At 40.9% G+C, this 576,716-nt stretch overlaps 15 protein-coding genes and 2 long non-coding RNA genes across 20 annotated transcripts; 9 read left to right on the forward strand and 8 right to left on the reverse strand.

Moving 5' to 3' along the window:
- Positions 1-13,268: 13,268 nt before the first annotated feature.
- Positions 13,269-19,228, reverse strand: LOC134666138 (general transcription factor IIE subunit 1). The gene is made up of 8 exons (XM_063523293.1): positions 19,105-19,228; positions 18,716-18,832; positions 16,408-16,586; positions 15,423-15,649; positions 14,751-14,940; positions 14,220-14,346; positions 13,743-13,847; positions 13,269-13,475 (listed from the first exon to the last, which is right to left on the reverse strand). Exons 1-8 carry the CDS (start codon positions 19,226-19,228, stop codon positions 13,300-13,302), a joined length of 1,245 nt encoding a protein of 414 aa, XP_063379363.1. The 3' UTR covers positions 13,269-13,299.
- Positions 19,229-27,381: 8,153 nt separating this feature from the next.
- Positions 27,382-29,604, reverse strand: LOC134666133 (tyrosine-protein kinase transmembrane receptor Ror2). Its single transcript, XM_063523289.1, has one exon. The coding sequence runs from the start codon at positions 29,411-29,413 to the stop codon at positions 27,491-27,493; it is 1,923 nt and encodes a 640-aa protein (XP_063379359.1). The 5' UTR covers positions 29,414-29,604; the 3' UTR covers positions 27,382-27,490.
- A 284-nt stretch (positions 29,605-29,888) lies between these two features.
- On the forward strand, positions 29,889-34,494 carry LOC134666261 (rab-like protein 3). The gene is made up of 6 exons (XM_063523413.1): positions 29,889-30,026; positions 31,074-31,283; positions 32,325-32,464; positions 33,307-33,443; positions 33,793-33,847; positions 34,300-34,494. Exons 1-6 carry the CDS (start codon positions 29,981-29,983, stop codon positions 34,492-34,494), a joined length of 783 nt encoding a protein of 260 aa, XP_063379483.1. The 5' UTR covers positions 29,889-29,980.
- Positions 34,495-42,657: 8,163 nt separating this feature from the next.
- On the reverse strand, positions 42,658-50,875 carry LOC134666128 (putative ATPase N2B). 2 transcript variants are annotated; one of them, XM_063523283.1, is made up of 8 exons: positions 50,254-50,875; positions 49,181-49,369; positions 48,585-48,826; positions 47,969-48,143; positions 47,022-47,171; positions 45,853-45,972; positions 44,838-45,232; positions 42,658-43,351 (listed from the first exon to the last, which is right to left on the reverse strand). In XM_063523283.1, exons 1-7 carry the CDS (start codon positions 50,641-50,643, stop codon positions 45,107-45,109), a joined length of 1,392 nt encoding a protein of 463 aa, XP_063379353.1. In that variant the 5' UTR covers positions 50,644-50,875; the 3' UTR covers positions 42,658-43,351; positions 44,838-45,106. The 2 variants fall into 2 exon arrangements, with proteins under 2 accessions (XP_063379353.1, XP_063379352.1); XM_063523282.1 differs by lacking the exon at positions 42,658-43,351 and adding an exon at positions 43,436-43,646 and having other exon boundaries at positions 44,349-45,232.
- A 25,221-nt stretch (positions 50,876-76,096) lies between these two features.
- LOC134666129 (zinc finger protein 420-like) lies at positions 76,097-82,744 on the forward strand. The gene is made up of 8 exons (XM_063523284.1): positions 76,097-76,376; positions 76,813-76,904; positions 77,315-77,612; positions 78,471-78,582; positions 79,034-79,275; positions 80,399-80,523; positions 82,102-82,168; positions 82,547-82,744. The coding sequence occupies exons 1-8, from the start codon at positions 76,260-76,262 to the stop codon at positions 82,742-82,744; spliced, it is 1,251 nt and encodes a 416-aa protein (XP_063379354.1). The 5' UTR covers positions 76,097-76,259.
- On the forward strand, positions 82,685-85,546 carry LOC134666130 (zinc finger and BTB domain-containing protein 11-like). Its single transcript, XM_063523285.1, has 4 exons — positions 82,685-82,868; positions 84,223-84,327; positions 84,654-84,749; positions 84,911-85,546. Exons 1-4 carry the CDS (start codon positions 82,794-82,796, stop codon positions 84,980-84,982), a joined length of 348 nt encoding a protein of 115 aa, XP_063379355.1. The 5' UTR covers positions 82,685-82,793; the 3' UTR covers positions 84,983-85,546.
- Positions 85,547-87,910: 2,364 nt separating this feature from the next.
- Positions 87,911-90,918, forward strand: LOC134666375 (prothoracicotropic hormone-like). The gene is made up of 5 exons (XM_063523515.1): positions 87,911-88,014; positions 89,195-89,509; positions 89,698-89,736; positions 90,109-90,255; positions 90,694-90,918. Exons 1-5 carry the CDS (start codon positions 88,012-88,014, stop codon positions 90,847-90,849), a joined length of 660 nt encoding a protein of 219 aa, XP_063379585.1. The 5' UTR covers positions 87,911-88,011; the 3' UTR covers positions 90,850-90,918.
- A 5,071-nt stretch (positions 90,919-95,989) lies between these two features.
- On the reverse strand, positions 95,990-119,152 carry LOC134666131 (importin-13). 2 transcript variants are annotated; one of them, XM_063523286.1, is made up of 17 exons: positions 118,665-119,152; positions 118,178-118,357; positions 117,265-117,381; positions 116,324-116,436; positions 116,014-116,178; positions 115,606-115,789; positions 114,811-115,014; positions 114,426-114,602; positions 114,023-114,254; positions 103,834-104,024; positions 101,307-101,450; positions 100,803-100,949; positions 100,385-100,522; positions 99,521-99,728; positions 99,265-99,402; positions 98,821-99,001; positions 95,990-96,580 (listed from the first exon to the last, which is right to left on the reverse strand). In XM_063523286.1, the coding sequence occupies exons 1-17, from the start codon at positions 118,815-118,817 to the stop codon at positions 96,460-96,462; spliced, it is 2,793 nt and encodes a 930-aa protein (XP_063379356.1). In that variant the 5' UTR covers positions 118,818-119,152; the 3' UTR covers positions 95,990-96,459. The 2 variants fall into 2 exon arrangements, with proteins under 2 accessions (XP_063379356.1, XP_063379357.1); XM_063523287.1 differs by having other exon boundaries at positions 118,178-118,345; positions 118,665-119,150.
- LOC134666144 (uncharacterized) lies at positions 102,606-102,918 on the forward strand. Its single transcript, XR_010098457.1, has 2 exons — positions 102,606-102,793; positions 102,825-102,918. It is a non-coding gene; the product is annotated as an uncharacterized LOC134666144 (long non-coding RNA).
- A 268-nt stretch (positions 119,153-119,420) lies between the features above and the next one.
- Positions 119,421-148,512, forward strand: LOC134666137 (ruvB-like helicase 1). Its single transcript, XM_063523292.1, has 10 exons — positions 119,421-119,629; positions 119,845-119,973; positions 122,476-122,650; positions 123,082-123,284; positions 123,761-123,929; positions 131,920-132,011; positions 132,277-132,383; positions 132,531-132,633; positions 133,051-133,142; positions 148,353-148,512. Exons 1-10 carry the CDS (start codon positions 119,489-119,491, stop codon positions 148,510-148,512), a joined length of 1,371 nt encoding a protein of 456 aa, XP_063379362.1. The 5' UTR covers positions 119,421-119,488.
- LOC134666157 (uncharacterized) lies at positions 142,331-147,657 on the reverse strand. Its single transcript, XM_063523313.1, has 6 exons — positions 147,060-147,657; positions 146,298-146,513; positions 145,326-145,472; positions 144,277-144,414; positions 143,265-143,402; positions 142,331-142,539 (listed from the first exon to the last, which is right to left on the reverse strand). Exons 1-6 carry the CDS (start codon positions 147,250-147,252, stop codon positions 142,331-142,333), a joined length of 1,041 nt encoding a protein of 346 aa, XP_063379383.1. The 5' UTR covers positions 147,253-147,657.
- Positions 148,513-149,979: 1,467 nt separating the features above from the next.
- LOC134666132 (uncharacterized) lies at positions 149,980-453,725 on the reverse strand. The gene is made up of 16 exons (XM_063523288.1): positions 453,722-453,725; positions 190,420-190,456; positions 168,988-169,074; positions 160,754-160,895; positions 157,268-157,408; positions 156,732-156,900; positions 155,716-155,830; positions 155,312-155,428; positions 154,008-154,203; positions 153,390-153,555; positions 153,038-153,155; positions 152,495-152,615; positions 152,200-152,376; positions 151,894-151,981; positions 151,391-151,810; positions 149,980-151,315 (listed from the first exon to the last, which is right to left on the reverse strand). The coding sequence occupies exons 3-16, from the start codon at positions 169,049-169,051 to the stop codon at positions 150,650-150,652; spliced, it is 2,700 nt and encodes an 899-aa protein (XP_063379358.1). The 5' UTR covers positions 169,052-169,074; positions 190,420-190,456; positions 453,722-453,725; the 3' UTR covers positions 149,980-150,649.
- On the forward strand, positions 197,327-262,568 carry LOC134666262 (uncharacterized). Its single transcript, XM_063523414.1, has 32 exons — positions 197,327-197,558; positions 220,115-220,217; positions 222,997-223,196; positions 223,570-223,678; positions 224,924-225,032; positions 225,346-225,465; positions 225,805-225,937; positions 226,111-226,189; positions 229,710-229,842; positions 236,694-236,802; positions 237,216-237,336; positions 237,799-237,856; positions 238,152-238,265; positions 238,320-238,479; positions 241,142-241,231; positions 243,386-243,492; positions 243,865-243,974; positions 244,861-244,961; positions 245,310-245,345; positions 246,253-246,415; positions 246,762-246,884; positions 247,130-247,320; positions 248,086-248,170; positions 248,486-248,587; positions 249,470-249,529; positions 249,870-249,981; positions 250,428-250,528; positions 251,729-251,755; positions 252,478-252,519; positions 253,359-253,435; positions 257,441-260,666; positions 261,075-262,568. Exons 2-32 carry the CDS (start codon positions 220,120-220,122, stop codon positions 261,133-261,135), a joined length of 6,357 nt encoding a protein of 2,118 aa, XP_063379484.1. The 5' UTR covers positions 197,327-197,558; positions 220,115-220,119; the 3' UTR covers positions 261,136-262,568.
- On the reverse strand, positions 405,017-430,649 carry LOC134666376 (protein vestigial). Of its 2 annotated transcripts, none has more exons than XM_063523517.1 (7): positions 430,493-430,649; positions 425,075-425,237; positions 424,480-424,641; positions 415,983-416,097; positions 414,247-414,482; positions 405,064-405,161; positions 405,017-405,029 (listed from the first exon to the last, which is right to left on the reverse strand). In XM_063523517.1, exons 1-6 carry the CDS (start codon positions 430,595-430,597, stop codon positions 405,112-405,114), a joined length of 831 nt encoding a protein of 276 aa, XP_063379587.1. In that variant the 5' UTR covers positions 430,598-430,649; the 3' UTR covers positions 405,017-405,029; positions 405,064-405,111. The 2 variants fall into 2 exon arrangements, with proteins under 2 accessions (XP_063379587.1, XP_063379586.1); XM_063523516.1 differs by having other exon boundaries at positions 424,358-424,641.
- On the reverse strand, positions 438,630-439,790 carry LOC134666158 (uncharacterized). The gene is made up of 2 exons (XM_063523314.1): positions 439,290-439,790; positions 438,630-439,058 (listed from the first exon to the last, which is right to left on the reverse strand). The coding sequence occupies exons 1-2, from the start codon at positions 439,788-439,790 to the stop codon at positions 438,630-438,632; spliced, it is 930 nt and encodes a 309-aa protein (XP_063379384.1).
- Positions 453,726-540,704: 86,979 nt separating the features above from the next.
- LOC134666263 (cytochrome P450 4d2-like) lies at positions 540,705-558,824 on the forward strand (the record flags this gene model as incomplete). The annotated part of the gene is made up of 9 exons (XM_063523416.1): positions 540,705-541,074; positions 541,254-541,343; positions 541,638-541,751; positions 552,536-552,727; positions 553,304-553,500; positions 553,953-554,013; positions 555,123-555,345; positions 555,629-555,780; positions 558,604-558,824. Coding segments are annotated over exons 1-9 (1,407 nt in total), but the record flags the coding sequence as incomplete, so codon positions are not given.
- Positions 549,331-551,729, forward strand: LOC134666145 (uncharacterized). Its single transcript, XR_010098458.1, has 2 exons — positions 549,331-550,347; positions 550,904-551,729. It is a non-coding gene; the product is annotated as an uncharacterized LOC134666145 (long non-coding RNA).
- Positions 558,825-576,716: the final 17,892 nt, after the last annotated feature.

Here is a 576,716-nt window from a genome sequence, read left to right on the forward strand (position 1 = left end):
GAAATCACATGGCCAAAACTTAGAGTAATAAAGGAGGTTTAGTTTATTCATTACAATACCTACCTAAAGTCAGACGGTGAAAAGTCTGCAGCAATTTTGATAGCCCACGCAGTGCAAGTGTCATTTTAAACGTCAAACTTCTATGAAATTATGACGTATAAATAACACTTACACAGCGCGGGCTATCAAATCCGCTGCAGACTTTTCTTGGTGCAACTATATTTATAGTATTTTTCACATAGCTTGGGTACGGTGAACTGAACAGATATCATACCTATACATAAATTATATGTAAGGTCATAACTATGTCATACCATAATATGTTACCGAAATTAAAAATTGACATGACGGCTAGCCGTCACCGTACACAAGTTATTTGAAAACACCATACTTACCTAGTTGAGGATTATAGGATTGAGGTGTGGGATAGTGACATTTTGGATAGGAAGGAAATATTGTGAAAAATGTAAATATTAGTTTCTACAGACTTACAGAGTGTTCATTGAAAACGAGCGTATTTTATTAGTTTAAGTAGGTAGTCGTAAAAAAATTAAAATATAGTGGTAAATATGTAGTACCTAATAATAATAATAATAATCCTTGGTTCCTCTCTCTGCAGCCCTGACCACCGGTAGCTTGGGCCTTGCCCCGCTGCTGGCGGCACCCTAGGTTAGGTTTTTTATAATGTGTTTATATGTATTTTTTATTGTTTTGTAAGTGTTTTTATATTTTACTTTTATATTCATATTATAAAAACCCTAGCCTAAGAGAAATGATGAATAAAGAATAATAATAATGTAGGTATTCAAGCTAAACAGTCCAAAGATAAATGGAAAATAGGATGTAAATTCTTTTGTCTTTAATGTCTTTATACACCTACACTTTTAAGTTCTTCTATGCACTAGCGGTTGCACCTCTATATGCAACCCTAAAATACTTTTGGAATAAAAAAGTTGGTAAGTACTACCAACATTTTCATACAAATAGAAGAACTTTTTTATTACAAAATTTAATTTAGGGTATCTTGTACCTGACCATGTTTTACAATAAAGAACTTTGTCAATTTATTTTCAAGTAAACGGAAAAGAGGTATATTGTACAAAAGTTTTAGGTACCGCCCACGCAAAGAACCGCCAAATACAACCGCGACGCTTAAATTGAAATTCCTTTCAATTTCAACGGCAACGGCCGTAGCTTTGCAGCACGTGTATGAAAAAGTTGTACAGCGTAATATGTACTTACTGCCTGAAGTGTACCGCGTATATATAAATAGAACAAGACTAATTGCGTGGTCTCTGGCATAATACAAATTGTGTACCAATTTGGTCAATTATTACTGAAAAGTACGAAACCACACACAGAATAAAAAAAAAAGTATATATATAATCGTAAAATAGGTACGCTTGAAGCGTGTGGCATCATGGCATGATTAAGTTAACCGCAATCTGACCACAGACAACAGACAGCAGTTGTGGAGTAGCGGAACTTGGGTGTGTAGGTATGATGGCACTATTTTGACATGAAAACCGCGTAGTGTGATTTCGACAACGTTTCCTTGACTATAAAGTTCAAATTATAATTTGATAATTTGAACTTCATAATTTCTTTTAAAATAGTTTGGCCTACCACTCTCAAGATAGCGTTGCGTGTGTAGTTTTCATAGTTTCTGCTGTATTTTATCTCCTGTGGGAAACTGAGGGCTTACCGCGAACCACGTTCGACGTGTTGCCTCTCTATCGCACTTGTAAATTTGTCCGTAAGGTTGACAGGGAGGCAACACCCCGAACGTGGTTCGCGGTAGGCCCTCTGCACTGCTGCAGGGGGGGGGGGCTACCGCGAACTACATTCGACGTGTTGTCTCTCTGTCGCACTGTCGCACTTGTAAATTCGTACGTGTGACAGGGAGACAACACGTCGAAAGTGGTTCGCGGTAGACCGGTGACTGGTTGTGTGTTAGTGCGGTTCTATGTTGTGCAGCTAGTCCAACCAAGAGCAACATGCGGTTTATTTGACACCGTTAGTGCGTATGAGTCCTAATATGAATGTTTAAATATCTTACTTTTTTTACGCATAATATGTTGCCACGCCCTTGTAGGGTCCATGCTGTACTGAATGAAACTTAAACACCTTTATAAACACCATGGATTGCATCGAATAAATGATTATGATTATGATTATCTCGATGAGTAACTATAGCTGGTCAAGCAGATTTTGTCAGTAGAAAAAGGCGGCAAATTTGAAAAATGTAGGAGCGAAGGGATATCGTTCCATAGAAAAAATTGAATTTCGCGCCTTTTTTTACTGACAAGATTTGCTTGACCAGCTATAACAAAAACATTGAGGTAGGTACTACTTGCGATGAAATGTACATATTTCATTATTAAGAATGCAAATTAGTTATGATTTTGGTACTTAGGTAAACGAAAGACGCATTTATGAGAGTGCGTGCTTATTTTTTATATATACATACTAACACAATCCGAATTAGGTATTGGACCAATAATTTGTAAGATTAAACTCTCTTAGGCCTAAAGCTAGTCATTGTATGATATTATACCTTATACCACTGTAAATCAATATGTATACTATATTTATATGTGTAACTGTATGTTACTGTAAATCTGTCAACTGCGGAACACGTTTCTATATAATATGTATACAGAAGATAGATACTTACTGTTACTTATTCCTTAGTTTGGTTCTAGTCATACTTAAGCTACGCAATAGGGATTAGCTTAGCAGTTATTTTCACCATACGTTTGTAAAACCTCTCTTTATCCTTTGCAAGAGTGGCAAAGTAAGGTGATGCAAATTTAGAGTTGAAAATAATTCTTACATAACACACAAACCAACCAGCCAAAATGAGGTAGGTACTTAACAAAGTCACTGCCACTGTTTTCGATAAAATACAACTTTCTCATCCGTTTTTGAAGAATAAAGAGAGCCTTTACGAGCGTGTGGTGAAACAACATGTTTATGGCTCGCAGGGTGGATACTATAATATACATAGCTTACTAGTCCTTTTACCTACTTACATAATTAAATGTCTAGTCAATTAGGCCTCATGCCGTGTGTGTGTGTGTGTGTGTGTGTGTGTGTCTGTGTGTGTGTGTGTGTGTGTGTGTATGTGTGTGTGTGTGTGTGTGTGTATAAATGACGTAAATGTATATATACTCTCTTATATTTCACCAAACTTAATCCTAACGGTATTTGTACCATATGCTATGTTGTACCTACTTGATAAGAATATAATTATTAAGTAAGTACTCTATGATTTTTGTAATTAAATATATCATAAATAATATACAACCTTTCATTTACTTATCGCGACTAACCCCCTTAGGGCTACTTGCACCATCCCACTAACCCGAGGTTAAGCGGTTAAACAATATGTACTGGTAACTATGGCCCAGGTTTAACCGGTTAACCCCGGGTCAGTGGAATGGTGCAAGTGGCGCTTATTCTCAAACGCGCTCAAGCCTCAATTTGCTAATAAAATAATCGTTTAATCTGTCATTATTACTTATGTATGTATTTGTAAGAAAAGGTTAAAACATAGATTAACTAATTGAGGTTTACTCTAAAAACAACTTAAATAATTTTATATGAAAATACTTGAATTTGTGTTATTTCAAGTACACGCACTACTATTACAATAGGCTAGTCTGAAATGGCTAGATGTTGTGACTCTAAAGGTGTAAAACAAGCCTGAGTGTCAATAAACTAGATTCCGAGGCTCCATAATGCTAAAAGTGGGTCGTGGCGCTTTGTAGAGTTCATTAGGATTAAGAACTGTTTACGGCTCCGAACGGACCAGCCTTCAGTCGAGGACTGTTACACATTTTGACGAGGTGAGTCGATCTTTTACACGAACCAGGGCTATAACCGCGAGAATCGAAGTTCGCAAATTGCAGGCATCTTTCTTTGTCACTCTAATGACGCCTTTATTGGAGTAAAAGATTTAAGGGAAGTTTCAGGTACGCCGCTTCAAAAATCTGGAATAATTTACCACCTCCAATTAGGCTAAAAACCTGCTTGCTGACCTTTAAAAAACAATGCAAAATATTATTATTTAACAAACAGGCTGAAGCGGCGAACCTAAGATAAATAAAAAATAAGTATCTGACTAAATCACCTGGTACTATATTATCCACTCTTTAGTTCACTTTTAATTTAATTTAATATATTATGTATTATGTAGATGTTAAAACGCGGTTTACATATCATTGATTTCTGGAGGTGCGAAGGGAATCTGGATCTGGCTGAAAAACAGCGCTAAAGTGTCACCCATGTGGGCGGGCATTTTCAGCATCATGCTGACGCCAAAACCGTTTGCCACATTATTTAGAATAATTATAACTTATACTTAATATTATTAGAATAGTTAGTTTAAGTTAGTTTAGTTTATATTTTGTACTTCCTTGTGGCAATAAAGCATTTTCATTTCATTTCATTTCAAAGATCCCCGCAATTTGCGAATTTCGGTTTTGGCGGTAAGCCCTCTGAGGCCAGATGCAAAAAACGAAAATCGAATTTTCTTTATCGGCCTCTCTATCGCATTAAATGCGCAAGAGCGATGGATAGGCAGGTTACGAAATTTCGATTTTGGTTAGGACCTCAGAGTACCTGTGGAGTGTAGACTGTAACTTTTCGTGATGAGGGGTTCGTTGGGTGAAGCGTAGAAACTCGCCGCTGGAACGCGCTGGCCGTCGTGCTGTCTCGAAGTCCGCTATACCTCCATTTACCGGAATATGTGTTGTGTGAAATAAAAACACATATATCTGAGTTTATTTACTGGAGAGTGTTCAGGCAAGTGATAGAGTTAAGCTCTCTGAGTTCTCTGAATATGCTACAAATGGCGCGGGTTTATATAGGAATGGCCGGGCGATTTGTATCTCTGAACTAGTGGGCATTATATGCAGAGTGAGTTTTATTTATTTCTGTCAATCTCGTTAATTATAAGCACGTATGAAAGGAGCACGAATCCTAGACTTATAAATAGATACAATATTAAGCACGTATGAAAGGAGCATGAATCCTAGACTTATAACTAGATATAAAACATTCCACGCAATTCATTTGACATAATATGCGAGCACAAAGTAAAACATGATATACAAAAGTAAAAATAGCAACCTAAACGTAAAGACTAATCTAACACATGCATGACCCTAATAGCTATTTACGACAGTCTCCCCCACGTGTGTTAACACCGTCTTCATGCGCGGAGTAAATGGGGATGAGTCTAGAAACTGGGCGGCGGACGTCACCTGCGCGTGTGCGAACAATGGCCACTCTCACATGACCATCTGGGCCAGGAAATAGCTGGGCGATTACGCCTCTGGGCCACGTTCCTCGTGGCATGGAGCTATCCGCAATAATGACTACGTCACCTTCATGCAGTTTCTTTACGTTTTCTTAGCGAGCAATACGGCTTTGAAAACCTCGGCGGCAACCAGACTACCAGCGGTGACGCGAACTAACCGTACATTATCAATGAACGATCGCCACGCGGGTGCGAGTGAGACGGATATAGGCCCGTCCCAATCGATCCCTGTCCGCCAAACGAAACGTAACATATCGCGATCTTGCTCTATTATTTCGATCTGTAAAAACATCTGTTTGACGTCGGCTAACACCGCGATTTTACTTTCGCGGAAGCGCATTAATACGCCAAAAAGTGACTTTAACAGGTCGGGGCCAGCCAACAGCGCGCTGTTAAGCGAACGTTCGCAAGCTGTGGCGGCCGTGTCCCAAACTAATCGCATTTTGCCGCGTTGCGGGTGAAAAGTTGGGAAATGCGCCAGAGGCCACGTCCGGGGTGCCTCGGGGGGCGGAGGCGAGTCTATTTTCTCCGCGTAACCTTTGTCAAGCAACACACACTTTGCATATTCGGCTTTAAGTTTCGCATCGTGGTCTAGCTTTCGTTCTAGACTGTACAGCCGTTGCAATGCTTGCGCTTGGTTATTGGGGAGTTTCTCGTCATTTGACCGCCAAAGTAAGCCCGAGCGATACCTTTGCTCCCCCGGTATCTTTTCGCAGGTGGCTTCTAGTAAATCTAGCGCACGTTGGTGGGGGTCGGCCCTAGGTAACTTCTGCGAAACGCCTAATGATTCTACCTCAGAATGCCGTTTCACAAGTTGTAAGGCCTCGTCGTCCGCGGTATTAGGCTTTGCGTGCCCAACCAATTGTACCGCGGGCGCGATTCTGTCCGCAGTTTCGTGTAGCGTCAAAGTCATTGTCGCGCCTTCGTCAAGTGGCGCGAGGGTTTGGACGGTACCTAACGGTTCCGACACCTCTACAGGCATGACTTTGTGACACGTCTGCGGCAGTCTAACATTGAGTACTGCAGGTGCTGCCGGGACTCTATTACCGCTCGCGGACGCGGCCGCGTTTCGACCGTGTAATAGTTTATTATGTCCGGCTTCGCACTGATTCATGCCACACGCGACATATTGGCACCCATAAGGCTTAGGGTGACTCGCGCCTAAACATCTACAGCACAATTTAGCACCCTTTGCCAAGTCCCATCGCTCAGATATAGTCGCGGCTAGAAATTTCGAACACTCACTAACTTTGTGTTCTTTGCCGTTCTTACATATGGCGCACGCATCGCGCGAGACAGAGACAGACGATGTCTGCTGCCTGGACTGAGCTCTGGTTGACGCTGGCTTTTTCTTTAAATTACCATCGCGGTGCTTTACTTGAGCTACGGTCGATTTATTAAAACGTGATCTATTTCCCGTATCACGTGGGTATGATTCGTGGGAATCTGACTCCGAATCCGAACTATAGTCGCGAAAGGACGCGGGGGCGCGGGACCCAGTGAGAGCACTGCTCGATCGACTGGGCTCGCGCACAGAGGAAACCGCGCTTTGTTCATTTCGCGATCTACTAGACGCATCACGGTAGAATGCGGGGGCGCGAGACCCAGAGAGAGCTTGGCTCGATCTTCTAGGTTCGCGCACAGAGGAAACCGCACTCACTGCACTCCGTGACTCGTCAGACGTGTCACGGTAGAACGCGGGGGCGCGTGACCCAGAGAGAGCTTGGCTCGATCTGCTCGGTCCGCGCACAGAGGAAACCGCGTTCACTGCATTCCGTGACCTGTTAGACGGCTTATGTCGGTTTATGCGCTTGGCCGCAGTGCTAATTTCGTTAAGAAACTCGGAAATCGCAACTAACCCGGGTGATTCTACGTTATGCCTGTATTTGGCCCATTCATAGCGCACTATCAGATTCAACTTATCCACGAGCTCAGGCGCGTGCAAGTATTTCTCTTGACGCAAGGATCTAATGGTGGCGACGGCATTCGCTACATGCGCGGCGAATGAGGTTATATTAGAATTGTCTTCGGATAAACGCGGCATGCGTTTAACGTTATGAATTTCCGTAAGAACAATCTCCTCAGGGTCGCCGAACTGCCGTTCCAGCGCTTCCATTATCTCGTACGGATCCTGAACCGTGTACATTATTGATTTTACGGCCGTCCGAGCTTCGCCCTTAAGTGCGCGCCTAATCCGACTGACGTTATTGACGGCACTAAACATGGGCGACGTATCTTCGAACTCTGCCCTAAATGATATCCACTCGGTGATATCTCCGCCGAATGTAGGCAATTCCGGCGGTTTATGGTACATTGGCGCGTAGGTACCGTGCGGTACCTCTACAATGCGCGGGGGTGGTCATGCTAGCCCGATCGACGGCTGCACGCGGCGGCGGTTGCGTTTGCGCGGTCTCTTTCGGCGGCGGGATTTTAACGTTTTCCTTTGCGATCTCGTGCTGTAACCTAGCTCGTCGTTCTACCCAACTTCTAGTCCGTTCTTCGACGGTCGCGTCACTGCTGCCGACAGACTGCGCCTTCAGTTGCGCAACCTGCAGCCGTAAATTTGCAGTGTCGGACTTTGTCTTAGTAGCTTCGACGGTCGCGTCACTGCTGCCGACAGACTGCGCCTTCAATTGCGCAATCTGCAGCCGTACATTTGCAGTGTCGGACTCTGTCTTAGCAACGGCTAGACGGGCTTTACGAACCTCGAGCTCGGCCATTAGCACGGCCAATTGATTATCGCGTTCCCTAACCGATTTGCGACTCCTATGCGAATCGCGATTAGACGGCGCCCGCGACGGCGATGGCGGCGCATCGATGTCTTTATTCACTAGCGTACCTAATCTACTACGATTTGCTACCGTGGCATCTAACGTTTCCGAGTGTACCGACTCGTTTCCACCGGTAGTATTCGGGTTGCCACTGGTGCCCTTGCTCCACGTATTTGTCTCGCCGGACGTAGTCTTACCGGACGAGGGGGTAGGGGTGTCCATGTTCGGTGCGGGCGCAGGCGGGCCCTTGGTGCGTGGTCGTAGGCTCCTTGCTTCCTTTTCGGACATCTTTCTGGCTGGAACCACTTCACTTCACTTAACACACGCGGGGGTCCCTAACTTGACCTGCCTATATCTATGACTGACCGTTACTGAGCGCAACGTCAGTGCCCTAAGCGTAGCGTGGATCCCTCGTGGCACTGAATCTCCCGCAATGGCAAAGTGCTATGCCTAGAACGTTCGAAAGCAGTGTGTGGGTATCAACCATGTGACACATGCAACGAAAGTTGCCAGGACTCGTGAGCGGAGGACGACCTACGACGCTGCACGGTCCGACCGGCAAGCCGGTAAATGGGTTACGGAAAGGTATTGGGGTTGGGTCTAAGCCGAAGCGAACCTCTAGGCCCAGCGCGTTCTTTATTCTGTCTTGCCGTCTGAGTCAAGCAATGTCGCTTAAAACTCAGCGCGTACTTGTTTCTTTCTTGCCGTCTGAGTTAAGCAATGTCGCTTGAAACTCAGCGCGTACGTGTTTCTTTCTTGATTCTGAATTAAGCTATGTCGCTTGAAACTCAGCGCGTACGTTTTTCTATCTTCATTCGGCTTCAGAAGGACCAAACTGTGGAGTGTAGACTGTAACTTTTCGTGATGAGGGGTTCGTTGGGTGAAGCGTAGAAACTCGCCGCTGGAACGCGCTGGCCGTCGTGCTGTCTCGAAGTCCGCTATACCTCCATTTACCGGAATATGTGTTGTGTGAAATAAAAACACATATCGACGCTTATCATGAATAGTGACACAAAACAAAATGAAATGCCATTCGACTTTAAATCTTACCAGTAAAAGATAGAATATTAAATGCAATAGCATTTCATTTTTAGTTGTACCACTGTTCATGATAAGCAACGATATATCTGAGTTTATTTACTGGAGAGTGTTCAGGCAAGTGATAGAGTTAAGCTCTCTGAGTTCTCTGAATATGCTACAAATGGCGCGGGTTTATATAGGAATGGCCGGGCGATTTGTATCTCTGAACTAGTGGGCATTATATGCAGAGTGAGTTTTATTTATTTCTGTCAATCTCGTTAATTATAAGCACGTATGAAAGGAGCACGAATCCTAGACTTATAAATAGATACAATATTAAGCACGTATGAAAGGAGCATGAATCCTAGACTTATAACTAGATATAAAACATTCCACGCAATTCATTTGACATAATATGCGAGCACAAAGTAAAACATGATATACAAAAGTAAAAATAGCAACCTAAACGTAAAGACTAATCTAACACATGCATGACCCTAATAGCTATTTACGACAGTACCTATGACATGAATACTAGTGGCTCTGTGAGCTGTAGACCTCGCGAGCAGAGCTTAAAACTGAGTAAATTAAATAAAAAATAAAATAAAAACAACAATTGATATGAAATTTAAGTGTAAAAAAATACAAAAAGTTATATCCCAGCATATAATTACCGGGGATCGAACCCAGACCTTCCGTGCAAACAAAAAAGCGAACGTTTGCAAAATACACCATGATAGTTCTTACATGAGGTGACGAAATATAGCTACTCATTCTTAAGTAAAAACTAAATATCTTAATACCTCCAAAACCAGCGAAATAAAATTTCTGAATTTTTGACCATTTAATCTGTAAACATGTCTTAAAAAGAATACACTCTTATGATACCGATACGAATATTTGTTTAAGCGCGAGCTATCACAACTCTTCCATTTTGATAAATTTCCAAAAACCGTCTCGACAAAAAAAAATATTGAGTCATAGAATTTGGTTACAAAATTTCACGAGAATCGGTTAAGAATTGCGACCTGTAGAGGAGAACATCCGGACATACAAAACTAAATATCTTAATACCTCCAAAACCAGCGAAATACGTTTTCTGAATTTTTTGACATTTAATCTGTAAACATGTCTCAAAAAGAATACTTTCTTATGATACCTATACGACTATTTGTATAAGCGAGAGCTATCACAACTTTTCCATTTTGAAAAATTTTCAAAAAATGGCTCGACAAAAAATTTTTATTGGTTCATAGAATTCGGTTACAAAATTTCACGAGAATCGGTTAAGAATTGCGACCTGTAGAGGAGAACATCCGGACATACAAAAGCAAAACGCCCGAGTCAAAACGTAGACCTTCGCTTCGCTTCGGTCAATCAGTGCTGTAAATTTACTGCCATCTTTCGATACAGGATTAAAATGAAAATGAATAAAAAATATCAATAAATGTATATATGTATGGATAAATGTTTTTTTTTATTTTTAGAACGCCATATGATTTTGACCCATGTTCTTTTACTGATATGAGTAAAAATTGTTAAATATAAAATGGTGTCGCCATCTAGACGAGCATGGAGGCCAAAGGTATGGGCGCCGTATATTCAAGAATCAAATTTTCTTTAAAGCGCAAAAAGCCATCATCTCTTGCAAAAATTAAACGAATACGCTTAGCCCGCGCTTTTCAAAATAAAATAATAAAATAAAAAACAACAATTGATACGAAATTTAAGTATAAAAAAATACAAAAAGTTGTGTAGCAGCATACGATTACTGGGGATGGAACCAGGGACCTCCCGATGCAAACAAAAAAAGCGAACGTTTGCAAAATGCGCCATGATAGTTCTTACTAAAGCTGACGAAATTTAGCTACTCATTCTCAAGTAAAAACGAAATATCTAAATACCGCCAAAACCAGCGATACAAATTTTCTGAATTTTTGGACATTTAATCTGAGCTGTAGACCTCGCGAGCAGAGCTTGAAATAACATGGTGCTAAGAGCTTTAAATACACCGTGTTTTTTTTGATTTCCGTTAATTTCAAGGGTGCATTCCTGAGCTTAAATCAAGTAACTTTCTCAAAGACACCGATGTTCTAATTAAGTCCATTTCGGAGATAATCCATAATTTATTTTTTTACTATAAGGCCTCTACAAGCTTGTACACTTGCCTTAGGGCCGGCTTACATATTGATTAGTGTTTAGAATGAGTTCATACATTTGCTACTAAACTTAAGTACAATCTCGGTCGATTGATGTACGAAATGACATTGATATGTTACAGATTTCAATTGTTTGGTTGAGTTAAATGTAATGCCCGTGTTACAACAACGCTATATGCTACATTTAATTACTTTTTAAACAAAAAAAAAACAAAAAAGAAAACAAAAAAAAACTTTTTTTTTGAAAATTAACTATGCCATTTAGTTCTTATAAACGTACTTAACTATACCCCGAAGTTAACGGAATTCAATAAAAACACGGTGTATAGTAAATTAAAGAAAAACAATACGAAATTTATGTGTAAAAAAATACAAAAAGTTATAATATCCCAGCATACAATTACTGGGGATCGAACCCAGACCCTCTGTGCAAACAGAAAAAGCGAACGTTTACAAACTGAGCCAAATAGTTCTTAGATGGGTTGACGAAATTTAGCTACTACTTCTCAAATTAAAATTAGTTAAAATTAAATATCTAAATACCGCCTAAACCAGCGATAATTTTTTTCTGCATTTTTTGCTATTAACTCTGTAAACATGTTTCAAAAAGAAAATAGGCTTATGATATCGATACGACTATTTGTTTAGGCGCCAGGTATCACGACTCCGCCATTTTTAAAAAATTCCAAAAACCGGATTGACAAAAAAATTTTATTTAGTCATAAAATTCGGTCACAAAATTTCACGAGAATCGGTTAAGAATTGCGACCTGTAGAGGAGAACATCCGGACATACGAAAGCAAAATGCCCGAGTCAAAACGTAGACCTTCGCTTCGCTTCGGTCAACCAGAATTCCAAAATATGATTTACAAGTTTTCAATACCGGAATTATTGAGGATTTATTAGGGACTGACAGATACTATAGTATTAAGCATTTTATCAAGCAGACACGTCTAAAGGTCTAAAATACTCTGTTATTACTCAAATATCACACGACCGAAAAATTATAGCTATATTTTCATTAGGTACATTTCAAGTATCGCGGCAGCCGCCGTACGATACGACTCGCTAACTCGTGCAAACAGAACACGAACGGAGAGCAATAACTGAGGCCATTCCTCGCCAACACGGCCCGAAGTTTACACAGCGCTAACTAGGTGGTCAATTAAATATCTAAAAATACGATTTTGATTTGATATTGGCCTCAGTGAATCTTGCACCGATATAAAGGCACGTGTTCTCGACGGTTAATGTAGGTACCTACAAAGTCATTTAGATCAGGATCTCTAGAACTGTTACAAGTGCGAGTTCTTAGATCAATATCAAATCAAGATCATACATTTAAGATTGGAATGCGCTCCTAAAGCAAATCATTGAGGAAATGTCACAGGGTCACCTTGCTCTAGAACTTTAGAAGCTTAATTAAAAGAGTTTGGTTTCATGGAGACGCGTACCTACGTAAGTTTTCGTACTGTTTTTACCCACCTACGGCAAAGCTAAAATAGCTCACGAAACGAATTACAAAAACTGCCAAATAACAATGCTTGGGTCACCCACACGAATAAAGTATGCCGTAATTTAATACAATGTTTCTATATAGGTAAATATTTTTTTATTAAGTCCTACTTAAAATACAAACTTGGAAGATCTCACACGAGGTTGGGGGGACGGGAGAGTATCGAGACAAATCACACGACATCTCACCGGAGGAGAGGGGGAGGGGGTGGGGGGTCAATGAATCTTCAAAAACGCCTCACGTAACTATGTAACTAACCCAGGGGTCAGTGTCTGATTGCGGCTGTTAGGAACAGCTCCACTCTCAATGAATGCTGAACCCCTGGAGCCTGGCTCCCGCGGGCCGGACAGTGGGCGCTCGCTTTGGACGTCGGCGGGCCGGATTGGAACGCGTCGCGGGCCGGATTTGGCCCGCGAGCCGGGGTTCGGAGACCCCTGAACTAACCCAAAGGTAACCAAATGAATAAAACTACAGCGATCAGTTTCATCATGTAATAATGAAAGGTTCCTAGTCCAGGATGTGGCTGTAATAGTCCTGGTAGAGCTGGATGTAGGCCTCCTTCTCCTGCGGCGTCATGCGCGCGATGGCGGCGTCGTCCACGGCGGGGAGCGCCACGCGCGCGCCCGCCACCAGCACCGTGGGCGCGCCGTCCTCGCTCTCCGACGACGAGCTCTCCATCTCCGCTACAAACATACCTACATTACTACAAATACAAACGCAAACACGGATATAAATACGAATACGAATACGAATAAAAATACGAATACGCACGCGAATACGAATAAAAATACGAATACGCATACGAATAAAAATACGAATAAGAATACGCCTACGAATTAAAATACGAATACGAAAAAGAATACGCCCACGAATACGAATAAAAATACGAATACGCATACGAATACGAATTCGAATACGAATAGGTACTAAATGTAAATAAAAGCACTAACCGATTGCCTCGACGTCTGTCTTCAGTTTGAACGGATCCTTGGACTCGGCGTCGCTGTCATCCGAGCTGTCCGGCTCTGCCTTTAGTGCGTTCGCTGCCGAGTTGTCTGCAAAATACAAGGAAAATTCGTAACATACGCAATAATGCAAAAACCACTTAATTAGGTACGAGATAGACATAAAACTGAAAATTGGTCGACATGTTTCAAACCCGTCATTTGACAATTATGTCGAAAATGAGGGTAGTTTGTCGCCTCCCTTCCTTTGCCAGCGCTCGCAGAGAGCTACAGCTCGCAGTCTACATCGGTCCGCCAACAGGTGCTCCTGATGATACTCCCCGGTACGGATTGAAACGGAGTGTATATGATCGGCACGGACATGATGTTATTGGCGTCCTTGCTGATGGCTTTGGCTGGCTGCTGCGGCGCTGCTCGGCTCGCCTCCAGCGCTGTCTGCTGCTTGCTCCATCATGTAAGTACCTGTGTTCTGTTTTTCGTGCTGCAGCAACACAGACATGATGTCGTCGGCACCCTTGCTGCTGGCCTTGGCTGCTGCGGCGCTGCTCGCCGCCTTTTCCAGCGCCGCTTCTGCCGCTGCCGCCTCGTTCTACAAATATATACACGACCATTATTAGTACTTGTTGTTGTTGTCCTGAGGCTAAGGGCGCTGGTGGCCTAGCGTTAAGAGCGTGCGACTTTCAACAATTTCAATCCGGAGGTAGAGGGTTCTAACCCCGGCTGGGACCAATGAGTTTTAGGAATTCATTTACGCTTTACCAGTCGGTGAAGGAAAACAAAGTAAGGAAACCGGGCAAATCCCAATGAGGCCTATTTTGCCCGTTGGATTTGAAGGTCATATGACAGTCACGTAAAAATTTCTGCCTCTGCTAATTCTTGGGATAAGTTGCCAAGCGGATGATCTGTAGAGTGAAATCTTATTTATTTATTTCTTTATTATCTTCTAATTAATTATAGGGATCTCCCTCTGTCCCTCTCTCATTGTACTCGTACCTGTTCGCCCGAAGTGACAGTGCTCTCCACCATCCATACAGGGCGCTCCTTCCTGGCCGGGGCCGCGCGCGCGGCCTCGCCGATGGTGACGTCGACGCGAGTCTCCTCCACCGCGAGGCCGCCGCTGCGGGTGGCCTCGCCCGACCACTGCTCGTTGCCAGGCCGGAGTAAAGGCTGTTTTGTATTGAGCCTGCAAACAAATATGAAATTTTACGACAGTAAACAACAAATGTTTTAGTTAGTTATTCATTCGTTAGTTAGTTATTAGAAAAATAGTTATTATATTCTAAAAATAGTTATTATAATCGAATAACTATTTTTCGTTATTTATTCGTAAACACAAACGAAAAACGCGATAAAGCGAAATTTAGCTAGTTATTCATTCGTTAGTTAGTTACTCATTCGTTAGTTAGTTATTCTATTCAGTACTGTCGTACTCACAGACACCGTCGTATCGTGTCGTATTTATTCGTAAACACAAACGAAAAACGTATAAAGCACGGTCCTACAGAAGCAGCCCAACGAGGAAAGACAATCATTTGGCTGGGTATTGCGTATTGGCCCTTTTATGAGGTGAGTTGAGTACCTACCTCAGCCTTCGGCCTCGCTTTAAATACTGAGGGTTGACACGCTAGAAAGTCGTGGTGAAGACTGGGAAAGACGAATACGCACCCACGAATGGTGTTGATGTCCACCGGCTCCGGCTCCAGGATCTCCGGGGCCAGCTTGATGCCCTCGACGGCGCGCAGCAGCTGGTACAGCGGCTCCAGCTGCTCGTTGTACTTGGCCAGCAGCAGCCGGGAGTCCTTCTTCGGGAGGGCGGACTGGTCCTCCTCCACCACCTGGCTGCAGAACGTGCAGCGGAACTCCTGCGTCATCATGTCGTACAGCTGGTCCGCCTGGTATAAAATGCAATCATAAATCATTCTTAACGTTCATCATCATTATCATTCTCAGCCATAAGACGTCCACTGCTGAACATAGGCATACACCCCATGCCATAATCGCCAGGCTTGGCAGGCGGGTTGGCGATCGCAGTCGAGTACACCGAATTTGAGGGACGCTGCTGCCCGTCCACCGGTGGTCTTGGACTTGGACGTAGTTTAAAAACTGATATTATTCATTAGTGGAAACTGTGTGGCTTGTGAATGTATTATCTGATTTACTGTGTTGTTTTTGCCTGTTTGTTTCCCAGAGGTTTAAATAAATAAATAAAAAGCGTTACAAGGGGAGAGGAGTACAAATAGGTACATATCACCAAATGTCACCTGTGGGAGAGGGGGATCTCGTTTATGGTTTTAAACACAATACTGAATAAATTCTTCTGACAAGCTCAGCCTTAAGACTATTAATTCATTCACAAGTACAGGTGCTAAGGTATTTCCTTTGCGCTACGACGTACATGGGGCTGTCCATAAATTACGTCATCGATTTTTGAGGATTTTTGACCCCCCCCCCCCCCCCCTTATAATCATCCAAAAATCATGCTTCAAATGACCCCATTTCCTCTTACTTCATGCTACCGTCATCCGATGTCCAGACCCCCCCCTAATTTGAAATGACGTAATTTATGAATAGCCCCTATATAGGGTTCTTCAAGAAGCGGGTATTCAAGGGTCGGCAACGCATAGTTGGTTCTGTTATAAAACAAACTGACCTCAAGGTCGGTGAAGGTCTTCCCGCAGGAGGGGCACTTGAAGCTGGCGCGGCTGGTGGCGTCCCTCTCCTCGGTCTCCATCCGCTTCCGCATCAGGTCCAGCTTGTACTTCACCACGTTCACGAACGTCTTGTAGTTTATGAAGTAGTAGTTCACCTTCTGTGCCTTGCCGTCTGCACCTGGAATTTGAAAGGGCACGTTACTCGTAGAAACGAGGACCAGAGAGGCAGAAAGATTGTTGTATGGCTAGCGCCAAGCGGAGGGCGCATCGTGAAAACCCTCGATTCAATACTATTAGGAAACAAATTAAATGATATCAAGTAGAAACCGTTCTATATTTATAAATTATAAACTAATATAGATGTATACGAAAGAAAATGGGACCAAGCCAAGGCCTCCATTTCCCAGGGCTGCATGCATGGGATCGAACGAGCGTCCTCTGCATTCGCGGCGGCTACAACACAAGCTTCATTGAGCGTACTGTGGGACTTATCTATTTTGTAGTAAAATTAATTAAATGTTAAATGTTTTATTTTATTTTGTAAATGTAATCCCACCAAAAACATTCTGTAAAAAACTAGCCAAGTCTCGATGGAGCTGCTTGTTTATCTCTAAAAAGTAATGAAATCTAGACAAAGTCGTGCCAAGTCTAAGGTTCCTTACTGCGATTTCTTTATTATTATAGTTAATGTTGTGTGACTTGGCCGTTGAAGGGTACACAAGGGTACAAAACCAGGTGCTCCATGACACCATTGCACCAATCTGTCGCCAGAACCGCTACCCATTGACGATGGAAAATTGCCACTTGGAAAACGTTGATTCAATAACCAGTCAATTGTAGGCTTGATAAAGCTGCGTATTTCAATAATACTTATGTATGGGCGAGCCTGAAACAAACACTTCTTTTTGGTGCAATGGTGTCATGGAGCACCTGGTTTTGTACCCTTGTGTACCCTTCAACGGCCAAGTCACACAACATTAACTATAATAATAAAGAAATCGCAGTAAGGAACCTTAGACTTGGCACGACTTTGTCTAGATTTCATTACTTTTTAGAGATAAACAAGCAGCTCCATCGAGACTTGGCTAGTTTTTTACAGAATGTTTTTGGTGGGATTTCACTTCTTTTTGTAGAAACGTGGGCATATTGATTTATTTTATTAGATTTTCTTATTTAACACATTTTTTTTCTTTTTAGGAGTAGTTTTTTTATTATTACAAATCTTTCTTTTCTTTTTTTCCGGTTCTGATTCTTGTACAGTAGCAACAATTTTTCGTATTGCCCATTCATTAAATCTAATAATTAAATAATAATCAGTAATCCGTCACTAATCATCATATAATGACTTGGCAATCGCACATAATGCTTTACTCGTACCGTACTCGTCAATATGTGTAATGCTCAAACTGCAATTAGCGCTAGCGTTATGTTCAATTAGAATTATTTTTAATAGGTGACGATGATCCTTTTGTCATTATGCAGCCGTGCGATGGCCAAGTCATTATACGTATTACAAATTAAAGATATCTTATTGATACGGTTTTAACACCCCCTGGCACTGATTAAAATAACCGACTTGGTTTCACATTACATCTCAAAACTTTTTTGTAGTAAAAGCGTTGCGAGACTTGCACCTTTTTACATGTAATGTTTTTGATGGGATCTCATCTCTTTTTGTAGGCAGTCCTTCTTTTCGGGTACTCATACCCATACTATGTATACACATATCATAACTAAACATATCTTCATTCATACTCACATCGTACATCGTAGTGTACCTTTACTTTACTTTACCTACTATTTGTAGGAACTGCAACAGTAACTTTGTAATATCATATATTTATATGGGAATACAAACTTACTTATGCAGTTCTTAGATCTTTAAAACGTGACTGATATTGCAATATTTTTAGGTTTTCCCTTTATGTGGCCATTAAACCCTAACTCTGTACCAAATTTCAGCTCTCTGAGTTTATGGGAAGTACTAGTTCTATTCTGATGATCATGAGTGAGTTTCATAAATGCGAAACTTTGCTTTCGCTTAACTTCGGAACTAAATGACCTACAGACTTGAAATTTTGGATTTTAAGTATGTGATTATAGCTTACTGGATGACCAAAATTTCTGCGGTCTGGTCTTATCCAGAGGTTCTCAAATAGGGGCCTGAAAATGCGGCGAAATGGTTCCAGTAAAGGATGGTACGGCAGTGTTTGCTTCGCGCTCGACTTGGCGGGGGCACTGCCGTGCCCCCCGATATGGGTTTTTGACCTGATAAAATGATTTTTATTTTATTTATTTAATATTTACCTGTTTCCATTTTGAGTCTGACTTGGATGAACTTGTCGTTTTTGAGGGTCGCTATTCGGGCTCTTAGCATTTTTCTCTCGAACTTTAACAGCTCGCATATATCATCTTCTTTCATACCTGAACAAAAACATTGTAGTATGTAAAATTACACTGTAAGATATTATGACATTCGAAACATTCTATACTGAATATACATAACGGGGATTTAAGATCGGAGTATGTAGGTACGCTCTTTTCTTGAAGATTTGAAGTTCGTATCGATCCGGAAATACCGCAGGCGACAGTCCATTTCACAGTTTAGCTGTGTTGTGCATACAAAGGCAGGAAGTTTCTAGAGAAACGCAGTGTTGAAGACTGCCAACCGAGATGAAAATGTGGTCACAACTTACAGGGGTTGCGAACCAGCATGTCGACGATGAGAGCGTCCTCTATGGTGTAGAAGCCTCGAACCACGAGCCGCGCCAGCTGCTTCAAGCTGCTCGGCACCTCCGTCACTAGCCGTTCCTCCGTCATACTTTACTGGAACAGTGGGTACATCTATGTCATCTATTAGGTTTACAAGCAATAAAAAGAGCCTTTCTGATTTTTAATCTCGATTGCTTATTATCGCAAAGTATTTGTATTTTAAATCATATTTTGATTTTGTGTTTTGCATTAGAAATAGTAGGTACTCAATAAGGAAGTATTTTTTATTTAAACTCATTTTCTATTAACTATTTTCCTCGTATTCAGGCGCTATCGCATTTATTCACGTGAATAGTACGGTACGTTCACCAAAGTATTAACATTGGTCCTTCGAACCGGATGACTAGTCATCAATTCATCAATCCGGCTACGCCACGGCGTTTTACGTTTTTTGTATACGTATGGCTTTCAATGTCTCAATGCGAACTGCGGGCTATTTTTTGCGATAAACAGTTCGAAAGCGAAGGGACTGTTTTATTATTACTTACTTCCCGGATAAGATGGTCGCGTGATCGACAAGACAGTGTCTTCTATTCTGTTTCAATCTTGCGGTGTTAAAAAGGGACATAATTTGTTATCACGTGAATAATAGCGTCCATCATAAATCTGCTCTAGCTTACTTATCGGACAGGAAGAACGAACCTAATTTTATCTTTCTTGGAATTATGTGATACCTCAACGATGACTAATATGCAAGTAGGTATTAGGTAAGTTTAGTGAGTGACACATAGAACAGAGAATTCTTTCTACTAATCCTTCCTCGTGCGCATCTATGTCATAGGTACCTAATATAGATATTATGTAATCAGTCCTGTATTTTGAGCAGCGATGTGGTCGCACCTTTAATAAATAATGTGATTGCGTAAATTATTTTTATCTACACACATATCATAAACTGTCTATGATGCCTTCAAAATTCGTAAATAATGGCCCACATTACCAACACATTACGATAAACTGTTTTGTTACAGCAAATTTCTTATCTGTGAAAATGTGGTAATAGCTTCATTACTATATCAAAATCGATTTGGTAATGCATTTCAAATTTCGAACATCTCTGAAAAAAAAGGCAATTTGATTTGACCCCTATTCTAACATCAGTTGAGATGACGTTTTATTCGAAAACAAATGACAATTGCATACAATATTGACAAATCTGGCATGTAAGTTGGTATCGGACGATATGGTAATCGACCCCGACTCTAGTTTGTCTCTGAATTAAAAAAAAACTACGGATGCGTGACGTGCGTGAAAAAAGTTTTCATTTGACGTACAGTTTATCTTTTAATTAGTTTATAAGTAAAAAATAATTTGTTTTGTTGTTTTTAAAGGAACTATAACAAAAGTTTCATGTAAAACGTGCGATAAAGATATTTCGGAGACGCCATCTCATATCCGCGAGTTCCGCCAGAGAGCAAAGTCGGCTGTAATATGAAGTTAGTGAATATATCATAGAAAGTTTATAATATGTGTGTAGATAAAGCAGTGTATGTAACTGTACATAATTAGGCATTAAAACACTCGTGTGATACTATTATGAAACTCATTTCATTCGTTTCATAAACCCACACTCGTATTTTAATGCCTTTCATTATGTAGCAGTCACATAAACTACTATCCTGTCGTATACCTATGTATATAACAGCTTAGTACCTATATTCCAAGATATAATCGCCCACCCTATCTCCTGAGTACAGCATTTCGTATTTTCTAGTCAGCTAACCTAACGTTTTGGTACATTCAAGTGGCCGCTATGAGGCTCAAAAGTAGTTACGTTTTTCATTCGTAGTCTGCCTCTTTCGCACTCATGAAATTTTGCACTTTGACACGCCTGTTCCTATCTCTATCGATCGTACAAACAGCAACACTGTTACACTGTCCATCGGTGTAGGTACCTTATGCCTTATGTAATAAGGTCCACCGATAGATAGTTAACAGTAGAGATGCAACGGATAGTTGTTTGGCCGGATACGGAACGGACGGATATTCGGCCAGACCATCGGTAAACGAGTACGATTAATAATTAATCAAGAAATTGGATCTAAGAAACAGTCACGGTCATAATTATTATGACCGTGACTGTTTCTTATTATGACCGTGACTGTTTCTTAGATCCAATTTGTTTACTCCGAAATCAAGCAATGTTACCTACTATCCGGTATCCGGTCGGATAGTAGGTCACTATCCGGTATCCGGCTGGATATTCAAATAATGGTCAGATAGGCCGGATAAGGATAGTAACCGAATATCCGGTGCATCTCTAGTTAACAGTGTCGGCGATGGTAATACGCGCATAATTACTTAGGTATATTGCAGTCATACTGGCACCCACGTGCGATAGAAATAGGAACAGACAGGCCAATGTACGAAATTCTTCGTGTCTTTAGCGTCCTTACTTTTCCTTGACAGTTGTCAATCGGCAAACTTGAGTGAGCGCGCGTGCGGCGTGTGATTTGATCTCTCGTGCGTCGCGCATCGCTTCTAATGCATGCGGAATAAGATAAGCAGCTAGTTTTCTCTTTTACATAAGTACATATATCATACATACTAGGGTTTGCTCCCGGGAAATACCGGAACTGAAAGTACCGGGAATTCCCGGGATTTAGAGCCAAGCAAAGAACCGGGATTTCTATATTAAATTCCCGGTACTTTCGGGATTTTCGGGACTAATATTTCCGGTACAATATTTGACTGTTTTCTGTTACTTAGCATGAAATATCATGTTTTTTAAAGAAATAAATTAAATAAATCCATTGCTGACGCTAATACTTTTATTACTTTTACGGCTGACCATATATTAAAGCAAAACAAAAATAGTCAATGGGTTTGACAATGCCAACAAAATAAAATAGCGTATTTTGAAACTATACGAGTGTTTCTACTATAAATAATTTTATACGAATAATTAGTTAGTTGTATACTAAATACGAGCAAAAACTAGAGAGAATTGTGTAATTAATAAAATATTCCTTTTAATTCGAATACGGTATAAGAAACTCTTATTGATAATCAGAATGACATTTTAAAATGAATTAAAATATTATAGTGACATGTCCTCTCCTTGGTAAATTCTTAATTCTGGCTGCAACAACTTCTTGATTCTTCCTATTGATAGTTCTATTATTATATGTATGTAGGTAAAATATCCCTGCCCTAGCCCATTTTGAACGCATGTGAAATAGATAGAGACGAAACTGCAAGAAAAAAATTAATGATGATATTATCTGAGCCACTATTCAGTTTTTGTCGATGTTTTTCAACAAAGATAGTAAAAATATCAAATGAATTTAGAATTAAACCAAATTATATTATTTAGTACCTAGTATAGTAAGCAGAGGCAGTCCATATCACAGTTAATATAGGCAATGATTGTGTGGCTTGAAGACACATAATTATTATAGTAAAAAAGAAGTGTGTGTGCCTTCCTTATGGTACTTTTTATACTGCACTAATAATGTTTAGAGAAAGATTAATGATCGTTTTAGGATAATTTTACCGAAAATTGTGGTAAAAACTGATTTTTGAAGGCAGTCCCGAAAGTACCGAAAATACCGGGAAATCCCGGTTCCATTTTTGCCTGGTACCGAAAATCCCGGTTCTTTTAAGCAGTACCGGTTCTGCAATCCCTAATACATACATGTTTCCGATAGATATGTGATGAAGTGTGAGAATCATCAATGCAAAATCATAGTTATATTTCAAAAAAAAAATCAAATCAAAATACATTTATTTCAGATAACTAAGATCCATACATTGATACATTCGACTCACAATAATAAATAATCATACAACATCATTACAATATAAATGCTAAATTAAATTAAAATACTAAAAATAAAAATAAAATTATAATAAATTCACATTTAAAATTAATAAATTAGGCACAGAAACAAATTAAAAATTAAAACACATAATAAAAATTTATATTTAAAATCACAGAAAAACTATTTGTCATACGACACACACCCCTTGAGACTGTCTACCCACCGTTTCTGTATATGACAGCTACACATCCTTTCAGCAATGACTTTTAGAATGCTGTTGTGACTATCCCTCAATCGCCTCTGCATCGACGCGTACTTTTTGCGCATTATGGCGTGAAACCCATCGACGCGCGCGCCTACGAACATACCTGAGGCGCTGCATCTACGGGGCAGTCCCATCAGCATTCTAAAAGCATTGTTGTAGTGGACACGCAGTGCGTCGTATGCTCGTCGCGTGTATCTAGCCCATAGGCTACCCGTGTAGAAAATCTGGCAAAAGGCTTTAAAAAGAGTTATTTTAACTTCCTGCGTGCTACGGGCAAACCTACGGGCCAGCATGTTGCTTCTCACAGCCAACGCCCTGCGCTCTCTCTCAATGTCAGGGTCATCAGACAAAGTCTCAGTGATGATGTGCCCTAAATACTTAAACTGCTTAACTATGCTCAGCTCAGAACCATTCAGTACAACAGGAGGAATATTGGAAGGCTGGAAATTTCGTTCCGTTTTAAAAACCATTACCTCACTCTTCTTACAGTTGTACTGTAAGCCATGCGCTTGAGCATATTAGTTTTCACACGTACGGACTAGCTCACGCAACGCTCCGATCGAAGGGCTCAGCAGCACCATATCGTCCGCGTAACTAAGATTATTAACACAGGTACCGTTAATATGGCATCCGGCATGCATGCTGCTGAGCTCAACGATCAGCTCGTTAACGTACAAGTTAAATAATTTAGGTGACGTTAATCCGCCTTGTCTTACACCACATTGTAACTTGTACTCGCTAGATAGCACGTCCGCCCATTTAACCTGGTTTATTTGGTTTCCATACCAATACTGGAACAACCTAACGCACTCCTCGGGCACACCCGCATCCACCAGCTTTTTCCATAGCACCTCGTATACAACACGATCAAAAGCTTTGGAAAGGTCTAAAAAGCACGCGTATACGGGTGTTTTGCGCTCGGTGTATTGCGCAACCGTGTGTTTTAGACATAATATTGCGCTTTCCGTTGATTCACCAGCTCTGAATCCAAACTGCGCATCATGAAGTTTAAGGTGCATCTCGAGGCGTGCGTCCAGTAAACTGTCCAGTACCTTTGCCAGAACTGTAGCTAAAGAAATCGGCCTATAATTTGAAACATCCGATACGTCGCCTGTTCTGTCCTTGACAATATGTAGGTACAACTAAGGTTCGCATAAAAGGCTCAGGTAAGTAGGAGTGTCCCATACACAGGTTATAGAACATGGAAAGCACACGTGGTAAGTGAATACCAGCAAACTTCAGGTGTTCAATGCTAAGTCCGTCATGACCGGGTGATTTGCCTCTTTGCATCTTACGTATGACTTTATCAACTTCAGAAGCCGTAAACCTCGTATAACACTCCGTCATGCCAGACCCAGCACCGACACTAACGTTCTGCATAGTCAATGAGACATTGGAAGGAACAAGCAGTGGGTCCACTGTAAAATGTTTTTTAAAGGATTCCGCTATCATCTTTCGATCCGTAATTCCATTAACGATAATAGGGAGGCCAGGGCCCAGTTTTATAAAGTTACAAGTTACAGGTTACAAGAGTACAGGCTACAGGCACCTGTAATGCACTGTGAACGGCTACAGGTGTTTTATAAATACACACAGATAATTACAGTTGTAAAGAACCACGGTCAATCTCGATTACATGTGAAATCTACAGGTGTGAACGACATCACTATTTTTAATAAAACGTCTGTCATAGATACTTGGTGCTCTACTAAATGCTGTGTTATTGTTTGCTGTAAAATATTAATTACTGGAAAAATGGCCAGAAATGAAGGAAAAATCGAGTGGTTGAGAGCGGTGTTCGATGCCAAGGATATACTTTTTGGGCCGTTTTCAGATTCAGATTAAGTTAGATTTAATGAAATATTTACCTAATAAGTAAATAAGTACTGTTTCACATTACATTAAAAGGTATCGTTTCGGTAGCGGCTCAAAGATAAGTACGCTGTGTATAGAAAATTATGACCATAATGTGAATGCACTATACTTAAATAAAGAGAAGATTGCTAATAAATCAACGACAAATATCGGCACCAATCCCTTTCCGTTTCCTAGAAGATAAAATAAAACGAATCGTCAATAAAATCAATATCAAACATATTATCACTTTATTTCCTATTTACCTACTATATATTTCAGACACATTAACAAAAACTTATAAGGTCAGTGCATGGAAAAGTATGCATGCCCTGGCACAATCGTTGGTGTTCGTGCCTAACAATAAAGAGTAAAGTTTAAAATCTCTCAGAAAACGAATTATTTTAATTAAAATTAAGAATTACGAGCGAAAGAGCGAATCAGAGACACTACAAGTAGCTGCTGTTGTGCTGTTACAGGACTCAAGACGTATGTAAGTTTTTGTTACAAGTGTACCAATCTACACTTGTAATTTACAATATTTTTATAAAACGCTTGTTCGATTATGAGTTTAAAACTATTAAACTCCCATATTTTCGTCTATGGTTGAGCTACAGGCACTTGTACCTGTAACCTGTAAAATTGTAGCACAGTACTTTTATAAAACGCAAATTGTAAAAAACGGAGCAAGTGTTGCCAGTAAACGCCTGTAAACTTGTAACTTGTAACTTTATAAAACTGGGCCCAGGTTTACTATTCAAACTATTGGTTTTTTTCCAAAAATCCCTAAATCTTTTTGACGAATGTGCCCTAGCCAATTTGTCCATTTTAATTTGGTCTTCATTAACCTGGCACCATTTTAATCTCGATTTAAAAACTTTTCTACTTTCGTACATTTCCTGATAAAGTGGACCGGAAGAAGGTCTACCTACCAGTCAGTTTTCGGTGAAGGAAAACATCGTGAGGAAATCGGACTAATCCTAATCGAACTGGACTGGATGTGTGTGGCTTTCATGCTTGGCACTCGGCGTTTTAACTAATTAGAAGAGATTACCTTACCTTGGTGTACCTTAACCTACTGGTGAAGGTACACCGAGGTAAGGTAATCTCAAAACAGCGAATTATTAAATGAGCGAAATAAACAAACCTTTGATTTCGTTACATTTATTTCATTGTAACAACAAAATTAATCTAAAATAATTTAAAAAGAAAATAAGTCTTGTAGAGTTCAAGTATACCGAATACGTAGTTACATACAATAACATCAAAACAAAAATATAATCCAAAACAGCATTTGTTTTCAAGCATTTGTTTATCCTTAAATTAAATTACATTTTGTACAAGAAAAGTCTTTTAAATTTGGCAGTGACTTTTTAATAAAAATAACTTCCTAAGTAAAACTTTTTTATAAAAATCAGTATTTTTGTAATATGTACTTGGTTTAAAATGTTTATAAAAGAAGCAATATAAACACTGGTTGTTTTTTAAATGGAATGGTAGGTTGAATCAAATCCATACAAAAAATGGATCAAGTAAGGTCATGTCATGTGGCATCTAGTTTGTTTTGCTCGGGGCAAGAGACAATGTGAGGATTCCCTAAAAATGGTTCTCTTAATTGCCCCAATGTTTTCTCTTAACCCCATCAACCTTATTTGAATTTGACCACTAGCTACTTAAAACATATATAACAACAAACAGTACAGATCAGTATCAGTATGGGTAACATTAGCAAAATAGCTGCCTACAAAAATACTTTTAGCATGATCAAGAATTTTTTTAGAGGTAGGTTGGATATTAATTTCAACAAAACTGAACTTGGTCACATCACATACAAGTTTCGTTTTCATTCTCTACATTTCTGATCAGTTGGAATTTCACAAGAGAGGAAGAAATCTAGGGTACACCCATAGTAAAAAGTAAATTAGTAAATGTTTAAATAAATTTAAGCTTATTTGATTCCAATAAGATATGAACAATACAATCAATAAGAACTATTCCAATAAAAAATTCAAACTGTAATTGCAATCAGTCAAGTTATTTGGATGGCAGTAGACACACTGCTGAGGACAGAAATATCTGTCATCTTTACAATTATTATCTAAATATTCCAATGACAATCCCGTTGCACCCAAAAAATTACTAGTTACATTTAAGATTCCAATATTACCACTGAAACCCAAATTTAAGTAAATACAAGAGATCAACATCAAGTTGTAAGTTGGCTAGTAATTACAATTACTACTTATAATAGAAATTGACATAAACAATAAATAGTTACTGAATTAAACTTACTTAATAATGTAATGACGTACGTAAAATACAAGTAGATACCTATTTATTTACATCTATGGGCAAGAGTCTTTTACACAGTAAATAATTAAACAAACTCAGTTCTTAATAATTAATTGATACACAGAACACTGTAAATTAGTCAGAATGAGTTCGTTCAAGAATCATTTGTATGTTGTCTAACGTCTGATAAATCAGTCTGAAGTTGGGTCGGTCGGTGGGGTGTGTGCTCCAGCACTGGCGCATGAGGTCGTAGACGCAGCGGGGCGTGTTGTCCGGACAGGCCAGGACATTCCCGTCCTTCAGGAACCTAACCACTTCCTCGTGGGTCATTCCGAAGTAAGGCTGCAGGGCAAAAGAGAATATCTCCCACAGGCATACTCCATAGGCCCACACATCAGACTCTAATGTATACTTATTGTACAATATGCTTTCTAAAGGCATCCATCTCACTGGGATAGCGTCATGCTCGTCTCCCTTATAATAATCTTGTAAATAAATTTTATGTGAAAGACCAAAGTCTGCAATCTTCACTACCATGTCGTCATTGATTAGACAGTTCCTGGTGGCAAGGTCTCGATGAACAAACTTCCGATCAGATAAATAGACCATCCCCGAGGCGATCTGCCTTGCAATGTGCAATAAGTCTAAATGGCCCAGAGGTGTCGCTAGTAACCTTAGGTCTTCCCTGTGTTCTGACATTGGTGGGTAGTTAGTGGCAGTGCTACAGGCCCTTAGGTATTCATTTAAGTCACCTTTTCCCATATACTCAAAGAGCAAGCACATGGGCCGACCTATAGCACAGACACCTAACAACTTCACAATGTTAGGGTGGTCAAAGTCAGCCAGAAGACAAGCCTCTCTCTCAAAATCTAATTGCAAGTCATGAGAGGCCTCATCCTTGAGCATTTTGACAGCAACCAGAGTAAACTCTTCTTCCGGAACCAGCCCGGGAGCCTTTGCTTGAAACACTCTCCCAAAAGCACCTTGGCCTAAATCACGGATATAGATAATATTATTTCTTGGGAACTCCAGTTTCTCCAGTTTAGGGTTCAGCTGAGCCCCGGTGGTGTGGTAAGCCATATTACTTGGGAGTTTGTCCAGATCAATATCCATGTTTGGGACATTTCTGCGGCTAGGCATGTTGCACTTAGAGTAATGATTTTTAAAAAAGTAATGGCACAAGAGAGCAATGGATGCAATGCCTAAAACGCACCCCAGGCCACCAACTGACAGCAATAACACAAATGTAGGCGTAAAATAGTTTTCCATCTCTATACTTGGTCCTATAATATTGTCATCTTCTATGGTGGAGTTGGCACAAAGTGGTATGTCGCAAAGCTCCCACCGAACCTCAGGATCCATGGTGTAGCACCACGGCCCACGTTCCTCACCTCCAGCATTTCTGCAGTAGTTGCTCGAGTTCTGCACTTCTGGGAACACAAGTGGAGGTCTCGTGTGCTGGTGGGGGTACTGGGACTCCCAGGCCTGGCAAGCCTTGCCGCTCTCAGTGAAGTTCACCGTACCCTGGTAGTATCGGCCGTTGCCCCGCACGCAGCTCGTGGTCACTTCACTGTAGTCCATGTTAGTGATGCCCACATAATTACATGTCACGTGTGAACCTTTCCCTGAAAACCGAGGAAGTTTCTCGCATTCGGGAAATCGGAAATGGCCTCTAGACTCAAAGTAAACGCCTCGGCGTTTTTGCTCTTCGAAAACGATCCAGTCGTTGTAACAAAACTGCATTTTAACGGCGATGCAGTCTTCGTAGCACAGAGGCAATGCGAAGTCGCCGACCCCATCCTTGTTGATACACTTCGGGAACGCGTACGCACAAAGGAGCTTCTCGGCGCGGCTGCGGCACGGCTCCCTGAGAGTCGATATCATTTCTCTCCACAGCCCCGTCGTAATCTTTTCGTTCTCCAGACCACCCGTATGGTTATACCACACGTAACCGGTTGTATATGATTTGCATATTTGGCCATTGTATGGGCCACAGTAAGGATGCACGGAGTTTACGATATAAAGGAGCACGGTTATCACTTTATAAGACGTATCCATTGTGACTACTGGACAGAAAGTAATTCGATGTATGTAATGCCTGATCGTTGCATTTTATTCAATACCTTTATAGTATAATACTGAAAAAATATGACACTGACTATACAATGGCGGACGCATTATTATTGATTTTAGTTGTTTCGTTCTTCATTATGGAAGTCCAAGCCACAAAGCAAAGCAACCGAAGCGACAGCGACATGAGCGAGAGCGTGACTAATTTGACAGTTGGTTGACAGTGTTGACATTTCCGAAATGGTCACCCCTTTGTTCACTTCACAATCGAATGTTTCAGAATCGATAAATTATCATTTTGACTCCTTCAGAGTCCTTCAGTTCTTTTGAATCCTTGAAGGTGTTTAAATCAATGACCGAAAATATCGAGAAGAAGTCAGGATAGTGAGTTAAACGACTGACAACCGCAAATTTAAGTTTAAAATCCTTTCTGTGTTATATCGACGATTCTATGTTATGGCAACATTTTACTCTTGGTCACGTTAGCACTCCTGTGTGCATTCCAAATGTCAAAAGTGATCAAAATAATGAGTACTTACTGCTTTTTATCCCGATATGGCTGCAATTGAGAAAGTAAAAGTTGTTGTTCTTGGCGATTCTGGTAAATCAGTTCCTAATTTTCACTAGTCCTTCAAATAACACCACTTTATTCCGTATGTCAGTAGTACACAAAATAAACATATATCAATAACCTTCCACTTGCTTTTTGACGAGTTTGCTTTAATGACATCCTTGAAGGTTAGGCAACATTCCGGTATAACTTTGTTTGGCGCCTAATTTAGATTTTGAGTCATAGATCCTGTCTAAGTACCAAAGTTTTTATATTTTATTATCATCGAAATAAAAGATAAAACCTATAACATTTGGGCCATAAAAAATATATTTCAGAAAATTTGTGTGAAACTTGATCATTATGTGTTATCTTCTTTTTTAATGATATTTAATTACGTACTTAATCAATGAAATTTTACTTCAATGGTTAATTGTTACTTACATCAAGCAGAAATCCGCCCACGTTCGCTTAACGTAGCCTATGGACGCCTGCAACTTCCGATGTGTTAAATGTTGCTAAGCACCTATACAGCTTGATTTTGTTGTCTGACCAAACTCTGAAGGGTGAATATGTAGATAATCAGAATATCGCAAAAACATCTGCTGTTCTATGGAACAGCAGATATTTTTGTGATATTCTCGATATTCGGCGAATTAAATGTCAATGTTTTCTATGGAAAACATTGACATTTAATTCGCCGAAAAGTATGAGACACTATAGTTCGTTTTTTTAGCATTAGAAAGAACTTGAAAGAAGGTAAGCGATCTTGGCATGTCTTTTAATTGAAAGACACTTTTTTAAAATCAATAACTACTACTTATGAAAGTAGAATAATATAAATGATCGTATTAGATTAATAATTGTAACATATTTGCCGTAACTTATTTTTAAAATGTGTTTTTCAATTAAAAGACACATCAAGATTGTTTACCTAATTTCTAATGCTAAAAAAAACGAAGTATATTTTTTTGCTTTTTCGGGGTTGACCGCAAAGTAAAAGTGGTTCAGTATGACCTACTTCTTATTCACCTCTTAGAGTATGGTCAGACAATAAATCACTCTGTATTATCGATTTTTTTTCGTTGTTTTTTTAAGGCGTGGGTAAAACATCGCTAACGCACCTGATCGCGCACGGGCGCGTGCTCGTGTCGCCGACATGGACGGTGGGCTGCGCGGCCGAGGTCAAGCTGCACGAGTACCGGCAAGGCACGCAGCAGCAGAACACGTTCTTCGTAGAGTTCTGGGACGTGGGCGGCTCGCAGGGCCATAGGAACACTAGGAACGTGTTCTACCAGCCTGCACATGGTATGTTGGCTATGTTACGTATTACATATAGCGACCATGCAAGACCGGCAAGGCACGCAGCAACAGAACACGTTCTTCGTAGAGTTCTGGGACGTGGGCGGCTCGCAGGGCCATAGGAACACTAAGAACGTGTTCTACCAGCCTGCACATGGTATGTTGGCTATGTTACGTATTACATATAGCGACCATGCAAGACCGGCAAGGCACGCAGCAGCAGAACACGTTCTTCGTAGAGTTCTGGGACGTGGGGTCGCAGGGCCATAGGAACACAAGGAACGTGTTCTACCAGCCTGCACATGGTATGTTGGCCCTATGTCACGTAGTTATTACATAGCGACCATGCAAGATCAGCAAGGCATGCAGCAGCAGAGGGCCTACTGCGAACCACGTTCGACGTGTTTCTTTTCTGTCGCATTTGAAAATTCGTACGTAAGTGTGACAGGGAGGCTACACGTCGAACGCGGTTCCCGGTAGGTTCTCAAAGTACGTTCTTCGCCGACACTTCGTGTGCGAGTCGCAGGGGCCGGCACATGGTGAGTTTAGCATAAAGGTGGGCTGGTGAAATGGTCCTTTATACTAAAGTTGAGCGATAAAGGTGACAGAAAGGCCACAGGGAATTTCAATTTTTAAAATAAATATGTAAAGTCGGCCAAGAAAGTGGTCTACCACTTTGGTGGTACAGACATGCTCCGTGATTGTTGCGCCATTTAGGGTTCTAGCTAAATTGGACATTCCAAAGCGTAAGCGTAGCGTTCCAAAGCGTAAGCGTAGTATTGAACAACCAATTTAGCTAGGACCCTAAATGACTCAACAATGACGGAGTGTATATACCTTCTGTGTACCTCTGCTTTGCTGACCAAAGGTATCTTTACTCTCAGGACTACAATGCCAGTTTTATCCTGGACTTTTGCAGTGCTAAACTTAACAAGCACATTTCCACTTTCTTGCAGTCACATAATTGTATCTTTAAAGTAAAGTATCCTACCTAAAGTAAAAATTTAATGTAGGTATCGAGTATTTATCTCTATCTCTCTATTACAGGAATCATTCTAGTTCACGACCTAACCAACAGGAAAAGTCAAGTTAACCTACAGAAATGGCTCTCCGAGATCCTAAACTCTGACAACCCAACGCTTCAGCATATCGATATCGACCCAGAACAGTTCCTCGGCTCTACACAGGTAAGAACCGTTATAAAGAATTGCTAATCATTCCAAGACTAAAGAGAGAAAGAGATTAGAAGAAGAAAGAAGATTTTTATTACGTCGATTGTAACTCCAGACGCATAAGCACGCAGGGCGTAAGGGCGTCCGCTAGCTGGCGGGGTTGCACGGAGCAGGTGAGCGAAGTTAATGAAAAATATGAGCAACACTGCGACGGATTTAACCTACAACGACATCCGCGTGCGTCCGCCCGCTTCCTGCACCTGATGCTACGCCTGCACTAGCTAGGGGACGCCCTAAGAGGATTTAATAGTTTTCGATTTAACATCAGCCAACCATTCAAGTGGCCGATGGCCGATGGGGTCGAAAAGTGCTCGAGTAGAGACCACGGACTAGCAAGCGCAGCGTAGGACGTCCACCCACAAGATGGACAGACGACCTTGTTAAGGTCGCCGGAGGACGCTGGATGCGAGTCGCTTCCAACCGGTACGAATGGAGGGCCAAGGGGGAGGCCTATGTTCAGCAGTGGACGTCTTATGGTTGAGATGATGATGATGATGAACCATTCAAGTAGCTAATTTGGATACCGTACAGTACAGTACGTACACTTTCGGTCAGTCGTGGTCGTAGTGGAATTGACCGGCTCCATGCGCAGGATAGTGGCGGGATAGCAATGTAATTAAGCGCATTCGATAGAGATAAGAGAAGTAAGTACTAACTATATTCCTTACTCTCTTTATATAATTTAAATGGAATGTAAAACTAGCAGCATATCACTATTAGCGCGTGCCGTCTAAAATATAGGTATTTCATTTTGCAACGTTTGTAGTTCAAAGGTTAACTAATTATTGTCTCAATAGATACCTATTCTGGTGATCGGCACTAAGTTCGACTTGGCCGAGGAGAAGCAGCGGCGGGGGCAGTACCGGCGGCTCGCGAGCAGCATCGCCGAGCAGTGCGGGGCGGACGAGCTTTTCGTCAACTGCCACCAGGCCAGGTTAGTGCTCATGGGTTTTTTCTTACACAGACACTGTCAGTCCATGTAGTCCAGTTGTCGAGTCCATGGATTAAGGCAAAAGTGGACGACCGCGCACCTTTCTATATACAAATGTAGGTAGTGCCCATTTTCGTCTCTGGATATTTTCCAATAACACAATATTTTCCATAATTTTCATCACATCCAGAGAGGAACACAGATATCCAATGCTGGGCCTAGTTACGAATCTACGGTTTTGAACTCTCGATGTGATTTCGAAGTTCGAACGCTTATCTTCACAGTTTCACTTTATCCACTGGAATATTTTACAAGAATATCGAGCCAGTATAAATTCATGTTTTTTTTTCAGATCTTTGGGACCCGGGACGAGTAATTCCGTGAAATTAACACGATTTTTTGATAAGGTTAGTTGGTATATCTACATAACCCTTTGAACGCTACTCCGTTTGTGCGCGGCGCGTCACTGTAAACCCTATCGGAATGCACGAAGGTTCATATTGGGCTGTAGCCACGCGCGTCAGTTTACTTAAATATTTGGCGGTCAAATTGTTAAAGTGTATTGACATATGATTGTACTTAACCTTTTGAACACCAAGAACACCTCAAGTGTCATGACTAGTCGTGACAACAGCACCATCGGGGACAATTATAGGCGTTATGGCGGACGTTGTCAAAGTAACCCTCACACTTTAAAATAAGTTTTATTACTTACCTCTAACAAGTATCATTATTATTTTGGTTTTCCATGACATATTCGTAAAACAATACTTAGTCCCATCACTTGAAACGCCATTGACTTGTTGGTATCAAATTCCATCTCATTGAATATTTTGCTTGAATTCATGAACGTGTGTAGGTGATCGAGCGGCGGTACTACTCGCGCGGCTCGCCGTTCCCGGAGCGGCGCGCGCACGCGCACGCGCACACGCACGCGCACGCGCACGCGCACGTGACGTCACACCTCTCCCACCTCGCCGCCCCCTCCACCCCCGCGCAGGGCGCGCGCACACAGCAGTACCTCAGCCCGAGGTTCTACCGCATGGACAACTAGTATCTCTATCGCACGCAAGTTATTATATTTCTGTCCTGCTCGCACAATGTTTCGCCGGCATCATAATTAGTACGTGAGTGCGATAGAGATAGGACGTAGCGGGTCAATGTACGATTTTCTTCGTGCTTTATGTCCCTACTTTCTATGTATAATATAGACGCGCACAAATATCACGAGAATATAGCGAGAGGCTCTATGAATCGATATATCTACTATGTATAGGAAAATTATAAAACTAAGTTATTATAGTACCTACATATATTAATAAAGTTCTATGATCATTCCAATCACGAGGTATTTTAATATACATCAGGCCCCTGTTTCACCAACGTGACAGGTGCGACGAATTGTAAAATCACTGTTACTGACGTCACAGGCATCCATGAACTACGGTTACCGCTTACCATCGGGCGGGCCGTATTCCTGTTTGCCACCATCATTGTATTATTAAAAAAAACTTTATGATATCGGAAAAAAACAGATATTTCTCTTGCTAAGTTTATAACAATTGTCACAAGAAACACTACAATTGTCACGAAATTCCGACATATAACTCATTACCTGTCAAGAATTACCTACAATTCTTCTAAATCTTTGACAATTGTCAGAAACTTCGCAGGAGAAATATTGTAACGGTTTGCTTAAAACCTCGTTTGCGCGAAGCGTTTTGTGCTGGCCGGTTGTAAAAAAAAAATTAAAAACATTTTTAAATAGTTTTCTGGAATCTGTCACTTGAAGAAAATTGATGAACAATTACGACAATTTCTTGCAAATAAGATACTAAATATCTCTAAAATAATATAATTTACCTAACTTAAACTATCTAGATCGTGCCTTATTGGTATTATGCTGTGTACATTTCCCCGGATCGGGTAAGTGTTGTGAATATTTCATTTAAGTTACTACTAGGAATAATTTTACGTTGTATTCTTTTATACTGTTAACTAATCTGTTATTTTCTGACTGCTTCATCCGTGAACACTAAAATAATGCTAAAAGGTTAATTTTCCTGATATTTCTTTCCTTGTGAGCCGGATGTAGCAGTCACTATTGAGTGCATGTTCTAATATGACCAATAATACTAGGGATCAAGTTTGGGGTTGAAATTGCCTGCACCCTGCCTGAAAACCCTCTATCCTGCACTACCCCGGGTTGCGCTATGCGCAAGCTCTGTATCCCGGAAGGTTTCCGTTCCGAGCTGAGGATCCTGAACCACAGCGGGAAGCCATCCTAGTCTACTCTGGACCAACTGGGACTCCTGCGCTGTGCCGTGGAGCCATCTACAACTGCCCGCCTACGATGTAGAGCCTCAGGAAAGTGCCTCCTTTTAAGGACTTGTTTCTATATTTCTATCTGTGTCAGCTCAGTTTTACGGACTCACGACCCTAGCTAACTTCATGTAATTTTAAATACTATTAAATAACTTTTCTAAATTAAACTTTAATTTCTAACCTATCTATTTCTATCTACATGTGACGCTAAACGTCACAATATCTATTTTTTTCCGATAAAAAAGTTTTTTTATATAAATAATACAATGATGGTGGCAAACAGGAATACGGCCCGCACGATGGTAAGTGGTAATCGTAGCCCATGGATGCCTGTGACGTCAGCAATAGTGATTTTACAATTCGTCGCACCTGTCACCGATGTGAAATTGGGGCAGGTATCTACATTGTCTCTAAACGACTCAACTAACCTTCTTGCAACAAATAAATCAGGTATTGAGGTCGTTGCACTACGTTTGTATGGGGAATCGGGCAAAGTTGTGTTCAAATCATTTTGACCACCTCTTAAATTCGCACTTAGAGAGGCCTCGCACTAGCGTCTCCCGAGCGTCGGCGTCTAGCCAACTCTATGATTGCTGCTCGACGCAACGTTGACGCAACTGCGCAGCGACGCCATTTCCCATAGCGCTGACTAGACGCCGCCGCTCAAAAGACGCTAGTGTGGGGTGGCCCTAAAAGTCGAACAAAAGTTTACTGCCCCAGACACAGAATGCTAAATAAAACTCAACATTAAAGTAACTCTTTTATGACACAAAAATAAATAAAAAATAACAAAAATAAATTATTTTTCTATTATTAATTATTGCTAGATAAGTACACTTGGCGTACTAAATCGAATGTTTCCGACTGAATGTCAACTAAAACTGAATTTTCAAATATGACACAATACAAACATTGATGAGAAGAAAGAGAAGAATGTCATAATGTAATTGGCTAAAAATGTCCTCATAAGGGCGTGTATAATGTAAAATTTACTGATGTTATAATGATTATGGTTTCTAAGTGAGTTTGAATCCACACTTATGAATTAAACCAGCGGTCGGCAACCAGCGGCCCGCGAGCCTCCCTCTGGCTATTTTGTATGTAATATAGACAAATGACAATGTATGATAAAGTCATAAATATTATAAAAATTTTACCTTCCAATAAAATTATTATTATGTTTCCTATCCACATCGGATATCTTCATTGAGAGAGTAACGCGATCGTTGACCAATGATGCCGCTAGCGTCTATGTAGTCGCTCCGCCCCACGCCGTGACGTAGTTCCGCTTCCACTTCCTGCGAACCGTTGCTCGCTTCCCGCCACTCGCCACCGCCATGACATTGTTGAGGAGAAGTACCGTCGGCATAAAAGTAGCCTAGTAGCCTGCCAGGAAGGCATTACTCAGATATCCGATGTGGATAGGAAACATAATAATAATTTTATTGGAAGGTAAAATTTTTATATTATGTGTTCCGTACTCCACATCGGATATCTTCATTGAGACCTGTTTATTATCTCCTGGTGGCGAGTTAGCGGGCGCGCAAGCGATAGGGCTACACCTACTGTCATAGAACTCAGAGAACGAATAAATATGTATACACCATATTGCAACCCATGAAATCACAGTGACTCGTTATAATGTGAATTACAGGAAATTGAGAATTGAAATTGTAATCTCAGGTTCGAATCTGACTTAAACTGGTTTAAGAGAATTCTCATTCGAAATCGCATCCGATCCGCAGAATCTCGGCGAGTCATGTTCCCAATTAACATAAGCGAAAATATCGCTAAGTGAATAGCTTTCCAGCCAATTTAGTTATTAAGTACATCGTGGATCAAAAGCAATCGTAGGCGAGGCCGGCTTGGATGAGACTGTGGCTGAAAGAAATAAGCGAAGTGTCCCCTAACATTTTGTGTAATTCTCGCAAGGTGACGTACCCAGACTACCTACTTATACTGGGTCTATACTTTATTCCGGAGCTTCTAAGAGTCCAGTCGGTAAGACACGTTATCTGGTTTAGAGCCGAATTTCGGACACAAAATCTTCTTCCTGGCGTTATCCTGGCATTTTGCCACGGCTCATGGGAGCCTGGGGTCCGCTTGACAACTAATCCCATGATTTGACGTAGGCACTAGTTTTTAATTTCGGACACAAAATAATAGCGTTAAAGTTATCTATATAATTGCCCGGGCTACAGTGTAGTAGAGTAAGGTCATTGACCCTGCGGCCTGATGCTAACAGCAAAAGTGCGGCAGCTATTCTATCGTACTTCTTCTAACGTACCTAACGTTGTAGGGCTATTTAAATTAGGGCAAGTAGATGTCTCGCGTCCCAAGCTGGTGCTTTGGGAGGCGCTGGTCTCGCTATTAATGGCGTTGGAAGAAGGCATAGTGTCCGATAGTGGTTCATACACAGCACTTGTGAGAGGCTTATGAACGAGTATCGTTCTGAAAGCTAACATGGATAATAGAAATAGACGTCTGAGATAGCTCGCTACTTCACTGGATAGAGGTACCTGGCAGTTGATCTTATTTTTGATGCACCATAAATACCGTTTCTACATTGTGGCCGTACATGCAGCCTAGACAAGGGGACGATCTAGGGGCTCCCGTTACTGTTTTCTATACAAACACAGTACCGGAATCGGGAATATCCGGTTCTTCCATATTAGTGAGACAGTGACAGTTACGTTTCGTTCGCTACGTAGCGTTAGACCTTGCCATGTTATATGCATGCGCCAGTCACGCCAGTAGCGGACGTCACTCCTGATCCCGCCAGCTCGGTGTTGGAGCGTCCTATCTGACAGGAGCTACGCCTCATTCTTAAGGTCGTTGACTCGTAAGGGAGGGCGGTCTGACGTTGTGTTCACTAGGACCGCCAGTAAATTGCAAGCTTACCACAGCTGCTTTAAGACTCCTTATCACGCCGTCGCAGTACACAGACTAGGCTGGGAGGTGGAGACATCCATGCCAAATCTCACAGGCAGCTGTCAAAGGTCGTGGTAGCAGTTCAATGAGTCTGTTAAGAAATACCGTGGCACAGTGCGAGGGCTCTCGAAAGCGGAGGCCGGCCAACAAGGCGCCTGTCAGGTGAAGACAGTCTCGGCGGCTGCTGGGCGCAGCTGCCACTCGGGCGCGCAGTGACTTCTTGATAAACCGTTGCCCTCGGGGGTTGTACCGACCTGGCAAGTAGCAAGCAACCAGCGCGACCTGTAGACGATCTGCTGGCATCAGCAGTTTTTGCGACAGCCGTAGTAACGGAAGGGATGTAGTGTCGCCGTCGTTTTATGTATACTGTACCGGTGCGGTTGTATGTTTACACTTCTGTCGTCAGCGCTGCAGATGCGGCCCGTTAACGGTTACTCTTCGCTGAAAGGGCCTTACCTCGTACATTGTCTACCAATATTGGAGATTGTAACGGACTGCTTGCATAAGATGAGGAAGAAAGTGGTGCGAGGCTTTCGGCAGCTCCGTGTTGCTGGGGACTGCGAAGGCTTCACCTTCCTCCATGAACTAAAGTTTGCGAATTTGAGACTGAACAGAAGGCATTGAGTCTCATTTCTGCGAGAAACTCTGCAGCAAGGCAGGCCTGTATGTCGCGAAAAAGAAAACTTTCAATCGGTGTGTTGTGCCGCGTGTCCCACGTGATGTCTAGGAGCGTGATGGTCTAATTCGCTTTATCCGAAGAGACACCCTATATCGAGTTAGTATAGGGCATCGAGTTAGTAGCATGCTTTTAAGGAAATCGAACTGATGAAATCAAGTCTAAAATCGATTTTGGCGCTTTGCGTAACAAAACTGTTTCGATAAAGTCGAATACAGACAGATGGAAACTGCTGGAGTCCTCCTGGCCCCTTTCTCTTAGCACCGGAAACTCAAGCTTGTTCAGGCGCAGCGGGTTTATTTGTCCCATTTTGTTTATTATGGCTTTTCGCACGAGTTCGTCTTTGTAAGACGGAACTTAAGCTGGAGAGCGCGAGCAAGTAGAGATAATTATGTGAAGTCTGCAGACCTTTTCGATGCCTTTCACCTCGGTTTCGAGCGGTCGCACAGGGCCTTGTCGCTAGCTGTTCTCCGGTTGGACCACTCCATGGCCTCGAGAAGTCGTAGGAGCTTCGAAGCGACACAGCGAAGTCGATCAGCACCTTTATGAAGCCCGGGAACACGACGTATTTTCCTCTGAGTATCGACATATCTTACCGCTTTCAACTCCGGGCAGTCGAGCCGCGCTAGGACGGGGCTCTTTACGACCTCGTCTGCCGTCGCCGGAGGATTCTTTAACCGAAACCAAGAGCTTAGCGGTCTGTTCGTGCTGTACCATACCATACCTATACCTGCACCATAGCTATAGGCGCCTGCGTACCTCAATGGAACCATGTGGACAGGACAAAACTGATACTGTGGCGCCCAGCGAGCAAGGGACGACATCGTCGTAGTTGCAGCATCGGTGGACAGCATCGGCGTGATTGTGGCAACCGCCGCCGCTCGGGAGGCGCCGGTGCGTGAAGCTAGGGGCGCCATCGTGGCGGCCGGCTCGGGGGGGGGGGGTGGGGTGGGGCACCGGTGCCTGAGGCCGGGCGGCTCATGGCGGCCGCCACTGGTTCGGGAAGCGCTGGTGCGTGAGGCGAGGATCCATAGTGGCGGCCCGCTCTAGAGGCGTTGTCGCGTGAGGCGGGCGGCTCCATCGTGGCGGCCGCCGCCACCGGCTCGGGAGGCGCCGGTGCGTGCGGCGAGAGGCGCCATCGTGGCGGCCAGCTCGGGAGGCACCGGTGCATGAGGCGGTCGCCGTCTGGCTGGCTGGTCTGGGAGGCACTGCTGTGAGGCGAGAGGCGCCATCGTGGCGGCCAGCTCGAGAGGCGCCAGTGCGCAGGTGGTGGTGCCATCGTGGCGGGCGGCATCATCGTGGCGGGCAGCGCCATTGTGGCAGCCGCCGCCGCCGCGTCGATGCGTAATGCGAGAGGCGCCATCGTGGCGGCCAGCTCGGGGGGCAGGCGGTGTCATCGAGCGGGCGGCGCCATCATGGCGGCCACCGTCGCCAGGCTCAGGTGCGAGAGGCGCCGTCGTGGCGGCCAGCTCGACAGGCGCCGGTGCGCGTGGCGGACGTTACCGGCACGGGAGGCGCCGATGGCTAGGCTCGTAGTTGCACGCATCATCACGGCGACGCTGTTGCCCTCGGCGGTGCCATCGTGGTGGCCACCACCGGCGCGTAGGTCACCAGCGACTCATGACGGCCGGCAACCAACGCGGCGATCGTCGCTGTACTCGTAGCCTTTCCACTGCTTACACGTAACTTACCTTCCTTCCGCTCGAGCAGTCGGGACGCAGAAGCGGTCCGCCTTCACCTTGGCGCGATCCACCCGCGATGCGCCCGCAGCTGCAGGAGCGGGCGTGTGACGCGCAGAGCCACGCGGATCTCTCGGAGTCCCGCTGGACTGGAAGCGTCCGCACCGCAACTGCAGCAATAGGAGCGTGACTGCAGCAACAGGAGCGGGCGTGTGACGTCTCTCGGAGTCCCGCGGACTGGAGGCGTCCGCACAGCGACTGCAGCAGCAGGAGCGGGCGTGTGACGCCTCTCGGAGTCCCGCGGACTGGAGGCGTCCGCACCGCGACTGCAGCAACAGGAGCGGGCGTGTGACGTCTCTCGGAGTCCCGCGGACTGGAGGCGTCCGCACCGCGACTGCAGCAACAGGAGCGGGCGTGTGACGTCTCTCGGAGTCCCGCGGACTGGAGGCGTCCACACCGCGACTGCAGCAACAGGAGCGGGCGTGTGACGTCTCTCGGAGTCCCGCGGACTGGAGGCGTCCGCACCGCGACTGCAGCAACAGGAGCGGGCGTGTGACGTCTCTCGGAGTCCCGCGGACTGGAGGCGTCCGCACCGCGACTGGAGGCGTCCGCACCGCGACTGCAGCAACAGGAGCGGGCGTGTGACGTCTCTCGGAGTCCCGCGGACTGGAGGCGTCCGCACCGCGACTGGAGGCGTCCGCACCGCGACTGCAGCAACAGGAGCGGGCGTGTGACGTCTCTCCGAGTCCTGCGGACTGGAGGCGTCCACCGTGGCCCGCAGCGTCGCGGTGTCTCGGAGTCACCTTGGACGACAGCAGAAGACGCGGCGCGCGCGGGCGGGGGCGGGCGCCGGGGGACGGGGCGCCCCGGTCGCGCCGCAACTAACAACACGAGGTACTCCCAGGCTCCTGCCTGAGAACCCTCCGCGAGTGACGAAGTAACTTCTGAACGCCAATAAAATTAGAATATCTTAAACTGGCTCACCGGATGGTTCGAGACAATCCAAACCTCCTTATCAGCGAAGCGCGGCACCCGGCAGCGGCGCGCGCAGGCCGTCCGCCGCCGCGCCGCCGCCGCCGCCGCAGGCACGATGACCGCACGTTCCCTCTCCGATGCGGAGCGACTTGTTACCACTTGTTAACAAAAACCACTGACGCACTTCCTACTTCGATCTCGAAAATGCGAGTTAACGGTAACGATTTTAGCAGCATGGAATGTGAAAATTAATTTAGCAAGAAAAAAGTGGGTAGAATCGAAAAGCACCGTTCGATGACTTCGATCGCGAGACCGCCAAAAGACTAATAGTGGCGATCTCTGCCGTATCTCACTATTTAATCGACCGAGCTTTGGATCGGAAATGTTAAAGCACCATGCTGCAAAAATATACGCAAAAAATATTTGCGGACCATCGGTCAAGACGGTCGACGAAACAATGTCATGGCGGTGGCGAGTGGCGGGAAGCGAGCAACGGTTCGCAGGAAGTGGAAGCGGAACTACGTCACGGCGTGGGGCGGAGCGACTACATAGACGCTAGCGGCATCATTGGTCAACGATCGCGTTACTCTCTCAATGAAGATATCCGATGTGGAGTACGGAACACATAATAACAAAGTGCGGCCCGCGTCAACTTCGTTAACTGCTATGTGGCCCTTGGCTGCTAAAAGGTTGCCAACCGCTGAATTAAACAATCACGAATAAAGGTCCCACAGGCTCTAGATTTATACACAAATATCAATATTGAAAGCGATTGCTTTTATACGAGTTGAAAATGGCGAATGCTTTATTTTTTAATTAGCGTCTCCTATGGTTTATCTAATGGGTAACTGCAATAGGAGCCTTACTACTAGTACTAGTGCCCTCTTCAAAAAAGTAGGATAGGGAGAACTAACTAGTAAGCAGTAACCAAATTATGCAGGTAAGGTATTTATGAACACTACAATTGCCATATATATTTCCCTATTCACTACCAGCAGTATTTTATTATCAGTATTTATACTGAGAATAAAAAAAGTTACCGTGAACCGTGACGAATGTGGTGGTTATCTTAACAGAGGGAAAATATTCCCAGTAGCACCATATTTTTTTGGAAACGTTGAAAATGAAAAATGTAGTGATAGTAGTTTTCATAACAGGTGATAAGTTACCAGCACACCCCGGGATGGTCTGTGCGGGAATGTTTTACACTAGCCAAAAAATGGGTAAAAAAATAAGTTACTCAAATATTTCTAAGCGAATTTTGAGCTTACTGCTTAGTTTTAATTCATTGTTTGGTAACTGTTTTACAATAAACAAAGTTAACCCTTTACCAGGCCCCGAAGAACCAGCGTGTCTTAATACGTACTTTATATGCTGTTGCAACCGTATTGAACGCCTTGTAAAAAATGTATTTATGAAAGTCGGAGATCTTCCTCTAAACCAGAAATAAAAATGTGGGTTACGGTTATCCCATCGCCTGTCTAAGTAATGAACTGTCATACTAGATTTTGTCTTATTATATTCTTGATCAGGCCAAGGGATATATTCCACCCACATCTTATATCGGTTATAATAGTCAAGGTTTAACTCCAAATCTCCTACGAACCATTATATCAATCACTGAAAAACATTATTTTATGATCTTCATTCATGGCACGCTTCAAAATCCAATAATATATCTTTAGCAGCCATTTAAATCCACTTGACCAGTGATGTTAGTGGTTTGTTTACTAATTCGAACACTTTACTGAATTTAAGAAAAACACAAGCAGATATATAGAACCATTTTTTGTTATTTTCATGATTTTAATGATTGTAAGGTAATATAATCATATATTTTGCTAAATACTCCTGCGTCCTTGTGATATGACCAGAATTAGGATGTGGGATGACTCTATCCCATTGCCTGGCTAGAATTTGCCTGTGTGGGAACTATTCTTCCCATGACCCGATTAGATTTTGGGGCTCTTTGGTTTTTGTTATTTATTTTTAAGTATACAGGCTGTATCAAAAATACGAGTAGGTACCTAATTCGTTTAAGGGCATTCTCGGTACGTATTTATTTTTTGTAAGTATAATAAAATAACTACCGATAATATATCCTGAGGGACGGTACGGTCGACATTTGTCGGGTATGTCGCCGTCTTATATATTATTACTAGCGACCCGCCCCCGCTTCGCACGGGTGCAATGCTGATACTAAATACTTATACATATACATATAAACCTATTTATGATACTATCTACAAGAAGAAATTCTTCAGGGAAAGCCTTTAAAAGGAGATTTTATAGCTAGGTACATGAATTCGCTCTAGGTTGAACACAAAAACTGTTTTATTACTTACGTGAGTTTTTATGACATGACAAGACAATTTACCGGGCCATGGGAAAAATAGCTCCCACACAGTTAAACTCTAATAAGGCCATGGGATAATGTCAACCCACATCCTAATTCTGGTCATACACAATAATGCATGAATATTTAGCAATGTTTACGATTACATTTGCTTTCAACACTCAAAATCTACAAAATATCAAAAAATTGTTCGATCTATGTACTTCTGTTTCATAGAAATTATGGAAAGTGTTCGAATTTCTCCGTAGTTTGCTGAAATTAGCGTTCAAGTGAATTGAAATGGCTGCCAAAGATATATTACGCAATTTAGAAGCGTGTTGTGAATGAAGATCATAAAATAATATTTTCAGGGATTGACAAAATATTTTGTAGGTGGTTTGGAGTTAAAACCTGACTACGGTAACCGATATAAGATGTGGGTGGAATATTTCCCTTGGCCTGGTAAAGGGTTAAACACACGAAATCATTCCCGCACCCAAAACACCAGGATATGGTCATCAGTGGTAACAACTGGGAAATGCTCCAGGGGGATTAGCCAAGGTGAAAATTGTCGATAGAAAACGCCATTCGGAACTTAAATAATATATGGGCATAGTCATTTGAGTTTTGGTAGCATCTGTCATCCCGGTAGGTATTTTTTCTTTTCGTTAGGCGTTTGTCGATGTACGATTGTCATCTTGGCTAAGCCCCTAGGTGGGACCGACCCACCGTAGCCCCAGTCCCACTAGCCGAGGTGGGAGCCCCACTTGTCCCAGTACTCGTCGGTCTGCATCTCCATGAGGCGCGAGAGGCAGCGGTCCACCGCGAACATCTCCTCCTCACCCGTGAAGATGGCCGCTCGAGCATCCTCCTGTCGGTACCAAATACCATACATATCTAAGTATTATTATATTCATATTTCTGTGCCAAATACAAATTAGCCAGGATGACTGACTAGGAAGAAATAATAGTGCTCTTTAACCCTTTCGCCGCCATTGACTTGATATAAAGTCAGTACATATCGTGCCCCACACGCCACGACTTCATATCAAGCCGTGGTTTTAGTCAGGTTTGTATACGTGCAATTTTTGACGTGGCGTTGATGACACTTTATTACTTCATTGACGTGGCGGCGAAAAGATTAATTCTTGGTTACTAATAAAGTAAGGTTATAATTGGCAATTTTGCCTTGTCAACATAACTTTGCCCACCATGGCACAGTAGAAGCGAAATATCAAAAAACTACTGCCAATCAACCGCCAATAGAAAGATTTAATATAAAAATAAAATTAAACCAGTGATAATTTGCGCTATACAAACATGATGGTCTCGCAACCATCACACATATCTTGTAACCTCAAGATCACAATCACGATGACAATTCGCCGATATTTCATATGGCACAACCATGAATTTTGATGTTTCTGCTAGCGGTACAAATTCCAGAAAGAACAGTATCTTTATCCCATAGTGGTTAGTTAGTGATCTTACCGAGTCCTTGGAGATCTTGAGGTCGTCCATGAGCGCGCGGTCGGCGTCGCCCAGCTCCTCCACGGATGACACTTCGCGCGCGATCAGCTCTGATGGTTCTACGTCCGCCGCGATCACTACCTGCAAATGATAGCGAATATTTGACAATTTACTCAAGATATTAACCTCCATAAGGCGTGTAAACAACAAAGGAATGAAAATGTTTGCACATTTCTAGTAGCTCTGTTGGTTATGTTATGGTTATGGAGCGATGGGACCGATGTTCTGAAAGGTCGCAAGTTCGAGTCTTGCCCGAAGCGGTGAATTTTTACTTTAGTATAAAAAATGTAGTTTCATATACCTATCATTAATTTACTGAAGTTTTTATAGTATACGAATCTAAGTTTTTTAGATTCGAACCAATTGGAAATACATACTAGCTAGCTAATGGTGTTCACTACACTAAGTACGTAATATAAAAATAATATCGTAAAACAATACTTACGAATTAAAATAGGCAAACATTACCAATACATTTTATGTGATAACTCGATGACGTCAATACTTTACGTACTATAGCAGGGGAAAAACAGTAATGTTTCATTTAAAATTAAGTACACGTCTGCATTAAAACTTTACAAAGTGTCGTAAAACATTATAATAGTCCGACATTGCACTTAATACGAAACTGTCATTAGGTAGTAGGTACAGTCACCTGCAATAGTATATTACTCTTCGAAGGCCGCAAAATTATATGACTCGCTCTTATATATGGCTCTACAAATAAAATCGTGTCAGATATTTTTGCGGCCTTCATTGTGTATTTGTGTAACATATTATTGCAGGTGACTGTACTGTATTGCAGTTCGACTTGTAAGTAAACTGCGAATAGCCGTAAACTCCTTTTATTGCAACTTTGCCCGGAAGACTTTTAGACACAGTTTTACTTCGTAGGTTATTCAAGTCTTAAAACATTTGTTATTTTCTTCTTCTTTATTATATCTCTTTATCTTTAGTGTGTATTCACTCTATATTCAATTAATTTCGCCTTAAGAGCATTGAAAGCTAAGTTATAGTACCTAACAACAATACTTTTTATAGCACTTTTGTTTTTGTAATTAATTCTTCTGTTTATCACAAAAAAAAAAGTATTTTACTTTCGCATCCCATTAACCCGTACGTATACGTACCCTGACTCTATTGTCATAGAGCGTGTCTATGAGCGTGATGAACCGGCGCAGCTGCGAGCGGTGCCGCGCCAGCGAGAGCTGCGGCAAATGCCGCACGAACACCGTGTGGAAGGTCTTCGACAGCACCAGGTAGTCGCTCGCGCCTATTGGCTGGAAAACGGAAAACAAGTTTGCAACATTGCCTATTATACAACTTTGCCCAGTGGTAGAATACGACTAAGCTAACTTTGCCCCGACTTGAACAGAACAAAGTGAGGGATTTTCATTATAAACGGCTTATTTTCATTAAAAAAAATACTTTAAAAATAGCATTTCCACAATGTATCATTGAGAGAGACAGAGAGAGAGAGCGTTTATTCGTGACAAAAAAAATAAAACAACAAGTACTTAACACAATAACATAATGGTCATGAAATTGGAAATCCTATACAGAGAACGCTAGGTCCGACTCAAGTTAATAATTTGTGATATGATAAACTAACACTACTAAACTATATAAATAAATGCTCATTATTGATTATGCGAAGTTCCTGCTAATACTAAAAACAAAGTATTAAAACATAAAAGCATAGGCTTACCCTTAGAATAAATTTAAAAGTGGAAAAATTACTGTCTTGGGTGAGACTTGAACTTCCAATATGTTGTGTTATGTTTTTTTTTTGGTGAATTTCCAATATGACTTGGAACTCCGGTAGCCGTTTAAGAAGTGTAACACTCTTGCGGCAGATGTCGCTAAGGGTCCCCTTGACCTATAATATGGTGGAAAAATTTGCTGGCTAGGGATGAGGTCTTGGTGGCTCAGATGGCAGAGCGCTGGAGTATCGATCCAGAGGCCGTGAGTTCAAGTCTCACCCAAGACAGTAATTTTTCCACTTTTAAATTTATTCTAAGCTTAATAGCATCGTTCGCAGACGTTTCTGCTTGTTAAAAATGAAAAATAGGCTTACCCTGTCACAAAGCTCTTCAAACGTAGAGTCCAACACGCCACCGCAAGACTTGGCGAACTTCACGTTCCGTCCCATAATGTTGATCACTCTCGGCCTGACCGTGTCCGTTTCCTTGGAGATAAGGAATTTGAATAAATTATCTACAGCGTTGTTTTCGGGCGTCAGTTCGCTATTTCTGAAAGATTGATTGGGTTTTAAAATTTAATATAAAATAAATATGATTCGAGATACGACCAGACTTGAGCATCGCCTATCGCGACTTGGGCACACGCTTGGAAATTCGCTTTGAACATCCACTTAACTCAAAGCGTCGGCGTCTAGCTAGATGCTAAGGAAAATAGCGTCGCTGCGCAGTTGCGCCAACACTGCGTCAAGCAGCAGCCATAGGGTTGACTAGACGCCGACGCTCCAGATACGTCAACGGGACTCAGAAGGCACATTTATCTTTGACCGACTTTTTGTATTTTTTTCCGAAACAGAATCATTAGCACTATTGAGTTTCGCAGAGGCTGAACTGAACTCACGACCATCCACGCTAAATTTAAAGGATAACAGGCCATTTTCACGTTACGAATGATTATGGTCATTTGACACAAGTATCAAAGATGGTACTTACAGAAAATATTTGCTATATTTCGATCCAGAGCCTCTCAGCCTATAGTCGATTCCAGAATCCAGCTGTAGCACTTGGCAATGCGCCTTAAGAACCGGAATAAACGGCAGGAAGTTGCTTCGTTGCAGCCCGTTTTTGTACAAGTCGTCGGGGCGACGGTTACTAGTCGCCACGACGACGCAACCATTGTCAAATAGTTGTGTGAAGAGACGCTTCAATATCATGGCGTCACCTATATCGGTAACCTGGAAGTCAAATAAGATCGGTCAGGGTTATTGTCACCAAACTGAATAATATACAACTTAGTAAAATATAAGATTTTGCAACTTTGCCCATTTCACCACAACTTTGCCCAGAACAATTTGTAGTATTTACTCCAAAATTGTAAAACTTTTAAACGCTAACATTTTAGCCTCACTTTAAGCTCATTGACAATAGATTACAAGTATAGAAATCCACAATAGACAATCAATTCTTTGTCCAGCTTATCATTGTCGATTTTTGACTATGTCATAATATGAGATGAATATTTGAGATATTAAAGGAAACTAGACTTCAATATGATTATTACCAGAAATATCGATCATCATGGCACTTGCCTGGAACTCGTCGAAGCATATCAGCCAGGACTCCTGAGTAATATCAGCCGCGAGCGGCGGGATGGGGTCGTAGTGGGAGCCATCACGGAACGCGCTGGCGCCGCGCCCCGACTTGATCTTCAGCTCGTGGATGCGAGCGTGCACGTTCAGCATGAACGAGTTGAAGTGCACGCGGAGCTTGGATTCTATCTGAAATTATCATTCATTGTCACCCTATTTCTTTTGAAAAGTATAGTTGTAGAAAATGAAAAGTATTTAATATTAATTTGATTATTAAAACTTTTTATACACCGCTGTTTTAAAAAGTTACAGAAAGTAAAACTACATATAATATACTATCCCCTCAGCGCTCAGGCGGCAAACATCATTATTGAGTTGTTACGATGACAACGTTGAGTTAATCATTTCAATTTCAAAATTGATTGATTTATACAGCCTACTGTCGGCCGAGTGACATGCTAAGTCAAAAGGCAAAATAGTTTTCTGTTTTATGTTTGATCACTAGCCAATTAGGGTTCTAGCTAAAATGGACATTCCATAGCGGAAGTATTGAACAACCAATTTACCTAGGACCCTACCATAAATGGCATAACAATCATTGAGCATGATGATGGTACAAAACCCTTTTCATTCTCAGAACTTTCTTTCTTATATTTATCACATATTTCACTCTCTTATAGAATTTTCTTATTATACAAATAAACAAATGTGATATAAACACATACAAATTAAAAGAAGGGTTCATACTAAAATATATTAAGAGGAACAGGCAAGGACAACTAGAAAAGTAATTTTTACTGTCCAACATTAAAGAAAGAAAGCATGAAATATTTTTTTTGTAAAAAACATATGAATCTGTTACACACCACAGAGAAAGTCACATTTCTGGTGGAAAATGAGTCATTAGGTCTTAGTTAAATCCATTCCTCTTTTGCCTTAGCATGTGAGCCGGGGAACATGAATCAAGGTAAATCTAGAACTTACTAGACTCGTCCAGCCAGAGGTAGGACGGATGGATGATTAATGATTACACTATAATAGAGCTGATTGCTACAAATGGGAACAATTCTTACAGGCACAGTTTCATAGAACAAATCCATGAGCATGGTCTTGCCTCCACCGACGCTCCCATATATGTACAAGCCTTGAGGCGCGATTATTTTGTTTGGTTCCTTCTTTTTGAAGAAATTGAATAGGGGTGTTTGTGTTTGTAGCGCAGGCCGCTGGTAGGTGCTAACATCTTGATAGAGTTCCTGCAAGTGTCGCACGACGATTTCCTGGTGTTCATCTTTACTCAGTGAGCCGCTGGCGACTCGGGCCTCGTACACGCTCCAGGGCCCTTCTCCGCTGGCGGTTTGTGCTTGTGTCTCCGTCGACAACCTCACGCATTGACTACAATGCTTCCAGTGCTGCTTTATGGCAGTAACTAAAATAGACTGACTCTTGAACATCGCCATCGTCATCTGCTCGAGCGGTAAGAGGAATCTATCACATTATATAAGTTGCGAGAGTTATTGCATAGCTGAATCACCGTACACGACCATGACATTGTGATCACGCAAGACAACTAATAAAATATCATAGCTTATTGCTATGTTCAGTGACGAAATTAATTAGATACTTAAAATGAACCTAAGAGTATGGTTTATTCCCCTGTTTTATTTATAAAATCGAATGAACACGACTAGAAAATTAGTGACAGCTGTCATTATGTCAACGTCAATGTCAGCTGACTGAGGAAACTTCCAATTCTTCCAAATGAGATCAAATCCGTGGATCAAATGGATAAAAAAAAATATTTTTTATTAGTATTTAAGCAAGTATGAATAGATGTATTAATGAAATAAAATAATATCGTTTGATAAAATAACCAGTGTTGATAATTTGATTGTAAATAAACAACTATAATATCATAAATCATACAACAATATTATACGTTATTATGTTAGTATGAATTGGACTGAAGTCAGTACTGAGATTATTATTTTTTTTTTTCGTCCATCTGGACAGGCTAAAGCTCTAAGCCATACTGCCTTCTGAGATTATTATTTGAGACATTGTCAAAAACGTTGGCAAGTAGAAAAAAAATGTTATAAGCCGCCACACACGTTCGGAATTTTCGTACAGAATGATATGTAAAAGCGAGACAGCGCTATGCATAGAGTTCCAAAATTGAAGCGCTTACCTTGTGACAAAACCATAGGACAAAACTTCTACTTGAAGTAGTTGCCTTTAGTCGCAGCAGTCGCAGCTTTAGGCAAGCGAGAAATTTGCACGTGCTAACGAGCTCTCGCTCTCCAAAAGAGACAAGCTCATGTTTAACAACGACTAGAATATGACAAGGATATATAAATGGAATGAGAAAATTAAAGAAATAATAACAGATTTCTTCGAAGTTACTTATAGCAATAAATATGGAAGTATGTTTTGTGTTTGGTTTTTATTTGTGCTTCTTAAGCCCGCTCCACACTCGTGCGCGAATCGCGGCGCGAAGCCGCGAACGCGAGTCTGGAGTCGATTTCGCATATCAGCGAACTAGACTCCACACTCGCGTTCGCGGCTTCGCCCGCGATTCACGCGCATAGTCTGGAGGGCGCTTTATGTACTGTAAGTATAACGTACCTTTATATTATCTAATATAATTTGGACGCACAGTTTTTTCGTTCCATAGAAAACTTACATTTCGCGCCTTTTTCTACTATACTGACAAAGTTGTTAAGAGTTACACCGTAAAAAGTCTGCAGCGATTTTGATAGCCCGAGCAGTGCGTCATTTTAAACGTCAAACTTTTATGAAATTATGACGTATAAATAACACTTACACTGAGTGGGCTATCAAATCCGCTGCAGACTTTTAATGGTGCGACTTTAACACGTGTTTGACAGATGCTGAGCGGCTAAGTACCGCGAAAACCGAAATTCGCAAATTGCGGAGATCTTTCTCTTTTACTCCAATGAAGGCGTAATTAGAGTGACAGAGAAAAGTGCCCGCATATTGCGAACTTCGATTTTCGCGGTTATAGCCCTGGTTCGATTCCAGCCCTGGGCTATTAACCGCGAAAATCGAAGTTCAGAGAAAAATGCTCGTAATTTGCTAATTTCGGTGCTCGCGGTAGACCCTAATTATTTTGTAGGTATATGACAATATCGTTCATCTTGTTTTTAGAAGCTTTTATTTAGTTTCACCTGACCGTTGTCTGTCTGTCTGTCTGTAATCAATTCTTGCAAGTTAAATTTGATCCACTTCCCGGTTTCCGATTGAGCTGAAATTTTGCATGCATGTATAAATCGGATGACAATGCAATATTATGGTACCATCGAGCTGATCTGATGATGGAGACAGGAGGTGGCCATAGGAACTCTTGATGAAACAACGCAACCTAATTGTGTTAGGGGTTTTTAGAATTGTCTCGATGAGTATTAGTTGTTTGTCGTAAGAAAAGTACAGTCAGCGATAAAAGCTTGTACAAAAAATGAAATTTTTGCCAAAAACTTATTACTTATATTTATATGCTGACCTTCTTTCGATTTATTTACATTTCAACGTAATATCACGAATAAATAACTTATTTACAATATTTTGTTTTTATGACATCGTAGTTTGGCAATCAAATTCAATAAGTACCTACAAAAGTTTACTCACACAAAGTGCCAAAACAAGCAGCGCAGCGCAGTAACCTTTCCCTTAGAGGTTAAATCTGTGAAGCGGGCTATGACCTATTATTTGTGTGGACAGGACCTAGGTATATATTAAAGTGCTTGACGCTAGGTACGGTTGCATTCACAAGTGCTATACGTACTTACTTACGTACGAACTTACGAAGTTACTAGTGCGACCATAGAATTAGATGAAGCGATGAGCGCGAATCTTATGTCTGTGAGTGCGACCGAGAGGCAACATGTCGAATGTGGTTCGCGGTAGGCCCTCAGTTAGGGACTTTGATTTCTAGTACCTTGCCAGTGTTGCCATAAGTGACAATCCGCTAGCGATCTCAATATATTATTGTCACTGTGATACAGAAATAAAATTCCCTGACCATTGGAATTACAAAATTTATCTTTTTAAACATGTAGTACCTAGGTACGAATTTCTAACTTTCGCTTTTTCTCGCTAATTGGACTTTGTCAAGAACGGAATTTTATACCTACTTACCTATTTACCACAACCGCTTTACTTAGAAAATAAACATATCTTAGTACGCTACATAGGGCCGCCAAAACAAACGTACCTATCAAGTTTCGTGTGTACAAACAGCAATTCCAAACTTTCCATAATAATGCTTTGCACCTTAATGCCTTTTGTAATAAGGTTTACAAAGTGATGGATCCTCTACACGATGGGCTAACGACGGCCACTCCAAGGAACGCAGCCATGCGTTAGAATGAGATAGCAATATCACTTGTTCCCTCTAACGCATAAATGCCTCCTTTGGAGTAGCCGGCGTTAGCACATCGCGTAGAGGAGCCATTATGACATTTAACAGCCGTAGGCGATGGTATCACATTATTGAAGCTCAAGTTGTAGGTGGATCTACATTCGATTCTCATCTGATTGAACTGCGTCGTGGATATTCACCGGCCAACTGTCTTCATAAAGCACGTGCCTTCCTAAACCTTGAAGCCTCCTCCACACTCGTGCGAGAATCGCGGCGCGAAGCCGCGAACGCGAGTGTGGCGTCGATTTTCGCAGACAGCGAAATCGACTCCACACTCGCGTTCGCGGCTTCGCCCGCGATTCACGCGCATAGTCTGGAGGGGGCTTGACGTTGGTGGAATCATCGACAATATAGATGGAGCCATAACGCTACGTCTTACGTAGGCGAACAACGCGCGAACGCGGCGCGGCGCGGCGCGGCGAAATCAATCCTTTGATGCCCATAGAAGTGTCCTACGTAAGCGATCTCGTTGCGAACGCGGTGCGGCGCGATTTGCACGCGAATGTCAGGCGGCGCGGCGCGGCGCGGCGCGGCGGCGGCCGCTTTCGCCGCGCCGCGCCGCGCCGCGTTCGCGCGTTGTTCGCCTACGTAAGACGTAGCGTAATACCCAAAGATTGATTGATTGAAGCTCAAGTTTAGTAGAGTAAGAGTAGTAGTAGTAATCACTTTATTGCACACAACACAGGTTTACATAATATTTACAGAAATAAAGATACAAAGGCGAACTTATCCCAGTAAGGGCACGTAAGGGATCTCTTCCAGCTAACCTTCGAGTAGATGAGGGGAGAATGCAAATTAAGTAGATTAGTTTAATATGCCTAAGCACAGGAGCGACGCGAGAGTATCTCGCTTGCAAAATAGACTACCCGACTTTTGCGCGTTGTTCGCCTACGTAAGACTTGTATTAATTAGAGATACTGTGGTGCCGCTCTTGTGCTAGGCTGGCTGAGCCCACCAAGCACCGCTGTGCCCGGCAGTACCTTCCGCAAACGAGTGCACCAGCGACCATCGTGCAAAGTCAAGGTTACCTTCGGCGAACTGACCTACGGGACCTAAATTGCTCCCGAGCAAGCGCACACTGGCCCCAATTGTGCTCTAACTGCACCGGTTATCAACCTCTCGTCCGTGTCAAGGTGATGTGTGCTACTAGGGCATTTCCTTGTAAGTAAATCTATTGAAAATGCAACTTACTTACGTATTTGTAAGTAGGTGTTTTACGATTCTACAGTTTAATTTAATGGGACAAATGCGAGGTAGATTCCGGAACGCCCCAACCCAAATCTAACACCTGAGTTTTTCTTTGATCCTAACACTATTCTAACCGTGTAAATAGAAATAAAATTATATGTACCTACCTATATACAATTTCATGCAATGTATGTAGTATTAACAAATTTTAATTTTAATTTTATTTTTGAATACGTTGTATTTTTATTTGACATGTAAATGAGATGTACATTTATCAATAAATCATCTGAAATCTGAAATCTGAAATCTCATGGAGACCCCCCATGAGAAAATAGAAAGCCTTTTATGTACACAGTAAAAGCAGGTCTGCTTGATAAGTAGAATAGAAATCATTTAGTCAGACAATACATCACTGTCATCACTCAAATAACACACATATAGCAAATTCATAGCAAAGTTGAAACAATCGAGATACAGATGTCGTAAAGCCGATATGGTCTCCACTCAGCTCAGCAAAGGCCAACCAGTACCGTCTTTACCATAAGGGCACACGGGGCCCGTGCCCAGGGCCCCCACCCTCAGGGGACCCCGAAGGACTGACAGTAATATTAGGTACTTATATTTGATTAGGTAACCTACCTACATACCTATAAAAAATAGAAGATCATGGTAGAAAAGTGTTAATTTAATTCGCTTTCCTTACTTTCCAAAAGGGCCCCAAATTATTATGTGCCCAAGGGCCCCAGCATAGTTTAAAGGCTCCTCTTCACGTTGGGCCAACGCCAACGCCAACGAGGGACGCATTTATGCGTTAGAGGGAGCAAGTGATATTGCTATCTCATTCTACCGCATGGCTGCGTCCCTCGATGGCGTTGGCGTTGGCCCAACGTGAAGAGGAGCCTTAAGACGGCCCTGCGGCCAACGGCGCGCGTTTTCAGTGGAGAGCGGGTTGTGTGACTTGTATGGGCCAGCATACTTCGTCACTCGTTGTGGACGACATGAATCAATAAAATTTTATATTATTAACTGTAAATGAATTTAGAACTTGGCAAGCAAACACAAAACTGGGAGGTGTCGGAAGCGTGATAGGTCAAATGGATTGAAACCGGTAGCGTGCGTGCACTTGGCACTTTTTTGCAAAAAACATCGTCCATTGGGGAGGGCTGAATGAAAGAATCGCGCGGGCGGTCCATGCGGGCTCAGCTGCTGCTGCCCTTCCGCACTCGACGTATCCGCAGCCCTGCGCGATTCTGCATCCTCCCGTGTCATGTTGCATTCGAACTACTTACTTAATAGGTAACTTTAAATAGAGCCCTTCTATGCAGAGTCTATCACCGACATACGATATAAAATTTTATGTTAATGGTTGATGCACTCACGGTTATTGCAAACTCTGTGTTACCTGTACTTACAATTTACAACACAATACAAATCGAGGGGTGAGCGGTCAAACTGGATAAGTCGAGAAATTTTTTCATTCAAATTAGAACTATATTTAACGTGCGTGGAGTTATTATTTGAAAGAACATTGACATAAAAAATAAGCACATAACTTAAAATATGGTAGACAACTGCAGGCGATTTTATCGCTAAGGAGCGATCTCTTCCAGATAACCTTAGCTACCTACAATATATGTTTCATCATTATCATACATGTAATCTGTATTAAAACAACGTTGTCTGAATACCTATCAAACTACGTTGCTATGCACGATCAATACAGAGTGGGCCCTGTTCAAGAGCAAGTAAGTATGTATGTAATATAAATGGTGGTTTATTAAGCGAATTAATTTGCAATTCTTAAAAGACGTTATTACTTCCGTTTTCCTGTGGATCCATGTGGTGCATTTGTAGAATTATTTATTTAATAACATTTTTACAACTTAACAAAAACACAAACTTATAAATAAAACATTTGCCCTAATTCGTAGTCCGTAGGTATTAGGGTGCCCAGAAGGCTAACCGCATTGCCTCGCTACCACCCAAAGAGCAATGGAGAGAAGCTGTCTAGGCATAAAATTAAAAGACAGAATAAGATGCTCCGACATTAGAAAAAGGACACAAGTAACTGATGCCTTGAACTTTGCTCAGAGCATGAAATGGAGATGGGCCGGTCATGTGGCAAGGTTCAACGACGGGAGGTGGACAGGAAAGGTGACCAAATGGAAGGGGCCCTATGGCTCAAGAAAGAGAGGACATCCACTAGCCAGGTGGCAGGACGAGATTGGTGCCACTGCAGGCAAAGAATAGCATAGTGTAGCGCTAGATAAATCCAAATGGAAACAGCTGGAGGAGGCTTTTACCCAGAAGGGGTCTACAGTAGAAAAATAGTACATTACTACAGAGGCCGGGACAAAAGGGGTTGCCGGCCGAAGACATATAGACGGCCGAGCGAAGCGAGGCCGGATAGGTCTGAGCGCGGGCAACCCCATTTCCCGCCGAGGTATGTATAGTGCTTTTCTCAAACATGCAATGAAATAAATAAAATAAAAAAATCCACGAAACCCAAGTTTTATTTATAGAAAAGACTAAAAGTAAACTACACCCAAAATATAACTAAACACGTACCTATATCTTTATCACGCGTATGTTTTACACGAGTCGTGTATTTTTACTACCCGTATATTTTCATGTATCTTTGATTTTTTCGCCTTGTATCCGTCTGACTGTCGTTTTCGTCACATAAGTTTACATAGTCTTTCATGTTGATATCATGTTTCACATACATCGTTGCTTTATGCATGGTGAAAATAAGTATAATTTCCACAGTGTTCACGGTTTTGTAGTTACTTTCATTTCTTTAAAATATGCCACAAAACTGTCTCTAATAAACTGTAAGCCATTTTTCTTAGATTCTAACATAATCAAATTGCCATAAGCAACCATATAGATACTTCGTCTTTGACTTGGCGGCAGAGGCAGCAAGTTATTTAAAATCAATTCTGGTTACGCTGCCAATTCCAACTCCTACGATTACAATTAAAATTAATTTCATTATTTTGTCGGGACTCAAATTAAAGTAAAATAATCAACAACGCACCATAAATCCAATAAAACAGAAATACAGAATGAAAATTTCTCAACTTTGCCTCCATAACAATTTAAAAAAATAACTACGCGTGTTTGAGTAAACCTTTTTACCGCTAACGTTTAGATGAAATATTTTAAATGTATTTATTTGTGTAGTTAAATTTATAATTTAAAATTACAGAATTTGGTTAATAATGTATTATTTATTAAGTTCATGTTGATTTTATACAAATAAAACTGCAAATTGTAGCAAACATTGTTTTTTTTTTTATAGGCGTAGTGGCAGAGTGTCATTACGAACCAAAAAGCAAATACTGCCTCTAGTTTTTTTTAATGGCTGAATGCCACGATGCTGTGTCACAAATATCTGTGAAATGGAAATTAAAAAAGAGGACTTTGCCGGCCTAGGCCTGCAAGATTTGTATGAAATTCCATTAAATATCTCTTGTCCTAGCCGAACCTGAAACGTCATACTTCGCAGCCTATTATAAGGAACATTAACATCAATATTTCATTGCATGTTTGAGAAAAAAAACTTATATATCAAATAAGAATTATAAATAATTGAATACAATTCTCTGTGGAATAATTGAAAGCTCTAATAAATAAAATAAATAATTGCCTCGCTGGATAGCAATGCTGATCCTTTGGGCAAAATATTGGCCAGCCCTCTGGTCACCGGAGGCCTTAGGGGCGTTAGGGGCGACGCGCGCTAGGCCCCCACGGCCCCAAGATTTCCACTCCAAACGCTGCAAATACATGGCTGGATGTAGACTAAGAGCGATATAGGCAAAATGTAAGTCCGAATTTAATAGTCTGCCACATCGGAACTTGCCGAAAGTACAAAAAAGAAGGCCTCCTATATTTTAAGGCCTGTCTAGGTCTAGCTAGATCTAGAGTGTCTAGGTGTTTCGGCAGGAAAAGCCTTATTGACAGACTAATATATTCCTGGAATGAGGGTTCATACCTACCGACTGGAATTGGTTTCATGGTGGTATCAGATGGGTATATTTAGGGGTACCGATGCTCACCTCGCTTAGTCTACGTCTCGGTAGGTAGGTTTTACTTTTTAAATCGACGTAATCCTAAATAATAACTTAGCAGGTACCTAATAAATATAAAAAGGTTTCACAGTCGGTCCTGACTTGATGCCTGAGCAATATTGTTCTATATTAACCTAACCGAACGTTCAAGAAATTCGCAATGGAACTGCCTTTTTCGTCAGATATATAAAGATATAAGAAGTCAGTGCACACATGAGCTCGATTCAACAATTAAGGCGACCACGGCAGCCAAAACAATCGATCGCGACAAGTGCCCGGCGCGCACACATACGCAGCGCGTGGATTGTCTGCGCGGGAGTTAGTTGATGACTTAATTTTTTTAAGGAATCAGCGTTAGGTACTTTGAAAGCTGTAAGTACATACTTAGAAAGCGTAAATAGGCTCAAATCACGCTTTTTTTAGGATTCCGTGCCATAAAAGGTACAAAAGGAACCCTTATGGTGCGACTTTGTCTGTCCGTCCGTCTGTCTGTCTGTCACATCGTTACTTATATACGAACAGTTCGTTTAGCATTAGAAATAAGGTAAACAATCTTGATGTGTCTTTTAATTGAAAAACACATTTTAATAATAAGTTACGGCAAATATGTAACAATTATTTGAATCTAATACGATCGTTTAAATTCTTCTGCTTTCATAAGTACCTAATAGTTTTTGATTTTTAAAAAGCGTTTTTCAATTAGAAGACATGTCAAGATCGCTTACCTTCTTGCAAGTTCTGTCTAATGCTAAAAAAACGAACTAACCTATCGATTTGATATTTCGAATAGTCATGAACAGCGCTAACCCAGACACATTGAAAGTGTAATTTTTTTTATTAAATAAGTATGAAAAATGGTCCATATGAAGAGGGGGCAAAATTATAAAGTCTAACTTACTATGTCAAGTGGAATGTGAAATAATGATTTGTGAAGAAAATAAAAAATACCATAGCAAATTAGTTAGCCGATTTGCCGATAGATGACGCTGTACATAATTATACTTAGTATACAATACTTATATAGATAGGCTAGGTACTTTATTTATTGCTCACCCATATGAAAAAGAACATATAATAAATACAAATTTAGCACATATTTTAACTTAAACTATAGTAGACAGGTAGGTGTTTCCTAGTTCCTCTAAAAATTGTCGTTATTTCAAATACATAGGTACCAGAACTTAATTTTACTTGCATCCCACTCCAGGTGTTGAGCTACATAGAATCTAGATGATAGGCAGCAAAAAAAAACAACCAGTTAAAAATGCAATAGGTACCTACCTATAATTTAAAACGTAATGTAACAATTCTTATAAAAAAACATTTATCTACATACCTATCCACAGCAGAAAATAAAATAATTGTTGAATAGTCCGAATATGAGAACGTAATAAAGTACATACCTACGATTGGGTCTATCCTCTAGCTGCCCAGAGACCTATAAAAAGGTCGCCTGTTCCATTCTAATCTGAACTTTGTGTTGAGAAAATAAAATTTCATTTTTGCTTGGCAAGGTTTGACGTATAGGCGGCTAGAGGCTATATTAATTCACATAACGTAATACTCCTAATTCAAATTGGCATAACGTATTGTAGCTCGGCTCGTTGTACTTCCATTAGTGTAATTTATTTTTGTAAACTTGTGTTGTGTACAATAAAGTGATTACTACTTAGGGGTCATCCATTAATTACGTCACACTTTTAGGGGTGGGAGGGGGTTAAGAAAATGTGACATGTTGTGACATGGGGGAGGGGGGAGTCACAAACATTGTGACGTCATTTTAACTTCATCACTATTCATCAGTAACCGAAAAATAATTTATATATTTTTATTCGCTGTACATTTAAATAATGAGGTTTTGGAAGTAGGTAATTTTCGTTCTTAATTGGTTTTGTGTTATAAAATTGCTAATATTTCTTTTACCAAAAATATATTTTTATTAAAAAAATAATGCCGTGTTAGTATTGCCGATTTCGTTGAAAACAAAATTGCCTAAAATGTGACGTCACACCAGGTGGGGAGGGATTTGCAAAATGTGACCAAGTGTGACAAGGAGGGGGGAGGGGTCAAAAAACCTAGAAATTCGTGTGACGTAATTAATGGATGATCCCTTACATAACATATAACGTATTACGCATAACTTTTAAATTGCATAACTGAGTACACATAATGTTAATGCGCATAACGTATATTATCATAACGATGACTTAGGATAAATGTAATAAGCATAACGTTACTTTGAATAATTATTATATGGTAAAAAATTGAAAAGGAAGAAAACAGATTGCTACGTCTCCAATAAACGGTATTTGGAAGCAATTGCAGCCAATTTAAGTTTAGTTTGGATAAGCTTAAGATTTAAGCTTTCGAGTCACTATTCATAGTACGAAATAAACGCTCTTTCACTTTGAAACCCATCGCACACGTACAATTGTACAAATTATAGGAAATAATCTTTAAGAAAAAAAAACCGACTTCTATGGGGCCCGGTGAAAGATTATGGTAGATGGTGCACTATGTAGAAAAGGAGGTAAAACCAGTACCTACTTTCTAGTAGCATTTCGTTTCCGTAAGGGTCGTAGTTATCTAGCCTAACCTAACCCACTTCTCTGATAGCAGTTCGGTTCTGTGAGGATCGCAGTTCGAACCTAATCAAACCCACTTTTCTAGTAGCATTTCGTTTCTGTAAGACTCGCAGTTCTAACCAAACCTAACCCACTTTTGTTCGGTTCTGTGAGGATCGCAGTTCAAACCTAACCTAACCCACTTAACGGCGCATGCGGTGCGGTGTACGGGAGTTTGAGCGGGAGGGGTTTGGCATCATCATACCCACATTTTATGGTAGGTAATCATAGTGGTTTATTTAGTTTAGGTATCATAGGTTTAGAGGTTTTCCGGGTCAAGGTCTGAGTCAGAGTCCGGGTCCGAGTCCCGGTCCAAGTCCGGGTCCGGATCCGAGTCCGGGTCCGAGTCCGGGTCCGAGTCCGAGTCCGAGTCCGGGTCCGAACCGGATCCGGGTATGAGTCCGGGTCCCAGTCCAAGTCAAAATCGAAATTCGAAATCACCAAACATGTACTATGCGTCGTTGAAGAGTTCTGTTCTGATCATCATCAGCAGTTCCACTTCATCAAATGCGACAGTTTTTAATGTAAATGCTTGATTTTATGATGAAAATACAAAAAATTCTATACGTATGCCTTTAAGATTTGAGGAGTTCCCTCGATTCCTTATGGATCCCATCATCAGAACTCGAGCTTGACAGAAATGTGGCTTAAAAACTAAACTTGCTTAACAAACATAACGAAGAGGACAAATCGCCAAACGTGAACTATGCGTCGTTGAAGAGTTCCGTTCTGATCATCATCAGCAGTTCCACTTCATCAAATGCGACAGTTTTTAATGAAAATGCTTGATTTTCTGATGAAAATACAAAAATCTTTATACGCATGCCTTTAAAATTTGAGGAGTTCCCTCGATTTCTCATGGATCCCATCATCAGAACTCAAGCTTGATAAAATTGTGGCTTAAAAACTTAACTTGCTTAACAAACATAACGAAGAGGACAAATCGCCAAAAGTGAACTATGCGTCGTTGAAGAGTTCCGTTCTGATCATCATCAGCAGTTCCACTTCATCAAATGTCACGTTTTTGAATGTATATGCTTGATTTGTTGATAAAAACACAAAAATCACCATATGTATGCCTTTAAGATTTGAGGAGTTCCGTCGATTCCTCATGGATCCCATCATCAGAACTGGATTTTGACAAAAACGGGACCAATCTGTATTCATATACATACAATCAAAAAATTTTTTTTCAAAATCGGTCCAGTAATGACGGAGATATGGAGTAACAAACATAAAAAATAAAAAAATAAATAAAAAAAATAAAAATAAAAAACATACAACCGAATTGATAACCTCCTCCTTTGGGATTTGGAAGTCGGTTAAAAATAACAGATACATAGTATACATTTTGTATACGCTGAGGTCGCTTTATTATGTTATAGTGTTATCGCTTGCGCGTCCTTGCTTCGTTATTAATTTCATTTAAGATATGTACTTGTTTTAAAACAAACAATCTTCTTATGATATTCGATTTATTGACCTCGTCAAGTTTATAATCCCAAGTATACGATGTGTTTGAGTAAAATGCTGCGGTAAGTTAAACTTGCATGCGGGTATTGGGGAATAACACAAATAACATAATTAACACTATACAATGTGTTGAATGTAATAATTGGATTATCAAGATCGTCAATGTATCGTCAATAGGTATGAAATAAGCAATTTAAAAAAATCCATAACTTTATATAATGTGTTATTTGAATAAGTTTTTTTTATTCACAAAAGTAGGTTTAAAAAAGTAAATTTCACATAACCACCTACATTTATATCAATTCCTAAATACAAGATAAGACAAACAATAGATAGTCAATCATTTATTATAATAAATAAACATAGATGTAATCGCTTGATAATGCATTTACCCTCTAAAGTTAATTTTATCTCATGCACGTATGGGTTTCATTAGATTAGGATCTTTCTATCTTCAATAAGGGCAAAGTGTTGTTTGTGGGAAAACACTACCTACTGCAATGATTTGTTATCCGGATGTGGGACCCCTAATCAAATTTTATTAAAATTTATGTAACTTATAAATCTTATAATATTTTATCAAAAAGTACTTATATATTCGTTTTTTTATCCCATTAGAAACATAAATTGAGATATTAGATAAGTATATCTATTTACTTTAATTTAAAAGGTACTTAAGTAGGTATTAATATTAAGTGTTTATTATTTATCTAAATAATAAAATGCGGTTTACTAAATAATAATATACAGATAACATGGTCGATAAGATGGTTGACTGGTAGAAATTGCCTTTAGGCATTAAGTCCGCCATTTGTAATTTATTTGTTATATTGTGCAATACAGTAAAATAAAAAAATAACATTTATAACTCAGGAACAAATATTCATGGCAAACACACAAATAAATGCCATTACCGGGATTCGAACCCATTACTCGAACCTCCTGCCAGCCTAGCCATGGTAACAATCGCTGTCGCTTCGACAACGAAACGCTTTGCGTCTCTATATCACTCTTTCATATTAGTTCATTAGTGCGACAATGACGTTTCGATTGCTACGGAGCTTAAGCGATTGGCATGTTGGCTACGCGGCCCGATTCGTACTATTCCTAGGCAGGGCCACTATACCGACTATAGGCTAGAAGGCCATGATGACATATTCCCCGTTTGCGTAAGTCCTCCGTTCTGTTCCACCCGATATATGTACTACAATGGCATATATCTACTTACATTTGAAATAAATATTGAACTCACCAATATAAGTCCGGTCCTTTTCCACACCACCTGAGAGGTAGGATCCGAAGGTGCGTTTTTTTTAAAGAGGTGTCCCCAGTAGGCCTACTCCTCTGCCGATAGCACGAAATCCCGCTTAAATATTAGGTTAATGTGTCTGGAATTAGGTCACTGGCTGTAATGGAGGCGGAATATGGGCCACGAGGACAGCTGTACCTAGGCCTAGAGTCCAGCACACGACCTCGAAACCTCGAAATATATCCACATATGTACTCAGAGTTCACACTGAACTGGATATGTAAGGCCAACGTTTGGTAAACTTCGGAAATATTGGGCTGTGAGTAGACCGGCGCGGCGCGGCGCTCCGCCTACTCCACGTACGTTGATTGGCATTGCCCGTGTCCGGACTTTACTATGTAGGTACCTACGCGTGCAAGGAAGCCACTTAACAGATTTTCGCCCAGATTACTCAGACGAAGTGGAGCTCTGGGTCATGGCTCCAATTGCAAGCGCGTAGCAACCGTGCTCTTCCTATTGTAAATTTGTAATTATGCTGACCTATAGGTATATAATATACGAGAATCAAAGATTTAAGATAGGGACAGAGCCCACGTGTGCATCGTATGCGTTATGACAATCTGGACACTGAAATTTGTATGCTTGGAACACTCGTCCTGGGTTGCTTTACGTATAACAAGTATGTTTCTAATAAGCAACTAAGCATACAAGTATCAGGGTTCAGAGAGGGATTTTATAACGCGTACGTGGGCTCAGTTTCACCTTGCTTTTAATGTGGATTATAATTATTTTTTAGCAGAAATGCGTAAACGCACATCAGCTGTAGTTTCGTACCTACAATCGTTTATAAATTACTTACTTTTTATTTTCTGCTTTTAATTTGAATATAGTGCTTAAAATATTACAATGACTGAATGCGGTTTTTAAATTATCAGACTAGACTAGACACTGGACACAAACCTGGCAAAAGCAATGTTAGACAGCAAAGCGACAGGATTGTGGTGGCGGCCACGCGCCCTCGGCTCGGCTGCTAACATTGCAACCCTCTCACTCATAACCTTTCACATCATGCTTCTTTTTCAATTTTTTATAAGTACTCGTTCTTTTTCATCCTTTATTAAACTAAGAAACTCATATATATATACAAAACTAACTCGGCCCGGCCTAAGGTACATACATAGATAGGCAATTAATGGATTACCTACCTACATTATAAATATTAAATTTGTCAATAGAATATTATGACAAATCCCTAAATTAACTCTGAAAAAGTTTTAAAATATTGTCATCATCTTATAAAAACTAACAATCATCAAATAGAGTTTCCGCTTCCTAGTCTTCCTACTATGACGAAGCGGAAATGCAATGTCATAATAAACACATAAGAGGAACTGGACACGAGCATCGCCTGAATTCTCGGGTCGACCCACCGCAAACGAGTCAGGGGCGGCACGGATTGTTATCCTAATCTCAAGTACCTCAACAAGCTGGCGACCCTCGCTCATATAGGCGAAGATACCACTACAAATTTTAGCACCTCTAAGTAAACGTTTTCAGCTTTAGCCGGCCCTGTAAAAAAGCCATTCGCTCTGTATTTTGCGTATTCATTTTGATAAATAAAAGTTTCATTTGTCATGATTTGGATTTGCTAGAGGCAAGAGAATATACTATATACTGAAAGTTTAGCTCCCCCAGACATAATCTAGATATAATGGCTTCGGGTTATATAGATAATAGTTAATTACATAATATTTAGTACAGTTGTGATAACTTGATTTTGCTGTTATTTGATGGTCAGTTGACTTGGCAGAATATAATGCACAACTTCAGGTTGTTTCATGATTTTGTGTTTAAGGGCCGGTTGTATCATCGTCACAGCCCTGCCGATTATTGACAAATATGTTGGAACGGAAGGTTAAAACGTAAATTATGTGAATGTTTGAAACTTAACCTTAGATACAAGTTAAATAAAAACCGGGCAAGTGCGCGTCGGACTCGCGCACGAAGGGTTCCGTACCCATAATGCAAAAAAAAAAACAAAAAAAAGCAAAAAAAACGGTCACCCATCCAAGTACTGACCACTCCCGACGTTGCTTAACTTTGGTCAAAAATCACGTTTGTTGTATGGGAGCCCCATTTAAATCTTTATTTTATTCTGTTTTTAGTATTTGTTGTTATAGCGGCAACAGAAATACATCATCTGTCAGTCATCAGCGAAGTCTTAGTAATAGGGTCCCGTTTTACCCTTTGGGTACGGAACCCTAAAAACGACTTCTGAATTTCATCTCTTCGTAAGAGATATTCTTCACATGGTTGCTGAAACATGGCAAGCCTTTATATTTGCAGCTCTTCATAACGCTCTCTATAATTATAAAAAAAACTTTTTGTTTCATAGGTGCAGAAATTTGCAGTGGTGTCTCGTGCTACTATATATTCGAGAACTTGTAACTTTCCATGTTATTAGAAGTAGCCGCAGCGGTGCAATTTTACTGTCATTTGGCGAAATATTTCACACTAATTCACTAAGATGGTTATCTATAGGTATATAGCCCTTTGGAGTACATATATATTTGCTTTGTAAATGTGGCAACGCGAACACGAAACATAAAGTGAAATATATACGTGAGTTTATAATACGTGATCTGACTATCAAATGTAGTGCTACGCTCGCAAAAAATGCCTCAGTTAAGGGGCAGTGGGTTCAGCCAGCAGAGTTTTTGAAAAATCGTAGCGCTTTTTAAAAACATAATATGGTTGTTAACCTGATTACTCTACTTTTGCTCCATTAAAAAATTGTAACTAATTATGAACAAAGTTAAAAATGAGTAATATTATTTATTGGTCGATCGATCGATGGAACTCATCGATTAGGTACTTATTTTCGTTAAAAATAACTAAAATATCAATGATGTTTTCTCGGTCCTCATTAGCGAACTGAGTTCGGAGAACCTGAACTCACTGCACCTTAAATAAGCAAAGTACATAATTCATACACTGTAACAATTAATTACATCTGAACAAATAAACTTCGGCATGTTTACATCAGCAAAATGCGTTATGAAGAGTCTATTAATTAATGTTTTAATGTCGCAATATAACCTTTCCAGTTCATATGTTCGTTCTTCCGGTTCGTTTTGTTTTTGTATCCTAAAATTTTCTACCAAGAACAATTTATGGTCTAAAAAGAAAAATGCCAATTGTAAATTTTCTCGCAGGTGCTCGAACAAGCATTACCTAAACCTAAGTACCTATTCTATTTTGCTACGATTAAACGTGAAATTTGTGAGGAAAAGTTAATTTTCATCACACTTGCTCGGAAAAGATGTATTTACACGTAGGGCTTGCGGGCGGGAAATTGAAATTTTCGCCCTAGGGCGGAAAAAATCTTTTCCGAGCAAGTGTGATGAAAAACACTTATTTACACGTAGGGCTTGCGGGCGGGAAATTGAAATTTTCGCCCTAGGGCGGAAAAGTGTTTTATACAGAAGTTTGTTTTTATTAATTCTCCTTTTTTTCCTTACAAGTGTGATGAAAAACATTGTGTGTGCCACGGGCGGTAAAGAAATTCCGAACTCGTGAACATTTTAAGCCCTCGCTTCGCGTCGGGCTTAAAATTGACACTCGTTCGTAATTTCTTATTTCCCGCCCTTAATACACAATGTACTATTTCACCACACTCGCTTGTAAATACTCTGGGAAAGATTGAAAGTTGCTTTTGACAAGGCTCAAGCTTTTGGAAACTTTTTTTAACTCGCTACACTCGTGATTACTTCTTATCTTTTATTTAAAACTTTTGGCTGCTCGGATTTCAATATTAGCACGAGAGACGAACAACAACTTTGTTTCTTTGCTAAAAAATATCTATTCCTTCAGACGTCTCTACCGACTTCTTAGAAACGTACGAGTATGACCATTCGTATGTACCTATATACTATATTGTATTATATATGCCTCTTTTTATTTAAATTCTATATTTCTATAATTATTGACCCGTCCGAGTCCGATCCAATGCAACCCTAATATATTTTTATTTTTATTTTAACTTAATTGCAGTAGATTAAGTTAAAGTTGCATTTCAGTTAAGTTGCAGTGGGTTGCATTGGTATAAGTGAAAAAAATATATGAGTACTTGTACCTATTTAATAAAACGAATGTTCCAAAAACGGAAAAACATTGCAAGAGAACAAGAGATCGAATACGAAATAAACTAATCCTCAATATCCACATTGTATAAAAACGATAAAGTTATAAGGCTACCTCACAGCAGCTTTATAGCACCAAGAATCGTTGACTTCTACAACTACAATGTAAGTTTGAATGGGTTGGGATACAAAAATATCTGTCGTAGGTATTTTTTCTTACATTGTAAACAGCAAATAAGTTGCCGCGGATCATTATTTCCATGTGGGCAACTAGCTAGGCAACGAACACAACACTCCCGATTATAAACGAGACAAACAACCGATATGCATGCACCTTCTCATCACTCGAACTGAACCAGTGAATATTATCGACTTTGATAGCGCTAAAAATACGACTCGATAACAATTATATTCGTGGGAATGTCTACTTACCCGCACGATTACGGGGCTCTAACTCTACGTAGAGCGATTTAAACGCAACCGATAGGTACTTGTGGGCGGTTTTTTATGACTCACAATTGCAGTTCAATGCATGTTAGTTTATAAACCCGGTAATTAAAATGTCTAGAAAATGGTAGTTAATCAATTACACGCCTCAGAAATTCCTTTCTGTCTGTAGCCTCAAGCTTTGAAGCGTAAGTGAACTATTAATAAGTATGTACCTAATTGTGTATCGGACACTTGATGGATTTGCCAGTGCATATTGCGAGTGAGTTAAATATAAACTTGGTAATATTAAGATGTTATCTTTACGCCAGACTCCGAAATGTTCTGGTACATAAGCACTGCTTGTTTCGTTATCAGCTGCTTGGCCAGTCACATCTCAAATCCGAATCACGCACCGTTTTATCTGTAGGATTGTAGAATCTTGACCGCGCCGACGGCACTAATTGTTTCAAGTGATCCTAACTAATTTTTGTGCTAACATTGTTTTATTAGTGGACGGGACAGCTGTAGTTCGAACTGCGACGCGCTCTGTCGTCTCAAGCGAAGTATGACGTACGATTATGAATACTTCATTACTTCTAAAGGACAAAGTTACAATGGTTAGCGAGAACGAGGTGCGTAAGCCTAGCTGGCGTTATGATTGGGCACTAGAGATGGGTCGTGGGCATTTACCCAATCTACCCACCAAAGTAAATACCAGATAAATAGATAGGTATTTTACCCGGTAAATATAGTTAGCCGAATCTACTCAAATGGGCAGGTAGATTCATTTCTTATTAGACTCAACCGTGTTAAAATCGAACTTCACCTCATAACATTATAAAGTTAAATTTAATTGAAATGCTGGGGTATTTAGGTACACTTGGGTGAGTAAATATCGGTTATATACCGAGTAAGTTACCCGACGGGTATTAGCCCCTGGTACTGGTACCCATCTCTACTAGGCACGGTCGAAGCCCCTAACCCACGGCACGACGGCACCAGATTAAGTACGTTTGAACTTTGATAGCCTTAACTTTCTTGGTTGCCTCGCTAGTTTTGCAGAAACTAGATAAACGAATTATACTAGACTTTGAATTAATCAAATGGATAAAGTTATTGCAATTACAAAATATTCCTACATAGTTTCAAGTTAATACATATATATTAATAACGCGAACCGTGGTTGTGTTATATTATAAACCCAAATAGTGTTTCTACTTGAAAGATTACAAATTAGAACATTTTCATAAAACTGATTTACTTTGTTTCCTAATAGTGGTACTGGTTATGTTTTTATATTTGGGAATTTTATTTTGGGTACTTGGTTCTTCGACTTCAAATTGAATGCCTGCTACCAAACACTCAAAAAGCTATTAACAATTTTACGACTGATCGACTCTCTTCTAGCCAGATAATTGTATTATATGTACCTAATCTCAAGAAAAGTTATCATCAAAGGTGCTCGTAAGTAAAGTTTAGTGGAATGCTAGCCAGTCGAGACAGTCATGTGTGCAAAACGACGAATGGAAAATGCCGACCTCACTAAAAGCTGAAGGGATTCTTATTGGCATCAATATCAACAAGAACCAGTAAAACCATGGGTAGGAGACGACATTATTAAAGGCACACAGCTGGAGTTAACCGACTGAAAACTACAACACTAACCTAACCCTGGGATTCACAACGTTCAAATTAAGGGCAGACAAAACTTTTCCATCTCAATCAAACATCGAAAAGAGTGTAAGTGAGTTTGATTTTAACAGCCGCCACCAAAGGTATATATATATGGGCAGAATTAATATGCACGTCCCGTAGGCCAAGCTATTTAACATTTTGCGGACACTAACCGTTGCAGATTATTATTCACAGGCCGAGTCCAGTTGACAGGCGCGATAGTACCTCTACGTGTTCGCATGCCTATTCGCGAACAATTGTATGCGTCGGGCAATCTTGTGCTAATTAAAATTTTGTGCGTGAGCGACCACTGTCTCTCCGGCTCGTATGCACGTGCCAGTCAATGAACTCGTGCCATGAGAGTCTGCACGTGGACTCGACCTCATGACCGACGGCCAGACGGACGTGACAGTCTTGAACTGAACCAAAGTAAATCACGGAAAGGTTATAGAGCGAATCCCATTAAAGAGCGCTGGCTGGGAGAGCTTTTAATTGTTACAATTATACGAACTAAGCCCTAGGGGCGTCGAACCTAGCTCTACAACGATATACCTACAGTAATGAAACGATAGGGAATGTTCGTGTGGATACTAACGGGCGAAGACGAGGACGTTGTCGGTGCGGGCGAGGAAGTCGTCCCGCTCGGTGTGGGTGACGACGGTGCGCGCGGGCAGGCGCGGCGCGTCCGCCTGCTCGGCGACGGAGCCGCGGAACCTCGCCATCAGGTCGTCCGGCACGTGCGGCAGCTGGCGGCCCGTCGTGTTCGGCGCCTGCGAGAAGCCCAGCTTCGCCAGCAGGCTCTCGCGGATGACGCGCAGGCTGTGCTCGCGCACGTCGCCCAGGTTGCGGCAGGCGGCGCAGTGGGGCTGCTCGGTGGGGCAGGGAGGGTCGGCGGCGGCGGCCGCCAGCCAGGCGGCCAGCAGCAGCAGGCGCGCGGGCCTGGCCCGCGGCCCGCGCGTCGCGCCCAGCGGACGCGTGGTGCGGCGAGCGGGGAGCGGCGGCGGCGCGGAGCGAGTCGGCCGCGGTCTGCGCGGGCAAGTGCGACACTGCGCCGCCGCCGCCGCCGCGCCGGCGCACCCCACGGACGAGCGCCCGCCCGCCCGCGCCCGCGCCCACTGCTGCTCACATTCACCACGCCCGACAGAACTCATCGCTTGGGCGAACCACTGAGCGAGTTACCATTACCGAACATGAGGTTAAGTTACGACTTACGACTAAGTATGTACAACTTACCAGACATCGTACATTTTCCAGCATTTTTGGTGCAGCGGAGTGGTGTTAACGGAATTGGTATAAATAATTTCAACCCTAATGATTAATTAGCGTTAATTACGTTAATACTAACCTTAATTTACCATTTCAGTTGAAATTATCTATACCAATTCCGTTAACACCACTCTGCTGCACCAAAAACGATGTCTGATGGTACTTAATACATACCTAAGTAATACATACATTTAATTACTTTTATATTAATTTCTATTTATTGTAATGTACTTAATTTAAGTATACGCTGCAGACTTTTCTTGGTCTGACTCTACCTAGGTACTTACTCTAATTAAATATTACCTACTTAAAAATCTTGAGGAAAATAGGGACTACGTTTGTATGGGAAACAATCGTCAAGTTTTTCCAAAATCCTCTATCATTGACCTTCTTTTGATCAGTTCTCTGAAACTATACTACTGAAAGCGACTCTACATATGTAGGTACTTAGCTAGTAATTTGTTTTACAAGGGGCCAAAGTTGTTCTTTAACTCATCGCTCTAATTGTCTTGTGGTATCTATATATGTGTTATAACTGATGTGTGATACCTAATGTTATGTTTTTCTCACGATATAGCAGGCAAACGAGCAGACAAATCGCCTGAGGGCAAGCAATTACCGTAACCTACACCCGCAACATTTGGTGTTGCGCTTGAAATGCGTTGCGGGCCTTGAAGAAGGGAACTAGTACGCTCTTTTCTTGAAGGTTTGTAGTCGCGCCGTAACGATTCGAAAATGCGACAGGCGACAGTTAATTCCACGTTAATTAAATGTAATTTTTTTACAAAAACACGATAAATATTAAACCCGTTGTCATATAAAGTGAATAAACGCAGCGATAAAATGCCAAGTAAATAAGTAGCGATTTGTAAAAACGATCGTAATGACAAGATTGTTGACAGGATGCGGTGAAATTGAAATCGACGGTCTGCTGAATTGATGCAAATGTGCATGCATTGATGCAAAGTGCGGGTAACTGCAGTTCGCAATCAGCTAAGTGACATCCTTTTTCTTGTGGGTAGGGTTGTAGAAGCTGGAAAGCGATAACTATTTGATTTTTTACCCGATTACTCCTAAGTAGATAATACTGATAGTCAGAGGCTAAGCTAATGGCTCCTCTACACGATGGGCCAACGCCGGCCACTCCTAGGGATGCGTTTATTTATGCGTTAAGTTGTATCCAGATTCCAGACGAGACAATTTTTCGCCAATCTGATGAAATTCTCCGATCGAACAGGGCCGCGCGGACGCATCATCACATATCAGCAGAAAATTTGCATTTTTGTGCCAATGCCAATTTTCATAGTAGAATGCAAATTGGTGATTTAATTTGTGTACTACCTGTGGCCGCTAGATGAGATTGACCAATTATTTTCCTGAACAAATCGGCTGATTTCGTCAGTCCCGTCTGGATACCCCTTTAGAGGGAGCATGTGATATAGCTATCTCATTCTACCGCATGGCTGCGTCCCTTGCAGTGGCCGGTGCTGGCCCATCTACTATGAGTAGGGTCTAGTGTTATCTCGCTGCAGTATTCTGTAAGGTGGAGGTACTTCCCCAGTTGGCAGTTGGGTTGGTCTGACTGACAAGGTGCGAAACGGCACTGAAATTAAATTCTTTGTCGACCTCAAAAGTGCCATAAGTGCCATAGTGCCGTTATTTCGGTTTGTTTTGGCCGCCCGTACGGCCGTAAAGCGCGGCCATTAAACTGCAGTAGCCCTGAATGAAAGTGGCAATAAGGAGTAAAAGGACAGCTGGAGTATGTTACTCATATAGCGAGCGCATCAGGCGCATGATAACCAATTTAAGATTGACCCGCGAAAATCTAAAATTTGAGCAACTGTCTCTGTTACTCTTGTTCTCGGCCCTCTGAGGGTCTACAGCGAACATTGAAAATCGTCATTTCATTATTTGCCCCTCTATCGCACTTGAACATATTCCGGCGATAGAGGTCAACCAATTCAGTTACAACATTCTTTTTTTTGCATATAAACATGTTGTACCTATAGAGTTGGACCAAGCTAACTTTGCATCGCATTTGCAATGACAATGTAGCAATGTCATCATTAATGTCAAATTTCAATGAAAATATTAAATTTTCAAATAAATTAAGATTATGATACTAACTTCACTTTGACCTATAAACTCTAAGTAGTTGCTACAAAGTTAGCCTAGGCGGACTCTACGTTCGTTTTTGTCTTCGATATTATCGTTGTCGTCATCACGTTTGTCAATGCAGTACAATGCAATTTCTCCAGACTACTCCTCGGTAAGCAAATTTTATAGGAACACAGGACAAGGCCTGCGGGCTAATTTACGAACCTTTTTTGTCTGTCTGAGTCGCGACAGGCGGCAGACGTTCTATTTCGAACCACTACGAGTCGTAAAATCTGTAAGTAGTACTTAGTATCAAGTTATTGCTAACACCGGCTGCAGTCTGGGTGAGATACTCGTATACGTATACCTACCTTAAATACATAACTTACTTAAGACATAAGCACTATATGCAGGAGCGGCATACGACTTGATCTTTAAGTTCGAACAAAACCCGAAATCCAAAATCTTATCTATGTATTGGGTATATCTTATTAGGTAATATATGTATGTATCTCGTATTATTTATTACTTCTACTCTAATAGTATTCCTTTTCTCTATGAACTCTCTGAACTAGGCTTAGTCTAAAAAGGATAAACTGATATCAATATACTAGAAAAACCGGACATGTGCGAGTCGAATTCGCCTGCCGCAGGTTCCGTACTTCTTAGTATAGCGGCAAAACAAAATATGTACATCATCTGTGAAAATTTCAACTATCACGGTTCATGAGATATAGCCTGGTGACAGATAGACGGACAGTGGAATTCCAGTAATATAAAGTCCGGTTTTTACCCTTTGGGTACGGGACCCTAAAAAAGTGATTAAGGCCTTCTCCAGTAGCGGCCCTAGCGGAAGACAATTGCGAACTGACGTCTTCGGCTTACGCCCTAGACCTCCTTAGTAACGCCGTCACGGCGGTACCCGTCCCAATTTCTCGAGTACCTATAGGTAGGTATAAGCAATCAAAGGCCCCTGTACATATTGGGCCAGCGTGGGCCAGTCTGGGGGACGCATTTATGCGTTACACCGTTAGATGGAGCAAGTGATATTGCTATCTCATTCTACCGCATGGCTGCGTCCCTTGGACTGGCCCGCGCTGGCCCAATATGTACAAGGGCCTTTAGAAGGACGAGCAGGACGTGCTTAATTGCATCTCCTATACCTACACAATTCAAAAATAAATATTTAATAAATTAATTTGATTTGTTCCCAAAGTGGTATAGTCTAAAGGAATTTGAAGAAACCGTCGGAGTCAGAAACTGCACAGGAGTGTTTATATTAAAAGTATTTATTGGTGGAGTGGAGGCGTCTGTTTCGTTTAACGCTAACAAGTCGGCAGCCCGAGGATTTATGTACGCACACATTGCATTTGATCGGTGATTAACAGGTAATGGGAAGTAGAAAAATAATTGGTTTATTTTGGGAATACCAAGTTTAGGTACTAAAATATTTAATAGTAGGCAGAGTTAGATCAAGAAAAGTCTGCAATGATTTTTATCTAATTCTGATTTAGGCTGCAATGTAGCAGATCATTTAACGCTCACAATTACAGTAATAAATTAATTATAGGTACTGAGGGCCTACCGCGAACCACGTTCGTGTTGCCTCTCTGTTGCACTTGTAAATTCGTACGTAAGTGTGACAGGCAGGCAACACGTCGAACGTGGTTCGCGGTAAGCCCTCTGGTACAGTCCAGAGGGCTTACCGCGAACACCGAAGTTCGCATGTTACAGGTTTTTTGTCTGTCACTTTCATCATCATCATCATCATTTCAGCCTATACAGGGTGTAATCGTTAAGTGTGGCCAGCCGATAATTCCGTAAATTAAAAAAAAGATATTAATGTAATTTTACTCATTAGGTAACCCACTTTCGATATCAATTGGAAGTTTTCTGATATCTGTTATATTTACGCAATTATCGCCTGGCCACACTTAACGATTACACCCTGTATACGTCCCACTGCTGAGCACAGGCCTCCTCTCATGCGCGAGAGGGCTTGGGCAGTCACTTTAATTGGAGCAAAAGAGAAAGATGTCCCCAATTTGCGAACTTCGGTTTTCGCGGTCAACCCTTCTTATAGCCACAACACACTACCGCACCGCGACCTTGATGCGTGCGGTGTTAAAGTGTGTTACGGCTTTTAGTCCTCATTCGTTGCTTATGAGCGACAAAATCATATACTCAAACAGCTTGACAATTGACGTTCTCCTGTCAGCTGACATTGACACTATTGACAGTTTACTTTCCAACATAGCAGCTTCGAACTGCCGTATCGTATTTATTTACATTTTCATTTACGCACTGTAAAACTGGGAATCCAGCTCAGACCTTTACTGCTATAATGTGACAATGTTATAAATGATAACTTTGTGCGATTTGTAATGATCTTTAACATTTCTTGACAGTTGAAAAATTGTGAATAAACAATGTCCGAATGTAGGATTTGCTTGGAAACCAGGAAGAATGTACGGTGCATATTTAACACAGATGGGGATCCCAACACTACGTTCGCTGACATGATAACATACGTCGCTAGTATCAAGGTAACCTCTAACAAATTGATAACGATGTCTTGTACCAAACTGATCTAAACTTTGCCGGTATCGTAATGCCGTACGAGATTCGGCTCATAGCTACAGATAATTCCCAATCAAAACCCAACTAATCACATTGTCAATATTAGTCTAGCTAGTGATGCTATGTTGGAAATAAATGATTTTAATTTTTTAAGCGATCAGTCATTGGAAATAAAATTATTACAACTAACAATGTTACTGAGTGAAATATTGCAACTAATCTTCAATATGTTAAAGAATTATTATCACTCATCAAAATAATATGTGCTGATACTATGATATCAATCTTATCAGGACTAAGCAAGAAAATTTAAACTGTATTGGTAACTTTACAGGTTTTTAACTAAAACATTTTTGTAGAGCTTAAATAAAATAAATTAATTTATTTTGTGTTGTCCTACAGATTACAAGAGAAGACGGGATCACGGACCAAATATGCCTGGCTTGTCGGAAAAAGCTCAAAGAGTTATATGATTTTAAACTTCTTATACTAAGGTAGGCGGATTAATGCCTGTATGACTTAGGATATCATATTTTATTATAATTATCCTTATGTATAGGCTGACCAGTCATACTCTTATAAGACTCCTCAGATTAATTACTTACTATTTTAGGGTTCCGAAAAAAATGAAAACCCTTATAGGATCACTCATGCATCTGTCTGTTCGTCCATCTGTCACAACCTATTTTTAATCAATGAAAACAGTTCTAAACAAAGTTTCCATCGTAGGCCCACGTCTACGCCTCGGCTAGTCTGTGGCCATAATAATAAAAAAAAAAAGTTTTTTTATTGAAGAAACATGTCAAGCAATTTTTGCAATGATGGGAAAATGTGAAAAAATCCAATTTAATAATAGGGTCATTGTTAAGAATAATTCTCTCAGCTCAGGTTTTTATATTTCTAGGTCCAACACTCAATTGCATCAAAAGAACAATTCAAATTTCAAAAGGATCCATTTTAATGACATAACAGATGTCAAGCTTGAAATTGCTGTGGCCCCAACTGATGAGAAATATCTACTCAAAGAATATGAGGACATTAAGATGAATCTGCAGAGTGCAGAAGACTCTGTATGTTACAAGGATACCACAATTAAGAAGGTAGAGCCAAGTTGCATAGAAGTGGAGCTGGACAATCAGCCGATGTCCGTCATGGACTTCCTTGATACCATCAAGGATGATCTGGAAAATGACTATGATCAGGTTAGCATTGTGAACCACAACCCATGTTTTGCTGTGTTTTGCTAATGTGATAATCATGACGTGTTTTTTATTATTTGTTTTATATTTTGTGTTACACTTTATGCTGCACAAGTTCACGACCCTGACGGAAGACCAGCGCTAGGCTAGGCTAGGATCATGTTGAGCTGCTGGCGAGGTTGCGGAAGAGTACTTCGGCGTTCCTGGGACCTCGCCGTATAGCAGCGAGGCGGCAACAGAGGGGTTTTAGTGGGTAAACCTGGGGTCTCATGAGCCCACAACAGGGAGTCCCACATAACCATCCCGGCCCGTCCCCGCGCCGGGGTGGTATGCGTAAAGCATTTCCCCTCTTGGAAAAAAAAAAAAAAGGATCATGTTGAGTTGGGACATTTTATTGCTTATATGTTAGGTTACGTGTTGTTTTCTTTTTTTATTTTGACGGATTACACGGAAACGTGTCGCGCGAGTGACTAAGGCGCGTGAGATTAAACCGTAAAATGATTTTAATGTTAATATATCTCATGACAGTTTTAATTCGATTGTTTACTAGATGTAAATTAAATATAGTGAAAGTGAAAGTATTTATTCTTTAAATTAGACAGATTTTGGATAAAAAAAAATTGGCACCAAAAATGAACATGTTTAATTTACTTTTTGAACACCACGTCTATCGAGTGTGGCGCGTCATCGTGAACCGTGTCGGAATGCTCGGGGGGTGGTTGGTGGATTGGTGAGGGGTCAGTTGTCTTATTCGATCAAAGGGTTGATACACAACCGGATTGTATAAACTATATTCCTATATAAGCCCTTTGAATATAATAATGAATCATTGTTGCATAAGAATGGCTGTCGTTATTCCAGGATTACGATGCGGCCCAAGGTGGTCCAGACTCGGACTCTGATGAGTATTTGCCACACAGCATTATACAGAAGAAATATGGGAAAAAACACAAGAAAAAGAAAAAGACTAAATGTAAGTATTGGCATTAAATTTGTAAGAGTTAGCAGCCCCTCCGGGGAATATTTACTCTTTATTATTTACAAACACATTAAATAAAATTACGCTTACTCTGTAGATATAGGTACATATTAGGTATGTATAGTCCATCTAAGCTAATTTTGCACCAATTTGAACAGAACAAAGATATAAAGTGTCATTATTAACGTCATATTTTCATTAAAAAAATTACATTAATGATGACAATTCCACTTTGTCACTGCAAATGCCATGCAGAGTTAGCTTGGTCCGACTCTAGTATTGAATTTCTGTAGAGAATGTGTAAGGGTGCCAGAACTCGAAATGTCATACTACTTTCTCTCTTCTGTGTGCGTGGCCGCTTTTTAAATGGTAGGACAGAGGTCCTCAAATACATATTATTTGAATTTAATATTCCAGTTGTTTATTCTGTATTATTTTACTCTAGTGTCAAAACCAACCAAAAACGGAAACGGCAAAACAGAAGCATCCAACAGGGTTCGTATAAAACCGACCTGGATCGAGGACCTCCGCGTAATGGCCACGTACGAGCCGAAGAAGCCGCGGGAGAAGAAGAAATACAAGTCCAAGACGAAGGAGGGGATGTGTCCGTACTGCGGGAAGTTGTCCAAGAATCTGACCAGCCATCTTGTGTTACATGGGGAGCCGCTGTATAAGTGCGGCTTTGAGGTATGATCGTATTTTCCAATTTTTCAAAATAAATGTTCAACCCCTTTGTACACGAAGAAAATTTTCGTGAACCCCCATTGAAATGAAAATGTTTTATGCGTATACATACTCACCGATGTTCGTAATTGGTACAGTATTTTTTTCTAAGGCTTTCTGCGACCTGCGTACGGAGTCACCCTGAGGGGTTGCGACCCACGTTTGAAAAACACTATTTTATTTGCTTTACTACTTATCCTCACCCAAGAATTAGAAAATTTATCAAAAGAGCCGACTTTAACAGAAATCATAAAAGCGTCAAAGTCAAAGAGTTTAATTAGTCTATCCACATTCTATCTCCAAATAGGTATATATACCAATTATGCAATGTGTTTGTAATTATGTATTTGATGTTTGTTGTGATTGTTTAATTTAATTTAAATTGAATTCTGTACAAATGTACTTTTTTGACCTTCATAGGTGCATTATGTTAATGCCTAAATTGAATAATAAAGAAATTGAATTGAATTGAATTGAAATTATAGTTGAAAATTTCCACGGTGATCTAGCCGTTCATTATAGTAATTCATCATGACCACAAGGCTCGCTCTATTTTGACCAGCTTACCCAATGGTAATAAGTACGCGATACACGGCCGTCGTGAACGCAGCTCGCACTGTTAGTGCTTGAGAAAGGAGACCTAGGCTCTCCAAAACATGTCGCGCGAGTGACTTAAAACCTGCTTAAAACAACTCAGTCTAAACCTTAAAATTATTCAATGTTAGTATGTCTCACAACAGTTTAAATTCAGCTTATCATTAAGGATCATTTAGACGGTGCGAGAACTCGCATGCGAGTTTCGTTACATTGCGGTATTTGATTAAATAGTTGGCTGAATTGGACGTAACCAATAGTCCTCAATGTAATAACTAAAATCGCATACGAGTTTGCACGCCGTCTAAATCAGCCCTTATTGATGCAGGGGTGCGGCAGAACCTTCCACCATCGTAGCCCCATGCTGAACCACGAGCGCACGCACTCCGCCGCGCGCGACCACCGCTGCGACCAGTGCGTCGCCGCCTTCCACTCACATCACGCGCTCAACGAGTTAGTTACCTCTTTGACCAGCTTGCCCTAACTGATGCAGGGGTGCGGCAGAACCTTCCACCACCGCAGCGCCATGCTGAACCACGAGCGCGCGCACTCCGCCGCGCGCGACCACCGCTGCGACCAGTGCGTCGCCGCCTTCCACTCACACCACGCGCTCAACCAGTTAGTTACCTCTTTAACCGAGCTTAGCGAAGGTCCCTGTTTCAGCTTGGATACAAATACTGTCTTATGTTACTCGTATATATCTCGACGTTTGACTACACAAGACATTTCAACATCGTGTAGAGAGTTAACTCGCTCTCTAACCGATAACTACCCGACCAAAATTGATAAAGTTGATGACTAAGAAGTTGATGAAGATAGTGGCTTGAATCCATCAATTAATAATCTTTAAAGGTGCATCCACACCATACACAGTTAGCTTCTGCGGAGCGGTTACAAAGTTTTGCTCCACAACTATTAACTGGGGTGTGGATGGACCTTAACGCTTAACTTAAGATACTATTGAGTCGCTTAACTTAAAATTCGGATAAATCGAACTGTCAGATCTTGCGATTTTGGTACCTATTAAGAAATGGTAATAGGGGAGATCCTCTATCCCCTAAAATATTTATAGCCATCCTAGAGTTAATTATCTGACAGCTAGACTGGAAGCACTACGGTATAAATATAAAAGGCAAATATTTAAGCCACCTCCGTTTTGCAGACGACCTCGTCGTACTGGCTGAAACGGGATCGCAACTTCAAATTATGATGGAAGCTCTACATAGAGCAAGTCTCAAAGTAGGACTTGAAATGAACCTGGCAAAAACTATGATAATGACAAACAGTACAGAGAAAACAATAACAGTAGGCAACAAGCCCTTAAACTATATTGAACAATATATATACCTCGGCAAGCAAATAAGTTTCAACAAGAAAAATAATGAACTGGAAATCGAAAGGAGAATACAAAGCACGTGGAACAAGTACTGGAAATTGAAAGAAATCTTCAAGAGTAACATGCCCATAACCTTAAAAACTAGAATTATGAACTCGTGTCTACTACCAGGCCTAACTTACGGATGCCAAACATGGAAGTTCACAAAAAAAGTCAAAGACAAAATAAGAACTTGTCAAAGGGGAATGGAGCGTAGTATGGTCGGCATCAAAAAAATCCAAAAAATAAGACATACAAAGATAAGAAACTTAACAAAGGCCAAAGACGCGCTTAGACACGCCAAACAACTGAAATGGAAGTGGGCGGGACATGTATCACGGATACCGGACCAGCGTTGGACCAAAAATGTGACGTCATGGAAAGGGCCACTAGGAAAACGGGGTATAGGAAAACCTGTGACTAGATGGGAAGACGAAATAAAAAATATCGCTGGTCAAAACTGGATGCAAATAGCTCAAGATAGAGATGAGTGGAAAACTCTGGAGGAGGCCTTCACCTGCGAAGACGGGGTTCTTGCTAAATATTAACTTTAAAAACTATTCTAAAATGTCAAATTGCAAGAAATAAAAGGCTATTTTATTTTATTTTATTTATTTTATATAATAGGGTAGATAACATCATAAGAGGGTCGAATGGATTTATCCGAGTTAGAAGTTAAACGACACAATTGAAGGGCATCTTACGGTACATCCAACAGACAATATGACTTCTTATGTATGCCTTTTGGTTTATTGTACTGCCCCGGCAATCTTTTAGCCTAATTAGATCAAAACTTAACTAAAAGCTTTATTTATTTACAGACACAAAAAATGTCACGACCAGACAAGAAGATACGTTTGTGAAACCTGCAGCAAATCTTACAAGAGGGTGAGTCATAGTATTAAAATTTAATAAGAGTCTAATGTTATTGGTAACAAAGGCGGTCATACCGTTGACACTATTATTGACTTTTATCAGTTCTCGATTAACTTTAAAGCATGCTTCATACTAACTTTACTGTAAGTAATCGGAAGTCGGAACCTTGTACAAGCAGCAACACTCCTAACTGTACATCGGTGGACCTTATTACAAAAGGCCATAGGTCCACCGATGTAAAGTTAACAGCAAATTCCTCCTCCGTTCGTAACAAGGGACCATTCGACACAACGCTGTACTCAGTGCCTTCTAAATGTTTTTTTAAATATTCTGTACAATAATGTGTTAATACATACAATATTAATTTTATTACCATGGCGTGTTATACAGGGGCACCAGCTATCGCGACACGTCCGCACTCACAACTCCGCCAACAAGAACGTGCAGTGCGAGCTGTGCAACATGTCCTTCTTCTCGCAGATCGGGCTGAGGCACCACATGAGGGTGCACACCGGGGAGCGACCCTACAACTGCGAGGTACAGTATACCTCACCACCTCACACGAGGCGGTACCACCGTGAGATATGACCTGCGACACAGCTCAGTCTACAAGAACGTCCAGTGCGAGCTGTGCAACATGTCCTTCTTCTCGCAGATCGGGCTGAGGCACCACATGAGGGTGCACACCGGGGAGCGACCCTACAACTGCGAGGTACAGTATACCTCACCACCTCACACGAGGCGGTACCACCGTGAGATATGACCTGCGACACAGCTCAGTCTACAAGAACGTCCAGTGCGAGCTGTGCAACATGTCCTTCTTCTCGCAGATCGGGCTGAGGCACCACATGAGTGTGCACACCGGGGAGCGACCCTACAACTGCGAGGTACAGTATACCTCACCACCTCACACGAGGCGGTACCACCGTGAGATATGACCTGCGACACAGCTCAGTCTACAAGAACGTCCAGTGCGAGTTGTGCCACATGTCCTTCTTCTCGCAGATCGGGCTGAGGCACCACATGAGGGTGCACACCGGGGAGCGACCCTACAACTGCGAGGTACAGTATACCTCACCACCTCACACGAGGCGGTACCACCGTGAGATATGACCTGCGACACAGCTCAGTCTACAAGAACGTCCAGTGCGAGTTGTGCCACATGTCCTTCTTCTCGCAGATCGGGCTGAGGCACCACATGAGGGTGCACACCGGGGAACGGCCCTACAACTGCGAGGTACAGTACCCCTCGCCACCTCACACAGGCGGTACCACCGTGAGATATGACCTGCGACATAGCTCAGTCTACAAGAACGTCCAGTGCGAGTTGTGCCACATGTCCTTCTTCTCGCAGATCGGGCTGAGGCACCACATGAGGGTGCACACCGGGGAACGGCCCTACAACTGCGAGGTACAGTACCCCTCGCCACCTCACACAGGCGGTACCACCGTGAGATATGACCTGCGACACAGCTCAGTCTACAAGAACGTCCAGTGCGAGCTGTGCAACATGTCCTTCTTCTCGCAGATCGGGCTGAGGCACCACATGAGGGTACACACAGGGGAGAAACTACAAATTTCGATTTTTTGAAATTGAAAATCTTTATGTCTGTCGACCCATATTCTGTACTTAAAATATGTTAGTTGAGTACATAGATTGACCTGTAATACCAGTTCATTTACATCTAAATTTGAGTCCCCATCCTTTGCTGAATCCTTTTTTAAGGGGTCATACCTCACATTAACCCGGATTCGCATTTGTCGCGTTCGTGACGCATCAGAACGGTATTCGGTTTCATACATTGAGAGCCAGTTGCACCAACCACATTTGACAGACTGATCAACGTCAGCCGGCGCGTCCCGGCGCCTTACGATTAAAGTAATGGAAAGTTTAAAACATAAAAATTTAGCGACCTCTTTAACGATACGAACAGTTTGGTGCAACCGACCCTTAATATGCATGCGTTCACATTTGTCTGACAAAGCGTGCATCACACAAATGTGAACGCAACCATACGACACACCACATCAGACAAATGTGAAAACTGTTAAACGTTGTGTTGCAGCTGTGCTCGCAGCCATACAGCTACAAGCACGACTTCAACCGCCACTGCCTCAAGAAGCACGGGGTCTTCCTCAAGCGGCGCTCGGTCAACGTGATGAACGCAGAGGTGAGAAAAATCTACTATATATACACCGTAAAGTGGGCCTATTTCGATCCCCACTGGATAATTGTGCTCCAACAGTTTTTATATCTGAAAACTATATCATAACCTCATTTAAATGTTACAACAAGATAGTAGTAATGATCTACTTTAAATCGGCATATATATCAACGCAACATAGGTATGTAACAGTAACGTACATTCGATGAATTTCAAGGTCTGTTGTCAAAGAGTCTTCTTGTCATATAAATTAGTACCACTGAAAGACTGCAACATGGCGAAGGCCAAATAGTGTTGCCACAAATTAAAAGTTTAATTTATTTACGTACCAGGTGCTGGTTCGCGAGCGCTTGCTGATGCGCGAGCTGGTGGCGGCGGCGCGCTCCGGGGCCATGGGTCCTCCGCCGGCGGTCTTCGTCGGCAAACAGGTACGCAATCATCTTCCAAGCGTTGTCTGCCATTTTATTCGTCTTGGAATTTATTTATGACAAAGTTATTCAACAGAAGCTCTCATAAATAGGTGTAAAAATTGTTAAGACATGTAATAATTGTGTACGCGTAACGTTTTAGATGTGATGTCTGTTTCCAGGGTGCGCTGGCCTACGAGCTTGCCATCCGCACTCTACGCAAGAACCCGCTGCTGCTCGCGCCGCACTCTTGATGACAAATCATAATACGACCACTAATACAAGTGATGTGAACATTTGACTCATTTGAGGGCACACATTTAAGTACGTAAGCTCCACTAGGGGTCGGCAAACCACGGTATACAGTCACAGGTAAACTAGGAACCTTTGTAGTTTCGCTATTGCCGTCTGTCCGTCCGCGGCTTTGCTCCGTATTCGCAAGTGCTAGAAATTTGAAATTTAGCATAGATCAATCATACAGACGAAGTGGTAAAAGAAAAACCTGAAAAATGTAGGGGCATTCCCCTACATTTTTCCTAAATAACCATTTAGGGGATTAAAATTTAAGCAATTTCTCGACTTCGATGGCTCTTTTAAATCCCCGTATCGTGATTTTTACTGTGCTTGGGTCTTGAGTTACCAACTTCTGAGCTGGAATTGAAACATTTTAACCCTGGCCTAATGCGAAATCATAAATAATAGTGACTGAGAGTTTCATGGAACATAACACAAATACATAATGTTGTTGCATAATCTTTAATTTTATTGTTAAACACCCATAAAACTTTTTTATGTGTAAATAAACCCGTTGATTCTTACTAATGTTTTTTTTTCTTTTCCTTCCTCCCGCATTTTCTGCGTTACTGAGAAAAACTAATAATGTAGGCCATCATTCTAAATTTAAACTCTCATTCTTAACTCCCGGCGAAAATATAACAGCGTCATCGGTAAGATAACATCTAGTTACCAGCAATCTAGTAACTTTTGTAACGAGCGGGGTCGTTTGCGTCAAATCCGGTAGTTCTGATTTTTTGCAGACTTGTTTATGATGTTGGCCCAATGAATAATCGCAAGTTTGAGACCTCGAGCGCCGGATGCAACTTTGTCAGAAATCGAAAAAAACCGCGAAAATTTCGGTTTTTTTAGGTATGGGCGATTATGGTTTATAACCCTAAAGGACTAGTTTTTGATAGTACCTTCCCAAGATGTTTGTAAAGTACGTAGAGAAAAATGTCCGTAAAATGTCATACAATTTTTGTTTGTTCACTTTGTTACATTAGCGTTACATGTCAAGATCTTAACTGTCATAGTCTCTTTTGCTGAGAAGACGCGCAAAATAAAAATAAAAGTTCAGACGTTTAGAAATAATGGAGATACCCTGGAGCCCGATTCTGATTTAAAAAATGTTCCAGTTTTGTTTTGACACGACCTTGACGATCGTCATTAGACATCTCACGCGCACCAATGAACACGGGCGAGATGCCATAGCTCCAATCAGCATGAGTGATCGTCCATCGTCATATCAAAACAATATTAAAACTTATGCCGAGTATAAACAGCAACACTCCTAACTGTACATCGGTGGACCTTAATACAAAAGGCATAAGGTCCACCGATGTACAGTTTTAACAGTGTGGGCGATGATACTTAGTCATATTGGGCCAATGTAGGCCAATCTAAGGGGCGAAGGTAAGTGGTGAATTTGATAGCTATATCGCTTGTTCCCTCTAAAAGATAACTGCGTCCCTTACATTGACGTCAGCACAATATGTGTAGGTACTCAGCATTAAGGATAAATCTTATAAAAGGATAACTTATTTGCGGGGAGATTTTCCTTAAAAAGTCAATAGGTACATGAGGATAATGGTATTGTATAGATAGCTATTGTTGTCGCCCCCCGCCTTCCCATTCAATGTCATTGTCAACGTAATGGAAGTTCTGTTTGGCCCTCAATGACACCCTACGGACGTTAATTACACAGTGTGTAAATCCTATACTGGCAATAAGTATAATAAATCATTAATTAAGAAGTTTTTATAAGTTACACTTAATTATTACCCCGTAATTGTTTTTTATTTTTATTTTATTTATTTTATTTTTAATTAACCAAGCAGCAATGTACCTACTGCTAACATTAAGCGACACTTGCACCTTAACCGGTTAACCCGGGTTAGTGGAATGGAATGGTACCTACTGCAAGTGGCGCTAGAGACATAAGATGACATAACATTACGAGCTTTTTAATAGTAACTGCCAACAAACCGTTGAGTTACTTGAAAAAGCTCGTATCCCGTAACTTATATGTGTCGAATGTATTAGGTACATTGCGGGCCGAATTATTTTGTATGGTTAATATTTCTAAGCAAAATCTACCTCAAACACCGTTTAAATGTTCACCCGTATTGAAATTACACACTGTATGAAAGGGTTCTGTGAATTAAGTCAAGAATTGAACGGTAAAATCTGCGAGCCGACTTGAGTAGGTATCGTTTTACATGATACCTACTTATCTACCCTATTTAAACGTAGGCACAAACACGGGGCTATTTTTAAGATTAACCAACTTAAAAGGTGCTTAACTCGCCAGGATCTTTATAGGTATTCATACAGGAACAGGATGTTTTTTTAATAACCTGCAATATTTTACTGTTTGTGTGAATATAATAATAGGTCATACTGAGCAACTGGATCAACACCGAAATCACGAAAAAATATATTTTTAATATACATATTAATGATGTTGTTGAATATAAGCTTGTATCTTCCTCTCGTGGTGCGCGGGAGCTCGTTAGCACATCTCTCGCTTGCCTATTAGGCGCGACTGAAGGCAACTTGTACAATTTGTACGGATTTATAATATAATTGAATGACATTTGCTTTCTCTGTTACTGAGTAAAAAGCGTTATCGATTACGATAGGTAACATTGGTGTCCGACCGAAATCCACACCGAAACCAACATGAATTTTATACCGCAACCTGCCGAAACCTAGACCGAACGTTCGGCCAAATGAAACATTATTTTTTATGCTGAAACCGAAACTTAGATCGGACAAACGCCTCGCCTCTCCACATCTGTAACACCCTTGAATCCGAAGGTGAAAGTGACACCCTCTTTTGTCTAACGCGTTAGTCTATTGTTATGGATACCTGGGGGGTCTAGCCGGCGATTCTTCAGCCCCTAATGGATCCTTTATATAGCTGTCAATCACAGGGCGTATATAAGAAAGGTGGGCTTCTTGACCGGTCTCAGTAGACACAAGGATTTGGTGGGACTAAGATAAAATGGTAAGTTCACTTCGCAGTTTTCTATAAAATTTGCATTTTTAAAGTGTATTAAGGCGATAAGGTAGGTACCGGTACCATGTTACATTTTCGGTTTACATTTCTATCGTGCGAACTAGGTACTTAAGTATATAGTGAAGTCGCGTGCGAGTGCTTGTTTTATTCAAAACTAAGTTGTACTCAGAACTAAACATAATTAAGTTTATAAAAAATGAATCGAGAACTCATATCACCCGGGACCTACCTCGCCCTAATTGGTACACTTAAAGTTCAAACTTTATCAATAAATCGTGTAACTGTAAATGGGTAATTTCCCACTAGTAAACATCCTAGGTATTAAAAGCTATAAATGATACATATTATTCTATGACGCTACGAAGAGGTAAATAATTAAATATACATTGCTTTACCGGCAGTATCTCGCCTTACGAGTAGAGGTTTTTTAATTCAATAAAATACTGCCCATGAAAGCTATGAAACTCGTAATTTTATAGTCAAAAAGTGATATTTATGAGATAATTCTATCACCTTCTGAGAGCGTTTTCACATATAAGCTCTGATCCGGCACCGGATGCCGGATAACCTTTGAAGAAAAACAGCTGCTAAAAATGCCATAAGGCATCAAGTCCTTTTTAGGGTTCCGTACCCAAAGGGTAAAACGGGACCCTATTACTAAGACTTCGCTGTCCGTCCGTCCGTCCGTCCGTCTGTCACCAGGCTGTATCTCACGAACCGTGATAGCTAGACAGATGAAATTTTCACAGATGATGTATTTCTGTTGCCGCTATAACAACAAATACTAAAAACAGAATTAAATAAAGATTTAAGTGGGGCTCCCATACAACAAACGTGATTTTTGACCAAAGTTAAGCAACGTCGGGCGGGGTCAGTACTTGGATGGGTGACCGTTTCTTTTTTGCTTTTTTTGTTTTTTTTTTTTACATTATGGTACGGAACCCTTCGTGCGCGAGTCCGACTCGCACTTGCCCGGTTTTTTTTGCACTTACGCTTTGTTATGAACATCAAACAATAAATAAAATGTTATTTCTTCTTTTCTTCTTTACGTATCGTAAATCTGATATCATATCGGAAAATGTGAATGAAAACATGGTGAAAACTCTCTAAACCTGCCTCGTGTGTATGTTTTAGACGGAGCGTTAGTAAGTAAATTAATTTCTTCCAGGTATCCAAAACTTGTGTCTTTATACTCGTCTGTCTGGGCCTATTGGTTGCGATCCAATCCTGTCTCCCGAGGGTATCAGCCAAACGGACAGACGTAGACGCGTACGTGGTGGACGCACGCTCCGACCTCCGCAACTACGTAGTCGGGCTCGACTACCTCGGTGACTACGGCCCGGAGCCCGACCGCCCGGCGCCGCTGCCAGAGTTCATAGTCGACTACGCGAATATGATCAGAAACGATATCATCCTGCTGGATAACTCGGTCGAAACTAGGACGAGGAAGAGGGGGAACATTAAAGTTAAAAAACACTCTAATGTCAGTATACTGTACATTTTATTTTCCTCTTCAAAAAGCTGCTAGCTTTTTCTCAGATTTCACGAAGACGGCTTCACCGGTTTAGATGTTAATTGCTTGAAACGATACACGGAAAACACTATTATTTGGTGAAGTGGAATGTTGATGAAAATCATAAAATTCTATTAATCTCATCTCTTAATTTTCAGCATGCGATTTCGAATGTTCCATGTAACTGTGAACGTAGCGTGAGTATATCGTGCCTATACCCTTCTTCAGTGTTAGTAGAGATATAAGCGTCTAACAGTCGAACTACCTTAGATTTATACATTTTAAGTCGATAGCAATTAGACAGTATATTATTCCTTAAAATTCGCTGCCTCGCCAACACTTTTTTTTTCTTGAAAAATAAGCTTGATGTAATCGACGACGTGCTTTTGGGATGTGGCAAAGTTATTGGCATTTAAATAATTCAGTGCCTGTGCGAGCTACGCGCTACGAGCGTAGTCTTTAACAGGAAAAAAAGGGAACGAACAGAGAAGTCGCTGGCAGTGAATGTGTTAACTTTTGGCTCTTTGCGATTTTCACAAAGGGCTGAAGTTTAAATGGTGATGTTTCAGTATGCGTCAGACAATTACCAGGACCACTACGTGAACCTGAGCGACGCGCTCGGCATGGCGCTGTGGTACCCGCAGAAGGTGCGCAACCTCACCTGCGACGACACCAAGTGCACCAAGCCCTACTGGTGCCAGAAAATTATATACAACGTAAGTTAATTACAGTTGTCAAAGACCGATGAAGTTATAGACTCGTCAGCCTCTGCTTTCTACACGGTCGTCAGAGACGCGTTGGACAGAAACCGGCGGAGACAGATCATCCGCTCCCGATGCAACCCTGATACCAACCACGATCCTCAGACATGAGGGACCGACCAAAGAGAGAATAGCAGTTGTACTGTATACATTAGAAAGTGGACAATTACCACGACCACTTGTATTCGTATGCATGACGTGTGTGACGCTATCTCGGTTCTAAGAATTTCGTAATTACGCCACGTTCTACGCCGATCAAAAAGAAATTATATACCGACATGAAGGATACTCTACGAAAAGTCACATGATCATTTTCTGTTAATGATACTTGGCCAGACAGTTTTTTTTAAACAAGTGTGAAGAGCATTGTCAAATCTGTAATATTTGTTTCAGCTGACAGTACTGAAAGGCAGCAACAGTAAGGAAGAGCGGGAGCGCGCAGGCCAACTATACGCGGACTTACCCAACGAGCTGAAGTACAAGTGGGTGCCGCGGCTGGTGCCCATCGTCGCGGGATGCCTCTGCACCAGCAGCTACCTCGCCGACTGAATATAAGGGACTACTCACGTAAAATACTGCAATGCTCAATAAAATGTACAGTTTGACAGACTGACACAAACGTTTTTTTTCCTTGTCATCTAATTAGATCTTACGGAATGCAGAATGCATAACAGTAACACCCCTATAATGTGACACGTAGGTAGGTACAATACATACCTACACCTAGAGCTGCTTAATTTTGACGTTTCATTAATTAATTACTGTTTGTTTTAATATAAATGGCGCCATGCTAGTCATGACTGGAGGTAATAAAACGTACTTATACATAATTACAACTTATTAATTACATAAAGGTTGAAACCAATTACAGTGCCCTTCATTAAACACATCGAAATGATAAAAGATGAATAAGACATTCAACTTTTAACGCGGTAGTCCTGTTTTAAAATTCATAATGTGTAAAAATCGTGAAAGTTTAAATCAGGGTTTTACTAAATAAAACAAACATGTCTCAAAGTCAATGTTTTATTTTTGAGAAAAACGCTACTTTAACAATCTTTAACGTTTATTTACAGTCAAAATAAACACCGTGTATACTTGTCCGTATACACTAGGTATATTTATACACATTTAGGATTTCTATACAAAGAGATCATTTTTTTATAGAGCCGGTTTACACATTGATTTAGTGTTAAGTGCGAGTTCATACATTTGCTACTAAACGCAAGTGTAAACAGGCCCTTTAGTAACTCTTTTGAAGAGATATCGACAAATGACATTCCAAAAGTAAACCAATAAATTGGGAAATTATTTTGAATAAACAGAATCTAACAAAGCCAATCTTTATTTTGAATCTTCGATAGTAGTTAATAAGGTGGTTTTTTAAACGCAACTTTTTAGTCTTCTAAATTTCTAAAATATACAGAATACCTTTCTTGAGCATCCTGTAATATTTAGACCGGTCAAATCTTACAAAAAAATCTCCTAAAAAAACAATGCGTGATGTAGTTCTGTATTTTTTGTATATTGTTTGTAGTCCTTGGAGGAATGTAAGACTATGTTTTGCAAGCAAAAAAAAGTTGTGCTCTCTGTGTAATTTGCGAAAAACTGCAAAAATTTCAGACTTTTTTCAGAATTTACAGATTTATTGTAAAACTATGGGTTTTTGGTCAAAACTTGCTATGTAATGTTGAAAGTATATTAAATTTGGAACAATTTAAGCCCATAAACAGCGCCGTATGTCAAATAGTTCTTGAAATATGGGGCTTTAAAAAAAGGGTATTTTTTTCCTTGGAATGAAATTACAAGTTTTTCCTATATTTTAAGACAAATATCGGCACAACCGCTCATGCTATGATATATATTGCAATGAATAAAGTTATAGCAAATTTAATTACCTTTCATTTAAGTGCTAGAAAAAGTCAGTAAGTCTTACAGTACTGAAGTTATCGTAAAAAAATGAAATTGCTATAATGGGGAAGGCAACTCATGTATTGTTTAAGGCATTGTCAAAATCCCTTCAAAAGGCAGTACCATCGTCGAGAACGCAATATACGATTATCTTTTACCGGTTTTCCCCGATAGCAGTAGAGCGACGTCGGAGATCAACCATTTTTAAAGTGCACCCCTCTCTTAAGCACTTCAATTCAGTAATGAAATCAAGACACCATCTGTAGTTTGGCTTATTTCTCGGCTCCATTTTTTGCTTGTAGCCATAGATCCCACGATGCCGATTCCGATTTAACAATTTGTTATGATTTTGAACTTGTTTTCATACGACCGACCTTGACGGTAATAATTATAGTTCACGGCAATTGGCGTGGTGTTGGATAAACACACTGAAAGCCATGTCACTAGTATCTAGCTCGCGCTCGCTTATTGGTGCTCTTGAGTGAACTCTGAGTCGTGGTAATACAAGATCACGATAATATCCTAACCGTAACATAATGATTCATCAGAATCAGCTACCATTACCCACTCTAGGTAAATGTTTAGTTATAGGGCATGTATGTGACTCAGTCTTGTCATGTAACCAGTATATCAAAACTTCTTCAATGGTTTACCGAATTTACACAATAAATTACAAATTCATTTCCAATGGTTGTTAAGGCTGAAATGAATGTGGTGCTACTGCTCAGAGAGTTGTCAATCCATGGGTTGTAACTAGCAATACCTCTTTCACTAGTAGTATTTACTGTATAAAATAAATGTATTTATAGTAAAAAAATAAAAATAATTGGAAAGTAAATGGGTCAATTTATCAATAGAAAACAAGTAATTGTGTGGTTTTATGAAACCACGATACAAGTGAAACTTTTTTCTGATTGTAGATATAGGCATTTAACTAAAAATATTCGGAAATTTATCGGATTTAGGGTGTTCAAAACGGGTTTTTTAATCTTAACTTAATTAATATTCTCTTTAATTATCTTATAAAATCTCGCCCAACGCCAATCACGCCAGTTACTCAACATGATGCTGTAGTTCATTATTAATATCGCTCATACGAGTCAAGGGCTAAAGAAACCGGTATGTAAGCTTACCGATATGAAACAAATGTATGCAATCCGCCCGGCTTGGCACATCATGTTAACACACACTTATCTATACTTACCTACGTGTTTCGTTCAGTTCTTTTTCTATAAATGATTTGGTTTGTCAGTTTATACACCTATCTAGTAAAGACTAGTAGTAACAGGATATTGCCAGTTAAAACCCGTGGATTATAACACAAACGTATACCTAGAGTGGGTAATGGTAACTGATTCTGATGTATCAATTTGTTATGGTTAGGATTTTATCGTGATCTTGTATTACCATTACCACGACTCAGAGTACACTCAAGAGCACCAATAAGCGAGCGCAAGCTAGATACTAATGACATGACTTCCAGTAATTTCAGTGTGTTTCACCAACACCACGCCGATTACCGTGAACTATTGTCAAGGTCGGTCGTATTAAAACAAGTTCAAAACCATAACAAATTGTAAAATCAGAATTGGCATCATGAAATCTACGGCTACAACCAAAAAGTGGAGCCGAGAAACAAGCCAAACTACAGATTGTGTCTTGATTTCATTACTGAATGAAAGAAGTGCTTAAGAGGTGAGTGGCGTGAGTGCATTTTAAAAATGTTTGATCTCCGACGTCGCTCTACTGCTATCGGGGAAAACCGGTAAAAGATAATCGTAGATTGCGTTCTCGACAATGGTACTGCCTTTTGAAGGGATTTTGATAATGCCTAAAACAATACATTAGTTGCCTTCCCCATTATAGCAATTTAATTTTTTTACGATAACTTCAGTACTGTAAGACTTACTGACTTTTTCTAGCACTTAAATGAAAGGTAATTAAATTTGCTATAACTTTCATTGCCATATATATCATAGCATGAGCGGTTGTGCCGATATTTGTCTTAAAATATAGGAAAAACTTGTAATTTCATTCCAAGGAAAAAATACCCTTTTTTTAAAGCCCCATATCTCAAGAACTATTTGACATACGGCGCTGTTAGTGGGCTTAAATTGTTCCAAATTTAATATTCTTTCAACATTACATAGCAAGTTTTGACCAAAAACCCATAGTTTTATGATGAAACTGTAAAATCTGAAAAAAGTCCGAAATTTTTGCAGTTTTTCGCAAATTACGCAGAGAGCACAACTTTTTTTTGCTTGCAAAACATAGTCTCACATTCCTCTAAGGACTATAAACAATATACAAAAAATACAGAACTACATCACGCATTGTTTTTTTATTGTAAGATTTGACCGGTGTATAACTATTATTAGTGTTATTTATTGAATTTATACAAACTGTATCTTTATTTGTAACGACAAAGAATTATAATTAACATTAGATTTTCTTTTTGAGAAGACTACGGAAACAGTTCGGTTGTAACTGTTATTACACTCGTCGGTATCATTTTTGCTTTACGATAAGACAATATCATTATCACTGATGATCGTAATCATTAAGTCATCACAAAAATACTCTATACAAAGTAATATTATCTAACTCAACTATATCACATTTCCAATCATCAAAATTTATTACTCTACTTCATTAAATACTATAAATATTCATAGTACTATTTATATTTACATATTAGTAAAATCGTAACATGATTGCCTCGATTGTCTTTTTGACTAAAAACTATTTTTTTAAATAAAAAAACTTAAGGAAGCACAATCATTCGACGTAATACATGATAATAGGTTTCAGTATTTTTAATATCGTGAATATGGTTTCATAGATCCTTTCATAATAGAAATAGCCTAAGTAATAGTAACTTCAAAGAAAATATTTTTTAATACAGTTGCTCAAAAAGTGCTACTTTACGTAGCTGTTTAGCGTGCGGAAAGTTGGTTATCTCGAACTAGTGCTTTTTACTTTTCCATTTTTTTTAAATTTATACTTGTTCCAATTCACGACTACTTATTGATGAGTGTTAATATTAGTTTCCTTTAAACGTCGTAATCAGCATAAAAACCTACCGTTAATGTAAGAATACGAAAAATATTACATATTTCATATTTAATTACTTACCTCTTCATCATTATAACACGTTTATTTTTTTAATATTCAATATTGAAAATTCCGTTCTTAATAAGTTGACTGAATGGAACGGAAAAGCTGCCAAACGCCCATAGATGTAATATACTTAAAGACGACGTCTAACCGAGCTGTCACTGTTACCACTTGTTTAGTGTACGATTAACAATGTTTTTCTTATTTTTTCGCAACTGTATTAAAAAACGTCGTTCGATACACGTGCGGAAATGTCATTCTTCACTCGTCCCGAGTCTTGCCACTCGCCTGCGGCTCGTGGCAAGATATCTCGGTACTCATGAAGTAATGACATACCTTCCGCACTAGCATCGAAATGTACTATTTTTCTCTCAATACATTTATTATTTTAATAACTGTTTCTTTCTTTGTTTGTTTGTTTTGTTTAGATAATATAATGTGTTAGGTAACAGTTCGTTAGAAAGCCTGAGCCGAAGCTCCTTGAAAGCTTATAAATTATAAACACACAATGACACTGGGGTACAGTCGCCATCAGATATATCAGAGCGGCCAAGGTGTTCACAATACCTGAACGCGCACTCTAATGCCTTGACAATAGAGGCGTGTTCAGATATTTGTGAACACCTTGGCTGCTCCGATATATCTGATGGCGACTGTACAATTAGCACAAAAAATTGAGAGAAAAAGTGCAATTCCAGCTTCTTGGGCAGACTTTTTGTTGGTACCAGTGACCAGCACTGAAGCCCCTTACTACTCGAATATCACTGGCTTGCCTTTGAGAGAATCGAGCACCTTATCTAACAAAAAAAACAGCACAGAGATTTTCCAAACAGTTATGTATGACGCGCCATCACAGGCGTGGCTCACTCCGCGATTTCGTCGCTTTGCAACAGGTAGCTACAAGTACATCCGTCCCACACCATTTTGGTGGCTAGCCATAAGCCGCGCGTGGCGCTGTCGCCACCTAGCAGTCATATCTGACCTAATCGTAACCGACGTGTTTTGTTAGAGAGTGAATCTTCTGCACCTAGTACTATTATTTATTATGTGCTGATAGGTACCTCATGAATATGTCCTCAAAAATGTTACCGTGGAGCATTAGAGCGGACACGGCCGCTGGTCGGCCAAGGCTCAGGACACGAGCTGCTTGGCGGCGAGCGACTGGCGCGCGTACTCCGTGCCCACCAGCCCGCGGCACACCAGACTGAACTCTTGCACGGACTCTAGTAGGCGACGCTTGCTGCTTTTTTCCCTGCGAGTGAAATTATGCTTTAGGAAAAAAATTATCGTTTATTTGAAAAGAATTGAAAGTAAAGCAAGGTGTCAAGTATGGAGCTTATGCATTTGTATGCATGCTTACCTGTATGTTAGCATGGTCCAAGGGTTATCTTTTCACTAGAGGATCGAGAATGAAACTATTTAGATAGGTAAGGCCCACCTGCACCATCCTACTAGCCCGGGTTTAAGCGGTTAAACCGTTAACCTAGTGTCAAATTGTAATGGTAACCAGGTATAACCGGTTAACCCCGAATCAGTGGAATGGTGCAAGAGGGCCCAAGTTTGTATAGAACCGTCAATGCGTTGGGAAGTCGCAGGCTTCATTTTAGTTACCGAATCAACCGCTAGATGACGCTTTACTGTGCGCGAACTTAATAAGCAGTATGGCATATAAAAGAAATAAGATTTTAAAAAAATTCCTCCAGCTGGTAGTGCAATTATTTCTGAGCCTGTTAACACTCGGTGTAGGTGTTATGACTAGAGTTTTTTAAGATAAAGATAAAGTTTATTAAGCTCAAAAGGTTACATTCATACATAATTTCATAAGTTATGTTACATAGGTATATTTGTCTAATCTCTTTCGTTGGTACTTAAATTAGGTATAAACCTGTGCTATAAGTACCAGCTACCTTCCATTTGTCTCTATGTACTTTCCATGTATATTGTACAGGCGAGTATTATTTATAACTAGCTACATACTGTTAAGAAACTTATGCAAAATCTATAACAAAATCTATAACAATGAGGAAATATTAGAAGTTATCTATAAAGATAGCAAAAATTATTAAAAAAAAAGTTTTTTCAAGAGCTCCAAAATGTGTGTGTATGTGTGTGTGTGTGTGTGTGTGTGTGTGTGTGTGTGTGTGTGTGTGTGCGTGAGTGCGTGCGTGCGTGCGTGCGTGCGTGCGTGCGTGCGTGCGTGCGTGTGTGTGTGCGTGTCTTTTTTAAAGTACACTAAATTGAAACAGTAATAGTTATGTCATAGGATGCAAAAGAATTTCAGTGTCTATGTATGATTTGTTCAATAAATATTCTGTCAATCTCTGTTTGCAGGTGTATTTATTAAGGCCATAAATGTTTAGGGACGAATTAAACTTATTATACAAGAAGCTACCTAGAAAATAATAAAATCTCTTACTAAATGCTGTTCTACAAATAGCATGTCGTGGAATCATTTCTTTTCGCCTACCTCGATGTGTTCTGTGGATATTAGTAACTGTGGAAGAAAAGGATTCGGAGTGTTTCTTCAATACTATTTGGAGTACAAATAGTTGCCGGACTGTGAGTACCTCACATGTTTTATACAGTTCCACGGTGGAATAACGAAAAGGTTTACAATAAGCTACCTTTAACAAGGCTCTTTGAGCACGCTCCAGTTTGATAAGGTGGCTCTTGGCAGCACCTCCCCACGTGAGTATGCAGTATCCTATCAATGATTGTGCTAAGGCAAAATAGAGCATTTTTATAATTTTGGGGCCAGCAACATGTCGTAGGTGTTTAAAAATGAAAATTAATTTTCGTACTCTGCCAGATAGGACGTCTATGTGCGGTTTAAAGTTTAATCTATCATCTAATATTATGCCTAAGTACTTCACAGTATCAGTTCGACTGAGCGTAGGACAGTTGCATTTCTGTTCAATGTCCGTTTGGTGATTGTGTGCGGTAATAGTATGGTCATTAAGGCATTTGACACCACTTGCCGTTATAGAAAAAGCCAGGTATTTTGTTTTGTCAACATTGAGAGATAACGAATTATTTAAGAGCCAAGAGTTCACTTTATCAAAGCCTGACTATGCTTTGCGGAATGTATCTTCCCATGAATGACTTGAAAAAACAAATGCCTTGTCATCTGCAAAAGCCACTATTTTTCCGTTAGGTAGATCGATATTACACATATCATTTACATACAACAAAAAGAGAGTCGGTCCAAGAATACTCCCTTGAGGTACCCCGTATTCGATTCCCAGCTCACTACTTGTGCGATCACCTATCTTAACACATTGTTTCCGGTCTGTCAAGTAGCTCTGGAATAGCTGAAGTTGGGGACCTCGTACTCCTATTGATTCAAGCTTGTACAGTAGTCTAGGAATCGACACCGTGTCGAAAGCCTTAGCTAGGTCGATAAAAATGGCTACACACTTTTTACTAGCGTCCAATTCTTCCACTATGTGGTTAGTGAGGTCGTGAACGGCGTCGTTTGTGTTAGGTACATACTTGATGACGGCCGCGATGAACTTGCGCTTGCTGGGCTCGGTGGCGTGCCGCGTGGGGAAGTCTGCGACGGCGAGCGCCTGCCGCAGCCACGCGGACAGGTCGCCGCCGTCGAACGCCGCGCGGTTCAGCGCCAGCAGCAGCTCGGCCAGCGGCTCGATCTGGTTGCGGGGGGTGGCGCCACCTGCCAACACAACCAAGTTGAACCTAAACTCTCAGGTGGCCATCATTTTTTAATGAAATATGAAATAGGACAGCCAAACGGGTCTACCGCGATATAATTTCATTGTTTTACCTTAAATCCGACGTTTCAGCTGAGTTTCACCAGCTGTGGTCACGGAAAGACTGACATAAATCATGAAATGGCGGCGTTTCCTGATTTTGATGATATGCCTAGGAATTTGAGGATCTGGCGGATTTGGTGATCGGCCGTCGTCAATATATTACCTATACACCGTAGCGCGGCCGCCGTGAGCAGCGGCGCGTGCGGCTGCAGCGCCCGCGGGCGCACGGCGGCCAGCGCGCCCAGCCACAGGCACGCCGAGCGCGCCGCCCCGGCCTCCCACATGCGCACGCATTCGCTGCCTGACAACAGTTGCTAACATTAACGATAGTACAGTACAGACCACTGACAAACATATCTAGTACAGTCAGCATAGTACAATAAAATATAGTTTTCAACCGAAAGAGATAAAAGACGCACCTAGTTCGACCAGTTCGGACAGCAGATCGTCAATCCAGTCGATGTAGGCGGGCTTCTTCTTGGTGACCTGGCGCAGCACGGCGAACAGCGCCTCGGCCAGGTCGGGCGCGCCGCCCGGCTCGGCCGCCACGCCGCGCGCGCTCAGCGCCACGCACGAGTGGAACAGCGCCGGCATCGAGGGGTACTCGTTGCCGAATATTATCACCAGCTGCACACACATTTAAACTGTCGTCAGTCATACAACATTTTTACGGTTTAAGGAACGTATTTTTAATCACTGATAGTGCTTGTAAATGGAGACCTAGAGAAGCCGGCGGCAGTGAGCTGTCCTATAGCGTCCACTAGCGGCCGGCAGTCGTCCATTAGAGACGACACCGTTTGTTTCAGTGCATTATAACAATGACTGTGTCTCACCAGTTTGACGACGTCCAACCCGGCGGCGGCGGGGCGAGCGCGGAAGCCGGCGGCAGTGAGCTGTCCTATAGCGGCCACTAGCGGCCGGCAGTCGTCCATTAGAGACGACGCCGTTTGTTTCAGTACATTATGACAATGTCTGTGTCTCACCAGTTTGACGACGTCCAGCCCCGCGGCGGTGGGGCGAGCGCGGAAGCCGGCGGCAGTGAGCTGTCTTATAGCGGCCACTAGCGGCCGGCAGTCGTCCATTAGAGACGTCACCGTTTGTTTCAGTACATTATGACAATGACTGTGTCTCACCAGTTTGACAACGTCCAGCCCGGCGGCGGTGGGGCGAGCGCGGAAGCCGGCGGCAGTGAGCTGTCTTATAGCGGCCACTAGCGGCCGGCAGTCTTCCATTAGAGACGTCACCGTTTGTTTCAGTGCATTATAACAATGACTGTGTCTCACCAGTTTGACGACGTCCAGCCCGGCGGCGGTGGGGCGAGCGCGGAAGCCGGCGGCAGTGAGCTGTCCTATAGCGTCCACTAGCGGCCGGCAGTCGTCCATTAGAGACGACACCGTTTGCTTTAGGACGTGGAACATTGGCTGTTAAAATAAATCGTCAGTTATTAAAGGGTAATGAATAGGACCACCGCTTCTCGATCCATACAAACGTAGGACCCGACTCAGACCAGTTTTTTTCCGGGGTATTGACATCATAGAAAACATTTTTATACGATTTGACGTATTTGATAACCAGAGATAGGTCCTTCGTTTGATTTTTTAAAGTGTTATAAGTATTAGAAGCTTTTAAAAATGACAGTTAAACGTGACTAAAACATAACTTAAGTCGCACCTCAAAGTGAAAGTTAAAATGACCAGTCACCTCTACAAGTAGCGGGCACGCGAAGGCTGACAGATTGGGCAGTAAGGTCTGACACAGCGACAGACAGAGTACGGGCTGTGCCGGTAGGGCTGCCAACAGCGCCGCCGCACACTCGGCGGCGCCCGAGGCACGCGTTGGATCCTCCGCCTAAATGCAAAACAGTTTGTTGAATAATTATAATGTGATGACGTTTTTCAGACAAAGTGGCTTGGGTGTCTTGGCCATAAAAAAGCATGTAGTGCTTATTTTGTGCTCTGACTTACTAGTCTTATTAGGCGTAGGTAGTAGAGGAGAGGCGCCACAGTATCTCGCTCGCGAGGTAAGTTACCCGTTTTCTATCACACGGGCGAAATTCAGAATATTAATTTAGGTTGGTATTCCAATTGCCCAATTTATTGGTCCAGTGCATTGCGTCTTACTCTCTCACTAAGCAAAATGAGAGACGCAAATACACATTGGACAAAGAAATTGGATAGGTGGAATAGCGCCCTTAGCAAGTAATACCTGCCGGCGAAGGTCCGCGGCGAGCGACGCTGCCAGCTCGTGCAGCAGCGGCGTTGCCACTTCGGGGTCGGCGGCGGCCAGCGCCGAGCCCGCCGCGCTCAGCAGCTGTCGCCGCATCCACGCGTCCGATCGTGCTTGCTCGCTCTAAACACACAATATACACTTCAAATAAAGGCTCGTTCACAATTTGCGATGTAGCAAGGGTTGGTGATTAGTAAAATCAACGCGTGTGGGGTTTTTAGATGAAATAGTGAATAGAATTGGGCGTTATTGTGCGGAAATCTGTATTAATCAAAACGAAAATATTACTTTGCTAATCCGCGAAAAGATAACGTGCTAGTCAATCAGTGCTAACTGTTATACTTACTTGCGTATATTTTGGTTTTGTGGGAACATTAATTATTGCATATAAAAAATACGCAAGTAAGTATAACAGTTAGCACTGATTGACTATAGCACGTTTTCTTATCGCGGATAAAAGTTTTTGATAAAAGTTTATCATATAATAATAATAATAATAATAATAAGGACAAGTCCAGCAAGTACCTAGACTTAGCTCACGAGATAACCGCCATGTGGGATGTTGACTCGACGATCATTGTTCCTATAGTCGTGTCAGCGAACGGTCTCATAGCGAAGAGTCTCGACCAACACCTAGAGAGACTCTCGCTAGGTGGTTGGATCAAGGGTCAGATGCAGAAGGCGGTAATTTTGGACACGGCGCGTATAGTACGTCGATTCCTCACTCTGCGGCCCTGACCACCGGCAGCTTGGGCCCTGCCCCGCTGCCGGCGGCACCCTAGGTTAGGTTTTTTATAATGTGTTTATAATTTTTTTTTTTATTGTTTGTAAGTGTTTTTATATTTTACTTTTATATCCATATTATAATTAACCTAACTTAAGAAGAAAAATAAATAAAGAGAATAATAATAAGCCCGCAGGGCAGCTTGTGGCGAGCTGTTGGGGAGTAACGACCCCACGGACCCGAGTGCTCCCGAGAGTCGGTCAGGGTCTCCGTCTCCGGAGTGTCTTCGTCGGTCGGAGTGGACCCCAAGGGGACCCGCAGGACTCTCAGCTCTGGCTTGCCTTTATTGGCCGTCCAGAGAGGAGTCGCTAGAGCTATATGCTCCAGGGGTGGAAGTGAAAGATGCATAAGACGCGAGTTGGCACAGTGGCTGTTAACAGTCACTGGGTAGAAAGCGGCGCACACCTCTCGACACCCCTGAGCCGCTCACACCGATGTTGCTCCTGGTCGTCTTCGTGACGGCAGTTTCAGGGGCCCATCTAGTCAGCGGCGAGTCACCGCCTGCCTCGATGACGGTGTTAACATTGTTATGGCAGGTGTCCGGACCTCTTTTACAATAGCCCAGTCTCATTGTTCACCCAAACATCAATCCATAGACCGGTATACTGTTCACTTTTTCTACAATAGTCCCAATGCCTGCTGCGACCGGTTCATGGGTGTCTATTGTTGCGCCTGTGAACGGGTTCCAGCAGGCATTCTACATGACATTAAAGCTCTCCAAGGGGCCTCTACGTGTTGGATCTATATCCCCACGCAAGCCTATCAAAAGACCGGGATTTATAGGCCCGTGAAATCCAAAAGGAGACACATAATAATAATAATAATAAGCCCGCAGGGCAGCTTGTGGCGAGCTGTTGGGGAGTAACGACCCCACGGACCCGAGTGCTCCCGAGAGTCGGTCAGGGTCTCCATCTCCGGCGTGTCTTCGTCGGTCGGAGTGGACCCCAAGGGGACCCGCAGGACTCTCAGCTCTGGCTCGCCTTCATTGGCCGTCCAGAGAGGAGTCGCTAGAGCTATATGCTCCAGGGGTGGAAGTGTTAAAGGGCATAACGCCGCGAGTAACTTCGGAGAAAGCGCAGCACCACCTCTCGACACCCCTGAGCCGCTCACGCCGGTGTTGCACCTGGCCGTCTTTACGATGGCGCATCAGGTGCCCATCTAACGAGTGGCGAGTCACCACCTGTCTCGATAACTTGTGCAAACAGTGTTATGGCAGGTGTCCGGACTTCTTTGCAATAGCCCAGTCTTTTTTCCACCCAAACTTAAACCATAGACCAGTATTCTGACCATATTCTTTACAATAGCTTCCAATGCCTGCTGAAACCGGTTCACGGGTATTTATTGATGTACCCGTGAATGGGTTCCAGCAGGCGTTCTACATGACATCAAATTTCTCCAAACGGCCTCTACGTGTTGGATCCATATCCCCACGCACGCCTTATAAATGACCGGGCTCGAAAGACCCGAGAGTTTTAAAACGGAGATACAAATAATAATAATATTCTTTATTGTGCACAATGATTGAATACAGCAAATTAACAAACATAAAAAAAAAACTAAGCAACAACAGGCGGTCTTATCGCTAAAGAGCGATCTCTTCCAGACAACCTTCGGGTAGTAGACATACTTACACTTACATACTTGGGGGATATACTTGTTTTCGAAAACCTAACAATTTCGGCCGCCACCCAGCCCGCGTAGCTGCCTGAGATAAGTGCTGACCTGCGCCGCGCGCACGATGTCCGGCGCGAGGCGGGCGGCGGGCGCGGCGCAGTCGGCGCACAGCTTGCGCAGCGCCAGCGCCGCCGCCGCGCCCGCGCGCCCCAGCGCCGCGCCCGCCGCCGCCGCGCATTCCGCACCCAGCGCCGCGCCGCCCGCACCCTCCAGCGCCGCCACCCAGCCCGCGTAGCTGCCTACGAGAACATTCTTTATTTCTAATTGTCTTTGGAAAAGTTCGGTTTAAAGATCTTTATTATGTGTTCGTTTCCACGTCAGAGATCTTCATTGAGAGAGTAACGCGATCGTTAGAGACGTGATTAGACGTCACACGCCCGCTCCTGTGGCTGCGGTCGCGGTGCGGGTGCTTCAAGTCCGCGGGACTCCGAGAGACGTCACACTTCCGCTCCTGTTGCTGCGGTCGCGGTACGGGCGCTTCCAGTCCGCGGGACTCCGAGAGACGTCACACGCCCGCTCCTGTTGCTGCGGTCGCGGTGCGGGCGCTTCCAGTCCGCGGGACTCCGAGAGATGTCACACGCCCGCTCCTGTTGCTGCGGTCGCGGTGCGGGCGCTTCCAGTCCGCGGGACTCCGAGAGATGTCACACGCCCGCTCCTGTTACTGCGGTCGCGGCGCGGGTGGATCGCGGACCTCTCGATCCCGTCCTGGCGCCAAGGTGAAGGCGGACCGCTTCTGCGTCCCGACTGCTCGAGTGGAAGGTAAATTACGTGGAAGCAGTGGAAACGCTACGAGTACAGCGACGATCGCCGCGTCGCTTGCCGTCCGTCATGACGTCGCTGGTGACCTACGCGCCGGTGGTGGCCACCACGATGGCGCCGCCGAGGGCAACAGTGTCGCCGTGATGATGCGTGCAACTACGAGCCAGCCATCGGCGCCTCCCGTGCCGGTAACGTCCGTCACGCGCACCGGCGCCTGTCGAGCTGGCCGCCACGATGGCGCCTCACGTACCCGCCGAGCAGGCGGCGGCGGTCGGCACGATAGCGCCGCCTGCCTCACGCCTTTCGAGCTGGCCGCTACGATGGCGTCTCTCGCATCTGAGCCTGGCGGCGGTGGCCGCCACGATGGCGCCACCGCCTCGCGCACTGGCGCCTCTCGAGCTGCCATTCAAAGCGAGACCAGCGCCTCCCAAACCACCAGCTTGGGACGTGAGAAATCTACTTGCCCTAATTTGAATAGCCCTATAACGTACCTATATAGAAGAGCTGCCGCACTTTTACTGTTAGCATCAGGCCGCAGGGTCAATGACCTTACTCTACTACCCTGTAGCCTAGGCACTTACATAGATAACTTTCACGCTATTATTTTGTGTCCTAAATTCGGCCCTAAACCAGATAACGTGTCCTACCGACTGGACTCTTAGAAGCTCCGGAATAAAGTTTAGACCCAGTAAGTAGGTAGTCTGGGTACGTCAACTTGCGAGAATTACACAAAATGCTAGGGGACACTGCGCTTATTTCTTTCAGCCACAGTCTCATCCAAGCCGGCCTCGCCTACGATTGCTTTCGATCCACGATGTACTTAATCACTAAATTGGCTGGAAAACTATCCAATTAGCGATATTTTGGCTTAAGTTAATTGGGAACATGACTCTTTCTTTAGACGATTCTATCGCCGGGATTCGGCGGATCGGATGCGATTTCGAATGAGAAATCTTTAAAACCAGTCTCTAAAACCAGTTCGAATCTGAATTCGAACCTGGGATTACAAATTAAATTCTCAATTTCCTGTAATGCATCATTATAACGAGTCACTGGGATTTCATGGGTTGCAATAAGGCGTATATATTTACCATCAAAAACATAAATGTAAAAAAGGAGAGCCAAGTTCAATACAAAAATTATGCTTGGCTGTGGGGTTCGCCGCAAAAAGAATGGAGATCTAAATGAGTGCCAAGTTCTATGCAAAATCCAAATATGTATTTATAGGAACAAAATAACATTATAAACAAGTATTAAACTCTATTTCTTTGCTTTATTGGATATCTATAGCAATTGCTGTTATTTAAAAAAAATGTGAGATCTTAAAGCAGGTTAGATTTGACTTGGCCAGTTTTCATTACATCAGTCATTTTATAAAGTTATTCAACATATAACCAAGCCAAATCTAACCTACTTTAAGATCTCACATTTTTTTTAAACAACAGCAATTGTTATAGGTATCCAATAAAGCAAAGAAATAGAGTTTAATACTTGTTTATAATGTTATTTTGTTCCTATAAATACATATTTGGATTTTGCATAGAACTTGGCACTCATTTAGATCTCCATTCTTTTTGCGGCGAACCCCACAGCCAAGCATAATTTTTGTATTGAACTTGGCTCTCCTTTTTTACATTTATGTTTTTGATGGGATATCAATACTTTTTGTAAAGAAAACTAGGCAGGTTTAATGTTTTTTCTTGTGTTTCCGCTGCATGTTTCTTACTTCTGTTCTTCGTATTAATTATGTGGTGCCGCGCGCCGCCAACGACACACCGTTGGCCGGTTGTTTAGCGTGTATTACAGGTTTTTTGTATGGGGACCCCCCCTATTTATTAACTTTTTTATTTTTAGATTTTTTCCTACGCTTACACACAATTACCGAGCTGGATTCCAAATTTCATCCTTCTAGGTCATCTGGAAGTAGGTTAGGTTTAGGTACTATATGTCAGTCACAATAAAAAAGAAATTTGTATGGGGACCCCCCCCCCCTATTTATTAACTTTTTTTTGTTTTTAGATTTTTTCCTACGTTTACCCACAATAACCGAGCTGGATTCCAAATTTCATCCTTCTAGGTCATCTGGAGGTAGGTTAGGTTTAGGTACTTATATGTTAGTCACAATAAAAAATGGTTTTTTTGTATGGGGACCCCCCCTATTTTATAACTTTTTTTTATTTTTAGATTTTTTCCTACGCTTTCACACAATAACTGAGCTGGATTCCAAATTTCATCCTTCTAGGTCATCTGGAAGTAGGTTAGGTTTAGGTACTATAAGTCTGTCAGTCAGTCTTAAAATTTACGACTTTTTGACCTTCATATCTTTATAACCGTTTGAGCTAGCTTCATGAAATTTGGGCTTCTAGATGTCCTTATGGATATAATTAAACACACGTAGTTTTATGTGTTTACGTTAAAGATGTTTTGAGTTATAGAAGGGTCAAAAGTGGCACCAAGTGGTTCGTGTAATGTAATATAATATTACACTTGGCGCTGGCTAGCCAGTTCCTTTGCTTGAACTTGGCTTGACACGCTGCCGCGTGTCTAGATTCTTTCTCTGAGTTCTATGACAGTAGGTGTAGCCCTAACGCTTGCGCGCCCGCTGACTCGCCACCAGGAGATATTAAACAGGTCTCAATGAAAATCTCTGACGTGGAGACGGAACACATAATATAAAAAACAACGGGTTGCACTCCGGGAGTGCCGACAGAAGTAAAAACTCAATGACTAGTCCAAAATGTCTGCAGCACTGAGTATAATTGACACATCCTCCTTTCTATTGGAAAACTTTAGTTCCGAAATTGCTAGCCAGTGAGGTTAAATTTGTAGCGTTAATTGTTTAAAATTCAAATAGAAATTGTAAAGTCCCCTTGCAGACCTCGCATCTAAATATATTTGGTCATGATATTTTGAGTTTTATTCACCAGTACTAGAGTTCACTTTTATTAGCGATTTCATCAAGATGTAGCTTTATTGAATTATATTTGAGTGATATAAAGTTAGAATGTAACTGTGAGATCCTCGTATTTCAGCCCGTACAAGATTAGAACATTGAGCTTTATTGCTTAATATAAAAGTCCAGTTTTAAATAATTGACCTGATTATGATTCGTTATGACTGAAGTTCTTTGGTGAATAACATTGTCCGTCACACATGACGTCAGCGTTACGTTACGCGTTACGCTGAATCGAGTTTATCATTTCTTCCCCTCCTTAAAAAGTGATCAACGCCGCTAAAGATTGTAAGGGGTTCAATTCGTGAGAAGTTGATGGACGGAAACAATTGGTACAAGTTAAGCATCTATCGTTTAATTGTAAATTATATCTAACCTAAAGAAGGAAACAGTACAGTCAGCCTACAATATAAAACAAACTTAACATAAGAAAAGAATATAAACCAGTAGCCGCAAGGTAAAATGCACAGAAACTAGACTTTACCAGAAAAAACACAATAAAAGTAAAATAAAAATAAAAGTAAGTTAAAAAATAAAAATGAAAAGTAAATTTCAATCTGCCCGGCTGAGTCTCGAACTCGGAACCTCCTGATCCAATGTCAACCGCTTGAGCCACCCGGCCAGAAGCGCTACACAGACTGTGGCGAAATAAGCGATGTGTATCTGCGATGTCGGAAGGCCTCAATCTCGAATTTCCAACTTATTCTTTACAGCATAAACAGCAAAGGGCGTTCCCTAATGCTGCGGACAAAGTGTCGCATGATAAATATTTATTATAAACACTAAATAAAACAAGATAACGTCCTAGACCTAAACACGATCAGTCGCGGATCACTTACCCCGTGACAATTGAACACACTCGCACGCACCACTAGTGCATATTGCCGCAGTTATGCACTGTATGTCCGTAGAATTAATTTATCCTCACAATTTCACGATTTCCGTCTCAATAACGACGGAACATTACAGAGCTCTTTCATCGACCTGCCACTTTTTGTGACGGTCGGACTCGTTTTTCCGCGACACCCTCCATTTCAAAATAAAAATGTTTGCCGTCACTAACTAACCCGTTACCCGCTCATGTTCGCAAATTGCTACTAGATGGCGTTACCAGGTCATGTATTGGTGATATGAGTTATGACACAGGCATTACATATCCCCTCTCCTCTAAAGAATCCAACCGGATTCAATCAAAGCGCTTCATATCGCTAGAGTGCCAGGTTCCTAAGTCTTTACCCCTAGGACTTTGAAGCTTATAAACATCATCTGAGATTTTCTTCGCAATGATGGCCTCATCAAACTTAGGCGCAAGTTTACTCATAAAGTTTCTGCCCGCACAAGACAGATTTTTAGTGCGCTTCCACACACGTTCGCCTTCTTTGTACTCACAAGTGCGGCGTCGCAGGTTATAATGTCTTGCGTTTGTCTCATAGGATTTCCTCATTCTTTCGCGAACTTCTTTGTATATCCTACTACGCAGTGACACATTTTTCTCAAAATTTTCTCTATTGAAAACCGGTGGTTCGTGTGACTCCAGACTATGGGGTCTGGTTCCGTGAATTCCTGTCTCACGCCCGAAAAGCAAGAAGGACGGTGTTTTCCCCGTTACTTCGTGCACCGACGTTCTTATTGCGTGGCCGATGTGAGGAATATACTTATCCCACTCTCTATGATCATCTTTGACATAGGAAGCGATAGCCGCACCAACAACTTTGTTCACACGCTCGGTTGGATTGGCCTGCGGATGATAGTAAGGAGTATACCACAATTTTGCCCCGTAGCTTGACACTATTTTACTGAAATTCGGTGATATCACCGAGATCATAGCACCACAATCCAAAAAACCTACGAATGGCTGATTCAATATTTTAAATTCCGCGTATAATCGTCGGTCCCCCTTATTTCGCTGTATACTACAGATTTCTCCAGTTTCAAAAAACCTGGAAATAGTAGACAGCCATTGCTGCCAGTCATCAGACACGGAATGACTTAATTTTTCGGGGTCTGATTGGCAGGCATCGACTCCGACTTCTCGTTTCCCTCTCCCGACTTGCTGCATGTGCATTTCTGAGCGGTGTTACCGAAACGTCCGCATTTGTAACAGAACAATCTCTGTCTTGGCAAATTGCAGTCCCTAAACCTGTGACCCGGGCTCCTGCAATTCCAACATTTCGACTGGGACGATTTACCTTCAACTTTGCTTTCCAAAGCAGCCACGTCTTTGAGCTTACCTTGCCCAACCTCTCCGGACCCTCGGTATGCCAGGTCTTGTTCTAAGGAATTATTATCCTGTATGGGCTCCTTGAAACTCTCGCAACTTATCTTTGTTTTTTCAATGACCCTTAATACGGATGTCAACTCTGCCACCGAATTAAATGTATCACGGCATATCTCCTTTTGATAATACGGTTGAAGGTTTTTCCTAAGAATTACTAACGTCTGAAGTTCAGAAAGCGGAATCGGCAATCTGTTAAACATATTCTGCATCGTCGATACATATATTACTACTCTCTCTTGCTTACTCTGAGTCCTTCGCTTTATTTCTTCCAAGAGCTCGTCCTGGTAATTTGGCATTTGAAACGTGTCGATGAGCAGTTCTACCAATTCCGACCAATTAGATACTGCGTACCTATTAGCCCTAAACCAAATAAGGGCCTCCTCCTCAAATAAGTCTACGGCGTACCGAAACAAATCCTCATCATCTGCATTCCGAGCTTCTTTGAGCTCCGCTATTCTCTCCAGAAACGCATTAATACTAATAGCGCCCCGTCCACTAAATTTAATTCCCCAATCCTTAATAGGCACTAACTTTCTCTTATGGAACTCATAGTCTAGTGTGGACGATCGCTGTAACCCTTGAGAGGAGGAGGGATCTCTCAGGACAGCAGCCTGGCTGCCCGCCTGGACCTCATTAACACTGACGCCAGACTTAAACGTGGCGTGTCTCTTTAGAGTCGGTGCAGTTTCAGACACAACGGTTTTGGTCGTTGCCACTTCTTCGACAGGGAGCTGATGTTTTTCTTCACTGGAGCCCGCCTGATCCACGCCTAAACGCTTCAGTATTTTCACTGCCTCCTCACCTAATGACCTATGTAAAAGATCTTTATCCTGCTCCGATATTCCTGCCTCGTCTTCGCTGCTGTCTACCTCCAGGGATCCTAAAGTCGCCACTGCTTCACTAATGTCGTCGAGCAAAGCAGAATGTTTGTCAATGTCTGCGCTTTCCGAAGGTACGACCAATTTAGCGCGGTTAGCGAGGTGTGTTAATCGTGAGTGTATCCTCCTGATCAGTGTACTGTCTGGACTGTGCGATATCTCTGAAATAAGTTTTACTAGTGACGACAGTTTATTTCTACAAATTAGTATTTCTTTACCCGGGTCTTCGAGGCAACCCACGGGAACCTTGATGGCAATAGAAGATTCCCCCGATGCCTCCTGTTTCAGCATCACCCGCAAAAACTTCCGCATCGTCGCCACAGTCTTACAATCCGACACACCCCGGCAGGCCAGCTCAAACTCTAATTCATCTTTATGTAATGCGTTTACATCCATGTTCAAAAAATTTAACTACCAGACGTTACCTACTAAAATATATGTCGCTAACAATAACCAACTATATCCATTCAACTATACCCACCGGGCGCCAATGTAAGGGGTTCAATTCGTGAGAAGTTGATGGACGGAAACAATTGGTACAAGTTAAGCATCTATCGTTTAATTGTAAATTATATCTAACCTAAAGAAGGAAACAGTACAGTCAGCCTACAATATAAAACAAACTTAACATAAGAAAAGAATATAAACCAGTAGCCGCAAGGTAAAATGCACAGAAACTAGACTTTACCAGAAAAAACACAATAAAAGTAAAATAAAAATAAAACTTAAAATACTAAATAAAAAGAAAAGGAAATATAGTACGGTCATTATATCCAAAAAACCGACCCTACCCGTGAATAATTAGTTCTTGGATTTTTTTTTCGTAGGTCTCTCGGGGGGGTCACTGGGAGTGTAAATTCAAAAAGTAGGCTGAATCAGGCTCCTGCGTATATTCGAAAAATGGTTTTTTTCCAAAAAAACAGTTTTTCTTCAATAACTCGGCCATTTTTGATTTTACAGTAAAACCGTAAGGACAAAAATTTTAGGAAATTTGATTCTCTACAAGTTAGTCCAGTCATTATATCCAAAAAAGCGACCCTTCCCGTGAATAATGTTCTTGGATTTTTTTTTCGTACGTCCCTCAGGGGAATCACTGGGAGTGTAAATTCAAAAAGTAGACTGAATCAGAGACCTGTGTATATTCGAAAAACGGTTTCTCTTGAATAACTCGGTCATTTTTGATTTTACAGTAAAACCGTGAGGACAAAAATTTTAGAAAATTTGATTCTCTACAAGTTTAGTCCTCACAATTTTTCTTCTAGGATCGATAGTTTGGAAATAAAATTAAAAAAAAGCGACAAATTCAAAATATTTTCAACATCTCGTTTATTTTCAACTTTACGACATAAATGAAGAGGACTAAACTTGTAGAGAATCAAATTCTGAACAATTTTGGTTCCCACCTTTTTTCCCCAAAAATCGATATTTTAGAAATTAAACCTGAAAAACGCGACAAATTCTAAATATTATCATTATCTCCTATGTTCCACGCTTTACGGCATAAATGAAGGGGAAACAAAGTTGTAGAGAATCAAATTCTGAACAATTTTTGTCCTCACGGTTTTACTGTAAAATCAAAAATGACCGAGTTATTCAAGAAAATCGTTTCGAATATACACAGGACCCTGATTCAGTCTACTTTTTGAATTTACACTCCCAGTGATTCCCCCGAGGGACGTACGAAAAAAAAATCCAAGAACTTATTATTCACGGAAAGGGTCGGTTTTTTGGATATAATGACTGGACTAACTCGTAGAGAATCAAATTTCCTACAATTTTTGTCCTTACGGTTTTACTGTAAAATCAAAAATGGCCGAGTTATTGAAGAAAAACCGTTTTTCGAATATACGCAGGAGCCTGATTCAGCCTACTTTTTGAATTTACACTCCCAGTGACCCCCCCGAGGGACCTACGAAAAAAAAATCCAAGAACTAATTATTCACGGGTCAAAATCTATAATGACTGTACTAATAAAATAAAAATAAAAGTAAGTTAAAAAATAAAAATGAAAAGTAAATTTCAATCTGCCCGGCTGAGTCTCGAACTCGGAACCTCCTGATCCAATGTCAACCGCTTGAGCCACCCGGCCAGAAGCGCTACACAGACTGTGGCGAAATAAGCGATGTGTATCTGCGATGTCGGAAGGCCTCAATCTCGAATTTCCAACTTATTCTTTACAGCATAAACAGCAAAGGGCGTTCCCTAATGCTGCGGACAAAGTGTCGCATGATAAATATTTATTATAAACACTAAATAAAACAAGATAACGTCCTAGACCTAAACACGATCAGTCGCGGATCACTTACCCCGTGACAATTGAACACACTCGCACGCACCACTAGTGCATATTGCCGCAGTTATGCACTGTATGTCCGTAGAATTAATTTATCCTCACAATTTCACGATTTCCGTCTCAATAACGACGGAACATTACAGAGCTCTTTCATCGACCTGCCACTTTTTGTGACGGTCGGACTCGTTTTTCCGCGACACCCTCCATTTCAAAATAAAAATGTTTGCCGTCACTAACTAACCCGTTACCCGCTCATGTTCGCAAATTGCTACTAGATGGCGTTACCAGGTCATGTATTGGTGATATGAGTTATGACACAGGCATTACAAGATGTTTTCACTTCAAAAATATTACTTTCCAATAAAATTATTATTATGTTTCCTTCCACGTCAGAGATCTGAGTAATGCCTTCCTGGCAGGCTACTAGGCTACATTTATGCCGACGGTTACTTCTCCTCAACAATGACATGGCGGCGGCGAGTAGCGGGAAGCGAGCAACGGTTTGCAGGGAGGGGAAGCGGAACTACGTCACGGCGTGGGGCCGAGCGACTACATAGACGCTAGCGGCATCTATCGGTCAACGATCGCGGTACTCTCTCAATGAAGATCTTTGACTTGGGCTCTTCTTCCTCGCGTTATTCCGGCATTTCGCCACGGCTCATGAGAGCCTGGGGTCCGCATGACAACAAAATTTTTTATATTTTCTCAAAAGCATAACAATAATTCACTTACTTGAGAAAAGAAATCAACATGCATAACTTAGCTATGATACTTAATCTATGCTTAATCTAAGCTAGTGACATTGTGTGTACATTAATGCAATCACAAAACCATAAAAGTTACCATTATATTAGTACAAACACGGTATGGGATGTTTGTCCTAACATATTGGGTGTGGGATCCACACAGTCGAGGGTGTCCAGCACCCTGCCGCCTCCCCGGCATGTCCTAACATGTCGCGTATGGACTCCGCACTCACCCAGGCAGTTCAGCGCGGTGTCCAGAATCCTCCCGCTCTCGGTCCTCGCTGCCTCCACGGCGTGTCCCAGCATGTTGTGTATGGGGTCCACACTCACCCAGGCAGTCCAGCGCGGTGTCCAGCATCCTCCCGTTCTCGGTCCTCGCGGCCTCCACGGCGTGTCCCAGCATGTTGTGTATGGGTTCCGGCGCCCGCCGGTGCGGGGCGCTGTCGGCGAGCGCTAGGAACACGTGGAGAGCGGCCTCTTTTCTGAGGGGCGTGTCGGCCGCGTCCCACGCCGCTTCCACCGTCGTCCAGCACCAGTCGCCAAGGATTCCGACGCAGTACATCTGTGGAAAGAATCTACATGCATTTGATTGTTTTTTTTTTTCGAGTCACTACTACTTCTTGCGTAACTAATTAAAAAAACTCGTTTCATTATTGCAGAGTCCGATTACACATTTAGAATTGCATTTTTCACGCTAGAATCCGACTTGCTAATCAAAATTGTCATCACTCACAACGGTGTCGGCTATGTCCTGCCTGTAGCACCGGAGCAGCTCCTGGTCGTCCCGCGACAGCGCCGAGTCGGGGGGCGCCTCGGACTTGGCCACCAGGATGGTCAGGAGCCGCGAGAACACGTCGCGCCACACCGGCGTTATTCTGCTCGTCGTCTCCATCACGTTGAGGATCTCATCCTGGTCAAAAATAACATTATTCGAAACCAGAAATTGATTTGTATATAATGTAAATGATTTGTACCACTATTATGGCTGATGTAGACAGCACGCGAACTCGCATGCGATGTTAGTTACATTGCGGACGTCCAATTCAACCGACCGATTAAAACCCGCAATGGTATGAAACTCGCATCGTCTAAATGAGCCTTAGGCACCTGTAGCGTACCTGCAGCGTGTACCAGAAGCCGAACACGAGGTTGGAGCGCGCCTCGTGGCGCGGGTAGTGTCCGGGCGCGGCCTGCGCGCACAGCAGCAGCTCGAGCAGCTGCCTCGCGGGGCCCGCCGGGGACGCCTCCACTCCGCGCACCACCGCGCCGGCGTGCGTCTCGCCCACACCCACAAGGCATGTTATCAACGCCGACAGTAACTCCTGGAACGGTGGCTCACAGTTATTGAACATGTGAACGATTTCGCTTTTATTTGCGAGGTAGTAACGTTGCCTTGCCATTGCCCTGGTTCTATCCGTACTGAACTGAACGAGACATCCTGTATTGACCAAGTTTTGAAAGCCAGGATGGCACAAAAACACGAAAACCAACAAGTTGTAGATTTTGAGCGGGGCAAATCTATATAAGTATATATATCGATCACAATAAGGAAATCAGATCAGCTCTACCTAGAACTCTCTGCTTGAAACAAATTATAAATGCTTTAGGTATAAAAAATAATCATTCGACCTGTTATGTTCACAATTACACGTAAAATGTAAAAGGCAAGACACCGATTGGAAACTGAAATAAATGTCATATACTAAGAAAAAGTGACCAAGGCCTCCAGTGCCCCAGGCTGGAATCGAACCAGCGTCCTCTGTTATCGCGGCAGGTGCCTGAACAACTCTCTCTCTCTGAATATTTTCTGAAAATAATTTAATTTGTTCAAATACTTCATAGTACCAATGGGAAAGTGCTACGCGGAATTACTTTCACGATGACGGTGATTCACATTCCTGTCGGTATAGTACCTCGTTGATGGAGTCGGGCCGGTTGTCCCGCTGGAACACGGGGGCCGCTGTGGCGACCAGTTGCTCGATGAGTTGTAGCGCCGCGGCGGGTTGCCGCGTGGAGTCTTGCCCGGCGGCGGCCCGGACCGCGCCGAGGCACGCCTCGCACACGTCGAGGGCCACGTCGCTGACGGCTTCATTCCATCTGTTGACATAAAAACATTAGTCTGGCAAGAGTCGCAAGCAAATTTGGGGTGTAGGAACAGACGGACGCAAGGGTAAGGTTGCTCATCCACGAGTTGATATCTTCGTAGGCCTAGCGGTGGGGGGGAGAGGCATACATTGTATGTAATATTTAATCTTAAGGTGGAGCCGGCAGTTGCCTCTTCCGCTCCCCCTTGGCCATGCTAAAGGTCTGGCCACACTCACGTGTACAGCAGCCGCACGGCGGCGAGCAGCGCGCCGCACAGCGGCAGGCGGTCCGGCAGCGGACCGTTATCACCTTCTTCGTTCAAGGCGAGCCAGCTGGCGGCGCAGGTGGCCGCTGACAACCACAGTTGCACTTCGGAGTCGGGCGGTGGGCTGGAGTATTCGCTGCAAGACAAAAGCCCGCTTAATACATCAACTCCCAGTACCATTAAGTTTATAAAATAAAATAAATAAACCAAACCTTCGACCCGAAACAATTTATGACGAAATAAAAACTTCGGTCAGTCACTAATTGTACTTGAACACTCACTTATATACAGATTGCAGGTACCGCAGCAAGTCGTCTAGCACCGCGGGGCACGCATGTGTCAGCGCACTCCTATTCTTGGCCCGGAGCGCCGTGCCCATTGTCATGCTGTTATACTAAAAAAATATATATTTTACATAATGTAATCTTGGTCAAATAAGGAAATGAGTATGACCATAAAAAGGAAATTGTTCGATACCTGTATACTTCCTGTTCTAACTTATGGTTGCCAAACATGGGCACTAAACAAATCCCACTACAAAAAGCTAGAAATTTGTCAAAACGCTATGGAGAGAAGTATGATGGGAAAGCGACTATCGGATAAAGTTAGAAATATAGATATAAAGAAATGTACTAAAACAAAAGATATTACTACAACAATTAAGAAGTTAAAATGGAAATGGGCAGGTCACACAATTAGAGGGAGAGAAAAGTGGTCTAAAGCAATAATGTACTGGTTTACTGGAGACAAAAAAAGGAAGCGAGGCCGGCCAACAAGAAGATGGGATGATGAGATCAAGAGCGCAGCAGGAGGTTGCTGGACTACAATAGCAAAGGATAGGGATAAATGGAAAGAGTTAGGGGAGGCCTTTGCCTACAAAAGGCATACAGATATAAATTTAGATTAGATATATATATATATATGTTAACAACAAAATGAAATGTACTACAGAATACTTATCTGAAATAAAGGCTATTTCATTCATTCAATCTTGGTCAATATTATATCAGAGCAAAGCTATATTTTAAGAATAAGCTGTTTGGTAGCAGTGATTACTGTTTTCAAGCTAGGCAATGTGTATGGCAAGTTTTAGGTATTTAAAGTTGTAATGTTTGAGGATATCATTTTTTATTTGTATGTTTCTTTTTCAATAGTAAATCATACACATACATACTATTTTGGGACAGCACACTAAAAACTACTATTATATTTTGATAGGTACCTCTTCCGGTATAACAGTGAGCACTTCTAATAGTAATGATGTGTTTTCGGCGGCGGACAGGGGCCGCAATATTGCTGCCAAGTCACTTGTGCCCTGTTGTAGTATAAACGCTGCAAGCTGTAACAAATGTTACATTAGATGAATAAGTTCTAAAAATAAAATAAAACTTTCCTTCAATCTTTTATATTCAGCTGATGCCTGAGTTGATGAATAAACATTTTTCAATTCATTGTTTTATTATTTATTATAGAATTTCTACAGTACCATCGCCCACACTGTTAACTGTACATTGGTGGAATGTGGACCTTATGCCTTTTGCAATAAGGTCCACCAATGTACAGTCAGGAGTGTTGCTGTTTGTACAGGCACCTTTACTGTTAAATGTTCATCATTTCAGCTTAAAGATTATTTATTTAAACAACATATTCCACATTGTCATACAGAGCTGGTTCCTACACTAGGCCTTACATGTATTGTAGGTAAACAAATCAAAAGAAAATATTACACAATAGCCTAAAAGGATAGTTACAATACAAGTACTCTTTATTACACACATCATTACACAAAACAATCCAAAGAATACAGAAAAGAAAAGGTTAAACAACAGGCAACAACACAACAACAACAACATAAACAATGGAGTGGAATAAAAAGCTTAGTGCTACCAATGGTACCATAGCTTCAGTCAGCAAAATTGTGATCATATTCCAAACTATGCTTTATAAAAGAAACCAAGCAGTAGGTGAAATATAACTTGCCAAAATTTTATTTCAGGCAGGTGAATGTAAATAAAAGATTTTATTGAAGTCAATTATAAAAATTAAATACAAAAAAATACTTTACTAAACTTAAACGGTCCACTTATCAAATCACAATAAAGCAAGCAAAAGTAAAAACAAAACTAATAACTTACACTTATACATAATCTGTTGGTAACTATTTTTGGGCCTTTGCTATATGTATAGACAGCTTGCAGTAGTTTCTCTTTCAGTTCGTCATGGCTTTCCGGAGGCACCTCATTCCAGCAGCGGAGTATCTTTGTGTGCAGTGTCGTGGCCGCATAGAACTGGATTTCCGTGCCCTGAAAGTTATACTTAAATCAAAACACTACTGTAATTAATGAAATCAATTAAACAAACAATTATATCAACTAAATATAGAACAAAATAAGACTTCTAAATGAAACCATCTGTTAAAAAAAACTTGACAGTATTCAAGGCAGAGTAAAAAAACTTAAGTGTAAATCAGTAACTATAAATACACTTTAAATTATAGGGACGGCATTGGACACCAGTTCTAATTAAAGTTTGGTTTAAAATAGCCTGTGCAAATGCCGAAAATAATTTACAATTGGTGTCATACTGAGAAAGAATTTAGTAAATTAAAGAAATCAAAGTTACCTTGTTGGGTTGTAGCAGTTCCCAGACAAATTTCCAGGCTTCAGGGACGCGCTGAGCGTCGGTCAGCCAGGCGTGAGCCTTCGCCCGGTCGGCCTGCTCGCCATTGTAAAACACCGACACCGCGTACTCCAAGTTCTCTGGCGAGTACTCCATCTCGCTATCTATTTATTTATCAACAACCTCTGGTTACTTACACCATTATAACTGAGGTGTTTTGTAACAATACCTAATGCACGAGTGTTGTTGGGATGCACATATGCAAACTATAATAACATTATAAGTATAATATTTCACGAACGGTGATAAATGAACAACTGTTTCCCTTCAGCTGGTCTGCTAAATTCGTAGCTCAGATTTCAGAAAAATTGTCCATTCCAAGCAAAACCAGACCAGTGAGAGAATTTTTGACCGTGACAGCCGTGACAGATTGACTTGACGGTCGGACGGGAAGGGAATAGCAAAAGAATGCGATAGCTGCGATAGCAATACCATCGAAATAGAAAAATTCAAAAGCGTAAGAGAGAAAGTACTAAAGTTTTAACACTTGACATTTATCATGATTCCCAGTCTATTCGAGTTCAGTTTATAATCGTGCTTTCATGCTTGTTATGGACCCATGACCATCCATCAATCATAACGTGGCAACATTAATATTATCATTCATTCTGCCGTTCATTTCATTCGTAATTCCTTTATCTTTCGTTCAATCATTCATCTCATCTCTCATCTCAATCTCATTCATCTTGAGCGGTTCGCTGATGGTTTGCTGTTTTGCATTTTGTCGAATTTGTTTAGTGCGGTGAAATTACAAATAAAACTTTAAAATGAAGATTGAAGAGGTCAAAAGCACTGCTAAAACTCAGAGAATATCAGCACACACCCATATTAAAGGACTGGGTTTAGACGAAAATGGGGTTCCAATTCAAATGGCAGCCGGTCTCGTGGGGCAAGAAAACGCGAGAGAGGTATTTTTTTATACAATATCTAATAATCAAGTTTTGATTTTCTTACTATATTATTTAGAAATCTGATTTTGTTAAAATTAAACTTCGGAGTAGTATTGATCAAATATGTAATGGATTTTTTTGAGGTTATAATTTGTTGGTTGCCATGGTATTGTGTAAATAATGTAACAAACAAGTCTGTTTTCACAAACGATTTACGATCATGGCTTGCGCAGGCTGCGGGTGTGGTCGTGGACATGATCCGGAGCAAGAAAATGGCTGGACGCGCGCTGCTGCTGGCTGGCCCGCCAGGAACAGGCAAAACTGCCATCGCCTTAGCCATAGCACAGGAACTCGGCAACAAAGTAAGTAGTGTCCGACCGAAACATGTTTTTTTGCCGAAACCGAAACCGAAACCGAATGTTCGGCTTTGGCTCTAGTTTCGGCCGAAACCGAAACCGAAACCGAAACTTTTGTAGACTTGTTAAAATCGTTGAAAAAATGTCATAAAACCCCTTTTATACTCATATTATGGGGCTGTCAACACCCAATATCCTTGAGACCTTTTCCAGCAGTTTTTTAAGACCAAGATAATTCTGCAAAGATTTTGATAACACACGCAGTGCAAGTGTTATTTTAAACGTCAAAACTTCTATGAAATTATGACGTATAAATAACATTTGCACTAGTTGCACTGTGTATGCTATCAAAATCATTGCAGAATTTTCTTGGTCTAACTCTATTCATTCACCAGTCAAGTTAACATGTAGACACAGGGTCAACCAAAAACGCGAGCGCGAAATTTTTTGTTGACAATATCGCAAGGCCGAGTACCAATCTTCACCTGGGCCTAAAAGTCCGAAGTGCCCCAGTGAGGCGAACTTTCATGCGAAGTCAAAGCCGTGCTTCAGGCTTCAGGATAAGTAGTAGTGTCCGACCGAAGGTTCGGTTTCGGTTTCGGCCAGTTTCGGCCAAAAAATCATGTTTCGGCTGTAGTTTCGGTTTCGGCCAAAAAACGGCCGGACCTTTCGGCCGGGCCGAAACTTACTAAATGGTACTTCGGAATAAGACCAAAAGTTGGGGAATAAGTAGGACAACAATATTAATACCTACATATTATACTGATTCATGTATAAGTACAGAAATTAACTGGTTTATTTATTATAAAACACAATTCCACTAATGAGGGCGCCCCTGGACGGTCGACGCAGTCTTAAGAGGCTGTCAATACCTATAACGCACACACTGTCTAATTGTTTCGGAGTGAATGAGTGATTTTACCTCAATTTACTATTGGTTTGTGTTCCACATGTCCTCTACTTCAGCTTAGCCTTTGGCCTCGCTGCGCCATGCTCGGCCTCCGGTCTCGCTTTTTAATACAATGGACATTGGTTGGAGTCTGTGCTCAACTACTTATCCTGAAGCCTGAAGCACGGCTTTGACTTCGCATGAAAGTTCGCCTCACTGGGGCACTTCGGACTTTTAGGCCCAGGTGAAGATTGGTACTCGGCCTTGCGATATTGTCAACAAAAAATTTCGCGCTCGCGTTTTTGGTTGACCCTGTGTCTACATGTTAACTTGACTGGTGAATGAATAGAGTTAGACCAAGAAAATTCTGCAATGATTTTGATAGCATACACAGTGCAACTAGTGCAAATGTTATTTATACGTCATAATTTCATAGAAGTTTTGACGTTTAAAATAACACTTGCACTGCGTGTGTTATCAAAATCTTTGCAGAATTATCTTGGTCTTAAAAAACTGCTGGAAAAGGTCTCAAGGATATTGGGTGTTGACAGCCCCATAATATGAGTATAAAAGGGGTTTTATGACATTTTTTCAACGATTTTAACAAGTCTACAAAAGTTTCGGTTTCGGTTTCGGTTTCGGCCGAAACTAGAGCCAAAGCCGAACATTCGGTTTCGGTTTCGGTTTCGGCAAAAAAACATGTTTCGGTCGGACACTAATAAGTAGTTGAGCACAGACTCCAACCAATGTCCATTGTATTAAAAAGCGAGACCGGAGGCCGAGCATGGCGCAGCGAGGCCAAAGGCTAAGCTGAAGTAGAGGACATGTGGAACACAAACCAATAGTAAATTGAGGTAAAATCACTCATTCACTCCGAAACAATTAGACAGTGTGTGCGTTATAGGTATTGACAGCCTCTTAAGACTGCGTCGACCGTCCAGGGGCGCCCTCATTAGTGGAATTGTGTTTTATAATAAATAAACCAGTTAATTTCTGTACTTATACATGAATCAGTATAATATGTAGGTATTAATATTGTTGTCCTACTTATTCCCCAACTTTTGGTCTTATTCCGAAGTACCATTTAGTAAGTTTCGGCCCGGCCGAAAGGTTCGGCCGTTTTTTGGCCGAAACCGAAACTACAGCCGAAACATGATTTTTTGGCCGAAACTGGCCGAAACCGAAACCGAAACCGAACCTTCGGTCGGACACTAAAAGTAAGTCATCTTCTTTCGGTTTACTTTTGTAATCAGATGCAAAAGTTATAAACAAATATTTGTAGATAAATATGTTAATATTTAGTGGTGGATCATGAATTTTGGTTTGGAAGAGGGTTTAATTGTGGTAATGGAAGTGCTTTTAAGGGGGCTTGAGTCTCTTAGCTCTGCAGCAGACCCAGGTTTGGGCCGCGGTCTGGACGCACGGCGTTGAGCGGCAAATCAAGGTGGTTCATACATTAGATAGATAGATAGACAAAGCGTTTATTTGATTGCTGCAAGCTACAAGTTAAGCTACATTGTGCTCAAACAAATTGAAAAAGCTAATGTTATTTCATGATTTCCAGTTTCACAATTGTATTTCTCTTACTTTATTTGAATTTAAACAATGTTATGTTCCAGGTGCCATTCTGCCCCATGGTCGGAAGTGAAGTGTACAGCACAGAGATCAAGAAAACAGAGGTGTTGATGGAGAACTTCCGACGCGCCATCGGTCTGCGCATCCGCGAGACCAAGGAGGTGTATGAGGGGGAGGTGACGGAGTTCACTCCGGTGGAGACTGAAAACCCGGCGGGAGGTAAGACCAAAGCTATCATATACTATACTTCAAACACTGAGAAAAACTGTTAGAAACAACACTATTTATGTCACTATTAGCATAGTTTAAGCTGTTTATTCTCCATGTAAAATAAATAAATAAACACTTGACCGTTGGCTGACATTGGGGTATGTTTTTTTCCAATGGCTTAAGTGGTGTTAATGATAATATACAGCAGGAGCAGCAGCAGCTTCATTCTTCATGATTCAGGCATACTGGCTAAAGTGATGTTGGCAATTTGGGATTTTACCCAGTAGTAAATTATGACTTAAAATATTTAGAAAATTTAGATTTGTGGAATGGTCAGGAGGATTTAGACAAATTTTATGTTGAGAATAAACATAAGATGTACATTAAAAATAAAACATATAAGTTAAATATTAATATAATTGAAAATGTTGCTTTCTCAGGATATGGAAAAACAGTATCACATGTCATCATCGGGCTGAAGACGGCCAAAGGCACAAAGCAGCTGAAACTGGACCCCACCATCTATGAATCACTTCAGAAGGAAAAGGTGGAAGTCGGAGACGTCATCTACATTGAAGCCAATTCCGGGGCTGTGAAGAGGCAGGGGAGAAGCGACACATTTGCCACAGAGTTTGATCTTGAGGTTGGTAATGTACTTCTTTTAGGCTCAATAAAATTGCCTTTAACTTATCTGATTTTGAATGAAAGATATTTAATAACATTAATTTGACTTTGATTTGTGATGTGACATAGGTAATACTCTCCATGTTAGTGAGGTGGAAAGTTTTGTGTCTCACTTGGGAGCAAAGTTTAACCTTTTCGCCGCCATTGACTTGATATAAATTCAGTACATTTCGTGCCACACACGCCACGACTTCATATCAAGTTGTGGTCTTGTTCAGGTTTACACGCAATTTTTGACATGGCGTTGATGACACTATGACTTCATTGACGTGGCGGCGAATAGGTTAACCCTCGTGCCTTGATATGATACCCTCAAGATGCCAAATTTCGAATTGGATTCTTTAACTTGCTCGGCAATGTTAGCATGAACGGTTTAACAACAACTTTGGCCCTCAAAAAAAGTGTAGTCTCTCTGTATCTGTATGTAATCTGTAGGCGGAGGAGTACGTCCCGCTGCCAAAAGGCGACGTCCACAAGAAGAAGGAGGTGGTGCAGGACGTGACGCTGCACGACCTGGACTGCGCCAACGCGCGGCCGCAGGGCGGACACGACATCATGTCCATGATGGGGCAGCTCATGAAGCCCAAGAAGACTGAGATCACTGGTAAACATGCCTTTGTATCATAGACCAATGACCAAACCTCGAATAAAAATTTGGGTGTCCCATAGAAATCAACGGCATCACATCAGCCGGAATGTATGAAACTGCCAAATTCTTTTTTGTGATTATGGCATTGGTCTCATAATAAAAGTTGTTCAGTATGGCCTATAAAGTTACTACGCAGCAGTGGCGGCACGTCCATAAAAGCCGATTCCCACCGGCTTGCCTGTTTTTGGACGTTTTAGCAGAGTTGTAAAGGAAATATGTAAAGGCTTGGCCACACACAGAGCGCGACGCAGCGCCGCGTCCACGCCGCGTGATGCCGACGCGATGCATGGTCACACAGAGCGCGCGCGGATCGCGCCGGCCTCACGCTCTCAACACGCGGCGCGGACGCGCGGGAACGCGGCGCGGCCGCGCGGGAACGCGGCGCGGCCGCGCGGGTGCGGGGCGCGGCGTCATGCGGGCGTGACTCGCGCGCGGAGGGTCGCTCATTCCTTCCCAAGCCATAGATCAGAGAGTTTGTTTGTTGTTCGAAGCGACGCTCCTATACGAAAATGTCGAGTGAATCGGACGACTCTGACATTGAGGACACTCTTTTGTTACTGGCGGCCGCTTCTAGAAAGCGTCCAAGAATGTGGGTTCATCCAATTAATACTAAAAGATTGGAATATGGAGAATATAACAGATTGTGCCGGGAGTTACAATCGGATGAAGAAAAGTTCTTTTCATACTTCCGCATGTCCAAAGGCAGCTTTGAAGAACTTCATAATATTTTGCAACCATTCATAACGAAACAAGACACTAATTGGAGACTGGCAATTAGTTCAAAAGAAAGACTGGCGATTTGTTTAAGGTTTGTATTGATTGTTTTGATTATTACAACATTAACATTATGCCTTCTTTATAATCTCACTTATAACCTGTCTTAATATTGTACTTTAGAAAATATTTAAATTATAATTTTAAACAATAACACAACATAGGGGCTATTCATAAATTACGTCATTTCAAATTAAGGGGGGGGGGTCTGGACATCGGATGACGGTAGCATGAAGTAGGAGGAAATGGGGTCATTTGAAGCATGATTTTTGGATGATTATAGGGGGGCGGGTCAAAAATCGTCAAAAATCGATGACGTAATTTATGGACAGCCCCATAACATAAAACGGCCATTTGCTTAAGGTTTATTTATTGATTGTTTTGATTATTATAACATAAACATTATGCCTTATTTATTTTATAATCTCACTTATAATCAGTCTTAATATTGTACTTTAGAAAATTATTACAACATAAACATTATGCCTTATTTATAATCTCACTTATTAGTCTTAATTTTCATAGTACTTAGAAAATATTCGAATTATGATTTTAAACAATAACAACTATGGATTGCAGAACCGGTACTGTTTAAAAGAACCGGGATTTTCGGTACCAGGCAAAAATGGAACCGGGATTTCCCGGTATTTTCGGTACTTTCGGGACTGCCTTAAAAAATCAGTTTTTATCTAAATTTTCATTAAAAAAAGCGTAAAACGACCATGAATCTTTCTCTAAACATGATAGGTATTTAATTCTTTACGACGTGTCTTTAAGCCACACGATCATTGCCTACATTAACTGTCGTACTTAATATACAAATAACTAATAATAATATGTATACAATTATTTATTGTAGAAACACTTATGTTCTTAAAGTTTCAAATTACAACAATATAAAATATACTACAAATTAAATTATTTTCAGAAAATATTTTAATTTGTTTTTATCAAGTAGAAACACTACTATATAAATTATAAACTGAAATAAATGCCATATACTAAGAAAAAGTGACCAAGGCCTCCAGTGCCCCAGGCTGGAATCGAACCAGCGTCCTCTGCTATCGCGGCAGGTGCCTGAACCACTCGGCCACCGGGTCACAGCGGCATTAGTCAAATTTTTCCAAGTATATGCACTTCTTACTGAAGGCTTGGTCACTTTTTCTTAGTATATGGCATTTATTTCAGTTTATAATATAAAATATTATTCATATAATATTTTATATTGTCGGCATTGTCACACCCATTGAATATTTCTGTTTTGATTTTAATATGTGGACAGCCATAAAAGTATTATAATACAGTAATTTTATACATTTCGCGTTTGCGTTAAATCCGGTAGTTCTGATTTTTGCAGACTTGTTTATGATGTTGGCCCAATGAATAAGACAAGTTGGTGACTTCGAGCGCTGAACAAAACTTTGTCAAATATCGAAAAATCCGCGAAAATTTCGGTTTTCTTTAGATTTGGGCGATTATAACTGTAAAGGACTAGTTTTTGACAGTACTTTCCTTAGACGTTTCTAAAGAAGCCTAAATTTGCTACAATACGAGATTAGAACTGTCTCTGTAGATTGAATAGTTTCCGAGATAAAGGCTTTCAAAATTTAGATATTTTTGAAATTGAGCTCGTAAGCTAAGCGAGTGCAGTGTGCACTTTTGACTCAGGCGATGCCGTACATACCGTACATACCCTCCAAAAAGGGAGGGGTTTGGGGGGTAGGCACGGTACGATTTCGTAGCTACTGGGCCAAATCAGCTTTGTTTGACCCTAGGAACAATCGTGCCAAACAGCATCGCCTAAGTCAAAAGTGCATACTCACTGCACTCAGCTTACGAGCTCAATTTCAAAATAATCTAAATTTTAAAAGCCTTTATCTCGGAAACTATTAAATCTACAGAGACAGTTTTAATCTCGTATTGTAGCAAATTTAGCCTTCTTTAAAAACGTCTCAGGAAGGTACTATCAAAAACTAGTTCTTTAGGGTTAGAATCGCCCACAACTAAACAAAAACCGAAATTTTCGCAGGTTTTTGATTATTGACAAAGTTGCGTTCGCCGCTCAAGGTCACAAACTTAGATTATTTATTGGGCCAACATCATAAATAAGTCTGCAAAAAAGCAGTTGACTTGACGCAGAAGAGCCACGTTACAAAATTCTACAATTTCACTGGATTATTAGTATTATCAGCCTTAAATTGATATTCTATCAAAGTATGTTTCTTTAAAAAACATGATATTTCACTCTAAGTAATAGAAAACAGTCAAAAATTGTATTGGAAATGTTAGTCCCGAAAATCCCGAAAGTACCGGGATTTGTATTTTAAATTCCCGGTTCTTTGCTTTGCTCAAAATCCCGGGAATTCCCGGTACTTTCGGTTCCGGTATTTCCCGTAACAACATAAAACGTAAACTTTCACAAAAAACATGGAGCATCTAGTCAGATTCAGGTTCTGGATTATTAAAGCGTTCTCGTTCTACAGCTATCTCGACTATATTAAAATCACTGTCAACTTCCCTAGTCGTTTCTTCATGGCTGTCTACGCTGCTGATCATGGAATATGACGGCGACAAAACAAACGATACTTGATTAGTACGCGAGGATTCCTCGCGTAATGATCGCAGTTCTGCCTCGGAAAATAATTTGGCTAACTCTAGTTTTATTTTGGTTTGCAACTCGGGTGAAAATTTTTTAAATGTTTCTGCGTAACTTTGGAAAAGGTAATCAATTGAATCTTTGGCTTTATTAGTTTTGGGTTTATTGTTTAAATAATTAATTATCTTATTTAATGGGTCTTCGCTTTGTCGCGATCCGGATGTTCTACGTTGTGATGAGGGTGGAGTCTCTCTTTGTGAGTACTCAGGCTCCACCGGGTTCGGAGAGAGCGAATGCTGTGATGAAGAAGGCACCTGCGCCACAGGAGATGATTGAGGAGGAGATGGTTGCGGTGAAGGAGGCGGTTGTGGTGAATTTGTGTTGTCGCTGTCCGTTGAATTTGTTTCATTTGATTGTGTTATGTTTGAAGATCGGGGCCGAACCACATTGAAATCATCCAAGAAGCGTAGCTGCTCTGCCCAAATATAGTTGCTAACTATTCTTCCGGAGCCTGTCTTTCCTTTTAATATTCTTTTATTTTTAAAATACCCGTCTCGGATTGTCTTCCATTTTTTCTTTACTGCATCACCTAAAATAATAATAAATAAGCGTTATTAAAATAAAACAATACATTATTCATTAGATCCGTTTTCGAGATCGCGAATAGAGAGAGATAAATTAAATGTAAATTAAACGAAAATTTTAAAAACCGGCCAAGTGCGAGTCGGACTCGCGCACGAAGGGCTCCGTACCATTATACAAAAACGGCATAAAATCACGTTAGTTGTATCGGAGCCCTACTTAAATATTTATTTTATTCCATTTTCTATATTTGTTGTTATGCAACAGAAATACATCATCTGTGAAAATTTCAACTGTCTAGCTATCACGGTTCATGAGATACAGCCTGGTGACAGACAGACGGACAGACAGACAACAGAGGAGTCTTAGTAATAGGGTCCCGTTTTTACCCTTTGGGTACGGAACCCTAAACATTAGTCTACTAATTTTTTTTCATTCTCGAAAACACGAGTACATTTCATATATATATATATATATATACTACTACTACTGCACAATAATTACGTGGTTTCGGCATTTCGAAGCGAGCGCGGGAAACGTGGCGGTGCGAGCGCTCAGGCGGGCGTTCGGCGGCCCTCTGCCCTCTGTCGGTTGTATCGTCGACTATACGCCGAGCGGTAGGCATATAGCGCGCGGCCTTGAGCGTGTGAGGGAGGCCTGGCCGTGCGCCGTCGCAAGTTTCAAAGGAAATGCCGACAAAGGAGCCGTGCGCACTTGATCGCAAGAGACTTCGTATTTTGTGCCTACATATTTATACCGACGGACGCGCGCTAGGTTTTCTTGTCTCAGTAAGGGCGGTATTCCACCTGTCAAATTTCCATCCAATTTCTTTGTCCAACGTCAGTGCATCTCACTCTCTCATTAAGCAAAATGTGAGACAAAATATACAAATTGGACAAAGATATTGGACAGATGGAATACCACACTTACACACAAAAAAGTGTCTCAAGATTTTCATACGTAGGTAGGTATTTAACGTATTGAAAATCTAGGGACACAGTTTTTTAGGGTTCCGTACCCAAAGGGTAAAACGGGACCCTATTACTAAGACTTCGCTGTCCGTCCGTCCGTCCGGCCGTCCGTCCGTCCGTCCGTCCGTCTGTCTGTCACCAGGCTGTATCTCACGAACCGTGATAGCTAGACAGTTGAAATTTTCACAGATGATGTATTTCTGTTGCCGCTATGACATCAAATACTAAAAACAGAATAAAATAAAGATTTAAATGGGGCTCCCATACAACAAACGTGATTTTTGACCAAAGTTAAGCAACGTCGGGAGTGGTCAGTACTTGGATGGGTGACAGTGTTTTTTTTTGCTTTTTTTTTTTGCATTATGGTACGGAACCCTTCGTGCGCGAGTCCGACTCGCACTTGCCCGGTTTTTGTTTTCCGTTATTTATATAGGTAAGTATTTATTAATGATACACGTTTTCGTATTTTTCTAGGTACCTAGCTACGGGGGATTCGTACAAAACGATTGCGTTTTCTTTTCGTGTCGGGCGTTCCACGGTAGGCGGCATAGTAGAAAATGTCTGTCAGGGAGTGTGGAATTCTTTGCAGCCTATCTATATACCCACGCCAACCGAAGACACATGGAGAAAATCAGAAAGCGGTTTTAGAGAAATTTGGGATTTTCCGAATTGCTTGGGCAGTGCCGACGGGAAACACGTCGCAATAAAATGCCCCAAAAATAGTGGGTCGAATTTCTACTGTTATAAAAACTTTTTCTCAATCGTGCTACTAGCGATAGTCGACCCATTTTACCAATTTATAGTGGTGGACATAGGTAGCTGCGGCCGTTTCAGCGACAACGGTATCCTAGAAAGTTCAGGCTTTTACAAAGAATGCCTAGAAGGCAAAACCCTAATGCCACCTAAAACTTTGCCGGGCACGGATGACTTAGTGCCGCAGGTACTTATCGGTGATGAAGGTTTTGGATTAAAGCCATACCTAATGAGACCCTTTACCCAAAGAGCGGCCCTACAAGACGAAAGTAAAAGAAACTATAATAAGAGGTTGAGCAAAGCAAGACGTGTTGTAGAAAACGCATTTGGTATTTTGGCCGAGAAATGGAGAGTGTTTCATAGACCCATGGAATGCTCAGTCAACACAGCAGAAGCTGTCGTAAAGGCAGCATGTTGCCTTCACAACTTTTTACGCGCCAAGGAAGGCCGTATGCAGATTGTCCCTGAGAACAGCATGGCCACGGGTTCAGCTTTCGTGACCAATACGACGCCGCCTAATAATCAGCCTTCGGTAGAAGCCTTTGAAATTCGAGAAAAATTCCGGCGATATTTCGAAACTAATTGAATTATAAAATATAAAAACATATACTTACTGTTTTGGTTTAATTCTTCTGCGATTCTCATCCACAACACAGCCTTCATATTTACATTTTTATAATTTTTGTCCGAGAGATCATATACAGTGAAACCTGGATAAGTGAGATCTCAAGGGACGAGCAAATTTGTCTCACTTAAAGAGGTTTTCCACTTACCCAGGTTCCCAGTTAGCCAGGTACAGATAAATTTCTGTCTCATTTACAGAGGTTTCCATTAATAGAGGTGAGAATAGAGTATATTTCAGTTATAGAGGTGGTTAATAAGGTATTTAATAATTAATATCTTTAAAACTAAATAAGGTAAAATAATCCTTGTCCCTAAATATGTTTTAAGCCTGTTTAAATATTTCTTTGAATTTATTTTGAATGATTCTCCAATGGATAGATATATCAAAATTAAATTAAATTTGATACGGACTTCATTGCGTATTAGAAATTTAATAAATGAAAATTAATTTTTTCGTGTTACTTATCAAAATTTCAGCTTTCGTTTCGGTAGTTTTAGGTACTTAGATAAATTAACTAAATCAAAGTTTGAAGTTGTTTAGACACAATTAGGCAAATGCGGAATTTGTGGATAGACTAAAAGTTAGTAAGAATACGGAAATCGTTCAATGAAGTCCAAGTTAGAGAGGTCATAGATTGACGTTATCTCAGATACAGAAGTCAATTCCCTATAAAATTCTAAAAAACAATTAGGAAAATGTAATCTTATAAATATAGTATCAGTAAAAGAGGTAAAATACACTCTCCGTCTCACTTATAGAGGTAAATGTGACTATAAAATCACAACAACGAATCCCAGTTATAGAGGTTCGTTTTTTCTCAGTAACAGAGGTAATTCAGTGCTAAAGTGTCGGGACCGCACCATGAGTCCCAGCTATAGAGGTTTCTCACTTATCCAGGTCCCACTTAACCAGGTTTCACTGTATAATTTTATGATCTCTTACGAGATTAATTAATTTTTCTATATCCATAATTACAATCACAGAATAACTAATATTGCTACGCTCGCACTACGCACCGCTCACTGCCTAACGTCCGATCCGACTGATGTGACCCAGCGCGACGCGGCGGGCCGCGGCGGGCCGCCGCGGGCCGCCGCGTCCGCGCGGCGCAGCGCTGCGCACGCGCCGCGAGGACGCACAGGCCGCGCGGCGCGGGGCGCGACAGAAGCGGGGCGTGATACCGGCGCGACGCAGTCTGTTTGACGTCGGTAACCTGTTAGCATGTGCCGCGGTCGCGCGGCGTGGACGCGGCGCGGACGCGGCGCTGCGTCGCGCTCTGTGTGTGGCCAAGCCTTAAGCCAAATTAGACCCGACTTGCTTATGGATATATGTTTGACGCGCCGCCACTGCTACGCTGATGGCTGGTGATTAAAATTTCACCATGTACTTCGCGCTAATGAATAGGGGGCTTCTGTGCTGGCCCCTACAGTTAATGTTTGTTAAAACACTATAAAACCAGAGGGTGTTAAGAGTAACCCAGGAGACCATAGTCATGTTAATGAGTGACAAGAAATTTGGCTGAGTGTTTTAAGAGTTGCCCAGGGTAGTGTTGCTATGGCAATTCTAAACAGTTGATTCACCCGCTTACATTGTATAATATGTTTTAATAATAAACTCCATTGATATAACTTTATATGCTTACAGATAAACTAAGAAAAGAGATCAACAAAGTAGTGAACAAATACATTGACCAAGGAATCGCTGAATTGGTGCCTGGAGTCCTATTCATTGATGAGGTTTGTTTTATTACTTGACATTACTTAAAATTCCCAAGCGACAATCAAATTCATTTTTAATAAAGAATTTATATCATCATAACAGTCTTATTTTCAAGAGAACTTGGTTAGCATTTTTCTGGTTTCGATATCAATAATGATACTTCATGCATATAATTTGAATGAAATAAATCAATTTTATTGTTTTTTTTAATACTCAGCCAGTAAATGTTTCCATTCCCCGCTTCAACCATAATGTATGTACTACATACATATTGACTTCCAGGTGCACATGCTAGACATCGAAACGTTCACGTACCTGCACCGAGCGCTGGAGTCCGCCATCGCGCCCATCGTCATCTTCGCCACCAACAGAGGGCGCTGTCTAATAAGGTGACTATTACTAGCTTTGTGTTCTTAGGGTTCCGTAGTCAACTTGAACCCTTTAGTTCGTTTATCTGTCTGTCCGACCGCGGTTTTGCTCCGTGCTCGTTAATAGTGCGCCATAAATCAATTGAGATGTATGTGTATTGTTTCCAGAGGCACTGAGGACATTGTGTCCCCGCACGGCATTCCTCTGGACCTGCTGGACAGGTTGCTCATCATCCGCACGCTGCCGTACAACAAGTCTGAACTGTTACAGGTTAACTTATTACCATTTTTTTTTTTTTATTATTGCACAATAAAACGAACGATTTAATATCTGCATATTTATAAAAGTAATACGCATTTCTGTTTTATTACAATTTGTCTTTTTTAATAAACAAAAGTATCAACAAAAATTAATTTCATACAAAACACATACGAACATAATTACTAAACGCACTATAAAAATTTTGACAATTTATGCACATAAAGTTAGAATATGAAAATAGCTTCTAAAATGCGGAACTTTATTAAGTACTTTTTTTTGTTGAAATTTACATTTAAAATTAAAATTCAAAAACATGATATTCGCGGTCCCGAGCACGTATGTCCATCTCGCTTACGCTTACATTCAGTGAGGGTGATAAAAGAAAACGAACCTACGGGGCTTTAAATAACGTTGTTCGTTGTTCAGATTCTGAAACTGCGCGCAACGACGGAGGGCATCGCTATTGAAGATGACGCGCTGGCCGCGCTCGCCGACGTCGGCGCCAACACCACACTCAGGTAAGGAAGTACTTATTTACGGATGTAGAAACAGAGGCACTCTGTCCATCGGTGGACCTTATGCCTTTTGTAATAAGGTTCACCGATGGACAGGTAACTGTGTGGGCGATGGTACAATTATTAGAGATGCCTCGAATAGTGAATTTGGCCGAATACCGAATATTCAATAGCTGTAGCATCTGAACCACCACTACTACAATGTTTCATTGTAGCTGTTTGTGGTTTTCTAGTAAAAACGCTTCTAAGTTTAGAGTCGGTTTGAAGTAAACAACAGAAAAACGTTTTTTAAAAGTGACAAAAAAAGTAAAAAGGGCGGGGTCGGAAAATATTCACTAAATAAAAAAATACAAGAAACACGTATCTACTCGTACACTCGTTATAAAATAGTACATTTCGATGCTAGTGCGGAAGGTATGTCATTACTTCACGAGTACCGAGATATCTTGCCACGAGCCGCAGGCGAGTGGCAAGACTCGGGACGAGTGAAGAATGACATTTCCGCACGTGTATCGAACGACGTTTTTTAATACAGTTGCGAAAAAATAAGAAAAACATTGTTAATCGTACACTAAACAAAAGTGGTAACAGTGACAGCTCGGTTAGACGTCGTCTTTAAGTATATTCATAGAGTATATTGAATATTAGGGTATAGAGTTATCAGTCAAGGTTTTCGAATGCAGCGCCATCTATTGATAGTTCACTGCAACTTTTCAAATGTGTATATATCCATACCTATTAATACAGCTATACAAGCAGTGGCGGGCTTTTTAAATAGCTAAGGTTTGACGTTTGCGTTCTGAGTCCGTGCAAACGGAACCAGATCACATCAAGTGTGAACCTTCATTGTAGTCCTCGCCAGGAAACCGCTAACGAAGATCACACAATGATGTGACCTCGTTCAGTTTGCCCAGACCAGTAATTGAAAAACAATAAATGTGATTACAGTTTTATTTTCACATTACAAAATCAATGCTAATTGACAACATTCATTCATAATCATCGCTTTTAAGACAAGCTATCTATTAAAAGTATAGAAATAAGTAAATATCAAATTAAACTACACTCTTATGGAAAAACTTATTTAGCTCACTGTTCATCGATTGGAGCATTTCCTTCGTTTTAAATAATAGTTCCTCGTCATTTCTCGCATTCTGTCTTCTGTATCGAAGTCGGATCGCGTTCCTTTTAATATTTTATTTGTGTCTTTACACCAGTTATGGAGGAAAAACCTACAAGATAAGTCTATGATTTTCTTGGTAAGGGCACTTTTATGGTTAGCACATTGTATACAATTAAAATTTACTACTGTGTTTACAGCATCTTCTAAATATTTTTTTATATTGACCATGTCACAGTCCGTTTTTAATATGTTCGTGACCACGTCTTGAATATTAGAGAAACATTCAGCTAAAGCATCTGAAGGATATGATAAATATGGTTTTCCTTTGTTAAATTCTTTTAATTTTATGTATCGGCTGCTTTTGTCACAATCGTAAAGGCAGCCGTTGCATGTCTTACAATCTTTGAATATAATTTTAGTTTTCCTTAATATATATCCTGAAACATACTCAATTTGAGCCAAAATTTTTACGTTAGCTTTCTTATTATTTATTCCCACCAAGACATGGTCACTGACATGATCAAAATTAATGTCATTTTTCTCCGGAGCGCGATAAAGTGCAGGTTTGTCAAAAAAGATCTTACTTAAGGTGGTTCTCCTTGCTCGATTTTCATACAACTTTCATGGCACCCTAGCTCCTATTATATAGGGTTTCTTCACTTGTATATGTAATGTTTGGGTAGTATATACATTTCTATCTTCGCTTAACGTAAAAAAATACTAGATTTTGATTAAAATTATTAAGAAAAAAGCCTTTGAATATTGGTAAAATTTTGCCTCATTGCTTGTTTGTGTGAGTGATGCTTATAGTATCGGTGTAATTCTAACATGGCGACTTCATTTGACAAGTAATCATTTTTAATTTGTCAAAGGTGTAACAGATGGCACTTTAAAACCGCAACACAGATTACCTGTGTATTTTGTTTTATTTTCACTCAATAGAGGGAGGTATATTTAATGCACAAAGCATGTTACGAGTATACCTCCTTTCTGATATAATTTCATTCCCAGATTTAATATAACTTAATAATTATTATGATTATTACACAATAAAATACATTTATATATTTATAGAAAGGTCAGTCCAAACCATCATTCGCGTTACGGTCGTCCACCGAAAACCCTTGTGAATTCTGCTTTCGTTTCGGTAAATGTTCTCTGGAAAAGCCTATATTTATTGTAACAATGATTTTTAAACTAAAATACCTAGCTATATTTTTCTCAAAAATATATAGGTATGTGGAGAAAAATTTCATCTTCTTGTAAATAAACAAGATTCTATAATATCTTCTGCTTGTGCATAACAATAACATTAGTAGATGATATTTTTAGGGTTCCGTACCCAAAGGGTAAAACGGGACCCTATTACTAAGACTTCGCTGTCCGTCCGTCTGTCCGTCTGTCTGTCACCAGGCTGTATCTCACGAACCGTGATAGCTAGACAGTTGAAATTTTCACAGATGATGTATTTCTGTTGCCGCTATAACAACAAATACTAAAAACAGAATAAAATAAAGATTTAAATGGGGCTCCCATACAACAAACGTGATTTTTGACCAAAGTTAAGCAACGTCGGGAGTGGTCAGTACTTGGATGGGTGACCGTTTTTTTTTTGCTTTTTTTTTGTTTTTTTTTTGCATTATGGTACGGAACCCTTCGTGCGAGAGTCCGACTCGCACTTGCCTGGTTTTTTTTCAAAAATGCTGCCTTTCACCCGAGTTAAAACACTCTACTTTTCATTTCGCATACGAGGAAAGTAAAATGCATGTGTTTTTTTAAATACATTTTTATAGTAGGTGTTTTTGAGAGTAGGTATTTTTTTAAAGTAGGTATTTTCAATTAACAATTTGGCCAAAAGTAATTTATGGAATGGGGAGTCAAATATCAGAATGGAAATTGTATAACAAATCCATTTATACCCAAATTTCAATTGCTTATTGTAAAAAGAATAATAAAATCGTACTTGGAATTGGAACCTAAACTGCTCTAGTGCAGAAACGTATCATTTCCTGCACACCTTTTACAACAACAATGACCCTCTTTCATATATTCGGTCAAATTGTGCTTTTTGAAAAACTAATTATAGCCAGCCTTTTATGAATGTAGTATGATACCTTAGGGTATGGTGCTTTACGCACACTAGCGTCCCTTCCCCTCCCCCTGACACAACCCACCCTTTTTGCATGAAATATGTCCCGGTTCACAGTTTTTTACATTTTTTGAGGAAAGTATACATTTTAGGAAAAAAGTGTCAATGAAAGAAATAATCCTTAATAAATTCTTAATAAAAAAGGTCATATTCATTTTTTTAATATGATGCACCTAAATCATGTATTAGCTTGTCAAAATTGGAAATAACATAGTTTTTACTTAGGGTTCGAAACTCATTTATTATACACGGTGTAACATGAGGAAACCGAATAATTTTAACAGCGTATTCCTAATCACATTTAGAGACAAAAATATCCTATAAACTTTTTTGAAATTCGCCTAGTTTCAGAGTTAATACCAATAAAAAAAAACAAGTTTCTATTGTTACATAGTTCAAAACGCCTTTTTGATGGCGATGTTGCTACTATGGGATTTAGTCTAAATATCCTTATTGATATGTCAAAAAGTGACAAGTAACACTTTGCAAAAACTAAGTTTTACGAAAAAAAAACCATTTTAAGTGACAAGTTTACCAATAGCATTTAATTTTTATATACAAATTCATTCATAAAATTAAAAAAAAACCAAACAAATTTTTTTTTTGGCGAAATTGACCTAAACACATATTACATCTTTTCCTTTTTTTTGACCTCATGTATACATTTTAGGATAAAAGTGTCAATGAAAGAAATAGTTCCTTATTAAATTCTTAGTAAAAAAGGTTATATTCATTTTATATAAGAAATGCGAAAGATTTTATTTCTGAGGTCAAATTAAAAGGAGGAAAAAATGTTTGTATGAGTATAGGTCAATTTCGCCGAAAACAATTTTTTTTATTGTTTTTAGGGTTCCGTACCTCAAAACGAAAAAGCGGAACCCTTATAGGATCACTCATGCGTCTGTCTGTCTGTCCGTCTGTCACAGCCGATTTTCTCCGGAACTACTGGACCAATCAAGTTGAAATCTGGTACACATATGTAAGTTTGTAAACAAATGAATTTTAAACATGGGGGCCACTTTTGGGGGGTAAATGAAAAAATAAAAAAATAAAAAATTTCAAACTATATCATGTTACATATCAAATGAAAGAGCTTATTGTAAGGATCTCAAATATATATTTTTTTATAATTTTCGAATAAACAGTTTAGAAGTTATTCAAGAAAGTAGGCAAAAAATGACTATTCCCCCCTCCCCCTTTATCTCCGAAACTACTAGGTTTAAAATTTTGAAAAAATACATAAAATAGGTCTATACCTATAGATGACAGGAAAACCTATTACAAATGTACAGTCAAGCGTGAGTCGGACTTAATTACAGTTTTTGATCCGACTCCTACGGATTTTTTAAAGATTTCACTCACGTTTCGCATAAATAATGTTTAGTTTTAAGTTTATAAAATACATATGTATGTTAGTCTGTAAGGAATTTGTAATATGGGCCTTGTTCCCTGAATTAAATATCTAAATAAATAAATAAATAAAATAAAAAATACATTGTTAAAAATTGTGTAATATACGGAATCCTTGGAACGCGAGTCCGACTCGCACTTGGCCGCCATTTTTTAATTTTTTGAATATATATGTATGTACATAAAAAGTAAATGTTATTGGTAAACTTGTCAGTTAACATGGATTTTTACTTTTTTTTCGTAAAACATAGTTTTTGCAACGTGTTACTTAATTGTCATTTTTTGACATATCAATAAGGATATTTAGACTAAATCCCATAGTAACAACATCGCCATCAAAAAGGCGTTTTGAACTATGTAACAATAAAAACTTGTTTTATTTTTTTAAATTGGTATTAACTCTGAAACTAGCCGCATTTCAAAAAAGTTTATAGGACATTTTTGTCTCTAAATATGATCAGGAATACGCTGTCAAAATTATTCGGTTTCCTCGTGTTACACCGTGTATAATAAATGAGTTTGGAATCCTAAGTAAAAACTATGTTATTTCGAATTTTAACAAGCTAATACATGAATGTGCATCATGTAAAAAAATCAATATGACCTTTTTTATTAAGAATTTATTAAGGATTATTTCTTTCATTGACACTTTTTTCCTAAAATATATTCTTTCCTCAAAAAATGTAAAAAACTGTGAACCGGGACATATTTCATGCAAAAAAGGGGGGTTGCGTCAGGGGGAGGGGAAGGGACGCTAGTGTGCGTAAAGCACCATACCCTATGGTATCATACTACATTCATAAAAGGCTGGCTATAATTAGTTTGTCTTCCCCATACATTAGAACACAATTTAACCGAATCAATAGCATGAGAAATGAAACGGATATTTCTTGTTTTCTTTGCATTAGCATTTTTCTCTCGATAATTTAATCAATTTGCAACATAAGTAGAAGAATCCTCATATATCCATAAATATCAAAATATAAAAGGACATACATTTTCAGAAGAATTCCCCGTGCGACGTTGCCAAATGGTTTAAAGTACAACATGCTCGCAACGTTTGGATGTCAATGAGTCGACAATGAAAAATTATATTTCAAATCAATTCAAACTTGATATTTTTGACAGTAATGGGTTACTTAAATAAGAAGGCATTTTTCGCCCGAGTCTACTATGGTCAAATGGTCTAGTGGCTTTTAGCTACTGAGTATAAGTCTAACAAGTTGAATAGCATGACAGGGTTCAAACCACGAACAAAGACTCATTTCTTTTTGTATTTATTTATTTAATTTGTTTCATCTTTTTGGTAATTTTATATGCCTTATTTTAAAATTTATTTTAAGTAAATGTGTTGTATTTGATTATTTCATGTAGGTATATCATTTCAATAAAATTTTGGAAACTTTTATTTTATACCTGGTCAAGCAAATCTTGTCAGTAAAAAAACCGGGCAAGTGCGAGTCGGACTCGCGCACGAAGGGTTCCGTACCATAATGCAAAAAAAAAACGGTCACCCATCCAAGTACTGACCACTCCCGACGTTGCTTAACTTTGGTCAAAAATCACGTTTGTTGTATGGGAGCCCCATTTAAATCTTTATTTTATTCTGTTTTTAGTATTTGTTGTTATAGCGGCAACAGAAATACATCATCTGTGAAAATTTCAACTGTCTAGCTATCACGGTTCGTGAGATACAGCCTGGTGACAGACGGACGGACGGAGGGACGGACGGACAGCGAAGTCTTAGTAATAGGGTCCCGTTTTACCCTTTGGGTACGGAACCCTAAAAAGGCGCGAAATCCAAATGTTCTATGAACGATATCCCTTCGCGCCTACATTTTTCAAATTTGCCGCCTTTTTCTACTGACAAGATCTGCTTGACCAGCTATACTTCGTCGATAGTTGACTTCTTATGTACCTATTCCGCGATCCTAATTAGCCTCATGCATGACTTTTTTTTAATTATTTTAATCATTATTTATATCCTTTGAAAACCGGAAAATAAAAATACTTTTATAAATCTTCCCATAATATTATTAAAAAATAATTAAAATACTGAAAATATTTTACTCACGTAAGTTTAGTTTCGAAGAATAACATACGCTTAAAATAATTCAAAAGAGAATGCTAAAATTATAAAATAAAAAAAAACTGGCATTGTCGGGGTTTGAACCATGTATCTTAGCTACAATCTGATTTTTTTCAAAATAGAGGCTACGGGTGCCACGAGCACATGACAGTTGATGGTCGAAAACATTAGTTGCTTCTGAATGCCTTGTAATTCTTAATCGTTGCTCAAACAAGAATTTATTATTTAATTTCCAATCTTTTTTCAACAATAAACATTTCATCCGCTGCGCCCTCTAGGTTACTTTACTGTAACATTACGAATCTGCTGACATTTGACACTGACTTTAAGGTGACTTTAAGTACGTAAGTGTGCGTGAATGCAAGAAATTGCAATATTTTGCAGTTGGATTCCGGTAATAACGAAATGAGACAATGTTGAGTTGAACATGTCTCGATTTGGATGTAGTATTTTTTATAGTTTTCGCACATATCAACACATCTTATGAAACTTTGTATTTTGGGAGAAATTGTGAAAATCCACAATTCGTGCACAGTGACGCCATCTTTTGGCTGATAATCGGCATCCCATCCCTAGACATCCACCTTAAAGACTTAAATCCACGTCCCTGGTCTTTCTCACAATTATATCCTGGAGAATGCAACGAATTTAAATTGTTGATTAACAATGCCGCGAAGGCAACCTCAAAATGTACACACGTCGGGTTGTTGCTTCTTGCACCATGGCTCCTCACACAGCCAAAAAAGTTTTCAAGTGGATCCTGGTTAAAGTGGCGTAACCATATGGACTTTATCTCATGCTTTTGAAACAGCAGATTTTTTAAATTTTCCAAATTTTCTAAGGTGCGTAGCCAGTTAGGCACGGTCGAAACATGACTTTTTCTGCGTCCTTGGGGTGTTACAAATGTCATTGTTTTTAAAACCTCTTTACTTTTCGTCCAAACACCCTGATGGCTTGATTTGGGTGTGAGTGGACCCAGTAAGTCTTTGCCAGGTCTTTTCTTTTCATTCATGAATCCTCCGTTGACAGAGTCGAATAATTCGTCAAAAAAAAGAATAACGTCGGCTGTTTCTTTGCTTGACGGATCTAGTATTCCTTTCTCTGAAAAATAGTGATAAGACTTATAGTGTCAGCGTTAAAAAATAACGTAAAATAAAGATGAAGTATCGACTATCGAGATGTAGCATACCTAAGTAAGAAAAGTTTAACTGGAAAATAATATTCTTTAAAAGTGTACGTCTAAGAACTAATTTTAATAGGATGCAATGTGTGATATCGGGAGTATATAAAAGATGTCTCATTTTCTTAATATAAGCTGCAGTGCTAAATCGTGACAGCGTAGGTGGATTGCCAGCAACGCTTAACCTTAGCCCTTACGTCATCTTGCACTAAAGCTTACGAATTGTCAGTTAATTAACGTGATCTGGTCAAAATACCGTTCGCAGTTTGATGCGTAGGAACTGAATAAAAAACAGTGTTACCTAGTGTAGCTGTGATGTGATAAATAAATTGAATATTGTTCATATTTACCTGCTAAATATCCCATATTGACAGCAACTGAACTGCTAAGTAATTGTGTTGCATATTTGACTTTCATTTTTGGCATTTTCTTTGGATCTACATGCAGTTCTGTTAACTTGGGCATTAACCTTATGCCTTTATAAGCTGGATTTTCCTCGTATAATTTAACGATGTGTTCCCACTTGGCAGTTTTTTTTTCGTTATCAATGGAACAAGTCAAATCTTTTGTGATTAAATTGTTCCTTGTATTTTTTATAAGGTGAGGAGGGTCATACAGAGGTATTACTTCATCACCATCCACGTCAAACACGTAACCTGTCGAATTTTTATTTTCATGTTTCGTTTCTGCAATGAGTGCATTGATGGCACTCATATTTGATGAGCCTTGGTCACAGACAGTTGCGATCACGTGAAATCCACTGGATTTTAATTTTCTTATGTGGTCCTTTATGGCCTGCGCTAATTCGTGTTTCTCGGTGGCTCCACAACAAAAGCTGTAACTAATAGGCTGTTTATAATTTTTTGTGATGCCTCTTATCATAAATACTAGCACGTGGTCAGCGATTTTTTTGACCCTCCTTTTTCCGTTGTCAACGAATCCGACGATCATGTCTTTTTTTGAATTGTACTCAAAATGAGGTTTAATTGCCATCTCGTCGAATAATAAAATACACAGCCTTTCAGATATCGACATTTTTCTGGCCTTTTTTTTAAGATTTTCGAAAATGTTATCGTTTATACCGGCTTTTAAGGCTGCAGCGGATATCATCCTTGATAATGTGAGAGGCGATGGTAGTACAAAAATGTGCCTCAGCCATCTATACGCCTTAGGTCCTTGCTTATAAAGAGATAATGCCATTATTTTTTCTTGTTTTGTGAATCTCCTTCCCATTTTCTTTTTATTTATCTCTAAATTGCATCATGACAAATAGCAAAGCCATTGTGGTAAATTTACCGATGGCTTTCTGAAAAGCTGTGTTGGTTGAGAGAGACATAGCTTTTTTTAGTCTGACGGCATATTTGTCCTTCGTCTCGGTAAGTTTTTTTATATGTTTGGCCAAACTACTAGCTTCAGAGCAAAATTGTGGCGTGTAGGGTGGCTTATGATCTGAAATAAATTTTATAATATAAGTAAATACTTAGAAGTATAGGAAGAAATACTTAGCAGTCTTAGCACTTATTCATAAGGTGTGACGTTCTCAATCAAAAGGTACCACATTGCCACTTGCCATAAGGACGCTGTGTCAGGTTATTCGTATAAAGATACAAGCAAATTTCGTCTTTATGGTAAGCGAAAAAGTGCTGAGGGTTAAGCATAGGGTAATATAAATAAAGAAAGTGTGGTAAATCCATACATCAATTTTCTTACAAAAACGCGCTTTATTTCACAGTCGACATGTAACGTCATAGTAGTGGAACTATCACTACCGGTATTTGACACCAGATGGCACGAGTGTCGCTACTGACGAAAAAATGTACTGCTAAAACAATTTACAACTAATATTAGAAGCAGAAGGAGTTGAAAATAGAATTTCGAGTAATGCGGTCATAATATTAGCTGAAAATTGTTGAGCATTAGAGTATTTGTTCGCCGCGACATTTATTGTCGACTAGCAGTTACTGATATAATCTTTACTTATACATATTACTCTATCTATGGTGTTAAGGTCGGCAACGCACATGTAACATCGCTGGAGTTGCAGGCGCCCATAGGCTACGGAGACTGCTTACAATCGGGCGGGCCGGGCTTGTTTGACACCCACGGTCCGACGTAGTATAATAAAATGCATATATTATTTGTAAGAAACTTTACAGGTTTATTATCAAACTGACCTGAAGTTGAGGGCCGAGAAGCGTCGTGAGCAGCCGCATTTGTGATGTTGGTCAATGGGGCTCGGGGTACATGATCATCTTGCAATGGTTCTTGTAAAATACTTGCAATTTTCAGCGATGCCGTTTGCGTAGCCATTCCTGAAAATCATATATTTAACAAATTTAATACCTAAAGAATATTTGTTTTTTTGTAAAGTTAAGACGAAAGCGGAGGAACCGTAATTTTGACATAATTTGTTACACATCAACCAAGGCTATGCCTCTCCTCCATTTGATTTTTCACGAATATTTCAATTCTTACGTATAAGAGTTAGGAGCATTTAAAAATTTCTATGAAATCTATTTTTCTCACCAAATTTTTACAATATTTAATCAAAAAATTGAAAACAGTCAAACACATAATAATTTGGAGCCCTTTTGGAAAGTAAAGAAAGCAAAATTGAACTAACATTTTTCTACTATGACCTTCTATTTATTATGGGATAGTCAAATATACTGTTACTGTCTGTCTTTCGGGCCCCCCTGAGAATGGGGGCCCTGGACACGGGCCCCGTGTGCCCTTATGGTAAAGACGGTACTGGGCCTACAATCGAAATCGAAACACGACAATCGAAAGTTCGGTTTCTGCCTCTCTATCACTCTTGCTTATTCGATCGATAGAGAGGCAGATAAAGAAATTACGATTTTCGCGTTTCGCGGTATGCCACCTGTAAACAAACCGCCTTGGTGCATCAATGTCATAGTGAAAACTTGTCAAACAACTGTTTAAGGCCTAGTATGTATAAGTTACTTTATGATTTACTAAACAAATTAGTGCTGCACACTGGCGGCAGAACATTGCAGTAATACTCCCTATTGGTCCACTACTTTTAGAGAAAATGGGCTGTGACAGACGGACAGACAGACGCACGAGTGATCCTATAAGGGTTCCGTATTTTTCCTTTGGAGGTACGGAACCCTAAAAATTGATATAATTATTATTGTAAGAAAATTAATAGGTTTTCAAACTGACCTGAAGTTGAGGGCCGAGAAGCGTCGTGAGCAGCCGCATTTGTGATGTTGGTCAATGGGGCTCGGGGTACATGATCATCTTGCAATGGTTCTTGTAAAATACTTGCAATTTTCAGCGATGCCGTTTGCGTAGCCATTCCTGAAAATCATATATTTAACAAATATAATACCTAAAGAATATTTGTTTTTTTGTAAAGTTAAGACGAAAGCGGAGGAACCGTGTGAAATCGCCTTTTCATACAAACGTAGTCCTCATTTTCCTCTCTGGATATTAACATCATTGAAAACATTTTGACATAATTTGTTACACATCAACCAAGGCTATGCCTCTCCTCCATTTGATTTTTCACGAATATTTCAATTCTTACGTATAAGAGTTAGGAGCATTTAAAAATTTCTATGAAATCTATTTTTCTCACCAAATTTTTACAATATTTAATCAAAAAATCGAAAACAGTCAAACACATAATAATTTGGAGCCCTTTTGGAAAGTAAAGAAAGCAAAATTGAACTAACATTTTTCTACTATGACCTTCTATTTATTATGGGATAGTCAAATATACTGTTACTGTCTGTCTTTCGGGGCCCCCTGAGAATGGGGGCCCTGGACACGGGCCCCGTGTGCCCTTATGGTAAAGACGGTACTGGGCCTACAATCGAAATCGAAACACGACAATCGAAAGTTCGGTTTCTGCCTCTCTATCACTCTTGCTTATTCGATCGATAGAGAGGCAGATAAAGAAATTACGATTTTCGCGTTTCGCGGTATGCCACCTGTAAACAAACCGCCTTGGTGCATCAATGTCATAGTGAAAACTTGTCAAACAACTGTTTAAGGCCTAGTATGTATAAGTTACTTTATGATTTACTAAACAAATTAGTGCTGCACACTGGCGGCAGAACATTGCAGTAATACTCCCAATAATATTAATATTCGCAATAATATTGGGGCGGCGTTAATAATAGCGTAAGCGCCAACCACCGTAAGGTACCTTTATCCGTGGGACGTCACATATTATTGTAAGAAAATTAATAGGTTTTCAAACTGACCTGAAGTTGAGGGCCGAGAAGTGTCATCACCACCCGCATTGTACTGATTCGTGATGTTGATCAGTGGGGCTCGGGGTCCATGATCATCTTGCAATGGTTGTTGGAAATTGCTTGCAATTTGCACCGATGCGGTTTGCGTAGCCATTCCTGAAAATTTAACAAATTTATTACAGAAATATTTATTCTTAAAAAGTGTTGTCATAAGTCATAACAATGAAAGACCAAAAGTTAAGTTAGAGGGCAACGGGTCTTTTTTAGGGTTCCGTACCCAAAGGGTAAAACGGGACCCTATTACTAAGACTTCGCTGTCCGTCCGTCCGTCCGTCCGTCTGTCACCAGGCTGTATCTCACGAACCGTGATAGCTAGACAGTTGAAATTTTCACAGATGACGTATTTCTGTTGCCGCTATAACAACAAATACTAAAAACAGAATAAAATAAAGATTTAAGTGGGGCTCCCATACAACAAACGTGATTTTAGACCAAAGTTAAGCAACGTCGGGCGGGGTCAGTACTTGGATGGGTGACCGTTTTCTTTTTGCATTTTTTCCGTTTTTTTTTTGTTTTATGGTACGGAACCCTTCGTGCGCGAGTTCGACTCGCACTTGCCCGGTTTTTTTCTAAAACACCTTAAAATAATAGGTAGTACATGAAACTTAAGCCATATTTTAGAATAGTAAGTGATCTGTAATGTAAGTGAAGATTCCAATAAACAAGGCTTTTGATAAAAAACCTGCACTCAAATTAGTTCACCCGTTCGAGTGCTACATACATTGCCGCAGGCAGACATACAACTACATACACAGAGATATATAACTACTACATACACATACACATTGAACTTATGACAGACCTTTTTTGTCATTGGGGGCTAATATTAACACTATGATATGTCCAATGTAATATGAACCCTAAATGTCACAACAATTAAATCGTAGAAGTGTGCAATGCGGCTAAAATTGTGTATCTTACCTTTTAAATGCAGTGTTGGAACTGCAATAGCGCTGAGTCTTCCGCTTCGAGTAATAAATTTTTCCTCAAAGTGAATATGACACACTTTTCGGTACTTATGAATAAATTGGTTATCCAAAGATAACACATCTCCACCAACAGAGTAAATCCAAGTACGAAACCGATCAGCCTCATTAATTGGGCAGGGAAATTTGTGAAGAATCACATTATCTAATCCTGAAAAAAAAAAGAAATGTATATGTATAATAATTACAGTAACACTAGTACAGACTTAAGTAGGTAGGTACACTATCAGAATGATCTTTAGATGTTCAATGAATACCTATATTAACTTAAATAAGTAAAAAAAATATCACATATGAAACTGCACTTAAGTCAAGGTAAGAAATGATAAAAACCTAGTGTGGATATTGTGTTCTTTAACAATGCTAAAGAAAAGCCTTTGAAGGACCCGGTCCTTAATAGGAAAATACCTCTACTCTATATAACTTATAACACTTATTTGGAAAAATACCCAGACTGCGTATATACTGATAGTGTTATATGTATTAAAGAAATATAATCTAAGTATTATTACATGTCAATAAAATACCACGCAGTGCTAATAAATCATGACAATTTTGTCAAAGTTATATTCGAAAACGCCAAGTTATATTGCACATGAAGTAGGCCTTACTGGGGTCATAGTTCCATATTTATATTTCAGGGTTAAATATTATTGCCCCACACTTGAAAATGAAAAATATTCATATGAATACTTACGCGTTTTACCGCAATTAGGTACACAACACATCGCACTGTTTCGAACCATTGTCGCAAATAACCAATCCAAGCAGCAAATCAGAGTCCGTTGAGCACACCAGGTATATTCACATAAAAACAGATTTATCAGAGTCCAGGGCAAGCGTAGTCGTATAAAATCACAAGAGAATCGTTTCAGAGCACTTTCAAGCATCGAGGATAACAAGAAAGTAAAATATTGAAATAAAAACGTTATGGCGGGTCTGTCAATAACGTTCCGTTCCTTTCATATTTATCTAAATTGTATCTTAAAATTTGTGCAAATTATGATTTTAAAATGGACTAATTTAAAGAAAAAACATTCAATTAATATTTTATTATTAGATATATGAACCAAAAATATTTTAACAAGCAAGCAATAAGTAAAACTAAATTATTATGTTATTTATTTTCTTTTGTTAATTGCGCATAACGAAAAAGATGGATGCGGCATCACAGATTATACAAGATTTGAAAGACTTATAAAATTGGTTTTCACGCCCTCTGTCGTTAAGTTTCCCAAGCATATCCGAGTACATCGGATTCACTACTTCTTTGAACTGAAAACACTGTGAGTATATTATATCTATGGGCGTTTGACAGCTATTCCGTTCCATTCAGTCAACTTATTAAGAACGGAATTTTCAATATTGAATATTAAAAAATAAACGTGTTATAATGATGAAGAGGTAAGTAATTAAATATGAAATATGTAATATTTTTCGTATTCTTACATTAACGGTAGGTTTTTATGCTGATTACGACGTTTAAAGGAAACTAATATTAACACTCATCAATAAGTAGTCGTGAATTGGAACAAGTATAAATTTAAAAAAATTGGAAAAGTAAAAAGTACTAGTTCGAGATAACCAACTTTCCGCACGCTAAACAGCTACGTAAAGTAGCACTTTTTGAGCAACTGTATTAAAAATGAGTTTTTCTAGTGAAGAAAATGATATTCTTACGCTAACGCCTACCGAAATTCAAGAAATAGCACAGGCAGGGCTAGTAATTTGCTACCGGCGAAATCGCGGGCTAGTACTTATAGTTATGCAAATGTTTTCTTATTTCCTCGCAGTAGTCGTGAAAAGCGCTATGTAGGGCCTCGGCCGGAAACGCTAAAGATGAACTCGTGTTATTCGAGGGACTCCACTAACGTGTCGGCCCTCAAACCCGCTCGTCTATCTTTTAGCGGTTTTCCGTTCTCTCCTACAATGTACTATTTTTGTCCAAAAGCTCATTAGTAGGTGTGAAAGATATTGTTTTGGTGCGCAGGTACGCGGCGCAGCTGCTGACGCCGAGCAGCCTGGCGGCGCGCGCGGACGGCGCGGCGCGCACCGCGGCCGCGCACGTGGCCGCCGCCGCCGCGCTCTTCCTCGACGCCAAGGCCTCCGCGCGCGTCCTCACTCTACACCACGACAAGTACATGAAGTAGACACCGGCACCACCCGGCCGACCGCCTCCCGCGAGGGCTGAAGGAACGAGAGGTGAGGGGGGCGTTTACGAGGAAGCGAACTACGATCTGTAGGCCGAGCGCACGATTGGCGCGACAGTATCTTGCCGAATTTCGGGAGAAAAGATAAAGTAGGTACCCGTCTTTTTCTAACTGTATTAATTAAAGAGGGACGGGTAGTCTATCTCGCGACGAGATACCGCCGCGCCGATCATGCGCTAGCCCGGCCGGTAACCCTTTATAAGGCATAAGGGTACAAGATATTATACAAAATTTAACCCTCTCTCTTTGAAACGTAGTCCAAAATCTAGTGAAAACGATGCTATGTAAATACAATGATTTTTTTTTGGTATTTCGTCACTTTGCCGCCTCCTCTAATGTTTTAACCGATTGATAATTTTAATTTAATGTTACATTCTAGTTATGTGATATCGGTAGCGTTATTGTATAATTTACGATTATACTTTTTCGTTTTACAGTGAAAGCAGTTATTTAGTTATATGAATGAAGTGCTTTCGATTTTCTTTGAATATTGTTTATGTTTTTAGGTATAATAAAAGACACGGAAGTAAAACAAATGATAATAAATAAGATTTTTAATTAAGTAAATAAAGTGTTTCTTATTCTACAACCTTATTTTATGTACACAAAAACAGTTCTTTTAATAGGCAATTGCATTTAAATAGTTCCCTAAGACAGACATAATACACTGGGTTTTAGTTTCACTCACATTAAAGCTCGCGGCCTGAGATCCTAACACTAACAACGAAATTATATAATGTAGAAACAAACCAAGATTAATACTAAAATGTACTTGCCTTCCCTTCCGAGTCCCAGCGTACTACGTGTAGTTCCTACTAATTGACTTCAGTCTTTATCAAAAGGAATATAATTGTGTTCTGTTTGAATTAAAATAATACAATTCTCTAAAGGCTTGTATTACACACCTGGCCCCAATTTCACATCGGTGACAGGTGCGACGAATTATAAAATCACTGTTGCTGACGTCACAGGCATCCATGGGCTACGATTACCACTTACCATCGGGCGGGCCGTATTCCTGTTTGCCACCATCATTGTATTATTAAAAAAAACTTTATTAAATCGGAAAAAAACAGATATTTCTCCTGCGAAGTTTCTGACAATTGTCAAAGATTTAGAAGAATTGTAGGTAATTCTTGACAGGTAATGAGTTATATGTCGGAATTTCGTGACAATTGTAGTGTTTCTTGTGACAATTGTCATAAACTTAGCAAGAGAAATATCTGTTTTTTTCCGATATCATAAAGTTTTTTTTAATGATACAATGATGGTGGCAAACAGGAATACGGCCCGCCCGATGGTAAGCGGTAACCGTAGCCCATGGATGCCCGTGACGTCAGCAACAGTGATTTTACAATTCGTCGCACCTGTCACGTTGGTGAAACAGGGGCCTGATGCGTGTGCGTAGACGTGCACGTGCGGGTTGGTAACATACAGATTCTTATGAGAGACGGCACATCGCTTGCGTGATGTGCGCGTGCACGGGTTCAACATATTAACGTACGCGCAACATGCACGTCTACGCACGCGCAGCCGGTGCGCTCTGGCCTTTAAGTGCTAAGTATATTTGAATATCTATCATAAATGATATGCTGGGTCTCGAAAAGTTTTGCATAATGCTATGTCCAAATCCCATATTTGGGAGCTGATATAGCATTAATCTAATTCATTTCCATACAATCTATAGTTAATTCATACAATCAATTTTCTGTCTACACAGTATTCGTCACTCTCAATAGGAGTTTTCTCCATTTAACATAACTACAGGCATTTCTAACTTAGTCGGAATGTAAGGATCACTTTAAAAATCACGTATTTATACAATACAAGAATTTGCATTAGGTTATTTGGTTTAAACGACTTTATTTACTGTTCTATTTATTGTAAGGAAGCAGAAGATTTATTCAACACATCAACCTCTTACTTTCCCAAGAGTCGTGTGCATTGAGGTCCTTGTAGATAATATCTTCTACTGACTATATAATTTCTCTACGCTTTGAACCTCTGTTTTTTTGCCGTTCAAACCATTTAGCCCTTCAAGCATCGACTAACTAAATCAAATCATGACTATACTCGCTCACGCGGCTTCACTGGGCTTGTCCCTCGCCGGGTACGGTACGGGGATGTAGCGCGGGTCGCCCGGCGCGCCCGCGGTCGTGACCGGCGGCGAGAACGTCGGCAAGTCCACTCGGAGCTCCGGTTTAGCCGTATGCCGGTACAACGCCTCAAACTGGAGTTCCTCAGGGTACGAGTGAGAGCGGATCTTGCGCTCGTCTCGAGCGTTGCTCGGGTACACTATCACGATCTTTTCGCCCTCGCTTCGGAGAGCGACCGGCGGTAAAGCTGTACTCGTCGTCACCGTTGGACCTGGGACCACTTGTAGCATCTTGTCCGCGGGCACCGATGCAACCATTACCTCTGAAGCGGCCGCTTGGAGCTTTTCCGTCGTAGTTGTTGTTGTCGTGGTAATTTCAGGATCTTCAGGCGATTCCATCTCGCGCTTCTCGCCGGGTGGACCCATGGTTCTTAACGTTTCTATCTTCATTTCTAAAGTGGGCGTGGGCACGGGGACTGAGCTGGTGACGTTGGCGTCCATGGGGATGTAGCGCGCGGTCGGTTTGGGAGTGTCCCGCGACCCGAAGATGGGCAGGCGCGGCGCGTAGGCGGACACCAGGGGCAGGAGGGTGTCGCGCGCGTAGCGCTCGGCGCGCGAGATGAATGACGCCAGGCGGGACGGCAGGAACTGAAATTAATATTTTTGTTGAAACATATTTTTTTATACTCACTAGCCGAAGACACATTATACAATGCTAGTTACCTGCACAGCGAAGCTCGTCTCTTTATTCGCCGCGTCAGCCTGATCCTCATAGGTCGGCGTAGTCGACATGTCATAATTCTTCGCCTTCCGCACTGGGGGCGGCGTTGTCGACCGCGGCGCTTGAGTCGCTCGCAACAGCGGCTCAGATATCTCTGCAGGCGGCTCATCAGCGCGCTGCCTCGACGTTTTGTGTTGTCTCGGTTTAAGGACAGGTTCAGCGATCTCTATAGCCCCGCTCGGGGCTAGCTTGGTGTTGGTGACGCCGAAGGCCCGGCCGGCGTCGGCGCCGGTCCACTCGGCGGTGTCCACGAGCCGGAACGGCGGGTCGTCCGACAGCTCGTTGTCGTGGAGATCCACCGGCACGGCCTTCGTCGACGTGTCACGCTTGATCAGCTCCTCGGTTGTGGAGTTGGCGTCCGTCTGGAGAAACAGAAGTGTATGAAATGAGATAAGAGAGATCTTAAGTTCTTGGTAGCCAAGACGTAATTACGCAAGAAACTTACATCCTGTATTTGGCAGTCTCCGGGATAGAGTGGCAATTCAACGGCCTCATCTGACAGCAACTGAAGGCCTTTCTTGCAGAAAGATGACCTGACAAAATAGTTAAAAATATAAAGGTATTTTTATGTTTTTTATCGGTCTATCCGTAACATCGATAAGTTTCAGAGAGCTACATTGAGATGTGCACAGCAATAATGAGTAGGTATTTGTATTTTATGTAAGTTCCAGGGTTAAAAGGTTTTGCATGTCTGGGGTGTCTCGGCCCTTCATTAATGAGTATAAGAAGTAACGACGCGACAGGAACTCACGTCTTGCCGAAGCTGTCAGCGATGAGCAGCTTGTGCAGCCGGATAACTTTGGCGCCTGCCGTCAGCCACCCGGAGTACCCCGCGTAGTGCACCGTCGCCCGCAGCGGCACGCCGAGCGCCGGGTGGGGCACGATCATGTGCGTGAAACGAGCAGCCGCGGGTGAGGTCACGTCGCGCCTGCAACGATAAATCGTTTATAGAAAGCGTACATGTAGAGAACAGAAACAGAAGTGCTACTTTATTCCGTTTTCGTCCCCATCTCGCTTGACGAAGACTGATAATGACAGGGACTCACTTGGTCATCGGGAAGGTCTCGTTGAGCCCCGAGTCTCCGTGCAGAGTGAGCGACACGCGGCCGTAGTTCGGCTTCGCCCCGGCTTCGCTCTCGGCCCACACCGACACGTGATATTGATGAGCTGTTAGACAAACACGTTATATTCATCAATGTGAATAGTAAACTGAAGAATTTGCAATCTGTTTGTCTGAGATTGTGAGCCTGTCCAAGCTAACTCGTCACTATACCTTACCTACTCTGAAGAATTTGCAATCTGTATGTCTGAGATTGTGAGCCTGTCCAAGCTAACTCGTCACTATACCTTACCTACTCTGAAGTAGCAAAAATGTGTTCCACTACAAAGCACTTTATGACTGCAAATCTGTGCAGAGTCAGCTTGGTCAGACCATCGTGTTTTTAGTATCCAAAATGTATTGTCGATGGAACTAATGTTGCCAAAGTCAGCTCCAGGTGGCAAGGGCATCAATGTGTCTTCAATCCTTTTTGTGAGTGCTGCATCTATTGACTGGATTTAATGATTCACGTTTGTTGAGCATTGCTTACCGCAGAAGGGTTCTTCCTCCCTGGTCAGCAGATACAGCTGTCCGCGACCCAGCGAGCGATCCGCGTAGTAGCCCATGTTGCCGCAGCGCTCCTCGCCACCGCAGGGGAAGCAGCGCCCCTGGGAACCAAATTTAGGTAAGTACTCGGTATAATTTGTATTCGTTTTGAAATTGATTTCACATGCATTGTTAGAGTCGGATCGAGCTAACTTTGCCTGGCATTTGCTCAGAACATCGTATTGGACTGCGATCACTAACATAACAGTGACTAGTTTGCCAGTGACTTGTGAATTTTAAGATAATCTGTGAAATTCAAAACCAGCTCTTAATCCTCGACGTCTACCTCGTCTTACCTCGAGGAAAGTGTCGTAATCGGCGCAGGGGAACGCAGGGAAGTGGCACTTGGGTGACACGGAGTCGGTGAAGAATTTGTAGGCCCGCCGGTGGTTGCACAGCGAGCGGCCTTCCACCGACGCCGCCGCCCACGGCAGCACCAGGTCCGAGACAGCCCCCACGAACCTGGACATTGGACACAGTAAATTTTATTGTTGAGTAGCCTCAATAACGCACACGAGTTTGCCGTCTCGCTTGACAATGAAGTAACTGATGCAGTATCGCCACTATAATCGCCAATAAAAACTTGTGTGTTATGTGAAAGTAATTCAATTTGGTCACTCCTAACTGGGTCATGGGTGCGGATTCGCGGTGTCCAGCCCGCCGAGGATCAGTAGAGTGGATGACGTCCACGAAGGAGCGTCTCATGACCCAGGTCCATTACTATGGACCCACACCCACAGAGGTAAGTACCCCTCCCACAACCACACAGCTGACCACAGCTGGTGCAACTTAGCTGAAACGTCGGAATTTAAGGTAAAAACAATGAAATTATATCGTGGTAGACTCGTTTGTGTAATTAAATATGCGTACAAAACGCGAGAGTTTAAAGTGTTATAAAGATAGTGAAGCCTTACAAGTTGGAGCAGCCGTGCTGCACCCGCCCCCCGTTGGGGTAGAAGTCGACGTGTCCGAGCGGCTGCGCGGCGCCCAGCCCGCCCAGGATCAGGGTCTCGCCGTTGGAGTGGATCACGTCCACGAAGGCGGCGTCGCCGCGGTCCAGCCGCGCGCGAGGGTCTTGGAACTCGAAGAGCGGACCGGCCGGGTCGAGACCTGGGGTTATGAGATGATTAGAAAAGTTGCAACGTAATAATTTGGGTCCCTACAAGATGTGCTGGGCGTTTTGTAGCGCCCATTACTAAGTCTCGTGGTTGGACATTTAAATCTGCAGGCAGCATATAGGTATGTACATACAAATTGTACAATCTGCTAATGTACGGCGTACCTATAGCACACCCCGGACACTGGCGATCAAATGTATGAAACAAACGCGTTCCGACGCGGACAGCTAAGCTCGTGTAGGTGAACGCGTACTATGCTTGTGTGAGTGAGATAAGACGTGCGAGGGTTCTCGTCATTTTGTTGTCAAGTTCGATGACCTCAGTGACTCAAAATTTATTGCACGAATTAGGAATAAATAAGAATCGTATTATGCTGTAAGGTGGGTATCTAAGCTCGATTTATACAATACTTTCCTATTTTGAATCGGTATAAACGAAGTAACAAAATTTTTGTAAGGAAATCAGGCCACCAAAATATTACGTAAGTTGAAAACATGATTTTTTGTTCATATAGATATTGTGTTGTTTTCAGTGTGATCTGATAGGTTTTGTAAATATTTGTTTAATATTCGAATATTTTACGTGGCCTCCGCTCTGCGCACCGCGTCGTCGCGTCCTTGCCAGCCGGTAACTGTGAGGTAACCGAGAGCGGGTGGGCGGCACTTTCAACGGGAGGCAGGGAGTGTCCATACTGTACGTTAGTACTCTTTATTATACTGTGCCTATAGTACCTAATACCTCGGAGTAATTAACAATGGAGCCGCCATTAACAGGCGTTCCCCTCTGTCGAAAATAGGCGGCCAATGGTCAACCACATGTCAACCATATGTATGGACTGACGTTTATCTGACATGACGTACCTATACATTTGATGTGCCCCTCCCCCGCAAAAAACGGCAGACTATTTTGTACCGAAAATTTTACACATGGCGTCTCCATTGGTTATATCCTCTAAGCCTAATACCCACATGAAAAAATATATGCAGAATAGATGTCCACTATGTACATGCTATAAATATGTGTGCCTCGGATTGAACAATGGATGGGCTGAATTTCTTAGAACCATTCCCGTTAGGAGCTGGTAGGATTGGCTATGGTACCTGTAATGCGACTAATATTCCTCAATTCTGATCCTGCGAAGCCGGCCACGTGCGCACCCAGGCTGAACCCGATCAAGTGGACGTCTTCGAACCGTAGGTCTATGTGCTTCGCGAACCCTACGGACACACAAACCGATATAATTATTGTAGGAGATGACAGGCATCGTGATCAACCTTCCCAATCCACACCACAATGTACCAATGGACACATTATGAGCCTTAACTTGCGTCAGCATGGCCAGATGCTTGCCTACGAGCCTGCATGGTGTTGGCTGCGGCTCGCGGGTAGTTTGGCATCGTGGCTCGCCCTACGCAGATGACGTTATATTCTTTCTGTTATCATGGTCCACCTTTCCCATCTACACCATGGAGTCTTGCATCTATAGGCATTGTTGGAGCCCTACCTTGCAGCAGCATGGCCAGCTGCTTGCCCACCAGCCTGGTGTTGGCGGCGGCGCGCAGGTAGTTCGGCATCGTGGCCCCGCCCTCCCAGTCTACGCACACCACGTTACATTCTTCCTGTAATTGTACGATAATTACATTTTAGAAACATGCGAGTTATTTCATCAAGTCCAGGAATATTTACGGCCTCCTAGCCTAGTCGCCGTGGCCGTGGCCGTGTGGTGGCCGGCTTTAGAATAGCGCCAACCTTCACATAGGATAGGGTGTCGTACGAGGCGACTAAGTCCACAAACGAAGTAAGAAGCTATTTCGTCACAGGGGAGATGGTCCTCTTAGCATTGTTTTGCAATCCATCTAGGAGAAGGATACTCCAAAATAAAACCCGGAATGGAATTTCCGTAAGGCGCGAGTAGGGTCCAACCTGAAATATGCGGCAGATTCCTGCAGCTGACCTGTCTCCACACGTATTGGCTCGCCTTTCCTGTGGCATAAGACAGTGAAGCCGAGAGGGTAATGCAGGTGCTGGGCATCCCTGCGTTTCCTTAATTCCGTCCCAGGCGGTGTAATGTATGTTACACCATAAATCGTCTGCAATAGACGTAAAGGCCAGGGGGGAACCTAGCCTAGTCGGTAGTGACCCTGCCTACGAAGCAGGAGGTCCCGGGTTCGAATCCTGGTAAGGGCATCTATTTGTGTGTTCATCACAAATATTTGTTCCTGAGTTATGGATGTTTTCTATGTAAGTATATAAGTATTTATATATATAATATATATATATATGTGTATATTATATATATGTATATATCGTCGTCTAGTACCCACAACACAAGCCTTATTGAGCTTACTGTCGATAGGTGTCGATCAGTAGCTAGGTCGATCTGTGTAAAATTCATGTATACACAATAAATGTTATATAATATTTATTTATTTATTTAGAATATCTACCTAAATCTGGGGGTATACTACAGCACCACAAGCACAGTCAAGTGTTGCTACTGGTGTCTGTGACAACACTCACCACAGCCATGAGAGCAGACCTCATCTCGTACACCCAGACATTGTCGCAGTTGGAGCCGAAGCCGTGAACGATGACCCGTGTAGGCCGCGCAGCGTCGAAGGCGCGCGCCGCCCAGCCCCAAGCTGCTGACATGTTGCTGGCTGACACCGCCAGCAGCGGCTGATCGCCTCTGGGAACAACAATTACGATATTTACTCGTAGTTTGCAATCAATACGCAAGGAGTTGCTCAAACACGACAATTGGGTCTTGAAAATACACTTTAAGCCTATATCAGCGCAAATACGTGCTCCTTTCATCCAACGGTTTCCGTCTATAATCTTCTTTACTGATGCGCCTTCCGGATCGCAATCGCCGTTTAAGAACCTTTTACACAAAATTTACGGTAGCACATTTCACAAACGAATGCGATGCAAGATTTGCCTAATTTCGTTCTGTATCGTGGGATTCTCATCTTTCTTATAACAGGTATCTACACCTCTGTGTATAAGAATATATTGATATTTAAAGTATTATTTATTGTTATAAATGAATGTACCTGCTGACAGTGGAGTAGAGCAGGAAGTGCGTGCCGACTTCATGCGGCGGGCTGGGCAGCGTCTCGAGGTAGGCGAACGGACCCGAGTCCTCGAAACAGCCGAAGTCGCCGTAACAGACGCTGCCTTGCGACCTTTTGCTCCTGCAGAAATATGAGTCAGTTTAATAAATACGTTCTTTAAAACCAATACTATTATCATTACAGAGGCAACCAAAGCTTCAAAGACCATGGTACAGTCACAGAATAACTAATAGTACTACCGTACAGTCGCCATCAGATATATCGGAGCGGCCAAGGTGCTCACAAATATCTGAACACGCCTCTATTGTCGAGGCGTTAGAGTGCGTGTTCAGATATTGTGAACACCTTGGCCGCTCCGATATATCTGATGGCGACTGTACCATCTCTCCGGGGACATCAATCATATTCAATTGACTCCTGTGTCTCCCTAACTTTGGTCTATAAGCAACTGCTTAATTTTGGGTAATCCTGCACTGCTTGTCGGTCTCGTTTCTCATTCACTTGGCCATGCATTTCTAACCGACCCTTGAAATTCGAGTAGCGTAGGTATTTCAACAAACCTAATACATAATTACTTACTAAGAAACGGTGCCATCGAATCGCTATGAATGGAAATGTAAGTATCTGTGGAAGATGAATTAGATGACAAACTACCAAAGTTATATTGTTTAGTCTTATTAACATTAAGATAACGATTAACTATAACGTAACCAATTGATACCTAAAGCTACGTTGTTACTTGTAGACGGTGGCGAAACAACCTTTCTCAAAATAATCCAAGACTTGCGTCATTCAATCTGTTTGTTTAGGTAACTTAAAATTTTATGTTGTTTTTGTAACTGTCATGGTTGTCATGTTATTGTGAGTACAATACCTGGTACATGTACGTTATTGAATATTCATTTACTTTGATCGTGAAGGTTAAAAACTGATTGTAAACACTAAGGAAGGAGGTATCACAAACGTTAAACACTATATTATTTAAAATTATTGATTTTTAAATTTATGGTATGGTAGGTAATTTGGAAAAACAATCATGACCATGCTACATGCTAGATACATACCTACATACTATTAGTTAATGAGCTGTCTAGATTGTCTTTCAGACTCCTATCACAGAATAAATAATAGTACTAAGTACAGAAGACTCACTCTCTAACAAAACGCGTCTGTTACGATCAGCACAGCAGATATGGCTGCTAGGTGGCGACAGCGCCACGCACGGCTTACGGCAAACCCCAAAATTGGGGCCGAACGGATGTACTTTTAGCTACATGTAGCAAAGCGACGAAATCGCGGAGTGAGACGCGCCTGCTCCTATTAAGTAGGTAAGTATTTTAGGTTTGCGATGTTCAATTTTATCATTTAACATGTAAGCGAAATGAAATTCGATTTTATGCACCATTACGAGGGTCGCACTGAAATATTCGGGAATGGGACACTTAGAAATAACATAATAGAATGAGGCATATAATTTATAAAAATGTAACTCTTTATAAAACTTTTAAGGTATATTCCATTTGGTTGTCATTTATATATAAAATTACTGACAATTTGAAAATTGTATGTCGAACATTATTTGAATTTTTGGCCAAGTGATTTTTCGGATCACATTTTTAAACGGTTTTCAATATGCCCTCAGCGAACAAATAAAAGTTACAATGGGCTTCTGTTATTTTTTTATGAACTAGAGTTCATCGTACGCTCGTTTGCAGTTAAAATTATATATGAAAGTCGCTTTCATTTTATCCCATGGGTGATCTTAAAGAAGCATGTCATTCCAAAGCGACGTCAAAATTTAAAATCGCATTTGTGTTGTTAATTAAAAAGACTGCCAAAAAAGTTGCATATCGGCAGATTTCGACATTCCTAAATATTCATATGACAACAGTAAAAAAATCTTTTATATATAGATATATGTAAAAAAAACTTCAATTCCGTTGGCTACTTTACGAATTTCATACAAAACCACTAAGGCCCCAAAATCGCCATACAAAAAGGACTTTGGGATTATGAGCCGTGTGCATTACAGAATGATTACTTTCAAAAGAAAATTTATATGCGTGGTCAGTTTGAGTTTAAGTATGCATTAAAATAAAGATTGACTGTCTAGATGCGACAGTTTTCTCTATTCCCGACATTTTCAGTGCAACCCTCGTATTTCATGTTGATACCAGTTGAATCTTCATAAAATTACACAATAACTAGTTACTAACATCCGTGGTTGTTAAATGTTTCCATAAAAAGTTCAAATAGACAATTACAGCTCAAAATTAAACTTTTTCTCACGGAGCATTAATTAAGTGTTCGCAAAAACCTTTTCCCGATCCGAGTACCTAGTTATTGTTGTATTGTCAAACACAAAGTCATGTGAGCAAACACGATTTCCGTGCCGAGGGGATTGTCAACTGTAGGTACCCAGTACCCTTACCATGAGGATATTGCTACAGCTGAAATTCGCTATATAGCGACATGAGTGAACTCACTCGCTCGCTACGAATTAATGGGTATAAAGTAAACAAGCAAACTAATTGTGCTAACGTTATTTTCGAATCCTATTCTTATCTCCCTTCTTCCTCGCGTTATCCCGGCATTTTGCCACGGCTCACATATATAGGAGCCTGGGGTCCGCTTGACAACTAATCCTATGATTTGACGTAGGCACTAGTTTTTACGAAAGCGACTGCCATCTGACCTTCTAACCCAGAGGGGAAACTAGGTCTTATTGGGATTAGTCCGGTTTCCTCACGAGGAAAACTCCTTCACCGAAAAGCGACTAGTAAATATCAAATGATATTCGAATCATATTCTTATAATAGTCGTATAATATACCTACACTGAAAAAATGAGTTTATATACTAGCGTAAACTCGAGGTAAGGGTACGTACTCACCACGCATATCGTGGTGAATTAATGAATTTGCCCGATAGAAAGTGCTGCGGCGGAACGGAGAAAGTAATGCTTATTCGGCTTTAATTGTCTTTTTATATCTGGGACTGTGTTTATTGATTGTCGTTTTATTAACCTCATTCGTGTAGGCAATCAATTACGTGATTCTAGAGTACGTAAAAGATCTTAATTCTAGGTATGCCTATCAACATTAATTCTAGTACTTAATCAATTGTAAAGAAATGTAGCATCATGCTCAAATGAGAAATTGACAAGAGAGTCGTGTATATTATGCTTTCCAATATCTATTGTTCAAAAATAACAAAATACTTACCAAACCTTTTATTAACAGTGCCCTCAATTCCTGGGTGATCAAAACAACCGCTTGCGCGATGTTGAGATCAGAACAGCGACATCTCGCGAGCTATTGAGTGAACTCTCACATTGTCCTAGCTCTCTTCTGTTCCCAAATCTTCATGGAGGCGCGCACGGCAGCGAGTGTCTCCTGTGCCCTTTTATATCGCGTATAAAAACACAGAAAAGCGACATCGTTGGTTATATTGGGTAAACTCTCACCTAGTCCTAGCTCTCTTCTGTTCCCAAGTCTTCATGGAGGCGCGGACGGCAGCCAGCATCTCGGCGTCGTGCTGCTCGTCCCGCGCCTCCTCGGCCGCCGTGGCCAGCCGCCCGGCGCCGCGCCATGACTCCAACTCCGCATCTACAATCAAATTGTAGTTTTGCTATGTGTAAGGTACTTGCTCCTAAATTTGCCAATAGTTTTTTTGTCGTATTTTTGACATGGATTACAGTTTTACGCAATATATTATGAACCCGTTCACACTATAATTTCACATTATAATATTAAAATTATGAGAGTATAGGTTAGGTAGTTACCTAAGCTTAAGATTCGGGCACGGAGCTTACTAATTACTGATTAGCTTAAGTAGGTAAATTACGAGAGTTAAAAAGCTAATTTTGTCACTATATGCCTTATCTACAACACTATCTCAAAACTGCGTTGATGTCTTTTGTTAGTTGCCGTGAGTAATGTTAATGTGTTATGATAAATACATATTAGAATTGTCTAAATAGTTCGGTTAAGTGTCATAGAGACCTATTCATAATATTTTAAAAGTATAGTTTGGTTTATGAAGCTCTAATTCCAATATTTAATTAAATTAGATGATTACAAAAAGTAAATTTACAATATACATAATATCATATTTTAAATTTAAATAAACACGATTACTTATAATTGTTCCCGGCTATTCAAAGTACCTAACCTCAATTTACTGTATATATATTGTACTATTAATATTAGTTACAAACACGCTCATCAAGTCATCACGTAGTAAAATATACCGCTCTATATGCGCTCTATAAACTTTATCGACTTCTATTAAGGTTTGCGTTTAACTATATACTTTCATATAAATTATTATCGTTTCATGCACCGCATTTATGTCTCTTTGTGATATATGGTCGGGTTCCATATATAATGCCTAGTAAAGTTAATATAATAACAGCATTGTAAATGCAATATTTGCAGTTTTTCTTTATCAAATGTTTCAAATACCTGAATTATTTCACGCGCACAGAGCATACCCGGGTACGGTAGTTACCCGCCCCGACTACGAAGCAGGTCGCGGGTTCGAATCCTGGTAAGGGCGATTGTGTGTTTACCACAAATATTTGTTCCTGAGTTATCGATTTTTCTATGTATTTAAAGTATCTATCTATTAAGTATACTACCTATATCGCCACCTATAGTGAGTTAGTACGTGGCGCAAGCAACACAAGCCATATTGAGGTTTACTGTCGGACTAGGTCGATTATGTAGCAATGGTCCATACAGGGTCTACATATATTAGGTCCTTACATATGAAATTGGCCTTTCATATGGCAGAAATGAAAACGATTTTATTTTATGAAACTATTTTTTTATTTAGTCAAAGTATGTACCATGGCTATCTATGCACTTTTGCCATCTCGAAGGTAGTTCATTGATTCCTTTACTAAAAAAAGTGTGTGAGCGAGAATCAATAAAATCTTTGAAGGCCGTTTGGACAGCCTCGTGAGAATTGAATTTTTTTCCTTGCATGAAGTTGTCCAAATTCCGAAAAAAATGGTAATCAGTTGGAGCAAGGTCCGGGGAGTATGGTGGGTGTCGAAGACATTCCAGTCGCAGCTCCCTTAGTTTTGCGGCCGTCAAACGTGCCGTATGTGGTCGAGCATTGTCCTGAAGCAGCAGTGGGCTAGATCGATTGACCAGTCTGGGTTGTTTAATGGCTAGCTTTTCCATCATCGTTTGCAATTGTTGACAATACACATCAGCCGTGATTGTTTGCCCAGATCTTAAGAAACTGTAATGGATGACACCGGCACTAGTCCACCAGACACTTACCAGTACCTTTTTCTGAGTCAACTTTCGTTTCGGGCAGAATTTGGCTGGTTCACCTGGGTTCAGCCATTGTGAAGAACGTTTCCGGTTATCGTACAGGATCCATTTTTCATCACAAGTAACGATACGATTCAAAATGCCTTCATTATTGTGCCGGTTGAGAAGTGAAACGCAACACTCGACGCGTGTTTCTTTGTTTGCGTCGCTCAATTCATGCGGTACCCATTTTTCAAGTTTTTTCACTTTTCCAATTTGTTTCAAGTGAATCAAAATGGTTTTATCACTCACACCGAAGCCTGCCGCTAACTCTGACGTGGTTTGCGATGGATCTGCTTCCACAATTGCTTTTAATTCTTCGTTATCAACTTCTGTCTCCGGCCGTCCACGGGGCTTGTTCTGTAGGTCAAAATTTCCAGAACGGAAACGTTGGAACCAATAACGTACCGTATTTTCTTTTGCAGTAGCTTCCCCATACGCATTGTTAATCCTACGAGCCGTTTCTGCAGCACTAGTGCCGAGGTGAAACTCATATTCGTAAATATAGCGATATTTTAAGTTCTCCATATTGTGAACAGAACGATGTGAAAGAAAAACAAATGACGCGATAACAAATAAATTTCGTAATTCGAACACAGAAATACATGGTCTTAAATTTGAAATAAATTTGAATTTGGAATTCCTAGCCGAACGCCACATATTTTGAACCAAAGTTGCCAGTTCGCCAAACGCCAATTTCATATGTAAGGACCTAATATTATATAACATTACAAATTAGCCTCATGATTGAATCATCTAATAGCGCCGTATTTACCTTCATTTTATATGACAAGCAATACGAACGTTAGCTATAAATGTTAAAACGATTTATGATAAATAAGTTATTTTAAAATAACTAAATACGTTATTAATGCATTCTTAATGTTATGCGGCGTATTTGCCATTTTTTATCCGACTACCGGAAGAGTATATATTATGACAGTAGTTTATATCTATATATATAAATGCAAGTGTCCTGACTGACTGATTCATCAACGCAGAGCCGAAACTACAAAAGATAGAAAGTTGAAATTTTCACACCAGATTACATTTATAAAGTGTACAAGAGATAAGAAGCGATTTTGAGAAATTCAACCCCTAAGGGGATGAAAGTTTGTATGGGGTTCAAGTTTTATTTTAAACTAGGAATTTGAAACTTCGTAAAAAGATATATTATTAAAATACAAGAAAACTAATTTCAGCGTTTTTTAAATTTCATCCTCTAAGGTGGTGAAAAGGGGGTTGAAAGTTTGTATGGATATCAAATATTTTTTCGAACGCGGGACTTGAATCTTTGTATTTGGGGATATTATTAGAAAACAGGAAAAAAAATTCAGCGTTTTGTAAAATTCATCCCCTAACAGGGTTAAAAAGGGGTTGAAATTTTGAATCCATTACAAATGCTTTGAAACTTCTTAGAAAGGCAAAATAGCCGATTACAAAAAAAAGTAATTGCAACATCTTTGGAAATTCAACCCCTAAGGGGGTTAAAAAGGGGATGAAAGTTCGTCTTCGGGTGCAAATTTTATTTTAAGCTAGGAACTTGAAACTTTGTCAAAAGGTATTAAATTCAAATACAAGAAAACTAATTTCAGCGTTTTAGAAAATTCATCCCCTAAGGTGGTGAAAAAGGGGTTGAAAGTTTGTATGGATATCAAATATTTTTTCGAGCGCGGGACTTGAATCTTTGTATTTGGGGATATTATTAGAAGACAGGAAAAGTAATTTCAGCGATTTTTAAAATTCATCCTTTAACAGGGTTGAAAAGAGGTTGAAAGTTTGAATCCATTACAAATGCTTAGAAAGTTCTTAGAAAGGCATAATAGCCGATTACAAAAAAAGTATATGCAACATTTTTGGAAATTCAACCCCTAAGGGGGTTAAAAAGGGGATGAAAGTTTGTCTTCAGTTGCAAATTTTATTTTAAGCTAGGAACTTGAAACTATGTAAAAAGGCATTAAATTCAAATACAAAAAAACTAATTTCAGCGTTTTAGAAAATTCATTCCCTAAGGTGGTGAAAAAGGGGTTGAAAGTTTGTATGGATATCAAATATTTTTTCGAGCGCGGGACTTGAATCTTTGTATTTGGGGATATTGTTAGAAGGCAATAAAAGTAATTTCAGCGTTTTGTAAAATTCATCCCCTAACAGGGTTAAAAAGGGGTTGAAAATTTTAATCCATTACTAATGCTTTGAAAATTCTTAGAAAGGCATAATAGCCGATTAAAAAACAAAGTAATTGCAACGTTCTTGGAATTTCAACCCCTAAGGGGGTTAAAAAGGGGATGAAAATTCGTTGAAGACGCTGAAGTTGAAGAAAACGAATTTCAGCGTTTTTGAAAATTCATCCCCTATGGTGGTGAAAACGGGGTTGAAAGTTTGTATGGATATCAAACATTTTTTCGAGCGCGGGACTAGAATCTTTGTATTTGGGGATACTATTAAAAGACAATAAAAGTAATTTCAGCGTTTTGTAAAATTCATCCCCTAACAGGGTTAAAATGGTGTTCAATGTTTGAATCCATTACAAATGCTTTGAAACTTCTTGAAATGGGTTGAAAGTTTGTATGGAGATCAGATATTTTGTGACTGCGGAACTTGAATATTTGTATAAGGGCATAGGTACCTATTATTAGAATACAAGAAAAGTAATTTCAGCAACCAACATCAAAATCCACTTAACTTAAAACTTGCTAAAAAATAAAAGTAATTTCAACATTGCTTGGATATGAAACCACGGGTGACCCTAGGGCTGCAATGGCTCATTCCTAGACCAAAGAATAGGCATAGCTATTCAGCGTGGGAATGTAGCCAGCCTTATGGGCATCCTTCCGCAGGGGACAGATCTGGGGGACCTAAGGTAGGTTGGTAAGTTTTATTTATTTATTTATTTTATTAGTTTTAATTTATTTAGTTTATACTTAATTCTAATAATAGTTTGCATAAGTTTAGTTATTGAATAAAAAAACTAAATCTTGAAAATTATAGGTACTACAGATGTAAAATGTTGAAGATAAGATTCCACGCGGACGAAGTCGCGGGCAACAGCTAGTATGCCTATAAGCGCTGATGGCCTAGCGGTGAGAGCGTGCGACTTGCAATCTGGAGGTCGCGGGTTCAAACCCCGGCTCGTACCAATGAGTTTTTCGGAACTTATGTACGAAATATCATTTGATATTTACCAGTCGCTTTTCGGTGAAGGAAAACATCGTGAGGAAACCGGACTAGTCCCAATAAGACCTAGTTTACCCTCTGGGTTGGAAGGTCAGATGGCAGTCGCTTTCGTAAAAACTAGTGCCTACGTCAAATCATGGGATTAGTTGTCAAGCGGACCCCAGGCTCACATGAGCCGTGGCGAAATGCCGGGATAACGCGAGGAAGAAGAAGAAGTAGTTTATATATGCCTATAGTCATTAAGTGAATGTTTTTGTCGTGTAAATCCATTTCTCCGTTGTTTTCTATAATAGCATAGAAAATACTGAACCCATTTTGTTGAAGGACACTTAGACTAGGTAGAGTTTTATAGCCCGGTGACGATGACAACAGCTTAACTTAATTTTTTTATCTTCCACAGATTTTAAAAACGATTTATAGTTTATTCTATAAGGAGGAGGAGTGTATTCAATCGTTTGACTTGTTTTAAGTTTAGCCTTTCCTACAATACATACAATCATATTAGTTTACAACCATCTAATATAGGTTGCATTGCTGCAGTAATAGGTTGCAGCAGCGACCTCTTTAAGTCCGCTTGGCTACCTTATCCCAAAACTGAATGACGAACCCGCTCAAGAGTCCATAATACGAGTTTTATAGTGTCGAGGAATATTTGACCTCAAAATATTTATAATGAATACCAAATAATGTTAATAATAAAATAACAATAGCAGTTAAATAATGTCACAATAATTGACTTTTTAGTTTACTTAATTCTCCTTTTTTTTTTCTCAAATGTATGAATCTTGTATACTTATTTATAAATCTACCTTTAATGTAGTTTAGTCATGTAAGCCTGACCTGTAATTTATATTATCAATAAAATATGAGTATGAGTATGAGTATGAGTATACCAGTGTCTTCAACGTTTAGTAGGTACTTGCTAGGTAAATATTTATTTACCAGTTGCATTCCTTAGTCGTAGACATAACTGACATTTTGAAGACTGGAATATGACTGGGGCCTATTTTACAAACCTACATAATTATTACAACTTTAAACGCCTGAACCACTGAACACATATCAAATTGTGACTAATACTGGCAGGCACTAAGATAATTTAAGTAGATTTTAGTTTGTCAATTTGCTCAGAGAATAAGAGCTTTATTTACACAACCAAGTGCGTTTACTTAACGGGTAATGAGACGTACCTAGAATTCTATAAGTACTTGCCTAGACATCACACAGAGCCAGTAACCTGAATATGCGGTAGTTTTTGTCCGACGCGGCCTAAAGGGCAGTATGTGGCTCAGTAGGCTCTGCTCCGCGAAAGCAGGCCGCACCAGCTAGGGTGGGAAACTCAGACCATGGCTCAATGGATTATGAACGGGCGTTCCCAGAACCGCTCACATTTCTTATGGTAATAAAATGATATTGATTCTTACTTATATACGGTACACTGGCTCGTTTGTATTAGATTAATTACGCGAAGTTTGTAGGTAGGTAGCAAGAAAAAAAAATCTCAAAGACACCGGGTATTAACATACATTTGCTGCTAAATGCAAATACTATCTCGGACGATCGATTTTCGAAATGACAGTGGTATTGTCATAGTTTTGAAAACTATTCTTTGGTTGAGTAAAAACATTAAGCCCATGTTAAAACGAAGACTAGAAGCATTTAATTAGATTTTATAAAAAAAATCAAAATTTAACTATGTATGGTGCATGGCATGCCATTATATTTGGCAATTGTCAGTCTCTATTGGATACCGATTGTACATGTCGTTGATATAATAATGGGTTTGAAAGACCTCGAGATAAATATGAAAGTGCACTATTGTAGACCATCTTATGTCGTCGACCATTACGACATTTACGATACACCGTGACGACTCCAGTCCGGGCCTCGGAGCCCTAACTAAAGCATTGTTCAGTTTTGAGCCTCTTGTTGCACAACGAGTGATGACATCCCATTGTCGGCCTAAAGACGTTTCGTCTCGTGTTGTTAAGGAGGCATTGTAAGTATTGCGTCAGTGAACTTTCGGAAAAAGTTCCTAAATCTAATCAAGAATATACTGTACAAACAGCAACACTCTTAACTGTCCATAAGGTCCACTTATGCCTTTTGTAATAAGGTTTATGAACTGTCAGTTAACAGTGTGGTCGACGCACATCTACCTCAACATTTAATCTACAATCATCAGGTGATTCGTCTGCTCGTTTATCACTATCGTATAAAATAGTATTCAACGTTATTTCCACCTCAACGTGGAAAGCATTCAAAATGTTCTCACATGTCATTCCTCTAGTTAATAATCTGACATAAGTCTAGTAAAACATCTAGTAAAATTCGCTGCATCGCCCTTCGGCCTGGCCTTGTCGTTAAAATCGTGGTAAGACTATGGGCACAAAACACGAGGGACTGTGCTAATTTAATCAATTATCATATTTCTACTGTTATTAGCATTGTGCCGAATTTTCAATAATTGCTGCATACTCTGTAAGATTTTTTCTGCACTGATGTTATTGCCAAACCGCGTCTTCTTACAGTTAGTTTCGATTTCTATGAGATATATGAGGCGTCACAAAATTGTTCTTCTACTTTTTCCTAATCTTTTCCTAAAATGATACCGAATATGCCCTTAAACGGATCCCCACTATTTTTGTTTTGACCGGTATGTATGTGGGTATGTATGTTTACACCTTGTATTCATGCGATATTAGAGAAGCAGATAATTCAATTTCGTTTATCGTGGTAGGACCTCAGGGCCGGAAGAGGCGGGAGGTGTTTCAATAAACTCACGCAACTTAAAATTGCGCGTATTCAACAAAGATTGAGTGATTACTAATTCATTAACATATTTAGTTAATCCTTGATCTAATTAATTCGTCTTGCTTGGTACTATGTACATATCTACATTTGCCTATACTGAATAGGTATGTGACTCAGTATCGGTGTAACGGAAGCATAATATGCTTCCGAGTATATACTCGCATATGCGGAAATCGGGTGATGATTAGACAATTTTATTATTCATTCATCCTTGCCCTTGAGCGTTTGAAACCCTAAATGGCACAACAATTAAAGTCCGTGACTGTACCTCCAAAGAGCTGCATATGGGTCGCGAACCCCAGTTTAAAGAGTTGCAGACCCCTGGGTTCCATTGGGTTCAAATTGGGTTCAAATGGCTGGCATAGGGGGGTAGGAGGAGACTTACACTTAGCTGTGACGAGCGAGGCGGCGGCGAGGAGCGCGAGCAGCCGCGAGACGAGTGCAGCCATCCATGCGGCCCGGCATTCACGACCTGCCGACAATTTCACTGATTGAAATTAAACTGAAATAAGTGCCATATCTTCTTTTTCTTCTTCGAAGGCGAAGCATGTTTGCGTCCACTGCTGAACATATGCCTCTCATGGACTTCCAAGTTGTTCCGTATGCGGCGGTTCTAGGCCACCAGGTGGGCCCTGCCATTCGGCTCGTGGTTTTCCATCCCTCCGGCTTCCCAGTCGAGGCCATAATATAATTATTTTTAACTAACCCCGATTTCTTGAATACGGCTGAACCGTTTTATCAAATGTTATAAAATAGTTATTAGTTTTACAAGGGGGCAAAGTTGTTGTTTAACCGCTAGTGCTAATATTGATACCCGAGCAAGCGAAAGATTCCAAAATTGAACCACGAGCGTAGCGAGTGGTTCAAAACATGGAATCTTGAGCAGTGCGAGGGTTTCAAAGCACGAGGGTTAAACAAAATTTGCCCCCGAGTGAAATACAATATTTTTCACCACACCAACCTGAATCAAATATTAAATGTAAAATATCAAACAAAACCAAACCAAATCAAATCCAAATGAATGTTATTAAATATTTATCATCCATAATCATCATTTAAAAGTCAATTCGACCAGCAAACATAAGAAACAACTCAAAATTTGCATTTGATTACTTTGCCTCACATGTGAATAAAATGCAACTTTGCTATTAGTTTTTGAAGTGCAAAGTAAGCCTTTCCGAGCTGGTGTGGTGAAAAATATTTTTTTAGATACTGGAGAGGATATATTTAGGTTACTTAGGTACTTCACAGTTCGTTCCATTGTTAGTATTAGGCAATAATATCTTGCAAAAAAACTGGTGGACTCTTCAAATATTACAGCCGCTTTTAAATAGAGTAATTTTGGTACAGACCACAACAGCTGTAACAGTTGTTAGTAGTGGTAAGTACTTATTTTTCCATTGATTGCTGATTTATCGCACAGTTAGTTTATTAATTCCGAATACAAGGTAGTTTTCTAGCGACTGATAATTATTCCTGGTAGGCAGTATTAACTATCTCACCGCCAAATCTTAGCGATTGTGATGAATGATGCGCTCGCGTGCGCCGAGTTCCGCCGCTAACATTACCTAACTAGAGATCTAGGTTTAAACTCGTTATGCATATTTAGATTTAAGATAGGTATTACGAATAACTAGGTAGGTACCTATTTATTATAAGTTGAAGCATGCCACGTTACATAAGGTATGTAACTTCCTATTCATTATATCATTACCTAAGCATAAATTTCCTGGTTCCTGTGATAGCATTGGTAGTTGGCAAATCTAGAGAACGTAACGTCATACCGTCATACCGTCGTAACGTTTATTTACGGACAGCGCCCATTTTGTTGAAAGTGCCGTACATTTGGAATTCGCGTTATCGTAAAAGTTTCATTTTGTCATTTTTCGTAACGAAATGTTTGTAAACCTTCGATATCGAGATCACGTTTCAACTAGTTCAAATGAAGCGAACACTCTCCTCAACATCGAGTAGGTATTGGCTGTTTTTCGAGTGATGTACAGTTGGCATCCATAATAGCGGATGCAACAAAGCGCTAAAAGTATTTGCCATCCTTGAAAGTTTTTCCAAAAAGATGCAGTAAAGTTGGCGTCGAAACTATCTATAACCACAATCTAATTTTATTGTTTTACATATGTATAGAGTTATTAGATAATGGTATAGATACTTCTGACTTATATGTAGTCTGATACGCTACTTTTGGAGTGATGTACGGCATAATAATGGGTTTGCGACACGGATTCTATTTCGTAGCCGGGTGTCCGCTGAATGCAAACGGCCACAAAACAGGCGTTTATTGTTTGTGTAGTACAATGTAACTGTGATGTTTTAATTACGGGTCACATGGCCAGTACCCTAAAAGGTATTTACTTCGTGAGTTTCCTCATAAGTCTTAAGGTATTAAGACTATGAAGTAACTACGTAATACAACCGTATTCGCTAGCTAGTGTAAAGAATAATGTATAGAGTGATGTCAATGATAAGATGAGAGTCGAATACAGTCTAATGTTCGATACTGTCGAAGGCTTTAATATCTAGACACGCGGCAGCGTGTCAAGCCAAGTTCAAGCAAAGGAACTGGCTAGCCAGCGCCGAGTGTAATATTACACGAACCACTTGGTGCCACTTTTGACCCTTCTATAACTCAAAACATCTTTGACGTAAACACATAAAACTACGTGTGTTTAATTATATCTATAAGGATATCTAGAAGCCCAAATTTCATGAAGCTAGCTCAAACGGTTATAAAGGTATGAAGGTCAAAAAGTCGTAAATTTTAAGACTGACTTATGACTTATAGTACCTAAACCTAACCTACTTCCAGATGACCTAGAAGGATGAAATTTGGAATCCAGCTTGGTTATTGTGTGTAACCGTAGGAAAAAATCTAAAAATAAAATAAAGTTAAAAAATAGGGGGAGTCCCCATACAAAAAAACCACTTTTTATTGGAACTGACATATAAGTACCTAAACCTAACCTACTTCCAGATGACCTAGAAGGATGAAATTTGGAATCCAGCTCGGTTATTGTGTGAAAGCGTAGGAAAAAATCTAAAAATAAAAAAAAGTTATAAAATAGGGGGGGTCCCCATACAAAAAAACCATTTTTTATTGGGACTGACATATAAGTACCTAAACCTAACCTACTTCCAGATGGCCTAGAAGGATGAAATTTGGAATCCAGCTCGGTTATTGTGTGTAAGCGTAGGAAAAAATCTAAAACTAAAAAAAAATTAAAAAATAGGGGGGGTCCCCATACAAAAAAATATTTTTTTATTGTAGCGTTGGAACCGTTACAAGCAGATATTTGAAACTACCCCAATATATGTATTATTATATTTGCTATATTAAAATAAAGTTTAGTCAAAAAATAAGTGGTGTCCCCATACAAAAAACTTGTAATACGCTCTAAACAACCGGCCAACGGTGTGTCGTCGGCGGCGCGCGGCACCACATAATTATACAAAGAACAGAAGTAAAAACCATACAGCGGAAACACAAGAAAAAAACATTAAATCTCAATACCTGCCAAGTTTTCATTACAAAAAGTATTGATATCCCACCAAAAACATAAATGTAAAAAAGGAGAGCCAAGTTCAATACAAAAATTATGCTTGGCTGTGGGGCTCGCCTCAAAAAGAATGGAGATCTAAATGAGTGCCACTGCCAAGTTCTATGCAAAATCCAAATATGTATTTATAGGAACAAAATAACATTATAAACAAGTATTAAACTCTATTTCTTTGCTTTATTGGATACCTATAACAATTGCTGTTATTTAAAAAAATGTGAGATCTTAAAGTAGGTTAGATTTGGCTTGGCCAGGTTTTATCAGAATTACAATATATATAAAATGATTGATATAATGAAAACTGGCCAAGTCAAATCTAACCTACTTTAAGATCTCACATTTTTTTAAATAACAGCAATTGTTATAGGTATCCAATAAAGCAAAGAAATAGAGTTTAATACTTGTTTATAATGTTATTTTGTTCCTATAAATACATATTTGGATTTTGCATAGAACTTGGCAGTGGCACTCATTTAGATCTCCATTCTTTTTGAGGCGAGCCCCACAGCCAAGCATAATTTTTGTATTGAACTTGGCTCTCCTTTTTTACATTTATGTTTTTGGTGGGATCGTATTCTACGAAGGCCAGTCCGTTCGTAGGTACTCGTGACCTTTCGCATGGATAGGTATGGTCGATCTTAGAAAATCAACTACGGAAACCAGCCTGTTCGGGTGGCTAGCATTCGTCGAGGATATATGTAATAATAAGTTAATACAATAAGTCAATAAGGCCTAGTTTACCCTCTGGGTTGGAAGGTCAGATGGCAGTCGCTTTCGTAAAAACTAGTGCCTACGTCAAATCATGGGATTAGTTGTCAAGCGGACCCGGACCGGGCGAAATGCCGGGATAATGCGAGGAAGAAGAAGAAGATATGTAATAATAAGTTAGGCGATTGCATATAAATATTTTGCGAAGAGCTTGTTGTACGAATGGGAAAGGATGCCTAAAATTGTAATGACAAAGCACGCCAAAGTAAGAAAGTCAATCTCTTCTAATAATCACCAACATACCTACATCCAAAAAAGTCATACGCCAATAACTTTAAAGACTACAATCGTTTGCGTTTTGATTAAGCTACAACTACAGTATAGAGTAGAAATAATCGTGTTTCCTTGTAACGTGCAATTTTAGCGAAAGGCGCGCTTGCACGGTGTCATTAAAAGAGCGTAAGTTCAATGGTAAAAATAACAACAATAGGCTGTTTTTGAAGGCACAACTAAATGCTTTACATTCCTATAACTTGCCGAGACAATAACGAGTCGAACACTCGGAGTCTCACACACACAGTCCGGAGATCGATAATTGGAAATGTCGAACGTGAGATGCGCGCCAATCTCCGAGATGATCGGAAAGGTCGTATCAAAACCGGTTCGTAGCCATAGTAAATTGTTAAAATATGTGCAACGTAAATAAAAATAACTATGCGCGTTGAGACAACATATAGTTATCATTATTCGGAAATGTTTGTTTCCGCTGCCGCATTACTTTCATCGAGTTTGTAGAAACGGTAGTACCTAGATTTTAGTAGTTGTTCCGGAATATTTCGTAAAAGTATGTTGTAATTACAGAATCTCTATCAAATAACGGAAAATGCCAAACAGCCAACTAATGCGTAAAAATTGTGTCGCAAAAGTACCCAGGCGTTTAAATAAAACGCACGAATAAACCCCATGTAAGCTACACAATACACAAGCATGTGTGGTATAAGCGCTTTTAACTGACTGACCTGACATTTAAATTCGAAAATTGTTCGTCCAACTCACCCAAATAAATTAATGTAAGGGCTATCTACATAGATTGGCGTTTCGAATTCAAATACCTACTTCGATTCGTATCGAGTTCGGATTTCAATTTCCATAGCCTTTCTGAAGGCTTTGAGAGAATCGAAATTTTGCTATCCGCCTAGCTTTCTCTCTCTCTATTTTCTATAGCATATTAGAGGGAAAGAGAAGTAATAGATGCACAAGTGAAGTGAACGTGAACGTGGTTATGTATAGCCATTCAAGAACTCGACTCCGTGCTCGCTCAAGTAACGACGGCCAGTGGCCCATTTTATAAAGCTACAAGTTACAATTTACAAGCGGAAGTCTCGTTCTAAAACATAGGGTTAGAAAGAGACTTCCGCTTGTAAATTGTAACTTGTAGCTTTATAAAATGGGCCACAGGTATCGCACGATCGAGGCCGACCACGCCCCGGGGCCCGGGCTGAATTATGGCCATTGCTCTCTCATGAAAATTCATCAAAATATCATTACCATTACTCATTAGCGATTAAAACGGAATATGCATTTAAGGTGGCCTAGACGCGGGTTGTCTTAAAAACGGATTTTTAGGTACAGCTGCAGAGATAACTGCCCCCTTCAACTATCTTTGCAATCAATCAAGTTATTTTACGGACGTGCCTGCTTTTCCATGTCAAACATGTAGGTCGGAGCGAATGACCCGGCGAGGGAGATTACGAGGCTTATTACACGGTTCGCTAAACTCATTCAATCCAGAAAATATTTATATTTGACGTCCAACTTAAACGAACCATTGCTTGCAGATTGACAAAAATACCTACGTGCATTTCAAAACCTGTGACCTACCTACATTTCTCAGTCCTTTACAGTTGAAAATAGTTTTATTTTCATTTTTTAAATAATCCTACTAAGCTACCTAGGTCCCTTGGTACCAAATTTAAAAACAAAACAAAAGCGTTAGGATCTCAGGAGGCTAAACACATACTACAACCACCTAAGCTAAATTGGTATTATCCTCACAAATTCCCTCACCTTAATGGCTCGCCCAAGACTGGATTTTTCCACTTTTATTTCTAAGCTTTATGGTATCGTATGCAGACGTTTCTGCTTGATACAAAATTACAAATTTAAACCTTAAAGTTTCAATTGAAATTCAATTTATAACTCCGGCAGCGCTGATTTACACCGAAAAATTGAAATGGAAACGATGTAACACAATTTGATGCCAGACTTCCTTGTACCGTCCACTCTTTTGAAAGCTGACAATTCTTCAACTTTATCACAAGGACCTACGGTCGACCAATGGTCACTTGAGGGTGTTGCATTACCGAGAGGACGTCGCGCCGCTGGTAAATACTAGGAAGTGGACAACGGTTGCCCATTTGTAAACTTTGTTGCTATGATAATAAGGTTTGAATTAGGTTATATTGGTCACTGTTACGTTACACTGACTTAGTTTTGTATGCACTAGGTGCCCTAGGGACTTCGTGTTTAACGGTCCCCTATTCTATTACTTAAAATGACAGCTGTTATACGTTTATGCTTAGATTTATTATAGGTAGTACGAGTAACCTGTATTAAATTAGGTATATCATATATGGTAGGTATATGTCATACTTAATCCCCTATCGTAACTAGGAAACTACATTTTGCGCCTAATTAGCGTGACTTGTGCGTGGAGTGGACTTTTTGCTGAGACTCCATAACCAATTGCAGCTTTCTAGCACTAACGATCACGGAGCAAAGCTATAAGATGGCGAAGCTGTAAGGGTTCCTAGTTGACTACGGAGCCCTAAAATTGCCCACAACTTAGGAAAATAAGAATTCTTTTGAACTCTTTACAGGACTAATGAATGAAAGAGAGGATCGTGTTCTGAATATATTCCTGATAATGCTGGCTACATGTCGGGACCCGCATGCAGTCTAGGTGTCACCAACGAGGATGTCGAACAAAGTGCCAAAGGAAGGAAAGCCGATTACAAGCTCCAACTTATAGGAAATACTAAGATTACTGTCAATAAGTTAGATTGTGATAAAGAGAGGCTAACTGAGAGAGTAAGACAACCTACAAAATGTAGAGAGACCGTCTAAACTAACTATACACCGATTTATACATAACACAAGGGAGCGTCATTATAAACATCATATATTTATATAAATTATGACGATATTGCCACACTTTGTCATTGCAAATGCCAGAGTTAGAGTTTGGTCCAACTTGAGCAATATTATGGAGAGCTAAATTCTCAAAAAACTTGGTCCTTTCTAACCGGATTATTGAGTTCAACTTAACTGAAAATAGTATTTGCATATGTCCCATTGTTTTCATGTCAAATGTATTAATTCTAAAAGATTGTCACAAAAGTGACAAGTTTATTTTTATAAATGCTTTAACAAAGTGTGGGGAGGACAGGACATCAACGAGTGTTGTAACCATATCCAGCAGTTTCTCAATTTGCCGTCAGTTAAGTATATATGGGTCCTACGACGGTAGGTACTTTGATATAAGGAACAGTAAGTACTTAACAGGTATTTAATGAATTTCCTGAGTAATGACGACATCATATCCTTATTTATTTGATATTAACGGGTAATTTATTATGGAACGTCTGTGATTTTTTGGCGCAAAGTCTTGATATTTAAGCCACAAAACAGCTAACTTTCCAATTCGCAAAGGAGCGTGCGTGAATACGAGCCTACGAGGCACATTGGACCTGATTGGCGTGAATTGTCTATTGATGTCAAGTTTAAGTTTTAGACAGGCTATAAGGTGGCGGATCCTCTAACTCCAGTCCCTCTAAAATAATTAAAACATGACAAGATATTTTTAAGTTTTATCACTCAGTGGCTCAAAAACCACCAGTCTTTTGCTTATGCTCAAAAACCGACATACGATCTCGACGTTGACGACTTTGGTTTGGCTCTTTGAGGGTTAGACCGAATGCCGCACCTACACAGTAAGTACTCCCAGTCCCAGAAACTGGTTTCTGACGTGTTGATCAGCGACTCAGAACTGATCATCGATGAACCTTAAGAGTTTCAAAATAAGGTTTATTTTTGATATTTAGGTCTTTTGACATTGGTACAAACAAGCGTTGACCTACTTACGAAGCTTAATGACAGCTTACAATTAAGGTGACTGTCATCGTCTTAGAGAAAATAACCAACGGAGACGCCATGTCTATAATTTTCGATACAAAATAGTCTGCCGTTTTTTGCGGGGGAGGGGCACATCAAATATATACGTAACGTCAACATAGCCATGTCAGATAAAAGTCAGTCCATATATGTGTTTGACATGTGGTTGACCATTGGCCGCCTTTTTTCGACAGAGGGGAACGCCTGTTAATGACCACTCCATTGGTTATATTCTCTAAGGTCATCGTGATATTAGTTATGTACGTTTTTGAGCACCAGCGATAAAAATTAAAAATAACTTGTCATTTTCTAAATGTTTGTAGAGCTATTCTGAGTAGAACATATTCATTCATGACCAATGTAGGCTGCTGGTATTAATAAAAAGAAATGGGGACCCCAGGATTTAGAGGATCCGGCCACCTTGTGACCTATCTAAAACTTATTCTCTAAATATTCCTGTTCACCTAAGAACTACTTAAGCAGTGTTGCCAACTTGGCATAAATGATGCCAGATCTGGCATATTTTCACTCGATTTGGCACCAAAATTTTCCATTTAGCATCTGGCATATTTTTTAGCATAATTTAGTCTAAGCCAAGTTTGCACCAACTTGGCAGCAACAATATGCACCATCGCCTTATGTGGTTTATATTTTCATTTGAATTTTGACTCGTGGACGGATGGACGTCGACGGACTATATAAAGTTGGTCAGGCAGATCTTGTCAGTAGAAAAAGGTGGCAAATTTGAAAAATGTATTTGTTTTAAGTGTCTAATTTCAAGTGACATTTTAGCATATTTCAAAAAACTTTGGCATAATTTTGGCATAATCCATACATTAGTCTAGCATTTTTTCAAAATCCGAGTTGGCAACACTGTACTTAAGCACTGTTTAGGAATATTGAATAATAGAGATTAGAGATACCCACTCTTATTCGGCATACACCGGACACTACCGGTCATCATGCCGACTACACCCAGTGAGATCACTCAGCAGCAACAGCATTACGCCAATAACATGGTCAACTTGTTGTGTTATTGATGGTATCCTGTCTTGTGCACCTAACTTGCGGCTTATTATATATTGTTAAAAGCGTGTATTTTAATACAACCGCATAACTATTAAATCGAGGCGTAGGATTCAGTAACTTGCAACGATTTTAAAACTTATTTTAGGCTTCCTACTAACAGAGTGCATTTAATGTAAGATTTTTATCGAGCGCCAATTTATTGTGTTACCTAATAGTATAGTCATCACTTGTCACAGTTGTATGTTGAAAAATAAAGTAGGTATATGTAACTATCCATTGTGATAAGGTAAAATATAAGTAGGCCGTATTTTTTAGGATTCCGTACCCAAAGGGTAAAACGGGACCCTATTACTAAGACTTCGCTGTCCGTCCGTCCGTCTGTCTGTCACCATGCTGTATCTCACGAACCGTGATAGCTAGACAGTTGAAATTTTCACAGATGATGTATTTCTGTTGCCGCTATAACAACAAATACTAAAAACAGAATAAAATAAATATTAAATGGGGCTCCCATACAATAAACGTGATTTCTGACCAAAGTTAAGCAACGTCGGGCGTGGTTAGTACTTGGATGGGTGACCGTTTTTTTTTGCTTTTTTTTGCATTATGGTACGGAACCCTTCGTGCGCGAGTCCGTCTCGCACTTGCCCGGTTTTTTTTAGTTAAACATTTGAAAGTAATTCATTCGGGTCGGATCTATTCTAACCTACCCTTAGAGTCTACGGTCGTATCAAAACCACACGCTGTAACTAATTAAGTTGTACTGTATTTATTAAGTTGTAAGCACTGCAAGTAAGTATTTAATATGTCTGATTAGAGGTGATATTATGATAATATGTATTCAACCAATAAATAACAGCTGTTATTCGAATCCTAATAGTGTTCTGATTGATTTAAGTACGTACACTTGACAATCAAAATAACCATTACACTATTAATTTTATGGTGCATTACGCATTGTCAACCTTGAATGCGTAAGAATTGTGTCGCATTGCGCGTAACAACCATTGAAAAAACAATTTCAATTTGGATTCTAATGCGATGGAATACCGTTCACAATGGAATGGCTTATGCAATGGCTGTTACGACCTTACACTTGTTATGTACAATTGTTAGCCTAGAAAGTGCTTTGAAGACGCTAATGAAAATTGCACCGCCTACCATGCCGTTGACGCTAAATGGCAATTATGGTGATTATAGTTATTGCGTTGTGTGTATGGCTATGAGAAGTAGCGCTTGTTACTTAATATCATAGCTAACCTAAAAGAAAGTAGAACTTACGTATCGCCCCTTACGCCTAGTTATACAGCTCTGTATTGAAGCTAGCGCCATCTCTGACAGGTATTTTATGCATTTTAACTATTTTAAGTACCTATTTGCTAAAATGGCATAATAGTTTGTCACCTTCAATCTTAATTCTGAGCTATAAAGTTATCAATTTTATACATGATGTAACTGGAAAATGAGTCTCTTAACAGAACCTTATGCCTCGTTTTCTGTGGTGTCTGCTGTTCTGTACCCTAAGCCTAGTCTTGGTGAGCAGTGTCCACGCAATCTTCTAAAAATGAAAAATAAGTATCTACCTACCTACTTATTATAGCAAGATGGAATACTTCCTACTTCAAAACCTCTTTCTGTATCGTTCAAATAACAGTACATTGGCATGCAAATATGCTTTCAGAAGCTCATTAGGGTGTGAAGTATTGCTTTCTTATTTTTATTAAATCTGGCTCGGTTCTGGCGGCTTTCTTTGCTCGCCTACCGTGAGGAATCGTATCGGAGACGGTCAGAGCTGTGTTAGTCCAACGAGAGTGGAAGCGTTTAACGCCGTGCAGAACCAGAAGTGTACAAGTAGCGTCTTTTAAGGTTCCGTCACACACGCTCGCTAAAAAGACAGTGCTGTAGCCGTGTAGGAGATGAATGATGTAACGCACTATGTAACTGATTACTGGTAGTACATATATTGTTTCGTTTGCCATCAACAGTTAGTTCAGCTGAGCATGAAGTGGCATGGATCTGCTGGAACCAGGCCGTGTATTGAATACGAGTCTACATTCATTTGTTACGCGAGAGTGAGTCGAGGTAACGGGGACCAGCGTGACGTCACCTTTCTATACATGTATTATAATTATAATATAGGTAGTCTAATTCAGCCTCTTAGCATAGGTCTCAGGCGGCTCAGTCCCCACTATAGTCCCCACGCTGGCCCAATGCAGGTTGGGGACTAACACATAACACCTTTGAATTTCTTCGCAAAATGTACGAGTATTCATTTTTCCTGTCGATGTTGTACATCACTGAAAAGCTAACTAGTGATAACTTACCTATACAAGGTGTAACAAAAATAGTAGGGATTGGTTTTTTATATCCGAGGAAAAAATACCTACTTACTTAAAATTAATATTTATAGTACAGCACCATGGTGATTAAAGTCCACGTTACTACAATAGAAGGTGACATTGACAAATTAAAATATTAATAAAAAGAATGTTGTTGTTTATAAATGTTGGTTTGCTTGTTGTTGTTGTTGTTCGCCTTTGTACCTTTATTTCTGTAAATATTATGTAAACCTGTGTTGTGTACACTAAAGTGATTACGACTACTACTACTGAATGAATGTTAGGTCACAGAATAAATAGGTAATATATAGTAACTAAGTACAGAAGACTCACTCTCATCTAACAAAACGCGTCTGTTGCGATCAGCACAGATATGGCCGCTAGGTGGCGACAGCGCCACGCGCGGCTTATGGCAAACCCCAAAATTGGGGCCGAACGGATGTACTTTTAGCTATCTGTAGCAAAGCGACGAAATCGCGGAGTGAGACACGCCTGGTTAAGTCAACAACAGTAAACATCCCTATTGACTTAAGTAACTATTCAAAAAGATTTATTTGACACATCTTTATTGCTTACTGCACTTTTTCTCATTTGCATATCTATCGAGTTACTTCTTGAGATCTTTATGATGAGCCTGTGTTTGTTTTTCCATCGAAATTACGATAGTACTCCAAATTTCAACCTAATCAAATACCCCATAATAAAAGTTGCTCAGTATAATCCCAAAACCTCCCTGGCAACGGGAACGCACTTATTTTTGGCCACCCTGTATACAAACGCGAATGTAGAGTTCGAGCCGTTGTATTTGTATGAATGAATGAAGCTACATCTAGTAAGACTAAGAACAGTGATCCGTGTGGCATGGTGTGGCGTACTTTCACTACGCATCTCGACCTCGGCTCAGTTTGGGTTTGGGCAGCTGTCTCAGTGAAAGCGACGATACAATGGCCTTTGACCCTATAATGGAGTGATGGAGACCCATTGCAGTAATGGACGTTTCGATTTGTGGTCGCTGCTGTCCGGACCGCAAATAGTTATTCATGCATGACAATGCTTACTGATGTGTTTTGAAATTACTTTTGTACCTGTAGGTAGCCAGCCTAGGTACAGTCAGAACCAAATATAGGTACTTACATTATAGTGACGGCAAAAGTGGCCAAGTACCTATATTTTTTTATAGTAATACTAGTACATTATACTGCGGATGGGATGTAATGTTGTAGAATGAACTAAGACCAACGAGATACCTAAACTAAATATTTGTACTTAAATATAGTTTCCTGTCCCTGTTTATCCTTCTTGTTCTAATAATAGTATGTTAAAAAAAATTGTTAGCAAACAACTATATGGATGGTAAAAACCAAACTGCGAGTAATATTCGGCGACCGCAAACTAAGTACAAGATTACCTAAAACCACATTTACTGCAACGTTATACCTACTTTAAAGTTTTCCGTTTTGATGATTTATTTATAAGCATAATCGGTGATGTATGCTTTACTCCGGTAAGTCTTACATAATGGCCGTCTCGTAAGTCGTAATACGCTACCGGTATGGTCAGGTATTTATCACTTTCCACTTTTCTTCCGAATTAGACTTCTTACTTAAATATAACAATACGTTTTATATGCACAGTCGGCTGCACGTAAAATATATATGTATCTGATAAGTTTTAACAGCTCTACTGAACGGAATTTTCAAATAACTCTAAGTATAATAAATTATTGATTAGAAACAATTCTTTCTTAGTCGGTTCCTTAAGGCTGAGGGTCGGGACCATCAGGAGTGCAGTTCTTCACCACCGCTCTCCAAACCCCCCTGTCTTGGGCCAGCTGTATTGCCCCCTGGATGATTGAAATAATTAGATGCAGTAATTCTAGGGGGTAAATATTTTTTTCCAATTAATCATTATTTTTCTGTGTTTCGCGTTTTACATAAGTATCATATTTTGTACAGTTAGTAGTTTTGCTGACTGTACTTACTATAAGTAATCAAGTAAATAAATTCTCTTCCGCTCTGTCCATTTTATTTAAGTGGAAACTACAGGTCGGTCTTTTACACGTTGACAGTTTTGAAATTAACAGTCCATCTGCACATTAAATCTACAGTGAAATATATAATTTGATTAACCATCATAAATGTACTTTTACATACTTACCTACAAAATGTGACGTCTAAAGGTAGAGTGAAATTGCTAATGGCAGACTTATTTAATTATAGCTAAATTAGGTACTGTAATATACCTCCCTAATGCGAAATTCTCTAAGTAAAAGTACATTTTATTACATGTAATGTGTGCAGGCAAATAGAAATACTTAAATAATTAATTAATTATGATCCTACTATCAGTAAAACTGAAAGAATTATATTTGAAAGCTAGATCTCAGAGATGTTCGAGTCACTATTTATTCGATCAATCGTCACGGCATAGGTACTAATTGCCATGGCCATGATATTGATACAGCAAGATTCGCACGTTTTAGCTTACAGCCGTGACCCAAAATCATTTTTTTACTATCACTTTAATTGATTCTAAGATTTCTAAGCTTCAAATGGCTACAAGTAAAGTAACTACGCGCGCGCGCCTTGGCGAGAAAATAAGTGCTAATTAATGCTCTAAACCTTATATGTAAAACTTAGTTTAGTTGTTCAATAGATGCTCCCCGGCACTTATCGTCAGTTTGCTATATTTATAGCTAAACTACCAAACTATTAACTACTAACCTATGTACTAAATGTAGTGGTCCTTCGAGCCGGACTACTCCGGCCTTCTAGTTAAGTACTTACTTACGGCATTGTAACTTATTTAAGTTGTTGACCTAAATGTCCTAAATGACTAACATCTATATACTCGTATATGATTTTGTATTTTTATTACACAATAAAACCTACAAGTCAATGTCAACTAGGTGTTACTCGCGCCGATATTGCTATATAAACAAAATAAATTATGTACTTAAATGTATAAATGATTCATATTCTTCATCGTATTATTCGCGCAATATTTGAATATCATTAATGGTATACTGCGTTAATTACGTTATAATAATTAGTATTGTACATGGAAACTAGGGCGGTGTTTCCCGACACACGCTAAACCTAATCAAATTAAACTTACGCCATGTAGTGTTTAAAATATGTTCCATCGCCTATTAATGGTCAATTCGTAACCTTATTCCCAAGACATAAGGTCCAACGATAAGTGAAGAGTTATTTGAGTACCAATTCCAATCAGGGGCACTCCGTCAACCGTTACCTCGACTGCACTTTCGTAAAACTTTAGCCTGCTTAGCAAATATATCACGTGTCGATACGGCGTTTCATCATCGGTCTAGCGATTTTATTGTTTAACCGTTCTCGCAATGCGAGTAGCGCAGGCATTCCAATGAGCCTTTAATGCTGGCTCCACATATGCTGCACTGCAGATCCACATCTCTCCGGTTTGTGGTATACTTACATAGCATTATGCACTTATTTAGTGTCGGCAGGAGAGCTGAGGTGAATATACAAATCGCAAAAGCAGTACTTATTGAATGAATGAATGAGTGAATAAGCACACCGCACGATATTAAGTTGAAAAAAAAACCCTTAAGAAACTTTTTGATACATCTTGCAGTTGTTAATAGTTCAACTTGCTGTCAGTACGATACATAATATACCGTATACCGTCATAAAGCTGTGTCCACATGAGCGCCACGTGTTTGTATCGACCATTAATGAACCCGTTAACGATCAAAACAACTGACAAAACATATACGGCCCCGACACTATCATGGATACTGACATTACTTTGACGGAATGACGTTTTTAGTGATAGTGTAGGCCTGTAGGGAGTGTCATGAAGGAATGACGGCAAGTAATGAAGTTTATTTTAATAATTTCCGTCTACGGCCCCGACACTATCATTAGCAATGACATGAAATTTCATGACGCTCCAGCGTTTGGTCCAGTCAGGTCATGACATTCCTAAATCTCCCCACACACTTATCAGTATTTCTATCAGTATTTTCATCATTACCTTTCACGGGGAATTTTAAGTTATTATTTTCCTAACCGTTCTTAGTTATGTTGTAGTGTACGTTTTGAAGAACACAAAACCAAGACATTATTCAATCATCGATTCAAATATTTCTAACCTGTCGTAATTATACTATGTACTGTGGCAACTCTATGCCCGATGAGCCAGAAAAATGCAGAAAAAGAAATATTTAATTAAAAAGAATATTTATTTGTTTCAACCTTTTCGTGCGTGCGTGCGCCATGACTGTGTGAAAGATTGGTAGTTAAAAAATGTATCCAAATTTTTTTTTTATTCTTACCACGAACCGGGAGTCAAACTATTCTTAAAGTACAATCAGCATCATATAGTAGGTAGCATCCAAAGTACCTATTCAAATAGTTCGGTACTATACGACGCTGACTGTACCTACTGGATTCTTCTGTTATGTAAGAATGATTGCAATCCGGTCCGGCGGATCCGGTAATCCGGCCGGATCCGGCACATTTTTCAAGATACCGGATCCGGTAAAATTCACCAGATCCGGTCTCGGATCCGGTAAAGTGAATCAAAGCGCTAAAATATAAAATAATAGCTTAAAACACTGCTAAAATTTAAAAGTTCTCGCCAATATTCGAATCTTCTCGCTCGCAAACAGCAACACAACAACTTGTTTGTAGTTGACGCCAGTCTTCTAGCCGACGAAATATGTGTAGTCGTAGCGTTGAGATTTCCGTGCACCGTAAGTACTGGATTGGTTTATATTCAATTTATTGTGTTATTTCATTGTAATTTAATGTACATGTTCTTTCGTTTTATTTTGTACAAACCATTATAGCCCACTTTAAGACACAGGTTTTTGGGGTATCCGAAATACTAATACTTGTACATAATTATGTTATATATTAAAAAAGTGGTTAGGATTTTGCTGATTAAAACTAGTCGGGGTTTCTGCGGTTGACCTGACGTTTAGTAAAAACAATATCTGTGGAGGTTCGAAGTAAGGAGGTATAAAAAAAGAGTCCGTCATAAAGCAAGTTCGAACGGGATAGTCTTATGTGGAACATTCAACCATAAACACTAACTATTCATTCTCAATTATTCATAAAACTTTTTAAGCTTTACAGGCCTGATTTAGTTATGTTATATGTTTTATCCTTCTTACAAATACATAAGTCAAAATGAGAGATAAAGACCAAAACGAGAAGATCAAAACTATTCATAGCTAATTCAGGCCAGTAACGCGTTTATAAATAATGCCATAAACCAGAGAGTTTACTTATAGGATAGATGCATACTTACAACATGTAAATAAGGCCATATACAGAATATACAAAATAGGGATGTTGACCATATTTTAAAAAATATATTGAACTCCATGCACGAAATAAAACACAAAAGGGAATATTACGCAAAAGTCGGCGTAGGGCCCACTAGCAAATTCAGAGGGTCTACTTCGAAATGCGAAAATCGAAATTTCGTTATCAGTCTCTAACGCTCGAATACGCAAGAGTGATAAAGAGGCAGAAAACGAAATTACGCGGTAAGCCCTCAGTATGTGCTACAGGCGCACCCTACGCAGAGTATTGCGTAATATTATTCTATTTCCCTGAATAGGGAATATTACTCGAAACTCTGCGTAGGGGGCGCCACTACCACAATCCATCACAATCTGGGGGTCTACCGCGAAACACGAAATTTCGTTATATAACCTCTCTATCACTTTTCATCATCATCATCCTTACTTTTGCATATTCGAACGATAAAGAGGCAGATAACTAAATTTAGATTTTCGCGTTTCCCGGTAAACATATAATTAAATTGTTGTAAACAACATAAAAGGTATTTAATTTTTATTTCATGTATGGAAACTTTTAGAAAGGGACAGAGATTTTCTTTGTGCATCGTATTCTGCATGTTTTCCTTTTTTCTTAAGAGTCAAGTGAAAATAAACTTCAGAGCAATGATAATAGAGTAGGTAGGTATACTTCACTTATTGATTTAAATGCCAGTAATGACTCTTGTTAGTATAAAACCTTCTTCTAAAGTACTTTAAATGACGGAATGAGGGATTAGAGTGATGCGCTCCACTCACTATCAGTATAATGTCATTATTTTGCATTTCTTCAAAAATATTAAAAATGTTTAATAATTTCATTATCGTCCATCATTCTTTCTGTCATTTCTGATTCCATCATTCTAACCAATTCACTGTCAGTATAATGTCATTTCTAGTATCATTACTTTGACATAACTCCAATACTGACGGCACAATTTTTATTTTAACGAACTTGTTAATATCTCTGTTATAATTTGAACTAATAACACGTAAATAAACTTATATACCTACTGTTATCTCGTAAAACGCAATATTTAACACTTTCAATGCCAAGGCCCCCAATTTGTACACAAAGTGAACCCGCAGCGCAGCGAAAGTGTCAAAAGAAACGTCTACTCATTATCACCTATATACATGTACCTTACAACTTTTTTGGATACCTACTATATGAAGTAGTAACATGTTGTAGTTCAACGATGAAATAAACCCATTCAAATCATGGTAAGTACCTATTTTTTTTACCCATTCTTTGATATCTATGTCGACACCAATTACCTCTATGACGAACCCTATTGCGCTGGAGCGACACAAGCAAAGATACTTCAGTTTTAATAAATGATTAACAAATGAAGCAGCCAGAATCCATGTAGGACATTTGCACTCGGTCTTTCAGCATGAGGAAATGACTAAGATTTAAGTTTTATGACCAGTCTTATTCGTATTCGTATTAATGATGTGACATAATCAATTCCGTCCGCAAATCAATTGAATACTTAATCGATGCAACACAAACGCATTATGTAGACCTAACTTGCTATCAGTAGGTAAACAACCGTGGTCATAATAAATCTCTATCTCTTTAGAGTTAGATCAAGAAAAGTCTGCAACGATTTCGATAGCATACTTACTTAATGCGCATTGCAAATATTGCAAGTGTTATTTATTTCATACAAGTTTGACTCAAAATAACACTAGTTCAAAAATAACAGTAGGGGAGAAGTGGCATGAAAGAGCCAGGTTTTGAAAGAGCCATTTGCATTATTTCGGTAGTTTTAGAACAGATTTGGTTGGCAATATTATTTTTAGGTGGCAACACTGATTCCCCGTCACCCACAAACATTTGACAGTTCGCCGAAACCAACAGACGCCGGTACATCGAGTCAAAGATATTGGCACTCAAAAGTAAGTTTTTTTCTTCAATTAAGTAGTTTTTTGGTATTTTATTGTTAACAATTATAGGCAAATGGATTATAGATTCAGTTTGTGCATATATTTGGCCTTATAACTTCATAAAAACTAAGCTGCAAAAGGTTTGATATTGTTGTTATTTTGAAGGTTATATTTTTTTCTGGAACCAGTAGTGAAAGAGCCGGATGAATGGGCCTTGAAAAAGCCGGCTCTTTCATAACCATGATTTTTTTTATAAAATAAAATAATACTATACACCCACATTTCTAATTTGTTATTAAATTATTTGCTTCAGATATTGCATTATGGAGAACGCTGGTTGAAAACAACGAAAAAGACCCGAAAAATCGGTAATTGAAGAGGCAGTCGCTGAAGTTGGAGGCAGTCGCTGTTTTTGTTGGGCTCATGAGTCTTGTGGCATTAAGGGGCATTTGAATTTTTTTGTAAGATATATTATGTTTCTAATTATGAAAAAAATATGTTACATATTCCATGTTGCTATCAGTATGATTTTTATAATTAATGAATAGACAGATATTTAAGCTCAAAGTTAGCAATATTACTTTTGAAGTTCCTGAAGATTTATTGATGTTGGTTTTGATAGAAGGTTTATATTTTATTTATTTTAGAGACTGTTATTAATAAAAAGCCGCCTATATGTTAGGTTATATAGTAGATATATGTACCTATGACTGATTAATTATGTTAAGATTAAAGCGTTACAAACGATTACTTAAAATGACTGATAGAATTATTTTTTTCTTAAAAATGTTAGTAACTACTTAAAGAAATTTGTTATAATTGTATTAAGAGTTTTTTTTCATGTCGCATTTATTATTATTTTTGATAATTTTCTTAATAAGGCGTTGTAATACGAACCGGCTCTTTCAAAACTTGTAGCAGCTCTTTCAATACTGAATTGTTTTGAAAGAGCCAAATGACACATTTTTTTGAAATGCATATTTCGTTGTTTTTTATATATTGTTTAAGATTTGTTTGTACGAAATTACATGCTCAAATAAATAAAGAATAATTTACAAACAAAATAATAACATTTTTTTAATTGTAAGTAGTCTTTTTTCCTCCGTAAAGAAAACTGGCTCTTTCATGCCACTTCTCCCCTATCGTTGCAAAGTTTTGGTCCAACTCTACCTACGATCACGCGAGTGTGAATATAGTTTTACGACCCCGGTCATCAGTTTGGTTTGCGCTATTAGTTATTCTGTGGTTTGCGTCTACTATAGTACAAGTACAGTCATCAGCAATAGTTGCTAAGAGGCCGAGGTGTTCAAAATGATCTTGACGCGACTTTATTGTTAAGAGAGTAAGATCGTGTCAAGGTAATTTTGAACACCTCGCCCGCTTAGCAACTTTTGCTGCTGATTGTACCTACCTACATTCTTCCAAAGGAATCTGTGACATGGAACAGAATGCCCCAAAAAGTTGGCAATGTTGGCATGCAGGCAAGTAGGGCGGCCCGTGCCGTGGGAGGCATTACGGCTGTCGATTGTCTCTACGAGGCACGAAAGAAATAAAGGCCATTCGGCTGTCGTGTATTCGTTACAGTCAATACCAATTGTCCTATTGCAACAATTCAACCTTATTCCAAAGACGTAAAGTACGTGAATGGTCAATTAATAATGTTGCATTAGTACTGTTGCATTACTACTCAGGGAGGTACATTCATTGCAATACCAACGAACATCTGACACGCTTTAAAGGCAATACTAGTAGAGTCGTTTTTCAAGTTTTTAAGCTGTTCAAGAATATAACAGGCTGATTTATTCCTTATTAATGTGCCGCAGTTTTTGCTGGCGATTGTTTCATTGTACCTACTTTCCGATGACGAGGTAATCGTGTTTTCTGAAATAGGTACTCGTAATTGAGCGCGATTTGTGTCGCACCGTGAGACGAAAAATGTCCTATATAGTCCAAGCTTTATAATTAACACAAATATGTTTTGTAAGCGTTTCGAACAGTTTGTGTGAACTTTTGTTGTATTGTTTTTGTTGAATAAATTCGATATCATTATCATTGCGTGGAGCTCCAAGCGAAAGCTTAAAGAAATAGCTATTTAAAACATTTATGTTTATTATTATTAAGCAGCCTCAGATAAACAGGGATAGCCTGGGGTAGGTATCTATGTACAATCGACGTAAAATATATGTTTACGTACATTATTCGATGCTAAAATATTTAAAAATCATTTATTTACAAACAAATATCTTTGACGTCGACTGTACTTATTGGCAAAAATGTTGTAGGTAGGTATAACGCAGGTATATATCTTAAAACTAAGGTACCTAATACCTACCGAACAATATCCCTCATTAAGATTTGCCATTAATAGGTATATTATTTCCAGAAAATGTTAGGTTCCAATGTTCTCCGCTAACAATCTTCTACTGTATGGTAGGTAAGGTACAAAACCTGATATACAACTTGTTGTAGGTACGAGAAAGGTTATCCAGTGCAGCATAACATAAGTAACGTACCTACCTTCATGTAACTTTACGACACTATGTCTTGTCTTTATGGCTTTAATTCAACTAGGTACTTAAATAATAATTTAATTAAATGATACAACTAAATTTATAGCCTACATATATTTTTTGCATCAAACAAATTCTGTACTAAAAAAAGAGTAATAAACAAGACTACTAATAACAACTGCAATATTTAAGTTAGTTGATGAAACAAATTAAACTAATTATAATGCATAAGTAAATAGTAAGTTTAAAATAAAGTCTCACAGTTATTCCAATGCCGTCCGCCGCTTCCCCGTTTCACCTCAACTTTCTACTTAAACAACACAACACAGTATTTTTATCAAAACCGTTTCACACGTAAATTGAACGAGATCCTCGGGTGCATTCACAAAACGCAGCGTCGAGAGACTTGAGTGCGCGCGCGCTTTTCCGCGTCGGCGGTCCAACTGCGCCTGCGCGGAGAAACTCTAGAGAAAAGGCACTGTGTTCCATTCGCTACCAAACGGTGCTCGGTCACGCACTCAAGCGCACCCACTATAACTGCCACTTTGACATCTACAACAACACATATAGCGCTTTATACTGGTTTACTTGTTTTATTAAAATATGTAAGCGATGCGAATAATGCTCAGCCCCCTCTGCAGTTACATCAATGCTCGTCACCGGTATACCACGGATTAACTTTAGCAATGTCGCCGCTTCCGCTTTCCGCTTCGTAACGACGTAAACACTGACGCCAGTAATTGCCAAATTGTGCTGGTTTAAACTAAATAAGTAGAAGCATCTGGATGAAAGTCTCTGAGGTCCCCAGTTTGGTATATATTATGTGTACAGTCTGCCAAGAAAGTGCATGATCTACCATTTTTCGACTCTATCATCTGATTGATAGAGTCGAAAAGTGGTAGACCACTTTCTTGGCTGACCGTACCTACCTATTATTAGTGTTATACGACTTATACCGCAGCGCAGACACAAGACAAACTCCTCAAACAAAAGACACCAACGTGCTTACAGCCGTTAGTCCTGCACTTCAGTTTGGCGCGACTTAAATTGTTGTAAATATGTACTTAAATATCAAATTTGTTTGTTTCTTTTGTCTCGTTGAAAAGTATTGAACAACATTGTCATTATATAAGTACATACCTATGTCACAGAATAAGTAATAGTATTATCATACCTATGTACTGTAATAAAATTACGTTTTATTTAATGCATATTGAAAGTTGCATTTTCGGTGCGACTCTATGTGACATACCTAGATAGTTAGAACCTATGTAGTTAGTTTTATAGTAAGTGGGTAAATGAATTCTTCGCAGATTATAGGTATAGTCAGATAGTCACCATCAGATATATCGGAGCGTCCAAGGTGCTCACAAATATCTGAACACGGTTCTGTTGTCATGGCGTTAGAGTGCGTGTTCAGATCTCCAGATATTTTTAGTACCTTGCCCGCTCCGATATTTCTGTTGGCGACTCTACCTACTTATAATACCTACCTACTACTGGCCTGTATATAGTTACCTCATCCGGAATATTTTCGTTGTTTGTCTAACCTGGTTGAATAACAGCATTTACCTACAGTTTAAACATGAGTTAGGTAAGGAGTACAGTATTTCTTGCGCTGCTGAATAGGAAGCGTACCTATTTGGAGTTGAGTTGAATAACGTTTACAGTTTTTACGGGTTATGTACTCAACGCTTGACTTCACCCGTCAGTTTTAGTCCAAGTAGGTATTTACCAACATACGGAATAGTTTGGTATTTAATAGTTCTATTTATATTTTTTCTTTATACCTACGTTGTTCTGGCGTTCTTATCATTTTCTTACTAAGAGCGCGCTAACGCAAAATTGTACTTTTAAATGAATTGTTACACTTTTTAATCAAAGCCAAATAAAAATAAATAAAATAAAAAAGCCTTATATTTCTTACAAAAAAATAAAATTACACACTTTTAAATAAACCTATTTCTACAAAACAGTTCTACGTTCTAACACCTTTATACTTCATTTATAATATTTGGTAATGTAAGAACCCCTCGCTACTCGAAGGTGAAGGCCTCCTCTAGTGATTTCCAAGCGTCTCTATTATTAGCTTTTTGCATCCATTGATCACCAGCCAGTCTCACTATTTCGTCTGTCCATCGCGCTTTGGGTTTGCCTCGTTTTCTTGCACCTGATGGCCCCTTCCAAGTGGTCAGTCTGTGAGTCCATCGGTTGTCTGTCAACCTAGCGACGTGTCCCGCCCACCGCCACTTTAATTTCTTACAGTGACCTAGGGCGTTTGTGACCTTTGTCTTCTTTCTAATTAATGTATGCGATATTTTTTGAATTCTTTTAACATTGACTATACTTCTCTCCATACTTCTTTGACATGACCTAATCTTATTTTTGTTACAAACTGTGAAATTCCATGTTTGACTCGCATAGGTCAGTGATGGGAGGATGCAGGTATCCATAACTTTCTGTTTAATTTTAATATGCATATCACTTTTCATAACTTCTTTAAGTCCCCAAAATCTTCTCCAAGCGTTTGTAATTCTTCTTTCAATTTCAATTTCATTTCTCTCTTTTTTAAACGACGAAATTTGTTTGCCCAGGTAAATGTAAGAGTCGGCATATTCTAGCTCTACATTTTCTATGTAAACTGGTTGTTTTGTTTTTTGGTTTGTCATAATATTTGTTTTGCTGCGATTTATTTCGAGGCCAACTTGTCGACTTGTTTCGTGAAGGTCGCTAATCATCGATTGCAACTCTACGACATTTTCGGACAACAAGACTATGTCACTATAACTTATTCTGTGACTATGTCGTCCGCAAATCTTAAATTATTCAAATGCCATGATTATATTTTGCAACTAGGGCATGAACATGAACACAGAAATTCGAGAATCCCTAAATACTTAAATACTGGAATGTGGGACCGATATAGGTTCGAAATTGAAGACGACCATTATCCGGAGGCGGCACTAACAGTAATATGTACTCCACCTCAATTTTTTTATGATTTAATATAGGGGGCATACGAGTAGACGTCGCGCCTGGATATAGTGGATATCCGCGACACCATTAGGGATTGTAAGTGCGTTGCCGACCTTTAAGATGGGAGTACGCTCTTCTCTACGTCTCCACTCCGGTACCGCCGTAAATTAATAAAGACTGTAACATGCACCGTACGAAGTGCATTTATTCTTTTCTACTGGTTACTTCACTCAATAGAGTGAATATTTATTATTTAAAGATGATGTAAGTAAGTACCTATACATAATCCCATAGGAACGCCATACTTGTTGTAAGTAGCACTTGGCATGAACACTAAACTTAGTAAGGTAATAGTTGGGTCAGCTCTAGGACATTTACCATATAAATTAAAAATTAGGCTAATAAAATGAGTAAGGCAGCCAAACAGAGCCAATTCGCAGACTTGCATGTTGCGCAACAACTTTCACCGGCCGCCGGGCGCTAACCACTCCGCAAACACAGTGTTACGTACGCAGAGTTATTGGCTCGAGCTAACTAACTCCAGTCGCATATGCCAGTGTGTAGTAGACACAGTAGACACTGTCTACATACTGTCTACTACACTAAACAAGTCCCCGTCACAAATATTTTTGATAGGTACACAATTTTATTCCCGACTGTAATTTTGTACTTCTGGAGATCTTTCAAATGAGCCTAAACTAAATGTGTTTTCTCATCTAAGGACCTTTTTGGGCTCCCCTCCGGCTGTATCATCAGATCAGCTCCATGTTAGCATATTATTGCTTTGCAATGTCATCGAAAATATGGAAGTATGCCAAATCTGTATCAGACTCCGCGGGAAGTGGGACGGACTATGGTAAGACAAAATTCTCGTGGTGCGTTTCGCATTCCCAGTGACAAGGAGTTGTTGAAAGCGTTGAGGAGTTTCACTGCGTAATGTTTACGATAAACGAGGTTATAAATGCTGATGCCGATGCTGGCATGCGATGTCGTGGTTTATCATTGTAAGAGACCAATAAACAGTAAAGACTATTAAGGTGCTCGACGATGGTGTGAATGATACGCTGCTGCTGATGGTTACAACTTATTCTGCCAAGCTTACCTACTATATGCTACTTTCTTTAAACTCGAGCCGCCTTGAGAGCCGGTCACAAAATCAAAACTTGCCAAGACAAATGCTGACGTCCCAACAAATGTCAACGGAGATATTAATAAAACAACACTAAACTACCCGAAATTAGTTTATAAAAATGTTCGGGGTAGACAAAGAAATTGCAGCTACCCGTTAAAGTTTAATGTTTATTGTCCACGGCACGACACACAACACTCACAGTATCCGTACACTGGTCCGAAGATATATCTGCTGGTTTCAACATTTGAATCACTGGTCCCCAAGTAGACGATAATTTGTAACCGTCCTCTCGATTGAAATTTTTAGGGTGTTTTTTGATTTCAATCGCCTCTCTCACGATCCGCGGATAATAGTGTCGCTCGTTGGAGAGGACTTTGGGTTTATGTAGCTCAATCCAGTGATTCGTTCCTGTTGTCAGCAAGTGCTCAGCTATTGCGGATTTGTTTACATGGCGATTTTTAACAGCTGCTATGTGTTCCTTTACCCTCTCTTGAATACTGCGCTTTGTTTGGCCAATGTACGCACTTCCACAACTGCATTCTATCTTGTAGACACCCGGATTCTGGTACGGAATGACATCCTTTGGGCTGCGTAAAAGACTTGCTACTTTAGATAACGGCGTGTATACAGTCTTAATGGAGAATTTCTTCAGTACTGATCCAACTTTGTCCGTTATCCCTTTCACATACGGCAAAAAGGCTGGTTGCCTACTAACCTCCGGATGTCTTTCTTTTTTCCTAGTCGTGCGTGGGATTTTCTGCAAGTACCCATTTTTCTTTAGCACTTCCTGAACATGGGCTAACTCATTATCTATGTGTTCCGCGTCACATAATGAGTTAGCCCATGTTCAGGAAGTGCTAAAGAAAAATGGGTACTTGCAGAAAATCCCACGCACGACTAGGAAAAAAGAAAGACATCCGGAGGTTAGTAGGCAACCAGCCTTTTTGCCGTATGTGAAAGGGATAACGGACAAAGTTGGATCAGTACTGAAGAAATTCTCCATTAAGACTGTATACACGCCGTTATCTAAAGTAGCAAGTCTTTTACGCAGCCCAAAGGATGTCATTCCGTACCAGAATCCGGGTGTCTACAAGATAGAATGCAGTTGTGGAAGTGCGTACATTGGCCAAACAAAGCGCAGTATTCAAGAGAGGGTAAAGGAACACATAGCAGCTGTTAAAAATCGCCATGTAAACAAATCCGCAATAGCTGAGCACTTGCTGACAACAGGAACGAATCACTGGATTGAGCTACATAAACCCAAAGTCCTCTCCAACGAGCGACACTATTATCCGCGGATCGTGAGAGAGGCGATTGAAATCAAAAAACACCCTAAAAATTTCAATCGAGAGGACGGTTACAAATTATCATCTACTTGGGGACCAGTGATTCAAATGTTGAAACCAGCAGATATATCTTCGGACCAGTGTACGGATACTGTGAGTGTTGTGTGTCGTGCCGTGGACAATAAACATTAAACTTTAACGGGTAGCTGCAATTTCTTTGTCTACCCCGAACATTTTTATAAACTAATTTCGGGTAGTTTAGTGTTGTTTTATTAATATCTCCGTTGACATTTGTTGGGACGTCAGTCTTTCCGTGACCACAGCTGGTGCAACTCAGCTGAAACGTCGGAATTAAAGGTAAAAACAATGAAATTATATCGCGGTAGACCCGTTTGTGTAATTGAATATGTGTACAAAACGCGAGAGTTTAAAGTGTTATAAGACAAATGCTATTTTGATATGTCTAAATAAATCTTCAAAATACAATGGAGTGAAATGCCTTTTTTTATACACCACGAGGCGGCGAGGGGTTAATGACGTTGACTGACGGTGGGGTTGTGCAACTGATCCCTTCATTTGTACTCGTATAATGGGAACATTGTGTTTTATATAATTTCGCAGGGCACATATTTTGCTGGACGCACCTATAGGCTAAGTCACGATTAGATATATCAGAGCCCCTCACAAATATCTGAACACGCCTCTACAATGCGTGCTCAGATATTCTTGAGCACTGTACTGTACTGTAGGTACATCTGATAGCTATACTGTACGTCTGGATCTGGATGGAAAAAGTATCAGTAAAAAGGATAATTTAGAGCAAAAGGACCAGAAATACAGGTGGAGTCGTTTCAAAACCTTCCAAAATTTAAATGGCAGGGTAAGTTAAAAAAGAGACTGAGGGATATTGACAATCTTTATTATCTACTTGTCTCTGTTATTATCATTAAACGGTTTATAGCAAATTTCGCTTTTTGCTTGTCATTGTTTAATGTTCCAGTCAAAAGGTTAGTGTATTATTAGGTTTGCTGAAGTTACATAACTACATTGTTAGCCACTTTTGTGTACCTACATAGATACAGTCGATACGGTGCTGAAATGCATAACAAATGTTTAAACCTTACATAAAGGTAGCTGTATATGGAAGCTGCGGGTCTAATAACAGAAAGTAAAAGGATACGTCTGAAAGAAATGACGTCAACCGGATTTCGGACTGCAGGTCAACGTAACGAACGTACCCATTCAATACCATTTTACAATCTCTGAATAACGGAACATGTAGGGTACCTATACCTACATATGTAATGTACTAGGTGTTAAATAAGTGTTACTCTAGTACTTATACGTTAGTGTTATAATAGTATTTATACGCTACCTTCAGCTATGTACATACGGTACCAGTGACCGGTGTAATACTGAGGGAGCGATGCAATGATATTAAATAAAAATAAACGTATTTGAAATTATAATATATTATGTAGTATGCATACCTACTGTGCATACCCCACCATTTTATTTTAAGGCAGTAGTGAACACTTTCCTACAAAAAAATGTATTACAGTGTAACAACTGTAGCGAATCATATTACTAGTGACATCTATTATTTACCGACTTTGTTGCTATGTTTAGCGACATCTATCAGCGAATCTCTTAATTAAGCGACAACTAAACCGTAAATTTAACAAGTTTCTAAATCAGGTCAATAGATGGCGTGGAGTACCAGAATCAAGAGAAATGTTTTCTAAAAATAACGCCAGAGTTCGTTTTAGCGCTATAATTAGAAGACATATGACAAAAAGATGGCAGCGATTGCCGACCGCTGTCCTTCGGATATATTGCAAAAATGGCGCATTATGTGATATTTTCACAAGATTTTATAATTATAAGTGAAAATTTGTGCAGTGCTACATTGTGATGGTGTGTTGTTTTACATGAATGACAGTGTTAACCGTGTGTAAACAGGACTGCGACTCTCATCTGGATATTGGATTACACATAAAATCAAGGTATTTATCGAATTTACGCTCTATTTATCGATTATTATATGATAACCTCGTCACAAATTCATACTTTATATTTGTCCAATAGATACGAATGGATAGTGATCGAATATTACATAAGAATGTCTAAATTCCAGGACTTGGTAACTTTCTTGCTAGTGATTTTCATGAGGTGGCCTTCTTTTTGGTGTCATACGTTTATTAATAAGTGTAAAGTTCTGGGAAGTAGAGTCCGTGTTTAATTCTCTCGTCGTGTTTACTGGAAGTCGTGGGGCTCGGTTTCTTATTTATTGGATGGATGCATGACATCAGCTCAACGTGCTGCTGTAAACAGTAGCATGAATCATTCACGATTCAATATCATATTCCTTTCAATTTACTTGAATTTAAACTGTTTCTAATATGAAACGAATTGGAAAATGCTCTACTTGTTATACGCAAATTCAAACATAGCTCTATGTCTATGATAATAAAATATATCAAAACATATTACTTTTTATTTATTTACAATTCTAATCATATTGTGTGTAGATATTATGTGTTAATAGATTCGATAGTGATGTAAACATTGATCATAATGTTGTTCTGATATGATATGATAACAACTTACAAGATTAATTTATCTGTTTGCCCATCAGACATTGAACTTCCAAGAATATTCAGTAATAAGCAGATTGGGAGTCGAGATCAGGGATAGAATCTCCTGCATAGATACTTAAATATTCTGTATAGAAAATTAATGTAAACATTTAAAGTAAGTAATTATCTTTGCATGTGTTTTTTTAAGTTGAGTTCATAAATTAATTAAGAATTGCATACTCAAAATGGTTGAAACCTACTTGTTAAAAAACGTTTAGCTCAAATAGAACCTAACCTAGAATTCCAAATTATACTATAACAAGTAAGATAAAACTTGTAACGTGGAATATAAGAGCTACGAGGTGATGACAGAGATGTCCGAGAATGTGTAGGTACAAAAGGATGTGTTTGTTAAGAACCAATAGATTTAAATAAAGTGATCCCTCACTACACATCCTTGCACATCTCTGGCAGAAATGTAGCCTAACAGCTTTGTCGGAAGCCGGTGTTGCTCGAAGCCTAACAGATACCATGTAAGGTCAATATGTGTATGTGGGGCTGCGGGGCAAGTGTGCCTGACTTTTAGGTACATTGCGACCTTTCATTAGTGTTTGTCTTACTCTTTGTTTTGCTACTTACTATCAGCATTTAAATAGTGGCAAATGTATGATCCCTAATCTAATATTGAATTTCATCTAAATTGCTTGAGTGGCTTGAACTTTAAGAGGTGACAGTTAAACTAAATTAATTTTGCACTAAATTTTGTTTGTTGCTTTATTTCAAAGCGAGGTAACAAAATGTAAATTTGATATATTATGCGTCTAAATTTTATGCTAAACTTATAATGCTAAATTTACAATTCAATAACTATGAAGTACAACATTAATTAGAAATAATAATATTTAATACTTAACAATTATATAATTTGTTACTGCATTTTATCCTCATTTACTGGATTATTATTATTACCTTATTGTTTTGAATGTGACATTCTTTTTGAGGAAAATGGTTACTTAATATAATAATAATGTCTCACTGAACAAAAATGTAGTATGAATTGAACAGGAAAAAAATAAAGATAACAATCATGTCGAGTCGATAATAATCATGCAAAATTTAAAATTGAACCTTGCACATATTACCTATTCTTCATAGTGCAAACTTGCAAAGGCTTAAATGGTATGAAATGTGTATTGCAAAAGTGCTCTGTTGGAATTATAAATTCAATTTCGGTTAATAAGGTGTCAAACAATACATTATTCTTACCATCTTACATCATACTTCAAGCCATCTACCGAAATTGTTTTCATTTGACTTAAAATAACATTGCCTCAAAAGAAAACAAAATTAAATAAAAGATTTACAATATAAATAAAGGTAACAATAGGCAGTCATACTGTATAATTAGTGAAAACCCATTACTCCCTTAGGTGTAATTTTGATATAATACTATCTGTTTTTATACACCAGTGTGGAAAAATTTGCATTTTACAAACAATCATTTAGATTTTTTATTAAATTCTTAATTTGGGTGGTTGGTGGATTAGTTACCGGCTTTAAACTATATTGTTACTGTATTGAAATTAATCAGTGAATAAATGTAGTAATTTTAAGCCCTTTCCATTTTTTCCATAGGCCATTTACCATGCATGTTATTTAGTAGAATTTGGAACTGTGCTACTGTTGTCTCCTCGCTAATGGGACTGACAAACAGAAAAATAATATATCCACCAATGGGTGGATAAATGTATCTACAAGCCTGAGCCTGGGTATGTAGTTAGACACATCAAGTAAAATTTCTACCAACATCAACATAGTCCCAAACCAGTACAGTACCTATATTTAAATTTGATTAAAAAATTAATGTTAAAATATAAAAGATCTGAAAAAATATAATTTGGTGTTTGGATCAGTACAGATGTAGTGCATAATTATTTTCCTTCGTATTTTCACAAAAAAGTAGTCAATCTCGATACAAAAAGTACTGAAGTTGACTGAAGTAACATCAGAGCATGAAAATTACGAACGTTTCCGATATAATATAACGGAAAACAATTATATACTACATGAGTAACACAATAAACCTTTGTTACCGTAGAAAAAGATGACATAATTACATATCTAAGTACATAATTACATATGTGATATTGATATTTGCACCATTATATTTCTTGTTGAAGCTATTTAAAGTTTCCAGAACTATTCTCATAAGCTCAGTATTGTTGTTTTCTGTTTCTTGCGCGGTGGTGCGGAATGGGACCGATGGGAGATCAGTCGAGCGGAAAGATTGGGGAAGAAGACAGAAAAGAAGATCAGACCAATAAAAATCACTCTTACACTGGAATGGCGAAAACTAGAACTACTTAAGAACAAAAAATTTCACCCAGAAAATATTAAAATAACAGAAGATTTTCCTAAAGAAGTTCTCGAAGAAAGGAAAGCTCTCATACCAAAACTCATAGAGGCAAGAGAATCAGGGAAGTACGCCATAATAAAATATAACAAGCTCATTGTAAAGGAAAACAACCATACAAAGCAAGATAAAAGGAAAAGAGTTCCTTCTTCCCCCCCTAGTACACCTCCAAACAGCTTTGGCCCAGCCGGACCTCAAGAACGAATCAAGCAGCCAGCTAAACAATCAAAAACTACCCCTTTTGACGCTATGGCAAACAGAAAGATCCCACGAGAAGAAGCGCAGCCACAAAACCTGTAAAGACACACATCGGAAACCGGAAGACACAACACACAAAGGAAAAATTATTAACCAGACAAAGAAAATCCACAATAAACCCCCAATCCGGCTGGTCCCCGTGGGGGTTAGGACCAATCCCTTCCAGCTCCTATAAGAGATAGCTCCAACACTGAAACAATAAGAAATAGCTCCAACACTGAAACATTAAAAAATAAAAATAAAAATAAAATAAAAAATGAAACAAATAGAACTGAAAAGCAGAAGAATTAAGAACAAAAACAAAAGTAGAAGACGCTAATAGAAAGGAATGGAAACAGCTGGGAGAGGCCTATGTGTCACAAGACACGCCGACCACTAATGCGGACAATCAAATATGCTAGTTTATAAGTTAACTTGTTTATATATATAATACCGTTTTAGTTTTTGGCTATTATGATTAAGCTATTATTAATAAAGGCTATTATGATTATGATTATGATTGATATTTGAGTATTGTCATTCTACTTAGGTCATGCGGACTGTACCATGAATGACCTACTTGTTGTTGTACGAAGGATCTGAGGTCGACAAACTCTTTTCAATTTGTCATGTATGCTGGTGATGTTGGTGTCTTTTAAATACCTATCTAAATATTTAACTCTGCTCGCAAGCCAAGTTTTAGTAAATAACATCATCCATTGTTTCCAACCTATTGACATTGAATAAGAAAACAAATGTATTGTAATAATATGCCTACTACGTGGTGGTAACAATTCTGTTATTTGTGTTTCTGGCTGGCATCCAATATACAAAATATGGGATTTAAATTAATCAGTGAGCCCATGAAAGTAAGAAGTGAGTTACTTTCGTGCAACAGCTATTACTTACTGGTTAGTGGCTATTTTATTAGGGGCTTATCTTAAAATATAACATCTTGTTTAAGACACAATTATCACAACAACCATTTGCAAATGCAATATTTACTGATGTTTATTGGCTGTGGCCTATGTGCGAAGTTGGTAGTGGGGGCATATACCTACACACGACGCCAGCGCACGATGTGGTGAAAATATGAACTTTCGTGGGACAACATCTTCACTATTTGGCAGTTTCCAACTGTCAATGAAGTTATATGTCTCACACTCGGGCGGTGCCGGTGCCAGAATCATGCAATAAAGGGCTGTATGTAAGGACCGTTTACGCGTTTAGATGTCGACATTCCTTATACCGATGACTCTGATAAGGTTTCGTCCTCAGACGGCAGTAATTACAGCAGCGGTAGCATCCTGCAGCCCGTTCGTTAAATTGCCATTGCCACCAACGAGGTATTAAAAATGCCGTTCCGATACCTAGGGGCTATTCACAAAAATCGATGACGTAATTTATGGACAGCTCCCTATGTCTAATGGCGCCCGTAGGTACAGTCAGCATTAAAAGTAACGTATCAAACTATAATGCGCCAAAAGTCTCAACCATTCTTTGATAGCAACTAAAAGGCATGTGTGTATAATAGGAACAATTAAACTACATATTTCAGATATTTTTGAACGACTGTCAAATTATAGGTATCTCTTTGGAAAAGTAATCTAGAGTGGCAGATACTTGTGTCGCTTTGTTTCATACGCTATTGATGCTGACTACACTAGGTATGTAATAAATAGTGTAACTAATAGTAGAGGGATCGGGCCAGTGGGCCAGCCGAGTCCCGGAAGCGGGTACATAGACGGCCGAGCACGGGCTATTTTCGGACACCACCAGTTGAATAACCTCCAATCAACTATTCGCATTTGCCTAAGATTCGGCATTAGGGGGCCTACTGCGAATGTCGAAAATATTTTCGTCATCTGGCATCTGGCACTCAATCGCTCTTGCATAGGTAGATAGAACGATAGAAGTGAACGAACGAGTGAAGTATTTCACGGTTATTGAGTGTCCGTCTTTGAACTTTACTTCGAATTACAAAAGGGATTTGTAAGATTGTGCGACAAATTGCTAATTCAATAAACTGTTAGTCGACAGAATAACTAAGCGACCAAACTTTGTTCGAAAAATCGAAATCACGTTAAGGCTGCGTTTACACCAGAGAGATGTACGAAGATGCGCAACGAGGGATGTTTTTGTTAACAACCAATAGAATCACTTCATTTACCGTCCTATCCTCGCTCAGCGCAGCTCTATAGTCCGTTTTTTTTAGCATTAGAAAGAACTTCGCAGAAGTAAGCTTGTGGTTTCAAATCCGGCACTTTTAGCGGTAATAATTTGAAGTAAATTATATGTATTGACCTTGCTACATTAGATAATTCATTAATTATTAACAATTGAAGAGCCTGATAAAAACTGCACGCTTGCTTCTGTGGAGTTCTTTCTAATGCTAAAAAAAACGAACTATAGTCGGCAATTTCTATTGGTAATAAAAAATACAAAGTATATCCTCTAGCCGCCCAGAGACCTATAAAAAGGTCTCTTGTTCCATTCTAATTTCAACTTTGTGTTGCCAAAATAAAATTCATTTTGCTTGGCAAGGTTTGACGTATGGGCGGCTAGAGGATATAAGTATCACATGAACCCCAGAAGGGTGTAGATCACATTTTCTTAAGCTATGTATTAATAAGATTAAATACGTACTAACTTTCTCTGGTGGAAACGCATTAACGCAGCCTTAAGCAATTTTAAACTCCTATAGCCGCTCTGAGAGCCGCCCACAAATCAAAACTTGCCAAGACTACATTACGATTAGTCAAAATAAATAGCAACAGTTAGTTCGGCAAATCGGTTTCACGATAAACTGTTGCTCGACAGAAATAAGGCTCCGTCACACAGGCGCGTTTTGCCGGAGGCGCGTGAGCGGGGCGGGCGTGCCGCTTTTACATATAAAATGCTCATGTCTCGTCATCACGTCCCGCCCGGAAAACGCGCCTGTACGACGGAACCTTTATTCTTTTTCATTGGTATTGAAATAAATCTAACTCACATTTTTTGGTCAAAGTCGATAAACCCTGCAAGCACGAAACTAGGATACCGAGGAAGCAAAAGGCGAACAAACACACTTGAGCACGAACCCCGAGCCTTAAACACATGCCATCCAGTGTAAAATCTGCCTTATCGTCCATATGTTAAGGTCTAAAATCCTTTGACTATCAAAACACAATACACACACGATAAAAACGGGATGAAGTGACTTTTACTGGCGTGTCGATCATCACTCGTTACACTTAAGAGGCATGAAAACGGATGGAGGGCACATTTCCGTACGAAGTGACCTGGTTTCTATTCTCTTAAGTGTATAGATCTTGTTGCATCATAACTCATAAATGAACCGACATTTTTACAGCCTGAAACAATGAAAAGATATGGGAACGTACTTACTATGGATGATTCTCGGTTATAATTAATGTTGATCTATCATCGTCTAAACACACACTATTTTAGAGATCATCTGCTGAAAACGAATAAACAAACGTAATAAGTACATGAGCTGGATGTAGAGAACACACAGAAATGCTATTTTGAGACTATGTAGAATCGATGACAGCAAAAAGTTGTCTGTATTAACTGTAGGTACAGACGTAAACGACACACCTAACTTTTTCTCGTTTGTTTCCAATAAGCCCATAGTCTACTTGGCTATCTAACCCCCAAATATAAGGGCAGGTATTAATAGCGATTACCAACTACTGTTTGACCTTTTGACCTAGATGAGAACTAGGCCTTGTTCGAATTAGTGCAGTTTCCTCATTTTTTCCTTCTCCGAATTACTATTCATAAATACATATCATCTGTTTTCTATTCTAAACATTAATTGATTGGTACGGGCCAAGATTTCGATCCATTCTCCGAATTGACATAGTCATAGGTTTATACCACGTACGTAATTCTCACTGTAACAAAATGGACAGCGAATCTCGTCCCTCTGTAACGCATGAGTCGATGAAGCTCTTCCTCGATGACGCTTCGGAGGAATCCTGAACCGAGCGCGCCCGAACAATTGAGTGAAATCCCACTGCCTGAGGCTGCGCGAACATTGAAGGCCGACATTTTGTTTTATGCCTCTATCGCTCTTGTATATTCACATTCATTCTTGAGCGATTCACATACATTTACATTCTTGAGCGAAGCGCATGGGACCACCAGATGGTTAGACCATTGTGAAGTAACTAACTCGGCACTAGACTCTGTTAGCAGTGTGTATGTGAACCATGACATATTAGGATCAGACTCCGTATGAAATAGATGTGTATTCTGTAGTGTGAAAACAGGTTAAAACACATTGACATACCGAATGTAAGCTGTGATAATAAATTGTGTAATAAAAATAATGTGTATCACAGGAACATAATTGATAATTTATGAGGCTTTGAGGGCGGCAGCAGTGGCAGGTCGTGAGGGTGGGCAAAAGGGTCGTGTAAAAAAACCTGTTCACGTGATGGGATGGAACAAGCATGTTGGCTTAGTACATAGGGAGGCTAGGGACAAGTTCAAGATTTGGCTGTGGTATGGAAAGCCCACTTCTGGTCGTATATACGATAAGATGTGCGGCTCGAGGCGCGTATTCAAGTCGAAATTAAAATGGTGTCAAAATCATAGTGACCAAATTAAAATGGACCGTCTTGCTGAACTGCACTCCAAACACGACTTTTGAGGTTTCTGGAAGAATACCGCCAGGTTGAATGGTAAACCCGGCCTCCCTGTGAGCATTGAAGGTATAAGTGACCACAAGTCTATAGCCAAGCCAACTTGTTTAACCCTTATCTTGGCATCGTAACACCCGTGATACATGGAACTTAAAAAAATCTAGCAGATTCACTGTATTACCTAACAAAATAATTCTGCCCTCAATATGTCGAGGTACCCTCCTTACTTATAGAAAAAAATAATGGACACAAGTGTCATTGTAAATTAATTAGTAATGATCAACATGGCGCCACGGAAACAACAGATTTCGGTTCGCACTGGATGTTATGCATTTATTTCTTAGATTAGTATATATTTTTCCATAATCTACATTTTGATGCATTTACTATCTGTTAGTGCATAAATATTTACAATGCTTTCGAATTTAAAAACATTTAATACACAGAACCTGACATAAAACTGTTAGAGTCTGGCTACTGAAATTTTACTTAAATGTTTGGCGGGAAATTCAAAAAATCTAGGGCTGGTCACACTTTGCGTAGTAGGAATTATAGTTTTGATACTAGAAAATATTTTTGATTTTCTATGCACACGCAAGGCACCTAAGGATATAAGTTAAATATACGTTGACGTGCACTCAAAGTCGGCTCACATAATTTCTAGCACTATATAAAGTAGAGTCAACGATAAACACATATGTTAACACTCTCTCACCATATAACATTGTAACAAGGCGGAAAATGAAATGTAGTGTAAATAAGACAGCTCGATAATACCGTATTATTAATCCATCACCAAAAAAAATACATAAGTACTATGCCAAATATGCTAAATGCTAAGTATCAAAATATTTATAGAGCACCAACCTCCTAATTTGTTTACATTTGTTAAGGAGTTGTAAACATTGCAGTTTTTCGTTATATAACGCTACACGCCGACTTCGCACGTTGTCGTAATTATTTACGAGCTTAAATAATAGTTTGCGGACCACACTCAGTATAGACTTCATTAATTTTATTTAAAATATATCCCTTATAAACCGAAAACAATTTGAATGAATGACATAAATTGACAACTGACTTGTAGCTTTTTTTTTAAATCATAGACAATTGGTGATACAACAACGAAATATCTGTCAACAATTTTTGGCTAGCCAGACTCTATGTATTATATTTGATACATTGCCAAGAACTCATAAATGTAATTATCGAAAGGATTGTATTACATTTAATACTTTGCCAAGTTGTCGTCAAAATAGTTTTACAGGTTTATAATTTTTTTTATATTTTTGGGGTTACAAAACATGTTTCAAGTATTTAATATTAGTTGTCGTATTATTTAGTCATTGAACTTTGATTTTTTCAAAGTACTAGATGTTATTTAACTGTATATTTGTACGCTGTAGCACTATTGCTACGCCGTAGCCCGTAGCACGGAAAAATCTGTGTATGGCAAAAATGCTCCCAAAGTGAAAAAAAAAATTTTTGTATTTTAAATTATTTGTTTACTTTTCATATTTTACTAAACTTTTTGCTGACAACTTTTTTGAAACTTTGCGTGATCAAATTTTCCGCCCATGTGATCAGATATTCGTAGATATAATTTATTTTTACAGGTGTGATAGTTATCTGATGCTTTGGATTGCTTTTAATTAGCAATAAATGATAATTTCTGTTGCATTACATGTTTTATTTTTATTAAAATCCGCATTTTTCTTCTAATAAGTAGGTAACTATTTTGTCGACGGATTGGCATTGTATCAAATATGATACATATGATTTTCCGAAACTGGAAAATCCTGGATTTTTTTCCTTATTTTTTAATAGTCTAGTATGCTCAATAGGTGACGAAAAACTAAAAAAATGTTTATATTTAAGATATTTTGAGCCTTGCCAAGATAAGGGTTAAATCTAACTTTGCCATGAAATCACCCCTCACGGAACTTGTTAGGGATAGTCGGGTGCCCGGTCCTGAGCTCGTCAATGAAGACCAGATAGTACAGTTCACTCCTGAAGACCTTGCTAAAACTATAAAGACAATGTCTAGAGGCAAGTCTCCAGGTCACGACGGGCTCAGCATTGAGCATTTGCAGTATGCGGGCACACATCTGCCTAGACTTTTGGCCATGCTGTTTAATCTGTGCATTAAACACTCATACCTACCAACGGAGCTAATGAGAACGGTAGTAGTGCCGATTATTAAGGACAAGACGGGTGATATTGGAGATAAATCCAACTACCGGCCTATCTCATTGGCTACCGTTATCGCCAAAGTGTTTGACGGCATGCTTAATAAACACCTAGATACTCATGCTACGCTACATGGCAACCAGTTCGGGTTTAGACCCAAACTCTCAACAGAAAGCGCCATTGTATGTTTGAAGCATGCCGTTAAATACTATACCGACAGAAATACGCCCGTTTACGCCTGCTTTCTCGACTTGTCGAAGGCATTTGATCTGGTTTCCTATCATAAGCTATGGGAAAAGCTCGACAAGATTAAGTTACCTCTAGAGCTTATCCGGATATTTCAGTTTTGGTATGGGAACCAGATCAATCATGTCAAATGGGGGATAGTATTTCGGAGGGGTACAGGTTGGAGTGTGGCGTGAGACAGGGGGGGCTGAGCTCGCCCACACTCTTCAACCTGTACGTTAACGATCTGATTGAGGTGCTCAGCAGCCGTCATGTCGGTTGTCACATTGACGGGGTATGCTTCAACAATATTAGCTACGCTGACGACATGGCTGGCAGCTTCAGCGCTGGTGGCCTAGCGGTAAGAGCGTGCGACTTGCAATCCGGAGGTCGCGGGTTCAAACCCCGGCTCGTACCAATGAGTTTTTCGGAACTTATGTACGAAATATCATTTGATATTTACCAGTCGCTTTTCGGTGAAGGAAAACATCGTGAGGAAACCTGCATACATCTGCGAAGAAATTCTAAGGTGTATGTGAAGTCCCCAATCCGCATTGGGCTAGCGTGGGGACTATAGCCCAAGCCCTCTCGCGCTCGAGAGGAGGCCTGTGCCCAGCAGTGGGACGTATATAGGCTGAGATGATGATGATGATGACGACATGGCGTTGCTGAGTGCATCTGTTGGAGGTCTCCGCGAACTCATTAGTCTCTGCGAGCAGTTTGCCAGTAGTCACGGCCTTAAATATAACGCTAAGAAGAGTGAGCTAATGATTTTCAGAGCGGGGACTAAATGTCCGTCCGAGGTACCTTCTGTCCTGTACGTCTCAATGGGGTCCCCTTGAAGCGTGTTCACCAGTTCAAATATCTGGGCCATGTGTTGACTAATGACCTTAAGGATGACGAAGATATTGAACGGGAGCGGAGAGCGTTGTCAGTCCGAGCCAATATGATAGCCCGCAGGTTTGCTCGTTGCTCTTTTAACATCAAAACTTCACTGTTTCGTGCATATTGTACCACTTTTTACACGAGCAGCCTGTGGGTTAAATACACACAGAAGGCATACAACGCTCTCCGTGTTCAATACAATAACGCGTAAGGGCGCTGCTGCATTTACCTAGGTTTTTCAGTGCCTCGGGAATGTTCGCGGAGGCGCGTGTGGACTGCTTTTACGCCACCATGCGCAAGAGAGCAACCTCGGCAGCGCGGCGTGTACGCGCCAGCGGCAGCGCTCTGCTGGCAGTCGTCGCCGACAGGCTTGATGGTCCATTTATGGGACACTGGTTGCCATTGCATGCACCAGTATCCCATAACTGGACCAAATTCTCTGGACCTTAGATTCTAGTTAGATTACGTAATTTATTATTTATTTGTTGACATTATATATTTATTATTTTATATTGTTCTGTACCTATATTGTTTGCTATTGTACCTTGTACCTGTATTGTGTATTGTGTGATTTGTCTTAGTGTTTTTATGGACTAAATGCCTGAAATAAATGATATTTTATTTATTTATTTATATTCGATTGATAATAAAGAGGCAAATCGAAAAATGCACGAATAAATTACTAGAGACCGTCTAGGCTAACTTTGTATCGACTTTATCTGAACAAAGTATAAAAATGTTCACTATAAACGTTATATTTTCGTTGAAATTTGACGTTATTGCGAAGTTCTGACTCTACCGGAGTACCGTTGCGTTGCGATGTAACTCTTTTGTTTGAAATGATCGCTACGGTCGCGGAATCTAGGCCAGTTATAAGATGGGTGTCAATGTTTGTGGCGCCACGGTCACAACATTGACGTACGAGTATAAAACGCCACATCCAGAAAAATGCGGCGCGGGCGGCCAGCTTCATTCCTGCCGCTGTGACAAGCCCAGGCAGAAAGCCAGTGTAACGTGACCTCCTGATCCTTGGAAACTGTGTTCTATCACAGCTCATACACTGATTATTCGAAGTCTTCAATCGTCAGAGCTTTCGGAATTCCCATGGCTGTTAATCGCTAAACGAGCACTCGCTTTGCGAACCGATTGGTGTGATAAGAAAAGTTGTTCGGAACTTACACATATGTGAAACCATTCGCATGTTGATTGGGTTGTTCTTATGGTGTCAATGTATAATGATAATTTGATAACAAAATTTCTGTGAATCATGAGACCCACTGCATGCACGGCTCTGCGTCAAAGCAATATTTAGGCAGAGATGAGAGTCATAGAAGTATATTTTCACGTTCTGAAAAGTTTTCTTATTGAATGATGGCAACACCTATTCTTATCACTCTTATCACGCAGCTACTATATTTTGACCGTGTCTGATAATGCGTTTATGTATAAATATGAAAAAGGTTGCACGGTTGGTTTAAAGGTACTTAATGTAAGAAATAAATAAATAAATAAATAAATAAATAAATAAATATTATAGAACATTCTTACACAGATTGACTAAGTCCCACAGTAAGCTCAAGAAGGCTTGTGTTGTGGGTACTCAGACAACGATATATATAATATACAAATACTTAAATACATAGAAAACACCCATGACTCAGGAACAAATATCTGTATCATCATACAAATAAATGCCCTTACTGGGATTCGAACCCAGGACCATCGGCTTCGCAGGCAGGGTCACTACCCACTAGGCCAGACCGGTCGTCAAACCAAACCCCGACCGGTGACCGGTGGTCGGAAGCAATAACGGTGAATCTTTATGTATTTGTTTCGGGTTATAACATGTAAACTTTGAGGTCTTGTACTCGTATTTTTAATTATTAATATTTTTCTTTTATCATGATAGATCTATCAGTCTGTATTGATTTAACTAAATAACTGATAAAATTCAACACGTGTCAGCGTCTCTAATGCTCATTATTCGTACCTAGGTCGACCTGAGATAGATAGATAGCTATGGGATGTGAATGGGAATAACCTCAGGATATGTGGAATAGCTCGTCTGGGCTATAAATACGGCGAGTACGATCATTCCCCTAGCCGCGTGCCGCGACACCCTCGGCCGAGACGAGCGATTAGGGCATTTCCTTACGCGGCTCGCGTTTGGTTATAAATAATACGTTCTTAATAGTGTTCTTACGCGTTGTCTAGTGAGCCGAAGAATGGATGAATCCTTTGATTACACTTAGAGGTTGCAAAAAAGGAATTCACAGGTTCTCGTGTTGACCTGTAGCCTAGCCGAGTGACGAGACTCCCACAGGGCGATTAGGGTTTTGTTAGATTGTTAAAAATTACATTATTGTCTGTGCCTATCTCCGCCCGGCACAAGCACGAATAACGCACGACATACCATACCCCACATCCATCATAACTAACACGTTACAGTTTGGTGCTGTCTACCCACGATCACTGCCTACTCTGTGTCGAAAGTAACTCCAACAAATTCCACGCGTGATTCAGGTTTACGACTTTGATCTAGTCTTAAACGCAAATTGCAGCCTACTTACTCTAAATACGAATGCAGCGAACACGCCATTAGCATCACACGTCTCTCTTGCAAAGTACCTATTATAACTGCATTACTGCACCTTATACCATTGTAATAAATGTTCAATGTGGACTAAAACACGTCTGAAATGTAGACTCTTGTATAAAGAGAGCGTGTCGTATACAACAAGTGAACAACAACAATAAAATACATTGCATCAAGCATACTGAACGTACTATTTATAATACATATTATATTCTTTCGATTCGACATACTTTGTCCAGTTTGGTTAAGTACCTAGCCCTAAATATATAACTGAATATTGGTAGGAACTGCAGATCGTTTACGAATTTCAAATTAAGGAAGTGAGGGCGCGCGCTGTGCTAGGGCGCAGGGGATAAGCAGGACCTGTCTTCTACGGTTCTTTGGATTTTATACCTGGATTGGAATACCAGTAAATGTACACTTTTTGTCTTTGTCGATACCTAGTAGTTACCTATTACCTAGAAGCTTAAGCTCTGGGTAATGGACATGGCTACTTTATTTATGGAAATACAATCCCTGGGGGGAAATAATGAAATTTATGAAACCTACTGAATCACACGCAGGCGGTGCAGTGGACTCGGTTATTTATCATTGTAAGCTCCTCGGTACACGGGTACAGGCCGTCTGTCTATCCATGACCACGTAAACTCGGCGAGATGACGCAGTTCTATGCATATTTTTGTCGTAAACTTTATAATTTGGCAAAGAGTCCCGAGTTAGCCGATGGACGCGAATAGAACAATCCAAGCTGCTGAGTCACACGCTAAATGGGTTCTTATTTGTACTTTGATAAAGCCATTAGTCCTGTGTACGGTTTTACTACGAGGTTACAGGGAACTAATGTCCCGCAGCACGTGTCAGGCTGTCGACAGGATTGTCGAGCGCAATCGTCGTGGTGCGATCACATCACATGCTCGATGAGCAACGGCAAATTTTCGAATCAGGATATGTGGACAGTTCAGATAGATACATGAAGCTTGTCATAGCTTTTCGAGAATTAGACAAAATGTAACTAGGTAAGTACTGTCAACTCTGTAATAAAACAACGCAATCTTATTGAGTATAATATGAGGCTCGGCTTGATTCTAACATGTTAGATGTCTTCCTAAAGAAAAGTACATCGATATGATGATTGATAATGATAATAGCTTAGTATCGGAAATGAAATCTGTAAAAAATATCTTTCTTTACAAATAATACTAGTACATATATCTATATGTTGGACTACTTGGACGGGAACCATAGTTATTTCTGTTGGTTCTTAATTCGTAAAAATAAGGTTTTGTGGTTTTAGCATTTTTTACCTCATTTGATTACTCGTTGCGTGGTGTGGCGTGGGCACTGGCAGCGATGATGGACGGCTATTTGTTTCTTCTAACAAGTGATTCTCCATATTTCAAATACGTCACAAATGTATGTCTTCGTACGGCTAATGTTGACCTATTTTGTTCTATTCTTAATTTGTATTTATTTTTAAATCATTAATAGGTATATCTACGTACGAGTAGTTAATGAGCGTTGCTTGAAAAGTTGCCATGCCCGGAGCCTGAATTTCCTGACTCGGGTTCTAAAGTATGCTTAGGTTAGGCTCTTGTCTTGACCCAAAAGTTAAAATTGCTTAAGAAATTCTGTTAAATATTAACTTTAACACTTCACGGTAAAACGAAGTTTTAGGAATTGTACAGCAGTCAACGTCAAAGATTTATGTTTACACTTTTGCACCTTACTCTTTTGCAATAAGGCGAAAAATGTAAAGATATCTTGGACGTCGACTCTACTTAAGACGGCCCACAGATTATCAGTTCGCCGGACGATATCAGCCTGTCAGTTGTTCGGGACTGTCACCTTTTGGGTTTAACTGACAGGCTGATATCGTCCGGCGAACTGCGAAGTGGGATGTGATGTGAGGCAAGAACGGAAGGTTTTTTTATTTGGTTTCCGCTCGCATCCCTCTCAACACATTTCTCGCTCACATCCTTCACTTGTTTTATATGAACTTAAACCTCTCCCCGCTCAGCTGTTGTGTTACAGCTTTGGTGGAAACGCAGCTTTAACGCTCCGTTGTGGCATTTCCCTGTTAGAAACGATTGATGTGTCTTCATTCGTGGACGTCCCCAAAAGCGCCTGTAAATAAACACGTCGCGGAGTAAACGAGGGGCAACTAGGCCATTACGCGGCCTAATGTAAGCCGACACGCGACGGGGTGTGAACCGCTGTCAAAAATACACTGCTGTTTATTAATGTTACTGTTACTCTAGTCTGAAAATAATGAGTTCAATATCAATGTCAGTTATTTAGTTTTACGAAAATGAGGAGTATCTCAATTCGTCTACTGATTAAATAAGTACTTAGATTGTATTAATAGGTAGAGTTAGACCAAGAAAAGGCTGCAGAGATTTTGATAGCCCACGCAGTGCAAGTGTTATTTTAAACCTCAAACTTCTATGAAATTATGACGTATAAAGTATAAATAACACTTGCAGTGCGTGGGCTGTCAAAATCGCTGCAGACTTTTCTTGGTGTAGTGTAACTTTATATAATTCGCTCTTATGACTGTATGTTTCTTTGAACAGTTCTTTATAGCAATGCTTATTTTAGGTAAACTTTTCTGTTTGGGCTAGATATTATCTCTATTTACCTGATATTAGCTTTCATACAACACCAATATGCCATTGACCATGTATGATATTCTAAGGCATATTGGCATGCGATCAGCATGCGATAAAGATAGGAAATAGCGGATCAATCTACGACATTCTTCGTGCACTTTAGCCTTATAACGGGCGAGAAGACTCTAGTACAAAGAACACAGACTTCCAGTGGCGGATTGTCCATAGAACTCGATTCTTATCGGCTTGTCTGATATTCAGGCTCTTGGGCTATTTTCTTTAAACTTGTGAAGAAAAGGAAGGGCAACTCAGCTACGGCTTGCCTACGAACAATCTAGACGCGCCGCCACTGCAGACTTCAGCAATCAATTATATGCCTTGAATTGCTGAAATATGTTTTACTATTGATCTCTGTAAACCTACGCGATACTTATTGCAAACTCTTGAGTGAAGTTTGCTCTGTTCATACAAGGTTCAATGAAAGCAGCACGTGTTTGAAATACTAACTAGCCTTTACATTGAACGGACTCGGGGGCCTTTGTCGTTGGCGCCGAGGCGAAGGTTTCATACACAATGAAATACATACTTACATGAAAGTGGCGGTGGCAGCAGATTTTATGTACATTAATTATAGGGTAAATCGTACAATAACTGGACGCACTATTAAAATGAGAATTATATATTTATTCACACAATTTAAGTAAACCAAATAACTAAAAATTGACTACGATTGTGTGAATATTATACTTAAGACTGCATCGAGCAAAATCAGCGAAAAAGGCAGTCACCGTTTAGTCGCTAGCGTTCACATCTCTTGATAAAAAAAAATATAATAAATGACATTATTATCCCAAAGAGTGTGTTTACAACGAATCACCCTTGAAAATCTGAAATATTTTACAATATAATAAATACACTTATGCAAAGTTGTACCTAAAACGAGATGAACGAGTGTCAGCGTTTAGTAAAATTTGTATAAAAAAATCGATGCTCATGCTATAAAATCGAGTGATTTCGAAAGCCAGATAACTGGACTACAACGAATCAGGCTTTTCCTATTTTTCCTCTTAAAGGCTACAGAGAAATTCAATCGTAAACATAAACTTTCGTAACATTTCCATACATCCGCCATATCTGTCAAATTCTCCTTTCAATTCAATCAGATGCCCGCTGGGCTTGGTTCGAAGCGGACGCGTACCAGGATCTCCCAGTTTGACATTTCGTTTTGGAATATATATTGACAGAAATTCATATCCGTATACGAATGATGATACCAGTGAAAAACTGTGTTCAAAATAAATAGGGTAAATAAATAACGTCACACGGAGATCTAGAGTCATTAAAATTTCGATTTCTTTTTATTCACAAGTCATAATACTTAAAAAATATAACAAATTATTTAATAAAATATATGAATACAACCAAATCAGTGTAATTAGCTTCTTACTAATTCACTTAAAATGAAAAAAGTTTGAAGATTTGTTATTTCTTATTGGAATAAATTTTCATTGTGCTGGTATTCATGTTACGTCATTTTAAAAACATATATGACATAATGTCAATATACTAGATAAACAATTTATCAACAAAATTCTTCACATTTTAGCCTAAGCAATATAAATTATTAAAATTTTATTTATGAAGACGGAGCAATGTTGTTCACATAATTTCAGCAATAAAATTCTTAGTTTCAACTAGTTCTGTTGCTATTCTGAGAGCTATCACGAGCTCTGAAAGTTAATTCAATGATATATCATCAAGAAATTGAAATCAAGACTCGACCTGCAGTCTCAGCGAGTATTTGTGGCTATACTATCAGTTGAAAGAACGATATTTAAAGCCAATACCAGCAGTGGTCTGGTTTACGAGTACCTATATTGGTTTCATGTGACGATGTCTATATAAATGTATCTATCAAACAACAACGTGCTTTTATTTCATTGATATTCGGTGCAAAACGATAACTCAGTAACGAAATAAAATTATGAGAAATGCCTTTGGTTTTTTTCAGTGAACGTTTATATTTATGAGGTCGTTTATAAGGTCTTATGTCTTATCAGCGTGGCTTTGGCCTTTGGACATTTTTGTAATGCTTTGTAATAAGATAGGTGAGGTATCTACTTATATCCCTAATTGTAATAACCTTTTATGAAATGAATTACAATTTAATTATTTAAATAAAAAAGTGGTCCACAAAAATATACATCCGCTCGGTCCGCTAAAATAATACAAGTGCCCTTCATAATATTAAGTAGGTATATTTAAGATTAACAATCAGTAAACATCATTAATTACGCTCAAATGCTTATATTTCAGTACAAATTGGGTGAGATATTTCCGACATAAAACCTAAAGGTAAAAGTACAATTTGCTAAGTAAACTGTCAATCTACATTAATTATTATAATAGATAGACTCTTAGAGGTCAGCTTACTGAAGATTATGAACAACATATAGGTACTTTCTAAATAAAATACAATTTGTTTTTCCATGACTCATGTAGGCCTTATTTTACTAGACCATTTAAATTGAAGATGAAATTAATTCATGATAAAAGGTAATAAGGCCCGGTAATATTCTCTGTTATTCTTGAACTTGTACTATGACTAAGAAGGCCCACTGACAGTGCAAGTAACAAGGCCCGGTTCCGAACCAACATGGTATGGTTTTTTTATAAAACGTGTATTTTTCAAAAGCGCCGGCATATTTTTATAGCTATTTTGGTATATGAAGAAACATGAACACATGAGAAATCTATATTGAATTGAATTGGTAATAATATCCTGATTATTTATAAAACTATTTCAGTTAAAATAAAGGTGGGCCTTATATGCCTCACCTAACCCTATTCGTTCACATTTAGATCCTATAGCTATATTTGGTCACTTTGGCCCTCACTATCTATTTGATACCGATTGTACTAACAATTAAAAGTACAGCTCATATGTACTTTTTCCTGTACTGAAACTTATAAGGTATGCCCACCAAATACGCTCATAAGAACGATATATTCTATAGATATAGGCTATGAACTATCTAATGATATACAGGGTGTAATCGTTAAGTGTAGCCAGGCAATAATTCCGTAAATATAACAGATATCAGAAAACTTCAAATTGATATCAAAAGTGCGTTACCCAATGAGTAAAATTACATTAATAACTTTTTTTTAAATAAAAACAGAAATATCCCAGACATTAACTCTACTCTAAGACATTAACTCACAAACCCTCCCATACATTTAGTACGACGACTCACCCTTCAAAGAACGTTGGTGTCGTAAGAGATAAAACTGCTTGAGATTCATTATTTGCGATGAAAAACGTCGAGTCGTCGTACTAAATGTATGGGAGGGTTTGAAGTTAATGTTTGGGATATTTCTGCTTTTATTTAAAAAAGTTATTAGGGATCATCCATTAATTATGTCACATGAATTTCTAGGTATTTTGACCCCTCCCCCCCTCCTTGTCACACTTGGTCACATTTTGCAACTCCCTCCTCACCTAGTGTGACGTCACATTTTAGGTAATTTTGTTTTCAACGAAATCGGCAGTACTAACTCGGCATTATTTAAAAAAAATTTTTTTGGTAAAATTAATATATATGTATAATTATATAACACAAAACCAATTACCTACATACTTCCAAAACCTCATTATTTAAATGTACTGCGAATAAAAAAATATAAATTAATTTTCGGTTACTGATGAATAGTGATGAAGTTAAAGTGACGTCACAGTGTTTGTGACTCCCCCTCCCCATGTCACATTTTCTTGACCCCCTCCCTCCCCAAACGTGTGACGTAATTAATGGATGACCCCTTAATGCAATTTTACTCATTGGGTAACGCACTTTCGATAACAATTTGAAGTTTTCTGATATCTGTTATATTTACGAAATTATAGCCTGGCTACACTTAACGATTACGCCCTGTATAAGTTACTTCGGGACGCGTCATGGTCATGGCCCAGAACCCATACTATCCGGGACACAGTTCTTTAATATTATGTGGGGCTAAAAAGGCCCTCTGTCAGTGCAGGTGACAAGGCCCGGTCCCGGGCCTTATTGAACGTATGAGATGGAATAGTAAATTTAAATATTTTAATATAGGTAATTATGAGTTTTTTGATTTCCCGATAAGTTTTAAGTAAGCATCACTTACTGACTTACAAAAGTATAAGCGTAGTACCTGCATTCTATTAGATGTTTTTAAAGCCTTATTATCAATAGAGCTTTAAAAATTTAGTTATAAGTAAAATATAATAAGCGTGTTTAGTTGTAAAAAATATGTTACAAGACTATAGGTCTTATAACTAATGAAGGGATAATTTTAGATATAAGTAGTTCACTTCGAGTAGGTAAAATAGACGATTTCTTATATCTTTAATAATAAAACTCCTAGTTTTAATTTGGTCTATGTCTACAAACCGCATACCTACCATCGCACACCACCACACTGTTAACTGACAGTTCGTAAACCTTATTACAAAAGGCATAAGGTCTACCGATGGACAGTTAAGAGCGTCGCCGTTTGTACCTATCTTAATACAAAAGTCAACAACGAAAATAAATAATTACCTAATACGTCACATACCTATGACACGACATGAACAAACAAGGAAAGCTATATATAAAAAGTGTCTTTTCTCTGTCTTCTCACAAAGGAAAGTTTGACAGTTTAAATTCCTCAAAGGAGGTCAGTAGTTAACACTAAACTCGAAACAGCACCTTTAAAAAAACATTAGGGGTCACTGACCTGTCCCAGTAAATTGAGGTAGTGTGCGTGAGCTGCGTTTGTGCGTGAAATGGGGTAATTTGACAGAATCTGAAAATTTACCCTCCTCTACGCCCTCTTAATCTTTTTTAGTCTTCAGTTATTGGAACATTTTAAGGTGGCCAGTAATAGACGATTAACCCTACTTATGAGAAACGCTCTAGGTGTCTGTCGCTTTATAAGACTTTCACAATAAGCCCATTTTATCAAGAAAATTGTTGCTGCAGTCAGTGTAACAACTCGGTATAAGTAGCAGTTTTTTGTATGTAACTTAGATTACTAGGGTGTATCGAACGTATTTCTTCCATGGCTGCCAGTGAACCAATATGCATATGTTATCCGTACGACTAATGTATGAATTCGAACCACTGATTATCATAATTTCACGACACTATTGCACGACATGCTTTGCTTCTCAAATCGGGCGTTCCGCGCCGTGGCGCCTCGCACCCTTCCGTCTCAAACACAACACGTAACAACTGCCTATACGTTCTGTACATTCGTACCTCCTTTGGGTTTTATAAACTAATTAGCATTCAGCTAGTGCCAGATAATAAATTACGAGTCTCCTGGGATGGGAGAGAAGCATGCATCGCTTCAAGCTATCCAGGTTAACAAAACCTCGAATAGCTTTACAACTAGGCGAGATTAGAGAACTGGTTTGTTCGAAACGATTAGTAGGCGATATGAATGTGTCGGGAAAAGTGGTGTCTATGCCAAGTTATAAGCGTGAGGTATGCAATGACACAGCTAACGAGCCGTGAGAGTCCTGCGATGACGAGGGTCGGGTGTTTTCCCGACATGTGTTTCGGTAGTGCACGTTTTATACCTCGGTACCGATTCTGGAGTCAGTCAACCCAGTTGCGATTCTTCCACACCGACATGTATAAATCTACAAATTTTAAGGCTAGCAGTTGCACCAACCCAAATTAGTGAACTGATCGTGATCAACGTCACAGCAGTGAACTATGAAACTTCTCATAAAATAAGATTTAGCGAACGCTTTGACGGTGACAGACGGTTTGGTGCAGCCGACCCTTTATCTTACAAGTCGCGAAATGGCAGCGAAGTCTCAATTCAGTCGGAATAATAAACAACTAAATTATTGAGCGTCAAAGTGGACTACAGCGTCTACAGCATTTGAATTACAAGTTGACTATAGATTATTGTTATTTACACGACTTTCCCGTGAATGTCATGCAACGTTACGTTTTCGCGTGTTGCGTTGCGCGGTCCGGTCCTAATCTGTTTGCAAATCAGCTATAAGCTATAACATTGGAACATGAATAACAACACATAAGATAACATCACTTTTACGATTGTCAACTTTCAACTTGGCTAAGCCCTTAGGTATATCCATCCCCAAATGCCGATTATTAAGTTGTTGTTGTGGATTGTTGCAGTCACGATGGTGGTGGGGGAGAGCAAGCGGTCCAACATCATGGACGGGATCGAGAACACGGGCGACGTCCGGCTGCACGACCACCGGCTGCGGCTCAAACAGAGGTAACACACGCTCCTTTATGCTCGTTTCATTACACTTAGGCTGTACTGAAAAATCAAAAGCCGCCAGGGAGGCGCCACTGTCGCGTGTCGCGCACAGCCAATAGAAGTCTCGAAGCCATAAAAACGATAATACTATTCTATTTTATTGTTTCGATACATTTTTCACGAGCAGCTGAGCACCGAACGACACCGTCTAGATTTTGTTAGGTCATTCACATTTATACGTGGGCTGAGTTGACGTAGCAACACCCAGCATTTACTTGCGCAAGTGATTGTTAAATATAGCTAATTTATAGATTTTAGCTAAAGTTTCTTCCAAGTCGTATATTATTTTTAAAGTCACCACTGTCTCGGTTACTTAATTTGAATTGGAAATAAATGAAAAAAAAGGAGAATTTCTTAAACAATAAAAAATAATAGTTATTTTCAGGCAACAGGGGTTGATATCCTCGTTCCTCGTCAGATCTCTAAGATACGACATTTTCATGCTGTAAACTGTAAAGGGTAGCGACAGCACATTTAATTTTTTTAAATATTAAGTTCTTAAGTATCATTGAGGCCACAAGGTTACTCTTTCCAACAGTCAAGAGAGTTCCTGAACTGTTCAGACAACACCAGCTTAAGCGCGTTAAGTATCAATTCAATATCTATTCAGACCATGAGGCTTCAGATTCTCCAACACCCATGTTCCCTATAAAGAAGGAGGATCCGATCGACAGATCAACCATTATATTAGCCTGTCCTCCGATTTATTGGGAGAATGTGATGAAGTTCTAAGTGCCTACATTTTTATTGTCTTGACGTAACACGCTCACTGTAACAATCCACACTTTGAGTTAAAATACCGTCCAAGATAATGTTGAAAGTGAGTGGCCCGTCCGTCCTACGCTCGAGCGCCCGTGGGCGTAAAGGTTGCTGTTGCTGCCTACGTCACCGTGCGTCATCGATATCCGACATTCTAATATTCGTCATCGGTTTCCGTTAATCGTTTCGTATGGTTTAACGGCAGTTTATACGTCCCTGACATATAATATAAGCACTTTAGTTTAAAAGTTGCGATGAGATAATCGTAACCACCATATTTGGATACCTACTACAGCACAGATGCTAATTAAGTGGCCATTCCAAAACATTATTCTTCGTTGGTTTAACAGTAGGAAGATTTTTAGGGAGAACTCCGCAGAATTTATATCAATATTAACGGAAATTTAGAGAATACTCTTTGTCAAAACTAAGTCTCCTACGAGCCATCATTATTCATACCTTATTAGCTCTGACAAAGTGATATAAATATATGAAATCCGATGTGAAGCCCTGTAGCTATTCGCACTTGCTTGGGTTCAAGGCTGGAAATAGACTGGGGGAATGTGTCTGTCGGCACATCTCGAGGTCGCAGCTTAAGTGAGACGCTGTACTACACGGCTTAGTATCTATGATATAGTATAAATAGGCTAGTTTTACGACAACACGAAAAAACAATGTCAAACGTCCCGTACATTCAATGATTTTATGTTAGCCAACAACTCATAAAAATGTCTAATAACGTCAGTGTGACGTACCTACTCCGAAACTCCATGTAGACTGTTCAAGAACTTGCGTGCGATTTTCGTAAAATTGCGGTATGTGGTCGATTGACTAAATTCATTACAGTACTCAGTAGTTAGCATAGCAGGTATCGAATATTGCATGCAAGTTCTTGAATCGTCTAAATGTAGCTTTATTAACCTCACAGTAAAAATAAAACATAAAAGTAACAAACAGCCGAAGTTTCTTTGGCACTTATTATTATTAGTGTGGTATTATATTATTTATTAGTGTGGAACTTTGTAGGCGAACCTTAATCTCCTTCCATAATACGACTCACATATCAAAGTTCAACCGTGATTTATTTGCCTTTTATCTGTTTCTTTCTATAGTGTCAGATTGGTATTAGCTGGTGGCAAATAGTGCCGTTTTCCCGCTATCTATCACCTCCCACGCGCTCTTATTACACTTCACTTTAATATTAAGGCTCTGTCACATTGACTACATATTTATCTCAAACGTACTATGCTTCAACTAGAACGTTAATGTAGAGAGCCATTGTGAAATGGCCTTTATTTACGCTGTAAAGTTATGTGAAGTGCCACTATTCCTGGTAGCTGGTAATGCTGCCAGTGATCGCGATTAATCACTTTGGACAATATGAAGATTGCCGTGACGTGACGCCGACCTTCGATAGAACATGAACCCGACTGAACGTGCCAAATAACGCATTTTCCTATGAAGTTTGTGATGTACTATTCTGGAGTCATATCAAGTTAGTGTCCTTATTTCATTACCTAAGTCCAAAAAAAAAACGTTTTGTGCTCGCTAATTTTTTTAAACTATATTTAGGAAATTTAGTTTAGAAGTGCTCGCGTGTATATGTATTTGTGTACAAAACTGATATTGGATTTAATTAGATAGGTACTGCTATGTGAGGCTATGTGTGCCGTGTGGTGCCGGCATCAGAAAAGAATAGCACCACCCCATCTCGTCCCGTGGGTGTCGTATAAGGCGACTAAGGGAAAACTGGCGACAGATATGCATACGAGCAAGGCTCGCCCGTATCCTTAGCGGGGTCCTTGCTCACAAGAGCGGTGCGCGCGCCACATCGAAAAAAAAAAGGTACTGCTATGTAAGACAAAGGCACTTCATGTTTTTAAACAATAACTGCTTGAACGTGATGTTAAACTTTAAGAAAATATTCCAATACTGGTCTCGGAATGTTATCTCACAAGAATAATGTACATTTCAGATTCGACATAGTCCGAAAGCTCGGACAGGGCACGTACGGCAAGGTGCAGCTGGGCATCAACAAGAAGACGGGGCAGGAGGTCGCCATCAAGACCATCAAGAAGTGCAAGATCGAGTCGGAGGCGGACTTGGTGCGCATCCGGCGGGAGGTGCAGATCATGTCCTCCGTGCGGCATCCCAACATTGTACATATTTATGAAGGTAGGCTCACGAATAAATAGTATGTGCGCCGCTAACTCACGCGGACGTTTACTGTCCCGTCAGCCAGGGGACAAAAGTAGCACAACTTGTTAGAAGAAATTATGAACATTGTTCTACTAACAAGCTAAGTAGATGGGCCCACAATGGTTTTTCATAGTAAACTATGAAAAACCAGCTCTTCAGCTTCAGCTCTTCAGCTTACGACTACCATAAAAATGGATATTTCTTCAAATTTAATCCTTAAAACCCGCGTTTCAAGAGTGACCCAGGAGACTGTAACTATGGCAGAGTGACAAGAATAATATATTAATTCACCCTTGATGACGTGACACTTTTAATAATGTCATATAATTTGTTTTATTGTTGTTTGCAGTATTTGAAAATAGTGAAAAGATGATCCTCGTGATGGAGTACTGCTCCGGGGGAGAACTGTACGACTACCTCAGCCAAAAGAAAGTATTACAAGAAGACGAAGCGAGAAGGTAATATCATTTCATTATTATTATGAAGATTTTATTGGTACAGTCATGATATTAAATATTGAAACGCACAAAGTGCCAAAAATATGTATACACGACCATGTTGCCCATAATACAGGGTGTCCCACGGCGATGCCACATGGAGGGAAAGTACCTTAAATATCATAGATAGCATATTTTGCTGAAAGAAGACTTCATTTTATTTTTAAAACTTAGTAAAGTTGCATTCATACTTTTTTAATTTTTTTTTTTAAATGTATGGAAAAAAATTATCGCGTCATTGGAGGAAAAGTACCTTAATTATTGTAAATGAACATCTTACTGAAAGAAGACATTATTTCGATTTAAAAAAACAAGTTGAATTGCATTTTAAATAATTTCATGGTTAAACCGGGAATCGAACCCGCTACACGAGAAAAAAAATACCTTGTACCAAAAAAATAATTCTCGCCTTTCGATCGGTATGACAAAGCTACAAGGTATTTTTTTTTCTCGTGTAGCGGGTTCGATTCCCGGTTTAACCATGAAATTATTTAAAATGCAATTCAACTTGTTTTTTTAAATCGAAATAATGTCTTCTTTCAGTAAGATGTTCATTTACAATAATTAAGGTACTTTTCCTCCAATGACGCGATAATTTTTTTCCATACATTTTTTTTCAAAAAAAATTAAAAAAGTATGAATGCAATTTAACTAAGTTTTAAAAATAAAATGAAGTCTTCTTTCAGCAAAATATGCTATCTATGATATTTAAGGTACTTTCCCTCCATGTGGCATCGCCGTGGGACGCCCTGTATATTAACGCATTCACTGCCAACGTTTTCGTAGCGCTACAAGCGACTAACTAATAGATAACCGGCACTCAATGTGCGTATATATTTATGGCAATTTGTTCGTATCAATATTGAATACCTAGACTGTACGCACAGCTGCTAAAGCACTTGCAGCGCGCTGTACAGGCGCTGTACGGATTGCAGTCCGTCTGTATCGGCCCTTAATGTCCAATAATCCCCTTATCCCCCCGAAAAATATTAACTTTTAAATTTATAATTGAATTTTGCACAACCGATATCACGCGAGTTTCGGTTGCGGCCAATTGACCATCATTAGTTATATTGCATAAAGTTATACGACAGACGACAAATAACTATGATACTAGAGCACTAACTACATATAACATAGCCTTAGCCTATACTTTACTAAGGTAAAAGTGGTGATACTGATGATTAATTACAATGTTATTTTCAGGTTATTCCGTCAGATCGCGACGGCCGTTTATTATTGCCATATACATAAGATATGCCATAGAGACTTGAAACTGGAGAACGTGTTATTGGACGACACGGGCAGCGCTAAGGTCAGTGTCGTTCACAACTTAATATTGTCTCTTGGGTTACGGAACCGATAAATGTGGATTCATGTTATCTATATTAATTACTAGTTTTTGCCCACGAATTTGTCTGCGCGATTGAATGATGATGATTGAAAATACTACTTCATGTCCTCTGGGCCTCCTCATCTATATCAATTCCAAATTTCATCAAAATCGTTTTGGGCGGTTTAAGTGTGAAGAGGTAACTGACAGACAGACAGAGTTACGTTCGCATTTATAATATACGTAGGGATGTGATACCCATAATTTATTAATCGTGTTTATTTCTTGTTTACAGATAGCCGACTTCGGTCTGTCAAATGTGTTCAAAGAGACGTCACTACTGTCGACGTTCTGCGGGTCGCCTCTGTACGCGTCGCCGGAGATTGTTAAAGGGACGCCTTACATCGGTCCCGAGGTAAATACGAGTGAACGTCATTTTATTCGTTTTTTGAGAACACTAATAGGCCGAATTTTGGTTTCCGCTGTAAAAATTAAATTAAAAGTAAGCTCAATGTGGAGTAGACCGTTTTTAAGTGAAAACTGTCTTCAAGCTCTTTCGTCGCATTTTACTCTTGCGTTTGTGCACAATGCACATACCAGGTCAGTAGAGCAGAAGGAGCAAAGCTCTTTCTTTCTGACTGTGTCCGAGCGACGTACGTATACAAGTATGAGAGTTCTTGGCCTATGACTGGCCTGACTGACTGGATAAACCAAAAGGCATGTAAAGGTTTATAACACTGATTGATGTCCACAGGTGGACTGTTGGTCGCTGGGCGTGCTGCTCTACACCCTGGTGTACGGCGCCATGCCGTTCGACGGCTCCAACTTCAAGCGGCTAGTGCGCCAGATCAGCAACGGGGATTACTACGAGCCCAAGAGTCCTTCCAGTGAGTCTATATTTTTTTTACTCTTGTCGCCTGGGTCACAATGCAGAAGAACAAGAGAAAAAATATATTTTATTATATTGTTTATTTTAAGGTAACGTTGATGTGATACCGTTTCTTTTAATAATAAGAAACATTTGATGGGCAAGTATTAACACGGGACTTTATATTTACAGCCGCATCGCCGCTGATCCGGGACATGCTGACGGTGGACCCTCTCAAGCGCGCCGACATTGTGTATATTTGTGATCACTCGTAAGTTTTTCACGATAACTGAGTATATAATTTATGTGAGTACGTAAGAGATAGGTATTATCATAGAGAAATGAGTAAGCTAAGAGTGCTCACTCTATACATCAGTTTCTTCACTTTTGCTGTTCAATAAAGTTTAAATAAATAAATGATAACATCAGTCTTGGGTGTCCACTCTTGTCACAACCTTGGTCCCATTGTCTGCTTTGTCTCTCAGTATGTGGCCTGCTCATCGTTACCTTAATAATTTGATTTATTTTGTCACATTCTACAATCTATCCTCTTGTCTGTCCTTGTGTTCCTTAAGATTGGGAACTTTGCCAGTGTGTCGGATTTTATATTCAATATTTTCAATTAAACGTTCTCATCTGAAAAAGAATTATATTATCTCTAATAGACCAGTCAAATCTTACAAAAAAATCTCCTAAAAAAACAATGCATGATGTAGTTCTATATTTTTTTTTATATTGTTTGGAGTCCTTGTAGGAATGTGAAACTATGTTTTGCAAGCAAAAAAAAGTTGTGCTCCCTGCGTAATTTGCAAAAAACTGCAAAAATTTCAGAGTTTTTTCAGTTTTTGCACTTTTATTAAAAAGCTATGGGTTTTTGGTCAAAACTTTCTATGTAACGCTAAAAGAACATTAAATTTGGAACAATTTAAGCCCATGTATAGCGCCGCACGTTAAATAGTTCATGAGATATGGAACTTTAAAAAAAGGGTATTTTTTCCTTAGAATGAAATTTTTAGTTTTTCCTATATTTCAGGACAAATATCAACACAACCGCTCATGCTATCAGATATATTGCGATAAATGAAGTTGTAGCATATTTAATTACCTTTCATTTAAGTGCAAGAAAGGGTCAGTAAGTTCTACAGTTCTCTAGTTATCGTAAAAAAATGAAATTGCTATAATGAGGAAGGCAACTAATGTATTGTTTTAAGGCATTGTCAAAATCCGTACAAAAGGCAGTACCATCGTCGAGAATGCCATCTACAATTAACTTTTACCGGCCTTCTCGGATAGCAGCAGAGCGATGTTAGAGATCAACCATTTTTAAAATGCACTCCCTTCTTAAGCACTTCATTCATTCAGTAATGAAATCAAGATACAAACTGTAGATTGACTTGCTTTTAGGCTCCACTTTTTGGTCTTAGCCATTGATTGTAGTCCACGATACCGATTCTTATTTAAGAATTAGTTCAGGTTTTGATCTTGTTTTGATACGACCTTGACGACAGTTCACGGTGATTGGCGTGGTGTTGGCGAAACGCACCAGAATCACTGGAAGTTGTGTCATTAGATATCTAGCTGTCGCTTTTTGGCGCTCTTGAGTGTACTGTGAGTCGTGTTAATCCAAGATCACGATAATATCCTAACCACAACAAATTTATACATCAGAATCAGCTACCAGTACCCACGCTAAGTATATGTTTGTGCTATAGGCATGGATGTGACTCAGTCTTGTCAAGTTACCAGTATATTATAACTTCTTCAGTGGTTTACGGTATTTACACGGAATATTTGCAAATAATGCAAATTCTTTTCCAATGGCTGTTAAGGCTAAACGTATGTGGAGCTACTGCTCAGTGAGTTGTCAATCCACGGGTTGTGACTATAAATAACTATTTCAGTCTTTACTGTACAAATGAATTTATAGTCTGGACCAATTAAAAATAAAAATAATTGGACTAATTTGTCAATAGAAAATACGGCAAATACATATTGAAGTTTTTGAGTTACAAATTGGATATTTAAGAAGGTACCTATATGTATAATTCGTAACCAAATATATCTCAATGTTAACATGATTAACTAATTATGCTAAAAGAATATCTCATTGCTAGAAAGTAACAAATGTATGCAATCTACCCGGCTTGGCAGATCATGCATCATGTTAACACACACTTATCTATACCTTACTGAATAAAAACTAGTACATACTACGTGTTTCGTTTAGTTCTTCTTCTATTCCCGATTTGGTTTGCCAATCTATACACCTTTGTATGTAGTTAAGACTCTAGTAATAGGATATTGCTAGTTAAAACCCGTAGATTATAACACAAACGTATACCTATAGTTCGTATTTTTTAGCATTAGAAAGAACTTCGCAGAAGTAAGCTCGTGGTTCCAAATCCGGCACTTTTAGCGGTAATAATTTGAAGTAAATTATATGTATTGACCAATGACCATGATACATTAGATAATTCAATAATTATTAACAATTAAGGAGCCTCATAAAAACTGTACGCTTACTTCTGCGGAGTTCTTTCTAATGCTAAAAAAAGCGAACTATAGAGTGGGTAATGGTAGCTGATTCTGATGTATCCATTTGTTGTGGTTATATTCGATACAGGATATTATCGTGATCTTGTATTAACACGACTCACAGTACAGCCAAGAGCACTAAAAAGCGACAGCTAGATATCTATTGACACGACTATCCGTGATTCCGGTGCGTTTCGCCAACACCACGCCAATCACCGTGAACTATCGTCAAGGTCGTATCAAAACAAGATCAAAACCAGAACTAATTCTTAAATAAGAATCGGTATCGTGGACTACAATCAATGGCTAAGACCAAAAAGTGGAGCCTAAAAACAAGCCAAACTACAGTTTGTATCTTGATTTCATTAGTGAATGAATGAAGTGCTTAAGAGGGGAGTGCATTTTAAAAATGGTTGATCTCTAACATCGCTCTGCTGCTATCCGAGAAGGCCGGTAAAACTTAATCGTAGATGGCATTCTCGACGATGGTACTGCCTTTTGTACGGATTTTGACAATGCCTTAAAAACAATACATTAGTTGCCTTCCTCATTATAGCAATTTCATTTTTTTACGATAACTAGAGAACTGTAGAACTTATTGACCCTTTCTTGCACTTAAATGAAAGGTAATTAAATTTGCTACAACTTTATTTATCGCAATATGAGCGGTTGTGCCGATATTTGTCCTGAAATATAGGAAAAACTAAAAATTTCATTCTAAGGAAAAAAATACCCTTTTTTTAAAGTTCCATATCTCATGAACTATTTAACATGCGGCGCTGTACATGGGCTTAAATTGTTCCAAATTTAATGTTCTTTTAACGTTACATAGAAAGTTTTGACCAAAAACCCATAGCTTTTTAATAAAAGTGCAAAAACTGAAAAAACTCCGAAATTTTTGCAGTTTCTTGCAAATTACGCAGGCAGCACAACTTTTTTTTGCTTGCAAAACATAGTCTCACATTCCTCCAATGACTATAAACAATATATAAAAAATACAGAACTACATCACGCAATGTTTTTTTATTGTAAAATTTGACCGCTCTATAAGGCTTTATAACAATAATTAGCCATAATTCATTTATAGAGTGAGGATGGAAATATAAACCACATTAAAAAACCGTGATGTCCCTTGAATAACTAAAATAAACAAAAAATTGTTCTCCATAAACACTTACATAATTGACACGAGTCGTTATTTAAGTGAATTCGTTTATATTGGCCGCGAATGCGCCTGACACGTTATACGTTTGCAGATGGGTGAACACGGGGTGCGAGAGGGGGTGCCTGGAGATGGCGGAGATGCTGGCGGCGGAGACGCCGGTGCGGCTCGACCTGCTGCTCTCGCTGGCGCCGCCGCCCAGCAACTCCGTCGTCGTGCCCAACGAGGTATACTGCCCACTTACACAACATACTAATAGGTTTTATTTTATTTACAGTGCAATACATGGGTGGATCAACTTTTTTTTGCTATCCTGTCCCGTCAGCCAGGCGACAATAGTAAAAGATAAGAAAAAAGATAAAAGATAAAAAATAGTTTATTCAAGTAGGCATATTACAATGCGCTTATGAACGTCAAATAAACCTTTACCGGCTCCAACCGTACACCTCTGCCCCGAGAAGATTTAAATCCCCCCTCAATTGGAGGAGGGTATCCCAATATGGGACCGGCAACAAACTCGGCGGGACACATCTTTTCAAAACATTATTACATCTTATAATTAACATGCATTACGAGTAATTAAGAAAAATACAATTTAAATTACTATAGAATTCATGCAATTATACTCAGTGAGTACATAACTTTATAGAATTTGATATAAAAAATAAACATATATGTACATGAAATCACAAATACGTAGCTCTTTCAGAAAACATATCAAATCTTACAAAAGGAAAAGAAATTAAAATCAATAAAAGAAATGAGAATACATATTATATGAATCTGACTGATTGTTATGAGATGCTTTCATACAATTTGATGTACTTTCTTACCTGAGCTGAGTCACTTTTAACTCTACACATAATATAAAAATTTTACCTTCCAATAAAATTATTATTATGTTTCCTATCCACATCGGATATCTTCATTGAGAGAGTAACGCGATCGTTGACCAATGATGCCGCTAGCGTCTATGTAGTCGCTCCGCCCCACGCCGTGACGTAGTTCCGCTTCCACTTCCTGCGAACCGTTGCTCGCTTCCCGCCACTCGCCACCGCCATGACATTGTTGAGGAGAAGTACCGTCGGCATAAAAGTAGCCTAGTAGCCTGCCAGGAAGGCATTACTCAGATATCCGATGTGGATAGGAAACATAATAATAATTTTATTGGAAGGTAAAATTTTTATATTATGTGTTCCGTACTCCACATCGGATATCTTCATTGAGACCTGTTTATTATCTCCTGGTGGCGAGTTAGCGGGCGCGCAAGCGATAGGGCTACACCTACTGTCATAGAACTCAGAGAACGAATAAATATGTATACACCATATTGCAACCCATGAAATCACAGTGACTCGTTATAATGTGAATTACAGGAAATTGAGAATTGAAATTGTAATCTCAGGTTCGAATCTGACGTTAAACTGGTTTAAGAGAATTCTCATTCGAAATCGCATCCGATCCGCAGAATCTCTGCGAGTCATGTTCCCAATTAACATAAGCGAAAATATCGCTAAGTGAATAGCTTTCCAGCCAATTTAGTTATTAAGTACATCGTGGATCAAAAGCAATCGTAGGCGAGGCCGGCTTGGATGAGACTGTGGCTGAAAGAAATAAGCGAAGTGTCCCCTAACATTTTGTGTAATTCTCGCAAGGTGACGTACCCAGACTACCTACTTATACTGGGTCTATACTTTATTCCGGAGCTTCTAAGAGTCCAGTCGGTAAGACACGTTATCTGGTTTAGAGACGAATTTCGGACACAAAATAATAGCGTTAAAGTTATCTATATAATTGCCCGGGCTACAGTGTAGTAGAGTAAGGTCATTGACCCTGCGGCCTGATGCTAACAGCAAAAGTGCGGCAGCTATTCTATCGTACTTCTTCTAACGTACCTAACGTTGTAGGGCTATTTAAATTAGGGCAAGTAGATGTCTCGCGTCCCAAGCTGGTGCTTTGGGAGGCGCTGGTCTCGCTATTAATGGCGTTGGAAGAAGGCATAGTGTCCGATAGTGGTTCATACACAGCACTTGTGAGAGGCTTATGAACGAGTATCGTTCTGAAAGCTAACATGTATAATAGAAATAGACGTCTGAGATAGCTCGCTACTTCACTGGATAGAGGTACCTGGCAGTTGATCTTATTTTTGATGCACCATAAAGACCGTTTCTACATTGTGGCCGTACATGCAGCCTAGACAAGGGGACGATCTAGGGGCTCCCGTTACTGTTTTCTATACAAACACAGTACCGGAATCGGGAATATCCGGTTCTTCCATATTAGTGAGACAGTGACAGTTGCGTTTCGTTCGCTACGTAGCGTTAGACCTTGGCATGTTATATGCATGCGCCAGTCACGCCAGTAGCGGACGTCACTCCTGATCCCGCCAGCTCGGTGTTGGAGCGTCCTATCTGACAGGAGCTACGCCTCATTCTTAAGGTCGTTGACTCGTAAGGGAGGGCGGTCTGACGTTGTGTTCACTAGGACCGCCAGTAAATTGCAAGCTTACCACAGCTGCTTTAAGACTCCTTATCACGCCGTCGCAGTACACAGACTAGGCTGGGAGGTGGAGACATCCATGCCAAGTCTCACAGGCAGCTGTCAAAGGTCGTGGTAGCAGTTCAATGAGTCTGTTAAGAAATACCGTGGCACAGTGCGAGGGCTCTCGAAAGCGGAGGCCGGCCAACAAGGCGCCTGTCAGGTGAAGACAGTCTCGGCGGCTGCTGGGCGCAGCTGCCACTCGGGCGCGCAGTGACTTCTTGATAAACCGTCGCCCTCGGGGGTTGTACCGACCTGGCAAGTAGCAAGCAACCAGCGCGACCTGTAGACGATCTGCTGGCATCAGCAGTTTTTGCGACAGCCGTAGTAACGGAAGGGATGTAGTGTCGCCGTCGTTTTATGTATACTGTACCGGTGCGGTTGTATGTTTACACTTCTGTCGTCAGCGCTGCAGATGCGGCCCGTTAACGGTTACTCTTCGCTGAAAGGGCCTTACCTCGTACATTGTCTACCAATATTGGAGATTGTAACGGACTGCTTGCATAAGATGAGGAAGAAAGTGGTGCGAGGCTTTCGGCAGCTCCGTGTTGCTGGGGACTGCGAAGGCTTCACCTTCCTCCATGAACTAAAGTTTTCGAATTTGAGACTGAACAGAAGGCATTGAGTCTCATTTCTGCGAGAAACTCTGCAGCAAGGCAGGCCTGTATGTCGCGAAAAGAAAACTTTCAATCGGTGTGTTGTGCCGCGTGTCCCACGTGATGTCTAGGAGCGTGATGGTCTAATTCGCTTTATCCGAAGAGACACCCTATATCGAGTTAGTATAGGGCATCGAGTTAGTAGCATGCTTTTAAGGAAATCGAACTGATGAAATCAAGTCTAAAATCGATTTTGGCGCTTTGCGTAACAAAACTGTTTCGATAAAGTCGAATACAGACAGATGGAAACTGCTGGAGTCCTCCTGGCCCCTTTCTCTTAGCACCGGAAACTCAAGCTTGTTCAGGCGCAGCGGGTTTATTTGTCCCATTTTGTTTATTATGGCTTTTCGCACGAGTTCGTCTTTGTAAGACGGAACTTAAGCTGGAGAGCGCGAGCAAGTAGAGATAATTATGTGAAGTCTGCAGACCTTTTCGATGCCTTTCACCTCGGTTTCGAGCGGTCGCACAGGGCCTTGTCGCTAGCTGTTCTCCGGTTGGACCACTCCATGGCCTCGAGAAGTCGTAGGAGCTTCGAAGCGACACAGCGAAGTCGATCAGCACCTTTATGAAGCCCGGGAACACGACGTATTTTCCTCTGAGTATCGACATATCTTACCGCTTTCAACTCCGGGCAGTCGAGCCGCGCTAGGACGGGGCTCTTTACGACCTTGTCTGCCGTCGCCGGAGGATTCTTTAACCGAAACCAAGAGCTTAGCGGTCTGTTCGTGCTGTACCATACCATACCTATACCTGCACCATAGCTATAGGCGCCTGCGTACCTCATTGGAACCATGTGGACAGGACAAAACTGATACTGTGGCGCCCAGCGAGCAAGGGACGACATCGTCGTAGTTGCAGCATCGGTGGACAGCATCGGCGTGATTGTGGCAACCGCCGCCGCTCGGGAGGCGCCGGTGCGTGAAGCTAGGGGCGCCATCGTGGCGGCCGGCTCGGGGGGGGGGGGGGGGGGGGCACCGGTGCCTGAGGCCGGGCGGCTCATGGCGGCCGCCACTGGTTCGGGAAGCGCTGGTGCGTGAGGCGAGGACCCATAGTGGCGGCCCGCTCTAGAGGCGTTGTCGCGTGAGGCGGGCGGCTCCATCGTGGCGGCCGCCGCCACCGGCTCGGGAGGCGCCGGTGCGTGCGGCGAGAGGCGCCATCGTGGCGGCCAGCTCGGGAGGCACCGGTGCATGAGGCGGTCGCCGTCTGGCTGGCTGGTCTGGGAGGCACTGCTGTGAGGCGAGAGGCGCCATCGTGGCGGCCAGCTCGAGAGGCGCCAGTGCGCAGGTGGTGGTGCCATCGTGGCGGGCGGCATCATCGTGGCGGGCAGCGCCATTGTGGCAGCCGCCGCCGCCGCGTCGATGCGTAATGCGAGAGGCGCCATCGTGGCGGCCAGCTCGGGGGGCAGGCGGTGTCATCGAGCGGGCGGCGCCATCATGGCGGCCACCGTCGCCAGGCTCAGGTGCGAGAGGCGCCGTCGTGGCGGCCAGCTCGACAGGCGCCGGTGCGCGTGACGGACGTTACCGGCACGGGAGGCGCCGATGGCTAGGCTCGTAGTTGCACGCATCATCACGGCGACGCTGTTGCCCTCGGCGGTGCCATCGTGGTGGCCACCACCGGCGCGTAGGTCACCAGCGACGTCATGACGGCCGGCAACCAACGCGGCGATCGTCGCTGTACTCGTAGCCTTTCCACTGCTTACACGTAACTTACCTTCCTTCCGCTCGGGCAGTCGGGACGCAGAAGCGGTCCGCCTTCACCTTGGCGCGATCCACCCGCGATGCGCCCGCAGCTGCAGGAGTGGGCGTGTGACGCGCAGAGCCACGCGGATCTCTCGGAGTCGCGCTGGACTGGAAGCGTCCGCACCGCAACTGCAGCAATAGGAGCGGGCGTGTAACGTCTCGCGGAGTCCCGCGGACTGGAGGCGTCCGCACCGTGACTGCAGCAACAGGAGCGGGCGTGTGACGTCTCTCGGAGTCCCGCGGACTGGAGGCGTCCGCACAGCGACTGCAGCAGCAGGAGCGGGCGTGTGACGCCTCTCGGAGTCCCGCGGACTGGAGGCGTCCGCACCGCGACTGCAGCAACAGGAGCGGGCGTGTGACGTCTCTCGGAGTCCCGCGGACTGGAGGCGTCCGCACCGCGACTGCAGCAACAGGAGCGGGCGTGTGACGTCTCTCGGAGTCCCGCGGACTGGAGGCGTCCACACCGCGACTGCAGCAACAGGAGCGGGCGTCCGCACCGCGACTGCAGCAACAGGAGCGGGCGTGTGACGTCTCTCGGAGTCCCGCGGACTGGAGGCGTCCGCACCGCGACTGCAGCAACAGGAGCGGGCGTGTGACGTCTCTCGGAGTCCCGCGGACTGGAGGCGTCCACACCGCGACTGCAGCAACAGGAGCGGGCGTCCGCACCGCGACTGCAGCAACAGGAGCGGGCGTGTGACGTCTCTCGGAGTCCCGCGGACTGGAGGCGTCCGCACCGCGACTGCAGCAACAGGAGCGGGCGTGTGACGTCTCTCGGAGTCCCGCGGACTGGAGGCGTCCACACCGCGACTGCAGCAACAGGAGCGGGCGTCCGCACCGCGACTGCAGCAACAGGAGCGGGCGTGTGACGTCTCTCGGAGTCCCGCGGACTGGAGGCGTCCGCACCGCGACTCCGCACCGCGACTGCAGCAACAGGAGCGGGCGTGTGACGTCTCTCCGAGTCCTGCGGACTGGAGGCGTGGCCCGCAGCGTCGCGGTGTCTCGGAGTCACCTTGGACGACAGCAGAAGACGCGGCGCGCGCGGGCGGGGGCGGGCGCCGGGGGACGGGGCGCCCCGGTCGCGCCGCAACTAACAACACGAGGTACTCCCAGGCTCCTGCCTGAGAACCCTCCGCGAGTGACGAAGTAACTTCTGAACGCCAATAAAATTAGAATATCTTAAACTGGCTCACCGGATGGTTCGAGACAATCCAAACCTCCCTATCAGCGAAGCGCGGCACCCGGCAGCAGCGCGCAGGCCGTCCGCCGCCGCGCCGCCCGGGCGCCGCCGCCGCCGCCGCAGGCACGATGACCGCACGTTCCCTCTCCGATGCGGAGCGACTTGTTACCACTTGTTAACAAAAACCACTGACGCACTTCCTACTTCGATCTCGAAAATGCGAGTTAACGGTAACGATTTTAGCAGCATGGAATGTGAAAATTAATTTAGCAAGAAAAAAGTGGGTAGAATCGAAAAGCACCGTTCGATGATCGATCGCGAGACCGCCAAAAGACTAATAGTGGCGATCTCTGCCATATCTCACTATTTAATCGACCGAGCTTTGGATCGGAAATGTTAAAGCACCATGCTGCAAAAATATACGCAAAAAATATTTGCGGACCATCGGTCAAGACGGTCGACGAAACAATGTCATGGCGGTGGCGAGTGGCGGGAAGCGAGCAACGGTTCGCAGGAAGTGGAAGCGGAACTACGTCACGGCGTGGGGCGGAGCGACTACATAGACGCTAGCGGCATCATTGGTCAACGATCGCGTTACTCTCTCAATGAAGATATCCGATGTGGAGTACGGAACACATAATACAATATTTTTAATTGCTACTTGTCGTTATTACAGTTTCTGGTTTGGACCATGCATGTTTGTCTGTCAAGTAGTCCTCGACTCTGTAATAAGCCTTCAACATCAATGACTTTATGATAACAAACTTGACAATGATAGCAAACTTTGTTAGAAGAAATGTTATAACTGTCATAAAATTCATGTTTAGCCAGAATACCTAGCCTTTCGAAGTGATAGGGTACAATTTTGCATAATTTCTGACACCCTTATATAACATCTAGTGAGCAAAAAAAATCAAAAATAAGTTTTTCAAGATCGGAAGTTAAATAATAACTTAATAAATTTACAGGGTGAACTGACAGCGTCAGAGAGCGGCGCAGAGCTCACAACTTCAGCGTCGATGGCCATGGTGGAGCCCAGCAGCTCCGCCGAGAAGAGAATTCTTGACCTCGTGGCCGGTAATAACTCTAACACACTATTTACTTTAGGTAGAACTTTATGCTATAGTAGGTTTTGTAAATGGTCTATGACACAGCATAAAATTGAGTCCGTAGAGGTTTTAACTCGATTTATGTTACGAGAGATTTAAGGCTTCGTCACACAGGCGCGTTTTCAGGTTGGGGCGTGAGCGGAGCATGCCGCTTTTACATGCAAAACGCTCACGCCCTGCCAGAAAAACGTGCCTGTGTGACGGAACCTTTACACATGAAATCCCGCATATAATATAAAACGAATGACAAAAAACAGGATATTTGTCTCTTGGGTCACAAGTTAAGTCATTTAAGTTGACTTAAGCCTTTCAAAATTTTATGCTTCCTAAAACTTTAGATTCACAAAACTGTATTAAAATTAATTTGCGTGATGTTTTCAGAGGGTGGTGAGGACGCGATCAAGCCGTCGCCGACGCGCACCATCGTGGCCGACAACAAGCGCAAGCTCGAGCTGGCCGCGTCGGCCGCCGCCGTCGGCAGGAAGAAGGAACGGGTTCACAGGTAACATACTTACTGTCATCTGCGTAATTTTATAAACAATTATATTATAACCATGTATAAATGTAACAGTTTTGAATGATTCACAGTTAGTTTCAATAGACTTATTATATCGACCGGGATATGAACCGTGATTAATTCATCATGCGTTAATAAGATGCATGTAACTGCGTCGAAATATCGGAAACTCAATAACAATAAAAAAGGTAATTACGGTTTATATCTTGGTCGATATACAGTTTGGCAAAAAGAGCAGCAATTAAAAAGTGGCAATACTGTAGTGTCGTTCCGTTTTCTTTTGGTTTGAAAGAGACGACACTACAGTGTTGTCACTTTTTAATTTCTACTCTTTTTTGCTAATCTGTCAGTTTATGTATAGATGTAGCTTATTATAAAAAGCGAAATAAATAGTATGTAGTAATTTTAGGATAACGCTAGATGTGAATGATCGTTGTTATTTTTCAGTGCGGCGAGTATCGCGGGCGCTGCTCCAGAGCCGGCGCCGGAGCCCGGCACGCCAGAGGTTGGTACATCTTGTTTAAAACTAAATGCGTAAATTTTACTAAGGAAACTGAATAAAGTTACTTATTAAAAACAATTTTTGCGACGAGGACCACGAGGGGGTCAATGAATTCGCTCGGTTTCGGTGGTATCACCGATCGCGGGAGCGAGGGATAAGAAAAAGTTGAACCATCCAACCGCGGTCATTCATCGGTCGACCTCGAAATCATCATACTATTTATTGTTTTAAATTTATTGTGATATTTAGACGAGTAAAAGCAGAAACGTGTATATTTTTTACATGTATTTATTTCCAGGCGGTCCAACCCACCTTAATATCATCCGCCACCATGACGATATCCCCCGCGCCCGCGCAGCTGGCCAAGGACGCCACCCGTGACGTCATCACCGCGCCCGCGCCCGCCCCGCCCGCCCCCGCCGCCGCCCCCGCCGCCGCCCGCGCTCAGCACTCGTGCTGCCGGCAGGAGGACTCCCCCCCCGCCCCCGCCCCCGCGGAGGAGGTGTCGGCGGCGGCGGCGCGGCTGACGGGGCTGGCGCTGGCGCCGCCGCCGCTGCCGCAGCCGCCCCAGCCGGCGCTCCACCAGGCGCCCCAGCAGCCTAAACCTAAGAAATTCTCTATACCCGGTAATTTCCTACTTCACGATCCCCGCTCATATTACGAATGCGATAGTTCCTCCGTGTGTCTGCCCGTTACCTCTTCACGCTTAAATCGCAACACCGACCGGTAGGCAGTAGGTAAAATTTGGTATAAAAATACTTAGTTGAAACCCAGAGATACATAGAAACGTCATCCCGCACAAAGTCGCGAGCGGAAACTAATACCTACTAAACATAAAAACTTCACGAAACGTCCCATCCCGTTTTCCATTTATTTAAACAGTTCTCTTTCTCTTTTGTACATTGCTATGTTTCGTGAATGAATTCCAATAAGACTGAAGTAAACTTGTCCTTATTGTCTCCTGGATCACATCTAGGGAATGCAAATCGGTTATTTTTTATTTGTACAGTGCTTTGTGAGCCAGTATAAAAATAAAAATTGCATCTGTTTGTAACAATACCCACTTCCCGGTTTTAAAATGCTAAATCAAATATCAGTTTTGTCAAATTCGCGTTTCAACCGCTCAAAAATTCTTCATCATCATCTCAGCCATAAGACGTCCACTGCTGAACATAGGCCTCCCCCTTGGACCTCCATACGTGCCGGTTGGAAGCGACCCGCATCCAGCGTCTTCCGGCGACCTTAACAAGATCGTCTGTCCATCTTGTGGGTGAACGTCCTACGCTGCGCTTGCTAGTCCGTGGTCTCCACTCGAGCACTTTTCGACCCCATCGGCCATCTTCTCTGCGTGCAATGTGGCCTGCCCATTGCCACTTCAGCTTGCTAATCCGGTGGGCTATGTCGGTGACTTTAGTTCGTCTACGGATCTCCTCATTTCTGATTCGATCACGTAGAGAAACTCCGAGCATAGCCCTCTCCATAGCTCGTTGAGCGACTTTGAGTTTTGAGATGAGGCCGATAGTGAAAGACCACGTTTCGGAGCCGTAAGTCATCACTGGTAACACACATTGATTAAAGACTTTCGTCTTGAGGCACTGAGGTATGTCGGACGAAAAGACATTACGTAGTTTCCCGAACGCTGCCCAACCGAGTTGGATTCGGCGGTTGACCTCTTTCTCGAAGTTGGACCTACCCAATTGGACTACTTGTCCTAGGTAGATGTACGAGTCAACAACTTCGAGTACCGAGTTCCCAACAGAGATTGGGATGGGCACAACATTGGCATTTGACATAAGTTTCGTCTTGTCCATGTTCATTTTCAAGCCCACCCGTTGTGAAACTCGGTTGAGGTCATCGAGCATCATGCTGAGTTCCTCCATCGACTTTGCCATGACTACGATATCGTCGGCAAACCGAAGGTGAGTGATGTATTCGCCGTTGATGTTGATGCCAAGTCCTTCCCATTCCAGGAACTTGAAGGCGTCTTCCATTACGGCAGTAAACAGTTTCGGAGAGATAACGTCTCCCTGCCTTACGCCTCTTCGCAATGGAATCGCCCTCGTGCTCTGCTCCTGTACTCGGACCGACATGGTGGCGTTACTATACAAACACTTCAACACTTCGATGTACCGATAGTCAATATGGCATCGCTGAAGAGACTCAAGCACCGCCCATGTTTCCACCGAATCGAAGGCTTTCTCATAGTCCACAAACGCTAAGCATAATGGCAAGTTATACTCTTCGGTCTTCTGTATAACTTGCCGCAGCGTATGGATGTGGTCTATGGATATTATAGCCTTTTCGGAAACCGGCTTGTTCGGGAGGCTGGAAGTCATCAAGTCTGTGTTCGAGACGGTTCGTGATGACCCTTGAAAACAGCTTATAGACATGGCTCAGAAGCGTGATGGGTCTGTAGTTCTTCAATAGGTTGTTATCACCTTTTTTGAAGAACAGCACCACCTCGCCTCTATTCCATGTTTCAGGCGTTATGCCCTCGGACAAGACGGAATTAAAGAGCTTCTGGAGGACTTTAAGTACCGGTGTTCCACCCGCTCTCAGAAGCTCTGAAGTGATTCCGTCTTTGCCTGGCGCCTTGTTGTTCTTAAGCTGCTTCAGGGCCATCCTAATCTCGTACAGACTGATGTCCGGGATATCTTCGGTATAATGTCGGGACAGCTTGGCTCTTGGATCTCCTACCAAGCTGTCAACGGGCTTTGCGATCGAAGTGTATAACTGTCCATAGAACCTCTCGATCTCACCTAAAACCTCCGCTTTGCTCGACGCTATGCTGCCATCTTCCCGTTTCAGCTTTGTCAGCTGGCTTTGCCCAATAGACTTGTCCTTTGCGAACACTTTGGAGCCTTGGTTTCGCTCAATAGTCTCTTTAATACGGTTAGTATTAAAGAGACGCAGATCATGTCGCAAGGACTTAGATATACGTCTATTGAGCTGCCTATATGACTCCGCGTCATCGGGAGACTGCAACTGTAGCGAGCGTCGTTCAGCCATGAGGTTTAAGGTTTGCTCGGTCAATTTCTGAGGTCTATCTTTACGGCGGGGTCTAAAAAACTTAGACCCTACTGTGTGGACAGTTTCCACTAGCCCGTCGTTGATTTCGTCCACTGAAGCCAAGTTCTCTAGGCAAGCAAAAATTCTTAATTTTTTTTTAATATTATGGAAAGGTTTATAAAAGTACTTTTATTTTTTCCGGTGTGCAAACGATATAAACAAAAGCTAATTATCCTTTTCGCGGCTTCGAAAATAACATTATGTACTTATGTTTTGTAGGCGGCAATGTCGGGAGCTTCAAGGAGCAGTTCGAGAGGCGCGCGTCGCTCACGGCGGCGCCGGAACCCAAACGAACCGTCTCCAAACCGGGTAAATATTGCTTACAACTTATACCCGCATGGTAATAAATTTAATAAGTCACACTCATTTTCCCCCAAAATTAAAACAACGCGATCTAGTGAGTTCTTGCCACTGTGAAACATCTAAAAAAAATTTCGACAACACAATACTTACTCTGTTGAAAAAGAGTTATTTATTGTGATAGAGGAAAATACACACGTACAATTTATAATAGGCTGCTATTTAACTGATCACCAGATTTAATAAAATTTAATACCAAAAAAATCTACTTTACCACCCTAAAATAATGAATGATCACCAAAATTATAACACCATTTTAATGTGAAATGATTACCAATTTTATTACATTTTACTATCCTATTAAAGGAAATGACACCAAATTAATCATTATTAACCCAAAAATTGTAAATAATTACCAAATTTCAAACCCCAATTTAATGTCAATTGATAACCAAATTTTTACATCGTGCTATCCTATTAAATAAAATGACACCAAAATAATCATTGTAAACCCAAAAATAGTAAATGACCACCAAAATTAGAACTCCATTTTAATGTAAAATTATAACCAAATTTTTAAATCTTGCTATCCTATTAAAGCAAAGCAAAATTTTCTAGTAGCATTTCGTTTCTGTATGGGTTGCAGTTCAAACCTAACCTAACCCACTTTTCTAGTAACATTTCGTTTCTGTAAGGTTCGCAGTTCAAACCTAACCTAACCCACTTTTCTAGTAGCATTTCTTATCTGGAAGGGTCGCAGTTCAAACCTAACCTAACCCACTTTTCTAGTAGAATTTCGTTTCTGTATGGGTCACAGTTCAAACCTAACCTAACCCACTTTTCTAGTAACATTTCGTTTCTGTAAGGTTCGCAGTTCAAACCTAACCTAACCCACTTTTCTAGTAGCATTTCTTTTCTGTAAGGGTCGCAGTTCAAACCTAACCTAACCCACTTTTCTAGTAGCAATTCGTTTCTGTAAGGGTCGCAGTGTTAACCTAGCCCACTTAACTGATAGCAGTACAAACCTAACCTAACATACTTTTCTAGTAGCATTTCAGTATGCCTACCTAAGTTATGCGGTGCGAGGTACGGGGGTTGAGCGGGAGGGGCTAGTAATTTTGGCATCATTTTACTTTATTTGGTAATATGTATAAATTTTTTGGTATCACAGTAGTTTATTTAGGTGAAAATATCGCATTTATTTGGTCTTCAAGATTTGGTGATCATTAATGATTTTTGGTAATCATTCAATATATTTGGTATTCGAATACAATTTGAAGTGCAGTCGTAATTAAAATGGTGGTACATTTGTAATTTTAGGCCTTATTTTTTTGGTGTTCAGTAATTTTTTTTGGTAAGCATGATTTTTTTATTTAGGGTACCAAAGTATTTTTTGGTGGTCATTATATTTGTAGCCTTTATATAATATAACACCTCTCTTTTCTTTTGGGGTTAAAAAGAGATTGACAGTGTTGACGACATGAAACATTCTTTTTTTTTTTTATTACATACATGGAAAACCAACAGCTATAAACATTTCTAAAAACTAAAATAGATTCACAGAGCCAATTACAGGTTCTCACTTATAAAAATTAAGTAGGTAAATAAAGAACAAATACACGGTGTAACATGAGGAAACCGAATAATTTTAACCACGCATCTGGGGTAAAAAGAAGTAAAAAATGTAATATGAGTTTAGGTCAATTTCGCCAAAAAAAAAATTTTTTTTGTTTTATTTTTTCAATTTTTTGAATGTATAAGTACATAAAAAATAAATGTTATTGGTAAACTTGTCACTTAAAATTGATTTTTAATTTTTTTTTTTCGTAGAACCTACTTTTTGCAAAGTGTTACTTGTCACTTTTTGACATCTATCAATAAGGATATTTAGACTACGTCCCATAGCAGCAGCATCACCATCAAAAAGGCCTTTTACACTATGTAACAATAAAAACTAGTTTTTTTTTTCAATTAATAATATCTCTGAAACTGGACGAATTTCATAAAAGTTTATAGGACATTTTTGTCTCTAAATATGATCAGGAATACGCTGTTAAAATTATTCGGTTTACTCATGTTACACCGTGTATAATCACAAATCAGTTACACACACAAGTTAAGCAACAGCACATTTAATAATAAACCTTATTTGTTACCGTTTAGTGTCGAAGATCGCCAAGCCGAAGGCGCAGAGCGAGGACCGCGAGCTTCAGAAGAGCCCGGACAGTGGCTCCGTTAGACTGCAGCAGATCGGGATTGAGCCTTCCCCGGTAAGTTAGTTGCAAATTTATCGGCTACACTATAGAGTTGATATTGTTAAGCCGGAAGTGTAGAGCCAGGACCGACAGACATTACCCACTTACCGATGTGGCCGTCATGGATAAATCTTGCAAATTTAAAAACGGGCGACTGCATTTAGGTATTCGTACCTCCTGTGAAGATTTACTGAGTTTGCTTAGAATTTTCCAATCTTCGGTTAGTAATTGTGTGGAGAATTATTTTTCGCTAGCGAGATTTTACTCAGGATATAGGGTAATTCGCCAGTAACTGGGCGCCCTAAACTAAAAATGAATTCTTTAGATAAGTTTCGACTTTCGTAATCTATGGTCTCTTTTGTGATGACATGTGAATGAATGTTGTAGGCGTGCGAGCTGCCGATGCTGGCGCACCGCGGCGGCGTGCAGAAGACGGAGAGCGAGCCCAACCACGGCACGCCCGTCGACGCCGCCGTGCTGCTGCAGGACGCCAGGAGGTACCGTGCACTCTGAATGAATGGGTATTCCGAGGGCGGACAGGTCTTTTTGGGCTTCGTCACTCCAGCGGTATCTGGGACGCCTAGACGGACGTTTTCCCCCCGGGTGCCCCACATACGCTCTTGTCACAGCACGATCCTCCCCCATCCTCTGCAGGTGACCAAGCCAGCGGAGTCGTGTGACTTTGATCTCGCCAATTACATTGGGCATCGCAACCAGCTCCTCTAGCTCTCTATTTTTCCTTCGCCTCCAAGATCCATCTTCCTATACCTTTTGATACAAACCGACGAGATAATTCTAACAACCTGATCAGCTCCATAAGATTGCACTGTCATCCGATTTACATATGAATGAAACATTTCAGCTCAATCGGAAATCGGGAAGTGGATTAAATTTAGCTTCCAAGATCTGACCCACACACTAACATACTAATAGGGCAAGTTATATAAAATCTTTTAAAAATAATATGTCGTCACTGTTGGAACTGCTTAAAGTCTTGGCTTATTAAACGGTTTTACATAGAACGAGTTAAAAGCAAATTGTTGCATAAAGCTCGGTCAGCGGAGGACGGGCCTCACCCGAGGCAACCGCTTGCGCGATCATTATGCCTCGGGCGAGACACATGCGCACAGTTCCTCGCCCTTAGAGCTGTTTCCCACTGACGTCAAATATTTAGCAGGATCCAGTTTTCTGTAGTATGCATGCAGGATCCCGCAAACAGAATCCTCGTTTGAAAGTTACTATAATAAAACCTATATCTATACTACTAAAACAGGATCATGCAAAAAAACCGTACTCGCAAAAAACTGGACATGAGTGGGAAACAGTTGTTATGGTTCACCCAGTGTGTAGTAGCGTACTGACCGCCAGTGGTGTTCCGTGCAGGAGTCTGCAGAACTCGATGGCCAAGCTGGAGGAGGCCAAGGTGGGCGAGGAGAGCCGCCGCCGCGCCGCCCGGGACATCATCTCCAGCGCCATACGGACAGGTGGGTGCCTAAACGTACTGCGCTCACACCGGATTTTCCCATTGGTCCCCGCCCCACGCGACCGCCGCCACCATACATGAGGCGCGAGCAAATGGGGATGATTTTTATCAAAACACCTATGTGTTGCCATCTGTGTCCGGCGGGACGAATGAATGAAGGAATGAAAATGAAAATATTTATTTTACAAAACAACAAATAGAAATACACCCAGACCGGTGTTTCTTAACCCGTACTCCGTGTACTTTCAAACAGAACGAGCATATAGAAACGTATTTCACTTATTTCTCATAATTTCCATACAATTGATTGATAACTGTCACAATTTCTAACGTCTACTTTATTACACAGCCCCGTTGCATCATCTTTCTCCAGATTCTTTGGACGGTAATTTGAATCAAACCCTACGAACTACCTATATGTATACGCATGTATTTTGCGAGTGTGTATTTTGGTTCCTTTGCAACGCATACTGCATTCTGTTTCATCATCAAACGGATCCTGAAGAACGAGTCTAATCCCAAACTACACCTTTGTTTAGAATGTTTGAATAGATTCCAATTTTAATGTATGTTAAGTGAGAAATGCAATGAAAGTATCAGTTAATAGAGTGGTTGAAACATGTTAATCTAGATGGTCCATTGATTTACCTAGGGTAAAAAGTATAATTGCACACACAATCGTACAAACACGTATAGAAGTAGCAATATAATAGTTTATGTTATGTTAATGTTACATCACCATATAGGTATCTTATTTAAATGGTAGGTAACTAGTGTATGGCAATCATGGCACTATTGTTTGTTTGTGTTTGTTGATTGTAATGATATTTGTTGTGTTACGATTTCTATAACTAATGGGCCGGGGCACCGACCGTTGTTAATTTTTATTGCGTTTTTTAAAATATACTGTAAAGAAGGTCTGAATTTACGAAATAAAGGCTGAGTTGGTTCATTTTGTAAAAAGCCGAGCAAATAACTTTTTTTATTTCATTTGAAAAAAAAGGAAGTAATTTAAGAGCTGCTGACTGAAGAGTAGAACAAATTTATTTTTCAAAAATGGAGATAGGTGTTGATAATATTACCTAGGGTTCATTTTATTTTTTATTTTAGGGGTCATTTTTCGAACGGTATTAGAGTAATATATGTTATACGAATTGATAGTTCGGGGACGTTAGTCTACCGTTCGAGAATTCTGCGTTTATAGAGGGGACCTTTCTGGATCATTTCAAACGGTCAATGTGATCGGTGCAACCGGCTTAACAAATAGTTGAAATGTTTGGTGATATCGGCAGGCAAGCCGCCAGTGCCGTACGGGCGCTCGTCGTCGGCGGGCGTGGCGGCGCTCAGCGGGCTCTGCTCGCCCGCCACGCCCGGCTCGCCCGGCACGCCCGGCACGCCCGGCACGCGGGTGTTCCGCACCGAAGCGCAGCACCGCGTCGAGGACCACCGCCCGAGGTATGTACCAGTGCCGTCTCTAACGCTCTGTCCCGTGCTCTAAACTATTGTTTGACACGATGCCGACGGCCGTTTTATATAACCGCACCTCTCCTAACCTAAACACCCTTAACCTAAATGGTAGCGCACTGTGCGGTTTAAGAGGAATCTCTTCCCGCGAACGCTTCAACTGTGATGCCGGCTGTACACACTCACTGAGACACCCCGAGAAAAAGGGTGTACTTACGGCTCAGTAATAGTCTTATCTCAGGTTGGATCGGGTTTTTACCGAGACTGCGAGACCTGTTGAAGCTCGAATCATACTTGTAAAGTCTTGTTAATAAGTTTTCTGTGTACGATGTGCTAGGGGCGTGTCGGTGGAGCGCATCATCCCCATCGCCGTGGCCGAGGAGGCGCCTGCACCCGCCACCCCCGCCACCGCCGCGCCCGCGCCCGCCGTCAGCCGGCAGACTAGTCACCAACCGTTAAGGTAACATTCCTAAAATAAATAATAGTTATTATCATGTTTATATTTTAAATATGGATTTTATTACTACTCCTGCTCTCAACTTCGTCTGCATGGAATAATAATGATGATTGACAGATTACCATATCTTCCCCGGGCCTTAAATTTCTTCCGCTGTCTAAGCGTGAAAAGCTAATAGACAACTATTTTTGTTTTTATAAATACTTAATACCCACAGCAGTATACTTCAAATTCCATTAACTTTACAGACGATTAACGTCAAACGAATCGACGGGCAGCGCGGCCGAGTCCGTGTCGAGCGGTGGCGAACCGATCAAGAAGAGCGCCAGGGAGTTCATCATACCTATAGCGGTGGAGGGCAAGGGCTACGTCACACCGCGGCAACGCAGCACCGAGCCCGAGATGACCCGCAAGCCGCGCAAGCCGAGACGCATCAGGTGAGACATTCGCTTGACTGGACCTCCGTCGTCATATTATCTGTATCATACCTATAGCAATGGAGGGCAAGGGATACGTCACACCGCGGCAATGCAGCACCGAGCCGGAGATGACGCGCAAGCCGCGCAAGCCGAGACGCATCAGGTGAGACATTCGCTTGACTGGACCTCCGTCGTCATATTATCTGTATCATACCTATAGCAGTGGAGGGCAAGGGCTACGTCACACCGCGGCAACGCAGCACCGAGCCGGTGATGACGCGCAAGCCGAGACGCATCAGGTGAGACATTCGCTTGACTGGACCTCCGTCGTCATATTATCTGTATCATACCTATAGCAGTGGAGGGCAAGGGATACGTCACACCGCGGCAACGCAGCACCGAGCCGGAGATGACCCGCAAGCCGAGACGCATCAGGTGAGACATTCGCTTGACTGGACCTCCGTCGTCACATTATCTGTATCATACCTATAGCAGTGGAGGGCAAGGGATACGTCACACCGCGGCAACGCAGCACCGAGCCGGAGATGACGCGCAAGCCGCGCAAGCCGAGACGCATCAGGTGAGACATTCGCTTGACTGGACCTCCGTCGTCATATTATCTGTATCATACCTATAGCAGTGGAGGGCAAGGGATACGTCACACCGCGGCAACGCAGCACCGAGCCCGAGATGACGCGCAAGCCGCGCAAGCCGAGACGCATCAGGTGAGACATTCGCTTGACTGGACCTCCGTCGTCATATTATCTGTATCATACCTATAGCAGTGGAGGGCAAGGGATACGTCACACCGCGGCAATGCAGCACCGAGCCGGAGATGACGCGCAAGCCGCGCAAGCCGAGACGCATCAGGTGAGACATTCGCTTGACTGGACCTCCGTCGTCATATTATCTGTATCATACCTATAGCAGTGGAGGGCAAGGGCTACGTCACACCGCGGCAACGCAGCACCGAGCCGGAGATGACGCGCAAGCCGAGACGCATCAGGTGAGACATTCGCTTGACTGGACCTCCGTCGTCATATTATCTGTATCATACCTATAGCAGTGGAGGGCAAGGGATACGTCACACCGCGGCAACGCAGCACCGAGCCGGAGATGACCCGCAAGCCGAGACGCATCAGGTGAGACATTCGCTTGACTGGACCTCCGTCGTCACATTATCTGTATCATACCTATAGCAGTGGAGGGCAAGGGATACGTCACACCGCGGCAACGCAGCACCGAGCCGGAGATGACGCGCAAGCCGCGCAAGCCGAGACGCATCAGGTGAGACATTCGCTTGACTGGACCTCCGTCGTCATATTATCTGTATCATACCTATAGCAGTGGAGGGCAAGGGATACGTCACACCGCGGCAACGCAGCACCGAGCCGGAGATGACCCGCAAGCCGAGACGCATCAGGTGAGACATTCGCTTGACTGGACCTCCGTCGTCATATTATCTGTATCATACCTATAGCAGTGGAGGGCAAGGGATACGTCACACCGCGGCAACGCAGCACCGAGCCCGAGATGACGCGCAAGCCGAGACGCATCAGGTGAGACATTCGCTTGACTGGACCTCCGTCGTCATATTATCTGTATCATACCTATAGCAGTGGAGGGCAAGGGCTACGTCACACCGCGGCAACGCAGCACCGAGCCGGAGATGACGCGCAAGCCGAGACGCATCAGGTGAGACATTCGCTTGACTGGACCTCCGTCGTCATATTATCTGTATCATACCTATAGCAGTGGAGGGCAAGGGATACGTCACACCGCGGCAACGCAGCACCGAGCCGGAGATGACGCGCAAGCCGAGACGCATCAGGTGAGACATTCGCTTGACTGGACCTCCGTCGTCATATTATCTGTATCATACCTATAGCAGTGGAGGGCAAGGGCTACCTCACACCGCGGCAACGCAGCACCGAGCCGGAGATGACGCGCAAGCCGAAACGCATCAGGTGACACTGACTATCCGTCATTACATTACATACGAATAATTGTATCATACCCATAATTGTGGAAGGCATAAGCTAGAAATGACTGTCATCTTGGCTACCTTAGCCTTAGCTGATGTAAACGGGTGGCTCACAGTATTTTGTTTAAAATTTGTTTTATAGACAAGTATCGGCTTATATTACTTATACGTGTATGTTATTTCAGCAGCCTTGTAAGCGGCGGCGAATCTGAAGAAGAAGACGACAACCACATGCATCGCCTGAGGTATTTCATTTGTTTACATTAAGCTTTTATAAGGCAAAGGGAATTTATATATTTCCCATTAATATATTTCCCACTTGATTATTTCAAAGTGATAGGATTCAATTTTGCATAATTTCTGATATCCTTATGCCTTATCGGTCTGATATATTACTTAAGTTTATAAACGTGTAACGAAGACTGATTTAATGAATTATAAACAATTCATATCTATAATGTGTACGAGTACGTGCCTGCATTTGATCCTCAACAGTAATATGTATGACTTAATTTTGTTATTGCAACGTCATTCCAATGAAAACTCCACCTTACTCTAGTACAGATAAAGTGTTGTGTTGGCCAGGTCGACGCGCGCGGCGCGGGCCGAGTCGGTGAGCTCGGGCGAGGAGGACGAGGAGGACGAGGGCTTCCACCTCCTCACGGCCGAGAACCTCTTCTCCACGTTGCTTCACAGGGTGAGCACTTCTTTAAGTTTTAACTACAACATACTCAGACTAAAAGAATACATATAGAAAAAATAAATCAATTGTAAACAGCGCTGTATGGTGTCCTTTTTTGATATAACTTGATTTGACAATTAATACCTCATTATGTACAGGGTCGTAAAACGCTATCTGATTTGAGGCCGTAATCATTTACAATACTAAAATACGACGTCGTAATATGACGTTTGTTTAAGGACTTTTTTCATTTTATCCTTATTAACATACGGAAGATAGTACCTTCCGGTCCTGGTTCTGTATTTGGTTACCGTTTTTAACGCATTGTCCTTCTATTGAGGTAATATTTTAGGGCCAATAATGTCCTTAAATCCCGTCGTTTCTCGTTGTAGTCCTACGGACGACTGATAGATTTAGATTTATTTCCACAAACAATGATGAACAATGATTTGGTGGCGCAGGTGCGCGCGCTGACCAACCGGCTGAACGGCGAGGAGGGCCCCGGCTTCCAGCGCCCGCACTCGCTCTTCAACAACCTCGCGCACGACAACTTCTTCAACAGGTAGCGCACAACCGACCTACACTACTTACTGATAGCGACGCTTACACGGCTATCACTCATAGCGCCACTTGCACCATTAACCTTACCCGGAGTTAACCGGTTTAACCTGGAGTTACCATGGTTACCGGTACAATTTGACAGTGGGTTAACGGTTTATCCGGTTAACCCTGGGTTAGTTGGATGGTGCGAGAGGCCCTTAAGGTTAAAGCGCACCGGTTGCGTATCCGCAGACGTGCACGTGCGCTAAAATGTTGGAACCGTACACGCAAACGTCACGCAGGTGGTGTGCCGTCTCTCATAGGGATCTGTAAATTACAACGCGCACGTGTACGTCTACGCACACGTACCGTGTGCACAGGCCTTTAGATGTCACCCGGCGTGAAGCTTACTAATAAGAATCTCTTGTATACTTTTGTGAAGTATTTCTTGTATTTCAGATTCTTTTCAAAAGCCATCATTCATACCAGTAACCATTTTATACCATGAAATCAGTTGTATTTTAAAGCACAAAAATCTCTATCTCTATCCGGTAATACCAATTACTTAAATAATTCGTTAATAAAGATTTTAACATATAGATACGTTATCTAAAGAAACATACTCTTTCCATGCCGCCAATACGTATGTTTGCTCTATTCTCGCCAATCTAGCTTCAACTATACTTCGTTTTTTTAGCATTAGAAATTAGGTAAACAATCTTGATGTGTCTTTTAATTGAAAAACACATTGAAAAATAAGTTACGGCAAATAATATGTAACAATTACGATTCTAATACGATCATTTATATTCTTCTGCTTTCATAAGTAATAGTTATTGATTTTTAAAAAGCGTTTTTCAATTAAAAGACATGCCAAAATCGCTTACCTTCTTTCAAATTCTTTCTAACGCTAAAAAAAACGAACTATAGACAGTACTTTCTATTGGTTCCATAGAACTTTACAATTCTTAACTCTTTTCACCCTAAAACGTGCTGGTTTCTCTAATTCTAATAAAAATACAAAACAAAGATTCTTTGAATTCTGAAACAAGTAAATTCAACCTTTAAGATACTTACATTTGATTCAAAACTAAACCTTTCTTGTCCGGTGCGAAAAGGTTAAGCTTTTAGAGGTCAAGTTCTATAGAAGTGAACGGATACTGTCTAATTAATGACTTTTTGTGTTAAACACCAACTAATTCGTTTAATTTTCTGCATGCAGCCCTCACTTACCCAGGAGAAACTTGCTGTAAGTATTCAATGTTTATATTTCTTACGATTTAAAATAAATATAACTTCAACATTTGGTTAGAGCACATAATTACCCACTCGCAAAACAACCTCCGCTATTTTAACCTTTTTGACGCCTAAGATGGATATATCCCCACTGTTGGTCCAAAGGCGAGACGGAGTAATCCGTCACAAACCACATAGAAACATAGACCTACGTGCATATGCAATAAAGTTCAATTTCAATTTTGACAATTTGGTGACGTGGTGTCCGAGTGAGAGCTTTTGTGTTTGACACGGCGTCGAAAAGGTTAATAAGATCATTGGACCACGTCTATAAACTTCATCTACAAAATGCCCCATGTGCCAAATATCCCCTCGGTAAAGCTCGCCTGTTCGTTCCTTCACTAGACAATTTACAACAGCCACTTTTAAAGTAGGGCCGTTTTGTGGATGGTCTAAGAGTGAAAAGGATAGAACGACGGAATTTTGTAGAGACACTTGATGCCAGTGAGTAATTATATGTCCTAACCCAGCGGTCGGCAACAGGCGGCACGCGAGCCTCCCTGGCTATTTTGTTTGTAATATTGACAAACTACAATGTCCGATAAAGTCATAAATATTAACAAAATGCGGCCCGCGTCAACTTCGGTAACTACTATGTGGCCCTTGGCTGCTAAAAGGTTGCCGACCGCTGCCCTAAACAATCATTTGAAAATCCACATGTTTTGTTTCACGCAGCACTCATAGATATGTGGAAAGTAAACGAAGTGTGTCGGAAACGTGAGTTTTCATAACATATAATCATATCGGTGCTAACTCGGGGCACGAATACTAATTGATGTATATTTATCTGGGGGCACGGCAGTGCCCCCGCCAAGTCAAGCAAAACAAAGGCGCACGGCCGTACCATCCTTTTCCCGAAGCGATTCAGGCGATTTTCGACGTCCTGTATTTATTTATTGGATATCGTGTATTACTGTAAACAGGTTCAATATCATGTCTAATATCGAGCCTCTTAAGGAAGAAAAACTTTAATACTTACCATCACTTTATGGTTCGTGCCCCGAGTTAGCACATGTATGCATATAATTCTTCTTCTCTTAATTTGGTTGTATTTGATAGGATCACCTCAGAGGTCTGATAAAGTCATACCCGTCCAATACATTGGTTCAATTTCTCAGGAATAACTATTTTTATCTGTTCCTCCAATTTTTAAGCAATTTCGACCGTAAGGAAGTCATTACAAGCTCGAAAACATTTGAAGAACATGTGTTACAAAATTTTCTTTCTCACATCGGTATCTCGACTTTAAGTCAAATGTTATCTGTCAGAATGTAACGAACCAGAATAATAATTTTAAAGCCAAATTAAAAAAAAAATAGTTATTATCTAGTCCGGTGGCTCCCAAAGTTGACTGGGCTCCAACCCAGCTAACAAAAACTGCCATTTTTGGGGCCCAACTCTTGACCGCCTTAAAAAAGGGGCATAAAATATTATTGGACTCAGTTTTCCTAGTAGTTTCAGGGTTTCAATATTCCTTCGCGATCCACCAGTGGGTCGCGACTCATAGTTCAGGAAATGCTGATGTAGTCATTTAATATGTTCGTTTGTCTATCCAGACGCGAGGGGTGGGGCTCGCGCGACCTGCACGCGGACTTCGAGTCGATGTTCAACAAGCCGCGCCAGCCGCCGCGAGGTGAGACGCACGCACGCACGCACGCACGCACGGCCGCGGCCACGGCTTCACACTCCACCTAGTTCATCACACCTACACTAGAGGACGCCTTTACAGCTGTAGCTAGATGACGAGGGCACGAAACGCACGCTCCGTACGCTTTGCACACTAGTGTTGCGAATGTATCTCGCCCGCGAGATAAACTACTCTCTCTCTAATGAATTCAGTTAGAAAAAGACGGGTAGTCTAACTCGCGGCCGAGATACTGTCGCGGCGCCCCTGTGCTAAGCCAACTGACCGCCATACATAAAGTGGTTAAAACAAATGAATGGCGGTCGGAGCGTGAGTCGTTATACCGCCATAGATCACAGAACACAGCCTTATGGTTTGAAAAGAGAATTACATTATAAAATACTTACCTACAGTTGTAAAGGTGACCTTACGTTCAACTGGCGTAAAGGGCAATAATGCCCATTTCGGTAGTTGGATTTAAAAGTATTGAAGCAACGGTCGAGCGAAGTGCCTTAATAATAACGTAGGCTGCTTACATACAAAGCAATGTAGAAATCCATTCGCGATCAAACAAATTTGGTTTGCTGTTGTAAGGAAACACACAGTACTTCGATAAGTTGGTGTTGTAAAAGATGTTCATAGAATTTTAATTTCAGATAAAAGATAAGGAAGCTTAGCACGAGGAACACATTGAAGGCACATATATGGGTATAGATATAGGCCTGCTCCAGTCAGTACTCGCGCGTGATATTGCTGTCCCGCCCCAGTGTCATTGACCGCCATCATGTGGACGGGACAGCAATATAATTACGCCCGCACGATAGGATGGGAGCAGAGGCGGGTCAATACCAGAAAATTCCTCATGCTAAGCGTGTCCTTTCTTTAATATGTACAGTCAGCTGCAGAGTGGTGACCCCCCTGCATAGAGATTTGTTTGCAACGAGAGGGGGGGGGGGGGGAGTTCACCTCTCTCTGCAGCTGACTGTTCATTCTTTAGATTATTAATATGTATCAGAGTGCCAAATGTTTCGTAGTTGCTGTTTTTTTTTGTTTTGTACATAATCATTCATAATATTCCTTAAGACGGGCAAAACTTTAAGAAGTGTGCAAAACATTTGTTTTAAACATTAGCAGATGTCATTTCGTATGACTAAGTGGAATATTGACGCAGGAAGATTCAGCTTTAGGGGCGATTTCTATTTTACTGTCCATTTTTTTCGTCAAACTTGGATTGAATTTGGTTGGTTAGAAGACACTGTCATTCTGGGTGGGATAAATATGAAATCCTACCTTTACCTACCACATGTTATCGTAACTCGGCAAATCGGCCCATTAGGGGATTTAATATCTCATTCGTTGCGTGTTCCATTTTCGAAAACTTTTGGCTGTGGCGCGGAACAATCGTTTCATAACACGGCAGCCATAGAATATGATGACACTCCTCCCGTGTCATACGCCACACGTAAAAAACATTGATGACACGGCAGGCGTGTCATCAGCCCCGAATCGATTAAGTTAACCTTTACAACCGTGGAAAATTCCAGCTTTGAAATGTTTGATGCTTTCTTAGTTCTGCACCCTGCATTTAACGATGTCAAATACAAAATATGTTGTTTAAGCAGCGGTTTTTGGTCACAACCTTTTCCGTAATTAGATGTAATATAATAGATTAATAGTAGACTTTTAAAGAAAATATTCAAATATCAGGAGTTATCAAAACTTTTCACAGCCTACTTTTATACCAAAAACTTTGTAAATATACTGTAGCAATATAAAACATAATCAAGAAACGAATTAGATCTACAATTCTATTCTACATTAAATATGTTGAAACATGTTCGAGTATCCTTCTAGGAAACGGTAGAAGAAATAGTTCAAACTCGGAATCCGGTACCAATTTTTAGTATGTCATATTGATGATGATGACGTCCTCCCGCGAAAGTAGATGGTCTGCGCCGCTGTCTCCCGGCAGTTTTGGAGACCCAGTACCATGCCCAACAACATCACTACACCTTATAAAACAAAGTTCCCCGCCGCGTCTGTCTACATATTTGTGTGTATGTATGTTCGCGATAAACTTAAAAACTACTGAACAGTATATCATGCGGTTTTTACCTCTCAATTAAGTGATTCTTGAGGAAGGTATAATGTATAATTTGTTAAGGTTTTGAGTAACCCGTGCGAAGCCGGGGCGGGTCTCTAGTACTTACTAAAAGTTGATAGTGATTTCCGCTTCTGAACTATGTTCCCATCAGGCACTGGTCCCACCGCGAGCTAGTAAGCTATGAGCTATCGGCTATAAACACGAACAAAAGATAAGCACTCCCGTGTAAATAAAGAGACACGGCGATATTTATAGTTACTTGCCCAGCGGTGAGTGAGTGCTTATCTTTTGTTCGTGTTTATAGCCGATAGCTCATAGCTTACTAGCTCGCGGTGGGATCAGTGCCTTAGGGAGAGTACTGTACTGTAGGTGCACCAGTCACTCACGCAGTTCTTCTAACTCTGCTCTAGCACCGCAAAAGGCATTATCACGACGCCACCATAATTATATTCAAGGCGCAGGGGACACCATCTCTGTAAATTATCTTGTGTGGTTTTACAATCATGTGTTAATTCAGCGCTGGTAGCTAGTGTAACGATATGTGGATTTTTTTCAGCGTTTTGGCATACTCTGCGAGGCGAGCAGGCCATACAGAATAACTTTAATATTTCATACATTTCGGCTGATTACATGTTTTGTATGGGACAGCCTATTCGCTTGCGAACAGCGTTGATCCCATCTCAAGGTTGTTCAGTACGGCCTACGCATACCTACACTTCTTAAAGTACGGCTAAACGCTGAAAAACTTGCATAAGTTTTTTCCGTAAGAGAGTTTTAGAACGCTCGTTGAAATGAGCTCTAGGGATGCACCTATCTACATGGTAAACTAGCTAAAAGCTATCAGTAGTTCAAAAAATTATCTAACATAGGTACTGACAGATATCTGCATCCCTACTGCGATTTGAACGTTTGTTAAAAAGTTAACGTCGAGTTAGCTACGGAATTGGCAAGCCACATAATGTAGGATAGGCACTCACTCGGCACCGAGGACCGCTTGCACTAAACAGATGAATTAACTCGTCGCCCTGGCCGCGCCGCCTAGTGTTGTTGACACTAACCGTACCGTGTGACTGACCGCTACGGTTCCGTTATACGCTGTTTGTAATTTTCATTTTCCATAACATTGTTTAATGACATTAACGATTTTTGCATTGTAGTGTTTTATTTGTTTAAACAGCATTCTTTGTGCAGGTGTTACCCCTCGCTAACATTAGCAGGAAAATGTTGCGTTGCTCCGTAAACCTCTCGTCGCATGGTGTCGAAAGGCATTTCACATCGCATCGCTACGGCAATGCATTTAGATTAGATCCGATTTTTCTTTAAATTTTGTAAATTTTCTCGAGTTAATTAATTTGGAAAATGGTCTTGGCATAAATGTGTAGCTAGATTGGTAGCACCGTGGTAGACGCGTACCCTACCCGTACCCGCGCCGGCCCTGAGGTTGTTGGTTGTGGTTGCAGTGGGGTTGCGCGTTACACTGCATGCTCCGACCAAATCTTCACGCACCACCGACACCGGCGCCGACAAGGCCGCAGACACACAACAATAGGTACAAACTATATATTATTTGTTCATTGTGTTTTGTGCTCGCATCGCGCGCGGCTGTGCAAGAGATGCCTCGGAACACGCCCCTCATCTAGTTCCTAAATCAGAAGCAACATTTGAATGCATTACGTGTTCCGTTTGCGCTTTCCTTTTCGATCTATTTAATCTGTTTGCATCCTGCCCTTCTAGTGACATTAACTATTAACACGCATCGATGTTTCACTGTCGTGACGACTTCTCTGTCGTTCCCTTTACTTCCGCCGCATCGGAACGGCCGATCGTCGCGTCGAGATTCGCACTGTACATACTCCATCCGAGCGAGCGTTCTGCATGATCGAAACGTGTGTTTTTCGGTTACATTTCAGGTAATAGTAAGAAAACGGGTAAAGACGGAAGCGAGAATAGCAAAGACGAGGCGCTGGACCTGTCGGACCTGGACCTGAGCGGCATGCGGCTGAGCGGGCGCGAGCTGCGCGCGCTGTCAGGCCTCACGCCCGCGCTGTCGCGCCGCCTGCAGCGCCAGCTGCTCGCCCAGCTGCCGCCCGCCGCCGCGCAGCAGCTGCGCCGCACGCTCTCGCTCACTACTCCCTCCACCGCCACCTCCACCGCCGCCGCCGCCACGCCGCCCGCCCGCAGCTCCTCCGCCACCGCCGACGTGGACGCGCCCGCCCCCGCCTACTCCACGCTCCCGCGGCTGCGGCGGCCCGAGCCCGAGCCGGAGCCGGCGCCGACCCCGCCCCCGCCGGCCCCGGAACACACCCCTCAGCCTCCGCGCGAGTCGAGCGCCCGGGCCACCCCGGACCGGCCGCTGCTCAGCAAATATTTAACTCCGGAGCGCGCTCCCTCGCTGGAGGAGTCGTCGGACGGCGGCTCCGTGCTGTCGGAGCCGGTGGCGCGCCGGCCCTCGCTGCGGCTGACGCCCGACCGCCCCCGGAAACGAGTCTCGCGCTTCCTCCGCCCCGACTTCTTCGACTCGCCGCCCGACGAGAGCGTGTACGCGCGGCAGAAGCGCGAAAAAGAGATGGAGACGCAAAAGATCCTTAGAGAAATTCGCGAGAAAAAGAGCAGAGCGTTAGAGTCGGGCGTGAGAAGCCCCGAGTACGGTACCGTGTCGCCCTCGTTCCGCGAGGAGCCCGTGCTGGCGCGCAAGTGCGTCTCCCCCGGCATCCTGCTGGGCAAGGAGCGCAGCCGCTCCAACACCCCGTTCTTCCCCATACTGGACAACATTAAAGAGGCCGCCCTGGACGCCCGCAAGCTTCCGCAGCTCGCGCCCGAAACCGACAGAAAGACTTACATTGATAGTATTTTAGATAACAAATTGACTAGGCCGAAAAGTTTCCCTGTAAAAAAGTTGGAGCCGTTCGATGATCAAAGTCGTCCCGCGCCGACGACGGATGCGAAAGACAAAGAGGAAAGCAAGGAGAAAACTCTGCCGCGGGAATCTAAACTTATACGTCCGAAGAGTTACCCCACTAGTAGCCCGTCGCCTGAAAAAACGTACATGAATCGCGCCGCCAAAAAGGACGAAACGGTCAACAGTACTAGTAATCCGGTGAATGAGGAAACACCTCCGCCGCCTCTCAATAGTAAAAACGATGTGGAAGTCAGTTTCAATATTAGTTTACCCAGGAAAGCGAAACCTGCTGCACCTGTAAAGACGGAAAACTCTAACGAACCGACCCCGCAAAAAGAACAGACGCCAGATTCCAAAGATAGTCCGAGCACAAACCTTGTTCTGAAAAAATTCGTAGTAGTGAATAACGAATGTTCTAGTGAAAAAACAGATGTTAAAAATCTTAAAATTGAAAATGGTATAGCGAATGGCAATTTGAACGGCAGTGCCATTAAAGCCGAGCCAAAAACTGACGCGAAACCGAAAGTAGTGAACAGCGCATCTAAAAAAGAAATCACGCAAAAATCTTCCGAAACCGAAGGAAGCGAAAAGAAAGGAACTATCAAAAAGAAAATAATTAAGAAAGTTTCGTCTAAATCAAAGACTGACGTGGGGAGCGCGGACTCGAAAGATAAACCCGCCGCCGAAAAGAAAAAAGTCACAAAGAAAGTGAAAGAGAAGGATCCCGAAAACGGCGCCAAACCGACCGTCACAAAGAAGAAATCGGTTTTGCAGTCCATAGGGCACAAGTTGGAAAAGTTTACGTCGTCCAAGTCGAACTCTCCCGAGAAGGTGTGCGAGAACAAAACTATAAGCGAGGCTAAGAAAGATACGGCGAAAGTGAGCCGCACGCAGCGGGAGCACTCGGTGCCGGCGAGCACGGAGCCGCCCACCGAGGCCGGCCTCATCCAGCGCGCCGTCACGCTCGCCGACGTGGCCGCGCTCGACCCGCCGCCCGCCAACAAGACCACCGTCTCCAAGGTCCTGGGCCTCTTCAAAAAGTTCGAACCCAAAGAGAAAGTAGTAAAGCCGCTAGAGAAAACTACAAACGACACAGAGCCGACCAAAGAAATTATTCCCGAGAGTGAACCGGTAGAGGAATCTACCGACGATAAACCCAAACGACCCACGTCGTTGCTTCTCAACGGTCTGGGTCGAAAAAAGTACGGGAAAACCGGCAGCGACGGCATCTCCGTAACGAACGAAAACAACGAACAGACAGTACTTAAGAAAGATGCCGAAACTAAAAATAAAAATAGTTTAAAACTGGATTTCTCCAGGTTGCCAAGAGTTAAGAAAATAGTTCCTACCGACCCTGTGATAGAACCGCAAATTGTGTGCATTTCCCCCGAAGGTAAAGAGACTGAGAAGGAGGTAGAGAGTAACGGGAGGGGCGAGCGCGAGGACGAGGCGGGCAGCCGCAGCCGGTCGCGCAGCCGCTCCACCCTCTCCAGCTCGGAGCTCAAGGCCGAGCCGCACGCGGAGCCCGCGCACCCGCTGCGCAACCACGAGCCCACCACGCCCGAGCGGGAGGACATCGTCGACAGAATACGAAGGAAGAGCTTCTACTCGAGGTTCAACGAAAAGAAACAACGAAGGAAAAGTAATCTAGTCGGTCCGGGCGCCGCCGAGTACGACCCCATCGCCGTGCTGCACGGCGCCGCCCACGAGCGCTCCGACCCGGGCTCGCCCGGCAGCCTGGACCTGTCCCCGGGCTACTCCGCCGCCTCCGACCTCTCGCCCTCCGCCGAGCGCTACCGATCTCTCTTGACTGATACGCCCGTTAGCACTAGGAATAACTTAAGATTTGATAATTACGGTCTGAACGATAAGATAGACACGTATCGATCTCTCGATAGAAACGAATTCCGGAAGTATCCGACGCGAAGTTACCTAGATTATGAGCAGCCCTCGTACGGCACGCTGGGGCACCGCTACTCGCGCACCAAGTCGCTGCTGGACGGCGAGGAGGGCGCGCTGGGCAGGGAGGCGCCGCGCTACAGCCGCACGCTGTCCATGTACTCGCCCGGCAACTACGCCACCTACCGCCCCAAGACCACCAGGAACTCCGCCATCATCCTCAAGGAGACCGAGAAGGAACCCAGTCCTGAAAACATTCTAGAAAGAATTAGACAGAGGAAAAAATATTCCATTAGCGTCATTCGCAAACCGGACCCCGACAAGGAACCCTCCCCAAGGTGTGTATGATTCCTGTATTTTCACGTAAATAATTGCAATAACTTTTCCCCACTTGAACATAATACGATTTGTATCTGTGCACGCTTCACGCTTTCCGATTAAATCTTTCAACACTAATGCTTTACCAAGTTTTGGCAAACCTTTAAAACGACTTGTGAGGTAGGCGTACGTTGTGTAGATAGATACTGTTATCATGTTATATATCGACAATCTTTCACTTCTACTCTGTTATATGTAATTTACTCTGGAATACACGTTTATATCAATATCATACTGACATTTCGGTAGTGCGATTAATGTTCTATTGTGACGTAGTATCATGACTTCATCGCACAATGCAGACTGCACACCTGTACTCTGAGAAGCGTTTCAATAGTTGATAAAAACCAGAGCGAATGTGTTTTCAGATCCGCTGTCCCACCTCAAGGCGAAGGCGACGGTGCAGAACGCGCTGAGGAAGCTCACTGAACGGAACTACTAGCAGTCCTAGCGGCTGCGCTGCGGCGGGACTCGAGCATTTGTTAACTATTCACTCGTCAGATGTACTCTCTGCCACCAATCTTATACGGAATCTCTGGATGCTCTTTTTCATTTCTGTGAAATTATTTACAATATGTCGTTGTCGAGGTACCTTTGTATTTGAGACTGTTAAGATTCTTGCCAATTATCACACTATGAAGGATTTGCACAAGTATAATTTAGAATCTCAGGTGACCGATGACAAGGGGCTAGTATATTAAATATCTTAAGAACGGGTCACTCACGTATTTTAAGTCGAAATACGCTCGACATGTTTCACTCCGTACCGAGGAGTGTCATCAGGAGCTTGCGTTTACGGTGACGGAACTCGTTCTTAAGATATTTAATATGTCTGTGTCTCACGGAAGTTTTGTTATTAAAGGGGCTAGTATATTAGTTAGCTGTATGTCCTAAGTGTGAATAAACAAAAAATAGAACTTGAATTCTAATATTAGGTACCAATGTTTTTGGATATCACATAGATGCTACGTATTTCAGTATTTGCTATACAAGCTTCCAGACTGCGAATGAACGACGTAATGTTTTGCCAACATAGACTCTGTTGATATTGACTGTAAATCGATTCTTATGTGCCTTCGTACTATAACAAAATGACTGGATTTGATATAGTCAGTTTTATTCAAAGAGATTTAAATGACACGACTTTAGTGTGTGTTTGCACAAAATATGTTTATTCAATATTATTATGTATACCTATTAATTTTAATTAAAAACATCCATTTACATTTTACAGACCCTAAGTCAATTTAAGTTTAAATGTTATAAAATAGTCATAAAATATATTTGATTGCTAAGTCACGCCCTTAAAGTATAATCGAATAGAATGGTGCTTAGTTGAGGTTTTGTTAGAAATAACTTGTATTATAGAGTTTTATGAGATCACTTACACCAGCCGTATTTTAGCGTAAGTTTTACGTTTTCAGTTTAATAGACAGTTAGGAAGAGTTAGACCAAGCCTAGTTGGCAGCCATTTTGATAGCACAGACTACGTCATAATTTCATAGAAGTTTGACGTTTAAAATAACACTAGCACAATCTGGGCTATCAGAATCGCTGCCGACTTAGCTTGGTCTAACTGTAACAAGTTGTGGGCCACCGCCGGTATGTAGTGCCGCGACGGCACGTGTTTTAAGCAATCATTTTAGACGATCCATTTTCATATTTTTTACTTTCTCGATCCTATTTATTAATTTTCATAGTATTGATGAATTTATTTATTGGTGTGTGGTGATTTTTAATATTTTCCTGTTACTCATAGTCGCCGTATTGGTGCAACAGAAACTGTGATTATTAAGATAAATATTAAAATTACTATCACACTCGTTTTGTATTGAATGTGAATAAATTATATAGTTGAAAAATTACAGGGTTTCATTTATTTCGCTATTGTTTCCCGATCACGATACATGCAGAAACATTTTGAGGCAGTCCCTCATGATTAGTATCAAGTTGCCACATTAAAACTATAAAAAATAGTTCTAGTATATTATTTTGACTGGAACCCAAAAACGTCATACAGCTGACCACCTGGTGAACCACTGCCGAAATTTGATGACGTAATCAAGCTAAAGTAGATGGCCTGCGTAACTGTCTCCCGTGAGTTTTGGGGTCCCAATACCACGCCTAATAGTGGGTTATCGGCTCTAAACTATCTCTACAACCATGCGAGTAGAAGATAAATATCAACATGTGTAAACGCGTCGTTGAAGAATTCCGTTCTGGGAGCCTAACCAATATGCCGATCATTTACCAAATGGTACTTTGGATAAAAATACATAAATCGGTGTATGTAGGTACCTACTATTACATTCGACGAGTTCCCTCAATTCTTCATGAATCCTATCATCAGACCTTGATTTGGAAAAAATGGGACCAACTTGGAACTACGAGTACTTTACGAACTTATCACGGAGTTCTGATATAACTAACATACAAAAATAGGATCAAATTGATAACCTCCTTTTTTAGAAGTCGGTTAAAAACTTGATATTCAACAGGACCCTGAACAACTAATGTCATCCTTAATTATCCCAAGAAGTAGGTACACCATAACGTTAGAGAGAGACAAATACAGCTTCGCCTGCTTTACACTTATTTTTACAAATGCTTTAAATCTACAATAATGCAGTCTGAGCTGAAGCTGAGGTCAAGCTACAAAGTTAACTTGCTAGTAAAGAAGGTTAGTGCTCATATAACTGGAACTTAACCCTAATGGGGATTCCATGTCAGCCACTTTGGATTTGTTTAGGACCTAATTATATTATGCTCCTTTTCTATTACCACTAGCGCTATCTTGCGTAAATGATTCGAACTCGCTGGCGCCACGTGCAAGCTCACATCTCTTGTACTTACATAAACTTTATACTATCGTTTTAAGTCCGCACGATATAGCTGGCGCTGCGAGTAACATTTACGTTAAATACAGTAACAACTAACAAGTAAGTACCTACATCATCAAAAGTAGCTATAAACGGGTGAGATTTTAAAAATGATACAAAGTAGGTACCTACAAACAAATGATGCAAATATACAAACAAAAGAAATGCAATTTAAAAAAATTATACAAAGTACAAACCTCGTTGATAAGACAATAAGTACAAATGTGTGTACAAACCGGCCTCCGTGATGGATCAACAATGGACATGGACAAGGGGGTACTTATACCAGAGAAAATCAATATTATGTGCGTAGCTTGCGTAGTGTAGATATAAACTATTTTTCTACTCGACGACTCAACAAGCTTACACCTATTGTTTTGAATTAAGTATGTCATTAGGTATACACCAAACCATAATGGCATACTTATCTTTACGGAGCCTCCAAGGTAGGGAGGTACTCCACTAACTCTTCATGGTTCATTAGGATATTAGGTATACAATAATTTATTAAACTATAAATAATTTGATCAATCATGTTACGCCCCGGTTTTGAGACAAAACAAAACAATAGAGCAAAAGACATCAACGAGCGTGTGTTTCGATACACTTACACTTCGTTTAATAATCTAATAATGCTTGCTCTATTGTGTTGTTTTGTCCCAAACCCCTAAAGCATATATCCTAAAGAAAGTCGTCGAGTGAAATCATCAAAACCATGTGAACGAAATCTTTGAATAGGTACTTAAAACTATAATATAAATAAGGCTCAAAGGGTGGACCTACACAAACAACATCAAAGAGATCCAACCAGATCGATATTACCGAGCTACCGGCGCGCTGTTTTACGACACTCGTTAAAGTTATAAGTATCGACCCTACACCCATACTCACCTGCCACCTCTTATCTCTCACCACATTCTAGATGGCCAGTGCTGTCACCGGCATTTCAAGGCGATGTCAAAAGCATTCCGCCGGATCCGCTGTCGTTAAGCGCTATCTGATGGGATCTCTTGTATATTTATCGCCGAAGCCCGGTAGCCGCCTTAAATTCAACGATTTAATACCGCTCATAAAGACCCACCCAATAATTTTCTCTTATTGTCTCGATAAATTAGTTTAATTAGGGTGTAAAAAACGTGGCGAGGAATCTAGTGCGCGCCTGCGCGGTGGGTGGCCACACGGCCGGTCTAATTAGTCCGGTCCCCCCGATTAATAACACTAAGCTTTGATAAGGAAAACGCAGGACAACATAAATTTGGATGCAAAAAATCTAATGTCCTTATCAAGCTGCGCGTTTTATGACCAAGTAACGGCTTTTTTAATTATTGTACATGTTAATGTGATACAGTTACCTACAGCTTCCCGTTTTATAACCTCGTGAATTATGGTGCACTTATGAAATACCTAAGATATTCAACTCTTGTCCGTATATGATAAGGCTCCTGACCGAATGTTTAATTTATTTATTTTGTATTTTTTATAGAGCGTTTTTTTTTATTGTGTTGAGTACATCCGAGGATTGAACCAACGATTTTTGACCACCACACTCATATTTATGAAAGGTTAAACGTTTAGGCCTAGGTACGGGCTGTGATGGTGACGGCCCGTTCGCGCGGGCCAAGGTACCTATAAGCCCATAACTATATTATGTCATTATCAATGCTATAATACATTACACAATATATTACAATACAGGCGAATCTTATACGTACCCTAATTTCGCCTCTACCTGCTATACGACTTCCCCCTTAACTAGAATTTAGTCAAAAAAACACTTTACTGGTAGGTAGATTCAATATAGGTACGATTTGAAAGAAGTTCCAGTACAACAGTCATAATTATATATACGTTTATGTGGGAAGAGGGGAAACAATCGCGAAGTTAGATTAGGTAGTATTTTTATTTTAATCTATTTTTGCGCGGCTCTATTTATTGTGATTTCAATGGATAATACAATACATTATTAAATTGTACAACGGGACTTAATCGCGTATTTAAGTTACTTACTTACATAATATTTGCACAAAGCTGTGGGCACTCAAGTTAGAGTAGAGGCAAGGCAAGGGTTCCTCGCGGTACTTTTATATTTGTGTCAACCGTTCTTTTCAATGAACTGCTCCGGGGTATTAGGTAATGTTAAATATCTATCAATATATACATTAGGTATTAAGTACTTTACCTGCTTACTCTCTAGCTTTATTGCACACCTCACACGGTATTAGGTATTAAGTAGGGTATATATATGCTTCAGTCATGACCACCTGCAAATAATTTATAACAAATATGAAGCGAATGTTTTTAGTTTAACAGATAAGTAGGTATGTAAATCATGTAATTTTATTTGCTTTACCATAATGTAAACATCTCGTTTATACATTTAACAGCTCTACCTGTACCGAGGTTTTTCTCGTTTATTTCGCTTTTTACTGATTTTGCAGATAAAAATGATACCACATAATTATCTGAAATAGAAAAACAGGGTATTTTTTTCCCATTTACCTAACTTCCGGGTAAAATGTTTGTATAGGATTCCTGCATTTATCTAGGATTTTACATAAAGTATTTAATTTTAATTCAACGTCTTGCAAATTGCATAACCGTATTCCTTTACCTACGAACATAAATGCTGACCTCTATATGTAGGTAGATTACTCATTATCATACTTCTTAATGTTAGTTCATAACGTAACAATTAAATAAGCTTAATACCCTATGAAAAAAAGTAAAAACAAATAGCTGCGTAAATAAGCAATATTATTATTCCATTGGTACAGATCTAAATACCTACCTATTTAGATGGGAACCTATGATACGGAACAAATTGAACACAACCTACATACCTATTATAAATAGTTTATTTCAGAGTTCAGAGGTTATATCAATAATTTGTTAGTATGTAAGTATACTTATAGGTAACCATTAGAAGGTATATTATTTAATGCCTAGGTACCTTTATTCCTATTTTTTGCCGTAACCATAATAATAATACATTAGTGACTACAAGTAAGTACCTATATACGTAACTTTGCGGCGGAATGAAAAAAATTACCTACAGCCGAATTTTCGAGTGTAGTCACCATTTAGGGGGCCTAGCCAATCGTTTGCGCTTTGACAACGAAACGCTATCTGTTTCCCTATCGCACTGATATGGAAGAGTCAGAGAGACAGATTCGTTGTCGTAGCGCAAGCGATGACATCTTGGCCTAGGCCCTCTGCTACCTAATATTTTACTCTTTAATGAGAAAAATGGTTCAATCCAAAATTAAGGCATTATATATAATAGTCGTTAACTTAATAAAACTTAGGTATTAGAGATAGAACCATTTAGCAAAATAGTTAAATGACTAGGTTAAAGTGTCACCGATACGTGAAGGCACCATGGATAATGAATTAATGACTCAATGTCGCAATAGCTTGACGTTTCCGCGTCACCTGCCCCGCCATATGCGCCCGCGCACGAGGAATGTACGGAATGCGATATTTTTCTGTCGCGCAGGAATTTCCGAGTTCCGGCGAGGGATGAGATAATCATTAGAGTTTTGAGGCGTGCTATTGAACGTTAGGTAATGAATTAATGAGGTGAAGCTCAGAATGCCTTTTTTATGATATAGGAGGCAAACGAGCAGACGAATCGCCTGATGGTAAGCAATTACTGTCACCCATGGTCACCCACAACACCAGAGATAGATTTAAGTATAATATACCTTGGTGCGCGCGCGTCTGGACTGTCGGCGACTTCAAGCGCCCCGCCCCGCCCCGCCCCCGCCGCACAAGGGCTGCCGATTCCAATAAATCTTCATTTGCACCATATTTCTACCACAGACATGACATGACGGACAACATTTATTTAAAACTTTTTTATTTATAGATGTAGGCTGTACCTACCTACCGAAAATATTGTTTTAGTTTAAGAATCCTTTACCTTTTTGCGTTGAATTGCAGTTCATTGGTAGATAACAAGAAGGATTGCATCAATCATTCAATCAACAATTTTAATATTATGAAAATAAATTTAATCTAATCAATCACCGAGCACCAGTAAGACAGGAGTTTTAAAGCGACGCACCTATATGTGCGTCGGTGCAAAACTTGGAATATCAAAACATTGACTACAAGCATCCAGTGAAAGTCAATGAAATAAATTATGTTTAGGTACCTACGTATTATTTTACCAACATAGGTACACTTCCATACTTACATAGTCTTGTGGACGCGTCCCGTCCATTACGAAAAGGTAAATATCATATAAAAGTAGGTACCTAATCTTTCTTATGTCAAGAGGTTTAGTTTTATTAAAATTACCGCTAGAAATAATTGTCAGTGTCCGACAGGTTTCGGCCGAAACTAATAGAGCAAAGTCAAACTTTTTCTTTCGGTTTCTGTTTATTTTTTGCAATAGGTGAGTTTTGGTTGTCAGGGTCACGAACGTCAGGCGTGTCAGCCCTGTGAATGTCCTTCAAACACCGCCAAAGGGCCAAAGACAATAAAGCGGAGGAAGCCTTTAATTAAAAAAGCGCAGATTGATGGTTCTTGCGGCTGCCGGAATCGTTCGTCCGGAATGCCGTGTCGGGTGCCGCCGCAAAAACCGGACCCAGTGCACTATGGGCTAGAATTATTTGACCGGCGGTTATTTCAATTTAGTTCGCAATTCTAAAACCCTTTCCATCCCTTTATTACATATATACCACGCCAGTGGCACACAAGCATACGGCCCGCATGATCCCCCCCTTTTTTATTAAACACTGTGCATCGAGCCTGAGTCATCCTCTGGCTATATTATTTAAAAAGTCTTTATCTGAGGGTTTATTTCCGGAAAAATGGAAAGAGGCCTTAATTGTCCCAATTCACAAGAAAGGACCCAAATCTAAAATAATAAATTATCGCCCTATATCAATCTTAAATCAGTTCGCTAAAACGTTTGAGAAAATTATATTAAATAATATTTACGACGTAATTAACAAAGGTATTCCCCCTCAGCAACATGGATTTCTCAGGAATCGTTCTACGATATCGAATCTAATAGATTTTACGAACTTCGTGGTTAAAAAAATGGATAAAAGAAAGCAGGTTGACGTGATCTACACAGATTTCGAAAAAGCATTTGACAGAGTGGATCACGTCATCCTGCTTCGCAAGCTACACTGGTTGGGTCTCCGTGGTGATGTCTTTAGATGGGTTACGTCATACGTGTCGAACAGGCGGCAAGCGGTTGTCCTCGGTGGATGCAGGTCAAACTTTGTGAATGTCCCTTCTGGTGTCCCCCAGGGGTCGCACCTCGGTCCGTTGCTTTACAACGCATATCTTTTTGATATTAATTCAGTATTTCGATTTTCAAAGTTTCTTATGTATGCCGACGACAAAAAAATCTTCACGGATGTCAGTAGTTTGAGCGACTGTCAACAACTACAGGATGATCTGGACCGTTTATTTCAGTATTACATTAACAACCGTATAACTGTTAACATAACTAAATGCGCCCAAATCTCCTTTACCCGTAGTCCTTGTCCAATTAAGTTTCAGTATAGTATCGGAGGTGAAGCTATAGAGCGAGTATACTCAGTGAGGGACCTTGGGGTGACCCTTGATTCAAAATTAACATACGTTCAACATATCGACGATATTGTGAACCGTGCTTACAAAAATCTGGGTTTCGTGTTTCGCGTCTGTGGCGAATTTGAGGATGTCGGATGCATTAAAATAGTATACTATGCATATGTCCGAAGCGTCCTTGAATACGCTAGCTGCGTTTGGTCTCCCCAGTATATTATTCATAAGGAAAAAATAGAGAAAATCCAGCGCTCCTTCTTGCGCCACCTGGGCTTCCGTATCAGACAATGGGATACCGACTACGAGTCCAGGTGTATTCGTCACCGCTTACTTAGTCTCCAGGATAGAAGGGTTTTACTAGACATTACTGTATTGTACGACATACTCTCGGGGCGAATTGACAGTTCTCCTTTGCTGTCGGAGATCAAATTTTCAGTGCCATCAATTAGAACTAGGAATTCTGAGCGCTGTCTGTTTAGTCTACCCAGAGTTCATACCAACTATGCTCAAAATTCGCCCATCAATCGTATTCTAAAACTATATAATAAACAATTTAGTAGTATCGACTTATTCGACTGCACAAAAACAACTTTAAAGAATCGTGTTCGGTCACTGCTACTGAAATCCAAAATTAGCGACAACTGACAAAATATAACTAAATAAATAAATAAGTAAATTATAATAAATACATCGTAGTCGTCTCACACCACACACTATCACAGACAAATACACACACACGAACACAAACACGTGCACGTAAACACACACACACACGTTACGCAAGCCCATGCACCTACTTTGTGAAATGCATTTTTTTTTTCTCCCTTCTTTTTTCTTAACATTTTTTTTTGTGTTGCTTCCACTTAGTTATTGTATATTAACTGTATTATTGTGGACATCTGTTATTGGCTTTGTTTTTTGCTCACTGTGCTATGTATCATGTACTTTTTGTATTGCTGTTGATGCCCCAAATAAATAAAATAAAATAAAAATAAAATAAAATGGTAAGCTTAATATAAGTAGGTACTAAATGTAGGTATGTGACAGAATAGGTCCCGAATGGAATTACTTCACCTCGCAGCAGCAGATTGTAGGGGTGCTACGATTAGGGCTTGTGCACAAATCACGCGAGGTTCAAGAGGGAGGGGGGGGTATTAAGGAGACCTCATGTGTAGTATTTTCCTACAGTGAACGAAACTAAGAAAAAATACCCACTACATGAGTAGATACTTTTTCTCGGTTTCGTTAAACATAAATCTTCACTCCGCACTTCAAAATCGTGAGTTTAAATATTTTACGAAATTATGCAGCGGGTGGCCTCGACCGGTCGGGTAATAGAAAAATTACAAAAAAATACACTTGAGGATACCTATGTGGGGGAGGGGGGCGGCCAAAAACTTCACTAAATATCACCAAGGGTCAGGGGGGTTCAAAAAGTAGCCGAAAACACTTCGTGTGATTTGTGCACAACCCCTTAGTTAGGGTACCGTTCGGTATCAGACTACACCGCATGAGGTAGGTACCTACTGCTGCCGCATTGCGGTGCGTCATTACTGCCGACTGCATTGGTGTCGCAAATGTCAAAGTTAATATTGTTGCCATGTATTTTCTAATAAATTTAATTATCTACGGTTTGTAAGAATATGTATTTCCCAATTATTAGGTGTGCGCATTTTCGATAGTTATAATTTATTCATAAAACCATAAACATAATACTTACATTGGATACAAGGTGTGCGTCGTTTTAAGCTACTACAAAACGATCTTCCTGTTACTGGTACAATAAGTGTAATTATATTTTACTCGTATATATATATATGTCGTCTTATAATAAAGACATTCAAATCCTTAATTACTCATATGAACTCTCAACCTCTGCCAACAAAGTTCCACTCATTCTCGACAATAACTTCACAATGAGTGAAACTGTTCAACTGTCTAATACGACCGTATCTACAATAGGCCGTATGTGTGTAATATTTATAGGGGGATACGACTGTTTGGAGTGGGGTGAGTAGGCAGAATAGACTGGCAAATTAGGTATAACGAGAGAAACCGCGGGAATCATTGTGCGGATTGGAATATAAGGGCGTTGCACACAGTTGCAGCGAATGTGCCGCTACTTTTAAACGCAGGCAATGTAAGCTACGTTTCAGGCATATTTAAATATGCCTGTGCAGTAGAAAGTTTCCAAAATTGCAATATTTCCACTTGAATAATTTTGGAAACACTCTGATTTCACAGGAAAATATTTCCCATTGGTACTGATAAGCGAACCCGACGCATTAAAGACTACACTGACATTACTTTGGGTCTCATAAGTTGTAGGAAAAAGTGATAACCGATGAATAGGTACCTTTACCTACGATTACCTACTAAGGCCCACTTGCACCATTCTACTAACCCGAGGTTGTAACGGGTTAAACCTGGAGTTACCGTGGTTACCAGTACAATTTGACACTAAGTTAACGCTTTAACCACTTAACCCTGGGTTATCGGGATGGTGCAAGTGCAAGTGGGCCTTACAATTTTACATAGGTAGGTATAGGTTCATCACCTCATACATTATTTATGTCATAAACGGACTAATTATGAATTATGCCGGAATGTGTACCTAGCTGTATAGCTGTAATAATGCAGTCTAATTATAAATAAACCTTAAATGGCTTGACGGACTAAAATTATCTACCCAATAAACACAAAATTATGCAGCCACCTCCACAGACTGCTAAATCATCATGCAAGCGCTTCACCGATTCTCGCGGCGTTCCATTAGGGCTCTCAGTCTTCTTTATTTACTATTGTACTCTGCTATCACTTTCGTCCACAGGCACATTGTCACTATTGCCCACAACTGTCATTTACTTATTCACCAACCATAAACGCTATTAGAGACAAATGACCCAACTTTACATTAATCTATGGCATTTTAATTCCGGTGACATCCATGTATGTAACAGCAACACTCTCGACTGACCGTCGTTGGACCTTATGTCTTGTTAATAAGGTTCAAGATCGTCAGATAATAATGTGGACGACGGTATGCAATATGTGTGTATGTGGATACGTTACTGTGACGTTAGTGTACCATTTGCATGAATGATTAGTCATCAGTGGGGTAATTAGCAATGTTCATGGTAAATTATTGTAATTAGGTGATTTGCATACGGTGTAGGCGCAGACATGTTTTGTAAGTAGACCTCACAAACGCACTCTAACAAAAATTCTAATACTCTACTAATACTCTTTCAAAAATTGCTCATAAAGCTTTGACTTTGGAACTATTATTGATGATGCCCTGTGAGGAGAAAATACTTCATACAAAATTTTGTCCCAGGAACCTCACGGCATCCTGTATTGATAGACTTTATTAGGTACTGAGGGGTTAACGTTTTCTAAAGTAGTAATTTGTGAATCTCCCGTGTTTTGATTATTTCTTAATCATTCTTCAATCGTTAGTTGTCTTATTATATGAAAAGAATATTATTAAATAATAATAATATTTTACCCGTCTTAACCTCAAAATCTTTATAGCCACTTTTTGCACCTTCGGATTATTGAAATATTCTTCCCGCTCGTTACTAGCTCCCACGATGCACGATCTATTCCGCTCTATGTCAGCGGGTCATGCAGTAGTTGAAAGACGATTGACTGACAAGCTAGCATCGCTTACCGGAGCTTAACCTAAAACGCGAAAAGTGTGTTACGTATGCGGTCGACAGATGCCCGCACCGCACACCATGCATGGCACGCATGTTTTGCTATTTCTGGCGAATTCTATTACCTACTTGTGGCGCTTAAAAGTCTTATAATGACCGACGTGTTTAACATAATTTGTCAATCATTTAAACTTTTCTGCGTTTTATTGTTAAGTACCCACGCTGTTGTTTCTCGTGTGGGTTTAAGGGACAGGAAAATTAGAATTAAAAGAACGAATTAACTTGAAAAAACATCGTTATTATAACTGTGTGACTTTCGTTTCACTTTTTATTAATCTTAGAAAACTCCATGCAGAAGATTTGAATAAATTACTTACTTATTTATTTTCCTGGTTAGGCTAGAAGCAGAGTGAGCTCTCGGTACACCTTGTTATTAATAAATAGAACCCTTTGCCACGTGTCTGGCACTTTCGTTTAAAACACCCTTGAGAATAACGCACTTCACTCGATTGACTCAATTAGCAGGTAACTTATACGAACTAAAATAGATACCTCCTGCAAGTAATCATGTTAATTCGGATTGTTAATTTTCTATAGGTACCTACCTAATTTTGAATTAAGTCTTCGACTACGCTAAGTTTGCATGTATAGGTGCTTCACGCCTAGCCTAGTCGGGTGACTTACATGCCTTCCTATGTAAAAAAATACAAAATGTCCATATTTCATAAAATATTCAAATAGAACATACTGAAGAATGCTGTACATCAACCGTCAGTTTATACCAAGGTTTACATCCGTCCGTGGTAAGAACCGGTCCGTCAAGGCAATGTCACCCCAATCAGGCGACAAGCGTGTCCGAGGTCTCCGCTGACCGAGCCAGCTGACCGCTGCCGACGGCGCTTACGGACAAAGTGAAAGGAGAGTAGGTTAGTTTAATCAGGAGGATAGAGGTTTGAAAACAAAGCGGTGAGTCTTGACACAAATTATAAGTAGATAAGATAGGTAAACAAAATGATTAAACACAAAAGAAACGTTCGACAAAGTTCGGACGAGAAGTGGCAAAAGTTAGAACTAATATCCAACTTGCGACCATAATTATGACATGTTTGAAGTTTTTGATTGTCTAATTTCCGCGCCTCTTTGGTTTTCTAATCACTTGCCGACCTTCGTAAGGCTGCTTTTCCACCAGACATGTGTGAGGATTCGTAGCGAGGGTTGTGTTTATTAAGAACCAATAGGTACAGCACTCACTACACGCTGAACGCGGAAAACAAATGAAGTGATTTATATCCCATCAAAAACATAAATGTAAAAAAGGAGAGCCAAGTTCAATACAAAAATTATGCTTGGCTGTGGGGTTCGCCGCAAAAAGAATGGAGATTTAAATGAGTGCCAAGTTCTATGCAAAATCCAAATATGTATTTATAGGAACAAAATAACATTATAAACAAGTATTAAACTCTATTTCTTTGCTTTATTGGATACCTATAACAATTGCTGTTATTTAAAAAAAATGCGAGATCTTAAAGCAGGTTAGATTTGACTTGGCCAGTTTTCATTACATCAGTCATTTTATAAAGTTATTCAACATATATATTTTGTAATTCTGATAAAAACTGGCCAAGCCAAATCTAACCTACTTTAAGATCTCACATTTTTTTTAAATAACAGCAATTGTTATAGGTATCCAATAAAGCAAAGAAATAGAGTTTAATACTTGTTTATAATGTTATTTTGTTCCTATAAATACATATTTGGATTTTGCATAGAACTTGGCACTCATTTAAATCTCCATTCTTTTTGCGGCGAACCCCACAGCCAAGCATAATTTTTGTATTGAACTTGGCTCTCCTTTTTTACATTTATGTTTTTGATGGGATATCAATACTTTTTGTAAAGAAAACTAGGCAGGTATTGAGATTTAATGTTTTTTCTTGTGTTTCCGCTGCATGTTTTTTACTTCTGTTCTTTGTATTAATTATGTGGTGCCGCGCGCCGCCAACGACACACCGTTGGCCGGTTGTTTAGCGCGTATTACAGGTTTTTTGTATGGGGACCCCCCTATTTTTTAACTTTTTTTATTTTTAGATTTTTTCCTACGCTTACACACAATTACCGAGCTGGATTCCAAATTTCATCCTTCTAAGTCATCTGGAAGTAGGTTAGGTTTAGGTACTATATGTCAGTCACAATAAAAAAGAAATTTGTATGGGAACCCCCCCTATTTATTAACTTTTTTTTGTTTTTAGATTTTTTCCTACGCTTACACACAATAACCGAGCTGGATTCCAAATTTCATCCTTCTAGGTCATGTGGAAGTAGGTTAAGTTTAGGTACTTATATGTCAGTCACAATAAAAAATGGTTTTTTTTGTATGGGGACCCCCCCTATTTTATAACTTTTTTTAATTTTTAGATTTTTTCCTACGCTTTCACACAATAACTGAGCTGGATTCCAAATTTCATCCTTCTAGGTCATCTGGAAGTAGGTTAGGTTTAGGTACTTATATGTCAGTCACAATAAAAAATGGTTTTTTTGTATGGGGACCCCCCCTATTTTATAACTTTTTTTAATTTTTAGATTTTTTCCTACGCTTTCACACAATAACTGAGCTGGATTCCAAATTTCATCCTTCTAGGTCATCTGGAAGTAGGTTAGGTTTAGGTACTATAGGTATGTCAGTCAGTCTTAAAATTTACGACTTTTTGACCTTCATATCTTTATAACCGTTTGAGCTAGCTTCATGAAATTTGGGCTTCTAGATGTCCTTATGGATATAATTAAACACACGTAGTTTTATGTGTTTACGTTAAAGATGTTTTGAGTTATAGAAGGGTCAAAAGTGGCACCAAGTGGTTCGTGTAATATTACACTTGGCGCTGGCTAGCCAGTTCCTTTGCTTGAACTTGGCTTGACACGCTGCCGCGTGTCTAGATTGGTTCTTAACAAACACGACATCACTCGCTATACGCATCCCGGCATCGTCGCACATCTCTGGTGGAAACGCAGCTTAATTAGATGTGATTGATATTTTCGTATAAGACGTACGGTGACCAAATGTTAAGATACACTACTTGTCCACCTTTCCACTGCGGCGGTCACCCTCGCCACCAGCAGGCGGTGGCAGGTGCCGGGGCCGCATAAATATCGACGCGCGCACAACACAATGGCCGCTGAAACAATACGAGTACAGTTCCGGTTCCCAGACCATCCGCTAAAAAGTTGTCCATTTTTGATGGAATGGCGGAATATGTATTCAGGTAACCTATGTAGTAGGTACAGTCAGCATCAAAAGTAGCGGTACGAGTATCTACCATTCTCTATTACAGCTTAAAAGATTGTGATATGTTTATATACTTAATACATATATAGAACAATACAATACAAATACCTACTCTTTATTGCACTCGTCATTAGAAGAAAAAAACCTGACAAGTGCGAGTCGGACTCGCCCACCGAAGGTTCCGTACTTTTTAGTAGGTATTTGTGAAAGTTTCAACTAACGGTCACAGCCTGGTGACAGACGGACGGACAGCGGGGTCTTAGTAATAGGGTCCCGTTTTACCCTTTGGGTACGGAACCCTAAAAAAAAACCGGGCAAGTGCGAGTCGGACTCGCGCACGAAGGGTTCCGTACCATAAAGCAAAAAAAAAAACGGAAAAAATGCAAAAAGAAAACGGTCACCCATCCAAGTACTGACCACGCCCGACGTTGCTTAACTTTGGTCAAAAATCACGTTTGCTGTATGGGCGCCCCACTGAAATCTTTATTTTATTCTGTTTTTAGTATTTGTTGTTATAGCGGCAACAGAAATACATCATCTGTGAAAATTTCAACTGTCTAGCTATCATGGTTCGTGAGATGCAGCCTGGTGACAGACGGACGGACGGACGGACGGACGGACAGCGAAGTCTTAGTAATAGGGTCCCGTTTCACCCTTTGGGTACGGAACCCTAAAAACAGAAACATAAAAATTTTGTAACGTTTCTAATTGATGATGTTGTAACAGTTAAAATATAGTGTTCATATATGTATATGTTGGAGCACGCTTATTCATTGCGGAGCTGGGAAGCAAAGTATAGTCACATTTTACGGTGCTATTGTACCAAAACTAACCTAGTGTCCGTGCTAATAAAGGTAGCCCTCGAGATTAAAAGTAACTGCATGCGCGCTGCGCCTGATCGCAGCCGCGCAGTCTGCGCCGGCGCATTTCCATACAATGCGCGGCAGATGGCTGCCAACTGACCCTATACTATAAGTACTTATGCTGATATATATATGTATACGTTTACGTTGTATGACTAAACTTCTGCGATCAGAAAACGATGGTTATAAGGTAAAAACAGTCATAATAATATGTGTTCCTAACCTACTCTACCTAGTTACCAACCGAGCTACCGAAGCTGATATTTTGTAGCGGTAGGTAATTGTAGTAAAACTTAATCCCACCAAAAACATAAATGTAAAAAAGGAGAGCCAAGTTCAATACAAAAATTATGCTTGGCTGTGGGGCTCGCCGCAAAAAGAATGGAGATCTAAATGAGTGCCACTGCCAAGTTCTATGCAAAATCCAAATATGTATTTATAGGAACAAAATAACATTATAAACAAGTATTAAACTCTATTTCCTTGCTTTATTGGATACCTATAACAATTGCTGTTATTTAAAAAAATGTGAGATCTTAAAGTAGGTTAGATTTGATTTGGCCAGTTTTCATTATATCAATCATTTTATATATATTGTAATTCTGATAAAACCTGGCCAAGCCAAATCTAACCTACTTTAAGATCTCACATTTTTTTAAATAACAGCAATTGTTATAGGTATCCAATAAAGCAAGGAAATAGAGTTTAATACTTGTTTATAATGTTATTTTGTTCCTATAAATACATATTTGGATTTTGCATAGAACTTGGCAGTGGCACTCATTTAGATCTCCATTCTTTTTGCGGCGAGCCCCACAGCCAAGCATAATTTTTGTATTGAACTTGGCTCTCCTTTTTTACATTTATGTTTTTGGTGGGATATCAATACTTTTTGTAAAGAAAACTAGGCAGGTATTGAGATTTAATGTTTTTTCTTGTGTTTCCGCTGTATGGTTTTTACTTCTGTTCTTTGTATAATTATGTGGTACCGCGCGCCGCCGACGACACACCGTTGGCCGGTTGTTTAGAGCGTATTAAAAGTTTTTTGTATGGGGACGGGACACCACTTATTTTTTGACTAAACTTTATTTTAATATAGCAAATATAATAATACATATATTGGGGTAGTTTCAAATATCTGCTTGTAACGGTTCCAACGCTACAATAAAAAAATATTTTTTTGTATGGGGACCCCCCCTATTTTTTAACTTTTTTTTATTTTTAGATTTTTTCCTACGCTTACACACAATAACCGAGCTGGATTCCAAATTTCATCCTTCTAGGTCATCTGGAAGTAGGTTAGGTTTAGGTACTTATATCAGTCCCAATAAAAAATGTTTTTTTTGTATGGGGACCCCCCCTATTTTTAAACTTTATTTTATTTTTAGATTTTTTCCTACGGTTACACGCAATAACCGAGCTGGATTCCAAATTTCATCCTTCTAGGTCATCTGGAAGTAGGTTAGGTTTAGGTACTTATATGTCAGTCCCAATAAAAAGTGGTTTTTTTGTATGGGGACCCCCCCTATTTTTTAACTTTATTTTATTTTTAGATTTTTTCCTACGGTTACACACAATAACCAAGCTGGATTCCAAATTTCATCCTTCTAGGTCATCTGGAAGTAGGTTAGGTTTAGGTACTATAAGTCATAAGTCAGTCTTAAAATTTACGACTTTTTGACCTTCATACCTTTATAACCGTTTGAGCTAGCTTCATGAAATTTGGGCTTCTAGATATCCTTATGGATATAATTAAACACACGTAGTTTTATGTGTTTACGTCAAAGATGTTTTGAGTTATAGAAGGGTCAAAAGTGGCACCAAGTGGTTCGTGTAATATTACACTCGGCGCTGGCTAGCCAGTTCCTTTGCTTGAACTTGGCTTGACACGCTGCCGCGTGTCTAGATCTCTTGACAAAAGAAACATTAGATATGACTAAGGTTGCCATACGTCAGGATTTGCTCTCCTGACATATCAGGATTTTTAAGCACCCGCAATCCTGACAAAGTACCTAATAGGTACTACCTTTTAGTCAAATGTTCCGTCCATCCTTCCATACAAAATAGAAAGAATAAACACACAATAAATTAAAATATATTAGTGGCAAAATACAAAGTTCTTAGGTACAAAGTACAAACAAACCCACTTAATTAATTCATTAGTATATTTAATAGCGCGCTCTACCCTATTATTAAGACTGTCTCATGGAAGTATCTAAGCACAAAATGTCTGAAAGCAAATTATCTCTGAAACGTTGCGGCTCCGTCCCACCGATCAATTACACGCCACGCCCACCCCCGGGCACGCACACAGGCTAACAACAATCTATATCTATAACAAGTTTCAATAGATACTAGCAGTATCCAAACATCTTCAGCAGGACTTGCTATGGCTAATACCAATCTATAACGCACCACAGGCTAATAGCAATCTATAACACACTTAATAGATACCAGCAGTTCCTTAGCTTTAAGCTCTTCTGAAGGATCTTTCTAAGCAGTGGCGCATGACTGGCATTACTGGCAAAGACACGACTTGTACTGCCACAGACTAATCACAATCTTTAAGTAATCTAATAGGAAGCAGCAGTTTCCAAGTAGCTTCAGCAGGAATTTTTGTAGCTGTGGCGCATGCTGTTTGGGGCTCAAGCCTACTCAATACAGCCACAGACTAACAACAATCATCAGTAATATAAGATTCTAAAGGTGGCATAAGCAGTTTCCAAAGCTCTCCATACAGAATTTAATAAACTGTGGTGTGGTGTTTTGATTGGCAGGTGCACTCAATTTGCTCAGTTAGGCGCTGCCTCAATTTTTCACAGTTATCGAACAGACGAAGCTAAGTGAGAGCCTCTATGAATATTGAGTTGTTTTGTGGGTTTTTGCTGCGTTTCCGTCGAGTGAATATTTATAGGTAAGCGGGGAAAACTGGTACTGAGTCGTGACATGACTTGAGATCACTTAACTGTTGGGAAATGATCTTATTGCGTTTAACTAGGATTGCTTAATAGTTAGAGTAAAGTGAAGTTTGCGAGTATATTATATAGTTAACGAGGCTCGGGTATAATTAATCTCAATGCTTTAAATTAAAAACCTTTGTAGGTACCTACTACGTACTATCTATGTATATTCTAAAAACTAAACGAAAAATGAAATAGTTGTTTGTTTTACTAGGGGGTAAATTTGTTGTTTAACGCCTTGTGCTAATATCGAGGAATTATATATCTGAGGGAGCGAAAGATTGCAAAATTGACCACGAGCGTAGCGAGTGGTTCGAAAAGTGGAATCTTGAGCGTTGCGAGGGTTTCAAGGCACGAGGGTTAAACAACCTTGGCTGCCGAGTGAAACACTAAACTTTTTCACACCAGTAATGCGAGGAGAATATGTAATAGTAAATAACTGTAAAACGTGGATTAAATATATCAGCCTAGATGAGCACAATACTCAAAATCAGAATAATTTTGCCTTACTAATAGGCAAGTACATTCAAACTACTTTAAATACAAAGAGAGCCTTTCCCAGGTGGTGTGGTGAGAACATGTTATTCTATTCATTTTAAATTAAAGGAAAAATATGATATTTATTTTATATAACTTGAGACTCTGGTGCCGTTAGATAGAATATTTGTACGGTACCAAGACGATCGTAGAGGTCGTTAGAAAACCAGTTCAAAACCGTAACAAGTGGTTAAATTTGAATCGAGCTCCAGGACTAGGTCTACTAGTAGTTAGATGGTTTATGGTTTTACGGCACGCTAGAGGCCGTCCGCGACCATACACGGCGAGCAGATCGCCTTGTACTTTTAGGAGAACGCCAGGCGCAAGCCGGACGACCATGCGAAAATACGCGCTAACGCTGCTTGGGAAGAACTAGGTAAATTTCCCTGGTTTTTGCGGTGGTAGCAGAGATAACTTAATAATCATAGATTTATAAATAATAATGACTGTTGGCAACTTGGCAAGTGGACTAATGGCTCCTCTACAAGATGGGTCAGCGCCGGCTACTCCAAGGGACGCATTTATGCGTTAGAGGGAGCAAGTGATATTGCTATCTCATTCTACCGCATGGCTGCATCCCTTGGAGTGGCCGGCGCTGGCCCATCGTGTAGAGGAGCCATAAAATATTAAAGGAATGGTGGCCGCTTTCGGATGAAAGAAGCCCTGGCTCGTTAGATGGACGGAAGGGATGGAAGAGATTATTAGCTCTGGACTGAGGCAAGTGGCGTACTAGAAGAGATGCCTATGCTCAGCAGTGGGCTAAAGGGCTGATATGATGATGATGATGACGTACTAGTTTCCTTTGCGGGAAATGTAATACATACAATGAAATTAGAGCGAGTAGAAGTAGAAAAATAAGATTGTATGGCGGCGGGTACTTATTTTAGCAAAACCCTCCCAGAACCTTTGTGTGACTATTATTTATTTATTCTGATTCTTCGTCCAAATTAAGTAGGTATATGTATTTTTCGAGACTACCTAGCACTAGGAGTCCTTTTTATTATTTAGTCTTTAGGTTAGAACCTGCCTAATAACTAGGTGGGCTGGTGGGTACTATATGTCGTTAGTTCCGAGTAGTGGGTGCGGCGTGCGAGCGCGCGTGCGCCGGCGCCGAGACCTGCGCGGCCAAGTTTTACCTACTACACGTACCTAGTAACGTTTGAGACACTATGTATAATATCTGGGAGACCGAGCTTTGCTCGGAAAACATATAAAAACTCAAAAATGCGCGTTTTCCCAGAGATAAGATCTAGCTACATCGATTTTTCGCCCCCGAAAACCCCCATATAACAAATTTTATCGAAATCGTTAGAGCCGTTTCCGAGATCCCTGAAATATATATACAAGAATATTGATACCAGATTATGCCTGGTTGTGTAAAATTAGTATTTCTATATGTAATACCTACTAATTCGATGGTAAATTTTAACCGCCTTTTCATTTTATCCCTTAAGGGGTTAGGGGATGATTTTTGGGATGAAAACTATCCTATATCCGTCCCCAGGGAAAAAATAACCGCACTCAAATCGGTAGCTATGCGTTTGGAAGCTACGACGCCGCCGCAGACTAACATACCTAGAGGTAGTTTCTAATTCTGTTTCTAATGTAACAGTTTGTTATAGTGTTCAACAGGTTTTGACACGACCTCAACGATTGTCTCGGTGACCGCAGCTCACGCACGAGTTTAATCAGCGCGATCTTGAAGGTCGTACCGAGTCAAAACCGTAACGAATCGTTAAACCTGAACTGGGCTACTATACATGTCAACTATAACACCCTTTTTGCTGGAGCGTTAAAAACTCGCTGATGTTAGCATCTTCGTTATCGTAGACAAGTGAGGTAGGAGGCCCATTCATGTCCATTATTGCCTTTTAAAGCGAGGAATGCGGTCCTATTTCACATTCTGCCGTGGCTGACACACGTCAGGGTTCCTATTTGAGAACGACGGAGCGATATGGGAGCGAGGCGGGAGCGATATAGGAGCGAAACGGGAGCGATATGGGTCTATTTATCTGTGTCGTAGGTTATTTATTATTTGCGGTTTCTATCACTTCCATCACTAAGTTGGCTTCCGTTTACACTCGCAGTTACCTACAAGTTATAGACAGACCTACTATCTGTAAATGTAGCGATTTAGATGCTACATTTTGCCTTAGGTACCTACATTAAATAAGGGTCAGCTAGTTTTTTATGTTACCAGTGAGGAAATCCTTTTGTTAAATTTTTGTTTCTAATTTTCTAACCTTGATAGCCCACCGGCCGGGTCATTGTCAATTACTTGAAAAACTATGGAATTTTCGAATATTTATTGATTATGTCAATTTTCTCTACTCTTGAGTATGAAAATTCATCCATTTAACTACGTTACAATTTCCGTCTTTGGGTCACAGACTTACATAGGTAATAGGTAGGTACATACGTATGTGTAGCAAACTGAGGTAGCAAATTTCTACTTAATTGGTCCAGTAAGTAGTTTCGGAGCAAATAGGTTGTAGCAGACGAACAGACAGATGCACGAGTCTTAGAGGATATAACCAACGGAGACGCCATGTCTATAATTTTCGGTACAAAATAGTCTGCCGTTTTTTGCGGGGGAGGGGCACATCAAATGTACCTATAGGTACGTCATGTCAGCTAAACCTCAGTCCATACATGTGGTTCATTTATCAATAACAAATAAAATGATAATAAAAACAACATTAAAATTAAAACTAAAATTTTACAGAACTTATACTTAGGTAAAAAATGCTCCCCAGGTCACCTTCGTTTGTTATGGTGCCCAGAAGGCTGGCAGCGTTTCCTTTTTGGATGGCCAGGCTTATTCTCTGGCCGAGGTAGCTGCCAATAATGTGATTGACATGTGGTTGACCATTGGCCGCCTATTTTCGACAGAGGGGAACGCCTGTTAATGACCACTCCGTTTGGTTATATTCTCTAAGGCACGAGTGGTCCTATAAGGGTTCCGTTTTTACTTTTGAGGTGCGGAACCCTAAAAAAGAAAAAGTACTGACTTAAGATTTCAATGTGAAAGGTGTAAAAGGAAAATGGATATAAGTAGGTTACTGTGAAAGTAAACGAGAAAGCCTCCAGCCTGCTTTCCTCTGCTCTCTCTTAATTTTATAAAAATTATTTGAAGACATCGATTAGAATCCGCCTCTCATTCGTATGCTTGTGTAGCGAATAGTCCGTCGCGTTTTTGCCTGCTTGACTTGCTTATTGACTTACCAGGAGCGCATGTGTCATCAATACACGGCGCAGGCGCGAGGGTTCATAGCTAGCTGTCACTTCACTTCATCGGCGAGGTGAACGTCAACCACGGAACAAATTAATATGGACAGTCAGCTGTAGAGACAGATGACCCCTGCAAACATATTACCTACCTAATCGTGCATGAGATACGCGATACGCGGCAATAACGGAGACAATCGTCGAGGTCGTATCAAAACCAAACAAATTGTTAAATTAAATCGATGCCCTTAACAGTTCTATTAGGGCCGATACAGACGGACTGCAACCCGACTGTAACTTGTATAAGAACTGCACAACGTTGTTGCAGTTGGCATGCAGTTGGCATGCAGTCGGCGTGCAGTTCCCATACAAATTGCAGTCGGGTTGCTTTTGCTATCGAGCACTCCACTCGTAGGTACACTAGTACACCGTACTCACAATTTACAATGTATTAGTGCCGTGCGAGACGCACGATAATTAACTAACATATATATTTCAAATATTATTCTGAATCGGCCTGCCAGTTTCTTGAGGGCAATTTAAATTTAAAGCGCTTCCAAAAACTTGTTCACTATTTGCTTTTTGTCTTTAACTCTCTCCTCTCCTTCTTCTTCCTCGCGTTATCCCGGCATTTCGCCACGGTTTATGAGAGCCTGGGGTCCGCATGACAACTAATCCCATGATTTGACATAGGCACTAGTTTTTATCGTCCGCCGTTGTTTCTAACGTCCTATATCTAATCGTCCCTAACTCTTACGTCCTATAATATGTCTAACGTCTTAGGTAAGTAATTACCTACAACAAATTGAGTAAAAAAATTGGATCTCTAGATGACAGATTCACTGGTAAAAGCTTAAAAAGCGTTTGGCTCGCCTAAGCTTATTGGTAAGCAATCGCACGAGTCCTATAATAAGGCCAGAAACGATTTATTGATCGCACTGCTCGGTAAAAAGCTAGTCAAGTCAGTTTAGAATTGTTTTTATGATGACACAAGCTTGGTTATCGTGGGCTAAAAGGTAGCTTCGATAGCCGGTAGGACTGAGTGATGAGTGTTCTATGCTTGAATAGGTATTTATTGTTGCCTATATTAGGAATTTTTTTTGGTGTTTTCCCACGTCACGTGGCATTAGCAGAGGCCATCCATGTCCATACAACGTAACTCTATTATCTCCATAAATACATACAAAAGTTGGAATAGCTGGAAGAAATCCCTCATAAGGATAAGTTCGCGTTCGTAAAGTGTTTATTTTTACTTATTTAACACTTTAAGTGTACCTACTGATTGATAGGATTTCCAAACTTTTTTCATAACTTTATTGTATATTGGAGCATTCCATGAAATTGTCTACCGTTGTCCCGTACAAACGCGAAGTTTCTGAAGATTTAGAGATATAGGAGTTTCCTTTTCTATGCCAAATGGTCAAAAATATGCACAGAAAAATAATCGCCTGCTTTAAATGCCGAGAAAAAAGTCGCAACACAGCAAATAAAATGCGTTTGTACGGGACAGCCCATGGAATGCTCCATTGCCTATTTTGTAAAAACATATATGCCATACGCTTAAATAAATAACTTTATTTTTGAATTTAATTGATTAATCAATATTTATTTGACATAACATAACATGATATGATGGTGAGGGTGCACCAGCTACAGTCGCGTCACTATGTGCACTTCAGTTCATTTGTGGTGCGCGTACCGCGGCCGCTGCAGGACACCATCGCAAGCGCAGACTTCTGGCCGAAGGGTGTGGTGTTTCGGCGGTACCGGGGCAACCTGCCGAATCCTACACCAAGTCAAACGACGCAACGGAGCCACGCTGTTACGTCGTCGCCCAAATCTAATGTTTAATTTGTCTTTGGTTTTTATTTGTAGTTTCTTTGTACTTATTGTATTTTATTTTGTAGTTTCACAGTGCCTTGGTTTTACTGTAATGCTGTGTTACTTATTTGACTAATAAATAAATAAATAAATAAATAAATGATTTGATGATGACCTTGATTTATTAGACTGTAAGCTTATTTGTGAATAAAATTGAATAAAATAAAAAAACTTTCTCAACGTTTTGGAGACTCTCTCTAACTTACACGTTTGTATATGTACCTACGTATACAAAAATAGGTAGGTATATTATATCAGACGCTTCGATTTAATATGAAGTAGTAGTACTCGCGACATTTAAGCCAGTATTACCTACTTCGTATAAGGCACGGTACCCAGCCCGCGCTGCGTCGCGTAGAAAAACGCCCTCAACAATCAACATAGCGAATGCACTACGAGTGCGCTTGCATGGTTGCTGTAGATTGCGCGCTTTCTGCGAGCCTTGCATAAGTTGCGACAGTCAGGCGAGCCGACCTGCAGACACTCGCGGCGTATGCGTAGATGCACCGTCAAAACGCGCCCGTTCGAGAGTTCTGCATTCGCGGGGCTATGATACATATTATACGGATTCTTCTCATTGCTCAACTGCAATGGAGCGTCTAGAATCGAATATACATTCGCCGATTGAGAACGCAGGCATTTCGGAGATTTATTGCTTCTGAATATTCTATTATTTCAGCTCATTTAGAGAATTTTAAATATATTTTCGTTTTATATTTTTACAATAAATAGGTTAGAAATTATTTAAGGAAATTACCATAAAATTACTATCCCCCCCCCCCTTTTTATCATCGAAACTATTAAATTTTTTTGAACCTATTAGAAATGTACAGTCAAGTGTGAGTCGGACTTAATGTACAGTACAGAACCCATGGAACGCGAGTTCGACTCGCACTTGGCCGGTTTTTCCTTCGTATATTATGGCATTTATTTCGTTTCATATAGATTAGTGTAATATAATTTATATTGTAATTTAATATTATGAAATAAATCAATTTAAATCTAATACAGATATCATATTCTAGAGTAGACCAGCTGCCAGCCTGCCACGTAATGTGAGCCAAGGAGGCTATACAGGTCCAAAAGGCCTTTGCATTCTTCGAATATACTGCAACACGGTACTTGTACTTATGGGTTAACTGGCCATCTTGCAAATGTTACAGAGAAATTCCATATATATTAATTATGGAACATGCTCACAAAATTTCACGAGAATAGGTTACTGAAACTGGTAGCTCGGTCAATAATGGCCAGGTAATACCTACCATAGACTTTGTACAGTCATATCCAAAAGCGTCCCGTGTCCGGGCGTGGCGCGACACCGTAACTCAGGCCGAAGTGGACTGCATCAATCAGCCGGCCGCCGCGTGATCTATACGCCGCGTAATGGCACCAGTGATTGATCCAGCTACACTCACACGATCGACGCGAGCGCAGCTCTTCCGGTTACCTACTCTGCGGCCTTTCTGTGCTTTATATACTAGTCGTTAAGGCTTATTTTTGATAAACGTGGTGGTTTTTGGAGAAACAGCAGCTATACTTTAATTAAACGTACATAAATTACAGCACGCCGGTAAATCACTCGACGCAGACGGAGGGGACAAAAGAAAAAGGAATGTATAGTAAGATTAGAACATGCGTGCAAGCATGCATTGATACCTTTAAGTATACTATGAATTATTTATTATTAATCATGATTCAAACGATTCCAGGGTAAGAATTGTTTGAGTGCTGCTAAATATATACCGAAATTAGTTCACATGAGACATGACTACCAGACTAGATGAATCGTTTCGTGAAATGGCTGACATTGCTGTCAAATTTGACGTGATCAGTCATTTCGTGTGTGATGCGATCCTTCAGCGCATACCTACGTTGGCTATAATTACAGCTGAATGGCGGGTGCCGGGGGGCGGAGGGGCGGGGACTTCAAACGCGCGGCGCTGGCATTCTAGCGCGCTGCCGACTGCGCCGGAGCACGGCAGGGGTACAGGGCTGCCACGAGCTGCTAAAGCGTCGCCGACAAACGAACCAGACCTAAAAATTTTGTTAGTCAGATATCATACCAGGAATTCATCTGGCCCATTACAACCAGACACAATACATAGGTACTGTTAGGTATAGTTTTATAGGCATTAAATTCCAAAAAATGTAGTACGAGTAAAATAACATTTACAGTTTTACCCCAACTCGCATCTTAGATTTTTAAATTATTCGCACTTAGAATCACGAGCTCTTTCGATCCTAATGTAATGATTAAAAGTCACTCGCTCTTACCGCCACCGCCAGAGGCCACTAGCGCTCTCGTCCCACTGGGGCGTTCGATAAAGATAATCTGAAGAAGCCAACTGCCTACCTCAAAAAAAAAAGAGGCACCTGAAACAGAAGATAAAACGTAGCCAGAGACCGTGTGAGGATAAGGAGAAAACGTAGGGAAGCGGACTCTTTGCACAAGGCTGCTTCCTCCCCGTAATAGCAAGTCGAACCTGATGTTCCATAACGTGGGCCCTTGGACATGGAGAGTCCGTCATCCCTCCTGGTTTCTGCGGACCAGATGGCATGTGTTCGCTGCTGCACTGATTTTAACTGCAAGCGCCAACCCTGCCGCGAATCATGCGGTGTCATTGTAATCTACTTGTCATTTAATTTAATGCTTCCACTCTGCTAAGCGAGTGTTTTATTTTCTATGCCAAGACTGCTCTTGGAATTTTCCCAGAGCTAATCTGCTTCGATTTAAATACATGAATGTAATTTAGAAGAAGGAAACAAATGTTTTGTTCTGGAGCTGCCGATCGGTTCGGTGGGCAATATTTCTTCCTTATGTATGACTCTAATGGGTTTGATGGCTTGCAATTGCCGTGTTTGAAATGTTTGACAGTTGTTGAGGTAGCTTCTGTTAACTGACACTTTTCGTAATGTTGAACAGAGTAGAAATGCCAACAAGAGATAGGTGTCTGAATTAAGTATGTAGATATACGTAGATACATGTGTAAGATTCAGCGATGGAATATTTATAATAGACGAAGCTTTTACAGGTACATTTTTGACTTCGAAAAATTATCCTCATGACTGGCACAAATAACTGAATAAATACAGCCATCTCGCTAACGGAAGCGGCTCCTAAAACTAGTGCGATAAGGACAAGGCGAAAAATCCTGCGTAAAAATCTCAAAGATCGAGGTTTCGTACTCGACTGTTTCCTCCTCCAAAACTTAACCAATCGTAACCAAATTTGGTAATCTAAATGATTATGAAATTATCTATGCCGGACCGTTGTGCTTTTTTGGCTAATTGATATCAGTTTTGAATACTACGCCTCTCATTGCGGCATAGTCAATGAGGCCATTTTGGCCATTTTTGAAAGGCTAGCGCCTTAAAAAAACAAAAATATCAAAAAAAGCAAAACGGTCGGACACAGATATGACAATATTAATCTGTATTGAAAAAATCATTGCTCTAGCATCAAAACCAGTCGAGTACGTTTGTATGGAGATATGACCACTCCTGTTGGCTCTTAATATGCAGGTTTGGGGGCAAGTTGTTTAAAATGTCAAGAGCTCGCGGTTGTCGCCATAAATCTGAAATTGGTGATTTAATTTTATACAATGTGACCGGTAGATGAGATTTATCGATAATTAAAGTTTGACCAAGAAAAGTCTGCAGCGATTTTGATAGGCCAGGCAGTGCAACTGTTATTTAATACGTCATAATTTCATAGAATTTTGACGTTTAAAATAATACTTGCACTGCGTGGGCTATTAAAATCGCAGCAGACTTTTTTTGGTCTAACTGTATTTAAATTCTGACCTAATTGTCAACTTGAATGTCCAGTTTAGGGACTGGTCTTCTTTACAATCGAAGCAATAGGGTTCACCGAGACGATTTAATTTTTACGTCCACACCACACAAAATAAATGAAAAATCTTATCTTATTTCCCCGTCTGGGTCGGCCTTATTTGCATTTTGAGCCAAAATCACTGTTTCTATGTTATCACCTACAACTTGTTACTCTAGCTGTAAGTTTTCCTAACAAATAAAATAAAATAAATATAATAAAATATTTATTTAATTAGTTTACCTACAATATGTTTGTCCAATATCCTTGTATCGATTACTATAAAATTGCACAATTTTTGAAATACCAAGTAACATTTGTAAAATAATTTAAATTACTTAAAGATACATTTTAACTGACCGCGCAACAGTAGCGCCGCTAGCGGTGAATTCTCGCGATATTCTCTAATTCAAACTTTTTTGAAAATATCGATATGAACAGCACTGGCCAAACTGTGGTATCATTTGTGCACATTGACCTGTCAATTTAGTTCGCGAGATTCTGGAGGCAACCTTAGTGGTGCGATCGCAAAATAAATTGGGTGAAAAAGCAGAAATTTGATATTGTCACACGGATTCCTGCACATATACCTATTGCCCTTTAGCACTCAATACATATATACAAATTTTATATAGGTATACAAATGTCACTGTTTGATTGAACCAATGGTTGATTGGTAGTTATAATGCCTTTTGCCAGTAAGTCCACAATTTGTTAATTTGTTCTTTATTTGTGCAATAAGTACCTATATGTAAATAATAATACTTAAAAGGTGATAAATTTAATAATGTCTATAATTTTTTTCGCAATCAATAATAATCTAAATCCATGAATGGCTAAAGACGGGTAATACTCGTGGCTCGTAGGTAATTAAAACAGCGGTGATATCGATGCAACGAGGAGTGTAAATGCGGGTGCAGTACTCGTATGCGCGGGCGCAGTGATTTATCGTTATGGCGGCCTACTAGTGATGTGTTATTCCCCAGGCAGATATTCCGCGAACACAAGGAACGTTCGTTTTTCTGTTCCGTAAAGTTAAGTATTTATTGATTTGTGTTTTTATAGGGTCCCGTACCTCAAAGGAAAAAACGGAATCCTTATACGATCACTCGTGCGTCTGTTTGTCCGTCTGTCACAGCCTATTTTCTCGGAAACTCAGTGGCGTAGCGTGAACTAATCTAGCCGTGGGCGACGTCGCATATGCGAGGCCCTTTTCTTTCACTGTGCCCGAGGCCCGAAGGGGCCTCGCGCGAGGCTCCCCTTACGCCACTGCGGAAACTATATTTATATTTATTATAATTTTAAAATACATACCTAGGTTAGAAGTTATTTGAGAAAATAGCTTAAGGATTACCATCCCCCCCACCCTTTATCTCCGAAACTACTGGGTCTAATTCTGAAAAAATACACAACATAGTTCGTTATCTATAGAAGACAGGAAAACCTATTAGAAATGTGCAGTCAAGCATGAGTCGGATTTAATGTACGGAACCTTTGGAACGCGAGTCCGACTCGCACTTGGCCGGTTAAGTAGTCACACTACTAATATTGTACCTATAAATTATAAACTGAAATAGTTCGCTTGGGATGTAAGTAGGTAAATAAAGAATTAAATATGTATATGTTGCAGTCAAAAGTGTGAACTGGCCCCTGTTTCACCAACGTGACAGGTGCGACGAATTGTAAAATCACTGTTGCTGACGTCACAGGCATCCATGGGCTACGGTTACCGCTTACCATCGGGCGGGCCGTATTCCTGTTTGCCACCATCATAGTATTATTTAAAAAAACTTTATGATATCGGAAAAAAACAGATATTTCTCTTGCTAAGTTTATGACAATTGTCACAAGAAACACTACAATTGTCACAAAATTCCGACATATAACTCATTAGGTACCTGTCAAGAATTACCTACAATTCTTCTAAATCTTTGACAATTGTCAGAAACTTCGCAGGAGAAATATCTGTTTTTTCCGATATAATAAAGTTTTTTTAAATAATACAGTGATTTTACAATTCGTCGCACCTGTCACCGATGTGAAATTGGGGCCTGGTCAAAAGAACTTTTAACCGACAAAAACAGGCAAAACTGCTTTTGACTAAGCATGTTGGTCAAAAGTAGTTTTACTTGAAAATCATACCTACTCGCCCTTCGGGCTCGCTTAACCTACTTGGAAATTTTACTTTGCCCGTCTCCGCCGCCATTTTGGATTTTTCCAAAATTTATTTTTGACATGGTAATCTTGGGCCCCCAGGCTCACCGCATGCCAAATCTCAGCGCGTTCGGACCAACTTGAAAAAATAAAAAAAAGTCGGCCATTTTGAATTTTTTTTATGTAGTTTGATTTGTCTCGGGGCCCTCTATGATATTTGGTCGAGCACCCCCAACCTATCACGCATCGTTTAAAAGTTGCCATACAAACAAACAACTAGAATATTGACCAGGTTCGAATCCTGGTTATGTATGATAGATTAAAAAAAAAATTGAATGCCATTATTATTATATCTAAAATCGACGCCATGGTTCCTAAGAACAGATTTCGCTATCTCTTATAGTTTCTGACTTCTCCATACTGACCCATTTGGATTGATCAGCCTGTATATCCGGCTTCCGGCCAGTGGGGCTTGGTCACTATTACTTTAGTCATCATCATCATCATCTCAGCCATAAGACGTCCACTGCTGAACATAGGCCTCCCCCTTGGACCTCCATTCGTATCGGTTGGAAGCCACCCGCATCCAGCGTCTTCCGGCGGCTTTAACAAGGTCGTCCGTCCATCTTGTGGGTGGACGTCCTACGCTGCGCTTGCTAGTCCGTGGTCTCCACTCGAGCACTTTTCGACCCCATCGGCCATCTTCTCTGCGCGCAATGTGGCCTGCCCATTGCCACTTCAGCCTGCTAATCCGGTGGGCTATGTCGGTGACTTTAGTCCGTCTACGGATCTCCTCATTTCTGATTCGATCACGCAGAGAAACTCCGAGCATAGCCCTCTCCATAGCTCGTTGAGCGACTTTGAATTTTGAGATGAGACCGATAGTGAAAGACCACGTTTCTGAGCTGTAAGTCATCACTGGTAACACACATTGATTAAAGACTTTCGTCTTGAGGCACTGAGGTATGTCGGACGAAAAGACATTACGTAGTTTCCCGAACGCTGCCCAACCGAGTTGGATTCGGCGGTTGACCTCCTTCTCGAAGTTGGACCAACCTAATTGGACTACTTGTCCTAGGTAGATGTACGACTCAACAACTTCGAGTACCGAGTTCCCAACAGAGACTGGGATGGGCACAACATTGGCATTTGACATAAGTTTCGTCTTGTCCACATGTTCATTTTCAAGCCCACCCGTTGTGAAACTCGGTTGAGGTCATCGAGCATCATGCTGAGTTCCTCCATCGACTTTGCCATGACTACGATATCGTCGGCAAACCGAAGGTGAGTGATGTATTCGCCGTTGATGTTGATGCCAAGTCCTTGCCATTCCAGGAGCTTGAAGGTGTCTTCCATTACGGCAGTAAACAGTTTCGGAGAGATAACGTCTCCCTGCCTTACGCCTCTTTGCAATGGAATCGCCTTCGTGCTCTGCTCCTGTACTCGGACCGACATGGTGGCGTTACTATACAAATACTTCAACACTTCGATGTACCGATAGTCAATATGGCATCGCTGAAGAGATTCAAGCACCGCCCATGTTTCCACCGAATCGAAGGCTTTCTCATAGTCCACAAACGCTAAGCATAATGGTAAGTTATACTCTTCGGTCTTCTGTATAACTTGCCGCAGCGTATGGATGTGGTCTATGGTACTATAGCCTTTTCGAAACCCGGCTTGGGAGGCTGGAAGTCATCAAGTCTGTGTTCGAGACGGTTCGTGATGACCCTTGAAAACAGCTTATAGACATGGCTCAGAAGCGTGATGGGTCTGTAGTTCTTCAATAGGCTGTTATCACCTTTTTTGAAAAACAGCACCACCTCGCCTCTATTCCATGTTTCAGGCGTTTTGCCCTCGGACAAGACAGAATTACTTTAGTATTTGACAACTATTTTAGTTTATAACTTATATATATTTATATTTATATTGGGAATGGGAATAGTATTGCGGACCCAACACTAGTTATAGCGACCGGCCTCGTCTACATTACCTATCGAACCTTATACGGCAACCGTTTATTTTATACGAGAATCAGCTACTGAATAAACTTGATGTACCTACCATCGTTGACGTCAACTGATCAATAGTGAGCGTTTTTGTAAAGGAATAAAGTCTACCAATAGGTATTCAATTAAAGTGTGTTCTGTGAATACTGAGGAGGTATATATAGGTATAGATACAGAAGGGAGTTATCAACAGCTATAATAAATAAATATTAAATATTACACAAACCGACCTATAGTCCCACAGTAAGCTTAACAAGGCTTGTGTCGTAGTTACTAGACGGCGATACATTATAAATTATAATTAATAGATACATATATTACTTAAATAGATAAAGATAAATATTTATTTAAATACCTACACAGAAAACAGCTATAACGCAAATGAATGCCCTAACAGCATTTGAACCCGGGACGTCCCTTATCATTGCATCTCTGACTGATAATAGCTGAAAGTGGTGTTGTCGTTTCGGCTGCGGTTTACCCGAGGCCTTTACCCATCACGCAGCCTAATCTAAGTATAATTTCAGGCAGATTTCCTTCCAAATTATGTTCATAAGATAAAAAATACACTTTGGGTTCTGAGACAGTGAGACAACTTACGCTCCTGTCAATAATAATAATAATAAGCCCGCAGGGCAGCTTGTGGCGAGCTGTTGGGGAGTAACGACCCCACGGACCCGAGTGCTCCCGAGAGTCGGTCAGGGTCTCCGTCTCCGGCGTGTCTTCGTCGGTCGGAGGGGACCCCAAGGGGACCCGCAGGACTCTCAGCTCTGGCTTGCCTTAATTGGCCGTCCAGAGAGGAGTCGCTAGAGCTATATGCTCCAGGGGTGGAAGTGAAAGATGCATAAGACGCGAGTTGGCACAGTGGCTGTTAACAGCCACTGGGTAGAAAGCGGCGCACACCTCTCGACACCCCTGAGCCGCTCACACCGGTGTTGCCTCTGGTCGTCTTTACGACGGCAGTTTCAGGGGCCCATCTAGTAAGCGGCGAGTCACCACCTGCCTCGATAACGTGTACTAACATTGTTATGGCAGGTGTCCGGACCTCTCAGCAATAGCCCAATCTTTTGACCAGCCAAAATTCATCACTATAACCAGCACTTTTCTCCACTATATTTACAATAGCCCCTGCGCCTGTTGGGACCGATTGACGGGTATCTATTTGTACCCGTGAATGGGTTCTAGCATGTGTATTACATAACAGCAAACTTCTCCAAAGGGCCTCTACGTGTTGGATCTGTATCCCCACGCACGCCTATCAAATGACCGGGATGTATATACCCGTGAGTTTTTACAAGAGAGACAAATAATAATAATAAAATCGTTTATTTCGACCAACTTAGGATCATATTACATTGATATTAAAATTAAGATTAAGATTAAAATAACTTATTTACATTAAAATTAAAATAAATTAAATCATTACATTCTAACTTATACTTGTTAGCTTTATATAATTAATAGCATATTATTTACATACATTTGGTCTCTTATTAATAATAATCTGATTCATTTAGTAAAAGAAGTCAGTGTAATGATTAAACCAAGACTGACGGTTGGCACGTCGACCAATCAGGGCGCTGCTAAAATGGTGGCGCGGTGTTCTGATTGGCCGACAGTGATGACGTTTGAAGTAGCGGGAATAGTGGCAACGGCCGTTAGGCAGTCTTGTTTTAACCACCAACAATAAAGGAGATCGAGGAAGAAAGTACTAGTCTGCGAATTGTATGATTAAATTATTTTATTAAGGCTTTTGCTTAAATATAGTAAAGCAAATATTCTATTCTGATTCTGAATGCATTGGTGAGTTAAGTGTGAGGATACATTTGATATTGTGATAATAAACAGTAAGTACTTGAATCAATACCATCTTTCATTTGTTTATCTAAATTACATACCTTTGGCTAGTTTCTTAGCTTAAAACACTAAAGTCCGTCCTCGTGCATCTACATCTCAGCCAGTGGGATATATGAACCATTCAAGTGATAAATAAATACATTTTTTTTTCTTTTGCTGCGTTATGCTTTTGTTTTCGTTAAACCGCTACGTCCACTACCTACATTTTGAATTATAAATTTTGCTTTTGAAAAGATTGCTACAAATATAACAAAGGTATGTAATTCTTTTTGTTGTTGTTAAAAATCACGTTGATATATACACATGAGTTGCTGCAAGTGCTAACTAAACCAAAATTAGGTGATGGTTAACACTGAGATAGTAGTACTTATTAGCTGTGATAGGCTTACAGTATATTTTATGTATTAATTTGGAAAAGAGTTGAATAGTGTATGCTAGTTTAAAATTAATTGCAATACTACCGCATTTCTATTAAAAGACGAAACAATTTAAAATCTAGAGATCCTATCACAATCATTGTAGCATTTTTTCTGCTGTGTTAATGTGTAATTATTGATACAGAAGTATTTCATATATTATCAAGTTCACGTCAGCTGTGATCTTCGCGAATAACTTGAACGTTCCAGGTCGCTATGGAGAACGGATCTCATGGTCGGGTGCTGTATACCCCCACGAGTCCTACGAGAGAGGCTTCGAGGCACCAACGGTCCCGCAGCAGAGCCAGGCAGCGGACGAGCAGCCGGGCGTCGCGGCGGTCGCGCAGCCGCACCAGTCGGCGTTCGCGAGGGCGTATCAGCCGCTGCTCTCCGGACGAAGACCAGCGTCGGCGGGGCGAGAGGCGCAGCCGACGCCCGAGCAGTCAACGGTCGCGCAGCCGTCGGGCGCGGAATCTACGGACGCGCAGCCGGGACACCGGCACTCAGCAGAGCAACGTGAGCGGCAGCCACCGGGCGCGGAACCAACGGACGCCCAGCCGGGACCCCGGCACTCAGCAGAGCCACGTGAGTGGCAGCCTTGACGCGGCTGCTCCGGGGCCGTCGAGGCACCGCTCGCGTAGCCGGACACGCCGGGCACGGAGCCGGCGCAGCCGCCGATCGCGCCGCTCGACTCCTCGACGTAGCAACTCGAGCGGACACAGGGCACGCAGTCGTGGCGAGCGAAGAACCAAGGATACGGGTGAGCCATTGAATAATACTAATATTGCGGACCTAGTATCAGCGTTAAAGACATTTCGTAATCCTAATTTTGATTTAGATAAACTTGGCTGTATGAATAATACTGTACCTGAATTCGACCCATACAAAAAGGAACAGACTATGACTATGTGGCTACATAAGGTAAACGAATGTGCCAGCATCTACAACTGGACAGAAAAGCAGATTGTGCACTTTGCATTGCCAAAATTAAAAGGTATCGCTCAGCGGTGGTACGAAAGTCTCTCATCCGTTCTCTTTTCATGGGCCGAATGGCAGGAAAAACTTTTATCAGCTTTTCCATCCGAAGAAAATTATGGTACTATGCTTACTGACATGCTAGCTAAAAGGGCCCGGTTCTCCGACTCCTTGGAAGAATATTACTATGAGAAGGTAGCGTTGACAAGTAGATGTAGTATTTTTGGTAAGCGTGCGGTAGAATGCATTTTGCAGGGCATTGATGATCGTTCCGTAAGGTTAGGTGCAGAAGCAGCACAATATGACGATCCTAATAAATTGCTGCCGTATCTGCGTAATGCACGAAACACAAAACCCAATATAGACCGTAAATTTGCCAGAAACTTACCTCCGAAGGCTCAGGATGGTCAGGTGCGCGTCAATCAAAGGCCTTTGCGCTGCTCTAATTGTAAGAAAGACGGCCATATTACTTCCCAGTGTACGCTACCATTAAGAAAATGTGGTAGGTGTTCGAGAATAGGCCACGAAACCGAACAATGTTACGCAAAACTGCCCAATGAAACGACAACACCGCGCGTTGCTGAGAATAGTGTTTAGAGTAGGTATCCCAGTCATAGTTTCAGCTTCTGTAGCTTTTTTTTTCCCAAAAAAAAGCCTATATATAGATATTTTAAAACCGCTTTGGTCGATGGTATACAGGTCGAATGTTTTGTTATAATTAATTTAGACAGTGAATACGATTATCAATATCTTAAAGCTTATATATATATTTATATATATACAGTTGCTTAATATAATAATATATATACCTATATTTAGAAATCGATATTACTGGTGCTAAGGCACTACTCAACTGTACTCAACGGATTTTGAAATGGGGCAGTGCAAATGTTGGAAAGGTGTAATGTTCAAATTTCGTTGGATAGTGTTGCTATTATGTAGATACACCAGTTATTCTTACATATTGATTAAAATTAGTCGCCATTTAGGTATAGTTCAGGTTGGTCAATTAGAAACTGAAAAAAAAGTTGCGATAGCGATGTTGCAATCGCAGGTGCGATCATCGTTAAGAAGCACACTGATTTATGAAGACGCTGTTGTTATCGAACTTATCGATAAAGGGTTTATAGTACCTACACAGTGGACACAATTCAATCTCGTTCGGTGTATTTGGAGGCATAAATCATATTAAGAAAACCTGTTACGGTCATAATGCTTGTTGGCTAGTCAAAGATACTTTGGTTGCACGTGGTTGGATAGCTCAGGAAGAGACCAGTATAGGTTACATGTGTTACGAATGTTACCACTCGGAACGGAGGATAGGCTCTAGTATATCAACTCTGATTTAAAATGTGGTGAAAACCTCAATCCACGTGATATAGTCCATCTTTTAGATTTACTATATGAATGTAGAACCTCCTTCGCTTTAACTTATCAGAACTGAATAGTACATCAGTAGGACCCTGTGGTTTGTAGAGTTATAGATTGGCTGCGAAGGGGACAATAACGTTATTCGTCATTATCCCTCACCCTATGCCGGTCTAACTAAGCCAACTTAGCCAACCTGATGTGTTAGCGGGTAATCATTTCCTATCCCTAGATGACGTTATTATACGCTCTGCCGGTGTGGTGTTTCTAGTAGATAGACCATCCAAGCCTTAGAGGAGCAAAATTATTCGTCCTATGATCATATAATGCTCAGTGTAGTAGCTTCTTTGCATAAATTTATAGATTTTAGAGTATACTTGGTAGGCTTGATCGTGTTGTTAGGTGGTGGGAGCAGATACAAGAAAACAATTTTAAATAATTTTAACATTATATAGGCTCTGCTAAGTAGTGCCTTAAGTTGATGCACTTAGTCGTAACCTTGTCCCTGATTCGTTGCCTTCAGTTAGCGGATCACATAATACTTTCATTATAATAATCGAACTACTTACCATTCAAAACGCAAACAGTGAGGTTCAGGGGATAATGGGCAGCCTAAATAACCTTTCGTTAGATAATATCGTTTATATTAAGTCCAAATAAAGAATAACAGGATATTCGGAGTTGCTCCCGTTGACGACTGATGAGTAATCCTAAAGAGTCTGCACTGTACTGATAAGTATTACAACATAGGACACTTCAACGTGAATAAAACACAAGAGAAGATTTGAGCTTCTTATTGGTTTACCATGTTGCGTATTTTTTTTTTTTCACGAAATATGATCGCAAAATACCAAGCGGAATCCAATTAAGAAGGTCAGTACTCGCTACATGCTAATCACGTTGGGTCATTTATAAGGAGGAGAAGGGGCAACGTTTACATAGTAGATTCGAGTCGTCATAATAGATTTGTTCAATAAATAAATACATACTTATGTATACGTAAAACCTGTTTGGAACACCAAGTTTCAAACATCCATCAATACTCTTCGCAAGTACTTTGAAATTTTTAGTATTTCTCGTCGAATTATTACCGATCGTAGCACTTCATTCACTAGCGAATCCTTTAGGATATTTTTATTTTATATTAAATTCCGTTACCACACTCAGGGCCAACGGCCTGGTGAGAGTCGCATTCTGACATAGTTTCCTGACGATGTTACCGGCACAAATTGTCAAGATGTAGATAAAGTAAGGGAAAAATTAAATTCGCGTATAGAGACGATCACGGGAATCTCAAAATATGTATTATGATGCTAAAGATTCTAATCCTAAGACATATGAAGATGGGAACTTGGTGTAAGTTGAAAGACAAATATTGAAAGCTTATAGCTATATAATTTCAGAGTCCATACGAGTATATAATAACTACCCCTAGTGTGCGAGTGTCCGTATAAAGTTAATGACAGCAAGACTTACAAAAAATAGTAAAATTTGAAGCTGATAAACAAACTGGTAATGATTAGTTTACAAATATGTTGACGATGGTTTAGGGAAGGTACTTTGCTGATCTCATTGTGAATACATTTATCGTAAATTATTAATCATAAGTATATTATATTTTTATTATTAAGTAGATTAACGTCACTAATCACGGAACATTTCAGAGAAAATTTAAAGTAATATGATATTTCACCGACATCGACACGTAAAATTTCTAATGCTTTATGCGTTAATAGTTGAATGTCCCATTCCTATTCGTCCTTTATGTTTTGATGTATTTAATGAAAGATATAACAATTGTCTTCATTATTACTGACAAATTAAAACTAGGTGTTTGTGCTCCTTTCATAGGCAGTATGAAGCCATTATTTTTAAAAGAAACAAAATCAATGAAACATCAATCGTAAGCAGCTCAATGGCTTGGCTTTGTTTATTGTAAAATGTTGCCAGTGTTCGGAAACTGATGATAAAAAAAAAAAGTATTTTACTATATTATTACTATAGTCCGATACTAATTACAATATTTTATATCGAGAATATTTCATATGTATTTTCTTGTCTGCACAGACCATGAAATAATGCCTGTTTACTAATAATAATTTCATTTCAGCTTGCACAGACCATGAAATAATGTCTGTTTGCGAATACACATAGGCTATTAAATAATGCCCGTTTACTAATAATAATTTTATTTCAGCTTGCACAGACCATGAAATAACGTCTGATTGCAAATACTAGGCCATGAAATAATGCCTATTCATTTATAAATCCAGGCCATGAAATAACGCCTGTTTATTAATAATAATTTAATTTTAGCTTGCACGGACCATGAAATAATGTCTGCTTGCAAATGCTCCTACATAGGCCATGAAATAATGCCTATTATGTATAAAATCAGGCCATGAAATAACGCCTGTTCGTATGTACATTGCGGGCCATGAAATAATGCCTGCTAGGATAAGATTAGTATAGTTTTTCCTGTATACCTACATGGGCTATAAAATAATGTTTGTTAAGGCCATGAACTATTGTTTATTTCATTATTGTTTGTTTATTATTATGCCATTATTCATAAATGCGTAACGGGCCTGGATTAGCTATTGTTTGCATTTATCTGTCATTAGGACTTATGTATTTGTAAGAAAGGGATACAACATAATTTAACTAAATCAGGCCCGTAAAGTTTTATGGATAAGGGAGTTAGTCGTTAATATTAATTGTTATAACAATGATTTACTTAAATATCCTATATGCAATAAAGCCTGTTACCTACTTATTAACTGACTGATTATAGATCACTTAATTAATCAATCTGTAATATCTGTATGTATTACATTTTGTCTTAATATCGATTGATCGAATAGATTTACGAGGTCATTGCATCGATTTGGATGGCCGACTGTTAGCTTTATATAATTAATAGCATATTATTTACATACATTTGGTCTCTTATTAATAATAATCTGATTCATTTAGTAAAAGAAGTCAGTGTAATGATTAAACCAAGACTGACGGTTGGCACGTCGACCAATCAGGGCGCTGCTAAAATGGTGGCGCGGTGTTCTGATTGGCCGACAGTGATGACGTTTGAAGTAGCGGGAATAGTGGCAACGGCCGTTAGGCAGTCTTGTTTTAACCACCAACAATAAAGGAGATCGAGGAAGAAAGTACTAGTCTGCGAATTGTATGATTAAATTATTTTATTAAGGCTTTTGCTTAAATATAGTAAAGCAAATATTCTATGAATGCATTGGTGAGTTAAGTGTGAGGATACATTTGATATTGTGATAATAAACAGTAAGTACTTGAATCAATACCATCTTTCATTTGTTTATCTAAATTACATACCTTTGGCTAGTTTCTTAGCTTAAAACACTAAAGTCCGTCCTCGTGCATCTACATACTAAAACACCAAACAATAAGAGCCTTAGAGAGGCTTGGACACCAGCACGTGAATCATATGACAGTGATTCAGGTACTGGCAGTCAAACCTCTCTGCGAACGCCCTCAAGATGCCGTTGGAACTAGCCCGCACTCTGCGCACCAGGGATGTGCAGCGTTTCCTCATTGTGGTGTAGAAACAGTCTACCCTGGCCTCCGCGAACATCCCTGACGCACTACAAAAACGAGGTAGTCCCATCAGCACCCTGAAGGCGTTATTATATTGTATACGAAGAGCGTTGTACTGCTTTTGCGTATAGCACGCCCACAGATTAGCAGTGTAAAAGGTAGTACAGAAAGCTCTAAAAAGAGTTTTTTTCATCTCAGTGGAGCAACTAACAAATCTGCGGGCCACCATATTCGCTCTAACACACAACGCTCTCCGTTCCCTTTCAATGTCAGCATCATCTTTCAAGTCAGAGGTTACTACATGCCCAAGGTATTTGAATCGGTCCACCCTATTAAGTGGAGTTCCGTTTAACTTAATAGGAGGTACTGGTGGTAGTTTTTTACCTCTAACTTGAAAGACCATGCATTCACTTTTCTTGACATTATATGTCAAACCGTGACTGAGTGCATATTTCTCACATATATTTATGAGCTTCGCCAAACCACAAGGAGAGGCACTCAGCAGCACCATGTCGTCCGCATAGCTTATATTATTCAGACAAGTATCGCCAATGTGGCATCCGACAGTAGTGCTGCTGAGCTCCTCTAAAAGTGCGTTGATATACAGGTTGAAGAGCTTGGGCGAGGTCACCCCTCCCTGCCTCACCCCACACTCCAACCTGTATGGCTCCGAATAAGCGCTTGACCATCGTACTACATTCCTCTGGTTTAGGTACCAGTATTTAAACATTCTACAAAGCTCAACCGGCATTTTCGTGTTCTTTAACTTCCGCCAGAGGACGTCGTAGTTGACGAGGTCAAACGCCTTCGATAAGTCAAGGAAGCATGCATAAATACATGTGCCTCTCTCTGTGTAGTGCTTGACAGTTTCCTTAAGACACAATATGGCAGTTTCCGTAGAGAGTCCAGGCCTGAAGCCAAATTGATTTTGATGTATATCGAGGTACTTATCCAATTGTGTACCAAGCAGACTGTCCAGCACTTTAGCTACCACTGTCGCTAGCGAGATCGGTCTGTAGTTGGTTTTATCACCTACATCACCACCCTTATCCTTGACAATTGGTACTACCACAGTCCTCATCATTGCCTCGGGTAAGTACGCGTGACTAATGCAGAGGTTGTACAACAGAGCGAGTACCCTCGGCAAGTGAGGGCCTGCATTCCTCAGGTGTTCAATACTGAGGCCATCGTGACCAGGAGATTTTCCACGCGACATAGATTTTAAAACCGCAGCAACATCTTTCGCTGTAAATCTAGTTTTAATCTCCTGGTCACTCAACTCATCCTCCAGTAATGAACATGTCAACTTTAAGGGTGACGCCACAGTAAACTGTTTTTGAAATAAACTGGCTATACAGTTATGCTCACTAATGCCCTCAATACTCGCAGGAAGGCCAGTTTTACTAATATCCTAAATGTTTCCAAATTCCAAATTATTTATTTGTTAAACATAGGTACAACACAACAGTCACTAAATATGCTTCGCCATATGGCATACAAATACAGAAGACATGTATCGCACATCTTAAATTTGCGAAAATTGTCATTAATCCTGTAAGTGTAGCTAATCTTAAATGACTGAGTGACTATATATCACTGACAAATGTTTTCACATGTCTATATTGACTGAATGTATAATGGGAAGCAATGTATTTAAACGATTTCATTCATTCATTCATTCATTCATTCATAAACTAAACCTTAATAGATAATTAAACAATACACGTTAAATTAATAGGTTACAAAATTTCAAGAGTCTGATAAAATCTTGGATCGAGTAGTAATATGCCTTAGTTATTAAGAAATCAAACAACATTTTTTTAAATTCCTTTAAATTATTGGTAGTCTGTTATACTCGTACATTTTTGGTGCCATTCCAAGAAAGCTTTTCGTTAGTAATGCAGGTGTATATTTACAGGTTTACATGAGTTTATTTTATGTTTTTGGCGATAACTATTTAAATAGGAGAATTGACCAGTACCTATTAGACTTAATGTATAATGTGACTTCGTAAATATAAAGACAGGGAAACGTAAGAATATTTAACTGAAGTAAGGTTTACAGTGTACAAACAATTTCTGTGGTTTGTATTCCTTATAATGATCATAAGCACTTTTTTTTCTCTAAAACTTTCAGCATGATAATTTCAACAATCTTATTATTTTTACACTCGCGACAAATGAAAACGACCGAAAGAAATTATTTCCTAACTTGACGTGAAATCTCATTTTCTATACATTCTTCATGAAATTTTTTGTACTTACACCCAATAAGTAGAAGGAAGCGACGACAAGCGGTAACCACGAAACTTTTCGAGCGCGTCACCGTTTTATTCTCATCCCCAGTGTGGTACGGCTCTAAATTATGCCTTGTTTAGGAGCTCTTTTTAGCTTTATTAATGGGCCCTCTTTGTTTTATTGTGTTCCATCTCGAAGGGAACTTGCGTTACTTGTCTAATTGTGTCCCGAGTTTTTGTTTGGAACCATTATACTTTGTTTGTTAAATATAGCGATGATGACTATAAATAAGTAGTTGTTTATGGGATTGACTCTTGGACATCCTTATAATCTTTAAATGACTAAGTAAGCTATTTCACTTTAAGGTATAGGTACATAAATTACTATCTGTAGTGAGCATTAAAGGGTTACGTTGCCCCACCAGTACCTAGGTTGGGCCAGCCCATCAGCCTCCAGTAAATGCTCAGCAACGGCAAACTTGTTCACTCTACAATTGGACAGGCGAGTCTAGACCTGATGTGACTCAGAGACAACTGCTGCCAGACACATCTGAGACACGCCTGTACACATATCCCTAGCTACAGGATTCAGCTCATGCCACATCAATCACATCATTGACCCGCTATGGTTGAAACATCGTTCTGCGAACCATTTGGCTAGACGCTCTGGACAGATTTACCGTGCGCCTGCGCCGTTCCACGAACCACGAGGAAGCTTCACAAGGACACTTCGGGGAATGGCTTTGCCTGCCTGCAACAAATGAAACCAGGGGACAGATTCAGATTAAACAACTTGTTATCGTTCTGAACTGGTTTTGATACGACGTTGACGATCGATCGTCTTGATGACGCACGATTTTCACTTCATTTCGCTTGCACACCAATCAGCGTGAGCGATCTTTAAGGTCGTATCAAAATGAGATCAGAACCATAAAAAATGTTAAATCTAAATCGGGCTCCACACGTAGGTAAGTTTCTATGAGATTTTAAGTAGAATTGTGTATTCTGTGTGAGTGGATTGTGTAATTGGTATTTTTGATTGAAACAATGATTTTGTTTTAAGATAACATACCTAATTATCTACCTTATGACAACATAGGTAATACATGTTATGGGTCAATTTATGAACACGTTTTTTTTTCTGTCCGTGATGAAAATCGCGGGTTAGCATCAGATAATACTTACCATTTTTTTTTTACATAAAGAAGCCACACTTTCACACCGGGTTCCATATGAATTCACTGATTAATTGGTTTTTAGAGTACACTTAAAAATACCTAAAGGCTCAAATTACTACTCCCGTGCCCTGTCCGGAATCTACTTTTGAGCATAATGAAAAATCCTACGAAAAATTCTACATTAGTATCACTAATTTAGTGTCAAATACTTAAACTAGATGATATTTACTATCACTGAGCACATACACTATTAACTTCATTGTGGTAAATAACTCGTGATCGAAGTTTAAATTTCGTCCGAGCGCGCGAGTTAAATTTTGTCGGCAAAACTCGAAGGGCTCTGACAGCCGACGTCTGTATCTGAACCGCCTCGTGTCCCGCCTCACCTGTACTGGCAGTATTCGGCTGTTTCTCAAAGCAAGCAAATGTACGTCAAGCCGCGGCGTGTTCGAGCAAATCGCATAAGTATTTCGGAATCCGGGTGGGCGACAATTTTTTTCTAATTTCGATGCCCCTTATAAATTTTATTTCCCACATAGCTTTTCAATAACAATTGTCATATTTAGGAGCCCTTTATGTATCTTTATGTAAGCGATAACATAACAGTTTGGTTAAACACGATTTAAATTTTTGGCGAATTTTTTTATTACGAATTCTAATTTCCGTGCCCTAATTCCCATGGAATATTTACCTAAAACAGCTGATTAAGTGGCACGGGAATTAGAAAGTATTACATTTATTGTCAACAAATTTTTAATTGGGGGCACTGGAAGTTAATTGGCAATGTTTACGTCATATTATTATTAAAGCCTGACAACAGTTTATTTAACCCTGAGATAGTGTCGCTGCAAACAGCTTACGTATGGCAATAATGTGCGTACGTCATGTGTTGGGGTAGTGGGCATTGACTCGTATAATGTCAGAAACATTACTTACAGAGAATTCGGTTCTTTCAATTTACCTATTCGTCAAATTTGATCCTAAATATTCAATATTTATATATTCTGCGTTTTCTGACTCTGAAGAAAGTCTGATTTTCATCAGATGTTGTGTCGCTTTCAGGACCACTAACCTCGATTATAAAACGTTCAGTCTCCAATTCGATTATAGGACCTTTATTCCTATAATCATCTTCAATTTTTTTAACGTGGTCACAGCAATTGCTCCAATTTTCTTGAGTTACTTCCTATACGATACGATAACCCGGTTCAATACAACCGCACTATAAAACGTCAATACCGGTCATGTCAACAACCAACTTTAAAACATTGTTTATTGGAATGCTATGTAATCCTTCGTCTTTTTTAAGCTGTAAGTATTTGATTGCATTCAATACAATTTTTTTCGCATCTTTGGAATATTTTTTTGGCATTTTTGTAATAAAACCGTTTATATTTGAATATATTCGTAGATATTTTCTATTTCTTTACATCGGTGACATTCGATGACATCCAACGTTCGTTGTCAAAGAGTACTTGTTGCCAGTAAAAGAAATTAGTACCATTGAAAATCCGCAAAATGGCGAGGGTCAAATAAACTGTTGTCAGGCTTTACATATATATATATATTGACATTGAATATATATTATATGTAATAATAATATGACGTATATCTTTCTATTTTACATTTAAGGAAATCTCAAAGAATGCACAAAAATCTATGAACGGTTTTTTAGTATAAGTACTAATAGTACGTACTTACAGGGTGGACCCGAATAACCCGGGCAATTTTAATACGTAAGGTAAGGTGGGGGTAAGACGACACTGGGGTAAGACTATCACTTGTATGGAATCCTCGTACTGTTTGTTAGTCTTGCGCCACCTTACCTTATTCATTGATCATATTATAACATTAAAATATTATATAAACAAAACTATTTTTGGAATTATTACATATTATAATACCCGTACCTCCTTGGTTACATGAAACAAAATGAATCAAATTTGCAATGGTTTTTTTTTGTAAATTTGACAGCTGACAGCGTAAGCCGTATAAAGTTTAAATATCTGGGAGACCGATCTTTGCTCGGAAAACATATACCTACCTAAAAACTCAAAATAGCGCGTTTTCCCAGAGACACCTAGCTAGATCGATTGTTCATCCCAGAAAATGCCCATATATGATCAAATTTCATCGAAATCGTTAGAGCTGTTTCCGAGATCCCCGAAATATATACAAGAAGCTCGTTTAATAGATTAGTTGTTATAAATTAGCTTTTCTAATAGGTACAAGAAAAATTAAATATATCCTATTCTTACTATATAAATGCGAAAGTATCTCTGTCTGTCTGTCTGTTATCTTGTCACGCTTAAGCCGCTGAAACAATATCATCTTGATAATACATATTTGGCATGGAGATAGTTTGAGGCCTGAAGAAGGACAAAGGATCTGGGGGCACGGCAGTGCCGCCGCCAAGTCAAGCAAAACAAAGTGACACGGCTGTACCATCAAATCTCAATAACATTCTATCTAAATAACATTTAATTTGAGCATGTAGTCTAAGAATTAATACACTTTAAAATCTCTTAGTTTTGTCACTGGCACAATCACTCTCAATCAATATTATTTTAAGGTACTTCTAGCATACCCACAAGTTCCAAATTAGAAACGTAATTAGGTTTTAGCTTTTTAAGCCAATAAAAATCTAATAATACTGCAATATTAGTCACGTTCTAAAGATAACTGCATAATTAAGTTTGTAGTCCTACAGAAATATATGCGATAACAACGTTACCTTTTAGTTCTTACAAACGGTTCTTAAGTCGGTTATTTTAGTCAGTGCCAGGGGTATTTTTTTAGCAAGTTTTTTTTTAGGCAGATTATGATATTTTTGAGAAATTACTTAACCAACCTACACTTTGAAGACTTTCCCGCAGGGCAGGGACACCCCGTATACCTATGTGTAAATTATGGCGGGATATGACTAACTTAGTTTATTTTGATCGGGGCAAGACTAACAGTATGAGGATTCCATACAAGTGATAGTCTTACCCCGGTGATAGTCTTACCCCACCTTACCTCATATGTGTTCAAACAATTTTTTGGATTATTAATTTATGAAGGCACCATAATCGATTTCTTCAGATTAACTTACACAATAACTTCTTCTCACTGTGCCCCTATTTATTTCTTAGTATCATTTCCTATAAGACCATATACCAGATCATACACCTTGTACCTATCTACATGCAGATACATAATGACATTAATGACACTTTATAATGAATAGTTTTGTATGTAAAGGCGGACAAGTTTACGAAACTACTCAAAGTATTGTTTTGAAATATGTACATTTTACTAAGAAAGAGAGATTAGTTGCCATTAAAATAAAGGAAAGGATTATTCAAATACGTAGTTTTTAGTGTAACATACTTTCGTAGATTTGTCGTTCGAAACTAAAATTAAAGAAGGTAAATATGTCCGATGCCACTTCAGTATGGTTGCAGTATATTATTGTAGATTAAAATATACATAAATAATAGTTTTAAGTACCAAAATAAGTTAAGAAAACAATTCCCGTGCCGTGTTCTAATTTCCGTCCTAGTAAAATCTAATTTCCATGGACACACAAATTCCCGTGCCCTGACCAAAATTTTAAATTTAAATAACTTTTATAGTTTTATGAATATATTTATCCCATAACAAAATTAATATTTATTATATTTTTTATCAAATTCTCAGCATATTTTTTTTTTGTGTAATGTTGGTATTTCAAAATTCCATGGGAATTAGACAAAAATGCTCGTTTGGTGAAATTGACCCTTATGTTAAATACACACCTAAGTTACATCTGACCATCACCTAATACATACTTTTGATCAAAATCAAAAGTATGATAGGCAAGGCAGACGTTTCGTTATTATAATTTTAACGAAAGGTATCAATGATATTATACCTAATAATTATAGCGACACTTTATACTCATACAAAAGGAGCAGAAATAAAATTTAGCGTATTCTTACTATTTTTAAAATGAAATTATTATTTTAAATAAAAACTGGTAAACGCAATCTCTGCGCTTCTTTTCGTCCCCTTTAAGTATTTCCGTAGGTAAAAGCACAAACCAACGACATATCCACATATAACTCCCAAACAGCACGCATAACTGCCTCTTTAAAGGCGCAATATGTGCCCGTATTTTATTAGTTTTTCCGCGGTGACAGCCGTGGTCCCTCCGCCCTCCCCCTCTCCCCTTCTCCGGCGTCGCATGCTTGCTTTGATGAGATCCCCTCCGTTGTCGGGGGCTCCATTATGGTGCTTAGGCCCCAAATTGGAGCACAAACGAGTTAATGTCGCGCGATATTGGCGCGAGCAGCCGCTGATCCGTGAAGCTATTGTTGGGTAATCTTTTGTTGACGGTGGATTAGTCGAGCACCTTACCGTGACATTTGACTAATTGTAAGTAATATACGAACGGTGGAGCAAGTGCGTTTTGGAGTGGAGACCCCGGCTAGGCAGAAGAAGTGTAGGCAGACCACCCGCCCGTTGGTCCGATGACATAAAGGAGACTGCGGGACCAGTTTGGATAAGGGAGACTAAGAACCGCTCAAAATGGAGAGAGATTGGAGAGGCGTATGCCCAACGGTGGGCGAGCCCGCGCTGAAGAAGAAGAAGAAGTATATACTATACCTACTAGAGGCCAACCTAAATTGTGACAGCAAAATGATGAGAGTCGCGCGTGCATATGAAAATTCTAGTGTATCTACAACATTGTTATTTTAATCAAAATAAAGAATCTTCTAAGGTAAAGCTTCTGGTTCTGGTATGGTTTTTCAGTACCTACACACAGAAACACGGTAATAGAAATATCAAAATTCTTCTCTTCCTTTGCCATCATACCGCGACCTCCCTATATCAAACGATATGGGTAATTCTTATTCTTATGCATTTTTTGTGTAACACGTAAGAATAGCATGTATTTTTGTGAAAATAGGTAAACTCTATATTAATATACTTAACGATTTACCTCTAGTTTTAGGTCAACCTAAATGTATTGTCCAAAGAGTATTAGAAACATATAAAAAAATAATTACAAGTGCGAAATGTCATGGACCGTGTAGTGTGACTTCCCCAGATTTTGTAATATTTGATTTTATTTTTGAAAAAATATAAAGTGATTTTTAAATAATTTATATCAAATATAAAACACTAATCCTTGTTCTACAACACTGTTTAAAAATTGTATGGATTTATAACGATTTTATATAATTTTAAACAACATACATTTTGTGATTAGTTTTCGCGTCACCACCGCGCGTGGTAATATAAACATGCGGTACTCGGTAGGAAATTATCTTTACTATTGGCAGTCTTATTAATGTTTTTTTAGAACAGCAACACTGTGTTGTTGTCAGGTTTACAAATAGCTGAAGGGAGAAGTTTTGTCGAAAATTATCAATTTGTGGTCATTTGAAAAAACGGTCAACCGCCGTGTTAGAGTTTTAAAAGTAAGTTGCAGTTTCACGTTATTGTTTGTAACGTAAGATATACCTCATACATTGCAGATTAAGCTAATTATTTAACATTTGGAAAATCAAAGGAAATGTTTATGTAATATCGAACATGTTCCAAATTATCACGACCGTGGCCTCAAAAATCTGTCACCACCACGGACTTTTGAGTCCACGTTCGTGACATATAGACACGTGGTCGTGTCATTCTTAATTCGTTTGATTAATTTAGAGGCACATACACTTTTCAGAAATGCATTTTTATTAGCTACAGATCATTTGCTATTATTGCTCGACTGCCAAAGAAAAAAAAAAGTTTTTCGCTAGTATGTATGTATGATGTGTATCGAATTCTTTGTCAAGCTCTATAGCCTTTATAGTTTGACGGATTTCAACGTCGGAGCTGTCATTAGGTTTGTCGTAGTCATAGGAGTAACTAAAGCTATGTTAAAATAACTATACTTATAAATCAAAATAGCCGAGTTAGCCACCAAAATGCCGAAATGTCACGACTGAGGGACACTTCGTCACAACACTCACAACCGTGTTTATGTACTCATTTTATTTACCTTTCCTGAGGGTATTAAGCTTGACCATATGAATCAAAAAAAATGCTTTATGTATGTACTTTTGATATATGTAATAATATGTGAAAAATAAAAAGTTTATGAAAAAAAATTTTTTTTGGACACAATTTAAGAATCACCCATATAACTGTGACCTTGAGCTTATATGTGGCATGTAGCGTAAGTAGCGTATATCGTCGCATGTAGCTCATCAGCACCGGCATGCAGATGTTTAGCATGGTCGAGAATTAACGTCACATTCTCGACGGATTTGGCGCTGCCTACGTAGCTCATGGCTGGCCGCGCGCCACCGTAGGGTACCTACCTAGTACCTACTGCGAATATCGACCATCCATACTTATCTCAGATAGAATAAGTGTGACCTTGAGAAACCCCAACTATTCTTACTCCTTCGCCAAACCTAGGGCAAACTATATAAAAAAAATAGAAGAAGGGGCGTATCTGTGTGTGTTTAATAATACCTACCTATATCAAAATCCATAAAAATACTTTCTATAATGTTAATATACATAAAGGAAAATGGGGATGACGTTGTATGGTAAAGCGATCACGTGACTTGGTCCCCTTTCGTCTTCAAGGATAAGGAGCAAAACACGGCTCTATGATACACCAAACTATACCTATTCGTACCACGGCAATGGACAGAAGTATGGAATATGAGTTTTTGCCCGCATCGCCGCCGTGATTCATATCGGATGTCTCTATAATTGCCTTTCGACTCGATCGATCGGTTTTTTGTCTCTATCAGAAGAGAATCCTGTACCTACATTTTTGTATGGAAATTATGTTTCAACGTTTCCGTTTTTATTTGAAAAAGGTGTAGGTAGAAATCAGCATCATAGTGGACAAAAAACCGTTAAATTACTCAATTTTTAACAATGTATTTTTTATATGTGAAACGCGAGTGAATTGCCTTTAAAAACCCGTAGGGGTCGAATTAAAAACTAAGTAATTAGTCCGACTCACGCTTGACTACATATTTCTAATAGATTTTCCTGTCATCTATAGGTAAAGGTCACTAGTTTCGGAGATAAAGGGGGGGAATGATAATGTTTTGCCTATTTTCTTGAATTACTTCTAAAGTGATTATTTTAAAATTATAAAAAAAAATATTTGAGATTCTCACATTAAGTTGTGATCCTATAAGGGTTTCGTTTTTTCCTTTTGAGGTACGGAACTCTAAAAACATGTCAGTTGTCACCGCACTACGTTTTACGGACGCGTTTACCGATGTGATAGCTAAATTACAATTTTCAACCCAGCGATTGAAAGGAACAGAAATAAATTTAATAAACCAACCTATCATGGGAGTTGGACGATTTCGGAAGCTGACTAAATAAGAAACTGGAAAAGTCAGGATTGAACCATTCCGAATTTGGTAACCTCAGCCCAAACCAATTGTAAACGTACTGGGACATTACTTGTCATCTCGAAACTTAAGTCATTTATCAATATCTATTGGGCATAAGCATGTCGAGCACTAGTACGTTTACCTTGTTTTAATAGTTTTAAGAGAGGCCTATGCTCAGCAGTGGGCGACTGAAGGCTAGAATGATGATGATGATGAATAGTTTCGCGATTTTTAGTGTCCACTGAATTGCCAAAACAGGAAACGGGACCACATTTTTCTCAGAGACTTTGTTGTTTTTTCCGACCGCTAGACTGCCGGTGTCTTTTGATTTAGACCTCTACATAATGCCGTTTCAAATGTCGCGTTTCTATAAATTTATATTGCCTTGGAATAAAAATAGGTGGTAGTGTTTGAAGTCTCGAATGTCGTGGGAACGACGCCATTATCTATTGATGCGCGCGCGCCGGTTCTCGGAACACGCGGGCTACCGGGGGCTGACTGCTTTGACCAACCCTTGACTGACAGATGATGGTTTAGGGCGTTAACGAAACTATGGAAGATGATTTAGGTAGTGAAGATATAAGTAATAATATAGCAAAATCACTGATACTATTTGTCAATTTGTTTCATGACGTTTTCGACATGCTTTAATGCTCGTAACATCACGTTTGTGAGATCTTCATGATATAAGTATTATTATCAATACATGATATGAAGACGTTTCAGCGGACTCCCGTTTATCCGGTGTAGACGTGTGCGCCGCGCCGGCGCGCCGCCGCCGCCGGGGTTTATGACCACGCCGCCACCGTCGACAAATGATTGGCGTGAAATCGGCGTGACCTTGAGTGTTGTTAATTAGCTATTCTAAGCTGGTTTTTGGATTACAATATGAATTTTTTGTATTATTTATGTTACAGTTGTCAAATATACATCAATTAATAATGTTGAAGTTATGTGTATCACTGAACATTGGCTGAAAGATGGGCAGTTTTTATTTGATTTTGTTAACTTTAAATTAGTCAGTTTTTTTGCTAGACAGTCTGCTGTTCATGGTGGTTCCCTGATAATTGTTAAAAATTGCATGAAATCTAAAGAGCGTAAAGATATTGTAAATTATTCCATAGAAAGAATTATCGAAATTTCCTGTGTAGAATTAGAAAAATATATTATTGTATGTGTTTACAGACCACCATCAGCTGACTTCAGCACATTTGAAACTACAATGGAAAGTGTGCTGAAATTAGTATGTAAGGGCCAAAAACATGTTATAGTCTGTGGAGATTTTAATGTTAACTTGCTCGAGTCCTCTAGTAACACTGTTAAAATGCTGTGTTTGTTTAAATCATTCAATTTATTTAACTTGTTTCTTGAACCTACTCGGGTAGGGGTAACTAGTGCAACATGTCTGGATAATATATTTTGTAATTGTGAATGTATAGATAAGCAAATATTTAACTGTTTTTATTCTGATCATAGCGGTCAAAGGGCTGTTTTCTTAAGCGATATTCGTGATACTCCACAAACAATAACATATAGACCCATTACTAGTAGTCGCTTGGAATTATTCAAAAATGAAATTCAAAAAAGTCTTTGTAGGTTACCATTTTCACATTACAACTGTAATAATTTGTATGAAGATGTTTTTAACGTAATTCTTTATCATTTTAATCAAAATTTCAGTATGAAAACTATTAGTGGGTCAAAAACTAGAACAAAGTTTAGTGAATGGGCTACTGCAGGCATTTATAAAAGTAGAAAAAGGCTTTATGAACTTTATAGTGAGAGAGAGCTGAACAAAAATACAGATTTCCTGGACTATGTGAGGAACTACTCAAAAATCTTCAAGAGAGTGTGTTTAACAGCCAAAGCAAACTATACAAGTTCTAAACTGAAAGTGTCGGACAACAAAGTGAAGACAACATGGAATATTATAAATAAGGAAGCTGGTAAATGTAAATCACGCGATTGTCAAGTCAACATTGTCTCGGATAAACAACAGACCATGTCAAACAACGATGTTGCCTCGGCATTCGAAGATTATTTTTCTAAAATAGCTATTAATACCACGAAATGTCTACATTCATCTTCGTCTCGAGCTCATTCCTTACTTTGTGCTAATGTTAAGAAATGTAATATTAACTTTGAGTTTAGTCTAGTAGATTCAGCAATTATTGTTAAAACATTCAAGTCACTCAATTTAAAGAAAACGGAAGACTTATGGGGAACATCCGTTAGAGTCATTAGTCATGTCTTGGACGTAATAGCGCCTTACTTAGCCGTAATTTATAATATTTCAATTTCACAAGGAGTCTTTCCAGATCTTATGAAATATAGCAAAGTCATACCTCTTTTTAAATCGGGTGATTCGAGTGATATGGCTAATTACCGTCCAATATCAATACTTCCTGTACTAAGTAAAGTTTTTGAAAAGTTAATGTTAAATGATCTACTGGGTCACTTCAACAGACATACTTTACTCACAAGCAATCAGTTTGGTTTCACAAAGGGCCGTTCCACGACCGATGCTGCTTCGGTACTTATTAAACATATTTATGATATTTGGGAAAATTCTTGTGATGCAATTGGCATATTTTGTGATCTTTCTAAAGCATTTGATTGTGTGGATCATGGAACGCTCATTTTGAAATTAGAACACTATGGTCTGTCAGTAAATGCCCTAAACTTTATGTCTTCTTACCTTAGCAACAGAACACAAACAGTTGTTGTAAACAAAACCCGGTCTAGCGGTACTGTAGTCCAATTAGGAGTGCCACAAGGTTCTATTTTGGGTCCATTCCTGTTTTTGGTTTATATAAATGATTTGCCATGTGTAGTAGAAAATCTTTGTGAAATTGTTCTTTTTGCTGATGACACATCATTACTTTTTAAGGTTGATCGTAAATCTACCGATTACAGTGTAATTAACAGCACACTCGTTAATGTACTAAACTGGTTTACTATGAACAATTTGCTTCTTAATGCTAAGAAAACTAAATGCATTCGATTTTCTTTGCCGAATGTTAAACCAGTCGATACTAAGATACTTTTGAATAATGAATGCTTAGAGATGGTAGATAAAGCACTGTTTCTTGGTTTAACATTGGACAAAAATCTACAATGGAGTCCTCATATAAGAACACTAGCAAACAAATTAAGTTCGGCCGCTTACGCTGTGAGGAGAATTAGACAATTGACTAATGTTGAGACAGCTCGCCTTGTTTATTATAGTTATTTTCATAGTGTAATGTCATATGGTATTCTGGTTTGGGGCAAAGCAGCTGACATACAGACTATATTTGTCTTACAAAAGAGAGCCATTCGTTCTATATATAATTTAAGGGTGCGTGAATCATTAAGAGAACTTTTTAAAGAAATTAATATTTTAACTGTAGCTTCCCAATACATATATGATAGTATTATTTATGTTGTTAAGAATCTAGACTCCTTCACTAAGAATTCTGATGTCCATAACTATAATACTAGAAATAAAAATAAGCTTGCTATCAGAAAGTTTCGTGTTCGTAAAGTACAGAAGTCATTCGTTGGGCAATGCATTCATTTTTATAACAAGTTACCTGAGGATGCTTTAAGATTACCCTTTCCAGCTCTTAAGAATTACTTAAAAAAGTCATTGATGTTGAAGGCTTATTACAGAGTCGAGGACTACTTGACAGACAAACATGCATGGTCCAAACCAGAAACTGTAATAACGACAAGTAGCAATTAAAAACATTGTATTATGTGTAGAGTTAAAGGTGACTCAGCTCAGGTAAGAAAGCACATCAAATTGTATGAAAGCATCTCATAACAATCAGTTAGATTCATATAATATGTATTCTCATTTCTTTTATTGATTTTATTTTCTTTTCCTTTTGTAAGATTTGATTTGTTTTCTGAAAGAGCTACGTATTTGTGATTTCATGTGCATATATGTTTATTTTTTATATCAAATTCTATAAAGTTATGTACTCACTGAGTATAATTGCATGAATTCTATAGTAATTTAAATTGTATTAATTACTCGTAATGCATGTTAATTATAAGATGTAATAATGTTTTGAAAAGATGTGTCCCGCCGAGTTTGTTGCCGGTCCCATATTGGGATACCCTCCTCCAATTGAGGGGGGATTTAAATCTTCTCGGGGCAGAGGTGTACGGTTGGAGCCGGTAAAGGTTTATTTGACGTTCATAAGCGCATTGTAATATGCCTACTTGAATAAACTATTTTTTATCTTTTATCTTTATCTTATCTTTAATTATGAATTAATTGAAACTGAATAGCCAGTTGCAGAAACTATTTGACACACCAGTTAAAGTAACTGAGTAATCCTAAGTATTCACCGTCAACTTTTAACGAACGAACGAAGACTGCTGCTAGTGCTGCTTATACCTTGGACAGCTAGAAGACCAAACCTCTCCATTCTCAAAGAGCTCTATATCGCCACTCATCTCTTCCCAACATCCCATAGGCGAGCAGTGGCGAATTTGCCCTAAGGCCCAGTAGTAGACCCGGGCCTAGGGCGGCAAATTGTGACAAAAAATTCGCGGTGTTCAAAATGATAGGTGCTGCGAAAGAGGCGCCTATATGGCCAGGCCAGGGGCCTAGGGCGGCTAAGACTACATATCCGCCACTATGGGTGAGCCTTTAGATTCTTCGGACATATTACCCAACGAATGATGTGGAGAAACACATGAATTTAAGCCGAATGAATGGCAAACGTGCTCGAGTTGGAGCATGTGTGGGATAGTCGAACGTTATGAAGAGGTCGGGTTGCGGCAGTCTGCACCGTGCAGGCCATACGGCTTATGACCGCACGAAATGGAGACAAATTACATGTGATCGCGAGCCTCAGCAATGAGAAAACGAGAAAGAAGATACTGAGAGTGCTTGTACGACAATAAAACCATTAAAAAGAAGCCATAGGAGTCCACCAGGTGTGGAGTTCTGTTTTGTTAAAGTACGTCATTTTTAATAGGATCAGCCATTGAAAGCTTGAGAAAACGGAGAGTTACAGATCAGATCGAAGGTCATTGGGACTGGTAACCTCTTAATGCAAGCCAGTTACTAGGGAAATCAAGTTATTATACCAATCCTATATTCATTTACAAACCCTATTTTACTCACAGCATAGGTATTCAAACTATACGTAGTTCACTGACCAGCAACCTGCATTGATCAAATTTTCAAGAAAAACCACAAATTAATGATTTTTCTTAAGAAACCTGAAAGTCAAGGTCACGCCGATTTCACGCCGGAAACACGCCGCCGTCGCCGATTTTTTGGCAAACGCCGCCGCCGATCATTTTTTAATCGGAGCACACGTCTAATCCGGTGTGACCCAAGAGCAACGATTTTTTTCAACACAGATTAACATTAGGTATCATTAATCAATATCTGTGTTTTTGACGTGATAACGTCTTATAAATCGATGAACACCGGTAGCATGCACAAAAATGTGTCACGTTTTGGACAAATCTCCATGGTAACGATGTGGACAGATCTCCATGGTGTTTTCTTATGAGGTTATCACGCAAAACTATCGTCCGTAAACCGACTTTATAGACAACCAATTTTTTAATATATTTTTTAAGTGTTAGAGCCCTTCAAACATAGCCTAAGAAGGCCTCCTTAACTAGGCCGCAAAGAAATTCAAATCCGATATCAATTACCGTAAAAACAAAACAGTCCGACACAAAATATTTTTAATTACCATTCTGATTTCAAAATGTAAACTCTCATGTGAATATAACATGAACACGAGGCAAAAACATGTGAGCGCAGCTACCAGAACACCGCAGCTCTATCGGCGCGGCGCGGGCGCCGACTTTGCGAAAAACGGCGGTAAGAAACCGCCCGCACCGGCAAATTAGAATGTTCAGTAGTATTGTAATGTAAGTATCGTAAAGTGCTAATTTGTTATCGTTTGGTTTTGTAATGAGCTCGATAACGAGCCGGGTTTTTAGTGCACTCATCTCCTACTTACTAATCTATTTACATCTAGCTCCTGCCCGCGACTTCTTCTTTATCGACACAAACTAATCCTCTGTCGTTATTCGGGCCTCAAACTATCTCCATACCTACCAAATTTCGACTTAATCGGAAGACAGCAAACAGACAGGTTTTGTACCTTTTACAGCTAACTATCTATCGTTTTTTAATCAGTTTTCGATAAAATTTGCTGGATACCTAGATAGAGTTCCCTATTCTATCCATAATTCGCGCAATTTGGACACGAGTTACGAAAACGTTATGGTATTTTCGTACAGAAAATTAGAAATTTTTTTCTGATCCAAATTGGGATTTGGTTAATGGCAAATTACCTACTTATATCCAACAAAAAAATTGTCAAAAAAAAATCGGGCCAAAAGATATACGCGCTGAGTTACGGAAAAGCGCTGCATAGTGCATAATAACTATAATCAGTGCATGCAAGCTTTATCGCTGATCAGTACCGCCGGAGTTACGACCTAAACCGTACGCTATAAATCACGGGCAGGTTTTGATGTTAAATTACTTTGCAAAACTGTGAAACGCGAACAGGAAACATAGGTGCTAACATTTTCTTATCATTATACCTAGATACAGTACAGCCACTCAATACAGCTCGAACAATATTACGGCTCGATTCGGAAAATGAGTTAGATTTGTACTAGACTTCAACAAGTTACGATATGGATAATTTAAAGATATTTGTAAGATAGATATGTCAAATTTGACGTTTCCGCGATTCTGGAGGTCCTCTTGAACGATTTCGACAAGTTATTATGACTTAAGATATCCAAGTCACATCTAGTCGATATCTAATGTAGATCTAGTTGATCTCTAAACCGTCTCTAGATCTTGTGATTATCTCGAAATCCGAATAGGCCTGTTAGACAAGCAAGCCCTCAGTCGCGTAGAATATAGTCGCACGAATGGGCAGAATGCTGCATAATAAAAGCATGCGGGCCGCCGCCGCCAGAGTTACAACCAAGTTAGTTACAACCTGAACCGTAGGTATACCTACGCCGTAAATGACGGCCCTTGCTGTTTCTATGCTGAAACTTTGGTGCTAAAAACATTCTTATCATTATATTTATAGGTATACTTACCTACGGTTGCGACTAGCGATATAACTGATAGGCCAGTGCGTACTTACATTATTACAGACTTAAATCTAGTCTATCCTAAATAAAACGTACGTTGACAAAAAAAACTTTTTTTTTGTCATTTTATTAGTTAACAAACGGATACGTTCGTGTATCCAAAAGCTAAAGGACACTTTTTTTTTAAAATAATTGGTTTTTTTAAGTTAGGTAAATGGTTGAAAGTAGTTTTTTTCTTGCATGCAAGCTTAACTTTTATTTAACTTACTCTGTTAGTAATGTATGTATGTCGTTAGTTAGTTAGTGACCCACTTCTTGATTTACAATTGAGCTGAAATTTTACATACATATATAAATCGGATGACAAAGCAATATTATATGATGGAACGAGCGCACGTACGGAATAATAATTATAAATATAATAATAACTTATACTGAAACCGTGCGTTTCACTTACATACTTACACGCCCAAAGATATAAATAAGTTACATATTTTTTCATTACATACCTATGTTATTGCTTGCTTTCATAAGATATCGATCGAAAATACGTAGTCGAACCTAACATATTCGCAAGCTATTACAACTAAATAGCATTTAGGTCAAAATAGGAACATACTCCCATCTTAAATGGCAGCAACACATTCCAAACCCCTCTGGTGTTACAAGTGTCCATGGGCGCGGGCGGGCTTACCATCAGGCGATTAGTCTGCTTGTTTGCCTCGTGTTTCATAAAAAAATGTACTTAAACAAATATCCGAGACCACTAACGTTTATGTAATACTGTTTGCTTCCCAAATTATTTACATTCATAGCCAAAAAGACTCTTCACCCTTTGTTTACAGTAGGTAGGATCTTTACAACAAGCGAGGGGTGCTCGCAGTCGAGTCGGCTCGGTAACTCGAGCCGGTCCATTTCAAACATTCCGCGCGCAATTAAAAATCAAATAATGCTCCGAGGGTTGGCTTCTTGCTGGTAATATAGCAGTTGTTCTCTGCGTGCTCCGAGCAGCTATGAGGACGATCTTCTTTTTTATTATATTTTTTATTACACCTACCTATATAAATACATGAAGGCAAATATACCTAACCACGGATGCCTACCCTACGGGTGGTTTTGGCTTATTGGTGTATTCATTAAACATCCATATAAAAAGTGGTACCTACTCGAAGCGACTAACTATTAACTAATCAATACTATACTTATCTTTCGTGCGGATTAAGAGAGGGCGTAAAGCCAGGACGTTACAAGGCACTTAGACGGAAACAAATAACTTACGACGCATTTACCTACATCCTACATATAGTGGTGTTGACGCTGTCGTTTATACTTCTATGGCATTTAATTGCCCTTGTTTTTTGTAATGTGTAATTTAATATTAGAATTATAATTTTGCGTTAGCCCCCTCTTAATGTTAGACAATTAGACAGAAACTGCGTACACTGAGGGGCGTGTCCGGGTATCTATGCCAAGGCAAAAAGCATAGAGCACTAGATTCATGGAATCGGCCAGCTTTTTTATAGGAATGTACGACTAGCATTGCTCCCGCGCAACAACGCGTTGCACAAATCGGTCCGATACTGGGAAACTATATCTGTCGTGGCTAATTATATCAAAAAAAAAACCGGCCAAGTGCGAGTCGGACTCGCGTTCCAAGGGTTCCGTATATTACACAATTTTTAACAATCAGTGCCGGATTAAGATATTTTGATGCCCTAAGCATTTCTAGGTGCCCCCTCTCCCTAGGGTCATCAAGATTACATTGATTTTTTTGGTAAATTAAGAGAAGCCCGCTTCTCGCATAAAATATTTTTATAATAAAGGTGACTATATTTCCATTAACAATGAGTTGACCTTGATTAATTGGGAGGATGAATTCTCGCGACGCTCATTAGAAGAGTCGGTTAGCTTTTTTTATTCCACATTTAAAAAACTGCGTTTAAAATATATTCCTAGCAAAATATGTCATACTGATAGTTTTCCTAAGTGGTATTCGCCTGCGCTTAAAAAAGCTATCAAAGAGAAATCTAAATATCTAAGAAAATTTCGTATATATGGTAATATATCTGATCTAAACTCTTTTAATATTCAAAGGGACAGAGTCAAAAAACTTGAACAGTCATGTTTTGCAACATATGTTCGACGCCTTGAAAATAATATTGTTAAAGACCCGAAGCAGTTTTGGTCCTATATTAAATCGCGTTCTAAGACACATGGTGTACCGAGTTGTCTAAAGTATGATGAAAGATTGGTCAATACAGCCGCAGATATTATATGTGAGGCTTTCTCAAACTATTTCTACACAACATTTTCTGCGCCTAGTACTGACCAAGTGGTGCCGGTCGACTCTGTGGCTAGTTCTATCTCGCATATAACTAATATAGAAGTTAACTCTGATGCTGTTGTAAAGTTATTGTTAAAATTGGATCCGTCAAAATCAGCTGGACCCGATGATATGCCGGCTCTATTTTTGATTAATTGCGCGAATACTATTGTGATTCCTATATCTCTACTATTTAAGCGCTCATTTGTTGAATGTAACGTCCCTTCGATATGGAAATCGGCCTACATTACACCCGTTCATAAGAAAGGCCCAAAAACAGAAGTAACAAATTATAGGCCAATCTCAAAACTTTGTATACTTGCTAAAGTACTTGAAAAACTAGTTCATACTCAAGTTTATGCGGCAATTAAAAATTATTTTAGTCCTTTCCAGCATGGTTTCCTGCGATGTAAGTCTACCGTTTCAAATTTAATACTCCTTAATGATTATGTAACTAAAGTCATGTCTGAAGGTAGTCAAGTAGATGTAGTATATACAGACTATAGTAAAGCGTTCGATAGAATTGACCATAAATTGCTAATCACTAAGTTAAATAATATGGGTATTCACGGTGATCTGTTGCGCTGGTTCACGTCTTATATTAATAACAGGTCGCAAGCTGTCGTCATTAACAACTATATGTCTGGCTGAATAATCCCAGCATATAATTACCGGGGATCGAACCCAGACCTTCCGTGCAAACAAAAAAGCGAACGTTTGCAAAATACACCATGATAGTTCTTACATGAGGTGACGAAATATAGCTACTCATTCTTAAGTAAAAACTAAATATCTTAATACCTCCAAAACCAGCGAAATAAAATTTCTGAATTTTTGACCATTTAATCTGTAAACATGTCTTAAAAAGAATACACTCTTATGATACCGATACGACTATTTGTTTAAGCGCGAGCTATCACAACTCTTCCATTTTGATAAATTTCCAAAAACCGTCTCGACAAAAAAAAAATATTGAGTCATAGAATTTGGTTACAAAATTTCACGAGAATCGGTTAAGAATTGCGACCTGTAGAGGAGAACATCCGGACATACAAAACTAAATATCTTAATACCTCCAAAACCAGCGAAATACGTTTTCTGAATTTTTTGACATTTAATCTGTAAACATGTCTCAAAAAGAATACTTTCTTATGATACCTATACGACTATTTGTATAAGCGAGAGCTATCACAACTTTTCCATTTTGAAAAATTTTCAAAAAATGGCTCGACAAAAAATTTTTATTGGTTCATAGAATTCGGTTACAAAATTTCACGAGAATCGGTTAAGAATTGCGACCTGTAGAGGAGAACATCCGGACATACAAAAGCAAAACGCCCGAGTCAAAACGTAGACCTTCGCTTCGCTTCGGTCAATCAGTGCTGTAAATTTACTGCCATCTTTCGATACAGGATTAAAATGAAAATGAATAAAAAATATCAATAAATGTATATATGTATGGATAAATGTTTTTTTTTATTTTTAGAACGCCATATGATTTTGACCCATGTTCTTTTACTGATATGAGTAAAAATTGTTAAATATAAAATGGTGTCGCCATCTAGACGAGCATGGAGGCCAAAGGTATGGGCGCCGTATATTCAAGAATCAAATTTTCTTTAAAGCGCAAAAAGCCATCATCTCTTGCAAAAATTAAACGAATACGCTTAGCCCGCGCTTTTCAAAATAAAATAATAAAATAAAAAACAACAATTGGTACGAAATTTAAGTATAAAAAAATACAAAAAGTTGTGTAGCAGCATACGATTACTGGGGATGGAACCAGGGACCTCCCGATGCAAACAAAAAAAGCGAACGTTTGCAAAATGCGCCATGATAGTTCTTACTAAAGCTGACGAAATTTAGCTACTCATTCTCAAGTAAAAACGAAATATCTAAATACCGCCAAAACCAGCGATACAAATTTTCTGAATTTTTGGACATTTAATCTGAGCTGTAGACCTCGCGAGCAGAGCTTGAAATAACATGGTGCTAAGAGCTTTAAATACACCGTGTTTTTTTTGATTTCCGTTAATTTCAAGGGTGCATTCCTGAGCTTAAATCAAGTAACTTTCTCAAAGACACCGATGTTCTAATTAAGTCCATTTCGGAGATAATCCATAATTTATTTTTTTACTATAAGGCCTCTACAAGCGTGTACACTTGCCTTAGGGCCGGCTTACATATTGATTAGTGTTTAGAATGAGTTCATACATTTGCTACTAAACTTAAGTACAATCTCGGTCGATTGATGTACGAAATGACATTGATATGTTACAGATTTCAATTGTTTGGTTGAGTTAAATGTAATGCCCGTGTTACAACAACGCTATATGCTACATTTAATTACTTTTTAAACAAAAAAAAAACAAAAAAGAAAACAAAAAAAAACTTTTTTTTTGAAAATTAACTATGCCATTTAGTTCTTATAAACGTACTTAACTATACCCCGAAGTTAACGGAATTCAATAAAAACACGGTGTATAGTAAATTAAAGAAAAACAATACGAAATTTATGTGTAAAAAAATACAAAAAGTTATAATATCCCAGCATACAATTACTGGGGATCGAACCCAGACCCTCTGTGCAAACAGAAAAAGCGAACGTTTACAAACTGAGCCAAATAGTTCTTAGATGGGTTGACGAAATTTAGCTACTCCTTCTCAAATTAAAATTAGTTAAAATTAAATATCTAAATACCGCCTAAACCAGCGATAATTTTTTTCTGCATTTTTTGCTATTAACTCTGTAAACATGTTTCAAAAAGAAAATAGGCTTATGATATCGATACGACTATTTGTTTAGGCGCCAGGTATCACGACTCCGCCATTTTTAAAAAATTCCAAAAACCGGATTGACAAAAAAATTTTATTTAGTCATAAAATTCGGTCACAAAATTTCACGAGAATCGGTTAAGAATTGCGACCTGTAGAGGAGAACATCCGGACATACGAAAGCAAAATGCCCGAGTCAAAACGTAGACCTTCGCTTCGCTTCGGTCAATAATGTAGGTAATTAGATGAAAACGCGAGCGTAGCGAGCGCAAAAATTTTTCGAGAAAATAGTAAGTAGATACATTTTTAGGGTTCCTTATGGTTCAAAAGGAAAAATACGGAACCCATATAGGATTTCTTTGTTGTCTATCCGGCCGTCTGTCTGTCTCAATATAAAGGGTCTTGACATGACAGAAGGCGGCAAAATCGCCAAATAATGCTTGATATTTAAATTTTACAAATAAATTCTGGTCGACCTTATCTGAACAGCACATAAAATATTTTTTTGATCCAAATTTGCCGCCCCCTAAAATCTGCCGCCCTAGGCTTCAGCCTACTCAGACTAGTGGTAAATCCGGCACTGAATAAAGTTTCAAAATAGTGTGTACGAAGGGACGTATGAAGTGGCAGCACGCAGGCAGATAGCCATCGTGTGACGAGTCGGATACTGGACTCGTGTCGCCGATGTGTAAAAATCAATAATAAATCAGACGCTTTTTAAAAGTTAAGCAGGATATTAACAACCGACATGATCTTTATGGGCACTTGACTAATACTAAAACTATTATTGATAGATTAATAGGTAGGTAAGCTGCGTGTTACTGTCCCGGCGGCACTCCCACACTGTTCTCCTCTAATCTTCTTGTTCTCAACAGACGGATATCCTTTTGGAAATGGAAATATTTTGCTTATTTTCGTAAAAACTTACTAGTCTCTGCCTCTAGTGATAATACACACCATACGTTCCGATCCATGCACTCACAAAACATTTATCCCCTATATCTCGCTGTAATAATTAAGTAGACCTATAGAATCGTATCAACCATGTCCGTTCAGAGGTCAAAGTTAGGTACCTTCGTTTCAGTTGGTTTTTGTAGGTATTACGCTTAGTGAATTGCAGGCATTCCACGGCCTATACTCGATTCTCGAGATTGTCAAAAAGACCGTCCAGAGGCATTCCTGCGGCTTTCAAATGGCCTCCTAATTGTTCCGCAGCGCGGCAAAAAACTAGATAATTGCTAGTAGTTATATGTCAACATTCACGAAGCTAAGTCGGTAGGACTCCGATTAGGGTCACAGAATTCTGCTTGGATTTCATTTGAGTTAACGTAGCGATCAGACTTTCGGCGCTGACTTTTAAATTGACCTTATTTTCTAGAACCTATCCAATATCAACATTTTGAAGGTAAATCCTGACTGATATATATATATATATATATATATGTTGAAGGCGAGGTACAGTCGAGTTCACAAACATGTTAAAAAACGAACGTTCCAAAAATATATTTACATCACGCCTCTCTGACAATAAAGTCAATGATGTAAGTACCTAAATACCTATTAGGTATATTTTTGGGACGTTGTTGTTGTTGTTGTTGGGAAAGGTGTTTGTAAACTCGACCGTACTATTTAGAAAACGCTGGGTCGTAACCAAAATGACACTCGAACATTAACATTCATATTACCTATAAGTAGCTTAGATGCGAACGAAAAATTACATGTAACATTCCCATAGGTACACTAATTAACCTCTTGCCTGTCCGAACCGATTTTTTTGAGAATGAGTGCCCTACACTTACCTACAGCACAATCGAGGGTGAAACTCACGATTGTTGACCGCCACACACAAATGAAAGGTTAATTAATGTTTTAGTTGGCGATGCCCCCTGATTGCCAGTTCCGCGGAAGCAGGCCCTCCCCACGGCGTCGGCGCGGGCGCATCACATGTTAATAATGGCGCATTGTCCAAGATGGCCGACGGACGGAGGTAATTGCCTTCGCGGAACCCGAGGATTGCGCAAAAACCACCCGCAATTACATCCACACCCCTCTCCACTCACAGCACCAGCTTGTCTTTATCTCCCCCTTTCCCCCTTCTTTTTATTTTCTCTTATCTTTATCTGGACTCTATGAGTATTTGAATTAATGAACTGGTTTTGAAATCATTAGCAGTTCTCGGTAGGCCGAGCGGGCTAGTGACAATGTTGCAGAGACTTGTGACGTGCCTTTCCGGCAATTTTGTAAATGGCATAAGTTGTGCGTGTAAACGCTCCTTGATTATAGAGTAGGAAATACTTGTACTTACATATAAAGAACTTCCGCGAGACGCCGATATATATTATACCTACCTAGGTAGGTACTACGCTAGTTTCTTATTTTTCTCACGACCTCCTAGCTTAGGCGGTATATTAGTGACCCTGTCCCGGGTTCGAATACTGGTAAGTTTATCAAAAATATTTGTTTCAAGTTATGGATGTTTGCCATGCGCCATGCGCTGTCTTCGCTCTTACTTCCCCCGCCACGCACTTCGCGTATAGCCATTATAAGTGCATCGAAAACGCGACGGAAATTCTCATTTAAAAACTACACATTAATTATTGCAAAGTTGACGACAGCAAGAATGTGAGTAATGCGTAATTCAGTGGCATTTGCCGACGTCTAAGCGGCCAGCCGCAGCGGCCGGCGCGGCGGCAAATGGTCGCCTAATTAAATACCTATTCTTTACAACGCTACCATCCGAATGCCTGATGCACGATGCAACGCGGAATGCGACTCAAATGCAAGTGAAAATTACCCGCGATGTGATAGCGTGCGAACTTCCCAACACAGAAAAGGCCAACAAATTGCGTCAGTCATTTCGTCCTGACGCGCGATAACCACATAACACAGACAAGAATAAGGGATATTTATCATGAAGGCTAGTTCACGTCAGCTGCCGGTGGAATAAGGACTATACTGAAACATGTGAAACGTGTTAAAATGTATTGTCGCTTCCATTTGGGTTTGATGGCGGACGGTTGAGTGGATGAGAGTTATTCCTCTAGTTTAACTACAGGTGCAGTGTACGTAACTGTAAAATGTAAATGTAAGTTTTTATACAACATTTATATTTATTGAATAAAAAAAAACTGTAAAATGTTGCTAAGTCCCTAATCTAAATTTCCCAAATCTAGTCTAGGTTAGGTATACATTACATCTAAATAGACATTGTAAGAAAAATTACGAATGTATAGGAATAGATAAAAGATAAACATAGTACGTTCCACAACTATAGGCCTCTTCTCACAGTGAAGAGGGTTTATAAGCTATGGACTTACTCCCTACCTCCCTCCCTCCTTGTGGATTGAAATGTTCCGTCACCGGCGCTTTGCATCATGCGGCTTAACTTTTGGGTAACTGCGCTTATCGTAAATTGTATCCCCTTTCAAGTACTTAGTATAGTTAGTGTATTTTTAGTGTTCCGTAAAAAACTTTGTTTACGGAACACTTATGGGATCACTTCGGTCTTGTTTTTTGAACTGAACTCGTTTACTCAGAGTACCTCAAGAATACAATGCCACTGAGTGGTAAACCTACTACCAAAGTCTCACAACCGAATACTTATTTACTGTCGCTTAGAGCAAATAAATAGGTACTTACCTTTGGCTGAGGTGTTATTCGGTAGGTAGCAGTGAATGGGATGCGATCAATTGATGCCGACGGCGGCGGCGGCGGCGGGAGGACGCCGTAAAATAACCGCTTTACGACCGACGTCTAATCGCGCATAACAATTAGTCCCTTACACCGCAGCGAACACGATACGACACAATTCGCCTGACATTCAGCGGTGTACTTTTAAAAATACCTACATTCGATAAACGGTTACTATTCGATGAAAAATTTGACTAAAGAGCGTTTTAATAGTTATTTGTTTTACAAGGGGCACTGTTGTTGTTTAACTGCTCGTGCTAGTATTGATACCCGAGCAAGCGAAAGATCCCAAAATTGAACCACGAGCGTAGCGAGTGGTTCAAAAAGTGGAATCTTGAGCTTTGCGAGGGTTTTAAAGCAAGAGGGTTAAACAAAATTTGCCCCCGAGGGAAAAAAAAAATTTCACCACACCAACCCGAAGTAAATATTAAATGTAAAATATCAAACAAAATCAAGGTGACCTGGGGAGCATTTTTTATTTATAAGTTCTGTTAAATTTTAATTTTAATTTTAATGTTGTTTTTATTATCACTTTATTTGTTATTGGTAAATAAATGTTTAACAAAATCAAATCCAAATAAATGTTATTAAATATATATAATCCATAATCATCATTTAAAACTCAAATCTAGCAGCAAAACAACTCAAAATTTGCATTTGATTACTTAATTTACCTCACATGTGAATAAAATGCTACTTTGCTATCAGTTTTTGAAGTGCAAAGTAAACCTTTGCTGGTGTAGGGAAAATAAATAAGCGCTCTCGTCTTCCTCGATCATCTCGTTTTTCTTGTATTAGCAAAGCTTTCATAAAATCTACTGTCATCTAACCACCTATTCCGTTCGAGTTAGTATGAAAATATCAAAAATAAATAATTAAGTACCTAAATACACAGATAGAGTTTCTTTGAAACGACAGCAGCAAATTGAATCTTGCACATGAGAATCGTTTGAATATCAGGTAGGTATTGCAAGTTATCTTAAGGTTGGTCTTGGAAAACATCACTTTTTAGCATTAAGACGTAGTAACGTTGTCAACCAACTCTACTGTTCATGATTCAAGTTATTATACTTGATACTATTTGTTTTGGTGAAAAAAAAAATGTAGGTAGACGCATAATCGTCTCGGGCTCGGCACGGTGCTCCGGCGCCCACAAAGCGTCCGCAAGTCTCGTCGGCCCATTCAGCCCCTAATTAGTTGCGGGTCCTTATTGAGATAAGGTAATGGTTAAAACAGTGGCCAGAACCGAGACCCGAGCTTTTTACGAGGTGCGACCCGCAGCCGCACACGAAGGGGACAGAGTACATTGAGTAGTACATCTTCAACGCGGTAAGAAACATGCTTTGACGGTTCTTGACACCTATTTACAAAGGGGTTATCATCGTACAAACAGCAACACTAGCACAGAATGAATAATAGTACTAAGTACAGAAGGCTCACTCTCTAACAAAACGCGTCTGTTACGAATGTTACGATCAGCAGAGATATGGCCGCTAGCTGGCGACAGCGCCACGCGCGGTTTATAGCAAACCCCAAAATTGGGGCCGAACGGATGTACTTTTAGCTACCTGTAGCAAAGCGACGAAATCGCGGAGTGAGACACGCCTGACACTAGCACTAGCAGTAGCATTACTTATTACTTATAAGTCTTAATAATGTTAATTGCTAGTGTGTGCTAGTTTTTAAGCATTAGTTTTTATGGCTTTATGTGTATTGGTGTGCCCCAACGAGGTTTATGCTGGAACATGTAAATACTTTAAAATCTTGAAAAACCCATAAAAGCAATGAATAAATTATGAATTACGAATTTATGAACACTCACATTAGTGGACCTTATTACAAAAGGCATAAGGTGTATTGATGTACAGTTAACCAGTGCAATGGTACAATGGTTGCAAGTAATGGATGAAAATGTTTGTTCAATAAAAATATTAACCTTTGATAGATCATCATGCGGTGTGCTCTGTGTCTGTGTGCAATGAAGATGGCAAACAAACTTTTAAGTGTATGGTTTACAAGTAAACAAACAAAAAAAAATATCTTAATAGAACAACAGTTATATGATAAACTATTTTCAAAATGGTAGGTGTTAGATAAGTATGTGTGGCTTATGAAATAAACACAAAACAATCAGCCTGTTTGACTTGATTAACAGCTGTGACCATCTGAGTATATTTTAACGATAATCGGCGGTCAGAACTATATAAGATACAAAAAACAAGATATAAAAAGAATGGAAGATACATTACTGGTTTTCTTAAACTCTGACAAATCGGGTGACGTGTTTAGAGCAGTTTAATGTCGCAGATAAGATGAGATGAGCCTTACACGCTACCGGCGGCTCAAAGGACACCCAACACTTCCACAATACTCGTAGACCCTATTTCTTTGACATACGGTTCACAAAGGGTCGGTTCGATGGACAGTTATTAGATACAGGTAGCTTCTAGGTACACGACGATGGTATCGCGTGGGATGGTGATGTGTGGTATGTGATCAACTGATCGCAGTAGGAATCGTTAAAAATGCATTTTTATGATTCAATGGAGATGTAGGCAGATATGTATAAAGGATGACTCACGTTAGAATGGCCCGGGTCAGATCACCGATCGCCCGTCATGAAGACGGTCGGCCCGGACACGGACCGTTCTAGCGTGAGACCGTGAGTCATCCTTAAATTTTCGCGTATTTACATCTTATTTACTACAGTTATTACTCGTTAATTGCTTGTTTGAATGACTAACTGTCTGATAATGTTTAATAAATGGCGAGCAACCACCATCCCGCGGCCGCTGCTATGCTGGAAACCACCGTTAGCACACAGACTTCTGGCCGAAGGGTGTGTTCCGGCGGTTCCGTGGGAATCTGCCGGCCCTTCTCCAGAACAGCTCACGCAGCAAAAAACTGTTCTGTAGCCAACATTATTTTTAGTTTCTAAGGTTATAAATTAGCGTTATCCCGGTCTTTGCCAGGGTCCGCTTTCCTACTTGCTTTCCTCCACTTTGCGCGATCCTGGGCGTCGTCTCGTGTGAGCCCGTTCACGCTCATATCTGCTTTCACGACATCGAGCCATCGCTTTTTTGGTCTGCCGCGGGGTCGGGGGCCGTCAAGGGCTAGGTTAAGGCATATGTTTCCTACGTAGTCAGCTGGCCTGCGACAAACGTGGCCGAACCACCGGAGGCGACATTCTTGGAGCTTCTCTGCTACGTCACGGACTGCGAGGCTGCCACGGATGTACCTACTCGTTACGGATGCGGTCAGCGCGCGTAACGCCGCACATCCATCGCAGCATCTTCATCTCTGTAACGCGAAGCTCCTGAACATGCCGTCCAAGAACCGGCCACGTCCATTTATCTATTCATCATCATCATCATCTCAGCCATAAGACGTCCACTGCTGAACATAGGCCTCCCCCTTGGACCTCCATACGTGCCGGTTGGAAGCGACCCGCATCCAGCGTCTTCCGGCGACCTTAACAAGATCGTCTGTCCATCTTGTGGGTGGACGTCCTACGCTGCGCTTGCTAGTCCGTGGTCTCCACTCGAGCACTTTTCGACCCCATCGGCCATCTTCTCTGCGTGCAATGTGGCCTGCCCATTGCCACTTCAGCTTGCTAATCCGGTGGGCTATGTCGGTGACTTTAGTTCGTCTACGGATCTCCTCATTTCTGATTCGATCACGTAGAGAAACTCCGAGCATAGCCCTCTCCATAGCTCGTTGAGCGACTTTGAGTTTTGAGATGAGGCCGATAGTGAAAGACCACGTTCCGGAGCCGTAAGTCATCACTGGTAACACACATTGATTAAAGACTTTCGTCTTGAGGCACTGAGGTATGTCGGACGAAAAGACATTACGTAGTTTCCCGAACGCTGCCCAACCGAGTTGGATTCGGCGGTTGACCTCTTTCTCGAAGTTGGACCTACCCAATTGGACTACTTGTCCTAGGTAGATGTACGAGTCAACAACTTCGAGTACCGAGTTCCCAACAGAGACTGGGATGGGCACAACATTGGCATTTGACATAAGTTTCGTCTTGTCCATGTTCATTTTCAAGCCCACCCGTTGTGAAACTCGGTTGAGGTCATCGAGCATCATGCTGAGTTCCTCCATCGACTTTGCCATAACTACGATATCGTCGGCAAACCGAAGGTGAGTGATGTATTCGCCGTTGATGTTGATGCCAAGCCCTTCCCATTCCAGGAGCTTGAAGGCGTCTTCCATTACGGCAGTAAACAGTTTCGGAGAGATAACGTCTCCCTGCCTTACGTCTCTTCACAATGGAATCGCCCTCGTGCTCTGCTCCTGTACTCGGACCGACATGGTGGCGTTACTATACAAACACTTCAACACTTCGATGTACCGATAGTCAATATGGCATCGCTGAAGAGACTCAAGCACCGCCCATGTTTCCACCGAATCGAAGGCTTTCTCATAGTCCACAAACGCTAAGCATAATGGCAAGTTATACTCTTCGGTCTTCTGTATAACTTGCCGCAGCGTATGGATGTGGTCTATGGTACTATAGCCTTTTCGGAAACCGGCTTGTTCGGGAGGCTGGAAGTCATCAAGTCTGTGTTCGAGACGGTTCGTGATGACCTTTGAAAACAGCTTATAGACATGGCTCAGAAGCGTGATGGGTCTGTAGTTCTTCAATAGGTTGTTATCACCTTTTTTGAAGAACAGCACCACCTCGCCTCTATTCCATGTTTCAGGCGTTATGCCCTCGGACAAGACGGAATTAAAGAGCTTCTGGAGGACTTTAAGTACCGGTGTTCCACCCGCTCTCAGAAGCTCTGAAGTGATTCCGTCTTTGCCCGGCGCCTTGTTGTTCTTAAGCTGCTTCAGGGCCATCCTAATCTCGTACAGACTGATGTCCGGGATATCTTCGGTATAATGTCGGGACAGCTTGGCTCTTGGATCTCCTACCAAGCTGTCAACGGGCTTTGCGATCGAAGTGTATAACTGTCCATAGAACCTCTCGATCTCACCTAAAACCTCCGCTTTGCTCGACGCTATGCTGCCATCTTCCCGTTTCAGCTTTGTCAGCTGGCTTTGCCCAATAGACTTGTCCTTTGCGAACACTTTGGAGCCTTGGTTTCGGTCAATAGTCTCTTTAATACGGTTAGTATTAAAGAGACTATCATTTCACATTTATCTATTACCAGACAATAATTATTTTCGAAAACCGCATCTTACATATGCAAACTCTAATATTACGCTCAGTGAGGAAATAAAGATTAGTGCGGTTACCTACGTATTAATAGGTAAAACGGATAAGTAGGGGATAAGTTCGCCTTTGTACATTGTATACTTTCTTTTAATTGTATCTTAACCTGTCTTATGTACAATAAAGTGTTTACATACATACATACATACATAATAGCTTTCTAAAACGGCGTAACATATTGGTAACTATATAGTATACCTTTGACATCGAATGTAGGTAGGTACCTATCTAAATGACAATATTGAATAAGTAATAAAAATGTAAATAAACTTTTCTGTGAACAATGAACATGTAGTTGTAGGGCCGCATCATCGATCATCACCATGATATATGGTTATCGCAGCATCTATCACATGACAAAGATCCATAATGAATAGTTGTTTTTGTGCGTGTGCGCAGGTAGCGGGTGTTCACCGAATTACAGTCATTAGTTGTAAATCAATAAAGGGTTGTTTTTTCGGTGATCGCTGGCGGTCGGCGGTCGAATCGAACCCGACATGCAAGTATCAATACTGTTCGGCTACTACGGACGGACAGAATTTCTTGATACTTCGTCGTTTATCTTATTACAATACTAAATGAATAAATATCGACAGACGCAACAAAATATCACTATGTATACAATGAAAAAAATCTCCAACTAAAGAGACTGCTTAACACAATCCATTCAACAACAGACTAAGTACCTACTTTCCTGGACCATTCTCTCTCATTTTTAGACTGTTTTTTGACTCAAACCATTTTTTGGCGAATTTGTTGTAAATTTTGAAGGAACTCGATCACACTCAATTGGAACTACTTCCTGTAGTTCTAAATTATGCACAGGCATTAGCCAAAAATGCAATAAAAGCCAGACAAACCATTCATAAATTGTGTCTCCAAAAGAGATTTGAAATAAACGTTCAAAGAATGACCCAACGCTCTAGTATCAAGACTTGCCAGTCGCAGTCAAAGGGGTCGATCACGGGTCGTCGATATCATCTAAATCAAGTACCTGCCATCGCCGGCACAATAACTAACCAATCACAAGCCTTATTACAATGAAACAAGGGATATAATGGGTCAGGTAGCAGTAGTGGTCCTTCGCTTCGAAGTCGGCGATGACTGAAGCAATTTATAGTAGAGTTTCGTTGTCAAAGAGTTTTGTTTCCTAATAAATATCTTGTCGTAGCGCGCGCGATAGCATCGTCGCGGCGCCTTTGGCGCGGTACTGCATGGCTAGATACAAGGGTATTTATAAGTACTAAAAGCTTATTAACATTCTGATTTATTATTTACCTCTAAATATTAGGTGTATAACTTAATTTTTACAGATTTTTCTTAGAGCTTAAAACTATATTTAAAACAGAAATATTTCGCGGTCTTTTGTGATTTTATAAGGATCGTACACAAGAGTTTAGAACACCAAAACGACAAGTCTATACAAGTTACATAACCTCTCAGAATAGTAAAGTTTACGATGGCAACTGATAAACAGCACATTCGGCACTGCATCTTATCGAATTCCAACAAGGAAAAAATGCTTCTCAAGCACGGGAGTCAATTTGTAGTGTTCTTCGTGACGACATTGTATCTTATGAAACATGTAATTATTGGTACAAACGTTTTAGAAGTGGTAATTTCGATCTTAGTGACCAGCCGCGCCCTGGGCAGCCTCGAAAGTTTGAAGATGCGGAATTACAAGCTTTACTAGAAGAGGACTCAACGCAAACGCAAAAAGAGCTTGCAGCTCAGTTAGGAGTCACCCAAACAGCTATTTCCAAGCGTTTGCACCAAATGGGAAAAAATCATAAACTTGGAAGATGGGTCCCACGTGTGTTGACCGAACACAACCTAGGTCGACGTATGAACACGTGTCTTTCACTGCTTGCCCGGCAACAAAAAAAGGACTTCTTGTGGAAAATTGTGACGGGTGATGAGAAGTACATTTTTTACGAGAATCCCAAACGTAAAAAGTCGTGGGTAGATCTCGGGCAACCCTCTACATCGACGCCGAAACCGAACAGAAACTTTAAGAAAGTTCTACTCTGTGTATCTGGTGGGACATGAAGGGTGTGCTTTATTATGAACTTCTGGAAAGTGGTCAGACGGTGACAGCGGAACGCTACAGTCGACAGTTGAACAAATTAAGTGAAGAGCTGGATCAGAAAAGACCATTTACTGGGCAAGGAAGCCGGCAAGTCATACTGCTGCATGACAACGCTCGACCTCACGTTGCTCGCGTGACTCAAAAGACCCTCTTGGATTTGGGATGGGAAGTTCTACCGCACGCGGCATATTCGCCAGACTTGGCCCCATCTGATTTTCATTTGTTCCGGTCAATGCAGCATGGCTTAGAGGGTAAACAGTTCAAAACGCTGGATGATGTGCGTAAATTCGTCGATGATTTTATCGCCTCGAAGCCTGCAAGTTTCTTTCGCGACGGCATCCGTATGCTGCCTGATAGATGGCGCAAGGTCATAGAGCACGATGGACAATATTTTCAAGATTAAATTCATTGTCCACTATTTTTTTATAATTAAAAAAACTACTTAAGAATCTGTAAAAATTAAGTTATACACCTAATATCATGTACAAAATGTGTAAACATGTATATTTTTGTTGTGTTAATCCGGCTTTGAATTACAGTGGTTTTAGGGCAATTTCAGTTGATACGAGATCGTCCGGGCGCTCTTGGTAGTCTTGGTAGGTAATATATCGCAGGAGAGACGAAATACAGAGAGGCCTTTTTTTTTTTTTTTTGTCGCAGGGGAAATGCGTTTACGCATCCACCCCGGGCTGGAGAGGCCCATCGTGGGGGGTGGTATGTGGGACTCACTCCTCCCTTAACTCCCTCTGACAATCAGAGGGAGGGGAGGAGAATACCCACTAAAACCCCTGCGGCGTTACCCTCTCTGCCGTTATAGGGGAGCACCGTGAGGTCACTAATATTCTACCACGATGCTCCCCCGGCCGTCCCGGCTCTTCACCGGGGGCACCCTCAGATTAGAGGAGGAGGGATTGTGTAACGCTACAACCCCTCCTCGAGCGTGTAGAGCCTTATTTACGGGTCCCCAGCCCGCAGCTCTACTGGGGAATCAAGGCATTGACGAATTGCCGCCGCCTGACTCCCCTCCGTCTTTGTCGTAGCGGATGCGCATCGGCTCTGTCCTCGCGCGCCCGCTCCGCTTCTTCCTTCTTTCTCATTACTTTTTCGCAAAATACAGAGAGGCCTGAGCCAACTTATACAGAAGCCGTCTATTGGACAGGAATTTCTCCATCCAATGCCCATTGGATAGAGAAACTTGATGCCCACGATCTATTGCTAGGTTTTATACCAAAGCACAGAATAAATAATAGTACTAAGTACAGAACACTCATTCTCTAACAAAACGCGTCTGTTACGATCAGCACAGATATGGCCGCTAGGTGGCGAAAGCGCCACGCGCGACTTATGGCAAACCCCAAAATTGGGGCCGAAAGGATGTACTTTTAGCTACCTGTAGCAAAGCGACCAATTCGTGGAGTGAGACACGCCTGCCCAAAGCAAAAATTAAGTACGTAAATATATACGAGTAGGTACATAGACTACATAGTACCTAACTGATACACTCCACTTCATTTTGCTCCGTTACGGAAATACAGCGTATCTTATTATAAATTTCCTATCTGGATAGAGTTTTGCCGTAACATGGCAGTATTGTCCTAGTTACAATAAGGTAGGCAGGTACTATTGCTTAGGCAAGCATGGGCCGGGTGGTTGTGTGCCACCGGGCGGTCTAGCCCCAGTAATGAATAGGCTCATGAGGGGCGCGGAATGTCGCGATAGCATCGGCAGCCGGCGCTGCGGGGGACAGAGTCACTGCAAACTTGTAGGTAGTCTATCCGTTGGCTTGGTATACAGAGAGTATGTAACTAGGACCTATGTAAATAGGCTCATGAGGGGCGCGGAATGTGGCGATAGCATCGGCAGCAGGCGCTGTGCTGGGATGTAGGGATGTAGTCAATGTAAACAAGTAGTTCTTCTCAACCAAGGGTTGATACAACCGGGAATGCGCAGAGGGGAGAAGTTTATCAGGACGTATGTAAATTGGGAAATGGTCAAAAATTACTAAACAGGACACTGAGGACACATAGGCAGAAAAAGCACCTTTAGCCAGAAAAATAGAGATAAAGTCATAAAAATCTTCAAATAGATAATTATTTAGTAATGTAGCACATAGGTATCTAGTTATTGTTATAGTGGTGGTAATTAATGTAACATAACAACATTGTTCATCCTGCGACTTCGTTTTTTTGTGAGTATCTATCGACCATCAGGTAACGATAAAGTTTGACTGAATACGGCCCCAACTTCTTGTTGTTCTAGTATTACCTTAGTGGGTAATAATAGGTAAGTATGCAACATAAAAGCTGCAGGGCTTCAGGGAAAAGCGGCTTGTGAAAGAAGAACAGGTCTCATGATTATTAAGTTTCGTCGTAATAAACAACCTACTCTGTTTACAATGATAACCGGCCTGCGCTGCGCGGGCGCACGCGGCAGCTCTATTAATCAATTATCAAACGTCATTATTTACGACCCGGCGTCCCGCCACCGTCCCGCCACCAAACCGCCGCGTCCCGTTGCGTGTCCCGGCCGGCGCCCCGGGGCTACGCCAAAAAAAACGTTAATTTCTAATCTTTATTAAGCTATTCTTATAGGACTTGGAGGTGAAGGAGTGTCATTATAAGCGTCATATTTTCAAATTTGTCCACTGCCCACTTTGTCATTGTCAAATCTACTATTTTCTGAATTTACCTCAGCTCAAAATCGGAGGTAGTGAAGACGTGGTATATTTTATCTGTACCTATCCTTTAATTAGAGTTTGAGAGACAAAAATTATGACGTTCAATAACTGACAAACACATTCCGAGGTGGAAAACGAGAGCCGAAGTGTCTTAATGGGCAATATATCAGATGGCGCGATAGCGCGTAATTTACTTCCGACTCTATTTAGAGATCCTTCGTACGCCCCGCCCGCGCCTGCGCCCGCGCTCACGCCCTGCGTCCGCGCCGCGCCGCGCCGCGCTGGATGAATCACGCAGGAGCAGGGAATATAACGTCTGATGGCGTGACGTCCACGGGCCAGTGCACGTGAGGTTCAGGTCTGTGCCAGCAACAGTCACCTATACCTACTTTGCTTTAAAGCATAACCCATACCATAAAATCACAAATACATACTTACTACCTAAGTTGACACAACCCATATAACCATTCCAGTCGCAGAATCATCAAAGTGGTAACTAAATGTCAGATGTGTCGTAACAGAGTCCACACAATGTGTCTAGAATTGTTTCGAAACAAAGTGTCGTCGCCGTGTGTACACTTTTCCGTAACAAGGTGTCGACACATTTGTGTGCACTTTGCGTGCGGTTTGCGACTAAATCTGACAGCAAATTTGTGACAGCAAATGTCAATATAAAATACCTCTTGAAAACCAAGGTTTGTCAAACTACTATTAGTGTCTCGTGTGCTCGTAAATAACTAGTAAGTCATCATGGGCGATGCAAATGATAATAATAGACCAAAACCATATAAACACCCAACACCCGTCAACCTTTTACAGAAAAGTTTTTAAAGAAATGCAATAAGCTACTTAGGTCAGCCAACGAATGCTCCAAAAAGTTGTAGAGGGAAATGCTCAGAACACAATTTTTGACTCTGTAACTTGGTTTGGACAAGTTAGGAGGTGAACATATCAAAAGTCCCCGGCCGTAGCCCTTGAGCGGGGTCTTGAGTCCCATTTTCCGGTTTTTCGATTATATCTCGGAAACTATGCATCTTAGCGACATGGCCACTTATACAAAATGAAAGTTAATTTAATTTGTTACAAGTTTATTCGTCAATTTTTTCGATATGTTGAATAGTTTTTGAGATATCCGCTCTTGAAAGTTTATTTAGGGCTCTCAATTTTATCTTGATATATCTACATCAGTGAAGGTGCTAGGTATCGTTTTCGTATAAATCTGGGTTGCTGAATCCATTTAAGGTATCACATTGACACCATTCCACAAAATTAAAAAAAATCTTTTTAGGGTTCCGTACCTCAAAAGCAAAAAACGGAATCCTTATAGGATCACTCGTGCGTCTGTATGTCTGTCCGTCTGAATACACAAAATAGTTCTTTACCTATAGATGACAGGAAAACCTATTAGAAATGTGCAGTCAAGCGCGAGTCGGACTTAATGTACGGAACCCTTAATATGCGAGTCCGACTCGCACTTGGCCGGTTTTTTTAAAACTCCTCTTGACGCTTAACCGCAGAACCGATTTCATTGAAATTTGGTATAGAAATAGTTTGCGTCCCGGAACAGGACATAGGATAGATCTTATAACCAAAATCATTTTTTGAAGGTGTGAAAAGTGGCGTGGAAATTTGTACGGGAAATCAATAACCGCTGAACCGATTTATATTAAATTTGGGATGGTCTACATCTTTGATTTAGTTAAAAATGATAAAAAAACATGACTTCAAACCTATACTTAAACAGTATTAACTTCAAGAACTGAATTCTGAATTCCCCCCTACACCTCATTTCACACCTTTAAAGGATGATTTTTTAGATAACTTATTATGTCCTGTCTCGGGACTCAAAATATATGTGTACTAAATTTAAATTAAAACTGTTCAGCAGTTTAAGCGTGAAGAGGAGTTTAAAAGAAAGTATTTTAATAAGTTTATATGTTTTTCTTTGGAATGGTGTCAATGTGATACCATAACTAAATTTAGTACAGCGAATTTATACGAAAACGATACCAAACATGGCCTCGTAGCTTTACTGTTGTAGAAGTCAAAATAAAATTGAGAGCCCTAAATTCTTATTACTTGGCCAAACTTGTGTAGAAGGAAAAGGAAAAATAAAAGTCTTCAGCAGGAATATAAGACACAAATATAATTTTGTTTTTGCGTTACTATTTCAATCATCAAATATAAACATACCTTGATTATATTATTCTAGTGAGATCCTCATAGATAAACAAAAACATTTACATAAAAAATTACAAGGTCGAAATGTCACGGAACTTGTGAGAGTAATATGTGAAAAATAAAAACTTTTATGACAAAAAAATCTGGACACAATTTAAGAAGCATCCAATTGCGTCGAGGAATCATCTGTATTTTTGCTTGTTTCATTACCTACTCGCTTCTTTTTTTGTCCTTTGTATTCTGTAGCAATTTGTTAGATCTGAAAATAAAGATAACTTGCGTCGTCACGGATGTCGATTTATAGGTTTTAGGGAGTGCAGAATTCGAAAACGATGATCATTTTATAATCCAAGATGGCGGCTACGTATTTTGTCATAAAAGTCGTCATGAATATCGTTTTATAGGTTTTAGGAAGTGCCGATTTCGAAAATGATGACCAGTTTGGAATCCAAGATGTGTGCCGTGCACTTTGTCATAAAAGTCGTCATGGATATCGTTTTATAGGTTTCAGGGAGTGCAGAATTCGAAAATATTGACCATTTTGGATTCCAAGATGTCTGCCGTGCACTTTGTCATATAAGCCGTCATAGATGTTGATTTATAGGTGTTAGGAAGAGCAGATTTCGAAAATGATGACCATGACCAATAAAACGACATCCATGTCGAGTTTTAACATAGTGCATGGCCGCCATCTTGGATTCCAAAATAGTCATCATTTTCGAAATCAGGTCCCCCTTAAACCTATAAAACGACACCCATGACAACTTTTATGACATAGTGCATGGCCGCCATTTTGGATTCCAAAATGGCCATCATTTTCGAAATTGCGTCCCCTAAAACCTATAAAACGACATTCATGACGACTTTTGTGATATAGTGCATGGCCGCCATCTTGGAATCCAAAATGGTCATCGTTTTCGAAATCTGCGCCCCCTAAAACCTATAAAACGACACCCATGACGACTTTTACGACATAGTGCATGGCCACCATTTTGGAACCCAAAATGGTCATCATTTTCTAAATCTGCGCCCCCCAAAACCTATAAAACGACACCCATGACAACTTTTATGACATAGTGCATGGACGCCATTTTGGAATCGAAAATGGTTATCATTTTCGAAATCTGCGTCCCCTAAAACCTATAAAACGACATTCATGACGACTTTTGTGACATAGTGCATGGCCGCCATCTTGGAATCCAAAATGGTCATCATTTTCGAAATCTGCGCTCCCTAAAACCTATAAAACGACACCCATGACGACTTTTATGACAGTGCATGGCCACCATTTTGGAATCCAAAATGGTCATCATTTTCTAAATCTGCGCCCCCCAAAACCTATAAAACGACATCCATGACGACTTTTATGACATAGTGCATGGCCGCCATCTTGGAATCCAAAATGGTCATCGTTTTCGAAATCTGCGCCCCCTAAAACCTATAAAACGACACCCATGACGACTTTTATGACATAGTGCATGGCCACCATTTTGGAATCCAAATTGGTCATCATTTTCTAAATCTGCGCCCCCCAAAACCTATAAAACGACACCCATGACAACTTTTATGACATAGTGCATGGCCGCCATTTTGGAATCGAAAATGGTTATCATTTACGAAATCTGCGCCCCCCAAAACCTATAAAACGACACCCATGACGACTTTTATGACATAGTGCATGGCCGCCATTCTGGATTCCAAAATGGTCATCAGTTTCGAAAGCGGGGCCCCCTAAAACCTATAAAACAACATCCATGACGACTTTTATGACATAGTGCATGGCCGCCATCTTGGAATCCAAAATGGTCATCGTTTTCGAAATCTGCGCCCCCTAAAACCTATAAAACGACACCCATGACGACTTTTATGACATAGTGCATGGCCGCCATTTTGGATTTCAAAATGGTCATCATTTTCTAAATCGGGGCCCCCTAAAACCTATAAAACGACATCCATGACGACTTTTATGACATAGTGCATGGCTGCCATCTTGGAATCCAAAATGGTCATCGTTTTCGAAATCTGCGCCCCCTAAAACCTATAAAACGACACCCATGACGACTTTTATGACATAGTGCATGGCCGCCATTTTGGATTTCAAAATGGTCATCATTTTCTAAATCGGGGCCCCCTAAAACCTATAAAACGACATCCATGACGACTTTTATGACATAGTGCATGGCCGCCATCTTGGAATCCAAAATGGTCATCATTTTTGAAATCTGCGCCTCCTAAAACCTATAAAACGACACCCATGACGACTTTTATGGCATAGTGCATGGCCGCCATTTTGGATTCCAAAATGGTCATCATTTTCAAAATTGGGGCCCCCTAAAACGTATAAAACGACATCCATGACGACTTTTATAACACAGTGCATGGCCGCCATTTTGGATTCCAAAATGGTCATCATTTTCGAAATCGACACCCATCTCGACTTTTATGACAAAGTGTTTGGCTTCCATCTGCATGCAAGACATTTCTATTATTTTTACGTACAAAAATGGCCCCCTGTCAACTTCCAACCGAGAATTAATCGATAATTTATTCGATTAATATTCAGATTAATTCAATTTCAATCTATGTTAGGTCGACTAAACTAATCGCGATTAAAATTTGAGGATTAACGTCGAATAAACAGTTAATCTATTAAGTCCCATCTCTGACCACGGCATTTCTACACTTTGAGAATATCTGAAAACAAATGAACACAAGGAGCCATTTTGCAAATCCAGTAACTTTGTTATTACTTTTGACAGCGCGTGTCATGTGTCTACACAGAGTCGACACAAAGTCGAAACATTTGCGACTACTTTGTGACTGCAATATTTCTCAGCCTTAAACCATATTTATACATCATAATTAACAAGTTTCGTGGTATGTAAAGCGTTATTTCTGTTATTTAAGTATAGTATACGCATCGAAGTACTAAAAATGCATCAAATAATATATTGATGAACACAGGCACTGAGAAGTAAACAATTTCATTTCCGGCTAAACTAAAACAATGTGGTGGCGCGTTGATTATATTACACTTAGTTTATCAAATCACTCGAGCAGTTTAATTCCCCATAATAATTTAAGTCCTATTGTAATATAAATGCAAACAATATATAATTACGTCTTGTAATCCGTTTTAGGGATGGCGTATTAATGTCACTTATTTTTATTAAGTATTTTTCCATCTGACAGTTTCCATTTGACAGGAACAAAATGAACGAATGAACGAATGATTTTGGCATAAAGTAGTCGCAAACCCGAAACAATGTGTGCACACGGCGACCACACTTTATGTCACTTTGTGTCATGTGTCGACCCTTCCCCATTTCTGGTAACTGTGTCGACACGGCGACGACTCTGCGACTGGAATTGTGACCGAAACAGACGGTGTCGACACAAGATGTGTCTACACCGCGTCGTAACGGCGACTGGAAATGGTTGTATGGGAATTATTATAGTGATTGTAAATCTGCCGTTCACTGTTCATATTATCACATTATTCTTATTCTTATTAAATCTGCCGTTCACTGTTCATATCACATTGTGGTATTCAACAATGAATATAATTTACTTTCGTCTGTATAGAATCTCCTTCACCACTCCTAAACTTCATCACAGGTCCTACAAAGATCCTGCACCTAATGATCTTTTTGTTTACCGATAGAGAACCTCTTCAGGCATTAGGTACATAAGTTCATCATTAAATTGGTATACTATTTTGTAGTGAGCAATAACGATTAAATAAATATATAAATTTCCATGTAAAGTTTAGTGCCTGATTTCAGATTAGATAGCTCTAGTGTATAACTTAGTATGACGTCAGGAGGAACAGTTCATCTTGTTATTATGACATGTTATGACTTACTACGAGCATACGCGGTGCCGCCTTTCACTAGTTTCTTAATTAGAGCCGACATATTCGTTACTACGGTGATTTATTCCTTTCAAGATAACGCTGAATAAATACAGTAATATTTCAATTTAATTTATCATTATAACTCGAGGTGGTTCGGGCTGAACTGGCTGAAATGAGTTAGATGCAGCATCTCTAGATATCATACTAACTTTTTTTAAATAAGGTACCTTGGAGCAGAGAGTTTGCATGACTCTTTTTTATCTAAGGGCGTGTTGCTGGTGCATGGTTTACTTGTACAGACATTTGTGCAATAAGTGCACGCAGAGGTTTACAACTGCCAAAGTGTTAAAAAATAGTTATTTGTTTTACAAGGGAGCAAAGTTGTTGTTTAACCGCTCATGCTAATATTGATACCCGAGCAAGCGAAAGATTCCAAAATTGAACCATGAGCGTAGCGAGTGGTTCGAAAAATGGAATCTTGAGCGTTGCAAGGGTTTCAAAGCACGAGGGTTAAGGCATTCACTGCCAGGGGGCGTGGCCTAGGAACAAACTTGTATGACGGTGAACGCACATGTGCGTTGGGGGCAGTGAATGTGTTAAACAAAATTTGCCTCCCAGTGAAACACAAAAATTTTCACCACACCAACCCGAAGCAAATATTAATAAATGTAAAATATCAAACGAAATCTAACCAAATCAAATCCAAATGAATGTAACTTATTAAATATTTATCATCCAAAATCATCATTAAAAGTCAATTCTACCAGGAAACATATAAGAAAACAACTCAAAATATGCATTTGATTACCTTGCCTCACATGTGAATAAAATGCAACTTTGCTATCAATTTTTGAAGTGCAAAGTAAGCCTTTCCGAGTTGGTGTCGTGAAAATCTTATTGTAGGTATAATAAATGTTGGTTTCTATCTAATCTAATCAACCGTTTAGTCAAATCAAATCTAACGTTTGTCCCTTTCCATCATTTGGACATTTCTATTAGTTAGAAAGATACACAATTTAACAGAGGGTGGTAAAAGGTTGCCAAGTCTTATGAATAAGGGGGGGTATTAGGCTAATGTGGAACTGGCCAACTATCCTCTGATGTGGTAATAGTCTACAAATCAGCAAAATGTCTACCTACCTAATTGGTTAATAATGTAAGCGAATGAGTAATGAATAGACAACAAAGACTACCTGAAAGTTGTCGAAACTTCATCCAAGCTGTCCGACAGTGACCCTCGACAGTCAACATGCACCCAAAAACAGCACCCATTCGGTGAGATATCTTTATTGGCATTTCCTCGTAAACGACAAATATTCGTCACATAAGTAATATAGTATCACCTGCCTTGACCTTATCTCCATACCTCGTCCATATTCAGGTAGCCCAGGAATCTCAATCAAAATAATATAAACGACACAATTGTTATCGACACGGCATCGAAACAAATTATATGTATATTAGAATGATCAAACCGCGTTCTCAGAACGGCACAAACCTTTGGTGTTCAACATGTATGAAGCGGGTGCAGGGCCCATACATTCTTAAGACGTTCTCTGATGCGGCGGGTTAGAGGGCTATCTATTCAGATATGCGTGATATGGGAGCGCGCCATCTGCCCCGCCCGACGATAAACACATCACACCACCCTTCGACCTTCTACCGTAAACACTAAGGGTCGATTTACCCTGGCAGTCCGCAGCTCCCGCCGCGCATTCCGCGCACCGCTCGTATGTCAAGACTCGCATTAAAATATCTTTTGATACCTTATACATATGTATAACCGACACGTGCTGAGAGCCTGAAAAAATACTCATAATTACCGGAAGCTACATTCAGGTGCCCGCCACACTTCATCGAGGATTATAAGTAGTATAACTTAATATTAGCTGTAATAAACGTTTCAAGTTTTTCTAATTTCCCGTGAGCCGTCAGCGGTAATGGGGCGCTCCGACAACTTCATGCGAGAAGTTACAAATTAACTTTCAGCGAAACATAATGATCCGCGCCGTGACTCGCACTTCACCAATTCTATATGAGGGTTTAAAATTGGAATTCTTACGGCGTTCGGCTTCATCTTTTTAATAGACACTTGTTTAGGACGAAGAAAGGGTCAGTAATGAATGCAGCGGGCGAGGCAAAGGGCTACCAGTTTTTCGCCGCTAGTCGCTTGACCGCGCGGTGACCGCAGCGGGGACGTTTTTTCCTCTGCGTCGTCGCTTTGAGCCGCCGCCGTACTTAATTAATACAAGCGACAAGCGACCGACGCCGGGGCCAACAAATTTGCCTGCCCCTACCCCCCGCGCCCCGCCGTGAGAGACTGCGAAACGTTTAATTAAATTTATCGACCTTATCTCTCCACATCTCACACCGCGAGAGCTGCGCGGATTTTTAGAATTCTGAATATCCGTGAGAACCTTGCGCTGCGCTTGGGGATGAAGAGGTCCCAGCGGACAGGTGGACAATTGAACAAATTGCAACAAAAACTCGAGTGAGGCATCAAACCCGATTCAATTGGGCATTGTCGCCGACTGTTTCCGCGCGCCTCATTATGCGGCTCTGATTTATGCCGCCGCGGCCCGATTCACGTGCCACTCATTTGCCAATCGTACACGCCACGGGAACAGCCCCGTATAAATTTCGAATCGATGATCGGCTTGTTTAATTAAACTTGCCCGTTCCAATTAAAAGCCCATTACGGCTACAAGTCGCGCGGTGATTAATCGAGCGTCCTAATTTTTAAAGTTCGAAATCGTGTCGGTGTCGGGTGCGAATTATGCGTCCGCTCCGAGCCTCCGAGCGAGCAGTAGGTACAACACGACCTACTGTCGATGCGTGATGGAATCATTTCTCTCGTTTGACAAACGATGGTGTGCCGGTGAGGCATGATGGATGCCGCGGCCGTATCTGCTATCGGAGGGTGCCCCGCGGGGCGCCGGCGTCGCGTCGGTCCTCGGCCATGTCACCAGCACCTCCACAGACCAATAATTTATCGTCGTCCGTTGCAACCTCTTCACCGCGCTATTAATTACAATTTGGTGCCCGTGAATCTATGTTAGAATTGATTTTATTTCTAATGGGGACTTAATGTTTATCAAGATGTATAATTTTTTGTTTGGGATAAAGCATGTTCTCTGGGCCTCTGTATGGAGTTTTGGAATAGTTGTGGAGCATTAGTTCATTAATTCGTGGAGTCGTTTATTAGGGAGTGTTCCCGGTGTTCGCAGGCGGGAACTGCATTCCTCCCGCTGACTCCGCATTCAGGAGTTTAGTATAACCACAGATTACACAAGGTGTAACAAAAATACATAGTGGGAATCGGTTAAAGGGCATATTCGGTATCGTGTTCGGATATCTGATTAGGAAATTATTAGAAGATTTTTTGTCCAAGTCAGCCAACCATAGGCACAAAGGCCAAAAATTTTTCGCCTAAAAAATGTTTCTTCTCCTTTTCAATAATCAGAAAACGATACCGAATATGCCCTTAAACATATTTTTGCTGCAAAATATTTTCTTGTTTGTATATGCAAACCTCTTTTGGTGTATCAAGCCTCGATAACTATGCAAACAGCTACAGACATTCTGACATACTTATAATATAATTACGTATTAAACACGCATACCTACACTCAATCACAGCTCGTTACATGCAATTGATACTGCGATATTAAATTAATTAATGAAGTCGTGGCATTATTACAAAACCCTGTCGTGCCGGAACTTTTTGCCACTTATTTTTTGCTCATAAAAAACGGTAGGTATTTATTGGGTAAGTAACGGTAGGTTCTTTTATTTATTACCCAGTGACATTTCTTCGGTTTGGAATTCGGCGATAAAAAACTGTCATTTTATCATTGGGAGTGCGAACTTTAAATTCCATCATTGTTTGCCCCATGCAGCAGTGCACAAAGCACGATAATACTGCAAAAAAAAAACACCGGTGTTAATTCACAAAGCCATGATCAAGTTCAAGTAGCTCGCACTTGAAACTGAACCCTCGTGTCATCCAAATAACGGGTGCTGTCATCTAGAGTGCACCTAGGGTTGTCATCCATCTGGGTTTTCCCGATTTATCCTAGTTTGGAGCAAGTCTGGAAAGCATCCGGGTAATTTCGGTAATTTTCTCAGATCACTTTATTTTTAAATTTATTTTTTCAATAGGGAAACAACGCACTGAGGTAGTAACTGTAATTTTTTTAAGTTAACTACCTACCTACCCACCAGCGACATTTTATTTTAACGCCAGGAATATACATTTTGAGTGGAACTGGATAATAATGGATTATCATTCGCCATAGGAGAAGCATCATAAATAGGTACCATAATAAGGCAAAATACATCACAAACACATGATCAAGTTCAAGTAACACGCACTTGAAACTAAACCCCTCTGTTTTGTCAATAAGCAGGTGCTGTTACCCAGCACACCCCTCGCACACCCTGCGCACACCCGGACAGATCGCGGACTCAAAACTAATAAAACCATTGACACGCTATTTCTGCACTCACTATATCTACCAGTAACAGTGTTAAAAGCCCTGAGGTGAACTTTATGTGTTGGCAATAAGATTTACAATAAGTCAGTGAACAGGGGTAGGGTATGGGGCAGGCTGTGTGTGGGGTCACTCCATGAATAGGATATTACAATAATCCACAAATGCAATTACTACGCGCACTTGTTTGATCAATGAGGGCTGTCGCTTTTAATTTGAGTTAATAAATATTGCCCTTATTAAAATAAAATTCATATTGGATTCCGAAATCGGACGGAGTCGACGGAGGTGTTTAGGTGCTTATTTTTTTTTATTGAAGATAATTTATTACAGCTAGGGTAATTATATCTAGTGTAAATTTGCATCCTAGACAGTACTGTACAGTACTTACGAGTATTAATTAAAGTCATTAAATTACTCTACTATTAAATAGACAATATTTGACAGATAAAAATCTTCTAAAAGGCAATAGGTACCTGAAATAATCATTTTATGTACTTACAACACATGACAGTCTTTGTAAAATACTATATATAGGTATTTAGGTTCCTACATATAGGTAACAGTAACCAAATGTCTTCATGAATAACTACGTAAAGTTCATTCGCTACAACCCTAAATGAAAAGCCAAATTTTTCGTGGCAGATATTAAAAACCGGCCAATGACGACCGGTCTGGCCTAGTGGGTAGTGACCCTGCCTATGAAGCCGATGGTCCCGGGTTCGAATCCTGGTGAGGGCATTTATTTGTATGATGATACAGATATTTGTTCCTGAGTCGTGGTTGTTTTCTATGCATTTAAGGTTGTGTAAGAAATGTCCTATAGGTAATATTATATATATCGCTGTCTGAGTACCCACAACACAAGCCTTCTTGAGCTTACCGTGGGACTTAGTCAATTGGTGTAAAAATGTCCTATAATATTTATTTATTTAATTATTATTTATTTACGACAAAAATGCCATACAAGCAAAAGGGCGCGTCTTTGCAGCACTTATGTCGTTTTCATAAGAAAATAAGTTTTACGGAAAAACTCATTTATGGGTCACAAGGGATCGGGTTCAAAATAACTTTCTGTGTTTTTAGGGTTCCGTACCCAAAGGGTAAAACGGGACCCTATTACTAAGACTTCGCTGTCCATCCGTCCGTCTGTCCGTCTGTCTGTCACCAGGCCCCTGTTTCACCAACGTGACAGGTGCGACGAATTGTAAAATCACTGTTGCTGACGTCACAGGCATCCATGGGCTACGGTTACCGCTTACCATCGGGCGGGCCGTATTCCTGTATGCCACCATCATTGTATTAATAAAATAAAACTTTATGATATCGATATAGGAAAAAAACAGATATTTCTCTTGCTAAGTTTATGACAATTGTCACAAGAAACACTACAAATGTCACGAAATTCCGACATATAACTCATTACCTGTCAAGAATTACCTACAATTCTTCTAAATCTTTGACAATTGTCAGAAACTTCGCAGGAGAAATATCTGTTTTTTTCCGAAATAATAAAGTTTTTTAAAATAATACAATGATGGTGGCAAACAGGAATACGGCCCGCCCGATGGTAAGTGGTAATCGTAGCCCATGGATGCCTGTGACGTCAGCAACAGTGATTTTACAATTCGCCGCACCTGTCACCGATGTATGTGAAATTGGGGCCAGGCTGTATCTCACGAACCGTGATAGAGACAGTTGAAATTTTCACAGATGATGTATTACTAAAAACAGAACAAAATAAAGATTTAAGTGGGGCTCCCATACAGCAAACGTGATTTTTGACTAAAGTTAAGCAACGTCGGGCGTGGTCAGTACTTGGATGGGTGACCGTTTTCTTTTTGCATTTTTTTTTGCTTTATGGTACGGAACCCTTCGTGCGCGAGTCCGACTCGCACTTGCCCGTTTTTTTATATATTTTTCGGTTACATATCGGTTCAAAAGTTAGAGGTAGGGACCTTATTTTAGACTTAAGGAGCGATTATTTCCAAAAGTATTGTCTAAATAATAAAAAAAATATCTTAGTAACCTTAATGTCAATTTTAAGGCCTAATAGTATCGAATGATGTGATTTTTATTGATTTTTTTTACTTTTACCTACACGTAATTATGGGGTGCCCGTCATTTTTTTTTAAACTTCTAATCTAAGTACCTTAGAAACATTTCTGTGACATACGGATAGACAGAAGGATGATCCGACGGACGGAGAGACGGATATGACAAAACTATAAGGGGTCCGTTTTTGCCATTCTTGCTAAGGAACCCTGAAAACGCAACTCGCCATAAAAGTTTTCCGATCTTGCACACTAGCACTAGTCCCAAACCCCAAACTCCAGTCAACCAGACATCCCCTTTAACACTGCCCCATATCATGACTAACCAATTCGTTCCACTTGTACTCCTCTCAGAATCTGTCTACTGTCCGATCAAATAAATGCAGTGAAATGTCCCTCCGACCCGCACCGCACGTGCCCAGCGCGGGACAAGTGCCTAAAAAGATTAATACATCCGACTAATTCGCATTGGCCCCGCTACGATATTAATTTGGTTTTATGACATGCGAAATTACTCTCGATAAATTGTGCATCCAGACACACGTGCGGGGATATTAAACTTTTCATTAACTGGGGGTCGCCGGGTTTTCATTGCCCTTTGTATTTTAAAAGAAGAATGTAGTAAAACTCTTGTATTTTTATATGTAATAGTGCTTTTTGGACGACGGTGGCGTCCTCTTTGAGACGGACAGGGAAAGGTAAGTAAGTGAGTGCTTCCTTTGACCTGTTGTTGGAGTGTGCTCTCTGCGGACCTTCCATATTTGAGTCTTTGGTTTGTTTACGCGTTACACGACTACTGAATCTCGAGTTTACCCAATATGTCACAGAAGCCTGTGCGATTTTTAGATAAGGACCTACTCTTCCAAATTTTTGATATCAGTATCGTCATAGAGAATTGCCCAAAAATAAGTAGGCAACTTTTTTTATCACGGTAGGTAGTACATTGTTGATAATTTTAACAAATCTTTGCGTTTTTGTATCAAAACATTTTGTTTAGGTTAAATGATAGTAGTTTTAATTTATAATAATATTTTGTGTAAAAAAGTGTAAATATAATCTAAAAACTTTGTAAGTAAACGTATTTTTGGGCCACCATGTATAGCGAGTCATTTTTAGGGTTCCGGACCTCAAAAGGAAAAATCGAAACCCTTATAGGATCACTCGTGCGTCTGTCTGTCTGTCTGTCTGTCCGTCTGTCACAGCCGATTTTCTCCGGAACTACTGGACCAATCAAGTTGAAATTTGGTACACATATGTAAGTTTGTGACCCAAATAAGGACATGCAACGTAAAAAAATGAATTTTAAACATGGGGGCCACTTTTGGGGGGTAAATGAAAAAATGAAAAAATTAAATTTTTCAAACTGTATCATGTTACATATCAAATAAAAGAGCTTATTGTAAGGATCTCAAATATATATTTTTTATAATTTTTGAATAAACAGTTTAGAAGTTATTCAAGAAAATAGGCAAAAAATGACCATTCCCCCCCCCCCCCCCCCCTTATCTCCGAAACTACTAGGTCTAAAAATTTGAAAAAAATACATAAAATAGGTCTACACCTAAAGATGACAGAAAAACCTATTAGAAATGTACAGTCAAGCATGAGTCGGACTTAATTACAGTTTTTGATCCGACCCCTACGGATTTTTCGCTCACGTTTCACATAAAAAATACATTGTTAACAGTGCCGGATTACTTAAGAGTAGTAGTTTTCTTAGAGTGATTGGTGATAATTTTCTGATAAGATAATCATTTTAAATATTTAACCGTCTTACCTACTTACGAGTAATTGTAAGGTCAAATTAAACATAATGTTTAAAAAAATGTTAAATTGAGAGCTAGCTTAAAGTTTTTTGTACTCGTCGACTTTAATGGTTGAATTAATAAAGACTTTGTAACCAATAAGCAAAACAAGCACGTGCTTAGGGCACCACGTTCAGGGGGGGGCACCAAAATGCCAGGTTAAAAAGGTGAACAAATTTTAAAATTAGGGACAGACACGTCGTTTTTACCACACGATTTTTTTTAGCTGTCCAATAGCCAATTTGCAAAAATAATGGCGCGTAATTCTTTGGGAAACAATCGGTAGCAGTAGAAGAGTCGTGATTACATGCATAGATTCGATTTCAACCCACTCTTTTGCGGTTCGGCGTTAGGTCTTATGCGAGGCCTTCTGCCTTAAGACAAAGTTGATCTTCTGCCTTAATTACACTTGGGCGTGGATCCAAATCCAAGCTTTCCTCTTTCGCAGCTGGGCCTACTGCCTTTCTCACACTTCGCCAATCAATTCCAAGCTCTGCTTTCTTGCATATTTTATGCATGAAAACAACCTCGCTGAGACCCTTAAATATCGAGCCCTATGCGTAGCTAGGCTGATAGAAAACTGTCCCATCCCTTCTCTGTATGAAATCCTGGATTCGCGCCTGGCTGGGACTAAAAGTAAAATTGCGTTTTTATATCGAAAAATTTTCGTGCTCGCTTCGCTCGCGTTTTCAATAACTTTATAAGGTATGATAAAGGTGACATTCGGGTGGCGACTGCCGCAACATTATTCTGTGGCAACGTTACTGCTGCAGTACTGTCAACTTCCGTGATAAAATGATGTGACTGATTTCCATACTAAAAGTAAAAATGTACAACTGTCTATCATATTGCGTTTTTATATCGAAAAATTTCCGCGCTCGGTTCGCTCACATTTCTATTACTTTCTAAGCTATGATAAAGGTGACATTCGGGTGGCGACTGCAACAGCATTAGGTACTCTGTTGCATTGCAACATTACTGCTGCGGCACTGTCAATTTTCGTGATAAAATGATGTGACTGATTTTCATTCTCAGCTGTAATGCGGCAATGAACTTATTTATTTATTTATTTATTATTCGGAGAACCAACAGCTATCAATTGTACAATAGATATGTATATAGATAACAGAAAGCCAATTATAGGTTCCCGCCAATAGCAACAGGTTAACAAACAAATGGTGGTTAGCACTAAATTTTACAAAGTGTTACCACTAATATTCTAAAATACGTATACTTATTATATTATTCTACAATACAAAGCAATACTCTTTATGGTACATATTGAACTAGGAAAACAAAACTTATTAATAATATACATCTATCGATACAGTAATATGCTATCGCATACGACTCGCTCACTTAAATAATTTGTCTGTCAGAATACGTCTTATAGTTGTGATGTTGCTATTAAAAACGTCAATATCACGCTCTTTCGATAGTTCATTTAGACTTTTACCAGCTCGTAATAGAAAGCTATTCTTTCTATAATTTCGCGATGAAAATGGTATTGAGAGGGGAGGGAAGTATCTTTTAGACCTAGATGGAATATTGAAGGAGAGCTTAGCGAGCAATTCAGGACAATCAATGTTACCATTTAAAATTTTAAGTATATAAGTAATATCTGCAATCTGTCGACGTTTATGTAATGGAACAAGATGATGTTTTTTACAGATACTGTCATAATTTGACGAATTATAAGGAGTTTTCAATTTAAAACAGAGATATTTTACAAACTTTTTCTGTATACGTTCAATTCTGTTAACATAAATATTATAACATGGGTTCCAAATTTGAGACGCATATTCAAGTTGCTTCTTACATATGTACAATAAAGAACTTTAATGGTTTTAATTTGGGTAAAATGTAAGGAGCTACGCATTATAAATCCCAATACCTTAGTAGCACTAGTTACTATATTATCTATATGTGCGTCAAAAAATAGCTTTGAATCATGGGTGACTCCCAGGTCCTTCATATATGACACAGTTTTGAGCACATGATTATTAAGCTTATATGTAGTTGGAATTGCATTTTGTTGTCTCGTGAAGGTTAATGTAAAACATTTAGATACATTGAGGTCTAATTTATTGGTCTGACAATATGCAACGAGACGCGTAAGGTCATCTTGTAAAAGAGCAGAATCATCTAATGAATTTACTTTGGTAAAAATTTTCATGTCGTCAGCAAAACAAAGCAATTTAGAAAAATGGAAACAATCACTGATGTCATTTACAAATATATTAAAAAGCAAAGGCCCCAGCAACGATCCTTGCGGAACGCCACTGGGAACAGTTACCCAGCACTGTCGAGTTTGGGCTAGTCGTCGATTCTTATTGTCTTCGTGGTATTAAATCTCACTAAATGGTTCCGATCCCATGCCGAAACTCAGGATCGATAAAGTGCTCTCGATATCAGATACAAGGTTTTTTATGACTTTCCAGCACCACAGAATGAAGGATATTGGCACGGCCTGTGTAATACGTATCCCTACTACTGTCATCTCTGCAATCTGCAAAGCAATTATTATCATTGATATGCAGCAATGATAGCACAGAACCTAGTGGAACGCCAGCGGTAATGTCCACATTATCGGAGCAGCTTCCGTCTACAATACGACTCATATGCGTCTACTGGCCAAAAAGCTAGCGATCCATTTGTATAGCAAAGTCCCTCGACCAGACTCGATGCCAGACCCGACCGAACTCCTTAGCTATATCCAGCCTGACTGCCAATGCCTCACCTTGATTCTCAATGGCCAAAACCCAGCGGTACCCACGGGTCACCGATCAGATCAGGCAAATATAACGAGGTCGCACTTCATTAAGTGACAAAAACAGCCCATATAAATCTGTATCTAGAATGTGACATTAGTGACGTCACCTTTTATGCATTTTAATATGGCTATGGTGTGTTGTACTATAAAATTAAACACCTCTGATAGGAAAGTACTTTAAAAAAACCTATAAGCTAGGCGGATAGGGGCGGCTAAATCGGCATAGCCTACGGGCGGCAAATGTCTAAATCCGGCACTGACTTTATTGCTATGTTTTAAGGTCCACCCATGATCAGTGTCGATTGCCTCTGTTGTCACCTTGTCGACACAGCAAACTGACCACCCGTAAACCCTATCACCACAGCATAAGATGTATTATCAGTCGAAGTAGGTGTTAGTCTGTATGGGAGTCACGTCGAGGGGCGCGGCGTTCGCGGAAAGCCGCGAGCGCTCGAGTTCGACGAAACGGCGAAAAACCTCAGCTTCTTGGAAACTTCTGCCGGTGTACTAGACCTACCCTCGCCGGTTTGAGGGCTTGAAGTCCAACTCGAGTTTTAAGTTTAAAAATCGCAACATGAATGGATATTAATTTGACTTTGCCGTGCATCTCACTCATGGAGCCTAGGTAGGGTACTAATATTTTTTTAAATAGAGGAAAAATGGAAAAAAATAACCGCTTTGGGCAAGATTCGAACTTGCGACCTTTTGAACAACGATCCAATCGCTCGTAACCATAACTACAAGGTTTATTGGTACCGGAAGCGTGATGTGAAGTTGATTTCGTCGGGTAACAAGCAAAAGTCACTAAGTAGGTACTATCAAAAAATTAAAGTAACAATGCACTTTATTACACTTGTAACATGGTTTATTTTCCAATAATTTCAATGGTGTTAGTGACTTCTGCTTGTCACCCGACGATTTGTAAGCTTTGGTATTAGCTCGATTTAAGCGCCCATCAACGTGCTCACTAGCGCCACTACTAAATGATCGTGATAATTTAAATTTAGCAGTGGCACGTTGATGGAATCTTAAAAAATTGTAGCTTCGTTTGCCGATGTGTCTGCTTGATAAAAACAAATTTAGGGCCGACCCACTTGTACGGTACTATTGGTATATAAGTACTTGCTTATATGTCTGAACTCTGATTATTATATTAAGAAAAAGTAGAATATTTAAGTGCAAAAAACAATACTATTCCTCTGTCGGTCGACCGATTTCCTACTAATCATCAGTAAATATATTAATAATTTATTAGCTATATCTTGTAGGTAGGTAGGTAGGTATATCTTCTTGTGTATGGTTTGGGTGTGGCATGGTACGGCGACTGCGAGACTGCAAGTAATGTAAAGCCAATATCAAATCAAGTTTGTTTTTAAAAATACGAATGCGGCTCGTAGTGCATTTAATCCTTAAATGATCTTGTCGTAGAATTTTCTGGGGGCTGTCTAATTTTAACCACATGCTTTTAAACGTACCTAGGCTACCTGCATGTGTTGTGAAAGGTAAACAGATTAAAATACAGGCTGAAAGAAACATGTTTTCCCTCATTAATAATAAGCACTAATAAGTAACTAAGTATGTATCAGCAGTGTAAGTAATTATTACTAGTTTTGCACGTAGAGTAAGTAGGTATGTGTTGTACATGCGGGCCGCGTGTCGTTGATTAAACGCGTGCCGTATGCTGATGCGGTCATGCATGGTACTTTACCTAACTTGGACCCATGAGTAGGTGTATCGACAAAAAAAGTCCATGTTGCAGAGGAGAGCACCAGCCGCCGTTATTTTAGCCCAAGCTGACACGGAGACGCTTTTTACGCTCGGTCAAAAACACCAGGCCATAATCTATGTCTGAGATATTTGTGATTTGTTTGGTCTTGTACGTTCCCACGCCAGCTCAAGGCGGATTGTAAGTTTCAATGTCTTCGAAGATGTTTGCAGGTTTGCTGTTTGCTCCTGCTGATTTCCTTCAATGAAAATTCATCATTTTACAATACAATTTTCTCCATTCGCCTCTGCATATTTCCCGAACATGTATAACTCGTATGTTAACGATACGATTGTCCATGTAGCTCGCTCGGCTGCGCGGGAGTTCCGCGAAGCGGCGCGTTTGAGCTAGCCCGCTAATTGCCCGCTGTTCACACGTTGCCACGCTTTTTGCGATAATTACCCGAGCGCACCCATCGGATCATCGGCTATTGTTACATGTGAGAGCCTAAGTAATACTAGTTTCTTTTAGAACGATTACTAACGAACTTAGCCGTATGCTTATAGGCTGATAAAATATATTATGTTTATTTTTTAATATAATTAGGGCAAATACCGAAGTGTGTAGGTATATGTCATGAAAGAGATTGAAAAACACTCATGTAGAGCCTGCTTGCTAGTTTGTATTCGTATAAAAATAATCAAGTAGAAGTGCATTGCACTTATTATGAATTAATGTAATGTTTATTTTGTAGTAAAATTTGCCTTATGTTTATAAGCTAACAAATACATAGATATTTGGTTTATCAATTATCTATTAGTTGGAGCAAATATACCAAAGATGTTGCATCATAGAAAAAGATTGAAAATCTGGTCTTGGGTCTCGTTAGTTCATAGATTCACATAATCTAAGAGCAGTGTGCACTTATGAATTAGTTGTAGTTTATTTTAGAACGATTAGTAAGCTTATTAAGCTGTTAAATATATTATATTTATTTTTATAGTGATTAGTGTAAACGCCGAAGAGTAGCAGTAAGAGTTAGCAGTTTAAATACTTAACCGAAGAGAGCGTGCGCTTATGAACGGAACTCATTTAGTTAAATGATATCGATTATTGAAAATCGCCGTTTAGCATAATATGCGGCCCACTTTCTACACCGGTGCATGTCGTACATACATACATATAACTAACATACTTGTACGTGTAAGCGATAGTGCACGCGCGGGTGCTTTGCATCCCGCACGGTGCAACATGAAATCCGCTACTATTTAACAATCTACTAATTATGTATAACCCATAAACGTTTCACAAATAGGTAAATATACATTTCGTTGCGAACTGAATATAGAGTGATCATTTCAAACTACGCAGACTAGACGGGCCTGCATCTGCAGCGACCCAAGAAGGGCACTTTTTGATGCTGCCTGTCCATCCATTGTATACCTAGGACGAATTATGTAGAAGTACCTAGTATAATCTGTTACACACACTTGACTTTAACCACGAGGAATGTATGTACCGGCTTTCTTTGAAGGCTTCCCTGAAGACAGGTGGTCGGGTGGAAGTTCACGTTGCCCGTAAATCCCGCAATTACGCAGTTATGTTCATTACTCGCGCTCATTAGCTGGATAATGGCGGCGGGGAATAGTTCGGCGGGATCTGAAGACTGCAGTGTTATTATACCTAACGTAACATGCGTGCTTCATTGTATACACTCTTTCATTGCTATGCACTATTTAAAATTCCCTTAGGTATGATACCGTCGGTTACGTCGGTATAAAGGTAGCTAACATATACGAGTACATCTGTAAGTACCAAAAGTAATGGGACTATAATACTCGTAGGTGCATAAATGAAACAAATTGTATCATGATTACCACCTACAAATGTACACAGTACTGCAATAAATAACTCTTATTCTTATTCATAATAGACTGCTCTAAACAGTACATTCCCCAACATCAGTGCTTAGGTAAGTCATTTGGCTCACCTACTTATTTTAAATTGATTGCTTAATTTTGCTGATACGAACATGTTGTTTTACCTACGGAATTATCCACTGAGCATGATCTGACATTCTCTTAGCCGGTTTTTTGTACTTATTTAGAGCCACCAGGAGTGGTCATTTCTCCATACAAACGTACTCCTCGTTTTCCTCCGTGGTTTTTGAAGCTAGAGCAATGATTTTTTCAACACAGATTAATATTGTCAATATCTGTGTCGGACCGTTTTGCTTTTTTTGATATTTTTGTTTTTTAAGGCGCTAGAGCCCTTCAAAAATGGCCAAAATGGCCTAATTGACTAATATGCCGCAATGAGAGGCGTGGCATTCAAAACTGATATCAATTAGCCAAAAAAGCAAAACGGTCCGACACAGATAATTTCATAATCATTTAGATTTCCAAATTTGGTTACGATTGGTTAAGTTTTGGAGGAGGAAACAGAGGAGTACGAAATCTCGATTTTTGAGATTTTTACGCAGGATTTTTCGCCTTATCCTTATCGCACTACTTTTAGGTGCCGCTTCCGTTAGCGAGACGGGTATATTTACCTAAAATATTTAAAACTCAGCTCCTGTTTCGTCTTCAGTATATGTTTTTGTCATTCACATATTTGCACTCGTAAAAATATCCTAAAAGTTTAAATTGTTATTGTTTTATATCCGAAATAAAATGATTTTTATTTATTTATTTATTTTACACTATAGTGGGAATTCCAGCAATGGTTCCTTAAGTGGCGTGAAGCGATCCCCAGCGGCGCCGGCGCCGTTAACGCGTCTATTTCCGACAGCTGACGCGGAATTAGTGTATTCCCCAAATGGCCATTGTTTCCCGCTCTATTAGCCGTGGAGGGAACAAACCGCGTATTTATAGTGTTTACACCGCGGGACGAGATTTACTGCGCGCGCGCCGTCCTCCGCGCGAGCGCGACGCACCAGCACGGCCCGCTATTCGACAACCCTCGAAAGTTTAAGGACTATTCACGTAGCAACAGATACTGCATAATACCTACATATGTAGTCAATTTCTACTACCAACTGCAACGATTTTCAGGCGCACTATAGACCCACGGTCGGACTGATGGGAGACTGAAGTGAACTATTGTTTACTGGTTTAAAAGTACCAGTTACGTTACAGCCCGGATTCTGTAAATTGTTATACATTTTCAGGACTCCAACAACCTAGTTTCTTGTATTTAACACAAATAGTGGTACATTCGCCATCATCTATCGGAACATGCTTCTATATTGTCAAGGCGCTAAGAGTGCGTGTTCGGATATACATATTTTTAAGCACCTTCGCTCGCTCCGAAATACCGACCGCTCCGTATCATCTACCTTTGTGTTACTGGTACAGGTCCCTAAAACAAGGATGCCAATTCGAGCATACATTTAGATATATCTAATATGTCATTTTGTTATCATTTGCGTGCGCATTTCGCTCGTACATTGGTCAACATGCATTGTCGCGAGCCAGACCCACGGGCGATACAAAATTACATCATTTTGATGCCTAATGCAAGTTAGTATTGGCGTCAAGTAAACAAACGCTTGTAGCTCGCATCTCCGCGACCTTGTCCCATCCGTCTTGCCTCCTACTACTGCTCGCGCTGTCTGCGCACACGCATGATTCATGCGTCTGTATGCTACTCGAATTACCCCATAAAACCCACCGCTACGCCATTGTGGCCCTTATATACGGGGCCATAAGGTTCACGAATTGTCAGCTAACAGACGTACCATTTCTAAATCTAACAGCAACAATAGGTACACTTTAGGAGCATAAGGTTGATCTTATGTCCACGCAACAAGGATCAGGTTAGGCACGAGCTTTCAATGAACGATGATAGCGCTAATGGAAGTGATTCATAACGCGGCCGCCAACTATCTTTGGACAATGCGACGTATATTATGGCTTACTTTGATTTTGATAGTCGAGCGCTTTATGCGTTTCAACTTGACGTGTACATTTACCTAACGATCTAATTATTTACTCTACTATGTATGTTGTGCGACAGTTGATAGTAAAAATACCTATCTAATCAGCAGCAGAGCTAACCACCATGGCAGGGACAGTCCACTAAAGGCGTCGATGATGAAAAGCATAGGTAATTAGCATTTTAGATGCTTAAATATTTACTTACCTACGTTTATTTACACGAGAACAATGTAGGGGAGGTTAGGAAACTATAGAGCAGTCGGGATGCGGCTCGGGCACCCCCTTATAAATCGTCCTCAACCCTCACGTAAGCTACAGAACAGTTGAGTTCTCTCAAGTAGGTATAGCACGGTGAACAATCGTTTTGTCAAAGGTTGTTGCTAAAATTTCATCTTCTTATGATACCTGAATGTAATTCCAGTTCCGTGTAGTTAAGGATGTGTTTGTGTAACTTCAAGGCATCGGTTACATTGCGGCATTTTATCGATCGATTGAATTTGTTGCATCTAATTAGTGAGCAATGTACCTACCAAAATCGTATGCGATTTGTTGCAAGATATGTACCTATAAGTACTTACGGAGCTCTTAAGAAAAAGAATTGTAATTATTTATACATAGGCACTAGAACGTACTATATCTAGGTACCTATACTCGACGTAGTTTGTACATCCGATCATAATTCGAATAAACAAGGATTCCCTAATATTGAAGGTGCCTAACGGTGAATGAATATTTCATTGAGGTGACAGGCAGATGCGGCGCACACGCGCGTGGTGCGGTGCGTGCGCGCATTGTTGCCAGGATTTATGGACGCTATTTGCGGACGCGGGACACCTCTATCCAGCTTTATGGCGGCGTGGACGGGAATAAACGACGACGTTCGATCACTTCGATGTGTATACATTTCGAGGTAGGAGCCATCTAGCGGCTACTTTCTCATTAGGTTCTACTAAACCTTGATTAGCCTACGGTGACCGCGTTCCATCAGGCGGGCCGTATGTTAGTTTGCCACCTGCGTGGTATACAAAAAGTGTGAATTGCAAACAACACGGTCCTCGATTCAGCATTTTCATTCAAACAGATTCTTATTAGCAGCAAGTAGGAAAAGGGAATTTTGAAATTGATTTCTAAAGCAACATTTATTTGTCCTAAATAAAAAATACTCTATTATCTTATATATTTTCATCACTATTGAAATTTATGAGTATGTATTGATTTAAACTTTTATAATCAATGTTTTTTAGAAGTACTTACAAAATAATTATGTGTATAGGTTTATACAATAGGTATCTACTTACTTAACAATGCCCGTGCCCCACGGAATACAATAATAGGTAGGTATTCATTTATTTTCTGCGGCTATAAAATACCTCCCATTTATGTATCTACCTAATATGAAATAATTTTTAGCTTGCAAGCTTTTTGTTATTGTATTATGTATGTTATGGATCATAGGTACCTGTAAGTTTGCTTAGGCCGCAGTGGTGACTATTCCTACGAAAATCAGACACAAATGTTTTCAATACTGAGGCAGTTTAAAATATTATTTAATATATGCAGATGTACTTACCTAGTCGTGGGCTTAGTGACACATTACATTTTTGGTAAATTTATTTATGTCTTAGGGTCCCTACACTGTAACGTTTCACAATACTTACCTACTACCTATACAGTCAAGGGAATAACAACAAGTGACTATAAGATGTACTTCACACACAGTGACCCGTTGTCACCACTCTATAGTATAGTAAGTAAGTAAGTACCTATAGTTGCCTTAAGTACCTACTTGTGTGCTAAAGGTAAATGCCGGGTATTGTTACCGCGCGATTGTCAATGGCGCAGATTTATGCGCGGGCGCAGCGGTCTTTACGCCAGTATTCGGCGCTGGGCCAATGATCAGCGATCACTATCTTTATCGCCATTCCTGTGCAAGAGCGACTTTACTTACCTAAAGTGGGCCTTACGTCTAAGTACCTGCGAATTATTAGTTGACAATGTGGACTATGGCAACTATGGTAAAAATAAAAAATTAAAACAACCGCACTCTTAATTGACCACCGCCACCGGCGGATTTAATATATGTCTATAAAATAAGATATGCAAATAAATCCGAGTTGCGAGAATTACAACAAATGAACTTACTTATTTAATGTTATCTTCATCACCCACATTATCACTATTATCAGTCTACCTGTGTCAGCCTGCTGTCAGCAGTGGCGGATTTACCTTAAGGCCAAGTAGACCCAGGCCTAGCGGGCGGGCGGCAAGACATTAGGGCCGGATAATTGTGACAAAAAATTTGCTGAAGATAACAAGAAATAACTCAAAATGTAGATGGTGGTACCGGTGCTCGACGCGGTCCCAGTACATGTCATCTTGAAACTTAAGTCATTGTCTATAGAGGTGACAGGGTGTCGTCTATCGGGCATTAGCATGTCGAGCACTAGTACCGCCACCTTATGATGGGTGCTGAAAAAGAGGCGGAACTTTCTTCTTACTATCGTTAAATACAACCAGCTTAACAGCCTTAATAGCAAATGACCGGACGCTCTGACATACCAATAAGGACGCGACTACACGTACCCGGTACCGTCCTGGACTGTCGTCGGTCTGCTATAACTATAAGTGCTCACTCGTCCGGCCGTCCTCAGACCTCGTAACTCGTAACGCTCTCTTAATGTTACCAATTAATACTTGCGGGCAACAAAGAGGCACGGTTCAGCGAATGCATTAAAGTTTCGCGTCATTCCTCGAACTTAACGACTCCCTCGAGCCGTGTTTCACGAGTACCTATTACGCCGAGAATTCCCCCGCCCGTTTAGGGCATTAAAAATTACTTATAGCCAATTAAATTTTATGATTTTGTATCGTACGAATATAAGCGGGGTAATTAACGTAGGGCGCTATCTTGTAACCCATATAGGAGGTAGTAAAACGCACGCCGTAGGATAATGAATAATGAGAAGTTAAAAGCGTGGGCGCAAGCGAGGCCAACATCGAAGTATCCAGTGTAACCTGATCTGACCAATTATAGTACATTTTATGATTGCAACAATAAATAGTATAAACTCTAATCAATATGAACACCAGCCACACTTAACCTGCAGCTACACTTATCCGTATTGGCCTTAGCTCAAATAATTCAAACATATACAGGTTGATCAATCCAAATGGGTCAGTATGGAGAAGTCAGAAACAATAAGAGATAGCGAAATCTGTTCTTAGGAACCATGGCGTCGATTTTAGATTTAATAATAAATGGCATTCAATTTTTTTTAATCTATCATACATCACCGGGATTTGAACCTGGTCAATATTCTTTATGTAATCGCGTGTAGTATTTGTTTGTATGGCAACTTTTAAACGATGCGTGATAGGTGGGGGGTGGTCGACCAAAAACAGCGAAAAAGGCAGTCACCGTTTAGTCGCTAGCGTCCACATCTCTTGATAAAAAAATTTATAATAAATATCATTATTATCCCAAAGAGTGTGTTTACAACGAATCACCCTTGAAAATTTGAAATCTTTTACAATATAATAAATACACTCATGCAAAGTTGTACCTATAACGTGATGAACGAGTGTCAGCGTTTAGTAAAATTTGTATAAAAAAATCGATGCTCATGCTATAAAATCGAGTGATTTCGAAAGCCAGATAACTGGACTACAACGAATCAGGCTTTTCCTATTTTTCCTCTTAAAGGCTACAGAGAAATTCAATCGTAAACGTAAACTTTCGTAAAATTTCCATACATCCGCCATATCTGTCAAATTCTCCTTCTCGTCAGATGCCCGGCTGTGGGCCGTTGGAGGCGGACGCGTACTTGCTCTTTCCAAGTTGACAGTTCAATTTGGCATATATATTGACAGAAATTCATGTCCGTATACGAATGATGATACCAGTGAAAAACTGTGTTCAAAATAAATAGGGTAAATGAATAATGTCACACGGAGATCCAGAGTCATTAAAATTTTGATTTGTTTTTATTCATAAGTCATAATACTTTAAAAATATAACAAATTATTTAAAAAATATCCGAAAACAACCAAATCAGTGTAATTAGTTTCTTCCTAATTCACTAAAAATGAAAAAAGTTTGAAGATTTGTTTTATCTTATTGGAATAAATTTTCATTGTGCTGGTATTCATATTACGTCATTTTAAAAACATATATGACATAATGTCAATATACTAGATAGACAATCAACAAATTTCTTCACATTTTAACGTACTCAAAATAAAAATAATTAAAATTTTATTTATGAAGACGAAGCAATGTTGTTCACATAATATCGGCAATAAAATTCTTAGTTTCAACCAGTTTTGTTGCTATTCTGAGAGCTATCACGTGCTTTGAAAGTTAATTAAATGATATATCATCAAGAAATTGAAATCAAGACTCGACCTGCAGTCTCAGCGAGTTTTTGTGGCTATATTATCAGTTGAAAGAACGATATTTCCATCGCAATGGTCTGGTTTACGAGTACCTATATTGGTTTCATGTGACGATGTTTATATAAATGTATCTATCAAATAACAACGTGCTTTTATTTCATTGATATTCGTTGCAAAACGATAACTCAGTTAAAATTATCAGAAATGCCTTTGGTTTTTTTCAGTGAACGTTTATATTTATGAGGTCTTATGTCTTACGGCGCGATTCGGAAAATGAATTAGAGACTAACTAGATACGATATAGTAAAGATATGTGACGTCCCACGGAAAAAGGTACCTTATGGTGGTTGGCGCTTACGCTATTATTAACGCCGCTCCAATATTATTGCTGCGCTATGCGTAAGCGCCAACCGCCATAAGGTACCTTTTCCCGTGGAACGTCACATATCTTCACTATTTCATATCTAGTGAATCTCTAATTCATTTCTCGAATCGCGGCGCCAGCCACCATAAGGTACCTTTTGCCGTGGAACGTCACATATCTTTACTATTTCATATCTAGTGAGTTTCTAATTCATTTCCCGAATCGAGCCGTTATTCAGTACAAATTGGGTGAGATATTTCCGACATAAAACCTAAAGGTAAAAGTACAATTTGCTAAGTAAACTGTCAATCTACATTAATTATAATAGATAGACTCTTAGAGGTCAGCTTACTGAAGATTATGAACAACATATAGGTACTTTCTAAATAAAAAACAATTTGTTTTTCCATGACTCATGTAGGCCTAATTTTACTATAGACCATTTTAAATTGAAGATGAAATTAATTCATGATAAAAGGTAATAAGGCCCGGTAATATTTTCTGTTATTCTTGAACTTGTACTATGACTAAGAAGGCCCACTGACAGTGCAAGTAACAATGCCCGGTTCCGAACCAACATGGTATGGTTTATTTATAAAACGTGTATTTTTCAAAAGCGACGGAATATTTTTATAACTATTTTGGTGAAGAAACATGAACAAATGAGAAATCTATATTGAATTGGATTGGTAATAATATCCTGATTTTATTTTAGTTAAAATAAAGGTGGGCCTTATATGCTCACCTGACCTTATTCGTTCACATTTAGATTCTATAGCTATATTTGGTCACTTTGGCCGTCACTATCTATTTGATGCCGATTGTACTAACAATTAAAAGTACAGCTCATATGTACTTTTTCCTGTACTGAAACTTAAGCATTTGAGCGTAATTAATGATGTTCACTGATTATTAACATTACGTGTTAAAGAACCGAGTCCCGATTTAATCCATGGTGCGTCCATTAATGAATTGCATACTAACGGATAGAGGTTTACGAGTATATTCACGGAAAAATAGTTTCATTATTAATTGAAGTGGGCATATGATTTATATGCAACTCAATACTGGTGGCTTAATTGCCGTTTATAAATCTGAAGATTCTTCATGGATACCATATCATCATCATCATCATTTCAGCCTATGTACGTCCCACTGCTGAGCACAGGCCTCCTCTCATGCGCGAGAGGGCTTAGGCTATAGTCACCACGCTAGCCCAATGCGGATTGGGGACTTCGCACACACCTACGAATTTCTTCGCAGATGTATGCAGGTTTCCTCACGATGTTTTCCTTCACCGAAAAGCTAGTGGTAAATATTAAATGATATTTCGTACATAAGTTCCGAAAAACTCATTGGTACGAGCCAGGATTTGAACCCGCGACCTCCGGATTGAAAGTCGGGCGTCATATCCACTCGGCCACCACTGCTTCCATATAGATACCATATAGATACTGTCAAATCTTATAAAATATATAAATATGTCTCCCATTTCTGTTCATAAAATAAAATAAATATTAAAAAAAAAATATATTATAGGACAATTTTTACACAAATCAATCTAGTCCCACGGTAAGCTCAACAAGCTTGTGTTGTGGGTACTAGACGACGATATATATAATATATAATGCTATATAAATACTTATATACATAGAAAACATCCATAACTCAGGAACAAATATTTGTGATAAACACACAAATAAATGCCCTTACCAGGATTCGAACCCGGGACCTCCTGCTTCGTAGGCAGGGTCACTACCGACTAGGCTAGGAGGCCGTTAAATGAGGCCGTTCATGGAGGTTTTATTAGTTGTGTTAGATGCCTTGCGTGTCTTTATTAGCAAATAATGGGCTGATTTGGCCCGGTAGCAACGTGATCGTACCGTAAAGAAGGGAAGAGGGGAAATGGTCGGCTCCCCAGGTCCAATCTATGCTATATTTCTTCATGCTCTTAGCAACTAGGGCAAGTTGTATATTATTTTTGTATAATTTAGGGACGGGGAATCCAGTTTTTAAATAATCATTATACCTTTTCATACAAACAAACTGATTTTTGCACAATAAATGAAAATTATATGTATCTTTTTAGGACAATTTTGGTCTTTACAATCACAGTGTGGCGATTTGTACTAAATAAAAAATTGTAAAAAGTTGCTCATTTATTTCTCATTCTAAAAAGTATCACTTAAAAATAGGCACTCATATATTTTTTGTGAATAATAATTAATAGCGCGTGGCGTTGATGAATGTGATGATTTCTATTTAAATTGAATTATGGGCAAAGTCAAACATTAAAAATGTTGAAAAAAAACTGAATCTGGCATTTGAAAAGTGTGAATATAATGTTTTAATATTTTACAGATAAATTACAGGCGATAATTTTACAAATGAAATGGGTTTCTGCCACCAGTGCCAGCCTATTATAAAGCGGTATATTTTTTTGCTAACAAGGTATGCCATGCCCACCAAATACGCTCATAAGAACGATATATTCTATCGATATAGGCTATGAACTATCTAATGATATACAGGAAAGTTATTATGTAATTTTACGCACTTTCGATATCAATTTGAAGTTTTCTGATATCAGTTATATTTACGGAATTATAGCCTGGCTACACTTAACGATTACACCCTGTATAAGTTACTACGGGACGCGTCATGGTCATGGCCCAGAACCCATACTATCCGGGACACAGTTCTTTAATATTATGTAGGGCTAAAAAGGCCCTCTGTCAGTGCAGGTGACAAGGCCCGGTCCCGGGCCTTATTGAACGCATGAGATGGAATAGTAAATTTAAATATTTTAATATAGGTATGGGTTTATGAGTTCTTTGATTTCCCAATAAGTTTTAAGTAAGCATCACTTACTGACTTACAAAAGTATAAGCGTAGTACCTGAATTTTATTAGATGTTTTTAAAGTCTTATTATCAATAGAGCTTTAAAAATTAATTTATAAGTAAAATATAATAAGCGTCTTTAGTTGTAAAAAATATGTTACAAGACCTATAACTAATGAAGGGATACTTTTAGATATAGTCCACTTTTTTCTAGTAGGTAAAATAGACGATTTATTATATCTTTAATAAAAAAACTCCTAGGTTTAATTCGGTCTATGTTTACAAACCGCATACCATCGCCCACCACCACACTGTTAACTGACAGTTCGTAAACCTTATTAAAAAAGGCATAAGGTCCACCGATGGACAGTTAAAAGCGCCGCCGTTTGTACCAATCTTAAGACTGCGTCGTGCAAAATCAGCGAAAAAGGCAGTCACCGTTTAGTCGCTAGCGTCCACATCGCTTGATAAAAAAAATTATAATAAATATCATTATTATCCCAAAGAGTGTGTCTACAACGAATCACCCTTGAAAATTTGAAATCTTTTACAATATAATAAATACACTCATGCAAAGTTGTACCTAAAACGTGATGAACGAGTGTCAGCGTTTAGTAAAATTTGTATAAAGAAATCGTTGCTCATGCTACAAAATCGAGTGATTTCGAAAGCCAGATAACTAGACTACAACGAATCAGGCTTTTCCTATTTTTCCTCTTAAAGGCTACAGAGAAATTCAATCATAAACGTAAACATTCGTAAAATTTCCATACATCCGCCATATCTGTCAAATTCTCCTTCTCCTCAGATGCCCGCTGTGGGCCGTTGGAAGCGGACGCGTACATGATTTTTCCAAATTGACAGTTCAATTTGGCATATATATTGACAGAAATTCATGTCCGTATACGAATGATGATACCAGTGAAAAACTGTGTTCAAAATAAATAGGGTAAATGAATAATGTCACACGGAGATCCAGAGTCATTAAAATTTTGATTTGTTTTTATTCATAAGTCATAATACTTTAAAAATATAACAAATTATTTAAAATATATACGAACACAACCAAATCAGCGTAATTAGTTTCTTCCTAATTCACTAAAAATTAAAAAAGTTTGAAGATTTGTTTTATCTTATTGGAATAAATTTTCATTGTGCTGGCATTCATATTACGTCATTTTAAAAACATATATGACATAATGTCAATATATTAGATAGACAATTTATCAACAAATTTCTTCACATTTTAACGTAAACAATATAAATTATTAAAATTTTATTTATGAAGACGAAGCAATGTTGTTCACATAATATCAGCAATAAAATTTTTAGTTTCAACCAGTTTTGTTGCTATTCTGAGAGCTATCACGTGCTTTGAAAGTTAATTCAATGATATATCATCAAGAAATTGAAACCAAGACTCGACCTGCAGTCTCAGCGTTTTTGTGGCTATATTATCAGTTGAAAGAACGATATTTCCATCGCAGTGGTATGGTTTACGAGTACCTATATTGGTTTCATGTGACGATGTTTATATAAATGTATCTATCAAATAACAACGTGCTTTTATTTCATTGATATTCGGTGCAAAACGATAACTCGGTAACGAAAAATAATTACTTATCAGAAATGCCTTAAAGTTTTTTCAGTGAACGTTTATTTATAGGTATTTATGAGGTCTTATGTCTTATCAGCGTGGCTTTGGCCTTTGGACATTTTTGTAATGTAGGTGAGGTATCTATATCCCTCATTTAATAACCTTTTTTTGAATGAATTACAATTTAATTATTTAAATAAATAAGTGGTCTACAAACATACATATCCGCTCGGTCCGATAAAATAATTTAAGTGCCCTACATAATAGGTATATTTAAGATTAACAATCAGTAAACATCATTAATTACGCTCAAATGCTTGTTTCAGTACAAATTGGCTGAAATACTTCCGACATAAAACCTAAAGGTAAAAGTACAATTTGCTAAGTAAACTGTCAATCTACATTAAGCGGGCCACAGACCATCAGTTTTAACTGCACAGTTTTAACTGTTCAGTCAAACTGTTCAGTTAAAACGTACGTGTGTAGGCAAATCTTGAACTGTGCAGTTGAACTGACGATCGAATCGAAATTTCATTAGATAAAGTTTTAACTGAACAGTTTGACTGAACAGTTAAAACTGTGCAGTTAAAACTGATGGTCTGTGACCCGCTTTAATTATAATTAATAGATATACTCTTAGAAGTCAGCTTACTGAAGATTATGAACAACATATAAGTACTTTCTAAATAAAATACAATTTGTTTTTCCATGACTCATGTAGGCCGTATTTTACTATAGATCATTTTAAATTGAAGATGAAATTAATTCATGATAAAAGCTAATAAGGTAATATTTTCTGTTATTCTTGAACTTCTGTTCAAGTCAGTGTTCAACTGTCAGTGCAAGTAACAAGGCCCGGTTCCGAACCAACATGGTATGGTTTTTAGGGTTCCGTACCCAAAGGGTAAAACGGGACCCTATTACTAAGACTTCGCTGTCCGTCCGTCCGTCCGTCCGTCTATCTGTCACCAGGCTGTATCTCACGAACCGTGATAGCTACACAGTTGAAATTTTCACAGATGATATATTTCTGTTGCCGCTATAACAACAAATACTAAAAACAGAATAAAATAAAGATTTAAATGGGGCTCCCATACAACAAACGTGATTTTAGACCAAAGTTATGCAACTTCGGGAGTGGTCAGTACTTGGATGGGTGACTGTTTTTATTTTGTTTTTTTTTTTTTTGCGTTATTGTACGGAACCCTTCGTGCGCGAGTCCGACTCGCACTTGCCCGGTTTTTTTTATAAAACGTGTATTTTTCAAAAGCGCTGGAATATTTATATAACTATTTTGGTATATGAAGAAACATGAACAAATGAGAAATCTATATTGAATTGATTTGTTAATAATAACCTGATTAATAGAACTATTTCAGTTAAAATAAAGGTGGGCCTTATATGCTTCACCTGACCTTATTCGTCCACATTTAGATCCTATAGCTATATTTGGTCACTTTGGCCGTCACTATCTATTTGATGCCGATTGTACTAACAATTAAAATTACAGCTCATATGTACTTTTACCTGTACTGAAACTTAAGCATTTGAGCGTAATTAAAGATGTTCACTGATTATTAACATTACGTGTTAAAGAACCGTGTCCCGATGGTGCGTCCATTAATGAATCGCATACTAACGGATAGAGGTTTACGAGTACATTCACGGAAAAATGATTATAGGCAACCCAATACTAGTGGCTTAGTTGCCGTTTATAAATCGTTTGTGTCGAGCAAAATCAGCGGAAAAGGCAGTCACCGTTTAGTCGCTAGCGTTCACATCTCTTGATAAAAAAAATATAATAAATGTCATTATTATCCCAAAGAGTGTGTTTACAACGAATCACCCTTGAAAATCTGAAATCTTTTACAATATAATAAATACACTTATGCAAAGTTGTACCTAAAATGAGATGAACGAGTGTCAGCGTTTAGTAAAATTTATATAAAAAAATCGATGCTCAAGCTATAAAACCGAGTGATTTCGAAAGCCAGATAACTGGACTACAACGAATCAGGCTTTTCCTATTTTTCCTATTAAAGGCAACAGAGAAATTTAAGGTTAAAGTTAGGTGAGGAATATAAGGCCCGACGGGTAACAAGGCCCAGCATTCAAGAATAGTAGTTAAAATAACAATTAAATAGCTGTAAGCAGTACTGTAAAATACTGATAAGTGTTTGAGGCCTCCTCACTGAGGAGATTTTGTAATGTCATGACCGAACTGGACCAAACGTTGGAATGTTATGATAAGTCTTGTCATTCATGATAGTGTCGGGCCCGTATAAAGTAGTATGAACGACAGCCTTACTGCCATCCCAACTCTGTAGGTTTATAACATTAAAAATGTTTATCAGGTCGTTTTCGTGGGAGACTGTACATTTTCAAAAGTTACAACGATAACAAAAGGCAGTGGTATTAAAAGATGCAGGAGTTTGCGGAGCATCGTAAGGTAGGTAAGGTATTAACACAATTATCGTTACGAAACTCAAACTAAGCTTTTGCAATGTAGTACAATTTAAATCAATTCTAAAAGTGAAGTTTGTATGGGTATGTATATTCTTCTGAGAATAAATTGTCTTATACCTGGAATCGATTGTTTTAGTAAGTTAGGTAACAAACACTCTATATTACAATCTTGTACCTATTACAAATGCAAAGTATAGATCGTGTCATTCACGAAAACGCGTGCCTTGACTTATATTGACATGTTATTAAAGGTTAGATTTACCAAATCAGCGCGTCATCGTGGATCACATGAAACTATAAAACAAAATGCCAACAATCAAATGAATCTAGGCCTTAATTTACTATACAGGGTGGAAAGATAAGTCGGGCCCTGGAGGGAAATTACCTTAATTATACCTTATTTTTAAAAAGAAACAAAACTGCATTCAAAGATTTTCTAAAACTCGTTTGCCTCGCCCGGGACTCGAACCGACTAAAAATTCCAAAAAATAAAAACTCGCAAGTTTATTCTACTAGTCGATACAGTTAATGTTAATGATAACATTTCTCCAAGAAACATTAGGTCTTACACTCGTCTGTCGTACAAAATATCCATAAAATCTAATATTTAGTACTTAAGATTTCGTTTGACAAGCCAAATTGAATAAAAAAAGAAAAATACTTTTAATGCAGTTTTGTTTCTTATTAAAAATAAAGGAATGTCTCCTTTAAGTAAAATGAGCCAGCTTAAGGATTTAAGGCTCCCTCCAGGGCCCGACTTATCTTTCCACCCTGTATACCATTTTAAATTTAAGGCGTAATTAATTCCAGATAAAGGATAATAAGGCCTAAAGGGAAATTTTGTAGGCCTTATTACCCACGAACAATGTATGTGAACTGAATAGGATAAAAAGGAACTAGATTATAACATATTGTTCTCATGTTTAGCACAGTGTAATAAATAAATATTTTTTTATAACAAAAACGATCGTTATATGATAAGTACCTACAAGCTGAAATGTATGTACATTTTACCTGTGTGAAAATTGTATAATTGAGATAAATAAACTAAAGGCCCGGCCCCGGGCCTTATTGAACGTGAGATGAAATAGTAAATTTAATTATTTTTATATAGGTAATTATGAGTTCTTTGATTTCCCGATAAGCATCACTTACTGACTTACAAAAGTATAAATGTAGTACATATGTAGTACCTGAATTTTATTAGAGGTTTTTAAAGCCTTATTATCAATTAAGTTATAAGTGAAATATAATAAGCGTATTAGTTATAGGGCTTGTAATATTTTTTTACATTACAAGCCCTATAACTAATGAGGGGATCATTTTAGATATAGTCCACTTTTTTCGAGTAAATTCGGACTATGTTTACAAACCGCATACCATCGCCCATGACCACACTGTTAACTGACAGTTCGTAAACCTTATTACAAAAGGCATAAGGTCCACCGATGGACAGTTAAGAGCATCGCCGTTTGTACCTATCTTAATACAAATAAAAGTCAACAACGAAAATAATTATACCTAATACGTCACATACCTATGACATGACATGAACAAACAAGGAAAGCTATATATAAAAAGTGATTTTTCTCTGTCTTCTCACAAAGGAAAGCTTTGACAGTTTAAATTCCTCAAAGAAGGTCCGTAGTTAACACTAAACTCGAAACAGCACCTTTAAAAAAACATTAGGGGTCACTGACCTGTCCCAGTAAATTGAGCTAGTGTGTGTGAGCTGCGTTTGTGTGTGAAATGGGGTAATTTGACAGAATCTGAAAATTTACCCTCCTCGACGCCCTCTTAATACAAAAGTCAACTAAAATAAATAATTACCTAATACGTCACATACCTATGACATGGCATGAACAAACAAGGAAAGCTATATATAAAAAATGTTTTTTCTCTGTCTTCTCACAAAGGAAAGCTTTGACAGTTTAAATTCCTCAAAGAAGGTCAGTAGTTAACACTAAACTCGAAACAGCACCTTTAAAAAAACATTAGGGGTCACTGACCTGTCCCAGTAAATTGAAGTAGTGTGCGTGAGCTACGTTTGTGTGTGAAATGGGGTAATTTGACAGAATCTGAAAATTTACCCTCCTCTACGCCCTCTTAACAAACTACAATAAAAAAAATTAAAATGGCCGACATTTTTTTGATTTTTTTCAAGTTGGTCCGAGCGCGCTAAGATTTGGCATGCGGCGAGCCTGGGGGCCCAAAATTACTTTGTCAAAAAAAAAATTTTGGAAAAATCCAAAATGGCGGCGGACACGGGCAATATCAAATTTCCAAGTAGGTTGAGCGAGCCCGAAGGGCGAGCTTCAGGCCGGGAGGCCGAAGGCCGACCCCGGCGGAGGGCCGAAGGCCCGGAGCCTCCACCCCGACTTCCAAAACGCGACTCCCAATAGGAAAAGTGTTAGGTCGTGTTTAAGCCTGAAGGTCGAGGCCTGAAGCTCGCCCTTCGGGCTCGCTTAACCTACTTGGAAATTTGACATTGCCCGTGTCCGCCGCCATTTTGGATTTTTCCAAATTTTTTTTGACATAGTAATTTTGGGCCCCCAGGCTCGCCGCATGCCAAATCTCAGCGCGCTCGGACCAACTTGAAAAAATTCAAAAAAAGTCGGCCATTTTTTTTTTGTAGTTTGTTTTGTCTCGGTGCCCTCTATGATATTTGGCACCCCCCACGCATCACGCATCGTTTAAAAGTTGCCATACAAACAAATACTACACGCGATTACATAAAGAATATTGACCAGGTTCAAATCCCGGTTATGTATGATAGATTAAAAAAAATTGAATGCCATTATTATTAAATCTAAAATCGACGCCATGGTTCCTAAGAACAGATTTCGCTATCTTATTGTTTCTGACTTCTCCATACTGACCCATTTGGATTGATCACCCTGTATACTGGTTATCCTAAAAGCTTTGACTCTCCTAGGGAAGCAATTTGAATGACTGAGGGTTATAAACTGAAATTCCAGTTAGATAAGTAAACGTGTCACCCGCGGTCTCCAGCAGAGACACGCATAAAAATAACAACTCTATTTACCTGGATAGAGCCGTTAAAACGTGACAGCTAGTTTAGGCTATAACTATTCTTGATACTTGTTATGTTATACTTACTCAGAGTAAGTTAACACTCTGGTTTAAATATTGTCTATGAATGCGTAATGTTAGTGTTATTTTTTCTGTTGAAAAAAGTGTAGGTATTGATTGAAGTAAGTACCTAAACTATCTTCGACTGGAAATTGCTGTGACATCACGCACTGGAATACTGATTTGGTAAGTAGGTACAATATGCATGAATTCGTTTTAAGTCCAGGGTTCGGAAACCGGTATTTGCTCCATATAAAAATACCGGTACCTATTATTTCGTTCATTTCGTTCTTTGGTTTGTTATTTCACTTTTAATGGGACCATCCAATAATACAAACTCGTTTCCTAAATACTTGATTCAGTCCTACATAAAGAGCATAAAATAATACAAAATATTGGGCTAATTCGGGGTTTTTAAAAAATACCGGTTCCGAGCTTGATTTTAACCGACATAAAAAATTGGAAAATACACAATATGAATATGAAAATTAATGTAAGTACCTACCTACTGAATGGAAATTTCCATACAAAGTGACTTGTTTTCAATTAATCAAGATACCTTTATATTAAATGAAACTTGTCGCATTGAGCACCTAAATTAGACTAATTAACAGTTTTTGCTTGTATGACCTTTTAGGTAGACAGCTCTATATCGAGATGACATAATGAATATTTCCATTCAGTAATTGTAATAGGAAATACATACTGGTTACTAATTAAATTATCACTTGTTATGACAACTTATACGAGTTCTCTAGGAATATGAGAGAGAGACGAGTTGCTAATACTATTTAGGTTATCGAAAGAATTCAAATTTTTAAATGGTCCACCCATTTTTATAAATTGAATTTAAGTAGACATTTTTCACGAATAAGGTATAAGATACAGCATTTCTCATTTAACTTCCTAAGATAAGTTTCCGCCAGCAAAATAACTATAGGTATCTAGTATCGGTGTGTCGTTTCATTTAGAAGGGTTTTATTTATTTTTTATTGAAAGTTCGAATAAGAGTCGTTGAATTTTTTTGGAGAATACTTTACCTAAGTATTTAATTTTGTTTTCACAGGGCGCAGTCTTGAATCCTCCAATATTGGATTGGTTCGTGGCTGTGTAAACATTTTAAAATGGAAATCCCTCGGCCATAATAATCAATCCCGCCGGTCGGCTTATAAAACCAAATTCTTGAAAAGCAATTGTAGCTCGTAGCCCGTAATAGCCGAAGTTCGAAATAGACTCCGTGTTTGTGTAGCAATTAATCTGGCTAGCTGGTGTTAAGTGGCTTAAAGTTGGGGGGTAGGGGGAGAATTGTTTGGAGAGGAGTTAGCGGGATGTTTGTTTTGTCAACTGTCGTCGCCGGCGCAGTCACCTGGTCACGCTGGCTGCGCTAGGGCTGACTATGATATATTGTTTGGAAGTTCGTAGGTATATTGCTGATGTTGTGCCAAATTATTGTAAATTTATCAATTTTCTCACGTGGTGTGTGGATCACATTTTAGGTGCCTAGGTATTAAGTCCCTACCATGAGTCAATAGTAGATTGTTAACCAAGGGTAGAAAGTGAACCATTTCACCCGAGATATTTTGGCGCTCGAACGAAGAGAGAGCACCAATAGTTCGAGGGTGAGATGGTTACTTTTACCCGAGTTAAACACTCTACTTTTCATTTCGACTATGAGGAAAGTTAAACACGAGAAATGTAGGTTTATTATTGGTAAGTGTAATTCTTTAGAACAAATTATTAACAGATATATAGGTAAACCACATAACTATAAGTAGTAGTAGTAGTAAAACACTTTATTGTACAAAAATCAAAACAAAACAGGAAAAATAACATTGGTCATTAGTACAAAGGCGAACTTATCCCTTTAAGGGATCTCTTCCAGTCACTCAGGACTCAGGAGGAGGAGTCAGGAGTCAGGGATAAGTCACTCGAATCACTTGAAAATGTAAACGGAGCCAATATCAGTCATGCGGAAGCTGATATGAGAGCTTATAATATGGCATATATTGCTGTTAGCCGTTGCTCGAAGTAAAAATAAAAATAAAAAACTTTCCACCCTAGGGTGGGAAATGCAATTTTCCACCCGGTTATCAGCTTATGAAAGGTAAACTTTCCGAACAGGAGAGATGAAAAATTACTTTCCACCCTAGGGTGGGAAATGACATTTTCCACCCGCCTATCAGCCTATAAAAGGTGAACTTTTCGAACAGGAGAGATGAAATAGTACATTTCGATGCTAGTGCGGAAGGTATGTCATTACTTAAGAATGACATTTCCGCACGTGTATCGAACGACGTTTTTTAATACAGTTGCGAAAAAATAAGAAAAACATTGTTAATCGTACACTAAACAAAAGTGGTAACAGTGACAGCTCGGTTAGACGTCGTCTTTAAGTATATTATATCTATGGGCGTTTGGCAGCTATTCCGTTCCATTCAGTCAACTTATTAAGAACGGAATTTTCAATATTGAATATTAAAAAATAAACGTGTTATAATGATGAAGAGGTAAGTAATTAAATATGAAATATGTAATATTTTTCGTATTCTTACATTAACGGTAGGTTTTTATGCTGATTACGACGTTTAAAGGAAACTAATATTAACACTCATCAATAAGTAGTCGTGAATTGGAACAAGTATAAATTAAAAAAAATTGGAAAAGTAAAAAGCACTAGTTCGAGATAACCAACTTTCCGCACGCTAAACAGCTACGTAAAGTAGCACTTTTTGAGCAACTGTATTAAAAAAGTATTTTAACAGCATCAGTGAAAAACAATGAATCTTATAAGATAAGATAAGATAAGATAAGATAAGATAAGATAAGATAAGATAAGATAATGTTTTATTGTCAAAATTGTGTAAAAAGTATAACATGTTATAAATTATAAAATATGTTATGTTAAGTATAAGAATGTTAGAGTTAGGTCAAAAAACTCTGCAACGATTTTGATAGCACACGCATTGCAATTGTTATTTTAAATGCAAGTATTAGTTACCTATGCAAAAAGTAACTCAATAGGTAAAAATCAACGCAGGATTATCATAAAATAGAATTTCATCGCTTTCTTCATGGATTCTTAACACTAACAAAATTAAACATTTAGAGACAACCAATAAGATATGTACTTAATACATCTACTTACAGTAAACTGCAAAAGTGTACACCCATTATATGAAGTGAGTACGCACTTTTGCAGCTGGATACAAATAAAGGATCAAGTGAGGGCTCTTGTCAGCCCTGGGTCACGGTAATAATCCTCTTCTTATGCGCGGGCGCACGCGGGGCTAAGCCGGGTCGCGCGGGGAAGCCCCGCGTGTCAGCGCGGCTTAGCGGGCCAGGGGTCGCCTTCGGCACTGACATATGTTACTGATGACACGTGTGAACGTGCTGTTGTAATGATGTAAGAAACGGTACACTCAAGGGTTCTTAACACTAATAAATAGCTTAACAAATGTCCGTGAGCAAACTTGAAACATGACTCCGAGTATCAGGGGAAGGAATGAATCTACTTTACGTCTAGTACAGATAGCATTTGATGAACAGCGATCAACAAATTGAATAAATTAAGCATTGCATTTACCAACGATTGGTCACACGATTTTTTTTAAGTTATATTTATTGCACACGATGAATTACGCAATAATATTTGCGTGTTATGTCGTGTATAAGTTACCATTGCATGGGACTGTAGAGTGAAGGTAATACGACAGGTACTTACGCTTACACCACGAGACAACATCCAGCAGCTGTAGTAGGTAGATATCTATACTTGTACAGCAACATTTATGACATCTCCGGAGCACGTCCCCATTTCCCTCGTAATCTATCCCGGCATAACTCACGACCCCACACGCGCACCCCTGCCACCCCCGCCCCCACCCCGGCGTGATGAATTTATTCGCGAAATGAAGTGCGGGGGCGCCGCCAAATTGCTTGTGACAATTTGATTTACCGTGACTGTCGCCATTCTTGAGATTCTGCCGCGTAATTGAAAGAATCAAGAGGGATGATTTGATATTATAGGTACTTACAACCGCTAGTTCATTTTTTGTTTCTCCTGAAATCTCGGAACAAGTATGAAAGGGGCGGGGCTGGGCGCCGCAGTGCAATATCTGCCGTAAGCCGAGCGCCGAGCGCGCTCACTGCCGCGCAGCGTGCACTCGTGCACGGCAGGTTGCAGAAGGCTGCACGCGCCCCGCCCATCGCCGCGCACTGCACGGCGCAATACAAACGGTATTGTTCGATTCATAGACGATTACCGAGATAAACACCCCATTGTTTGCTAATGGCGTCGACGTTATTAAATTAATCCGTGCGAGCGAGATAATACCCGGCAAAAAGTTACAAAAAGCTGATTATATGTAGCATGCATGCTAGTTCGAGATCGATGCTTCATTAAAATATTCTAGAGAGTACAAAAAAGATCGCTGATATTTTCCACTATTGTTCATTCAAACGAGATATTACCGAGTATATAGATACGAATCATTCTTCTCCATGAATTCCATGATACGTAAGTTGCAGGGAAAAGTTTTGCACTAGCTAGTGGCGTATTCAGTGACGGTACAGATTTTGTATATTTTTTTGTATTTGTATTATACTTTAGTTCTTTATTATTTATTTATTTATTTATTTTAAAGAGATTGCTGTCGAACGATAACACCGCCTATTGCTATCTTATCCTAAGGTTGCCTTTTTATTTCGAGATACCTACACTGCCTTACCATTAGGCATTGAGTACGTATAAAAAGTAATACCCGTCCACCTAGCTGGGTGCTACGCGCGGTGCTACGCGCTACGACGGTGCTACGAAGCACATTTGCATGCCGAGCCTCCATATTGGCATCCACGACACTCGCCTGAAAGACCTCTAACTGACCATCATGGGTGAGAAATATGGCCATCTGGTCACAAATCTTATTAAAGGAGGGCGTGGGAACGCGGACCTGAGAAACAGAATACCTAGTGTAGTAGGATAGGACTAGTGTTAAATTTTTATGCAGTTGAACATCATAGATTCCAGACTCATTGTCTACAGGGATAGCGTAAGTACCTACACTTTTGATTCTATTTAGAAGGTCTATAATGAAGGTCTAAGTAAGGCCTGATTCGAATTCAATCTGCCAAATTGAAAACCCTATTAATGGTACTGAAGCTAGCTGAATCAAGATTTGTTTTTCCATAATTTATTGAAAATTTGTTTAAAAATTGTTATTTATAAGTAAATTCATCATTTTCCATTTCTTCCCGCTCCTGTCGTTAGTTTTGTTGTATGCCCTCCATCATACATCCGACAGTGTTTTTTGACAGTTTCTTAGTTTGAGTCCTATCAAGAACAATGTTTATTTTGAAATATTATATTGCATATAGTTTTTGTTGTTTTAACGAACTAATTCCTTGGACACTCCACTCCATACCGTTCAATAGGTCAATACTGTGGGACTTTGTTGAATCAAGTTTTTTGGTCCGATTTCGAGGGTACTGGCTTAAGCATGCTGATTGCCTCATAAACATCGTGGATCATCTCCAAATATTATCAAAGTAATATTGGAAATCCGCATTATTAAACTAAAGCTGCGAACCGTTTCTTTTAGTGATGTTGGTGTCGATTTCTCTGTCGAAAAGTAACCAATGCCCGGTAACTGACACCACATCGACGAAATTCCTGATACGCCAGATATTTGAAGATATGTCTAGATCCTCATTGTTTCATGGATATTGCAATGAAATTACCTTTCAGTATTGGTATAATATTAGGTAACAGGTTATGTTGGAAATTAGTTATGTGCAAGTTTCTTCCATACTTATCAAGTTTTTGACAGCAATTTGGCGCCTAATTAAAAAGACGGCGGCGTTTATTTGATTTTTTTGATCATCTTAGAATTGATAAAAAAAATTTTTTTTGGTATAATAATTTTGTGATTCTGATAATTATAATGTCGTAGTGTATATATAAAGTAAGCTAGAAAATATCCAAGAAAAATCACTCTGAATTTGTCAAATTTGTTTCGAATCAGGCCTTATATGTACCCCAGCTATGACACATGATGAGTGAAATCAGTTTTAGGGTATGTTCACCGTATTTTGTTAAAATGTGTTAAGTTTTGTTCGCAACAAATAAATAATTTCTGTTTAACTAGGTGTTAAAAGCAATAGGTATTACTCTTAGGATTAGGGTGAAAGTGTGATAGAGTCAGTGCAGAATCTATAGGTCCCAATACATTTGACGACTCTTCTCTTTCTGAACAGACTCTAGTTGCGAAACATGTAAACATAATATCTTCGACATTGACTATAACGTATTTATATGTCGTTCGTAAGGTTTACTGTTATTTAATATCCCACCAAAAACATTCTGTAAAAAACTAGCCAAGTCTCGATGGAGCTGCTTGTTTATCTCTAAAAAGTAATGAAATCTAGACAAAGTCGTGCCAAGTCTAAGGTTCCTTACTGCGATTTCTTTATTATTATAGTTAATGTTGTGTGACTTGGCCGTTGAAGGGTACACAAGGGTACAAAACCAGGTGCTCCATGACACCATAACTTCTGAATGCCTTAACCGATTTAAATGTATGATACATCATTAGAATCCTTACGTCATCCCGACTAACATAGGCTATGTGACGTTATTATAAAACCAATATGGCGGACGTAATACACAAAATTGGGTCACGTTTAGAAAAAAAAATCTTGCAATCCTATCGAGTGGGGTCTCAAAATGAAGAGCCTTGAAAGACGATTTAAAATATATACGCAGCATACGCGTTTAAGTCTTATTTTGGTTAAATAAGGATTTACAAAATGTGCTAAGAAAAATAAATCCTTCTATCTAATTTAGTGAGCTATCAAATGAAAGGGTATTGACTGCTGATCATAAAAATATATACAAATCATCCATATGATTTATATATATTTTTATAAGGCAAAAGGAATTAAACACAAACATGTTCTAAATCGCCCTATTAAAATCTAAACCTGTGAACTTCGATTTAAGCGATAGGGTTTGAATAATTTATGGGTTATTGCATTCTTATATTTCTTGTGAATAAAATTGTACTTGACTACTAATTCAACCCGACTGTAAAAAAACAGATTTGCGTGCGTAGTAGTTTAACACGTACATACCAACCTCAATCATTTCTTCTTAACTTTAGTACTAAACTAATTTTCATAATAATAAGAAGTATTTAAGTGACAATGATTATACATATTATGTCTTTCTATACTTGTATAGGTCGACTGTAACAATAGAAGTGTATTGTCATTCTATGTCTGAACACCAAATTAAAGGTGCACCAAAGGTAAACTTCGCGTAGGGCCGAAATCCCGAAGTGTCCAAAAGAGGCGTACCTACCTTTAGTATAATATTGTACGCTTACCGAAGCCGAGTGCCTTCGGCGCCCTCATACTCAAAACGTTGGGCGTAGCCCGACGTAGGTACGTTGCGCGCTGTATGCTTACCAATCCCGGGCGCCTCCGGCACCCTCATACTAAGAGTGTCGGGCGTAGGTAGTCCGACGTACGTGGCGCGCCGGACGCGTTCCAAAACCGGGCGCCTTCGGCGCCCTCATACTAAGAGTGTTGGGCGTAGCCCGACGTACGTGGCGCGCTGTACGCGTTTAAAACCGGGCGCCATCGGCGCCCTCATCCTAAGAGAGTCGGGCGTATCCCGACGTACAAGACACGCTGTACGCGTTCCAAAGCCGGGCGCCCTCATACTTAAAGCGTCGGGCGTAGCCGGCGTAGGACGTACGTGGCGCGCCGGACGCGTTCCAAAACCGGGCGCCTTGGGCGCCCTCATACTAAGAGTGTCGGGCGTAGCCCGACGTACGTGGAGCGCTGTACGCGTTTCAAAACCGGGCGCCTTCGGCGCCCTCATCCTAGAAGAGTCGGGCGTAGCCCGACGTACAAGACACGCTGTACGCGTTCCAAAGCCGGGTGCCTTTGGCGCCCTCATACTTAAATCGTCGGGCGTAGCCCGACCTACGTGGCGCGCCGTACGCGTTGCAAAACCGGGCGCCGAACATACTAAGAGTGTCGGGCGTAGATAGCCTGACGTACGTGGCGCGCTGCACGCGGTCCAAAGCCAGGTGCCTTCGACTTTCTCATACTAAAAGAGTCAAACGTAGCCCAACGTACGTGACGCACTGCACGCGGTCCAAAATTATGAGTCTTTATTGTGGAGCTTCAAACCCTCATGGCTATTATAATTAAAAATGTCTACTTCTTTCTAAGAAGTTATATGTAAAAATGTCGAATATCCCAAATTGTGAACACATCCACATATTGGCCACATAAAAGAAGCCCGGACGTATTCCGGAACGGTGAGCTTAATTAAAAGGTCCCAGTTCCAGAAGCTAATATCCACATAAAAAAAACTTCGTGGACAAACTAAATGGCCGGGGGAAATCTATATACCTACCTTAAATCATAGTTTTATACTTAGTTTTTTTCACTAAAATGTTTAAAATAAAATAATTTATTAAAAAATTAAAAACACGACTGCTGCATTTTAAAGCGAACTGAAAAGCTAAAAATAATGTTCATATGTTAGTTACATAACTTTATGAATCTAAATTGGAATGTAAATATACACTCACGGTCATTCACAGTAAATACTAAGGGTTATGCTCATTTATGACCGTGAATGTAGGTACGTGTACATTTAATTTCTATTGCAGTCGGGGGACCTTTTGAATGAGATGCACTTAGGCACACCAAGGTCCCCCGATTGTAATTGAAATTAAATGTACACGTACCTACAGTCACGGTCATAAATGTGCATAACCCTTAGTATTTACTGTGAATGACCGTGAGTGTATATTTACATTCCAATTTAGATTCATAAAGTTATGTAACTAACATATGAACATTATTTTTAGCTTTTCAGTTCGCTTTAAAATGCAGCAGTCGTGTTTTTAATTTTTTAATAAATTATTTTTGTAGGTAGTCCTTCTTTTCGGGTACTCATACCCATACTATGTATACACATATCATAACTAAACATATCTTCATTCATACTCACATCGTACATCGTAGTGTACCTTTACTTTACCTACTATTTGTAGGAACTGCAACAGTAACTTTGTAATATCATATATTTATATGGGATTACAAACTTACTTATGCAGTTCTTAGATCTTTAAAACGTGACTGATATTGCAATATTTTTAGGTTTTCCCTTTATGTGGCCATTAAACCCTAACTCTGTACCAAATTTCAGCTCTCTGAGTTTATGGGAAGTACTAGTTCTATTCTGATGATCATGAGTGAGTTTCATAAATGCGAAACTTTGCTTTCGCTTAACTTCGGAACTAAATGACCTACAGACTTGAAATTTTGGATTTTAAGTATGTGATTATAGCTTACTGGATGACCAAAATTTCTGCGATCTGGTCTTATCCAGAGGTTCTCAAATAGGGGCCTGAAAATGCGGCGAAATGGTTCCAGTAAAGGATGGTACGGCAGTGTTTGCTTCGCGCTCGACTTGGCGGGGGCACTGCCGTGCCCCCCGATTTAAATGTGTCGACGATTGTATAGGTACGTGGGCATTACATTTATCAGAGGAAATCTCACATTCAGACTGCAATCTAAAGTAATACAAAAACGCTGGGAAAGTTGCTCACAAATAAATAAACCGCAAAGCAAAATAAAAGGCTGTAATTTGAGATTTGGGCGCGATTGTCCCATGCCGGCCGGTCGCGGGGGTGTAAAGTGGTGAGGGAGGGGTGAGGAAGGGGGGGGGGGTGCGCGGGCGCAGCTTTGTCGACGAGTTAATCGCGTTATCATCGCGCGATCTGCGCACAGGGCTGCAGCACCTAACACGTAGTACTAAATAGATGATAAAAATACGAATATAATAATATTATTTATGAGACGAGTGTTGTTTTTATGTCAATAGTGCCTTGAAGCCACGAAGGCCTCAGACAGATGTAGGTACTCAGACAACGATATAAATACTTAAATACAAGCCCACCACACAAACAAATGCCCTTACTGGGATTCGAACCCAGAATTAGCCACATAGGCAGACAATGATCCGGATTTAAATACCAGTAGTTTTGGCAAGGAACCGCCGCGCCGTGACTGTATACTTACCTATCTCGTCCGCGAGATATTAAACTATACGTCATTTTCTAGCTGTACCTCTATTACCTATTGTGTATATGTAATAGCTGTAATGTCGCGCACTCCTGTACTAAGCCTGCCTGAAGTAGGTTTTATCAGGAGGGGGGAGAAGGGGGTAGGTAAATAGGTGTGGGTAGTCCCGGCCGACCTGCCGACAGCCCTACCTGTGACACTGATATACGACCCCGCGGCACAGCTTATCGCCGCCGGTTAGTTGTGCCCGACCGCATATTTCGCTGTCCAGCTCTATAATGCATCGTGCTTTCAATTTACCTGAATCTATGACACCGGATAATGCTTTTAGAGCACATAAAATTTATCACGAAAAATAAATGATTTATGATTTATAAAATAAGTGGGAGTAAGCAGGACACAGCGAGAATGCACATCCAGCACTGATTTGTGCTGTCGGAAAGTCTCTAAAATTGCGAAATTTCCACGTGGAAAACTTTTGGAAACCTCACAGTTTTTATAGGTATATATGGGTTTCGAAATTTTCCATTTAGTTCATCAACTTTCATAACAGGGTAATAAGTATCCCACCAAAAACATTCTGTAAAAAACTAGCCAAGTCTCGATGGAGCTGCTTGTTTATCTCTAAAAAGTAATGAAATCTAGACAAAGTCGTGCCAAGTCTAAGGTTCCTTACTGCGATTTCTTTATTATTATAGTTAATGTTGTGTGACTTGGCCGTTGAAGGGTACACAAGGGTACAAAACCAGGTGCTCCATGACACCATTGCACCAATCTGCCATTGCACCAAAAATAAGTGTTTGTTTCAGGCTCGCCCATACATAAGTATTATTGAAATACGCAGCTTTATCAAGCCTACAATTGACTGGTTATTGAATCAACGTTTTCCAAGTGGCAATTTTCCATCGTCAATGGGTAGCGGTTCTGGCGACAGATTGGTGCAATGGTGTCATGGAGCACCTGGTTTTGTACCCTTGTGTACCCTTCAACGGCCAAGTCACACAACATTAACTATAATAATAAAGAAATCGCAGTAAGGAACCTTAGACTTGGCACGACTTTGTCTAGATTTCATTACTTTTTAGAGATAAACAAGCAGCTCCATCGAGACTTGGCTAGTTTTTTACAGAATGTTTTTGGTGGGATTTCACTTCTTTTTGTAGAAACCCCCTGGCACTGATTAAAATAACCGACTTGGTTTCACATTACATCTCAAAACTTTTTTGTAGTAAAAGCGTTGCGAGACTTGCACCTTTTTACATGTAATGTTTTTGATGGGATCTCATCTCTTTTTACACGACTGCCCAAACAAAAAGAGTGTATTGTTTTCAGCGTTCATGTTTGTATGTATATATGTATGTGAGTTTCTTTATTCCACCATAACTTCTGAATGCCTTAACCGATTTAAATGTATGATACATCATTAGAATCCTTACGTCATCCCGACTAACATAGGCTATGTGACGTTATTATAAAACCAATATGGCGGACGTAATACACAAAATTGGGTCACGTTTAGAAAAAAAAATCTTGCAATCCTATCGAGTGGGATCTCAAAATGAAGAGCCTTGAAAGACGATTTAAAATATATACGCAGCATACGCGTTTAAGTCTTATTTTGGTTAAATAAGGATTTACAAAATGTGCTAAGAAAAATAAATCCTTCTATCTAATTTAGTGAGCTATCAAATGAAAGGGTATTGACTGCTGATCATAAAAATATATACAAATCATCCATATGATTTATATATATTTTTATAAGGCAAAAGGAATTAAACACAAACATGTTCTAAATCGCCCTATTAAAATCTAAACCTGTGAACTTCGATTTAAGCGATAGGGTTTGAATAATTTATGGGTTATTGCATTCTTATATTTCTTGTGAATAAAATTGTACTTGACTACTAATTCAACCCGACTGTAAAAAAACAGATTTGCGTGCGTAGTAGTTTAACACGTACATACCAACCTCAATCATTTCTTCTTAACTTTAGTACTAAACTAATTTTCATAATAATAAGAAGTATTTAAGTGACAATGATTATACATATTATGTCTTTCTATACTTGTATAGGTCGACTGTAACAATAGAAGTGTATTGTCATTCTATGTCTGAACACCAAATTAAAGGTGCACCAAAGGTAAACTTCGCGTAGGGCCGAAATCCCGAAGTGTCCAAAAGAGGCGTACCTACCTTTAGTATAATATTGTACGCTTACCGAAGCCGAGTGCCTTCGGCGCCCTCATACTCAAAACGTTGGGCGTAGCCCGACGTAGGTACGTTGCGCGCTGTATGCTTACCAATCCCGGGCGCCTCCGGCACCCTCATACTAAGAGTGTCGGGCGTAGGTAGTCCGACGTACGTGGCGCGCCGGACGCGTTCCAAAACCGGGCGCCTTCGGCGCCCTCATACTAAGAGTGTTGGGCGTAGCCCGACGTACGTGGCGCGCTGTACGCGTTTAAAACCGGGCGCCATCGGCGCCCTCATCCTAAGAGAGTCGGGCGTATCCCGACGTACAAGACACGCTGTACGCGTTCCAAAGCCGGGCGCCCTCATACTTAAAGCGTCGGGCGTAGCCGGCGTAGGACGTACGTGGCGCGCCGGACGCGTTCCAAAACCGGGCGCCTTGGGCGCCCTCATACTAAGAGTGTCGGGCGTAGCCCGACGTACGTGGAGCGCTGTACGCGTTTCAAAACCGGGCGCCTTCGGCGCCCTCATCCTAGAAGAGTCGGGCGTAGCCCGACGTACAAGACACGCTGTACGCGTTCCAAAGCCGGGTGCCTTTGGCGCCCTCATACTTAAATCGTCGGGCGTAGCCCGACCTACGTGGCGCGCCGTACGCGTTGCAAAACCGGGCGCCGAACATACTAAGAGTGTCGGGCGTAGATAGCCTGACGTACGTGGCGCGCTGCACGCGGTCCAAAGCCAGGTGCCTTCGACTTTCTCATACTAAAAGAGTCAAACGTAGCCCAACGTACGTGACGCACTGCACGCGGTCCAAAATTATGAGTCTTTATTGTGGAGCTTCAAACCCTCATGGCCATTATAATTAAAAATGTCTACTTCTTTCTAAGAAGTTATATGTAAAAATGTCGAATATCCCAAATTGTGAACACATCCACATATTGGCCACATAAAAGAAGCCCGGACGTATTCCGGAACGGTGAGCTTAATTAAAAGGTCCCAGTTCCAGAAGCTAATATCCACATAAAAAAAACTTCGTGGACAAACTAAATGGCCGGGGGAAATCTATATACCTACCTTAAATCATAGTTTTATACTTAGTTTTTTTCACTAAAATGTTTAAAATAAAATAATTTATTAAAAAATTAAAAACACGACTGCTGCATTTTAAAGCGAACTGAAAAGCTAAAAATAATGTTCATATGTTAGTTACATAACTTTATGAATCTAAATTGGAATGTAAATATACACTCACGGTCATTCACAGTAAATACTAAGGGTTATGCTCATTTATGACCGTGAATGTAGGTACGTGTACATTTAATTTCTATTGCAGTCGGGGGACCTTTTGAATGAGATGCACTTAGGCACACCAAGGTCCCCCGATTGTAATTGAAATTAAATGTACACGTACCTACAGTCACGGTCATAAATGTGCATAACCCTTAGTATTTACTGTGAATGACCGTGAGTGTATATTTACATTCCAATTTAGATTCATAAAGTTATGTAACTAACATATGAACATTATTTTTAGCTTTTCAGTTCGCTTTAAAATGCAGCAGTCGTGTTTTTAATTTTTTAATAAATTATTTTTGTAGGTAGTCCTTCTTTTCGGGTACTCATACCCATACTATGTATACACATATCATAACTAAACATATCTTCATTCATACTCACATCGTACATCGTAGTGTACCTTTACTTTACCTACTATTTGTAGGAACTGCAACAGTAACTTTGTAATATCATATATTTATATGGGATTACAAACTTACTTATGCAGTTCTTAGATCTTTAAAACGTGACTGATATTGCAATATTTTTAGGTTTTCCCTTTATGTGGCCATTAAACCCTAACTCTGTACCAAATTTCAGCTCTCTGAGTTTATGGGAAGTACTAGTTCTATTCTGATGATCATGAGTGAGTTTCATAAATGCGAAACTTTGCTTTCGCTTAACTTCGGAACTAAATGACCTACAGACTTGAAATTTTGGATTTTAAGTATGTGATTATAGCTTACTGGATGACCAAAATTTCTGCGATCTGGTCTTATCCAGAGGTTCTCAAATAGGGGCCTGAAAATGCGGCGAAATGGTTCCAGTAAAGGATGGTACGGCAGTGTTTGCTTCGCGCTCGACTTGGCGGGGGCACTGCCGTGCCCCCCGATTTACGTAGAAGTGTTAAAGTATAAACTCTCAGAATGAACTTCTAAATGTAACAAGTCCCTACGTACCTATAGGTAGGTACATATACCTAATGGTACGAATAATTAAGTTGTCTAACCATTTATCATAAGCAGTTTCTTGTTGTCATTTTTTGCCCCATGCAGGATATCAAGCGGCGGCTTTCTTGATGTGACACCCCCAACCCCAAGTCTCCAACCCGCATGCTGCACACGTGGGGGTATTCGCTAATGAGCCGAGCCTCGTTAGACGTCATTAATGACACCGATTATGTCGGCAGGTGTCTGAGGTCAGAAAAAGTGGACGTTTTGAGTTGATGACGAGAGCTGAGAGCTGCGGTCATTGTTGGAAGGACAAGAGGCTTTTTATTAATTCAATAATGTGCAATAGGAAAACTCACAATACATATAAGATGCAGGAGGGTGACGTGACACCGAATTTTTGTAACTGATTTATAACTCACTTTATTTGGAGCGCTAGCCCTGGTTTCATAGATAAAGATGAGTAGGTACTGTTATACAAATGTGTTTAACCTTTTTTTTTATTTATAAAAATATCCTTTCAAATGTCGGTAGAGTCCGCTGGTTTACACTATTATTTAAAAAAATCCCTTAAAATTTCTTCTCAGATATACATATGATAAAATGTATATAATTATGATACAATATTTACTTACTTACCTATTCATAAACCTTAGGAAACTTTTGTCTTTTTTCCGCCGAACAGAAATTTTGAAAATGAAGGACGGAAACAAAGAACGTAGTATATAAACGTAGATTTGACAGACTAGTGAGTAGTGACATATGTACCTATATACTAAATGGCCTACATAATTGAGAAAAGTCTATACCCACTAGCGAGCAGGGCCAACACATGTTAGTTTGTGACATTAAATCACACACGTCACATAATGCCATTACGCTCGTTAGTCGGCGGTGTGACAGCCGCCGCTAACGGCCGTGCACTCATTAGCGGCTGTCGCGGCGCGGTGCGACTGAAACGCGAGACAATCGCAAAAACGCAGGATGTGTTCAAACAAACCGTTACGAGCGGTGAGCCGCGCCGGTGCCGCCCCCGCGGCCCACTAATACAAGCTACGTAGATTTTTATCATTATTGGCCTGAAAAAACCTTTTACTGCCACTGCAAATCACTTGAAACAAAAGATAAAGAGAAATCTATTTTCTCTAAAGAAATCAATGTACCTACAAAGGTACACACGACCACTCAGTAAAGTTTTCACGCTTCATACTTCATTGGTTAGCTATGACTGTATTAGCTAGTGTAGCTACCACTACCAGCCGTCACTCTTATTTATTACATTCGAACATATCTAGACATTGTAGACAAGCAAATTGAAATTAGCAAGTAATTTATTTAATCGTATGGCGCATATAGGTACATAAATATTTTTACAATAAATAGCTACATAACTATAATTATAAGTCCACATTCAGGGACCCGATCCTCGAGATTGCGTCGGATGTTAACTTGAACAGATCTTCCGGGGAGCCTGAGAATGAGTGTAGAGGGCAACGCCGAATGATGCGCTCTATAGTCTGAGCTTCTTGACCGCAGTCACAGAGAGGAGTGTCTCGCCGTCCCCACTTGTGCCGAAAGTAATAGCAGCGTCCATGGCCTGTCCTAAGTCTGTTGAGGCGACACCAGAGTTTTCGTGGGAGACTGAAACCGTCAGGTTTGGCTGTAGGATCTATGGCTTGCAGGACGGTGCCAGCAGTTACTGTGTTCCACTCATCCTTCCAACACTGGTTGACCTCAAATTGAGACTGTGTTTGTCCATATTAAATTATCTACAACTTGTCTACTACATATATATTATATACAACTCTCTATGATGTGTGCCTCATTTATAGTTCAGTCAAGATGACGTTTCATTCCAAACGAAACGTCAATTGCAAACTATGATCAAGGGCTGCGATGGCGGTCGTCACACGGGTCGGCGGTTTCCTAAACATCCCATCCTACATCCTAAATATGTGAGCAGCTAAAGCTGTATATTTTAAAACTTTATTGTTCATAAAATGAGAAGTACAAATGACAGACTTCATGCCTGTAAGGCATTCTCTATCCAGTCCACCGCTGGCCTAAAAAGAGTTAGAGTTAGACCAGTTTTAAACGTCAGACTTCTGTAAAATTATGACGTATAAATAACACTTGCCCTGCGTGGGCTATCAAAATCGCTGCATACTTTTTTTGGTGTAACTCTAACTCTCTGTATTATACTTACAAAGTTACCCGCGTAGTAGCTCCCTTCTGTTATTTCAGGAAGCACAAAGCACACGGATTGATTCATGACGCTACATCGCTCGACTCTACATATACCCGCTCCAAGAATAATGACGATATTCATAAAAGCTTCAACTCGTAATTGATAGAGTCGTGGGGACTTTAATGCTCCCGTCGGAGTTAATCAAGCGCATAAAGGAAGGGAAATGTACTTGTGAGAGCCACTACGGCTCTACCGTCAATCATTGTAAATATATAATTGTACCTAATGAAACTTTAAATATTGTAAAACGAAAGCTTGAGTTATGTAAGTATAACTAATAGCTAATGCAATGTGTGGCAACGCGGCGAGCGTGATAGGCTCCTTTGCATCTGGAGGGACTCGGAACGAATTTTGTGAATAGTTTTATTGGTTGTTGTTTAGGTTAAGAAATTAGTGATTTTTGGATTTGCATTGAATTGTATGGTATTGAATTGTATTGTATTGTATTGTAAACGTTGACATCGTTTAATAAATTGACATTTTCAATAGCTAATGTAGTATTTATCGTGAACGAGCAGTACAAATTAAAGTACTTATAAAATTATATAAATACATTTTGAGAAAATTTTAATTTCAATAACTATTCTTGAGGTATAAGTACCTAATAGAGCTCGCAGACAGACAGACAGTCAGCCGAACAAACGAACTGGCCGACTGGATAACGAGCAGTAAGCCTTAATACGTGAACGGTTTATCCAGGGCCTCAACCGATCGAAAATTTTGGCTGGATTAATTCAACTTTAATAGGTACTTACCTATTTCAAATAATAAAATAGCAGATTTTTTTGGAAAACACCATCGCCTCGCGGAAGCGGCGACCTTTTCTTACCTCCGAACAGTTGTCTCGGTGATATATGCAGCAGAAATCCCAAATAAACTGCGCGGGCGCAGGCGCGGTTCCCACGGCGCGCGCATTCCACGCCGCCGCGCCGCGCGCGGGGCATTCTTGCTGCGCCGGAGAAGGGTTGGGGGTGGTAGGAACGTCGTAACTTCACCAAGCCTACACCTTTACTTGGGATTAGTTGTCAAGCGGACCCCAAGCTCCCATGAGCCGTGGCAAAATCCCGAGATAACGCGAGGAAGAAGAAGATCTTTTAGTTAGGACGTGTAGAGTTAGAAGCTTGGCTCTACATGGCATCTAAAAACTATTTGTTTCTTGGCAACACTTTACATGTGAATATTTTTGGTGGTTTACTTTGATCGGAATAATCATCCGTCACCGTTAACGCGTTTAATCTTCTGTCAACGCCCTTTGTCACGTGATAAACACGATTAACAACCACCATAGGATAGCAATGTTTTATCGCTCAATTCGCGGCTACGCATACTAAATCACTAAGCAGGAGCTACAGCAGAGAACAGATTAAAGCAAGAACACAGAGGACAATCATCACCTGCTTAGTATTCCCCGAACGCCCTCGGAGGACACCGGGGACAGTTGGACCGGCATTAACGACCGTAATCACTCCCTCAGGGTTTGTAAGCTGCGGCAACAGAGATCTTAATGGACGTGAGTCGTTTAGAGACATAGAACAATTTGTTTCTCATTTTACTATGCCGGGGCCACACTATTAACCGAAAACGCCGGAAAACGCCGATAAATATCGCGATATAGGCATGTATCCCGGTGTGGTCGTATGAACAGTGTCAATTATCGCGACAATCAACGACGTTTGTTGGCGTTTCCCGTTGGTGTGGCCCGTGTAAATATCTATGACATGACATAACATAACATGATAATATTGATAATGAATAGTAAGTAGACAGGATTCCCTCTATGGTGCCCTCAGGAACCGCATGTTACTACCGCCATTGCGGCATTTGATGTTTGCAATTATCTACATTTGATTTCAAACAAAATGTCTTCTCGATTGATGAAACGAGGTCTAATATAGGATAGGTCAAATAAAATTTATCTGCTTTTCAGAGATGTTCGATATCGACGAGATTATTACACAATAATAACATTTTCACAGATAGGCCGTAATTTGAATTGAATTTGAAGAGTGCTTCATTGTTTATATGTTTAAGTATTATATTTCATGGGTATATGTAACTATCGCTGTAATAGAAGACAACAGGTACCGATTAAACACATTCAAATTTTATAACTGACGTTTATTGGAACCATGTTCTAGACGATTTTCCACTGACCTTGGCAACATTAACCTAAGTCAGTTTCTCCGTGACCACAGCTAGTGCAACTCAGCTGAAACGTCGGAACTTAAAGTAAAAACAAGGAAATTAGATCACGGTAGACCCATTTGTGTAATTCAACATAAACCTAGTTTAGTAGCCCACAACCAATTAAAGTGAAGATTTCGTTAAAATGTTTCAGTTTCAGCTTGAGTTCCCGCATGTCGTGTGATCGTCTACATATTAATAGCTCGTTTGTCGCCGTCGACAAATTGTCGTGTGCTAAGTGGCGATGGCGGGCGATCGGTATAGGCACATTAGGCACGTCACAGCGGTCATTAACGCGTGTCACAAGTTAATTTAGCGTCGCAAGCGTCGCGGCGCGATGCGTTACGTTGACAACTTCTCATATCAAACCGGAGTGGATGGAGCCAAACTTAGTCTAAAGTCAAAATGTTTTTATTCAAAATATGTAGATGCTTAGGTACATAACTTTTTGAAGGTTAAAAATAGGAAAAAAGTACCGACCTACCTGTTGACCTAACTGGCTGTATTATTGTGATCTCTGTGTTTTTAAAAATTGTATTTGTATGCATTTCTATGTGTTTCTTATGCAAATAAAGAATTGATTGAATTGAATTGATACTTCATTCTCATATCATAACTAGGGAACAAATAAAATTATTTCATTAATTAGATATTACCACATTCTCGCATTATTTTAACTGAAAATAATATGTACAGACTGAGATGTTGATGTGATAAAGGAAATGTTGTCATTATTTTGCCGCTCATCAACAGTATGTAAATATCGTAAAGTGCATCATACTGCATGAACTGGAGCGCGTGTTGACGAACAGGTAGGTACCTGCCGCCGCTAATAAATAGCCCGCGGTTGTTGGCGTCGCCGTCAGTCGCGTTTTATAAAAGGCCTGTAATCAAAAGAGACAGTTATCAACTTATCCACCTGAAAACCTTGCTAGGTTTTGCAGTGGAGCGGGGCTGGTTAAAGATAGAGCGGAAAAGAAGCAGAATGGTTGTCGATTTGCGGAAAATGTTCAGAAAAACTTAAAAGGGTACCTACCTACAGTACCCAGTAAAAATGTTGTGTAAAGGATTGTAGGTATTGAGTAATGTGTATTAAGCATTATTATGCTACTTTATTGCTACTAATATATTAGCCTGTTATTAACGCGCCGTAAAGCTAAAAAATTTTAATTCGTCGGGCATTGTTCGGTGACCATGCGCCTGATTTAGAATTTTAGGTGCCGGAAAAGACATCCACACCACAAGAAAAATGTTACATTTTGTCATAAAATTTCTTAGTTGTAATTTATTTGTAACTGGTTTATTATTCTTGTGTTTTATTGATTAGTCTTTAAACGAGCCGTAAAGCTAAAAGCTTTTAATTCGTCGGCTATTGTCGAGTGGTGCCGGTGACAATGCGCCTGATTTAGACGTGGAAAGTGCCGCCAATAATAGATCGGACACGTGTACGATGGGCTCGTGGTTGGAAGAATGTCAGTATTGTCTTTATTTTAGTTTGTGATCGACCTGAGTTTCGGTTTCGTGCAAAGCAATATTCACCGTGTCCGATTGTTTAGGGGTTGTTTTTTGAAATGCTAATTGATGAAATACGAGCAATAGCAATTTGGAATTTAGTGCTGTTGAATTGACCACTCGTTTTCAATTATATTACCAATTAGTAGAAATTAAATGCCTATTATTAAAAAAATATATATAGTTCGTAGCTTTCTAATAGAGTACTATATATACCTAGTAGTGGAGATATTAATGAACGAAATACACGAGATCGAGCAGTCGAAATTCAAAAGCCGGCCCGCTATACAGTAGGTACACATTATTGTATTGACATGCAGTAGACAAAGACTTTGATTTTTGTGCCACTTGATCGGTAAGTAATTACTCTTTATTGTACTTCTTCTCTTCTAAGTCGGTCCCTCACTGCTGAGGATCGTGACTCCGCTTACAAATTTTTCCTATGGCAGCTCTCCACTTCTCCCTGTCGGTTGCTTTGTGGAAAGCGTTGCTTAGTGTGATGTCCATCTGGGCGGATATTTGGTCACACCATCTCGTTGGACTTGGTCCTCTAGGCCGTCTGCCGTCCACCACTTTATTGTACAAAAATACATATTAAAAATAACATACAATTAGTAAGAAGTACAAAGGCAAACTTATCACTTTGAGGGATCTCGATTTGATTTATTAAATAGTTTTATCTCACAAATAGGTACGTATTTGAGAAAGCAGTTAATCTCAATGATACAACAACGTTGATATTTATTTCAAAGAAACTATCTATGCATATACATATCATATTAAATAGAAAATAAACTGAAACTACAAACAAATTAAAATTAATACTAAAATAAATAGTACAGGTTCGGAAACCTGCATACATTTGCGAAGAAATTCAAAGGTGTATGTGAAGTCCCCAATCCGCATTGGGCTAGCGTGGGGACTATAGCCCAAACCCTCTCGCGCATGAGAGGAGGCCTGTGCTCAGCAGTGGGACGTATATAGGCTGAAATGATGATGATGATGATGACTAAAATAAATATCAATTAATCAGCAAATAAGTCAGCTCAATAAAATTATAACCAGTTTAATAAAATTAGGTATTTATTGCAAAACATTGTTTTCTTTATATTCAAGAATATTCCTTAATATGGCACCTTTGCCTTCATGTAGATTAAACTCATTACAGTACATGTTAAAAACTCTTACCTACCAAGTAAGTACTTACATCGTTAACGCGATGACATGTCGATGTTGCGCGCGCAGTTAAAAAGCAATAAAACAAATCGCTATCGCCGCGACTGCGCCTGCGCTGACAGCTGTCGTTAACTGTATTGTGTTAGTGCTAGTGTGTCGTAAATCAAGAGGCTTATTGTTACTGATGGGTAACTTAAATAACAGTCGGGCAGGTGTAGTGTAGCCTGGCTCTGCATTGTCTATCGCACGCGTAACGGGAAGAGTTCGATGAATGGTTCGGATTAATCCCTGCCGCTTCCGCCATCGCTCTACGCGACAAGTGCGACAACATTGCCATCTTCAACACTTAGATGGTTGGCAGTCCTCGTCTGTCCTATTTTCCAGAAACTTCCTGCCTTGCACAGCTTAATTGTAGAATAGCTTAAATTATTTCTGGATCTTCAAACCTTCAAAAAAAAAGATCCCTCCCATCTTAAATTCCGGCAACGACTTACAACCTTTCTGGTGTTACGTGTCCATGGGCAATTGCTTACCATCACAGGTGATTTGGTCTGTTCGTATGCCTGCTATATTATAAAAATATATATGTATATTAATTTAAACAAATTGAGGCGCTAGTCAAAACGATATCCAAAACGGTCTGTAGTCAAATTCCAGACTTTCCGTTGGGAATAGTTACTAGCGATGCACACTGCACAGGCGGTAGACATTCAGATTGCCCCAAAATGTATATTTATAAATTAACTTTGTAATTATCCCGCGCAACCCAAGCTTCACTAACAGATACAATTAGAAGTAATTAAGAGTTTAAACGAGTCCTGAGGGCTCTCGGCGCAGCGGAGCGGGGCGGGGAGCGGGGCGGGGAGCGGGGCGGGGAGCGGGGCGGGGATCGCCACTCTTCACTATATATTATTACTTATAGCTAAATATTCCATTTAATTTGCGTTCAGCATCAATAGTAGCGGAATAAACCACGCGTCAAAAGTAGGTAAGTATCTGCCATCTTGGAACTTGGATTACTTTTCCAAATAGATATATATCTCTGCAGATCGCGTAGATTAGAGTAGTAGATCTCACAAATCTCTTTTTGTTGAGCTATTAGAATTAGAGAATGATAGATCTGGGGGCACGGTAATGCCCCCGCCAAGACGAGCCAAGCGAAGCGCAAGGCAAGCGCAAATGCATTCACTGTTCATTACTTTTCTGTTATATAATAGGGCTTGTAGTAACGAAACGGCCGAGCAACATTTTTGGCTAAGGCGTAGCAGAGTCTACAGTCTACAAGAATTATTATGTAAAAAGTTATGAACAGTGAATGCATTTGCGCTTGCCTTGCGCTTCGCTTGGCTTGGCTCGTCGGCGGATCTACCGTTCTCTAATTCTAATAACTAGTTCCACCAAAATAGATCTGTGAGATCTATCTCTATGTGTAGCCTGTGGCAGAACGCGAACTGTAGAGATATATATCTCTAATTCGAAAAGTAATCCAGTAGAGTTTGTGAACTTGGTGCTTGTAGAGTTAGGGCGTGGTGTAGAGTTAGAAGCTTGGCTCTAAATCAGCGGTCGGCAACCTTTTAGCAGCCAAGGGCCACATAGTAGTTAACGGAGGTGACGCGGGCCGATTTTTGTTAATATTTATGACTTTATGAGACATTGTCGTTTGTCACTATTACATACAAAATAGCCACGGCGGCACTCGGGCCGCAAGTGACAGATTCACGAGCCGCATGCGGCCCGCGGGCCGCAGGTTGCCGACCGCTGCTCTAAATGATAACTATTTGCACTAAGCGGGCCATATAAATTGTCTCGTCTTGGCAACAATTTACATGAAAATGTTGTTGGTCTGATAGGTGCCTACTTTTAATTGTTATTGTGTTTTTTTTTAGATTTTCAACAGCGTGTACAGTTGGTAAATAATATACAAAAATCATGAGAACTCATAAACATAATACCCAATAACAGACCTCTAGAAATTATACAATACCTCGTTATTTGACTTTATTTGTTTTACAAGGGGGCAAAGTTGTTGTTTAACCTCTCGTGGTATAATATTGATACCCAAGTAAAGGAATAAAGGGAAAGTTTCCAAAATTGAACTTCGAGCGTAGCGAGTTAAAGAGTAAATGAAAGAAGCGCCTGGCGTCCGTTGGCTCGTTGGGTGGACGACATCCGGGAAATTGCGGGTCACTTCTGGATGAGTTTAGCTCAGGACCGGGACTAGTGGCGTACTAGGAGAGAGGCCTATGCAGCAGTGGGCGATAAAAGGGCTATATATTATGTGTTAAAGAGTTAAACAAATATTTTCACCACATCAACACAAGGAAAATACTAACTGTAAAATATCAAATAAAAAAAAATCAAGACAAATCGATTCAAAATTAATGTTTGTCAAATTAATTTAAAAATCAATTCTACTAGCAAACATAAGAAAACACCACAAAATTCGCATTATATTCCTTTGTCTCATGTGTGAATAAAATGTAACTCTCTTATCAGTTTTTGAGCATTCAATAGAGCTTTTACCAGCTGCATGGTGTGGTGGGGAATAACATAACATTTGTGGGTAGACATAGCTTGTGCTGTACAAGAATGGTAAATAGAATAAATTAAATTGTAAATCTTTAAGATACCTACTTACAAAGAAAAAGAGAATAAGAAAAATTTATAGAGATACCTAAGGTAGGTTAACAGTAAACAGATAATGTAGTCTCCGATTACTGACTGACATGATAAAGTAAATGGTTTTAAAATAAATCCGGATCAGAGACATCCTGAAGCCGCTTCTTTATAAATAACTAAGGTACCTTTTACGGACGCAATCAGCTGCAAATAAGTGCTCTATAATTAAGAATCAGTTTGGTTTCAAGAATTAGGTACTCAGTCCTTTATGATGGAACTATTTCATATTTTAAAATATGAAATTTTAATTTGATTAAGTAATTTTAATTAGGTATAAAAAATGAAAAATAACTTTATTGTTATGATATTGGAAGCCCGCCATTTAGGTATTTAGGGAATTAGGCCGGCGTTTGTGGAAGAGGGTAGTGATCCTCGTTCTGGGTCGTACTTATTCCAACAAGTCTCCATAGCAGTTCAGCGTTCAGTTATTGAATATCAACCTAATAAGGATTATTTTTAAGGAAACGTATAACAGTATTAGGTAGTTGTAAAATAGAATAAGACAAACAAGAGTTTTCAAAATGTATATTTAAATAATGCGTCTAGTTACAGACCCGGGATAGTCCGGCCCCGCCACAGTGCGTCGCCAGCAACCTTATTTCGAACTCACACCGGCCGTCGCCGTGCATCCATGGGGTTGGCCGGCCGAAGTACCTATTATACAGAAGGAACCAGCTAGGTTTTACCTATCAATTCTACGATATTCTTGTGTTTTTTTGGCGACTTTTAAGGCCTGAATGCCTTTAAGCCAAATCTTATAGAACAAACCTAGAGGTAGTTAAAACCTATGCTGGCGTCAACTACTTAAACAAACCTTTGACAGTTGCCAACGCCAATGATAATGCCAATGGAAAAATTGATGGGAATTCGTGTCGTTTCAAAATAGCGTTGCTGACATTGTAGGAATGTTGTGGTTAGCACAGAGGTCGACAAACTTTTGAGGACAGATATAGCCAGTCGCATAAAAACATCAGCTTCAGGAACCTCAAAGAGACTGTGTTGTTTGTGTGGTCTAAATACATTTTGTTAAATTTTTGAGTGACTTTAAAAGCCTCATGCAATGCGGCTCACGAGCTGCGGTTTGCCGACTCCTGGTCTAGCACAATACTTACCTAACGGCAGCTGCCAAATATTCTTATAGCAATGGCAGCCACCTACTGTTCTTATTAAATGATGCTATTTTTAGTTGTCTTAAAGTGTGGTACACACGAAACACATTGGCGGAGCCGACAATAATCACTTCAACAAAATCATTTCATCATTACTTTTGTTTTGTATAGGTAGTTTTAGCTCACTAACGCGCTAATGTTACAAGTGCCAAGCACCCATTTAATCATATAATAATTTTAACGAGATAACTTAATTGGAAGTTCATCTAAAAAATTGGACGAAAACTTTTACATAAGTACTTAGATTAATCACAAAATTAAAACATAAACCTGTGGGCCCTGTAGTAGGCATACTTTAATAAGAATTATGTATAAGGAAACCTGTCGTTTGTGTATGTAAGTGTAAGTAACAAGTTCCTATATACAATTAGGCATTAGTTACAATGGTTTAGGTCACACACAAGGTCACTTCACATCTTAAGTTTAGGATGAACGTCCAATAAGAAGGCGTCTCGTCAAAACGATCTGTGACGATGCATCTATATACCTAAGTACGAACATATTGTTTGATTTTTTCCCCAGCAATTTACTACTTCGTGGTTTGTTATGATGTCGGGTTCTGTTTCCATCTCTTTCTTCAATATGTGAAACAAAAATGATGCAATAGGTACTATTAGAAATATTAGAACAAGTTAAAATATTTGAATTTGTTTTATTTCAAGTAGAAACAGTACTATATAAATTAGATATAAACTGAAATAAATATGTCATAACTCATCATATACCTACCTAATATGAAAGACAAACTACTAATACTTCTAATAGCAACTAATAGTATTGATTTGCAGCAGCGCCATCTCTTACGCTGGCTCTTTTTTCTATTCCTTCCTTTTGATTACAATGCCTTTTGCATGCGCATAGCGACATCTAATGAAACAATCAAAATAACGCAACAGCGCAACGACATAACAAACCATTAGGTAGAGTTGGCGAGTTTTTCAAATAGTAAATCTTATACAGTATAGGTATATAGTATTAGCTCAGCATATTTATTTTAAACAAATAAGTATAATTTGACAAAATACTCTCAGTATTCGGGCCAATGAACTTTGAAACCCACACACTTTTTGAAATATTTTCATAACCTTCTTTTTCCCAAAACTAGGTGTTTCTGAACAAAATAATGTGGTTTAATGTTTATATTTATATTAAGCACAGTACCTATATAGGTATACGTTTTCTAGTAGCCAAACTAATACATCTGGTTGAACATGTCCGGGTCATGGGGCCGGTATGTACCTAGGTGTTGTAATATTATTGCACGTCTATGTACAGCCTGGAGGTCGGCGCGAGCCGCCTGCGCAGCGCAGCGGACTTACACTCCGTCTAAGATAACTTTGCACCTATACTACAGCTTTGCATCGTACCGTATTAGGTATAGAACAAAATGAGGGAGTGTCATTATAAATATAAACGTCATATTTTCATAAAAAATACATAAATGATGACATTGCCACATTCTGTATTTACAAATGCCATGCAGAGTTAGCTTGGTCCGACTCTATTACAATTGCATTTATCACACGACACTTTTATTTAGGCATTCCAAACCATAAAAAGTAACCAACGCTTTATTGTCTGCCGTGCGATAAACACGAGCGTCTAAGGTAATATTAGGCTAGGCCCAGAGATTACAGCGAGGCTAGGTAAGTACCTAAGATATGGTTACCATCAATTTCGCGCAAAATATTTGTAATGTGTCAATATGAGCAACGCTTTTACTTATAACTATCAATACAATTTTGAAAAATGGACGTTACTCAGTAAGTTTTTTACTTGAGAGTAATTAAATGACATGTAACAATGCTGCCGACATGTTTGGTCCGTGTCCCACGGGCGGGGCTCCCGGGGCGGCGCCCCGCGGTCCCACGCGGCCCGACATCACTCATCCTCCGCATTATCCGACCACTGATAGCGATAGCATCTACACGCGATCTGATACCGCCGTGACTCGCCCGAACTAATGATACCCGAGCCAGCCGTGAGACGACGCCTATCTTGCTTCAATCACTCCAAAATAACTGCTCAATTTACTGTTACCTTATTGTTTCCTCGGTTTACAACTGGGTTGAGTAACGATCCATTTAGCGCGCTCTGGCGACCCGCGCCTCGCGTTTTCCGTACGCGTTTCACCTATCACATATCATCTATTCTAACCTATTATCTTAGTACATCTATTCTCTATAGTATGTACACGTCATAATTCTAGCTATCACTAAATAAGTAGGTACACTATATCTAAATATTTATATGGGTACTAAACGATATATTTACATAGTGTTGTGGAACTGCGCCTGCCTGCCGAGACAATTAATTTAAATTCAGTTTGAATGGGATCGGCGGAGCGGTGCCGCCAGTGAACGACCGTCTCAAGGTAACATCAGCAAACCATCACATCACTGAAACTGACACGAAGCGCACATTCAATTTATTGCACCGCGCGCAGCACTCTAGAAAAGAAAATCATCACGCGAGGAAACATCCGTTAAGAAGGATGGGATATAAACATCGCATGTGCTGTTATAATGCGCTCATAAATCTCGTGCATCTAATTCAAAGGTAAATGACGCCTGGCAGTTGCATGAATTCATAAAAACAGATATTTTCCACATCGCGGGTGACAGAAACGTATAATATGATCGTAGCCGTTCCGATAAGTTTAATATTTATAAGTGAGGGTCGCAACACAAAAACCCTCATTATCTGGCAATTTACGGGCGCAGTGCGCAGTGCGCGACGTCACCTGCGCCTGCGCCGCCGTGACATCCATACTCGTCACCCGCGCCGCGCCCGCGCCCGCGCCTATGATGGTCGGCCTTATTGCGGGATCAAGATACGATTAATCATCCGGTCCTATACTGACTGATGGAGCGAATGCTCTATCTTGCCTATTTAATCAGCAAGCCTGATCAGAAATCTCCAAGATTTCGCTATTATTTTAGGTAAGCCCTGTTTATTTCTCTAAGATTCCCACGTTACGGGCTGAGCCTAGTGTTAGGATTACTGTACTGCCTCTCTTGAAAATCTTGGAATGCTAATTTCTTAAAATAAATATATTATGAATTTTGAATTTGATTTTTTTAATACCCAAATACCTAACCATCATCAAGAGCTTGTTCTACAAATTTAATATCTGCTCAAGATTTCTGAACACAAAGTACTTGATGTAATCCTAAACTACTAGGCAAGAGGTGCTTTAGTGAAGAGCTGATGTCGCAAAAGTCGTTTCTTTTCAATTCAAAGTGATAAATACAACCCCTCGCCAGGCGGACGCAGTTTACGCGACACTCGACAAGACTGCGACAAATTCTCTAACAGAAGCGGCGTGTCGTGATACAAACGCAAAATACCTACTTATCTTGTCACTTGACAATGTAACACAAATTTGGATTTACACATACTTGGAAACTTGCATCCAGCATCCTATTGTCCATTACACTACACTAGAAACACACAGTCAATGTTCAGAGTTGTGTCTTCGATGCAATTCAGGCTCAGGAAAGATTTCTCCAAAACTATCCGCCGTTGCACCGTTCAGGTGTGCCATCCACTGGTGCCGTGGAGCTAGGCGGGCGTCGGGCGGTGGGCTCGCTGCCAGGCGAGGAGCACACTCGCACAGGTGCCACTAGGCGAGGGCGCTAGTGCGCGGCGGGGCCGGGGCCGGCGGACTCTCAGAACCAGTACAGGTCCTTAGACGTGTCCTGCACCTGCGCCTCCAGACCTGCAACAACAACAATCGTTAGGACGAGGATCACTCATGCGTCTGTCTGTCTGTCTGACCATATTGGCACACATATGTAAATTCGTGACCCAAAGACGGACATTTAACGTATTTAAACAAATACACTTATACATGTCGGCATTTTTGAAGTGAAAATTTCTTTAGCAGCGCTGAGCACTCTTTGAGGTGTGAAAAAATTATAAACTCGAGACAGCGTAACGCGTAACGCGCTGACGTCATGTGTGACGGACAATGTTATTCATCAAAAAACATTAGTTTAGTCATGACGTATCATAATCAGGTCAATTATTTAAAACTGGACTTTTATATTAAGCAATAAAGCTCAATGTTCTAATCTTGTACGGGCTGAAATACGAGGATCTCACAATTAAATATCACGAGGTTCGCAAGGTAGGTTTACAATTTCTATTCGAATTTTAAACAATTAATGCTACAAATTTGAATTTTGAGTTTTAAACAACCTCACTGACCAGCAATTTCGGAACTAAAGTGTTTCAATAGAAAGGAGGATGCGTCAATTATACATAGTGCTGCAGACATTTTGGACTAGTCATTGAGTTTTCAACGACTCCCAACTGCGTACCTAGACATGGCGCAGTCGGTAGGATTGTGTTTTTCTTTTTTGATTTAAATGCCATCTAGTGAGTTTCCCTCAAACTGGTATTAATATACCTGTAGTACTCACTGTGTGCGCTTAGGGGTTTCAAGTAATGCGACGAAATAACGCTAGATGGCGTTAACCTCAATTATTATTATTATTAGTGCTGCAGACATTTTGCACTAGATGGCGCTGTTATTTATATTTTGAGTTACAATGTCGTTGAGTTTTCACTTCTGCCGACACTCCCGGAGTGCAACCCGTTGTACTTTTTCATTATTTCATTTATTCAGAACACATTTTATTTTTATTTTATTTATTTATTAGAGATAAATCACAATTACATAATATTTTGATCCAAGAGCATCGTTAAACCAGAATGGTTTGTCTCGATACTCCATTCCGCAGTACTTAAATAATTAAATATACAATAGACCTTAAAACACATCTAATTCGTAAACAGCATTATGTATATAACGATTGCAAAAAAATACAAGCTGAGCGCATCTGTTATCACACCGGCCGGCCGAGCAAGATAAGAACCGGTCGGCGCATAGGTACTAGGTACAGGCTGCTCCATTTATGCTAAATGGAATAACATAATTATGCGTTTTAGTTAAAATTATTTAATTGTTTAAGCATTTCTTTTTTAAGAATATTTCCAATATTATTTATATTTCCAACATACAATCAAACATGATACATCAGTAAGAAGTGCATAATACGCACATAAATCTTGCTACTTTTACTTTACGAGGTTCATGAGAGGACAGGAAAACCTATAAGAAATGTGCAGTCAAGCGCGAGCTACGGGTAATTTTAAAGCCATTTCACACGCGCTACACATAAAAAAAACACATTGTTAAAAATTGTGTAATGTACCTACCTACGGAACCCTTGGAACGCAAATCCGGCTCGCACTTGGCCGGTGTTTTTTACCCACATACCTAACTAACCTACCTATACCTATAATGGAAAAAATATACCTAAGGAAAAGGTTTTTTTTATCGGACCCTGTAGTGTATAGTTGCATAGGTAGGTACATGTATTGTAGTGTAGGTATAATAAGTAGTGTCTAATATTAGTTGTATTGTATTACGTAACACTACAACTTTTTTGTACCTAAGTATAATTTACATGTTTCTGATGCTTGGGATATGAAGTGCGAAGCAATCATTCTCAGCAATTCGCAGCGACGGGAGCGACGTCTGATGGTATCTCCGCATGATTAATATCGCCATCTCGGACATAGAACAATCACTCTACTTAGCTGATGCTCGCCGAGATTTATTAGAGCGCGCGGGGGGCGGCGAGAGGGGGGCGGGCGGCTGATTGTTATAAATGATGTCGTGGTGATGGCGATGGTGATAGCATCTCCGCCGCGCCGTCGTGTCGTGCCGCACCGTGCCGGCACCACGAAACAACTATCATCCTTATTTATTTGCGCAAGTTTGACCCAGCATTTTGAAGTCAGCTTTAGGGTCGGTTGCACCAAACTATTCGTATCGTTAAAGAGTTTGCTAAATTTTTATGTATGGAAAGTTTCATAGTAAAGCGCCGGGGCGCGCCGTCTGACGTTGATCAGTCTGTCAAATGTGGTTGGCCCTTAATCTCTTTTAAAATGTATTCCCTTTATAAAATCAGCTTGTATAAAAATCATGTCCATAATTAATACCTCCTATAATAATACATAATTAAAGGCCTAGATGTGCTACATACGTACAAATAATCTATAAAGCATGTAGAGCCGGCGGCGGCTGCGGCGGGTGAAGCCGCTTGATGATAGTTAATTGCGGCGCGCGGGCACGCGGCGGCAATAATTGACAGGAGCTCGTGATTTAGTGGCGGGGAGGGAGGGGGCGGATCGATGTCCGAGCGGTCAGCGCGCGCCGATTGGTCGGCGGCCCCGCCCCCACCCGCGCGCCATCGCGGCGCCGCCACCGCCGCCGGCCTCTGCGCGCCTGGTACCCGCGAGTCGCCCGCATGCCGGACAATCATACTGGACTTCAAAATACCGCATGGGAAAATGTAAATTAGCGTATCTTGCTCATACCCAATGTAGCTATTAAAGCACAAGCAAAGAACTGATAGTTGTTAATGACAGGTGAATAATAGATTTCCATCTCCAGGAATTCGCCGTGCACGACAGCGGAGCCACAAAGCGCCATCATTGTTTTGTAATGAATGCAATCATCCTTCAATAAACTGGATGGTTTTATTTGTTAGGATAAACTAACAATTTTTCCATCAAATTCACAGGAAGTGTAAAGAATCGTAGAGCATTTAGTTTAGTAACTGGAGACGGCTGTCATTTTCGATACAAAACAGTCTGCCAATTTTTGCAGGGGAGGGGCACGTCAATAGGCTACATTCCTAATATAGTCAAATCAGCTTCTTTTTTAGAACTGTCAAAACGATTTGCTAATATGGAATATATATGAACACGAATATAGTGACGTCACGGTAAACTCACCTAATACTTTTTATATTTGAATCCGATTTATTAAATACGAATTGTGTTTAAAAATAGCTGCTATACTGGGTCAAGCAAATCTTGTCAGTAGCAAACGGCGGCAAATTTGAAAAATCGCGGGTTAGCAACACTGTGTTCGAATAATTCGAAAATTGCGTGTCATCTGTGTTTTATCTGTGGAATGTGGATCGCGAATGACAGCCATCATCATTGTTTACCTTCGGAATCGATTCTAATTCAAGAGATATTTCTGCTGAGTTACCATTAAATACCAATATATTAAATAAGATTGTGCTTAATCAAAGCTAAGGTGCCTACAATGCCTACAGCGCCAACTGAGGAATCTAATAAAATATTAAAATCCAGTAGGACATCTACCTGCTGAAGCAATGATTTATTCATACATTCTTGTTTAACGGCATAGTCCACTTCTAATTTTATTTTGAGATCTTTAAATTAGTTAATCATTTTTATCAACATCACACACCGCTTTTAAATTATCCGTCCATACCTATTAATAACAATTTCAAACATTTTCAATAGAGAATCCCCAACTGACAATTTCAAAGTAGACATCTCCTATAATTGGACGGTATCTGACACAATTACCCTAGAGGGCGCGCTCGGCGGAAAAAAAGTTTTGGTTCGATGTATATTGTACATTGCTGCTTTTCATAGCGCAATACTACTCTTTGAGTGTTGCCCTACTTTAGTTTGCTTTACATTGCTACTGACAAGATTTGCTTGACGCACTATATCTATGTTTTTCTAATAATTATATCCCTATTGTATGGCTATTTCTACATGATTTGTACGTAGGTATATAACGTACAAATAGCCATGTCAGATAAATGTCAGTCCATACAAATTTTGCACAATTGTGCAACCTCTAATGGCTCCTCTACACGATGGGCCAGCGCCGGCCACTCCAAGGGACGCATTTATGCGTTAGAGAGAGCAAGTGATATTACTATCTCATTCTACCGCATGGCTGCGTCCCTTGAGTCCGTCCGTCCGTCCGTTGGGTGGTCGGCGCTGGCCCATCGTGTAGAGGAGCCATAAGGCAACTCCCGCCTCTACGTCATCCCGCCGTCGTCATCGTGTCGTGCGGTGGCTCGCGCTGGCAGTGGATGTGATAAATCAAAACCAAACCAAATTATCATCAGAAAGTCGTTTACATTTTTCAGATAAAAGAGAACGATAATTATTGTTTCTGTAAACATTATATCAGCGCTGTCGCGATCAAAGATGGCCCATGACGGCCGTAAATCGCGCGATATTCAAATTAAACAATTTGCTGCGTTTGACGCGCCGCGGCCGCGGGGTGAGGGGGCGCGGGGCGCGGGGCACCGGCAGGGATCGGAGACGCAAGATTTACGGGGCACGCCGTGATGGAAACACCTCTTTCAGTCGCGAGAAGCGGTCGGTCGAAAGGTTTCAGTCCAAATATGTATTTAAAAGAATACAACAAACAGCAATCGACATCAAACGACAGATTTATGACCAATTTAGTTAGGTATCTGCCTATAAACACGCGCTCGAAATAATGCTTCTATTCTTTCTTTGACTTCACAGCATAAACGAACACCTACCTACCTACTTAAAGTTTAAAGTCATGTTTTTTGAATATACTTACCCATTGTTTAGGTAAGTACCTACGTCAACTTATTTCATAATGAGATCTAATAATTATTGCACAATATAAGTAAATTAATTATCATCATAACGATCAGTAGGATCAGTTTACATGCTGAACTAACAAAAAAATAAAAGAAAGAGCTCATTTTGAGAATTTCAAATATATTTTTTATAGTATTGAAATACTTAGAAATTAAGAAAATAGCCAAAAAATGACCATTCCCCTTCCCCACCCTTTATCTCTGAAATTATCAGGTCTATTAAAATTTTGAAAAAATACACAAAATAGTTTTTTACCTATAGATGTCAGGAAAACCTATAAAAAATGTGCAGTCAAGCAGGATAAGTAAGAAGGTATGAAAGAAGTGAAATTTGTATGTATGAAAAAGAAAGTGCATAAAAAGCAAAGAAAAAGGCGAAGCTATGGGAGAAACTAATTAAACAAGTGAAAAGCAAATTTAATAAAGGAGGAAAACAGCAGCCATTGGTTAATGAAATGGTTGAAGCATATATATTATGTTTAGACTGGACACAGCACTCCAGTTGCCATGGGTAGGACGAAACCTGAGCTTAAAGACCCCTCTACGGAGGTAGGTAAATACTCGTATGTATATTTCAAAACCTCATTAAATATTTCAAATTTATATCTTGTTGTAGGACTACCGAATTAAAAGTGATTAAGGTTCGGTATATCATTTGATATTTACCACTTGCTTTTCGGTGAAGGAAAACATCGTGAGGAAACCTGCATACATCTGCGAAGAAATTCAAAGGTGTATGTGAAGTCCCCAATCCGCATTGGGCTAGCGTGGGGACTATAGCCCAAGCCCTCTCGCGCATGAGAGGAGGCCTGTGCTCAGCAGTGGGACGTATATAGGCTGAAATGATGACGATGATGATGAAGGTTCGGTAGGCAGCAGGTAATTACTAGCGGTTATATCGACATAGGAACTTGGCATATCTATGCTCCAGTCATTTCACGGGCCGCTAGTGTGGTGGAATGGAAATAATTCATAATAGCTAAATTATCTTCTGTATTGGATACATAATGACTCGAAAATACGTACGGAATACTACAAAATATCTATCCTTGCGTTCGCAAGCTTAAATATGATGTTACTCTATAATTGCCTAAATCATAGAGTAGGTAGGTAACTATACTAGGTACTACTTTATCATAAGCGTAAAGTGGATTATTCGATTTTGAAAAGTTAAGCTACTCAAATGGAGCTACGTACTCACATAGGCATTATACCTAAAGATAGTAGGATACACATACATACATCACTGGCTCAGTGACCCAAAGAGGATCTTGACCTCTGACACAAGAGAGCGCCACTCTGCCCTATTCTGCGCCACTAGCCACCAGTTGGGTATTCCGAGAGCGGACAGGTCTTTTTCGGCTTCGTCACTCCAGCGGTACCTATCTGGGACGCCCGGACGGAGGTTTTCCCCCCGAGTGTCCCACATACGCTCTTGTCACAGCACGATCCTCCCCCATCCTCTGCAGGTAACCAAGCCAGCGGAGTCGTGTGGCTTTGATCTCGCCAATTATATTAGGCATCGCTACCAGCGCCTCTAGCTCCCTACTTTTCTTCGCCTCCAAGTTCCATCTTCCTCTCTGATAGGCCCCAGGATCTTCCGTCAGATTTTCCTCTCCGCCACCAAGAGCTTGCTCTCTAGTAGGATATTTATGTTTATTCTTTTTTCGTACTTTAATGAGCATTTACCTACTCATATAGCTATTTGTCCATATCGGGACCGTATGGCGGTCGGCGCTAACGCCATTATTAGCGGCGCCCCAATAATAATGCGGCACTAATATGCAACGTAAGCACGGGCTCTATTAGGTTCCTTTTGATATACATACTTATATGACTGTGTATACTGACATACTTTTATTATTAATTTCTAGCAACTTTAAAAATTACATTCATAACCCCAATAAAGTTGGTGTATTTTACAGCCCTGAATGAACATATTATGTTTGGGATCTATTTTTACTAGTTGTAGACTAAAATGTAAACTTTATGTTGTTAGGTATGTTACGTTATGTATATACATGTATATAACTTCGTATGTTTTTTGGTTTGCATCGAGCCGACTCATGTCTCCGTCCCCGCGGGTCGGTATGTGGCGTCGCACAATAGGGCCGCGCGGTATTTGTCAATAAAGCACCTCCCCCTCCCCCTTCCCTACACGCCGCCACCCCGCGCCGGAATGCGGCCGCCCTTTGATGCCCCCTCCCCGTTCCCGCAACCCTTCTGTTGTCCAGCGCGAGAAACATTCCATTAACCGGGCCACTAATACATTCGCAACCTGCATCAAATACCACCCTATTCCCTCTAGATACGCTTTATTTCTCTATGAAGGCTTGATGAGATTTGAGAAGTCCCCTTTGAAGTCACGTCTGACGCGAAGGGACGCTGCGACAATAATTGCGAGAGGAACCTGACCTGACAAGTGAAGTGGTCGAGATATCGATTAAAAAGCATAAGTTATAGCCAAGACAAATGCTTCCGAGGGAGAGGGAGGCCCGTCGTGGCGGAAGCACGTTATCAATCAAGCGGATGGCGCAGACCCTCGGAGGGGCGAGGGAGGAATTTAATTTAGCAGGCGGGGCGAGGCGGGGGCGCAAATTAATTTTAATCGGCGTCATTAGACCGCCCTTTCAACTCGCCGGCGGTTTTTGCCCCGCAATTACTCGGGGTCTAAAAATGGCGCAGCACCCGAGGTTTTTGCCCCCTCCGTCCTTCAATCATCACAATAAAGCTGCCGCGCGCGGAATCTCTTTGATAATTAAAATAGAAGAGCGTTGTCTGGCGTGGGACGCGACGTGGGCCACGGCCCGGGAGGTTTTCTGATGACGAAAGGATTTCTCCTGATATTCAGGAATTTTGATAATGTAGATATGATATCAAGAAAACAAGACGTCAGGATTTTTCATAAGTCCGTGACAATACCTATATCTATATAAGACAGCCTACCTTCAGCCTCAGCATCAGACTAGATTCAGTAATCCTAATCCAGATATTTAATTGATCCTATCAGTTTCTGCACGTCGCTTACCAGCCAATTGATGGTGACAATATGTTAGGATTTTTATTTTACATAGGTAATCAAGAATTTGCGTCGGACTTTTCAAACTTTGCCGTTATATCATTTATTTACGCGAATTAGAAGAAATGTGCGGGACCGCGGGAATGACTGCGATAAGTCCTGATGAATAACAACTTACACCTACATGCTACAAACATATATACAACATTGATACACCTTATTCACTAGTAATATGGCGGAAAATTCTATCCACGTCGTTGAGTACAATTGTACTCTATTGTGCGCGTCGCGAATTTAAATAAATGAATGTGGCGCGCGCGAAGAACTCCGATTGACAGCTCATTCGTACTCTAATTAAATCGCAAACGCTAATAAAACGTCAAATATGTATTTTATACCAGTCTGGCTAATTATTATTTTTTAGTAAACAATAGTTCTTGTAGTTTGATAGTGCGAGCCTTATAGTTTCGTCTTGGCAACATTTTACAGCATGAAAATGTTTTTGGGTGGGATTTCATTTAAATTCTTTTTGGAAGTTGCTTATGACAATCTTCCATCTCCTATTTATATATGGGCCAATAGTTAATAAATATATACCTAAATATTATAGGACATTCTTACACAGATTGACAAGTCCCACAATAAGCTCAAGAAGGCTTGTGTTGTGGGTACTCAGACAACGATATACATATACCTATAATATATAAATACTTAAATACATAGGAAACAACTATGACTTAGGAACAAATATCTGTATGTGTCATTGCCCTTACTGGGATTCGAACCAAGGACCATTGGCTTCAGTTGCCTGAAAATAAATATGTTCATTTTCATTATTAAAAATCCTGAAATGCGTATCTGAGGGCGTTTTTTATACAATCCGCTTTTGACTGAGTCCCCATACAAAATTCAACCCCCCTTTCCCCGCTAATACCCTTTTTGCACACCCTTTTCACCCTTACGGGGTGATTTTGGGGTTGAAAAGTATTCTATATTCCCCATGACAAAAACTATTTACATACCAAACTTCAACTAAATCGGTTGAGCGGTTATTGATTCCCGATACAAAATTCCACCCCCTTTTATTCCCCCCCCCCCTTCCCTTACTAAAAACTTCAAGGTTTTGAATTTTTTTGTTGTTTGTTTACTAATACTATCTTACATACCAAATTTCAGCTTCTTAGGACTTCAGGAAGAGGAAGTACCCTAAAGTTTTAGATGATCAACAGTGAGTGAGTGAGTTATGTCGCCCCGAGACGTTATAGGTAGTCAGCAGTGGACGAGGTCGTACTGACCGGGCACCGCGGGGTAGGAGTAGGGCGAGCAGGCGGCGTGCGCAGCGTGCGGCGCGTGCGGCGCGTGGTGCTCCAGCGAGTGCTGCCACTCCACGGGCTTGTACTGCGCGTGCAGGGGGGAGCGGCCCAGCAGCAGCGGGGGGTAGCCGGCCGCCGCCATGTTGTGCGCCTGCGCGGCCTGCGCCGCCGCCGCCGCGTGGTACTCCGCCGCGTGCCGGTGCGCCGCGTGACCGTACCTGCATACATACATACAAGTTGACCATCTTCTGTGGAAGCAAGCTCAGTGTTAAATTCAGCAGGCGTACTTTTAAGAAGGAAGCCTTATTAACACCGCGCGATTGAAAGAGACACATACATAAGGTAAGGTGGGGTAATAGACCCATAGTTTATTTTGCCCGGAGCAACACAAGTGTTTGTCTTACTCCCTGACCTTATAATATAAGACCATCATATCAGTACTGGGGGCGTAGCTTAAAGTGATAATCGTTTATAGACAAACGCCAATGGAACGGACGGACGGACGGACGGACGGACGGACGGACGGACGGACGGACGGACGGACGGACGGACGGACAGCGAAGTCTTAGTAATAGGGTCCCGTTTTACCCTTTGGGTACGGAACCCTAAAAAGTACCTACCTAATAATGTATCGGAATGGTGAAAGAAGTCGGTACATTCACATGATTATTTTAATTACGTTCGGCGTTATCCATCAACGACGTTATCACTTGGCTAGTTGGTCAGCCCCTGACTTTCGTAAATCGTGTCCATGCAGAGGTCGGTTCTAGTTTAACATTTTAATATGGTTTGATCGGGTTTTGATACCACTGTGTCAAAGATTGACGCCCATCTCACGACTTCCAACTTTATTTCACATACACCAATCAACGTGCGCGAATTAATGAGCGATCTTCAAGGTATCGAAACCAGTTCAAAAACAAATTGTTAAATCTGAATTGGGCTCCTGGCCGAGAATTGGTCAATTGTCTCCCCTCAGTCAGACGACTAAAAGGGGGCACCGAGGTGCCGAAGCCATTATTTTGCGGTGCAACAGTAGACGAAGACAGCGAACAATAGCGCGGGCCCCGTCAGCAGGCTCGGAAGTGGGAACGATTATTTGTTTACGAGTATTTTCAAATACTGGACAATGTCCAGTGGACATGCATGAGTAGAAACACCTTATATAGGCAGCTTCTACAAAAGCCTACACTGTGTTTTGTCTTTTCTCAATAAAAAAATATGGTGCTTTTTACACGGATTTACGTATTCCGATTTTAAGCGTCCCATCATGATCCCATCCCAAGAAAAGTAAAATTGTGTTCTAATTATCCTATCCTCTGATTTGATATCGTATCATGTAGGTATGTGGAGCTCGAATGGAATGTTAACATTAGCTGTGTGGAATGTCATCAGATGCATCTCGGTGGAACCAAGCATTTGAAACCGCGGCGCCATCTCGTTTTATATCGTCAATGTCATTTAAGGTAACTACGCCAGGCATGAATTTTTTAATAATAATAATTTGTATAGAGCGTGCAAATACGTTGATTTATTTGTTATCTATTGTTTAATTACTTTATTTCTTTAGCCGATTATAAATCCCTAATCGTTCCAAAATTTTTTTACACACTTTCTCAAATTCATATTGATTAAAGACGCGTTAGTTTTTTCTGATTATTTATAGAGTAGGTAGGTAGGTATCTAAACTATATAAGAGTAAAGCTTGACGTAAGTACCCGGAGTAGTGCTGATGCCAGGGGTCGTAGTCGTAGAGGTCGACGCCGCAGGCCGCGCCGGCCGCCGCGTTGAAAAACGACGCAGGGAGGTTTCGGGACACCATCGGAACACTCTCTGTAAAACAAACACTATTATAAGTTACTTGCTTATACTTGTTATGTGACCAGAGGGAGAGCCCTAACAGTGGAAATGAGTTTCACACACACCTTGAATAGGTGTTTCAGTCTTTAAAAATTTAGAATTTTTGAATTTGCAGGATATTACAAAAACCGGCCAAGTGCGAGTCGGACTCGCGTTCCAAGGGTTCCTTACATTACCTACACAATTTGTATTTTAACAATGTATTTTTTGATGTGGAACATGAGTGAAATATCTTTAAAAAACCCGTAAGTAATTGAGTTATTCTATGTAATAAATGTATGGGAAAATGAAACAAATTAATATAGTTTTCAAACCTGTGTGACGTGATACATCTAGGTGTACTGTTTAAAATTCACCACTCTCCCCCCCCCCCCTCCACCTGACGCTCGACCTCCCCCCCACCTTGAAATGTGTCCCCGTTGGTAGTTTTTTGGCATTCTCACGAAAACTATAATAGATATCAAAAAAGTGTCAAGGACAGAATTAATCCTCATTAAATTTAGAACAAAAATGGTCTTATGTGTTTCATTATAAGTTGGACGGTATTCAAGCTATAAGTACTTGTATAACCTTAAAATAACAAAATAACCATACTAGTATGACGAAATGCAGAATATCTTCAAAACGGCTAGACCTACATATTTTAATAAAATATACCTAAAAAATCACCGCAGTGAAGCCAGCTATCAAACAAAAGAAACTACATCAAAATCGGTTCATCCGTTTCGGCGTTACGAAGTCACACGTAAACACAGAAATACAATTTTTTTTCAACTGCACCCAATAATTTTGTAAACCAATTAATTCTGATCAATTATTTTAATGGGATCATGTCTCTTGAAGTTTTAGCTTTACGAAAATTTAAAAAACATGGAATACGGCCCAGTATTTTTCAAATCCAGTCCATATGATTTTCTGCAAACTCTCTTCGGGCTGTACGGTGTCGCGCCAGCAATCTGGGCCCCGTTGCAGGCCTCCTGGGTGTCAAGTTCGCTTTCTTAAGTCTTCTTCTTATTGTCCACTTACTGGCAGCCACTCCTCGTATCTCACGCAGTCGCTGCTGGATGACAACGCTTGTCAGGTGTCGATCTCGGAGAGATGTTGTGACAATGAAGCGGTCGTCCCTCTCTGATGTACACTTTTTGCGGCCGCTTCTTGGTCTTGAAGTAAAGGATCCAGTCCGTTGGAACCTCTGGTAAACTCTGCAAACTGTAGATTGACTTAAATTCAGCGTGGCAGCTACTGAACGTTGGCTACGCCCCTCTTGCAGGAGCTGAGCTGGACGACTTGGCGGACTTCAGCTTCAGTGGTTTCCATTTTTCACAGGTCTTCTTTACGGGAAAATATGCGGATATGTGTACCGGTCAACTTCTGATAAGTGACTGATAACAACCTCTCCCCTACCCCCCGTTTTATAGGGGTCAAGGGCAACTCGTGCGCGTGATAACACGAAACCACTCACAAATCGGGAAAATGCCGATAATTTGAAAAATACTGGGCCGTTTTCCATGTTTTTTAACTTTTCGTAAAGCTAAAACTTCAAGGGACATGATCCCATTAAAATAATTGATCAAAATTAATCGGTTTACAAAATTATTGGGTGCAGTTGAAAAAAAATTGTATTTCTGTGTTTACCTGTGACTTCGTAACGCCGAAACGGATGAACCGATTTTGATGTAGTTTCTTTTGTTTGATAGCTGGCTTCACTGCGGTGATTTTTTAGGTATATTTTATTAAAATCGGTCTAGCCGTTTTGAAGATATTCTGCATTTCGTCATACTAGTATGGTTATTTTGTTATTTTAAGGTTATACAAGTACTTATAGCTTGAATACCGTCCAACTTATAATAAAACACATAAGACCATTTTTGTTCTAAATTTAATGAGGATTAATTCTGTCCTTGACACTTTTTTGATATCTATTATAGTTTTCGTGAGAATGCCAAAAAACTACCAACGGGGACACATTTCAAGGTGGGAGGGGGTCGAGCGTCAGGTGGAGGGGGGGGGAGAGTGGTGCATTTTAAACAGTACACCTAGACGTATCACGTCACACAGGTTTGAAAACTATATTAATTTGTTTGTCTGAAAACATATAATGACTGTATTAAAGGGTCGGATCAAAAACTGAGTAATTAAATCCGACTCACGCTTGACTGCACATTTGTAATAGGTTTTCCTGTGATTTATAGCTAAAGACCTATTTTTTTATGATTTTTGCAAAATTTTAGACCCAGTATCTAGTCATTCATTGCGCGGCAGCCCCAACAGCATTCTGAGCGTGTTCATGGAGCGCGAAAACGGCCCCATGCTCAGCCGTTGGCAGAGCCTGCATGCGGTTATCGTTTAGTTTTTAGTTTTACTTCAGTCTATTTTTATGTCATACTAACACTTGTAATAAGACTAATAAGTTTTTAATGTTCACTAACCATGTCCTTTAGTCTGAAATCTGAAATAAATGATTTTATTTATTTATAAAGAAATATATTGTTTTATACCTAAATATATATATGAGAATGAGATTCACACAATAAGCTCTTTTATTTAACAGACGGACAGCCAGAAGCACGAGTGATCCTATAAGGTTTTCGTTTTTCCTTTTGAGTAGTTTTAAGGTATTACGGAACCCTAAAAACCAATTGTTGTTGTATGATTAAAAGTCACTCCTACATTAAATGAAAACTGTATATTTTCACTAAAAACTTAAATTAGGTAATGATTTGTTGAATGAATGAGTTGTTGAGAAAGAAGACATTGAGTAAGTCGGAGAATGGATACAGGAATAAAACCTTCTGTCATACCTAAATAAATAGGTACCTATGGTTGCATTCAGAAACACCTATCCTACAAGTAGCCTTGATTATCAACATCGATGATAATCAAAGTAGAGAGCTTGAAACTAAATGTGAGTAAGGAAGATTCGAGCTGCACTGACCTCAGAGCAAGTTTATAGTTCAGCTAATACTTAAACCTGCAGTTACAACTAATTAATGTAGAATTACACCACTGTTCCCTAGTCGAGGAATGCCACCCACCTGGGCATTAGTCGTACATACTTACCCATGTGTAACTCGTACCTAAATATACATAGATAGGTAGAAGTAGTCTAGATAGTTTACATTCAAATGAACAATCATCCTGCTGCCGTGCCGGTGATGGGCCGCACCCACACAATTAAAACGTCTTTTTTTATTGTATGAGTACGAATTCTTTGTTTCTTTTCATTAGATACTCATTCGTGTACCTATAGAAGAAAGAAAACAATATTGATTAACTCGAACGATGGCAGGCCCTTTATGAAGTCGGTCGGTCTGCGAGTCACGATTCCGGTAATGTTAATATTACCGTTAATGAAAACGCAATCAGCTGCCGTCGTCACCGTCCATTCTGCCCTTTTTGCTCCACAGTTCCAGTTCGAGATACCATCTTTACAGCCCAGATAGAGGAAACCACGATTTACGTTCGACATCAAAGATTATATTAACTTTTTTCGCCTTATGGCAACGAAATAAGGCTCAGACTTTACCTAAAAAGATACGATCGATAGGTTACCTAGTACCTACAGCCATCGCTGATCCGTAAAGATGTTCTCGGAAGAGGTGTGGGTCGTGGGACCGGTGGCTGGAGCTATTTGTCCTGAGTTATTGCTAAACCTAACCATTAACCAGTTTTAAGACTTAGGGCTGATTTAGACGGCGCACGAACTACGATGCGATTTAAGTTTTACATTACGGAATGTATTAGAGGTTATTATGTACCGCGGCTACATCCAATTCAGCCGACCGATGAAAACCGCAATGTAATGAATCTCGTAACGAGTCTAAATAAACCCTTAAGAAGGTAGGGGCTATAAATCCTCAGGTTGGTAATGTAGGTTTAATATAACTTTATATTGCTGCTGTAATAATCAAGTGTACAAGATTACAAGTGTCAATTATTCCAAGACCGCGTTTATCTTTACTGTTTGATAACGATCACATCGTAAACTTATTGAACCAGTTCGCTCCTAATGTAAATTAAGTTCATTTTTAAATCGTAAATCGTTATCAGAAGTTGAATGGGGAGAATTAGATTACTTTTTCTACTCCCGTACTTTTATTTGTCATTTAAAGGGTCGCACACACCTTTAAAACCCTACCTTATAGTTGTCAAGGCAAGTCTTTAGTATATTCCCCAAAAAAGAATTGTGCATAGGTACACGCAGTATCTTTTTAACGATTTTACGATACTTCGTGTAATGACAACTTAAAAAATATTGAATGAAATACAGTGTTACCAACCTTATTTTAAATGTCATCTCTGACAAATAAGTGAACCATAGACTTATTTTTTTATTCATTCATTCATTCTTTTCCCGCCCATACCCTCCATTTTTGTAACTTTTTGATTTAAAAATATTTGTTAAATTTACAATTTTTTTTCAAAGTAAGTGCTTGGTCGTAGGAAAAGTATTGTATAACGTATTGTATATGCAACGTTGTTTAACTGAGTCAAAAAATACTCGTGGCGTCTTCCTTAACAATTTTCGGCTTCGCCTCAAATTGTTACTCACGCCACTCGCCTTTTTTGACCTCTCTTAAACAACGGTTGCATAAAATACTATTATGCAACCAATACATACAATACTTTTTCTACGACAAATCACTTACTTTGAATTAACTTGAAATCACTTAATTTGAAATTTAACGAATATTTTTCATTCAAGAAATAGCAAAGAATGAAGGGTACGTGCGGGAAAAGAATGACTGAAATAAAATAAAATCATGTCTATGGTTCACTCATCTGTCAAAGATGACAATTAGAATTAGGTTGGCAACAATGTATTTCATACAATATTTTTTAAGTGGTGATTACACGAAGTATCGTAAAAGTGCCAAAAAGATACTGCGTGTATGCACAAATACTTTTTTGGGAATAGACTAAAGACTTAATTGTCTTGACAACTATAAGATAGGGGTTTAAAGGTATGTGCACAACCCTTTAAATGACAAATAAAAGTACGGGAGCAGAAAAAATACTATTTCGCACTAACTAAGAACTGAACAATACCTGCTATCCTGCTAAGTGCTATTAACTTTTACGGATCTGCTACCTTTTCAATGTGATAATGCTTCATTACCATCTTTGTTACTCTCAGTGGCTAGGGTAGGGGTTGTATGTATACCGGGTGTGGCCTGTAATACGAGCAAAAAATTTTACTGTAGGCCGTACTCCTCATACTGACCAACATTTGTTCAGCAACTTTTAAAAATAACTTGTGGTTTGATTTTTAATACACTTTAAAGTTTATTCTAAGACGCAATGTATTGCGAATTTTGTTATGTTTAAGGCGTGACAAGCTTCGAGCAACACCGGCTTCCGACACGTCGGAAGGGAGGGGCCCAAGCGATATCTCACCGTACAAATCTTTCTGCCATTTTTCGCGGGGGGAAGGTGCACACAGTCGCACTTCTCACACACTTACATACAAAATCCAATCAGAGGCCCTACCGCGAACCACGTTCGACGTGTTGCCTCTCTATGGCACTTGTAAATTCATACGTAAGTGTGACAGGGAGGCAACACGTCAAACGTGGTTCGCGGTAGGCCCCCTGTAATGACGACACAAATACATAGAAAATGACACACGTCAAAGACAAATCTTGCAAACCTCGTTCTCTTTTTGTGTACGGACGAGTGACTAGCGTCACAACACGCACACTAACACATTTTCGTTGAAGTATGTCATTGTATTCTGAGAGATGAGAAGTCGGATTTGTCGCTCGACCGATCCGCAATTTGTACTGAGCGAGCAAAATCGATAAATCCATCAACAAATACTTGAGACTAAAATATAATAATTGTATTTAAATGTAATTTAACGTATGATATGTAAAAAAAAAATTACATGTGGAATGTAACAGTTTCTTTTTGTAAATTTGATGTCCCCGACCTCTTTTTATAGCAAAAAACCGACCAAACAGGCATTTTTGTGCAGCAGTGTTCACGCGCGCGTCTGGACTCGGTCTAGTGAAAAATCCAAGTGCAACTAGTTTTATTACCCGCGGTAGATTATATTGACGCGCTAATCTTGTACCTCGGCAGAGGGGAAATAGTACGAATGCCGCCTCCCTTCCGTGTTGCTCGAAGGTGACAAGCAACGTCAATCACAATGATATGGCGTGGCGATGGCGTCCATTGAAGATAATATTTATTTTGTATGAAAAATAGGGACTCTAAATACTTCATAATTTTTAAAAGTTGTTGAATAAAAGTGTCATCGTTTGAGGAGATATATGTTTTAATTATTTGCTCGTGTTACAGACCACACCCGGTATACACTAGGTACAGCTACAGCGTCACAAACAGAAAACAACAAAACTAATAGAAATCAAACGGAGCGCCCCCTCGCGCTCCCCGAGCTCGCTCAGGCGCGGAAGCTCACAATTATTTAAATGAAAATACCGATCTCTAAATCGAGTCGGGCCGTACTCTCAATTTAGCCATTACGAGGCATTCCTCATTACGAATTAAAACGCAGACGGAGCCGGGCCGTCTGAGCGGCTGCGGGCGCCGAACAAAGGCGAAATGAAACCGACTTTAGTTTAATAACGCTAAACAAAGGGCCGCGAAAAACGGCGGCGAGTCAAAGCGCGTTTGTTTTTGTATGCCGGCCATCTTTAACGTGATTTGGCGATCTAATCGGTGTCCGGCGATTCGGGGCCGGGCTGTGTCGCGCCGACATCTGTCCAAGAACGAATACCTATCATGGTCGCATTTACTGATTTGCCGTCGGAGTTGCAAAAATTGCGAAGTTTCCAATAAAGTAGTACCAATTGCTTCTATGTGATGCAACTGAGTACTTTTAATAAGTCTCACGTATGTCTGACAGACCATACTCTGAGAGGTGAATATATTCACATACATGTATATGTATGTATTAGGTAAGTTATACTGAACAAATTTTACTATGGGGTCAACAAAGAAATCGCGAAAAAAAATCTGTTGCTCCATAGAAAACATACCATAATTATGCTTCGCTGAAATGTCTGAGACAGCAGATTCTTTTTTGCGTTGTCGGGGTTGGCCCTACAGTAAAAATTGTTCAGTATTACCTATTAGGTAGGTTCATATTCATCCTTTAGACTAGACGAGTATGGTCATTGGTCACACATAACAAAATCACTCGGTAGATGTAGGAACAACTTAACTCAAGCCTGTACAGGTAAGTACACGTTGCCGAGCTTCGGCTCTCGACAGTGAACCACAAATACCACAATGAAGCGTCGCTGCGAAGCGCAATGGAGCGCGGCGCGGGCTAGTTGTAATGAAGGGGGTTTAATTAAGGCCCGGCTGATTTACCCACCCCCACCCCCTTCTAACCGAGGAAGGGGGTGATCGCGGCCGGACTCCTTTCCACCACAAAACCGAAGCGATACTAAAGTTCCTCCGCTATGCCATTAAAGTTAGTTCTTCAATACTTAAGAACTAACTTTAATGGCATTTTGTTTTAGCAATCATGGTAATGCTAAGACAACTATTTCATAAAAAACAATTATCTAGTTCGAGTTTAATCCTATTTAAAAAGGGATCTTGCAATTGCTTGGTGATGACGGCAGCCTGAGTAGTGCGTGACGCGCGCGTCGAGGCGACAGTGGCTCATCTTTGACGGAGGCGAGGGGCCTGGCGAAGTGCTCGTCGACGTCAGACGTCGCCCGAGTAGTGTGTGATAACGACGCAGTCGGCGCTGACGTACTGCGTAGTTGTGGCTCACCTTTAGGCTTGTCGGCGGCGAGGGCCCTGGCGAAGTGCTCGTCGACATCAGACGTCGCCCGAGTAGTGTGTGATAACGACGCAGTCGACGCTGACGTACTGCATAGTTGTGGCTCACCTTTAGGCTTGTCGGCGGCGAGGGCCCTGGCGAAGAGCTCGTCGACATCAGACGTCGCCCGAGTAGTGTGTGATAACGACGCAGTCGGCGCTGACGTACTGCATAGTTGTGGCTCACCTTTAGGCTTAATTGTCGGCGGCGAGGGCCCTGGCGAAGTGCTCGTCGACGACGGCGGCGACGTCGCCCGAGTAGTGCGTAAACACGACGCAGTTGGCGCTGACGTACTGCGTAGTTGTGCTCACCTTTAGGCTTGTCGGCGGCGAGAGCCCTGGCGAAGTGCTCGTCGACGACGGCGGCGACGTCGGCCGAGTAGTTCGTGAACACGACGCAGTTGGCGCTGACGTACTGCGTAGTTGTGCTCACCTTTAGGCTTGTCGGCGGCGAGGGCCCTGGCGAAGTGCTCGTCGACGACGGCGGCGACGTCGCCCGAGTAGTGCGTGAACACGACGCAGTCGGCGCTGACGTACTGCGTAGTTGTGGCTCACCTTTAGGCTTGTCGGCGGCGAGGGCCCTGGCGAAGTGCTCGTCGACGACGGCGGCGACGTCGCCCGAGTAGTGCGTGAACACGACGCAGTTGGCGCTGACGTACTGCGCGCGCGCTCGTCCGTGCGCCGCGCACTCACCCTCCGACTCTGATGACCCGCCACCTAGAAACATAACTCTTTTTAATTTGTGGAGCTTTTTTGTAAGTTTTGCGTTTTGCTACTCCGTAGAGTTATACCAAAGAACTAAAACTCACGTTTAAAACTTATTTAAAAGGCTTTATTAAACTTTATAGATGGAAAGCCTACAAATAGCGTTTGAAGAAGCATACTTTGTTAATGCCCTGCACGTGTTCACTGGGGGACGATAAAGAAACACCTAACAGCATAAGTAATTGCGGACTAGACGCTAGCGGGCAGCGTGGTGATAGGTGGGCGTCAAAGGCCGGTCAAACATTTGATAGAGTTCTTAGGAGGACCCACCATCGGCGCTGGCGCGGCCGGCGGGCACTGACATCTCCTCCTGAGCCCGGGGACTGCGCGCCGGACGACGCCGACCCGCTGCTGACAGAATAGGTAGTTACTCGTAGTTACGCACCGTCGGCGCTGGCGCGGCCGGGCGCTGACAACTCCTCCTTGGCACGGAGATGTGCCGCGTGCGGCGGGGAGCCCGGGGACTGCGCGCCGGACGACGCCGACCCGCTGCTGACGCCGGCCGCCGCGCCGTAGCCCTCGCCGCCGTTGCCCGTCTGCACGTTAAACTGCAACAATACAACTTACTATAAGTACTTTAACTATTGATGTACCTATTACTAAAGTAGAATTTCTTCTCATTCGAATTTGAAGCAACCTAATTGAGGAAGCATCTAAAGCTTATGTAAAATCATATTTTATTTGGATCATCATCATCATCATCATCATATCAGCCCTTTATCGCCCACTGCTGAGCATACGCCTCTCTTCTAGTACGCCCGGTCCCCGTCTTAATCTCATCCAGAAGTGTCCCGCAATTTTCCGGATCCGCCAGACTCTTGTTAACATTTTAGCCCACCTGTCATCATGTGTGCTGCCTATTAGCAACATGTGAACTCCATTTTAGTTTGGACTGGATCGTAGCAGAGGTAGTTGCCCTCAGTCAGTCACAGTGCCCTATTTAAAAATTCCACCCTGCATGTATAGATTGCTATAATAATTATTTAAGTAGGTATCAATATCAAATAAGTCTACTTTGTTACCAATTTACCTATTTATCGCCAAAGCAGGTCTCTCACCATTTGGTGCCAACTAGTTGTAAAAAGTATCCCAAATAAAATAGGCAATATATATAGGTATTACTTAGTGGCGTGGTTTCGTCGCTCGCTCAGACGACGCTGCGCGGGCGCATTCCACGCGCGCTGCAAGCCGCAACACGCATCCAGCTGGTTATACCTACCTACATATATCTACGGGGATCACTGGTAATGGTAAGTATCGCTAGATCGCTACGCAGTTATTACGCGTCTTACAAACAACGACGCGTCAAATTAAACATGATAACTGACAAAATGGTCAGAAATTAGTTGTTTACCTATACATTTTGTTAAAATTTTATTGTTTTAAATAGGTATATTTGTGACATGTTTTTGTTTAAGTATTTTATTTTATTATTTACAAAGCTACAGAGTGTAAAAAGTACTAACAGACAGGAAATGAAATATAATGTACACGTAAAAATAATAAGGGTACTTAACTTACCTAATATTACCTATTTAAAAGTACCTACCTATCTCATAAAACTATGGTCACGCAAAATATATAAAATATGTAGGTAACGTTAAATTTTTTTGCCTGAATGTAGGTACAGTCACCTGCAATAATATGTTACACAACGAAGGCCGCAAAAATATCTGACACGGTCGTATTTGTAGAGCCATAAGAGCGTGACATATATTTTTGCGGCCTTCGAAGAGTAACATATTATTGCAGGTGACTGTACTTATAATTAAGAAACTATAGTTATAGCAACTGTAAAAAAATATTATAACAATACCTATTCATTACTAGTCACCTGTAGACATTTCTTTCGATACACGATGTATTATTATATACAACTAGATAATATTCAATTCACTTAAAACTGATTAAAGTATGCTCGCTAGACGCTAACAAAATCAGTGGAATATATTTTTTTTATTAATTTAGTTAATATGAGTGTATTGCCACATGTTTCTTCAATAAAGAAGGGAAAAGTCAATCTTATAACTATAACTGTTTACTTACAATTTACGTCAATCAGCAGTACCTAATCACCTTGGGGAATAAATCAACGTATTTTTAATTGAATTAAATTACTTAATAGTAAAATATATAGGTACTTATTTCATTTAGAGATTTTAGAGTAACCACCTGTGCGCTTTATTCTTGTGCAAACACTACAAACCTCTTATGGCCCATCAAACTAAAAAATGGCAGTTATTGAGATCAACTGTGAAGAAAATAAGGTTAATTTTCTTTTGTGCTGAAATATAGCAGTGTTCTACTCAGTTCCCATCGAAAATGGTTATTTATATGACATTGAAGTAATAAAAGTATCTACTTAACTAAAGGTAGGACCATAATGGCCACCCGCCACTGTGGCTTTTCCAACAAACTGTAGGTATTAACGACACATCGGCATCAGCATTCACTTATTTATTAATTATAAATGCTGAAAATTTGAATGCACGTTACAGTGCAGCAGTGAATGAGCGATCGGCGCAGGCGCGGCGCGGGCGCGGATAGCGCACCGCGCATGCGTCACCGCCGTCACCGCATTCCGCGCCCAAAAAACTCGCCCGACGACACACCGAGCGCTGGGCGGCGGCGGAGGGGAGAGGGGGTCCACAGTCCACAAGACGACTTCATACTTTGGCCATAATTACGCAGGAAAACAGCGAGTCTTTTGTTACCAAAAGTTAAGATAGGGGCGTAAAGCCTGGAAATTACAATAAAACAAAAGATATACGGCGCGCCCCGCGATAATATACTGCTATTGTACCTATACGGAGTAACGTGGCGCGTGGGGGCAACGATATACACCTAAAAATACTTAAGTGAAAATTAAAAAATTTCATGTTTTTTTTCTATCGAGCCAACTTTAACCTTTCAGGCCCCTGTTTCACCAACGTGACAGGTGCGACGAATTGTAAAATCACTGTTGCTGACGTCACAGGCATCCATGGGCTACGGTTACCGCTTACCATCGGGCGGGCCGTATTCCTATTTGCCACCATCATTGTATTATTAAAAAAAACTTTATGATATCGGAAAAAAACAGATATTTCTCTTGCTAAGTTTATGACAATTGTCACAAGAAACACTACAATTGTCACGAAATTCCGACATATAACTCATTACCTGTCAAGAATTACCTACAATTCTTCTAAATCTTTGATAGTTGTCAGAAACTTCGCAGGAGAAATATCTGTTTTATTCCGATATAGGCGATATAATAAAGTTTTTTTTAATAATACAATGATGGTGGCAAACAGGAATACGGCCCGCCTGATGGTAAGTGGTAATCGCAGCCCATGGATGCCTGTGACGTCAGCAACAGTGATTTTACAATTCGTCGCACCTGTCACCGATGTGAAATTGGGGCCAGGTTTTGGTTGGCGTCTGCCCTTGCAAATATATTCTAGATTCCTATAACTTTTAGCGTGAGCCCCCTCTTGACTTTCGGAAACAGAAAAGACAAAAACATTTTCATGTAAAATGTTGCCAAGACAAGAGCATAAAGGATGACTCACGTTAGACCGGGCCGTGTCCGGGCCGGAGCTTCCGGAGCTTACTTTTCTATGACATGACAGGCGATCACCTAATGCTTTCCATAGAAAACGATGCGCCGGAAACTCCGACCCGGATACGGACCGGTCTAACGTGCTGGGTCATCCTTAATTATGGCTCGCACTGGCAAAAAGTTATTAGATCGCATGAAAGTAAAGCCAAGCTTCAAATTCTACTCGCCCTAAGCTATACCTAATAATAAGAGTTGGGTAATGGGTATAGTGTACCTACTTAATATATTTAGGTATGCCAAGTGAATTCAGCCGTTTAATGACAGGTTTTTCATCATATCAGCTCATAGCAGGCTCATTTCATATCAGTTTCCATATGCTATAAAGGCGCCATTCATTTATTATGTAAGACGATTTAGGGGTGAGAGGGGTGGAACATGTCTTATTTTTTCTTATATACAAAGGGTTGGAGGGGGTTTTCAGAGTTCTTACGTAAGTACACAAAGATGCGATTTTTTTTAATTGCTTTGAAATTATGGTGTTTAAAATACCTAATACTCGTACTTCCACACTAAGTATATATCCTAATATGCTATTATCTTATCATAAAATGTGCAGAATTAACTTATACGGGCTATAGTATAAGTAACGGGCTACAGAATTAACCTACAAAGGTACTGCACATTTGTAGGAAGTGTAGGAACAAATAAACGTTCTAAGAATGATTGTTTTTAAAATAAAGACTAAAACAGACTAAACATGTAGGTAAGTATATATTTTTCGAGGTACTGACCCGGTCATACTGGAAGTGCGGCGCGTGGTGGAAGGGGTAGTAGTAGTAGTAGAGTAGGTACATGACCCGGAGGTACTGACCCGGTCATACTGGAAGTGCGGCGCGTGGTGGAAGGGGTGGTAGTAGTAGTAGAGTAGGTACATGACCCGGAGGTACTGACCCGGTCATACTGGAAGTGCGGCGCGTGGTGGAAGGGGTGGTAGTAGTAGTAGAGTAGGTACATGACCCGGAGGTACTGACCCGGTCATACTGGAAGTGCGGCGCGTGGTGGAAGGGGTGGTAGTAGTAGTAGAGTAGGTACATGACCCGAAGGTACTGACCCGGTCATACTGGAAGTGCGGCGCGTGGTGGAAGGGGTAGTAGTAGAGTAGGTAGATGACCCGGAGGTACGGTACTGACCCGGTCATACTGGAAGTGCGGCACGTGGTGGAAGGGGTAGTAGTAGTAGTAGAGTAGGTACATGACCCGGAGGTACGGTACTGACCCGGTCATACTGGAAGTGCGGCGCGTGGTGGAAGGGGTAGTAGTAGTAGTAGAGTAGGTAGATGACCCGGAGGTACGGTACTGACCCGGTCATACTGGAAGTGCGGCGCGTGGTGGAAGGGGTAGTAGTAGGTAGTAGAGTAGGTACATGACCCGGAGGTACGCTACTGACCCGGTCATACTGGAAGTGCGACGCGTGGTGGAAGGGGTGGTAGTAGTAGAGTAGGTACATGACCCGGAGGTACGGTACTGACCCGGTCATACTGGAAGTGCGACGCGTGGTGGAAGGGGTGGTAGTAGTAGAGTAGGTACATGACCCGGAGGTACGGTACTGACCCGGTCATACTGGAAGTGCGACGCGTGGTGGAAGGGGTGGTAGTAGTACAGTAGGTACATGACCCGGAGGTACGGTACTGACCCGGTCATACTGGAAGTGCGACGCGTGGTGGAAGGGGTGGTAGTAGTACAGTAGGTACATGACCCGGAGGTACGGTACTGACCCGGTCATACTGGAAGTGCGACGCGTGGTGGAAGGGGTGGTAGTAGTACAGTAGGTACATGACCCGGAGGTACGGTACTGACCCGGTCATACTGGAAGTGCGACGTGTGGTGGAAGGGGTGGTAGTAGTACAGTAGGTACATGACCCGGAGGTACGGTACTGACCCGGTCATACTGGAAGTGCGAAGCGTGGTGGAAGGGGTGGTAGTAGTACAGTAGGTACATGAGCCGGAGGTACGGTACTGACCCGGTCATACTGGAAGTGCGGCGCGTGGTGGAAGGGGTGGTAGTAGTACAGTAGGTAGATGACCCGGAGGTACTGACCCGGTCATACTGGAAGTGCGGCGCGTGGTGGAAGGGGTGGTAGTAGTACAGTAGGTAGATGACCCGGAGGTACTGACCCGGTCATACTGGAAGTGCGGCGCGTGGTGGAAGGGGTGGTAGTAGTAGTAGAGTAGGTACATGAGCCGGAGGTACGGTACTGACCCGGTCATACTGGAAGTGCGGCGCGTGGTGGAAGGAGCGGGCGCCGCGGCCGTACAGGTAGGGGTAGTAGGCGCCGTACATGAGGTCGGGGCACGTCACCGCCATGCCCGCCCCATGCCGCGCCGCGCGCCCCGCGCCGCCGCCCCCACCCTGCAACAACAACACAAACATATACTACCTACTTACTACATACACCTCGCAAAAGGTCACGCCGTGAACACATACTTACACGACTATTGTAAGATTTTGTCATAAATTACATTATTGATACAAGGTTTTATCGCTGACTGCATTTTTCTTTCAACAGGCAACTAATACTCACCGAGACAATTCTAACAAATCCAAACACGGGTTAATATAGTTCCTATGACGACCTCCTGTGTCCATCATCAGATCAGCTCAATGGGTGCATACAAATATTGAAAGTTAAAAGCTTGTAAAAATAATATATAGTAGTATATAATGGACGTGGAACCAGTAATGGGACAAAAAAACATAATTCCTCTAAAATAAGTATCTGAAAGTAGTTTATAAACACTGGCTGTATGTTATCATACATAAGAGTCCTAGAGCTGTCTCAGTTTGAAGTTTCATTAAATTTGGTTGTTTTTTAAGAAATTGGCGTCAACCCAAAAGTTGTCGTGTCACTGAAAAAAATACCACTACGAATTCTTAACAACTTCGCTAAGAGACGTGAGTAAATTTATTAAATTTTAATTAATTAATACTTGATGAAAACTAGAATGTGTTTTGTTAATTGCATTTACCATGAGATCAGGTACATACAACACACTATGTTGTGACTCCACAGATGTAACAAAATAGTGGTATTTGGCCCAATCCCATTATAGGAGCTGTAAAACTGCGTACCTCCTATGATGGGACAATTGACAGAATGATGCTTGCCATGCCATAATTTCATGTTTAAACAATACAGAAGTAAAATGTAGTTACGAAATATGTCAATCAGGAGGTATTCTCGGACTTCGGATAAATTAATATCGTTTTTCCAAACTTTTAACTTTTAAAGTTAAATAACTTGCCCTGTTAGTTAGTGTGGGTCCAATCTTGGTAGCTGAATTTGAACCACTTTTCGATTTCCGATTCAGTTGAAATTTTGTGTAAGTACGTAATTAAGTATGCAAATCGGATGATAATGCAATTATGATAACATATCGACCTGATCTGATGACCTATTTCAATCTTTTGGAGACAGGAGGTGGCCATGGGAACTTTATCGCAATAAACCCTAACTAATTGTGTTTGGGTATATTAGAATTGTCTCGATGGATCTAATACAATAATAATTGGCTGTGGAAAGAAAATTACATTCAGCGATAAAAGCTTATACCAAAAATAGGTTTTTTTGCCGTAACTTATTCCCCATTTCAATATTTTATACTGATAGAGCAATGTCCATTATAGGGGGCCCATTACTGGATCCACGTCCATTACCGGGGGCCCATTACTGGAGCTTTAGTGTCCATGACTGGAGAAAAAAAGCATAGTTTTAATTTGTTAAATATGTGGAAACTAATTGCAGTATCTTTGATACAACACGCCTAAAACATGAAAGACGGATAGGACTTTCATCTTTTAACACGCTAAGCGGTAGACCATTTTACATGTATAAGGGAAATATCATAAATACTCCAAATTTCCTCTTAAATGTCCCATGACTGGTGCTGTTACTATAATAATATGTTGATGTTGAAGGCCCGACTTCGACCTAAACTGAGTATGATTTTGGATCTTTGCAATGATTGGTTCTTTTCTTCTTTCCTTAATATTACCTACTCGTAATTCTTTACTATTAGCAGATTCTTCTCGTCAATGCCGCAGTTCTAACCTAAAATATAACTTTACTAATTAATAGTAATTTCATTCTTAACCCCCGAAGCAAAACAAGGGGTGTTATATGCTTGACGCCAATGTCTGTCGGTCTGTCTGTCTGTGGTATCGTAGCTCTCCAACGGATGGACCGATTTCAATGCGGTTTTTGTCCCTGAAAATGAGTTTTCTTGTGTGGTGGTTCTTATATGCATAGCTATGTTCAATAGAATTCGATTAAGCGGTTGGTGGAAGAGTATCAGCTCTTTTCCAAATTGATGTAAGGCCTTTTTGGCGTAAAATGGCAGTTTTTGGCGTATAGGGGCATATATGTCTAGGTACCTAAGTGTCAGAAAGGCTAGGTGTCATAATGTCCATCGTCAATTAGTCCGAATGTAACAATGGACTGATGACGGAAAGTCCAGATATAACAATACCCATTTGTCAATAAGTCCGGATGTTATGATGCCCTAATGTCAGAGTGTCTATGTGTCACAATGGCCAAAATGGAAAAAAGTCCATATGTCATATTTCCCTTATGTTAAATAGTCATTAGTGCCAAAATGTCCAGATGTCATATTTCCCGTATTTCAGGAATTCCCACAGTTTCAAAAGCTTATGGCCAACTTATGGCTAAGGGAACGTTATCAGAACTAATTGGCAATAAAATAGTATCATATTTTTTATTTTGATAATTACAGATAGGTTTTCAAGTCGAGTAGGTACATTATATTTGTCAGTTATTTGTTTCCGGGGTATTGATATGGAGTAAAAATAAAATATTTATTCCGTAGTTAAATTGGCAACAACGCCAGCTTTCTCATAAACATTTGAAACATTTAATAGGAAAGCGAACATTTCGACATCTGGACATTTTGTGAACTGGGTATTCTGTCACTAGGGGAAATTTTTGACACAAGGCATTATGACATCTGGCTTTCGTGGCGGTGTGGCTTTATAACAGTATGACTAAATGACAGAAGGACATAACGACTCCTGGACTTTCTGGCAAAAGGACAATACGGACATATTGGTATTTAGTAGGGTATTGCGACTCTGGACGTTTTGACCTTGGACATACGAATATATACCCCTAAAGAAGAACGGTGTTTTGTAAATTATGATTTGTTTTTTGTATAATGGTTGGAAAAGAATTTAAGCGCTGGTGGCCACCGATGTGAAATTGGGGCCAGATGGCAGTCGCTTTCGTAAAAACTAGTGCCTACGTCAAATCATGGGATTAGTTGTCAAGCGGACCCCAGGTTCCTATGTGAGCCGTGGCAAAATGCCGGGATAACGCGAGGAAGAATAGGTTGGAAATGAATTTATTTATTCACGAGATTATATTTTAAAAATACATTTTTAAGTAGTTACGCTATTGTTGTATTTAATTAGTCCCTGTTGACCTTGATTGTATTGTTATACACGGTCCGTTAACATCGGCGCTGGATTCCGACTAAAATAGCTTCACAAAGAAGTGGAATCCCTCCTCGAATAGTTCGAATTAAACAACTCGGCTATAATATTTTACATTGAAAGAAACGACACGAGCGCTAGTTATTTTTTAACCGACTTCCATTTCATAGAAGGAGGAGGTTCTGTATTCGGTTGTGGCTATTTTTTTTATTTTTTTTTCTATGTACGTTCACCGATTACTCCGATATCCGTAGTCCGATTTGAGTAATTCTTTTTTTGTTTGAAAGGAGCTACCTCCGAGTTGGTCCAATTTTAATTTGGTTCTATTCTGATGATGGGATCCATGAGGAATTGAGGGAACTCCTCAATTTTTAAAGGCACATGCATGGTGATTTGGGTGTTTTCCTAAGCAACTCGAGCATTTTCTCCCGAAAACCACCACTTTGATGAAGTAGACCTGATGATGATGATTGTTTTGTTGATAATGATGATGATTTTTTAAATATTCATATTCATATTCATTTAATCCATTGTTCTCATGCTCATCAGTACAATAGGTCTTACATTTTAGTCTTCGTAGGTGCATGTAGGTGCAATGTAGTATGTTCGGCGATTACTCCGGCACCTGTGATCCGATTTGAGTAAATCTTTTTTTGTTTGGAAGGAATTGCCTCCAAGGTGTTTTTGTATTATTCTTGGTTCTGGTCTGATGATGGAATCCATGAGGAATTGAGGGAACTCCTCAGTTTTTAAAGGCACGTGTTTTCCTGTGATTTCGGTGTTTTCTAAAGTAACTCGAGCATTTGCTTCCTAACACCGCCAATTTGATGTAGTGCAAGTGTAGCCTTACCACGAGTTTGACATTGACATATTCGCTAAGTTAGCGACGCTAACGTCTTCGTAACATACTTGTTATGCATCTCGCTCGCACTAATATGCCAGTATGAGCGAGATGCAAAGAAAGTAAGTTACACACACGCTAGCGAATAAATCAATGTCAAACTCTTGGTAAGCTGGTAAGGCTACTGGTCGGGGGTTAGCGTTAGGAGTTAAGGGGTCGGGGATTAAGGGGTCGGGTAATGGTGGTTGAAGGGCGGCTGGTTCAGGGCCGAGGGGTACATGGATCAGGGGTTGATGCGCTGTGAGGTAGAGTGATAGGGGGGTTGAGGGATTGGGTCAGTGGCGGGGTGGAGGATGGATTTAGTGTAGTGACAGCAATTATAATTTCCCAGACGGACGGCTCGATTCGAGAAATTAATTAGACACTCACTAGATATGAAATAGTAAAGATATGTGTCATTCCACTGCAAAAGGTACTTTATTGTGGCTGGCGCCGCGATTCGGGAAATGAGTTAGAGAGTCACTAGATATGAAATAGTGAAGATATGTGACGTTCCACGGAAAAAGGTACCTTATGGTGGTCGGCGCATACGTCGCATAGCGCCGCAATAATATTGGAGCGGCGTTAATAATAGCGCAAGCAAGTGCCAACCGCCATAAGGTACCTTTACCCCTGGGACGACACCATATCTTTACTATATCGTATCTAGTTAATCTCTAATTCATCATTTCCAGAATCGCGCCGCGACTCGAGAAAATTCCTGATTACATATTTATTAAAGTAGGTACACGAATTTAGTGTTAATCATGATGTTGTTCTTCATTCATGCGTCGCGCTCTTAACAATGCGTTAAAACTAAAAATGGAAAAATAAAAACTTTTTACAAAAAAAAGAAAACCGACTTCAAAAATAATGAAATAAAATATGTATTATCCTTTTTAAGTCTATGCGTTACCAACTGATATGTTTGAAGTCGGTGTCAGGCCAAGTAGTAACAATACCCGTCAAAAATAATCATCAGCTTTATGACTATAAATCCCATTAGAACTGTACTAATAACTATTATAAATGTGTAAGTAATTATGTCTGCCACTTTGTCGCCTTTTCATGGCTAAACAACTGAACCGCTTTGGGTGAAATTTGGCAAGAAAGTAAATTCCTTGAATTGTTTTATATTTTGAAATGTAGTCCTCTGAATAAGGGACGGGAAATAACTTCAGTCCCAATGCAGACGCTTGCGTGCCGACAAACATGATATGGACTGTGCCAAGAAGGTTTGATCGTGTGTTCTGAGGTGTGTTCTTAGGTACAGTCGACGTCAAAGATATGTTTACACTTTTGTACCTTACTCCTTTGTAATAAGACGAAAAGTGTAAACATATTTTTAACGTCGACTGTACCTACAGAAAGTACGTTCATTATCATCGTGAAGGCAATCCAACGTACATCCTTATCGAATTGCACCAAAATTATGGTATGCTTCAAAAGTTGGCTTGGCACCGACTTCAAACATATCAGTTGGTAACGCATAGACTTAAAAAGAATAATACATATTTTATTTCATCCTTTTTGAAGTCGGTTTTCTTTTTTTTGTAAAAAGTTTTTATTCATTATTTTATTACAGCACATCGTTCAACTTGTCACAGCCTGACAACTACACTTAAAAACTGACAGTTCAAATGGTGACGAATAGCCAGTTAACATATTAATGTCGACAATGGTAGGTACATACTACGTGCAATTTAATTAAGTAGGTATAATTATTATTATACATTTTTGGCTGTGTTCCATCCGACATGACATGTTTCAACGACAGCTACAAATTTGACATGCCGACTTATGAACGATCAAATTCATGAAAATCTCGTCAATGTCGTCGTGGCTTGCGAATGCTTGGTATATATTATGGGATGGGGCGATATAGGGGAGAGTGGGGAGAACCGGGACCTTAAGGGAAAAGTTAAATAAATTTACGAACTTTATTAGTCTCTATTTAATTGACTTAAGCTCTGGTTCCCTAGGATATAGCGGTGCTGTCATATAGCGACTGTCTACATGCAAAATATTATAATATACTCCACCCATATTTAGCCGTATTATTTATTTATTTATTTAAACTTTATTGCACAATAAATGAAGAGTACAAATGGCGGACTTAATGCCAGAAGGCATTCTCTACCAGTCAGTTCAATTATTGTGTATGGAGACGGCCGTTATATGACGGCGCCCGCTATGCTAGGAAAACAGAGCTCTAACTAACAACATACCTCTATTTATTAAGTGAGATCACTATTTTCATTATCATACGTCGAATAAACAAAGGACTGTTAAATCTGTATTTTGTACGGTTTTACCTTATGACTTGTCTGAAACCCGATTTTGCCCTAGTAAAGATAGCAATGAAACTCGCCAGGTTCTGCAGCGTCCCCGACTAGTAATTTCCCGTCATTTATATCACTTCAAACATTTCAGTGTATTGTACAAATGAAATGACACTTGTACAAAACCGGGACTACACAGTTTTATCCCGCCCCGTTCGGTTTTGATCCGAACGTACCTACGAAAAACTAAAAAAACCTGCTGACCTAAAAACTTGACGCAATAACAATCCATTAATGTTTGTTGCTCGCGTGAAAATACAAATTGGATTTACCTTAACGTAGGACAGATTGTATGGTGATGAATTCCATAGAATTATTACCTGCATTTGGCACCGGTAAAAACGTTGTTCTACTTTTGTTGACTAACTATAACCAAGATGAACAAAGGTTGAGAACAGTGAACAAAGCGTTTAGTAAATCTATAACTATCTAAGTAGCCATACTGCCGTGGCCTGGTTTTACCCCGTGTCCCGGTTTTGGACTAATCTCCTAACATAAATTGATCTAGAAGTAGACTCTAAACTCATTTAGTTTTGTGTTGTGGGTAAATTAGCTAAGCAAGAACAGCTAAAGTAGCTCAAAGGGTGAAGGGTTCAAAAAGATCCTCACACGCTCTTGCTCTTTTATCTACATTTTGAGTTTTTAAACATTTAGATCGCTTTCTGGGTACTTGTAGATATCTACTGTACTGCTTGATGATGCCAAATTATCTACGTAGAAAACATTAATAACTCGTATCCATCCAGAACAAATATCAGTGCTCATCATAAAATACACGCCCTTTGGTAGCTATAGTCAGCCAAGAACCACTTTTCGACTCTATCAATCAGATGATAGAGTCGAAAAGTGGTAAACCACTTTCTTGGCTGACTATACCAAAAAGGGCGTGTACCTATTTTATGATGAGCACTGATATTTGTTCTGGATGGATACGAGTTATTAACTCTATCAATCAATCAACTCTCGACTCTATCAATCAGATGATAGAGTTGAAAAGTGGTAAACCACTTTCTTGGCTGACCGTACTTACCGGCATCAGCCCGATTCTGGTGTAACAATTTGTTTTGATCATATTTTCATACGACCTCGAAGATAGCTCACGCTGATTGGTGCATGGGGAATGAAGTGAAAGTCATACGTGAGATACTCGCCAATTCCAAGACTATCACCAAGGTCAGATCGTATCAAAACCAGTTCAAATCCATAATAAATTGTTATATAGAATCTAACTCCGACATTCAAACCTATATATAGTTTTATCTGCAAAGCGCATTGATAATAGGTACAGTGAGACGACGAGCTAGGTACCTATATGTATAGGTACCTTTTTTTTTTTTTTTTGACGGAGTGGGGAATGCTTTTACGCATCCCTCCCAGGCCTTGAGAAAGGCCATAATGGGGAGGGTATGTGGGACTCACTCTTTCGGCTCCCTCTCCTAGCGAGAGGGAGGGAAAGAGAATACCCACTAAACCCCACTCCGGCGTCTCACCCTCTCAGACGTTGTATGGGGGCATCATGGGCTCCCGCAGTCATTCTTCCATGATGCCCCCCGTCTCTTCCCGGCATTAGGCCGGGGAACCCGCAGCAAAGGAAGGGAGAATCAGGGACGCTTCTGATTCCCCCTTCAGCTGTGTAGGGCCGTGCAATGTGGGCCTTAACCCACTGGCCCTAACGAGGGAGGACGCGGTTCACCGCAGCGAACTGTGCGCGTCTTCTCCCTCTTCGTCTCTGCCGAAGCGGGTGTGCGTCGGCCGCGTCTTCGCGCTCCCGCTCCGCTGCCTCCTTCTGCGAGATGACCTCCTCGCAGAAGGAGACTACCGCCTTCCATTTTCTCTCGCTGCCCAGCATGGCCGCAACGACGCTGTGCAGCGAGAGATCCGTCGTCCATATTGCTGCCGTAAGAGTACGGCGCTCCTCATCCCAACGACTGCAGACCTCCAAGGTATGTTGGGCCGAGTCATCAGGGTCACCGCATTCGTGACACTGGGGCCCTAATTCCCTCTTTATGTTGTGCAGGTAATGACCGAAGCAGCCGTGTCCGGTCATTACCTGCGTTGCCCTATATGATAGGGCCCCGTGTTTCCTCTTCAACCACTCCTCTATGTAAGGAAGGACTGCCCCTATGGTGCGTGTTCCATAGCGGGAGTCCTCCAGGCCGGCTTCCCATAGCTCTCGGAGCCTGTCCTTGGCCTCTCGGTCTGCCCGCTCTACTGCTTCTGGGTCCAAGTTCTCTCCTCGAGCCCTGGCCTCCGCCCTCAACGCGTATCTCTCCGCTAGGACCTGGGCATCGAGCTCCCACGGAGGAGTGGATGCAAGGAGACACGCCGCCGCGTGGGATACTGTTGAGTAGCCCCTAATTATTCTGAGGGCCACCACCCTCTGCGGCCGCCGGAGCAGGGATTTGTTTTCGCTCGACAGCCGGTCCGCCCAAATCGGGGCCCCGTATAGGGCCATACTTCTAACAACCCCCGCAAAGAGGCGGCGGCATGGGGCTCTCGGTCCTCCCACGTTGGGCAGCAGCCTACCTAGGGCGGAAGCCGCGCCCACAATTCGGGGAGCAAGTCGGATGAAATGCTCCCGGAAGTCCCACTTTCTGTCCAGGACCAGGCCAAGATATTTGATGTTGGCCTTGACCTGGACAGGTTCTCTATCCACTTGGATCGTCAAGTTGGCGGGCAGACACCATCCTTTTCCTCCGAAGACAATTGCCTCCGTCTTCGGGAGGGCTACCCTTAACCCAAGCAGGCGTATGCGGCCGATCGTCATTTCTGTGGCGACCGCCGCCCTCCGCAGGGTCTCCCCCAATTCTTTTCCCCGCACAGCCACCATTGTGTCGTCCGCGTAACATATGGTGGACATGCGGGGAAGCTGTGCCCCCCTTATGACCCAGTCATAGCCGATGTTCCACAGGAGAGGTCCTAAGACTGACCCCTGCAGGCCATTTCGCGCTCGCGACGGCCCCCTCTCATTTCGTAGAGCACTACCCTTTCAGATAGGTAGTGCTCCACGATTGTCCTCAGGTATGGAGGCACTTCGTGGTACCGAAGTGCCTCCTTAATCACAGTATACGGGAGGGTGCCGAAAGCATTGGCGATGTCAAGTGACACCGCCACGACACCCTCTCCTCTTCCCGCCGCATCTTCACTAAATTCCCTCAGAGAGGAAAGTGCGTCCATCGTGGACAGCCCCGCCCGAAACCCGAACTGCCTCTCACTGATGTTCGGGCCGGTGTTCCTGAGGTGTTGGAGAATGCGGCCGGCGAGGATGCGTTCCAACATTTTTCCGGCCTCGTCCAGAAGTACTATGGGCCGATATCCGGAGGGACTGTCCGGCGGGCGGCCCTCCTTCCTGAGGAGGCATAGCCTACCCTCTTTCCAGCATCTCGGAAAACGGCCCTCTTTTAGGCAATCGTTGAAAAGTTCCTTAATCCGATTTCCGAGATGCTTTAATACGATAGGGAGGACCTTCCCATGTACCCCGTCAGGCCCAGGAGCCTTTTTACATCGTCTAAGGCGGATGTCTACCCTCGTCATCTCTTCATCGGAGACCTCGGGGATCTCCATCGGACCTACCGGTTCTGCTAAGGGGACCGACATTACCGGTGGCGCAAAGTCGGGCGCCGGCGGAAAGAGGCCCTCCACTATTCGGGTGAGGAGTTCCGGCTCTAGGGAGTCCATGGGAGGGGCATGCTTCATCTTGTTGCGTACAAGCTTGTACGGTCGCCCCCATGGATCCCGGTCTAGAGTGGCCAGGAATTCCTCTCTCGCCTCATCCTTTCTTTTGGCGATTGCCAGGTTGAGAGCCTCTTTTGCCGCTTTGAGGGCCTGGTACGCTGCCTCTTCCTCCTCCTCAGTATGCCTCCTCCGTCGACATCGATTGAATGCGCGGCGGCACGCATTACTGGTGATACGGAGGGCCGCGATTTCCTCCGACCACCAGTACACCCTCCTCCTTGCTGTAGGTCGTCCGGCGCGTGGCATTGCTGCATCACATATTGATTGCAGACTTTCGCGGAGGCGTGAGGCACGCTCATCCACTCCTAGCGCTATTGGAGGAGGGTTATTCCACGCCTCAACCATTGCGGCTTCGTCCGCCATCTCGCGGTCCAGCTTTGTTATGGTCCACTTAGGGAAACCATTTCTTCTTCGGCCGGGCATCGGTGGGACTACCGGCGCATTGTGGACCCTCATTTGTATATAGAGGTGGTCGGACAGAGTTTCCACCTCCTCAAGGACCCGCCAATCCGTTATACGCGCGGCAATGGCAGGGGTCGCAAACGATATGTCAACAATAGACCCCCCCTGCCGCCGCACGCATGTATTGGCGTTGCCCTGGTTCAGGACAGCCAAGCCCGTCGCCACCGCCCAATCCCTTAGGGCAGCTCCCTTTGGGGTTGTGAGGGGCGAGCCCCAAGCCTCACTTTTGGCGTTAAAATCGCCTAATACGAGCACCTGGCTGGGGCTCGCTCTCCTTACAATATTTCCGATCTCTTCCAGGAATCGCTCAAGATCGCGAAGCGGTTTATTGGGGGAGAAGTAGCTCGCTACGACTACAGTTTCACCCCATTTTGCCGCTGCGTATCCCCGGCCTCGGGCTATTGGCGTAAGGAGTGGAAAGTCACCCACCGCCGGTACCATCATGGCCACCCTGCCGTCTGTGGCCCCTACCCAGTTTGCTTGGGGAGGAACATAATATGGCTCTGCCACCACCGCTATGGAGATGCCCCACTCCGCCGTGAATTGCATGAGCAGATCTTGAGCACGAGCGGAGTGGTTGACATTACACTGTAAAATGTCCAGATGTGGGTGTACTGGCATTACATGTCCATATTTTGTCCCTCACAGGCCGGTTGGTCGGCGTTACGCATTGGGGAGGTTCTTTGGGCCTTCAGAAGAGCCTCTTTGCCTTTTGCTGGTGGGGGCGCACAGGAAAAGCCCCCCATTATGTGCCCCGCTGGACGTTTGGCCGCATGGCACACCGAACAAAAGGCAGCCTCCGCCTTGCAGTCCGCCATCCTGTGGTCCGGTCTACTACAGCGGAAGCAGAGGCTGCTCCTATCTACTGGTGATGGGCACAGTGCTCTGGTGTGCCCCGTGCCCATGCACCTGAAGCACCTCATTGGTGTTGGGTCCAGCGCCACTACCAGGGCCGAGGACCAACCTATTAGAAGTCGACCCGCTGCGGTGACCCTTTTTGCTGCCGTTATAGGGCATTGTGCCAACGCCGACCCTGTCCCATTATATTGGGCCCTAATAGATCCCACCTTAACTTCATTTAGCGAGCATTGGCCCAATTTGGCGATTGCTCCAGCGATCGCCTCCTGAGTGGCTGCCTCGTCTAGGCCCGAAATGCGTAGGTCCGCCATTTTAGTGGGCCTATATACTCGGGCTTCCTCTCCAATCACATCCGTGATTTTTCGGCAGAGTTCGTCAGCCGCCCTGCCATTGTCCGACCCGGACACCTCAATTATCCTGGCTCCAGCAGCTGTTTTACGGACCTTGACGTGTTCTAGACCCACATCAGCAAGATTCACCGATGTGGTGGCCTTCAACATGATTGAGGCGTATGTCGCCTCAGACTCCGGCTTCAAAGCCACCACTATCGCAGCCGTAGAGGGCACAACCAGCTTTCGTGGGCCCGCAGGTGCCGGTTTCCGGGCCGGAACGGCAGGGGGGGAAGAAGGCTTGGCGGATTTGCCAGATTTGCCCTTTTTGACAACCTGCGTCCAAGACTCAGCAGGCTGCTGTGTTGTTGTTGCCGGCTGTGACGGTGGGGAGGCACTGGGCTCCTTTACCGTTTTCTGCCTAGGAGCAGAGTTAGCCCTCTTCTTGGTCGCTGATGCCGCTGGTGCCGAAGGCTGAGCCGCAGGGGCCTTAGGCTGCCTAGTGGGCGGCGCACGTGTCACTGCCCTTGAGGGCACCTCAGAGAGAAGTTCCGGCTGGGGTATGGGCTGGCTCGCAGTCGTCTTATTCCTATCCGCCGCGAGAGGGGGGCGGGGGACCGGCTCAGGGGAGTAGCCCGTGCGGGCCGAGATCATATTTCCCATTGTAATTGTAAGATCCCGCTTCAGGTCCTCCTTCAGTTCCTTGAGGGCCTCCTTGAGGGCCTCAGCGAAGCCCGTCGGGGACTGGTCGATTTGAGCCGTCGGGGCCTGTGCTAGGGGCTGGGTCTCCCTCTCAGAGAAAGCCCTACGAAGGGCCTTCATCTCCGCCTGGCATTGGGCAAGTTGCTCCCGCATTCTCTTATTGTCAGCCTTTAGGGCTCGCAACTCCTCACTTTCTTCTCGGTCTGCCAGGCAGTCAGTGGCCGCCAAAATGTCCCGGCAGGCCTGGTTCATTTTGCCCCAGACTTGTCCGTTTAGGTTGCCGGATTTCCCGGCAGCCTGTAGGACAGTCTGGGTCGCCTCCCGCACTATTTCGATGTAGTCCATCCCTGTGTATGGGGGCGGGCTACATTCTCTCATTTCTTGGCTTGGGCACGGGGACGGGGTCAGCTTCCGCGGCTCCTTATCCCCCTTCTTCTTATTGTCCCTCTTGTTGTCCCCCTGGGACCTTGTCTGGAGGGGGGGGAAAGGGAGGATCACCCCCTTTCCCTTTCCCTCCTGGCTATCCAGCACCTCCAAGAGGAGGTCCTCCTTATGGGCCCTCAGTCTGGCCTTGGCTGCTGCCAGGCCAGTAAAGTGGCCTTTGGAGGCTTTCTTCACCATGGCCTTGGCCCTACCCCTCAGCGCGGTGCTAATTTTGGGCCCGCTCCCAACGTGAGCCTCATAGTCCAGGTCCCGGTCTCCCTCATGGGGCCTCTTATTGGAGGCGGCCTCGGGCATGTCCTGTCCCTCCATAGGTTCCTCCCAGTTGGGCGAGGTTGGAGAACCTGCCCCTAAAGCCCCTTTATGGGGCCCCGTGATTGGAGCCCCCTCCAGATTCAACCCCTTCGCGGGGTTATCCATATATTTACCACGCGAAAACCACCCCTTATGGGTGGAATTCGCCTTAAAAAGGTGAAAAACCCAAAAACCTAACCTAACCTAACTATTTTGGTCAAGTGCGAGTCGCAGCAGAACCAAAACAGTAAAAACAAACTTAAAATTATTTTATGCGACGGGATGCAGCGTCACTCCTGGTTAAGCTACAGATCTCGAACCAATGTCTAAAAATAGCTTTAAGTATGTGCTACCTACTAATATTTTTTTCAACTAAAAATATTTAATATTTTACAAGTAATTAAATTTCCAAAAGAAAAACCAACTTAAGTTTGCGTTTTACGACGCCTGAAATTTAGGATTAGCAATCCTTTAAAAAATTAATAACTCCTAAACTATATACCCTAAAAATGTAATTCAAACGGATTTGAATTCCTTATAATTAGCTTAATCTAATTAACCTACAACAAAGAATTTATTTACACAAGAACAGAAGATATGATTTTTTGAAACTGAAATCTCCTAACGTCGTCAACCGCAAATGGGGTAAACTTTTTACGGAAAGTGTGAACTTTGAACCCCACTATCTCCCGAACCAGAAGTCGGATCGATATGGAGCAAAGAGCACCTTGTAAAGCAAAAAGCAGACCCAATTACCAAATTAACAGACGAAACTAACAAAGAAAGAAAACGAAGATGTGAATTTTTCAAAGTGAAAAAGTGCCTGAAGGGAAAAAGTGAATTTATATGTAAAGTGAAAGAAATTGAAAATAGTATAGAAATCTAGGGAAAAGCTGGGAAAGAACAACGGTATAAAATAGTACGCAATTAACTTTATCTAACCACAAAAATTCGCAAAACTCCCTCACTTCTACCTCTCAAATTTTACCTCATATGTATAGGTACCTACCCCTACTAAAAAAAACACCCTTTACGTCAATACAAATAGGTAAAGGGTAAAGGGTAAAGGGTGGGGTAGGTAAAGGGTGTTTTTTTTAAAGTTTACAAATTCAAAATGAAATAAAACACGTAAAATTGAATTTTATTATCACGGTGTTAATTGGTTTCATTTAAAAGATATTTTTATGCCATTAGTTCTTATAAATGATTTCGGGCATATGGACGCCAAGGCTGGCTCGAATGAAGCGTAATCGGGAAGTCCAACAAGTCGACCACTTTTTCGAGCAACTGGGGCAGTATATTGGCAATAACGCGGCGAATGTTGGCTTCCAAGTGATCCAACGTCAATGGTTTATCTGCGCGTAGACCGGTGATTTCACATATCCCCAAAGAAAGTAATCCATATGTGTGAGATCACACGATCGGTGAGGCCAGTTCACAGATCCATTACGGGAAAAGCTCCAATTGCTGTGCACGATGGCGAATCGTCATTCGGATCCAATAACTTAAATCGGCAGCAATAACTTCGTCTGTGCGTACTGGCGTCTTTATGGATGCGTATTATCAACTAGAGTGTGCGTGGTACGAAAATGATCCATGGTTTTCCGAATAACTTGCTTGGATGGACGATTCTGTCGACCTTAAAATGGACGTAGCACACGGTAAGTTTGGCGAACTGAACAATGATTTTCAAAATAAATTTGAACAATTTGCAATCGTTGTTCTGAAGTAAGTCTATTCATTTTGAAAATGGCAAAACTTACTGACCACAAATATCCCGCCAACAATTAAATTGGCAATCACTAGAAACAGTGTTGCCAATTTAAAAACCAAACCTCTTAAAAAAACATCCTTTACATATACATAATGAAACAAAACGTGATCAGAAGGTGACCCTGTCCATACCTCTATGGATAAATAATTTTCGCCTTACAAATAACACATTATGTTAACACGTGAACTTGAATTTTTGTTCTGTTCAAGTAGCTTAGACGGCCTCTACACTAGACTCTAGACTAGAACATAAAATAAAGGCATAAAAATCGGGTGGCAATTAATTAAAAAATATTAATTTCATGCAGTTAAAATTTTTCCAGTTATTAAATTATGCGTCTCTGTATACTTAGGTCCATTCTTACGACACAGTGAACCTGAACAGTGTTTGTATCTGATTTGTATGTTGGTCACGTGACGTGTATATGTGTGTGTTGGTGCAGTGAGCTCTGCGGGCCGGAGCCGGCGCGGCGCCCGGAATGCGCGCGCGCGGCTTTTTCTGCGCCTGCGCGGACCCGTCTGCGCACAGGCATATGCTGCCAGCCTCATAAACATGATATCTGACTACTGAGCATTTCTCGAACCCTATTGGGACACATAGTAACGGAATAAATTTAAAATTAATTAATCGATTTATTTATGACCTACGAGTATATGGTAGGTAATAGATAATTCGTATTTTTTTTGCCTGTACCTAGGTATATATATATTACGAGAAAAGTCATTTATTCCTCCAAGAATCAATCAACCTAGCAAAATCCATTTTTGGCATTGGTATATTATGAGCGTTTACGAGTAGCAATTCAACGTTTAGGATTTGGAATATGGTTATAAATATTGGTCATAAATGTCATAGGTAATAGGTATATATTCTTTTTTTTATTGGCTTATTGTGTGTGGTGTGTGGCCCACTGATGGGCATAGGCCTCCCCTCTCCCTTTCCCTTCTTCTTCTTTTTCTCAATTTATTTTAATTTTCTTTCTTTTTTTGTATATATTTTTAAAATATAAGGCGAAGTTAGGGACAGGTGGCGAGGACTCCGGTGGAGTCCCTGCGGTTAAAAGCTCGGTTTTAGACTTTATTCCTCCACTGCTAGTCCGTCATCCCCCTGGTTCCCCCGGACCAGCTGGCATGCGTATCTACACGCATTTCCCCAACTAGACTAGACAAAAAAATTCAAAATCGCTCTCCTTCTTGATGCGACTGGCAAATTATATTACTTTTTGACAACCGGGTTTTTTAACCTAATTAAACCCTGCTGAATCCGAATTTGCCGGTTGTCGGATCGAAATCTTGACCGGAAGTGACATATTTAAATTAAAGGTCCCTTTTTTTAGTTTTTCGTAAATAACTCTTAAACGGTGGCGCAATAGCACAAAAGATTTTATTACATAAGTACATAATCTGCATAAAATTGCCTACAAGAAAAATTCAGTACAATACTTATTTCGCTAGGATCAATATTCAAAGAGATATTAACGCGGGAAATGTAATTATTATCACTTCTGAGGTCCCTTTTTTTAGTTTTTCGTAAATACTTATTATTTTTAGAAAGAACTGACATATGTAATATCTCAGAAGAACATGTTTTAGAATCTCAGCAATTGAACTTCCTAAATTTAATTTAATTATAATATGTATATGTCGCAGTCGGATCGTATAATCCGCCGTATTACATTACGGCTAGCCGTTTTCAAAAACAGGGGCGTTTTGAAATGCGGCGGTTTAACGATTAGCCGTATTGAATGCGGCTGAATGAGAATCCGCCGGAATGTATTCGGCGCCATACGTTCTTCAACACGGCTAGCCGTAATGTAATACAGCGAGTCATTAGCCGCCGCTTTGACAGTTTTTAGTTCTCATTTTTAACACTCGTGGCGCTGCCTGACAAACGCTGGGGTGTCCATCAAATCTGGAGTTTGTCGGACTGTTTCTTTTCAAAAAAAAATTTCCTTCGCAACTTAACTAGACGGAGCCCCGCTTCGCGGGGCTCCTATTTCTGAGCGGTTTGCCCTTCGGGCATCTGAAGCTACCTAACGAACCTAACCTACCTACCTATTGATTAAGTGAGACGTCCGTGAAAACATTACACTTTGGGGAAAAAAGCGTAGGTAGGTAATTAGGTTAGGTTCGTTAGGTAACTTCAGATGCCCGAAGGGCAAACCGCCCAGAAATAGGAGCCCCGCTTGCGGGGCTCCGTCTATTTAAGTTGTGAAGGAAATGTTTTGGAAAAGAAACACATGTAGTGCGGTGGGACCATGGTAGAAATAAATTAAATTGCAAACATTGTCAAACTCCGGTTACGTAGGCGACCGAAAGAACTGGTCACTCTACAATGTACGATGCGGCTAAACGTGGGCCGCCTTCTTGAAGAACGTATCGCAGTGACAATCCGGCTAATCGTCGAACCGCCGCATTTCAAAACGCCCCTGTTTTTGAAAACGGCTAGCCGTAATGTAATACGGCGGATTATACGATCTGACTACGACATATATACCGATCTAATTTGACGACTTTCGAGCGATTTATTATATCTTTTGAGGAATTGTTAGACAAAATAGTATCAGAAAACAAACAAATAATAATAATGGGCGACTTTAATGTCGATTACATAGCCGATTCCACGCAAAAGCGCGCCTTGGTGGACTTGGTTACGTCCTTTGATTTTATACAATTAGTCACTTTTCCTACACGCATCTCAAACACCTCAAGTACGTGTTTAGACCATATTTACACCAATAACTTGATAAATACGCAATATATACAAACACAATCAATTGAAACTCACCTGTCTGATCACTACGCACAAAAACTCACACTCACTCACGAAATCAGTAACACAATCCCTGTCTCTGCACGCAGCTTTCCTCAACACAAAATCAAGTGTTTTAAAGATCACCTTAGCTCAATAGACTGGCACAGTATTGAATCGAAGGCAAGTAACGACCCAACCACTCTTCTAACATCATTAATAAATGTTTTAAATAACACTTCAAACATCTGCTTTCCATATCGTCCAGTCCGCCCTACTAAAAAATATAACTGTCCTTGGCTCACCAACAATTTAATTATGCAAAAACAAATGCTTACGCAGCTGATTGACATCTCAAAAAGAACTCGTACTAGCATTGAATTAATCCAACGAATATTATCAATGTCTTTAAAGTTCGAACAATGTTTAGCTAACACTCAACGGGAGTACTACACAAACACGTTATTGTGCAGCAACAACAAACAAAAAACTCTGTGGCAAATTATTAACAGCGTCACTGGACGTGCATCGGCCAAGCGGCAGTGCAATTTAGACTTAATGAAAGATACCCGCGGGGAACAATATAATTCGCCTAACCGGTTAGCGAATGACATAAACACCTTTTTCTTATCAGCAGCAAGCACCACATGTGCACCCACGGCTTGTCCCGAACTAGCAAAATTACTATTATGCAACTCGTCTAGTCCAAGCCCCGTTACCATCAAATTAACCCATTTCAGCCAAGATGAACTGTACAAAATTATAACACAACAAATAGCATCCAAAAACACCTGCGATCTATTTGATACTTCAACTAAGTTACTCAAAGTTGCACTACCGTTCGTTATTATGCAATTAACTAGCATTTTTAATGAATTTATAAAATTATGAATATATCCTGATATACTCAAAAAGGTTAAAGTTGTTCCCGTTTATAAGGGCAAAGGAAAAAAAGACGAACTAAAAAACTATAGGCCCATTAGCATAATTCCCACAATAGCTAAAATATTCGAAGCCGGGATAAGTAATCGGGTGTACACATTTTTAGAGCAATTTAACCTGCTCCACGCCAAACAATACGCCTATCGACGTCACCGTTCATGCATCGCCGTCGTTCGCGAAACTTTAGATAGCATAATGCAAGCTAAGGAAAAATCGTCACATGTAGCCATTCTCTTGTGCGATATGACGCGCGCCTTTGACCTCTGTGATCACACTGTGCTAGCTACTAAGTTTGAGCACTTTGGTCTGCGTGGCCCAACTTTACAACTCATGGTGGATTATTTAAAAAGTAGGCAGCAGTCAGTAGTCTTAAATAATGGACTGGTTAAATCGAATGAAGGCAGTGTGGATATAGGGGTTCCGCAGGGGTCGTCCCTTGCAAACCTGTGCTTCCTCTTACAGGTCAACGACCTACCTGATGCCGTAGAAGGAAATATGTTTATTTTTGCTGATGATGACGCATGTGAAGTCCTAATTGCAAAAGATATTGACACATTAGAACAACTGATTACTAGTGACGTACACAAATTACTTCGTTGGTTCTCTGTCAACGGGCTTGTTTTAAACGTGACAAAAACTCAGGTTCTCCACTTTAACTTAGGTGGCCGACCCCCGAGACCCCTCGCCATCGTAGTTAACGAAACTGTTCTCCCACAAGTAAAACACGCTAAGTTTTTAGGCGTAACAATAGATTCGGCTTTAAAATGGGATGCACAAATTGAAAATATTTGTAGTAAGTTGTCGGGAGTCTGCTTCGCCTTAAAACGTCTGTTTCTTATACTTCCGCAGGCACAGGTACGAAATAGCTACTTTGCACTATTCCACTCGGTACTCAACTATAGTCTCGAGTTGTGGGGACTTGCCGCTGACTGGCGCCGCGCGTTCGTACTCCAGAAGCGGGCGGTACGAACAATAGCTCGCGCCCCTCCCCGCTCACCGGCTCGACAGCTGTTTATATCTCTAAACATAATGACAGTTCCGTCACAATATATATTTATTTATTTATTTATTTAAACTTTATTGCACAAAACATAAAAATAATGTACAAATGGCGAACTTAATGCCTAATGGCATTCTCTACCAGTCAACCATCGGGCCAAACAGAGACATGTAAAAATGGTGCAAGGAGAACAGAGGCATTTATTAGAACATTGGAAAACAACTGAACAACGAACAACTAATAATTCTGATAAACTACATATAGAATACACAAATAAATATACTAGAATATATATAATTAATATACTACTACATATTTCATACATACTCATAATATATAATATATAATGATGGACACTACTCGAACTCTTGTTTCAGCAGATACTTATGTAGCAACCGCTTGAAAGCTAACTTGCTCGGGGCTTGTCTAATATTGAGAGGGAGTGAATTCCAGAGACGACTCGCCTGGACAGCAAAGGAGTTAGTCGTAAACCCAGTGCGGTGAGCAGGAATTGAGAGTTTGAGAACACGAGATGTACGCAGCTCACAGCCGGGACGAGGAGTATCAAACAGGAACTTATTCTTTAGGTATCCAGGAGCAGAAGGCTCAAACAAGATTGAAAATAGAGTACAAAGTATTCGAAGCGATCTACGGCGACGGATGGAGAGCCAATTGAGCTGGCGACGGTAATAGGAAACACGATCGTATTTACGCAGGCCAAAGATAAATCGTATGCCGTTGTTGAGGAGACGTTCAAGTTTATTAAGGGACTCTTGAGTGGCATTCGTTGTACACACATCGCCATAATCAATAATTGGCAAAATTATATATTCAATGTCGCAAAATTCGTAAGGACCAACATTGGTCACTTCCCATTAAGGCCCGGGCCCGACAATCTGCGATGTTTGAGAGACAGACAAAGGGGCATACTGGCTACAACCAAATGCAGACTAACCAAGTCCACCAAAACCAGCTATGTAATCGGTCCCAAAATCTACAATGCCATCCCATTATGAGATACAAAACGTAGAAAATAATAAGTCATTTTATAGGAAATTAAAGAAATGGTTAATTAATAATGCATTTTATGATATTCGCGAATTCTGTGACATTTAATTTGAATTTACAGACTTTAGTAAAAAAAAATATTGTTATTTATTATTCTATTTAATCTGACATTGTATGATTTGAATTTTTTTTTTTTTTTTATTATGAATGGGCTTACTCATGGCCACAGACTAGCCGAGGCGTAGACGTGGCCTACGATGGAGCGAGCTCGCCCAGAAGGTGCCTGTTCACTCTTGATTTGAAGGTTGCCGGGTTATAAGAACACGGAAATATAGACGCCGGCAGGGAATTCCATTCCTTGGCAGTTCGCATAAGGAAAGTAGAAGCAAAGCGCTTCGTGCGAATTGGTGGAATATCTACCATGTAAGGATGGAAACCGGCCGTGCGTCTAAAAGTCCGATGGTAGAATGGGGACGGTGGTATAAGCTCGTGTAGCTCTTGGGCACACTCCCCGAAGTGCAGCCTGTAGAATACCGACAGGCTGGCGACTTTCCGCCGATGGGCCAAAGACTGAAGCTTAGCCGTTAGCTTCTTGTCGCCAATCATCCTCCTGGCTCTGCGCTCCACTGAGTCCAAAGCGGCGAGTTGGTATTTAGCTGAGCCATCCCACAGGTGGCTGCAATACTCCATACACGACCGGACTTGAGCTTTGTAAAGTGTTAGAAGCTGTCCAGGTGTGAAGTATCGCTTCACCTTATTTAGGACGCCCAGCTTTCTGGCCGCAGTTTGAGCTTTAGACTCAATGAAGCTGCCGAAGCTGAGGACTGAACTCAGCTCCATGCCGAGGAGTTCCAGACTGTCGGCAATAGGTACAGATGCACCCCGGAAAGAAGGAGTCAGGTCGAATGGACTCCGTTTTGCGGAAAATAGACACGTCTGCGTTTTGGAGGCATTGAACGTGACCAGATTGTCATCACCCCACTGGGAAACGAGACTAAGGGTCAAGTTCATTCGCTCAACCATGGCCTCTCTCTGTGAACGTATATCCTCCCTGCTGTCCCCTGCACTAGCCAAATATCTTTCAACAACCGTACTGTCGTCTGCATAGCCTACAATGCTGAATGAATGTTTTCCTTTTGCCCATTATCAATGATGGAAATGTAATTAATAATAAGTGCTAATCTTATCTTTAAAATGTTTTGACGTGTAATGTATCCGTGCATTTACGAAATAAATAAATATGAAATATGAATATGAAATATACTCTTAAACGGTGGCCAATCAAAAAAAATTGTTAAACGTTAATAATCTACACAAAATTTTGTAAGTACTTAAAAAGAGGGACGGGTGGAGACCTATATATACTTACGCAATAAAAATAATAAGACGAAGTTAGAGACGGGTGGCAAAGTTAGGTACCTAATGTTATTTTTTTTTTAGTTCAAAACTATTTTTACGCAGTTTTATTGTGAATTCAATGGATATTGTTAATTAGACATTAGACATGATACGAGAACTCAACGAGGCCTCATTACAATGTGGATTAGAAATGAACTTGGACAAACAAAAGTCATGACAAACGTCGCAGAAACCATGAACGTAAACACTGTAATTACTGTGGGCCAAGTTGTAGTTGAAAAAGTCAGTATATAAGTATGTGTATCTGGGACAGGAGATTGTCATGGGTAAGGAAAACCAGGACAATGAGATAGCGCGACGGCAGAGACTAGCGTGGGCAGCGTACTCCAACTTAGAATTCGCCTTTGAAATGAACCTTACAGCACTACAAAAGGCTCGCATATTTGACCAGTGTGTCCTACCAGTTCTTACGTACGGAGCGGAAACTTGGGTCTTTACAAAAGAAATCTTGCACAGATTACAAGTAACCCAAAGAGCGATGGAAAGAAGAATGGTAGGAATTTCACTTAGGGACAGGAAAACAAACAAGTGGCTTCGGAAACATAGCAAAGTCACCGATGTAACCAGACGAATGGCGAAACTGAAGTGGGAGTGGGCTGGACATGTCGCCCGGAAAGACGGCTCGTGGTGTAAGAGGCTGGTAGAGTGGAGACCTCTGGGAGAGTCACGCCCAGTAGGAAAACCAAAGATGCGTTGGTATGACGACATCAAAAGAACAGCTGGATCAAAATTGGTACAAAGGGCGCAAAATAGACCAGAATGGCAAAAATTGAAGGACGCCTACGTCTCAAAGATTGACAAGGCCTAAAAAGAAGAAGAAGAAGATTGTTAATTAGTCTATTTATTGGTATAATAGTTGATTTGATATTTTACTTTATTAGATAGGTAGGTACCTATAGGCAAAGTTGGACACCAACGGTGAAGTACATAGGTATCTTTAACGGCCTCCTAGCATAGTCGGTAGTGACCCTGCCTACGAAGCAGAAGGTCCCGGGTTCGAATCCTGGTAAGGGCATTTATTTGTGTGTGAACCTAATTAAAAGCCGTCGGTAAACTACCTTGATAAATCTACACGCTCTAAGAGTAAGTAAGTTAGGGCCGGGACCGGTGCGGGGCATATACCTACATATGTCCCAATCACTGGATTACATACCTATGTGTAGGTATAGATTGTCTAATAAGTACTTAGGTAATTTCCAATTGGTATCCAACCGGTGTAATGAGATGTTATTATCATTTCCATTTCACCAATTAGGTACTATAGGTACCTAGCTACCTATAGAATGTCTGAGTCGTCTGAGTGATCATCATCATCATCATCATCATCATCTCCTAAGCTAGCCGTTTTCGGCTACAGCGACTGCTTCTCTACCGCTGAGAGCGTCGCTGGAGCGCTCTCATATATGTGACTGAGTTGACTGATGTAGCCAATCTTTGCAACGGGTTTAGGTAAGGCCGAATTAGGCACCTGTCAACCGTACCACTGTGGTTGTAGGTATTGTAACAGAACCTATGTATTCAAAACTTCGATACGTAGCTCTGATGACATGCAGTGAACCGAGTGAACGTGAATTCTTGCGACTACGGCGTAGACTCTACACTAGTTTTCCCTATGTAATTATAGAATTACATGTGACTATAGAGTCACATACTTACTACATACAGTACATACCTATATTAATATTCCAAATGCACTATTATCCTTTCAAGCACACTTGGGCATAAGCACCAACAATTCAGAAATCACTACGTTCAAAATAACACTGTATTCCAACACTTAATCCACACTGAGCGCGATCGGAGACACAAGTCGCACACAACACTCGCGGAGACGGACACGTCACACGTCCACACGGTCCACACGTCGGCCGCTGCGGCGCGGCGCGCAACACTGCGCCGCGCGCGCGCAGCTCGCCCCGCCCCCGCGCGCCATTGGCTGCGCCTGCACACCCCCCGCGCCGCGCCCGCCCCGCCCCTATCACTCTTTGGGAACACGTGGCACGAGGCGCAAGGGGCGGAGCCTCGCAGGATTGGTTGCCCTACCTAGTGACTCTGATTACATTGCAGCTTGCAGCAAGAGTATTTTATAATATTGCGTAGATATCGCAGGAGGGCACGGCAATAGCGAGTTCCAGTTCACGAACTTTGTAATAAGGTAGTAAACATAGGTACTTAACTTGTGGTCAACCGGGCACTATAAAAACTTTTAGGGACGAAAACGATCCAAATGCTAATTCAAGATTTTATTTTAACATACTCATAAAAAAATCAGCTCGCCTCAAGAAACTTTTTTGGGGTCCCAAAAAAAATAACATTTGAAAATTCAGGGGTCCACAATGACCCGCCACCTGCCTGCCAGATTTGCAGTTTAGGTTAGGGGAAGTGTTAGAAAAATTTTCAACTGACTCAAATCAAATACCTATTATGTAGACTATGTAGTACTCTGAAATGTCTATACCAGCTCTCGTGCTATTAATAACGACAAACGAGTCCGACGCATAATTTTTTCAACGACCACGTTTTTCACTTCTTACTTATGCATGGCGAATGATTTTTGTGAAAGGTTTACGCTTGAATGGTCTATAACATTTGGAAATAATTCAGTGTGTGAAGTAGCATCATGGTCAGAGCTGCCTCCTCTCCGCGTAGTTTTTGCTGACCGTTGCGATTTCGTCAAGTCTCCATTTAGACGAGTCGTTATACAGGGTGTCACATAGCGCCAGCTAGTGGTTTAGGTGGAACTTCGTTGGTTTTGATTATTTCTGTTAGTGTTAATTTCTTTTTAGAAATATTGAACAGGATTTAATTTAATTATAGTTTAGGTACAAATATAAATATTTGTATTTCACCTTTTTTCTTGATATTGTGTCGTTAGTTAATTAAACCTACATGTTTAAAGGGTAGCACGATATAACTGGCAACGTGCTGTTCGTATTGTAAAGAGCACTAAATTTGAAATGGAAGGAAAATAGAATAAGAAGAAAAGACGGCATTGATTAGTGTCAGAACATGATATTGTTTGTTACAAAAATTAAAATATATTAATATAAAACTCAGCGTGGAAATCCATTGTCGCTGTATATAGTTCCAGAAATAAATATTGATATATATTATTGGATACTGGGGTTTAATAGATCGAGGCAAATGTTGCTGAGGAGAGAGGTGTGTGCCCATGAGCGTGGCAAGCTGATGTAAGAGACGGGTCTTCTCAAAATCGGGACGCCTTTCATGGCCATTGTCACAAGTTCCGACCCAAATGCTATTCTTGACTGCTGCAGACTTTTCTGTAAGTGTTACGATTCGGTTCAGTGTTTAGGTGTCTGTCAGCAGTTGTGCACAAGCTAAATCTCATGATATTTATTATATTTTCTATCGTCAGTCTCGTTCGTCTGGCGGAATGGTTTACTGTGATCTAATGGACAGTGTTACTTGCCAAATTTAATGCTCAGGTGTAACGTTCGTATTATAATTAACTGAATAAAGTTTAATTAAACAACTAGTTTGTTGGTGGTTTATCCTAAGTGTAAGAATACAGATGTTATTGAACCAACAGCTCTACCGTTAGCAGTCTGAGCTAGAAGTTGTAATTTTAGGGTATGTAGGAGAAGAAATAAATCGACTATCAAGAGGATTCTTGAGTTTTCTTTATTTTATACATCCCTAAGTATTATGTAATCAGCCGGGTAGGTTTACAGGTTACAAGGGTGTCCCATAAGTGACACGTCACAGTGACACTGGAGGTAGACCAAGCCAAGAGGACCCAAACCAACCCCATAAAAATACCCCAGACCCTAGTAAAAGTTTAATGACCCATGTCACGGTTTTCGAATTACCTATTGCTAAATTAAGGTTTTTCATGAATTTTGACCGTTTTTAACATTGTTAGTGCCAATAGTGCCAGTGTGCACTCGGAAAGGTCTCGAAATTAGATTTTTTTATGTGTACGGCATCATGTTTAGTTAATTAAGATAACAGAATAGGTATTTTATCGATAAACAATGTAAAATACAAATAAGTTTTTGGCAAAAATTTCATTTTTGGTACAAGCTTTTATTGCTGACTGTACTTTTCTTACAACAGACAACTAATACTCATCGAGATCTAAAAACCCCTATAACACAATTAGGTTGCGTTGTTTCATCATAGAGTTCCTACGTCCACCTCCTGTCTCCATCATCAGATCAGCTCGATGGTACCTACCATAATATTAATATTGCATTGTCACTCGATTTATACGTGCATGCAAAATTTCAGCTCAATTGGAAACCGGGAAGTGGATCAAAGTTAACTTGCAAGATTTGATTACAGACAGACAACGGTCAGGTGAAAGTAAATAAAAGCTTGTAAAAAGTACCTACTGGTTTAATCTCTTAAACTTTAATCTCTAATCTTGAATTAAGTTCACAGCGAAACATCAATTTCGACTTTGTCGTGAAAAAAAATTACTAGAAAAGTAATGAGCAAATAACGTCAAAAAATTGAGCGCAGATTCAAAAATGGTATAACACATGTTAGTGCCATGCCTTATGGGAAACGGTCGCAGAGATAGTTCAGAGCCGGAAAACGCTACCAACTTTTAGTATGTTGTTGGGCATGGCATCGGGTCTCCAAAACTGCCGGGAGACGGCGGCGCCGGCCATCTACTTCAGCGGAATGACGTCATCAAAATGACTCCCGCTTCGTTGCGAATATTGCATACTGCACCCAAACTATGCATAGCACATACACGTGTGGGGTATTAAATGAAAGCCAATTAAATAAACTTTATTTTATTTATACAAAGTGTACCAAAATATGCAACAGTTTAAGAGAAATTTACAAATAAATAAAAAATACGTAAAAAAATATTCGATTATTTGGGTTTTACAACCAAACCAAAAGTCGGACGATAAAGCAATGTACTACAACATTAAAGATGACATCTCAAGCCATACACTGATATCAATAAAATCAAAATTGGACCAAATATGTGGAAATTATGCATCAAAATGTAGATATTTGCCCATACAAATGCATAAAAGTTAAAAAAATCCAAATTGGTCATTTTCAGGATAATCCGCATAAGCTTCTAGTATGTTATTAGCAATATGACCTGGATTCTAAAACTGCCGGGAGACCATCTCTGTTGTTCCTCAGTTACAAATAATGACGTCATATAAATAATCACTGCCGAATTTCGCAAAATGTAAATTATAGCTATACCACGAGTCTCACATACACATGTGTTACATGTAATGAAAGGTTATTAAATGTATTATGATTCATCTAAACATTGTTTGTAAAAAAATGTACGGTTTCAGAGCTAGAAACAACGAAATAACACTTTTTATGGAAAAAGTAGATATGTATCAATTTTATAGCTAAACTAAAATCGTCATAAAAAATTTGCGTATAATATTTGAAAAACCAGTTATTCAACTATATATCACAATTTAAATTTTACATTTCCGACAAAAACTGTGGAAGTTCTGGAAAAAAAACTAAAGCGCCCCAACAATTCTACCTTAATGCGCTCATATTATGCAAAGAATAGTTCTAATTATCGAGTATTAAATGGATGAACATTACATAAAATACATGAAAACGACATTTTCGAATGGAACCATAATTAAAAAAATAATAATTTACTAGATAAGTAAGCAAAATACTGTTTCTTTAAGTACCTAATCTCCTCCTTTCAAAGTCGGTTAAAATGTGGCTTTTGTGACCTGGGCTACAAAGACAAATAAATTGACACCTAATTTATCAAAATCAGTTCAGTACTTTCATGCAAACGGTACCTACACATGCACGCATAGATAGCAAATTCTGCCGTAGTCGGACAAAAAATTAAAATTCAATAATTAGACCTTTACTATTATGGCCTATCTGGCGTGGCTTGGCATCTAACGTTGAAACCCTCAGGCCGTAGATGTTAGCAGACCAGAGGGTGACCTCTGTATTTCAGAGGATCAGAGGGAAAATTCTGCCAGCCTTCTCAGCTCAGCCTTGAAACCCTTGCACCACTCAAGATTCCACTTTTATAAGAATACCCAACTGGCGCGAAGTGGCGCAGAATAGGGCAGAGTGACGCTCTTTTGTGTCAGAGGTCAAGATCCTCTTTGGGTCACTGAGCCAGTGATGTATGTATGTATAAGGCTAATCGAGGCTTAAATATATAATTATGTATCGCATTAAGTGAACTGATATGGCATTTACCGAGATAAGGCATTTTGTATTAGGCATGTACCTACTTACTGGCATGTAACTTTACATTTCTCTAATAATGTAGCGTTAGGCCATGACAATAAGAGTCTATTTGATATTAATATTTACCGCGATTACAGCAGGAACTGCTATCTACGTATGTAATTATGTATCTTTTACATGAAACAACTGAACTGATTTTGATAAATGAGGTGTCAATTTATTTGTCTTTGTAGCCCAGGTCACAAAAGCCACATATTAACCGACTTTGAAAGGAGGAGATTAGGTACTTAAAGAAACAGTATTTTGCTTACTTATCTAGTAAATTTTTTTTTTTAAATTATGGTTCCATTCGAAAATGTCGTTTCCATGTATTTTATGTAATGTTCATCCATTTAATACTCGATAATTAGAACTATTCTTTGCATAATATGAGCGCATTAAGGTAGAATTGTTGGGGCGCTTTATTTTTTTTTCCAGAACTTCCACAGTTTTTGTCGGAAATGTAAAATTTAAATTGTGATATATAGTTGAATAACTGGTTTTTCAAATATTATACGCAAATTTTTTATGACGATTTTAGTTTAGCTATAAAATTGATACATATCTACTTTTTCCATAAAAAGTGTTATTTCGTTGTTTCTAGCTCTGAAACCGTACATTTTTTTACAAACAATGTTTAGATGAATCATAATACATTTAATAACCTTTCATTACATGTAACACATGTGTATGTGAGACTCGTGGTATAGCTATAATTTACATTTTGCGAAATTCGGCAGTGATTATTTATATGACGTCATTATTTGTAACTGAGGAACAACAGAGATGGTCTCCCGGCAGTTTTAGAATCCAGGTCATATTGCTAATAACATACTAGAAGCTTATGCGGATTATCCTGAAAATGACCAATTTGGATTTTTTTAACTTTTATGCATTTGTATGGGCAAATATCTACATTTTGATGCATAATTTCCACATATTTGGTTCAATTTTGATTTTATTGATATCAGTGTATGGCTTGAGACGTCATCTTTAATGTTGTAGTACATTGCTTTATCGTCCGACTTTTGGTTTGGTTGTAAAACCCAAATAATCGAATATTTTTTTACGTAATTTTTATTTATTTGTAAATTTCTCTTAAACTGTTGCATATTTTGGTACAATTTTTATAAATAAAATAAAGTTTATTTAATTGGCTTTCATTTAATACCCACACGTGTATGTACTATGCATAGTTTGGGTGCAGTATGCAATATTTGCAACGAAGCGGGAGTCATTTTGATGACGTCATTCCGCTGAAGTAGATGGCCGGCGCCGCCGTCTCCCGGCAGTTTTGGAGACCCGATGCCATGCCCAACAACATACTAAAAGTTGGTAGCGGTTTCCGGCTCTGAACTATATTCCCATAAGGCATATGACTATGTAGGGGAGATGTAAGTATAATGATCCCCTTAAGGGAGAAACTTTACTGTGTTACAGTTGGAGACAAAAACACCAGATTTCCATCTCTACTTTTATGACAAAGTGTTTGGCAGCCATCTTAACGCAAGAAATCTTATTTTTACGTATAAAAATGACCCACTGTCAACTTTCAATCAAGATTTAATCTAAAATGTATTCGATTAATGTTCAGATTAAGTACCTACCTAATTCAATTTCAATCGTATGTTAGGTCGAGTAAATTAATCGCGATTGAAATTTGACGATTTACTTTTTTATTCGATTATGTAGTATTATTATATTATTGCTATATTATTATAGTCTATATTATTTGTATGTCTTGCCATATCTCGGGACCATGGGATCCCGGACCTTTGGGAGGCATGCGTGGGGTCGAAGCCAACAGCACAGAGGCCCTTTAAGACAAGTTTGATGTTATGTAATACCTACACCAGCTATTAGAACCCATTCACGGGTACAAATAGATACCCGTAAATTGGTCCCAGCTGGCATAGGAGCTATTGTAAATGCAGTGGAGAAGAGTGCCGGTTATGCTGTTGAAGTTTGGTTGGTCAAAAGATTAGGCTATTGCCGAGAGGTCCGGACACCTGCCATAACATTGTTTCTACATATGTTATCGAGGCAGGCGGTGACTTGCCACTAACTAGGTGGGCCCCTGAAACTGTCGTCGTAAAGACAACCAGGAGAAACACTGGTGTAAGCGGCTCAGGGGTGTCGAGAGGTGTGCGCCGCTTTTTACCCAGTGGCTGTTAATAACAGCCACTGTGCCAACTCGCGTCTTATGCATCTTTCACTTTCACCCCTGGAGCATATAGCTCTAGCGACTCCTCTCTGGACGGCCAATGAAGGCAAGCCAGAGCTGAGAGTCCTGCAGATCCCCTTGGGGTCCACTCCGACCGACGAAGACACGCCGGAGGCGGAGACCCTGACCGACTCTCGGGAGCACTCGGGTCCGTGGGGTCGTTACTCCCCAATTAACAGCTCGCCGCACAAGCTGCCCTGCGGGCTTATAGTCTATATTATTATTATATTATTCAGAGCCCACTGTGTCCCACTGCTGGGCAAAGGCCTCCCCCGCTCTTCCTCCACTCGTCTCTATTTCCACAATAATAGGTACAGGGGGGTTTAGACAATTAACCTTCCGCGCTTGTCCAATGTGTGTGTAATTAGTCTAATAAAAAGTTAATCGATTAATGCCCGTCTTTAACTCAGGGTAGGAAGGGAAAATAATAAAGCATACAGTACCTAATATAAATAAGAAAGAATGGTAACTCCGCGTAGGTACCTACCTACATCAGTTTTCTTACCTAAAACAAGCGTTATTTCGTAGCGACATCTAACGTCAAGTAGCGAACCATCAGTAAGTATACTCCTACTTGACATCCGATGTCACAAGAGTCGCTACTGACGAAAAATTTAGTACTAAAACTAAAACAATTTAGGTACAATATTATAAGCAGCCCTAGCGCCATTGCTAAATAATCGTGATCGAACGAGCGAGCGAAGCGAACGAAGTTCTTACATTCGACTTGGGACACGCGGCTGGCTAGGGGCACGTCCCGGCATTTCGATGTTTTTAAGCTGAACTAAGTATCAGAGGATAGTTTGATACCTACTTACTCAAGAAGGTCGACGGCAGGCGCGGATCCACCGTTGTGGGCACGGTGGGCATGCCCACAACCCTAATAGGGTGCCCTATTGATTCCCCGAGTAGAATTACGCCGATTTTTGTATCGCAGACGCTTTGGCAGAATTTCATTAGGTATAAGTACGCAGAGTAGTCAGTTGATAGATACGCAGATTTACATACGTAGAATTATCGTTTGATGAACGTCCTTTTCTTCCTCTGTCCAGATTTTGACCTTATTTTGTTCATAAATCATAAACAATTGACAATGTCAAAAACTTATTTTTTCTTTTGAACAATTATTAAATAGTCTATTATTTCAGACTAGTTTTATCACGTTAGCTAAATAGGAAACAGAGATATAAAATAAATGTTAAAATTTATATTTTTGTATGATATTAGGCAAGGTTCGTACCTATCGACAATATTCTTGGTAGGTACAACTTTTCAGCAAATATTTTGGACTTGATATTGTCTCCAGGGTCTACAAAGACCTCGGAATGATCGTTTAGTACGCACAGCTTTAGACGAATAAAGCTTGATTTTTCGTTAGTCAGGGTGTCCATAGTACACTACTGACTACTCTACCTCCTTTTTTAACCGACTTCCAAATCCCAAAGGAGGAGGTTATCGGTAGTATGTTTTTTTTTTTTATTTTTTTTTTTTATGTTTGTTACTCCATATCTCCGTCATTACTGGACCGATTTTAAAAATTCTTTTTTTGATTGCATGTATATGCATACAGATTGGTCCCGTTTTTGTCAAAATCCAGTTCTGATGATGGGATCCATGAGGAATCGACGGAACTCCTCAAATCTTAAAGGCATACATATAGTGATTTTTGTGTTTTTATCAACAAATCAAGCATATACATTCAAAAACGTGACATTTGATGAAGTGGAACTGCTGATGATGATCAGAACGGAACTCTTCAACGACGCATAGTTCACCTTTGGCGATTTGTCCTCTTCCTTATGTTTGTTAAGCAAGTTAAGTTTTTAAGCAACATTTTTGTCAAGCTTGAGTTCTGATGATGGGATCCATGAGAAATCGAGGGAACTCCTCAAATTTTAAAGGCATGCGTATAGAGGTTTTTGTATTTTCATCAGAAAATCAAGCATTTTCATTCAAAACTGTCGGATTTGATGGAGTGGAACTGCTGATGATTATCAGAACGGAACTCTTCAACGACGCATAGTTCACGTTTGGCGATTTGTCCTCTTCGTTATGTTTGCTAAGCAAGTTTAGTTTTTAAGCCACATTTCTGTCAAGCTCGAGTTCTGATGATGGGATCCATAAGGAATCGAGGGAACTCCTCAAATCTTAAAGGCATACGTATAGAATTTTCTGTATTTTCATCATAAAATCAAGCATTTACATTAAAAACTGTCGCATTTGATGAAGTGGAACTGCTGATGATGATCAGAACAGAACTCTTCAACGACGCATAGTACACGTTTGGTGATTTCGATTTTGACTTGGACTTGGACCCGGACTCGTACCCGGATCGGAACCGGACCTGGACTCAGACCCGGACTCGGACCCGGACTCTGACCCGGACTCGGACCTGGATTCGGACCCAGACTCAGACCCGGACTCGGACTCAGAGACCTGGACCTTGACCCGGAAAATCACTATGATACCTAAACTAAATAAACCGCTATGATTACCTACCATAAAATGTAGGTATATAGTATGATGATGCCAAACCCCTCCCGCTCATACCCCCGTACACCGCACGGCATGAGCCGTTAAGTAGGTTAGGTTAGGTTTGAACTGCGATCCTCACAGACCAAACAAAAGTGGGTTAGGTTTGGTTAGCACTGCGGGCTTTACAGAAACGAAATGCTACTAGAAAAGTGGGTTTGATTAGGTTCGAACTACGATCCTCACAGAACCGAACTGCAATCAGAGAAGTGGGTTAGGTTAGGCTAGAACTACGACCCTTACGGAAACGAAATGCTACTAGAAAGTACTGGTTTTACCTCCTTTTCTACATAGTGCACCATCTACCATAATTTTTCACCGCGCCCCATAGAAGTCGGTTTTTTTTTCTTAAAAATTATATTAACTATTATGCTATTTAGTTATCAATTAAACATCTGGTGAAATGCGAAAAATGTAGAAAACCTTGAAGCTTATTTTGTGATTATTTACACACTTGTATCATTTACCGAATTCACAAAAAAACATTTATATTACGAGGATAAAAATTTAGTTATTAATAAAACAACACTTTTTTAATATTATATATAGCTACAAACCGACTGATTTCATATATAGATGTTTTATTTGAGAACTGTGAGACCTAGGTTAAAAAAAAAGACAGATTCGTATAGAGGGCCGAAAACTTAGGTCCAAAAAAATATGGATATTCTGGAGAGGTGGAAAACGAAAAAAATGTTTGACGGCCCGGCTAAACGGTAAGAGGTAGAGGGGGGGTGCTCGACCAAATGTCATAGAGGGACCCTGGCAGTTTTTGACGCCGCCATTTTTTTTTCAAAATGGCCGACTTTTTTTTTTGACGTTTTTTCAAGTTTGTCCCAGCGCGCTGAAATTTTGGTCACGGAATCTCGGGGTCCCCTGGATTCGATTGGTAAAAAAAAATTTCGAAAAAATCCAAGATGGCGGAAAAAATGGCCACTTTTATTTTGTATGGCAACTTATAAACGGTGCGTGATAGGTGGGGGGTGCTCGACCAAATGTCATAGAGGGCCTCGAGAGAAACAAAACTGCATTTAAAAATTTTCAAAATGGCCGACTTTTTTTTTTTTTTTTTTTCAAGTTAGTCCGAGCGCGCTGAAATTTGGCATGCGGCGAGCTTGGGGGCCCAAGATTACCATGTGAAAAAAATTTTTGGAAAAATCCAAAATGGCCGCTGACACGGGCAATTCAAATTTTCCAAGTAGGTTAAGCGAGCCCGAAGGGCGAGCTTCAGGCTGGGAGGCCGCAGGCCGACCCCGCGACGGGCCGTCAGGCCCGGAGCTTCACCCTGAATGTCCAAGCGTGCCCTAACCCCAGTAATTTTGGGCGAGGCCGAAGGCCTCGCCGCGGGAATGACGAACAAAGCAAAATCCTATACAAAAACTGTGTTAAGCGAGCCCGAAGGGCGAGCTTCGGGCCGGGAGGCCGAAGGCCGACCCCGCGACGGGCCGAAGGCCCGGAGCCTCCACCCCGACTCCCAAAACGCGAGGCCGAAGGCCGAGCTGCGTGAATGCGGTGCCTCCAAGCGTTCTACCAAGTCAACTGTCTTGATAAGCGGAGCCGGCGGGCCGAAGGCCCGACGGCGAAGCGTCGGGGCTCGCGAAGGCCGAAGGCCGAGCTCCGCGTAGGGCCGAAGGCCCGGAGCGTCCCTTACGATTTCCCAAGCACGCGAGGCCGAAGGCCGAGCTGCGGGAATGAAGTGCTCGCATGCGGACCTTTTCTTTCAAGCAAAAGTTAAACTTCATTTCCTTTTCCCTCTGGCTCGCGAAGGCCGAAGGCCGAGCTCCGCGTAGGGCCGAAGGCCCGAAGCGTCACACGAGAGGGGGAAGTTGGAGCTTAAACACGACCCAATAGGAAAAGTGTCTTAGACAAGCGAAACGGCGGGCCGAAGGCCGAAGGCCGTAGGCCCGACGTGAGCTTGTCAAGACACTTTTACTATTGGGTCGTGTTTAAGCTCCAACTTCCCGCTTACGCCCCAAAGCAAAACCAACCCTCCAAGTGTTTTAATAAGCGAAGCGGCGGGCCGAAGGCCCGACGCTGAGCTTCGAAACCCAGCGAAGGCCGAAGGCCGAGCTCCGCGTAGGGCCGAAGGCCCGAAGCGTCCCTTACGAATTCCCAAGCACGCGAGGCCGAAGGCCGAGCTGCGGGAATGAAGTGCTCGCATGCGGACCTTACGATTTCCCAAGCATGCGAGGCCGAAGGCCGAGCTGCGTGAATGCGGTGCCTCCAAGCGTTCTACAAAGTCAACTGTCTTAATAAGCGGAGCCGGCGGGCCGAAGGCCCGACGGCGAAGCGTCGAGGCTCGCGAAGGCCGAAGGCCGAGCTTCGCGTAGGGCCGAAGGCCCGAAGCGTCACACGAGAGGGGGAAGTTGGAGCTTAAACACGACCCAATAGGAAAAGTGTCTTAGACAAGCGAAACGGCGGGCCGAAGGCCGAAGGCCGTAGGCCCGACGTGAGCTTGTCAAGACACTTTTACTATTGGGTCGTGTTTAAGCTCCAACTTCCCGCTTACGCCCCAAAGCAAAACCAACCCCCCAAGTGTTTTAATAAGCGAAGCGGCGGGCCGAAGGCCCGACGCTGAGCTTCGAAGCCCAGCGAAGGCCGAAGGCCGAGCTCCGCGTAGGGCCGAAGGCCCGGAGCGTCCCTTACGATTTCCCAAGCACGCGAGGCCGAAGGCCGAGCTGCGGGAATGAAGTGCTCGCATGCGGACCTTTTCTTTCAAGCAAAAGTTAAACTTCATTTCCTTTTCCCTCTGGCTCGCGAAGGCCGAAGGCCGAGCTCCGCGTAGGGCCGAAGGCCCGAAGCGTCACACGAGAGGGGGAAGTTGGAGCTTAAACACGACCCAATAGGAAAAGTGTCTTAGACAAGCGAAACGGCGGGCCGAAGGCCGAAGGCCGTAGGCCCGACGTGAGCTTGTCAAGACACTTTTACTATTGGGTCGTGTTTAAGCTCCAACTTCCCGCTTACGCCCCAAAGCAAAACCAACCCTCCAAGTGTTTTAATAAGCGAAGCGGCGGGCCGAAGGCCCGACGCTGAGCTTCGAAACCCAGCGAAGGCCGAAGGCCGAGCTCCGCGTAGGGCCGAAGGCCCGAAGCGTCCCTTACGAATTCCCAAGCACGCGAGGCCGAAGGCCGAGCTGCGGGAATGAAGTGCTCGCATGCGGACCTTACGATTTCCCAAGCATGCGAGGCCGAAGGCCGAGCTGCGTGAATGCGGTGCCTCCAAGCGTTCTACAAAGTCAACTGTCTTAATAAGCGGAGCCGGCGGGCCGAAGGCCCGACGGCGAAGCGTCGAGGCTCGCGAAGGCCGAAGGCCGAGCTTCGCGTAGGGCCGAAGGCCCGAAGCGTCACACGAGAGGGGGAAGTTGGAGCTTAAACACGACCCAATAGGAAAAGTGTCTTAGACAAGCGAAACGGCGGGCCGAAGGCCGAAGGCCGTAGGCCCGACGTGAGCTTGTCAAGACACTTTTACTATTGGGTCGTGTTTAAGCTCCAACTTCCCGCTTACGCCCCAAAGCAAAACCAACCCCCCAAGTGTTTTAATAAGCGAAGCGGCGGGCCGAAGGCCCGACGCTGAGCTTCGAAACCCAGCGAAGGCCGAAGGCCGAGCTCCGCGTAGGGCCGAAGGCCCGGAGCGTCCCTTACGATTTCCCAAGCACGCGAGGCCGAAGGCCGAGCTGCGGGAATGAAGTGCTCGCATGCGGACCTTTTCTTTCAAGCAAAAGTACAACTTCATTACTTTTTCGCTTTGGAAAACAAAACTACAGCACACAACAACACCAACAACATTACCAAAAACAACAGCACAAACAACAGCACAAACAACAGCACAAACAACAGCACCAACAAGACCGCGGGGCCCTCGGGCCCCGCGCACAACGCACAAAACTAGTTTATTATATACAACTACAAGTTATTAACATTTTTTTTTTCAGAGACAAAAAAAATCTCCGTCCTCCGTATTTATAAATAGGGATAATAATAATAACTCCGAGAAATGGGTGGATGGACTGTGTGAGAGATGATATGAAGCGAACGCAAGTGAATGATGAGATGACGGGCGAGAGAGAGGTATGGAAGAAAAAGACATGCAGCGCCGACCCCAAATGAATGGGATAAGGGCAAGCGAATGATGAATAATAATAACTGTAAGTAATATAAGAAAATGCATTTTTTTAATTTCACGATCGTTAGTAGTTCTTTAAATAAGCGGCAGTGTCCACAGGTAAAACCGTCCACAGTAGGGGAAGCTGTTCTAGGTCGGACAGTTTTTTCTTTTATGAATTTTAGAAAAAAAACTAAAGGCTGCAGTATTATTTTTTATCCCAATATTATAAGATACATTAATAAACTATCTAATACGATGTAAAATTTGAAGATTGGTTTATTTATTTTGATGGGATACGTCGACGAAAATAAAAGGGAAATGTGTCCAAGGAACAACACCCCTGATGTACCTTGGTTAGTTCCCGTTGTAGGTACCTCGGACATGATAATTTTAATGATTAAATTTATAGTATAATCATAGGAATAATATTTAATATGAAATCACAGATATTTTTAGCATATTTACGCCATTGAATAAATGTTTCTAGTACAATTACCTTGAAGAAAAATATACTTAGCAATGGTATTTTTTTTTATTTTTGCCTAAAACATTTTAGGCATCCTTTCTATGATCGATTACTTGATAACTTATATAACGCAAATCTAATAATTAGAAATACGGCAAATATGAAACCTTAAGTTTAAAACAAATATTTACAGTAGAAGATGGTACGGGCGAAAGTACTACATATTTTCGGTGTCCGAGGTACAACAAAGCAACTTTTTGGACAAGTAAGCTTCGTTACGATTTCCAGTTACGATTGGTTAAGTTTTGGAGGAGGAAGCAGTCGAGTACAAAACCTCGATTTTTGAGATTTTTACGCAGGATTTTTCTCCTTGTCCTTATCGCACTAGTTTTAGGAGCCGCTTCCGTTAGCGAGACGGGTATACATGGAAACTGGATAAGTGGAACCTGGGTTAGTGGAAAACCTCTTTAAGTGGACCGAAGTTCTCGGTTCCAGTCCCTTGGCAACGAATTACCTCTATAAATGGAATTTTGGGACCTCTATAAGCGGAATCCATTTTTTCGAGAATTTTTGATTTTTACCTCTGTAACTGGAAGCAGCCGTCTTCGAAACCTCTATGAGTGGAATAGCTCTGTATTTTTAATAAACCGTGGCACGGAGGGTAGTTTGTTTCGTTAACATTATGGTTCGTGTTTTAACTACGTATTTTGTATGAGTACATACTGGTTGCTCTTGCATAAATAAATATTAGGAGTGATTTTGTTTAATTCATTTTGTTTTTGAAATTATGAAAATTGTATACGAGTACTGTGGATTACTTACAATACTGCTTTTTTTTAAAGTCAGGATTACATACCTATTTTTTGTTAATACATATATGTATATCTACATACATATTTAATAAAAGATGATTATTTAAGTCTAGATCTTTTATTTGACCATACTATACGATACGTGACCTCTATAAGCGACATTACTAGTATCCAGAACCTCTATTAGCGAGAGCCTCTGTAAGTGAGAAAACGTTTTATTTAAACCTGGTTAAGTGGAAAACTGGATAAATGGAAAACCTGGATAAGCGGAACTAAACAGCCGGTCCCTTGCGATTCCACTTATCCAGTTTCCACTGTATTTACCTAAAATATTTAAAACTCAGCTCCTGTTTCGTCTTAATGGTTTAACCCCGGGTTAGTGGGATGGTGCAAGTGGCTCTAAGTGTGTATAGACTGAAATAAATTGCTTGCGATCCCTCTGCGAATTTAGTGGTCGGGAAATCATCAGGTACCATCGACTCGCACTTGGCCGATTTTGGAGTGGCTGTGACCACAACCTTTTTTGAGGGCTGGATCCGCGCCTGGTCGACGGTCGACGGGAAATGATGGTTTAAAGAGGTTCTATGTAGAATGTCTAATAAAGAGGTCTCATTTAATTATCTTATTAACAGGGTGTTTTAACATTCTTTGGTTTTAACGTAGCAAATTTGTTTCCTAGTTTTGTCCAAAAAACCGGGCGAGTGCGAGTCGGACTCGCGCACGAAGGGTTCCGTAACTTCCGTACCCTAATGCAAAAGCAAAAAAAAAACGGTCACCCATCCAAGTACTGACCCCGCCCGACGTTGCTTAACTTCGGTCAAATATTTGTTGTATGGGAGCCACACTTAAATGTTTATTTTATTCCGTTTTTAGTCTTTTTTGTTATAGCGGCAACAGAAATACATCATCTGTGAAAATTTCAACTGTCTAGCTATCACGGTTCGTGAGATACAGCCTGGTGACAGACGGACGGACGGACAGCAGTCTTAGGAATAGGGTCCCGTTTTACCCTTTGGGTACGGTACGGAACCCTAAAAAACTAAACAAAACCAATGATGTTTCATACTTAAATGTACTCCGAGAACCGAGTACTATAAGCTGGGGGGGGGGGGGGGGGGGTTGGGTGTATATGGTTGCTGTTTTGGAGCTGGGGTTTGGAGAGCCCTGTTCTAGAGCGCTATTAATTGACTAAGCCCCACGGTAAGCTCAAGAAGGCTTGTGTTATGGGACCGGTCGACAAAATACGGGACAAAAACGGGACCAGTAAAAATATGGGACGTGATCTAGACACGCGGCAGCGTGTCAAGCCCAGTTCAAGCAAAGGAACTGGCTAGCCAGAGCCGAGTGCAGTATTACACGAACCATTTGATACCACTTTTGACCCTTCTATAACTCAAAAACTCTTTAACGTTAACACATAAAACTACGTGTGTTTAATTATATCCATAAGAACATCTAGAAGCCCAAATTTCGTGAAGTTAGCTCAAACGGTTTTAAAGATATGAAGGTCAAAAAGTCGTAAATTTTAGCACTGACTGACTGACATATAGTAGCTAAACCTAACCTATTTGCAGATGACCTAGAAGGATGAAATTACGAGTACCTACAACAAACACAACAACAAATAACAACAAACAAACAGGTGCAACAAAGTCAATCGCTCTATATAATTTTTGGTTAACAGCGAGTTCTCAGTTCGTGGCGAACTATATACTAGTTATTTAAATTTAACGACAGGTATTTAAAAAGGGGGAACGCTACGTACTGTATTGTGTATTTAATTACACTGTTGAATACATCACACTAGTATTAAACAACTGTACCGCTATTCGGAACCTAATAATAATATTGAGAGTGGCAACACCGTTGTCGGTCGTATTGTCCTTTTCTAGCATATACGTCCCTCTCTCTCCCACACTCCCACCACACAGCAGTTTGCTTTTTGGCGGTTGTCGCAAAAACAAATTTCCAACTCATTGGCTTGCTGTTTTTCCATCTGGAAGGTCGTGAAGCTAAACTGCTGGTGAGTTTTTGAATTTGTACCCCAGTTTAGCTGACTATATTGAAAAACAGTTTCTAACGGCTTTTGCCGTTCGAAATAAACATTTAAATTTAGTGTCCGTTAAACTATCTAGCAAATAAAACCGATCCGGAATAGTAATGTGTAAGTTTTCAAAGGCTGCCTGCGCGCACCGTGGCTATGCTAATGAAAATACTAAAACACATAATGTTAGAAAACACATCGAGCTGGTAAAGCGTGCACTTGTCACCATTAGAATTTTATTAATATATACCTACATTAAGTCTCTTCTGAGTCTTATTACTTATTACTTTAAATCTTTGTGTGTCTATCATAACGGTTGAAATTAGGTATAACACTTAAATGGTGATGTGTGGAGGCATAACCTTCAGTTTTCAAGTGATTTGTGTTTTCGAATACGAAAGGATCGGATAGTTAATACGTGTTACGTAGAACCTACGTATTAAGGTAGAAGCTTATAGACGTGTAGGGTTTATCTGTCCAAGTATCTATCAGCAACTTGTCGGTTTATCCCGTTCCGGGTTAAATATAATATTGCAAAATTTTTTGGTAATAAACTTGCTGATAAATAACGTGTACCCGCTTAGGAGTCGACGAAGCCCCGCTTCGCGCTTCGCGGGGCTTCTATTTCCGCTCTGAGGGACACAAGGTAACGAACAAACCTACATCGCAAGCATTGCATTTATTATTGTGGAAAGTGAGTACTTCGGCAGTACGTAAACTTAAGTCTGACTAGATAAAGAGAGAGATTAGCATGGCTCTGCGCAAGAATGACATGGAAATCCTTAATAGTCCGGGAGCCGGCTGCATGAAACAAACCTCATCAAAAAATAGAATATACCTACCCTGTAGAGGTACCTGACATTTAGTAGATTCCAACGCACTTGGTCGGCCTACGCTTAACCTGGCAGATTTTGTACAAATGGCAAAAACGTTGGACGAAAATTCATCAAAAAAAACCTCATCGAAAAATAGAATGAAACTTGTATGGTAGGATACCTGACCTTGAGGACAGTAAAAAAAAAGTGGTCGGCCTCACCTTAGCCTGGCAGTTTTTGCAGTCCGACCAGATTTATTGGGTCACGTGAGAGCTACAATTTACCTCATCGAAAAATAGAATGAAACAAACGGATTATAATAGCTAAAATAAGCCTGTCGACGTATGTCTTGGTCGGCCTCACCTTAACCTGGCAGTTTTTGCAGTCCGACCAGATTTATAAAAAAATCATCAAAAATTTTTTATCGAAAAATCGTATGAAACTTGTATGGTACGATAGCTGCCTTTGAGAACAGTAAAAAAAAAAGTGGTCGGCCAAATCCTGTGTTTGCAGGTTCCTGTGTCCGACCAATTTTGTGGTACCACGTAAGAGCTACAATTTACCTCATCGAAAAATAGAATGAAACAAACGGATTATAATAGCTAAAATAAGCCTGTTGACGTATGTCTTGGTCGGCCTCACCTTAACCTGACAGTTTTTGCAGGCCGACGAAATTTATAAAAAAATCATCAAAATTTTTTTATCGAAAAATCGTATGAAACTTGTATGGTACGATAGCTGCCTTTGAGGACAGTAAAAAAAAAGTGGTCGGCCAAATCCTGTGTTGGCAGGTTCCTCTGTCCGACCAATTTTGTGGTACCACGTGAGAGCTACAATTTACCTCATCGAAAAATAGAATTAAACAAACGGATTATAATAGCTAAAATAAGCCTGTCGACGTATGTCTTGGTCGGCCTCACCTTAACCTGGCAGTTTTTGCAGTCCGACCAGATTTATAAAAAAATCATCAAAAATTGTTTATCGAAAAATCGTATGAAACTTGTATGGTACGATAGCTGCCTTTGAGAACAGTAAAAAAAAAAGTGGTCGGCCAAATCCTGTGTTGGCAGGTTCCTGTGTCCGACCAATTTTGTGGTACCACGTAAGAGCTACAATTTACCTCATCGAAAAATAGAATGAAACAAACGGATTATAATAGCTAAAATAAGCCTGTTGACGTATGTCTTGGTCGGCCTCACCTTAACCTGGCAGTTTTTGCAGTCCGACCAAATTTATAAAAAAATCATCAAAAAATGTTTATCGAAAAATCGTATGAAACTTGTATGGTAAAGATAGCTGCCTTTGAGGACAGTAAAAAAAAGTGGTCGGCCAAATCCTTTGTTGGCAGGTTCCTGTGTCCGACCAATTTTGTGGTACCACGTGAGAGCTACAATTTACCTCAACGAAAAATAGAATGAAACAAACGGATAATAATAGCTAAAATAAGCCTGTTGACGTAGGTCTTGGTCGGCCTCACCTTAACCTGACAGTTTTTGCAGTCCGACCAAATTTATAAAAAAATCATCAAAAAATTTTTATCGAAAAATCGTGTGAAACTTGTATGGTACGATAGCTGCCTTTGAGGACAGTAATAAAAAAGTGGTTGGCCAAATCCTGTGTTGGCAGGTTCCTGTGTCCGACCAATTTTGTGGTACCACGTGAGAGCTACAATTTACCTCATCGAAAAATAGAATGAAACAAACGGATTATAATACCTAAAATAAACTTGTTGACGTATGGCTTGGTCGGCCTCACCGTAGCCTGGCAGTTTTTGCAGTCCGACCAAATTTGTGATACCACGTGACAGCTAGAATAGGACCACACATGCTGTATTCCATACGCATCATGACCTGTCATCGTACCAATTATGGCCAAAATTCTATCCTATTAAATTCTGAGTAGAATCGCACGTACCTATAATAAATCGTTCCAAAACATTGACCCTTTCTTCTCCTCCAGACGTGTTTTCAAATCACAAATTGCAAAGCAACTTTCCTGGTAGTCACGCACTATCACACCCACTTACACACATACACCCACCCACCCACACACACACACACACACACACACACACACACACACACACGAACACATAAATTCCAATAAATGCATACAAACTAATAGATTCGCTCGTTTATGTAGGTACTGTATGTATTTTTATTTTACTATTTTTTATTTATTGTTTACGCAAAATTAGAGCTATACCTACTATTTTAGGATTTTTTTTCCAGTTTACAGTTATTATTAATTTTTTCTCTTTTTCCTTGTACCTTAAAGACTTACAAATTAAGTTATATTTACGATTCTTGTACAGCACAAGTTACAAGTCTACCCACAGATGATTTTTTATTATGTATAAATTACAGGAAGTTCTGTTATTGGCTATGCTATAAGTTCTCATGTTTTTTGTATATTATTTAATGTAAACGCTGTTGAACTTCTCAATAAATATAAATAAATAAAAATACACAAGATAACCTCACATATATTAAGTGATTATCTTATTGTTATTTCTTCGACTCGCAAAGGCGTTATGTGTCCTTCAAACCATTTGATCTTATACATTTCATCTCTTAATGTCCAGCCACAATGTGTTGCATCAAATTTGATGCAAGTGGATTCTGCCGCACACTGCCACATTGAATTTATGAAAGCCGCCCGTAACAAGCCATACGTCAACAGGGTTATTTTAGCTATTATAATCCGTTTGTTTCATTCTATTTTTCGATGTGGTAAATTGTAACTCTCACGTGGTACCACAAAATTGGTCGGAGACAGGAACCTGCCAACACAGGATTTGGCCGACCATTTTTTTTTACTGTCCTCAAAGGCAGCTATCGTACCATACAAGTTTCATACGATTTTTCGATATACATTTTTTGATGATTTTTTCATAAATTTGGTCGGACTGCAAAAACTGCCAGGTTAAGGTAAGGCCGACCAAGACATACGTCAACAGGCTTATTTTAGCTATTATAATCCGTTTGTTTCATTCTATTTTTCGATGAGGTAAATTGTAGCTCTCACGTGGTACCACAAAATTGGTCGGACACAGGAACCTGCAAACACAGGATTTGGCCGACCATTTTTTTATTACTGTCCTCAAAGGCAGCTATCGTACCATACAAGTTTCATACGATTTTTCTATAAAAAAATTTTGATGATTTTTTCATAAATTTGGTCGGACTGCAAAAACTGCCAGGTTAAGGTGAGGCCGACCAAGAGATACGTCAACAGGCTTATTTAAGCTATTATAATCCGTTTGTTTCATTCTATTTTTCGATGAGGTAAATTGTAGCTCTCACGTGGTACCACAAAATTGGTCGGACACAGGAACCTGCAAACACAGGATTTGGCCGACCATTTTTTTTTTACTGTCCTCAAAGGCAGCTATCGTACCATACAAGTTTCATACGATTTATCGATAAAAATTTTTTGATGATTTTTTTATAAATCTGGTCGGACTGCAAAAACTGCCAGGTTAAAGTGAGGCCGACCAAGACATACGTCAACAGGCTTATTTTAGCTATTATAATCCGTTTGTTTCATTCTATTTTTCGATGAGGTAAATTGTAGCTCTCACGTGACCCAATAAATCTGGTCGGACTGCAAAAACTGCCAGGCTAAGGTGAGGCCGACCACTTTTTTTTTACTGTCCTCAAGGTCAGGTATCCTACCATACAAGTTTCATTCTATTTTTCGATGAGGTTTTTTTTGATGAATTTTCGTCCAACGTTTTTGCCATTTGTACAAAATCTGCCAGGTTAAGCCTAGGCCGACCAAGTGCGTTGGAATCTACTAAATGTCAGGTACCTCTACAGGGTAGGTATATTCTATTTTTTGATGAGGTTTGTTTCATGCAGCCGGCTCCCGGACTATAAGTATTTCACTCCTTATATCTCTCCAACGTGATCTTTGATTTATAAAAAAAAAAAATGGTTAAAATGTAGGTAGATAGGTATCTCCTTAAATAAATAACAGGTACTAACAGCTTAAAAGAACTCTTGCATGTAGTTGCTATATGTGCTTGTATTATTTTGGATTTGAATAACTTGATTATTCATTCTATATGTAAATAACTATAGGTACATACAAGACGGTCAATCTTTAAGCCTACCTACCTACCTACATAAATAGTACCTACACTTGTAAACGTTTTAAATAAAATCGGACTTGAAAGGGCATTAATGATATGGGAATGTTTAGATTGATTCATTGACGAAGACGCATGGTTTGCTTCATAATTTCAAATTATATTCGCAAACTGTAGAGTTAAAGTTTAGTTATGGCAAATCTCGTCACCGTGAATGACACTTTCTAAAAGTGCCTATTAAAGTAAATCCTTTCCTCTTGTCGAGCGAAGAACTCGCAACTAAGGGAATATTACCCATAAACTTCATTTGAATGATATTCTTAAGTTATGTCATGTCTGTTATGGTTCCACCTGCGTAAGGTGTGCCTAAGAGAATCTTTTATTCAGTCACAAACTAACGTCAAGTTATTTGTGATGAAACCAATATGTTGTGTACCTATTTAAGCCTTCGCAAGGCTGCCATGTTTCCACCTGCGTAAGGTGTGCCAAAGAATCTTTGATTCATTCACAAACTGATATCAAGTTATTGATGATGATATTACAACCTATATAAACCTGCGCAAGGCATGTCAGAAATTAAATGATATGGTCATAACACAGGCGAGCGAGTAGGCCACAATCATAAAAATATAACAAAGATGAATATGTAAATACCTCCTTTTGGACAAAGGACAAGTGAAAAGGGTTCTAACAAAATAATGTTCTGGGTAAAAATCAGTCGAAATAGGCTTCGTTATTCGAGGTTTCATTTTTGTTTACCAATCTATTTTAAGGGTCCTGGACACCCTATTGGCTAAACCCAAAATTGGACTAATTAACATTTCTAAAATTATAATATAATAGGTATAAAATAACCTAAGATTCCAGGCCTATCTCGACTCATTTTTATTTTAAAGATGAAAAAATCGTTGCACCCTAATATAAAATTGTGGTCTGGAGACGCTAAGCCTCATAACGTGGGTGGCATGGATAACACTAAGAGATTTAGTCACCTAAATTCGACCATAAGCCCAGGCAGAATATTGATATTTAGAATAAGGTGTGGTCAATCCTCCAAGGTTCAGATAATCTGTGGACTCTAATTAAATCAGGCTCACTTAAGCTCACGACACAACATAGCTTACGGTTCAATTCTGAAATAAGCTATGTTTAATATCACTCATGGTGTGAAAATAAAATTACAAGAGCACAAACAGCCTGCTCAAGGTGTACAAAGGGTTCCGTTTAGCGGCCCTATGAATATCTAAAAACCTTTGAAGTCTATGCCTATGCCTGCTATGACAAACTAGAAATTAATATAAATTATATTTGCCTCGAGAGCACTAGTCTTTCAGTTAACATTTTTACGAGTACCTACCTATGTAGGTACACGACATAACCAAGGTTACCTATTTAATTATTATATCCCTGACTGGCATCATGGCATGGTATAGGAAAATTGTCATGTGCTGCACAAGCATGTTGGAAATAAAAATATACAAAACTGACCTAACGGGGCGTTTATGAATGCTTTATTTTACACCCTTATGTCTACCTTGTGAACCTTGAGGATTCGAATCACCTTGATCGTAAGTGCTCCTATGCACAGATTAAGTTTATTTTAAACTACCCATGCACTAATCTCAAGGGCACGTGCTTCTATGCACGGACCAAATATTGTTATCACTTAATTCACTTATCATTATTCGTCATAGTTTGATACTATACGTATAACAAATGTACCCACCGTGGAATGTAATGTACCCAGTCATAAGGTTTTTAATAAACAGTGACTTAATGGTTTGCACGAACGATTCTAGTATAACTTCTGGGCGGTCACGTCTAGGGCATGACCCTCTAGTTCTCAATTTATACAAAATTATAGCATTGCGATACTGTTTGCTTTGCACAATGTGAAACAGCAGCAAGCCTTGCGAAAAGGCGAAGCTATTTTGAAAGGCGAGTACTTTTCAAAAATACATTGTAATATATATAAATATGTTTTTGTCGTGGAACAAGTACACCCAAACAAATGCAGTCATTTATTATAATATGTTGGCAAAACTCTGCAAAAGAGTTATATAGTCTGTCTGTACAGTGTAACTTGAAGGCATCAATGCACATGAATCTCTTGAAACATGGTGGATCAATTAATTTACACCCCGTCTGTGTCTTGCTCCTATTACCAAATCCACAAGTTAAGGACCTCAACCTATATATAGGTACCCTTGTTGCTCGAGACCTGTAAAAAATGTACACAATAATTTCATGCAGTCAAGTGTCGGAAAACTAGGTCCACAGACTTAGCGATATCGTGAATATACATCCAAGAACTCTGTATATTGCCTCCCAGGAGGCGGGATGTTATTAGACTAACCTATAGTAGGTAGTAGGCCAGAGATATAGTATAGAAAAGTACACTGGCCCAAATTAAGTAATATTATATTTCAGAATATAAAATAATTTACAATCTTGCTATTATTGAAATATAAACAAGTAACAATTATCCTTAGTTCATAAGGAGGATAAGTATACCTAAATATCTAATAGATTCGACAAAGTGTTGATTCTAGCATTGGATAAAATAGCTCCCTCTTAAAGGGCCTCTGCGCTGTTGGCTTTGGGGCCACAGGCGCCCGGCAAATGGTAGGGTTTCCCACAGCAAATAATGTAAAATCACGAAATAAGCACATAAATTTGTATTTCGGTTAAAAGCACCTATGCGATGAGCTAGGGTTTCGAATTAAGTATCTGATTCCTTATAATTTACACACTGAATAGAGAAAACTGAATATTCAGAATTAAGCAATGTCTATGAATAGTTTACAGAAATTAAGCCACTTTAGCGGTCAGAACCAATAAAGTTTTAAGGCTTATGTCTAACAGTAGGCACCAGATAAAGTAAACCACTAAGAAACTACTCTTACTACATATATACAAATTTTTGAGTAAAATTAAGGTTATGGTAGCTAAACATGAATTTAATTAGAATGACTCTGCAAATATTATTGATAAAATTCTGTAGCAATTCTACACAAGAACACCACAAAGCGTCATAACTAGTGCCACAGCGCAGTGAACACATGAGTGTTGTGCTCTCATAGTAACCTTCACACTTTTAAGCAAGGTTTATTTATGTACACTGACTTGCGTTCTCGTTAGTAAAGCGTTTAAAAGGGTTAAATGCATTTTATAGCTATAACTATAACCTATAACCAAGTATATGGCTTACAGTCATTAAATAAATGTAGTGATTCCCTATGACATTTCAATAAGTACCTAATTTTATTAACTCTGTTTGTGGTGATAGTGATATAACGAATAATTAAAATATTCGTCTACTTAATCCCGAGGGATTCTGGAAATAAGAAATGTCCTGTCCTTGTTATATCCCTGCAACTGCTTACTTTACTATTATAGATAATTATTATCAAATTTGATAATAATTGCGACTTATAAATAAAAACTACTCTAGTACTTATCTTTTCATACTTGAATTACATTACTCCTTATAACAGATGTGTATGCTCCTTGAAGAGTAGACTGACTTATCACATCTTCTTTTACCTAGTTTTCACATACATTTAAGTAATTAAGTATAGCACCCTTGTGGTGACTCACTTATTCTTTTTGAACATTTATAAGTACATTAAGCTTCAGTACCGTTATTTGAAGCCTATTTAATATTTGAGACAGCGATACTGTTGACAGATGACGTAGCGGTTCACAATTAGCTGACACCTACCTTCATACCCCCACCTTAAACTTACGTTTGCAGTTTTAATCCCCTCCACCGGCCACCAGGGACCGTGGCTCGCTGCCACGGAGGTTGCCTTCATTGGCGTTCTGTTTGTCGGAACGTTCGGTTCACTACAAAAAATTCTTAGAAATCCTTAGATTCTTAGAATTTTTTGTAAGTACTAATTTAAAGTATTCTTTAAAAACGGTGTTACCGTTCGATGTTTGATATAAATAATTTAAAGGATTTGACGGACAGCTCGTGTTCGTCAACGTGTTTAGAATAGCTGACACCTGATCGATTCACATCGCGAGTGCAGCGCAGCCGTCGCGTAAGTACCGAGTGATTTTTATTTAATTTGTTTACAGTGAATCGATTCGTCATAAGCACGGAACAGGTCATTAAAAAAAAAAAAGATAAATGTGAATGGCAATTTATAGGCCTCAGTTTTATTGTCTTCCGAAGGGGACTGTAAAGTTCCTATTACAGAATAGAACTGCCAATTAATTTCGGTGTTCTTTAAAAGACGCGCTCTGTGCCGTCGTATGTTATGCTAAACCATCTGTGTTCTCGCATTAAGTAAGTTTAGTCTAATTACAATAATAATGATAGTAAGGTATATGACCTGATATTTTCCGTGCATTTCCATAATTTCTGGTACTGTGCTGTCGACAGAGAACCCCCTAATTTTCAAACTGGTTCAGAAAGGGGCTAAAATGTCTGAAATATGCTACAATATGAGGCCATCATCATCAGGAAATACTACCTATGTTTGGTATCGCCATGGCCCATTAAACAGGTACTCTAGTATCGTGTTGGTTTCCATATTACGGTCATGTCCGCCTTAAAGTTGACGAAGCCCCGCTGTCGCGGAGCTTCTATTTTCGCTCTGAGGGACGAAAGGTAACTAACAAACCTACATCGAATACTTATTTTCAATCTTTGTGTTCATATCCTTTGGTAAGTTTTTTCTTAAATAATACCGACTTTAAATGCACAGTACCGTCAGTATCTCTGTGGATTTTATTTTCAATTACGGTTTTGTGTAGATACCTAATAATAAAAAGTGCCACTGCAAAAGCACTTTCTAGTTAAAGCAAGGGATTTAAAAGTGAAACTCTTGTATGTAAAAGTGACATATCTCTATTCAGTTTATGCGTTATGTGAATTTTGGTTAATGATGAGTTTTAATCTTTATACATACAAAATGTATATCTGCTATACATATATGTATACCCACATACAGGAGAAGCACTATTTAACCCTTTGCTATAATAATAACCCTTGTGGAAAAAGGAGGTTCGAATTAATTTTCTGTTCATGACATAATAAAGTAATTGTGAGTATGAGGTCGGGTGGTTATGGACGCTGCCTGCACAAGGGATGATAAATATCCTGCTGCGTAAGCAGAGTAGTACAATCTTGCATTATGTAAATTAGCATACTTACTCTAAAAATACCCACCTGCGCAAGGTGTGGAGAAATTTACTACAATTACGTAACTTATGGTACCTATACTACCTATTATGGATGTCCGCCAAGACCTACTACGATAATTATCCAGCTGCGTACCTATGCGGGTATTAGCGGAAATATTATTGAAAAAGCGTATATAATACAAATAACATACTTAACATTTCCCGCCTGCGTAAGGCGTGTGAATATTATTATTGAGCCAACTGAAGATACGCCGCCTGCGCAAGGCGTGTGATCTTCATTAACCTGCTACGCTAGCAGATGAAACAAAATAGGCACTATAAGACTGGCATAATATAATCAACAATGGCTTCATATACCACTTATTCCGCCTGCGCAAGGTGTAGAAAATTATTAGTCAGGGCAAAAATAACTTATAGTCAGACATTGTTCGGAATCTGTAAAAAGCAGGGTTGCTTTCTAGTTGTGAGACTAAAATTAAACAATTTTAAAGCGTAAACTCGCTAAGTATGTTAAAATCATACAAAATGCCTACCGCAGGGCGTGAAACATCCATTAGCCTGCTGTGCAAGTGGGTATCAATTAGGTCATGGTTTCATTAACCAAATATTGCTACTACAAAGCATTTACCATACAAGTATCTATTTAACATGTTTTTCAATATGCCAATATAATTCACCCCACATGTAAATCTCTGCCTACGGCATAGGCATTTGAGAACTTAATCATATTTTCGCCTTGCTGCGAAAACACACCCCAAAACATTAAATTGTCCCGGGATGACCCTAATCTTAACATTACAAGATCCTAAGAGGGTAAAATAAGTCTTAACACACTCGCTGCCAGCGACCCGCTAGGCGGGTTCCCTTTTCGTAGGGGCTGGTCGTTGCATAGGTAAAGATTTTTTCGTGTTATCGGCCACGCTCGGAACGCGTAGCTCGCGCTGACACTGTGTTAACTGGCTTTTGGGTCAGTAATATTAGATCACCAAAAACGAGACGAATCCCGTTTTTAACAAACCCAAAGTCTGGATTCGAAAGTGTGGTCATACGCGGCCCATTCAATGGCCAAGGTCATGATAATCTAGATACTAATCGTTGAACAAAAATTTTGGAGATTGCTATTGAATTTAATTAGCCGGCCGCCCCGCTGCAACATAATGCGAGTCATTTAAAAATAGAAATATAATGCCCTGGAATGGTTCAAGGTTTTTAACCATTCATTCATCATTTAAGCCCACGTGGGTTAAACACATTTTAGAAAACGGTACCTCCCATGGACATAAAAACAAATGTTGGATGTATCCCGCCTGTAATGGTGCAGCATAAAAAATAGCTTTAAACTCCCTTAAATTTGCGTTGTCTACAGAAAAGACGTGAACAAGTTAACCATAATATAAAATGTGTATGACCCACAATTGGTATGTTCATCAACTCATTGGCAGTCCAAATGAAAGAAAGCCTTTTTGGTATCAATCCAGATGACGACTGATAGATGATGAACTCAGGCTTTAAAGATAGATGTCCTAGATTCCCTAGACGATTTCATATCATTTCATAACAGAACCTTTTCTTGAACCCTCGCACTTCTCGCAGTTGAAAGACTGTATTTACCTATTGATTCAAATCTACTTTCAAACCTAAAACCTGACCGTAGGTTATGATTTTCCCTGGAAAATGTAAGCTGACAAAATCGAGGGTTATTTCTATACCAATGCTCATTAATTGGTGTGCTGTGAAATTTTTTCACACATTCATTACTTTGGCATTTGGCAACAATAATGTATAATGTACCTGTATCTATTTGCTCTACGAATGTTGCAAATATACCTAGGTGAAAATCAGTGAGCTCACTGAGATACCTAATATTAAATTTTATTTAAATCATTTTATTATAGACCATTGAACGATTTAAAGCTATGCAACGGCGCTATAGCCCACGCAACCGTTTGATTGAATTGATGCTAAAACTTGAAGTGAGGTATCATTCGGTTTTCTTAAAAAACTTGAAAATACGAAGGCTGATTAATGCCAAATGAATATATAAATACTGATTATTAATATTATTATACATGCAAACGAAGAACCTTACTATCTAACCTGTCAGGCAATAACATCTCTTTGTTGAGATAAGTAGTTATGTTATGTCTATATATCTTGTACTTCCTTGAGCTTGCACCAGGTAGTGCAATGAATCCCGAAATAAGGTGCATTCGTGGACAAAGCTAGAACTACCAGCTAGCATGGCCTATTACTCATATATTTTAAACAATGCGAATTGTAATTTATTAAAACGCTTATTGAAGGTAGATCTATCATCTACTCACGAGCCAAACCTAGGCTTAACAGGAGCGCAAACATTGTAATATGTTGCAAAATACCAGACGATACAACAACAAGCGGGAGAACATACTCCGGACAGAATTATCAAGATTAAATTGTAGCTGGTTAACAGAAATTGACGGGCTTTTATTACTAATGATAAAGAACGTGCTTAAAATTCTGATTGCTTACTTAAGATTTTAATCGGTCACCTTATGTTAATAATTATCTAAATTAAAGGCTATGTAAAGTTTATTCAGATATAACGCCTTTATATAATGGCTTGGCCATACATCTTGCTTGATGGTACATAATTGCAATATAAAAGTAATGAGATCCTTACGAGAAACAATCCTAGTATTATTCTTGCTGTATTACAGCCGTTGAATTAATAAAGGCCAGATACTTACCATATTAGCCCCAATTATTATACCAACATGTTATAAAATAAAACCTCATCATAGGCTGGTTAAAGTATGGGCTTAGGCCCAAATATATTTTAAGAATACTCTCTGGGGCGAGACATTACTAACGTAGCGATTTCATGAAAAAAAAAAAACTGTGATTGTTACAACATGATTAGATTTTTAATATTGTAACTGAGTATGGTACATTTTACAAGGCCAATTACATTCTGAATGGCTGCGCACTGTACACAATGAGGACTGCAGAGAAATCGTATTTGATAAAGGAATGATCCTTCAGATGATTAACATAAAGCTGTTATAGCCCTACAAAATTAATCATCAATATATCACTTACCTACTGTCTATTTAAGATCGTACAACAGCTGGCATGTAAGAGTAGCTAATCAGTTAATTCATGAATTAATTGACCAAAAGCCATGACTACTTCTGCAGTATAAGAGACATTATGGCATGTATTATTGTTGTGATAAGTGCACTTTTCAAATGAATTAATGGCCTTTTAAGACTAAGATTTTTGGAAAGAAACAAGAGAGGCTCTGAGAAAATGTATAAAATCCTTTTTGTGTGCCTATAAGTTGAATTGTATCCTGCCTTATTAATACTAATATCTGGTAACCATATCTGGGTACAGGACACTGAGAAGTGTCAATAATCAAAGTTTATTTTCCTCTTTGCAAGATAAAATAAGTAAAGTAATACAGAATTATGTTAGAATGTGGACATTGAAATAAATGGAAACACAAATTATGATATGAATATAATTGTGGGATGGAGAAAATAAAAACATGATTGTTTGCAGAAATGATTTTAATAAACACAGTTTTCTATACACATGCCTTTTGCTTTTAACAACACTCCTTACCTGTCTTTAAACAACAATGTATAGTAAAATATGTCACTGCACACTTTAGAGCATTAGTCTAGTTCACATTCATCCATGTACCCGGATTGTTAAGTGCACTTGTACTCGTTGTTTCCACCAGTTTCATTTATCATTATAAATGGATCACATTGGCGTTTTCGGACCACCAGGCGATCACAGACACGTCTCAAATATTAAATAGGCTTCAAATAACGGTACTGAAGCTTAATAGCAGCGTTTTACCTTACAATAAAACGCTTATTAAGCGAAATACCTTATTTGAAGCCTATATTTTTAAATTCTCCTGTGGCTTCAACACTCAGTTGCAATAAACCACATCACTTTTATTAAGGCCGTTGAGGGTACTTTTGGCTTATTGTTTTTTCTCCCACCATGCAGGATGCAATGAGTAACATCTATAGTCTATACAGCCCAAGATACTGGTACGTCTATGTTTTATTTCACATTGGAAAATTGAATAATAATAATATAATTTGCAACCCTTTGGTAAGTGGTATTATTGCAACTTCGTTTTATGACAGCGTTTTACACAAAAATAAAACGCTAATTAAATAACTTACCCTATTCGGAACCTAATAATAATATTGAGAATGGCAACCCTGTTGTCGGTCGTATTGTCCTTTTCTAGCATATACGTCCCTCTCTCTCCCACACTCCCACCACACAGCAGTTTGCTTTTTGGCGGTTGTCGCAAAAACAAATTTCCAACTCATTGTCTCAAAATTATACATATTTACACCAGGCAGGATTAAAACTTTAGGTTCCGAATAGGGTAAGTTATTTAATTAGCGTTTTATTTTTGTGTAAAACGCTGTCATTAAACAACTTTACCGCTATTCGGAACCTAATAATAATATTGAGACGTGTTTGTTATCGCCTGGTGGTGGGAAGACGCCAAGCCAATGTGATTATACATGTACTTATTATGTATATGTAATATTATTATATTATGAGTGTTTAATTAATTATGCAGTACACCCTTTATTTTAACACCTGTGAGGAGAGAGGTATTTAGTAAAGCATACAATTTGATATTCCATTATATTATGATACTAACTTAACATTTTATATACGTACTTAATGTACTTATAAATGTTCAAAAAGAATAAGTGAGTCACCACAAGGGTGCTATACATAATTACTTAAATGTAGGTATGTGAAAACTAGGTAAAAGAAGATGTGATAAGTCAGTCTACTCTTCAAAGAGCATACAACATCTGTTATAAGGAGTAATGTAATTCAAGTATGAAAAGATAAAAATAATAAATTAATAAAGTACTAGAGTAGTTTTTATTTATAAGTCGCAATTATTATCAAATTTGATAATAATTATCTATAATAGTAAAGTAAGCAGTTGCAGGAATATAACAAGGACAGGACCTTTCTTATTTCCAGAATCCCTCGGGATTAGGTAGACGAATATTTTAATTATTCGTTATATCACTATCACCACAGAGTTAATAAAATTAGGTACTTATTCAAATGTCATAGGGAATCACTAAATTTATTTAATGACTGTAAGCCATATACTTGGTTATAGGTTATAGTTATAGCTATAAAATGCATTTAGCTCTTTTATATGCTTTACTAACGAGAACGCAAGTCACTGTACATACATAAATAAACCTTACTTAAAAGTGTGAAGGTTACTATGAGAGCTTAAGCCACAACACTCATTGTTCACTGCGCTGTGGCACTAGTTATGACGCTTTGTGGTGTTCTTGTGTAGAATTGCTACAGAACTTTATCAATAATATTTGCACGCAGAGGCGTAACTAGGGGGGGGTTGGAGGGGGCACGTGCCCCGGGCGCCGTCCAAGGGGGGGCGCCAAAATGAGCAAAAGACCTGTACCTCTCCGCCTTGCTAAAAGGCAGCAGGGAAACTTTTGTCAGTCATATTTACCACCACTGTGAAGTGTGAAATGCGGATGGTATTCTGGCCCACAGCGCAAAAGAGAAAGCCGATCTTTTACTCTTACTCTTTTTGCCTCGAACTCGACCTTGACAGACGACGGTAGCGCCCTACCGCCCACCATCCCGCAGTGCGAATACTCTATGCAAGAAACTTCCATCAAGGCGGGAGTTGCTATGCTTTCGTTTTATAAGGCGAGCGGGCCGAGTGCTTCAGAGTTGTGTCCCGTGTTAGCGCGTCTTTTCCGTTAGGGGTCTCCTGTCGAAGTTACCATCTTATGGACTCTCCAAGAGACTACCTATGCAAATGGATCGCTAGCCCTTTGTCCGGCAGGCGCATATGAGCCGTAGTAGACGGAACCTGGCCGCGTAGCCAAGATGTCAATCGCTTACGCTCTGTAGCGATCGAAACGCAACTGTCACTGTTACACTAATAAGGAAGAGTGATAGAGAGACATAATGCTTTTCGTTGTCGAAGCGATAGCGATTGTAACCTTGGCTAGGCCGGCTGCTTCAATAGTTGCTGCATATCTGTGACATGTTGTCTATCGACGACATTCATCGATATGCGGACGACAGTACTATACAAGGATGGCTAAAAAATAACTAAATTCCCGTTGCCAGGGAGGTTTTGGGTTTTGGGACTGAGCAACTTTTACTACGGGACTAACCCCGAAATCGCGAAAAAAAAGTTTACCCTCCCATAGAAAATGGACCAGCCAAAATGTAGGAAACAGCCAAATTTTTTTCGCGACTTAGGGGTTGGACTAATAGTAAAAGTTGCTCAGTATAATGCAGTTATTTTTTAGCCACCCTGTATACCTACAGGCTGGTCCAAACCTTGACGCCCATAATTTTTTTTTAGAATCCTCGTCGTGGGTTATCAGAATATACCCCATGTACCAGATGTTAGCCGATTTTTCGTAGTTTTCGAGACATAACTTTTGTTAAGAAATTCTGGAGTGAAGCTTTGCTTTGCGTTTCTGCCTTCTAATAATTGTTCGTGGTATTTGCACTGATAACTGAACTGGACTGAACTGAAATAGCGATGGGGAAGTGACCCCATAAAATAATAGTAGAAATAACTGTGTCAGGTATCGAGGCATTCTATCCAGAGTTTCGGTGTGGGATCAGGACAATTTAATCCGATTCAATCCTACCATGACTCAAATTTGCGCGTTTACCGCTAAGAAAACCTCATTTTTCAAGGCACAACCCTTCCCATGTCAGGGAGTATTGGGAGTAAGGTTTGCAATCCGGATCCGAAATGTATGAAATTATCCGGATCTGGATCCGGATCCACGGATCTTCTCATACATTTCAGATCCGTCGTGCAAACCCTAATTGGGAGCCTCGATCGGTGTTGACATCTCCATCAGTGACGTCCAATAATTTCGTAGCCACCTTGCTGGGTAGGCTGCGCTCGTATCAAAAAAAACTCGGTGTGCTCAATAAAGGGAGGCCACCGCCATACTTTACTCTGGGGTAGACTGATCCCATATATTGAGTACTGCTGTCACCTTTGGACAGGAGCACCTGGATGCCACCTTGGGTCCTTCAAATCAGTCCAAAACCGCGTACCTATGAATAGAGATCTCCAAAAAAGAAGTTTATACGTTTTAAAACGGTCGGCAACGCGCATGTGTAGTGTAGTGTAGTGGAGTGTAGACGTCCATAGGATGCGGTGACCGCTTACCATCAGGTGGGTCGTAAGCTTGTTGGCCACCGATGTACTAAAAAAACATAGGTACCTACACTGTATTTGTCTACATTAAAAGTAAACTTATTAAAGCAAAAAATAACCCTTTCGTTTCGTTAAGCAGGCCACTGACGAGCCTTCCAAATGGATGCCGTTACAATGGATTCATCCAAATGGACGGCATCCTAATATTAAACGTTGTACGTTTTTGACATTCGCGGACCGATTTTGGATTGCAGCCACGCTATTTGGACTGTTGGAAGGCTTGTCAGTGGCCACCTTAAGTTCATTTCGTTTGGGGGGGGGGGGGGGGGCGGGGGCGCAAATTTGGTGTCTGCCCCTGGCGCCATATCCTCTAGCTACGCCCCTGATTTGCAGAGTCATTCTAATTAAATTCATGTTTAGCTATCATAACCTTAATTTTACTCAATAATTTGTATATATGTAGTAAGAGTAGTTTCTTAGTGGTTTACTTTATCTGGTGCCTACTGGTAGACATAAGCCTTAAAACTTTATTGGTTCTGACCGCTAAAGTGGCTTAATTTCTGTAAACTATTCATAGACATTGCTTAATTCTGAATATTCAGTGTGTAAATTATAAGGAATCAGATACTTAATTCGAAACCCTAGCTCATCGCATAGGTGCTTTTAACCGAAATACAAATTTATGTGCTTATTTCGTGATTTTACATTATTTGCTGTGGGAAACCAGGGGGTTCCCGACCATTTGCCGGGCGCCTGTGGCCCCAAAGCCAACAGCGCAGAGGCCCTTTAAGAGGGACCTATTTTATCCAATGCTAGAATCAACGCTTTGTCGAATCTATTAGATATTTAGGTATACTTATCCTCCTTATGAACTAAGGATAATTGTTACTTGTTTATATTTCAATAATAGCAAGATTGTAAATTATTTTATATTCTGAAATATAATATTACTTAATTTGGGCCAGTGTACTTTTGTATACTATATCTCTGGCCTACTACCTACTATATAGGTTAGTCTAATAACATCCCGCCTACTGGGAGGCAATATACAGAGTTCATGGATATATATTCACGATATCGCTAAGTGTGTGGATCTAGTTTTCCGACACTTGACCGCATGAAATTATTGTGTACATTTTTTACAGATCTCGAGCAAGAAGGGTACCTATATATAGGTTGAGGTCCTTAACTTGTGGATTTGGTAATAGGAGCAAGACACAAACGGGGTGTAAATTAATTGATCCACCATGTTTCAAGAGATTCATGTGCATTGATGCCTTCAAGTTACACTGTACAGACAGACTATATAACTCTTTTGCAGAGTTTTGCCAACATATTATAATAAATGACTGCATTTGTTTGGGTGTACTTGTTCCACGACAAAAACATATTTATATATATTACAATGTATTTTTGAAAAGTACTCGCCTTTCAAAATAGCTTCGCCTTTTCGCAAGGCTTGCTGCTGTTTCACATTGTGCAAAGCAAACAGTATCGCAATGCTATAATTTTGTATAAATTGAGAACTAGAGGGTCATGCCCTAGACGTGACCGCCCAGAAGTTATACTAGAATCGTTCGTGCAAACCATTAAGTCACTGTTTATTAAAAACCTTATGACTGGGTACCTTACATTCCACGGTGGGTACATTTGTTAAACGTATAGTATCAAACTATGACGAATAATGATAAGTGAATTAAGTGATAACAATATTTGGTCCGTGCATAGAAGCACGTGCCTTTGAGATTAGTGCATGGGTAGTTTAAAATAAACTTAATCTGTGCATAGGAGCACTTACGATCAAGGTGGTTCGAATCCTCAAGGTTCACAAGGCAGACATAAGGATGTAAAATAAATCATTCATAAACGCCCCGTTAGATCAGTTTTGATATTTTTATTTCCAACATGCTTGTGCCAGCACATGACAATTTTCCTATATACCATGCCAGTCAGGGATATAATAATTAAATAGGTACCTAACCTTGGTTATGTCGTGTACCTACATAGGTAGGTACTCGTAAAAATGTTAACTGAAAGACTAGTGCTCTCAAGGCAAATATAATTTATATTAATTTCTAGTCTGTCATAGCAGGCATAGACTTCAAAGGTTTTTAGATATTCATAGGGCCGCTAAACGGAACCCTTTGTACACCTTGAGCAGGCTGTTTGTGCTCTTGTAATTTTATTTTCACACCATGAGTGATATTAAACATAGCTTATTTCAGAATTGAACCGTAAGCTATGTTGTGTCGTGAGCTTAAGTGAGCCTGATTTAATTAGAGTCCACAGATTACCTGGACCTTGGAGGATTGACCACACCTTATTCTAAATATCAATATTCTGTCTGGGCTTATGGTCGAATTTAGGTGACTAAATCTCTTAGTATTATCTATGCCACCAACGTTATGAGGCTTAGCGTCTCTAGACCACAATTTTATATTAGGGTGCAAAGATTTTTTCATCTTTAAAATAAAAATGAGTCGAGATAGGCCTGGAATCTTAGGTTATTTCATATCTATTATATTATATAAACAATAATGAAACCTCGAATAACGAAGGCTATTTCGACTGATTTTTACCCAGAACATTATTTTGTTAGAACCCTTTTCACTTGTCCTTTGTCCAAAAGGAGGTATTTACATATTCATCTTTGTTATATTTTTATGATTGTGGCCTACTCGCTCGCCTGTGTTATGACCATATCATTTAATTTCTGACATGCCTTGCGCAGGCTTATATAGGTTGTAATATCATCATCAGTAACTTGACATCAGTTTGTGAATGAATCAAAGATTCTTTGGCACACCTTACGCAGGTGGAAACATGGCAGCCTTGCGCAGGCTTAAATAGGTACACAACATATTGGTTTCATCACAAATAACTTGACGTTAGTTTGTGACTGAATAAAAGATTCTCTTAGGCACACCTTACGCAGGTGGAACCATAACAGACATAGCTTAAGAATATCATTCAAATGAAGTTTATGGGTAATATTCCCTTAAGTAGTTGCGAGTTCTTCGCTCGACAAGGGGAAAGGATTTACTTTAATAGGCACTTTTAGAAAGTGTCATTCACGGTGACGAGATTTGCCATAACTAAACTTTAACTCTACAGTTAGCGAATATAATTTGAAATTATGAAGCAAACCATGCGTCTTCGTCAATGAATCAATCTAAACATTCCCATATCGTTAATGCCCTTTCAAGTCACAGGCTTCCGATTTTACTTAAAACGTTTACAAGTGTAGGTACTATTTATGTAGGTAGGTAGGTAGGCTTAAAGAACCGTCTTGTATGTACCTATAGTTACATATAGAATGAATAATCAAGTTATTCAAATCCAAAATAATACAAGCACATATAGCAACTACATGCAAGAGTTCTTTTAAGCTGTTAGTACCTGTTATTTATTTAAAGAGATACCTATCTATCTACCTACATTTTAACCTTTTTTTTTTTTTCAATATCCTTAGATCTAGTTGGAGAGATATAAATTGATAGGGAGTGAAATACTTAAGGATTTCCATGTCATTCTTGCGCAGAGCCATGCTAATATCTCTCTTTATCTAGTCAGACTTAAGTTTACATACTGCCGAAGTACTCACTTTCCACAAAAATAAATGCAATTCTTGCGATGTAGGTTTGTTCGTTACCTTGTGTCCCTCAGAGCGGAAATAGAAGCCCCGCGAAGCGGGGCTTCGTCGACTCCTAAGCGGGTACACATTATTTATCAGCAAGTTTATTACCAAAAAATTCATTTTGCAATATTATATTTATCCCGGAACGGGATAAACCGACAAGTTGCTGATAGATACTTGGACAGATAAACCCTACACGTCTATAAGCTTCTACCTTAATACGTAGGTTCTACGTAACACGTATTAACTATCCGATCCTTTCGTATTCGAAAACACAAATCACTTGAAAACTGAAGGGTATGCCTCCACACATCACCATTTAAGTGTTATACCTAATTTCAACAGTTATTATAGACACACAAAGATTTAAAGTAATAAGTAATAAGACTCAGAAGAGACTTAATGTAGGTATAATATTAATTAAATTTTAATGGTGACAAGTGCACGCTTTACCATCTCGATGTGTTTTCTACCATTATGTGTTTTAGTATTTTCATTAGCATAGCCACGGTGCGCGCAGGCAGCCTTTGAAAACTTACACATTACTATTCCGGATCGTTTTTATTTGCTAGATAGTTTAACGGACACTAAATTTAAATATTTATTTCGAACGGCAAAAGCCGTTAGAAACTGTTTTTCAATATAGTCAGCTAAACTGGGGTACAATTCAAAAACTCACCAGCAGTTTAGCTTCACGACCTTCCAGATGGAAAAACAGCAAGCCAATGAGTTGGAAATTTGTTTTTGCGACAACCGCCAAAAAGCAAACTGCTGTGTGGTGGGAGTGTGGGAGAGAGAGGGACGTATATGCTAGAAAAGGACAATACGACCGACAACAGGGTTGCCATTCTCAATATTATTATTAGGTTCCGAATAGCGGTACAGTTGTTTAATTTATAATTATTTGAGATCCAATGAAGGCAACCTCCGTGGCAGCGAGCCACGGTCCCTGGTGGCCGGTGGAGGGGATTAAAACTGCAAACGTAAGTTTAAGGTGGGGGTATGAAGGTAGGTGTCAGCTAATTGTGAACCGCTACGTCATCTGTCAACAGTATCGCTGTCTCAAATATTAAATAGGCTTCAAATAAGGTATTTCGCTTAATAAGCGTTTTATTGTAAGGTAAAACGCTGCTATTAAGTACGTATATAAAATGTTAAGTTAGTATCATAATATAATGGAATATCAAATTGTATGCTTTACTAAATACCTCTCTCCTCACAGGTGTTAAAATAAAGGGTGTACTGCATAATTAATTAAACACTCATAATATAATAATACAGTAGAGTCCGGTTAGTACGACTCCGCATATAACAACCAACCGCTTATAGCGACGTAAGTATAGGCACTTGTTTGGTTTTAGTACAAGCTACTATGAAAGTACAACCGTTTATAACGACTCCGCTTATAACGACCGACTGCTTTTAACGACGGAAATTGACACAAAATCCGTCCGTCAAGTCCGGTTACAACGACGAGCGACGTAGTTTTTACGAATAAATAGTTGGTAAGAAGCTTACTCCGTCTAGCGCACCTAACTCCCCTTTTGCCTATACGGAGCGAGATGAAATAGTCATGTGACTTTTCGTAAACTAAATAAAACCAACTCCCATTTTTTAATTGAGCTTAAACTTCACACACATAATTATGAAAGTTGGGTAACAATGCAATATTTTGGTAGGTACCTTCGAGCTGATCTGATGATGGACACAGAAAGTGGCCATAGGAACTGTGTGATAAAACAACGTCATCTTAATTAGATCTCCAGACAGAAGAATTACGACTTTTTATTTTACGGGATTCGAGTAATTTGCGGATGACGAGTGAGTACACGTACCTTGAAAAGTGGCTTCTTCTAACTAAACACACAAGTCTCTCCATTTTGACAAGGTGTCGTAATACTAACGTAAAAAAATATTTTTAAAGAAATGTTTTCTTATTTCTTTGATTGTCGCATACGTATTAATAAATACAAAATGATTTTTGATTAAAAAAATATATGTAAATTGGCAGTTCGTTTTGTACGACTTCCGGTTAGTACGACGTAATATCATCGGTCCCTTGGGCGTCGTTATAACCGGACTCTACTGTATTACATATACATAATAAGTACATGTATAATCACATTGGCTTGGCGTCTTCCCACCACCAGGCGATAACAAACACGTCTCAATATTATTATTAGGTTCCGAATAGCGGTACAGTTGTTTAATGACAGCGTTTTACACAAAAATAAAACGCTAATTAAATAACTTACCCTATTCGGAACCTAAAGTTTTAATCCTGCCTGGTGTAAATATGTATAATTTTGAGACAATGAGTTGGAAATTTGTTTTTGCGACAACCGCCAAAAAGCAAACTGCTGTGTGGTGGGAGTGTGGGAGAGAGAGGGACGTATATGCTAGAAAAGGACAATACGACCGACAACGGTGTTGCCACTCTCAATATTATTATTAGGTTCCGAATAGGGTAAGTTATTTAATTAGCGTTTTATTTTTGTGTAAAACGCTGTCATTTATGTTGCTGGATTCGTCAATTTATGCGTCCAAAGTTAAAAAGCGCCGTTTTTGTTTTGTGTTTTTAGATCGACGAATTCAGCAACATAAAAACTAGTTTGACGTATTCAAAAGGGACTTAAATACACAATTAAATACAGTACGTAGCGGCCCCCTTTTTAAATACCTGTCGTTAAATTAAAATATTCACGATTATTTAGCAGTGGCCCTAGTGTGCACGTTGATGGGCTCTTTTCTCGAATAAATGATTATGATTATGATTAACTTAAAACCATTAAAGCATAGTAACCAAAGAATATAATACTCACATAGTAACGGTTATTGTCTGTGCGGAAAGAGAAGAGTCGCGGAATGTATGGGGCCCAATACATTCTACGACTCTTCTCTTTCCGCACAGACTTTATGTATTGCTAAACTTAATATTTTTTTTAGTTTTTTGTTATAAAATAGAATAAACTGTACTTGTCGCTCAAAAACTAAAAATTAAGAGAGAGAAATTGAAAAATTGCAGTGCAATTCGGACCGCAAGCGTCGTAGTGTGACAGCCAACAAAACTGACATTGACATAGCGCAGCTGTCAAAAGTTGACATAACTTCCAATTTATTTTCCACAATAAACATCCGTGTTTTGCAAGAAAATGCTCCGGAACCTTTACAATGGATTGCCTGAACGTTGCTGAGTGGTCCCCGGCGCAAGTGGAAGGATGGCTGAAAGGTACGCGCGCGGGCGGGCGCCGGCGGCCGCGAGCGTGACTCACGGCGGCCCCTCCGACGCTTAGGCCTTTGGCACCGCTTTAACTTGCCGGTAGCTGGTTACCTGCAGCTGACCAGCTAACATCCGGACTGTAGTTAGTAGCAGACGTCGCAGCTACAGCAGTACATGCTGATGGCGAGTGTCGAAAGCGCTGTGTGTTGTGCAAGAACACTGACTGTAGATAATGGCGTCCTTTCACCAAGGAAATACTACAAAAGTTACACGAGAAGGGTATCCACCGTATAAAAATGTAGATTTAGGGCAGTGTAATGTTTGCTAAAATAGTACTAGTTCAGCGGTGTCACTCACGGATTCGAGCCAGTCATGCAGTCTAACGCAACTAGTTGCGACCAATCGCGCACGTGATGCGAACTCATCAATCAATCGCGTTGTAGCAGTATCACACCACTGTACTGGCAACATAGTAATAGCCTTTATTTTATGCGTTTTTGTTATTTTTACACTTTCTTTGTGATTATACTTATTTATTAAATTATTATTATTTTTTAACTTTTATTGTTTTTCAATTTATTTTATTCATTTGCATGCCGCGTGTGCGGAAAAGGCCACCCCCAGTTTTTCCCATTCCTATTCTGTGCTGTTCTCCACCAGAATCTATCGAAATTTCGTAGCTCATCTCTCCATCTAGTATTCGGTTTTTTCTGTTTTCTCGGTGTGTTTATTGGTAACCATTCTGTGACATGTTTGGTCCACCGGTTATCTGTAGTGCGACATACATGGCCAGCCCAGGCCCATTTACTCTTTTTTATTGCCTGTACTGGCCCCATACATGCCCCTTATTGTCTGTAAGGCCATTCCTGAGGACGTCAATGTATCTAGCTTTCCTTTTAGCATTTTAGCAATGTAACATATGTCAGTATTTGTCAGTCATAATAAGATACCTATATTAACTACATAGTTAGCCTTAACAAGCAAATAAATACCAGTTATGTGTTGTGAGGAGCTTCAACTATGCCTTGCTTACTTGCCAAAGCCAGAACTTATTCCATGTCAGTACTACAAGTAAAAATCAATATAATGAAAAACTCCTTTCTGTGTGTCAGGTCTGGGTGTGCCGGTGGGCGGGTACGCGGCGGGGCTGCGCGCGCGCGGGCTGGACGGCGCCAAGCTGCTGATGCTACGTTGCGACGACCTCGAACACCTCGGCATGCGCACCATCGGCCACCAGGAGCTGCTGCTGGAGGCTGTTGAGCATCTCCGCAATTTTGTGAGTTCATTTTTTGCTGATACCTTGTTATCTCTTGTTGAATGCTTTTGGCAAACTTATACTATTAATTATGTACTTTGTTGCATGTTTTTAATGCAACTTTTTTACAACTATATATAATAAGGAGTAGCAGTAATGAAAATAAATATAGTGCGGGCCCAATTTACGCTATTTATTTCCTAATTACTAACAAGTGTGTAACACAACAACAAAATTTCTGTGGTAACTATTAGCTAGATACCTAACCAATGGTCCATAATAAAAAACAATCTGGGCGTGCTTAATGTCAGAAGTTTTGTTTTGAGCAAGTGATGGTCATTGTTGTTCTGTAACAAGTATGACTAATCTCGTTTTAAAGTGAGTGTATATGGAATGGAGGATGTGCTATTGTTGCCTTATCTGTAACTCGGATGAGTAATGCTTACATTCATACATAATGACTCATCTTGGCAGTTTATTTTTATTTTGTTTAGCCTAATTAAAGGTTTCCTATCAATCATTCATAAATCTTAAGAAACCAACCTTGTCACCAACATTTTTATAGAAAGATATAAAGCTGATGGTCCCGGGTTCGAATCCTGGTAAGGGCATTTATTTGTGTGCTGACACAGATATTTGTTCCTGAGTCATGGTTGTTTTCTATGTATATAAGTATTTATATATTATATATATCGTTGTCTAAGTACCCACAACACAAGCCTTCTTTGGGCTTACCGTGGGGCTTAGTCAATTCATGTAAAAAAAATGTCTTATAATATTTATTTATTTATATTGAAATGATTGTAAATGTTTTCTGAAACTGCTTAAGTATATTGCGAATATGCCACCAATCTTGTGATTAGGCAATGCTGGAATACCCTGTCAGATTAATTGAGAGGAGACTTCGTAAATGTACCAAAAGGTGATAAAGGTGATAATGACTTACAGTCTGTCTCATCAGCTTTTCAACATACACCTTTATTGCTCCTTTCACATGCACACTGTATTAAGTTAGTATGTACAACATAGTTATAGAGAAGGGGTAGTAGTTTTTTATAGTTTTCGTCTGATTATCATGTATGTGGACAGCAATACGAGACCTCACGCGAGTGCGTGCAGCAGATGGCGCTGCGAGTGTCCGTGGCGGCCACCGGGCTCGCCCGGGCCCTGGCAGGTGGCTGCGAGCGGCTCGAGACACAGGCCCTTATGGACGTGGCCCGTGCAGTGGCGGCTGTCAAGGTACGAGTGTCTTACCATTATGTCTGTAGTCAGCAATACGAGACCTCACGCGAGTGCGTGCAGCAGATGGCGCTGCGAGTGTCCGTGGTGGCCACCGGGCTCGCCCGGGCCCTGGCGGGCGGCTGCGAGCGGCTCGAGACACAGGCCCTTATGGACGTGGCCCGTGCAGTGGCGGCTGTCAAGGTACGAGTGTCTTACCATTATGTCTGTAGTCAGCAATACGAGGCCTCACGCGAGTGCGTGCAGCAGATGGCGCTGCGAGTGTCCGTGGCGGCCACCTGGCTCGCCCGGGCCCTGGCGGGCGGCTGCGAGCGGCTCGAGACACAGGCCCTTATGGACGTGGCCCGTGCAGTGGCGGCTGTCAAGGTACGAGTGTCTTACCATTATGTCTGTAGCCAGCAATACGAGGCCTCACGCGAGTGCGTGCAGCAGATGGCGCTGCGAGTGTCCGTGGCGGCCACCTGGCTCGCCCGGGCCCTGGCGGGCGGCTGCGAGCGGCTCGAGACACAGGCCCTTATGGACGTGGCCCGTGCAGTGGCGGCTGTCAAGGTACGAGTGTCTTACCATTATGTCTGTAGTCAGCAATACGAGGCCTCACGCGAGTGCGTGCAGCAGATGGCGCTGCGAGTGTCCGTGGCGGGCACCGGGCTCGCCCGGGCCCTGGCGGGCGGCTGCGAGCGGCTCGAGACACAGGCCCTTATGGACGTGGCCCGTGCAGTGGCGGCTGTCAAGGTACGAGTGTCTTACCATTATGTCTGTAGTCAGCAATACGAGGCCTCACGCGAGTGCGTGCAGCAGGTGGCGCTGCGAGTGTCCGTGGCGGCCACCGGGCTCGCCCGGGCCCTGGCGGGCGGCTGCGAGCGGCTCGAGACACAGGCCCTTATGGACGTGGCCCGTGCAGTGGCGGCTGTCAAGGTACGAGTGTCTTACCATTATGTCTGTAGTCAGCAATACGAGGCCTCACGCGAGTGCGTGCAGCAGGTGGCGCTGCGAGTGTCCGTGGCGGCCACCGGGCTCGCCCGGGCCCTGGCGGGCGGCTGCGAGCGGCTCGAGACACAGGCCCTTATGGACGTGGCCCGTGCAGTGGCGGCTGTCAAGGTACTAGTGTCTTACCATTATGTCTGTAGTCAGCAATACGAGGCCTCACGCGAGTGCGTGCAGCAGATGGCGCTGCGAGTGTCCGTGGCGGCCACCTGGCTCGCCCGGGCCCTGGCGGGCGGCTGCGAGCGGCTCGAGACACAGGCCCTTATGGACGTGGCCCGTGCAGTGGCGGCTGTCAAGGTACGAGTGTCTTACCATTATGTCTGTAGCCAGCAATACGAGGCCTCACGCGAGTGCGTGCAGCAGATGGCGCTGCGAGTGTCCGTGGCGGCCACCTGGCTCGCCCGGGCCCTGGCGGGCGGCTGCGAACGGCTCGAGACACAGGCCCTTATGGACGTGGCCCGTGCAGTGGCGGCTGTCAAGGTACGAGTGTCTTACCATTATGTCTGTAGTCAGCAATACGAGGCCTCACGCGAGTGCGTGCAGCAGATGGCGCTGCGAGTGTCCGTGGCGGCCACCGGGCTCGCCCGGGCCCTGGCGGGCGGCTGCGAGCGGCTCGAGACACAGGCCCTTATGGACGTGGCCCGTGCAGTGGCGGCTGTCAAGGTACGAGTGTCTTACCATTATGTCTGTAGCCAGCAATACGAGGCCTCACGCGAGTGCGTGCAGCAGGTGGCGCTGCGAGTGTCCGTGGCGGCCACCGGGCTCGCCCGGGCCCTGGCGGGTGGCTGCGAGCACACATACATACATTGTTGACTTCTTGCCTTTTTTAAAAGCATTTATTTAGTTTCACCTGGCCCCAATTTCACCAGGGTGACAGGTGCGACAATTGTAAAACATCACTGTTGTTGACACAGGCATCCATGGGCTACGGTTACCGCTTACCATCGGGCGGGCCGTATTCCTGTTTGCCACCACCATTGAATTATTTAAAATAACTTTATTCTATCGGAAAAAAAGAGATATTTCTCTTGCTAAGTTTATGACAATTGTCACAAGAAACACTACAATTGTAACGAAATTCCGACGTATAAGTAATTTCCTGTCAAGATTCACCGACAATTCTACAAATATGTCGACTAGACATTTGACATTTAATTAATTATTGCAATTCCTTGATTTATTTATATACATGACATTTAATTAATTATTGCAATCCCACAGTTGAATTATCCTTCAATGACATTTAATCAATTATTTTACTCCCTTGATCTCTCTTATGTAATAACGTCATACTCCTAATGTAATATCAGTAATGTGTTATAGATTTAAATCGAATGTAGTTACTTATAATATATTCACTCATTTATTCGAATAATGCATGTTGCTAGCTATTAAGTAATGTAATTCCAATTAGCACGTAAGGTTGAACTGTAAGTGTTAATTGTATCCCACCAAAAACATAAATGTAAAAAAGGAGAGCCAAGTTCAATACAAAAATTATGCTTGGCTGTGGGGCTCGCCGCAAAAAGAATGGAGATCTAAATGAGTGCCACTGCCAAGTTCTATGCAAAATCCAAATATGTATTTATAGGAACTAAATAACATTATAAACAAGTATTAAACTCTATTTCTTTGCTTTATTGGATACCTATAACAATTGCTGTTATTTAAAAAAATGTGAGATCTTAAAGTAGGTTAGATTTGACTTGGCCAGTTTTCATTATATCAATCATTTTATTTATATTGTAATTCTGATAAAACCTGGCCAAGCCAAATCTAACCTACTTTAAGATCTCACATTTTTTTAAATAACAGCAATTGTTATAGGTATCCAATAAAGCAAAGAAATAGAGTTTAATACTTGTTTATAATGTTATTTAGTTCCTATAAATACATATTTGGATTTTGCATAGAACTTGGCAGTGGCACTCATTTAGATCTCCATTCTTTTTGCGGCGAGCCCCACAGCCAAGCATAATTTTTGTATTGAACTTGGCTCTCCTTTTTTACATTTATGTTTTTGGTGGGATATCAATACTTTTTGTTAAGAAAACTAGGCAGGTATTGAGATTTAATGTTTTTTCTTGTGTTTCCGCTGTATGGTTTTTACTTCTGTTCTTTGTATAATTATGTGGTGCCGCGCGCCGCCGACGACACACCGTTGGCCGGTTGTTTAGAGCGTATTACAAGTTTTTTGTATGGGGACACCACTTATTTTTTGACTAAATTTTATTTTAATATAGCAAATATAATAATACATATATTGGGGTAGTTTCAAATATCTGCTTGTAACGGTTCCAACGCTACAATAAAAAAATATTTTTTTGTATGGGGACCCCCCCTATTTTTTAACTTTTTTTTATTTTTAGATTTTTTCCTACGCTTACACACAATAACCGAGCTGGATTCCAAATTTCATCCTTCTAGGTCATCTGGAAGTAGGTTAGGTTTAGGTACTTATATGTCAGTCCCAATAAAAAGTGTTTTTTTTGTATGGGGACCCCCTCTATTTTTTAACTTTATTTTATTTTTAGATTTTTTCCTACGGTTACACACAATAACCAAGCTGGATTCCAAATTTCATCCTTCTAGGTCATCTGGAAGTAGGTTAGGTTTAGGTACATGTCAGTCCCAATAAAAAATGGTTTTTTTGTATGGGGACCCCCCCTATTTTTAAACTTTATTTTATTTTTAGATTTTTTCCTACGGTTACACACAATAACCGAGCTGGATTCCAAATTTCATCCTTCTAGGTCATCTGGAAGTAGGTTAGGTTTAGGTACTTATATGTCAGTCCCAATAAAAAGTGGTTTTTTTGTATGGGGACCCCCCCTATTTTTTAACTTTATTTTATTTTTAGATTTTTTCCTACGGTTACACACAATAACCAAGCTGGATTCTAAATTTCATCCTTCTAGGTCATCTGGAAGTAGGTTAGGTTTAGGTACTATAAGTCATAAGTCAGTCTTAAAATTTACGACTTTTCGACCTTCATACCTTTATAACCGTTTGATCTAGCTTCATGAAATTTGGGCTTCTAGATATCCTTATGGATATAATTAAACACACGTAGTTTTATGTCTTTACGTCAAAGATGTTTTGAGTTATAGAAGGGTCAAAAGTGGCACCAAGTGGTTCGTGTAATATTACACTCGGCGCTGGCTAGCCAGTTCCTTTGCTTGAACTTGGCTTGACACGCTGCCGCGTGTCTAGATGCAACAAATAAACAATAAACAATTAAACTAGAAAAAATAATTCTTGTTTCACAACATAATTGTAATACATACAATTGTAGCAAACTGCCTGTCATGTTTCTAAGTATTTCTATAGAAAATATTTTATAAAATTGCAATATGTCAGCCGTGGTGAAATTGGAGCCTGACCGTTGTCTGTCTGTCTCTAATCAAATCTTGCAAGTTAAATTTGATCCACTTCCCGGTTTCCGATTGAGCTGAAATTTTGCATGCATGTATAAATCGGATGACAATGCAATATTATGGTACCATCGAGCTGATCTGATGATGGAGACCAGAGGTGACCATAGGAACTCTGTGATAAAACAACGAAACCTAATTGTGTTTGGGGTTTTTAAAATTGTCTCGATGGGTATTAATTGCCTGTGGAAAGGAAAAGCTTCTGCCAAAAATGAAATGTTTGGCGAAAACTTATTTTCAAAAGTTTATGAGGTGCGTAAAGTTTGTAGCTTTGAACAAAAACTAAATTGAATTGATTCGCAGGCGCTGGTATGCTGGCTGGCCCGCTTCCCGATGTCCGGCGGCATGCTGCGGGACCGCGCGGCGCACCTGCTCGGCCTGTGCCTCGAGGCGGCCACCTGCGCGCAGCGCGACCGCTTCGCCGAGCAACCCGCCCGCACCGTGGCCTCCGCCGCCGCGGCCGCCGCCGCCTCCGCCGACACCATCGTGCAGGTACCCTAGGGCTCCACTGCGGGCTCCATCGAGAAAGTGGGACCGCTTCGCCGAGCTGACAATGGTAGTGAACAATATAGACCAGCGGTCTGCAACCTTTTAGCAGCCAAGGGCCACATAGCAGTTAACGAAGTGGACGCGGGCCGCATTTATAGACGATAGCGCTAACAGCAGCACTCTTAACTGCCTATCGGTTGATCTTATCCCTTTGACCGCCAAAAACGTCAACTACGCGCGCGATTACAATCTAATATCAACCTTGACGCATTCCGGCGAGGTGCACGATGACGCGCCGCGCACGATAGGCGTGGCGTACACATAGTTAAGTCCTTGCAAAACGAATGTTCTGTGTGCAGCACGTGTCGGACTCGTTCGTGCTGGCGCCGGCGACGCTGGAGACGGTGTCGCTGCGCCAGGCCGGCAAGCCGCTGGGCTTCTCCGTGCTGCCCTCTCTGAGCGGCCACCTGCAGCTGGCCAACATCCGCTTCGGGTCGCCGGCGCACGCCTCGGGGGCCGTCCACGAGGGCGACGAGATCGTGCAGGTTACTTACCTATATTCTCGCCATGCTGGCTAGTATTACCTACAGTGGATTTAGTTTCGGAGATCGCTCCCCAGAATCCCCAGATCGCTCCCAGCTTTTCAAAACCAGGTTTTTTTTTATTTTTCTTAGTATAAGCATGACAATCTGTCATAAGTATTAGTTTATTTTGAAAGAACACTCCCAGATTTTGATCTCTGACTTACTGCTAGATCCTTCGCACTTTAATTTTTCGAATTTGCCGCCTTTTCTATGGACAAAACGGGGTCGCCAGACTATATTTGTGTATTTGTGTCAGCAGGTGGGCGGGCAGTGCGTGGTAGGATGGAGCGGAGCTGCCGTGGAGAGCGCGTGCGCGGAGCGGGCGGCGGGCGGCGGCGAGCTGCTGCTGCGGCTGCGGCGGCGGGGCGCGCGCGTGTGCGTGCAGACTCGCAGGGACAGGTGCGCGTGTGCATGTGTGTGTCGCCACTAGACGGGAGCGCCTCGTCTCTCCTGCAGCTCGGCCTCTCACTAGCACGAAAACGTGCCATATGCAGGCACGACTGTGTATATAACTGTAAATAATTGTTATCGTGAGCAGGAAAGCGGGCCGGCTGTCGCCGGAGCGGGCGAGCGGGGTGTCGCTGGCGCCGCCGTCGGCCTCGCCGGCGGAGGACTCGTCGGACTCGGAGCCGGCGTCGCCGACGCTGGCGCTGGACCGGCGCATGTGCCCGCCGCCGCCGCGCGCGCTGGCGGCGCGGCGCCACTCGGTCTGCGGCGGCTCGCCGGCCGCGCGGCGCCCCAGGCGCGGCCTCGACCAGCTGTGGTGCTCGCTGCAGCAGGCGCGCCACGACCTGCACTACCGCCGCGACAAGGTGCGCCGCCCCCGGTTACGGTTACGACTATTCGATATCGCAGTACGGTTACACCGAGATAACTCTGCGACGATGTTGATAGCGCACGCGGCGAGTGTTATTTTAAACGTCAAACGTCTATGAAATTATGACGCATAATATAATACTCGCCTCGCGTACGCTATCAAAGTCGTTGCAGACTTTTCTTGGTCTAACTCTAGGAAACAAAATTCGTTAGAATGTAACATCGTCCCGTTTCCCTCGGGCAGGCGGTGTCGTGCAGCACGGGGCTGGAGCTGCCGCCGCGGCCGCTGGCCCCGGCCGGCGCCGGCGCCGCGCCCGGTGGCCCGGAGCCGGCGCGCGAGCCGCCCCGGCGCGACGAGCGGCCGCGCGGCAAGCTCGACAAGAGCCACTCCACGCCCGCCTACGACTTCCACGCCGAGCCGCCCGGCCCGCTGACGCAGCAGGTACGTGTCCGCCCCGGCGCGAGGAGCGGCCGCGCGGCAAGCTCGACAAGAGCCACTCCACGCCCGCCTACGACTTCCACGCCGAGCCGCCCGGCCCGCTGACGCAGCAGGTACGTGTCCGCCCCGGCGCGAGGAGCGGCCGCGCGGCAAGCTCGACAAGAGCCACTCCACGCCCGCCTACGACTTCCACGCCGAGCCGCCCGGCCCGCTGACGCAGCAGGTACGTGTCCGCCCCGGCGCGAGGAGCGGCCGCGCGGCAAGCTCGACAAGAGCCACTCCACGCCCGCCTACGACTTCCACGCCGAGCCGCCCGGCCCGCTGACGCAGCAGGTACGTGTCCGCCCCGGCGCGAGGAGCGGCCGCGCGGCAAGCTCGACAAGAGCCACTCCACGCCCGCCTACGACTTCCACGCCGAGCCGCCCGGCCCGCTGACGCAGCAGGTACGTGTCCGCCCCGGCGCGAGGAGCGGCCGCGCGGCAAGCTCGACAAGAGCCACTCCACGCCCGCCTACGACTTCCACGCCGAGCCGCCCGGCCCGCTGACGCAGCAGGTACGTGTCCGCCCCGGCGCGAGGAGCGGCCGCGCGGCAAGCTCGACAAGAGCCACTCCACGCCCGCCTACGACTTCCACGCCGAGCCGCCCGGCCCGCTGACGCAGCAGGTACGTGTCCGCCCCGGCGCGAGGAGCGGCCGCGCGGCAAGCTCGACAAGAGCCACTCCACGCCCGCCTACGACTTCCACGCCGAGCCGCCCGGCCCGCTGACGCAGCAGGTACGTGTCCGCCCCGGCGCGAGGAGCGGCCGCGCGGCAAGCTCGACAAGAGCCACTCCACGCCCGCCTACGACTTCCACGCCGAGCCGCCCGGCCCGCTGACGCAGCAGGTACGTGTCCGCCCCGGCGCGAGGAGCGGCCGCGCGGCAAGCTCGACAAGAGCCACTCCACGCCCGCCTACGACTTCCACGCCGAGCCGCCCGGCCCGCTGACGCAGCAGGTACGTGTCCGCCCCGGCGCGAGGAGCGGCCGCGCGGCAAGCTCGACAAGAGCCACTCCACGCCCGCCTACGACTTCCACGCCGAGCCGCCCGGCCCGCTGACGCAGCAGGTACGTGTCCGCCCCGGCGCGAGGAGCGGCCGCGCGGCAAGCTCGACAAGAGCCACTCCACGCCCGCCTACGACTTCCACGCCGAGCCGCCCGGCCCGCTGACGCAGCAGGTACGTGTCCGCCCCGGCGCGAGGAGCGGCCGCGCGGCAAGCTCGACAAGAGCCACTCCACGCCCGCCTACGACTTCCACGCCGAGCCGCCCGGCCCGCTGACGCAGCAGGTACGTGTCCGCCCCGGCGCGAGGAGCGGCCGCGCGGCAAGCTCGACAAGAGCCACTCCACGCCCGCCTACGACTTCCACGCCGAGCCGCCCGGCCCGCTGACGCAGCAGGTACGTGTCCGCCCCGGCGCGAGGAGCGGCCGCGCGGCAAGCTCGACAAGAGCCACTCCACGCCCGCCTACGACTTCCACGCCGAGCCGCCCGGCCCGCTGACGCAGCAGGTACGTGTCCGCCCCGGCGCGACGAGCGGCCGCGCGGCAAGCTCGACAAGAGCCACTCCACGCCCGCCTACGACTTCCACGCCGAGCCGCCCGGCCCGCTGACGCAGCAGGTACGTGTCCGCCCCGGCGCGAGGAGCGGCCGCGCGGCAAGCTCGACAAGAGCCACTCCACGCCCGCCTACGACTTCCACGCCGAGCCGCCCGGCCCGCTGACGCAGCAGGTACGTGTCCGCCCCGGCGCGAGGAGCGGCCGCGCGGCAAGCTCGACAAGAGCCACTCCACGCCCGCCTACGACTTCCACGCCGAGCCGCCCGGCCCGCTGACGCAGCAGGTACGTGTCCGCCCCGGCGCGAGGAGCGGCCGCGCGGCAAGCTCGACAAGAGCCACTCCACGCCCGCCTACGACTTCCACGCCGAGCCGCCCGGCCCGCTGACGCAGCAGGTACGTGTCCGCCCCGGCGCGAGGAGCGGCCGCGCGGCAAGCTCGACAAGAGCCACTCCACGCCCGCCTACGACTTCCACGCCGAGCCGCCCGGCCCGCTGACGCAGCAGGTACGTGTCCGCCCCGGCGCGAGGAGCGGCCGCGCGGCAAGCTCGACAAGAGCCACTCCACGCCCGCCTACGACTTCCACGCCGAGCCGCCCGGCCCGCTGACGCAGCAGGTACGTGTCCGCCCCGGCGCGACGAGCGGCCGCGCGGCAAGCTCGACAAGAGCCACTCCACGCCCGCCTACGACTTCCACGCCGAGCCGCCCGGCCCGCTGACGCAGCAGGTACGTGTCCGCCCCGGCGCGAGGAGCGGCCGCGCGGCAAGCTCGACAAGAGCCACTCCACGCCCGCCTACGACTTCCACGCCGAGCCGCCCGGCCCGCTGACGCAGCAGGTACGTGTCCGCCCCGGCGCGAGGAGCGGCCGCGCGGCAAGCTCGACAAGAGCCACTCCACGCCCGCCTACGACTTCCACGCCGAGCCGCCCGGCCCGCTGACGCAGCAGGTACGTGTCCGCCCCGGCGCGAGGAGCGGCCGCGCGGCAAGCTCGACAAGAGCCACTCCACGCCCGCCTACGACTTCCACGCCGAGCCGCCCGGCCCGCTGACGCAGCAGGTACGTGTCCGCCCCGGCGCGAGGAGCGGCCGCGCGGCAAGCTCGACAAGAGCCACTCCACGCCCGCCTACGACTTCCACGCCGAGCCGCCCGGCCCGCTGACGCAGCAGGTACGTGTCCGCCCCGGCGCGAGGAGCGGCCGCGCGGCAAGCTCGACAAGAGCCACTCCACGCCCGCCTACGACTTCCACGCCGAGCCGCCCGGCCCGCTGACGCAGCAGGTACGTGTCCGCCCCGGCGCGAGGAGCGGCCGCGCGGCAAGCTCGACAAGAGCCACTCCACGCCCGCCTACGACTTCCACGCCGAGCCGCCCGGCCCGCTGACGCAGCAGGTACGTGTCCGCCCCGGCGCGAGGAGCGGCCGCGCGGCAAGCTCGACAAGAGCCACTCCACGCCCGCCTACGACTTCCACGCCGAGCCGCCCGGCCCGCTGACGCAGCAGGTACGTGTCCGCCCCGGCGCGAGGAGCGGCCGCGCGGCAAGCTCGACAAGAGCCACTCCACGCCCGCCTACGACTTCCACGCCGAGCCGCCCGGCCCGCTGACGCAGCAGGTACGTGTCCGCCCCGGCGCGAGGAGCGGCAGGTAATAAGGAGCCAGATTCCAAGGAAACGTCTTTTCTATTTCACTCTGGCTTTTTTTTGATCGTCTCCCACAGTTTAAAAAATTATAAGTAAGACGTGTGGATCGTTGCGTTTTCAGACAACAAATAGGTATGTATAATCTGATAAGGTTACGTTTGGTCATATCCTGACATTGTAACTTGTAACCAGGTGATCCCGGAATCCCCGACGACGCCTGCCGACTCGCCGACGGTGTTCGTGCACTCCGCCGAGAAGGCCGACCAGATCCTCGACTTCAAGAAGTCCAGCTCGCAGATCGAAGAGGCCATCTTGCAGAAGAGGCGGCTCACGGACGAGCGGAACGAGTTCGCGTTCGGCGAGGCCGAGCCCGATCCCGAAACGGTCGAAGCTGTTAATGTCAGCGTCGAGGCCCAAGGTCGCGTGCGGCGACTGTCGGCTAAGAGTCCGCAGGTACTTTTAGTAGATATACAGGTATCTTACAGAGGAGGCTGATGGACGAACGCAACGAGTTCGCGTTCGGCGAGGCCGAGCTGAACCTAGAAACGGTTGAGCCTGTTAATATCAACGACGAGGCCAAAGGCCGCGTACAGCGACTGGTCGCTAAGAGTCCGCAAGTCTAACAGTAGATGTACTATCTTACAGAAAGCTGTCGGAGCAATGAGTACGCGGTCTCTTAGCTCGTATTATCAGGTCAGCATTATAAAATTAGATTTCTAGGCTTTATTCTACGGTTTCTGTAATAAACAATGATTGTTGTCCAGGAGGAGCGCTCGCTGTCCGTGAGCGAGGCGGTGCGCAACATCCAGGAGTCGCTGGCGCGCACGCCGCCCCCTCCCCTGCGGCCCGCGCACTCCCCCCGCCCGCGGCCCCGTGCCCGCCCCGCGCCGCTCCCCTACCCCGCGCTGCGCCCCGTGCCGCCCGAGCCCGCCTCCACCCCCACCAGCCCGCCCCGCCCGCACAGGATCGACGTGTCGCAGGTGAGCTGTACACCAGGAGTCCCCCCGCGCCGCTCCCCTACCCCGCGCTGCGCCCCGTGCCGCCCGAGCCCGCCTCCACCCCCACCAGCCCGCCCCGCCCGCACAGGATCGACGTGTCGCAGGTGAGCTGTACACCAGGAGTCCCCCCGCGCCGCTCCCCTACCCCGCGCTGCGCCCCGTGCCGCCCGAGCCCGCCTCCACCCCCACCAGCCCGCCCCGCCCGCACAGGATCGACGTGTCGCAGGTGAGCTGTACACCAGGAGTCCCCCCGCGCCGCTCCCCTACCCCGCGCTGCGCCCCGTGCCGCCCGAGCCCGCCTCCACCCCCACCAGCCCGCCCCGCCCGCACAGGATCGACGTGTCGCAGGTGAGCTGTACACCAGGAGTCCCCCCGCGCCGCTCCCCTACCCCGCGCTGCGCCCCGTGCCGCCCGAGCCCGCCTCCACCCCCACCAGCCCGCCCCGCCCGCACAGGATCGACGTGTCGCAGGTGAGCTGTACACCAGGAGTCCCCCCGCGCCGCTCCCCTACCCCGCGCTGCGCCCCGTGCCGCCCGAGCCCGCCTCCACCCCCACCAGCCCGCCCCGCCCGCACAGGATCGACGTGTCGCAGGTGAGCTGTACACCAGGAGTCCCCCCGCGCCGCTCCCCTACCCCGCGCTGCGCCCCGTGCCGCCCGAGCCCGCCTCCACCCCCACCAGCCCGCCCCGCCCGCACAGGATCGACGTGTCGCAGGTGAGCTGTACACCAGGAGTCCCCCCGCGCCGCTCCCCTACCCCGCGCTGCGCCCCGTGCCGCCCGAGCCCGCCTCCACCCCCACCAGCCCGCCCCGCCCGCACAGGATCGACGTGTCGCAGGTGAGCTGTACACCAGGAGTCCCCCCGCGCCGCTCCCCTACCCCGCGCTGCGCCCCGTGCCGCCCGAGCCCGCCTCCACCCCCACCAGCCCGCCCCGCCCGCACAGGATCGACGTGTCGCAGGTGAGCTGTACACCAGGAGTCCCCCCGCGCCGCTCCCCTACCCCGCGCTGCGCCCCGTGCCGCCCGAGCCCGCCTCCACCCCCACCAGCCCGCCCCGCCCGCACAGGATCGACGTGTCGCAGGTGAGCTGTACACCAGGAGTCCCCCCGCGCCGCTCCCCTACCCCGCGCTGCTCCCCTACCCCGCGCTGCGCCCCGTGCCGCCCGAGCCCGCCTCCACCCCCACCAGCCCGCCCCGCCCGCACAGGATCGACGTGTCGCAGGTGAGCTGTACACCAGGAGTCCCCCCGCGCCGCTCCCCTACCCCGCGCTGCGCCCCGTGCCGCCCGAGCCCGCCTCCACCCCCACCAGCCCGCCCCGCCCGCACAGGATCGACGTGTCGCAGGTGAGCTGTACACCAGGAGTCCCCCCGCGCCGCTCCCCTACCCCGCGCTGCGCCCCGTGCCGCCCGAGCCCGCCTCCACCCCCACCAGCCCGCCCCGCCCGCACAGGATCGACGTGTCGCAGGTGAGCTGTACACCAGGAGTCCCCCCGCGCCGCTCCCCTACCCCGCGCTGCGCCCCGTGCCGCCCGAGCCCGCCTCCACCCCCACCAGCCCGCCCCGCCCGCACAGGATCGACGTGTCGCAGGTGAGCTGTACACCAGGAGTCCCCCCGCGCCGCTCCCCTACCCCGCGCTGCGCCCCGTGCCGCCCGAGCCCGCCTCCACCCCCACCAGCCCGCCCCGCCCGCACAGGATCGACGTGTCGCAGGTGAGCTGTACACCAGGAGTCCCCCCGCGCCGCTCCCCTACCCCGCGCTGCGCCCCGTGCCGCCCGAGCCCGCCTCCACCCCCACCAGCCCGCCCCGCCCGCACAGGATCGACGTGTCGCAGGTGAGCTGTACACCAGGAGTCCCCCCGCGCCGCTCCCCTACCCCGCGCTGCGCCCCGTGCCGCCCGAGCCCGCCTCCACCCCCACCAGCCCGCCCCGCCCGCACAGGATCGACGTGTCGCAGGTGAGCTGTACACCAGGAGTCCCCCCGCGCCGCTCCCCTACCCCGCGCTGCGCCCCGTGCCGCCCGAGCCCGCCTCCACCCCCACCAGCCCGCCCCGCCCGCACAGGATCGACGTGTCGCAGGTGAGCTGTACACCAGGAGTCCCCCCGCGCCGCTCCCCTACCCCGCGCTGCGCCCCGTGCCGCCCGAGCCCGCCTCCACCCCCACCAGCCCGCCCCGCCCGCACAGGATCGACGTGTCGCAGGTGAGCTGTACACCAGGAGTCCCCCCGCGCCGCTCCCCTACCCCGCGCTGCGCCCCGTGCCGCCCGAGCCCGCCTCCACCCCCACCAGCCCGCCCCGCCCGCACAGGATCGACGTGTCGCAGGTGAGCTGTACACCAGGAGTCCCCCCGCGCCGCTCCCCTACCCCGCGCTGCGCCCCGTGCCGCCCGAGCCCGCCTCCACCCCCACCAGCCCGCCCCGCCCGCACAGGATCGACGTGTCGCAGGTGAGCTGTACACCAGGAGTCCCCCCGCGCCGCTCCCCTACCCCGCGCTGCGCCCCGTGCCGCCCGAGCCCGCCTCCACCCCCACCAGCCCGCCCCGCCCGCACAGGATCGACGTGTCGCAGGTGAGCTGTACACCAGGAGTCCCCCCGCGCCGCTCCCCTACCCCGCGCTGCGCCCCGTGCCGCCCGAGCCCGCCTCCACCCCCACCAGCCCGCCCCGCCCGCACAGGATCGACGTGTCGCAGGTGAGCTGTACACCAGGAGTCCCCCCGCGCCGCTCCCCTACCCCGCGCTGCGCCCCGTGCCGCCCCAATCAATTTCATGCATATTATTATTATTATTTGCCCTCTTAGATATCCGTACCTCTCCGGCACCTGACCCGGCACGACCTGCGTGTGCCACCCGCGGAGCCCCCCGCGGAGCCCCCGGCGCGGCCCGCCCCGCAGAGCCCCGGGCTGCCGGGCCCGCGGCCCGAGGCACCTGCAGCGACCGGCGCACCCACCCGCGGCATCTTTCCAACCTACAAGTCGAAGAGCTTGAAGAAGAAGAACTCCCTGCTCGCCAGTGAGTTCTATTACATTTATTTATATAGATTCGGAAACGAAGATGAAGTTGTGGTGTTGTTATGGTTTTTATTTTTCGAGTTATTCTGTTTTTTTTTGTTATTGTACCTATATTTCGTGCATTTATATTTTAAGTATAATTCAAAATATATTTAATATCGTGTGTGTTACAGAACGTCGCGGCGTGGCGGCGCGCGCGCTGCTGGGCGGCGCGGGCGGGCCGGTGTGGCAGCGCGTGCGCGCGCGCGGCCAGCAGCAGGCGCGCTGGGCGCGGCGCTACCTGCTGCTGGCCGACACCACGCTCTACGCTTACAGGAGCCCCGACGTGAGTCACTGCAGCGCAGAGGGGGGACCTGCGAAGCTCTTTATACTTCTCTTCGATTTATTCAATATAATTGCTGTCAATAATATCTTACTTAACTAACGGCTCGATTCTGAAAATGTATTAGATCTCTACTAGACCTCGACGAGATACGATATGGATAATTTAAAGATATTTGTAAGATAGATATGTCAAATTTGACGTTTCCGCGATTCTGGAGGCCCTCTTGAACGATTTTGACAAGTTATGACTTAGATATCCGAGTCACATCTAGTCGATATCTATTGTAAACCTAGTTGATCTCTATATCGTTTCTAGATCTTGTGATTATCTCGTTTCCCGAATACGCGTGTAAGTATTTAATACTCATAATAAATATACTGCAATAAGTACAGTTATTACTAATTACGATGAATAAATAACAAAATGTAATGAATCGCAGGGCACACGGGCGGACTGCATGATCCAGCTGGCGGGCTTCACCGCCGCCGCAGCAGGGGAGGTGAAGTCGCGGCCGCACGCCTTCAAGGTGTACCACACCGGCACCGCCTTCTACTTCGCCTGCGACAGCGCCGACGCCACCCGCGCCTGGCTCGACCTCATCACGCGCGCCACGCACGACCAGCCCGCGCCCGTGAGTGTTGCGAGGTTCCCTGCAGTTCTACTGCACCAGCCCCGTCTCTAGCGATGCCCATTAGTGCTCCGAACACACATCACATCAAAGGGCGACCCTGCCTCAATGTACATCAATACGCTATTGTCATTAATTTTAATCAGCGAATTTGAGACTTTACGCACTGAATAATACAAACTGAAATAATATAACTTTCTTCTCCTTCCACAACCAATGCATCTCAACCATATGGAACACAGACAAAAGTAAGCTATTTTGCGTAACACGTGTGATAAAAGCTATTAATTATCAAGCCTATCTTCCACAGTTTCTAAGGAAGCCCAATGTTAAAAGATCGCTCGTTTAGCAGTTATCAGCGGACTTACCGAGGCAGTACTCGGAGACGGACTACTCAACGGACTCGGATATCGAGGCCGAGAGGCCGAGGGACCGTGACCGCGACAACAAGGACAAGGACAAGGAGAAGGACAAGTCAAAGTTCGGCTCGCTTAAGAAACTGACACATCGCATGCAGAGGTATATAATGTGTATGCGAAATAATTTAACAAATACGATAAGCTGGGCAATTCATGCTCTCTCGAAACTCGTTCATATGCAGAGGCCTGGCCAGAGTTTTTTAAGACGTTTGGCCGTGAGTTCAGCCGAATGAACCTTGGCCTTTGACCTCACGTGAACGCGCCCACAAGAGAGCTCCAGCTCTTCAGCCATATGCGGTTGAAGGTTTTGGGTTTTCCTTGAGATATTCTAAGAATCTAAATTCTCCGACTTACTCGTATCTAAGTATGTTATTGCTTGTGTAACTAGTTATATTTGTGTGTTGCAGGAGCGAGTCGACGGAGACGGTGGGCGCGGCGAGCCTCGACCGCAAGTACCTGCGCTTCTTCTCCAGGAACAAGAACAAAGACGACAAAAAGGTACGCACCATGCTTTTGTTCTCCCGGAAACCTAGAAAACGACTACAATTATCCTTTTTAGATAATTCAAAGGTATTTCATTTCTTATTTAACAGCACAAGAACACGTATATTTATTTTATAAACATAAAGAAGCCAAAGTTAAAGCATTCGTCATTACAAGAAACTTGTGCTGAGAAATGTAAAAAGTAACATTAGGTATAAAGCAGCAAGGTGACGAGTTATCAATATGCAGTTTACATGCATACGTTGCAAAGCGCCTGACTGCAGACATAATATATATACAGAATCACGGGCTTTACCTATTATTTAATAAAACAAGACTTCGTCACGTGTAAATTTTGAAAATTACCTTCGACGCTTAGATCGACATTGCCCTATGGTTGAGAGAGAATTGCCTCTCCCTGTGTTAAAATTAAAAAACCGGGCAAGTGCGAGTCGGACTCGCGCACGAAGGGCTCCGTACCATAAAGCAAAAAAAAAAAAAACGGAAAAAATGCAAAAAGAAAACGGTCACCCATCCAAGTACTGACCACGCCCGACGTTGTTTAACTTTGGTCAAAAATCACGTTTGCTGTATGGGAGCCCCATTTAAATCTTTATTTTATTCTGTTTTTAGTATTTGTTGTTATAGCGGCAACAGAAATACATCATCTGTGAAAATTTCAACTGTCTAGCTATCACGGTTCGTGAGATACAGCCTGGTGACAGACAGACGGACAGACGGACGGACGGACAGCGAAGTCTTAGTAATAGAGTCCCGTTTTACCCTTTGGGTACGGAACCCTAAAAACAGTGCAAATTGAAATAAATATGGGTTCTTGTTAATGAATAAAGAGCAAGCAGTCCCTGGTGCCGGTGCCGACGGAGCACTACCGCAGCTACCGGCGGCCGTCACAGCCGCAGGCCGAGTCCTCGCCGGCCTCCCCGGCCTCCGCGGCCGCCCCGGCCTCGCAGCCCCCGCCGGCCTCGCCCCCGCAGGCCCTGCAGGTGCCGCTGCTGCAGGCTCCGCCCGCGCCGCCGAGGAAGCCGCATAATTATATGCACGCTTCTAATCCGAATTTACTGGGTAGGTGACCCACCACCTTGTATGACTACGTAAAATTATTGCTACAGGAAGAGGGACTTGAACCCTCCCACGTATAAACGTTTAATCTGCTGGCCGACTCCATTGTCACGCGAAAATCGTGCAATAAACTATTTAGAAGCAAGGTCGGCCTTAATTAATGTTTACTTATCGCGGTACTGCGTCATCGACAGCGATAGGTATATTTTTATAGTGTTTTTTTACACCACCTTTTATCGCTGACTGGAGTTTGTAGTTTTAAAAGTCAAGGCTATCCCAGACGCATCGAGGCGATTGTAAGAAAGTGAAAGTTATTGTTTCCGTCCCCCAGAGTTCGGCAACAACGACATCGTGGCGTCGCGCATCTTCATCCCTCGGCCGGCGCCCGCCTCCTTCTCCGGCTTCGTGACCCTCGAGGAGTTCATGCTGCAGAAGCAGGAGGAGGACCGCCGCGAGCTGTACACCAACCGCGTGCTGCTCGGCGTGGAGGCGGGCTCGCTGCGGCGGCGGCTCGACCGGGTCGTGCCCGACGTGCTGTACGGCACCTCGCGGCTCGAGCCCGACCACAGGTAGGGCGCTGCTCGGCGTGGAGGCGGGCTCGCTGCGGCGGCGGCTCGACCGCGTCGTGCCCGACGTGCTGTACGGCACCTCGCGGCTCGAGCCCGACCACAGGTAGGGCGCTGCTCGGTGTGGAGGCGGGCTCGCTGCGGCGGCGGCTCGACCGGGGCGTGCCCGACGTGCTCTACGGCACCTCGCGGCTCGAGCCCGACCACAGGCAGGGCGCTGCTCGGCGTGGAGGCGGGCTCGCTGCGGCGGCGGCTCGACCGCGTCGTGCCCGACGTGCTGTACGGCACCTCGCGGCTCGAGCTCGACCGCGTCGTGCCCGACGTGCTGTACGGCACCTCGCGGCTCGAGCCCGACCACAGGTAGGGCGCTGCTCGGTGTGGAGGCGGGCTCGCTGCGGCGGCGGCTCGACCGGGGCGTGCCCGACGTGCTGTACGGCACCTCGCGGCTCGAGCCCGACCACAGGTAGGGCGCTGCTCGGCGTGGAGGCGGGCTCGCTGCGGCGGCGGCTCGACCGCGTCGTGCCCGACGTGCTGTACGGCACCTCGCGGCTCGAGCCCGACCACAGGTAGGGCGCTGCTCGGCGTGGAGGCGGGCTCGCTGCGGCGGCGGCTCGACCGCGTCGTGCCCGACGTGCTCTACGGCACCTCGCGGCTCGAGCCCGACCACAGGTAGGGCGCTGCTCGGCGTGGAGGCGGGCTCGCTGCGGCGGCGGCTCGACCGGGGCGTGCCCGACGTACTCTACGGCACCTTATTTTCTTATTTTCTTATTTATTTATTCATTAAATATATACAGCAAACTTTTCACTATATCTAATTATACATTTTAATAGAAACCAGCGTTTAAAGACATAGTGTGCAGTAACAGCCCAAAAAGACCGGGGCCTGTGCTAGGGCTAGTTACAATATATGTGACACAAGTTTAGAGAGCGATCGGATTTTGAATAAACAGTTTTCCTATACCTAATATAAAATTTACAAGTCAACGAAACGAAAAAAGCTTAAGAGGGCGTAGAGGAGGGTAAATTTTCAGATTCTGTCAAATTACCCCCTTTCACGCACAAACGCAGCTCACGCACACTACCTCAATTTACTGGGACAGGTCAGTGACCCCTAATGTTTTTTTAAAGGTGCTGTTTCGAGTTTAGTGTTATCTACTGACCTCCTTTGAGGAATTAAAACTGTCAAACTTTCCTTTGTGAGAAGACAGAGAAAAAACACTTTTTATATATAGCTTTCCTTGTTTGTTCATGTTATGTCATAGGTATGTGACGTATTAGGTAATTATTTATTTTCGTTGTTGACTTTTGTATTAAGATAGGTACAAACGGCGACGCTCTTAACTGTCCATCGGTAGACCTTATGCCTTTTGTAATAAGGTTTACGAACTGTCAGTTAACAGTGTGGTGGTGTGCGATGGTAGGTATGCGGTTTGTAGACATAGACCAAATTAAAACTAGGAGTTTTATTATTAAAGATATAAGAAATCGTCTATTTTACCTACTCGAAGTGAACTACTTATATCTAAAATTATCCCTTCATTAGTTATAAGACCTATAGTCTTGTAACATATTTTTTACAACTAAACACGCTTATTATATTTTACTTATAACTTAATTTTTAAAGCTCTATTGATAATAAGGCTTTAAAAACATCTAATAGAATGCAGGTACTACGTTTATACTTTTGTAAGTCAGTAAGTGATGCTTACTTAAAACTTATCGGGAAATCAAAAAACTCATAATTACCTATATTAAAATATTTAAATTTACTATTCCATCTCATACGTTCAATAAGGCCCGGGACCGGGCCTTGTCACCTGCACTGACAGAGGGCCTTTTTAGGCCCACATAATATTAAAGAACTGTGTCCCGGATAGTATAGGTTCTGGGCCATGACCATGAGGCGTCCCGAAGTAACTTATACAGGGCGTAATCGTTAAGTGTAGCCAGGCTATAATTTCGTAAATATAACAGATATCAGAAAACTTCAAATTGTTATCGAAAGTGCGTTACCCAATGAGTAAAATTACATTAAGGGGTCATCCATTAATTACGTCACACGTTTGGGGGGGGGGGGAGGGGGTCAAGAAAATGTGACATGTTTTTTTTAAATAATGCCGAGTTCATCATCAGGCTATAGCAGTCCACTGCTGGACATAGCCCTCACCTAAAGAGCGCCATAGCGCCCTGTCTTCAGCTTGCCGCATCCAGCATCTGCCTGCAATCTTTCGCAGATCGTCATCCCACCTGGTCGGGGGACGTCCTACACTACGTTTGCCAAGTCGCGGTCTCCACTCAAGAACGCGTTTACCCCAGCGGTTGTCGGTTCTTCGTGCGATATGGCCAGCCCACTGCCACTTCAACTTGCTAATTCTTTGAGCTATGTCGATTACTTTGGTTCGCTGTCGGATGTATTCGTTACGAATCCTATCCTTCAGAGAAACTCCGAGCATAGCTCTCTCCATAGCTCGCTGAGCGACCTTGAACTGGTGGACTAACCCTACCGTGAGTGTCCATGTCTCGGCTCCGTAGGTCATGACAGGTAGGACGCACTGATTGAAAACTTTTGTTTTCAAGCATTGCGGTATGGATGACGAGAAGACTCGGCGTAGCTTCCCAAACGCTGCCCAGCCTAGCTGGATCCTCCTCTTGGCCTCCTTCTCGAAATTGTTTTTACCTAGCTGCAGAATCTGCCCGTGCCGTAATGCCGAGTTAGTACTGTCGATTTCGTTGAAAACAAAATTACCTAAAATGTGACGTCACACCAGGTGGGGAGGGAGTTGCAAAATGTGACCAAGTGTGACAAGGAGGGGGGGGAGGGGTCAAAAAACCTAGAAATTCATGTGACGTAATTAATGGATGATTCCTAATAACTTTTTTAAATAAAAGCAGAAATATCCCAAACATTAACTTCAAACCCTCCCATACATTTAGTACGACGACTCACCCCTCACTGTAATAAAATAATAAAACTACCGTTTATGAAATAATAGATTTATTATTTCATAAACGGTAGTTTTATTATTTTATTACAGTTTATCATCGCAAATAATGAATCTCAAGCAGTTTTATCTCTTACGACACCAACGTTCTTTGAAGGGTGAGTCGTCGTACTAAATGTATGGGAGGGTTTGTGAGTTAATGTCTTAGAGTAGAGTTAATGTCTGGGATATTTCTGTTTTTATTTAAAAAAAGTTATTAATGTAATTTTACTCATTGGGTAACGCACTTTCGATATCAATTTGAAGTTTTCTGATATCTGTTATATTTACGGTATTATAGCCTGGCTACACTTAACGATTACACCCTGTACATCATTAGATAGTTCATAGCCTATATCTATAGAATATATCGTTCTTATGAGCGTATTTGGTGGGCATACCTTATAAGTTTCAGTACAGGAAAAAGTACATATGAGCTGTACTTTTAATTGTTAGTACAATCGGTATCAAATAGATAGTGACGGCCAAAGTGACCAAATATAGCTATAGGATCTAAATGTGAACGAATAGGGTTAGGTGAGGCATATAAGGCCCACCTTTATTTTAACTGAAATAGTTTTATAAATAATCAGGATATTATTACCAATTCAATTCAATATAGATTTCTCATTTGTTCATGTTTCTTCATATAGCAAAATAGTTATAAAAATATTCCGGCGCTTTTGAAAAATACACGTTTTATAATTGTAGTTCATAGTTTATAAATAAATATAGATGTATATAATATTAATTCGTAGTTTTTAAGTACTGTACTAATACATTATTTTATTTTAGAATATTTTTTACTAACCAAGATATGAGTGTAACTTACTTGAAATAAATGATTTATTATTATTATTTTGTGTCTCCTTTTGGATTGCACGGGCCTATAAATCCCGGTCTTTTGATAGGCTTGCGTGGGGATATAGATCCAACACGTAGAGGCCCCTTGGAGAGCTTTAATGTCATGTAGAACGCCTGCTGGAACCCGTTCACAGGCGCAACAATAGACACCCATGAACCGGTCGCAGCAGGCATTGGGACTATTGTAGAAAAAGTGAACAGTATTCCGGTCTATGGATTGATGTTTGGGTGGACAATGAGACTGGGCTATTGTATAAGAGGTCCGGACACCTGCCATAACAATGTAAACACCGTCATCGAGGCAGGCGGTGACTCGCCGCTGACTAGATGGGCCCCTGAAACTGCCGTCGCGAAGACAACCAGGAGCAACATCGGTGTGAGCGGCTCAGGGGTGTCGAGAGGTGTGCGCCGCTTTCTACCCAGTGGCTGTTACCAGCCACTGTGCCAACTCGCGTCTTATGCATCTTTCACTTCCACCCCTGGAGCATATAGCTCTAACGACTCCTCTCTGGACGGCCAATAAAGGCAAGCCAGAGCTGAGAGTCCTGCGGGTCCCCTTGGGGTCCACTCCGACCGACGAAGACACGCCGGAGACGGAGACCCTGACCGACTCTCGGGAGCACTCGGGTCCGTGGGGTCGTTGCTCCCCAACAGCTCGCCACAAGCTGCCCTGCGGGCTTATTATTATTATTTTTTGTATCTCCTTGGATATCACGGGCCTATAATCCCGGTTTTTTGATAGGCTTGCGTGGGGACACAGATCCAACACGTAGAGGCCCCTTGGAGAGCTTTAATGTCATGTAGAACGCCTGCTGGAACCCGTTCACAGGTGCAACAATAGACACCCATGAACCGGTCTCAGCAGGCATTGGGACTATTGTAGCAAAAGTGAATAGTATACAGGTCTATGGATTGAAGTTTGGGTGGACAATGAGACTGGGCTATTGTAAAGAGTTCGGACACCTGCCTTAACAATGCTAACACACGTTATCGAGGCAGGTGGTGACTTGCCGCTGACTAGATGGGCCCCTGAAACTGCCGTCGTGAAGACGACCAGGGGCAACATCGGTGTGAGCGGCTCAGGGGTGTCGAGAGGTGTGCGCCGCTTTCTACCCAGTGGCTGTTACCAGCCACTGTGCCAACTCGCGTCTTATGCATCTTTCACTTCCACCTCTGGAGCATATAGCTCTAGCGACTCCTCTCTGGACGGCCAATTAAGGCAAGCCAGAGCTGAGAGTCCTGCGGGTCCCCTTGGGGTCCACTCCGACCGACAAAGACACGCCGGAGACGGAGACCCTGACCGACTCTCGGGAGCACTCGGGTCCGTGGGGTCGTTACTCCCCAACAGCTCGCCACAAGCTGCCCTGCGGGCTTATTATTATTATTATTATAAAAAAATCATACCATGTTGGTTCGGAACCGGGCCTTGTTACTTGCACTGTCAGTGGGCCTTCTTAGTCATAGTACAAGTTCAAGAATAACAGAGAATATTACCGGGCCTTATTACCTTTTATCATGAATTAATTTCATCTTCAATTTAAATGGTCTAGTAAAATAAGGCCTACATGAGTCATGGAAAACCAAATTGTATTTCATTTAGAAAGTACCTACATGTTGTTCATAATCTTCAGTAAGCTGACCTCTAAGAGTCTATCTATTATAATAATTAATGTAGATTGACAGTTTACTTAGCAAATTGTACTTTTACCTTTAGGTTTTATGTCGGAAATATCTCACCCAATTTGTACTGAAACATAAGCATTTGAGCGTAATTAATGATGTTTACTGATTGTTAATCTTAAATATACCTACTTAATATTATGAATGGCACTTATATTATTTTAGCGGACCGAGCGGATGTATATTTTTGTGGACCACTTTTTTATTTCAATAATTAAATTGTAATTCATTTCAAAAAAGGTTATTACAATTAGGGATATAAGTAGATACCTCACCTATCTTATTACAAAGCATTACAAAAATGTCCGAAGGCCAAAGCCACGCTGATAAGACATAAGACCTTATAAACGACCTCATAAATATAAACGTTCACTGAAAAAAACCAAAGGCATTTCTCATAATTTTATTTCGTTACTGAGTTATCGTTTTGCACCGAATATCAATGAAATAAAAGCACGTTGTTGTTTGATAGATACATTTATATAAACATCGTCACATGAAACCAATATAGGTACTCGTAAACCAGACCACTGCTGGTATTGGCTTTAAATATCGTTCTTTCAACTGATAATATAGCCACAAAAACTCGCTGAGACTGCAGGTCGAGTCTTGATTTCAATTTCTTGATGATATCATTGAATTAACTTTCAGAGCTCGTGATAGCTCTTAGAATAGCAACAGAACTAGTTGAAACTAAGAATTTTATTGCTGAAATTATGTGAACAACATTGCTCCGTCTTCATAAATAAAATTTTAATAATTTATATTGCTTAGGCTAAAATGTGAAGAATTTTGTTGATAAATTGTTTATCTAGTATATTGACATTATGTCATATATGTTTTTAAAATGACGTAACATGAATACCAGCACAATGAAAATTTATTCCAATAAGAAATAACAAATCTTCAAACTTTTTTCATTTTAAGTGAATTAGGAAGAAGCTAATTACACTGATTTGGTTGTATTCATATATTTTATTAAATAATTTGTTATATTTTTTAAGTATTATGATATGACTTGTGAATAAAAAGAAATCGAAATTTTAATGACTCTAGATCTCCGTGTGACGTTATTTATTTACCCTATTTATTTTGAACACAGTTTTTCACTGGTATCATCATTCGTATACGGATATGAATTTCTGTCAATATACAGGGTGATTCAGGAGACGTGAGCAGGACTAACACTGCGCATTTTGTAAATTATAAGCAACTGTTTCGTATCAGTATTAGTGAGATTAACGTTAATTTTCTACTCGTGTTGAAAAAAAAAATTGATAAATTTATTTACGACATGCATGGTCACCCTAAAATGAGAATACTAAACTAAACTACCGATATTCTGTGTCATCACTGTCATCACGGTCTGGTTGCTTTTGAAAACTCTTATCTCACTCAAGTTTGACAGTTTATTTTCTTCGTAATCAAAATGCTGTCATTACGGTTAAAGAGGTTTTATGTTTATTAATTAGGTCTTGTAGGGTAACCATGATTGTGGAGAGTTAAATTTGCCCTCACCAAAAATTTAAAAAATAGGAAAAAATGTTGTTGTTTCACCTAAATACGACGGTGATCGATCAATTATCAGTAACTGAGTGTGCAGGTTTAGTCCTGCTCACGTCTCATGAATCACCCTGTATATTCCAAAACGAAATGTCAAACTGGGAGATCCTGGTACGCGTCCGCTTCGAACCAAGCCCAGCGGGCATCTGATTGAAAGGAGAATTTGACAGATATGGCGGATGTATGAAAATTTTACGAAAGTTTACGTTTACGATTGAATTTCTCTGTAGCCTTTAAGAGGAAAAATAGGAAAAACCTGATTCGTTGTAGTCCAGTTATCTGGCTTTCGAAATCACTCGATTTTATAGCATGAGCCTCGATTTTTTTATACAAATTTTACTAAACGCTGACACTCGTTCATCTCGTTTTAGGTACAACTTTGCATAAGTGTATTTATTATATTGTAAAATATTTCAGATTTTCAAGGGTGATTCGTTGTAAACACACTCTTTGGGATAATAATGTCATTTATTATAATTTTTTTTATCAAGAGATGTGAACGCTAGCGACTAAACGGTGACTGCCTTTTTCGCTGATTTTGCTCGATGCAGTCTTAACTAAACATGCATTACTGGCTAATTTTTTGTAGGTACGTATATAACGTACTAAGTACGTATATTGGGTTATATAATTATGTAAGTATATATTTATATAGATAATATATATGTGATTTGTTAATTAGTACACGTACATATATATATTATATGGAAGAATAGAGACATATGACACGGAGTTACGAAGCAATCTATTTATTGAGGAAATAATTTTATGTAGAAGTTTTTAAATTCTGTTAAGGAAAAACTCAGGAGAAACACTTTGGTTTTTTTATTTAATCTAGTTATGTAATTTTGATTATTTTGAGTAGACACGCTTGAATGGCTCGACTGCAGTATATCCTGTAGGTCACCTGGTAGTTTGTCATAAAGCCTAGGTCCAATGTATGAGTAATAGTGCTTCCTAGCTGCAGCGCTGTTCCTAATCGGTATCCTATATTAATTTACTTCTAGTGTTTCGAAGATTTGCTGGGTTAACATTTGGTACCATATCATCTATATGTCTGCCTATATATATTATTACTTGCCAGATGTATAGTTGCCTTGGTGTTAGCACATTACTTAACTTATAAATTGCTTCAATAGAAAAACGCCTTGGTTTTCTTTTGATAATTTTTAGAATCAGTTTCTGTGCAATTTCAATGTTTGCTATATTCTTTGCGCTACAGGCACCCCAGGATACGATTCCATTAGTGTCCAACCGAAACATGTTTTTCTGCCGAAACCGAAACCGAAACCGAATGTTCGGCTTTGGCTCTAGTTTCGGCCGAAACCGAAACCGAAACCGAAACTTTTGTAGACTTGTTAAAATTGTTGAAAAAATGTCATAAAACCTCTTTTATACACATATTATGGGGCTGTCAACACCCAATATCCTTGAAATTGATGTTACTTAAGCAGTTTTTTAAGAAAATTACTAGAGTTAGACCAAGATAATTCTGCAACAATTTTGATAACACGCAGTGCAAGTGTTATTCTAAACGTCAAAACTTCTATGAAATTATGACGTATAAATAACATTTGCACTAGTTGCACTGCGTATGCTATCAAAATCATTGCAGAATTTTCTTGGTCTAACTCTATTCATTCACCAGTCAAGTTAACATGTAGATACAGGGTCATCCAAAAAACCAACCAAAAACGCGAACGCGAAAGTTTTTGTTGACAATATCGCAAGGCCGGGTACCAATCTTCACCTGGGCCTAAAAGTCCGAAGTGCCCCAGTGAGGCAAACTTTCATGTGAAGTCAAAGCCGTGCTTCAGGCTTCAGGATAAGTAGTTGAGCACAGACTCCAACCAATGTCCATTGTATTAAAAAGCGAGACCGCAGCGCAGGCCGAGCACGGCGCAGCGAGGCCAAAGGCTAAGCTGAAGTAGAGGACATGTGGAATTAACACAAACCAATAGTAAATTGAGATAAAATCACTCATTCGTTCCGAAAAACTTAGACAGTGTGCGCGTTATAGTTATTGACAGCCTCTTAAGACTGCGTCGACCGTCCAGTAGCGCCCTCATTAGTGGAATTGTGTTTTATAATAAACCAATTAATTTCTGTACCTACCTATACATGAATCAGTATATGTAGGTATTAATATTGTTGTCCTACTTATCTTTTTCGTAAGTTTCGGCCCGGCCGAAAGGTTCGGCCGTTTTTTGGCCGAAACCGAAACTACAGCCGAAACATGATTTTTTGGCCGAAACTGGCCGAAACCGAAACCGAAACCGAACCTTCGGTCGGACACTAGATTCCATACAATAGTATAGTCTGGGTTAAGGCATGATACACAGTTTCAAGTGTTCTCTGGTCAATTATATTTCGAAGTTCTAGAAATATATACGCGGTTTGTCTAATTTTATTAGCAATATGCTTGCAATGTAGATCCCATTTTAAGTTCTCATCAATTTCAACACCTAGGTATTTTGTTGAGTGTACCTGATCTATTGTAGTGCATGTACAGGCAACGTCGGGAGTAGGACGACATTTACGAATTTTCAAGCTGATATTTTGCTTAGGTTGTCCTGTCTTGGTTAGCGAGAAGCAAATGTAGTTAGTTTTTGAAATGTTTAGACTCAACAAATTTCTCTCATACCAATTTTGTGCTATTGTTAAGCCCTCTGATGCTCTAAGACCTACTTCATCCCAAGATTTACCCACAAAACTTATTACTGTGTCGTCAGCAAAGCAAATACATTGGCATGTGTCAGATTGTAGTATGGAACAGAAGTCGTTTAGGTAAATACTAAATAATATTGGGCCTAATACACTGCCTTGTGGCACGCCAAAGTCGATACTTTTGATTTCGCTGACAGTATTATCAATCTTTACAACTTGACTTCTATCAGACAAGTAACTTTCAAACCAGTGCAGCATCCTACCATCGATTCCATAGGCTTTTAGCTTTTTCAAGAGTATTTTATGCGAAATGGTATCAAATGCTTTTGCCAGATCCACAAAGATTGAAAGTACTTTACACTTTTTATCAGTATGGTCTACTACAAATTTTGTTAATTCAGCAACTGCATCACTGGTACTATGTCCTTTTCTAAAGCCGGGCTGATGCTTAAAGAGTATATTATTTTTATCTAGATAAAAGGGCATAACCTCGCCTTAACAATTTTTTCTAAAATTTTTGAGAGACTCGACAAAAGAGATATGGGGCGGTAGTTGGATAAACTTGTTTTTGTCCCTTTTTTATAGATCGGTATAACCACTGCCTTCTTTAGTGATTTAGGGAACATACCTGTTTTTAAGCTTAGGTTAATAACGTGGGTCAGTGGGTGCACTATATAATCTGATACCCTTCTTAGTGTGTTTCCTGTAAAGCCATCCATTCCACTAGAATTATTATTTTTGAGCGACCTAATCACCGAGCTCACTTCTTTTACGCAAGTTGGTTTAAAGTAAAAAGATGTGTCTACTTTGTATGACAGCTCCCACTCGTCCGCCAGCTGCGTTTCAGATATGTTCAAATGTTTCAGGTGCTCAGTAGCTAGGTCACGACCTACACTAGTAAAATATGAGTTAAATGTATTTGCAGCTGAAAGCGGTTGATTTGCAACTTTTATTGTTTCATTTCCTATTTTGAGTTCGTTTATATTATTAATATTATGTTGTTTTCTACCAGAGGCTTCATTTATTGTAGACCAAATCAATTTGGAATTGTTTTTCGCTTTACTAAATTTATCCCTATAGTACTTAGTTTTTGCTTTTTTAATTAATAAGTTACAAATTCGTCTGTACTCTATGTAGTTCTGTTTTAAAACTGGATTATCTGAATGTTTTTTGTATAACTTGTGTAGTTTGTCCCTTCTGCGCATGCTAGATATAAGCCCTTGTGTAATCCAAGGTTTAATCGGTTTATTATTTTTACGACTAATTATTTTACTAGTAGTATTTGCCTCTATGTGCCCTTGTAGCGTGTCCCTAAATGAGGCAAGTGCACTATTAACATCTTTACTACTATATACGCTGTCCCACCGTTCTGATTCAAGATCTACCACAAGTTGTTCGTGATCCACCTTCTTAATCACTATTTCCGGGATACTCCTGCGGTCTACCATTGGATAATTTTCAAGCAGACACAGGGCACAGGGTTAACCTCGCGGCTCGAGCCCGACCACAGGTAGGGCGCTGCTCGGCGTGGAGGCGGGCTCGCTGCGGCGGCGGCTCGACCGGGGCGTGCCCGACGTGCTGTACGGCACCTCGCGGCTCGAGCCCGACCACAGGTAGGGCGCTGCTCGGCGTGGAGGCGGGCTCGCTGCGGCGGCGGCTCGACCGCGTCGTGCCCGACGTGCTCTACGGCACCTCGCGGCTCGAGCCCGACCACAGGTAGGGCGCTGCTCGGCGTGGAGGCAGGCTCGCTGCGGCGGCGGCTCGACCGCGTCGTGCCCGACGTGCTCTACGGCACCTCGCGGCTCGAGCCCGACCACAGGTAGGGCGCTGCTCGGCGTGGAGGCGGGCTCGCTGCGGCGGCGGCTCGACCGCGTCGTGCCCGACGTGCTCTACGGCACCTCGCGGCTCGAGCCCGACCACAGGTAGGGCGCTGCTCGGTGTGGAGGCGGGCTCGCTGCGGCGGCGGCTCGACCGCGTCGTGCCCGACGTGCTCTACGGCACCTCGCGGCTCGAGCCCGACCACAGGTAGAGCGCTGCTCGGTGTGGAGGCGGGCTCGCTGCGGCGGCGGCTCGACCGGGGCGTGCCCGACGTGCTGTACGGCACCTCGCGGCGCGAGCCCGACCACAGGTAGGGCGCTGCTCGGCGTGGAGGCGGGCTCGCTGCGGCGGCGGCTCGACCGCGTCGTGCCCGACGTGCTGTACGGCACCTCGCGGCTCGAGCCCGACCACAGGTAGGGCGCTGCTCGGTGTGGAGGCGGGCTCGCTGCGGCGGCGGCTCGACCGCGTCGTGCCCGACGTGCTCTACGGCACCTCGCGGCTCGAGCCCGACCACAGGCAGGGCGCTGCTCGGCGTGGAGGCGGGCTCGCTGCGGCGGCGGCTCGACCGGGGCGTGCCCGACGTGCTGTACGGCACCTCGCGGCTCAAGTCAAAATAATTACTTGAAAAATAAATGTTAGATTTATTATTTTATAAAGGCTGCTATTTAACTGATCACCAGATTTAATAAAATTTAATACCAAAAAAATCTACTTTACCACCCTAAAATAATGAATGATCACCAAAATTATAACACCATTTTAATGTGAAATGATTACCAATTTTATTACATTTTACTATCCTATTAAAGGAAATGACACCAAATTAATCATTATTAACCCAAAAATTGTAAATAATTACCAAATTTCAAACCCCAATTTAATGTCAATTGATAACCAAATTTTTACATGGTGCTATCCTATTAACCCTTAAAGCGTTTGTGTCACTTTTTTAGTACAGGTACTAAATGTGGCGCCAAGTTTAAACACTAAGTGCAGGCTAGAAAAGAAAGTACGTTAAAGAAAGTGCGAGAATTGTACTTTTTTTCCTAGTTTAAGACAATATCAGACAAAATTCGGTTTATGCGCAGGCGGCAGTTGAAATTTGAAATTCGCTGAATTTGCGACAGAGTATGTTCCTGACGCCATAGAATATAAAGTAAATAGCCAAAGTGTTTTCTTTCTGTTGATATTATTACTAGATGAGTTAGATATTGTTATTTCATATAAAGCTCATTAAATCATAGATTAATTCTGTGTCAAAAATTGCGAAATATATCTTGTCCCATTTTTGTGACATTGTCGATAGTACTGGTAACAAAGTACCATTTAGCACGTCCTAAAAAACGGACAGTGCCGGCTTGTGCGGAGACAAGATTGTGACAGAAAACGGACATTGCCATACATAGGGAATATACTTTTTTTTCATTTATCGTCGTTTTATGGGCTATTGTTGCGTTGGAGTTACGTTATACTTATGTATATGTGTACATTTTTTTATATTTTATTTCAGGTGGTTCCACCATCTGACTCAGAAGAGTGAGATAGCAAAAAAGACGACAATGACGAAATTTTACTAGAAGCAGATTGTACATCTGCCTTGCCCCAATCTGACTCTTTTTCAGCCAGGTCACTTTCTAAGAGGATGTCAAATATAATGGACAAATATATGTTCATTTATGAACACGCGTGCTTTTATTCCTATTGTCATGCTATTAAAGTTTGGTGCGCTTCATTGTGAATAGCACTGTCTGTATTTAAATATAATTTCGAAGTCTAACGTGGTCCTTGTGGGAAAAAAAGTTGTTCATAATAATCGACCTGATGACCTAAACACGACCTGTCCTCTAGTACTCCATCTACAAAACTTAATTCCTCGCCATTAAACGCATAACTCGCTTTAGTATTCAAATTATTGACACGTCTTGAAATGTCCTACGGTTAAAACCTATTTCAAGTCGAGGATGAAGATGCTACAGTTCCTGAGGCCTGTAAAATGTAATCTCTACGAAATTAAGGAGAGTAAATAGCTAATTTTGAATCTAGTCTGTCATATGTCGGGCAGACGAAGCAAAGCATTTCTACTAGGGTACAAGAACATATTATTATAGCTGATGATGTCAAGCACCGCCAACTAAAGCCTGCGGTCTGGGAGCATGACATAGATAAGACTCTGGTTCTCGCCAAGGAGGAACCATATATTCCCAAAATGTTGCCAGAGGCCATTGAGACTGAAAAATATCTAAACTTTTACTGGAACTACAGCTACACTCTACCACCAGCTTAGGTTCCAGATAGTTCTGGTGATAAGAAAACAAGCAAGACATACAACTGTGAGACCATAGTGATAAACGGTGTGGTCATTTAAGTAAAGTAATATTACTTACAATAATTGTAATGTGTAACTAACTTTATGAGCCTATTTTCCATGTATACGTAGCTTTAAAATGTATATTTTTTGTTTAATATACCTGTACTTGGGTCGTTTTAACATCAACACTAGAAGTAAATATGGTATTATTATGTTTCCCATAGGTTTCTTCTTCTTAGTAATCGAATTAAACATTTTTTTCAAACATTCACTAGTGTTATTGAAATAATTTTAAATTTTCTTGCCCTGTAATTCTTTAAAAGTTTTTATATTTTTAAACTGTATAACGGCATTGTCCGTTTTTTAGGACAACCTTGGGAGCAATCAATATATAAGGTTCGTGGCAATGTCCGTTTTAACGGACGTCCTGAAAACCCTACTTTCAGAATGCTTTTAATTTTTTTTTCTTAAATATAGTACTTTTTTACTCATTACTATCCCCAAAAACATTCCACGTAATAGGTGGATACATTATTTCATGTCTTGCCATGTTAAGGGTTAAATAAAATGACACCAAAATCATCATTGTAAACCCAAAAATAGTAAATGACCACCAAAATTAGAACTCCATTTTAATGTAAAATTATAACCAAATTTTTAAATCTTGCTATCCTATTAAAGCAAAGCAAAATTTTCTAGTCGCATTTCGTTTCTGTATGGGTTGCAGTTCAAACGTAACCTAACCCAGTTTTCTAGTAACATTTCGTTTCTGTAAGGTTCGCAGTTCAAACCTAACCTAACCCACTTTTCTAGTAGCATTTCTTATCTGGAAGGGTCGCAGTTCAAACCTAACCTAACCCACTTTTCTAGTAGAATTTCGTTTCTGTGTGGGTCGGAGTTCAAACCTAACCTAACCCACTTTTCTAGTAGCATTTCGTTTCTGTAAGGGTCACAGTTCAAACCTAACCTAACCCACTTTTCTAGTAGCATTTCGTTTCTGTAAGGGTCGCAGTTCAAACCTAACCTAACCCACTTTTCTAGTAGCATTTCTTTTCTGTAAGGGTCGCAGTTCAAACCTAACCTAACCCACTTTTCTAGTAGCAATTCGTTTCTGTAAGGGTCGCAGTGTTAACCTAGCCCACTTAACTGATAGCAGTACAAACCTAACCTAACATACTTTTCTAGTAGCATTTCAGTATGCCTACCTAAGTTATGCGGTGCGGGGTACGGGGGTTGAGCGGGAGGGGCTAGTAATTTTGGCATCATTTTACTTTATTTGGTAATATGTATAAATTTTTTGGTATCATAGTGGTTTATTTAGGTGAAAATATCGCATTTATTTGGTCTTCAAGATTTGGTGATCATTAATGATTTTTGGTAATCATTCAATATATTTGGTATTCGAATACAATTTGAAGTGCAGGCGTAATTAAAATGGTGGTACATTTGTAATTTTAGGCCTTATTTTTTTGGTGTTCAGTAATTTTTTTTGGTAAGCATGATTTTTTTATTTAGGGTACCAAAGTATTTTTTGGTGGTCATTATATTTGTAGCCTTTTATAAACGGTAGTTTTAATATTTTATTACAGTTTATTAAAGCAGTTCTATCTCTTACGACACCGACGTTCTTTGAGGGGTGAGTCGTCGTATTAAATGTACGGGAGATATTTCTGCTTTTATTTAAAAAAGTTATTAATGTAATTTTACTCATCGGGTAACGCACTTTGGATATCAATTTGAAGTTTTCTGATATCGGTTATATTTAAGGAATTATCGCCTGGCTACATTTAACGATTACACCCCGTATAGTATTTTCGAACGCGTAAATACGTTATACGTTGCCCGTCAGCCCGGAGCCTTCCCCGGGCACGCCGCGTACGCTGCCGGCGCACGGCGCGCCCGGCCCGCCCGGCGCGCACGGCACACACGGCGCACACGGCGCGCGTGCGGCGCACGTGCAGGCGCGCTCGCTGCCGCGCACGCCGCCGCCGCGCCCCGCCGCGCGCCCCGCCCGGGACCTCAAGCCCGTCTCCGTCAAGGGCAAGGACGGGTGAGCAGAACACAGACCGATATTTCATCCGAATGATCCGCCCGGCGCCGTCCTTCATTTTCGCCGCTCCCTAGGGAGCCTGTTAACCGCGATCGGCGACCGAATCTAATCCGACCGACGCGGGCGTTTGTCTGTACGAAAGCGACCGACCTGACCCGAAACGAAAATTAAACGTTGGAATTTGACGACCGGTCCGGTGTAGTGGGTGGTGACCGTGCCCGTGAAGCCGACGGCCCCGTGTTCGAATCCCGCTAGAGGCATTTATTTTTGTGATGAACGCGAGTATTTGTTCCCGAGTCGTGAATGTTTTCTATGTATGTAAATGTGTATTTATCTATATAAGTATGTATATCGCCGCCTAATACTACAAGCTTTGCTTAGTTTGGGCACAGAATAAGTAGTATAGTACTACCGTACTGAAAGGACGCTTCCTATAAAATCGAAGTTTGACAGCGATTCAGGGTCGAACCCTGATATCCCTCTCTAACTTATGACACTATCCCTTTTGAATATTGAGGATTGTCAAAATTCAAGTAATTATGTTATCTGTGGTCGTCCACGCAAAGGGACGTCAAGTTGTGCTAACCCTAATAATTGCTCGGAACAATGCTGAGCCGAACGGAGCCGAATTTGCTCGAAGTCAGGAGTGTCTCCCCCTGGTTTGGGACTAGGTTGATCTGTGTAAGAGCTCCTCTGATATTTATTTATTAATTTATCTAACCCGCATTATTTTCCTTCACCGACAAACGACTGTTAATGTCAATAGTAGGTTGTATTACAAGCGGTTAAAGTTGTTGTTTAACTTGAAATTCAAATTGAAGCACGAACCTAACGAGTGGTTCGAATAGTGGAGTCTTGAGCGTTACGAGACCCTCATTCAAGAGTTAAGCAAACTTTGCTACCGAGTGAAACACAAAATAACACAAAATTCAACACCAAAGCGAGGAAAACACTAACTGTAAATCATTACAAATCAAATGAAATTGAAAGCTAAATGTTATTTCGTACAAAAGTTCTGAAAAACTCATTGTACGCTAAATACCGAAGCTCTCTTTTATTTTACTACTCTTATGTATGACGCATAACACGGAGATTTTCTACTATCATTCTATTTACCACTTCAGCTAGGTAATACCTGAGCCCGTACAAAATGCAAGATGCAATGTGACACGGTAGTTATTGTGGTATCGTTCCAGGTACGAGAAGATAGTGTACACGGAGGAGAAGCCGACCGGAGCCGAGCGCATGCGCCGGCCGTCGCCGCCGCCGCCGCCGCCGCCCGACGCGAGGGACCTGGACGCCACCCCCCGGCACGATAAGGTAAAACATTGCCTTTTCATTTCACTAACCTACTTGAGGCTCGCTACGCACTGAGCTTTTTAGGGTTCCGTACCTCAATAGGAAAAAACGGAACCCTTATAGGATCACTCGTGCGTCTGTCTGTCTGTCCGTCTGTCACAGCCTATTATCTCGGAAACTACTGGACCAATGAGGTTGAAATTCGGTACCACTTGGAAATAGGGGACACTTTTGGGGGGTAAATGAGAAACTTAAAAAAAATAGTTTTAACTAGTATCGTGTTATACCTATATCAAATAAAAGAGGTCGTTTTCAGAAATTCAAATATATTCTTGAAGTGAAAACTTCTTTAGCGGCGCTGTGCACTTTTTGAAGTGGGGGAAAAAATGTTAAACTCGCAGCAGCGTAACGCGTGACGTCATGTGTGACGGACAATGTCCTTGTTTTTTGATTTAAATGCCATCTAGTGAGTTTCACTCAAACTGGTTTTAATATAACTGTAGTAAGTCAAGTCAAGTAAGTCATACATAGTGCTGCAGATATTTTGCACTAGATGGCTATTAATATTTTGAGTTACAAATGTTACAATGTCGATAAGATTTCACTTCTGCTGGCACTCCCGAAGTGCACCCCGTTGTTTTTTTAATAATTTTTAATTACGTAAGTTAGAAGTTATTGACCAAAATAGCCAAAAATTAACTGTTCCCAATTGCAATTGAATTACCTCTTAAATGAAACCTTTTTGGCCTGTTGAACAAATGTTGTATATAATGGAGACGTTATTCTTGATGTAGTCGTATGACTCTTATGTATTGTGGTGATCGTATCGTGACGTGTGTGTTGTGTCAGGGCCCGAGCGGCGCGCGCCGCGTGGCCCCGCTGCAGACCGCGCCCGCGCCCGCGCCCCTCACACCGGACAGGTAACACTATTTATTTGTGAATACCTATATTGTGATTACTTTATGTTTGTGCGAGATATAATTAATGTTTGTGTTGTAGCGTGCCGGTGTCGGGCGCGGGCGCGGGCGTGTCGCGGCTGCGGCTCATGTTCGGCCGCAGCGCGTCGCGTGACACCTCGAGGCAGGTAAGTTTCGTTTTTTTATAATATTTTATTCTAGACCGGGATACGTGGAAAGGGAGGAGGGAGGCCTTTGCTTATCAGTGAGACACTCTAGGTTCATATAAATAAATAAATATTTTATTAGGTTCTTTTTTAAACTAGCTTAGCCTAGGAGAGAAAAAACTGTTTCCAAACCGATTTGACGTCTCTACCTAGTTCGCAAGCTTGACTTTTAATGTAAGCGTCGGCAAGAGGCTACCGCGACCCGGCAGCCGCTGCCCGGCATTCGCCGCACTGCTTTATAGGGATTCGTATGACACACCGTCCGACGCAGGCGGCGCGGCAGGTGGCGTGGCCTGCGCCGAGCCGCTCCCGTAGCGGTATGGCAGCGCTGCCCGTTCGTGTCGGTCGCAAAAATGGCGTCTTGCGAAGAAAACGATGAGTATTTAGTGGAGCCGTTTTATCAGGATCTGATAACTGCCTTCATCAGCTCTGGACGTATACAATGAATCGATTCTACTCCTCTTTGATGAAAGTAAAATCATGATTATTTCATCTTCTTCTTCGTTCTGAAGCAGTTGCTGTCGTTGCTGACATTGTCAGAAATCGTTATTTTAAATAATACGCGACCGAATCGCACAACTGCTAGCACTGACTCCTGTGTGACTACTGCACGTGGCAGTCGGCAGTCCCCGCCCGGTCGCGCCTATCCGAATGCTCACGGCGGCGCTGCCCAGCTATCCCGTTCGGCGGCGGCGGTCGGTCGCGGCCGCCGGGCCGCGGCAGCGTCTTGCCGAATGCTATCTTTAGTCCACGGAAATCGAGGAACCGATACGGGGTCACGGCCGTCGAGTCAAAAAGTTGAGAGACTCCTGTCACAATACACGCACTGATACCTCTCGTCGGTCAAGTTTGCATATAGTCGGCGAGTCGTGATGAAGTGTGGTCGGCGGTTGCAGGAGCCGTCGCCGCCGGCGGGCAGCGCGGCGCCGCCGGCGGGCGGGGGTGCGGGCGCGGGGCGGGCGGAGTGGGCGTGGCGCACGCACCACTACCCGCACCTGCAGTGCCCGCCCACCTTCGTGCCGGAGACGTACTCGCTGGCGGCCGCGCGCCGCCCGCGCCCGCCGCCCTCCTGATGGCCGGCCGCGGCCCGCTAGCGCCCCCCCTGCCGCCCGAGACACCCTCCACCTTCCTGCGACAAATAGACCCGTCATCCGAGTCGGGGCTGCGCGCCCGACATCTTAAGGTGGGAAAGTTACTTATAAATTAGTTGTAATTTGATGTAAAATCGTTTTTTATTTTAGTTTTTCGTAAATAACTCTTAAACGGTACCCGACGGCAAGGAATATCTTTTACGTAAAAAATCTATGTAAGATTTCTTATAAAATAAGTGCTAGGTACTTTTTTCGCAAGGATCAATATTACAAAAGATATCAAAAGGGAGAAAATAAATTCTAAGGTACATTTAGTGTACTAGTTTTAATTACATTCTAATTATAAATATTGTAGTTAAGTAACCCTGTTTAGCCTCGTTTGGTCATACATTTTACTATACATAATTATGTAGGGTACAATGTATGAGTGAATGAGAGCGTCTTGCGCTCTTCCTATTGCTGTACATTTTTTACGTTACATGTCGAAAGTTGTACAATTTCTTGCCAACGCGGTTGTGATTTGCATGAGATTAAAATATTTGGGAATGAGGGCTACTTGATGCGTGACTGTTGTCACTTACTTGTATAGCCTACATAACGTCGGTGCGAATAAAAAAATCGCTGTTTTTTTTACGATTTTTTGATTTTGGCATATTTGAATTCATTTTTAAATTTCCCGTCGACCCACATAAATATTTTTATTATATCTTTATTAGTTTTGAAAATAAAAATTCCGCTATGTGAACACAGAACAACATTTGTCCAAAAAAATTACAGAACAGAAACAAAAAAATTGCTCTGTGATTTTTAAGCACATCACGATATTAAATGCCTTGTTTTCCGTCGAGGGTGATGGCGATAATGCCGATAATGTTGCACATGGCGATTTATTGTAGAATGAATTACCCGACATAGACTCTAAAATCCGCTATGTATCATCTCTCGTACTACATGTGTGTAGTTTGTACACATAGCGATTTTTTTATTCGCACCGACGATAAGCTGTTGGATTTAGAGCAATTTCTTACCCAAATCTTGTTTATGTTCCAATTTTATACTAAAATGACCGATCGTAATAGAAATTAAACTGTAATTTTAGTATTGGTGATATAGAAACGAGGTTTATTGGGTAGGTACCGGCAGAAAATGCTGAGTTTGATAAGGATACTTAATGGTGCTGTTAGTTCCTTTTTGGGGGAAACGTACACTCGACCGCAAACTTTAAACTATCTACACACTACACAACACGCCCAAGAACAATGAAAATTGGTCACGCTGTATGGAAATTTACATTGAAGGGAGATAATCAAGCGAGATCACGCATTGTTTTCAGTGTGGCTACATTTCTCGCCTTAGGTGTTCAGTATGACGACGCGCAAAAGTGTGATGTATTAGTCGTGGACCCTGTATTGAGTGGTAGGTATGTAAGTAAGAAGTGGGGACTCATTTGTCTGCAACGTCAATGTCTGTTTACATCTTCTACTCCGTAAATAGCTTCCCTTTAAACTGAAACTAGATTTAAGTAATCATAAGTAAAAGTATACGTTATCTGCTCACACTTCCGATAATTAAGAAACGTGCCAATTTGTGCTTCTTGTTTACCCGTAGAATATATATGTATATTATATATTAAAGAAACATCACCTATTTATTCCGAGTTTAGGCTTAGTTAAGATTAATGTTTTACTCGCTGTAATATAAGATGGTGCTTATTATTGAATGTTTATAATTATTATGCAGTAGGTAGCTTCAATGTGCTCAATAGCGATTATATTATAATGTTTTATTCTATGTGAGGTTTTGAGATTAATTTTCTCATGTACTGCGAGGCGTGACACTAAAGGTAACGCAAACAGTATTGCACACTGAAATGCACGCAAATATTATGTGACCTTATTTGTAAAATCCAAAAACGGTGTCTTATCATTTTGTGCCGCAAAATATGTGGAACGCTCTTATGGCTCTATAAATAAGATCGTGTCAGATATTTTTGCGGCCTTCGTTGTGTAATATATTATTGCAGGTGACTGTACACTTGATTTCACTTGAATCTTGAAAAGTTGATAATGATATGAAATTAAATAAATAAAACGCTCTTTTATAAAAGTGAAATAGTACATTGCACATCAACATTCAGCCACAATTGAAAATTGTTTAAAAATATTTTAACACATTTACTACCAGGGGGCGTGGCATATTAGGAACAAACTTGTATGACGGTGGACACAAATGTGCGTCGGGGGCAGTGAATGTGTTAAACGCGGCTATTAAATTAATTAAATTAAATATTTTTAACCATAAACAAAAATATTAAATAATAAACGTCGGTATTTTAAAAGTAAAACTCCTTTAAACCTTGACTTTAAACAAAGTACCTATTTTACTTATAACCTACATGGTTCGTATGAATTATGGACATAATTTAACAATATAGACCTTTGTCCTTCAGTACATCTGCATGAAATAAGGTGGTTTTCGAGCGAGTGTGATGAAAAGGAACATATTGTTAAATAGTTTATGGATTGACTGACAATGAGCAAAATATCCGTTGGTAGGTCTATTAGCGGGCAACGGGGCAGCCGGGCCACGAGTGGGATGGATCGTGACAATCATGTCACCACGATGTGACACGAGTATTGAATATGTTTTTCGGAGGTAACAGGTTGATACCATAAATATAAATACCATTAGATATACAGATACCATAGATAAAAACATATTCAATACTAACAATCCATTTCATTTAAAATTATGTAAAGTCACCGTGGCTAATTTGGCTTACTTTTACTTAATTATTTTCTTTACGACTCAAACGTCCAAAAACAGGCAAGCCGGTGGGAATCGGCTTTTATGGACACGCCGCCACTGATACCTAGTTTCATTAATGACATGAACATGATGTTGTATTGAAAGTTCTATTGCACCGGCGAAACGTAGCGTTTAATATAAATCATCCGTTTCATTCAATACTACAAGTTACCCTAAGTTGAGATATTTTGAATGGCGGGGACACATTGATCATCGATTTCTGATAAATAACAAGTTGATTTTTGATGGAGGCTTACAAGAATTGTATGATGTGCTTGGCAACCTTATAGAAATACATGATGAAAGCGTTCAGAAACCATTTCCGTATTGTAAAAAAAGCGGCCAAGGGCGAGTCGGACTCTCCCATGAAGGATTCCGTAGCAGCAAGTAACATAAAATAAAATTGCGGTTTACGATTTATGACGTATTGAAAAAAAACTTATTACTAGATCTCGTTCAAACCAATTTGGGGGGGGCACATTTTACCACTTTAGAAGTGTCCCTCGCGCAAACTATTCAGTTTAGAAACCTAAATATCATTTTTGAAGAACTATCCATAATTATCCATAGATACCCCACACGTATGGGTTTGATAATTAAAAAAAATTCGAGTTTCTGTTCTTATGGGGAACCCCCAAAATTTATTGTTTTTTTTTGTGTGAAAATCTTAATGCGGTTCACAGAATAAATCTACTTACCAAGTTTCAACAGTATAGTTCTTGTAAAAAAAGAAAAAAAGTGTCTGTGACATACACGGACAGACAGACAGATAGACATGACGAATCCATAAGGGTTCCGTTTTTTGCCATTTGGCTACGGAACCCTAAAAATGGCTGATCTAGGTATAGTAAATACCTAGATTCAGGTGTTACTTTGCGGAAATCCATAGATTTAGATTTAGATTCATTTATTTCTCAATAAGTATTACATGTTTTTATTACAACCGAATATAAAGATGAATACATATTAATTACAACCAAAATATTACTTTGTTAATCCGCGAAAATATAACGTGCTAGTCATCTAATGTCATCTATAATATGTGTCCCCGCCATACTAAGTAACCCCAGTTTACATGTTTAATGAATTATTTTGTTACTTCACTGACAAACTGAACTGTGTACTGGTCGCTACTGATAAGACTTGATCGCTTTAACTCGATATTATATTTATTATAGGATACAATATATTTTTATAGAACATAGGATTATATGACTGTATACGTAGTTTTATCTCCCTTCCTCTCTGCGACTGCAGTTTGTGTAACATACGTAGAGATATACATATACATTTATTGATATTTCAGTAGGTTGACTCGTAAGACTGCCGCGAGATGTAAGTACCTACTGTTCATCAAATTGTAAAATAAAATTCGCGCCTGCTTTCGCGAGCCAACCTATACCTAGAGTATTGTCTTTGGTAGGTACTTACCCCCTTATTCATAAACGTCTGCTAAAGTTGACAAGCCGATAATAATCGTTTGTCCCTTTTCATCATACTAATACGTCGGAAAGGGACAAGCGATTATTATCGGCTTATCAACTTTAGTAAAGTAAGTACACGTTTAATAAGGGGGTTATACTTTAGTGTCGGACCAAGCTAACTTTGCAAAGACAAACTTTTCAATAAATTATTTGTATGCTTTTGTAAACTGGAAATGTCAAATCTCTATCAAAATATGACGTTTGTAATACTTCCACACTATGTTCTGTCAAAATTGGTGCACATATCGAATCGATCAATCGGCCGTTGACAATAGGTAAGTAGGAACATCCCGCCGGAGCATTGGTGATGCATGTACTGTACCATGCACTGTTTGCGTAATGCCAGCAATAATTATAATAGTACCTAAGATGAGGGTTATGTGGTCTAGAAATTCATTTTCTAATAGAAAACTTTATCGTTTTATTGTAGGTACCTAATACTTTTGTATTTCAGAGGTCCCAAATAATCCTTTTATCAATTACAAATAATGCAATATCCGACACGAAGTTGCATATATATATCTACCTAACTTTGGCAAATGATGGTATAGATTTCACGGTGCTTATAGGGTGGTATTCTACCTTTAGAATTTCTTTGTCCAATGTCATTGCGCCTCACTCTATCATTACGCAAAATATGAGACCCAATAAGTAGTACAAGTACCTACACATTGGGCAAATAAAGTCGGACCAAAAAAAGTCTGCAGCAAAAGAAGTTTAAAATAACGCTTGCACTGCGTGGGCTATCAGATCCGCTGCAGACTATTCTTGGTCTGACTCTACAACGCTTATCGTTTTTGTCTCGCGTTTGAACTTGAGGTAATTTAACGGATGGCCGTTAATAATACATGTAGGTAGGTAATAGCCACGATGTTTGAAAGTATATCTACTTATGTAGTAAAATAAGTTAATGTCACAACTTCCTAGAGCTATGTAAGACAGGAATGCAATTAAATAATGTTTACATTTATTACGTGTTTTATTCAGAACACCTACCTACCCACATACGTACCTGTACCTACCTACCTACCTACTCCACTCGCTGGTGCACCTGACTGACCTTGTGACGCATTCATTGTAAGATACACGAGTAGCTTATTTTCAATAATTCACGAAAACATGTTCTATGAATATTCCTCGAAAACCTTGAAGTGGAAACCTCGTAGATTATAATAGGTACGGACTCGCGCTGTGCGGGTGGTGGCAGGCACGAATTTTATGCAGGTGGCTGCAAGTGCTAAGAAATTGATAAAATTTAAGGTATAGTGGGCATACAACGTTATGGCCAAAATTATAAGAACAAGATGCAATACATTTCAATAAGCTATAAGAATTTAAAATAGGCCATACTTAAGTAGGTACACACCTTCTCCATTCGACCCTACCCACCACGACAAACGCAATCTGTGTTTCCGCTACGGGTCACGGGTAGTAGGTACAGGGTAAACTGCGCAGATGCACTGCGCTTGCGCTTGTCGTGGCGTGTCATCGCGCGGAGGGCGCATCGCCCGCGCGCGCGCCGCCTGCCGCCGCGGAGGTCGACGCGTCCGCATTAATATTCATCAACTTCAGATCGTGTAACGTGCATTGCATATATTACAGAGATCATATTATCGAGCAGTGCTCGGTGTAGGGTTCCGGAGTTGCCCATCCGTCATTTTATAGGCGAAGAAGAGACGAAAACAACACAGCGTGCGTAGGTATGTGGCGTAATTGATATACAAACACATAATGTATCTTCTTCTAGTAAATATTTACTTACGATCTGTTACTTACTAGCTAAGCACCTATGGCCGCAGCGCACGGACATACTCGTAGCGAATTTTTAAGTTGACTGCAGAACGCTAAAAATAAGCGTTTTTGTTTAACAAGTTTCTGAACAATTGTAGTGATCGATCCATTACGAAAGCAATCATCGATCTGAAGAGTGTTGCTGCGCTGACGTACGCGAGTGGTAACTGTCGAAGAGCTGTGAAAGAGCGTCAGGATGCTGTGGCAGCTGGTGGTGGTGGCGCTGACGCTGGCGTGGCTGCACTACCGCTGGCGCCGGCGCGCCATACACCGCCTGCACGCGGCGCTGGCCGCCGACCTGCCTGCACACCCCCTCCTGGGTCACGCCACCTTACTCCTCGGCACTGATGAAGGTATTGTACCTAGATGCATTCATATTGTATTATAGCGATCAACTATTATATTATTGTACGTGCTCACAGAAACCTACACCTTACGCCATCTAGTGACGAAACGATATTAAGTTTCCAAATTATTTTTTCCAGCCTCATTGAACGCTTATGATGATAGCAAATTCGTTGTGTATTTGTAGACCGGATGAAGGCGTTCCAGCTGATCGGACGCACGGCGCTGCGGCAGGGCGGGCTGGCCAGCGCCTGGATGTTCAACCGACTCTACGTGGGTAAGACACATCATATGGCAAATCAGTGACATTTTTGTTTATAATGTAAAGCTTTCAACTCATTGAAAGCTACAAAAGAGCGCGAAACAAGAGAGCGTAGATTATTTAAAGGAAACTCCCGCTCGCGCCGCCTTATTACGAATCCTTACACACGTAATAAGTTATCGGACTCCTTGTCTGAAGGCTGAACTGTGCTTATGAAGAAATCAATTCAATCTGGTGCGTAGCACCGGCGAGAGCAGTGTGAACCTAAGTCGAAGTGGTAGAAATATGTAAAAGCGAGATTGTTTGCAGTGGTAGCGGACGCAGCGGTGGCGGGCGTGGTGGCGCGACGCTGCCTCGACAAGGACGAGGCGACGATGGGCTTCATCCGCACGCTGATCGGCAACGGCAGCATCTTCGCACCAGGTACGAGTGTGCTCGTGTTGTGTCTCGATAAGGGCGAGGCAATTAACAATTCGCTTTATCCGCACCCTGGTCGCCAACGGCAGCATCTTCGCGCCACGCCAGGTACACGCGTGTGCGTGGTGGTGGTGACTCAGGTAGGTACACTTGTTGTGGTGGTAACTGTAAAGGGATTCGGCCTAGCAGGGAGGATATGGAAAGCATTTGAACACGCATACCTATAGATGATCTTCTGTATATTCCTTTCATAAACTTGAAACGTGCTATTTTATTGGGGTTAAATAATATTGCAAAGCTCCGGCTTGTTCAAAGAAAGCTATAGCACGTTAGCACAAAAAAATGAAATTAAATCTTAATAAAAAATGTGGTGTCTAAATTGCTTGCTATAGGAACCTATTTTGGGAGATGAAAAAGGTGAACACAAATTATATTATAGAAACTTTATTTAAGCCTAAATATCTTGCCTATGGAATGTTAGTTGATAAATCTAAACTTGTTGACTTCTATGTGAATCTTTAACTTGATTTGACGACACCTAATTTCAGAACTTAGCTCAGTGGAAAGCTGGGCCGCTTAACAGGTCCAGGATAAAGCTTCACACAGAATTCTACTTATTTAAGAACTAATTTATTTTATACTAAATACTATGTACCAGGATTTTCAAATGTCTTTATCTTACTTTAGTGGTTGCTCAAAATTCTAAATTTACTCTAAACTTTGCAGCTGGCGCTGATGCCCTACTAAATTAAATCATGGAAAGGACCGACCTCAGAATTTAAACGTTCCTCAGATGCAGCGGGGTGACAGGCTGCTTTCCCCGGTGAAGCTAGATGCTGAGCGGAGACGTAGAGCTCAGGGGCCGCGCACGTGGTACCAAAATGACGTGGCAGAGGTAGATGGCGTGTTTAAATTCTTCGCTCCAGGAGGTCTCCAAAACTAAATTGACTTCTAGGATTTTTGAAGCTTTTGAGATAAATTACTCAACGAATGAAATAAATGAATGAATAAATCAGTAAATAAATCCCGGCTCCTGAAAACCGAGAAAAGGTTGTATTAGCCTTCGCCCTTTATGGCCTCTAGAAAAGAGATGAAACCATTGGAAATTTGGCTCACCGCACTGGTAGCTGCTAAGCCTTCTGGCGGAGCGCTCCCTTCCCTCGAGCAGGAGTCTCTCTGCAAAGAACCAAAATTTGGTTAAGAACAAACCCACAACGTCTCGCGCCATTGTGGAGTTGATCACCACGAAATTTAATTTCTACTCACTCAGTGGAGCTTCCGAAGGACTCAAGCCGTTTCCATCTTTCAGACCACCATGCCGAAAGTGTGGCCTTCCCACAAATTGGGCTCTTGCGAGCGAGTGTCCCCAGAGGGGGTCCCGAATCAAATGTGCATATCATTCTCGAATGATCTCCAATATGGAGTCCCTGAGAGCCCTAACAAAAGGTAATAGGGTGGCAGTCCCTTGAAGACACAAATCCCACGAAAATTCTGTCTGAATTATTTAGACAATATCACTCCTGAGCCTAAGAAATATATTTTTACCATTTAATCTAATATTGTTTCATTTCAGAGCCACTTTGTAAGTCTGTAATTTCTATGTTTTGTTTTAAATCAAAATTGTTTTTTATCTTATAAATCCTACCTACTTCATACAAAGTTTTCCTGGAGTGACAACATAAATATCTCAAGTTTTAATTAATTTTAGTCATATGACAACCCCGACAACAGATAAGCATCGAGAGATGCATCTGAATGCAACAGATTATGCATAGAAATGCAATCAATGAGGTTTGTTTTGGACACCGTTAAAAACGTTGAAATAAGAAGAGGTATTTTTCTTTTAATTTTCAATCGACCCAAAATACTTATTTTGAATTTAGAAAAATGTACTACGTTACAATACCCCCCTCCCCGATTTTAAGGTTCAACGTAGGTGAACCGCTCGCTGTCCTCAGCGACTCGGATCCTACAAATTAGTTTATTGGACCAGACCAACAACACACCCAAGGCAAGAAAACTAACCTAATAAACAAGCTATTCAAATTGAACAAAAATCTAACGCGGCTTCGAGATTTCGTCTCATAGGAGTCTAAGGACTCTACTCTATATATCTTGAAAAAAAATCTCCTTTCCACAAACATGGATCAACCGAATCTAAAAAACCAACGACCAAAAAAATCTCGAACCCACGTTAACATACGGAAGGTGAAAAAAAACTATGCGGCCATCTGCGCAACACATAGAAAAAAACCTCCGTTATACCTTACAAACCAGTGAACAAACCGTTGGCCTTCTCAGCACAACGCGGAAAAAGCTTGTTGTACTGAGAAAGCCAATTCCAACCGCCAGGACCGATGTTCAGCATTCATCAATATAATCTCTCCTTGTCCGGGCAAAATGATGAAGTCTGAGCAATAAACCATCACCCGACTCCAACAACCATAAATCCAAACCGGAAAACAATCCAACAAAATCTAAGTTTCAAACCATCAAAGTTGCTAAATTGAGTTCTAATCTCTACCTAAAAAATTTGTCCCCGACTGACTTGTCGGAGGAAACGAAACGTCCCAAATCATGTTGCACAACACCCCCAAAAAACACGGTATACCTAAAATAAAAAAAACGAGGTACGGCAACATGCGAAATAGTACTATAAAAAAAATCATTAGGACTTACGCCTAACGACACGTGAATTACAAAAATACGCTAAGTTAAAAAAACAAAATAAAGTACTATTTCGATATTTGTCGGGTATGGTAAGTACCGGACAAAGCGTAACAATGCGTTACCATTTGGTCATATTAAAGATAGCTCCGATGTTGGGGTTGAGAGGTACTTAGCAGGTGAGTGGTTTGTCGTCCTTGGCGGCACGACGACTGGTACAAGACGAGGGATCGTGCGTCCAAGGATAACTCTTCCAAACTCTAAAACCATACTAAGTCCTATAGTCCAAATCGCTCTGAGACTGAGCACAGCTTCGATCGCACCGCACATACATCACGCACTAACAGATTCAAACATTCATCGCCCATGCAAATATAATAACGTAACAGTTTTACTGTTCGCCACGTTCCGAACAAAATTCGTGAATTAAATATTTACCGAATATTTAACACTACTAACGATCTCAACCGTTTTTTTGTTATGTTATGAGAGGTAGGTGATAGTGGTTGTCAACTCTGGCGGCAAGACGACAAGCCTAAAGAGACTCGGGGTCCTGCGTCCAGAGATAACTTCCACCTCAAAACCTAACTTCCATTTCCTACTTAAAATCTTTAATATGCCACGACCCAATTGGGTGACCATCCAGCCTTTCAAGCTCATAAACTAAAGGAGATAAAACCTTTTTAACTCTGCACGGTTCATACTTAGGTGCGAGTTTTGACATAACAAACTTAGAGGCGTCACTTTGCGTATAAGTACGCTTGTGAACAATATCCCCTACTGAAAACTTCGCCTCTCGGCGTCTCAAATTATAATATTTGGCATTTGTTTCATGTGCTTGCAGCATACGTACCCTAACCTGCTCAAAAATGTCTCTCATACAACCAAATTCGCCTGCATACTCCTCTCTAGGCATACCCACATCGTACTGTTTATCAGTATCTTTATAAAACGAGCCGTTAATGACGGGTTCCCTAGCGTGCACTAAAAAGAAAGGAGAATACCCGGTGGTCTCACTTACTGCACTGTTTATCGCAAACCTGATTTGGTGCAGCTTTTCGTCCCATGTACGGTGATTGTCCTTTACGTAAGACGCTACGGCGGTCATCACTACCTTATTATAACGCTCGACTAAATTTACCTGCGGAGTATAGCGCGGGCCATAAAAAATGTTAGGTACGTTGTAGCGTTTCAATAACTGCTTAAAGTCTGATCCCGTGAATTGCGTTCCATTGTCTGCAATCACGGTTTCAGGCACGCCATGTTCCAAAATGACATGGTTTTCAAAATGCTTCGCCACCAAAGCGCTAGTAGCGCGGCGAAGTGGAAATAGCAGTGTGTGTTTCGAAAAGCAACATGTAACAACAAATAAAAATGTATAACCTGCGCGAGAGCGCGGCAGTGGACCGACAAGATCTATACTAACTACCAACCATGGTCGTCGACATACCTTTGGCTGTCCCATGAGGCCTGCAGTCGGTTTCTGCGAATGCTTGTACGCTGCACAGACATCGCACGCTTTTACGAACTCGACTACATCCTTATACATACCGGGCCAAAAGTAGGTCAACGCCAACCGGCGATGAGTTTTAAAAACACCTAAATGTGCAGCAGTTGCTTCGCAATGATTTTGCTGCAGAACTCTCTTACGATCACACTTCTTCACCACTTCCTTCCAATCGAACTCTCGCAACAAATTATACTTTGACTTTGAAAGTCTAAAAAGTTTCCCGTCTTTTAAACAAAAATTTGGAAAATTTGCGGGAAAAGATCTACAACCATTGAAGATCTTATCATACCATTCATCTGGCTCAACGTCATCATTTGTCACGTTAATTGCATCTACTTGCATGAGTCTTGATAGTGCGTCAGGCACAACGTTAAGCGATCCCTTTCTGTGCTCAATCTCAAAGTCGAATTGAGACAGTCTGCAACCCCAACGAGCTAACCTCCCTGACGGGTTTTCAAGATTCATGAACCATTTGAGTGACGCGTGATCCGTGATCACTTTAAACTTACGTGAGCCTAAATATGCCTGAAATTTCTCCACTGAAAATATGACCGCAAGAGCCTCCCTTTCAGTGGCGCTGTAATTTCGCTCACTTTTGTTTAGGGCGCGGCTAACGTATGCGATCGGATGCTCAACCCCCTGGATGGTCTGGGAAAGCATTCCACCGATTCCGTATGAAGACGCATCACAATGTACTGAAAATTCCTTTTTAAAATCCGGTACCGCCAAAATGGGTGCCGTCACTAGAGCGTTCTTCAAAATCTTAAATGCTTCCTCTGCTTCCGCAGACCATTCGAAAGGTGGCGCCTTCTTGCCCTGTGACGTAAGTTTATTCAAAGGAGCGGCTATCGATGCGAAATTTCGGATAAACCGTCGATACCAGGAACACGTTCCTAAGAATGCCCTTACGTCACGCGCATTCGTGGGTGTGGGGAAGTTTAGAACGGCAGAAACCTTGTCAGGATCAGTACGCAACCCGAACTCGTCCACGACGTAACCGAGGTATTTTATGGACTGCCTGAAAAACTTAGATTTCTCGAAATTAATAGTTAAATTCGCCTTTTCCAACTTCGCCAACACACGATTTAGCAAAAGCAAGTGCGTCTGAAAATCTGATGAGCAAATAACGATGTCATCGATGTAACAAAAAGCTAAACCGGTTTCGATGTCACCTGTCAAATTGTGATCAATAAGGCTGTCCATCAGCCTCTGCTGACGCGCCGATGCGCCGCAGAGACCAAAAGGCATGACCTTGAACTTAAACATTCCACGACCGGGCACGCAAAAACTTGTCTTCTCCTGTGAGGTTTCAGCTAACGGGATCTGCCAGAATGAGGAACTTAAATCGATCGAGGTCAGGTATTTCGCTTCCTTCAAACTATCCAAAATCTGGGGTATATACGGAATGGAATACGAATCTCCCTTTGTGACCGCATTTAATTTCCTGCAATCTAAACAAAATCGCCAATCACCGTTAGGTTTTCTAACTAAAAGAGCCGGGTTATTCCACGGACTCTCACAGGGTGTAACTACGTCCAATTTTAACATGCGGTCTAACTCGGAGGCTAAAGCAGCGCGTTTTTCCGGCGATAACGGGTACTGTTTCGTTTTGATGGGCGTGGCATCACCAGTATCGATAACATGCTCCGTCAAGCTGGTTCTGCCAAGCCCCTTCTCCTCGAACGAAATGTTTCTAAATTTCCCTACGACGGTGTCCGCGAGTTCCCTCTCGGCCGCAGTTAAATGCTCGTAAGACCGAATCGTGTGTACTTGTTCTGCACTTAAACCGTTACAACTAAAATAATTTTCAGGTGGAGTCATGTGTTCCGCATTTTTTAAACATTCAGGCAATAAATCAAAAGCTTTCCAAAAATCATACCCTAAAATAACGTAATTCACGATCGAGGGTATTACTACAAACTTTATTACTTTCGTAGTATTTTCAAACGTAACCGGGACAAAAATGTACCCAATCGACTCGCAATTTACTCCATTTGCGACCCTACACGAACTAGAGTACGCTTCCTGAAATGTAAAACCAAATTTGACAAAATCTAAATGTGCATTGTTCCCTAAAACTGACAATGCTGAACCGCTATCGGCCAATCCATAAATCTCAAAATCATTCGCTTTAAATTTCAAATATGGTCTAATATCATCTTTATTTGGAGCAAACAGAATCGTAGCAATCGAACTAGCATTTTTATTTTGTTCAATCGATTTAAACTTTAATCGATTCGATTGACACTTGCTACGATTCAACCTTAGGCGTTTTTTGACTGTTGTTGCATTGGTTTTGTAACGTTACCCTTTTGACAGATCTCACATTCCGATCGTATTGTATTTGCTTTCCCACAACCAAAACAGCTATACGAATTTAATTTAGGCTTTTCTTTACACAATTTAAAATTATGATCCGGTTTACCACATTTGTAACAAACTCCACGATGTGGTTTCGAAAACTTCGCGTCCGAAAACCTTGGTTGCTGTTTTCGCTGTGAAAAGGAACTATCCGACTTGGTCGCGAAGCTTGAGCTTTGTTTAGCAGCGATGGCATTCACCTGAGGTTGCTTGGCACTGGAGCCTTTATAAACATGATCACGACAAAGTGTATGCTCGCTGACCTTGGGCGGTTCTACAAATAATTTCGCCCTTTGCTGTGAAAACTCAACCTTGCGACAATAAGCCTTCAGTTCGGCGACCGAACTAATATCTACCAATGCCAACTGCTGAGTAAAATGTGGGCGAATGTTGTGCAACAAGATGTCCAGTTTCGCCTCCTCCGGTAAGTCTGATTTCAACCTAGCAAACATGCCAGACATTACCGCAAAATACAAGTGGATGGGTTCGTTTTCCCCCTGCGTTCTAGCTTGAATTTCCTGTCTCAGCCTAAAATCATAGTCACCGGGGACAAACTCATCCAACAAAAGTGACTTTAAATCCTGCCAACTTGAAACCGAACCCTTGACACCTCTAAACCACAACAACGCCGAGTCTACAAATAAATGTGGTGCCGCCCTAAATAGTTTGGCATCTGAAACCCCATTTGCTTCTTTTAGTTCCTCCACACGCTCCAAAAATGAGCGCGGGTCTGTCAAACCATTAAATTTAACCTGCCATTTTGAAATATTCAAATCACTAGAGCACTGAACCTGCATTTCCCTAATACCGCTTGTTAACATTTCAGAATTATTGCCGGAGACCAAAGGATTTGGATTTGAAACCTCTGCGCTGCCGCTGGGTGCTGCTGGACTTGAACCTGGACCCTCAATCTTTGCCAATAAACTCTCAAGCTTGGATTGCAAACTAGTCTTCAGTTCTAGCAATGTCTGGTTGCGTTCCGGCTGAACCCTAGCCAGACGGTGATAAATATGGTAGCCGAGGGCTTTAGCGCGACTAAAAAATACCTCTCCTTTGTCTCACAATATTTGTCAACAATAGAAGCCAAATCGATCACTTTCTCCGAGACAATGCCTAGCTCCGACTCCGCTGACAGTTCAGTCTCCACTATGTCCTCGCTAGGCGCTTCTAAAATAAGAGACCTAAGTTGCTTTCTCAAAGCGTCAACCGTGGTTGCAGGCGTTTCCGACCGAATTTGAACCTCATAAATCAACTCATCCTTCAAAAGACTGTGAAATTGAATGCTGCGCTCCATTTTTAACTAGTGTATAAACTACTGTATTGAAAATTCTGGTATTAACAATATGTATTGTATGTATGACTGTATCACTATGTTGTTTTCTAACAAGATTAAATAATATTAAATAGTGTACTATTTTCTTTAAACCAATCTTAATCTACAAATAATGTAACTGTAATCCTTAATGAGTAAAGTATTTTTCCTACCGAAAATAATTTCTAACTGACAGGTGTACACTTTCAAACGTCAACTTTCTTTTTAAATTTGCAAAGTGAAAGCTACTATGAAATTGGTTCCAAACAATACCACAAACTTCCAAGAAGGTAATACTTCCAACGAAATTCAATACTTTTTACTTTAAATATGTAACAATGAGCTGACACTAAAGAAATTTAAGGGAAATGTAAGCAAGTACTCGAAATTAATTGTTATTTCTCAAATTCGAATATCTTTGTAATAAGTCCGTACTACAAAAGAATGCACAAAAACCTTTTTAAATTTCAATTTTACGCTTAAAAGCAACACAAATCTAAAACAAATGTTGAAATTAAATCTTAGTATCTAAAATGAGTGAAATTTCCTAGCATGTACTTGGTGCAAAGTACAAAACCACGTTATTTTTACGGTTGGCAATAACCTCAAAAATCAAAAAATTGCTTGTCACTTTCTCTTCTAAAAAACATCAAATAAATTGCATCAAACCAGCAAAATTGCAATCAAATCCTCAAATTACTATATCTAAAGACTATTTAATGAATAGAGAGCAACCAAGACTAAACAAAAAGGTGATTAACACAGTAAATATTTCACAACTTTCCTGGTACATGAAATTTCACAAGATTCCTTTAGCAAGTTTATACCCAGGGCGCCAGTGAAACGTGCTATTTTATTGGGGTTAAATAATATTGCAAAGCTCCGGCTTGTTCAAAGAAAGCTATAGCACGTTAGCACAAAAAAATGAAATTAAATCTTAATAAAAAATGTGGTGTCTAAATTGCTTGCTATAGGAACCTATTTTGGGAGATGAAAAAGGTGAACACAAATTATATTATAGAAACTTTATTTAAGCCTAAATATCTTGCCTATGGAATGTTAGTTGATAAATCTAAACTTGTTGACTTCTATGTGAATCTTTAACTTGATTTGACGACACCTAATTTCAGAACTTAGCTCAGTGGAAAGCTGGGCCGCTTAACAGGTCCAGGATAAAGCTTCACACAGAATTCTACTTATTTAAGAACTAATTTATTTTATACTAAATACTATGTACCAGGATTTTCAAATGTCTTTATCTTACTTTAGTGGTTGCTCAAAATTCTAAATTTACTCTAAACTTTGCAGCTGGCGCTGATGCCCTACTAAATTAAATCATGGAAAGGACCGACCTCAGAATTTAAACGTTCCTCAGATGCAGCGGGGTGACAGGCTGCTTTCCCCGGTGAAGCTAGATGCTGAGCGGAGACGTAGAGCTCAGGGGCCGCGCACGTGGTACCAAAATGACGTGGCAGAGGTAGATGGCGTGTTTAAATTCTTCGCTCCAGGAGGTCTCCAAAACTAAATTGACTTCTAGGATTTTTGAAGCTTTTGAGATAAATTACTCAACGAATGAAATAAATGAATGAATAAATCAGTAAATAAATCCCGGCTCCTGAAAACCGAGAAAAGGTTGTATTAGCCTTCGCCCTTTATGGCCTCTAGAAAAGAGATGAAACCATTGGAAATTTGGCTCACCGCACTGGTAGCTGCTAAGCCTTCTGGCGGAGCGCTCCCTTCCCTCGAGCAGGAGTCTCTCTGCAAAGAACCAAAATTTGGTTAAGAACAAACCCACAACGTCTCGCGCCATTGTGGAGTTGATCACCACGAAATTTAATTTCTACTCACTCAGTGGAGCTTCCGAAGGACTCAAGCCGTTTCCATCTTTCAGACCACCATGCCGAAAGTGTGGCCTTCCCACAAATTGGGCTCTTGCGAGCGAGTGTCCCCAGAGGGGGTCCCGAATCAAATGTGCATATCATTCTCGAATGATCTCCAATATGGAGTCCCTGAGAGCCCTAACAAAAGGTAATAGGGTGGCAGTCCCTTGAAGACACAAATCCCACGAAAATTCTGTCTGAATTATTTAGACAATATCACTCCTGAGCCTAAGAAATATATTTTTACCATTTAATCTAATATTGTTTCATTTCAGAGCCACTTTGTAAGTCTGTAATTTCTATGTTTTGTTTTAAATCAAAATTGTTTTTTATCTTATAAATCCTACCTACTTCATACAAAGTTTTCCTGGAGTGACAACATAAATATCTCAAGTTTTAATTAATTTTAGTCATATGACAACCCCGACAACAGATAAGCATCGAGAGATGCATCTGAATGCAACAGATTATGCATAGAAATGCAATCAATGAGGTTTGTTTTGGACACCGTTAAAAACGTTGAAATAAGAAGAGGTATTTTTCTTTTAATTTTCAATCGACCCAAAATACTTATTTTGAATTTAGAAAAATGTACTACGTTACAAACTTCAGCAAAATTACAAGTTATCGGGTCACCGGGTCACGGCGACGCGCGTACTGCAGCAGGTTTATTTGAGATTATTTTACATTTATCTTCTTCAAACCTTAGTTAATATAAACACAGCTTTACTACGTTGTACCTATTAAATGAAGTTTGTTTATGTTTATTAACTTAAAATAATCCTTTAAAGACATAAGGTACCTACCTATACGTCGCGCCCTCGTCACTGTCGGATCATCTTTAACTTAAGTCATTGTTCAACAGGGTGTCATCTATTCGGCATTAAAATTAGAATGTCGTTTACCAACATAATATACCTATATTGACAATACCTACCTAGGTATGTACGTATGTTTGTCATTTTTATTGTCCTTAATATTATATTATATTTTTTTACTTTTAAAAATAACTAAACAGCTTTTTACTTTGTGATATTATAGTTACCGTTTTGATCGTCAGTGGAAATTTGGCGTCCGCGGCGCAAGATTTTGGCCCCGGTATTCGGCGTACGGCGCGTGGCGGCGTACGTGGGCGTGTTCGACCGGCACGCCGCCGCCGCCGCCGACCAGCTGCGCGCGCGCGCCGCCGCCGCCGCCGGGGACTTCTCGCTCTGGGACACGCTCATCGCCTACACCTTCGATGCCGTCTGCGGTAACTACTCTTCGCACCTTAAACCTATACCTATGTATAACAGGAATCATTCATCAATTGTGCATTACATCAGGGTCTACAGGAAGGTACCTATCTATCGAATGCAGATGGTAACTATAATGTAGTATTAAGTTACATCTAAAAACGATTCTCACTAAATCGTATATAAAACAAAGTCCCCCGGCGCGTCTGTCTGTTTGTGTATAGATATATGTATGTTCGCGATAAACTCAAAAACTTCCGAACGGATCTTCATGCGGGTTTCACCTACATAGGTAATATTGATAGCAATAGAGCAATTCTTGAGATAGGATTAGGTGTATAATTTGTTAATGTGTTTTTTTTGCTTGTATTGTTGTTATTTAACAATAAATACTGCGCCCCGCGAAACTCAACAATGATGTTTGATTGTGGGGTCATCAGTATACATAACAGATGGGGTATTGCCAAAAATAAACCGCACACTCTGATCTACAATGTTTATTCTAATTTGAATAAAGGTGATGTGAAACCAAGCTACTATAGTGAGTTAAGCTAGCGTAGGTAATACGGTAATAAGTATAGAGTGTAATGCAGAGACGTCGCTGGGCGTGCAGCTGCGGTCGCAGGGCGGCGCGCCGCACCCGTTCCTGCGCGCGTTCGCGGGCGCGCAGCGCGAGCTGGCGCGCCGCATGTGCGCGCCCTGGCTCTACCCCGACGCCGTGTACCGCGCGCTGCCGCCGCACCGCCGCTTCCGGCGCTACCGCACCCAGATACACCGCTTCATAGACGAGGTGACAAGACACTCTCTTTTAAGAGACGATAACGATCACTCGAGTCAACTCGTAGCATATTTCAATGCGAACTTGAGCCCCGAACCACGGAACAAAGAAAGCGCGTTACTTTGTGCTTGAAACGTTGAAACTTGGTCCACGGTACACCTAGCTCCATCTGGTGACGAGTAGAAAAACTAAGATGTGATAATTGGTGACTCTATAGCATCTAGAGGACGCTAGTTAGACCTATTCCGTTTGGCGTGCCCTAAGGACCTAATCCTTAATGCGCATCAATTTAAAATTTAAACATCAGCAGACTGCAACGCGATGTACTTACTTGTTGTTTTTTTACTGTTATACTACTTGTAGTTAGTTTATCTAAATGCTGTCGTAATGCTTCCCATTTTAACTAGATACCATTTTAAATTCAAAATCGTTTCCGTACCTATAACTTTATGCTTTTATTGCAGATAATAAGGGACAAGCGAAAGGCAATGTCATCACTAGAAAATAAAGGCAAGTTAAGACCGAGTAATATCATTAAGAACATTATTTTACATGCACTTCAACTCTTTTGTGGTGCGCGTGCCGCGACCGCTGCAGGGGACCATCGAGTGCGCTGACGTCTGGCCGAAAGGTGTCGTTGTCGTGTTTCGGAGGTTCCGGGGCAAACTGCCGAATCCGACACAAGAGCATCTGACTGCCATCTGACTTTCCAACCCAGAGAGGAATCTAGGCCTTATTGGGATTAGTCCGGTTTCTTCACGATGTTTCCTGTTGGCCTGATTTAAATTACTAAATAAATAAATAAAAATATATACCTACTAATATTTATAAAGCCTGACAACAGTTTATTTGACCCTCGCCATTTTGCGGATTTTCAATGGTACTAATTTCTTTTACTGGAAACAAGTACTCTTTGACAACGAACGTTGGATGTCATCGAATGTCACCGATGTAAACAAATAGAAAATATCTACGACTATATTCAAATATAAACAGTTTTATTACAAAAATGCCAAAAAAATATTCCAAAGATGCGAAAAAAATTGTAGTGAATGCAATCAAATACTTACAGTTTAAAAAAGACGAAGGATTACATAGCATTCCAATAAACAATGTTTTAAAGTTGGTTGTTGACATGACCGGTATTGACGTTTTATAGTGTGGTTGTATTAAACTGGTTATCGTATCGTATAGGAATTAACTCAAGAAAATTGGAGCAATTGCTGTGACCATGTTTAAAAAATTGAAGATGATTATAGGAATAAAGGTCCTATAATCGAATTGGAGACTGAACGTTTTATAATCGAGGTTAGTGGTCCTGAAAGCGACACAACATCTGATGAAAATCAGACTTCGTCAGAGTCAGAACACGAAGCATATATAAATATTGAATATTTAGAATCAGATTTTGACGAATAGGCAAATTGAAAGAACCGAATTCTCTGTAAGCAATGTTTCTGACATTATACGAGTATCAACATGAAGCCAATGCCCACTACCCCAACTATACATGACGTACGCACATTATTGCCATACGTAAGCTGTTTGCAGCGACACTATCTCAGGGTTAAATAAACTGTTGTCAGGCTTTATATGGCATATATCTTTTAAGTGTAATACCGTATGTGCTGTAGGTATTGCAGAGTCTGGTAGTGCGGGGGGCGCGGGCGAGGAGGAGAGCGAGCAGTTGAGCTTCCTGGAGCGGATGGTGCGGGGCGGCGAGTACTCGGAGCGCGAGCTGCGCGAGGAGGTGATGGTGCTGGTGATGGCCGGCTCCGACACCACCGCGCTCGGCGCCGCCTTCGCGCTGCTGCTGCTGGCGCGACACCCCCTACTGCAGGACCGCCTGCGCACAGAGTACTATTTGGATCTTTTAAAATACCTAAATTTCAATTACATTAAATACTGCCCTTATCCCACGTTATGGCTCGGCGCAACATGTTTTTCTCTTCCATTCTCCTCTATCATATTCACACAATCCATCCATCGTTTTTTGGTTCTACCGTCCGCACTCCGTCCATCAACGTTCATCCCTAACATTCTTTTATCTAGGCCAAATTCCAAAGAAGTACTGTATTAGTGCGTTATAATACCTATGCGTAAATGGAAGAATAAAAGGTCTTCACTTTACTCTGTGCAGGTTGGTGGAGGTGCTGGGCGACGGGTGTGGCGCGGTGTCGGCGGCGGCGCTGGCGCGGCTCAGGTACCTGGACGCCGTGGTGCGCGAGGCGCTGCGCCTCTACCCGCCCGTGCCCGTCACCGTGCGCGAGGTGCACGACGACCTCGCGCTACGTAAGATATATACTTGTGTGCTATGGTGGGCGGTGAACGCATATATTTAGTATGGAAACCGCCTTTAGGAACATTACCGTTCAAATTCTCGGGCCAAATTAGCACACATACAAAATTACGCCTACATTTAAATAAAAAAATAAAGCGTTTATTCACAAGCTTACTTACATTTAGATACAATACATTCTTCTGCCAAACCACATAGCGGTTTAACACAACATACATACACATACACAACACATACATAAGACGACGCGTTTACAGAGCCTGTAATCAAAGCTGGTAAACAAAATAATAGTCATCTTTTTTACACTAATGGTACATAGCTAAGTGTAGATGAAATGCATATAATGTCAATAACTACCAATCAGCGACATTAATCCGCTAATAACCTTCTTGCTGTACGTACTGGCCGCTGAGAGTTTGCGGTTCATATTTGATTAGAATATGACTTGGACAGGGATAGGTTTATGCCATACATTGAAGAACCAGTCAAATAATACACGTATGATAATTTAATGCAGATTAAAAGATAACTAGTTAAAATTTTGTTGTGAAATGACAGACTAACTCAACATAAGTAAATATATCATTGTTGTATAAATGTATTCCGCTATAATAAGTATTTTGTATATTTTATTATAAATTTGTATGGCAGTGCGAAGTCACATTCAGGTATAGTCTGTCCGTTTTTCTAAGATCAAGTACGCCATTGTAAATGTATGGTAAACTTGATCTTAGAATTCGGACTGGCTATACAGCCTGCAAAATTTACATGGGTACACGAATCGGGTCAAAAATATTTGAATAGGCGGAGTCACAATAAATCCCCACTTCCAGTTCCAATGGAAATATTTTATATGTATATAGCCGGTCAAGCAAGTTTGTCAGTAGAAAAAGGTGCAAAATTAAAATTTTGTATGGGACCACACCCGTTCGCGCGCTTACATTTTCTAAATTTGCCGCTCTTTTCTACTGACGGAAATGGCTTGAGAGAGAACCTACATATATGTGACGGTAGAGGGTGGATTCGAATGATCAACATTTTCAGATAATGTGTGTATTTGTTAAATTAATTCAGTGGAAGTGTATCTACATATAGAAGACCGGGTATGATTATCTCACGAGTTATATCTCATGAATAGAACATATTCTAGATATCTTTCCAGGCATCCACTTAATTTCATGTCTCTCTAATTGGACAGCTTTTTTCCATAGTTCTCTGCGAATAGCATCTTGTGGGAATCTGAATGGAAAGTAATATAAAATGATAATATCAAATTTGATTATTAATTTGAAATAATTAGGTAGTTTTTTTACAGCTCCATTTCATGAAATAAAAAAGGAAAATACAAATCTGTAAGAAAGAATTCATTACTACATTTATAATTATATAGAAAATACGTAAACCAAGCACAAGTTAATAAAATAGTCTACTTCATTTGGCATAACACCATCCCTATTATCCTCGCAATTTAAAAAGTCGTATGTTGTTATGAAAGTCGTATGCAGTTATTACGTTTTAGCTTAGCACGGTAGTATTGAAAACAAATCGTCATGTTCAATTCCAAAACTTACTGAATTTATCTGTTTACTACAAGTGAAAAGTGATTCCACTATCCTTGGTATGAACTAAAATAACTTCTGCACCACTTCACGACACATGAAGACATTTTTAATTACAAAGAAACGTTGTTTTTATAAATCAATTTAGCCATCCGTCACTGACTGTCATCTCGGACGAACTGAAGTTGCGAATCGAATAGTTTGTAGGCGCTGCGCCTCTACGTAAGATATATACATATATACTTGTGTGCTATGGTGGGACACTGCCCCCGCGGGGCGGGGCGGGGCGGGGGGGTGCGACGGGTGTGGCGCGGTGTCGGCGGCGGCGCTGGCGCGGCTCTTGAGCCGCGCCAGCGCCAGCGCCAGGTACTTGTACCTCGAGCTACGTAAGATATATACTCGTGTGCTATGGTGGGACACTGCCCGCGGGGCGGGGCGGGGGGGTGTGGCGCGGTGTCGGCGGCGGCGGCGCTGGCGCGGCTCAAGTACCTCGAGCTACGTAAGATATATACTCGTGTGCTATGGTGGGACACTGCCCGCGGGGCGGGGCGGGGGGGTGCGACGGGTGTGGCGCGGTGTCGGCGGCGGCGCTGGCGCGGCTCAAGTACCTCGAGCTACGTAAGATATATACTCGTGTGCTATGGTGGGACACTGCCCGCGGGGCGGGGCGGGGGGGTGCGACGGGTGTGGCGCGGTGTCGGCGGCGGCGCTGGCGCGGCTCAAGTACCTCGAGCTACGTAAGATATATACTCGTGTGCTATGGTGGGACACTGCCCGCGGGGCGGGGCGGGGGGGTGTGGCGCGGTGTCGGCGGCGGCGGCGCTGGCGCGGCTCAAGTACCTGGTGCGCCTCTACCCGTAACTAGCCCTTCTTCTGACTCTTACAAAAGGGCACTCCAGGAGAATGTCACTTATGAAATACCAGACTACTAATGGTAGCTAAATAAATTTATGCTACCATAACAAGTACTATGGTAATTAATATCACAATTATAAACAGGTCTATCGCGAAGTTATTTTATTACCTTTATTTACCGACGTTTCGACACAGGTTTCAAATAAACGTTAGTTAATATGTGTTCAAAACGTGAACATTTTAAATAGATATTAATATAGCTTTTGATTGAGGTAGCTGCCTTGCAAGGTAAAAACGACATTCTCTTGGAACGTCCTCCCAGGGTGTTCGTACGTGTGTATTTTAAACACAACTGGGCGTCTCCTTGTGTAAATAGTATTTGTAATGTTGGTGTTATTCCAGCGGGCGGGCTGGTGCTGCCGGCGGGCGTGGCGGTGCTCCTCAACACGTGGGCGACGCACCGCAACGCGGCGTACTGGGGCGCCGACGCCGACACCTTCCGCCCCGAGCGCTTCCTGGAGGCGCCGCTGCGGCACCCCGCGCAGTTCATGCCCTTCGGCTACTCCACGAGGAACTGTCTCGGTAACATATCTACCACCTCCTCCTCCCACCTACTGGAGCGCCGACGCCGACTCCTTCCTTCCGCCCCGAGCGCTTCCTGGAGGCGCCGCTGCGGCACCCCGCGCAGTTCATGCCCTTCGGCTACTCCACGAGGAACTGTCTCGGTAACATATCTACCACCTCCTCCTCCTACCTACTGGAGCGCCGACGCCGACTCCTTCCTTCCGCCCCGAGCGGCCGAGCTCGTACAACTTGTACCATTGTATTTGGTATGTGTGCGCAGGTTCCCAGTACGCGATGCTGGCGATGAAGACGGTGCTGGCGCGCACGCTGCTCCGCCTGCGCGTGTTGCCGCCGGCCGCCGTGCCCGCCGACGACGCGCCGCTGCGAGTCAAGTTCGACATCGCCATGAAGCACGTCGACAACTACATGGTCCGAGTGGAACTAGTCGACTAGATTTATGTATTCATTGTTTGGATAAGTCCTGTTAACTTTTCAAGTAATGTCTTCGGTCAACTATCTGATAACGTTATTTAGGGTGTTATTATTCCATCTGTTCAATATCTTGGTCCGACGTCATTGCATTTCACTCTCTCATTAAGCAAAATCTGAGACAAAACACACATTGGACAAAGAAATTGGACCATTTAAATTCCAATATTTATTTAGCAAATAGGCCAAGCAAGACCCTTTGGAATTCGCTAAGTACTTTTAGATTATATTTGATTTGATTTCATCTGGGACAACATTAAAACCGTTGAAATGAGAAAGAGGTGTTTCATTCTAAATTAAAATTATACAACGTTAGAATGAGGGTTTCCGCGATCCAGATTTTGTCTAGATGGCAGCACCGTGACGAGAGGTCTTTTTTGACAGCTGCTGTCAAAAACCACCAAAGAAAAATGGTTAAACACGATTGGTGGATTATGACAGCTAGACCTCACGCCACGGTGCTGTCATCTAGTGAAAAACTCGATCGTGGAAACCCTCATTCACTGAGTTTTGCGGTGTTCATTCTCTAGTTTTTTATGTTCATTTACATAAGTACAAGCGTTTTTGGGTATATTTTGATAAATTCTTCTAAGTATAACTCTAAAACTATGAAAGTAATAAAAAATCGCAGATATTTCATTTTTGTTTATTAGGATTGATTAAATTGCAATGAATGATTCTAATTATGAATGAATGCTGGATCATTCACTGGAGCTGTTACCCTAGTAGGTTGACTGGAACAACACGGGGATCTGCGGCAGATGTACAACAGGCCTCAGCTCGGTTTAGGTAGTACCTATAGGTAGGTACCTACTCTGCTGGGGAATACTATGCAGCCGCGCGTTGGCTTCAATAATGTAGGTAGTGAGGACCACCGCAGCCCAATGGGTGACGAATTTGATAGATATTTTGATCTGTATTAAAAAAAACTGAAGTGAACGTATAAATATATTTTTATACTACATATGTAGGTGCACAAAACGCGAAAGTTTTAAATATTATATTCGTTATCAAACCGAAGCGAAATTGGCTTTGTTTTTTATTATTATTATCTATCTTCTATCTATACAGTGAAACCTGGTTAATTGGCACCTGGATAAATGGAAAACCTCAATAATTGCAACCAAAAGTCCGGTCCCGGTCCCATGAGACCAAAAGGCCTCTATAATTGAAATTTTGGAATCTCTATAATTGCAATTTAGATTTTAGTGCTTTTCGTAATTTTGCCTCTGTAATTGACCACATCGCAACTTAAGACCTCTATAATTGACACTGTGCTAAAAAAATCCGTTATTTTTGCTCTTGTTTTTACCTCTATTATTGAAACGAGTCTTACTTATTACCTCTGTAATTGAAAAGTAATTTCAGCGTTTTGTAAAATTCATCCCCTAACAGGGTTAAAAAGGGGTTGAAAATTTTAATCCATTACAAATGCTTTGAAACTTCTTAGAAAGGCATAATAGACGATTACAAAAAAAAGTGATTGCAACGTTTTTGGAAATTCAACCCCTAAGGGGGTTAAAAGGGGATGAAAGTTCATCTTCGGGTGCAAATTTTATTTTAAGCTAGGAACTTGAAACTTTGTAAAAAAGTATCAAATTTAAATACAAGAAAACTAATTTCAGCGTTTTAGAAAATTCATCCCCCAAGGTGGTGAAAAAGGGGTTGAAAGTTTGTATGGATATCAAAAAATTTTTCGAGCACGGGACTTGAATCTTTGTATTTGGGGATATTATTAGAAGACAATAAAAGTAATTTCAGCGTTTTGTAAAATTCATCCCCTAACAGGGTTAAAAAGGGGATGAAAGTTTGTATGGGGTTAAAGTTTTCTTTTGAGCTACGAATTTGAAACTTCGTTAAAATATATATTATTAAAATACAAGAAAATTAATTTCAGCGTTTTTGAAAATTCAACCCCTAAGGTGGTGAAAAAGGGGTTGAAAGTTTGTATGGATATCAAACATTTTTTCGAGTGTGGGACTTGAATCTTTGTATTTAGGGATATTATTAGAAGACAGGAAAAGTAATTTCAGCGTTTTGTAAAATTCATCCCCTAACAGGGTTAAAAAGGGGTTGAAAGTTTGAATCCATTACAAATGGTTTTGAAACTTCTTATAAAGGCATAATAGCCGATTACAAAAAAAAGTGCAACGTTCTTGGAAATTCAACCCCTAAGGGGGTTAAAAAGGGGATGAAAGTTCGTCTTCAGGTGCAAATTTTATTTGAAGCTAGGAACTTGAAACTTTGTAAAAAGGTATTATATTAAAATACAAGAAAACTAATTTCAGCGTTTGAAAATTCATCCCTATGGTGGTGAAAACGGGGTTGAAAGTTTGTATGGATATCATGCATTTTTTCGAGCGCGGGATTTGAATCTTTGTATTTGGGTATATTATTAGAAGACAATAAAAGCGATTTCAGCGATTTGTAAAATTCATCCCCTAACAGGGTTAAAATGGGGTTCAAAGTTTGAATCCATTACGCTTTGAAACTTCTTAGAAAGACATAATAGCCGATTACAAAAAAAAGTAATTGCAACGTTTTTGGAAATTCAATCCCTAAGGGGGCTAAAAAGGGGATGAAAATTCGTCTTGGGGTGTAAATTTAATTTTAAGCTAGGAACTTTAACTTTTTGGAAAAAAGGTAATAAATTAAAAAACATGAAAACTAATTCAAGCATTTTTGAAAATCATCCCCCAAGGTGGTGAGAACGGGTTGAAAGTTTGTATGGAGATCAGATATTTTGTGAGTGCGGAATGCGGAACTTGAATCTTTGTATAAGGGGAAGGGTACCTATTATGAGAATACAAGAAAATTAATTTCAGCAACCAACATCAAAATCCACTTGACTTAAAACTTCATACAACTTGCTAAAACACAAAAGTACCTACTTAATTTCAACATTGCTTGGATATGAAAATTATAGGTACTAAAGATGTAAAATGTTGAAGATAAGATTCCACGCGGACGAAGTCGCGGGCAACAGCTAGTACATAATGCGTGCCTTAAAAGTAGGCAAGCCGGTGGGAATCGAGTTCTACGGTGGAGTTGTACTGATTCAAACCAATTATTAACTAGGTTTCCATAATAGCCGTTTTTCTCTCTTTGTTTGATTGTCTGAACAGGTGCAGTGCGGGTACTATAATTTTCAGTGGCACAAAGAGCGAACTAATGTGCTCAAATTATAGAACAAAGGAATAGAAATTCGTAATTCTTCATATATATTTTTTTTGCTAACTTTCTTTTATTTATTATTTTTGGGGTCAATCGTATTTTTTTTAAATCTGATCTAAAGCATTGCCATTAATTATTTTGCCGAATGTCATTTCACAACCAATTTTTCACTTAATTTAATTTTGCCGCAATGGCGGTCATAATATGCGGTTCTTCAAAACATTATAGAAAGCTTGTACCTACTTAATATTATATTTGTAGATAAAGTAGTGTATTCTCGTATTTTAATGTCTTTCATTATACTTATAGCACTTGGTCGAAAAACATCTTATTTCATGCAGGTGTACTGAAGGGTAAAGGGGTATTGTATACCTAGTATTAAGGATACTTAATTATGTATCTATTGATTCCGAAAATAACAATTTCAAGAGTTTATGTTAGGGAAACAATGAGGACCTGAGGTTTGGGGAAACCTTTTCATCGTTACTGATAAGAATACTCGCTTGCGGTACATTTGACGCACTTTGACATTCTTTTTTTCAACCGAAAAGTTTTGGTGGCCAGTGTTTTTTTGTTTTCTGTGGTCCAGGAGCAATGACAGTATAGAAAAAAATGCGCGGTTTAGTTTAATTGCTCTCGATATCATGTACCATTTTCCGGGCCTAGCTCCCAGTCTATTTTAGCTTTTAGTTTATTCGCTTGCCTTACCTACTCATACCTTACCTATATAAAACAATTCCAATCGAACATCACGAGGTAAATGACGCTTCGATTGTTTTCGTTATATTATTGTTATTGATATTTTACAAGTAAAATATAATTTCATTAATATTAAATTACTAGCTGTTGCGCGCGACTTCGTCCGCGTGGAATCTTATCTTCAACATTTTACATCTTTAGTACCTATAATTTTCCTATCCAAGCAATGTTGAAATTAAGTACTTTTCTTTTTTAGCAAGTTGTATGAAGTTTTAAGTCAAGTGGATTTTGATGTTGGTTGCTGAAATTACTTTTCTTGTATTCTCATAATAGGTACCTATGCCCTTATACAAAGATTCAAGTTCCGCATTCCGCACTCACAAAATATCTGATCTCCATACAAACTTTCAACCCCTTTCTCACCACCTTAGGGGATGATTTTCAAAAATGCTTGAATTAGTTTTCATGTTTTTTTAATTTATTACCTTTTTTTCCAAAAACGTTGCAATTACTTTTTTTTGTAATCGGCTATTATGTCTTTCTAAGAAGTTTCAAAGCATTTGTAATGGATTCAAACTTTGAACCCCATTTTAACCCTTTTAGGGGTTGAATTTTACAAATCGCTGAAATCACTTCTATTGTCTTCTAATAATATACCCAAATACAAAGATTCAAATCCCGCGCTCGAAAAAATGCATGATATCCCCATACAAACTTTCAACCCCGTTTTCACCACCATAGGGATGAATTATCAAAAACGCTGAAATTAGTTTTCTTGTATTTTAATATAATACCTTTTTACAAAGTTTCAAGTTTCTAGCTTCAAATAAAATTTGCACCTGAAGACGAACTTTCATCCCCTTTTTAACCCCCTTAGGGGTTGAATTTCCAAGAAAGTTGCAATTACTTTTTTTTTGTTATCGGCTATTATGCCTTTCTAAGAATTTTAACAGCATTTGTAATGGATTTAAACTTTGAAACCCATTTTAACCCTGTTAGGGGATGAATTTTACAAAACGCTGAAATTACTTTTATTGTCTTCTAATAGTATCCCCAAATACAAAGATTCTAGTCCCGCGCTCGAAAAAATGTTTGATATCCATACAAACTTTCAACCCCTTTTTCACCACCTTAGGGGATGAATTTTCAAAAACACTGAAATGATTTTTCTTGTATTTTAATTTAAAACGTTTTTACAAAGTTTCAAGTTCCTTGCTTAAAATAAAATTTGCACCCGCAGACGAACTTCCATCCCCTTTTTAACCCCCTTAGGGGTTGAAATTCCAAAAACGTAGCAATTACTTTTTTTTTAATCGTCTATTATGCCTTTCTAAAAAGTTTCAAAACCATTTGTAATGGATTCAAAATTTCAGCCCCTTTTTAACCCTGTTAGGGGATGAATTTTACAAAACGCTGAAATTACTTTTCCTGTCTTCTAATAATATCCCTAAATACAAAGGTTCAAGTCCCACACTTGAAAAAATGTTTGATATCCATACAAACTTTCAACCCCTATTTCACCACCTTAGGGGTTGAATTTTCAAAAACGCTGAAATTAGTTTTCTTGTATTTTAATAATATATCTTTTAACGAAGTTTCAAATTCGTAGCTCAAAAGAAAACTTTAACCCCATACAAACTTTCATCCCTTTTTAACCCTGTTAGGGGATGAATTTTACAAAACGCTGAAATCACTTTTATTGTCTTCTAATAATATCCCCAAATACAAAGATTCAGGTCCCGCGCTCGAAAAATTTTTTGATATCCATACAAACTTTCAACCCCTTTTTCACCACCTTGGGGGATGAATTTTCTAAAACGCTGAAATTAGTTTTCTTGTATTTGAATTTGATACTTTTTTACAAAGTTTCAAGTTCCTAACTTAAAATAAAATTTGCACCCGAAGACGAACTTTCATCCCCTTTTTAACCCCCTTAGGGGTTGAATTTCCAAAAACGTTGCAATCACTTTTTTTGTAATCGGCTATTATGCCTTTCTACGAAGTTTCAAAGCATTTGTAATGGATTAAAATTTTCAACCCCTTTTTATCCCTGTTAGGGGATGAATTTTACAAAACGCTAAAATTACTTTTCCTGTCTTCTAATAATATCCCTAAATACAAAGATTCAAGTCCACCACTTGAAAATTTTTTTGATATCCATACAAACTTTCAACCCCTTTTTCACCACCTTAGGGGATGAATTTTCAAAAACACTGAAATTACTTTTCTTGTATTTTAATAATATATCTTTTCACGAAGTTTCAAATTCCTAGCTTAAAAGAAAACTTTAACCCCATACTAACTTTCATCCCCTTTTTAACCCCCTTAGGGGTTGAATTTCTCAAAATCGCTTCTTATCTCTTGTACACTTTATAAATGCAATCTGGTGTGCAAATTTCAACGTTCTGGCTTTTGTAGTTTCGGCTCTGCGTTGATGAATCAGTCAGTCAGTCAGTCAGTCAGTCAGTCAGTCAGTCAGGACACTTGCATTTATATATATAGAAGATTGAGTCATGGATTTAAACGGGATTATTGAAATTTTCAAGAAGGGGTTTAGTGACGGGTAAGTTTAGTTATTTTAAACTAGCTGTTGCCCGCGACTTCGTCCGCGTGGAATCTTATCTTCAACATTTTACATCTTTAGTACCTATAATTTTCATATGCAAGTTGTATGAAGTTTTAAGTCAAGTGGATTTTGATGTTGGTTGCTGAAATTACTTTTTTTTGTATTCTCATAATAGGTACTTATGCCCTTATACAAAGATTCAAGTTCGGCCCTCACAAAATATCTGATCTCCATACAAACTTTCAACCCCTTTCTCATCACCTTGGGGGATAATTTTAAAAAATGCTTGAATAAGTTTTCATGTTTTTTAATTTAATACCTTTTTTTTGCAAAAAGTTCAAGTTCCTAACTTAAAATAAAATCAAACCACAAGACTAACTTTCATCCCCTTATTAACCCCCTTAAGGCTTGAATTTCCAAAAACGTTGCAATTACTTTTTTTGTAATCGGCTAATATGTAAGGTCTAACCTGGGGCTATATACAACTCGTGGGCAGAACCACGGTCGCAACACGCGCGGCGAGCACCTCCTGCTGGTCCCGCGCTGCCGACTGGCCAAGGCTCGGAAGTCACTCGGTGTCATGGGTGTAAAAATTTACAACACACTTCCGAAAGAGGTCATTAACTCAGCTAGTGAGGCAATATTTGTAAGTAGACTTAAGAAAATGTTAATTGTTTAGCTTGTTATACAATAAGTGAATTTATGTTGAGAACTGCTGATGTCATTGTAACTAATAACTTAAATAAGTGATAACTATGTATATATTCTGCTGTGTGACGTGTAAAATTATTTATAATTTTATCAATAAATATCTCAATCTCAATCTCTCAATCTCAATATGTCTTTCTAAGAAGTTTCAAAGCATTTGTAATGGATTCAAACTTTGAACCCCATTTTAACCCTGCTAGGGGATGAATTTTACAAATCGCTGAAATCACTTTTATTGTCATCTTATAATATCCCCAAATACAAAGATTCAAATCCCGCGCTCGAAAAAATGTATGATATCCATACAAACTTTCAACCCCGTTTTCACCACCATAAGGGATGAATTTTCAAAAACGCTGATATTAGTTTTCTTGCATCTTAATTTAAAACGTTTTTACAAAGTTTCAAGTTCCTTGCTTAAAATAAAATTTGCACCCGCAGACGAACTTTCATCCCCTTTTTAGCCTCCTTAGGGGTTGAAATTCCAAAAACGTTGCAATTACTTTTTTTTGTAATCGGCTATTATGCCTTTCTAAGAAGTTTCAAAACCATTTGTAATGGATCCAAATTTTCAACCCCTTTTTAACCATGTTAGGGGATGAAATTTACAAAACCACACTCGAAAAAATGTTTGATATCCATACAAACTTTGAACCCCTTTTTCACCACCTTAGGGGATGAATTTTCAAAAACGCTGCAACTAGTTTTCTTGTATTTTAATAATATATCTTTTAACGAAGTTTCCAATTCCTTGCTCAAAAGAAAACTTTAACCCCATACAAACTTTCATCCCCTTTTTAACCCTGTTAGGGGATGAAATTTACAAAACGCTGAAATTACTTTTATTGTCTTCTAATAATATCCCCAAATACAAAGATTCAAGTCCCGCGATCGAAAATTTTTTTGATATCCATACAAACTTTCAACCCCTTTTTCACCACCGTGAGGGATGAATTTTCTAAAACGCTGAAATTACTTTTCTTGTATTTCAATAATATATCTTTTAACGAAGTTTCAAATTCCTAGCTCAAAAGAAAACTTTAACCCCATACAAACTTTCATCCCCTTTTTAACCCTGTTAGGGGATGAATTTTACAAAACGCTGAAATCACTTTTATTGTCTTCTAATAATATCCCCAAATACAAAGATTCAAGTCCCGCGCTCGAAAAAATTTTTGATATCCATACAAACTTTCAACCCCTTTTTCAATCAATCAATAATATTTTATTAATTTTTTCACCACCTTGGGGGATGAATTTTCTAAAATGCTGAAATTAGTTTTCTTATTTTTGAATTTGATACGTTTTGACAAAGTTTCAAGTTCCTAGCTTAAAATAAAATTTGCACCCGAAGACAAACTTTCATCCCCTTTTTAACCCCCTTAGGGGTTGAATTTCCAAAAACGTTGCAATCACTTTTTTTTCTTATCGGCTAGTATGCCTTTCTAAGAAGTTTCAAAGCATTTGTAATGGATTAAAATTTTCAACCCCTTTTTAACCCTGTTAGGGGATGAATTTTACAAAACGCTGAAGTTATTTTTCCTGTCTTCTAATAATATCCCTAAATACAAAGATTCAAGTCCACCACTCGGAAAAATTGTTGATATCCATACAAACTTTCAACCCCTTTTTCACCACCTCAGGGGATGAATTTTCAAAAACGCTGAAATTAGTTTTCTTGTATTTTAATAATATATCTTTTTACGAAGTTTCAAATTCCTAGCTTAAAAGAAAACTTTAACCCCATACTAACTTTCATCCCCTTTTTAACCTCCTTAGGGGTTGAATTTCTCAAAATCGCTTCTTATCTCTTGTACACTTTATAAATGCAATCTGGTGTGCAAATTTCAACTTTCTGGCTTTTGTAGTTTCGGCTCTGCGTTGATGAATCAGTCAGTCAGTCAGTCAGTCAGTCAGGACACTTGCATTTATATATATAGATAAAAGTAAAGTATAAGTAGTTTTCGACAGTGTGGGTCAAAAAACGTTTTAGAAAACGTGCATCTTTCCTGTGGAAATTATAAAAGTAAGGTAAGTCTACCTACATTTTACTTACTTATACTTTATTTTAAAAAATTGCGCTATTAAATGCGCCTGTAACGGTCTAGGAAGAAAATTAGGCTTTAAAGTCCAATTTTTAATAATGTCTGCAGGAAAGATGTCTAACCTTGATTCATACTGAAAAAGATACAGATTCATTTTAAGTGTTGGTAAATAAATAAAAAATAAATTAGATATAACTTTATGTTAAAAAAATCATTCGAAATTTAAAGTACGTATTTAACTGTAACTTTTCTGTTATTTTTCCAGTGACGTGGACTCGCCTCTAAAATTCAAGTATATTCTTCAAGTTCATGATGAGCACCATAGGCTCATGGCCCCACAAACAGTTCGGTCGCAATAAACTCCATGTTGTACTAGCGTTATATAATCTGTCAATAATTGCTGTATTTACTACTATGATAGTTCTTGGCGCTGTCTACTTGAAAACATACAGAGAGGATATATCGTTTTTCGTTTCGGGACACATATTTTTATGTATGGTTTTCCATATTTTGTGCATAATAAGTACGAGTGTGACGTGTGGAATTCCTATATGATCGAATTTCGAAACTAAAGGTAGGTTTTCCTGGTAGTCAATGAACAATTAACACACAGCATGACAAATAGGGGAGAGTGGGATAATCCCTCCCGGACAGCGGATGTGTTGGGCGGTTTGGCTCCCCTCACCCCCCTCACCTCCCTCACCCCCCGCGCGCCGCGCCCGCGACCGCCTTCAGAGAAGCTGCGATGGGAAGCTGCGAGCTTGCTTCAAGCTAGGTGTCGTCAGATACCTGTTATTTTGAGGTTCCATTTAATTTTCAAATTTTGATCTGATACCTATGCCTGTAAACTTCGTTCGCATGGTCTTTAGAGCTTTAAAATTGTTATACACGCTATATGAGTATCATTCTAGGGAGTATTCTTAAATAAGTAGATAACAATTGGCATTATTAACCGCTAGGAGGGACTGTCAACAGCTTATACCCCCTTAGACCAACGCTGATTTTGTCCGTATTTATCCCACGGGCAATGGGGAATTGCGGATAGAAAGGGAAAGGGGGGAGGGGCTAGGGAAGGAAAAAAATACCTACCTACTTATTAATTAGTTAGGTACTAATAATTTTCTGATGGAAATGAATAGGGCTGGTAACTCGTATTTAACTGATACCTAGATATAGTAAAATATAACATAAAAAAATCATTATTACAAAAAATAAATGATCTCCAAAATCAGTGTATCTCGCTCCATTTTACTCGTAATAGTCGTAATGTAATTAAATGATTACCAAGTTTTTTACATTTTGCTATTCTATTAAAACAAATGACACCAAACTAGACAAAAATAGTCAATAACCACCATAATTGAACAACATTTTAATTAAAAATGTCGTGTGAACAACATATTGGGCCAATATGTTGGGTAATCGGGTAGAGGAACCATCCAGTATAAAATTTAAAAATACATAATTGTAATAAACGAAAATGCTGCAATCGATATGTGGACGATGAACTTAAACTCATATAAACTTTAAAGAGAATCATATGAATCATGATTATTTTAATTAAAGGACACATTAAAATGAAGCCAAGCAGACATCAGTCGAAACACTAAGCTACAAACAACATGCAGCAGTGATTAACATAGATACCAACAAAAATCCAAATCAAAATAATAGATGGCGCTAGTTGTCCTATCAACTGAGATATGGATTTTTAACCAAAATTTGTCTTGGTCTTGCAGGCCAATTGCAAATGACTAAAACATAAATAAACAAACCCCGAGAACAGTAAAACATAAACTTTATAACCATCAACTCCATCCAGATAGCGTAGACATTTTATACCAATTTCAATATTTTAAGTTTAATTAATTTTAAGTCATAGTACCAAGAACAAAGAAGTAAGATGGAGAGCAAAATTAAAATTGTTTTTAAAAATCGTTTCATAGAAACCTACGTTGCGTTTAAGTTTGCGCTTAGGGATCATCCATTAATTACGTCACACGAATTTCTAGGTTTTTTGACCCCTCCCCCCCTCCTTGTCACACTTGTTCACATTTGGCAAACCCCTCCCCCCCCTAGTGTGACGTCACATTTTTTATACGAAATCGCCAAATCGAATTCAGTAAGTACCTAAGCATTATTAATATTTTATCAAAATATTTTTGACGATATAAATATTAGTAATTTTATAACCTAAAACTGCTTAGGAAAGAAAATTAAACGAATAAAAACGCGTATCGTTTTAAAAACGTGTTATTGAATGTACAGCGAATAAAATAATTTAAATAAATTTTCGGTTACTGATGAAGTTAAAGTGACGTCACAAAGTTTGTGTCTCCCCCCTCCCCCATGTCACAATATGTCACATTTTCTTGACCCCCTCCCTCCCCCTAAACGTGTGATGTAATTAATGGATGACCCCTTAGGTATAACAAAATACACGCAGAATCGAGAAGTAATTTCAAGGAAATTATTCGGGGTTACCGGTAGATGGCGCTAAGTAAGTAAGTCGGTATAAGATAAATGGCGCTGTTAAAATTTTCCTCGTGATCATGTGGCGATTTTACAATTACAGTGGTTAGGTAAGGTTCTGAGTTAGGTTAGGTTCTGAGTTAGGTTAGGTTCTGAGTTAGGTTAGGTTCTGAGTTAGGTTAGGTTCTGAGTTAGGTTAGGTTCTGAGTTAGGTTAGGTTAGGTTTTTTTTTTTTTTTTTTCTTTTCTGTCGCCTCCGACGTGATCGGAGATTGTATCTAGCGGTGCTCATGCATACCAGTTCTCGCTTTTAATGCTTCTCGTACTGCCATGGTTAGGTTAGGTTAGGTTAGGTTAGGTTTTTTTTTTTTTTTTTTTTTTTCTTTCGGTGAGGGAGGAAATACTTCATGTATACCGCCGGCCCGGACCGACGGTTATGTCCGACTCAGCTGGGAATGGTGCCCAGCCGCCTACGGACTAAAACCTCCCCCACTTCATGTATAGTGTGTTATGATGTGATTTGGTGAGTGATTAGTGCTTTTGGGGTGTTTGTGATTTAGATTTTATGGATAGCTGGCCCCCGCTAACGGTATACGGGCGACCACCTGTCCTAAATAAGAAATTTTAGGGGGTTAGTTCTGCCGCCCGACCGCCCGCCTCACGACTAGAGTCATGAGTGCGGGCGGCCGCCCGGCCACTGCCCCCCTGTAAGAGATTAGTGATTATATAATATAAAGTAGTTAATTATTATTTATTAGGTGTTTATGTGGTGAGTAAGTGATAGGGCATACCCGAAGCGTTCACCGACGTAAATCAGTTAACCCTGCGAGATGCAGTAAGGCGCAACTAGGCAACCTATTACAGATAATGGAAATTAAATAATGATTTTGATTTTTAACAGCTTACATGTTGCAAGATACAATTAATAGTCAAGTCCTGTTTACAAGTTATTTAAAGATCAACAAAGAAGATACTGTTAAGGTTACACAAACTATACAAAGCAAATTAGTTACAGAATAAGCAGAATTACTATGTATAACAATTAAGTCTGTAGTTTTATTATTGTCCATAATCGATGCGGCACTTGATTCTATTGTGCATGGAGACCATCCTCGGGCAGTAATGTGAGGTGGCGCTATGGGCACTGTTGTATTTGTTTTCTGGTTGGCTTTCTTTATTTAGCTTGTCACAATTGTGGCATTTAACTTTTTTGTTGTTTTGGCGGTGTGGGCAGTCCTTGTATTCGTGGTTAGGTATCGCACAGTACGAACATATGGTGTCCGGAGATTTACAGTGTTTTCGAGTGTGTCCATATTCCAAACATTTGTAACATTGGAGAACAGGGACGTACTCCTCCACGTGCACTCGCTGATGGTCAATATTTATCTTGTTGCACTTTAGTAACACTTTAAAAGTGTCAGGGGTGGTCATCAAAACGGCGTTATAGAGGCGAGTATTTTTGTTGTTCCCTCGTTTAAAGTGAAATTTTAAATCTGTTTTGTTCTTGACTGTGTCTTGAAGTGGTTGGTTTTGATTAATGATAATATCCGTGAGTTCGTTTACAGGGACATCGACAGACACACCCTTCAGTATGACCATTGGCCGAAGTGTCTTGGAGGTCTCCGCAGTAACTTCTGCGTTTATGTCGTTTGTCTTGCTGAGGGCGATGTCTCGTTGTTGAACCTTACCTTGCCGTTAGAGATGAATTTCGTCGAGGTAGGAGCAAAATCTGTGTCTCGAAAGGTTACCGAATTCCTCCAAACGTTCAAAGTGTCCGCAGCACCAGAGCCGGCCTTCTTGGGAGTTATAATTATTGCCGGTTTATAAACCTGTGTGATAGGGTTGTTCAGTGTTTGTTTAGGCTTTGCTGCCATCGACGAGTATGAAGGCTTAGTTATAGTGTTTTCGCTAGTAAGTTTTAAATCATGTCTTAAACTGTTCATTTCTTTCTTGATAACCGAAGTTATTATGGCTTTAATGTCGCTTGTTTGATTAGTTACGCCGCTTGCGGCAGACACGTGGTTGTCCCCGTTTTCAATAGATTTAGACTTTGTTCCACGGGCGGAGTAAAATCGGTTTGTGTACAACAGTTAATTTGCGTGGTGGCGTTGTTAGTGAGTTTGGAGTTTAAGTCCGTACACAATTTTATAATGTTTTTCGTGTAGTCTGAAGCTGCAGCCATGATGTTCTTGCCCGCTGTGGTGATGTATCGTTTATTTTCCACAGTGACGCTTCTATGCTGCTTATCTGTTTTCAGGTTTTCGTCAATCATGTCTACGGCCGCCTCGAGCTCATCAGTGTAGTCCTGTAACAGGTTCTTTATTTGTGTGAGCAAGTCCAGGGGGGCTTGAATAGGTGGCGGCACCAGCTCTTCCTGTGCTCCCTCAGTAGGTCGACCTCCATCCGTTTCCTCAAGCACAGTATCTTCAGCCGAAAGAAAATCTAGGTTGAAGATGTCAGTTCCAATGTACGGGACATCGTCATCGTCGGAACTGCTCATTTTGCAAAATTAAATTTGGCACGTATAGAATTAAGGAGATTACAAAATAGATTAAATTTTAAGAAAAATATTAATTTTAATGCAACGAAGAGTTTTTAAGAAAGGGTTATCTAAAGAAAATGTTAAAAACAAAAAGATCTATCAAATGAATTTAAAACAATAAAAATCTACCGAGTGGAAATGAAGATAAATAAGTTTTAGAATGATTGCTATTATGGTTTTTGCAGGCACCGCTAAATTTCGAAGAAATTATTAATTTAAACTATGAAGATGTAAGAAAACTATATGGATGTATTAAACTATTTTATAGATATACCAAAGAGAGATTTTATTGTGAAGTAAAACTATGAAAAACTTGAAAAATGAGTGAGTTATGAATTTTTTAAAATAAGAAATATTAAAGGAACACTAAAAATTTAATATCTCCTTAACCAAACAAAATACGAAGATAGAAATGATACCAAAAAATGAAGCTTAATGAGCTTTAAATATGTACTAAGTTTCAGAATTTTAAAATAAAATTTGTTTAACAAACTATTGATAAGTGTGGTAAAGTTAGGTCAAAAGACGACGGAAGTGAACTTCGAAGTTATTCAAAAAACTGTAAGAGATATGAGGTTGACTTATATAACAAAGATGAATAAATAAAATTAACTTTACTTAATAAAATAAAAACTAGAAAAATCTATTGGGTGGATACAGAGATATTAGTAAAAATGTAGATTGCTTGTAGCTTTTTGGCAGGTGCAATTAAAAAGTGAAGAAAATTGGATATTTTTATGTGAAATGTATGAGAATATATTATTTTTAGTATTGAATTATTAAGAAATGTCAAAAAGAGATTTTTAGGAAAGGAAAAAATTTTGAAAAGTGAAAAGATGACTGAGTTACGAATTTTTAAAGAAGTGAGATTTTGAAAAGTAGTAAAAATTTGAATATCTACGGAACCAGGAGGACTATGAAAATAAGTATAGTATCAAAAAATCGGGCTCGTTGAGTACTAAAATTGTGCCAAAAATCAATTTATTCAGGTAGTGTTTGGTTTGGTTTTTGGTAGGTTAGGTTAGGTTAGGTTAGGTTAGGTTAGGTTAGGTTAGGTTTTTTTTTTTTTTTTGCGGTGAGGGAGGAAATACTCATGTATACCGCCGGCCCGTACCGACGGTTATGTCCGACTCAGCTGGGTATGGTGCCCAGCCGCCTACGGACTAAAACCTCCCCCACTTCATGTTGAGTGTAATGTGTTTTTATTAGATGTGTGTTGAGTGTAACTGGAGTGTTTGTTTGATTTTAATTTAGGGATAACTGGCCCTCGCTAGAAATACGGGCGACCAGCTATCCTAAAAAGAAGTTTTGGGGGGACAAGTTCTGCCGCCCGACCGCCCGCCCCATGACAGAGTACAATGAGTGCGGGCGGCCGCCCGGCCACTGTCCCCCTGCAAGAGATTGGATATTACTAAGCGAGTAATTTCAATTGATAAGTTAGTGTTCATGTGATAAAGAAATAGATGCATAGATAGTTTTAAGGGGGGGCGCTAAGTGCCGACCGACCACCCGCCTCACGACAGTCAGTGAGTGCGGGTGGCCGTTCGGCCACCGCCCCCTTGCAAGAGATTAGAGAGTTTAATTCTAAGCTTTTGACAAAATTAGTGTTTATATGTTACATATGTGATGAACAATTAACTGCAATATTGATCAGCGTAAGCCAGTCAATATTACAGTTCTCATGCAAAGCAAAATGGTGTAATAATAATAATAGTTTCAATAACAAAGATATTTTACAGATAGGATACACTAAAGTTACAAGTGTTGTCGTCAATAAGCCATTACCACAAAAGAGTTACTGTTTACAAACTTATATAATTCGTTAAAGATTAAAGTTACATTTGAATGAAATTTTAATATGTTAAATATTAATTAGATTGATAATCAATGCGCGATTTTATTCTCTGTAACATAGATCGCATTCGGGGGCAAAAAGTTGATGTTGCGCTATGTGCTGTGTTTAGCTTGTATTGGTCCTCAGTTACTTGTTTATTAAATGCATCACAATTGTGGCACTTTGTTTTGGTCTGATCTTTTTGGTTCGGGCATGATTTATATTCATGGTCAGACGATGCGCAATGTGAACAGATGGTTGTGGTAGCCTTACAATGCTTTCGCGTATGGCCATACTGCATGCACTTAAAACAATGCAAGATAGGTACGTGCTCCTCTGCATGCACCCGTTGGTGATCTATGTTGATTTTACCTAGTTGAATAAAGGCCTTAAAAGTGGATGGCGTCGTCATGAGTACAGCATTATACAAACGAGGATTTTTGTTGCCTTTTTTATAGTGGAATGAAATCTTATTGCTTTCATTAATTACATTTTTGAGCGGTTGATTTTGACTTATTATAATGTCAACAAGATCCTTTGTTGGAACATCTTCGGATATACCCTTTAAAGTAATCATGGGGCGAAGTGACTTTGAAGCTTCAGCGGCAACCTCCGCATTGACGTCGTTAGTCTTTGATAACGCTATGTCACGCTGTTCTTTTGTGTTAAATTCAATACGGACTTTGCCATTCGATATAAACTTTGTAGCGGTTGGGGCAAAGTCCGTATCACGGAAGGAGACTACTTTTCTCCATGTCTGTAAAGTTTCGGCAGCACCTTCGCCGGCCTTCTTAGAAGTGATGACAATCGCCGGATTCGTGGTCATCTGTGTAGGTTCCGAAGATACAGCAGCAGGCGCCTGTATTGCGGACCTACCCGTCACGGTAGCGTATGTAGTTTTAGTCGATGCTGTAGTGGGTTTTTCGGTCAACGAACGTATGTCACGCTTGAGAGACAAAATTTCCTTCTTTATTAGGTTGGCTGTGTCATTTTTTATATTATTCATAAGCGTTTCAATATTAGGTGGTGTTAACGGCAGCGGCACCCGCAGCGGTGGTGGCGATGGCGGTGTTGTTAGCAGCTGCTGTGCGGGCATGAAGTCCGTCTGCGTTTGGATGGTGCGGTTATCTTTGCGAGTTGTAGTGGTTAGGTTATTGTTATTAATGGTGACGTTATCAGTTGTGATTGTAGTATTAGCTAAGCCGCTGCACTTCTCTATATGCTCTTTGGCCCAATAACTTGATATGGATGATATTTTTCTTCCCGAAGTGTGTATATTCTTCTTGTTCTCGACCGTAACGCTTTTGTGCGAGCGATCGGAAATAAGATTTCTGTTAATATTTAGGATTTCCGCCTCAATTTTGCGCAGATAGTCCTCAACGCTATCTTTAATTTCCACTATGAGATTACGAGGCACTAAGAC

The sequence above is a fragment of the Cydia fagiglandana genome, chromosome 7, assembly GCF_963556715.1.
Source record: "Cydia fagiglandana chromosome 7, ilCydFagi1.1, whole genome shotgun sequence".
Taxonomy (NCBI): domain Eukaryota; kingdom Metazoa; phylum Arthropoda; class Insecta; order Lepidoptera; family Tortricidae; genus Cydia; species Cydia fagiglandana.

Excerpts from the sequence above, each read along its gene's own strand:
- LOC134666138 (XM_063523293.1), bottom strand. The coding sequence starts at position 19,228 with ATGACGGAGGAACGGCTAGTGACGGAGGTGCCGAGCAGCTTGAAGCAG. Across the intron at positions 18,833-19,104 it reads CATGCTGGTTCGCAACCCCT|GTATGAAAGAAGATGATATA; the intron begins GTAAGTTGTGAC and ends GTTTTTGTTCAG. Across the intron at positions 14,941-15,422 it reads GACATCAACACCATTCGTGG|GCTCAATACAAAACAGCCTT; the intron begins GTGCGTATTCGT and ends ATTTGTTTGCAG.
- LOC134666133 (XM_063523289.1), bottom strand. The coding sequence starts at position 29,413 with ATGGATACGTCTTATAAAGTGATAACCGTGCTCCTTTATATCGTAAAC.
- LOC134666261 (XM_063523413.1), top strand. The coding sequence starts at position 29,981 with ATGGCTGCAATTGAGAAAGTAAAAGTTGTTGTTCTTGGCGATTCTG. Across the intron at positions 33,444-33,792 it reads GTCAACTGCCACCAGGCCAG|ATCTTTGGGACCCGGGACGA; the intron begins GTTAGTGCTCAT and ends TTTTTTTTTCAG. Across the intron at positions 33,848-34,299 it reads TAACACGATTTTTTGATAAG|GTGATCGAGCGGCGGTACTA; the intron begins GTTAGTTGGTAT and ends GAACGTGTGTAG.
- LOC134666128 (XM_063523283.1), bottom strand. The coding sequence starts at position 50,643 with ATGACGATGGCGATGTTCAAGAGTCAGTCTATTTTAGTTACTGCCATA. Across the intron at positions 49,370-50,253 it reads TGTTCTATGAAACTGTGCCT|ATAGAATCCAAGCTCCGCGT; the intron begins GTAAGAATTGTT and ends TGATAATTTCAG. Across the intron at positions 48,827-49,180 it reads TATGCTTCGACGAGTTCCAG|GTTACCGATATAGGTGACGC; the intron begins GCAAGTGCCATG and ends TTTGACTTCCAG.
- LOC134666129 (XM_063523284.1), top strand. The coding sequence starts at position 76,260 with ATGTCCGAATGTAGGATTTGCTTGGAAACCAGGAAGAATGTACGGTGC. Across the intron at positions 79,276-80,398 it reads TGTATAAGTGCGGCTTTGAG|GGGTGCGGCAGAACCTTCCA; the intron begins GTATGATCGTAT and ends TAACTGATGCAG. Across the intron at positions 80,524-82,101 it reads TCACACCACGCGCTCAACCA|ACACAAAAAATGTCACGACC; the intron begins GTTAGTTACCTC and ends ATTTATTTACAG.
- LOC134666130 (XM_063523285.1), top strand. The coding sequence starts at position 82,794 with ATGTCCTTCTTCTCGCAGATCGGGCTGAGGCACCACATGAGGGTGCAC. Across the intron at positions 84,328-84,653 it reads TCAACGTGATGAACGCAGAG|GTGCTGGTTCGCGAGCGCTT; the intron begins GTGAGAAAAATC and ends TTTACGTACCAG. Across the intron at positions 84,750-84,910 it reads CGGTCTTCGTCGGCAAACAG|GGTGCGCTGGCCTACGAGCT; the intron begins GTACGCAATCAT and ends GTCTGTTTCCAG.
- LOC134666375 (XM_063523515.1), top strand. Across the intron at positions 89,737-90,108 it reads CATGTAACTGTGAACGTAGC|TATGCGTCAGACAATTACCA; the intron begins GTGAGTATATCG and ends GTGATGTTTCAG. Across the intron at positions 90,256-90,693 it reads GCCAGAAAATTATATACAAC|CTGACAGTACTGAAAGGCAG; the intron begins GTAAGTTAATTA and ends TATTTGTTTCAG.
- LOC134666131 (XM_063523286.1), bottom strand. The coding sequence starts at position 118,817 with ATGGAGTACTCGCCAGAGAACTTGGAGTACGCGGTGTCGGTGTTTTAC. Across the intron at positions 100,523-100,802 it reads CGTGCCCGCTACTTGTAGAG|CCAATGTTCCACGTCCTAAA; the intron begins GTGACTGGTCAT and ends TTATTTTAACAG. Across the intron at positions 96,581-98,820 it reads TTCATCGCGGCCGTCATCAA|GGAAAAAAGCAGCAAGCGTC; the intron begins GTATGTACCTAA and ends TTTCACTCGCAG.
- LOC134666137 (XM_063523292.1), top strand. The coding sequence starts at position 119,489 with ATGAAGATTGAAGAGGTCAAAAGCACTGCTAAAACTCAGAGAATATCA. Across the intron at positions 132,012-132,276 it reads GAGTCCTATTCATTGATGAG|GTGCACATGCTAGACATCGA; the intron begins GTTTGTTTTATT and ends ATTGACTTCCAG. Across the intron at positions 132,634-133,050 it reads ACAAGTCTGAACTGTTACAG|ATTCTGAAACTGCGCGCAAC; the intron begins GTTAACTTATTA and ends TTCGTTGTTCAG.
- LOC134666157 (XM_063523313.1), bottom strand. The coding sequence starts at position 147,252 with ATGCTTGAAAGTGCTCTGAAACGATTCTCTTGTGATTTTATACGACTA. Across the intron at positions 145,473-146,297 it reads TCCAACACTGCATTTAAAAG|GAATGGCTACGCAAACCGCA; the intron begins GTAAGATACACA and ends TTAAATTTTCAG. Across the intron at positions 142,540-143,264 it reads TTCTCGGCCCTCAACTTCAG|ATCATAAGCCACCCTACACG; the intron begins GTCAGTTTGATA and ends AATTTATTTCAG.
- LOC134666132 (XM_063523288.1), bottom strand. The coding sequence starts at position 169,051 with ATGGCTGCACTCGTCTCGCGGCTGCTCGCGCTCCTCGCCGCCGCCTCG. Across the intron at positions 152,377-152,494 it reads GAGACCTTCCCGATGACCAA|GCGCGACGTGACCTCACCCG; the intron begins GTGAGTCCCTGT and ends TTATCGTTGCAG. Across the intron at positions 151,811-151,893 it reads GAGACTGCCAAATACAGGAT|ACGGACGCCAACTCCACAAC; the intron begins GTAAGTTTCTTG and ends CTGTTTCTCCAG.
- LOC134666262 (XM_063523414.1), top strand. The coding sequence starts at position 220,120 with ATGGTGGTGGGGGAGAGCAAGCGGTCCAACATCATGGACGGGATCGAG. Across the intron at positions 238,480-241,141 it reads TAAGAAATTCTCTATACCCG|GCGGCAATGTCGGGAGCTTC; the intron begins GTAATTTCCTAC and ends TATGTTTTGTAG. Across the intron at positions 251,756-252,477 it reads TTACCCAGGAGAAACTTGCT|CACTCATAGATATGTGGAAA; the intron begins GTAAGTATTCAA and ends TGTTTCACGCAG.
- LOC134666376 (XM_063523516.1), bottom strand. The coding sequence starts at position 430,597 with ATGGCGGTGACGTGCCCCGACCTCATGTACGGCGCCTACTACCCCTAC. Across the intron at positions 416,098-424,357 it reads CGCCGCCGACAAGCCTAAAG|AGAGTGTTCCGATGGTGTCC; the intron begins GTGAGCACAACT and ends TTTGTTTTACAG. Across the intron at positions 405,162-414,246 it reads CTCCTACCCCGCGGTGCCCG|GTCTGGAGGCGCAGGTGCAG; the intron begins GTCAGTACGACC and ends TTGTTGTTGCAG.
- LOC134666158 (XM_063523314.1), bottom strand. The coding sequence starts at position 439,790 with ATGGTGGCTGTGCGGGGAAAAGAATTGGGGGAGACCCTGCGGAGGGCG. Across the intron at positions 439,059-439,289 it reads ACTCAACAGTATCCCACGCG|GAGTGGTTGAAGAGGAAACA; the intron begins GCGGCGTGTCTC and ends CCTTACATAGAG.